The following is a 576,716-nucleotide window of genomic DNA, read 5'->3' as shown; positions in this document are numbered from 1 at the left end:
CGTTTGAAAATGTGACCTTGGAGAATGTCCACCAATGTTCACGAAATGTACTAATTGATGATTAATACGTATGAAATATTGAAAATTTATTAGATTGATGTAGTAATATGATATATTTAGAGTTATGAGGTATGTTCTAGCTATTAACTGTAGGCCTTAACTTAGCGAGTGTCTTGGCCTAGGTTTGCCAGGCCTCATGCAGAAGCTGTATTTCTTAGCGGTTAATAAAATTCTGATGGAGTGAATTAATCTGTGAAATGTTCATTGTCTTGTTAAAAGTGCTTAGCAGAAGCTTTACATGAGAACCAAATAACAGGAGACAATGTCCCAAAATTGTAACAAACTGTGTGTAATGTGTGTGAGATGTACTTTCCCAGGACGCAAACAATGAAGACACTGACTGGAGATGAAGATGCAACAAAGTTGTTACCTGACGAGCCGGATGATGAGAACATCGTAAAGCGGACCAATCAACTTCGTGTGAAGAACGCAATATTAGAATTCATAGATTTGCTTTAGAAATATTATTGGGTAGTGTATAAACATACGATTAATTGACCAATAGAAAATTAGAGGATAGTTTAGGTGACTTTGATATAACAACGTGACAGAGGAGAATTATTCAGATTTTAGGCAGACCTTACCCCGTTAATGTGATATTGAGAGGAAGAAGGGATTAGAGATTCTGTCACTGGGCTCATACTCTCCGACTGATAGCCTGATGTTTTGCTGATTGATTGATGACCTGAGGACGAAGACTGATTCTGTTTGCTGACGCATACCGTGGATAGGCAGATATGACAATGTGACTGTAATCCATTTGTATGCCTTTTCTTTCTAGGTACCAACTGCGCTGTCTTGATAGTTTCCTTAGCTAGATGCTTTTCTAAATTTGTGTTCTAAATTGTTTTGCATGAATACTAACATGCTGATGCTAATCTGGGTTAGTTGAGGCTATTCATATGACGACGGACGAATTACAGAGACAAATGTTTGATGAACTATCTTGCTGAATTCTGTGTATCATATATCTCTATTGCAGCTGACTTGGTATTGATTTGCACCGTTGCCTTAGAATGTGTTGTGATTCAAGCCTTAATTAGATTGCGTTTCTTTTGTCGCATTGGTCAACCAGTATTGTTTTTATATGTGTTCCATCTGATCTGAAATAAACGTACTAAACTTTACTAAAGGTGTGGTTATTCATGGCTGAAAAGTCATGGTTTGTGATAATTACTGACTATTGATTATTGATTTGACTAATGATTATTGATTATTGTATATTTATTATTGTTTCTGTTCTGGAGCTATGGTAAGAACATCTTAAACGAGTCAAAAGGTTCGTCGACCTATACCCGTCCCCTTGTAAGTTTACTTATTAAGGTCTGACGTGCTAGCATAACCAAGGCCCCCACAGTACGGAGGGGCCTGCGGTCCAGGGGGGCCCTCGGCACCGTACACAGTGCATGGGTAGCAGGCCCTTGCCTGGGTCCAGGGCATGGGGCCCCCCCTACAGGTACTTTGCAAGGGGTCTCCTTCTGTGTCGTTACGCCACTGCATCATATATTACACCACTAGCATATTCTAGCATTTCAGTCAGTCATATTCTGAGTCCATGGTGAGTATACATGCAAAACTACAAGTCACACAGGGCAACATGCTGCTGGCTGTAAAACAACAAGTGGCTCATGTTATTATAGGTTTTAGAGCTAGTTGGCAGACATAATTGTAAAGTAAAATTTAGCTCCTGACTTTACCTATCATCAGCAGTAAAGATGGATGTTGAAGCCCTTAGTGGAACAGGGTACTTACTGAGTTTTAGATATGCTATTAAGATGGGCCTTCTGCCGTACCTTTGACAACTAGATCGACTTCAGGTAAGGATGCCAACATGAGGAAACTGTTTCCAGTGCTCTTCAGGGTCATTAGTAATCTGAAAAACCATGAGATATGACTGCATACTGCTGAATTGGAGAAGCCACTAGCCCAATTTTTCAGAGGCTGCCCCTTCAATATTCAAAACCTAATGGAGGGAGAAATCAGCAATTTTCTAAAATAGAACAGTATGGAGCTAACTGAAGTGCCTACACCATGGGATTGTCCTATTGTTCCAGTGCCTAGACAACAATCCAGGAATAAAATGTGTGGACAGGTGCTCATTGAACATATCCATATGAGAGCAACATTTTGCTCCACTCTTCCAGGCCATTGTTCATCAAATGAATGCTGTCAGGTTCTTCTCAGAGCTCGACCTCACCAAGGAATTCTATCAGCTTGAGCTTGAAGAAGCGTAATTTTACATCAAGCTTTGTCACTATGGGGGTCATTCCAACCTTGGCGGTAAAAGCCGCTTACCGCTGTCAGAAGACCGCCAACATACCCCCGCGGCCGCGGTAAACCGCCACGGTCATTCTGACCCACAACAGGCAAACCGACAAAATACAGACATCCACAAAAGTCCGCCACACCAAAGGCCAGCGAGAAACTGGCGATGACCAAACCTCCACCGTCACGCCAACAGAAATACGCCCACACTATCACGACACACGAATCCACGTGGCGGTCTTTCAACCGCGGTATTCCATTGGCGGTACACACCGCCGCGCTCAAAATACACACACATTTACAAAACACATCCACATTGGACAATTACAAATACACAAACCTGATACACATACACACACCACTCCCACACACCCAACACAATATAAAACACACACCCACATCACCCACAAACACCCACTTCTACAGAATCGGGACCACGCACTGAGAAAAAGAGAACTGAGCACCCAGACGCGCATTTAACTTTCACCCAGCAATATTTCCACGCACTTCACACAACACACCAATACACATCACCACACAATCCACCCCACACATCACCCACACCACCCCATGGCACCGCAAAGACACCCCAGGTTCTCCGAGGATGAACTCAGGGTCATGGTGGAGGAAATTGTACAGGTAGGGCCACAGCTCTTCGGGACACAGGTGCGGCACACCACCATTGCCAGGAAGATGGAGCTATGGAGCAGAATAGTCAATAGGGTCAACGCTGTGGGACAGCACCCAAGAAATAGGGACGACATCAGGAAGCGGTGGAACGACCTACACAGGAAGGTGTGTTCAATGGTATCCAGGCACAACATCGCGGTGCAGCGGACTGGCGGCGGACCCCCACCTCCTCCCCCAGAATTTACAACATGGGAGGAGCAAGTCTTGGCGATCCTGCATCCTGAGGGCCTCGCAGGAGTAGGCGGAGGAATGGACTCTGGTAAGTCTCATCTTCACTACTTCATCCCCCCCACCCCACCAGCATGCCAACTCATACCCCCACCCTCACCCCCATCACATCCTGCTCCTTGCAAATGTCTCCACATCGCAGCCCACCCATCCCAACACCAAGCCCTGCATGCGACCACAAAGCATGGACACCCATCACCAAAGCATGCCCACTGCACATACCCATCCCCCACCAAATCACTGTCACAAAAGCCCCCACACGGGAATGCCAGCACTGGGGTACAAGGGCACCTACCCATTACACGCTATGGCACACACAAATGCAATAACCATACTTTTATACCCCTGCAGGACCCGAACGCCACGTCACCGCGCAGGAGGGTCCACAAATGTCCACTCCACCCCCAGAAGAGGCCCACAGTGATGATAGCACCTCTGTCGACCTAGATCTAGATGACCAGCCCGGCCCATCGGGGACCTCGGGACAGTCGGTTCCCCTCAGACAGCCACAGCCCATAGCAGACCTTCCCCCCTCTGGGAACACCAGCACAGCACCCACCCAGCGGGCCCATACCTCAGTCCCCAGGACACGTCAATCAGCGGTGTGTCCACCACTACAGGGCACCCAGGTTAACCCACCACCCCAACAACAACAGGGACCTGGGGGCAGTGGTAGTGGGCACACGGTCCAGGGGACAGAGGCCCAGGGAAACAGGGGAACTGGGAGGGCTGCTGTGCGACACGGGGGGGCAGGCCCAGGGAACCCACTCTCCACGAGGCCCTCTCCTCCATCATGGGAGCCTACCACCACTCCCAGGAGATGATGGCGACGGTCCTGGCCAGGTTTCAGGAGACCCAGCGTATGCAGGAGGAACAGTATTTGGGGTTCAGGGAGGAACTACGAAACATCAGTTCCGCCCTGGCCACCATTGTAGGGGCTCTGAATCAGGTAGTCACCACATTGCGGGACACTGTGGCAGGACAAAGGGCCCCTGACACTAGCATGGACCAAGAACTGCCTACCACCTCCGCCGGCGCTAGTGGACTGGAGGCCCCGCCACAGGACCAACAGGCCACCAGCACCCCACCCCCTGCAGAAGGAGAACCACCCCGCAAGCGGGCCCTGAGATCCAGGAAGAAGACAGAGTAAGATGCCAAGGTCCCCGCCAGGAAAGGATACCTCCCTGATTGTCATCCCACTGTCCCACATTGACACCCTGTCCATTCTTATACTGCCCAGGCTCCACTTTCCACAGGCATTTGGACATTGCACCTGTGAGACTAATAGTCTGGACTCTGCCATGGACAATCCTCCACCATCACCCCTCACCGATTTGCAATCACCCACCAATATAGAGCACTGAAATAAACACAGTTATTGCACAAAACAATCAGGAGTCTGGCTGTGATTTTGTACTAATGTATTAGACATTACTGTCCGAAAATGCATATTTACATTGTGATGCCAACATACCACTGTCACACAGCTGTAGTCCATGGGGAAACAAAGCAGATGTCACACACTGGGGGCCACATCTCTGAAATTGGAAGGGAAAGTCACAACTCAGTTACCATACACTGGGGGAAAAGGTCAGACAGCAGAGAGGTAGTAGGGGTTAAGTATCTGTAATATGACGGGTTGGACTCTTACCGGTGTGTCATTGAAAATACTGCTGTATTACTGTGTTCCTGTTGTCTAGGTCGTCCTCTTCGGCTTCCTCTTCTTCACTCTCCACAGGCTCCACAGCTGCTACAACACCACCATCTGGACCATCCTCCTGCAGAAAAGGCACCTGGCGTCGCAAAGCCAGGTTGTGAAGCATACAGCAGGCCACGATGATCTGGCACACCTTCTTTGGTGAGTACAATAGGGATCCACCTGTCATATGGAGGCACCTGAACCTGGCCTTCAGAAGGCCGAAGGTCCGCTCGATCACCCTCCCATGGGCCTCATTGTACCGTTCCTCTGCCCTTGTCCGGGGATTCCTCACTGGGGTCAGTAGCCAGGACAGGTTGGGGTAACCAGAGTCACCTATTAGCCACACACGGTGCCTCTGGAGTTGACCCATCACGTAAGGGATGCTGCTATTCCGCATGATGTAGGCGTCATGCACAGAGCCAGGGAACTTGGCATTAACATGGGAGATGTACTGGTCTGCCAAACACACCATCTGTACATTCATAGAATGATAACTCTTTCTGTTTCTGTACACTTGTTCACTCCTGCTGGGGGGTACTAAAGCCACATGGGTCCCATCAATGGCACCTATGATGTTGGGGATATGTCCAAGGGCATAGAAATCACCCTTCACTGTAGGCAAATCCTCCACCTCAGGGAAAACAATGTAGCTCCGCATGTATTTCAGAAGGGCAGACAAAACTCTGGACAACACCTTGGAAAACATAGGCTGGGACATCCCTGATGATATGGCCACTGTTGTTTGAAATGACCCACTTGCAAAGAAATGGAGTACTGACAGCACCTGCACTAGAGGTGGGATCCCTGTGGGTTGGCGGATGGGTGACATCAGGTCTGGCTCCAGCTGGGCACACAGTTCCTGAATAGTGGCTCGGTCAAGCCTGTATGTCAGTATGACATGCCTTTCCTCCATTGTCGACAGGTCTACCAGCGGTCTGTACACAGGAAGATTCCTCCATCTCCTCGCATGTCCCAGCAGACGGTGCCTATGTAGGACAACAGCGAGCACAGAGTCAATCAGCCCACAGGTACGTTACTACAGTTTGCATCAAACACAATTCCCAATGCATTGAATGGTTTGTATGAGTGTTGATGCAAGGCCTAGGTATGTGTGACGCAGTTAAAAGCTAGCCATGTGGGCCCTTGAAATGGCGGCTGCCTGACCTGTGAAGTGTGACAATGGGATGTGAGGTCAATGCGCTGACGTGGCACACCGTTGCGGTAGGCGGTCGAAGACCGCGGCGTAAAGCAGCATTGGTTAACAGTGAACCCTATGGGTCTCAGGAGCCAATGACGATGTGCGCCGGCGGTCGCGGTACGCACCACCGCGGTACACACCGCCGCGGGCGTGACCGCCATTTTCTATTGGCTTAATCACTCAATACCTGATCTTCGACAGGAGAGGACCTACACTGCAAGTGCTGCTGTGACCTCGGTCTGGAAGAGACAATGGCTCATGCGACTGGGGAAAGGGCCCCTGCCTTCACTGCTCAGGAATTGGAGAAACTCGTGGATGGGGTCCTCCCCCAGTATGCGCTACTCTACGGTCCTCCAGACCAACAGGTAAGTACACTGGGACCATGCTTTGTGGGGAATGCCTGTGTTGAGTCGGGTGGATGAAAGATGGTGGGGAGGGGAGCGAATGAGGCATGCATCAGACGACGGATGACAGGATGTGCCACATGGCAAGGGTAGGGATGGGGGGCCACTCACATTGAGGGTGCAGAAGGTGATGACTCTTTTTCTCCCCCTGTACATTTCACATAGGTCAGCGCCCACCAGAAGATAGCCATTTGGCGTGCCATCGCCAAGGACGTCCGGGCCCTGGGGGTCCACCACAGACGGGGCACCCACTGCTGGAAGAGATGGGAGGACATCCGACGCTGGAGCAGGAAGACGGCGGAGGCTCAGCTGGGGATGGCCTCCCAACGTGGGAGGGGTGCCAGTCGTACTTTGACCCCCCTGATGTCCCGGATCCTGGTGGTGGCCTACCCCGATTTGGATGGGCGCGTGAGGACATCACAGCAGACACAAGGGGGTGAGTACAACCTCATTCTGCTGACTATGCACGCAGTGGAGGTGTCTGGGTGGGGGAGGAGGGCTGTGGGTATCCCTAGGCCAGGGCGATTTCTGTAGGCTAGGCCCCTCCGTAAGGCATGGCCCTGTGTCCCCGCCCCCCCCCCTCTGTAGGGTGCCAAGTACAGTTATCCATGGCCCAGTGTCATCTATGTGTGCAGTTGTCGTCCATAGGCTTGTAGGCCATGTCACACGGATTGAGTAGTGGACCCCAAGTGCGCGGCGTAGTGCAGGGGGCTTCTGTGTCTGTCCTCTCCGCCAACTGTGTCGCCAATGCATGCACTCAACATGTCTTTATTTTTCCACCCCCCCCTTTTTTGTGGTCTTCCTGTTCATGTGTGCATTAGCATCATCAGGCGGTAGGTGAAGTGGCATCGGAGCACGAGGGAGCTGCATCCCACATGGCCCTGGAGGGCCATGCAACGGATTCCGAGTACACCAGTGGGACGGAGGGCGAGGGGAGCTCCACAGTGGGGACCCGTGCAGACATTAGTGACACGGGCTCATCCTCTGAAGGGAGCTCCCTTGTGGTGGCGGCAACATCCGTGCCCCCCGCAACAACAGGTACAGCCGCCACCCAGCGCACCAGCACCGCCCTCCCAGCAGCCCCTCAGCGTTTGCCCCGTGCCCGCTCACCCAGGAAGGTGGGCATCTCCTTTGCCCCAGGCACCTCATGCCCTGCCCCTGTCACCCCTGCTGCCCTCAGTGAGGAGGTCATTGACCTCCAGAGGACGCTCATTGTTGGGCAGTCTACCCTTTTGAATGCCATCCAGGGTGTAGAAAGGGAGGTGCACCAGAGTAATGCATACCTGGAGGGCATTCATTCGGGTCAGGCTGCCCATCAGCGATCGTTCAACACTCTGGCCTCAGCACTGATGGCAGCAATTGTCCCTGTCTCTAGCCTCCCCCCTCCAACTTCCTCCACCCATACCCTATCACCTGTACCTCTGCCTATCCCAGACACACCATCAGACCAGCCTGCACACACCTCAACACCCAAGGGAAGCTCATCCAGACATAAGCACCACACATCACACAAGCATTCACACAAGCAACATCCACATACAGACATACCAACACCCACTGCCTCCACTGTGTCCCCCTCCTCCTCGCCTCCCTCCTCCCTCCCTATCATGTCTCCACTCACACCTGCATGCACAACATCTTCAGCCACTACGTCCATCACCAGCACACCCACCAGAACCCCCCGCACACGTGCAGTCACCACCCCCACGACCATTTACACGTCCCCTGTGTCCTCTCCCACTGTGTCTGTGACCCCTCTTCCAAGCTACACAAACGCAGGCAGCCACCCACCCAACAGCCATCCACCTCACAACAGCCTCCAGCCTAAGCACCTGCACCCAAAGACACCAGACTGAAGACTCCTACAACCACAACCTCTTCCTCCACTCCCATACCCACTACACCTACCCGTCCCTCTGTTCCTAAATTGGTTTTCCTTTCCAAACTTGACCTCTTTCCTACAACTCCCCCACCCCGTCCATCTCATAGGACTCCAGTCAGCACCTCAGCCACCACAAAAGCGGGACCTGGAATGACAGTGTGCCATGGACTGTGGAGTCCCCCACCCTCAAGGGCAGCCAGTTCAGGAAGGAGCCAAGGCACGGCCAGCCCACCCCTGGTAAAACATCCAAAGATTGTCAGTGGCCTGCACGAGAGGCCAAAGACACCAGGGAACAAAATCCCGACCATGGCTCCGGCAGGAAGTGTGGTGCCACCTGGCACACCGCCAAAGGTGGGGAAGGGCCACAGGCGAACAGGGAAGGCTGGGAAGGGCAGCACGCCTGACAAGTCCGCCAGCAGCCCAGCTGAACAGGAGGGCCCCGCCTGCCCCATCCCAGGTGGGCAGGAGGACACCCACAGGCCCAGTACTGCAGCCCAGGAGGGCCCCGCCAGCCACACGACAGATGGGCAGGAAGGCACCGTCAGCCACAGGTCAGGTGGCGAATGACCTCCATGCCATGGCCGGATCCGCTGAGCTGGACACTCATCCGATGCATCGCTGAACAGGGCACCACCGTCTCAAGCACCGCTGAACAGGGCCCTTCATCTCAAGCACCGCTGAACTGGGCACCGCCGTCTCAAGCACCTCTGAACAGGGCCCTTCATCTCAAGCACCGCTGAACTGGGCACCGCCGTCTCAAGCACCGCTGAACAGGGCACCGCCGTCTCAAGCACCGCTGCACTGTGCACTGCCGTCTCAAGCACCGCTGAACAGGGCCCTTCATCTCAAGCACCGCTGAACTGGGCCCTTCATCTCAAGCACCGCTGAACTGGGCACCGCCGTCTCAAGCACCGCTGCACTGTGCACCGCCGTCTCAAGCACCGCTGAACAGGGCACCGCCGTCTCAAGCACCGCTGCACTTTGCACCGCCGTCTCAAGCACCACTGAACAGGGCCCTTCATCTCAAGCACCGCTGAAATGGGCACCGCCGTCTCAAGCACCGCTGAACAGGGCCCTTCATCTCAAGCACTGATGAACTAGCCACCGCCGTCTCAAGCACCGCTGAACAGGGCACCGCCGTCTCAAGCACTGCTGAACTGGGCACCGCCGTCTCAAGCACCGCTGAACAGGGCCCTTCATCTCAAGCACCGCTGAACTGGGCACCGCCGTCTCAAGCACCTCTGAACAGGGCCCTTCATCTCAAGCACCGCTGAACTGGGCACCGCCGTCTCAAGCACCGCTGAACAGGGCACCGCCGTCTCAAGCACCGCTGCACTGTGCACTGCCGTCTCAAGCACCGCTGAACAGGGCCCTTCATCTCAAGCACCGCTGAACTGGGCCCTTCATCTCAAGCACCGCTGAACTGGGCACCGCCGTCTCAAGCACCGCTGCACTGTGCACCGCCGTCTCAAGCACCGCTGAACAGGGCACCGCCGTCTCAAGCACCGCTGCACTTTGCACCGCCGTCTCAAGCACCACTGAACAGGGCCCTTCATCTCAAGCACCGCTGAAATGGGCACCGCCGTCTCAAGCACCGCTGAACAGGGCCCTTCATCTCAAGCACTGATGAACTAGCCACCGCCGTCTTAAGCACCGCTGAACAGGGCACCGCCGTCTCAAGCACTGCTGAACTGGGCACCGCCGTCTCAAGCACCGCTGAACAGGGCCCTTCATCTCAAGCACCGCTGAACTGGGCACCGCCGTCTCAAGCACCGCTGCACTGTGCACCGCCATCTCAAGCACCGCTGAACAGGGCACCGCCGTCTCAAGCACCGCTGAACAGGGCCCTTCATCTCAAGCATCGCTGAACTGGGCACCGCCGTCTCAAGCACCGCTGAACAGGGCACCGCCGTCTCAAGCACCGCTGCACTGTGCACCGCCGTCTCAAGCACCGCTGAACAGGGCCCTTCATCTCAAGCACCGCTGAAATGGGCACCGCCGTCTCAAGCACTGCTGAACAGGGCCCTTCATCTCAAGCACCGCTGAACTGGGCACCGCCGTCTCAAGCTCCGCTGAACAGGGCACCGCCGTCTCAAGCACCGATGAACTGGGCACCGCCATCTCAAGCACTGCTGCACTGTGCACCGCCGTCTCAAGCACCGCTGAACAGGGCACCGCCGTCTCAAGCACCTCTGAACAGGGCCCTTTATCTCAAGCACCGCTGAACTGGGCACCGCCGTCTCAAGCACCGCTGAACAGGGCACCGCCGTCTCAAGCACCGCTGCACTGTGCACCGCCGTCTCAAGCACCGCTGAACATGGCCCTTCATCTCAAGCACCGCTGAACAGGGCACCGCCATCTCAAGCACCGCTGAACTGGGCACCGCCGTCTCAAGCACCGCTGAACAGGGCCCTTCATCTCAAGCACCGCTGAACAGGGCACCGCGGTCTCAAGCACCGCTGAACTGGGCACCACCGTCTCAAGCACCGCTGAACAGGGCCCTTCATCTCAAGCACCCCTGAACTGTGCACCGCCGTCTCAAGCACCGCTGAACAGGGCACCGCCGTCTCAAGCACCGCTGAACAGGGCCCTTCATCTCAAGCACCGCTGAACTGGGCACCGCCGTCTCAAGCACCGCTGAACAGGGCACCGCCATCTCAAGCACCGCTGCACTGTGCACCGCTGTCTCAAGCCCCGCTGAACAGGGCCCTTCATCTCAAGCACCGCTGAAATGGGCACTGCCGTCTCAAGCACCGCTGAACAGGGCCCTTCATCTCAAGCACCGCTGAACTGGGCTCCGCCGTCTCAAGCACCGCTGAACAAGGCACCGCCGTCTCAAGCACCGCTGAACTGGGCACCGCCGTCTCAAGCACCGCTGAACAGGGCCCTTCATCTCAAGCACCGCTGAACAGGGCCCCGCCGTCTCAAGCACTGCTGAACTGGGCACCGCCGTCTCAAGCACCGCTGAACCATTGGCGGAAGGGGCAGGTCCGCCTCTGTGTCGGGCAGGGCTGCACGAAGCACTCTGGGCACCAGTCCCCCTCCAGAACCAGTGGAGACTGTTATCCACTTGTGAGACTGTGGCTTTGCACTCCCCAGGATCAAACAGTGGGCAAATCACCCACTGTAGAGACTTGAGAACTGTGGCTTTGCACTCCCCAGGATGTAACAGTGGGCAACCCACCCACTGTAGAGACTTGAGAGATTGTGGCTTTGCACTCCCCACGATGGAACAGTGGGCAAGCCACCCACTATAGAGACTTGAGAGACTGTGGCTTTGCACTCCCCAGGATGGAACAGTGGCCATGGAGGCGCATCGTGGATCTGGCGTCGTGGACTCATCTGGCTGAGGTGCCCCCCCTTCCCTTCCCCCTGAGGTGCCTGTAGTTTTGCTATCTGATGCCCCTGCAGTGTTCTCTCCGTTGGAGTCAAGTATCCTGTGTGGGCCTTGCCCATGTGATTTGGGCACAGTGGTCCATGGACAATGCCTGCTAAAATTATTGGACTTTAAAATGTATGTATATAAAGGTTTTAGATGTGTGATATATTTTTAAGCCAGTGATACAATATATTCCAATGTTTAGAATCATTTCCTTTTGTCTTTGCATTCTTCCGGGGTGTTTGGGGGGGTAACTGTGATGTGTTGCTATGCATTGATGTGGGTGTTGTAGTGGGTGAGGGTGGGGGTGGGTGTGTCGCGTATGTGTGTCCACGTAATTTTTTCCCTCCCCCTCCCCTGTGTCGTAGGTGCAGTACTCACCGTTGTCTTCTGCGCCGGCGTTCGTGCTTCTGGTAGAGGAGCAGGTAGACAATCGCTGGGAGGATGTGGAGTTCGGGTTCCATGCTGTCCAGATTCCTCGTGGGGTGTATGGAGGTGAGCGTTTTCCGTTCTAAATGGCTGTTTCCGCTGTGTTTTTATCGGCGGGGCTACCGCCCTGGAAAAGGTGGCAGATTGGTAGGTTGTGATGGGGTGGGCGGTACATTGACTCTCGCCTGTCTTTTGGCGGTGACCGCCGCGCTGTTTGTTTGTCCCGCCGTGGCGGGCGGTGTGTTGAAGTGGCAGTCTCTGTTGGCGGTTTCCGCCAGTGTCGGAATTCCATATTTTTTACCGCCAGCCTGTTGGCGGTTTAGCCGCAGGTTTAACACCGACCGCCAGGGTTGGAATGACCCCCTATGTCTTGAAGCAGGAAAGTGCTCTGGATGGAAATGGATGTGCACCCCTGCCCTGAGTGCCAAACTGTACTGATGTCTGGATCCTTAATGTTGATTTTATTGCCAAAGGCAAACACGAATTGTGTGTGTGTGTGTGTGTGCCTTTACATAAGACTGTCTCACCAATTGCAGTCTTGTTGGACCAGGAGGCCTGCCCAAAGCGCTACTCTCATAGTGGTGGGAGGCTACTGCCTCTACCAGGAGTTAAGCAGCACAAGCACAGGGGTGTCAGTGTACCATGTAGTGATCAGTAGTTTTGTAAAGGTCCTTTTTAAAGTCGAACCTGTGAGAGCATGTGTCAGTGCATGTGTCTTGCTTGCAAGACACTGTTATCATCAATAACAGCTTGGAGCCCACCTGTTGTTTACCATTTGTTGACTTACCTGGCACTCTTCTTTACAGCCTCACAATTCGACACTGCAGGCGAAGCATCTTTCCTGTTCCTCTCTGTGGAGCACGGACCAAGCACTGACTGATTCAACTTAATCAGTGCCCGTCCACTGCTCCCTAAGTGACTGAGGTACTATTTTGTTCTTTTTAACTTTTAGTGCCATGCAAACAGAAGGTTTGTTACTGGCAAACACATGCCCAGCAGGACAAACAAAATTGCAAATATTCATTTTTCTATAGTTAACTTTCTTTTAAATTGCTAACTTTTCTTTTATTACCCTGCACTCATATCTTCTCTGGTTTTTGCACGTGGGCGCTGTTATAAAAAGATGAAGATTATCTTTTTCTAAATATTGCAAAGCGACATTGTTAGTTTCTTATATGTAATTTCTGAAATAATGCATCAACAAATATTCGCACAGTACACTCCAGTCCATCCCACTCCAATCCGCCCCACTCAAATCCACACCAATCCATCCCACTTCACTCCACACTGATTCATCCCACTCAATTCAGTCCACCCAGACCAATCCAATCCAAACCACTCACCCCAATCCAATTAACCACACTCCAGTCCTCTCAACCCACCCCACTCCAATCCGTCCCACTCCAGTTCACCCCACTCAAATCCAAAATAATCTGCCCACTCCATTCCAAAACAATCTGCCCCACTCCAATCTTCTGCGCTCCGATCTGCCCCACTCAGTCCAAAATAATCTGTCACACTCCAAATCAATCTGCCCCATTCCAATCTGCCCCACTCCAATCCAAAACAATCTGCCTGACTTCAATCCAAAACAATCTGCCCCCCGTCAATCCAAAACAATCCACCCCACTCCAATCTAAAACAGTCTGCCCCACTCCAATCCAAAACAATCTGTCCCACTCAAACCAAAACAATTTTCCTAATTCCTATCTGCCCCGCTCTAATCCAAAACAGTCTGCCCCTCTCCAATCCAAAACAATCTGCCCGACCCCAATCCAAACACTCTGCCCTACTCCAAGCTGCCCAACTCCACTGCAGGCCAAAACAATCTGCCCACTCCAGTCCAAACCAATCTGCCCACCTTCAATCCCCCCTTTTCCAATCAGCCCCATTCCAATTTACTCTACTCCAATCTGCCCACTCTAATCCATAACAATCTGCCCCACTGTAATCTGTCCCACTCCAATCTACCCCACTCTAGTCTACCCTACTCCAATCCTCCCTACTTCAGTCCAAAACAATCTGCCCACTCCAATGCACCCCACTCCAATCCAATACAATCTGCCCACTCCAATCTGCCCCACTCCAATCTGCTGTACTTCAAAACAATCGGTCCCACTCCAATCCAAAAAATCTGCCCCACTACAGTCTCCCCACAGTCCACTCCAATCCAAAAAATCTGCCCCATCCACTCCACCCCAATTCACTCCACTCCAATCCACCACAATCCGATACAGTCCAATCTACATCAATCCAATCCTCCCCATCATAAATCCAATCCACCTCAGTCCTTCCCTCCCCAATCAATTCCACCACAATCCACCCCACTCCAATCCAAAACAATCTGCCCCACTGTAATCTAAAGTAATCTCCCACACTTCAATACAAAACAATCAGCCCCACTCCAATGTGCCCCACTTCACTCCAAAACAATCTGCCCTGCCCCAATCCAAAACAATCTGCCCCACTCCAATCAGCCCCACTCAAATCTGCCTTACTCAAATTCTTCCCACTCCAATTCACTGTACACCATCAAATCCACCACAATCCAATCTACCCCACTCCAGTCCACCTTACTCCCTCCCCAATCCACCTCACTCCAATCAAATCCACCTCCACCAAAATAAACTGCCACTCTCCAATCCAGAACAATCTGCATCACTACAATCTAAAACAATCTGCTCCACTCCAATCCAAAAAATTCTGCCTGTCACATGAGCAGGCAACCAGCTACGTAGACTGATAAACGAAGTACTCTACTGTCTACTCCTTGGTTGGTTATTTATGGGTCTCTTTATTTTCTCTATGTAAGGCTCATGCTTTGCTCCTCTGTTTTTTGGTTTGTAATGGTCATTTCCGTTCTTCCTCTCCCTTCTAGTCTCGACTGGACTGGACCACCGTGGTTGTCGCTCCCCTCGGACAGAAGAGAAAAGAACCACAGGTAAGTGTATACTCATTAATTCTGTCTTGATTTTGTGGGTGTGAGGGAGATAATCACTGTTTTCCCTATCCCGTCACCATGTTGTAATGCTTGTTTCTTTTACTTGAAAATGTAGTATGCAAGGCTAGTTTCTATCTTCTAAATAAGAGCCTGTCTCTCAGACGGGTGTCCCCTCCTCGCAACTACCCGCTTTCCACCCTCCCACTTGTCCTGGCAGACGCCCAGCTACCTGGGTTAGCCACGCTCCTCCGGGAGTGTGGCGGGGCAACATGAGGGGATGGTGGCCTCCAGGCTTACTCCACCAACTCTCATCCGGTTCCCTGAAAATCTCCAACAGGGCGCTGGAGCCTCCTGAGTTGTCCTGTGCCGGTTGGTCTGGACTTTTGTTGGTCTTCCATGGTATCTTTGTTAGGTGCTCCTCTCTCGTTGACACTCCTTCCTTCCGGCTCCGTCTGTAGGAAGGTAGCCTCTTTCTAGCCTTGTTACCCCCACTTTTGGCTTGTTTGTGAGTATATGTCAGGTTGTTTTTACTATCTCACTGGGATCCTGCTAGCCAGGGCCCGGTGCTCATAGTGAAAACCCTAGGTTGTCAGTATGTTTGCTATGTGTCACTGGGATCCTGCTAGCCAGGACCCCAGTGCTCATAAGTTTGTGGCCTATATGTGTTCCCTGTGTGGTACCTAACTGTATCACTGAGGCTCTGCTAACCAGAACTTTGGTGTTTATGCTCTCTCTGCCTTTAAAATTGTCACTGCAGTCTAGTGACTAATTTTACCAATTCTGATTGGCACACTGGAACACCCTTATAATTCCCTAGTATATGGTACCTAGGTACCCAGGATATTGGGGTTCCAGGAGATCCCTATGGGCTGCAGCATTTCTTTTGCCACCCATGGGGAGCTCAGACAATTCTTACACAGGACTGCCACTGCAGCCTGAATGAAATAACGTCCACGTTATTTCACAGCCATTTTCACTGCACATAAGTAACTTATAAGTCACCTATATGTCTAACCCTCACTTGGTGAAGTTTTTTTGCCAAGTTACTTAATGTGTGGGCACCCTGGCACTAGCCAAGGTGCTCCCACATTGTTCAGGGAAAATTCCCCGGACTTTGTGAGTGCGGGGACACCATTACACGTGTGCACTACATATAGGTCAATACCTATATGTAGCGTCACCATGGTAACTCCGAACATGGCCATGTAACATGTCTAGGATCATGGAATTGTCACCCCAATACCATTCTGGTATTGGGGGGACAATTCCATGCATCCCCAGGTCTCTAGCACAGAACCCAGGTACTGCAAAACTTGCTTTCTGGGGTCTCCACTGCAGCTGCTGCTGCTGCCAACCCCTCAGACAGGTTTATGCCCCCTGGGGCCTGGGCAGCCTGGTCCCAGGAAGGCAGAACAAAGAATTTCCTCTGAGAGAGGGTGTTGCACCCTCTCCCTTTGGAAATAGGTGTGAAGGGCTGGGGGAGGAGTAGCCTCCCCCAGTCTCTGGAAATGCTTTGATGGGAACAGATGGTGCCCATTTCTGCATAAGCCAGTCTACACCGGTTCAGGGATCCTCCAGCCCTGCTCTGGCGCGAAACTGGACAAAGGAAAGGGGAGTGACCACTCCCCTGACCAGCACCTCCCAGGGGAGGTGCCCAGAGCTCCTCCAGTGTGTCCCAGACCTCTGCCATCTTGAGAGGTGTTGGGGCACAATGGACAGCTCTGAGTGGCCAGTGCCAGCAGGTGACGTCAGAGACCTCCTCTGGTAGGTGCTTACATTTCTCAGTAGCCAATCCTCCTTTCTGGGCTATTTAGGGTCTCTCCTCTGGGCTATTCCTCAGATAACGAATACAAGAGCTCACCAGAGTTCCTCTGCACTTCCCTCTTTGACTTCTGCCAAGGATCGACTACTGACTGCTCCAGGACGCCTGCAAAACTGCAACAAAGTAGCAAGACGACTACCAGCAACATTGTAGCGCCTCATCCTGCCGGCTTTCTCGACTGTTTCCTGGTGGTGCATGCTCTGAGGGCTGTCTGCCTTCACCCTGCACTGGAAACTGATTTTGGTTTGTGTACATATAATTTGTGTATATTACTTACCTCCTAAGTGAGGGTATCCTCTGAGATACTTTTGGCATATTGTCACTAAAATAAAGTACCTTTATTTTTAGTAACTCTGAGTATTGTGTTTTCTTATGATATTGTGCTATATGATATAAGTGGGATAGTAGGAGCTTTGCATGTCTCCTAGTTCAGCCTAAGCTGCTCAGCTATAGCTACCTCTATCAGCCTAAGCTGCTAGAAACACCTCTATTCTACTAATAAGGGATAACTGGACCTGGCACAAGGTGTAAGTACCAGAAGGTACCCACTATAAGCCAGGCCAGCCTCCTACACCGTCGTCCTTCCGATTTCCGGGCATCATTCATTAGAGGGCTGATCAGCGTCACATGTAATCTGTAAGAAAAAGACAGGCGCATCTCGTGTTGCAAAAGGAGAAAGGAAGGGCCAGGATAAAACCGAATTTAAGCTGACATTATCTCCTTCACACTGCCCCACTCCATTGTGCTTAATTTTCAGTCGAAAATGATCTGTCCCACTCCAATCATATCCCCACTCCAGCTGAAAAAAATATGCCCTACTACAATCTGCCCCACTTCAATGCATAACAATTTGCCTCACTCCAATCCAAAACAATCTGCCCCACTCCAGTTTGCCCCACTCCAATCCGCCCCACACCAATCTTCCCCAGTCCAATCCAAAACAATCTGCCCCACTCCAGTCCAAAACAATCTGCCCCACTCCTATCCACCGACTCTATTCCAATCTAACTCACCCCAATCCACCCACTCCATCGCAATTCACCCCACTCTAATCAACCACAATCTACCCCACTCCAATCCAATCCACCCAACACAAACCCACTCCACCCTAGTTAATGTACCCCACTCCAATCCAATCCACTTTACCCCAATCCAATCCACTTCCTCCACAATCCATCACACTCCACTACAATCCAAAACAATCTGCCCCACCTCAGTCTTCCCCACTCCAATCAGCCCCACTCCAATCCATAACAATCGGCTCCACCTCAATCTGCTCCATTCTAATCCAAACAATCTGCCCCACCGCAATCTGCCCCACTCCAATCCAAAACAGTCTGCCCCACTCCAATCAAAGACAATTTACCCCACTCCAATTCAAAACAAGCCACCACACTCCTATCCTGTCCACTCCAATCCAATCCACCTAACCCCAATCCAATCCATCCCATTCAATTCCAATCCACCGTACTCCAATCCAGCCATATCCAATCTACCCCACTCTACTGTGCCTATGAGACTGGTTTCAGGCCTGTTGGCAACAGGGGAACTTGTTACTAAATAAGTGTGGCAGCACTGGAACACTATTAACTTCAAATTGAAGTCAATGTGGACTCTTGAGACACAGACTGCTAGTGGGCCAAATCCTGGATGTTACCAGTAGTGAATGGGGAATAACCACTATCACTAACATGAGGAAGGAGTGAGACAGGGAACCACCAAAGAAATACTAGAGCCCAGAACTCACGGAAGACTATAATTGTTTGTAAATGTTGTTTTTTTCCTTTGTGTGATATGTGGTAGAAATACAATTCTTCTCTTTTTTTTACAAAAGTATTTGGTTGAACAATGATTTATTGCTGCTGCTGCACCCATTTTGAGTTGTGCGCCTGTGTTCACCATCCTCTATCCGCGCTGAGGGAGCCTTAGACTACTCTAACTACGCTAAACCTGAGGGTCAAGTGCAAAGGGCGTACTAGGCCCTGTTAATCAGAATCCATAGTAATTCTGCCCTGGGATATCAGGAGTAAAGGTCCTCAACCCATAAGGTTGGGCCCAGTAACCCCTTCTTCCCCCTTCTTCCCCCTTGGCCCTCGGAAACAGTATCTGACACCACGTTTGCCACACAGCTTAATCTTTTCAGATACAATGCCTCAGCTTTGGTATTTCCTCTGCAGTGGTTTCCAAATAAAGCTAAGACTCATCATTCAATGCTGAAAAACAGTGATTATATAGTGGTGTTTGTTAAGTCACAAAAAGACCTGCACTGCGCAATACAAGCCTCACCCTGGACTATGATAAATGTGGCTTTTGGAGAATTTCTTTTACATTCTACGGACATATATTTTCTCAAGAGACATGTGTCTTGTTTCTAGGAAAAGTCCTCACATCAGTGCCACCCCGACAAAGACTCAGCGCTCCGGTTGTTCCTGTAGATGGAAATCTACTGTTAGAGACATGTTTCAGACTTCACTTTCATCGATGTTCTGCTGAGAGATCTCACCAAGATCAATAATCTCTGAGATTTTACATTCGATTTGAAAAAATGTAATCCAGTGTAGCAGACGTTAATGATCTACCCGACTTTGATCCTCACTGACACACCAAAATCATATTACACACCAGCGTTCTTGATCCAGAAACTATAATGTCTCAGACAGGCTGATTTAGAAGTACATTGATGCAATATTACTTATACCAGCCGGAGTCTGCCAAACACTGAGAAGTCCTACTTGCAGACCGAGAAAGAAAGCCTAGATGTAGTAAGAGCCTATGAACATTTTCATCTCTTTGTAGACAGGATACCTTTTAAAGTTGTTATATAACTGTTGTTGTGATTATTAGCACTCTCGAATACAAGATTTCCCAACATAGTGTGTAGTGGGGGCAAAGACTGCAAGATGACTTCTTTAAAATTATTCACCGGCCTAGGAAAGACCATGACACTAACAACTTTTTCCTCTGTTGCCACACCGACAATTCGTAGCAGCACACTCGCGATTGATACAGAGTACATCAGATGTGTTTTGAAACAAAATCACCCCATTGGTTCCGACCATAAATACATCATAAAATTATCACTGAAAGCACACTGCAAGCAGTATCTGAACTGGCCCACTTCCAAAGGTGCAGAAATCCTGAGAAGGTCAAAAAGGTGCAGAGACACTACAGTGTCAGAGAGTTACATGCCCTCCATCATGTCTACGTTGAGGTCGATTTCTATGGAAGGGGATGAGTTCAGAGTGGCTGGTATCTAGTTTCATTTGTGCGTGCCAGAAAAATATGCAGTTAAGCTATCTCACGAAAGCCAGAGAGGCAATGTCAACACCAAGAGACTTTAAAGGCAGAAAATGTATTTCCCCTTACTACAGGACCATAAGGAAAAGATTGGCACATATCATTATGTCTTGGAAAGGACGGCCCTTGTGACCTGATGAAAAATGTCAGATCTGCTGCAAGACATATAAGAGGAAATTGCCCGAAATGTCTTTATATCCATTGCTACAAGTCACCATTTCTTGGTCATAATTAACAAAAAAACAAAAAAATTCCTGAAGTCATGGAGATTCTCAACACATCAGCCAAATTTCTCATTGATGCGTTCAACAAGATTTTGTCAACTTTTGGCATACCTTGTGCTCATTTGGAATGACTTCAAGAGTTTGTAATGCCTCTGGGCTTCCATCTTTGAAAAACCACTCCATTATGGCCTTTAGCTAATGGCACTGTAGAATGATTCACTGCCATCCTGAAAAAAGCCAAACAAGCTTGAAAGCCACCAAGTCTCTCATTTCTGAAAATCTTATGTCAACCCTTGAGAAACTAGGACACCCCAAATTTGCATGGTGAACTTTTAAATGGGAGAAAGCACAGGACGATAATCCCATGTTACCTTTTATTCTACCCCAGAACTCTACGATGTACAGTTACACAACTGTTCCAGAAAGACAGAAATGAAAGCATATGCTTTTTGAAGGACATGAACCAGACCCTCTAGACTTTGTACAGGAGACAGGGTGCTCATCAGTTTGAAAGGCTCTGCAAGGATGCTTACTCTAAAAAAAGGAAGATGATTTATTTCAGTAAAAGAAGGAAGTGTATTCAGGCAATACCCCTGTGACACCTTTGGCACTAGAGTTCCAACTGTCGAGGCCAGTTCCAAGGTAAACCAGAATGGAATTCCATGACACAGACATGGAATTCTATTGCAAAATAAACATTCTCCTGCATGTATGCCCCCACCTTTGACCTCCAGACTTAATTAGTTAAAGACATGAGAGGATCAATGATTAGGAGTGTTATACCTGACAGCCTGAGGGTGGTCTTCCTCAACTTTTTGTCTGCCTCCCTCCATTTTTTTTAATCTTGTTTTTGCTGGATTTAGAACTCTGTGCACTTTACCGCTGCTAACCAGTGCTAAAGTGCTTGTGCTCTCTCCTTAAAACATGGCAACATTGGCCTATTTATTTACATATAAGTCTCTTGTAAAAAGCACTAGATGTGCCCAGGGCCTGTAAATTAAATGCTACTAGTAGGCCTGCAACACTGATTGTGCCACCCACATAAGAAGCCCCTTAACCTTGTCTCAGGCCTGCTATTGAAAGGCCTGTTTGTGTAGTTTCACTGCCACTTTGACTTGGCATTGAAAACTACTTGCCAAGCCATAGGCACCCCTTTTATTAGATATGTCACTTTTATGGTAGGCCCTGGGTAGTCCATAGGGCAGGGTGCTATGTAAGCAAAAGGCAGGACATGTACTTGTAAGTTTTACATGTCCTTATAGTGAAAAACACCCAAAGTTGTTTTTCACTATTGTGAACTCTGCTTCTCTCACAAGCCACCATTGGGAAATTCCTTATATACTTTTAGGTGGTAATTTCTGATCTGAAATGAGAGGCATTGTCATGTTTGGTATGGTTGGAATGGTAGTGAGAAATCCTGCTTACTGGTGTAGTTGGATTTAACATTACTATTTTAGGAATGTCACTTTTAGAAAGTAGATATTTCTCTGCACTTACTGCTTTCTGTGCCTTACAGCCTGTCTCTAATATATGTCTGGTCTGTGCTGGTTGACAGCTCCTCTTGTGCATTCCACTCAGACAGCCATAAACATAGGGCACTCAGCTGCATTTGCATTTATCTGCATACTTTAAGGTCTTCCTAGGCAAGAAGGGTGGAGGGGCTCTGACTTACACTTTAAAGATTAGTGGCCTGACCTCACACAAAGGACTAATTGCTCCGCCCCTGCCCCCCACACACATGCAAACAGATCTCCTGGCAGATAGGACTGGGTTGAAGGGGGAATTGATGCACTTCAAAACCACTCTTTGAAGTCTCCTCCACTTCAAAGGCACATTTGGGTATATATAATGGGTCTGTGGCCCCCTACAAATCAGACACTTCTGGACCTACAACTTGACTTTCAGAAGGACTGCAGTGTTACCCAAAGGACTCATCTGGACTGCTTTTCTGGAAGGACTGCTCTCCTGCATTTTGCCCTGCTGCCTCCTGCTCCCTGACTCTGCTGGGAGGACTTAGGGGGTCATTCCGACCCTGGCAGTCCATGACCGCCAGGGCCGGGGATCAAGGAAGCACCGCCAACAGGCTGGCGGTGCTTCCAGGGCCATTCTGACCGCCGCGGTCAGAAAAGGGGAACCGGCGGTTTCCATCCGGTTTTCCCCTGGCCCAGGGAATCCTCCATGGCGGCGCTGCTTGCAGCGCTGCCATGGGGATTCCGACCCCCTTCCCGCCAGCCTGTTTCTGGCGGTTTTCACCACCAGAAACAGGATGGCGGGAACGGGTGTCGTGGGGCCCCCTAACAGGGCCCCATAAAGATTTTCACTGTCTGCTTTGCAGACAGTGAAAATCGCAACGGGTGCCACTGCACCCGTCGCACCCCTGGAACTCCGCCGGCTCCATTCGGAGCCGGCTTCCTTGTTGCAGGGTCTTTCCCGCTGGGCCGGCGGGCGCCCTTTTGGCGGTCGCCCGCCGGCCCAGCGGGAAAGTCGAAATGACCCCCGCGGTCTTTTGACCGCGGAGCGGTCTTTCGACGGGGGAACTTTGGCGGGCGGCCTCTGCCGCCCGCCAAAGTTGGAATGACCCCCTTAGTCTCCCTCCCACAAGTGATCTCCAAGGGCTTGTCAGCTTGCCTCCCTTTAAGAAGTCTCAGGACCATCAAAGACTTCACCTAAGCGAAAAAGTGCACTGTGCTAGAAAAATGAATTGACACAGCGCCTGTCTCGCAGCTAAAAAATTGCAGCAGCGCCTACAGAATCGAAGCAGAGCCTGGTTCACCATCACAGCGCTTTTGGATTTTCCATGCATCGTCCCTGGGTGTCAGTTTGTCATCAAACACTGCACCGCAGTAAGGAACCGAGGTTATGTGCCAGGAAATCAACGCATCACCTTGCCTGCGAGGAAAGAATCAACGCATTGCTTTACTTTCTGACGCCTCACCTCCTCTGCGGCCTGAAGCTCCTTTATTTTTGACCCATCCCAAGTACTTTGTGCTACAGAGATGCATCCATTGAATCCTATGGATTAATACTTACTTAAACCTCTAAAAAGTGATATCTTGACTTGTGCATACTGGAGTTTTGTCATTATGGTCATGTTTTATTCAGATAAATATTATGTATTTTTCTAAACTGGTGTGGAGTACCTTTTGTGGTGTTTTCACTGTGTTACTGTATAAGTTATTGAACAAATACTTTACACAGTGTCTCTCTAAGTTAAAACTGCTTGCTCTGTGTCAAACTACCGGATGGTGAGCATAGGATAATTTAGGTTGTGTTGTGACTTCCATGACTAGGATTGTGGTCTTTACTTGGACAGGGTGCATACTTCTGCCAACTAGAGACCCAATTTCTAACAAGAGGGACTTGTGAGTAATGAATGTAGGTACCAACTTACTATTAGCTGCAATCCTTCTGTTCCTTCCTTTCTGTATTTCCAAGTTTCATTTCATATCCTGAAAGCCCTTCACCTTCTCTCTTTCTACCGCCAAGTTCTGAAACCCTACCCTGTAGGTCTATCACACTTTCTGATACACATATCAGAGCGATGAAACAATGTAGATAACCTGTTTTGTAGTTGAAGAAAGATTTGGTTTCAACAAGACAAACACTGATCTGACAGGCACATTGTCCTGTGCATGTATCATGGGGATATGTGAAGAGGAAGCTGGAGGGTGAAGGAAATTAATTATAAGCCTAGAAGCCCACTGGTGAGCACAGTGGGTCGAAGGCACTGTGGTCCTGTTTCTGCCTCAATGACCATCCTTCTAGCAAATACAGTTTTTAATACTTGCTTCTTGTCAAATTAATGCGCCATCCCGCCAGGTGCAGGAATCCACTTTTGCTGTACTTTTTCATGCTGCCACTGAATGAGCCCAGGAAATAGTGTGGGCAGAGGAAATGAACACTGCTTGTGGTGGTGCTGTGGTAGAAGTGTTGCGTCAGGTCATGACTGCAGGCATGGCCCTGTGCCAATGACTGACTGAATATAGCCCTACATAACAGGGACTGCTAGCATGGGTTCTGTGTGAAGTGTATATGTGAAATGCATGAGTAGTGAATTAGAAGTCGGAGCAGGAAGTGTTGGTAACCATAACTGGCTAAGTTCAGTGTTTTTTGAGTTTCCAAAATAACCGTAACCTTCCTGCCCTCTCACATGCCAGTTTTTTTTTAGAGAAACATGCAATTGGCAAACTAGCTCCCTGTTGTAATCAATGATGGATACTCGTAAGTTATTTAAAAAAGTATGTTTATTAGCTTATTTGTTGATGACAGATAATGCCCCACTAGGAGCATCATCCTGCCGCTCAGCCATTCTCACTCCAACTGTCCACTCATCCAAGCACAAACACTGTCAACATTCCAACCGTAGAGTGACCTCACTGATCAGCTGAGCAGCAGCGAACTTTAAGGTAGTGGGGAGAATGCATAAGATATCAAGAGGCGAAAACACTCCGTCGGCTCTCCTTCCTTTCAGTTTTGTCTCTAACTCAAGAGTCTCCCAATAAATGCATATTAGATGGATGATCAAACATACTGATTAAAGAAAGGAAGCAGCAATGCAGTGCTTGATTTTAGCCAGTGGGGCACCTGCACTTATTTTTGGGGGCCAGAACTTATTTTTCTGCTTCAGGCAGTTATTACAAGAGAAAGAAGCTCGTGGGAAAGAAGTAGAAAGAGAAAGACAGAAAAGCTTCAAAAACTGAGAAAGCAGAAAGCTGAAAGAGTGAGCTGAAGGGGCAGGGAGTGGCTGTAAATAAATTGAAGAGGCCCGAGATTATGCCTCTTCAGTAATTTGTGATCACACATTTATTTGCAGCAGCTGAGTTTTTCAGGGGAGAGCTGTGGGCACCGGCAGGTTTTTTATTTACAAATTAAGCACCACATCAATACCTGCTTGCCTACACAGTCCTGGGCACAGCTCCCAAACTATAACAAGAATAGGTTACCACTAGGCCAAAGACAGGAACAATAGGCCAAATGCTAATTTGTTACTGTTAGAGGAACTATCCTTCGCTCGCTGACGGATCCCTTGCTCAGTGTAGCCAATAGAACTATTAGCATCTCCCACAATGCACCCTACAGGTCTTAGTTGGCAATGTTCTCCGAACTCACCAGGACAAGGAATAAACTGTTACCATCCAGAGAAAGGAGCACTAAGCTAAATGTTCACCTGTATTGACAGGAGCCCATCCATTCACCAGTCCCTGTTACAGAGAGCAGAACAACCCCCCGGCTGTCTCAGTCAGCACTGCCGATCCCGACATGCCACAGATGGCAGAGCTATCCCTACTGTTTGGCAGAGCAACTCTTGCCCGGTTGACTCTGCCCACTCAGTCCACACAGTAGGTCGTTTCCTTGCTTGTCACAGAGAGCTAAACTCACGTTCACCTCATAATAGGGAGCAGAGATACTTTATATTGTTTTAGAGAGCAGAGCCCTGCTTTGATCTGTTGTTCTACTGCTGAACAGGTGCAGAGCTGCATGATTGTCTTTCTTATTAAGCTACATGTGCGCTCTCTTCTAGCTGTCTGTCTACATCTATCTATTCCATAACATCTGTAGTTTAGCACCTACATGTAAATAAGTGGAGGGTACTAAGAAGGAGAGGCTGCACAGGTATAATCAGCCGGTAAGGACAGGAAAACAAGAGGAAGAGGGCATTTTCACGGTGAGTGACATTGGGTTGTGAATCACTGGATACAGCATCCCTACCAAAGAACAACAAAACAGTGCAGAAAATGAACACACATTTTTCAACTTTATGGAGACACAGGAACGAGAATCCTAAGTAACATGTTTGTAATAGAACCTAAATAGGCAACATTATTCTTAGATAAGAAACAGAAGACCCCCAAACACTACACTATGAAGACACTGACAGGTACCTAGTCAGATCGTACAAAAAGGCACTCGACCCAACACCCCTCCACAAAGATACTGCCATGGCTGACATAGTTTAGTTGAGGTCCATTAGACTTACACTTCCCTCTCCTCCTCCAACAGAGCATCCCACAGATAACCCATTGCATAACTCCTATGTGTATTGGTTTAGAGGGTCATAGGGTCTGCACCCGCAAAACACCATTCATCTCACTTGAGCCAAAGGAAGTTTGAATGCTCCTGCACCTGCAGAGCCCTGTCAGGCAAACCATGTTTGCAGACTAGGGTGACCACCCGTCTGTAAATTCCAGGGACTGCCCGTAATTTCGCCCTGCCGTCCGTTGTACGTGATGAAAGGCTAACGGACGGCATTTGTCCATAATTTTAACCTTTTACCAAAAGGACAACAGACGGTAGGAAGAAATTATGGGCAGATTAGTTTCCCCAGCTGGATTGAAAGGCAGGGAGTCTTCTGTGCTCTGAGGGAGGGAGGGGCAGACAGATAGGAAATAGACCTTCTTACCAGGGTGTCTCCTTCCCTAAAGAAATGCAATTGTAGGCAACTGGTAAATCTGCAAATGCAAAGGGACTTGAAAACCTGCATTGACTTTAACCATGCTTTTGAACCTTTTTAACCTTTGATTTCTGATGGCAAAGATATTTTCTTTTAGACAGCTACTGTAATGGCGTTCCAAGGTGAGCTGTGGAGTGTGTGGTTTTAATGGAGTGTTATAAAAAAAAATTGTAATAGGTATAAACTGTATATTATTCAAATCTGTATTTGAGAAGCACTTTTTTATTTAACCGAAATGTATTTGCACATTTTGTGGCACCCTATATTATGATGTAATTGTATTTGTATAGCGCTTACTACACCACTGACGAGGCGTCGAATGCATGTTTAAAATAAGGACTTAGGCATTCTCAGTTCTTTCAGGGACCTTGGTACCTCATAGTTCTAACAAATATTGGCAAAGCCAATAGGTCTGGTCTGTGCAAGAGTTATTGGCTTTGCTAATGTGTTTTAGCCATGTTATACACCAGAGTGGCTGCTGTTCAACATGGCTAAAAGTTAGTGGCATGGTGGTGTGGAGTGGAGTGGCATAGGAGCAGTGGCATAGAACCTAGTGGTGCAGAGTACAGTGCAGTGGGGTACAGTCCAGTTGTTTAGAGTGCTTTGGTGTAGAATGCAGTGGTTTAGAGTGCAGTGGCATGGAGTGGCGTGGGACAGAGTAGAGTGGCATACAGTGTAGTGGAGTAGAGTGGCATACAATAGAGTGGCAGAGAGTGCAGTAGTGTAGAGTGGTGCAGTGGCATAGAGTGCAGAGTAGACTCACATGGCAGAGAGTGCAGTGGCGTAGTGTAGAGTGGTGCAGTGCAGAGTAGAGTATTGTGCTGTAGAGTGCAGTCATGTAGAGTGGAGTGAAGCAGAGTAGAGTGGCATAGAGTGCAGTGGCGTAGAATGCAGTAGTACAGAGCAGATTGGTGTACAGAACAGTGGCGGAGAGTGCAATGTTGCAGAGTAGAGTGTCAGTGCAGTGATGTAGAGTGGAGTAGAGTGGCACAGAGAGCAATGGTGTAGAGTACAGTGGTGCAGAGTAGGGGGTAGTGCCATACAGTGCAGTTGTTCAGAGTGCAGTGGCATAGAATGGCATTGGGTAGAGTAGCATAGAGTGCAGTGGAGTAGAGTGGCATACAATAGAATAGCAGAGAGTGCAGTAATGCAGAGTGGTGCAGTGTCATAGAGTGCAGAGTAGACTCGTGGCATAGAGTGCAGGGGTGTAGAGTGGTGCAGAGTGGAGTATTGTAGAGTAGTGCAGAGTAGAGTATAGTGCCTAGAGTGCAGTGGCGTAGAGTGCAGTGATGCACAGTGCAGTTACATAGAGTGCAGTGGCATAGAATGCAGTAGTACAGAGTAGAGTGGTGTAGAGTGCAGTGTTGCAGAGTAGAGTGTCAGTGCAATGATGTAGCGTGGTACAGAGAACAGTGGCGTAGAATACAGTGGTGCAGAGTAAAGGGCAGTGACATACAGTGCAGTTGTTTAGAGTGCACTGGTGTAGAGTGCAGTGCATAGAGTGGCATGGGGCAGAGTAGAGTGGCATAGAGTGTAGTGGCATATTGGTGCAGAATGTAGTAGTACAGAGTCGAGTGGTGTAGAGTATAGTGGCAGCCAGTGCAGTGTTGCACAGTAGAGTGTCTGCGTGCAGTGGTGTAGAGTGCATGGAACTAGAGTGCAGTGGTCAGAGTGGCACAGAGTGCAGTGGCATTGATTAGATTGTTTCAGAGTAGAGTGCAGTTGCATAGAATGGAGATGTGCATGGTGGAGTGCAGTGGCATAGAATGCAGTGGCACATAGTGCAGTGGCATTAAGTAGACTGTTTCACAGTAGAGTGAAGTGGCTTAGAATGGAGAGGGGCAGGGTAGAGTGGAGTTGCATAGAGTGGCATAGAGTGTGATGGCATAGAGTAAAGTGGTGTAGAGTGCCATGGCATAGAGTGCAGAGGTGCAGAGTAGATTAGAGTGACGTACAGTGTATTGATCTAGAGTGCAGGGGCATAGAGTTGAGTGTCACAGAGTAAAGTGCACTAGCATAGAGTGTATTAGCTTAGAGTGCAGTGGCGTACAGTGCAATGTGACATAGAGTGGAGTTGTGCAGACTAGATTGGTGTTGCCTAAACTGGATTGGTATAGCATGCAGAGGAGCAGAGCGCAGGGGTATAGAGAGGCGTAAAGTGCATTGGCACAGAGTAGAGTGGTACAGAGTAGCGTACAGAGGCATAGTGCGAAGTAGAATAGAGTGCAGTGGCATATTGTGGAGTGGTTCAGAAGGGAGAAGAGTGCAGTGCAGTGGCATGGAGTGGCGTAAAGTGGAGTGATACAGAGTAGGGTGCCGTGGAGTGGAGTGGTGCAGAGCAGAGTGGAATGGAGTATGCATGGTGTGGTAACACGCTGCCATTACAGACAACTCATTTTTGATTGAAATGACCATTACATTTGCACAGATATACAGTTTTTCAAATAAAACTATACTGTGCACAGACGATGATGTGTGGAAATTGCATCACCTAATGCAATGATTTGTTTTAATTATATAGAGGTATTTGTCTCCAGTACAGTTCAGAATTAACAAAAATGTGGTTATTCTGAAGTTTATTTAAATGTTGTTGTGTGATAGAAAAAACTATTTCCTAACTCCAGTATCCAGCAAGATTGTTGCATAAATCCTCTCACTTTGAAGTCAGAGAAAGAAAAGTAAACACTACCACCGAAGGCAGAGCCTGACATTTGACTTTGTTCTTTGAATGCACAGCAAATGTGAAGAGATAAGAACAAGATTTACAGGCCTGTTTACAGAAATGGAGCACTCGGAAGGATACTGTAAATAAGGTTTTGGTAAGGGACGAACTCAAGCTGCATAGCCTAAAACAAATAAAGCCAGCAAATTGAAAGCAACAAAATGTGAGTTGCAAACCACAAGGCCCATGGCAAGCAACGGCAGAATGCATTCACAAGGAAGCACTATGAATGTACTTAAAGTGACAGCTGTGGGAAAAGTCCAGTGTTTTAGTCCAGTCCATATCTTGCAGCGGTTTGGCCACATCAATCACCCAGGTACTATGACGAGAAGACCTGGAGTGGTTTCCATGTTGCAGGAAAGGTCTGTACACCCATTCTATCAGTTTGCCACCAGAATCTATGGTGTAGAGCTTTTGGCACACCCCTTGTAGGGTTAGTGCTAGGTGGCAGGCATGAAATAAGGCATTTAATTATTATTTAAGGTGGTTGTAAGTAAGGAATTGACTGGGGTGAAGGTGGTAGTCTGCCACAAGGGTTTGGAAATTTAGTAGCTCGCCGTCCAGAAACAAATCCCCCAATTTTAAGATACTTGCAGTATGCCAATGATGGAGTTGCTCTGAGCACAGCCGTCCTGTGCGAGTGGGAAGGCTTAGCAAAGGTAGTGCAGGAGCATGGGGTTTCTTCATGTCAGTGAGTTTACAGCTTCTAGCAAGGCAAGAGAAAGCTGTGCATGATAACCCCAGATGGTGATCCATAGAATGGTCAGAAGGAAACAATGAGCAGAGCATTAAGCCTCCTTAAAAGTCTTTACTGGTAAACCCCATCTCATGCAGGGAGGTGGGCAGAAAGCCAGCGAGCCACCCACTGGACCTGTGCAGCTGAATAATAGCATTCTATGTCCAGAAGACCTAATTCACCCGCAGTCACGGGTAGCTTTAGAGTGGAAACAGCTACCCAACAGCGCCACAGCGACCAAATCAGATGTGTGGGATGTCTGAAGAAGGAATGAAGGACGAGCAGGGGAAAGTTTACAAAATAATACTATCACTGGGGTAGCAAACCATCTTCTCTAGTGCCACGTGGCCCACTGCAGAAAGCAGAAGAGGAGACCAAATAGCAAACTGGGCTTGGAGGGACCGTAACGGTCTGCCAAGATTTCCATCCTGCAAATCAGTGGGAGAATGGTAGATATTAATCACTATGTATCAAAAGTTAACTGGTCCCCAGTTCAATCTGAGATCTAATTGTATATAAAGGGGAAAACAGTGCCATATGTTAAAGAAACACTAATTACATTTTAAAATGTTTACATTTTGTTTGTGCAATTTACATCCCAAATATTTTAAAGAGTCAATGTGTTCTTGACACTTAGGGATAACCCAGATCGTTAGTTTGGCTTTTGCTCAATTTCAAAACTATTTAAAGACATGGACAAAGCAGGCAATTGCCTTGCACACGAACAGCGGACCATTGCACCAGAAGAGTTTGCCAAGGTGGATGGGTGTTGCTTGTTCAGCCACTTCTGTTTCTGTCTTGTGTGCAGAGACAACTCCCTAGGTGACCAATACCTTCCGATAGTCTTGGTGGACCCATCCTGTCTGATTTTAGGAATTGTCCCACCTTCTTCTTCTCTTCCTTATTTTTCCAATTCTTAGCAGCGACCCTTTGAATCACTTGATGTGGATCTCTCATTTGATCACGATTTCATCCTCCTCTTTTATTATCTCTGATTGGTAGTCCGGGCTCCCATTTCTGAGATAAATGTAGGGTCCCAGACATAAACTCTAGTGCTGTGAGACTAGTTATAAGGACCTCACATCCTGATATCAGGTGTGAGACTGTCGCCCACACCACCTGCCTGCCTCTTTAAATTTCTTTTAGGTTGAAAGTCCATGGTCGGTTGGGATAAGTCAGATGTTTACGTTCAATTTGTTTAAAGAAGAATAAGGTTAATTACCTTACTATTTCCCCAAATGTTTGCCAGGGGTTTTAAAATGTTCAGAAACATAATCAAAATGTTGCTGTTACTTTCTCTTCAAGAAAGATTGGGTAGATCTGGGTAGGGGTGATGGCCTTGCCACAGTACTGAAGGGCATTCATTTACTACTGAACAGGGACGTAATGTGACACCTGAATGCAGCATACCAGGAGGCAATCACCAAAAGACCACAGTGGATAAATAGTGCTATGTTAAAAAAGAGTAAAGAAATGCACTGACAACATAGTGAGGCATGGCTTCTCTTGCATGTGTCTTTAAAACTAAATTTTGACCCTTTGTCCTGAATTTTTGTCTTGAATTTTGACCCTTTGTCCTGAATTTTTTTGGGTCCAGCCCAGACTTTGCCTCAATGCCAGGTGGTCCCCCTATTGCAGACCCTCATCTCTTCCCACCAGATTGTGATGCACCAAGAGGTAAAGGGATTTGTGATCACTGCATTATACAAGAACACCTCAAATTAATTCCAGTAAGTCTTAGCTTTCCTGAGAGGGATCTGGGAATAAAGTCAGAGGGCAAGCACTTTGTTTCCAGAGCAGGGTCATACCCCATTCTGGTTGCCTCATTCTATGGGAATATCTCCCAGCCTGCAGAAATACCCATGCCTCTACAGGACCAGTTTACTCCCCCATTACCTATCTCATCTCAGAACTGCTCCCCCTTCCTGTTCTACTATCTTTATACTGCTATCTGCGAACTCATTTTTCAGTCTGCAGTTACTGCTTCCTTCCGAGGTCTTTATTTATCCTTGTCTCACATCTGCATTCCCCCTTACTGCCCTGGGCTTGTGCCCCCTGTTTGTACCAAATTGCAGAGCAGCATAGGACCAGGAACCAGAGGAATCTGGCCAGATAATCCAACATAAATCCCAGAAAGGGAAAAAATGAAAGGGACAAAAATGTCAAGGAAAGGGACGAAGATCTTGTTGGAAAATAGACCCAAATTCATTGTGGCATAGCACGTTCACTGTCTGTGGCTTAAAATGGGGAAAACAGGAATGACGTGCAAAGGATTAGGAAACTGTACATTTGAAATGCTGGGACCATGTTGTTTTGGTGGCATGTCTTGTCTGTTTTGTGCTGCTAGGTCATCATGGCTTCTGATGATGTCTGTGCACCTTTAAGACAAGACTCCAGCTTGCCTATATGTTTCCGGATAGCTTCCTCACACTTGACCCAAGTGAGTCATTGCTGCAACCTGGCTTTAAGCACAAGAAACAGGAACATGACATGACCACGGGAGGGATAAGATGACCAGGCTGTTGAGTCCCTGGTGCGGGTCGCAATAGCATGACCCCTGAAGACATGAGCAGCAGAGAGCAACTGCAGCTTACCAAGCTAGCGCCCAGTAGGCCGTACACAGGGCTGTGAACTATAGCCAGGCATAACATACATCTCCTTTTTGCTTAAGGTACTATGAGACAAAGGAAGCAACCATAAGCAAATTAGTCATGGCACTGCCGTTCTAGAGACAGTCTACTATGAACTGCTAAGTTGTGATCGCTCTCAGGGAGAACATAAGCTATATAATAAAATATACCCTGGATAGTTTGGCTTTGTTGAGTCTCAGTGCTGCGGTGCAGCTTGAACTTCCTCCCCTTGTGCAGCAGATCAAAGAATCCTGGGACGAGTAGTCCCACCAAATCAGACTGAAGTTTATTACTTTGGTTTTCGCAGCTACAGTGTTGCAATTACCATATATCCACACAAAGGTTTAGCCATTCTGAGTTGGCCATTTCCGACAAGTATCAAGAAAACCCAATGCTTTCTTTGTTTTTCCAATTTCAACTGCCAGATTATCAATAATTGTGCCCAGTCACCCAGCAACATCACGTGTGTTCTAAAAAATAAGAAGAGACATGCAGTGGGACTATTTAGCTCATGAAGCCTCCCAGGCTCTAAAATAAGCCTTTACTCAAACTCACTCTGATTCAACTAAAAAGATTATAATTGAGACTGATGCCTCTGACCCTGCTATTGGGGCCGTTCTTTTTCAGCTCCAAGAAGATGAGGATTTAGAACATTCTATTTTTCTCTCTCATATTTTGTCAGATTCTGAGAAGAATTACCCAGTTCGAGAAAGAGAACTTTTAGCTAGAAAGAAGGCTTGCTCTGAATGGAGGCATTTTTTTAAGTCGAGATCCTTTGAAATTCGCAGTGACCACCACAATCTCCAATGTCTTAGTGTAAGGAAATGGGTCATTAGTGTAAGCAAACGGGCCATTTGTTGTGTACCCTGCACAAGTAATAGGTCTACATTTGCCCTCCACTAGGAACTAAACACCCCATTGTAACGCTTGACTCTTTCAGGGTCACTGGGATGAGTAGCGCTGTAAAATAAATAAATGTGAGAGGGGGCAAAAGAGAGATTAGGGGCACCATTTGAGGGAAGTACTAAGGGAATCTGTGAAGAAAGAAGGCATGGGAACCGAGAACACCAACAAAAATGGTTACACCGTGTGCCATCAACACTAAAGCCGGCCCTGTATGACAAAAATGGTTAGTGGATTAGAATTACTCAAATTACATTGTTTCAGCAGGGACCTCATTGAGGTTATCAGAAGATGTAATTCTAGCTAAAGTGAAGACGTGCAGCACAGCAGATTTATATGGTACACATGTTAAATAGTTTTTATGTTCATAATCCATCCTGGCCAGGACATCTTGAACTTACCCCATGTATAATGATCCTTACATAAAACATCGAGCACAGGGAAAACATTACAAGTGTAAATGTTTGTAGTCTATAAATATTTAATTTGCCCTAGGGTCCAATTTAAGTGCAATAAGGTCCTTGAGTTACGCTAAGGGTCTGATATGCCCATTTGATGTGATTTTATTAAGTTTACTTTGAAGCCCAAGACTTTTGTAACGTAAGCATATCTTATAAAAGAGATGGCATTGACTTTTGAGGCTCATCAAAAGACATATTACATTACCTGTAAATAAAGCAGTTCATATGTCTGGTGTCTCATTGGGAGGTCTACAATGTCGCTGTTAGATCTGACGGCCATAGGGTGGTTTTCCCCTCAACCTTTTGCCTACCTCCTTCATTTCTCTGACACCATTCTTGGCTATAGGACTCTGTGCACTTTCCCACTCTTAACCAGTACTAAAATGCTTTGCTCTCTCCCCTAAACATGATAATATTCGCTTACCCTCAATTGGCATATTTAATTCACTTATGGTTCAAATCTCTTTATTGTATTTCAAACAAACAAAGAAATTACAGCAGTACCCTGAGTGAACAGCTCATCCTCAGTAGTTCAAATATGAAGAGACAAAACTTCCCCTAACTCCCTCTCCCCACCCCCCATCCCTCCCACCTCCCCCCGCACGCCCCGAGTATAGCTCACCATCTCTGAGGTGGCTAACTAGTCAATGCCCTCATGGTTGGCATTAGCCGAAACCTCCGTCAGGCGAAGGAGCCGAAGGTATCTGGGGCAGGTGAGTTTGCTAAATTCTGAGGAGAGTATAGCTATAAAAGGACACCAAATCTTAGAGTTTGAGGAACTTTGTGCAGAGATAGTAAGGGTCAATCGTTCCATCCCCAGGATATACCAAAGGTGGTGTAACCATCCCTGGTAGGTAGGGAGCTGTCCTGTGCCCCAGTGCATCAGAATATTTTGCAAGGCCGCTCCCAAAGATCGACCAATCTGTTGTCACCAGCGGGATTTGAGCAGGAAAGTGAGTGCATTGTGTAACCCCAGGATGGTATAGGCAGGAAAGAGGGGGAGCTTGGTATTAAGGTGGGTTTCGCCAGTGTCCAGCAGTTGAGTACAAAAAGAAGTGAGTTTCGGACATTCCCACAACAAATGTAACAATGTGCCAGGAGAGTCACACCCACGCCAACATTCTGGTTTGCGTGCAGGTTTTCTCAGTGCAAGCGGACTGGAGTGAGGTATCAGTACATGACCATCTTGTTAGCCATTTCAGTCCTGGGCGTGTTACGGGCTGTATGTCGTGCACTGTAATACATTTTCCCCATTCTTTTTTGGTGAGTGAGCAGCCAAGTTTGGATTCCCAGCGTTGCTGGCCTGTTCATTTCTCCTGTGTTGGGGCATGGCAGAGAAGACAGTAAAGTTCAGTGATAAGGCGTCTGTCTGATGTTTTTGGAACCAGCCATTTTTCAAAAGTAGTAAGGAAGCATTGTGCCCCTGGATGAACAGATGGGTGCATCACCCAGTGTCTAATCTGCAGAAAATGCAAAAACGTTTCTTCAGGTTGTGCATGATCCGATCCTAGTTGCTTGAAGTGGGTGGGACCCTCCTGGTCAAACAAGTGCTTTATGGACCTGCATCCAGCTTTGTGGCAGTGTTGGAAGCTGGTTGCATTGTGACCTGGAGTAAAGTCTGGGTTACAGACAATGGGAATCAGTGGGGATGGCAAGGAGGTCAGGCCTTTTCAGACTCCTCCCAAGACCGCTCAAGGAGGAATCTAAGTTGGGTCACCTGATAGTAGCAAAGTAGGTTCGGGATGGTGAGACCACCCTCGAGCAGGGGTCTGTATCTCAACTCGTTCTGCTTGGGAAAACGACCATCAGCCCATACAAAATGATTCAGATCTTGCTGCAGGGCTCGGATGGTCCCGGTAGGAGGCGCCACAGGCAAAGCCTGAAAAAGGAATAATATTTAGGTAGGATCGACATCTTCAGGGCTGCCACCCGATAGAGACAGGAGACGCGATATGGCCTCCATGTGTTTAGGTCTCACTTAATCTGCTGACAAGCGATCTGATAGTTGAGAGACGCAGTTGCCCAGGCTGAAGAAGTCAGTTTTGTCCCAGGTAAGGGATGGAGTTTGTAGCCCATTTAACTGGGTGACTATGAGCAAGGGTCTTTTGGGTGTCAGGTATGAGAGACATTGTAAGGGCCTGGGATTTATGCTCATTACCTGAAAACCTGATGCCTGTCCAAAAGCCTCAAGTTAAGACAGGAAGGCTGGGAGGGAGGTGGAGAGTTCCACCAGGGTTGAGTGGGACGCAGAAGGGAGTACAGACAGCAAGCAGCCGGGAAACACTAGATCTTTTTCTGGGATGTTGTAAGGCAACCGTGGATCGGGGTAGTACCAATAGCATGCGTAGTGGCATTGTGCAGTTAAGTAGTATAATTGAAAATAAGGAACACCAAAGCCCCGCTCTCATACGGAAGGGTCACTATTTCCCAACTTATGTGTGGGCATTTGCCAGCACAGCTCAGTCGTGTCAGGGAGCGCCAAAGCGTTATAAAGAAAGAGTTTGTAAGGGGAAATGGAATGTTGACAAACAGATTTAAAAATCGTGGGAGTACTAACATTTTAATCAAGGCAATACGACCCGCCATGGACAGTGGGAGGCAGATCCAGCTGTCTGTCTCAGTGTTTAGGTTATCCAATGTGGGACCATAATTAAGGCAAATAATTTGTTCATGATCTCTGTGTATGTAGATGCCTAAATATTTGACTTGGTCTTCACACTGTGAGAGTGGAAAATCAGAGGTGAAAAGAGTGGCTGTTCTTGTAAGAGGGAACAATTCTGATTTCTCCCATTTTATCTTTAGCCGTGAAAAATTCTCAAATCGGGCTATCTCCTGGAGCGCTGGATCCAGGTTTACCTTAGGTCGTCAGAGAAACAGGAGGATGTCGTCCGCATAAAGGGAGAGTATCAAGTGACATGTCTTGAATTGCAGTCCTGGATGTCTGTCTTGTAAGTGACAGACAGCAGGGTTTATCACAATTATAAAGAGGAGGGGACAGCCCTGTCTCATTCCTCTAGTAATGGGGAAGCCTGGTGTCAGTGTACCGTTTAAGCAAAGCCGCATAGTCGAAGAGGAATATAGCAACATTATCAAGGAAGTGAAGTTGTGGGGCACACCCAGCTTGCAGAGGGTGGCTTCTAAGAAAGGCCATTCCAAAGAATCAAAGGCCTTCTCTGTGTCCATTACGGCAACTGATGTTGGGGTGCTCGGGGAGACTCAGTGGAGTCTCGCAAAGACCATGTATAGGATGATGAATGTGAATCTGTGGGGGCGCAAGTCCCGATTGGGTTGGTGAAATAATCTTATCCAGCAGCAGGGACAACCGGTTGGATAGTAGTTTTGCCAGAATTTTGTTGTCAAAGTTTAGTAATGATAGGGGCCTATAGGAACTACAAAGTGTGCAATCTTTACCAGGTTTTAACAACAGTGTAATCACTGCGTCCCGGAGGGTAGGTGAGAGCACCCCAAGCTTCAAGGCTTCCTAATACATGTCGAGTGGGTGAGGGACCAGGAGGCTTTTGTACTTTTTGTAAAAAATACTGGTAAATCCAACCGACCCAGGTGCCCTGGAATCGTCCAAGGCATCAATGGCGAACAGGACTTCATCCTCAGTAAAGAGTTCACCAATGTATTGTTGCTGCCCTGTGCTCAGCCACACCATGGCTACCTTTTCAAGATATTGTAACAACCCGGGGGAGCAGAATGGGACCTGGGCAGTGTAGAGTTGAGTGTAATAATCAAGGAGATGTGCCTGCATGTCGGGTCCCCTATGGCCATGGTGCCATCGGGCAGCCCCATTTCTCGAATGCAGGATAGTGATCTGAGGAGTCGGAGAAGGCAAGTCAGTTTGTGGCCTGTTCTATCACCCTCGGCATAATGACATGTCCTGGCGTATTTATCCAGAAATGTAGTTTTGCGTTCTGCAAGTTCCCGGAACTAATCCATGGGGCGGGACCGTGCCCTAAGGATGCCCCTCCCAGCCCGTGCGGCATCCCCCTGGTCCAGTTCGGCCAGTGGCGCATCCACCTGGCCGATGCCCCCCCCAAATGGAGCGCAAGACCCCAGAGTGTTTAGATATGATTATCCCTCTCATGTAAGCTTTAAAGGCCTCCCATTGCACTGCTTTGAAGGGTGCTGAGGCCGCGTTGGTAGCAAAGTATTCTGTGATGGCCAAGCAGAGGTCCGAGTGGAAGGCGTCTTTGTGTAGGGCCATTGCAGGGAAGCGCTGAGGTCGCTCCATGCAGTTTATGCAGGGGATGCATAGCTCAAGGCGGACAGGGGAATGGTCAGAGTGTGCGTGAGGTGGGAGGTGCAACCAATCCATGGCAGTGTCGAGGGTGACAGAAGCCAGAAATCGATCCATGGCAGTGTCGAAGGGTGACAGAAGCCAGAAATCAATCAGCGACCGGGTGTTATGTGGAACAGAATAAAATGTATATGGTAGTGTTGTGGCGGGGGATAGGTGCCAGGGGTCACACAGCGAGTGAGTTTCACAAATATCCTTTAGTATTAGTCTGGATTGCAACTTGGTGGATGGGTGGGTAGATGTGGTACCCAGGTCTGTGTCCTGAAGCAAGTTGAAATCCCTCCTAATATCAAATGGTCAGCGGGTTCTCTGTCAATGTGGGATTGAACTGAGAGAAAGAATTCAGGGGTGTCAACATTAGGGGCATAGATACTGAGTAGCGCAAACTGGCGTCCCGCCAGGATGACCTGCACCAGGAGAAATCTGCCATCTGCGTCCACTATTGTGTGCTGATGATGCAAAGGTAGGTTTTTATGGATCAGGGTGCAAACCCCGCAACAATGAGAGCTGTAATTCGAAAAGTAGTGTGGAGTCCCCATTGCTTAGCAAATGTACAGTTGGAGGTGGGTGGTATGTGGGTCTTGTAGGAAGATGATCTGTGTTATGCCGGGACAAGTACTATAAAACCTGCTTTCCTTTATGCTGATTGTTAAGGCCTCTGATATTGCAGGACAGTAGTGTAACATCCAGTGTCAGTCGTGGTGTCTGTCATGTGTCCGTCATCTAGTTGGTGAAAGGGGGTGTGAAGGTGTAGTGCGCGCGTGCATGTGTGAACAACAGAGAAATGAACATTACCAGAACTATTGGTATGTAATCAATCCTGTGCCCCCACCCACACCAGTCAAAAAGTGACAGGTGACACCCATAGTAGAACTAAACCAAGTAAACCCAAGACATCAAATAATGTGGTGGCAACGCTACAGTGGATGGATCCTGTGTCGTAAACATGTATGCCAAGTGTGGGGGTGATTGAGGAGCCTTGAATAGGCTGGACACTCTAACTCAGTTGAGCAAGTGCCTTCTGGGGGCGGTCAGAAAGTTTGTGTCCAGCGTCAGACCCTCTACTGAGGGAGGGGGTGCTGTTTGTGTGTCGTCGGCATTCCCTATCTGAGTTAAAGTCATAGAGAAAAGTTCTTAGCTAGAAGCGCTGGGGGTGTGTGTTGCGGAGTGATCGGGCGACAAATGGTCAGGATGCAGGGATGCTCTTGAGTATTTGTGGAAAAGTCCATCACGTCAGCAGGTTTGTAAAAAGAACACATTTTGCCGTGAACATCAACGCGCAGCCTGGCAGGGTACAGCAGGCCATAACGGAGTTCATGTTTCTTGAGAGCTTCTGCCTGGCCTCCTGCACCACCACTGTGTAATCAGGATAAATGAAGATTGTGACGCCTTGATGTTGCAGCGGGCCTTTTTGCGAGCTAGGAGGAGTGCTGTGTCACGGTCTTTGAAGTTCAGAAGGCGGGCAGCTATAGGACACCAGGTACAGGGTGCGCCAGAACTGACCTGTGGGCACGTTCTACAACAAATGTGAAGGCAAAGTTGGGTCGGTCGAACCCGTCAGTGAGCAGGCGTTCAACAAAAAGAGCCGTGCGTTCTGTGATTGTTGTTTCTGAAACCCCCAAGAAACATATGTTGTAGCGCCGACTTCGAGCTTTGAGTTCTTTGTTTTTAATTGCGACTGTGCGTAGATAGGATTCCAAGACCTCCATTCTGGATTCTGGTAATAGCGACAGCGGCATCCTCTGTTTTGGATATCTGGTCCTCTGCATGCACCAACCGCGCAGTTTGCTCATCAAGACGCTTGCCAATGCGGTCGAGGCAGCCAGCTATGGTGTTGAACCTAGCGTCTATCGACTTAAAGCCAGTCTGAGGTTTCATCATTATTGTAGTGGTGTTAATGGTCAAATCAGTGTCTTCTCCCCTGTGACCCTCCAGCTCCACCATCATGGATGCTCCTTGTTGCGGTGTTCGGTTATGCCTGTCAAATACGAGTTTGAGGTGCTTGAAATCCCCTTTGCCCAATATTGTTTTGGCATAGATCGTTCGCTGGGCCTGTGTGTGATGAAGGTGGAGAGCTTTTAGGTGTTCAGTCTGTCTTGTAGCTCTCCAACATGCCCTAAGCGCAGCAGTGGGGTTACAGTTCCCAGTCGTGCAGGGCACGATCAACAGGCAATCTGGTCCCCTCAGGCCGGCAGAAGTCTAGGCTGCAATCCCATGCTGTCCGTGTGATGGGTAGCAGTACAGCAGAGAGGCTATGTAAGCGTCCCAGTAGCAGGAGGTAAACAGAGGGAATTATGTAATGCGTTCGGCGGGACAATGGTTAACAAGGGGCCCTTGGTTGCGCAGCACTTTTAATGGCAGTAGGTTCATTGCAGGGGCCCAGGTGCAGATTCCATATCTGGTAGAGCAAGAGCACAGGCGCCAAAATCTGGTCGTCCTGCGAAGTCGGGCAGGTGTGCCCCTGAGAAGGAGGCTGGCCCAAATGCAGGCCGCTGTGTCAGCGTGCCCAGTGAGGAGTCGGTGCGGCCAAAGATCAGCTTTTCCCCTGCACTGTCGACAGTCAAGTTGAAGTGACGGCTGGCCTGGAGCACAGAGGGCTGATGTAACGGGGAGGCAGGGGCTGGCTGTGAATATAAACCACACTGTGCAGCTCTTATGGCCCAGGCCTCAAGCCCAGCCGCAGCCCCTGTCGCTGCAGGGCTTCTGAGGTACAGGACCAGGGTGTAACTGCTGATCATCCGTGGTGCTCCCAGTTGTTGATGGGTGTTCAGCCTTCACCACCGCCCCCACCATTCGAACAGGATTGAGCGAGTCAGCGGATGGGCATTTTTCTGGTCAGGATTTAAAGGCTCTGTCGTATGTGAACTCCGATCCAACGGGAGCTCTAACACTGAGCGGCAATGTTGTTTGCTGGCATAGCCACACCCCCCCCTCCCATGGCAGACCTCCTTGAGTTTGTTTGAGAGATCTTTTCTGAGGGTCTGGAGGTGATCTTAGAGGAAAGCAAAGAGGGCTTCCAGGAGAGGGCGAGTTAGCGGGACGTCCGTTCCCTCAAAGTCTGACGTGGCATCTGACCCCAGAGATGACGATGGTGCCCTAGAGTGCAAGCCGGCGGGCTTGACGAAGCATGTCCCTCAGTGTATGATACTTTTCCCTCTTTCAGTAACCATAGCCCCACAGCCAATACTACCTCCTCTGCCAGAAGTGAAGGGAAAGCTCACCGTTCCCCCAGGTGCTGAGGATCTCTCTCTCAGCAGTGGGGCCAGGGCCGCCAAGGAGGTATGTGACCTCAGAGCCACAGTTGCTGAGGAATTCTTGTTCACTGGGATTGGCAAAGTGCCAAACTCTCAAGGGCCGTTGTGACTCCGATGCAACTGGCCCATCTTCGGTATATTGGGTAGCGCTCCTCAGAGGTGATATTGTCGAGCTGGTGCAGCTTAAAATGCCACCCACCCCTCTCTGTGTGGGTGCTCTCATCTTCCATAGGGCCAGCAGTGCACAAGCCACTCAAGGGAGTCCAACCAATGTTCTTGTTGTCTAGAACCAGCTGGTCCTAGCGGCCCAGGACCCAATTGCACACCCTTGCCAGAAGAACACTCAAGGCAATGCTGCCGGGAGGAAGCACGCAGTATCCAGCCTTCAAGCCCGGAACTCCCAGTTGTTCAGTGGCGTTGGGTGATGTTAGCTCTGTAAGCTGCTTCCCAGTCTAGTCCCCGGGGGTCACAGGCAGAACCAAGGTCCGGTCCAGGGGGCACCCCGCGGGACACCTACCCCAAAAGGGGAGTCCAGTAGTGCGGCCAGTTCCGGGGGGCCCCAATCTCACCTCAGTGCAGTCACTCCCGGGGGAGCCTCAAGGCAGCCCCCAGCATGGCAGAGCAGCAGAGCAGCAGGGACAGCCAACCAGTCTAGGCCGAAGCTCCAGGCCCTCTGCCTCTGAAAAAGGGCTGACACTGGGCCCCTCCAGGTCACCACCGAAGTGCAGGGGCTGTAGTCCAGGGCCTCCAGTCGACTCAGCCACAGAGCTCACATCCAGTGCACCGGGAGCTGCGTGCACCGCAACAGCCTGCTCCCGACACCTCCAGGGCCTCAGAGGTAGGCATCCACAAAACTGCTCCGGCCTCCCATCTGAAAAGGGCCCGGGGGTGGCAGAGCATGCCCGGATTCCACCGAGCTCCTGCAGTGTTCACTGCGCCTCCGTGTGGCGGGGGCCTCGCCTCAATCAATTCGCTGATTCGACCATGCAGCGAAGCCGGGCCTCTCTCTCTCTCCCGCATCCAGCCAACGCCCAGCCGCTCCTGTGATATTTCTCTGCCAGCCGCGTTCTGCTCTCCAGGCAGCCGGCCCTTAGGCCTCCCAGCCGCGAGGCCCCGGGCCCCGCGCACACCCAGCCAGCTCTCTGGGCCTTGCTCGCTGGTGCCGGCCAATCAGGGAGATCAGACCCCCCTTTGTAGGCAGCTATGTCAGCTTAAACGGCTGCGTGACAGAGACACTCAGGAACACAACTCACCAGTCCGCCATGCCCACTTAATTCATTTATGAGTCCCTTGTAAAGTTAACTACATGTGGCGAGGGCCTCTAATTAAATGCTCCTAGTGGGCCAGTAGCACTTATTGTGCCACCCACATAAGTAGCCCTTTCTAGGCTCAGCCTGCCACTGCATAACCCGTCTGTGAAGTTTGCACAGCCATTTTGACCTGGTAACATAAACCTTTTGCCGGGCCCAAATCTGCCCATTTTATACACATGTCACCCCTAAGGTAGGCCCTGGACAACTCAGAGGGCAGGGTTCAATGTTTTTAAAAGGCACGAAATGTACTTTTGAGTTTTACATGTCCTCGTAGTGAAAACCTCTCAAAGTTGATTTTCACTACAGCAAGGCCTGTCTCTCCCATAGGACAACATTGGGATTACGGTATTACATTTTTAAGTGTAATTCACAATCTGGAGGAGATATGTTTTTTTTCGAGTTTTGTGTTTCTGGACTCATGTTATGTTTAGAGGGCTCTGCCATCTGGGAATAAAGGAAGGGGAATGGTGTTAATTCCCCCTACCGATGGTTGAGTCCGTGACGGAGGTAATTAGTGTCTTAATTGTTTAATTGGTTACCTAATAAATATCCTGGGGAGGTTTTCCCCGGTGTGTGGAGCAACTAACCTTTTGGAGTGCGTTTATTTTATTGCTGCCGTTCCATGCGGATACACCACAGTTTGGCGACGAGGCGGTCGGACCTGTTGGCTTTTTCCTTGTGGCTCTCCTGCATTGTGCTGGGGGAGCCGTACGGAGGAGTGCGTGCTGAAGCGCTCCCGTGTTTATTCTTCGACGCTGCCCGGCCCCCTGGGGGAAGCTGCTTCCTTTGTTGCTGGGGAACCTCCGGCGCTGCGTGTGGGTTTCCCTGTTGCCTGGAAACCGCTTGGAACACGTCTGGCAGTGCCTGGAGGCTGCTGCTTGGTTCGCGTTTGGCATTTTTTTGCTGATGCCTGTTTCCTCACAGATTCTGCCTGTTTTTTTTTGCATCGGTGTGCATCCTGTGTTCCAGGTTGTTGTTTTTGCCCGGTGAGGGTTTTTGGTGGGGTTTTTTTCCCCTCTTTCCGGGTGGTGCGTTCTGCCCTCCATTTCAGGTGTCCTGGGAGGTGTTTTTTTTTTCCTTCCCATGGATGTGTTTTAGGAGTTTGGTGGGGCAGATTGATTGGCACTTTATTTAGTGTTTTTTTAGGGTGGTGTCATTATGGCATCTATCACTGCATTGGAGCCTTTTGTCACTGATGGCCCTCCGTCTGCTCTCGCTGCCCGGTGGAAGGAATGGGTGGATCGTTTGGAGACTTATTTTGCTGCAGCGGCTGTGGAGAATGATCGGCGCCGTCCCATGTTGTTACATCTTGGGGGTGCGGCGGTTCATAAGTTGGGCTGCCCCGTAGTGGAGGAGGGTCCGCCATACACTTATCAATCATTGAAACAGGCACTGACTGTGCATTTTGAACCTTTTGCTAATCCTGATTATGAACGTTTCTTCTTTGACAAGCGAGGCAATTTCCGCATGAATCAGTGGATGCCTTTTACGCTAGACTTAAGGATTTGGCTCGCACTTGCACTTTGGTGGATGTTGAGGATGAAGTGCGTGCGCAGTTTATACAGGGGTGTACCTCTGTGAAGTTAAGGGAACATATACTTCAAGTGCCTGGTATGTCAATGGTTAATATCCTCACATTGGGACGATCTAAAGAACTTTCTAAAGAGTGTGCAGCTCACATGGAAACAGCATTGCAGACTCAGGTGAAAGTGGAGCCGGTGAATGTTGTCACTACTACACCTGGGGAGAGAAGGAAGTATAAACCTCGGACTTCTACGTTGCCCCGTTTTTGTTAATCTTGCGGGGGTCCTTTCCCTCATCAAGGGGTGTGTCCGGCGCAAGGCAAGACATGTTCTAATTGTCAGAAATTCAATCATTTTGCTAAAGTCTGCAAATCCATGTCCTGTTCTCGACCACAGAAATTCAAGGCTGTTCATTCGGTGCAGTCGTGCGTTGTCATGGATGATGACGATCTGGATGATGATGAGAATGGTGAGGGTGCCGTTCATATGATCCATGCATTGCAGCCTGGTGGTCATCCTAGGAAGCGAGTGCCACGATTTTCAGTTTTGTTGGCTGGTTATAAAGTTGATGCGCTAATTGATACTGGTGCTTCCATCAATGTTATAGCAACTTCAGTTTTGCAGTGCATTCCTTTTCAGCCCCCTTTACGGCCTACAACAACTCAGGTCTATACATTTGGATCTTCAAAGCCATTGCCGTTGGCGGGGGTGTTTACTACGGTACTGTCTCATGAAGACCAGTCAATACCAGCAAAAGTGTTTGTTACCACCATGGGGTCAGACATGTTATTAAGCTGCCAGACTGCAGAACAACTTAATCTTATATCCTTTGCCTTCAGTGTTCATTTGGGGACTGTGGAGAACTTATTGACTGAGTTTCAATCTTTGTTTGAAGGCATTGGTTGTCTGAAGGATCGTATGGTGCGTTTACATATTGATAAATCTATACAACCCGTGGCTTTGAAGCATCAGAGGGTTGCATTCCATCTGAGGCCTAAGGTGGAGGATGAATTAAAAAAACTGGAACTTGCTGATATTCTTGGTAGAGTTGATGGACCTATGCCCTGGGTGTCACCCATTGTGGTTGCGAGAAAGCCACGGGAGGTGAGGATTTGTGTTGACATGTGCCTGCCCAATGTCGCTATTAAGCGTGTACGGCATTTGACACCTACTGTGGATGATCTTGTTGCTGAGGTGTCAGGATCAAAATGTTTTTCAAAGATGGATCTAAGGGCAGGATACCATCAGTTGCTATTGCATCCAGATTCCAGGGACATTACAACATTTTCAACTCATATGGGTCTTAGGCGCTATAAACGGTTAAGTTTTGGGATTTCTAGTGCCGCCGAAGTTTTTCAGGATACTATCCGTGGAGTGCTTGCTGGTCTGACAGGGGTCATCAATGTCAGTGATGATATCTTGGTGCATGCGCCAAGTAAAGAAGAACATTTAGTACGATTGAGGGCCACATTTCAGAGACTACATGAAAATGGTTTGACACTTCACAAAGATAAGTGTTTGTTCTTGCAATCAGAAGTGGCTTTCTTTGGATATAGGTTTTCAGGAGATGGAGTGCTACCTGATCCTGATAAAGTTAAGGACATTCAAGCTGCCCTGGCTCCCATCAATGTGTCTGGTGTTCGCAGTTATTTGGGTATGCTGAATTACTGTGGGCGCTTTATTACAGCTTTAACAGCACCTTTGAGAGATCTGATCAAAACTGATGCTGTTTGGGAGTGGGGGCCTGATCAGGAAGCTGCTTTTCAGGCTACTAAATTAGCGCTCTCGGAACACACCACCTTGGTTTACTTTGATCCTATTAAAGAGTCTGAACTGTCGGTTGATGCTAGTCCTACTGGTTTAGGAGCTGTGTTGGCCCAAAAACAGGCGGATGGGGAATGGGCTCCTGTGGCATATGCCAGTAGAGCTTTGACAGATACTGAGCAACGTTATTCACAGATCGAAAAAGAGGCCATTGCTGTCCATTAGGGCTGTAGCTATTTTCATCTATATTTGTATGGTTAGCCATTTGTTGTGTATACTGATCATAATACTGATCATAAACCTTTGATTCCGTTGTTTAATGGATCTTCCTCTAAGCCACCACCACGTATTGAAAAGTGGATTTTGCAACTACGAGACTACAAGACTATCATTTCTTGGTGGTATTTCATCCTGGTAGTTTGAATCCTGCTGACTATCTGTCACGACATGCTAGACCTGCTGAGGTGGCAGATGCCGAGGATGTTGAGGAATATGTACGTTTGATTGTGGAACGGTCTCGTCCGTTGCCTATGTCTCTTGAAGATATTCGATTAGCCACGAAGGAGGATGAGTGCTTACAGTTGGTGATATCAGCTGTGGCATCTGGAAAGTGGCATTCCCTTTTGAGGAATTTGGCTCTTCGAACAGCTGCAGCACATACCATGTTGTCCTCCTTATATAAAGTTTCGAAATGAACTGGTTATGTCATCTGATGGATGTTTGTTGAGAGGGCACAGGCTTGTCATACCTATGGCATTACAACAGTCAGTTGTGGACCTCGCCCATGCCTCCCATCAAGGCATGGTAAAAACTAAGACCAGATTGAGAAGTAAAGTGTGGTTCCCGGGACTGGATGATCAAGTGGAGCGGGTGGTACGGCAGTGTATGATGTGTCAAGCTGGTGGTCCTGGTGAACGGCCTCCACCGATTATTACTGAGCCTATTCCTCCTGTTCCTTGGTTTAGAGCTAGTGCTGATTTTGGCAGTTTGCCAGATGGTCGTTACACCTTTGTGGTGATAGATGATGTCTCGAAATATCCAGAGGTGGAAATTATTGATTCTGTCACTGCAACTCAAGTGATTCCACGGTTGGAGAAAATCATGGCCACTCACGGTCTGTTGCAGGAGGTCCGTACTAATAATGGTCCTCCATTTTCCAGTCAGGACTTTGCTGATTATTTATCATCTAGGGGAATTGTGCATAGGAAAACTACTCCTCGGTGGCCTCAAGCAAATGGAGAGGTGGAGAGATTTATGAGGACTTTGAATAAAGTACTGCGTATAGCGGTTTCTGAAGGCCAGAATGTGGATTGTGCTGTGTATTCGTTTTTAAGAGAATATCGTCTGACCTCTCATATTGTTACTGGAGAAACGCCAATTACTATTTGTATCAATAGACCAGTGCGGGATACCATTCCTACTATTTTGGAACACAATGAGCTGCACCAACAGGTGGGGAAAGCATTATCCCGGAGGAAAGACAGTAATGATAAGATGTCCCGGAAGAGGGGGGCTAAGGAACGTGACATATGTGTTGGTGATATGGTGTTGGTGAAATGCAGAAAAGGGGGAAGTAAGTTTTTATTGCCCTTTGAGAAGGATCCTTGGGTGGTGAGTGATGTCAAGGGGACTATGATTACTGCTAAACGGGGTCCTGAGTCAATTACCCGGAACATTTCTTTTTACAAAAAGGTCTATGCTTCGGACTTTCCAGTGCCAATAGATGTTTCATCTGGAGATCAAGATTATGATGATGTTATGTTGCAAAGTTCAGGTTTTGAATCCAATGATGCTTTTTTTGCTGGTGATGTACAAAACCCTGGTGGTAGTATGAAGTTGGATCATGGCTCAGGTGATCAGTTGGTTGAGGAATCTATTGCATCTGGATCCGGACAGGTTGGTCCGATTACCTCAACCCGTGAGGATGGTCCATACAATCTACGTCCTCGTCCACAATGTTCTACCAGGTTTCGTGATTTTGTAGTGAATTGATCTTATGTTTTTTTTGTTTTGTGTCTTTTTGTCTGGTATATGATTTGGTGATGTTTACATTTTTGGTAAAGGAGGAATGTTATGTTTAGAGGGCTCTGCCATCGGGGAATAAAGGAAGGGGAATGGTGTTAATTCCCCCTCCCGATGGTTGAGTCCGTGACGGAGGTAATTAGTGTCTTAATTGTTTAATTGGTTACCTAATAAATATCCTGGGGAGGTTTTTCCCGGTGTGTGGAGCAACTAACCTTTTGGAGTACGTTTATTTTATTGCTGCCGTTCCATGCGGATACACCACAGACTCACAATTTAAAATCACAAATTATGGTAGAGTCAGATTTATATTGCAGTTCTGAAAATGCTATTTTTCTAACCAGGAGTGGTATCTTTTTGTGAGGTGTTTTCCATGTTTTACTTTTTGAAGTGTTGCACCAATACGTTACACATTGTCTCTTAAGTTAAGCCTGACTGCTCTGTGGCAAGATACCAGAAAGTGAGCACAGGGTTAGTTAGGGTGTGTTTGTGACTTGCCCTGACTAGGAGTGTGGCTCCTGCTTGGACAGGGTGCATACCTCTGCCAACCAGAAACCCAATTGTTAACACTAGTGATCAGGGGTGAGGATAGGACTGGTGTTTGTGCAGTACCATACAGTAACCTGGTGTACACTACTCTTCTGCATCCAAGACTATCTTGATTTCTAAATTCTCACTGATTGGTATTTTTTATTTTTTGGTTAAAATCATGTTTCTGGCTACAACTGGAACCCTGGAATTTGAGCTGGCCATCTTGGAAACCTACACAGTAGCTCAGCAGGAGTGCCACCAATAAGGTGGCATTTCAAAAGGCGCTAAGGGTCAGGGCAGACGTCCACTCTAACGAGAATGATGGATTGGGGGAGCATGAGAATAGCTCTTCTAAAGTACCGCCTGTAGTGGCTGAGGGTGAAATCCTTCAATTTGAGCTCCCTGTGAGAGCAGGAAGCCGAGTGTCCTCTGGTGGCCTATCATTAGAGGAGCTGAGAGAGAGGACAGAGGAGAGAGATTTCAAGTTTCAGGTGGCCAAATTAAAGGTGGAAGCCAAATAGAAAAAAGCTGAAGGGGAGGCCAAAAAGGCTGAGGAAGAGAGAGCCTGTGCAGAAATAAAACTTTTACTGGCTCACAAACTGAGTCTGAAAGAGGTGGATATCAAGGCCAGGCAGGCAGATTTCAGAAGTGATGGTCGCAGCATGCATGCAGTACCTGTTGGAGAAAAAAAGGTTTGTATACCTAAGCATTTAGTGCCCAGTTATGTGGTGGGAGATGGCACTGATAAATGGTTTTCTGCTTATGAAGTTGCACTGAAGGTTCACAGGGTTTGGGTTCTTAAGGAGCACTGGTTTGGAGGGTTGGCCTATGGAAACACATGGCAACATTTGGGAGGGACATACTTCTGACATTAGAAGTTGGGGACCAAACAAAGTATACCCCTATGAAGGCCATTTGAATTGCCAAATTTGGGCTGACTCCCAAAATGTGTTGCCAAAGATCTAGGGACGGTCAAAAGCTCAAATAATCCTGGGTAGATTATGGTAACTTCCTGTTTTCCTAAATTGCGCCAGCACCTAGTGCACAGTAAGCTGACTGACCCCAGGAAGCATGCAGTGGAGACAGACCTTTGGGCTTGCACCAGAGTGTCCAAGAAGGTATCTAGGGGGACCCCAACATGTATGGTCAGGGTTCCCACCAGAACAAAAAGGGGGAGAAAAACTTAAAAATAAGGAGTTCTCTAAAGGCCCCTCAAAATAATTCCTAAGGGAGTAGTGGTAACCAGTTCCACCCTGATCCTAAGAAGTAGGGGTTCTTTGATCATAAGACAGGGAGGTTTGTACCCCAGTGTAATGAGTGTCACAAGTATAGGCACTCCAAATGACTCCACATGTCCCAAGAGGGCTCTGCCCCCAACTGCCGAGCAGGCACCTGGGTTGGGGAGTGTAGCGCTCGGGGAGGAGTTGGTCCTCGTTAGCTTGAGGGGACAGACAGAGGTGACCCTAGTTTCCCTGTGTGGCAAAAAAAATGGTGCCAAAAGCCCACATGCCTACAAATGCTTCAAAGTGTATGCAGTGGATGACCAATAATGGGCAACAGGAGGGGAGGCTCTGTGAAACACAGAAGCCAGCATGACAACTGTCATCTGGTGTTAGACTTGGCCTCCTTGGCGTGGTCTCCCCTCCTTTTTGCCTCTGTTCCCCAGGTTGTTGATGTGTGCTGGACTCTGTTTTTGCTGTTTTTGTTACTCTGGGCACTTTACGACTGCTATCCAGTGCTAAAGTGCAAGTGCTCCTATGTAAAATGTATGTGTAATTGGATTTCCATGATTGACATATTTGATTTACTTATAAGTCCCTAGGACAGTGCACTAGTTCTGCCCAGGGCCTGTAAATCAAATGCTACTAGTGGGCCTGCAGCACTGGTTGAGCCACCCACTTTAGTAGTCCTGTAAGCATGGCTCAGACCTGCCACCGTAGTGTCTGTGCGTGCAGATTGTAACAGCCAATTCGATGTGGCAAGTGTACCCACTTGCCAGGCCTAAACCTTCCCTTTTCTTACATGTAAGACACCCGTAAGGTAGGCCCTAGGTAGCCCCATGGCAAGGTGCAGTGTATGTTTAAGGTAGGGCATATACTAATGTGTTTTATATGTCCTGACAGTGAAGTACTGCCAAATTCGGTTTTCACTGTTGCAAGGCCTATCTCTCTCATAGGTTAACATGCGGGCTGCCTTTAAAAAATGATTAAAGCATAGATTCCCTTTGGGAGCAGATAGACATGTGGAGTTTGGGGTCTCTGAGCTCACAATTTAAAAATATATCTTTTAGTAAAGTTGGTTTTGAGATTGTGTGTTTGAAAATGCCACTTTTAGAAAGTGGGCATTTTCTTGCTTAAACCATTCTGTGACTCTGCCTATTTGTGGATTCCCTGTCTGGGTTAGTTTGACAATTAGGCTGTTTGCACCTCTCTCTAGACAGTGACACAAAGGGAGCTGGGGTGTAGCCTGTCTATCCTGATGAGCCATCTGTGCTAGGAGGGAGGGGAGGAGTGGTCACTTACACCTGAAAGGGATGTGCCTGTCCTCACACAATGTCCCTCCCGGTGTATGTCTGGGGCCTGGCCTGCGCAAGGCATGATTTCACTAACAAGAGAGCCTTTCCTTTGAAGTAGGCCTACTTCAAAGGCCAAAATGGGTATAAGGAGGGCACCCAAAAGCACAGACATTAGATCACTTCTGGACATCAAGAGGAACCTCTGCCTGGAGAAGAGCTGAGGAGAAGTGCTGCTATGCCTGTGTCTGTGCTTTGTGGAGCTACCCCTGGCCAGAGATTTGGGGCAAGACAAGACCTTCACCAGTCTTGTCACCTATTTCTATTGGCCTTGAATGAGGATAGCCTCCGTTGCATTCTGCTGGTCCTGGCCAAGCTGCCAGACTAGTGGAAGACAGGAAAAAAGCAAAATGCTCCCCTTACCGGTCATTGGCACCCCTATTGAAAAGGTGGGCATCAACATCATTGGACCCTTGGACACTAAAACAGCCTTAGGAAACAGATTTGTCCTGATCTTGGTGGACTATGCCACTCACTACCCAGAGACAATCCCTCTGAGGTCCGTGACGTCACCTGTGGTGAGAAAATAACTAAAGGTTTACTGTTCTGTAAAAAATGCTTCTGGAATCTAATTAAGAGCCAGGACCTAGACATAATCACCTACAGTGATTGCTTAGTAGAAGCAGGTGCCCTCACCCACCCAAAGGTAGCATGCTTCATCATCGGGCCTGCTGCTCATCAGGCTGACACTGGAATGCTCGATGGGGCCCCCCAGGGGGGCTCTCAGCCAGAGATCTTTTTTGGAAGATGCCAAGTACTGGCAGAGTAAAATATTTACGTGTGTGTGTGTGAAGGATTGGAAAAGATGTGTATTAAAACTGACTATAGGTGTTGCTTCTGTGATTTTAATGTGGTTGTTAATACCTATATCAAAGTTATTAACAAGAGGAAAAGTTGTCAGAAATAAGATTCTTAACTTCCCTTCAGTGATAAAATGCGTGCTAACTTGAAAACACTACAAAATGGTGGTTGACGTGGTTCATGCTCTTTATGTATGAAGGATCATGCGTGTTTCATCAGGACCAAATAGAAAAATCATGCCTAATCTTCAAAAGAAGAGATTAAGGATGCTCTCTCAGGGAAAGTGTTCCTATAATGTAATGTGACTCGCACTATCATTCAAACTACTCGCATAGGTGACTCTCCTAAAGTGAGGAAAAGGCCCCCTGGATCATTCGGGTCGATACAACTCCTGCAAATTTGCGATGGTGGCAGCTGCTATCAAGTGACCTATTCTTCAACTGCGACCCAGGAATTGTTTTTTACTTTGAATGATTGCACAGCAGCTCAGCTGCAGGGCTTACGTTTTTTTACTTTGAATGATTGCACAGTGGCTCAGCTGCAGGACTTATCTTTTTCTTGAATGAGTGGTCCTGTGGCATCCAGAGCTCTAAAGGAGAGCTTTATCATTGTGGTGTTCCTAAAGAAGGTAGAGTCTGACAGAGGCACTAACTCCATGTCCATGTACATGAAGTCCATGTAGGATGAATGTGATGTAACCTGCAAGTTCACCATGCCGTATTACCCCCCAAACCAATAGTCTTGTTGAGAGATTTAACAGGCCCTTGAAGGGCATGATTATGGGTCTACCTGAAGCCATGAGGCATAAGTGGGACATCCTCTTTCCAGGTCTTCTCTTCACCTACCGGGAGATGCCACAGAAAGGAGAAGAGGACCTCCTCTATTGCCATCCTGTTATGGGGACCTCTGAGCCTTGTCAATGAGGGGTGGGAGCAGGCTCCCAGGAAATGCCCCCAGAATGTGGTCAGCTATATGCTGGCCCTCTACAACCAGATGCACCGCTTCTGGAAGAAGGCTAAAAGCAACCTTGAGGCTACCAAAGAGGTCATGAAACTGGTATGACCAGAAGGTCACTCTGGTGGAGTTTCAGACTGGCCAGAAAGTGTGGGGCATGGAACCAGTAGAGTCCAGGGATCTCCAGGACTGCTACACTGGTCCATACGCAATCAAAGAGTAAGGGGAAGGCCACCTCCCTGGAACGCCATAAGGGTGCTCCGACATAAGCCTCACTTTGAGAACTGCGAAGTGAGCATGCGACTTATGACAGATGAGGGGGTGAAATAGGAGAGTGAACCTCTTCCTAACCTCCTCTCTGCACATGATGGGTCAGTGGAGGGTGCCAACCCTCTACCACCCAGACTCCACAACAGCAAGGTGACTGTTACCAGTTGTTGGGACAGTTTGCCTCCCTGTTCTCACTCTACCCTGGACTCAAGCATCTGTACATCCATGGTATTGACAATGGAGACAGTCCTCCTGTAAAGGACAACATGTACAGGTTGTCAGACAGAGTGAGAGCCAGCATAAAGGAGGAAGACTCCAAGATGTTGGCATTATGGGTGACTGAGCCCTCTAATAGTCCCTGGTCCAACACTGTGGTGTTGGTACCAAAGGCTGCCCCACCGGGCACCACACCAAAATTCTAGTTCTGGGTGGACTCAGCTTAGTCACTAGGACTTATGCACACCTCATTCCTTGAGCTGATGAGCTCGTTGGGAGCCTGGGTGCTCCAAAATGCTTCAGTAATGTTGATTTTCCATCAGGGTACTGGCAGATTGCCCTTAGTGAGGGAGCTAAAGAAAAGTCAGGCTTTTCAACCCCAGCGGGCCACTTCCAGTTTAAGGCGATGCCTTTTGGATTCATAAATGCCCCTGCAACCTTCCAAAGGCTGGACAACAGGGTCCTGGCTGCTGAGGAGGCCTTGGTGCCGCCTACCTATATGACATTGCTGTCTGTAGTTCCAGCTGGGAGGAACAACCTCACCACCTCCGCAAGGTGCTTCAGGCCCTGCAACAGGCAGGCCTCACCATTAAGGCCAGTAAGTGCCAGATTTGGCAGGGTTCTGTGGTGTACCTGGGATACCTTGTAGGTGGGGGCAAAGTACACCCCTTCCAGGCCAAGATTGAGACTACCATGGCCTGGCAACCACCTAAAACCCAAACAGAAGTGAGTCTTCCTAGTCCTCACAGGCTACTACAGATGATTTGTTAAGGCACCATTACTAGCCCCTTGAACGAGCTTACTTTTCAGCAGCAGCCCAGTCTGGTGATCTAGACAGAGGCTTGTCAAAAAGCCTTCGATTCCCTCAAGAAATCCATGTGTGCAGCACCTGTACTCAACTCACCTGATGTCTCCAAACTGCTAAAATGGTCCATTTCCCTACAGGGAATGGACTTTATAGTGGAACACCATTAGGGCCAGACCATGCCAATGCTGATGGTCTCCCCAGGATCTTCTACCTTAGTGAAAAGAACACCCAAGGGGTTAGGTAGCTCTCCCCACTTTTAGCTGGCGGGGGGCAGGGCATGTGTTAGACCTGACAGCCTTAGGGGGTATTTCCCCCAAACGTTTTCCCTATCTTGCCTATTTTTCCAAATACTGGATTTAGGACTTTGTGTATCTACCACTGCTAATCAGTGCTAAAATGCTTGTGCTCTCTCCCTTACTCATGGTAATATTGGCTTAGCCCCATTTGCATATTTAATTTACTTATAAGTCCCTAGTAAAGTGCACTACATGTGCCCAGGGCCTGTTAATTAAATGCTACAACTGGGCATGCAGCACTTGTGGGCCACCCACTTAAGTAGCCCTCTAATCATGGACAGGCCTGCTACTGCAGAGCCTGTCTGTGCACACAACACTGCAATTTGGACCTGGCAATACGACCCTCTTACCAGGCCAAAAACTGCCCTTTTTTACATAACAGTCATCCCTAATGTAGGCCCTGCACTTCCCAGAGGGCAGGATGCAATGTATTTAAAAGGCAGGACATATAATTTTGAGTTTTACATGTCCTAGTAGTGAAAACTCCAAAGGTCATTTTTCACTACAGCAAGGCCTATCTCTCCTATAGGATAATATTAGGATTACTTTACTTAATTTTGTAAGTGTAATTCACAATCTGGAAGAGATCGTTTTTTTCGAGTTTGGTGTCTCTGGACTCACAATTTAATATCACAACTTATGGTAAAGTCGGATTTTAAATTGCGGTTCTGAATATGACACTTAGAATTTTTGCATTTTCTTACTTTAGCCATTCAGTGCCTGCTGTCTGTCTCTAAATACGTCTGGGGTGGGTGACAGCTGGGCTCTGTGCATTCTATCTAGACAGCCACACACAAAAATAGCACATCACATAAGGCCCACATCCTGATGGGCCATCCTGGGTAGGATGGGAGGAATGAGCCAACACACCTGACTGGACTGTGTCCTATCCCCACACGAAGGACAGCATACCTCCCTGTAGTGAGTCTGGAGCCACTGTACAAAGGGTGGTCCTCTGTGCACTTCAAAGACCTCTCTTTGACATCTCTTTCACTTTAAAGGCACAACTGGGTATAAGTACTGGACCTCTGACACCACCACTTCAGTGCATTTGAGGACCTGTAGATGCTCTGCTAGGAAGAAAGACTGCTATGTTGATGCAAGAAGTGACATTCTGCTGAACTGCTACTGAGCTGGACTTCTGCGTTGCTGTGCTCACCTGCTGCCTCTTGCCTAGGAGTGAGAGGGACTGGACTTACATCTCTCCACTCCAGAGCCCTGAGTGACCCCAAGGGCCAGCTCACTGGTCTCCTGTTTTCTGAAGTCTCAGGTACATAAAAAACTTCCAACTTACCTGCTTCTGCACCTCTACTCTGCCAGCTGTGAGTGTGCCCTGCCAAGTGGTGCCCCCAGTTTTGGACCATTGGAAGTGAGGCCTAAGATGCTTCTTCAGTTAACCTACCCATCCTCATCAAAACCAGGATATCTTTGCCGATACGTGGATTGAAACCGGCTCATCTTCATCACTGTGTGGAGCAGGCCCGGTGCATTGCCTTCGGAGTTAGCACATCCCCCTCTGAGTCGACACATCCTCTGCTACTGCAGCAGAACCGACAAATCACATTCGGGACACATGCATCACCCTCAGAGCCCATACATCTGCAACTTTGTGTGGAGAAAACCTACACATGTCCTGTTGCAGGATCCGAACAGACGCGCCACCTCGGCTGCATCTCACATCTTCCTCAATGTCGACGTAACCAGGATCATGGTACTTTTGATCAGTGGGCCTTGTACCCGGCCAGCTATTCATCGCGGTTAGTCTATACTCCTGACTTTGTCCCAGTCTGGTGCGACCAGATGTCTCTGATTGGCAATTCTTGCTTCTAAGCACTTTTCTACAGCTTATTCTTTAATAATGAATCACTCCGCTTCTACTTATTGGATTTTTATTGTTTTGGTCTCGTTTTGTTTACTAAATTAAGTTATTTTTTTCTAACGAGGTGCAGTATTTTTTGTCTGGTGTTCTCACTGCTTTACTGTTTTAAGTGTTGCACAAATACTTTACACATTCCCCCTAAAGTTAAGCCTGGCTGTTCTGTGCCAAGCTACAACAGGATGAGCGGAGGTTAGTTTGGGGTGTGTTTGTCACTTACCCTGACTTGGATTGTGGCTCCTGCTTTGGCAAGGTGTCTACCTCTTCCAACAAGGAACCCAATTTCTAACTGTCAGGATTTTGATTTATGCATTGTAAAATAACAATTAAATTTGAGGGCAAACAACAATGGTTGATGAGAACACAACTGTCTTGTGTGCTTGGACAAAAGCATCAGTTCTGTAAACTCCTCTGTTTATTTTAAGGTTAGCAGAAGATATATGAAATTTGCCATTAAATGAGCCAGAATCTCGAAGCTTAGATCAGTCTTCATTTTCGTAAAAACTGTCAGTACACTCTATCAAAACAATTTGTTTTCATATTTTTTTTCCACATCGATCAGATCCACGTCGAGTCTAGTATTGTTGTTAGTATGTCTACCTTTAATTAAGCTTTAATGACACGCTGACACCACAGTCAGCCTCACATTGCAGAGGTGTGTACCTAGTAATAAGCCTGAATGAGCTACATGTTGTGGGATGACTATCATGCTTCAACAGAAGGAAAACTGTGGATTCCTTTGTACAGCTTGTGACAAAAGCAAGAAATTTTAAATCTTCTAATAATAAACAGTTCTAAAAATAGCTCCTCATATGCCATATATAAACATGCAGAAAATCCATCAGGGCCTGGGGCTTTGTTTCTGGACAAATTCCTATAGCTACTCTACTCTAATCTTGTCCGCAGTTATCAATTCATCCCCAACAGTAAAATCATGCAACTCTTTATGCAGATAAGTGTTTCTGTCTAATGTTCAAGAATGTACAGGCAGGTATATAGACATCCAAAAGGTTTACGATATCTGTCATGGACATATGATGTCTGCACTTGGTATCTATAATTTTATATATGTGACTCCAAGTTGATTTTTACTGGGTTTGTGCGCTAGAAAACATTAGACTTTTAATATTTTTCATAATGTTTTCTGTTAAGGTATGGTATTTTTATGGCTGCATCATTTATGTATAATTGTTATACCCCCCCCCCCCCCCAACACAGTTTTTTGTAGTTCAGAGTAGATTGTTCTTGAACAGTCAGTTTTATGTCAGGCCTCTATGTTTCAAGTGGGTTCCTACATATTTTTGAATTTTTTTATTACATCTTTGAGAGCTTGGTGAATATGGTTGTGTCTGCAAGTAACTCTCCTGCTTTACCTGCATTCTACATCACATTCCCAGGAAATTCCTTGTTATAATTTCCAACAAAATAATGACCTAACAATTCCATAACTGTTTCTCCCAAGACTGGTTTGCAAATTGGTACTTCATTAATGTACCATGATGTGTACCTAAGTGGTGTTGCTAGCGATGTGTGCAGGTTAAGAGTGTCACAGTAGTATGATCAAACAAGAGTGGGTGCCTATTTTGGTGGTTAGCACTGAGTATACGAATATGATAATGGACTTTACCTTGCCAAAGAGCAAATTAGTTTCTTACAGCAAAACAATGGCGATATCCCAGAGGTACAAACATTTTAAATGTGCCTTTCTCTTACTGGGAGAATTAAGCTCTTACACGTTCACTGTGACCATGGTGAGAACATTCTTGCAGTTGTAAGGTGTATACTATTGCAGGGAACGCCCTTAGGAACTATATGGGTTAGACTCTCCCCCTTGTGCTGGAGCTTCTGTAATTTTTTGCAAGTGGCAAAAGAGAGCACAAATATGGAACTCAAGGTCAGCATTAGCCACATCATTACGTATGCCTTGAATTTGTATGCTATTGAGGCGGTTACAAGTATTGCAATCTTTAAGCTTAATAGAGTTCTTGTTGTTGAGCTTCAAGACTGCCCACTCTATTTGAAAGTTTGTCAGGTTCTTGTGCATGTTCAGCCAAATCATTCTTATATGATCTTGTCCTATGTTATTTCTGTAGTTGTAGCAGTGAAGAGGTACAAATATCCGTGCAGCGGACTTGTTGGAAGGAAGGCCCCGTACTTCTTTGGTGAGATCTTAACCCATGTGTGAAAGCTAAAGAAGGAATGGTCATGTCAAGAATAGACCAGTGTCACTAAAAGATACTCTACAACTAAGAGAATGGCTTTGACCTGTTCATGCTTTGGTAAACATTTTTTAAGTTTTCTTAGGGAAATCATTTACCATTCATGCTCATAACAAGCTCTCAATCTACATGAAGCCACGTAATAGTACTACAAGGCATCCTTAACACGCCTGGATTTTAGTAATTTGGCTTTACAACTGTAATTTCGAGATCAAGGGTATTTACGAACTAAGAACTGTAAGGTGGATTGTTTATTTGGATTTTAGCTTGCCATTTCTTGCAGGTGTATGAGGAGGGTATAGATGACAGAACTGTAGCCTTGGTTTAAAATTCCATATGGTTATTCAAGCAATTGGTGAATAATTCTGGAGATATGCTAGAAGATGAATTGTTTGGGGAAGTACAGACGAATATTGTGAGTGGGAGAGGTAGCCTAGAACAGCCTCGAACCCTAAATTGCAAGTGTATTGGAAGGGAAAGAAGAATCTGTCAGTGGAATCTGAGGTGGTAAGGAAAGTTAACAAGTTTATTTGTACAGTTGTTGTGAGGATTAAAATCATTACAGTAACTCATAAGGGGCATTTTGGAGAAACACCTAGCAGAATGTTGGCTATGTCAACTTATTAGTGGTCAGATATGGATGAAAAGGATTAAAACAGTTACAAAGTTTTTGCAAGGACTGTGCTAGCCAGATAGGAAGTGCTGGTCTGCTTAGTTGCATCTGGTTCTTCTGTTAAGACCATAGCAGCACTTAGCTCTGGATTCCCTTTGTCTCTTTCCTGAGGTAGGTAGAAATATGAGGTGCTATTTTAGTTAACACTGCCAGGTTTTGATGTTGAAGTATGAAGTGTCATAAAGATTAGTGGAAGGCGGGGAATAAGTGATTGTGTTGGTGATGTTCCTACCCCATGTGTAGTTGTTATTCTTTATCAATTTATGTGTGATGTGCCAGTTCTAAGTGTGGCGCTCAAGTTAGTTGTGGCTCAGAAAATGTATTTTTCTATCACATTTCAAGTCAAGACAATCTTTATTGTTTGGTTAATGTAAACCATTTTAATAAAATTACCTTTGTTAAAACTAACTCATCTCTGCTTTTGAATTTTTTCTTAAAGTGCTTTTCAGTATTCTGGCCCAGAAGCACATTTTGTTTCAAGTGTCTCATATTGTTTTTTATTACAAGTTAATGGTCTCTGTAATCCAATTGGAGTTTGGTTAAACAGAACTACAACATCTGCAAGTATGAAACATGGCATAGCTACTACTGCCTTCTTGATGAGAGTAGATAAAGCTAATATGGTTCTTAGGGTTCCCAAGTCTGCCTGGAAACCTGTGCAATTTATTGGAATTATGTTGTTTTTTGTATCCCCAGCTTCTAAGTCTTGTGGTAATAACACGCAAAGTACTTCGCTTCTATGTCCAAACAAGCGATCAATCTAGAAGTCTACAAGTTAGATGTATTACCAATTTTGGACATTGAAAGTATGATCAATCCCCTCCATGAGCCCAGGATTTCTACACTTGGTATCCTGTACTTGTATAAATTAACTTGAGAACACGTCCAGCCCTTCTCACTCTAGGCAAGATGCAGCAGGCCAACACAGCAGAGCAAGTAGCAAAGTGGCAGGCCCTCCTACAGCACAGCACACAGCAGGCAGTAGGCCAACACAGCAATGCAGTGCAGAATAGTAGTCCCTCCTGGCAGCAGAGCAGTCTTTCTTCCTGGCAGAATGCTCTTGGTTACAGTAGAGTTCTGACTTGGTGGGGTTTGGGGCCCAGCACATATACCCAAATATGCCTTTGAAGTGGGAGAGACTTCAAAGAGGCCTTTGAAGATCACAGGGTTCCTACACGTCCTTCCCTGGCCCCAGACCCTCTACACAGAGGTTTGCAGCGCTTTGTGTGAGGAGAGGCACAGCCCTTCACCGATGTAAGTGTAAGCTCGTCCCTCCCATTGAGCCCAGGAAGACCCATCAGCTTGGTAATGGACCATCAGGATGCAAATGTCACACCCAAGCTCTCTTTGTGTGTGACTGTCTTAGAAGGAATACACAAAGCCCAGCTGTCATCCACCACAGACTTATATTCGGAGGCAGGCAGAGGCACAGGTGGTTAAAGTAAGAAAAGAGGCATTTTACAATATGAAATTGTTGCGCAGCATGACGCTCCGCGAGCCTTGCATACATTTGTCGAGGCCCCAAATTGGGCATGGGGCCTCGTTTTCTCTTTAGTGCAGCGCTCCCCCAGTAGGTCCTGCTCCCCCCTCTCGCCTCTTTATTTCTTCTTTTCTTTCCTATTGCTCTTGTTTATGCTCATTATATACTTACTGTTTTTCCCATGTTTCTTTTTCTTTTCCCAGCATGCTTTCCTTTTTTCCCTGCATGCACTGCTTCCCTATTCACTATGGTATTTTTTCTATAGCATTCTAAAACTGGACCCCAATTCAAGATGGCACCTTTTTACTTCCTGTTGGTTACTTCCTGTTCCTGGGGTATATGAGGTGTGTGATTCTTGTTCTCTTGTACTGCAACACTTCCTGTCTGGTGGTGATCTTCACTCCTGTTTCTCTGCATCTGATTTTGAAACTCTGATTCTGTTCCAGTTTTTTCCTGGTCATTTTTCCTTTTGTTTTGATTTTCTTTTACTCTTGTTTTGTTTCAGGAGTTCCCTCTTGTTGAGGTTTTTTCCCCTTTTGGGGTTTTCTCCCTCGGGGACTCCTTCTGGAGGGCACGGACTGCCTTTGGCGTTCCCTCCGTCAGAAGCACCGTGGCTACCAGAAAGGGTCGCCCCTATTTGGGCCAAGGCAGAACTTACACGAACAAGAAGTCTGCCACACTTCCTGTGGGTCACAGACACAGATTGCGAGTAGGTCTTCACAGATTGCAGTGCCCAACAAACCAGACCTCGTCAAGCGGAATGGAAGATACAGTAACGGCGGCTGCGCATCCTAGCCAGTCCCTACTCGTAACTATTCAGCAACAGGCCCAAGAACTGCAACAATTGAGAAATGAAAATGTGGCTTTACGACAAGCCTTGGCCTCCCGAAGTACTGATGTTCCTACTGTCTCTACCACTGCTCCTCGTTTTCAGGAGACCCACATAAGCTGCGGGAATTTCTGGATGCTTTGACAGTCTACTTTGCTTTCAGACCCACACAGTTTTCACAAGATAAGACAAAGGTGGGTTATCTCATCAGTGCATTATCAGGCCCTGCCTTGGCCTGGATGACCCCGATAGTAGCCTCCAAGGACCCGGTGTTGTCTGATTATTCTGCCTTCATAAACAGATTCAAGCAAATGTTTGAATGCCCGGGATTAGAAGCATCAGCTGAGGAAGCTCTCTGTGATATTCCACAAGGCACTCAGGATGTTCTACAATACATCACGCGCTTCAGGCAATTAGCGGCTGAGACAACTTGGGTCGAGCGTACTCTGGTAACTCTGTTTTGTAGAGGGTTGTGAGAAGAAATCAAGGATGAATTAGTATACTCTTTCAGAGCAGAAGATCTTCGAGACCTGATGGATTTAGCCCTCTCTATTGAATATCGTCTTCAAGAATGTCGTTTGGAGAAAAGAAAGAGTTGAGGACCTTCCCAGTCAAGTACCTTACGTGTTGTTGTAGATCGTCCTGAAGAACCTCGACCCATATCCAGAGAGCCTGAAGCAGAACCTATGTAGGTAGACACTGCTCGAGGCCCACTTTCTAACAGCGAATGGGATGAAAGACAACTAAGAGGATTGTGTCTTTATTGTGGAGCTGCTGGTCATTTACTTCGTACCTGTCCAATTCGTCCTATGAAATCTTCGGGAAATGCTGCTTCCCGTCCTCTGTGAGAAGGGAGGGGATGGGATCATCTGGTATACCTTCCATCAGTTCTTCCAAAGAAAATGCCACTATCTTATTTATGTTACCTGTTATCCTGCAATTACCTGATGTTCGAGAAGAAAGAACCCTGGCATTATTAGATTATGGAGCTAGTGGCATATATATGGACATGACTTGGGCTAAAACACTACAAATTCCAATGCTGCCGAAAGAAGTTACTGAACAAGTGCATACTGTTGCTGGCTCTTTATTGTCCTCCGGTCCTGTAATATCAACCACAAGTTTAGGTTTACAGTTTGGGAAACATCAAGAACGTGTCTCCTTGGATTTAATCTCCTTTCCCAATCATTCCATAATCTTAGGAATTCCATTGTTCATAAGACACAATCCGTATGTTAACTGGGAAACCAGAACCATCTCTTTGTCTTCTCAGTTCTGTCACGATCATTGTTATGCTTCAGATACGTATTGGTCTCCCAAAAAGATCGTAACCTTGGAACCTAGTTTAGGGCTTTCCATAAATACAGTCCAAGAGATACCAAGCCAATATTTGGAATTCCAAGACGTATTTCAAAAACTATCTCTACCCATATTACCTCCACACAGAGACTATGATTGGGCCATCCCTCTGGAACCCGGAGCAATTGTTCCTTTTGGGAGAATGTTTTCCCTCACCGAACCAGAAAGAAAGGTTCTCAAGGATAATCTACAAGAAAATCTTCACAGTGGTCTTATCACTCCATCTTCTTCTCCTGCAGGAGCTCCCCTTTTCTTCGTACCTAAAAAGACTAAAGATCATCGCCCCTGCATAGACTTCCATGGATTGAATAAAATCACCATAAAGGATCGTTATCCCCTACCTCTAATCAAAGACATCCTGGAGGCTATCAGAGGGGCACAAAAGTTTACAAAGTTAGACCTTTGTGGAGCGTACCATCTCTTGTGTATTAAGGAGGGTGGTGAGTGGAAGACTGCCTTTCGGACTCCTTTTGGACATTATAGATATAAGGTCATGCCTTTCGGCTTAACAAACGCCCCCTCAGTGTTTCAAAGATTCATGGATTTCATCTTCTCCGATTTGTTGAACCACACGGTAGTGATCTATCTGGATGATAGTCTTATATATTCCAGACGCCCTGAACTGCATTCTACACACGTCAAACAAGTCCTAAAGAGACTCTGGCAGCATCAACTTTACTGTAAACTGGAGAAGTGTGAATTTGATAAAACTGAAGTAAAGTATTTGAGTTACCATATTAGTCCTAAAGGTATCTCTATGGATCTGGAAAAGGTGCAAGCCATTCTAGATTGGCCATCCCCTTTATCAATCAAGGAAACTCAATGTTTCTTAGGGCTGGCCAATTTCTACCATCAGTTTATCCTGGACTTTGCAAAGCAAATCAGTCAAATTTCACAAACTCTTAAAAAAGAGAATCTGCTAAATGGATTCATCTGGACAGACAAGGCGGAGGCGGGCTTTCAAAACTTAAAACTGGCCTTCACCCAAGCACCCATACTGAGACATCCAGACACCAGTAAACAATTTATTGTTGTAACGGACGCTTCAGAAAGAGCTATTGGGGCAGTGTTATTACAACAAGAAGACGATGATGGTTTAGAACATCCAATCTTTTACCTATCCCATGTACTCTCTGATTCCCAAAAACATTATTCAGTACTGGAACGGGAACTTCTGATGGATATACCTACCTGTGGATTCCTCACCTAAAGAATTCTCCCCTCGCGCCAGCCCTCAATGGAAATTTCTTCTAGCTCTGCACGTCGACGATGACATCACAATCGCCCGACTCAACGCGACGCCACATGACGTCATCCAGGCAATAAGAAGCCCTCGTCGACGTGCAGACGTCTGTTCCCTTTTTTCCGTCCCCGAGTAACGGTTAATTCTTCGAGGCTCACAGGGAGCTACTGTTTCCAACGACGGTTACGATGTCTCAGCCTAGAAAATACGGCTTTAAACCTTGTAGCCAGTGCGGGGGTCGAATGTCGGTTACTGACCCCCACGAAAACTTCCTCTGGTGCCTTAGTTCCGACCATGAGGTCGAGTTATGCGGCTCATGTCAACACATGAACCCTAAGGCACTTAAGGAGAGGGAGGCGAAATTGTTCTTGGCTTGGTCCAAGAAGAAGAAGGAGAGGCGTCATCGGAGGGAGTCTTCTTCGAGATCCTCGAGGTCTCGTCACCATCATAGTGACTCTCGGCGCCGTCACGGATCTCGGCGCTGATCGAGAAAGGGACGGTCCAGGTCAAGATCGGCTTCTCTGTCGGCTCGGCGTCATCCGACGTGGGAGATAAGCCTGACCGTCCTCCTACGACCCCGACGTCACCCGAGTCGGTTTTTGAGGTCGAGCCTCCCCAGAGGCCTGAAGGTTCTCCTGGCCAGGAGTTACCTGGACCCTCCTCGGCAGCTATGCCGGCGCCGGTGCAGCAGCAGCAGTACCCGGCTTTCCCGACTCCGGGATCGGATCCTGCAGCGTTTTTAAACGCAATGTTTAAAATTTTTGCTTCCATGACGCCGGGTGGAAGTCATGTAGGTCCGTCTAGCCCTCTGGCCTATGATTTGAGTGTTCCGGCGTCTTACAGATCGGCGCCGTTCACCCCATTTTTATCTGCTGCACCTGAAGCGTCACCGATGCCTATGGCGTCGCCCAGGATGACTACACCTGCTACGGCGCCGTCGGATTCGCCTCAGATCTGATCGACGTCTAAGAACCCTTTGGAGCCGGAGCCTCCGGCTTCGGACGGATCCGACGTTCGGCGCTGACGAAGATCTTCGGCGTCGCCCAACGCCTTGTCGACTCCAGGCTTGGAGTCAAGACTTAAGTCAAGACGTCTGGCTCTTCGGCTCTTGGAGGAAGAAGAGTACGCTAGGCAACACCTGGAGGAAGGTGAAGTTGTAGAGCCCTCTGGTGACTTCCAGGGACTGGATTCAGCTAGTGGCCTGGACACTACCCTGGAATGGGATCTAGCTTCCCCTGGAAATGTCACGGAGGAAGCTGCTTCATTCCACGCAGTAATTCGTAAGGCTGCAGACTTTTTGGATCTTCCCCTTCCCACCACGGAAGTCAAGAGAAATTTATTAACAGAGGTTCTTCACCCGGCGTCTGCTTGTGCTGAGCCTCTTTTGCCCTTCAATGAGGCTCTGCTGGACCCCATTAAGGATATCTGTCTGAAACCTGTGTCCACCGCTGCGGTCAACAGAGCGGTGGCTCGTCGGTACAGGATGGCGCCTGGGGATCCGGTGTTTCTCTCCAGACAGCCAACTCCGGAGAGTCTAGTGGTGCAAGCCTCTTATTCGTCCAGATCCTCTCCTGGCTCGTTTCCTGGGACCCCTGCAGACAGGGAGTCAAAAAAGATGGACCATACGGCAAAAAAGACCTTTTCATCTTGCAGGATGGCCCTAAAATCTTCCAATGCAACTTGCATACTGGGGCGTTACATCCATGCCCTTATGGAAGAGGCGAAGGGCCACCCTAATTTGACCCAGGAGATGTTGCAGCTGTTAGCGGATGCTCAGGCGGCTGCGACTCAGGTGATCCAGTCGGGATTGGATACTTCGGACTCGGTGGCTAGGTCTATGGGCACGACCATACTTTCTAGATGGCAGTCTTGGCTACGGTCATCTGGCTTCTCGTCGGACGTGCAGGCCACCCTTCTTGATCTTCCGTTTGATTTGGAGAAGCTCTTCAGCACAAAGGCTGACTCTGCCCTGGAATGTTTTAAAGAAAGCAGAGCGACTGCTAGATTTTTGGGACTCCAGTCGTCAGCCTCATCCTCCTTTAGAGGCTTTTGGAGGTTTAAAGGATTTGGACGTGGTTCCTTTTGGGGAAGATTGCAAGGACCACAGCAATCTACTTCTACCCTGCCATACAGATCCTTCAGGGGCAGGGGCAGAGTCCGTACGAGAGGAGCCACCTTGCAGCACTCTGCCTCTTCCTCTTCCTCGGGAGGGGTGCAGCAAGGAAAGCAGCCGTAGTCCTCCTCCACTCCCTGTCCATTTGTCTCCGGTAGGGGGGAGACTTGCCCGTTTTCTTCCAATGTGGGAGGTTATAACGTCGGACTCCTGGGACATCGCCATTGTGAAGAGGGGGTACGCTCTTCCCTTTCGGGAATTCCCTCCTACCTTCCCTCCCCGCCCATCCTTCTGTTCGGAAGACCATCTTCTCCTATTACAGCAGGAGGTATTATCCCTATTAGAAAAAGGTGCGATAGAGTTGGTTCCCGAGCAAGAGAGGGGTCAGGGTTGTTATTCAAGATACTTCCTGATTCCCAAAAAGGATGGTCGGCTGAGACCGATTTTGGACTTGAGGATTTTGAATTGGTTCCTCAAGCAGGAAAAATTCAAAATGCTGACCCTCTCACAGGTTCTTTTGGCGTTGAACGAAGGAGACTGGATGGTGTCGGTCGATTTGCAGGACGCGTATTTTCATATTCTGATCCTCAAATCGCACAGGAAGAATCTCCGGTTTGTAGTGGGATCGCAGCATTATCAGTTTGCGGTCCTCCCTTTTGGTCTTACTTCAGCACCTCGAGTCTTCACAAAGGTGATGGCGGTGGTAGCAGCAGAGCTCAGAAGAAGGGGGATAGCTGTGTTTCCCTATCTGGACGATTGGTTGATCAAGGCCAAAACTCCGTAGCTCGTGCAATGCCATTTCTAGTCGACGACTCAATTGTTGTACAACCTGGGTTTTTCAGTCAATGTACCCAAATCTCACCAGGAGCCCTCTCAACGCCTCCTTTTCATAGGGGCAGTATTGGACACGACATTGAATCGGGCCTTTCCTCCACCCCAGCGGGTCCAGGATATTCAGGCGTTGATTCCAATGTTTCAAAATGGAGCGGTAGTTCCAGTCCTCAAGGTCCTTCGACTGCTCGGTCTGCTCGCTTCTTGCATACTGTTGGTCACTCATGCACGCTGGCACATGAGGGCTCTTCAGTGGTGCGTCCGCAAGCAGTGGTTTCAGCACAAAGGGGATCTCGAAGATTCGATAAAGATCTCCAGAGACACTGCAGTGGATCTTCAATGGTGGGCAGTGGTCGACAACCTGTCTCAAGGAAGGCTGTTCTCGCTGCCTCCTCCAGTGGCCACGGTGGTAACGGATGCTTCCACTCTAGGGTGGGGAGCTCATCTGGGGGACCTGGAGATCAAGGGCCTTTGGTCTCCAGGGGAACAGAAGTTACATATCAATCTGTTAGAGTTGCGGGCAGTACGTTTGGCACTCAAGGCCCTCCTCCCTTCCATTCGCGGTCATTCAATCCAAGTTCTAACGGACAACACGACCGCGATGTGGTATATAAACAAACAGGGAGGAGTGGGGTCGTATCTTCTCTGCAGAGAAGCTCTTCGTCTCTGGTCCTGGCTTCGGGACCACAAGATCTGCTTGATTGCACATCACTTGGCCGGAGTCCTGAACGTGCGTGCAGACATTCTCAGTCGTCGCAGCTCGGTCGACCATGAGTGGCGTCTTCATCCAGATCTAGTTCTGTCTATGTTCAGGATGTGGGGATATCCGCAAATAGATCTGTTTGCCACTCAAGAGAATGCGAAGTGCCCGATATTTTGCAGCCTCCAGTATCCGGTGCAAGGAGCTTTGGGGGACGCGTTTCAGATGTCCTGGAAGGGTCAGTTACTTTACACGTTTCCCCCCATACCCTTGATTCCTCAAGTTCTCAAGAAGATCCGCCTAATCCGAGCTCAAGTCATCTTAATAGCTCCGGATTGGCCGAGAAGGGTGTGGTATTCGGACCTACTCCAACTCTCTCTGTGCCCTCCGCTCCGTCTCCCTTGCAGGGTGGACCTCCTCTCACAATCGCAGGGGCAGATTCTACACCCCCACCTCCAGAGCCTGCATCTTCATGCCTGGAGATTGAACAGGGCAATCTGAGTTCCTTTGCTCTCCCTCCAGATGTGGTGGAAGTTATTTTATCGGCCAGGCAACACTCCACCAAGTCAATCTATGCTAATCGTTGGGCTAAATTTACAAGCTGGTGTGGAGAGAATAGTTTAGATCCTTTAAAAGCTGGTTTATCTGATATTTTGTCATTTGCACTCCATCTGGCACAGAAAGGTTTTGCAACTGCCACTGTTAAAGGTTATCTGTCTGCACTACCTGCTTTTCTGTGCCTTCCTGATCAACCATCCTTCTTTAAATCACCAATTGTTTTAAAGTTTCTAAAGGGACTCACTAATAGGTATCCACCCACGCCATTCGTTATGCCTCTGTGGGACCTTAACTTAGTCTTAACTTTTCTTATGGGGGCTCCGTTCGAACCAATGCACTCTTGTTCTTTACGGTACCTAGTATTCAATACTGTTTTCCTGGTGGCCATAACATTTGCCAGAAGGGTTATCGAGCTTCAGGCTCTGTCTGTGGAAACCCCATACCTTTCTTTCTTTAAGGACAAAGTGGTGTTGAGGACCAAGGCGGCTTTCCTACCGAAGGTTGTTACACCCTTTCACCTGGGGCAGTCGATTACTCTCTCTTCCTTTTACCCTCCACCTCACCCATCCAAAGAGGAAGAGAGGCTCCATGGGCTGGATCCACGAAGAGCTCTGAGCTTCTACGTCGCCAGCACGAAAGAGTTCAGACAGGATGAACAGCTCTTCATTGGATACGTGGGGAAGAGGAAAGGTAGAGCGGTCCACAAGAGAACGCTATCCAGGTGGGTCATTCTATGTATTAAGATCTGCTATTCTTTGGCGAAGAGGGATCCACCTGTGGGGCTTCGTGCCCATTCCACCAGAGCCAAAGCAGCTTCATCAGCTTTGGCTAGAGGTGTTCCTGTGGCTGACATCTGCAGGGCAGCGACTTGGGCGTCCCTCCATACTTTTGCCAAACATTACTGTTTGGACTCTGAGGTTAGGAGGGATGGCCATTTTGCTCGCTCGGTGCTGCAAGATTTATTGGTTTGACCATTCGGGCACCCACCACTGGAGGTTATACTGCTTGGTGACTCTATTCTTTAGGTGAGGAATCCACAGGTAGGTGTATCCATCAGAAGAATAAGTTACTTACCTTTGGTAACGCTTTTTCTGGTGGATACAGTAACTACCTGTGGATTCCTCACGGTCCCACCCGCCTCCCCGTTGCCTGACTGGTCAAGCCAAGATCTCTTTGGGTGTGCATCCTTGATCTTGTATATATATGTATATAGCTGTTTCATGCATTTAGTTGTATTCATTGGATATATTTTTCCTTTGCAAATTAAGATAGTGAAAAGGACATTTTGGACTGGAATTATACATATATATGTTTATTTCTCTCTCGAATTGGGCATTCATAACTGTGATTTATATTGAGTTCTATATTAAATGTTTTATTTTCATCTATTCTGGATGAATGTGTACTCTTTAGGTTTAACCTGTTCTCTATGGCACGTAAAAAAATGGTGATAACTGACGTCTGCACGTCGACGAGGGCTTCTTATTGCCTGGATGACGTCATGTGGCATCACGTGGAGTCGGGCGATCGTGACGTCATCGTCGACGTGCAGAGCTAGAAGAAATTTCCGTCGAGGGCTGGCGCGAGGGGAGGATTCTTTAGGTGAGGAATCCACAGGTAGTTACTGTATCCACCAGAAAAAGCGTTACCGAAGGTAAGTAACTTATTCTTTTGGCTCTAAAAGCTGCATGCCAAGAGTGGAGACAATTTCTCATGGGTTCTAAGGAACCTCTTGAAGTAAGTACAGTTCATCGAAATCTGCAATGCCTACGTAATTTTCAGTGCCGAAACAGTCGTCAGGCTCGTTGGGACTTTTTCTTCAGTCAGTACGATTTTTACGTTACCTATATCCCAGGATCTCAAAACATTCTGGCCGATGCCCTATCTCGCTGTTATCCAGAAAGTGTTCATACCCAGTCACCATATCTACTTGAACCTGACAAGATCATAGGTGTAGTTCAGTCATTCCTAGAGGAAGTACAATCTGAATATTCAACCCTTCCAGAACAAGAGCTAAAGGATCTGCATTCTAAGATACATAAACATAGAGGATACTACTATCAGAATGACACCTTATTTCTTCCTTCTAAGAAAGTGCAGGAAAAGGCACTTCAGATGTGCCATGATTCCCCAGTAGCTGGCCATCGAGGTATTAAAGCCACACAAGAATTACTTCTTCGTTTCTTCTGGTGGCCTACATTGAAACAAGATTCTGAACGATATGTGAAATCTTGCCCTATTTGTGCTCAAAGTAAGGTACCCCGTACAAGGCCAGCAGGACTACTTCAACCGTTACCAGTTCCACCAACTCCTTGGCACACAATATCAACTGACTTTATGTGTTCATTACCTCCATCAGCTGGAAACCGGGTTATAATGGTAACAGTAGATTATTTTACTAAGATGGCCCATTTTACCCCCTTAAAGAAATTACCCACCTCACAAGAATTAAGTCAAATATTAATTCAACACATTTTTCGCCTCCATGGTCTTCCCCAAAGTATTGTCAGACAGGGGACCTCAGTACATTTCACGGTTCTGGAGCCACTTCTGTAAGATCCTGACTATCAATGTGGCGTTATCATCTGAATTTCATCCTCAAACCAATGGGCAAAGTGAACGTCTCAACCAGGGACTTGAGCAATATCTGCTTTGTTTCTGTAACTCCATTCAAAGTAACTGGAGCACTTATCTTCCACTTACAGAGTTTCCATACAATAATACCGTCCACAGTGCCTCAAAGGTAACTCCTTTTTCTGTTCATACGGATTCCATCCAACCTCTTTTCCTACTACTCCTAAGACGTCCTCTACTCTTCCCGCTATCACCTCTCTTTCCAAACGACTACAAGGGATTCAAAGACTGATTCAAGCTAATTTATTAGGCACTAAAAGACATATGAAAAGACTGGCTGATAAGAAACGCAGTGAGGCTCCAGTGTATCACATCCAAGATAAAGTCTGGGTATCTTCAAACTTTTTGCCCCTACGTCTCTCCCAAAACAAGTTCAAACCTCAGTACTATGGACCCTTTTATATTCTACAGAAAATTAATCCTGTCACTTTCCGTCTCCGCTTACCTCGAACTTGGAAAATCCATCCAGTCTTTCATGTGTCCCAGTTGAAATCCTATGTATCTGATCCTTTTTCTCGACATTATACTTGTCCTCCCCCTTTGTTGGTGAATGGTGAACCAGAATATGAAGTACAGGACATATGTGACTCTCTTATATTCTGGAACCGTCTTCAGTATCTGATTAATTGAAAGGGCTATCCTCTTAGTGAATGTTCTTGGGAGGATGCCTCTTCTGTTTACGCCCCTCTCCTGATTCGTCACTTTTTCCAGTTGTTTCCGCACAAACCCGGGGGCTCTGGGGGGGGGAGGACCTACTGTTGTGCAGCGTGCTGTCCAGGGAGCCAAATGTTTGGCTCGGGACGCGGCGCGCAGCAGCAGGACGCGACGCGCCCGAGCCTTGCATACATTTGTCGGGCCCCAAATTGGGCATGGGGCCTCGTTTTCTCTTTAGTGCGGCACTCCCCCAGTAGATCCTGCTCCCCCACTCACCTCTTTATTTCTTCTTTTCTTTCCTGTCGCTCTTGTTTATGCTCATTATATACTTACTGTTTTTCCCATGTTTCATTTTCTTTACCCAGTATGCTTTCCTTTTTTCCCTGCATGCACTTTTTCCCTATTCACTATGGTATTTTTTCTATAGCATTCTAACACTGGATCCTAATTCAAGATGGCACCTTTTTACTTCCTGCCGGTTACTTCCTGTTCCTGGGGTATATGAGGTGTGTGATTCTTGTTCTCTTTGCGCTGAATCACTTCCTGTCTGGTGGTGATCTTAGCTCCTGTTTCTCTGCATCCGATTTTGAAACTCTGATTTTATTCCAGTTTTTTCCTGGTCATTTTTCCTTTTGTTTTGATTTTCTTTCGCTCTTGTTTTGTTTCAGGAGTTCCCTTTTGTTGAGGTTTTTTCCCCTTTTGGGGTTTTCTCCCTCTGGGACTCCTTCTGGAGGGCACGGACTGCCTTTGGCGTTCCCTCCGTCAGTAGCACCGTGTCTACTAGAAAGGGCTGCCCCTATTTGGGCCAAGGCAGAACTTGCAAGAACAAGAAGTCTGCCACACTTCCTGTGGGTCACAGACACAGATTGCGAGTAGGTCGTGACATAAATATGACTTCACCATAAGTTGTGATTTTAAATTGTGAGTCCAAAGACACCATACTCCAAATTTCTATCTTTTCCCAACTGGAAGTTACACTTAAAGGTTGCTTCAAGTTAACTCCAATGTTAACCTATGGGAGAGGTAGGCCTTGCAGTAGTGACAAGGGAATATAATCGTTTGCACTACCTGGACATGTTAAAAGCACATGTCCAACTTTTTAAATACACTGCACCCTGCCCCTGGGGCTAACCAGCGCCTATCTGTAGCCGGGCGGCCATCGAAGCCGGGGCCCGTACGGCTACAGAGACGGAGTCACTATACCCCCGGGGCATGAGCGGAAGCCTCGGGCGTGACAACAGCCGGGGAATCAGTGAAAATAGCCGACGGACAAGAGAAAAGAACGTCGGAGAAACCGGAAGAGGAGAGACGAGGAGAGCGAGCGGACAGAGAACGGACAGAGACGGAATTCAAACCCGATCCAGAAGGAGACCCTCGAGGAATGGAGGATAAACCCAGGGCGCCTCCCTACCCTGTCGAACCAAAGTCAGGAGACCGCGAGAGAGCCGGCCGCGTCCCTGGAGGGGCGTGGCCCCTGCAGGTACGTTCGTACCCGACTTGTTTTTTTTTTCCACAGTGGTTATGGGGCATAGGGGCCGCAAGGAAGGATAAAGGCAGGTCCTGCAAGGAAGGGGAGATCTTTTGAGGGGGGGGATCATCTACGATAACCGCCCCCCTAACCTCACAAAGGGGACAGAGAGAGAGAGAGAGAGAAAGAGAGAGAAAGAACCACTTTCTCAAGGAAAGAGAGAACCCTAGACACAACACGGGCAGGTGATGCGCACCAAGTGATTGTTAAGTACCTCACCCCAACCACATATACCTACCCTCACCCCTACTAACCCGATATAAACTTACTTACCTCTACACTTACCTATTTTCATTTGTCTTTATTTTGGGAGACTCTCTGCTACTTCCAGTCAAGACCAGACAGGAACCCCTTCCAATCAGGACGGAACACAGCGGGATTCCGAACGGAGCCTGAGAAAGAGAGAGGGATACTGGGTGAATGACCAGGAGGAAAAAAGACATAATAAACAGGGACAAACAAACCCCGACCTTAATAAGGAATAAATAAACCATTTTTCCCAGCAAAACTGCGCCTATCGAATTATTCCAATATCTATCCTGCGTGGAGAAAAGAACCCGCTACACTATCTTTTGGGTAACATATATGTAATAAAAAGGAAGGGTGGGTGCATTTGCCAGGTCAAAGTGTCAGGCCTGAGACATGTTCGAAGGGCTACTGCAGTGAGTGTCACAATCAGTGATGCAGGCCCACTAGTAGCATTTAATTTACAGGGCCTGGGCACATATAGTGCACTTTACTTGGGACTTTCAAGTAAATTAAATATGCAAATTGTGGATAAGCCAGTGTTACCATGTTTAGAGTGCAGAGCACCTGCACTTTAACACTGGTCAGTAGTGGTAAAGTGCACAGAATCCTAAAGCCAGCAAAAATGAAGTCTGAAAAGCAGGAGATCAGAAGGCAAAAAGTCATGGGTAACCACGACAAGGAAGCCAGGTCTAACAGTGCTCCACAATGACTGCTACACTAGGGCCCTCCGCCCACTCCGGCCCTCTTATTAAGCAAAGGTTGTTGCGTCTAGACCTTTCCTCCATGTCTTCCAGCTTGCTTGCATCAGGGTGCTGTCTTTTTGCAGACGGTTCACCTCCTGCTTGAGAGTGTATGTGGAATCCCCCATCTCAATCAATTTAGTTTCAGTATCCCTCAGTCTTTCATTTATTTTGTTGACATTGACACTCAACAGGACATCTTCACCACAAAGGAGTCAATTTTGGGTTTCAGCGTTTCTTTTATCCAGTGGAATGGCTTCCATGATTTGAGAATCAGCTGTGAATCTGCAGTCTGAGGCCTCAGTACCAGGTCCAAGGAAGGATTCTCAGTCCCCCACAAAGACCACTCAGGAACCGCATATTTGTCCATTTTGTTGTGCTGAGTCAGTCTGCCCCCTCTGCCACCGACCATGATGAGATCCAGTGTAGAGTCAAGTCCTCACCTCTGCAGGACCAGTGGGAGGTTCACTTCGGAGCGTCAGTCACTGCTGCCTGCGGGGGAAGGTTCCCCTCCAGACTCCGTGGTCTTTCAGCACTCTCACCCTTGACGCCCAACCAACGCGGGCACCCAGCTCGGCCACTCCTGGAGGGCTTCAGCAGTCTGACAGCCAGGTCTTTGGGACATTCACTTGCCCTGTAGTGTGCCCCTCTGGCTCTCTTCTCTGATGAGACTCATGTGGGGCACGATAGACTCCCCATTGTCTGCTGCTCCCTTCCACAACAAATTGAAGGTCCTGAGTCTTTAAGGTTTGTCAGGGCCATGGATCAAACCCTACTTCACTCCTTTTTGGCTCATGTTGTTCCTTTGGGCCCTTTACCACCCTCCGCTGCTGTCTCTCAGGAGGCTAGGGTGTACCCCAGCCCACAGTCCAGTCCGTCCATGGCAGCTAGCTGGGAGACACAACCCAGGAATCCCCGCCATCCGGGGAGTTTCATATGCACAGGGCAGGTGTGCCCCTGACAGGCCAATGAAGAACTTCCACACCACCCTAGGCCTAGGGCCTTGGACACCGCCAGGCAAATTACAAGTCCGTCCAGGGGCTGGGGGGGAGATGGCCCCCTCCCCTTAACCAGGCCCCAGACAGAAGCCAGCACCTTTTTTTTTTATTTATAAACACATTTGTATTGTTTTTTAAGATGAAAATTACCAAATAATTGGCACAGATAGTACGGCAAGATCCAACTCCAAGCACCATTGACAATTGACAATAAAGCATTTCAGGGGACATACATCACTTCATTTCTTGACACAACATTGAGGGTCGTAACCCCAGCACTGGCCTATGGCAACAACCCCAGCCACCTACCCCATACCCTCTCATGTTTCCAGGGACAGCCCCTTGATTCGTACACCAGTTTTTCTTGGTTTGCGCACCAGTCTACTCCCCTTCTCCCTTCTTGGAGTGACGGACCAGACGGAGAGTTCCAGGCAGCGGCAATGTCTCTTTTGGCGACCAGCAGGGCCGTACCTGCGAGGGCACGGTTCTCTCGTGACCCCCCCATTTCCTCCATCACCCCCAACAAGACTAATTTGGCAGACATCTGCAGATCAAGTTCCAACACCATACTTAGTTCATGGACTACTTTACACCAGTATGTCTGCATTACTGGACAGGACCACACCATATGGAAAAAATCCGCTGGTTCCCGTGCACATTGTGGACATTGGCCCGTGGGGCAAAGACTGGCCCGGCAGAGCCTGGCAGGCGTTAGATGTGCTTTGTGTAAATAGTAAAATTGCACTGTGCGAAGTCTCACTGACACAGCCAGCACCCTAGGCGCCATCAGCGCCTCCGTCCATTATGTTTCTTCAAAGGGCCCCACCTATGATTCCCACTTTGCCCTAGTCGAGTCCAAGCCACCCGGTGCATTTTTAACTAACATTTTATAGGCCTGGGATACACCCTTTCCTCCTAGATTCAGGAGTAGCTTGGCCTCGAGTGGGTTGAACTCCGGCAGAGGGCTTGCTACCAACAGGTGCGTTCCCAGGGCATGCCGAAGTTGGAGGTATCTGAAGAATTGCGTTCGGGATAGTTGAAAGTCTGCCTACAGTTCCTGAAATGTTTTCAATGCATCACCCTTCCACACATTTCCTACTAGTGAAATACCCAACAAGTCCCACTCCGCAAACCCCTTCAACGCAGCTGTTGCACTCAGCCGTTTCCCCCGCCACAGCGGGGTCTGAAGGGTAGCAATAGCATTCCAAAGAGTATGCCGAAACGCAGCGACCCATGCCAAGAAAACCACCTTTGTTATTGCTTCCATGCCCCGGGGGAGGGGTGCACCATACAGCATATTGAGGATACGCGGGAAGCCCAAAATCTCCAACTCTACCTTATAGGCCGGGTCTGCCTAGCCCCCCAGTGAACCAATCATGGATCACCAATAGCTGGGTTGCTAGGTAATATAGATAAGGATCCGAGGCGCCCAGGCCCCTGTTGTATATTCCTCTCTGGCAGTGTTGCTCTGCCACTCGGTGCCTGGTCCCCTTCCAAAGGAACAACGCGGTGGCGCTCTCTAGGGCTCAAAACCATGAGCGTGGGATCGTGAGGGGAAAGTTCTAAAATACATCCAAAGTCTAGGTAAAACCATCATCTTGTATAGGGCTACGCGGCCCATTACATTTAATGGCAGTGCCTGCCACCTCTGCAAGTCCGTCTTGATGTGTGCCAGGAGCGGGGCCAGATTCTTGACCCATGTCAACTCAGGCAGAAGGGCTACCCAAATACCGAGATATTTAAAACTGAGTCTGCGTAAGGGCATCATGTCCTGCCAGTCAAAACAGTCACATATGTTCGCCAAGGGGACTAACACTGACTTTGTACGGTTCATTTTTAATCTTGACGCTTGTTCATAGCGTCGTAAAAGATGGAGACTTTGTGGGCCCGATTTACTAGGCTCTTCCATGTACAACAGGACCTCATTAGCGTATAGGGCTACCCTGTCTTCCAGGGAGCACCCCCATCTCCAGCCATGGTATAATGGGTCTGTCTTGACCATCTGGTCCAATAGCTCAATAGCCAGGGTAAACAGAAGTGGGGACAATGGGCAACCCTGTCTTGTGGCCCGACGGACTTCAAAAAACGACAACAAGGTCCTGTTGACCTGCACGTGGGCTGAGGGGTTGGCGTACAACACTCGGACCAGGCGACGGAACCTGGGTCCAAAACCTGCCCGTTGAAACACTAAAAAGAGAAACCCCCAATTCACTGAATCAAAAGCCTTTTCAAAACCTATAAATAGAAGAGCTAGGTCTGGGGGCATTTGGTGGCGTTCGGCAAGGGCCACATGCAAACGGCGGATGCAATGCCGAGTACTACGAGTTACCATAAACCGCACTGGTCGGTGTATTAGTTGCGGTAGAACCTTCTTGAGAAGTGTAGCGAGGATAGTGGCGTAAATTTTTACCTCACTGGGGCAACCATGGCAAGGGAACTTCCTCTAGCAGCCGGCAGGCATGGTCTCGATCTATCGAAACCGAGGCCCGATACAGTGTCTAGTAGTACCGGGCAAAGGCATCAGCTATTTCTTGGTGCCCTGCGACACAAGCCCCTTCCCCATCATACATTTCGGAATGATCCTAGAGGACCGATGGTGGGATACCAGCCAGTATAACAACTTTACAGTTTTATCCCCCCAACCATAGATCCTTGCAGTGCTCGCCCGCCACAAATACTTTGCGGCCTCTAGGGATTGATCTCTAATTTCCTCGCGTATTAATAGAAGCTGTCGCGTTACCCCTTTGCTGGGTTTTGCTTCTTGTTCATTCTCTAAACGCTTCGCCCGCATTTCCAACTGTTCAATACTTTGGGCTCTCGAGCGCTCTTGTTCCCGTATCAGGCTTCTGACCGCACCCCGCAGGACCACCTTGCTTGCGGCCCACAGGGTTCCGGGAGAGGCCACGGACCCATCATTAGGAGTAAAGTACTCACGCTATGCCTGCCGCAACCGCCCAACATAAGTCACATCCTGTAAATACCAAACATTCAGTCGCCACAGAGGCCGAGTCAGTGACTGAGTGGGGCCCACCGCAAATGGTGGAGATACCTTGAGCTAAAATTTCAATATGGGAGAGGCAATTACAATCAGTGCTGGGCAAAAGCACCAAGTCAATTCTAGTTTGCGAGCCGTAGGCCACCAAGGTATGAGTGAACTGTGACGTCTCGGATGCCACACCCGCCAGGCATCACGGAGTCCCGCAGCAGAGAGCCAACCCGTGAGTCCCGCCACCATGGTGCGCCTGTGAGCTGAGAGCGGACTGGCCACATCCAAAGTAGGGTCTGGAGCCGTGTTGAAATCCCCCTCCAGCATACTGAGCCCCAGTGGAAGGTCCAGGAGTAACTGGGTTAGGTCCTTAAGGGTCCCTAGTACCAATGCCGGTGGGGCGTAGACACTGACCACATTAACCGTGACACCCTCAACCTTCCCAGTAATGGCCATGTAGCGGCCATGCCGGTCTTTGCATACCTGGATTGTCGTCCTGGGAAATGAACGGTGCAGTAGTATCGCCACCCCTGTGACCCTTGTGCAAACCCTGCATGATACACTCTACCAAAACCCCTTCAAGCTAAGAAGGGGCAGCACTTGCCTGAGAGGTGCATCTCCTGCAGCAGGACCACATCAGGTAGGTATCGGTGTATGAAGGTAAATACTGCAGTGCTTTTAATTTTGTCTAAGAGACCATTAACGTTCCATGAGATAACCTTTGTCGGGCTCACCGGAGCGGTTATTATGGGATGTCGCAAAGCTGCTACTGGGTGGAGCCATTTCTTGGCCTGGGGTCCTTCCCTTGTTTTGCCCCCTTCGCAACTGAACAAATGCTCTCACTCTGTCAATTGGTTCTCTGTAACTCCTATCTTGTGCGCAGGCTAACGAAAACAAACGTACCAACATAATACTGAACGTTAACAAATACCTCAACACAAGGCTTAAACTCCCATGCTCCCCAACTCCCAGCCCACCCCATACTTCCCCCCAGAAACATCTGTTGCCCATACATATCATCTCACTCCCGAACCTAGTGAGATAGAACAATAACTGATTGAGCAGTGGTGGACCCATCCATGACATCGGATCAATTAAAGAAACACAGTTAATGGTGATTAGTCATATACAGCGTTTGTTCATCATCAAGTCAAGTAGCACCCCCCCCCCCCCCAGAGTCATCTCTGCTCTCAGAAGGTTACAGTACCGGGCTGCAGTATAGGTCTGAGCCACCCAATGACCCCGACCGGGCCTGCGATGAACTTTCCGGCTCTGGACTTCCCCATCACCTTCAGGACCCATCAGCGTCCGCTGACCCGTCGGATCCACATGTGGGGCTTCCAAGGGGGCGTTCAAGCGAGAGCTGCGACGCTCCCTGCGCCTCCTTGAGCGCGTGCAATGGCGATTGGCTGATGACCGTTTCTGCTGGTTGTTTGGCAGCTCTCCTACCCATGTCGATCTTAGGCTCCAGGGTGACCCAAGTGGCACCACCTCCGTCAGCCATGTCCACGTAGCGGTCATGGGGTGAGACGGTCCACCGGCATCCAAGGGCGGATCCACTCCTCCAGGAACGCGACCAAAGAAGACGATGCTGTGGTCTCCGGAAGGCCTACCATACGAAGGTTGTTTCGCCTGGACCTATTCTCAGCATCTTCGGCCCTTCTGGTAAAGCTCCGACATGTGGGATGTTAATGCGGAGACTTGTGCCTTGAGACCGGTCATGTCATCTTCCACTGTAGAGATCCTCAATTCCGCCTCCGTGATTTGAGCTGTGGCGTTGTGGAGGTCTTGCCGGACCAGGGCCACATCCACTCTAACTTTCCCAATCTTAGACTCCACAGCTGCTTGTGATGTGTGAATGGCTTGGAGGATCGTTGCCAGGTTGCCGGACACCGCAGGCAGATCACCCCCTCCACCTGGAGCAAGATCCTTTGCTCGGGACCCACTTGCGCCCATAATGAATTGATCCATGCCCATTTGCTCCTCCAATTGTCGCGTTGACTTGTCCTTGCCCATGGTTCCTTCTCTGGCTTTAATGTAGTATAAGGCCCCCTGGCAGACGTCCACTGGTGAAGTCCAGCCAGAGCGCCATGCGTGGCTCCAGGGTCGTCAGTGCCCTCCGCAACGGTTCAGGTCTGACAAAGGGTCCCTCATCCAACGAGCTGCAGGTTAGGCTTCAGGATCCGGGGGCCCACAATCGCACATTGATTGCTCTCCTCGCCGCCAGCAGCCAACCGCCTGTAGCGATCACCTATGGCCCCCCCAGAGTGTCCATGTCTTTTTTCCCATTGGTGTGGCGCCTCTGACCCCAAATCCTCATGCCTGTCTGGTCGCTGTCTCGTCGAGTGAGGGCGCCGGGATGGCAGAAGGAGCACCACTGTGAACTGTCCCTGCCTGTTGCTGCCCGCTGCAGCGCACTTCCCTCTGCGTCTGCCCAGAAAGACCGGGCGTTCCAGCCAAGCGGAGTGGGGGAGGAGGGGTGAGAGATGAGAGGGGGCCTCCTCCTCTGGCTACCAGCACAGCGCCCCTACTCAATACCGCGGATCACCTTTTTCGCTCACCCGAGTCCTGGGCCCCTGCCCGGTCTCAGCCTCCAATGTCAGGAAGCCTCATTCCGGTCCCCCGCTGGCCTTCGAAACAGGTGGGCTCACCAGTGGCTCTGTGCGCGGTCCTCCACAGCTGTGTTCTGGCTGCCACGCGGTCCCGAAAAAGAATCTGGCGCTGCGTCGTCTTAGGGCCTTCAGCACAGCCCGGCATGCTGATAGCACCCGCCGTCCTCCATCTTGGGTGTGGGCAGCCAAGCTCGACCGATGCCGTACAGCGGGCTGAGGAGCCGGTCGGTGTCTTCAATTTGTCAGGGGGGGGGGGGGCGGGGTGAAGCTCCCAGAATGGGAAGGTGCCACCAATGGAGGCAAATTACTAATGTGGTTTAAGGCGGATGACGGAGGGGTCTGGAGAACTACAAAAGTGCGACTGCCATCTTGACGCCTTAACCATGCCCCCTTGAAGCCAGCACTTTTTACAGCTCCCTCTTCCTGTCTACGGCAACACTCGCCTGCCTTATGGGCGGCCCTGGCTGCCTCCGATCCACCAAGCTGCTCTCCAGCTGTCGCGTCTGAGGCCGCACTCACTGCTCTTGCCCGCAGGGTTTCCTCACAGCCTCCTGTGGTCCGGCCCAACCTGATTCTCCTCTCCGCTGCCAAGGTACGGCATGCAAGGCTCCTACTCAGACGTCCAAATAGTCCACCAGCGGGGCCTCAGGCCTTCTCAGGCCCACTAGCTGCGATGGCTGCAGGAGCACCGTCCTGCACCACCGATATTCTTAGTGTGGAGCAGCCTGGGAGGTGTCTCTGAGTTCCTTGCTCACCTCGCTCACCATTTCTGGGGTGGATGAGCAGGGGCAACGCCTGATTCATGACAGATTGTAGGGTGATGATGTTTAGGAAGCCAGAGCTTCTCTAGAAAGCAGCCGCCATGCTTGGCTGTAAGCCACACCCCCATGATATTCTTATCTCAGATAATTATAAAATGTTGCCGTTTTTTCATGGCTTTTCTCTTTCTCTTAGATAATTGATGGTGACTCCCAAGTCTGAATTTTTATTATCAAGACCAATAGTTCTTTTACATCTGTTCTTTTACTTCTACACGAAATGTTTATAATTTTTATTCCAAGAAGATGTAGGTTGATATGCCCCCTTGAATCGGTTTTTGTTTGCTCCTTTGAATACATGATTGAGATATTCTATATATCCTGGTAAAGGAAAATCATATGGGCTCCATGTTTCTTGTGATAGAATGGTATGAATTGTGTTAAAAAATTGTATTACTTCTGGATCGGGCATAATTCTTTTTATGCCGCCTACATTCCATGAACAAAATAGTATATTGCCAATTTGTGTTTTTTCTGCTTTATGACTCTCACTTACCTTTTTTGTGGGGCTATTACTGCCGACGGTAGCTAGTGCCAATCTTTTTTTTTCAGTGCCTGTAATTTCATGGTGCACCATCTCCCAGTCTTTGGTTACATAGGATCATAGCCTCTGTAACTTCGTTGTTTTTTTCCATTCCAGTCATGCAGCATTCCTTAATATTGAGGTTACGTTTAGATGTTCATTTTAAACCAAGTTTCCATTTTTTTAATACTGATTTTTTGGTGGGGTTGTCTCTAGGCTCAGCCTCAGCATGTCTGGGTAAACGTTCTTTGTGACTTTGGTTGTTTAGATCCCCCATTTCTTAAATATGTTTTCTTGAATAAACATACTTGTCTATATCTTCTATAGCATATAGCAATGTAACCAGAGTTGATTGATCTGCAAACCCTGTGGTGGTTGAAAGTTTATTGCTGTTATTTGGGCTGTGTTTAAATGTGATAATTATTTGTGTGCTTTTAATAATCGGACAATGTTACCTCAATTATTCGTACTCTGGGCAGAAGATTAATTTTGTGCTAATTAAATCTTTGGTTCTCTCAACATTTAGGATTAAGCTGTTTGGTGACACTTGACTTCTTTCCGGCAAGATTTTGCAAGATTCTTTGCCACTCATTTAAGTCATCAGGATATTTTTTTTCTATTAAGCAGATATTGTGCGTGATACTCATATTGAGTTTGTTGCAATGGGTTTTAACACTGAATACAAGGCATGATTGTTTTGCAGTAGGTGTTGATTTATTTTGATGGGCACACGTTGTTTCCCTCTTGAAAGGAGTTATTGTTTCTGGTCTCCCCTTGATTGTTTGGTTCTGTTTCCAACTGTTCCTCCATCTCGGTTGCTCCAAGCTTTATGTTAACGTCTGTCTAAAATGCTTGTTTGCCTGTTTCTGAGAAAATTATGTCCACACTGGTGACTAGTTCTGCGTAGGTTAAGCCAGTACAATGTCAGTTTTCAATCACATTTCAGTCCCAGTTTTTAACTTCCAGGTGAGTAGTTTAATCTGTATTTTTTTATTTCTTCCCAGCTATACTAAACAGCTTTATAGGTTTAAGAATGGTAGCAATAATATCTGTGGTTTTCGTTTTATATATTTTGTGTGGGGTTTTCAGGATCCTTTTGCTCTCTTTTTGTTAATGCTGGTTGGTTTTTAAAATGTGCCAAATCTTCTTCTTGTATAGTGTTTTGTGTTGGCGAGGTCATTTGTTCTGGAGATTTGAAATGTGGGATTTTGTCTGTGCTCATTAGCATGTGAAGTTCGACCTTAGGGTCTTTTGATCTATCTCCCTGGGTGCTTGATTCTTTACTTGTTTTTTTTTAATTTCCGCTTTTGTTTCATCTTCGTTCGTTAAGTCGCTATTGTGCTTGCTCCTGTTCTTGATCTCTGTTATTGTGTCCAAAAACGTTGTCAGGTTAACTTTTCTACTATTAGTAAGCAAGGAAAAGTTGTTATTGATTTTAATTCAGACTCGTTCCTCACTTATTTAATTTGACAACTTTGTGTCAATAGATGAGGCAAAGAGGGTAAGGGTGCTTAATAAATCTCCATGTATCTCTAGTTTGCTTAGTTGATAGTTCAAGGAAGTTATGCAACATGTTTTGTTTTTGTCATGCTCCATGTTATAGGGCTTTAACTATTTTGTTTCTATTTTCTACAAGTTTTCTTTTGCTTTTCCTGGCTTGTGATTGTGTTGCTGTTTTCCAGAAAATTTGCACAATCTCTTTGTAATCCTTTTTCTATGTTGCAGCTTTTTGATGCTGTTTCTTGCAATAAATCCTGAGGACAGACTTAGATAATTCTAAATTGGACCAGTCTTCTACTTTTCCATTGAAAAGTTCTGATTGACCACCAGCTGAGGCCTTGTGTTTACAAGAAATTTGTTGAGGATGCAGATGGCCTTTGTCCTGGTCTTGTCTTTGGTACTTAATGGGACTCAACTATTTGGTCCATCAGATCATTTAAGCTTCTACCCAACAGAGTAATTTCCCTTTTTTGTTGGGTGAGATTGACAGCGGTATTGATGGTGTGATTTAACTGTTCGTGCTGTGCAAAATGTTTTTTTTCTCTTTGTTTTATATTGGCTACCTGTAATTTTAATATTTTGCCAATGCTTCCACATTGTCTGCATATCCTGTGTTTTACCAGTGTTTCCACAAAAGTTCTCATCCTGCCTGATCCCGTTCTACTTTCGAAGGTAACCTGCAGCTGCAAATTTTGGATATTGTGGTCTTAATATTTGTTAAAACATGTTTATTACACTTCCGTTCTTTGTGAAATGTATGTGCAGTGGCCTTTTCAGTCATGAAGTTCCATCAGTTTGAATCGATATCACAGGTGCATCACGTTTTATGCTCTCATACTGCAGTAATTTTGGGGGCTAGATCCCTCCAATTGATCTCATCACTCTAATTCATCAATCAAACAAACTGTTCCCAGCTATGTGAACCCAAACTCAGTTTGTCTCTTTTCCCTTCTCTTCGATGTCTCCCTTTCGCACTTCTGGTATTGTTCTTTATTTGTAAATCCAAACTTGTCTATGAAAACGAGCAGCAAACAATCACCACTGATCCTAGCAATACTGGGGGCCCCCACCTATGCTGCTTTCTTTATTTTCTCTGTAACAGATGCAGCCTTCCTGCCCAGTTCTCGGGATGTTTTTCTCTAGATTACCCCCAGTGTCCTCAAGCATGTCTGTCACCCTCTCTCCCCTTGCTGACTCCTTGGCACGAAAAGGAATTGCTGCTTGCTAGGGTCCAAGAGGCCCACGGAACCCCAGAGTGCTCACATTAAATGCTGCAAGAGCCCTAGATTTGAAATTTGATGGTGCTGGGGCATGAGTGCAGCAATTGAGTTTGATGATGACCGATCTTGTGGGAGGCTAAGTGGAAAAAAAGGTATGGGGAGTCAGATTTTGATTGTGTTGCGGTAAGCAGTGCTGTGATTGATGGGGGTATAGTATGACCACAACCCCGATTATCGCGATTGACGTAAGAGGCCCACCAGCCTTTGGACATCCTCTAAGTGCCTTAACTACTCCCCATTTCCGCCTCATTCCTGTCACAGCCGCTTGGGCCCACTCTGTTCCTTCCCAGATGCTTCTCATAGTGTCTTTCTCTTTCCTGCCCCCCTCCTCCTCCTGGATCACCTTGATCATCTCTATACCTCCTTGGCTTTGTCACTGCCCAAGTACCAAGGTACCATAACTCAATCATATTTATCATTCAAGTTCAAATCTGGAGATGATGATGACAACATTGGCGCTGAAAGTGATGTGAATGTTACAGTACACAACAGTCAAAATGTAACATATATACTACCAACTGAAGACTGATGTGTTGCCCACATCGCCTAAAGGATTTTGTTTATAATATTATTTTTGTGTGATTTTTCTTTTTTGTTAAAGAAATGATTTATGTTGTGAGGTATTCTCTTAATTGTGTTTATATGAAATATTTAGTCCCTCATGTCATGGTATACCTTCCTAACTCTAGGCCAAAGTTTTACCTTGTTGTTTTGTGTTCCTCTATTTGTAATATGTGTAAATTATCTACAGCAATTGCTATCTGGCTTTCCGGAGCTGTTGGCGGCCACAGGGCTTCATTCATTGAAGAAATATCTTCACTGGAATGTCTTAATTTTTTTACACCTTGTGAGGAGTTGTTGGCCTGGAAAGTACCCACTAGGACATTTTTATGTGTTTCCCCCTATTCCATCTATGAAAGTCCCATTATTTATTCCAGCATAGATCTTATCTATCTCTGTTCAACTCTTTCTTTATTATGGTGGTGGTTTGTAAATCTCCATCCCACTTGCAGCATCCTCTTTACGTTTTGGGAATGGCCTAGTAGGGGTTTTGTTTTAATGTCTTAGCTGATGAACAAATGACTCAACACAATGTACTTCTTTATTGTTTAAAGAACTACAAATGTGAAGCATTTTGTGCTTTGGCAATAAAGAACAAGCAGGAAACAAACATGCCTTAAAAGCAAGCATTTTTTTAAACAATATACACAGCACATTTTATTTGCTAACTAAAAAGCAGCTTAAAAATGTAATTTATATGTTACAAGTATGTTCAAAAACATATTGTCATTTCCAAGCTGATAGACTGTTGTACAGGTTATTTCCGTCTAGAACGTTTCTCTATCCTCTGCTGTGCCACGGGACACATAATGTGTCTACTTAATGTTAGGTCCACATCCTGTATGCTTCATCGTTGGTGTTCTTTGGAACAATTGCCGGTTACACAGAGACACCAGTGATGCAAGCTTTGAGGTTCCTCTATCTTTACATCTTTCGTCTTTGTGTGGTTACTTGCACGTAACACCTTGAGAATGAGAGTTCCTCTAAAAGCTTATTGACTTGTTTTTAAGCAACCCTAACACTGCCCACTTGAAATAAGGAAAGCGGCAGCTGACACCTCAAGACAGTGAAGTCACCCTGTAGCAGCACTGAAGAGGCACTTCATTTGTGAGTTATTGCCTCTGTTTTTGTTTGGCAAGGCTTCTACAATAGCTTCCCTGTGTATCGCTCCCCCATATGCACGCAAAGGCCTCCACAAAGCGTCAGACTTCTCACTGCTGAGAGCGGCTGGATGTGTGACATAATCGCAGTTTTTTGCACGGGTGGCACCATCTTAGTTTGGGCGGAAATCGGCTGACATCATCAGGGCCCTTACGAACTGGCACTACCTTCTTAGTTTGGGGAGATTTCTGTGCACAGCTCAAGTATCACATGCTCGTTACAGCACATTTGAATAAATGAATTTCACAGAGTTGATCATCCTAACTGTACACCTTAAATGAGACATGTTTAGTCTGCACTGGCAGTGCCAGGCAGATCCTGTGGAAAGCTATACTAGATTTTTAAGTACTTTTTCGATTAGGAGATTTACTCAGGAATTATCTATTCACTCTGAGGTATTAGTATAGTTGGATCTAGTAGAGCTGGATTACTTCAATTTATAATTTTAACACTTATAAGGTGGTGCTTGTTTTACATCATTTATATTGAAAGCAAAGACATCCATGCACTAGTCATAAGGTGAAAACTGTATAGTTTGGCAAGCAGGTGTTTTGTGCTGTTTTACTCACTTTTTCACAATCAGCACTAACCCTCAACTGGTACAAATTACACCTTTCTTGCAAAACTCAGGTAAACCTTCAATACCTTGGAAACAGGGATTTCACACTTTTGAAAACTACTTGGTTGTGATTGATGCCTCTCAGTTTCATTCATAAAAAAGTGGCACTTCTATTTGGTCATTTAGGTCGGGAAGGACAGCAGATTTTGTATACCCTTCCTGAGGGCAATGCTCCCAATGATCGATTTGGTACATGGAATGAGTATGTGTAAGCTGTCATCATGCTTGCCAACAGGTTTTCAAAAGAACCTAGGGACAGATGTAGGAAGGAAGCAATTTGCGAGTTGCAAATTGCGAGTCCTTCCGACTCGCAATTTGCAACTCGCAAATTGCTATGCAGTACGGTGTCTCAGACACCGACTGCAACTCGCTATGGGGTCGCAATGACCCACCTCATGAATATTCATGAGGTGGGTCGCAAATTGCGGCCCCATAGCGAGTATAGGCACTCGCTAACATGGAGGCCTGCTGTAGTCAGCAGGCCTCCATGTTAGCGACCTGCTTTTCAATAAAGCAGTTTTTTTTTTTTTTTTAATGTAGCCCGTTTTCCCTAAGGGAAAACGAGCTGCATTTCAAAAAATCCGAAACCTTTTGTTTCGGTTTTTTCAGGGCAGGGAGTGGTCCCTTGGACCACTCCCTGCCCTGAAAAAATATTTTGGGGTCCATTCACAAAGGGGAAGGGGTCCCATGGGGACCCCTTCCCGTTTGCGAATGGGTTACCATCCACTTCAAGTGGATGGTAACTGCGACTCCATTTGCGACCGCATAAGCGGTCACAAATGGAATTGCATACCATTGCGAATCGCAAATAGGAAGGGAACACCCCTTCCTATTTGCGATTCGGAAATGCATTTTGCGAGTCGGTAACGACTCGCAAAATGCATTTCTGCATAGGAAACACGCATTTGCGAGTCGCAAACGGCAAATTTTGCCGTTTGCGACTCGCAAAGTGCTTCCTACATCTGGCCCCAAGTGTCTTATTAGAGCACTATCATTATTTTTTTTTAGACACAAACAGACTTTTGAGGAATCAGTAGAATTTTGGAAACTACCTTGAGACATACATAATAGACCAATCTGTATACAGTTGTGCTTCTAAAAAAATACAAGACAGACTATTAAGCTGCAGAGTCCTTACTTTAACTAAAGTGCTTGATATTGCTAAAGTTATTGAAAGGTTGATTGTGTCAAGTAACCTTAAGGCTGCAGAATTTTTAACAGAGGGCATGTCGGCTGTGTGTCTGGAGTCAATCAATCAATAAATAACTTTATTTTGTCTGAAAGCCATAAAAGTATTCAATAAATAACAGACAGTATCATACAATAAGATTATAGATGGTAAAAAAACACAAATTCCACAAGGACCCCTCACAAACCGGATTCCGAACCAACCACAGCACTGAAACAGCCCTCATCTCAGTCACTGACGACATCAGAACCCTGATGGACAACGGTGAAACAGTCGCCCTCATTCTGCTCGACCTCTCGGCTGCCTTTGACACCGTCTGTCACCGCACCCTAATCACCCGCCTCCGCTCCACCAGAATCCAAGGCCAGGCCCTGGACTGGATCGCCTCCTTCTTCTCTAACCGTTCCCAAAGAGTTTACCTCCCTCCGTTTCGCTCTGAACCCACCGAGATCATCTGCGGCGTACCCCAAGGCTCATCACTCAGCCCGACACTCTTCAATGTCTACATGAGCCCCCTCGCCAACATCGTACGCAAGCACGACATCATCATCACCTCCTACGCCGACGACACCCAACTTATACTCTCCCTCACCAAGGACCCCGCCAGCGCCAAGACCAACCTACAAGAGGGTATGAAGGACGTCGCAGATTGGATGAGGCTCAGCCGCCTAAAGCTGAACTCGGAAAAAACGGAAGTCCTCATCCTCGGCAACACCCCGTCCGCCTGGGACGACTCCTGGTGGCCCACTGCCCTCGGCACCGCACCGACCCCCACAGACCACGCCCGCAACCTCGGCTTCATCTTGGACCCTCTTCTCACCATGACCAAGCAAGTCAACGCCGTGTCCTCCGCCTGCTTCCTCACCCTCCGCATGCTCCGCAAGATCTTCCGCTGGATCCCCGCCGACACCAGAAAAACCGTGACCCACGCCCTCGTCACGAGCCGCCTGGACTACGGCAACACCCTCTACGCCGGGACCACAGCCAAACTCCAAAACCGCCTGCAACGCATTCAAAACGCCTCGGCCCGCCTCATCCTCGACATTCCCCGCAGCAGCCACATCTCCGCACACCTGAGACACCTGCATTGGCTCCCAGTCAGCAAAAGGATCACCTTCCGACTTCTCACCCACGCACACAAAGCCCTCCACGACAAGGGACCGGAATACCTCAACAGACGCCTCAGCTTCTACGTCCCCACCCGCCTCCTCCGCTCCTCTGGCCTCGCACTCGCTGCTGTCCGTCGCATCCGCCGCTCCACGGCGAGTGGGAGATCTTTCTCCTTCCTGGCGGCCAAGACCTGGAACTCCCTTCCCACCAGCCTCAGGACCACCCAGGACCACTCCGCTTTCCGGAGACTCCTAAAGACCTGGCTGTTCGAGCAGCGATAATCCCCCCCTTTTTTTCCCCTAGCGCCTTGAGACCCGCACGGGTGAGTAGCGCGCTTTATAAATGTTAATGATTTGATTTGATTTGAAGGACATTAAAAGAGAAACAAATAGTTATGCTGAATTAAAATTTAAAAACTCATTTGTTAAAACAATACAGAACAACTATCTCGTTTTATAGACCTGGAAGCCTGCCTAAAATTAATTCCATAAAATAGTCTATTTCTTCCTACAATAGATTGTGCAAAAAAAATGAGCTGTTGCTACACATAGTTATAGCAACAATGCAAAACTAAGGCCAAATTTCCTTTTTCTTTAACAACCAATGCTTCATAGTTTCATGCCCATGATAGTCAACTGCGGCCTAGGGTAATTATAGCTAATCCAATCAGTCAGCGGTGTATTCTCTAATTCTTATAGCCCAAGCATTTTGTAGGTACTTAGCAACAGCAAAGACCACCTTGTCTCTTGTATCACTAGTAAGAATTTGCAAGGATATATTATATTTCCTTATCCCCATTGATCTACATAAGGGGATTATCCATTTCTTCCTGGGCGCCAAATATGTAGGACAAAAAAACATAAAATGGGCCAATGTCTCAGATTGCTCAAGACAGAAGTGGCAGAATCTCGATTTTTGAACCTCCTTGCACCATCTTACAGTAAATGTGTTAAGAGGCAATACCCCTAATCTGAATTTAATAAATAACGATTTGGCATGGGGGGATTAATATTGTCCGTAAAAGCCTCAAACCTGGGACTGCACTTGTGGTCCAAAAACTGCGCCGTCCTACTACCATGGTCTTTTTTGGACCAAAGTTGTGTCAGAATGAACTCCCAGTAACACCGCTTTATCCGTGCCTTTGCTTCCTTCGTCAAACTATGAGGGTCTTTCCACACCTCATCCATTTTAATAAGCTGACGCGTATCTCTGATGTATTTAAACCAAGGAAGTTTTACCACACCGCGGTCCGCTAAGAGTTCAGCAACTGCTGTTTGATAGGGGGACAAGTATTCGGATGTCCAAAGGCGGACCCAATACATGAGGGGTCTTAAGGCAGCCTCCCTATGGATTTCATTTAGGGCTAGGTCCAGTCTTAGGGGTATAAGTGGGGTACTTGTCGGTAAGCGCAGAAAAGTACGCATAAAGCGATTTTCCACCTTCGTCAAGCAGCTGGAATTGCAGTGCCCCCATAATTCAGCGCCATAGATTGAAGCAGCCACGGCCGCTGCCTTATATACTGTGATAGCAGGTGAGATTTCTCCTTCAGTGGTGCTGGCGATTTTTCTAGCTATCACAGTCGACCTTTGTCGTAGAATGGACACACTCTTCTCAATTTGTGCCGACCACCGTTGGTCATCAGATATCCTAATCCCCAAATAATCGAATTGCTTAACTCGCTCTATTGGTTGGCCTGCTAGAGTCATTTTCCCCTAAAAGACTTATGAGGATTAAAAGCCATAAATGTAGTCTTTCAAAAATGTATCTCTAGGCCCTTCTGTACACAAAATTTAAAAAAAAGGCGTTGAGTTTGTTTTGGAGGCCCATTGGAGTTCATGAAATCAGTAAGGTATTGTCTGCGAACTTGAAAATAGGGACAGAAGTTCCTGCTAACTTTGGGGCGTCATGATTGCAGTACATCAGCTGGTCAACCACATCATTGATATAGAGATTGAACAGCGTGGGGGCCAGAACGCACCCATGTCTGACCCCCCTGTCAATTGGTATAGTTTCTGTCAAATCTCCACCTTGGGACCAACGTACCTGGGCGTAAGTGCCCTCATGGAAATACCTAATCAATTTTAACATCTTGCTGTCTAACTTATAGGACTCAAGGGCATTCCACAGTAAATCCCTTGGGACCATATCAAACGCAGCTTTTAGGTCAATGGAGGCCACGTACAAGTGGCCCTTGTTTAATGTCAAGTGATTCCAACAAAGAAGGTTGAACCTAAATGCCTGGTCGATAGTACTCACGCCCTTCCTAAAACCTGCCTGGAGGCCAGAGAGGATATATGAGTCCTCAATCCAAACCTGTAGTCTAGCCAAAATTTGCTTGCAAAAAACTTTGTGGCTGATATCAATTAAACTTATTGGCCTATAGTTGGAAGGAAGTTCCCTTGTGCCCTTTTTAAAAACGGGAACTATAATAGCTCCTTGCCATGTGGAAGGAAGCCCACCGCCTCTCAGGATCTCATTGCTAAGTGTGTTTAAATATAGGGACCAGGTTCTAGGTCGGGACAGATACAAATCACCTGGGATACCGTCTAATCCTGGGGCCTTCCCTTTGCGTGGCGTTTGGAGTGCCAAAGTTGTTTCTTTTAAGGAAAATGGAGCCAGATTGAATTTAGGTGCAATAGCTGGCCCAAAAAAAGGTGGATGGAAGGACCCCTCGAGGGGTGACAGGACAGTAAGACTACTACTTTGAGCCACACTATATACAGCTCCAAAATATGATACCCAAAGTGCTGGTTGTATTACAGGGTATGTCTCCATGGTATTAGAGTGACCTTTGCCTGCCACCAACTTCCAGAACAATTTGAGTCTTTTGTTTGTAAAGCATCTACCAGAACCTTCCATTGATTGGATTCCCACTCTTTTTTTGCGTGTTTCAGTTCTGCTTTATATGCAGACCTGGAGGTTCTTATCGCACCGGAAATCCCTGCCTTCAGTGCTTCCAAAAGCCGTGATTTAGCCAATCGACAAGAGCTTGTATACCACTTCAGAGGTCCGGCCCTAGTTCCTACCCGCCTCCTGGTAACCTGAAAGAGGGGCCTTAGCTGGTTGACCATAATGTTATGTAAATTGATTAAGTCAACTGATACCAAGTCGATATGCTTCATAGGGGAAAGCGTTGTTTTCACCACTTTATATATTGAGGCCTGAAAGTGCACATCATCGGCCACAATTTCCCACCTTACATATTTATAATCATTTGTCGCAACTAGTGCGCTGCCCTTCACCCACTTGGAAAGTAAACTACATTTAAATGGGGAAATTGAAAAGGAAGTACAGAGACCTAAATGATCACTGTCATCCCGTGGAAGAACTGCCATGTCAGTGAGAGAATTCCAAAGGAAATCGTCAACTAAAACATAGTCTAGGCGGCTCTTATATGAGCCTTTCCTATACGTAAACGACGCAGGGGTATCTGATTTTGTGTTCCCATTGACTATTCTAAGCCCCATTGCTTTTGTCAAGTCCTCCACTAGATCTATTGCTCCCCTGATGGTTCTATTACAACTTGAACCAGACCTGATCTGTCCCATGGGTGGGTAAACTGAATTATTTTTTGCTGAAATTCAACCTCACAGTTCAACTGCATATTAAAATCTCCTGTGACAACTAAGCCCTGCCCCCCAGATGAGTAGTTCAAAAAGTCTATTAGCATTTTTACCTGAATGGTCTGAGACTTTTGCAGGCCAGGCCTAATATATATGTTTACGAGAACTATGCGAACTGGTCCCCTTGGGCCACTGAACACGACCTCCACTGCTAATATATCCCTCGAGGGGGAGGGCAACTCCTTTTCCTTGGTGAACAGATCATGTTTAAGCCAAATTAATAAGACCCCCGATGCTCTGCCAGATGGAGATGGAAGTGCAGCCTTCTGGAAGGACCAGTATCCTGCTTGGTGAATGAAGAAGGGGGTCCATGTCTCCTGTAAAAAGATAATGGGCCTGATTACAACTTTGGAGGAAGGCGTTAATCCTTCCCAAATGTGACGGATATACCACCAGCCGTATTACAAGTCCATTATATCCTATGGAACTCGTAATACGGCTGGTGGTATATCCGTCACATTTGGGACGGATTAACACCTCCTCCAAAGTTGTAATCAGGCCCAATGTGTTGTTGATCCATAAAACTACACCACTCTGGGTTAGTTATCTTAGATGACACACCCACCACGTTCCATGATAAAAGATTAATTGAAGATTCATTGCTGACCCCAGTATTGGACAAACTCACTATTCGCTTTTTGGGGGGAGTAGTTCTGTTATACCTCCCTTCCGCATGGACACTGTAACATGCTCCTGACTCTAGTCCCACAGTGCCTAGCGGTAGGGTATCTGGATCGTATAGTTCTAAGGGCTTTGTAGCAAAAATGTCGTCCTTCCTTGCCTCTACTGATGGGGCTTTACGTCAATCTAAGGTTGAAGTTGGGCTACTCGGAAGTCCCCGTCTTGTGATACATGATTTGGGAGAAGATCTTAAATTAGGTCTATAACTGAAGAACCGGTTAGCCATTGGAAGGAGGATCGACTGGACAAGAGATACTTGAGAAAAAGTATCAGGTCTTGATCTTAGTTCAAGAGCTAATAGGCCCTATACTAAACTCTGGCTGCTCAGCTGTAACCCTATGAGGTCCGTTTCTGAGGTATCACTTGTGAATCTCTGGGCAGTTATTAAATCATCCCGTATAACGGACCTACATTTTTTCACGCCCCTTATCCAGTGAATTACTTTATTCTTCAGTGAAGCCTCTAGTTCCCTTGAACCATGTCTCAACTTAGGTATATTCGTCATATAGATGTCACACTCACTGTGCAACTTGCTAGGCAGGGAACTTGGCTGTATGGCTTTATTGACATTGGCTAAGGACTTAACACTGTGCTTCTCTTGATTGGTCCCTCTAGGCAATATAATATATTGGTTATGTGAATTAGCCACTACAGGAGCTACACCCACTTCCCGTAGACAGGGTAGTGAGGTCACTCCTGCATCCTTTCCCCCATGCGTTCCCTTCGTAGATATGTCAATTTGCTGTGCTTGTGTGAGGGAAGAGTTAAATTTGCAGTTAAGCGAAGATTTCCTAATATCCCCGATCGCAGCTGTTAAGCCATCAAGCTTCATGTGGACCATGTGACTAAAGGAAATGAGGTACTCTTTTAAGCTTGTTATTTCGGATCTTATTTGTACTAACTGTGCCTCTATAGGCTGATCCATCTGGGTAGCTAGATGTATTATTGACTCCTCGGCATTCCTTGAAACATCTTTCTCAGGGCTGGGGGTTGCCAGTGAAGCCAAGGGTAAAAAACGATTAGAACAGCTTGTATAAGAAGGTACACTGTCCTGCTGGTTAGCCACATTCAGATTCAAGATCTCTATGTAATTAGTTAAAGTGGCTGGAATGATGTGATCTGGTTGGGACCCCCGGGATGGTACAAACAAAGGCTTATTGTTCACAGGAGTCACAGGAGTAAAGAAGGATTTTATATCTTTGGTCACAGCATCAGGCCTTCCTTTGGGGTGTTTAGACGGTTTAGTCGCAAGCATACTCTCAACTTCTTCAATTAAGTCATCAATTTGGGATAGAGTACAATTTTCAGCAGCGTGGCGAGGTACTTTCTTCGCCCCCCCCCGCCCTGCAAGGTTGCTGCTAGCTTTCCTTTCCCCCATCCTGGCTGAAATGGAGAGACGGCAAAGTCAACACTTTTCAATGAGCAGGCAAAATGTCTAATTTCTAGGGGCTTGGGCCACACCCAGCTACCACAATCAAAGTCCCACGCTTTTCCTGCGCGATCAGAGCACAGAACCAGTTCTTGGGGGGGCTTATACCCATCCCCAACTGCCCCAGACGAGAAACAGATTTCCACGAACCTTTATCAACCAAAATTGAACATATAGTAGCTATAAAAATGGAGCGCACTTAGAGAGTTAAATTATTAAAAAGGGTACCTTCAAACAACAGATAGATTAATGTCGCAACAGCACAATCGTAGAGTAAATGTTAAGGGGGTGGCCCAGCCCAGCTTCTTCCTGCTGAAGACGGGCGCAGGACGGGCCCGCGCTTCGCCCAGGCGCGTCCCGCAAAGCGGGCGAGCGTTTCAAATTTAAAGGGGCCTTTGGGTCCCGCTCCTCTGCAGCAGGTCTCTGTTGGCGTGTCCCGTGAAGCGGGCGCGCGTTTCAAATTTAAAGGGGCCTTTGGGTCCTGCCCCTATGCAGCAGGTCTCTGTTGGCGCGTCCCGCGGAAGCGGGCGCACGTTTCAAATTTAAAGGGGCCTTTGGGTCCCGCCCAGCTGCAGCAGGTCTCTGTTGGTGCGTGTCTGGAGTCAGTATCTGAGGCAACAGGATCACTATCAAGAATAAAGGAGCTAAATTTGCACACAAAAAAGTATCTAATATGCGTTATAGATGTGGATCCAGGTCACATTAAAGAAATGATCCATGTTGCGTTGTGATCAACAAGCGTTGAAAGAAATGTGAAGAAATGGGTCATTTCCAAGTGGTGCGCAATAACTTGAAGAGACAAGTCAGAGTTAGCAGCACTGAGTTAGATACAGATCACCTATCCAAGGATTTGCCTAGACTAGTTTTGACCATTACTTTAGAAGATAACAGTATGAGAAAAGCTAAAGATCCATGGTATGAAGAGCTAATTAGTGAAGTGGCAATAACTATGATGGAAGACTCAGGGTCACCCATTACCATCATCTCAGACATACATACAAAGGGAAATGTAGCAACAATTCCCTGAACAGTACTGATATTCATCCCAAGGCATTTGAGGAACAGGATATAAAAATGCTAGGTTACTTTATTGATTCACTTACCTGCTTAGGCATGGAAATTGTAACAAACAAATATGTAGCCATTAAGGGCAGGAACATCATTGGCTGGCATGATCAAGCCAGGCTTGGCATTATGTTAGTCCCGGGCTCTGCCAACCATGTAATGTTGGTTGGCAATTCCATTTTATTTGTTGAATCTGACGATGATGTGAAACTATAAAATGTAATTAACAAGTTTACAGAAATGTTGAACGACAAGATACGAAATATATTGAAGTTCAAGCATTCATTCAAACTTAAGGAATGTGCAGTACGGTACCTGTTGTACATAAGGTCAGATCAGCACCCCAGAGTGTCAGGCCTGAGCTTAAAAAATTGTACAATAAACTATGTGAAGAAACGCTCGTCTAAATGGGTTAGTCAATTGGTGATTGAAGAAAACAGGTGAAATATGCTTGTGTGTTGATTTACACACTTTAAAAAAGAACATTATCACTGATTGCCATCCATTACCTAAGGTGCAAGAGTTATTGGCAAAACCTAGTGGATTTACAGTGTTGTCATTACTGGATCTCAGGTTTGCATACCATAAGATACCACTTGCTGTAGGGAGTCAAGATCTCACTACCTTATTACTTTCTTTTGGGGTGTGTAGGGTTGGCCTCTGCAGCAAGTATGTTACAAAATTTCATGGGCACCATACTAATGGGAATTCCAGGGGTGCAAGCTTTACAGGATGACATACTTACATTTGCTAAGAGTGCAAGAGAACATAATTTGACTATAGAAAGAGTGCCTGGAATATTCAAAAATGTTTGTATCACTTTAAGAAAAGAGAAGTGTAAATTCATAGTTAAACAATTAGACTATTTAGGGCATTGAGTGTGAGAACACAGCATAAAACCGACATTGTCTTTAGTTCAGGCCATTCAAGACACTGTCCCACCTCAGAGTAAGGACATATGGCATTCCTTTTTGGGTCTTTGTGAATATTATTTGTGTTTTATACATGATTATGCCCTTGTTGTGCAACCTTAAAGCGATCTGTTAAAAAGCACAAACATTTGAGTGGTCCAGCTGCATCAAATCTCTGATTACCAGTGCACCTGTGTTCTCTGCATTCACTGATGACAAACCCTGTTTTCTGATGGTCGATATTAGTCAGCTTGGGTGAGGCACTGTCCTTTTGCAATGGGTTGGCAAGAAAGACCACACGCTTGCCTTTGCATCCCGTTCACTCGCTTCTACTGAACTCAACTACAGCACCATTGAGAGGGAGGCCTTGGCATGCTCATAGGCTGTTGAAAGTTTAAAAAACGTTCCTATTGGGGTAGGCAATTTGAGATTTTTACAGATCACAAGCCTCTCATGTACTTGCTTAATGGTAATTGCCCAGGCAAGGCCTCTGCTAAGTTACTACGAATTCTTTCAGGGTTGCAAGAATTCAATGATTCTAGCAAGTGCTCATCTGGAGGCAATAATGCAAGAGCATGCTATCTTTCTAGAATGCCCATAAATGTTGATACCCCAGAAGAACGACTGGATGATGTGGAATGTGTGGTAGCTTTCATTTGTGCATTGATCCTCACTCCAATCACCATCTCTAACAAAGAATGATCAGAAGCATTGAATACAGATCTACAATTACAGCAAGTAGTCAAGTTTGTTAAGTACGGTTGGCCAAAGGAGAGAAACCTAGAACAACGTTACTGATGAATTGTCCTTGGAGGAGTTTTTTTTCCGTAGTATACATGATCTTCTGGTTAACTTAAAGGGAATTTTTGTTTAGAAATGTCCATGAGAGACACTTAGGAATCATACCCACTATCCGCAAACTCAAACTGTTTTATTGGTAGCCTGGCATGGACGCTCAAGTCAATAGGTGGGTTTCTGGTTACAGCACGTCTTGCATCTGATAAACACTGGAGGACAAGTGAGTCTAGTCTGTATATAGTTCTTCTGCCTAATGAACCATAAAAAATAACACTTGATTTTGTACGACCATTTGAGCTTTTACCAAGTAGCAAAAGATACATGATAGTGTTAGTTGATTAATTTTCAAAGTGGGTCTTTTTTTAAATTCACTACACCAGATACTACTTTGGTTCATTTCTATAAAACGTTTTTGAGATGTAAGGACCACCAAGAAAAATTGTCACTGGCAATGGGACCCATTTTAAGTATTTTCAAAAGAGAACGTTTTTTTTTTTTTTTTTTTTTAGAAAAACTATACACCAAACATTTAGAGGTAGCATTATACCCACCAACTTCTAATGACATGGTGTAACTAATGAATAGGTTTTTGAAAGAAGGGGTTGAAACCACATTCTGTTCAGGTGGTCAAGTTTATTTTATTTTTTACACCAAAAAGTATGAAGTTAACTTAAGACACCCTGTAGTGGTGGGGTCAATAACTACAGGACCCTTGAATTTAGAAGTAAACTTGTCGCGTAGGTTCTCATTATGCTAATGAGGTTACTGGATTTGGGAGACAGGATCACATGGATTGTGGGTACTAAGTATGATTCCACCCCACATGACACCCGTCGGCCTAATCCAGGTTTTCCGGCTAACTAGCAGTGCCTCATCTGTGGCCTAGATGATAGTGGCAACCGGGCGCATGACAAGAAAGCCTCCTCAGGGGAATCGTGGTCAATCAGATCCCTTCCCCTTCTCTCAGTTACCAATGGGACTCATACAGACAAAGACAACAGAGGCAGAATATGGTTCAATAAGGATTTTTTTAAATAACTGCATCTTAGATAAAATGGCATGTATTGCAATAACTAGGATGATAAAACACAATAAAAACAAACAGGTGACTAACAGAGTGAAACACAAGAATAGTCCAACCATACTGCCAATAGGAGTGATGTATATATTTCTCCAACCTATACTATGTCTGAGCACAGTGTAATAAGCCTAATCTGCCCTTCACATTTACCCCCTGGGGGTACGTCACCCCTCATACCTGGAGGAAGAAGCCTGTAGTCTAGAGAGACACCGTCCCCATGTGGACCAGGGGTCCGGCCTTCTATGCAAGCAGTTACAGCGAAGCAGTCTGCAATCAGCATGCAGTCGTTGTCATTTGGCTGGACTCTCCCTCTAACGTGTCTGGGGCAGAGATGTGTTTTTACAATAAAACAGCTGACATTCTAAGAAATAGTCCCCACGTATGAGTCTGTGAATGTTGGAGACACAGCATACCACGTTTGTCGGCAACCCTATCTGACTGTAGCCTTGGAGAAAGCACAAACTGAAATAAATGTCCTACTAAGAAATGTAATGCTTTCCTAGGCGAAAGTACGATGAGATAAAGAAAATAAAACAGCACTGCAAATGTTGCTATTGCTAGAAAAATAAGGTTAAAGTGCACAGCAGCAGGCCTAGTTTAGCTTAAAACAACGTGTCTAAAACTGGCTAAAATAGCTATACAACAGTATTGGGAAATTTAGTTCAAGCAAACAACCTGTCATTCGTCCCACTGGCTCGCCAGCGACTCCCTTCGCTCAACCGCCTCGCATAGAATCCCCGACACCTCACACTAGAAACAATGAAATCTTATAGCAGTAATAGAAACAGTGTTATAGAACAATAATTACCTTATCAAACTAATTTACAGAATGAGGCTGTCAATAGCTGTATATTACCATTTTGGACTTGGTCGATGTAACACATATCTACAAAGAATACTTGACTAACTTATGACGTTACATAGGGCCTCATTATGAGTCAGGCGGTCCAAGCGCCACACTACAACCCTGGCAGTTGGGTCACCAGGGAACTGCCAGGATCAGAGATCCTGGCGGGCTGGAGGTGGGACGGTCATGAAAAGGCTGTCTGAGAACAGGTGCAGGGGCCTCCCTGGCCAGCACCATCGTAATGTTCACTTTCTGCTTTGCAGAAAGTAAACATTGCAAGGATGCTGCAGGGATGTGGAATTCCTATTGCTCGACACATATTGTTTGGGGTAGAGGGAAACAAGTTTTCATGTTTATTTTGTCCTTAGGACAAGTAGGCCCAACCCCTGCAGCACAAAGCCTTTGGCTGCCAGTTTACAGAGAAGGGAACTGTCTGCAGTTGAGGTAATATGTGTGTCCATATGTTAGTGCTGTTCAAACTTGTATTTATGGTCCGTTAATGAAAAACCTTCATTAGGGTGAACGCTATAATTAAACGTTTTATGGGCACACTGCACTACTGACAGTGGTTCCAGTTAAAAATAAAAACAAAAAAGTGTACATACATGTTTGAAAAGTTTAACAATATGAGGCCAAGTATGATGCTCACAGAATGCTCTCTGTTTAGTTGCAAATGTTTCCAGAAGCTTGTAAGCAAGAGTGATGATCATTTGCTTTCAAAATAAAGTGTTCAGAAAAAAATGAAAGTAGGAAAAAAATGTTTTGCTACTTTTAAATTTTAGGTGCTATTTGTTTGAAGCGTCCTTTAGTAAAATGTGATGATGCATGCTAGTATTTCCAAAAACTATTTCTAATGGAATATCAGTATAACCATTTTCAACAAGAATATGGGAAGCATGAACATAAACTAGCACTGGCAAAGCCAACCGATTCAGAATTTCTTGTGAGTCTTTTGGTTTCGTCATTGCATATCTTGTTTTGACATGGCTTTTGTAACCCTTTATTGTGGGAGCTGCCAGGCCCTCACTATTGTAACAAAAAAGCAAACAAAAATGTTGGTCTCAAAAAGCACACATTGCCACCCGTGGCACAACTAAGTCCCCCGAGCCCCTGTCCAGGGGGCCCACTCAGCACAGCATCTGCACTGAGGGAGTCTGGAAGGGGTGGGGCCTCCATGTTCTTTGCAGGGGGCCACCACCAATTTTGTTACAACACTGATTGTCACAGTAGTTCCGGGCACTGAACCAAACTACTTTGTGTGCCAATATGCTCCTTGCGGAAGAGCAGTATGCGATCACTCACAGTAAAGCCAGCCGACAGAGAGAGAGAGAGAGAGAAATAAAAGTTTAATACAAACAAAATGTCTTTGTTAATGTCAGACCTAATTAGGGACGCAATTCTTAAAGTCACAAACGTGCAGCCTTGGTATAGGTCTTTGAATTTGTGACTTTAAAGAATTCACAAGAACATCAGGAAATCTTACTCCTACTAAATATTTGTAAACTGTATTTTAGCACGAGCAAATATGCATGTGTAGATTTGTTCATGTGAAAATCTATTGAGCGTTTACAAGTTCACTTTCCCTCCAACCATTTTTTCCCCCCTCAACCCTGGAAGAACTTCTACCACTGCCAGTAGTAAATTTCCAACCTTTCTCATTATGGGAAAAGATTAGAGAAGAGCTGGTGAAAATCCTTAAAACATGCATGTTAGTAGGTTTGCAGACTCAATGGCATTCCAGCCCTGGAACTATTGCTTACTGCTTCCTCCAGCCACAGTATGTAGATCCGTGGAAAGGTGGCAAAATACGTAAATTGCTATAGTAGGGATTGAAATTGCAAGTATTCAAGCCCTACTATAGTAGTAGCCCTGGCATAATGAGAGAGGCTATTATCAGAGCCCTTACGTAATAAGATTGCTGCCATATTTTGTCGCCAAAGGGACAAGTAGACTTTTTTACAGGACAAGTAGATTTAAGAAACAACCTGTCCCATGGCCAAGTAGATATTTTAATAAATTCCACAACCCTGGTGCTCGTGCTCCCGGCAGGCTACAGCATTGCTGCCAGCTCGATTACGGGCTGGAGACAATACTGTAGACTGTTTCCTGCTAGGCCAGGGGGGCAGACACTCAGGGTTCTGCCTGCTGGCCTAGCGGGAAACTCTCAATAACTCCGGCAGGTAGGTCGCATGTAGGTGGCACCCAACCTGTGGCGAGTTTGGTAGACAGAGTTTTCTATCCGCCAAACTCAAAATCGGCCCATAATCTTGAAGGTAGTAAGGTAGTTTGTGAATTCTACTTTCTTTAAGGTTAGATTCACCAGTTACAGGTCTAGTCTTACAAGTATTGGGCCCTCCACTGCTATCTCTTGTACTCAGCTCCTCATCATGCATGAACCTAACTCCTGAGCAACCTTTCCTGTTCTCTTTCATATGACATTCACCTCTTTTCTGATATAGAGCCACTTTCCTCAAGTTCCACCTTTCACCATCTTCCAGCATAACAGAATGTTTCCTTATTCTCTCAACTTTCAACGGCCCTTGAATTTAGAAAGACCACCCTTTACACGACCTGACTTGATTTTTACCCAATCTCCCTTCTCAATGTTGCCAGCTGATTTACTAACACTCTTCCACATAGTGTTGTCACCTGTACTCCCCCATTCCTTCAACCATGCTGGTATCAATTTTGTACCTGGAGCTTGTCCCCTCATTTTACGAAAAGGATACCTATGTGTAACACTGTGTGTGGTGGTATGATAAGCCCACATCATGTCATTTGCCATCTTCTTCACATTAATGTGACTAACCAACGGCATCTGAATGGTTTGTCTAACCTATTAGCTCTTTTGACTAACCTATTACCCTGAGGATTATAGAGTGATGTATGTGAACGTCTCACACCACACTGTTTAAGAAAGTGAACCACTTCAGTGGATGTTAATTGTGTGTCTTTACAGGTGATTAGTACCACTGGAACACCTTCTTCAGCAAAAACACCTTCCAATTCCTTGATGGTTGCTTTGGTGGTAACTTCTCTCATGAATTTTACAATTAACCATTATGAGTTCACATCCATCATTACTAACGCATACTGCATATCGCCGGATAACTCAAACATTGGTTCCATAAAGTCTAAGCAGACCATGTGCCATGGCTTACTTGGGTCGTCAATATGATCTTTTGAAGATTCATTTCCTACCTTTACTCTTTTCTCACTCTCTCTGAAAATTATGCAATTTTTCACCCATTCGACAAGCTGGCACTCTAAACCTGGTGACCGCAATTCATGGTTCAATCTTTTTTTAGTTAAAGTGTGGCCCCAAATGACCTTCAAGAGAGAATTTCACCAATTTTGACCTCATAGTCTGGGGAGGCACAAATCGATCTCCTCTGATTATCACACGGTTTCCATGAACACTAAGTTCATCTAGACTCTTAAAATATGGTCTTGCAGCTAATGGGACACTGCTCTCTCTTGTGGCTCCATTGCATATCATCTTTGTCACAAACAATAACACTACATCTCTTTCCATTTCTTCTTCCCATTCATGCATGGTAAATGTACTTGAACCATAGTACACTGCATCTCGCACTAACGCCACAGCCCGATCCATTTCATCCTCAGTCATGACTTTGGAACCTTTAATCGCTCAACCGCCTTGCATGGAACCTCCAACACCTCACACTCTAGAATCTCAAACTGATTACGTCAAGATCAAATCACAACACACCCCATGGCACTATAGGTGAGTCACCATTCAGATTGCTGCTCAGTGGGCTGCCCGTATGTGCTTGTATCCAGACTGGGATAAAGATCTTAAGGCAAACTCTGGTGTTGTGAACAAAATATTGGATGTGAAGAGGTATGTTAACAATAAGCAAGATGCTGTTGTAGAGTATTTTGGTAAGCATCCTACAAAATAACTAGAACTAAACATTGGGTTATCATCAAAAAGCCCAACAAAGTCAAGTAAGGTGAATCCAAATATTTCCGACCTGTTCGAATTTCGAAAATTCCTAAAGGTGCCATATGGTTGGAATGAAACGGGTGGTGGAGTAGAAAGCCATGGAGTTAAATTATCTCCAGAACAGCCCAATAAAATTATGGATGTCAAGTGTACAGATTTGAACTTTTCTAGTGATCATTGGGAAGATTCTTGGTAGGGGAACCTGATGTAAAAGATCTTTCTGCTCCTTCTGACTTATTGGGTAGAGATGATGTATCAACTCATGCCATTTGCTGAGCCACTGTATGTTAACAATGAAGATCATTAATTTTCAGGTACCAGTTCAGATGTGCCTTCTTCATCCACCTCAATGGATGGCTCCACCACTACTGCTTCAAGCTGTGTTATTCATCCAGAGGAGCACTCTGGACATAGAATTTTCGGTAGGTCAAGACGTAGTGTATCATTACCTGTCAAGTTCAAGGACTACTATATACATTGGCGTATTTTCTATCATAATATTACATTAATTTCTACGTTGGAGATTATATTATTTTATGCAATTGAAATTTACATGTACAGTAAAATAGCCTTCTTTTTAAGTTTTTTCATTGTTTTGTTGTAAGGGAGATGATGCTGTTGCATGGGTTATTTCATTGTAGAATGTTTCTGAGTCCTGTGCTGTGCCACAGGGCACAAAATGTATTTATTTAATGATAGCTCCACGTCCTGTACGCTTCATCGTTAGTGTTCTGTGGCACAGTTCCTGATTACACAGAGATACCGGTGATGTGAGGTGTGCAGTCGTAGGCTGCTCTATCTTTAATTGGGCCACAATAAAGTCTCCCTATTCTTCATCTATCGTTTTGGGTGGATACCTACGCATAACATAGACCTTTGATGTGTTGAAAATATATGTGGTTTATAAAGTGTAAAAGAGAAAATGCCCATTTCCTATTACTTTGTGATTATGTTAATCTCCTGGTACTTTAAAATAGTACCGTAACATTTTAAGGATTATTATAAGCGTATAACGTCACTAAATGCAACGTCACTTCCTCTGTCACTTGTGAATCGCATGATAATTAATCCCCCGCCATTTTCCTTAGGAGTTGTGCCCTAGGGAAGATAATATACAAGGTCATGAGAAACTACCAACTCCGGGTAGCCAGTGCCATATCATAAGCCAGGACACTGTCAAACTGGTTTAGAAATGCACACTAAAGGTAAAAAGGTTATTTAAATAGATAACTCCCCAATGACATTGGGACTGCTCAAATCCTTCAATTATAAAGAAGATGGAGACTCTCCTCTAACAAGCAACTCAGTGACGTCCCCACATAATAACAACATACTTGCTATCAATGCTCAGCGACTCTAGAAGCGTTCGGACGGATTTGTCCTTCCGTGTCTCTTTGTGGCTTTCCCACTCTGCCAAGGGGAGTGCGCTTTTTTACTGCAGTATGATATAATAGTTTTCACTCAGCCGGAGTAGCCATTTTTTTCGCTTCTCACTTTCGGGACTATTATATTTTTGTGCCAAAATGCCCGAAGTAGCGCTTCTATATTCTTTCCTATTCGGTACAATGAGCGGTCCAGTCCGCATTCCCTGAACGAGCTGCCCTGTAAAGGTTTGAATGTCAGACACTGACTGCCCCTGACTGCAAGGCCCTCGGGGTGAATGAAGTGCAAGCCGGCGAGGGCTCGCCTCTCCTGACACAGGGTGAATGATCTGAGCCGCCTCCCCTCATTCTACGCACATCCGGGCACTGTGCACGTCTCGCGCTAGGCGCACGGTTCGTTGCCGGGTTGGAGCGGATTGGAGGAGGAGGGGAGGAGGAGGATTAGACGAGGAAGAGGAGGAGGAAGAAGCCGAGCAGCGCGAGCCCAACGGGTCCGGCTCTGCCCGCCGGTATTTTCCCTTGTCCCACCCCCACCGGCTCTGCACGTCGCCGCTTTTCTCTTCGGGCTGCAGGCGTGGGTGACCGTGATGAACCCTCGCCGCTTCTGGAGTCCCGCCGCCTCCGCCTGATGAAGTGAGGCCGCCCCCGGGCCCGTACCCCACCCGAGCCCGCCCGCACCGCTAGGATCCTCGGGTAAGCTATGGTGCCGTTGAAAGCTACGCACTGCGGCCTGGGATGGAGGCTGCAGCGGTGGTCGAGTCTGTTGGGCACGGGGGCCACTGCGCGCGATCACTGTTCACAGGATGCGTTGTAGCCCCCTCCGTACAGGAGAGGGGAGCTTCAGCGGCCCTGAGACCCTCCAGGGCTGGTGATGTAACCCACTTGCATCGTACTCCGCCCCCTCCATGGAGTTTCTGTCTGTGTGCACCATGTAAATAAAGGGCCATTACGTAATGAGGCCGAGCCAGGGGTGCCTGACAAGTCCAGGGCAGGTTAAAGGGGGGTGGGCGAGGTACCTCAGTTGTTTTCTAGTGATACCTGGGGCGTGCACGGTGTGCATCATTGTTAGGTCCACTCATTAAAAATAGATGCGGTCCCCAGTTGGAGGCAGATGGGGAGCATGTAGGCACTGTAACCCTTATTTGTTTACAGAGCCCCGCCATTCTACGAAGTGGGCGGGTGTATGCCAGTGTCTGTTTACAAAAACCGTGTGGGTGGGTATTAAAGTATGCAGTGAGTGCTGGATCTGAACCTGTATGTTGTGCACTGGGCCTACCGTTGCCCCTGTAAAAAGGCCAGATTTGACAGCTCACCCGTGTTCTTTACGTACGCCTGAACCATGCATGTCACTGACATGAACATCAGCCGTGCTTAGACTGCATGACGTAACCCGGTGTCCCTGGCAGGCGGGGGAGGGGCGGCACTGACAGCGCGCAGCACGCCACCTTCTAGTTCGGCCCTCCAAGGGCCATCCATCTGTTCGTTCTTCGCTGCACTTCGACGAATTTCTACATTTTCAAAACAGTTTCTTAAAAACCAAATTCTTTGAGACTGCTAAACCGAGTTTTTGATTAACAGTGGTGTTTCTTTGACTGTTCGGGTAACCTAAGGCTGGTTGTTATTGACGCCTTGCATTTTTGTTTTTGAGCCTGAACATAGCTTTATCCCATAAGTTTATTACTTTGAGTTTGAAGGAAAACATACAGTGTCTCTTTTCGAGTTAATTCTCCCTGAATAGTTAATGTGTGTTTGGAACAAAAGTAATTTGTAGGTGAAGCCTTTTTAAAGTATCGTTTGTCGTTAGTCATAATCCAGTTTTCAAGATAAATAGAACCATTTTGCTCATCCTTGAATATCAGTTTTTTTTAGGCAACCTGCTGACCACAATGGCAGGTGGGTATTATGGTTTCGACTAGCACTTGAACTGATGAGATCTCTATCCCTATGCTAGTGTGTTATGACATTTTCTTTTGTTTGAAACACGTTTGAGCCTACATATATTCCTCTTTGTTGTCATCCTACATTGGCACCAAAATGTCCCATGTTCGTTATTTCTCTCAACATAGGGAATCTGAAGCATGTGCTGTGTATAGGCATTGTCGCCAATGACCGATTAGGTTCTTGTCCTCACAGGTCATGAATAACCAAGCGCTCCATATCTTTTCAAACTTTCTCGGACTAGCCCAAGCGATCGTAGACGAATATTTGACAAGACACTACATACACAGCCACAAGGTCTCTAAACTTGATTGCACCTGGTTTAATAAAGACTGCAGTTGGTAAAAATCTGAGTTGCGACAGGCCCTTGAGAGAGGTGATGTCACTAACATTAGATTCCGTAGGAAGCATTATAAACTGGTTCAACAAAAAACAAACCATGCATGGGATACCCAGCTCTGGGAAGACATATGAGGCTGCAGCTAACAAGAATACTAAGAAATTCTGGCAGCTAGTAGCAAATAAGGGGTAGAGTCCTGCAACCCATGTTGCAGACTCCATCCACCTAGAGCTCTGGCACAAACACTTTTAAGATCTTTATGGCCTCCCTTTTAACGAAGAGTGTGGATGCTAAGGTTCTGCCAAGTTCAGTGCCACAATGCCCTTCTATTGCACTAACCATTGAGATAAATGAAACTGAAGGCAATCAAGGTTATAGCAGATGGCTAAGCAGCTGGCCGGATCGGGTTCCTGGTGTTTCTTCAAATCAGACACAGAGAATTGGGCTCTGTATGTGGGAAGCTACCCAACCATCTACTCGGGTAGAGTTGGAAATTAGCCAAGATCATCTTTGTCTATTAGAAGGGCCTACAGGATTCCCCCGTGAATGAGAGACCAGTTACTCATCGATATAATCCAGAAGGTCTTTTGCAGACAGATTTGTGTACCAGCTTGACTACTGGACAGAGGAGCAAGGATCCCTGTCATATTTGCAACTGGAGTTCAGGAGTCACATAAGTATCGTTGACCAGGTCTTTAGGTCCATGGTTATTTACTTGAAGACAGTTATCATTAAAATATCCCATATGTACTTCGAATTCGTGTACCTCACATCGGCATTTGACCTGATCTCTGCCGCAAATTATGGGCGGTCCCTGTATGACAGTAAGGTGCCTTCTGGCCTTTATGACCCCTCATGCGCCAACATCAAGACACCTATGCACAAGTCCGATGGGGCACCATGGGTGAAATAACAGGATGGATAGGAGTGCACAAAGGTGTTCGCCAGGGGTGCATTCTTGCCCCAATATTGTTCTCTTTGTGTTTAAGCAAAGCGGTTGCCTCTCTGGAGGACAGCAAGAACGACTCACCCAGGGTGACGGGCAGGAAGATCCTTTACTCCTGTTCGCAGACAATAACTTATTGGTCTCCAAATCCCCGGCTGGCCTTCAAACATTGTGGCATTCTGTGCTGAGCGAGGGCTGGTCATCAGTCATTCAAAAACATTTATGACCATTAACCCCCGTAGGTCTTTTAGAGGCTCTGTCATGCTCAAACGGCAACCCCTAGTCTTGGTCAACAAGTTTAACTACCTGGAAATTACTTTAACTTAGAATATGACCGGGTTTTCTGAGGTAAAAAAAAAAGTGACTTGAAACGAACACCAGGCCGTTGCAATCCTAAGACTCTACACATCCTCTAATGTTAGGCATATATCACCAGCCCTAAAAGTATACAGGGTCAAGACTGAGGGCAGAACAATATATGGGGCTGCACAAGCTTGGCCGAACTGAGGGTAGCAGAGAACAATTTTCTTGGAGCGCTAGTTAGTCTCCATAAATGCACCCCCTTATTACGACTGCGATGGGACATGGGTTTTGTGCCATTGGCCCACAAGGTCCAGTTATGACCATTGCTTTACTGGCGTACATTAAAGTACACTTTAGCCCTTGACAATTATTACCACGCTTTTAAATAAATAGCGGCACTGGACAAATACTGTAAAATTATATAGATACACTATGTAAAATATATGCTGACTGACCTTGTAGTGGCTTCCTTGACATTAAACTCCATATTGAACTTTGAGCTTTTTCTTGACTATCTGGTCACACCTGCAGTCACACAATTGCGCCTCAGGTTCTGATATGGCACGCTACCTCTTTTATCCTTTTGTTCTGAATAGAAATTTAATGATGATAAAAATGTCTGCCCTGTATGTCCGCAGGCGGAACAATCCTTTCCCTATTTTATCTTCTTCTTCCCTGGCTGTGCCCGGCTTAGGAAAAGCTGGATCATTCCGATCTGCAGGCAACTCTCGTGCGGACAGCATCTTCCTATTCTCAGGCTCCTGCGCACAGAAACTAGGGAGTTGGTGGTTTGTGCTGGTGCCAAATACCTCTATTGGGGTTGGTGCAATAGAGCAAGAACTTTGGGATAGTTCTTAGTGGTGACAGGTAATAGTAAGGCAGTCTTCTGAGCTATTTTTTTTCCCTAGTGTTGTTGCACATGCTATGACATTAAAGGATACCTTGGGCATGTCTCAGTTCCCATCTTAAAATGTATGTGCTGTAGGTCCTTTAGTTCTGTTGTGGCACTTTACCATAACACTTCATGTATTACGTGTTACATATTAGTTGTTTTTTTGGCTTTTCATGCAACTGTTTTAACTTGACTTTGACTTTTATATATTACTATTTTGTGTACTTATTTGAACTGTTGTCCTGTTTTATGTGCTTTTATGGTTGTCTAAGCTAAAAAAAGTATATCTGATGATGAACAATGGCAGAAGTTTATAATGGCCTTTATCATAAGTATGTTTGTAAAATCTGACATTTATTTAATTTTGCTGCACTATGGCACACATTCCACAAGACTGAAGTTAATTGTGCTTGTAGGTTTTGTATGGGATATGGCGTATACGGTCCTTCGCCGTGCTGCTATCTGTAAATCGGTTAGTGATTCCAGCTGCCCGAATGCTAGGGACTAAGACTTGATTAAAAGTATTTAACTTGTTTTTCACTGGGTTAGTTTCTCTTACTTGGATTCATTTGTGCAAACCTGTGATGAAGGAATAATCCCCATTTCCTGGCCATACTTAAGCACAAATGCCTAGTTGTGAATTTTTTCATGTGAGGAATTAGTATAACTCAACTTCAGGTATTTTAAATCTTTTTATTCACAGTAACGTTTGAGCCTCTTGAGCAAATATCACCTCTTAAATCATATTCATATTCTGTATGTGGTTACAATCAGATCGTTTTGTAAAATGTATGCTAGACCTTAAGAGGGATAATATGCTTGCTACATCATCTAAAAAGCCATTAAACTTTAGCAGTCGTCTTGCGTGCATAACTTCTGATCATCTCAGGGGACTTTCTTCTTACATACCACAAAACATGCTCCCTATTGAAAATACAGAAAGTGGGAAATGGCAAAACAACAAATATATTTTTTGCCTTGTTCAGAAGGTGGTATACTCTCTTCCAAAGAATATAAGACTGACCCACATCTTAACCCTTTTTAAATAGAGCTTCAAAAATAATATTGTTTAACAACTTATTCAACTCTATTTAGCCATGTTCTACTCATGTTTCTGTGCTTGATGTTAAATTGTAGCGTAATTTTTTTTTCTCCAATAGAAAGCAAGCACTATTGGTAACTCTTGGGACAGTTTGTGCTACACAAATACACACTATGGCACAAATGATTAGGCAAAAGTGTTATTTTGGTTTACAAATAAAATAGTTGATTGTCAGGGAAGAGTTACCAAAAAATGCAAAGTGATTGAAATTATTTGTGTTGGCACCCAGAGTAACTTGAACTAATGGTAAATAGGGATTACAAAGCGCACTGCTACTCTACAGAGTATCCCTGCCCTAATGGAACCTTGACAACTAATGTTGGATGAAAATAGTATTAAAAAGTTTCCTTAAAAAGCCATGTCGTCACTACATTTAGAGAATCTGGTGTGCTTAATGGCATACAGATACAGGGAGAGAGAATTCCAGCCCATAGCCACAAGCACAGAAAAAGAGGTACCTCCCCATATCTTCCTCTTTGTCTTCGGGACCACTGCCAGCAATGCATTAGCAGAGCTTAAAATTCTAGAGGGACAACAGTGTGAACGTCTCTTACTTTAGTAGTTGAGGTCTAGTCCATAGAAAGCTCCTTGGGTAAGTACCAATCCCTTAAATGTCACTCTTGCCCTAATGGGCAGCAAGTGCAATTCTTTAAGATGAACCTAAGCAGAGTTGTTTCTCAGACTATTAAGCAGAAGCCGAGCTGCCACATTCTGCACTCTTTGGAGTTTCTTTAGTAGATACCTAGGGAGACCCCGGTATAGTGCATTAGCATAATCCAGGCGGGAGGTTATAAGTGCATGGAATATCATCTTCTGGCAAGAGGCTGGAAGCAAAAACAGGCACTTCCTCAGCAGTTGGAGACCTGAAACAGGTCCTGACCATTTTCTCCACTTGTGGCTTGAAAGACAGATTATTATCGAATTATACTCCTAAATTCCTCACCACTTTGGAGGGTGCGGTGGCAAAGGGGCAAAACTAGGCCAAACCTCACCACCCCACAAAGTAGGGGGGAGGGGTCCAGAAAACGAAAAACTCTGTCTTACTTGTATTGCAGTGGAGATGACTGCCACTCATCCACTGAAACACCGCCAAAAAACAAGTCTTAAATGTATCTTGGGCAGTACAGATGCTCCCATCACATGTTGGAACAATCTGTGTGTGGTCCGCGTAAGCAATGATCTGTATTCCAAAGGATTCCACTAAGGATGCCAAAGGGAGATTGTAAACAGTGTCAGACTTAAAGCAGAGCCCTGGGGAATCCCAAACTCCATGAATTTGGGATCAGGAACTAAAGGCAGCATCCACACCGACTGAGTTCTGTTTCCTAAGAAAGAGCTTAACCAAGCCAGTGCTGTCAAACCTATTCTGATATCACGCAAGCTTTGCATCACAATAAGATGGGACCGTGTTACAACACCCTCAAAAGATCCAGGATCAGCAAGGCCTCTTCCTTTCCATTATCCACGGCCAATTAGATAACATCTGCAACATCCACCAGAGCAGATTCCATGCTAAACCCAGGCGAAAACCAGATTGGGAGGGATGAAGCAACTGATTAGTGACAAGATATGTAGAGAACTGAATGTTAACAATTTTTTCAAGAATCTTGGAAAATACTGGCAACAGAGAGCGTGCAGTAATCGGCCAAAATAGACATATCTGCTGAAGATTTTTTTGTCAGCAGTGGAATCAAGGGTTTTTAACAGCTGGCAACAATAGACTTGTCCAAAGAGTTGTTTAGCAGCCAATTCAGGGAAGGATTAATGTTCACAGCATTAGCATCCAAAATCACAGGCAAGCAGGGATCATCAGGAGAGCCAGACTTGCAGGCTCTAAGGACTTGCTCAGTCTTTCAATGAAATCGTAGTAGACTCCATCAAAGAGCATGAATGTAAAAAAGAACTATCCGAAGTTGATCTCCGAACCAATTGGTCTCTCTATTATTAGTAACAGTGGATTAATTTGGCTACCTTAACCATAAGAATGTGATATTGTTCGATCCTGCTGCCATTAAAGTCTCAACAGTGCCCAAAATCTTGTTCTCAAGAAGTCAGAGAGTTGAGAACAACGTTTCTGGGAAGCTTCCATCGGCTGAGAAAGAGAAAGGATTAATAAACTTCTTAGCGTTTTAAAAACCTCTAGATTTATTATTGGATCTGGAGATTTAATTTGCAGAGTTTTTCGATTAAGCTTTTTTTTATTTTCAATATTAAATGGATGGTTCCTTTTTATAATTCTCCTTGTCCTCTGGTAAGTATAACTTAGACCAGGATCTTTCTAGCTTCATACTGTGTTGTCGCATAAATCTAAGTTCCTGATTGAACCGAGGGACTGAAGGGGGTCTTAGACCACCTGTGCTTGATGTAATCGGTGATGCAATGTCAGCCATGTTATCTAACCAGGCATTAACCACCAATGCATCTGATTCAGTATCACCAGAAGGCCTAGGGACACTGTTATTAAGAATGGCTGTTGCTTCCTCAGTCTTATGTGAAAAGAACAGTTGATGGACGGAATGCAGAACAAATCAGACATTCACCCCAGTCACAGATCTGGGTTTAATCCATCAGTTTTTTTGCTCACCATGCCCTTCCAGTTTGGACCCAGCCATATGCAAATCAGCCCTGACCCTTTTCCCCATGGGAACAGTCCATCCCGAAGTGCCAGACCAGGTCCTCCCTGGACCAGAAACAAGCATCCTGGGACCGGTTTCAGGGTATCACCCCTCTTCAGCCAGGCTAGCTTGAATCTGGTGGCATAGTGAGCACGGGACCCATGTCTGCGCATACCCTTCCCACTTGGGGCGACAGATGCAAAAATAGCAGTCTTACACTTGGCCCAATTACAGTGTGGATGTGATGAATTGAGCTCTGTACATCTAGGGCCTACTCCAGTGTCCACAAAAAGTATACTGTAGAATGATCTGACCGGGTGTTACTCAAGACCCCTACAACTGTTAGAGAAAACTGGGTCTAGGATATGAACTTGCTGTGTGAGTGGGTTTTTCTACAAATTGCTTTAAATTCCATACAGACATCATGTCCAGGAGAAGAGTGGCATTAAAATCCTCTATTTTGTCCAAATGAAAATTCAGGTCTCCCATTACTGAAAAATTGGAGTGCTTTAACATAAAACAGGACAGTCAGTCATTTAATGAGGACAAGAAATTAGTAGCCACACCAGGTGGAGGGTAGATTAACATTCCAGAAATGGACTTTATTGCAGAGGGAGAAAAGCAAAAGCCCAAGGTTTACACCAAACGATCAGGAATCTCAAAAGAGCTTAATTTCAGGGATCGTTTTGAGATCATAGCGACACCGCCACCTTTCTTACCCACTCCATTGAGGTGAAGAACCATATAGCTCTTGGTAACTGCAAATGCAATATCCGACGCTGTGCTGTCGTTCATCCACAGTTCAGTGAAGAAGAGAATATCCAGGCGTTCATCCCTAAGAAAGAGACGTGCAGCACATTTTTGTGGAAGGAACAAACATTTATCAATGCTGGCTGGATCTTTAGCATACTCGCTTGAAGGCTACTATTCTTAACCTATTCGGCCTGAGAGGCATTAGTAGACGACAAGCATCTATTCAGTTTTAAAGAACATGGGCAAACAGATGTTAGTATTGGGAGGACAAGTCAAATGGTGAAGTGTATAGGGCACCAGGATTCAAAGCATGGGTCGAAGTAGGGGAATACCTTTTGCAGGGTGCCTGCTGGGATATAATTTGGGCAGCCTGGCCGGTGCTGAGCTCAGACGGGCACAGACAGGCTTGCCTTTGGTGCCCTAGTGCCGTGCTTGCTGTGCTTGTCTGCCCACCTACCCCTCTTATATCCCTGCAGGTCTTCACGGCCGTGGCCACTAGACAGCTAACCAACAAGCTGGCCACCCAAAAATGGCCCAAAATGATAGTGTGATGGCATGAACACTCTAAACACAGTATTCTCAGCGTGCCGAATGACCCCAATAGAAATGCGGCTCAAGTATCCAGGTAAGTATAAAAGCCCATAAAAGTATTAAAATGAGGCAGAGAATAAGCAAACCCACATTAAAATAAGTTCCCAGCAGATCATGGTCAAAAGACCTGAAGGGGTGTCCGTGCACAGGCCCCTCTTATGTCCCTGCAGGTCATCAGTAGACCGCTAACTAACAAGATGGCCATCCGGAAATGGCCCACAATGGAAGTGTTATGGTGCGAACGCTCTAAACACGGCATTCTCAGTGTGCCGAATGTGCCCAATAGAAATGCGGGGCTCAAGTATCTAGGTAAGTATAAAAATGAGGCAGAGAATAAGCTAACACACATTAAAATACATTCCCAGGCAGACCAGCATGAACTGGACAAAGAAAAAAATGCTATCTATGTATTTGAGGCCTGTGTTTTAGTGGAAATGGTGGGAAAACAAATCACAACTGTTCTATAGTTTCTTGGTTCCACTGTTACTTACTTTTAGTAGAATGCAACAAGCTTGAGAAAACGTTGGCGATGCCATATGTTGTTTAAAGTATTTTTGGAAGTGTTCTAAGCCAGTGGTTCCCAACCTTTTGACTCCCGAGGACCCTCACTGAATCACTGTTGAAAGCCGGGGACCCCCAAGCAATTTGTACAATTTAAATTTCAAGAATTAAAACAGTAATTTGCAAAAAATACACAAACAAGAACCCACCAAACAAATACTTAAATTACTAAAGATATAATTATTTTATTTTGAAAATATGCACAAAATTTTAATGGGAAGGTCGATACTGCATCTCGATGACTAACTTTTCAATGTTTGGTTTTATGTAGGGAAGCAGAATCCTCTGGTCAGATTCTACATTTCCCAAGCCATTTGTTTCTATTTTAAGGTACATAAGATCTGAGAAGCTTTTTCACATATAAATGTGGTGGGGAAAGGAAGTAAAACCATGAGGGCCTCTCTTCTCTCCATAACCTCTCTGTCACATGTAATTCATTTGTTTAATAGCACCTCTCATACCACTGTAGGGTTTCGGAGCGCTTTACAGTGGACTACAAAGTGTAGTATTCACATGTCATCTATACTGGTAGGCATTTTGTAAGCGTGCTTAGTTTGGAGATGTGCAAACTCGGGATACAGAACATAACACTGTGGTTAGCGTTGACTTTAATAATAAGAATGTATGCCTATGCAAGCAAACATTTTTTTAACACAAATTTCTAATTTCTGCCAGGCGGGTTGCATGCAGCTCTTTGACCGCAGGTCATAGCTCTCTGTGCTACATTACGATTGTAATTTATGAAATGCACAGTGACAAAATAATCTGTCACAAAAGCAGTAACCCACTGTGCTGTGCACATAAAATATTGTTCTTTGCATAATGTACGTTCTTTGCAGCAGGCATGTTAACCCTCTGCGCTAATTTAGATGAGTCAGAGCTATCGCTAGTCAAACCTCCCATCTCTCTCCTGCAGGAACATTAATCATATGAGTTCTCTTGACCTTTTTATTTTTTGCGTGAAAGTTGGTGGATGAATTTGAAGTGCTTTTTAAACTGCTGCATAAATAAAGTAATGAATAGAAAAACACGCTCGTGTTTCTGGGAGGACCCAGCTGGAAAGGTGTCTTCCTGCCAGCTCAGGCCTGCGGACCTCCTGGGAATGTGTCACGGACCACAGGTTGGGAACCACTGTTCTAAGCCAAAAACGTTTACGGCCATAAAACCACCATCAATTAACATTATTGGAAAACTTTCCAAACGATCTGGCATGTCTTACACTCAATCCAGGAGAGGCAATTTCTAAAAATTCATGGCTTACCACCCGTGGTATAAATGCTATCCATATTTTACAACAGAATATTGATAACGTAGCCCAATTTGTTTTCTTCAAGTGGGGAACACGTAGACAGCACACCTATCTAGTGGGTTATAAGCATATGTTTTCATGCGACTCTGCCATTACATGAACTTATGAGCTTGTGCTTGTGAGTGATTTCATGTTGTATTTATAGTCACTGATGGGTATTTAGGAGCAGTTATGGAATATGCAATGGTTCTTTAATTCCCAGACCACAGGTCATAAATTTTGAATAGATCAAACCTCATATAGTAGTTATATTCATGCCAAATTACCAACAGGTTTCACTTGTCTGTATGTTCTTCTACCCGTCAAACTGCTCGCAGACAAAGAGGTCTTCTGTGTGTTGCTTCAGATTTGGCAAGCTCTGAGCTGCAGAAGCATGGTGCTTGTGAAACTGAAGCCATGCCTGTAAGGTTAAGTTTTGTTTGGTTTTGTTCTGCATGTGTATGGAGATTCCTTCATGGAAGGGCATATATCCTCTCCTGTCCCAATCCACCCAGTGCAATCCGTGTAGAGGTTACTGTGAAACGATTGAGGTAATCTATGAAAATATACTAGCCAAGCAAAATTTACATCTTCAACTTGGACGATGTTACAGTCAAATTGATTATAACATTATAAACAATCCGACGTTTCATCAGATCAGCTTTCTTATGCCCATATATTCTATTGAATATTCAGATTTTTGTGACTCAGATATTTGCTCCAAGTGGGTATGTCCGGTATATCTCCACATCCAGGGCTTTTACGTGTTTTTGCTCATTGAAAATGTTATTTGATAAACCTATCATCACAAAATAACTTACTACTGACTCAATTTTTGATAAGCCCATTTTATTGTTTTCGGTACTACATTCAGTAGTGTCTAATCCAAGTTCATTACACAGCAATTAGCGATACAACAAAACGTTCACCTCTGTGCCTGCAGCTCAATCAACAATCGTCTGCCAACCCCACTCACTGTACGACCACCACTTGCCGCAAATCTTAGATTGTGTCTGAGGGGATCCCCGAGCCTGGTAGATCGTTGTGTCCCGTCCCCCCCCCCCCCCCCCCCACACATGGCACACCAGTCCCCACCCTCCCTACCATTCCACTAATCACTATCTCACTTTTATAGTCCTCTCTCACTTCAGAAAACATGTTAATTTAGCTTATTACTGTGTTAGTGCTCCTTACACAGTCCTGCTTACATAGCAGTTAAGTGTTTTGGTACTTAAAAACGATTTTGCACATTTTGTTCTCATCACATTTTGCCTACATTCATGCACTAGTGGAGACTTTGTACCTCACTGTGCTGTCAACAAAATTCATACTATTTCTGATGCACATCTTTGACAATCAGTGTGACTTATTACTACTGTATTATATCATGTACTAAGTGAAATCCAACTGCTGCACATTGTGACTTTCTCCTATTGAATCTGTTTTACCTTTCTCCTACTCATTCTGTTTCACCGGACCAATAGCCTACATTTTTGGGTGCTGTTATTATGTCCACAAACCTTAAACAAAGACAGCTTCATATCAGATCTTGATCCATCTGTCATCTCCTTGGAGATACCCCACCTACAGAAACTGCCCTTAAATATCACAAACACTGAGACCTGGGGATCACCCTGGTAACCTTAGCCAGTGACAAATACCATAGTCTCGGAATGGGTACACAACATACAACTGCACAGACGCTCCTTGCAGAACTCAGCCATTCCTGTGTATTATTCACAGGAGGTGTGATTGCACATCCTATTGTTCATTACAGCCATGTACTACTGACCAAGGCACACATCTCTAATCCACTTCCTAACATTAAATGCTTGAAATTAAACTGAAGCTGGATCAGTGCATGAAATGATACAGTCTGCAAACCAGACACTTTACAACAGCCACTCTCCTCTTAGGGATATCTCTCAACATTCCACTGTTACACCTCAATTCACACATCTATTCCAGAAGAGCCCACCACACACTTGAACCCCAGTGCTTCACATCATTTGTTAACACAAGTCAACTCGAATGCACTTAAACACACTCTACCACCATAATATCCTTAGGTAGTTATCATAAATACAATAAACAATCAAGTTACCCATACAACCACCGAAAAAATACCCCCTCTTCACCCAGTGGCATATCTCCTACATATCTCATGAAAGCTGCTCTTGTGAACTGTAGTTATAGTATAAAAAAAAGGCACCCAGTCATTTATCAAAACAAGCTGACACTCCATAAATTACCTTTCCATGTGCGAAGGTGCGATTCCCTCCATAGTATATCCCTTTATGTAGTGTCACAGAAGAAATCTGTTGGAGCTGAGACTCCTACTGCAGAGTGTGGAGACATTTTTTTTTTCGATTTATAAAACTGACCCTCATGCACCCAGAATTGAATATTTTGTAGTATCCCCACTAGCCTGTGGAGGGTTATCATATTGAGTGCTCTGTGTCTCATGAGGGATCCCAAAATGCTCTCTCTCCTTAATTGTGCAAGGACTCTCAATTTTTTTATCACAGCATTACTAACCTCCGCACCATGTATTCCTAGGTACTTGAAGTGTAGGTAAAACTGGACAGGACAGTCTTCATTTGTTGGTGTTCTGTCAGTTAGGGAACTAACAGATTTCGTTAACTCAACAATAAAACCAGAACACTTAACAAATACTCAAAAAATGTAATTAGCCTATACCGGAGTTTAAATCTGCAATGTAAAGGATGTCATCTCTGAATAAGCATATAAGTTCACACGACGCAGCTGTAGATCAGAGGCTCTGACAAGTGGGTTCTGTCAGATGCAACCTGATTAAGGTTTCATTATCCTGGCAAAGAGCTGCTGCATCTGCAGGCATACCACTGGTTTTGTGCCCCTATTCATTGGGAAGGCTTGATATGGCACCCCATTCACTCTATTTTTTTACCCATTGGGTCTATGCATAACAGTTCACCTACAAAAGATAGTTTGGATCCAAACCAATCCTTTTTAGTTACTCAATAGTCGCTTAAATAAGTCTGCTGGTAGACTATTAGGCCCCGAGGGCCGTTGCATTTTTAGTTCTGGATCCAAATTAGCAGTACCTCTGGGATCTGAGACAAACACTACCAATTCTGTTACAACATCAGTCAGGTCATCAGACGTCCTGTCTATATGAAATTTATAGATACAGCAATAATAGCGAACGTCTCTGCTGTCTCAGTATTAACCAACCTACAACTTGATTCAAATGCCACCCCCACACAACTGTTTTCTTCATCTCTCTGGACTCACCTGTGCAGTTGGTTTACCTGCTTTTTTTTCAGTTGAGCATAGGCTTCTTTGGGAGCTGAAGCGATGTTCGGACCACGGTTTTCTACTGTAGTAATACATTTATTTCTTTTACAACTGCAGTATGTCCGGTACCCCCACATCTGTTAGTTGGCCTTCTCTAGTCATATTGGAGATCCTTCCAATTTCCTGTTTTTTCTACCTAGTGACCTTCTTTTCCCCCTGACACATTCAAGGTGCTCGGCCCCTCAATACTACTTTATAGGTCTCTCGGATTTTTATCTCATAGTCTAGAGTGCCAGCGTTGCCCATTGCTTCCAAAAAAAAAAAAGTCTTTACTTTCTCATCTTGGAGCTCCCATGCATCAATATGCGAAACCCTCCATCCCCATCTGATGTTAGGTTTCCATCACTGTTGGCAGTTGGGAGGAATCCAATATGTGATGCTCCAGAAAGTTTCTTATCTATATGTTCCTTTCTCCAAATGTCTAACAGGCTCATTGCATCATCATTATTCTGTCATACCCCATTCTCACACGCGGCTACAGTAGAGGATAATTTCTCCAGGCTCTGCTACATGACCAAATTGAAGTTTCCCCTTTAAATGAGTTTCTGCAGGAAGCTGGAGTAGCAATTTTGTCTTAGTTTTTTTTTTAGAATGTGTTGCTGCAGCTTAATGGGCAGGTGCACAGTGTACCATTCACTCTCTCAACAAGACAAAAGATCACACAGCCCTTTTGTGTCGATGGTTGGTGATCAAGTTCTCAACAAGCAGTTCAATTTTAGATTAGTTTACAAAAGGGATACCAGTTCTTTTGCCCTCTTAACATCATCTAAACTTTATGTATCCACCTTTTCTAGTGTCTGCACAGAGAAGGGTAAAGTCAGTTGCTAAGATGTCAATCTTGTGTTCCATTGTGATTCTCATAGCCCGGTTTGTCACTGGGTTATTTGGTGGTCAGGCCAGGAAGGCATATTTATCATGGGTGTTTTGTTGTCTATTATGGTTGTTTTGTGCCTCCAATGTCATATGAGCGGTCCAAGAGAATGTCAGAAATAAGGAGTTATTCACCCCAGTTCTGAGTGGCATGGGTGTAGAATTTCATAAAATATCTACTTGTCGATGGGACAGGTTGCTTCATAAATCAAATGGTCATGTAAAAAAAAATCTACTTGTTTCTTTGGTTCCAAGTACTCTGGCTACAATGTATGGCAGCGATCTTGTCCTTTAAGAACTCTCGTAATAGTCTCTCAGATTATGCCAGGGCTAATACTATAGTCGGGTCACTGGAATTATGCAGCAATTCTGCATAATTTAAGCTTTGCCGCATTCGCCATGTTATGCATAATCTGCAGTTTTTAACAAAAAAAAGTTAGAGCTCAAACGGTTCAAAAGTTGGCAATCTTTCAGTGGCATGTGATGCATTGCAGTGGAAGGCCCATTACAAAGGTTGACTGGCCACCTTTCTGTAGCTTATTGCTATATTTGGGTGTTAAACTGCTAACAAAGAGGTATAAGTAATGCCCAGACAATGTTAACAAGCTTAAACATGGCTAAATAATGAAGTAATACTATCACAAAATATCCCGCATAATTTGGTCTTTCTTGCTGCATAATTTACTCATCCTAGCCGTATAATTTGACCCTCCCCTGCTGCATAATTCGGTGGCCTGACTAAAGTAGGGCTTGAATACTAGCATTTTCTGTATTTTGCCAGCTTTCTGCAGATCTACATACTGGGGCTAGTGGTAAGCAGTAGTTCCAGGGTTGGGATGGCTTTTTGAGTATGTGCAGACCTACTACTATAACCTGCATGTTTTAAGGGTTGTGACTAGCTCTTCTCCAGTCTTTTCCCATACCGAGAAAGGTTGGACATGTACTCCTGACAAGGGTCAGAAGTAAAACTTCTCCTGTGGTTGGAGGCAGTGCTTTAAATGGGCTGGTATTGTCCGGTACAGAGTACCTTCACTTCTTCAATTTGGAAGGGATAGTACCTGCACTTATAAGCACTGCTGCAACACATTTAATAGGAGAGTAACCGCACTTCTCTGCAGCAAACAGGTACTCCAGCTAGTGAATACCTGCCCTTTTTCATTTTCTTGATTGGAGGGAAATTTAACTTGTATCAACAGACGTTCGGATGAGCGAATCTACACATGCAAATTTGCTTGTGCTACAATGCAGTTCACAGATATTTTCTAGCAGTACGATTTCCGGGTCTACTTCAAATTTTTGTGAATTCATGAAATATGTAAATCTGCACTAATGCAAAACCCATATTTTATGGGTCCACTTTTGGGTCTTTCTTTACGAATTGGGCCCTTCATCGGATCTGGCGTTAACTAAGACCTTTTGTTTTTATTCAAATTCTGTCTATCTCGATCCATCGATCAGCTTGCTTGTCTCTGTATGATCGCAATCTGCTCTTTCACAAGGAGCATATTGGCACACAAAGTAGTTTTGTTCAGTGCCAGAAACGAACTACTATGTAAATGTGTGATTTTTAAGACCAAAGATAGTTTTGTTTTTTGTGAATGTTTTTTACAGTAGCGAGGACCCAGCAGCTCCCACAACAAAAAAGTTTTACGAAAGCCATGTCAAAACAAGACACGCATTGACAAAAACCAAAAGACTGACCACCGAACCTGGACTTATTGGCTTTGCCAATGTTTGTTTGTTTTCATGTTTTTTTCATAATCTTGTTCAGATTGGTTACACTGACATTCTATTATGAAAATTGTTTGGAAATACTAGCTTACATCAACATTTTTTCAAAATATTGCTTCAAAGAAATGGTACCTAAAATGTCCCAGTAGTTTGACAAAACAGTTTTTCCTAGTTGCATCTTTTTGTGAACATTTTATTTTGAAAGCAAAGAATCTTAAATCTTGCTTTCTAACTTATGCGAATATTTGCATCTAATCAGAGAGCATTCTAGAAGGATTGTACATAGCCTCAAATTGTTAAACTTTCAAACGTGTGTACACATTTTAATTACTGGAACCAGTGTCAGTAGTGCAGTCTCAGCTTGCAACGTTTACTTAGAATGCCCATCCTAATAATAATGTCTTTGCATTAATGAATCACAATTACAAGTTCGAGCAGCATTAACATAAGGACACTAATATTACCTCAATTGCAGACAATTCCTTTCCCTGTTCCATAATGTGGTTCTGTAAATTGGCAGCCAAAGAGTTTTTGCTGCAGAAGGTTGGGCCTACTTGTCCCAAGGACAGAGTAAACCTGGAAACTTGTTTTCTATGATCTCAAACAATATGTCCCGGGCATTGGCCTATAGGAATTCCACACTGCTACTCTCTCCCTTGAGCCAGAGGTATACTTACACAAAAAGGCAAGTGTGGTGCACTTATCACTATCCAGTAGGTAGCATAGCAGTGTAAGGAGTTCATGTGAGTTTGTGTTGCTGTTTTTGTAAAGATGTATCCACGGACAGAAATCTTTATTCGCTTCACACAATGTTATCGGAGCTAGTCATGGTTGAGGCCTTATGCTGGTGCCACTAAGGACCATAGCAACTTTACCCACTAGTTGGGGCTCAAAGGGCCTGCCTCCCTTCCAGACTTCTGCCTTCGTAAGGGGCCTGTTTGAGCCAATCCAGTGTCCTACTTTCTGACTTGTCAGCATTTCTAAAAGGACTGAGTCTCCACTGACGGTTCTACAATCGGCACGAGGGTTCCATATTCCAAAGCCTTTTTAATACCTCCATCTGCATTATCAGTATGTGAAGTAACCTTAGTGCATTGTCACATAGCTGTGCTTCTTAGCTGGCAAATAGCACAGGAGTTCACCACCCCATTGTGAGTCTTGACCAAAATGTTATATGTAAGCTTCCACTCTGTTTAGCAACCACGACCATTTTGTTTTCGTGTACCTCACCAGCAGTGCCAATGCAGTCTCCAGAAAGGAGTACCTGTGCCACTTCCAGTGGTTGGAGTACCAACAAAGGTGGGATTGTGAGAGTCGCTGGCCTGCCACAAGTCATCTGGACCTTCCCTGGGCTGCCAGACCACCTCCCACAGAGGTTCTTAGGGCAGTGGAGGCCCCATCAGTCTGACTGGCTCCCAAGGAAAGCGCTGGTATATCAAATGCTTGCTGGACTGTAAATCGCACCCACAAAAGGCGATGGGAGGAATGCTTACAAATAGTTTAAGAACTGCCAATCACTTAGTGTAGCATTCTAGCCCATCTTAGTTTTTTTTAGTTTTTTGTTTTTTGCCCTCCATGCAATTTCAGATTAGACTGTGAAGATGGGTCCTCTCTAAACCAGATCATAAGCAATCCAGTACTGATTATGGCCTAGTTGAGCCTCTTCAGTTTTGCTGATTGGTTGCAGTGGCACAGTGAGTATGTAGCCCACTTCCGGGCCCACCCGTGGCCACCTAAGAACAAATGTCTAAAACACAGAGAATGCTTCCAAGTACCCTAACCACTCATAGTTGCCTTGGGTATCATTCCAACCCATTATTTCTTTAATTGTTTTAACCTTCTTGCCACATCCAGTCAAACTCGGCAATTGGCAAATCTTTCATGGGCTTGCTTAGATACGTGCACCATACCCAATCCTGCCAATGAGCCTCAGAGGCTTGAAGGAGCTCCCAAGGGAGAGGGTGGAGGGGTTGGTGCCCACTAGTCAACTAGTTGGGTCTCCATCGTATAAGATGCCAGGTGCTGCCAGTACGCTCTCCACTTATTAATTTGATACACCTATCAATGTCTTCAAAATGTTATTACCAGCACAGTTAAGGAAACTTGCTCTATATTGCTCTTGATATCCAAAAATGAAGAAGCCTTCAAGTTATTAATAAGAAAAGTCCACAAAGAAGTTGAGACGATGATAGTTGTTTCAGGCTGTTAACGTATTCTTTGTTGTGGATCGCATCAAAAGACGCCCAAAGATAACTGTGCAGTAGCATTATCGATGTGTTGACACCGCTCACTCCCAAGAGGTCCCCCCTGGGGGGAAGCAGTGGTCTATTTTTGAGTGACAGTCAAATCACAAAAGCCAATTTGCTTAAAATGAACAATCTTCTTCTCTGCTGACTGTGCATTCAGACGTTAAAATCTTCTTGAAGTCGATGTTTGTGATCACATCATGTTAGGTGATTAAATATTTTGCAAGGTCACTTCTCTTTGCACTTTTAAAATAAATAAGTCAGGAAAAAAGCCTGATGTTACCCACAAACAAAGTGGAGTCCATTGAAACGCACACCAGTCAGCCTTGTGATCTATGACCACTGGAGACAAATTACTGGGTTCTAGATCCCTACTTTATTTCCTAGACTGAATGATTTCTTCGACATTAAATGGTCAGCTTTGTTAAAAATTCAGCTTTTGGGGAGTACCTAACTTGTAGAAAGACATTTATACAGTTTACACAAAAATACTATTTGAGGCTCTTAAGGGACCAAGCACACCAAAAACTCCATGAGATCCTTTGAACATTGACTATCTTTGCCAGACTTTTGTGCATTACCTGACACAATTACATTAGACCTATAGACCAGCTTTTTAAAAACCTTTTACTAACCTTTGGTGTTTTACCCTTAGTTGCTTCCGTTCGTTCAAATGCACTTTTATCCTGATTTTCTTGAGGCCACACAAATTAGTTTAAACTTGTCTTGATAGATTCATTATTGAGTCACTTTTTAGGGAATGTTATGCTGCCATTGGGATAACCTCTTCATAAGTTTATGGTACCCTTACACAAGCTACAATCTACTTAATATGTGTTTAAGCACAATCATAATACATTATTTGCATTTACAAAGCCTGAAACTAAAAGAGGCATAAATTAGAACTGGCTTAATTTGGATAATCAATCTGGGTTCTAATGTGTATGAGTATGTCTCTGGGGATCTGACATGGGTAATTTGAAAACACTAGTTTGCGTAGGGGGCTGAAAACAAACTCCAGGTATGAAGCAAAATGTTGAGCACCACCTTTGTCAATAGCTTTGAAATCTCTTAAACATAATTTGATGAGGAGTAAAGTCCATTTGACCTGTCTGATGGGCTTGAAAGTCGGAAGAGGAACGACCTTTCATACACACCAAATTTTAAGTGTATCAACATTGACACCATTAATTTAAGTATTTTCCATTACATTTAATTTAGTTTAGCGAACTTCACTTTAAACCTGTTGTATATGAGCATGTGATTATCCATGCATACATTTGTTGGGAATAAATGGGTTCCCTCATAAATATGAGGCAGATTTAGCAGCAACCATAAATCCTTGCAGTGAAGGGCAAGCCTGCAGCAGCTTCTGGAACAGCTAGAAAGGCATTATGTAAACCTTTTGCATCATCGAGCGCACACAACTTGGCCATGACTAGTCCCATTATATTAATTAATGTATTAGCTAGGGTAGAACAGGACAGAATAACATGCAAGTGGGAAATAGATCCAACTGTTTACCTTGAAAAACATCTATCATCCTCTAATAATTACTTGTACCTCGAGGGTCACTGCAAAAAGTGGGTTTGTATGACAAATTGCCTGCAGAATATTTACCCTGAAATGGACTTTACCAGATTCCACATGATATGGGACAAGATATGAATGACACTTAAGCAGCAAGATCTGCCTCGTTTCAGCCAGAATGATGTTAACTTCAAGGATAACCTCGATAATGTTAATTCAGCCTCTCTTTAGCAGCGTCTAATATGAGATTGTTCACTAGACCAACATGTTGTGTACACTGTCATTTCCCTGATTTCTTGCACTGTGATCCTTCTGCCTTTCATTGCATGCTGATTGTAGAATTAACTGCCTTAACCAATCTTTACCTATTTTAAAAGATAACGCCATCATAAATATAAATTGAAAGTCATTTTTTATACCTTCCAGGAATTCTGAAAGGGATGCCTAGCGTGGCCAAGTGCACATACTGTTATGGATTTTTTTTGCCACAAATGCAAATAAATCTGCAGTTATTAAATCCTACCCAAAGAATAACAAGTGAGCCAACTTGTGTTGTGCAATGAAAGTTTGACAACACACGCAGAGACATGTATATATGTGGATTTTTTATATTTTTTATCAGACGGTTTTTTATTAGTTTTCAAATCAGTATAAAGACAGTCATGAAAACGTCCAGCATGTGGCCTACCGCTTAAGTAAAGTTAATGACATGAACAGTGTTATATTTGTAAAGAGGCCATACAGGTGTCTTATTGCTAACACAGTAATAAAGCGCTACATGACTTTGCATCACCGTATATTCCTATCGAGGCCATAAACACACTTATATAACACATTTCAACCAAAAGAGGTTAAAAATAACAGCTTACCTGATCAGGATACAACTGCAGAATGTTCTGTGAAGGGTGGATCAAGCGAGTCACAAGGGGTACCCCCTGATAAGGCACCATGAGGCACGTCTCCCAGGGGGTCCATAGAGGGTGATCAGATCTGAAAAAGGTGACGGGTCCTTTTGCGGGTGGGGCATGTAAACAAAGGAAGGCCCCTCGAAAGTACTGCACCCATATGTACTCAAATGTTTTCCTGGAGTCAGTCATAATATCAGTTAGCCGTTCCATGGTAAGGGCATGCCATTGTGACAATGATGGGGCTTCAGGTTTCTTCCGGTCAGATGCCAAAGTCATTTTGGCAGCACTAAGGCATCGCCAAAGAATGGACTTGTTGCTGTACTTCTTCTGATGTTGAAGGGATGGCTCTGTAAGGCCCAGTAGTACATTTCCTGGGGTATGGGGTAACCTAATATCTCTTTAATTTGGGCCAAAATTTCCTCCCAATATGGCCGTATGGTTGGGCAGTCCCTGCAGGTCTAGTAAAAGTCTCCCAGTATGTCGCATCCCCTCCAGCATCTGTCTGAGGTATTGGAGAAACATTTTCTGCAATTTCGCTGGGTATATGTATCGGTCATAGATAACTTTATAATGGGCTTCGTGTAGCCTAGCGGCTGGTTAAATCTAGAAATATCACACCATAAACTGCACCATTGTCGATCTTCTATCTATGTCCCCACTATTTGTTCCCTAAAAGTTACATGGCGTGGAGAGGGGGTAAATGTGTGAGATCTCAAGAGAGCATATAGGGGAGATGCATCCCTTGGAGGATCCAGCCTTCTAGACATATTGCTCAATGGGGAGGAGATCCCTGGTGGCAGACTGCCGCACCTCTGCCATAAAGACCCAGTTTTTCAATTGGGCGTAATGGTAGGCCCCAGATCTAGGGAGGTTAAACTCTACAGCAATTATCAAATGTTAGTATGTCCCAACTATGAAATAGATCTGCTATAGTGAGACAGCCCCCATCCCAAAATCTATCAAAGGGTCCTGGTGTCAGAGCTGTGGATGGGAGAGCTGGGTTGAAGTTTATCGGTGTATGGGGCGAGGGGAAGGATGTTAGCCCATGGATCTTGAAAACTATGTCCCATGTTTTCAAAGTAGTCGCTGTTGAGGTGCTTATATAGGTGTTACACTGTCTGTCTGCTCTAGGATCACCAAAGGATATCCCAGATAGTTCTACCCACTATCGCTCGACCCATTTGCAGCCATTGTTTGTCTGACTCAGACAGGGAGTTCCAATCCCTCCCCCCCTCCCCTCCCTGAAAAGCATCAGGGTGCCGTAAGTCAGGTGGGCTCGGCAGGTTTGCCACATAAATTTTGTAGTCAGTGAGCAAATACTAGTAAAGAATTCCTGGTCAAGAGCAATCTGAAGCCCCTGAAACAAATACAATACCAGGAGAGCACTGTCATTTTAATAACATTTATCCAACCCAACCAGGTTAAGTATAACAGGCCCCACAACTTCAAGTCATGCTTGAGTTGCCGCAGTGAAGGAGGGAAGTTTGCCTTATAAAGATCAGAAATTGCAGGAGTCAGTTTTAGCCCCAGGTCTGTGATTTCCTTCCTCACCACTTGCAAGGGGGAGATTGAACTCAGTTGCATAATTTCAGCAGGGGGAACAGTAAGATTTAGCATGAATGATTTATTGCGATTGACTCAAACACCGCTTCGTAATGGCCAAGTTTAATTTGAAGGGCTGGTAGGGAAAGCAACGGGGAAGTGAGGGAAAGCAGGATGTCGTCTGCAAATAAGGAGAGTTTATGGGCCATATGTACAAACACATTTTCCCATAGACACAGAATGGGTAAAACCATTTGCTACATCTGGCCCTATGTTCCACCGAGCCAAAAGGGATACCTTAGATTGAAGCAGTAGTCCTTATCTGTGCTGACAGGCTTTCCAAGCTGAAAGCAAAAAGTAAATGCTAAAGCGGACACCTTTGGCGTGTGTCTTAGTGAGGGGAAAAAATCTGCGCCAGCGCCATTCACTAATACTCTAGATAGAGGGTTTCTATAATTAGCTAGTATCATGGCTATGAAGCGCTCATTAAACCCAAACCGTGACAGGGTGTAGGATAAGAACGCCCAGTGTACCCTATCAAAGGCCTTCTCGACGTCTAGCATAAGCAGAATTTCCGGAAGGGATTTCTACATAGCCTTTTCAATTAGATGTATAGCTTGCTGGAAGTTGTCATGAGTTCGGCGCCCTGTGATAAAGCCCTATTGATCTAGATGGATCAATTCCGACATCACTCTCTAGTCTATGAGGGGCACACATGGCTTTATTATGAGTGGGGGAGACATGAGGCAGGGTAACACCTGCAAGGTAAGCTAGTTGTTCCTTATCATTCATGGGATCTGCGGTTTAGTGATGTTCATAAAAATCTCCGAGCGTCCGTGCCCTCCTCCTGTTCTGTGTGTTGGAGCTCTCCTGCGTCATCTCGAAGTTGCTTGATCTAGGTCTGCTCCTGTTGCTTGATCTAGGTCTGCTCCCGTTTGGCTCGTAGTTGCTTTGGCAAGTGAGAACCTATTTTATTACCTTTCTCATGTGCATGATGTTTAAACCTTAAGAGGGAGAGCTCTGCCCTATTGGTGTATATGGTTTTGACTTTCCCTCTAATGTCAGTGAGTTTCCTTTGTAGGCTAAATGAAGGGGCCACCTTATGAACTTTTTTTTTTTACTTTGGTCAACTCTGACTCAAGCGATTCCCTCTCTGTCTTTTGTCGAGTTGGTGTGGTTATCAGGGATAAGCATTTCCCACAAAAAGACAGCCTTAAAGGCATCCCAAAACATAGAGGAGTCTACCTGTCAAGTTTTGTTAAGCTGAAAATATTCCCTGATCGATTTCCTTAGTTCAGTGCGAAATGTAGTATCCCTCAATAGAACGTTAGGAAAGAACCATATGCGAAAGGAGGGGTTCTGGGGTGCCAGTCGAGAACTGTTTCGGGAGGGGGGGGGGATATGATCTGAAATAGTTATGAGAAGTATAGTAGTAGTTAAAATGGAGTGTTCCGGGATGGTGGAAGGTAGTTGGACATCCAGTTATGCTGGATCTTTTTGGGTGAGATAGGGGTTGACCAGTTGCACAGCAAGTCACAACTTACGTAAGAAATAAGTTCCCAATTGAGCCAGCTTCAAGGGATGTTCCCCTATAGAACTTCCAGTCTGGGATGATTGATATCATGCTGAGTCTTTAAAAGTGTGTGTGTACCCAGAGCCCATGTCTTGGTGTGGCAAATGAGTGCAGTCAGGCCACGCTCCCGGTTCGTGGAAATAGTTTGGCAAACCTCCCTCAGTATAAACAAATGTGGAGTGATTGCCAAGGCATGTGTGGGTCACATCCACTCGGACATGATTGTTGCCCACTCCCCCTTTTGTGGAGATTTTCAAGCTTATCACTGACTCCTTTGTACCCTGAAATGATAGACTTACTCCAACTACAAGCCAGAGTAATTTCCGATCCAGTATGGGAAAGGTAATGGGACGGATCACATAGTAGGAATAAACATGGCTTCAGAAAGGAAAATAATGTTTTCTCTGTGGCGAGAAACATGCATTTTCCTCTTTGTGAAGTTCTATGCGATGTAGAAATCTTCACAACGGACATGGGGAATAGTCTCATGACATCCCAAGAAGTAGGAAAGGGAATGGTTCAGATGGTGATGTAAATCTCAGCCTGAAAGCCTGAACCTTTTGTGATTTTTGATTTATGTCACAAACATACACAAGACACTGAGGCTGCCTTCCTGTAGCCCCATGTGACCCTATCACTTGTCTTCTTCAGATTTTTGATAGTTTAGCTACTCATCTTCATAAATAATGAAACACATTTATTGTTGGTTCTCCTTGAACCTGGAAGCAATTTAACCCCTTCACTGCCTGAACTTTTACCCCCAGGAGCCAGGCCTTTTTTTTGCTATTTGGGGCAGTTTGCGCTTAGGCCCTCATAACTTTTTGTCCACATAAGCTACCCACGTCAAATTTGCGTCCTTTTTTCCAACATCCTCTGGATTCTAGAGGTACCCAGACTTTGTGGGTTCCCCTGAAGGAGACCAAGAAATTAGCCAAAATACAGTGAAAATGTTGTTTTGTTTTTTTTAAATGGGAAAAAAAGGGCTGCAGAAGGAGGCTTGTGGTTTTTCCCTGAAAATGGCATCAACAAGGGGTTTGCGATGCTAAAATCACCAGCTTTCAGGAACAGGCAGACTTGAATCAACCACATTTTTAAACACAACTTTGGCATTTTACTGGGTCATAACCCATTTTTACTATTTTTTATTTTTTGTGCTTTCACCCTCCTTCTAGTTAGTGACAGAAATGGGTGTTAAACCAATGCTGGATCCCAGAAAGCTAAACATTTTTGAAAAGTAGGCAAAACTATGATTCAGCAAGGGGCAATTTGTGTAGACCCTGCAATGTTTTCCTACAGAAAATAATAGCTGAAATAAAAAAAATATTGAAATTGAGGTGAAAAAAACAGCCATTTTTCTCAACGCTTTACTGTGTTACTTTTTCCTGCAATGTCAGATTTTTTAAAAGCAATATACCGTTACGTCTGCTGGAGTCTTCTGGTTGCGGGGATATATAGGGCTTGTAGGTTCATCAAGAACCCTAGGTACCTAGAGCCAATAAATGAGCTGCACCTTGAAGTGGGTTTTTATTCTATACCGGGTATACAGCAATTCATTTGCTGAAATATAAAGAGTGAAAAATAGGTATTAAGAAAACCTTTGTATTTCCAAAATGGGCACAACATAAGGTGTTGAGAAGCAGTGGTTATTTGCACATCTCTGAATTCAGGGGTGCCCATACTAACGTGAATTACAGGGCATTTCTCAAATAGACGTCTTATTTACACACTGTCTTAGATTTGGAAGGACAAAATGTAGAGAAAGACAAGGGACAATAACACTTGTTCTGCTATTCTGTGATCCCTCAAGTCTCCCGATAAAATGTGTACCTCACTTGCGTGGGTAGGCCTAATGCCTGCAACATGAAACGCAACATGGACACATCACATGTTTACATTGAAATCTGACGTGTTTTTTGCAAAGTGCCTACTTGTGGATTGTGGCCTCTAGCTAAGCCGGGACCTCTGGAAACCTACTAAACCTGCGCATATTTGAAAACTAGACACCTAGGGGAATCCAAGATGGGGTGACTTGTGCGGCTCTCACCAGGTTCTGTTACCCAGAATCCTTTGCAAACCTCAATCTGGAATCTGAGAGGAGCCACAAATTTCCTTCCGCCCAGGGTTTTCCCCAAGTCTCCTGATAAAAATGGTAACCCACTTGTGTGGGTAGGCCTAGTGCCCGTGAAAGGAAATGCCTCAAAACACTATCTGAACACATCAAAATTATCAAATACAAAACTACCTGTTTTTGTGGAGGGAAGGGGAGGGGGGGGGAACTGCGTTTTTGGTCCTTGGCTCATCAGCCATCTAGGGAAACCTACCAAACCCAGACATTTCGGAAAACTAAACACCCAAGGGAGTCTAGGGAGGTGTGACTTGGGTGGAACCCCAATGTTTTTGTACCCAGAATCCTCAGCAGACCTCCAATTTAGCTAAAAAAAAAATCACATTTTTCACACATTTCTGTGTGGGATCACTGCACTGGAACAAATTTCCTACCACCCAACCCCTCAGTCTTCCTGTAAAAATGATACTTCACTTGTGTAGGTGGGCCAAGTGCCTGTGACACGGAAGAGGCAAAAACATGTTGAAATTGAGGGGGAACCAAAGCGGGTCCTCAAGGGCAGTCTGGGAAAAAAAAAAAAAAAAAAACATTTTTAGGCTTTCAAGTGCAGCAGAATATTTATTGATATAGATGAGACAATGCTGGGTGGTAGGAATTTTGTGGATTCCTGCAGATTCTGGAAGGTTCCATCACAAAAATGTGGGAAAATGTGTGATTTCCAGCAAAGTTGGAGGTTTGCAGGGCATTGTGGGTAAGAAAATGGTGCGGGTGCAAGTGAAGCACACCACCCTGGAATCACCCGAATGATCAGTTTTCAGATGTGTCTAGGTCTTGTGGACTTTTCTACATGGCAGTGTCCCAAAGTCCAAAAAGTACAGCCTTCACCAATCCAAGTGGGACGATTTTGAGATTTAGCCAAGCTCTCATGACCCAAATGTAAAACCAAAACCCAAAATAATCAAATGTCCTCTTGCTTGCCGTGGGATAAGATGTTTTAGTGTGCGGAGGGAGAGCTGAAAGACTGTTACCCTCTTCAGTTGGGGTGGGGTCATATATTTATTTTTAGTTCACTGGCATCTAGAATGCTTTCTGCATCCACCCCCCCACCCCAAGAGTGGATCTGGGGTAATTGCCCACTCTGCCCACTGGTGGGCAGGACAACTTTGGCCCCATTTATTTGGGATAGGGGTATGGCCATATCCCACCTTCTTATTTTGAAAAAATAAAAAAGCTTCCCTGGTCTGGTGGGCTTTCTGTCCCCACCCCCACCCACCCACCCCTTGGGGGCAGATGAGCCTCCCACAAATAGGCCCAGGGGAGCGACCCTTGCCTAAGGGGTCGCTCCGCACATATAGAAAAAAAACAAAAATCCCTGGTGTCTAAGGGGGGCAGATTGGCCTAATAAAAATAGGCCGGTCTGCACCATGAGGGGGAGAGGCAGAAATGGCCTAAAAGCAATTTGCCTCCCAGGGGAGCGACTCTTGCCTAAGAGGTTGCTCCCGTATATTTATATATGTTTTGAACGAGGTAAACTCCACTGAACCCACCAGGCACATGAATAGTAATCATTAAATAGTGCTTTGGAGTGTCAAATCTGTGAAACAAATACATGTAGAGCGGCACTTGGTTTGAATAATAACACAAAGGCGAATTTCTCAGCCGTGCTATGATACTTAAGATTTGGTTATACTTTCTGACGAGTGACTGAAACAAGAGGTCGAAGGAGGTTTTGAGTACAAGTCTTGAAAAAGTATAGAATCTCTCGAGTGGCCAAAGGGAATAGAAGTATTCCTCAGAATAAAAACAAGGAATAAAGGGAGTGATTTATCCCCGCTGCATTGTTTGTATATGGATTTATAACTGGGACCAAGAAGGTATCTGTCCTATCAATATATGTCACTTTCTAGTGGTAGTTACAAGACATGAGGAATGTGAGGCCTTGTAAACTACACAGGATTGAATATCTTAATAAGAAAAAAATGCAGTGAATGATACCTTACAAAGAGGTTGAAATTGGGATTACTCTACGATCGTTGCACAATAAATCCTTTTTAGTTATAATTTGAACTCATCTGGCGATAATATGGAAGAAAGACTGGCCAAATGTATTCAGAGAGCAGAAACAGCCTTTGGTTGAACAAGCAGTGCTCAAACTTATGGGCAATTGTCAGCAAATGTAGAAACAGTTCCAAAGAACAATGTTAAACATTTATATTTGCAACAAGAACTTCTTATGAAAAAAGAGATCTCAAAAAGTTGGGAAATAATGACACTACAGAAATATATACAAGTGGGTAGATTACCAAGAGGATTGAGAATTTTTACTTTGCCAAACCATTTGGATACAAGTCCAGAGATGCTTGAGGAATGGGGAATGAACACTATGGAATGTTCTAAACGTATGATGGAGATTATAATTAAATATTCTAAGAAAGATATTATGAAATTAAGGCAGAGTATTAAAGAACTGGAGAAACAGATTTGCATGTTAGATCAGGAAGAATAGAAAGAGAAATGTAAAAGGACTATGAATATCATTTTGGATAAATATGAAAATCAAATAGAGGAACGTAAAAAGACTAAGTTCCTGAGGGATGCTCAAGATTATGAGACAGGACGTATCCTAACCTTTGCAAAAAGATGTGCTATATTGAAACAACAGTTTTATTCAGGGCATATTGATTTGGAACAGGCAAAGAACACAGAAACGAGTGGATCTGAAACAGATCTGAGTGAAGGGGAAGGTACGAGTAATAGTACAAGGAAAACAACTTTTTTAGACGAAATGAAACTAGTTTACCTGGATCAAACAACACTGAGAAACAGAGGAAAAAGAGGCAGGGGTCGAGGTTGGCGAGACCCCAAAGGAAGAGGAAGACGAGGAGGAGAAAGGATTACATGCTACGCAGTCGGAAGGAAGAATACATTTCAAGATACCATTGAGACAATCAGAAAATATGATTGTTAATTTATCACATTATGAACTCAACAAGGTGGAAGAAGCAGTTTTACAGAAAGGTTTAAGTTTTTGTCCGGAGAAACATCAAGATTTTGTACAAACAAGAATTGATTTATACAAATTTGTAAGGAAATTGAAATTGGCTAAGTATTTTTCGAAAATGGGACCTACAACGATATCTGAAGAAGTCTCTAGTATGTGCTATTTAGATTTAACTATAAAACAGAGCACTGATTTGAAAACAATACATGACTTGACTTATAACTTGAGAGATGAGGATATGACTGAAACACAAATATTAACTACTTTGGATATTGATATAGGTAAAAAAGAAATAACAAAGTTTAGACCTAAGTCTAAATTTTGCCCAGCTCTCTCTTAAGGCAACAATATTGACATATTTCATGATCTTGTTATTAATGATCTAGAGAAATTACAGCCTTTCTATAAGCAAAAGAAAGAGACTTGACGAAAAACCAACAAGAAGCATTGAAGGGCTTGGTGGAAAATCAATCAATAGTAATTAAACCTGCGGACAAAGGAGGCAACGTTGTTATCTGGGATAAGAATGATTATATAGAGGAGGCATATAGCCAGTTGAATATGGATTTGAATTACTGTAAACTGACTAAGAACCCCATTATTGAATTAGTATTGGATTTAAATGAGAGATTAGATAAGTGGTATTCAGAAGGATTGATCAGCTTTGATGAGAAGTCATTTATAATAAATGAAAATCCAATCATGCCAACTATATATTTTCTGCCCAAGTTCCATAAAACTTCAGATATACCGCCAGGTAGACCTATAATATCAAGCTGTGGCTCATTATATGAGGGTGTGTGGAATGATGTAGATTACTACCTGGCCCCAATGGTTAAAGACCGGAATTCATATATACAAGATTCTGGTCATTGGATGGAGTAGTATGGCAATCAGATTATTTGCTAGTGACCATAGATGTGGTATCACTATATACCTCAATTTCACATCAAGTGGGTATAAATGCAGTGAATTTATTTCTGAGACAAAAAAAGTGTCAATTTTTTAAAACACTCTGAGATGTTATTGGAGATGATAGAATTATGGCTCAACAATAATATTTTTTATGTTCAGTCATCAGGTGTACAAACAAATCTGTGGGATAGCGATGGGAGTTTCCTTTTCTCCAAGCTATGCAAATCTCATGATGGGATGGTGGGAGAAATGCATCGCTTGGGGTCAAGGGAACGACCACTATATGGACAAAGTGGTGATATAGTTGCGATATGTAGACCTATTTTTGATCTGGCATGGAACTGAGGAATTATTTAAGGAATTGTTCAGTAGGTTGAATAGAAATGATGTTGGATTGCAATTCACTTATAAGACAAGTAAGAGTTCTATTGAATTTTTAGATGTATTAGTGTATATTAAAGCAGGAGAATTACAAACTACACTACATAGAAAATCTACAGCAACCAACAGCATCCTACATGGTACAAGTTTCTAGGTCATTGATTAAAACTATTCCGTACGGGGAGTTTATTTGCATCAAAAGAAATTGTTAACATTGCAAAAACCTCTTCCCAGTATCTCTGTATACATTTGCATGTCGCTATCGTATGTATCCAACCAGCTGCCCCTATTTCCTTGCACCGAAAACACATATTTGGGTGGCCGAACCCCATACGGGATAGGGCTTGCGGGGTTCGATACAGCAACCATTTGCAAAAAAATATCATTCAATGCCAATTAGCTCCTCGTAGCGCCGAGAAATTTAGGCGAGTATTCGCCTGTTGATCCTGGGCTATGATCCCGAGTCAAGACTCTCCCCTCGACTGGAGCAGCTCGTATTTATAGCCACTGCAGTGGCTAGGTCACTGTTGCTGAGAAACTGGCGGTCTGAATTATCTCCTACTATTCAAGGATGGTACAATAGGATGATTAAAGTTAGACTTCAGGAGATGAGATATGCTAGGAGAATAGGCAATGTTAAAAAGTTCTCTCTAATCTGGGGAAATTATTTCTTGGACAAGCCTGGTTGATCCTTTTTTTTTTTTTTTTTTTTTTCTTCTTTCGTTTTATTTTCTGAAAGTGACAATGTATCTTGTTGTGTACTGATGTTTAAAATAAAAAATAAAAAATTGTTCAAATGAACAAGACATGAATGAAAAACTTGGTGAGATCAGACAGAGATTTATAAATAGAGGAGACAAATTGAAGGCAATAAAACAAGGTGAGAACAAAGCAAGGGAAAAGACACGAGCACAGGTATTGGTTAAGAACAAAAAAGTACCAGAGGAGTCAATGAGGGGAAAGAATGAGATAAGACTTATTTTGGACTATAGCAAAGAGAATCAACAGATATTGAATATACTAAACAGATATTGGAATCTGATTCAAAGAGATAATGATATTGGAGAAAGAGTGGGTTCTCGCCCCTCAATTACATATAGGAAAGTGCCATCATTAAAAGATATGTTAGTGAAAAGCCATTTTGAGACTCCTAAAATTTCTATGGCTAGTAGATGGAAATAAGGGTTTTTTTGTTGCAAAAAGTGCAAAGCATGCAAAATTGGTTGCAATAAAAAGGCTATAATAGATTTTAGGGGAAAAGAGATCATGATCCGAGAAAGAATTACATGTGACACAACTTTTGTGGTATATGTTTTAGAACGCCGATGTGGCCTTAAATACGTTGGTAGTACTATATGCCCTTTAAAAAAGTGTATTTTGGAACACATCAGAGCAGTGCAAAATGAGGATAATACTTATGCTATGACTAAGCATTTGAAAACTCATCCAGAATCAGATTGGTTGTCTATGAAATATTATGGCATTGCTATGATACAAAAACATGAACGGGGAGGTGATAGAGTTCAGAAATTGATACGTTTGGAGTCCAGACATATCATCAGATTAAAAACTAAGATTCCGTTTGGGATTAACTGTGATGAAGAATTATACTTTCATCTATAATGATGGTTGTGCAATATGTATTGTGTTACATTATCTATGAAAAAAGCAACTGATCATATTACCTGTAGATAATTGGACAGTTAAAAGTCCTAGTAGTTGGGGCACTAGACCCTATAATCAGGTATGTGGATTTGATCTGAAATCATATATGTGGAATTTGAGATTGATACAACACATGAGTATGTATATTGGTGATATTTGGATTTAGATAATGATGACAGTGTAAATCATGATTAAGTGCAGTAATGCGTAGAGTATTTTTTGTTATTATAATTCTTGGTTATTTTAAAACTTGTTTTTTAAGTTCTCTTTGTCACGGGAACTTGGTGGGTGTAAGCAAGTGTATTGGTTCGGTGTTTATAATAGATTGTTTTGAGTTTTTAATTCTGTATATGTATACACTTTGCGGACTACATATCCCAGAATGCCACATAAAGGCATGGCTTAGAGGATTAGCATAAATAGGGCACTTAATGGATTGTGTAATCACTGTAACCAAGACCGTGAATGTCGAAACGTGTTGGTTTGTTTGGGATCATTTCATACATTAAATGAAGATATGTGCAATCCTTTGAGTGCCGCGTTTTTGACATAAGTGTCAAGTTGGTGTGCAGATATATAACAATAAGTAAACAAAAAAAATATATCCCTGGTGTCTAGCGTGTCTGCCCCCACTGGGTATCGGCCAAATCCTCCCCGGGGAGCGACCCTTGCCCCAAGGGGCTGCTCCCCTTATGCAATAATAACAAAAATAATAAATTCCCTGGTGTCTAGTGGCATTTCTGCTGCCCGATCGCATTGCATCGCTGAGAGAGAGATGAAAGGAGAGGAAAGGCCCTTCCTCTCCTTTCATGCCTGTCTCGCCCGCTCCACGTGATCGGAGGAGAAATGCTTTTTCATGTCCTCTGTTCAGCTTCCAGCGCGGTTGGGGCAGCCTCTGAGGTCAGCGCGCAATCACGCACTGACGTCATCAGACGTCACAGAGGGGTCAAAGGGGGCATGGGTGGAAGAGGAAGCAATTCTCCTTCCATTCCTGCCCAGGGGAGGGGGGGTGGCAGGCGCCCGGGGGGAGCTCTAGCGCTTCCCCCTTGGGTCCCTGTCTGGATGTAACGGTTAGGTCGTGGGCACCCGAGCCGTGCTGCCCAGGACGTAACCGCTGCGTCCAGGGCACCCAAGGGGTTAATAAACCTTTCGAAAGCACCACATCCCAAAATCCAGTTTCTTGAGTTTGTTGTCATCCTTTCGACTTTGCTAGTCTCCTATCTCCTCTGATCTTTACAGTTATCCAAATTGTGTCCTTAAACTAGTGTAGGGGACGTATTGGGCATAATAGTCTGTTATGTGAGGGGTTGTGACCATATCAGTGAAGTCATCTTTATCTTTGGCAAGGGAATGTAATAGCTTTTCCACTGCCATGGTCTCCTATGCTTTTCTAAACCACATTTCCAAGGCTTGTGATGTATCTTAGTTCCAGAACCTTGCCATTTTCATTTTTGCTGACAACAAGATATAGAATATTAGTGTCCAGTGTGAGTTAGGTTGCATCCCTGTAATGTGAGCATTGTCCCAGCTTCTACCTCTTCTGGTAGACTTGGGATAAGAGTACCCAACTATTTTATTTTTGTCTTTCAGAACATCATCCAAATAGCACATGATTACTGGGCAATATCACCAAATGTGTAACAGATCACCTCTGGGCCCGCAGCCCCTTTAACACCTGTTTGACACAGCCAAACAAGAGATCAATTTTAACTGGGGTTATTTACCAAACTGTCATTATTTTAACTTATGAATGTTGTTAGGACTTGATGCATCTTGCCACATCTTTCCATTAACCACTCCATGCTTACTGTCAAAGCTGTGTACCTGTTACTGAATCCCACCTCTCTATATATGTCCCCTTATGCAGATTCCTGGGAGTCCTTAGTATTGTGTATAAAGTCATTGATATATCCTTCTTGTTAGTGAATTGCCCCCACTACTATTTCAGAAGATATTTGTCTTACAGCTGTATTTTTGTCCCGAGGTCTTGGTAAGAGTCAAATTCCTCAGTTAGTAATCTCACAGATTTTCTGGTTCAAGCAGAATGTGTATTCCCCAGCAATTAAAAAAAAAAACCTGACTTCCCCATTATCCAGTAGATCTACCGTCGCCCCTCCAATTCTTGTAAGCTCTGCCCTTTCAAATTTGTGTGAAATAGAGATTATAGTGAAAGTGCGTGCATGATGATGGATATGTAGCTTGCTGACTGTTTGGAACATAACAATATACCCCAGTCCCTCTCCCCAGTAAAACACAAAGTGCTAGTAATCTGGGTGTAATAGTCTTGTTGGTTTCCAGCTTTGTATAGTTAGATAATATCCCAGAGGACCCTCTTATGGGCCATTGTTTGCTCAAATGTCTGCAAACTACTCTGAAAATGACCAGTTGGGCTGCTCTGAAATATTTCTGCAGGTCTGGAAAACGAAGTCCTCCTTTTGCAATCAGAGCTTTCGGAGGAATAGCTGACAATGACAGCTTTTTATTCTGCCAATTAAATTCTAGCATCTACCTTTGAAGAGTACTGAAAACTGATATTTCAGTTCGTATTGTCGAAACTTGGATATATACAGACATTTTGGAAGGACGCTCATTTTCAAGACTGCTATTCTACCAATCTAGGTAATGTATTTGTCTCCAGCATCTGAGGTCTTTTTTTATTTTTACCAATATTTTCAGTATGTTGGTGGTGTAAACCTTACCTAATTTGGATGTGATATACCCTTATTAAATCCTTTTTCAGCTTAAATTGGAATCTAACCTAGTTCTTTTTCCTTTCTACTTGTGTTTATATGTAAAATATCAGAGATTTCCACATTAATTTTATATTCAGATATCCTTCTGAAGTTCTTAGGTGTGTCTAGAAGAGCTGGTTAGCTCTGGAGCTGATAGCATAAAATTATTAGTGAGCAGTGACACTTGGCGTTCTTCTTTTTCTTCTTCCTCCCCCTCAAAGAGCAGCCTAATAACTGCAGCGAAGCCCTTCTCTTTATTTTCAGCAGTTCTGTAAGTCGGAAGAACAGTTAACAAGACATTGGGCACCCTGGTCTTATTCCCCTCCTCAGCTCATACTATTTTGAATATCCACCATTAGCCAAGATCTTAATTTGGGATGTGTGTTGTAAAGTTATAACCATTTTTATAAACGTGTTCCTTATCCAAACTGTAACATTAGTAGCCAAACAAGCATTAGCAATGCAGTAGGTCTTGCATTTGTGAGAGTTAGAGCTGTTGGTGTTGTAAGTGACAATGTCCTTTACCTATTTGTTTTGGTTTGCAGTGTAGTGGATGTATGCCAGGTACCACAGCAACCCTTCCCAGTCTGTCGCGGCAGGAGAGAGGACACAACAGGGCCACCATCTTGGAAATGTTTTTGCATCATTTTACATACTGGCTGTGATACTCTGGAGATGCAGCCCGTCCTACTGTGTTTACCCAAACTTTTATAGCACCAGTTTAGTTTATTTTCTAGATTTAACTGTGAAGGTGGTAGTTAGACTATGCAATCCAAATGATTTTTTCCCAGTTTTGGGTAACTGATTTCTTTCTTTATCACTATTGGTGTAACCCCCACTGGAGTCTGCTATAAAGTGGAATTCCTTTGTTAATATTGTCTCAGTTTGTGGGGAAAGGCCTCATACAGTTTATCATGTCCAAGGGGTAAAAATTAGTTAACTGTTTGAATTGTCATCCATATTTCAGTTTCGAAGAATGGTGCGGACAGTGGTTCAGCATGTTGATCGAAGTGTGAAGGACTTTTAGGAACAATTTTTGTCCTGCAAATAGATTCCAGTGCCATCAGATGTAGTGCTTTGTGATACACCTTAAATATGTAGGCCTATTCTGTTCACCCCATTTTATTTTGCTGCAATGATCCATTCCCCACACTCAAAGCTGGGCCATCCAAATTGTGGGGCTCTGAGGCTTTGGTGGAATAAACAACATTGTATATGTGGCTGCAGATCATTCTTAATACCTTCAAATGTTGCTTTAAGAATTGATTTGAATATTGTTACCTACAAGTTGAGCCTCAAATATGCCTTGAGTGGTCCTTTAGATCAATATCCACATATCTAACATGGATGACAAAGAAGGAATGCCAAAAAGGAAGTACCAGGGCAATAGTAAGTGGTTCTTGTAGTGTCTTCAGCCACATGCATAGTTGTGTCAAACTAGTTGAAAAGCTGCCCATTGAATAGTCTTTCACGTCTGATTCGGGCCAAGAGCTCAAATCTTTGCTTGAACATGCCATGTATGTGTGTAAATATTTTTGGAAATGGCGAGTCTAGGACTGGTTTTGCCATCAGGTTACTGAGCGCCATTCTGTTCTGCAGCTATAAAACAAAGCATTTTAAAAGAAAGGGTGTTATGTCAGCAGAGAGATTCATGCTTCTTGCACGTTACTGGCAGATACCAAGGGGCGTTTAGCACCTTCAAGATATTTTTTTCCTTTTTATTTTTAAAAACCAACTCCATAATGGAATTTGTCAATAAGAAAGCCCTTGAGGGACAATCAGCATTCAGAATGAATATTGCCCCATCACTAACCTAAGGGATTCAAATGATGTGTAGGTCATTGAGGTGTTCATAGTTGTAGACTTAAAGACCCACCCACTAATCCAAACAAAAAGACCTCTCTTGTCCCTGACTGCCTGGTCCAATGATGTCATGCTCTTGAGGCGCTTATGTTCTGCATGACCATGAAAATATTGATGACTGATTAGTGGACCTGGGTTAGTATTTGTGAGTGATCACCCTGTGGAATTGGGGGAGTGGAGGCCATGCTGGTGAGCCCACTGCCTGACTAAGAGAACCAACCCTTCCTTTTTACCTAACCCTAAGATAGCCTAATGCAAAGTGTGTTGGGCCAGCATCTTTAGCCTCCCATGCATTAAGTAAAAATGAAAATGTCCATCAGCTGCTTTAGACAGATTTGGTACATGATTTATCAAATGGCAGCATATTGGTCCTGGTCTTCCTGTATGGACCTCCATCTGTGTCGGAGAAACTGCAGTCATTCTTCACACTTACAAACACTAGTATAAAGCGTGTTGATGCAGCTGTAAGGTCTTTATTCTCCCAGGTGTAAAGTTAAAATATTCTTTGATTAGAATGTGAAGTACAAGTAACAGCGGCGGCTTGAGAATTTCAACCAATGTATCACAATTGCATGTTCATAAATGTTCTTTGCCTTGGCATTTCCATTTTGTTTAGGGTTACAGCATTTTCGTAGATCTGAAGTTTGCCATACGCCGTGTGTTCCTCCCTCCTTTTGCCTTTTTTTGCTTTGAGTAACCTATGTAAATCTCCATACTTGAATAAATATAATTTCTAAATTACATGAAAGGACTGAGCAGTGAGATAATTGTTCATGTTGGATTTACCATAGTCCTATGGGTTAGGTTTTCACTTTTTTAACATGGAACTTTGTCAGTGATGTTTGACGTCTGTTTTCCCAGGCATAGATAATCTTGCCTTGGTACATTAGCGAAGAAAAGCAAATCTTGAAAATTATCAAAAAATAATTTCCCAAGAGTCTTATTTACGGATCTGCCTGAATAAAGTTGTTTAATACGTTTGCTTGCTGCTTGTGGATTAGCCAGTTCATGATGCATAAGGGCTGCTGTGTGATGTGAAAGCAGCTCTAAAATCTACTTTCAGAAATGTATTTTTTTATAATGAGGTGTACTGTAAAAAAAAGTACGAGGAGGAATTAACTAAATCAAACACATTTGGAGCAGTAAGCTGATAGGATTTCATTAAGTTAGCAGCATAAGAATAGCACCGTTCCACCATACAGAACTGCTATCTTTGCCTCACCGATGAATAGTGGAGCAGAAAAAGCTAACACCATAGAAGAGGCACAGTGGGGGCCCCAAATAACTAAGAATTATGCGTCTCTGTCTTAATACTATGACCTATTGCAGCAGGTGAAATTGATGAGAGAAGGATGATTAGTATGGGAGATACCTGCAAAGGACTTTGGTATTACTGTGTTAAAAAAGCAGAAAACATTGAAAAGAAAATAGTTGTTTTTGTTAAACTTGTTTTTGAGGCACATGTCTCTGTAGGAAAAACTCAAACTAGGCATTGGTAGGAGTGGGAGTTGAATTGAGCTGAAAGAGAAAACAAAACCAAGAAAACTGGACATAGGAAATGTTGCCAGTCACTGACCTACATAGGACAGTCCCTCTAGCAGAAAAAAACCAAAATAACAAATCAGACATTTTTGCCTGTACACTGGGGTCTTGGAATATCGCTGCAAAACCGATAAGAGTTACATCTTTTTAGAAATGTTCCTTTGATGCCATTTGTTCAAAACTTTTCTCACCACAAAGTCTAGACCTCAGTTTCTTGCTTAGGCTAATCTTTCATGTGCACTGCTTTCCTTAGTACTCTATTCTTCCTTTTTCATTTGAAGGTCAAGGGTTGTGATTCTTAGGGGTCAGTTTGCGCTAAGTGTATCCACCCTTCAACCCGAGTGTGTGTTTTTTTCTACCTGGTCTTATCAAAGGAAAGGATATGACATTGGAAATGTCTTTTTTTTTCAATGTCTTCAAAGGTACCTGAGGCAGATGTTCAGTGAAAGTTTCTTGTCTCTTATTGTTACGTGATGCTAGGGTATAGCTGCATGGTTTGTTTTCTCTTTTAGGTAATCTGATGGCAAGACGCAGCGAGGAAAAACAAAGGCTAGGTTTTGACTATTACTTTGGTCCAGGAATTAGGGACTTCAGAACATTACATACAGCAGTATTGACTCCTCTTGTTGATCAAGCATAAACAGGTAAGAGGACATGTGGAAATAGGTTTGGATAACCAGGTTTTTTTCAACACATCATAGTGTCTGGACCAGCAGACTCACTTGGCTCCAAAGAGACTGCAACAAGAGGTATTATCAGAGACAGCTTATATAGGTATCACTATTAAGTGAATCACTGACTTAATCATGAAGATGTGTTGATGGTTTAACCTATTTTGTCCAAAAGACCCCTGGCTTCCATAACAATTTAGCTCTATGGCAAGTAGCAGTAGCAGCCAGTGTGTTATCGGTGAGGACATTTCATTCACAACCACTGACAGTCATTTTTCACTGGGGAGCTGGACATACAGGAAACATTGGTACAAATTATTGGCAGGGCTGCAGACCCCAGATTTAGATATTTTGGTCCATGGAGAAATGAAGAAACAAAGTAACTGTAGACAAAGTCTGTGGAAAATTGAAGGAAATGGTTTGAAAATCCAGGACTGTTCTGAATCTAAAGCAAAAGCGCCCCTCTACAGTTAGTGAGCATATTTCTGTAGAGCAGTCAACTTCTGCCAAATTACTGTTCTAAATGAGGATTTGCCTCCTTTGGATAATTGTGAAAACAGTCAGTGTGTCTCCCCTTGTAAGTTGAGAGAGAAGAAAGATGGGAACTAACCTACAAGAAGGACCAGGGCTTTTGTAACAGACGCAGCAGCTGTAATGGGGGCTCAGATTTCACCAGTTGGTGCTACTTCAACCCTTTCTAAACGAGCAAAGCTATTGACCAACTGGAAATTAGTAATTGCATTTGCATTGAGAGAACTGCAGACTCAGCTGGTTGATAATGCTAACTTCTGATGGATGCAGCGTCCTATGGATACCTCACCTTATGAATTCTCCCATGCGCCAGCATCCGACTGAAAATCTTCTTCCCAGCTCGCCACGTCTACGAGGACGTCACAATTGCACGCTTCTCTGTCTGACGTCACTGTGCCAATAGTAGGTCCTTGCCGGCGTGCTGACGTCAGTTCCCTTTTTTCCATACCTAACAGTTTTCTACTAGCTCTTGCTACTGTTGGAGGTGTTCCATCTTGTCACTAGTTTCAATCTAGTTTCTAGTTACAATGTCTCCTCCTAGGAAGTCGGGATTTAAGCCATGTCGAGTGTGTGGGGGTCGCATGTTGGTTAGTGACCCTCATGACGATTGCCTTTGGTGTCTGACCTCTGAGCATGATGTCGAGGAATGTGTTTCCTGCCAGAGCATGAACCCTACGGCTCTGAAAGAGAGGCCAAACTCTTTTTGGCCATGGCAAAGAAGGGGCATAAGAGTCATCACAGATTGTCTTCCCCTACTGCATCGAAGAGACACAAGAGATGACGTTGTCATAACTCTCGGCATCGTTCGGCCCGGAGCCGGTCAAGATCAAGGTCTCCATCTCTACGGCGACGTGGGAGGTGAGTCCGATGGTGACTCCGCAACCTCAGAGCCCTCAGGCTTCTCCAGCGCTGTCTGTCTTTGAGGTAGTGGCACCTTTGGAGACTCCTCGATTTTCACCTGCTGCTCATGATTCTGATGTTCCGCAAGCACAGGTGCAACATGGAGACCAGCGGTATCCTGCCTTCCTGGCTCCGGGAGCGAATCCGGCGGCATTTTTAAATGCCATGTTCTCGATGTTTGGTCCGTTGCCATTTTCTTCGGGCTCCCCGGCTCCTCACAAGGCGGTGCAGTTTATGCCCTTCTTTCCGGCTGAGGGTGCCGGTTCGCCGCCGATGACGTTGCCTCGAGGTCCTGTGGTTCCCATGATGTCTCCCTCCAGACCTACGGCACCGATCTCATCGCCCTGTCAGTCGACGCCGATGGTGGAGCCCCAAGTGTCCTCGGTGCCCTTGGGTTCCACTCCGGTGCCAGATCCGAATGATGGATTCAACCGAAGCCAGCCTTCCTCTCCTGTTCTGCGTCTTCAAGTTTTGAAGCCAGTGTCATCGATGTCGGACAATTCTGTGTCAACGCCGAGGTTAGAGGACAGCCTGAGGTTGCGTAGAAAGGCCTTGAGACTTTTAGAAGAGGAAGAGTACCGGCGACAGTTGTTGGAAGAAGGGGAGACTGTGGCGCCCTTGGGAGAATATCAAGGGCTGGATTCGGCCAGTGGGCTTGACACTTCCCTGGAATCAGACCTATCTTCACCCGGGGAGTTCACGGAGGAGGCGGCCTCCTTCTACACGGTGATTAGGAAGGCGGCGAACTTTTTAGATCTACTGTTGCCTGCTGCAGAGGTTAAGACAAACATTTTGACGGAGGTCCTACACCCTTCTTCAACTTCTGCAGATCCTTTGCTTCCGTTCAACAATGCTCTTAGTGAGCCCATATTAGAGCTTTGGAGGAAGCCTGTGTCGTCACCTGCTGGTAATAGGTCTGTGGCAAGAAGGTACAGAGTGGCGCCAGGAGATCTGGGATTCTTATTGAAACATCCTACCCCGGAGAGTCTGGTTGTTCAGGCCTCTTGCTCCACACGGTCTGCTCCAGGGTTCTTCCCTGTGGTTCCATCGGACAGGGAATCCAAAAGGATGGCGCAATCTGCAAGAAAACTTTCTCTTCTTGCAGCATGGCTCTCAAGGCTGCAAATGGTACCTGTTTTTCTTGGTCCTGATGGACTCGGCTAGGGCTATGGTACCTGACCTGCCACAGGATGTACTGGGTCAATTTGGTGAACTTCTATCTGATGCTCAGGCTGCAGCAAAACAGATAATCCAGTCTGCTCTGGATTCCACAGACTCGGTGTCCAGGGCAATGGGTACCTCTATTGATACCAGGAGGCATGCTTGGATGAGATCCTCTGGGTTTTCTTCTGATGTGCGGACAACTTTATTGGATTTGCCCTTTGATGGAGAGAAACTATTTGGTGATAAAGCGGACTCTGCTCTAGAGTGCTTTAAAGATAGTCTGGCCACGGCAAAGTCTTTAGATCTGCAAGCCTCCTCTGCTACCCCTTTCAGGTCCTTTCGGAGGTTCAGAGGGTTTGGGAGTGGGGCTGCCTACAGTCGGAGACCCCTGTCCACAGTCCAATAGCCTGCCAGCCTCCCATATAGATCCTTTGGAGGGGGGGGGGGAGGGTTCGGACAAGAGGGGCCACCCAGTAGCAACCTGCATCATCCTCTTCCTCTGGAGGACAACAACCAGGGAAGCAGCCCTAGTTTTCCCCCCCATTTTCGACCACACTTCTCCTGTAGGGGGAAGATTAAGTCTTTTTCTCCACGATTGGGCGTTAATTACATCAGACTCATTGGCTCTGAACATTGTGAGAAAATGATATGCTCTCCCTTTTCAGGAGTTCCCTCCTCCCATCCTTACCCATCCCTCGTTTTGTTCAGAAGACCATCTCCTGTTGTTGCAGTTGGAGGTTCAGATCCTGTTGTCAAAAGGTGCGGTGGAGTTGGTTCCAGAGCAGGAAAGGAGTCAGGTTGTCATTCAAGATACTTCCTGATCCCCAAGAAGGACGTCGTTTGAGACCAATCCTAGACCTGAGGATTTTGAATTGGCTCCTCAAGCAGGAACAATTCAATAAGCTGACTCTGCCACGTACTTCTGGCGTTGAACATAGGAGATTGGATGGTGTCTGTTGACTTGCAAGATGCTTACTTTCATATCCATATACTCAAGTCGCACAGGAAGTATCTCCGGTTTGTGGTGGGGTCGCAACATTGCCAGTTTGCGGTCCTTCCGTTTGGTCTTACTTCAGCACCTCGAGTCTTCACGAAGATGATGGCAGTGGTGGCAGCAAGTCTCGGAAGGAAGGGGATATCAGTATTTCCTTACATGGTCGATTGGTTGATCAAAGTCAAGTCTCCAGAGCTTGTGTTGCGTCACTTGCAGATGACAACTCAGTTGTTGTTCAGTCTAGGTTTTACGATACATGTACCCAAGTCTCACCTGGAGCCCTCTCAATGCCTTCTGTTCATAGGGGGCAGTACTGGATACTACATTGAATCGGGCCTATCCTCTGCCTCAGCGGATTCAGGACATTCAAGCGTTGATGCCAATGTTTCAAAATGGAGCGGTTGTTCCAGTCTTCAAGGTCTTACGCCTGCTCGGTCTGTTCACTTCTTGCATTCTGTTGGTCACTCATGCATGTTGGTACATGAGGGCTCTCCAATGGTGCCTTCTCAGGCAGTGGTTTCAACACAAAGGGGATCTCGAGGAGTCAATAACAATCTCCAGAGACGCTGCAGCGGATCTAAGATGGTAGGCTGTGGACGGCAACCTTTCTCAAGGAAGGCCGTTTTCACCGCTGCCTTCGGTGGCCACGGTCATGACGGATGCTTCCACTCTAGGGTGGGGAGCTCATCTGGGGGACCTAGAGATTAAGGGTCATTGGTCTCCGGTGGAACAGACTTTTCAAATAAATCTGTTAGAATTGCAGGCGATACGTCTGGCTCTCAAGGTCTTCCTCCCGTCCCTTCGCGGTCAGTCAGTTCAGGTCCTGACGGACAACACTACCGTGATGTGGTGTATAAACAAGCAGGGAGGAGTAGGGTTGTATCTTCTCTGCAGGGAAGCTCTGCGTCTCTGGTCCTGGCTTCAGGGCCATCGGATTTGCTTGATAGCTAATCATCTGGCCGGAGTGCTCAACGTACGTGTGGACACTCAGTCAACATTTTTCGGCCGATCATGAGTGGGTTCTCCATCTGGATCTGGTCCTGCACATCTTTCAGATGTGGGGTTCTCCAGGGATAGATCTGTTTGCCACTCGGGAGAACACACACTGCAGATCATTCTGCAGCCTCCAGTATCAGGCGCAAGGAGCTTTGGGGATGCGTTTCAGATCTCTTGGTGCAACCAGTTGCTTTACGCATTTCCCCCCATACCCTTGATCCCTCAGGTTCTGAGGAAGATTCACCAAGATCGGGCTCAGATCATTTTAATAGCCCCGGATTGGCCAAGAAAGGTGTGGTACACGGACCTTCTCCAACTCTTGCTGTGCCCTCCGCTCCGTCTCCTTCTCAGGGCAGATCTCTTCTGGCAATCGTAGGGGCAGGTTCTACACCCCTACATCCAGAGCCTGCACCTTCATGCCCGGAGATTGAACGAGGCAACCTGAGTTTTTTTTCTCTCCCACCAGATGTAGTGGATGTTATTTTATCGGCCAGTTGTATCCATCAGAAAAACAAGTTACTTACCTTCGGTAACGCTTTTTCTGGGGGATACAATAGCTACCTGTGGATTCCTCACAGTCCCACCCGCCTCCCCGTTGCCTGTCTGGTTACATTAAGAAATGTTGTTTTATAGGTGTATATATTGATGTATTTTCCTGTATATATATAAATGATGGTTTTGATTATATTGCATCATGGTGGTTTTATGTATATTTGTATTTATTGGAGCTATTGTGAGGTCAGTTTTCACCTGTTCGCCTCAAAGACACGTAAAAAATGGGTGAAACTGACGTCAGCACGCCCGCGAGGACCTTTTATTGGCACAGTGACGTCAGACGGAGTTGCGTGGAGCCGTACAATTTTGATGTCCTCGTCGACGTGGAGTTGGATGCTGGCGCATGGGAGAATTCATAAGGTGAGGAATCCACAGGTAGCTATTGTATCCACCAGAAAAAGCATTACCCAAGGTAAGTAACTTGTTCTTTGCAGTGACATTGCAAATCAGGGGCTAGTAAACTTGCTAGACCATATTCCATCGTTTAGTCTTTTTTGTGGAGGCAATACATTTGTTGGATCAATTTAAAAAAGTGATTTCAAAACCTTAGTCCAAAATGTAGAGAAGTGTTTCCAGCGTGGTAGATGGGTATTGGTAGAAGAGAGCCTCACATAAAATAAAGCAACCATTTGTTCATCTAATACATCTGTGGAGCGTCTGGAATAGCCTGCACCACTAACCAAAATTTAGAAGCCAAAGATCCAAGTAGAGTCTCTGAAATGTTCTGTGTAAAGTTGGACTCCGAAGAATTCAGTGGTAACAAACAGCAGGACACTACCATACAGTGTAGGAAAACAGGAGGCATACAGAGATAGTCGAGCTGCCTATTTTGTACCTTCCCACCCCTATCACCAACAGCCTTGGCTGAAATATTCATTCTGATTGAAAGAGAGAAATATTGGACAAATAAAGTTTGTCAAGATGCCGATAAACTGATGTTGATGAACATTTAATTGAGATGAACACTTGAATTAAAATTAAGGATGAATCTCTAAAATGTATGGGTACGATCAGGCATTATAAATCCTTGATTGCAACTTTGTTGGTGGAGCCATCTTCAGTGACTAATCTGAAAGCTAATGGTTGTAAGATTCCTTTCAGACTGATGAATAACAACCACAAAAAAGACCCAAACCAATAAGTATCTGACATTGTCTTGTCCTGGTAAAGCCAAGAATGTGATGCAACAGGCTTGATGACATGAGCAGTTCTGATTGTTGGTAGATTTCCAAATTGGCTGTTGTCCTTCATCTGTATGATCCAACTAGCCTAATGGTTTGTAGGGTTTCTGCATTTCTTAATATAATACAATGGAGAAACCAGATTTTGTCTCTAAGGCAGGATGGCCTTCGCTTGGCTCTTCTCAACCTCCCCTCTCATCTGTAATCGAGAATGCAGCAGTAGAGTGATTTCATAGAGCTGGAAGATTTATTGGATTCTGGTGTCCTTAGGATTTTTTATGCATCAAAAAATATATTGCTTTGCTTAATTACAGTTCTATAAATTCCTGACTGCAGCATTAATGACATCATGCCAGTAAAGAGAGCGATGGGCTGCATTATTGCCCTTTTGTTCTGCGAGAGAGAATGGAGACGCAAGCCAGCTTATGGTTCCAAGTCCAAATGAACACAGTGGAATGGCAGCGATCGAAGGAATATTCTTTCTTTTAATGTAGTACCATTTTGTCTGCTTGGCCTTTTTTTTTCTCTTTCTGTATATTGGTGTTTGTTCTTGTTGTTCTCTGAGCAAGCTTCATGTTGGTTCACTGCAGAATTACAGAATTCAGTGTTCTAAGACAGTCAAAGTGCTTTTAATCTGTTGGTCATCTTGAAGCTGTAAACCATTTATAAAGTATTTAAGAAGAATTTCTAGATGGCCACCAGAGTATACACATGCAGGGAGGTGGGGGACTTTCTGAATGCTTTTCAAACCATTGACCCACGTTGTCATCACAAGAACTGGAGAAGCAGAGTTCTGACCAACTGGCTTTACCAGTGATTGTTTTGTGTAGTGTCCCTTTTTAGATACTTTTGTCTTCATTCACTCAGAAGTACTGCTGGCCAAACAAACAGTGACAAAACCAATAAGGTTGTATTTTTTTACCCCATGCTCATTTCACAATCCAGACTTCACTATCCTACTTCCCAGAGGCATTGAGTTGTTCAGCATTTTCTTAGTTTTCCTTCGACCCTGATCTTTAGCAAATAATTTGTTTTAGTAAAGTATAGATGAAAGCTCAGATCTGATGATAAACTCAAGATTTGGTCCCTTTTTTTGGGGACGTTTAGGTCCTTCACTTTAAGCGTGGCTGTTTGCACCATAGTTAAAATTTAACCACAGGCTATCCCCGTCTGTCTGTCTGTTCCATCCCAGAGACTCTCTTTGCAGTCTTAAAGTTGTGCACCCACCATCTTCCACACCATTTTCTCTCCCCTCCCTCCAGTACCCTGCCTCTCCCTTCACCCATTCTCACTTTACTAATCCTACTCTAATTCATGTAAATTCGGGTAGCCGCGTCAGCCCTCCCTCAGGCATCTGCAAGACTCCTGCCGCAGTTCACCCACTCTTCATCACACTCCTTTTAACCGCCATCCACCAGCTTTAATATTTTATGTTGTGTTACTTTGGTAAGAACATACTTATCTCATCTCAGCTACTGTCAGCAGTAAATGTCTAGGAGTTGGGGGTGGGTTGGTGCGAGGGTGTAGGTGGCGGGGCGCGGGGAGGTGTTGTGGGGGATGTGTGAATAGCAACCTCTGCCATGAGGGTAGAGGTACCATACCCTGCTCATAACTCCATGCGTGGTGGAGGGATACTGTTGGTTAGTAACCCACGAAGTGGGTTCATATGGTCATAGGGGGAAATGTGCCTGTGAATAACTCCAGAGGGCCAAAGACAATCCAGCATAATGGAAGTAATAGGATAGAGGTACTAGGCGATGGACGCTTGGGGACAGAATCACTGACTCTAAGCGTCCCTAGTCGCAATCACTTGAAGAGAGGCCTGTCTCCTGGAGGGAATGACCTGCTAACCAAAGAGTAGGCCATCGGAGTTGCGCTGCAAGACGATTAAAATCAAAGTCCAGGAGTCCCAATTCTCTGTCTTTGGTTGAGAGTTTAAGAGTAGAAAGCACTACTGTTGGGCATTCTTTATTTCAAATAAGATCACCTAGCATCCCGTCTAAGTCCCTAAATATGAACAGGGGAAGAGCCAGAGGGAGATTAGTGAAGAACTAGAGTAAATGCTGGAAGACTATCATAACCAGTGTTATGTGGCCCATTACTAACCAGAGTAGAGATGGCCGAAATGTAAATCGCCCCTTCAGTGATCAGAGCATCCTTCCCAGCTCAGCACCTCAGAGATCTACAACCGAATGGTACATGTTGACACAAAGTGTTTGAATGTTACCAGTTCTCGTAACAACTGAGGGCCCAACTGATCCAGTGTTTGAGGTATCCCACCCAGAGGAGGAAAATACTGGTTCTGGACAAGTTAACCTGTAATCCAAAAATTTCTGTAAATTCAGTGAGGCGATGAGCTATGGGTGCAAGGTCTAACTCGGTATTCCTGATATATAAATGAACATAATCGGCATATGATGACACTGCATGAAGCATGGTACAGGTAATATTACACTGCTCACCCATTTGCTGCAATTTAATTGCCAGAGGTACCATTGCGGTTGCGAATAGCAGTGGAGAGAGAGGGCATCCTTGACTAGTGTTTCTGCCCTCCTTGTATGAGTGTGAAATACATTGACTCTAGCTGTCGAGGTTGCATTTAACAGTAGTGTCCAATATTGCTAGGCAGGACCAGGACCCGCCCTTTGCAGTACTCCCAGCATGTAGTCCCCTTGTAGAAAATCGGAGGCTTTCTCCAGATCGAGAGCTAAACATGTTACTCTAAGAAACCCCTCTGACGAGCTAGCCATGACATCCCAGAGCCTCCAAAGGTTTTTGCAAGGTGTTGTGGCCAGAGATGAAATCTGATTGGTCATGTGGATCAAGTGTAAATGGTTAGCCACTAGTGTAGAGAAAATCTTGAAGTCTGTGTTTAGTATCAATAAGGGTTGGTAAGTGGACATGTCATTGGAGTCTTTCTGAGGTTTGAGTATAGTGGAAATGATGGCCTCATTCAGTGATTGTGGGACACTGCTCATTTCAAGGGAGGAGGATTAAACATTGTGCAACCAAGGCGTCAGCTGAGGAGCAAAGATAGTGTAAAATTATAATGGGATCCCATTGGATGGCAGCATTTTCTCCCAGTGTAGATCATACAGGATGGCTGTGAGGTCCTGTAACAGTAGAGAAAGATAAAGGTTCTGCCTAGCTGCTTCAGATAAACGGGGGTAGAGGGAGTGAATAGAGTTAAGTGTCCATTGCTGTAGCCATTGGAGAGGCTTGGGGCCTATATAAGTCCCTGTAATAAGAGAAAAGTGTGTTGTTAATAACAGACTGGGTGGCCAGCACCTTCCCATCAGGGGTAAGCGTACAAAGTAGGACATCGCTTGAAGTCAATGACTTGGTTAGACATGCAAGGAGACGGCCAGCTCTGCCTCCCTCATTTAGGGGTTTTGGCTATATAGGTAGAGCAATCGAAACACCTCAGCTTCTCCATTCTCCTGAAGAAGGAATGCCTAACAGAGTTAAGTTCAGCAGTTTTATCAGGGTGCCTGTGGGACAGCTGCTCAAGAGACCGCATTAAAGATTAAAGTCGGGGCGGGGGCACCCCAGACACAACCTCCCACACTCCCATGACTGACTTAATACAAAGCTCTCCACTGACCACCTTGAACGTTTCTCATTCTTATAGGTGGGCTGAGGAAGAGTCCTCGTTGACCTCTAAGAAGGAATCTACACGGTCCTGCAAGTAAAGGAAAAATACTGCGTCTTCTCGTATTGACGACTGCAGATGGCAGGTTGAGATTGGTGCAAGAAGCCTCCCGCAAGCCAGTTAAATATATAAAGGGTAGTGGACTGACACTGTCCTGGTGTAATATGACGTGCACAAAATACATGTATGAATGTTAGGGGTACCTGCAAATCTGTCTGTTCTAGCATGATTTCGGTGCACTGGAGAGTAAAAGGAGTAATTTTTTAAATGCGGAAATTTATATGACAAATGTCACCTTAGCACCATACCTCCAGTCAACTTTGGAATGCTTTTGTGGCTGGTATGGGGACTGAGGGAAAAGGGGAGAGGGCGATGAGTGATCAAGAAATGCATCCAACACTCAGTCTCCCCCAGCACCCAGCGAATTGCTATTCAGTCCATCAAACACTCAGACGGGTTGGACGAGAAGCCAGATTGACCCACGTTGGGAACATTGAATACCCCCCTAGCACCAGAGGGTTCCCGTCTAGACGCCCTCAAACCAAGGCATAATGCCAGTATATATCAATCTTCGTATCTTCCACCTTGAAAGGGACTCCAGCCTTTATTCAAAGCACCACTCCTGTGGCATATGCCAAAAAAACTTCGGCTGAACAGTTGACCCTTCCATTTACTTCTGAGCTTAGAGACCAACAGATAGGTTACTTGTAAAGTAGCAGTATGAGCCTTCCATCAGACCTGAGTTTAGGGAATTTTGTAACATTTGTTTGGAGAATTCATTACTCTGACATTCCATGCCACAAATTTATACTAAGTTGAAAATAGCGCGGACTAGTGAGCAACACTATAGGACAGTGCGTGTTAATAAGCCTCATGAAGATCAGGCTATTCGGCTTGTGTGGCCATTATAAGAGAGTCTGTCTTCCAAGAAACATGATCTGCAGGTGACTAAGGAACCTCCAACAAAAAGAATGGTAAAAGCAAAACAACGGACTAGGGTCCAACATACAAGCCCACAAAGGTTAGTCTCTTGGCTTGGTGCTAAGCAGAGGAGCATAGTTAATAGGACGAGGCCAGACAGAAACCTAGCCACTGATCTTGCTTACCAACCTAGGTATTGGAAAGGAGCAATCAACAGTTAAGCAGAAACCGCTAATAAAGTGAGTTGTGGCTGTTCACATTGGAGGGCCCCAGGTTGCGCTAGCGCACAACTGGCAGTGAGCCACCCAACAGCAGTGAGTGCATCCAGCATCCTCTCTGCACAAGGGAGGAGGCTTCTACCGGCTAGAGAAAGACCGTCTGATACTGTAGTCCATCCTGAAATAATTCTGTTTGGGACCATGCATCTATGGGTAGCAACAGGTTGGTTAAAGCAACTCATCAATGGATTGTGCCGTGATTACCAGTGCATCTACAGCATCTGGGTCAGCTGCCTCTGAGGACAGTTCGTCACAAGAACAATGGATCCTAGTGAGAGCAGTTGTAGAAAGGCCTATAAATCCAGCAGAGACTCCACAACTGCTACTGCACACTGGCGCTCCTATCAAGCCTGCGAAGGCTGAGGGCTCCCCCACACTCCTGATCCCCAGCTGGTCTCATAGAAACCTGGAAGATAGGTTCCACCTTTTTATTTCCCAGGGGTGGGGGCGAAGGGTGGGGAGAGGCAGCAGAGCCAGCCGCAGTCCGCACAAAGCAGTCTAGCTGCAGAGTCAGCAGACCACAGGCCTGATAAGCTCTAAGCCCCTTTCTACAATGCCTCTAGCATTTGCTACATCTGGTGCAACCCTGGCCTCTAACGGGTGCACCAGCAGCCCACAAGCCCACTGAGCAAACAGGCCAGCCTCCAAACCCCCAGCCCCCTGCATTCATAGCAGGGGCCATGGGCATACCAGGGCGTCATCAGGAATGTTTGCTGGCCGATACAGGTCCAGAATGGCTTAGATTGGTCATACTCCTCCTGTAATAGTCAGGCTGTAGTGGGCGAATTCAAGTTTCTCTGAGGTGAAGCCTCCATGTTCAGCCATTCGGCCACACCCCTCTGCTCCTAACTAATGGGTGCTGTGTTGGGTACAACGAATAACAATTTAACAGACTAGTGAATGAAGAGCGCTCTCAAAAAGCCCCTTACATATGTGTGTATTATACATATATTTTTAGGGTCGAGTCTGCGTTGCATGCGCTCGCGCATGCGTTTCGCAGCGAGACTCTCTTGTATTTAGAAAAGGGCTCGGAGCCCTGTCAACTTCACGTCAGTGCTTTTTATTGGCTTGTGTGCTTCCCTAATAAAATCTGCTTGCTTTCATTAGTCGAAGGCACGCATATGTCATGCCTTTTCCGGTGGCTAGCCCTCCTCCAGCGCAGCGAGCAAGTACAGAAAACATGCGAGGCTCGCTGTTTTCCATCGGGCTCGTGGACTTTTTTTTCTCTAATTTACAAGCCCGATCTCACTTGGGAGAAGTCGAGCGCTTTACATACTTGATTCCACTTTTTCGGGTTATGTACATAAATGCACTTTTGCCCGATAGGTGAAAAGTCGGGTTAGGAGTTTACAACGCGATCAGCTCTAACATGAGCAAACGCGAGACCCGATGCATTGTAAATGCTTGTTAAATAGGAGTCATCTGGTGAGATGACCGAAGTGGTCTGACAGGCGAGACCTTTTTAAGAAAAAAAAGAAAGTTGCGTTATTTTCTGTAGCATCTATTTCTCTGAGGCCTTGGTTAGTGCTTTCTCATCTGTGTCGCAGGCCACTTGCTTATTGATTATAGACTTGGCCGTAATCTTTGATCTGATAAACAATAATAGAGTTCTTAGAATACTGTTGCATGGTGGCACCCTTGTTAAGCTAATGCTGATGAAAGATCTAAACAATGAATGCAAACGAAAATAATGCAAACCTTTTACTGTAGCATCCAGTTTTAAATGCTTTTGTCAGCACTCACTTATCAGTGCTACCTGGCTTCTGTCCACCTCATTTCAGAATTACTTATGCATTACATTGGAGGTGGAAGGATACAGCCAATAGAAGAACTGTGGTATGGGGCTGAAACATGATGTAATTGACATTGTTTCATGCCAATGTGTGAAAGTTTTAGAGCAAAAAAAAAGTCAATGGAGCCAGTGGCTGACACAAAACCACTTAAGGTATGCAATACTATATATTTGCCATGAATGGCACAAGCATCATAATTGTCAAACCTAAAAATAACACATCCGTTTGTATTTCAAGGGATTATTGGAAGTGTATAATATGGATTACTGCCACAGTTCAGAGTGCAGCTCCAAGCCCTCAATTGATGTTGCAACTGATGGTTCCCAACACACACAAACTGTCTCTCCCACACGTACTATCACCCACTCCTGTATGCACTCACATTCTCTAACACTCTCATGTCTTCTTTCTCAGTGAACACAAACTTGTGTTAAATCTGGTCACTTACTTATTTTCTAGACAATATGAATGTCCTTTTAAGAACTCTCTGAGATAAGTAAAATGCAACATAGAGTTAATATTTTCACTTTGATATGTTAATAGATTGGAATGAACAAACGTAGAAGGAACTAGAAACTCAACCTGAAAGGAAAATGTGTTCATATACCAGTCAATTCTTATTGGAAATTTCATTAACAAAAACTATGTATCAGTATTGATTTTAGTGTTGTAAACCTGTGTTTGATTCTTTTTTTTAAATTCATATGTTCCTACAGGTCTCAAGAAGCAAGACCACAATGGGGGCATTTTTAGACAAGCCAAAGATGGAGAAGCATAATGCTCATGGGCATGGTAATGAACTGCGTTATGGACTAAGTAGTATGCAAGGGTGGCGAGTTGAAATGGAGGATGCACACACAGCAGTGATTGGTCTGCCAAATGGACTTGAGGGATGGTCTTTTTTTGCTGTTTATGATGGCCATGCTGGATCCCAAGTTGCTAAATACTGCTGTGAGCATTTGCTAGATCACATTACATCCAACCAGGACTTCAAAGCTTCTGATGGTGAACTCTGTGTTGAAAATGTAAAGAGTGGAATCCGAACAGGTTTTCTGCAAATTGATGAACACATGAGAGTAATCTCTGAGAAGAAACATGGGGCAGACAGAAGTGGGTCAACAGCTGTAGGGGTAATGATTTCTCCCCAGCACATATATTTCATCAACTGTGGCGACTCAAGAGGTTTACTGTGTAGGAGCAAGAAGGTGCATTTCTTCACACAAGATCACAAACCAAGCAATCCACTGGAAAAAGAACGTATCCAGAACGCAGGTGGTTCTGTAATGATTCAACGTGTGAATGGTTCACTTGCTGTGTCCAGAGCACTCGGGGACTTTGATTACAAATGTGTTCATGGGAAAGGCCCCACCGAGCAGCTTGTTTCCCCGGAGCCAGAAGTATATGAAATAGAAAGATCGGAAGAAGATGATCAGTTCATCATCCTGGCTTGTGATGGTATCTGGGATGTGATGGGCAACGAAGAGCTTTGTGATTTTGTAAGATCCAGGCTTGAAGTTACAGATGACCTTGCGAAAGTTTGCAATGAAATAGTCGACACCTGTTTGTATAAGGTAGATTTTATTTTCAAAACTGTTTATAAAATGGTTATTAATTTAGTGTGTGTTAATCCAGACCTGAGACCAAACAAAAAGTGATGAATGGGAATGCTTTTCCCAAAGTTTCTTAACAACTGAGAATTTCTTTCTGTTGTATTCCTTAATTGTTCTAACACTTTTGTGCTGTGGCATGACGGTTGGGGACGAAGGCGGGGGGAGTCGAGCATTGACCCTACAATTAAGAAGTGCAAATCATAACCAGATGCTAGCTTTAAAGCTTTTATTTTGCAGAATTGTAAAATGAAAGGTCCAAGATTCCAGTTAAGTGTTGTTTTCTTATGAAATTTTTTCCGAAAATATGGTTGATTCCTTGTGGCATACTCAGAGGAAGGATTTTCACGCGACCCATGAATGGGTTAAATATGTTTTCATTTATATCATTTAAAAATCCATACACCATTTTGTAATTAACGTGTGTTGCTCTGCAAGTCTGACCCTGCCCCATCCTCTCCTACCAGCTGTCTCCTTGTTGCAGCTGTGCCCCTTTACTTAAGGTGACAGTAGAGCAAGAGTAAGGATTCCAGGCTAAGAAAATCATGTACAGTATGTGGGGCGCTTTTGGGCAATACTTCGAGCAAGAGGGGAAGCCCACAAAGCACAGTATAAACCAGCATGTGACCACAGTACAACCCATCTATCTTGGAGTATATCATGGAGTGAACTTGTGAAATAAGAGGCTGGTATTGGACAGGACAGCTTTAAATTATTTTCCAATTTGAGGTTGGCTCATGGTGTAATTGAGGTTTGATGTAGTGTGCTGGACTTAAAATGGCTACAGTTCAAGATGTAAGGAGTATTAGAAAGGGAAACAGTTAAGTAAAATATGAAAGGAATGGGGAAGCCATTAATTCTGAATTCTTGAGGTGCTTGTGTGACATAGATTTGCTGACGAAAATTGGGAGCACACTAGGCATAGCATGTTAAAGTGAAAAAATCCAAAAGGGAGAATTGCCAAAGCCTACAAAGGGGTAATGCTCGGAACATTAATGGTGGGGAATAAATGAAGCTTTGGAGAAGTAAAACACTACAGAATGAAATTAACCTAATTCACCAAAGAGGCATAGAGGACAAGACTGAACCATACTCTTGACTTGGGACTCTCCACTTCCTATTCTTTGACCATTAAAAGTTCCATTAACAGTTTCATGAAAACTTTCCTGAAGGGATCTCGGAAATGTTAGATAGATGGCTGTTCTCAGTGCAGTGAAATACATAGATGCTGAAAATTCCTCCTGCCCAACTCTGCCTTGTGCACACAGTCTTCTTGCGAGTAATGTATTTGTGCATGTTAAGGCTCAATATTCTTCGTAGTTGTAGGTGCTAGTCCCAGGACAGTGGGTAGAGGCCTTCAGCTGTGTGTGCTGCAGAGGATAGGGGGAGGGTGCAGTAGTGAATACCCCATTCCAAAGCACTTATCCCTTCACCTCTACATGGCTTCTAATGCTCTTTCTTGACACAGTTTGTAGTGCCGTTTCAGCCCATTGCTCCCACCTTTGGATTTCTATATCCTGTTTTACTGGGCATAAACCTAATTGCAGTAGAGAAAACACACTTAAATACTGTTATGATCCTGTGAACAACCTGGGTGTGGGTTTTAAGGTGCACTAGGGAGAACTTTAGGTTGGACCCATGAGTATTGATGGGTAGCAAGAAGTTAAAAGGCCAAAGACTTAAGGATCTTAATGAAGCATGATTTCTGGGCGTTTAGTGCTTGACCTGTTAGTGGTGAGGGATGGAGGGCATGAGCAAATGGTGCAATGTCACTGGAACCTAGCCTTGAGCGGCCTGATTGTTATTCCCATGCAGCACTGGTGGATTGGGATACGTGGGTGCATGCTAGCTGAAGCCAACAAAATCAACAGGAGAAGAGTCTCTGAGGGAAATGGATCGAAACAACCTCACACAGTGTTTCCCGTGACCTCCAGAGATGTTAGCAATCTAGGCTCCTTGTTCACACCAGTTCTCCTTTCAAGGTCCTCTCAGATACAGACACAATCACTGCCATCACACTTTGAACTGTGTTCGCTGCTCTGCTTTCCTGGTGCAGGAATTGGAAGAAGCATGTGCAACACAACACTGCTCTTCTGGCCTCCTCTGCAATGACCTGTCAGGCTAAGGGAGAATGGGAAGGTCCAGGTTTCTCAAGCATGCTTGCATTACCTTTAGTATTTCATCCTTAATTGAGTGGTTGTTTTCTGTTGAATATGAAACTTTTTTCAAATATTTACAGGCTTTGAGTTTTTCCCTCGATATTAGCTGGGAACCCGATGTTCGCATTTAGTATTGATTTTTATGCCTCCTCTTAGTAAAGAAGGAAATACTTATTTTCTTAATTGTAGGCTTTTTACTTCAGTTGCTTCTGCCGTACTCTTGCTTCACTTTAGGAAGTGCTTGCAACTCCTGCATCGTGGTCTCAGAGAGGCATGGAACAAATACTTTTACTAGTACTGTTGACAGTTGGTTTAATGGCAAGAGAGTCTCAACCCCTGCACCTGACCATCCGCTGCCTGTTTAGTAGTGTAATCCTCTCGACTCACCCATTCTTAAATACTTTAAATGGAAATGTGTCATAAATAATATCCCCATCATTGAAAATGATATCCTAATGGCTTGTTTATAACTGAAACTTGGCTGTATGAAAGTTCAATGCCGGTGTATCTTTACCACAAATCTACTACTTCATTAGGAGGGACTGATCCAATACAGAGAGTGGACGATTTGCAATTGTATACAAATCTCTACTAAGCTGTGAAGCGTCTGTTTTTATTCCACCTGCAGATGGCACCAAAGAAGAGTTTGCAGTGCTAAACTCACCATCTTTCCAGCTTTCGTGAACAGGCAGACTTGAAACAGGAAAACACATTTTTCAACACAGTTTCGGCATTTTACTGGACGAAAGCCCATTTTTCCTATTTTTTGTGCTTTCAACCTCCTTCCAGTTACTGGTATAAATGGGCATGAAACGATTCTGAAAAGTAGACATAATTCTGAATTCCGCAAAGGATCATTTGTGTATATCTTTCAAGGTTTTCCCAAAGAAAATAACAGCTAAAATTAAAACAAAATATATATCGAAATTGAGTTGAAAAATCAGCCATTTGTGTGTAAATTTTAATCTGTTAACTTCTAACTATGGCAGATTTTCTAATTCAATACACCGTTAAGTCCTCTGGTCGCTTCTGTTCGGGGGGGAGATATAGGACTTGTAGGTTCCCCAAGAACCCTAGATACCCAGAGACAATAACTAAGCTGCGCCTTGCAATGGCTTTTCATTGGGTACCGGGTATACAGTAATTCATTTGGTAAAGTATATAGAGTGAAAAATAGGTATCAAGGAAACCTATTTCTCTTCCAGGGGATCCTCATCAAAGTCATAAACATTGAATATTCCCGCCCTTGTGCGGGGACCCCGGAGCATATATAAAATACACGCATATTAACATGTGTAAAAAACTGCAATGCAGGCTATAATGTTAAAAACAGGCTAAAATGCTTTATTTCTATGAAGTTTTTATTTTTTTTTATTTTTTATTTTATAAAGCTACAATAGAGAATAAATATCTACCCAAGCCCCTCAAACTAGGCTTAGGGAAGCAAGCAGCAGCAAACTCTAGAGAAAAAGAGAAAAAACTGCATTGAAAAACAATGAAGCATTCTTAGCCAATAGGCTGCATGCAGGTTAACACAGGAGAACCATAAAAACTTTGGCACCGTGCCTTTAAGACCCTGAGCACCTCCAGTATCCCACCATGCCTCAGGGGTGAAGGAAAGGTGACAGTTGGTTCACAGTTAGGTCAGTTCTTTTTTCCGGCTTCTTCTGAGAGGATCCTGGAGCATTGAGCTCTCAGTTTTTCTGAGTTTTTCTCAGAAAAATTCTTTAAAAAAAGCGTTTTTTCATTTTTCACTCGACAAATAATATCTTTGTCTGAGCTAGGAAGGTTTTTTCTGACAGAAAAATGCCTTCTCTTTTTGTCAAATGCCCTGCTTGTGGAAAGAAGAAGGCCCAGTCAGATCCCCACTCTCTGTGGATAGTGTTCCTGCCTCAGAGTCACTGCCATGACACTTGTAAGTACTGCAAGAACATGTCTAGGAGGACTCTGAAAGACAGAGAGAAGATCCGACTTCATGGGCTTCAGGAGAGGAAAAGAACATAGTCTTCCTCACTTCCCAGACAGCCAGAAGGCCATTCTCAGGAGAGAATGGCCCGGTCGACGTCGACAGGTAGGAAAGTGCCTGTTTGTTCACCGTCGACGTCGTCGCTACCACCGTCTCACCGGCATAGATCGCCGTCGACGGCGACACACCCGACGTCGAAGGGAACGGCGTCGAGGGAACATCAGAGCAGGGGCAGGTCTCCGTCGACGGCAACCCGCCGATCGACGTCGAGCCATCGCCGGCGTGCCCGGTCGCCGCCAAAGGCTGTGCGCCCCCCCGACGTCAGGACACACGACGTCGAGATCACCACGGCGGCACGAGAAACATCCGCCGTCGACCTCCCATCGCTCCACGTCGAGGCACACGACGGCGAGCAGGTCGAGGTCCAAGGAGCGTCGTTCGACGTCAAGACACTCAACGTCGAGGCAGGACCAACCGGCTGGGCGCCCTTCGACGTCGAAACAGCCATCGACGTCGACGCAGGTTTTACCTGTCCCACAGGGAGCAGAACATCGCCCCACGCCAGACAAGGCGCCATCTCCAGTGGTCTCCATACCGAGCGACTCTTCTCGGTCAAGAGCGGCATCATCTGGGCATGTCTCGCCCATCAATTTATCTCTGAGATGGCTGGAGAGCCTCAACAGACCAGCGGCGTCCCCAGATTCGCAGTATTCGCGAATGTACTCACCTACTGCCTCCCTACCAAGAACGCCATCACCGACAGCCAGGGCAGAACGGGCTCGTTCAGCTCCTCGCCAACCAACCGCGAGGCCTAGACGCTCTGCTACAGCGTCTCGCAGCCGATCTCGCTCTCAACGGAGATCCAGGTCGCGGTCAAGGAGAAGATCACCCTCTTGGTCTTCATCAGGTTCTTCTGTCGGGCGTTACTCACCCACCCTTACAGATTCACCACCTGCTAGAGTCTCACCGGTGGATGATATTACCACATTCAACGAGGTGTTGCTAAGAGGGGCGCAGAAACTCAACATAGAGGTTTCAGAACCATCTACCTCCTCATCGATCATCTTTGAGACTCTACAACAGAGATCAGCGTCGAAAAAGTTGCTGCCTCTAGTGCCTGGCTTGCTGCAGCCAACCATGGACACTTTTCTGGCCCCAGCATCGCTTAAGTCTGCCCCGGCTAGGATTCTTAAGAAATACAAGGCTCCAGAACAAGACCCTTTATTCCTTAGAAAGGATCTGCCACCGGACTCGGTGATCATAGCTGCCGCCCGTAAGACCCACTCGGTGGCATCTTCATCCACGGTACCCCCGGATAAAGAGAGCAGGCATCTAGACTCTCTAGGGAGGAAGATATGCGGGACGGCGGCTTCAGCAATGGAGGTCTCCAGTGCGTCTGCGCTCCTGGGCAGGTACGATCGTTCTCTGTGGGATTCCCTCAGTAGATTTACAGAAAAATTGCCCAGAGAAGACAGACAAGATTTCCAGGAGATACTACAAGAAGGATGCCTGGTATCCAACCAGGTTATCAGCGCGGCAGCGGATGGGGCGGATTTGGCTGCTCATGGGTACGCACATGGTATCTGTGCGAGGAGATCTTCCTGGCTGAGGCTCACTGGCTTGAAACGGGAAGCACAACAGCGCATCCTGAATCTCCCATTTGCCGGGAACTCTCTATTCGGTGCCCATGCAGACGAAGAGATGGCCCGCATGAAGACAGAGGTGGATACCTTGAAGGCGGTGGGCCTCGAAAGAAAGAAAGATTTCAGGAGGAGGTACAGGCCGTATGATAGACGCCCTTTCCAGCAGAGGGTTCAAACCCCTCATTGGGCGCAAAGGTCACAGCAGCGACAGGGACGACCTCTTTTTCAACGAAGAAACACAAGGGAGCGAGGGTCAAGCAGACCTCAACAATCCACTCCAAAAGCACCCACCAAGCAATGAAATCTCGCTTCCCTCGACACTGTACACCACTCCGGTGGGGGGAAGTATTACGGCTTATCTTCACGAGTGGCACTCTATCACAAGAGACAAATGGGTGCTCAATATTGTCGAACATGGCTATTCTCTTCTTTTCAAACAGCCTCCACCACACTTGCCACCGACCAAAGACAATCCATCTCATCTCAGCTTGCTACGCAAGGAGGCTCTCGCCCTCCTAAGAAAGAATGCCATAGAAAAGGTTCCACCGGCACGAAGAGGACAGGGGGTCTACTCCCGTTACTTTCTAGTGGCAAAGAAGGGTCGAGAGGGCGTTTTCAGGCCAATCCTGGATCTACGGCTGCTGAACAAATACATAAGGAAGCAGAAGTTCAGAATGCTAGCGCTTCACCAGATTTTCCCTCAACTGCATCAGGGAGACTGGATGTGCTCCATCGACCTGCAGGATGCATATTTTCACATCCCAATAGCTCCAAAACATCGAAAATTCCTGCGCTTCCGAATAGCGTTACAGCATTACCAGTTCAGGGTTCTACCCTTTGGCCTGAAATCTGCCCTAAGAGTTTTCTCGAAATGTATGGCAGTGGTGGCGGCACATCTCCAAAGACAAAGGATATACATATATCCATACCTAGACGACTGGCTACTAAAGGCTTCTTCTCCGGAGCAGGCGAGAAGCCATCGGGACATTGTACTAGGAGTTTGCGAAGCTCTAGGTCTTCAGGTCAATTACCAGAAGTCAACCTTGACTCCAACGCAGAATCTTCACTACCTAGGAGCTATCATAAACACAGAACTACAAAAAGTGTATCCTTCGGAGGAACGACTATCCTCAATAAACAAGAAGTGCCAGGACCTGTTGAGAGCCAGCGCACCTACGGCACGTCAGGTGACATCACTACTGGGCTCTATGGCATCGTGCATTTTTATTGTCCCAAATGCCAGACTCCACATGAGACCCCTCCAAGAGGCATTGGAGACCAACTGGAGCCAGAGAACAGGTCGCTGGGAGGACACGGTGCGGCTACCGGAGGTAGCACTTCAGTCATTGAGATGGTGGATGCACAGACCTCACCTGTCAGTGGGTGCTCCGTTTCACCAGGTGCTTCCATCCGACACCCTAGTAACGGATGCATCTCTTCAGGGATGGGGGGCTCATCTGGGTCCTTTTCAAGCACAGGGTCTGTGGTCAGACAAGGAAAAGCAGTACCACATCAATCTGCTAGAACTCAGAGCGGTCCATCTCGCTCCCAAGTCCTTCATACCGCTAATTCAGGGGAAAACTCTCTTGATACAGACGGACAATACAACCACGATGTATTACTTGAACAAACAGGGGAGAACGAGGTCCCTACCCCTATCGCGAGAGTCCCAAGCGATATGGCATTGGCTCCTGGCCAGAGGAATGTCAATTACAGCAGTTCACCTGCCAGGTCAGCAGAACGTGGAAGCAGACTTTCTAAGCAGACACCTGGAGGACGTTCACGATTGGGTCCTGCACGGCGAAGTCGCAGAATACATCTTCGCGCAATGGGGTCGGCCTCAACTGGACCTCTTCGCAGACGAAGTAAACAAGAAATGCCCAGACTTCGCATCCAGGTTCTACCGTCCGGGATCTCGAGGGAATGCCCTGTTGATCGACTGGTCAGGGACATTTCTTTACGCTTTTCCGCCGATTCCCCTCATTCCGGCAGTGATCAGCAAACTTTACAGATCCAGGACCAGAATGATTCTTATAGCGCCACAATGGCCCCGACAGTTCTGGTACACGGATCTCCTCAACCTGTCGGAAGAACCTCACAGGAGGCTGCCGTGCAGACCGGATCTTCTGAGCAGAATGGAGGGCAGGATTCTACATCCCAACCTACCCTCTCTGAGCTTAACAGCATGGCTCCTGAATTCCTGCAGTATGGGCACCTAGGACTCTCGCAGGAGTGCATGAGCATCTTGAAATAGTCCAAACGACCTTCCACGCGGCGTTCCTACGCCTTTAAGTGGAAGAGATTCTACATATGGTGCTGTCAGAAAGGTCATAATCCCATACGGGCGCAGGAGGATGTCATACTGTCCTATTTGCTTCATCTAGCGAAGTCCGGTCTGCAGGTATCATCTATTAAGGTACTTTTGTCTGCTATTACTGCCTATCGCAAATCACCTTCTCAGGAATCCTTCTTTACAAAACCTGTAGTCAGGGATTTCTTAGAAGGTTTGAAGAAAGTTTTTCCGCCAATTCGGAGGCCTTCTCCTCCATGGGAACTGAACATAGTCCTGGCAAAACTTATGGGCCCTGCTTTCGAGCCTATCCATAAGGCCTCTTTACAACACCTTACGTGGAAGACGGCTTTTCTAGTGGCCATTACTTCGGCGAGGAGGGTCAGTGAAATCCAGGCCTTGTCTGCAAAAGAACCGTACACGGTTTTTCATGACAATAGAGTGGTTCTGCGAACTCGCCCATCTTTCCTTCCGAAGGTGGTGTCAGAATTCCATATTAATCAGACCATAACTTTACCAACGTTCTTTCCCAATCCGGAGACTCCGGCAGAGAAAGCATTGCACTCATTAGACTTGAAAAGAGTGCTGAAATTTTATCTGGACAAGACAAAATCGATTAGACACTCTAACCGCTTGTTCGTAAACTATGGTCATTTAAGGACAGGAGAGGCAGCTTCTAAACGAACAATATCAAGATGGATAGTTTCTTGCATTGTTAATACTTACCAGCTAGCTAATAGACAATTGCTAGCGCGGCCTAGAGCGCATTCAACAAGGGGTAAAGCGGCTACTGCTGCTCTCCTTAACAATGTTCCGATATCTGAGATTTGTAAAGCTGCTACATGGAAGTCTGTCCATACGTTTACAAGGCATTATTGTTTAGACTCAGATGCAAGAGCGGATGCCCAAGTGGGGCAGGCCTCTCTAAGAAATCTATTTGCGTAAGACATATCTATTCCTGCACTTCTATCGGACAGTCCGCTGGGTTTAGGGATGGGCTTGCTAATCTATTCAATGTTTATGACTATTGATGAGGATCCCCTGGAAGAGAAGGATAAATTACTTACCTGTAAATCCTAGTTCTCTTCCAGGGGTATCCTCATCAAAGTCATAAACAACCCACCCTCCTCCCCGGACGCACGTCTCCTAGAAGTGCAGGACAGACTGTGTTTTGAATCAGTTATACAAATTGTCACCGTAAAAAGAACTGACCTAACTGTGAACCAACTGTCACCTTTCCTTCACCCCTGAGGCATGGTGGGATACTGGAGGTGCTCAGGGTCTTAAAGGCACGGTGCCAAAGTTTTTATGGTTCTCCTGTGTTAACCTGCATGCAGCCTATTGGCTAAGAATGCTTCATTGTTTTTCAATGCAGTTTTTTCTCTTTTTCTCTAGAGTTTGCTGCTGCTTGCTTCCCTAAGCCTAGTTTGAGGGGCTTGGGTAGATATTTATTCTCTATTGTAGCTAAAAAAAAAAAAAATATATAAAAAAAAAAAAAACTTCATAGAAATAAAGCATTTTAGCCTGTTTTTAACATTATAGCCTGCATTGCTGTTTTTTACACATGTTAATATGTGTGTATTTTATATATGCTCCGGGGTCCCCGCACAAGGGCGGGAATATTCAATGTTTATGACTTTGATGAGGATACCCCTGGAAGAGAACTAGGATTTACAGGTAAGTAACTTATCCGTATTTCCAAAATGGGCACAAGATATGGAGTTTAGAAGCAGTGGTTATTTGAGTCTAATATCCTCTTGCTTGCCATTGGGATGAGATGCTTTAGACTGCAGAGGGGGCAAGAAGACAGTTACCTCCTTGCGGGGGGGTGTGGGGGGGTGGGCATAACCATGCCCATGGTGGTGGCCAGCTCCCACCCCTCTATTTGAAGTAAGAAATGCTATCATGGTGACAAGTGGGGTGCTATGACCTCCCTGGGGTGCTGATCGGTGTTAACAATCCCCATTGCTCCCTGGGAGGAAGGGGGAGGGCAGAATGTGGCATTTTTTTATTTGGGCAGCTCCCACCCCTAGATGAACTTAAAAAATAATAATAATAAAAATTAAAAATAACATCCCTGGTACCTAGTGGGTTTTCTGCCCCCACCCGGGGAACAGATTGGGGACTATTGCCCCATCTGCCCACTGGGGAAGTTGGGCAGGCAGAAAGACCGTGCAGATTTTTTTGGGAGAAGGGGGTAGGGGCATTGCAGTGCTCCTTCTGGGTAGCCCCCAGCCCTAGATGAATAAAAAGAAATCCCTGGGCTTTGTAGGCCCTCCCCCCCCTTAACTTCCCCAGGAGCTGTCCGACGCACATGAGCACTGTAGCATCTGAAAGCCCCCAGCCCTCCAACACATGGAAGAGGTTAAAAGATCCAGAACATCTATGCCAACTTTTAAACACATCCACCTCCTCTTAGCACTTAGGCCAATGTGATATTTCCTAAGCCCAATAGTGCCACTCGATCTTCTTTTCAGCCTGTAGAAGATGTGGATTTGATAGAACTGGCAATCGCTGTTAAGTCTTGTTCCCCTTTGGATCCCTGTATGTCATAAAGCAGCTGGATAGTACTTTTCTTAGAATAGGATAGAAAATCATAACTCTCTCTCTACCCACTGCGCTTACTCCAAATTCTTGGCAACTTCTGATAGTGAAACCCTTACTTAAAAAACCTTCTCTGGATCCAGCTATGGCTGAGAATTATAGACCTGTATTACTTCTCTCTTTCCCGTCTGATGTCTTAAAGAAGCATGCCAACTGGCAATAGTCTGATTATTTAGAGCAGCACAATCTTCTCCATACCTCTCAATCAGGCTTTCAGATACACTGTGGCGCTGAGTCTTCCCTACTCACAGTCTCCGAAGAAATACAGAGGATTTTGGACCAGGGTAGCATGGCTGCTATAATCTTGCTTGACCTCGGTGTTGAGTGTGCCACTGTCTCTCGTAGTATTTTGCTAGTAGACTGGGAGATCGCAGAGTCACGGTCAGGCCTTGCAGTGGCTTGGCTTTGTTTTTTCAGGACTGGAGTTTTCAAGTATTTGAGAGGCCTTTTTTACCTTGATGTTCACCCTTTGGTGTTTGGGGTTCCTCAGGGGTCGTTCCTGAGTCCCACACTGTACGATATATATGTCCACCGTCTAGCTGACATGGTGCAATCATTTGGGCTTTTTATGATCTCTTACACAGATGATACACAGTTGGTAATCTCCCTCTCAACTGATGGAGGCATAAACAATTGCAAGCTAAAGAATTGTCTTACTGTGATAGCAGAGTGGATGGGAAACAGCTGCCTGAAGCTAAACAGGAGCAAACAAAAGTCATGCTTATGGGTAACAACCTTCACTGCTGGACTTCTGATTGCTGGCCTTTACCTTTACCTAACACTAATTAAAAAATGTAGGGTTGTGATTCAATAAGATTTGAATCACAGGTCTAGAAGCTAGCAACCTGTTGTTTTAACCTGTTAAGATTTCAGAGAAAGATTTTATGGAACCTCCCAAGTGCCATCCAAAACATTTTAATTCAAGCTCTGATCACATCCATGTCTACTGCAAGAACATGCTATATTTAGGTGCTGCTAAGGCTCTGCTAAACAGATTGTGATGGAGACTTCTAGCTGCAGATTCCTTATCTAGAGTTATCCCCAGGAATCGGACCGGGTCTGGACATTTTTCTTGAGCAATATCCTTGATGACCTTTAAATGGCGTCGTTCGACTCTGCGTGGTGCTGTCCGCGTCGTAAGTTATGTCCACGGGTCCTATATAAATGCCACCACAGAGCATTGAGTTCTTTGCTTTCTGCGCCAGTCATCGCAGATCCAGAGAGAGCTTACCCCCAGTCATATTTTGACTGACCTTTTCCCTGCTTTTTATGGAAGTTTTTTTAGATCCTCTCCTGTTGCGGCACATATGTCCACTAGAAAAGCTGGCTTTGAGCACTGTGCTGCCTGTCACTGACAGATGTCAGTTTTTGCCTGCATCTTGTTTGCCTCTGGTGCGTGCAGGGCGACCACAATGCAAAGACGTATGTCGACTACTGCGCCATGCACCCCAAGGCCTTGAGGTAGTGGTTTTTGAAGCTCCTTGCTGCTCAACATGTGACACTGAGAAAATCTCGATCCCAGTTGAGAGGAATCTCCCGGGATCAGTCGCAGAGCCATTGTCCTTTGTGGCAGTCTAAGTTGTCCCGGCTGTTGTGTAAGTCCCACAAGAAAATGAAACATAGAAGGCGAAGAGGTCTTTGACTTCATCCGTCCAAAGTCATCCGATGAGACAAGGGAGCGTTGTCATTCAGGGCCTAGCTCTGCTGTTGAGTCTGCACCTGGTCCGGTTCGGTGCCTCCCAGAGTTTCCAGGAGCCAGAGCAATCCCTCCTCAACTACGCAAATTTTGCGACATCCCCATTCTCATTCTCATCCCCATCCCAGAGACTGATCTAGAGTCGGAGGAGTGTTACCCGACTCAAGCGCCGACAAGTGCCTTGATGTTCAGGCCAGAGCCTGAGTCCTATGCTTGCAGGCTAGGACATGGGGAAGTTTGGAAGGGGCCACTGGACCCTGAGGAATACCAGCCTCTAGGCCCCAACAAGGACTGGTGTGAGGGTGTGGCAGATGCAAGTGGACTGGACACCTCCCCACATACTGGCATGGTCTCTCCCCGTATCATGGGTAAGGAAGGAGGGAGTTTCTTTTGCTATGGAGGTGAGAAGAGAGCCAAAGTCCTGAACTCAGCCCGCCCTCCACAGTGGTCAAGACTAACATCTTGAACGGAAGTGCTTCAGCTGGGAGCGACGCCCCCCGGAACCACTTCTCCTTTTTAATGAAGCCCTTATGGATGTCCTTCTTGGGACCTGGTCCAAGCCCAGCAGAGGCGCTCCTGTGTATAGGACAATTGCACACCACCATGTACCACCCCCAACCCCCCCTCGGATGACCCCAATTTCCTCAAACAACACCCTACCCCAGAGAGCTTGGTGATCCAAGCCTCCACTTCGTTAACCCTGGCGCATTCCCTACCACTCCACCAGACAGGTAATCGAAGAGGCTGGACACCTAAGGCAAAAAAAATGTTTTCTCCCTCCAGTCTGGCACTACAGTCTGTGAACATTGCATGCCGTTTGGGCCATTACTCCCTTGAAATGTGGGCTTCAGATGGGCAGGTGCTGCCCATGGTCCTGGAGGAGTCCCGGACCATACTCCCACGCTATAGTCAGTGGGAGAGATGAAGCCAAGTTCAAGATCAGATGTCGGCTGGATACGTCTAACTTGGTAGGCAATGTGGTTTCTTTGTTGGTTGCCTTATGCCCCATGCCTGTTTGAGAATGACAGGCTTTTCAGGGGATGTCCAAGCCTTGCTTGTGGATGTGCCCTTTGATAGCTCTTGTCTTCTCAGAGACGAGGCAGACTCTGCGCACTTCAAGGATAGCAGAACTACAGCCAGATCCTTGAGCTCTCCCTGGCCCTCTGCCAACCCCAGTCCGCCTTTCACCGCTTTTGTGGTCACAGAAGGGGCTTCCCGCCATGTCCTTATCCACCCAGCCAGCACAGCACGCAAACTCCCCTGCCTCTGTGGCTAAGCATGTGGTACCCCTAGACCCCATGGGTCGGGCAGTCAAATTCTGGGGCGGGTCAGCCCATAACCCCCCTCCCTGCCCCAAATCCCCCTCACCTCATGTCAGACGCAGCCTCCAAGCTCTTAAGTTCCCCCTCAAACCATCATTGACAACCATTGGGAGGCGTGATCTGCCATCACCTGCACCACTAGAGTTTGAGAACATCAAACTGCTGGGCTCTCTAAAAGTAGGTTGTGGTTGTTATCCTGCTACTTTCCCTTGCCGAAAAAGGAGAAAGTCCTTTGTCCTGTCCTAGACCTGCACCCTCTCAATTTCTTCCTCAAAAATGAGAAATTCAAAATGTTCAAGGTCGCTCTGGACTCGAGTAGTGTTTAACTTGCAGGATGCGTATATCCACATTCCTGTCCTGCCTACCCACAGACGTTCCCTGTGGTTCACTGTGGGTTACGAGCACATTCAGTTCACTGGCTCCTTTTTGGCTTTACCAGTGTGCTTCCTGGTATTCACTGAGGCAATGGCGGAGGTTGCAGGTCATCTGCGTAGATCTGGGATTACCAGTGTTTCCTTATCTTGACAACTGACCATTGAAGGGGGAGCTTTCCCCAGGCAGTTGTCTCCCACCTTCAGACTATGGCAGAACTCTTACACCATCTAAGGGTTCACTCTTAACATACTGAAGTCACACCTGACTCCCTCTCAGACGCTCCCTTTCATTGGTCATGGTGCAGTTTCTGGCTTATCTTCCCGACCGGCGAGTCCATGATACTCAGTCTATGATACCAGTGTTTCAGCCTCTCTCTGCGTTTTGGTGGGACTGACTCTGAGGTTTTTGGGTCTTAGGGCCTCCTGCATCCTGCTTGTGACATATGTCTGCCGGCATATTGGGGCCATGCAGTGGGACCTGAAATTCCAGTGGGCGCAGCATTAGGGGAGATCTCTCAAACATGGTTCAGATATCGACGGGAACTGCAGAAGATCAGGAGTGGTGGTTAACGAGCTGCAGTTGAGTTATCGTCAGTCAAGTAGGGGTGGTTTGAGTCATGGAGCAAACCCTTTATATTGGCTGCTTATGAGCAGGAGGCAACAGCAGGGGCCATCAGGCCTCTCCTCACAGCCCCAGATGGAGGACTAAAGTACCTCAGATGTCCCTGGGTCAAGAACGCACTGGCATGAGTTGCCAGTAGTTGGCAAGCTGCTCCTTGTAACATGCAGCACCCTGCAGCCAATCCAGTTTTGAGCACCAGCTGCCATCCCCAGTGAATGGCCACCATCTGTTGGCTAGGAGCAGCTGCATGGTATTGAGTTGTCGAGCGTCAGGAGGAACCTTCTTTACATAGCCCAGCACGGTCACTTGTGCAGTTTGCTGTGGAAGATGACCAGTGATAGTGCCAATAATTTGCTACTTGGGGTCAGTCCCAAGCCAGATGGAGAAATCTAGCATGCAGAGGAGAATATCTCAGCCGGCACATATCCTCCACCCGCCCCATCCTGTGCAGTTGAACAGGCCTTTAATATAGTCTATGCAAGAATTTAAAATTAATGAGTCTGAGCCTGTAGTTCGGAGAGACGGCTGCAGATTGGGTGCAGCAGTAGCTCCACCGCGCCTCAGAATTAGGAGTGGTGTGAGCTAACATGTCAGTATTCCAGGCAGTTGAGCCCTGGGGGGACACACAGGTGCCCTCCCTTGCATTACAGTGTACATGCGTGTTATGAGTCTTTAGGGTGAGGAATTGGTGAGTAGATGGTCCAAGGCGTGGGGGTGGGGGTGGGGTTGGGGGCCAGGGGCCAGGAATGTAGAGTGCAGTGCTCTGCATGAAGGTGGTGTTTTATAGGAGAGTGTCAGGCACAGTAGACAGGTTGTGATTCCCCCGCACCAAATGGTGGAATGAAATGTCCATCTGGGGAGAGGTCTCCAAACATGAACTCGGTAGGCTCGCTGATAGGGTCCCTCATTAGCCAACGTGGGGAGCAAGGAATTCCGAGATAAAGGCATATTGGGTGCGTAAAGGCAGTGAAGCTGGGCCCACAGTCCCAGGCCCATTTAGTGCAGACCACTCTATCTATCTCTGCATGCAGGGACTATTGTGTTTGGTACATCGAGTTGGCCAGAGGGCATGGGGCTACCTGATTTGTCTCCACTACAGTGTGTGTTTGGACTAAAGTAGGGGTGTAGCCCGAAGTGTATGAAATGAGCCTGTGTGCAGTAAACCTAAATGTGCATATTGTGAGCATTGAGACCACCCTGCTGAAATGGTAACAGTTTCCCACGCCACCCTCAGCTGTTTGCCCGCTCAGGCCAGAGACACTAGGTTAGAGCAAATGTGTTTCAAGACTTGTTCAGTGAGCAGGATATTGCAGAAAAAGTAGAGGAACTCAGGAATTACAATAATTTTTGCAATGACGATCCTACCCACCAGGGGCAAGAGCAGCTTTACCGAGGCCTGTATATGCTCCTTGAGCCAGGTCATAGTCCAGCCATAATTCACCCTCCACAATTCGACAGCCCTACTAATCCATATTCCCAGATACTTAATCAGCTCCGTTACACATGTGGCCCATTATCGCCAGGATTGCCCTTGATCAACTGTACTATCTCCTCCGTTGTGAAGGGGCGGCATTGAGGTACATACATTGTGTATAGTCCAACCAAATGCATTAGACCATGCCAAGAAGGCATCAAGGGTCACTGTATCTAGGATTGTGATTGTGCAATAAGTTAGAGTAAAAAAACAAAATGACATCATGACCTGAACTAGCTCTTTAAGTTTCGTGTGGGACACTTGCTGATCATCGATAAGTTCCATAATGTATGGGCATGCCCAGGTCTTACAGAGAAGGCTCGCCAGTGTCTTCACATATGTCTCCTTCTCCGTAGCTCCTTGCCACAGTCTCCCTCTTGAGGTACTGAGTCTCCCTAGTTGCCTCCTGTTCATAGTTGGAGAACTTCTTTCTAAGGACGGTGACTGTTTGCTCGTTTCCAGTGTCAAAGAATTTGAGCTAGAGGGTGCTTTTTTCCTGTTTCCAGTGTTGCAAGTTGGGTGTGATTTGCCTTAAGCATTTCTGACTGCTCTGCTGTGCAGGTGCCACAGATGATTACCTTAAACGCCTCCCACAATGTGGACGGAGAGGTAACTGAGCCCTTGTTGTGGGCATAGACATCTAGGCTGGCCGTCCGGATTTCTTCCACGAAGACTTCATCATGAAGGGCGTGCCGAGCTAATCTCTAGGTGAAGGTCCGTGAAGGATGTGAGAGAGGGAGTGATTTCTAACAAGACGGGTGTGTGATCTGAGAGAGTTCTAGGTAGGTGAGGGATATGCGTGGCCCAGGTGTGGCTTTTCCTGTGAGCAACCATTAGTCGATTGTATGGCAATGATTCAGGCACCTTCCCTGCTATTGGCGTGATACAAGCACTGAACAGCCTGAAGGTTGTTATCATGCATGAGTGTGTGAAGTTGTGCAGCCAAGGTAGGGTGGGGCCTCCTGATGGTGCTGGATCTGTCCGCAGCGTGGTCCAGGAGTAGTTCGAAGTCACCACCCCATAGTACAGTGGTGGGATCCCTTGTGGTGATTAAGCGCTAAACCTCCGCAAAGAGTACCAGGAAGTCCATATTAGGGCTGTAGACCGAGGCTAGAATTACAGGGAAATTGTGCTCTGTGCCAAGTATAATGCCGTATTTGTCATCCATGTCGCAGAGTGTGTGTCGTGTGTGCCAATGTAACCCTCAAAGGAGAAGTATGGCAGTGCCCTGGGTGCAGTTGGAGTACAGGAAGGTGTGCGTCTGCGCACTCCACCCTGTCTGAAAAGTTAGAGGCAGTCGCCGGGTTCAAATGTAGCTTTTCAAGAAAGCAAATATAGATGTGCTGTCTGAGGTATGCATACACTAATCTTTCCTTACACCTGCCATTGAGTCTATGGATGTTCCAGGTCAAGCATTTAATTGATGTCATCCTTTATCAGTGGGATGTGTATTTGTTGCGCTGCTAGGGAAGGGGGCATTCAATGCTTCTGCTTCTCTGTAGGGAAGGAAGGGGTTCCCTCGTAGAGTGGGAGGCATGTAAGGCAGAAAAAAAAACCAACAACAACAAAGGTCCCACTCACTTCCACCCACCCAACTGGATTAAAGTCCTTATCCCACCTTCCACCTAAACCAACATCCCAGCGACTGTATGGCACAACAGGAAACATCCCTCGGAGCAAAAGAGAACCAGGTGAATGTCAGTCATTAACTGATCAAGTGGGAGAAGAAACTGGAGAAGAACCCCTAACCAGGTTCCATGCAGTAAACCAAGCAGTTGTAATAGGTGGAATCGTCAACCTAAGTCCTAGCCAAGTATCCACAGCCAGGGCTGACTGAGCCAACAGTGCGTCATATATGGAGTTCAAGATGGAGAGTTGTGCCTTTGCAGCTGAGGGAACTTATGTTCCAGAGTGGCATTATCCAAGCCACTAATCTATATCACTGAGGCGGCCGTCGTCTGCAGATGTAGGGTCTGGCTGAGTGTTCCCTTTGATGTTTACCAAGTTACTGGAAAATTGTTGGCCCAGCACGTGGTGTGCATGCTCAACAATTAAGACCACTGAAGGAGTGTTGCTGAAGAGGGAACGGAGCATGTGTACAACATAGGTCTCCATTTTGCTGATGCCGGTTTATTCCGGGACTCTTAGATTGCGAAGATTGTTGCACCTAGATCATGCCTCGGTCTTCTTTCTTAAGCTTGATAACCTCAAGTACTTTCTCCATTCGGTGTAGTAAAGCATGCTAAGACTTGCTTACTGTCTCCATTTTTAAATGCACATTTTTAACTTAGCATTTCTCTTATGTTTATCACATAAACGAAAAGCCATGTAAAAGGTTACAGTGTACTGAAAAATCATTGTACATGTTTCTTGTTCCTAGTAAGCATTGATTCCATCTAGTCTGTGCACGCTGTCCAAGGCTGAACACATAGAACACAATGCCTAAACATTCTGACTGTCCGTGGAGACTTCTCTGTGTTAGTAGACATACCACAGCATCAAGCTTGCGCCTCTGACACAGGGCTAAAAAATCATAAAAATGTTATTAGACCTGCAGGTTGAATAACTTAAATAATCTACTTGACCTAACTGTAATGTACTTGACCCGCAAACAGGTCTCAAATTGTGTGATCCTGGGCAAATAGTTTACAGAGTTACCTTGTTCTTCATTCTCACATGATTGCACCTTCAAATATGTTAGCTCAGCATTTCTGAAGTTCAAAAAAAATCTTTTGTTTGATTAAGTAGACAAAAGTTTGCTGCATGCATCTCAAGAAACACATACCCATGAGGTCTAGCCCACATAACCTAGGACTTCTTTCAGTTTACTAACAACATTGCCATCAGGGCAGTAGTGTGTCTCGGTTTGTTTAAACACTCAATTTTAATAAATATATTACTAAACCATGATGTGGTAACATTGTCATTTGCACACAGTAACTTTCCAAGAAATGTCTAAAAACCTCTCCACTAAATTGTAGCTTTACAGATAAAACTATATAGTGTATTAACAATCTTTGAAAATTGGGTTTCAGGAAACCTATCCTTTGCACATCAACATGTAAAGTATTCAGATTTTCTGATGGATACAACTACTTGTGGATTCCTCACCTTATGAATTTGCCCAATGTGCCAGCATTCAAAGGACATTTTTTCTTCCCAGCTCTCTACGCCGACGAGGACATCACAATTGCCCGACTCCCACGCGACTCCGTCAGACGTCATTGTGGCAGTAAGAGGTCCTCTTCTGCGTGCTGACGTCAGTTCCCTTTTTTCCGTGCCTTCGAAGCATAACTGTTTGTTCCTAGCTCTTGGGAGTTACTGTTACCAAAGGTGTTTAATTGTAGGCACAAAAAATATGTACACACAGTTCCAAAACAACAAACATGGGGGGTTCTCTAGACCAAAGGTTTCCAAAAAAAAAAAAAAAAAAAAGGCAAGCAATATGCTTGAAGCAAGAGCCCTCACTCACCTTCCGGTGACATGCTTCATCATAGAGCCATGCTCCTCCTCAGACCGGCACTGCAATGCCTGACGGGCCCCACAAGGGGGCTCTTTGCCGGAGATCTTTTGAAAAATGATGTGAGACCGGTCAAGACGTGAAAAAAGGATTGGTGTAGAAAAAAGTTAAAAATGACTAGAGGTAAAAATTAGCTATTTATTCTGATATTAATACCCCTGACATGATTAAAAACAAAGCATAGGGATGTGGTAAAATAATGTCTACAGTCCCTGAACAAAAAATACACACAGTAAATCTCGTAGTGAGAAAGGTACAAAAGGAGAGAACACAGAATCCTTGTGTCACTCAATCAAAGGGTCAACATGTTTCTCGCTATTTTAAGTCAATAATGATCTCATGCGATTCTTCAGGACCTTAGTACGTACCTAATCCTTATGAAAAAATGTTTGCGAAAAGATTAATTCGAGTTCCCTACTAGGGAAGTCAGAAACCCTCCAAATATTACTGGTGGGCCCTATCAGGGAAGCACGACAGGGCTCTTAGGTAAACCAACACTCGTGGTTTCACAACAAATCATAGTGGATTTCTGAGCCTGATGCTTCCCTGATGAGGCCCACCAGTAATATTTGGTGGGCCCCAAGATTCACCAATTCCGGGCCCAAGTCATCTTAATAGCTCCGGATTGGTGGAGAAGGGTGTGGTACACAGATCTTCTCCAGCTTTCACTTTGTCCTCCACTCCGTCTCCCTCACAGGGCAGACCTCCTCTCACAGTTGCAGGGGCAGGTTCTTTATCCCCGCCTCCAGAGCCTGCACCTTCATGCCTGGAGATTGAACGGGGCAATCTGAGTTCCTCTTCTCTCCCACCAGAAGTGGTGGACGTTATTTTATCAGCCAGGCGACACTCCACCAAGTCTATCTATGCTGGCAGATGGGCAAAATTTGTTGATTGGTGTGGAGAGAAGCAAATTGATCCCTTATGAGCCTATGTGTCAGATGTTTTATTGTTTGCATTGTCCTTGGTGTAGAAGGGTTGTGTAGTTGCGACTGACAAGGGCTATTTATCGGTACTGTCGGCCTTTCTGTGCCTTCCTGACCAACCTTCCTTGTTTAAGTCCCCTATAGTTGTAGGGTTCTTAAAAGGACTAACCAATAGGTTTTGTCCCACTCCTTTTGTTATGCCTCAGTGAGATTTGAAGTTGTTTCTCACTTTTCTGATGGGTTCACCGTTTGAACCTTTGCATTCTTGCCCGTTAAGTCTTTTGGTCTGATAGGCGTGTGAGTGAGCTTCAGTGTTAAACCCTCTTCACATCTTTCATGCAGACAAGGTGGTGCTGAGAACCAGGGCGGCATTCCTACCAAAGGTAGTTACTCCCTTTCATATGGGGCAATCCATCACACTCTCGTCCTTTTTACCAGAGAATTTCGAGTGGACGATCAACTCTTCATTGGCTATGTGGGGAAGAGGAAAGGCAAGGCCGTCCATAAGAGAACACTGTCCAGGTGGGTCATTCTTTGTATTAAAATATGTTATTCTTTGGCAAAGAAGGATCCTCCTGTTACAATCAGGGCCCATTCCACCAGGGCTGAGTCTGCCACTTCAGCCTTGGTTAGGGGTGTTCCAGTGGTTGACATTTGTAAGACCGCACCTTGGGCTTCCCTCCACACTTTCACTAAGCATTATTGCTTGGATGCGGAGTTTAGGAGGGATGGCCACAGTCTGTGCTGCAAGATTTCTTGGTGTGACCACTCAGGCACCCACCTCCGAGGGCGGTACTTCTTTGGGACTCTATTCATAAGGTGAGGAATCCACAGGTAGTCGTATCCATCAGAAGAACAAGTTACTTACCTTCGGTAACGCTTTTTCTGGTGGATACAACTGTGGATTCCTCACGGTCCCTCCGTTGCCTGTCTGGTCATACCAAGTTTTCTTTGGGTATATATATATAAAAATCAAAGAGGAAACTTGCCCCCGCCTAATTCTCACTTTCAGCAAAGAAAGCAAAGCAATAGAATCCATATTCAGAAAACACTGGAAGATACTGAGAAGGGATAGAGATCTGGCAAAAAGAATAGGAGGAATTCCACAAATATCCTATAGGAAATCACGCTCATTACAAGATATATTGGTAAGAAGTCTCTATGAAGCACCAACTACAAGAAACTGGCTGAAGAATGAGACAATAGGCTTTCATAAATGTAATAAATGCAAAGTGTGTCAAATTGCAAGAAACACCAAAATTACACTGATTACAATGGCAAGACCACAAACATATTACAAAGAATCACCTGTGATAGCCAATATGTAGTCTACATGCTCGAATGTGAGTGTGGCCTGAGATATATTGGCAGTACGATCTGTCCATTAAAGAAAAGGATCTTAGAACACACTAGAGCCATTACCAATAACGATATGAGCTACACAATGGCCAAACACTTTGCAAATTCACACACTAATGATTGGAGATCATTACAATTCATAGGAATAGCACAAATTAAAAGGAATGAGAGAGGAGGAGATAGAATTTGAAAACTTAGACAAATGGAGAGTAAATTCATCATTCAGCTACGCACAAAGATGCCTTATGGATTGAACATGGACGAAGAATTACATGTACATTTGTGATTCTGCCAAATGGCCCAAACAGGTGACAACAATGGCATCTATATGCACTAGCCACTGACAAAACACCACAAGACATGACATCCTAGTCAAATAACGACACGTATCACATTAGAAAAAATAGATATCTGTCCACTTAGGACTGTGAGAGAGATTTTTTTTAAATAAATAGATACATTATGATATCTCGCCAGGTCACTAATAATATAGTGATATGTCTCAGTTAGAAGAGCTTGCACTCCAGAGCGATACTATACTTGAACATTTATATGAGAAATTGTAGAATTGTTATAACGAAATTCGTGTCACCTATATACAGCTCGCTTGTGCAACATAATATACCAAAAGATCCGTGGCATACACAAAAAAGTATTAGATCATGCTATGATTTAGAAACTGAATGAAATGACATATTAGAGGAGAGAACTTGCAAATAAGCATTATGTTATTATGAGGAAGGCTTTATATATATTCTTTATTGGCATCAATTTATTATGGTTACATGCACCTTTATATCATATTATTTTAGTTTATGTATTTTAGTAAATGTATTTAAGATTAGGAAAAAAAACCTATAAATGTTTTTGAATTTGAAAACTACACTTTCCAGAATGCATTGTAAATAAAGAAGCACTATGGGGTATAAATAGCAAAAGGGAAAAGGGACTCCCTCACTGTGAACAAGACTCCTTGTGGAGTTGAAACGCGTTGGTGGTTGTTATACTGGCATCAATAAATAGGCACTATTGAAACTTCATGGAGTGCAGTGAATACTTTTGCTGAATTGTATTCTTCGAGACTGGTCCTCTCCGTCACTGGCAGTGGAGTGCACCACCCAGCAACCTTTAGACCATTTTTGTCTTGAAGATTTTATATATATATATATATATATATATATATATATATATATATATATATATATATATATATATATATATATATTCGGTGGCATGTGTAGCTGCAGATACACATGCTGTGCATTATCCTGCGATCTAGTGTTGGGCTCGGAGTGTTACAAGTTGTTACTCCTCCCTTTCGGCTCCATTGCGCATGGGCGTCAACTCCATCGCGCATGGGCGTCAACTCCATCTTAGATTGTTTTCTTTCCGCCATCGGGTTCGGACGTGTTCCTCTTCGCTCCGTATTTCGAATCGGGAAAGTTAGCTAAATATCGAAAATTCGACTGTATTGTTCTCGCTTGGTACCGGGTTAGTGTTATCGTATCGGCACTGATTGCAGAAGCGCTCCGGCGGCCCTTCGGGGCTTCCGCTCTTCAGCAGGGCCTGGTTGGCCCGAACGCATCCATCGACGAAGACTAATGGATCGGACTCCCTTCCGCTCCTGTCCGAAGTGCCACTCGAAGTATCCTTATACAGACCAACACCTGGTCTGTAATCTGTGTTTATCACCAGAACACAGGGAGGATACTTGTGAGGCCTGTCAAGCATTTCGATCAAAAAAGAGCCTTCGTGATAGATGAGCGAGAAGACTACAAATGGCGTCGACACCGGGAGAACAACTTGACGCCGAGGAGGAGGAAATAATTTCTATCCAGGGGGCGGACTCTGATGATTCCGAAAGTGAGCGAACCACGACGATGCAGAAAACAGTGAGTAAAACTGCCCCGTCCAAAACTCACACAAAGATCGTTAAGGCCAAGGGGACGCCACCGCCAGCAGGCCATGCCTTAACCCATTGAAAAGAAGGTGACCAAACATCGGCACCGAAAAAGGCCAGAGACTTGCCGAAGACTTCCGACTCCGGTTGGGATTCTGGCACCGAACGATCTCGACACCGAGAGTTCGGCTCACCCAAGGTGAGAAAAATAATGTTGGAACCGAAAAATACTTTATCGAAAAACATCGGTACAGAAAAAAGTGGCTTCGGAGCCGATAAGGAGCTCTTACACAAAAGAGCGAGGACTTTCCAGCCAAATGCATGAAAAATACAGATTTGAGCAGGAAATAAGTATGGTTGAGCCAGACCATACGCAAAGGAGGTTGCATATCCAGAAAGAGACTGGAAAAATACAAACTCTTCCTCCAATTAAACAAAAAGAAAACTGGCATTTCAAGAGTCAGAAATGCAGCCAAAGGCGAAGGTGGCCAGAGAAAAAACACCACCACCAAGTTTTTCTCCACAACCTTCCCCACTACACTCACCACAGTTGTCTCCGGTGGGAACACCTCCTATGCAATCACCTACGCATACAGGGATGACGCAGGATGATCCTGATGCATGGGACTTGTATGATGCACCAGTATCCGACAACAGTCCGGACTGTTACCCACCAAAGCTGTCACCTCCAGAGGACATTACTGCATATACGCAGGTACTATTAAGGGCAGTTACGTTCCACAATGTAGCAATGCACTCTGAGCCAATAGAGGATGATTTCCTGTTCAACACCTTGGCATCCACCCACACTTCCTACCAGAGTCTGCCAATGCTCCCGGGCATGCTCAAACATGCAAAACAGGTATTCCAGGAGCCAGTTAAAGGAAGGGCTATCACGCCTAGGGTGGATAAAAAATACAAGCCTCCCCAACGGATCCTGTGTTTATAACACAGCAACTTACACCAGACTCGGTGGTTGTAGGAGCAGCAAGAAAGAGGGCAAACTCTCAATCGTCAGGAGACGCTCCACCGCTTGACAAAGAGAGTAGGAAGTTTGACGCAGCGGGCAAACGAGTGGCAGCATAGGCAGCCAATCAATGGCGGATCGCAAACTCACAAGCTCTACTTGCGCGCTACGACAAGGCACACTGGGACGAGATGCAACACATTATACAACACTTGCCCAAAGAACACCAGAAACGTGCCCAGCAGGTTGTGGAAGAAGGACAAGCAATATCCAACAACCAAATAAGGTCCGCATTAGACTCAGCAGACACAGCAGCACGAACGGTCAACACTGCGGTAACCATTTGCAGGCATGCATGGTTATGAAGCTCTGGATTCAAGCCAGAAATCCAAAAAGCAGTGTTGAACATGCTTTTTAACCAGGAACAACTGTTTGGGCGGGAAGTGGACACAGCAATTGAAAAATTAAAGAAGGACACGGCCAAGGCCATGGGCGCGCTCTACTCCCCACAGGGCATAGGCACATTTAGAAAGCCACAATTTAGAGGGGGGTTTCGAATGCAAACACCAGAGCCTTCAACCTTGCAAACCAGACCCAGCTATCAGGCACAATACCAGAGGGGAGGGTTTTGTGGCTCATATAGAGGTGGACAATTCCCAAGAGGAAGGGGAAAGTTCCAGACACCTAAAACAAGCCAAACCAAACAGTTACTTCAATGTCACAAAACCCCAACACTTAACACCAGTGGGGGGGGAGACTTACCGCATACTATCAAAACTGGACACACATTACTATGGACGCATGGGTCCTAACCATTATCCAACATGGTTATTGCATAGAATTCACAAATTTCCCTCCAGATGTGCCCCCAAGGGCACACAATATGTCCAAACAACACTTAGACCTATTACAAATAGAGGTCCAAGCATTATTACAAAAACAAGCAATAGAGTTAGTACCCAACCATCAGAAAGGAACAGGCGTCTACCCACTATATTGCCTAATTCCAAAGAAGGACAATACGTTAAGACCTATATTAGACCTCAGAACACTGAATCTCTTCATCAAGTCCTTACTAAAAAAGGAGGACTACATGTCAACATTAGATCTCAAGGATGCCTACTTTCACATACCTATCCATCCTTCTCACAGAAAATACTTAAGGTTTGTAATACACGGCGTACACTATCAATTCAAAGTGTTAACGTTCGGGATAACAACAGACCCAAGGGTATTAACAAAATGCCTTGCAGTAGTAGCTGCTCACATAAGGAGACAGCACATGCACGTATTCCCATACTTAGACGACTGGCTAATAAAAACCAACACTCAACAGCAGTGTCTTCTTCACATGCAATACGTTATAGAAACTCTACACAAACTAGGGTTTTCTATAAATTACCAGAAATCACATCTGCAGCCATCCCAAATACAACAATACTTGGGAGCAACACTCAACACACAAAAAGTGATTGCCACTCCAAGTCCACAAAGGGTCCAAGCGTTCCAAAATATAACATCAAGCATACAGCCAGACCAACACTACCCAGTAAGGTTTGTAATGAAACTTCTAGGCATGATGTCTTCATGCATAGCCATTGTCCCAAACGCGAGATTACACATGCGGCCCTTACAACAGTGCCTAGCAAAACAATGGACACAAGCACAGGGTCAACTCCAAGATCTAGTGTTGATAGACCGCCAGACACACTTCTCGCTTCAATGGTGGAACCCTATAAATTTAAACCAAGGGCGGCCATTCCAGGATCCAGTGCCTCAAGATGTGATCACAACAGATGCTTCCATGATGGGGTGGGGAGCACACCTCAACAAGCACAGCATGCAGGGACAATGGAACAATCAACAAAAGCAACTCCACATAAATCATTTAGAACTGTTGGCAGTGTTTCTAGCAGTTCTGTGCAGCGTCTCATGCCACGAACAGATGTACACTGGGTAAGTGACATTTTCCATACAGGGAGTGCAGAATTATTAGGCAAATGAGTATTTTGACCACATCATCCTCTTTATGCATGTTGTCTTACTCCAAGCTGTATAGGCTCGAAAGCCTACTACCAATTAAGCATATTAGGTGATGTGCATCTCTGTAATGAGAAGGGGTGTGGTCTAATGACATCAACACCCTATATCAGGTGTGCATAATTATTAGGCAACTTCCTTTCCTTTGGCAAAATGGGTCAAAAGAAGGACTTGACAGGCTCAGAAAAGTCAAAAATAGTGAGATATCTTGCAGAGGGATGCAGCACTCTTAAAATTGCAAAGCTTCAGAAGCGTGATCATCGAACAATCAAGCGTTTCATTCAAAATAGTCAACAGGGTCGCAAGAAGCGTGTGGAAAAACCAAGGCGCAAAATAACTGCCCATGAACTGAGAAAAGTCAAGCGTGCAGCTGCCACAATGCCACTTGCCACCAGTTTGGCCATATTTCAGAGCTGCAACATCACTGGAGTGCCCAAAAGCACAAGGTGTGCAATACTCAGAGACATGGCCAAGGTAAGAAAGGCTGAAAGACGACCACCACTGAACAAGACACACAAGCTGAAACGTCAAGACTGGGCCAAGAAATATCTCAAGACTGATTTTTCTAAGGTTTTATGGACTGATGAAATGAGAGTGAGTCTTGATGGGCCAGATGGATGGGCCCGTGGCTGGATTGGTAAAGGGCAGAGAGCTCCAGTCCGACTCAGACGCCAGCAAGGTGGAGGTGGAGTACTGGTTTGGGCTGGTATCATCAAAGATGAGCTTGTGGGGCCTTTTCGGATTGAGGATGGAGTCAAGCTCAACTCCCAGTCCTACTGCCAGTTCCTGGAAGACACCTTCTTCAAGCAGTGGTACAGGAAGAAGTCTGCATCCTTCAAGAAAAACATGATTTTCATGCAGGACAATGCTCCATCACACGCGTCCAAGTACTCCGCAGCGTGGCTGGCAAAAAAGGGTATAAAAGAAGGAAATCTAATGACATGGCCTCCTTGTTCACCTGATCTGAACCCCATTGAGAACCTGTGGTCCATCATCAAATGTGAGATTTACAAGGAGGGAAAACAGTACACCTCTCTGAACAGTGTCTGGGAGGCTGTGGTTGCTGCTGCACGCAATGTTGATGGTGAACAGATCAAAACACTGACAGAATCCATGGATGGCAGGCTTTTGAGTGTCCTTGCAAAGAAAGGTGGTTATATTGGTCACTGATTTGTTTTTGTTTTGTTTTTGAATGTCAGAAATGTATATTTGTGAATGTTGAGATGTTATATTGGTTTCACTGGTAATAATAAATAATTGAAATGGGTATATATTTTTTGTTTGTTAAGTTGCCTAATAATTATGCACAGTAATAGTCACCTGCACACACAGATATCCCCCTAACATAGCTAAAACTAAAAACAAACTAAAAACTACTTCCAAAAATATTCAGCTTTGATATTAATGAGTTTTTTGGGTTCATTGAGAACATGGTTGTTGTTCAATAATAAAATTAATCCTCAAAAATACAACTTGCCTAATAATTCTGCACTCCCTGTATATGTATGTATATATTTGTTTTTACTGTTTATATTTGAATAAATATTATGTATTATATTTGATTGCTGTATTTATATTGAGTATGTGATGTCGGTGATCACCTGTTCGCCTCAAAGGCACGTAACATGGTGAAAACTGCCATCAGCCTGCCGTCAAGGACCTCTTATTGCCACGATGACGTCAGATGGATTCGCGTGGGAGTCTGGCAATTGTGACGTCCTCGTCGACGTAGACAGCTGGGAAGAAAGAATTTCCATTGAATGCTGGCGCATTGGGAGAATTCATAAGGTGAGGAATCCACCAGTCGCTATGTATCCACCAGAAAAAGCGTTACCAAAGGTAAGTAACTTGTTCTGTTTTCATCCTATTAAAATGTTTTTCATCACACAGAAATATATTTAAAAAAAAAATTGTAGGAAAAACTGACTTTTGACCCCTGTCTGTGAACACAGAGAAAATGTGACATAAAAACAAGATTTAAAGGCATCTTTTGTTGCCCCTCCACTTTTCAACTGAACAGAACACCTGTTCAGTGTCAACTCGCCAGAAGGGAGGAATTTTTTTTTAAAAATAGCACGACCTGATCAAATAAGACTCGGCAATTTTCGAGCCCTGTGACACGAATGATGCTTGTATTATAAAAATTGCCTCTCCGCTGTAGCTGTATGCGATAGAGGAGCCCTTCCCCTGGTGTTATCCTGGAACTTGGAATACAGTGCCAGAAATGCAGCTTGGCTGAATCTGAATGCTGATCCTGAATCTGATCATTACCCTTCACAGGACCATTAGCCCCCACACTACACCAGACCAGTTTCTTGGCATTAGCGGTAGCATGAGAATCTATGTCATCAGAGGTGTGGTTTTCCAGGTGATCAGGCTGATCGTCGTGTTTGTCGACTCATTCATTTATACAGTCAGTTCTACTGGTCAGTAGGTCTGTTTTGGTGTCAGTGGAGCGAAGGCTGTTTTTCACTTTGACAAGCATCTCCTTGGTGTCTTGATTTTGTATGTTCATCCCAGGGCCAGACTCAGCACGAGTATGAGAGCTTTTGTCCAGATCGTTCATGCGCATTTGCCCTTTGCCTTCAAAGGCCAGTTTTGTCTGTGGTATCCAGTTTACCCATGTTGGAATGCTGTACCACTCAGGGGTGCGCTAAGTTCTTCCTCACCCCACATCCGCAAACTTGGGACTGTGGACAGGAGCAGACTCTGTTGCAGCCTTTAGTCATTGGTGCAGGGCGAAAGGCATTCCAGTGTTCAATCACTTGCTGACTTGCAGAGGCCTAGTGTGCCCAAGAAGGTGGCCAAAATCGTGAAATGCCGGCTTGGGGGATGTAAGATCATTTGCCGCTCTGAACCCTGCCCCAATATGCCTGCAACCTCGGGTGGGGGGAATGGTAGTAATGGTGGGCAGACACCCCAGTTGGTCCCCTAACTCCATACCCAGGGCAGGGGAAGCTCAGTGCTACAGCGCATTCCGCACCAATGATGCTAGGAGCCACCCAGGGGACAGAAAAGCCTCTCAGACCACAGGCAGTCACAGGCTCCCTGCCTCTACTCTGGGGCAAGGGTGCCACACCACCTCCAGGTATCGGTCCAGTTGCGCACCTACCTCTGCTGTGGTCCTATCGTTTGTGCATGCTGAATGTGCCTCAGAGTTGGGCCTGGCTCCTTCCGGTGACAACCTCCCCCTGGGGGGCTGACCCAAACTGCCACCTGGGGAGAGGGAGGCACTTTGTTTAAGCAGGGCGTCTTGGGATGCCAGGGCAGCAGTGATAGGAGGCGCCAGCTCACAAGGCTACACTGAGTGCTCTGTGCAGGCCCTGCACAGCCACAGAGGCTGGAGCCTCCAGGTGAAGAAATAAAAAGCGTGACTGCCTCCCTGTGCAGTCCTTCGCAGATGCAGGCCGACGCAGTGGTCTTTTGTGTCCTAGCAGCACGGGTTAATGGCAGATAAAAGCAGCAGCCAGTAGAGCCTCGCTATGTGGCACCCATCTTGCTGCTGGGGTCTCTAGCACCCCCATCGAGCGGCAACAGTTGACAGCTTTCCGCCTGAAGTCTGCATTGTTGTTTTGGCAACTAGGCATCCCTTCACAAAGACTGTACACGCCTGCCTTTGGAGCACGTTTATGGCAAGGTGTGCAGAGAAGCAAGTTGATCCTCCTTCCTCTACCCTTTCTCAGGTCCTCCGGTTTATTTTCTCTTGCCCAGCAGGGCACTGCCTTGGGTACCTTAAAGGGCTATATTTTTGCCACCTCAGCCTTTCTACGGTTTGCTTATCAGCCATGCCTCTTCAGATCCCCTGTAAATAGGTTTTTAAAAGGTCCCCCAACATGTTTCCGCTGTCACCCTTTATCATGCCTCAGTGGGATCTCAATCTCGTTCCTGCACTTCTAAAATTTGCTCCCTTTGAGACGCTACATAATTGCCCTCTCAGGGTTGTTACCTTCAGGACGGCCCTCCTCATGGCAGTAACATCTGCCTGGAGGGTCCTGCAGGACTTTTTAGTATGAATTTGGTCTGAAGACCCACCTCAGAGGAGGGATTGCTTGGATGTCTATTCGAAGGTAAGGACTCTGCAGCTAGAAGTCTCTATCAGATGGACAGGTTTCCTACCTATGGTAACACTTCATCTGGTAGAAACTTTCTAGGTGCCGATTTCTTACCGACGTACTCATCCTCCCCACTCTGCAGACAGATTTCTTAGGGTCAGGGCTATTCTCTTTCAGGACACTAGTTTTCTACACCAAAAGGCAGTGTACGTCGTGGCTCCGTGCTCCTAGAGTGGAAAGTTGCTAAATGAAACTGACATCAGTGTGCTAGGTTTGTGCCTTTATAGGCACTGCGCCCATTTCTTCTGGCGCAGGCGGCCCCACATGGAGCAAAACGGCACCACCTACCTGTGCACACAGGGGTGATGCTCAGGAAACATTTCTGGATCCAGTGTGATGCGTGAGGATAATTTTGAGGTAAGGATCTACTGCTAGATACTCTTTACCAGATAAGCGTTACCGAAAGTAAGTAACTTGTTCTTCAGACTGTGATGGCCTGACTACTCCTTCCCATTCCTAGGCAGGTGTCAGTGATGTCTTCCCTTGTAATGCTGCACTGGCTACTCATTGGAAGCGAGTACACTTTAAAGCACTTTATCGCTTTTCATGCATTTACCAACTGGGGGCCAGTCTTTTTAAGAAATTTTGTTCAACATTACATTCCTTCCAGAGCTTTTAGCGCTTCCAATTCTTACCTAGCTGCAACCTCCAAGATCTGTAAATCTAGAAAACAAGGGGATTCATTCACTTATTTGCCTCCCAAGTTAAGGAATTCCTTCCCCATACAGTTTGTCATTCATCCATTGAAAGATTGTTCAGAAAAGGTTTGAAAACCTGGCTCTTCCAGCGTCTTTAAACCACTGAAATCCTGCTGATCTCTTCTGTCTGTTAGCGCTGGGAAGCCGATCTCTGGCACCCAGTTGCTTTATACATTTTTGCAGTGTCAGTGTTGCAAGTCTAACACTCCTGTACCCATTACCTTCTCGGTTTTGATAAGGTTGTTTGGGAAGTTTGTAGCATTGCAATGTCTTTGGCACTGACCTCTACAAGAATTGAGAAAACTGTTTGATTAGGTTTCAACTGAATCTTAAGTAGAGGATCTCCAAACCAAATTTTATGCTTAGTTCTTGAGTGCCCCTTCGACTTCATCCCTCCTTAGCTTCCACCATGATCATTCTGGGCCAGGTATCCAAGTAATATTTGTAATATTTTTGTTCCAGTGTAGTAAAAGTCTCTGCAAATGCACAATTGAATATGATTTACTGTGGTTGCGGTAACTTTATGTACTGAACATGGTTAAACAAACTCATAAAAATGTGCCTATTGGAAAAATTAAGTTAAGCAGTGTAGTTCTTGAAGTGCTTAATGTAATGAATGCATATTAATAATCATTGTTATGGTAAGTATTGGGCTCATGTAGACTGGTAAAGACCTAAGGCGAACAAGGGGTGGGTGTGTCTTCTCTGGTTACCCCCATTACAACCCTTGGCTGCCCTTTGGGCTAGGTTTGTTTTTATATATATATATATATATATAATATAATATATAATATATATATATTTTTTTTTTATAGTCCCTCTGCACCATCAGGACTACATATAACACAGACCATCTAGGTAAATTCCTGCCTCTAGCATTACAGAAATTATGAAACGTAGCACAGGACATTATAAGCACCATCCTTTTAAAATTCTGTTTTGCATGCCTAGTTCCATTTGGTGGCCAGGTTGAAAACTTGGCATCTTGCTTCTTCCCTGATCCTTAATTTTGCAAGCACCACTCTTCGATATCAAAGAGGAGATGGTGATTGCTCTTGCAAACCATGCTCTTACAAACCAGGATTCTGTGTACTTGCTCTGCCACAGAAACACGGTCTTTCAAGCCTCCTGACTCCCCTAAGATGCGTGATCAATAGGAGTCGTAACTCAAAGGAGATGGTGTGAAAGTTGAGATTAAGCTCAGTATAGCACAAATGTAATGGTTTCAATAAAGTTGTGAGAATCAGCCAGTTTTTTTTTTTAAAGAAAAAAGGTAACACCTCAATTACATATATTGTAACGTACAGTAAAATGCAGCACTAAAAAGAAATTATACAACAACAAAAGCTACAAATTTGCACCAAATAAGTACAGTTGCACGTCCACCAATGTACACGGCACATAATAGATCTGTTATTTATGGTTCCTAAATGGTCACGAGTTCTGTGTAGACTTGTTTGGGAATATGGATAAAGATTTTCACACCTAACTAATTTTTGGTACTGCTAAGTTTGCATCACTAACCGATCATGATGCCTAGGAAATTCACTTTCTAATCGGCATATGAATTGTATAACCAGTTGAGAAAGGTATCAGGATTCTGGCATGAAAAAAGAACCAAGTCTTTTATTGTCTATGATTAAACTTGATTGGGCTTGACAATCTTCCTTTCTCCTGCTTTATGTTTTTTTGTACACTAAAAGTTGGATATATTGCTGTTCAGAGGTTGGCCACACAGTGACAACAACTATGAACAGACAAGGTTAGTACCATGGCAGCCCAGCAGATCTTCTGCAGGGCATCAGACTTTGTTGTAACCTTGGGAAAGCAGAGATTTCCATAGCTCCATGTTTAAGACACTGCATCAGGGTCCGCACTCTCTGTTGATAAAAGTTTGTGTTTGCTAGAGGAGATGGGAAATGTGTATTTTCTGCAGACTGGCCATATTAGTTGTTTACTACTGTCACCTAACAATGTGCTCCACTGGTCATTGTGATGAGTCTTCCATCTAAATTTCTTCTGTAATTCACAGTCAGTATGGCAGACAGTCCAGATAAAGTTAATGAAAAATTCTATTTATTAGAAAATATACATTTTTTTTTTTTTTTTTTTAAATATATTTATTGGTTTTATTTTACAAAATATGATACAAATTGTTCAATTTGCAACTGCAGGATAAACCAATACAATGGCTAATTAACTAAGTCATGTAACAATTACACCCCCCCCCCCAATATGCACTTCACGGAACACTTCTAATCTAGCGGTATCATTTCTGGCTGCACCCTCTATGGGTTTATCCTTCCTTGTTGATTTTATATAGGCATTCGCTCGAGACCAGTGTGGACCTTGCTTTGTGTGCATGAGTTCCCTAATTGTCTGAAGGGGGCCTCAACTTAATTAATGTATGCAGGTGGCTCCCCTGGTTTTCTGCTCCCCATGTATCGCTAAAACTGTGGTGGCATGAATTTAGTGGGTGACTATTACTGGACAATTGAGGGGGGATGGTGTGCATGCTCTGTGGTGCCTGGGTGTCCTATGAATTTTGTTTCAGAGATGGGGGGTGCAGAGGAATTTGTGCTGTGGTCGTTGCAAATACGCATGCCCCGGTTCATGGCGGCTTCTCATCGTTTTTGGCCTCCAGCTTTGTCACCATATTCTCCCATGTAGAGCATCCTGTATGCTGTCGCCCTTCGCGCACCATTCTTTTTAGTACCTGATATTCAGTGCGAGTCCAGCGTGTTATTAGAGAGTACCAGGATTTCAGGTCAGGAGCCTTGGCGGCTTTCCAATGCATTGCTATTAACCTTTTGTACATTAAAAAGGCCAGGTCTATGAATTTGTGTAAATGTCTTTGTTTTTTTGGTCTTTTCCTAAGTCCCAACAGACAGGACCCGGGATCCGCTACTAGTGCAAGTCCCGTTAGCCCAGATACCTCCTCTGCCACATCTGCCCAGGCCTTTTGTATGTTCGGGCAGTCCCATACCATATGATAGAAGGATGCCGACGTTGCTCTACATCTAGGGCATATTGATACTGCATCTGGGAACATGCGCTTTATTCTGGCTGGGGAAAGATATGTTTGATGCGTGTAGTTAAATTGGGTGTATCTGAATCTGGGATTCCTTGACACACCTCTGATGTGGGACAGGGCCTTGGGCCAGTCATCCAGTGGTATCGGAGTGGGAAGTACTGCATTCCATCTACCCCATGCTTTCCCTGTTTGTGCATCCGGTGTCCTGTTGAGGGTTCTGTATAGATTGGATATTATTTTTGTTTGATCACTATATTGTAGCAGCTGGTGAAGCACAGGGGAGATCTCTGGTTCCGAGGTGCCCATTCCCCATATTTTCCTAATTTCGTGACATATGGCGTGATATGTCAGAAACTGCCCCGGATTTATCTCCGTGAGGGCCTGGAGAGCCTCGAATGTCATTAATTTACCGTCTTCATAACAATCCCCTACGGTCAGTATTCCTGCTTCGTTCCACAACTTTACAGCTTGCATCCTCGCTGTATTTCCCACCAATAGGTAGTTCAGCGGTACGTGTGGAGAGTACGGGAACTTGTCCGTTCTTTTTTGCACATACCTGGCCCAACACGTATGCGCGACTGCCAGCAAAGGGTTAACCAGTGCCGCTCTGGGGGGCTTTGACGATAGCCAATTTAAAAGGGGGATCCCGTTCCGCCGGGGCTCAAGGCTCATAGGTTCCGCTTGCTCTGGTCTGTGGATCCAATGTTGGATCCATTGAAGTTGTGCAGCTGCGTAGTATTTTTCAAAATTCGGAGTTCCTAAGCCACCGTTATCCAGCGGATGCTGCAGTGTGGTTAGCGCCACTCGTGCTCTGCCACCTCCCCAAATGAGCTGCAGTAACGCTGTGTTTAGGTTGCTAAAGAAGCGTTTGGGAATGATTATCGGCAGGGCCGCAAAGTAATATAAGAGCCGAGGTAGAATCAACATATTAGCAATCGCCACCTTGCCGGGAGGCGAGAGAGGGAGCTTGTTCCAGAATTGTAGGGAGCCTTTTATAGAGGTTAGCGCCTTCCCCAAATTCCCATCTCTTAAGTCTTCCGTGGCGTGATATATGTTTATCCCTAGGTATTTAAATGTTGTAGGGCACCACTTAAGGTGTCCTACCTCTGGAGGATCATGGTTACTAGGAGCCCTTTTTACCAGGGGAAAGACACACGACTTCTCCCAAATTACCACAAGGCCAGACAGGCCACCAAATTCAGCTAATAAGGATATTACGGATGGAATAGCTGCACAACCGTTCCTGATATATATCAAAGCATCGTCAGCATATAGTGAGATCGTGTGATGTAGCCCATTTCTAATGATTCCCCATTTGTGCTCCATGTGACGAACTTTTGCCGCTAACGGTTCCATTGCTATGGCAAACAGTAGCGGGGATAATGGACAACCCTGCCGTGTCCCCCTGGAAATCGGGAAACTATCAGAGATCACCCCGCCTGACTTCACCCTCGCGCTCGGATTAGAGTACAATGTCCGAACCCAGCGGATGTAGTTAGGGCCTATTCCCATGCGGGCCATCGTGGCCAGCAGGAAGTCCCATTCGAGCGTATCAAAGGCCTTTTCTATGTCCAATGAGAGCACCATTTCCTCCTGTGCATTCTTGGGGGTATCTCCTATTATACTCAGCAACCTACGAATATTTAGGAAAGTGTTACGCTTGGGAATGAAGCCGCACTGGTCTACATGTATCAGTGAGTGCATGAGGGGGGCCAACCTGTTGGCCAGTATTTTGCCTAATATTTTACAGTCTGTGTTTAACAGTGATAGTGGTCTATAAGATTTCACATCCGTGTGGTCACGACCTTGTTTAGGGAGTACCACTATCATGGCTTCCCTTTGGGATGTGGGTAAGCTTTCTTTAATCCACGCCTCCTGGAACACTCCCAGCAGATGGGATTTTAGACTGGGTAAATAAGCTTTGTAGTACTCCGAGGGGAGGCCATCCGCGCCGGGCGCTTTGTTCCTGGGCAGCTGAGCAAGGGCTAATTCTATTTCTGCTGTTGTTATAGGGATTTCAATTCCATCTCTATCTGTTTGTGGTAGCTGAGGTAGGAGGGAGTCCGCCAGAAAGGCCTCTAGCTGTGTAGCTGTGCACGAAGTACGTTTAGTGTATAAGTTAGAGTAGTAATTCCTAAACGTCTCGTTTATTTCTGCTTGTGTAGTAGCCATCTCTTGCGCGCTCACCCGGATGGCCCCTATTGGAGCCTGCTGTCTATCCTCGCGGAGTAGCCACGCTAACATTCTACTTGATCTATCTCCTTCCGTTTGCAACCTGGTTAGGTAATATTTATAGTCGTGGCAGCGGAGCCTGCTATCTGCCTCGTTGTATTTTAAGCGCTTTTCTTTGAGAATAGTGCTGGCAATTTCCCCCCGTGCCACCGCTTTCTCTGCAACTCTCAGCTCCTTCTCAAGTTTGCTAATTTCGGTCTGTACGGAGCGTCTCACTCCCCACGTAGTGGACATACATACTCCGCGGGCCACTACCTTGTGGGCATCCCACTCTATCGCCCGGGTTGTTGCAGACATAGTGTTTACTTCCCAATAATGGCTTATAGATTTCCCCAGTGTAGCAGCAAATGCTTGATCTTGTAGCGCCTCCGCCTGGAATCTCCAAGTGGGAATTACCTGACGTGCCCTGCCCCAGTTCAGAGTTACCCGCAGTGGTGCATGGTCTGAGATTGTCTTTGCCAAATATTCGGACTCAGTGGTCAGCGCCCCTATTTCGCGGGTGCCCCATACTATGTCAATTCTAGTGTGGGTGTTGTGTGGGACCGAATAAAATGAATATTCTTTTTGCTCTGGATGGCCTAACCGCCATACATCGTATAGGCCCATAACGTTTGCCCATTCTTGTAGGGGGCTTGTAAACTTCCTGTTGATTGATGCGCTCTGGTGGGCGCTGTTTCTGTCTAATGCTGCCACTGGGGTACTGTTAAAATCACCTCCCCAAACGGCTAGGGGCATGGGGTGGGACAGCAACGTTGGGGTGAGAGTGGTAAGAAAGCCTGTGATGTTACTGTTGGGGGCGTATACCCCAACCACAGCCAATTGTCTGCCATCTAATCTGCCCTCCATTACTACGTACCTCCCTCCCTGGTCTATCTTGTGTGTTGACATGAGGAACGGAACTCCCGCTGCTATCCAAATCAGCACCCCTCTTGCAAAGGTCGAATATGTTGTACCTATCAGCTGGCCCCCCCATTTCACGCGCATGTCTCGCAGATCCCCCTCTAGCATATGTGTCTCTTGCAGGATAGCGATATGCACTCCTAGTCTCTTAAGTCTAGCATACACTCTAGCCCGTTTGCTCGGCATCCCAAGGCCCCTGACATTCCATGTTAATATGATATACTGGTTCCCCATGTTGCTTCTAGAAGACATCTTGTAGGGTGCTGGGGGTATGTTGCTGTATTGTGGGCCTGGTTTTAATATTGACCCACCTGGTCTCTGCCTTTCTACTGCTAATATTTAGATATAGCGAGTGCGAGTCCATCTTTTGTGCATTAAGTGATTCCGATCGCCGCATTTCTGCTAAACTACTGATCCCCTCCCCCCTAATTAAACCCCCTATACTACACACAACTACAGTGAAACTACAAAACTTAAAAATGTGTAACATAACTTTTATCCAGTTGGATTCGCACAGTGGGATTCTTATAACTTACAGATGTGGCTCTTGTAAGGGGCTCACATCATGCCGCAGACTGAGTCTGCCAATATCTTCGGGCGCCCCCCCTTGGTATATTTCCGATCCCTCTGGCCCCACCCACCCACCACATGCCGCCTGTTTGTGCCCCAAATCACTTAGCTTAGTATTTATATCAAAGATGTATATTGTCGGAAGCACTTTATCCCCTCATCTCGGCAGTGTCATGAAGTCTCTATAAGTTTTCCCAGTTGCTGTCGCCATCTCTAGTGTTCACTCTGTACCTGAGCGGGTGGTTTATAGTTCATCGGCAGATCTTGGGGTGACCTTCGGCCCACCTAGCTCTCTTGTTGCCGTGGATACGGAGCTGGCTGTATCTGAGTCCGTTCCCAGCTCAACAAGCCCGCCGGGAGTTATACTGCTGCTTTGCATATGCAGCGGCGTCTCTTTGAGCACTTTCGCTCTTTCCTCTGCTGCTTGCCAGTCATTAGGCTGGCCTCTGGTGCGCCGTTTGAATCGCTTCCCTGCAGTGGGTCTCCGCCGTTTCTCATCCTCCTCTGCATCTTCCCGGGGGAGTGCAAGGCCCTTGGCATGGAGCCATGTCCAGGCATCCTCGGTGCTGGTGAATATATGAGTGCGGTCCTCCATCACCACTCTTAACTTGGCTGGGAAGAGCAAGGCATATTTTATGTTCTGTTCTCGTAGGCGTTGCTTGATTTTAACAAAAGAATTGCGCTGATTCTGCACCTCTTGCGTGAAGTCTGGGTAAGCATTGATGTTCGAGTCTTCATACTTGAATGGGCCCTTATTGCGGAATTGTTGCAATATTACATCTCGGTCTCTGTAATTCAAGAACCTGGCAATCAATGGTCTGGGGGACTGGCCGGGGGCTGGAGGCCTGCCCGGGACTCTATAAGCCCTTTCAACCGAGAAAGACTTGGATGGAGCCCCATTTAACACCTCCTTAATTAGCCACTGCTCTAGGGAAATTTCTGTTTCCGGTTGACGCATACTTTCCGGAAAACCCAGAAATCTCACGTTATTTCGGCGCGCTCTGCTCTCCATTTCCTCGGATCTTCTCCAGAGTATCTTCAGCTCTTCGTCCATGCGCTGAATTTGTCTTTGGTTCCCTTGCGCTATTGGAGTTAAGTCGGATATTTCAGCTTCGGTTGTTTTCACTCTTTCAGCTAGGCTTCGGTGGTCCACTCGTAGGAGGTTCAAGTCTTGTGCAACTGCGTCAATTCTGTTTTCTAAAGATGACTTAGTGTCCAAGATCGCCTGCAATACTTTCTCGAACTGAGCAGAATGCGCCAGGAGTGTGTTTTCTAGTGACTGCAGGGATGGATTAGATTGTTGGTCAGCAGATATTGATCCTTGGGTGGTTCGGTCTGAATTCTTGGCTGATTTGGCTCTGTTGGCCATTTTGGCTGCCTCGAATTCTCCTCTTAGTCTGCAGTAGCTTCGCACTTTTTGGCCCTTTTAATTCGTTGAGTTAGACTATTGCTGAGTGTCCTGGATGTGGTGTGTACATACGGCGTTGAGAGCGTGGGGTCCAGCAATGTCAATGGAGGGCGTAGCCTTGTTTTTACGCGTGCTTATGTCCTGTGGCCGTGCGTCCGTTGACAAATGCTGCGGCCGCCGATTTTCACGACGATTCGACGATGAGTTCTCGTGAGACTGCCTGCGGGGCCCACCGGTGTTCGTGGGGGGCGTAGCAGCCGGTGGAGAGCTCTCTCACCCTCGTAGGTGGCAGCTGGGCCTGGTGCCAGAGGTTTCCCCAACAGGAGGGGGAGCGTGGTTGAGGGCCGAGGCAGGCGGCGTGGCCCTGGAGAGATCAAGGAGCGGGACGAGCGTCTGGAGCCGCAGATGGGCTCCGTGCATCACAGGGCAGTCCAGGCAAGCGCCGACCGTGGAGGACCGGAGCGGCCCCAGCACCCGCGGCACGCACCAGCCGTCTATGCTATGTGCGTTAACAGGTCCAAGCCTATGGAGGCGCGTGGCGCTGCTTAATCTTGGCGGCGGGGGGAGGTGGCCGGAAGTCCAGGAGTGTCCCCTCGGTGTGGGACTGAATTTTTTCACCCCCCCCGGGTTCCCCCCCTCACCTCAATATGCTGGCTCCCATTAGTGGTCCTCTGCTCCTTCCTGGGCTGTTTATTCTTGGCTCTGGGCTGAGGCGCCTTTCCTTTGCTTTTTGGAGTGTGTCCGCACGTCCCTGTCGCCGCGATGCCCAAAATGGCGCCCGACCCCCTCGGGCCGGCTGCAGCTCCGCGCGCCCCGGGGGTAGCGCGAAGAAGTCCTTGTTCAGCCCGTGTGGCCGATGCTCCCCCGTCCCTCCGGACGCATGCGGAGTGGGCGGGGGCCGGCCGCGCGAGGCGAGAGCGCGGCTGGAGCCGCGAAGGCAGCTCCCCCCGCCCGTCGCCGCACCCGGCACGAGCCCTCGGGGCCCGGCCTCGGCCCAGCAGTACACCGAGGGGCACGCTCGGTCCGCGACAGACGCTCCGGACCCCCCCGATCGGGCCACCGCCACGGCCGTGTCACCAAATTTGCGGGGGGCGCCCTACAGGATGTCTTGGTCGAGCCGTGGACGGAGCGCTCGTATCAAGCGACCGTCCCGGCCGCCATTTTGGCTCCTCCCCTAGAAAATATACATAAACACAAAAAAGCTTGATTTACCAGAGGTTACTAGACTTTATTTGTATGAGGCAGCTAGTAAGCATCAACCATAGGCGCGTAACTACTGCAATAAAAATCTGCACAATTACTAAAACTGGCCAGTACTTTGGTAACGAGGTTGTGGCTGTTGGTGTTGGTCACCCTGTCAATTGGGCATTGGGAGAGTCTTTTAAGGATTCCGCTGACCATCACAAATAATCCATGGAAGCAGTAGAACTGCAGTTTCAGGGGATACTGTATGTTTAGGGACTTCTCAAACAGGCTTAAAAAGAAGTGTGTGTGTGTCGGGGGGCAGCTGTAAAGACACTAAAACAAATAGCACGGATGGGAGTAGCTTAATAAAACATTTTCATCCTAACAGCTGGCTTTTCCTTGCAGTCGGAGGACAGCCCGGAAGGAACTGTCCACTTGAGCTTTCTATTTAGTGGTGAACTTCCTTATTGTTTGCACTCTGGTTCTGATTTTCAGCCTCCACGCTTCACTTGTCTTTTTGTAGAGGTGTCTCTCTTAAGCCATCCACATGTATGCATTGAATGTTATTAGTTATTCTAGTAGTAGTAGTGTTTTTTTTACAGTTTAAGGTCAAAATTAAGTGTGCAATAGACTTGGATATCATTGTCTCCCAGAACATAGATAATGCTGAAGAATGATTGAAGAATGAATTGATGTATTTTGCCTCCTGGTCATTATCTCTGCTGTCACGCCCTTCTACAAGTAGTACATCTTCCCTTTCCCCAGTGCTCATATGGGATACTATGAAACCTACAATCAGAGGAGTCGTGATTTAAACTTCCTAATAGAATAAGGTTATGAATGCCAAACTCACTTTCCTGGAAACAGAAATAAAGAAACTCACACAATGCAGAGGTACTTCGACCTTACTTGAACTTAAACTATTACTTAATGAGAGTGCATAACTGGGTCAATGAAGCTAAAGCTGAAAACAACATAGATTGAAGTGAAACTGGAAAGCTTTTAGCTCATTATATCAAAGCTAAACATAACAAAATATACTTTGCAGCCATCAGAGCACAAGCCAGTATCACATACACTGACACTAAAAATACTGTAGATTTTTTTCACATTCTTACTCAAACCTCCACAACATTGATAGTGTAGCCAATGTGGAATACTGTCACAACTGCCTTAGTAACTTAAAACTTCCATCACTGAACTAAAAATCATAGCTACATCTTAAAGAGATTCAAAAGTCTTAAACAGTCAAAGCCATTCATTCACTAATGTGCGGCAAAGCCCTAAGGCCAGATGGCTTCCCTTCATTCTTTTATAAAAATCCTCCAAAATACCCTACTACTTTACCTATAAAATCTGAATACCCATTTTAACTCAAGAGGAGAAATAAAAGGTACTGCTTCTGATGCCATGTTTGTGGTTATGCCCAGAGAAAGGAAATACCTTATCAAGCTCAAGAATTACAGGCGACTCTTGCTTCTGAATTTTGGCAGTTAGATTTGTGCAAAGGTACTAGCTCTAAGATTATAAAAAGGTAATTTCAGATTTAAAATATCCCAAGCAAACAAGGTTTGTGAAGGGCAGATACGCTTCTGAGAACACTATTGCTGTGTGGTCATATTACAGGAAAAGCTAAATTGCTAACCTACCCCTCAATAGCCATGGCACTGGATGCAGAGAGTGATCTTTAATAAAGTCTCTTGGACCATCCTGCGCTCTGTGTTTAAAAATAAATAAATAAATGAATAAAATCCATCTGGGGACCTCATTTTGAGTATTTGGTTATGGCTCTGTATACTCATCCATCTGTCTGTATAAAAGTCAAAGGTGGTAGATCTAAGAGCTTTAATCTAACGCAAGAAACCAGACAAAGTTGCCTACCACCATCATTCGTTTTTCTGCTTCTCATTGAACCGTTACTGGTAGCCATCTGCTTGACCTCTAACATCAAAGAGATACCCTTTTCCCTCTTCTACATACAAGGTTGCAACTTATGTGGTCGATGTAATCTAATGCTTACTGAGGAAGCGCAGCTCGCTATCCCAGAGATCCTTACAACAATACGTAACTATGCAGTTGTTTCCGGTCACATGCTTAACTACGAGAAAGCAGAAGTTTTCCTGCTTAACAGAAAACTTAGGAATCAAATGGACTCAAATGTCAAAGCAAAATAATTAAAATACCTTGAAATAAAGTTTAGAGTGAAAAGACTGCAGAGAAACTGTACTCTATCTAAAAATTAGGAAACTAACAGATGCTTAGTCACCCCAGTGTATAACATGGTGTTGCTGAATAGAATTCGTAAAGATGTTTTTTCCACGTCATTTTTATCACCAACTTGTTCCCTCTATACTTTTCAAGTAATTTTTACAGGACTAAATGTAAAACAAATAAATTGAAAGTGGGCTTGGATTATTTAATTTTTATAACTACCAAATCGCCTCCCTTAAAAAAAAAAAAAAAAAAAAAAAAAAGGGTGAACAGAACAAATGCATCTACTGCAGCCCCATTTGGGAATAGAGGCTGACTTAATAAAACCTGTCTCCCTTATTAACACACTTACAAAACTGAACCTTAAGGTTCACCACTCATACAGCTTAAAAGATATAACTCCCCTAAAATCTTAGATGGGAAATTCCGAAAAATAAATTGAGACTCTGAGCTGACCGTCTTGTAGCTTAACACAAATATAATGTTAGAAGGGAAAAAGATCCTTTAGGAAGAGTGGGCAAAGAAAAGAATGTTTATCAAAGACCTTGGCTTATCACAAAACCCACTTTTTCTTTGCTGTGCTGCAAGAAAAATGTAATCTTATATCTTGACTTTTATAAATTTCTGTAGCTCAAAACTTCTTTAAGAAGTTCAGACAATCCACGTAAACCGGACGATATCAGCTTCATCAATTAAATTATCCTTACAGGACCATAGAGCAGCAAAAATGTATAAAACTTGAAATACCTACACAAATGTAATACTAAAAACCTTACATCAACTGCACTCAACGAAGAGGACCCACTGCACCTGTTGTGAGTGTTGAGCATTAAGAATGCTTGCTTTAGTGGCTGTTGATAGTTTAGGAATTGGAGAAACCACAATTATTAGTTTTCCCTGCACCAAAGGGCACTCTCACAAAGTGTGTGTTCCCTGTGGAAGCGAAATTGGATAACTAATGCCCCAAAAAAGTCAGGCAGGTGAGCAATTTTAAATTGGCATCCTGGTTTGGCTAACAAAACTTTACTGCTCCTGTTGTCTGTTTCATTTGGCTCTGGCCTCTGCCTGCCTCATGCTGATTCCTCTCACAGGCACTCACAAAAGTTCCCCACGCGACCGCCGTCTGGTTTCTGCTGCCCAGTTTAAGGCAATTCTAACAAATTATTTCTATGTGGATGTCTGCTGAGTTATGCTTCTCGGTGCCTGCTAATATAGTCTTGGGCTCATGATGGACGTGAGAGTCCTAAAGATGATCCTGGTATTTGTTGAGGATCGAAACGCCATTAACTGGTTATCCCAGAGACCCACTTTTGAATATATGATTTGTTATGGCGGGCTGTTTTCTTGTTATTTTGACACACAAAATGGTTGTCTATTGCATTCTTATGTAACTTATAAAGGAGCACTGGCATTCATTGCACAATTTGTGTGCCTTTAATTGATTGCACCTAATTTTTGCATATTCCTTCAACTAGTGACTTATGTTCCTTGTTCTACCAATTGGCAATTACTGAGGTTCCCTTGTGTTAAAAAAATTACTGAAATTGTCCGGAGGAAGCACCAATAAGTTCAAACTTCACCCAAGATAAAATGTTTCAAAGGCATATGCTTCATGTGCAGTTCTTACAGATGTAACTACCTCTAATTTACTTCTCATCACAACAGGAGCTACCATTTCAATTGAACATATTCAGTACAGCAGGAGATTCAGAGCTAGAAAACCCCAGATATGCAATAACCTTGTAAGCGTCTAACGTAACGAACCTACAATAAATATTTGCTTCCTAATTTTTTTAGGTAGGGGAACCCCGAATTACAACAGCCGTCTCTGTGTGTTCGTAATGGTGGTTCTTTTGTGCACTTTTGTACACTCTGCATTTTTGGAACGGCTATCCTATTTCAGCCTTATTGCCTTTTAGAGATTTAACAGTTTAAAATAAGTTATAAAGCCTCTTTCTGCTATTTAGTATTTTTACTCTTTTTACTGTGGGTCGATCTGCTGTTGGGAACTTTTAACCAAAGGACTCAGTTTTTTCAGTCCTCAGGGGTCCACTTTTATAAATATTGGTTTTGTGGTTTTTACTCTTTTTCTGCACCGGTGCCCTGTTTTGGGGGCATCTGGTGCATCTCCTTTTACTTTTTATTTGGCAGCCATTAAGGTGCCATTTTCTGGCAGCCATCTTGGTTGCCGGTCTAGTTGTTGGTGCTGGAGCCAGGTCAGGCCTCCCCCATGCTCTTTTTAAACGTGGGCAGCCACCGGCACCAGTAAGTACACTCTGCATTTTTGGAACGGCTATCCTATTTCAGCCTGATTGCCTTTTAGAGATTTAACAGTTTAAAATAAGTTGTAAAGCCTCTTTCTGCTATTTAGTATTTTACTCTTTTTACTGTGGGTCGATCTGCTGTAGGGAACTTTTAACCAAAGGACTCCGTTTTTTCAGTCCTCAGGGGGGCTACTTTTATAAATATTGGTTTTGTGGTTTTTACTCTCTTTTTCCTGCACCGGTGCCCGGTTTTGGGGCACCTGGTGCATCTCCTTTTACTTTTTATTCGGCAGCCATTAAGGTGCCATTTTCTGACAGCCATCTTGGTTGCCGGTCTAGTTGTTGGTGCTGGAGCCAGGTCAGGCCTCCCCATGCTCTTTTTAAACGTGGGTGGCCACCGGCCGTGCAGCAGGCGAGCCGCTGGCGCGCCTAAGGCAAGCCCGTCCGCGCCCTGACGAGCACAGGGCCCAGAGATGCTGCTCGTTTTAGGTATTCAGCTTCACATCTTTATGCTTTTAGAAACACCCAGATATGTTCCACTCCTGTAGGGCCTACCAGTCGTCTGTGTGTCCCCCCTGTTCTAGTTGTTCTTGGGCTCCCAATTTCATCTCGCCTTCTAATACCTCCTCCCATCAATTAGGTAAGCTATTACTGCTTAACTGCCGCTCCCTAGCGGCACACTCCTTACATATTCACATGCTCCTTGAAGAGCTATCACCAGATGCCTTTTTTCTCACTGAAACCTGGCTAAATGGAGATTCTTCAGCAGATTTATGCAGTACCTTACCCCCTAACTATTCTATAGTTCATTTAGACAGACTTCACATGAGAGGTGGCGGTATAGCTATTATTCACAAAATCTCCATTAAATGCTCAACATTCCCACTGGAAATTCCAGGATGTGAAAGTATGTTATTCTCTCTGCACTTGTCGTCTACTTATACTTTGTCAGGAATCCTTCTCTATCCCCCCCCCACGGCCCGTGTGGAGTCTTTTTAGAAGTTATCCCGGAGGCATTGGCCAGGTCTATTGGGAAGGCCTCTAACTTAACCGTCCTCGGCGATTTTAATATCCACCTAGACTATCCTAACTGTCCATCGGCTAAATCATTATTAGCCCCTTTTACCGCTATGGGTATGGACCAGAATGTTACTGGTCCAACTCACACAAAAGGCCATACTTTAGACCTTTTTTTTTGTAATATCCCTAATCTTACCTTCTCCTCCTCTCTACCTCTACCCTGGACCGATTACTATTTAGTGTCACTTACGTTTCCCTATGATGCTCCTAGAGAGACACAGCCCAGGTGCACCACAATGGGTCGTGCTTGGTCGAAGTTGGTACCTAGCACTTGGCATATGGCACTCTGTGCTTCTCCCTTAGCCAGTGACCCTGCCTCCATTAATTCGGTGGACCTGTTTAACAAATGGATTTCTACCTCTTTAAACTCAGTTTTGCCTTGCAAACTGAGGGTGAAAAAACCTGCTCATAAGTCTAGTCCCTGGTTTTCATCTTCTCTGTTGGACCTTAGAAAGAACTGTAAAGAATTGGAGAGAATTTGGAGAAAAGATTATAATCCTTCTGCTAAAGAAGCCTATAGATCAGCTATTAGATCTTACCATCATAATATTAAGACAACACAAGCTCTATATTACAGCAGTAGAATAGAGAACTCGTCCACTTTCCAGAAAGAAATCTTTCAGATCTTTAAGGAGCTCACTATACTCCCTATGCCGCCCTCCCCGGTGGAAGCTTCTATTATGCATAGTAATGTATTAGCGGCTCACTTTCAAGACAAGATTAACAAGATATACTCCGGTTTTCTTCCATCTCCCTCTCAGAATAATCTCATGGGGCAGGAGATGAATTCTCCTACGGGTATGACCCAGTTAACCAATTTTTCCCCTCTCACAGGTACTCTGATTGGGAGTTTTCTTGCTAATATCAAATTGGGTTCTCCCTTGGACCCGGCCCCTCCTATTCTTTTGAAGGCAGCAGATATTGTTGTTGGTCCTTTGTCAGAAATACTTAATAATTCCTTGTCCGCTGGTATTCTTCCCAGTTCCCTCAAACAAGCAATCATAAAGCCTCTCTTAAAAAAACCTAAGCTGGATCCCTCTGTCTTGGATAATTATCGACCCATTGCCCTTCTTCCTATATTGGCAAAAATTCTGGAGAAGCACGTGAACCTGCAATTGACCAGGCATCTTGAGAGCCACGATCATTTACATCCTTCTCAAATGGGTTTCAGAACCCATCACAGTACAGAATCGGCAATCCTTACTGTAACTGAATCTGCTCGGCAACTTCTAGATCAAGGTGGTCATGCTGCTATTATCCTCCTTGATCTTAGTGCAGCATTTGACACTGTCGATCATACTCTTCTCCTTGATAGGCTTTCCAAGATAGGGTTAGGAGGTCCAGCCCTTGCCTGGCTCTCCTCCTTCCTCACGGGAAGATCCTTTCAAGTTTTGGATCGCTCTTTTTTGTCTGACGTCAGGTCTCTATCTTGTGGAGTCCCGCAGGCTTCATCTTTAAGCCCCACCTTGTTTAACATCTATCTGTCATCCTTGGCCACAGTAGTCGCTTCTTATAACCTCTCTATGGTAACTTATGCTGATGACACGCAATTGGTGGTTTCCCTCTCTAGTAGTAGGGACTCCCCGTCTGCCAACCTGGCCGACTGCATGAAAGATATTGGGGACTGGATGACCCTGTCGAAACTGAAATTTAATGACAGCAAATCAGAGGTAATGATTATAGGTAATGGCGCCCACGCTTAACTATGGAGCCACAAGCTAAAAGAATCGCCTCGATCTGCTTCGGCTTAATTAGAAGTGTCAGGAAGATTCTTGGACTTCTGCCATTCGCTGCCAGAAGAATTCTTGTACAAGCCCTAGTTCTCTCCCGCCTGGACTACGGGAACTCTCTATATCTTAGTTCTCCAGATTATGTAATAAAGAGGCTGCAGGTTACGCAGAACGCGGCAGCTAGACTTCTCATGAATACCCCAAGGCATCTTTCCACTAAACCAGCACTTGCAGCTCTTCATTGGCTCCTGATTAAGCAGCGCATTCAGTTTAAAGCTCTGTGTCTTGTTCACAGAGCCTTACACAATAAGGGTCCCCTTTCCCTTAGAAAACGGATCTTTCTTTACTCGCCCCTTAGACCTCTTAGATCTCGTTCTTATCGACAGATTTACATCCCTTCGGTCAAGAGATCATGGGGAGGTAATTCGTTCTCCATCAGGGCTGCTCGGCTCTGGAATGCCCTGCCCTTTGAATGCCGTCAGGAATCCTCTGAACTTCTCTTTAGGAGGAAGTTGAAAACCATTCTCTTTCCCAGTTAATCTGCTTCCCCTGGCTCTTCCGACATTCATGGTGTACTTTAGCGCTGGGATGCCCCCGGGTAGCCATGCGCTCTAAAAATCTATAAACTAAACTAAACTGAACTTTTGAGTTTGTTTATTCAAATACTACTGAAAGGTCCCCAAAAATAATCTCAATGCCCCATGTTTGGTGCATGCTGCATATCCTGGGGTCTAGGGCCCATGTCTACAGGGTTTGGATTTCCAATCCACAGGTGCAAGGGCTTAGTTAAGTCTCTATCATTAAGTAGAGAAGTCCAGATTACTGCAGACATCCACGATTCATTGAGCATTCTTGTAGACGTGGTATTTGTGTTTTCTGGGCTACTAGAAGTGCCCTAAATCAGTGGTGCTCAACATTTTGACTCTTGTGGACCCCCACCTAATCATTACTGGAACCAGAGGTCCCACATTGATTCACTATTGGAAACTGGAGGACCCTACTGAGTCATTACTTGAGGCAGGAAACTACAACCTAAGCATTTTCAATGATTTGAGCTTCAAAACAATACACAAAAAAATAAATGTATTTAATTCACAAACAAATATAAAAAATATACATTTTAATGGGAAGGTTGGACCTTTTCTAAATCCACGGGGGGGCACTAGCCGTCCATACTACATTCTATTTGATACACTTACAGTGCTTCCTCGAATCAAAATGAAGTCACCAACTTAGTTTTTAGCCTTCAATTATAAATTCCTTCACATTTATAAAACATTGTGAAATGATCAGATTTACGTTTTGATTTTTTTTAAATTCATACATCCTTTAGTAATCTGTTGATGTTTAATTTTCTAACTTGAGTAGCCTTTGCAGATCCACAGAGGCCCCCAGACCACAGTATGGGAACCACTGCATTAAATGATTCAGGGACGCTGTGGTAAATCATACCAAATTTTGGTCTTAGAATAGTACCCTCAAACATAGCACTAAGAAAGACACTCTAGGTTTAAAAATGTTTATTTCAACAGTTTCAGTCTGTTGCATAGTACATAAATAATACCTACACAGAAAGTAATTAAAACAACACTTGTGTATGTCGCTAGCAGAAACAATGAAATGAACAAATCTACATTGTTTAGAATGTTCCTGGCAGCCTACCACCTTAACACTATTTCTGTGCCCTACATCATGAGAACATGGAATAGCTAACTTAGCTCTAGAACTTCGTGGTGCCCTGCAGCCATGGCTCGTGGTGCGATGAAGGGTTGGGGTGCTGCACAGGAGGAGGAGGAGGAAACACAGGGAAAAGAAATTACATTAATAAAAAAATAAACAAATAAACACGTTTCTCGCCGCACCACTCAATCCACTTCTCTGCTGCAGGCACAGGCACCCAGCCTGCCCTTTGGACAATCCTGCGCTGCTCAGAGCAGAATTAGGATTGGCTCGGAGCCAGGCAGCTTGTGCATTCTTTCACCAGCCTGGCAGCTGTGTTTCCAGGCTCGAGAGAGCCTACTGCGCAGTGTTTCGATGAAAATGACACTTTCATGAATTCTGTGAAAGATAATGAGATGTTAAATGTTGACCGGGCTCAGTGTGCCACTGGAGCAAACCTATACCTGGCTGATGAGCCCATAACAAGTGTGAACCCGGCTCTGCATTGCTTTTGTTCCGGTACAGGGAGGACCTGGGCTGGCAGTAAGGGCTGGACTGTTCCCATGAGGAACAGGGTCAACACTGGTTTGCAAATGGCTGGATCCAAACTGAGGTGACATGGTGGGCGAAATAAAATGAGTTTGGTTGCGGCCTGAGCGATTGCCAGTGGCTGAGATTAATTCAAGCATTCCATCCATCACCTTACTGTTTTTGAATGTGGACTGCAGGCAGGCTAACTTAAAATTCTCAAAATGGAGTCTGATTTGTGAGTTCACAGTAGTACCAGAACGTGCCCAACTCCCGTTTGGAACTCAAATGTAGTTCTCACATAGCTCTTGGGCCCACCTTTTGAGCCACTTCACTCCACTGGTCTAAAGTTTTAGTTGTGGAAGGCTGCTTTTATAGAAATTCCCTCCCCCAGTCACAACAGTGAGTAAAGACGTTAACCATAGAGGAATCTATCATTCAAGTGCACAGTGCCAGGGTGGTCCCTAGAACCACTCTCAAATTCCTGTTAAATGTAGTCTCTCCATTCAAATTATTCAGACTAACTAGCTGCCCATCTTCTTCCTGCATCCCAACTCTGTAGCGGAAAGAGCTTTACACACACTAGATGTTAATAGGGCACCAATATTACATTAACAAGGCCAAGTACTTCCATAAAACAAAATAACTTTGTAGCATTTGTCAAGCCTTACAGCGGTCACCACATTTCCAAGTTAGGCATTGTGAAATGCATTGTTAAATGCATACAAGTTTGTTACACTAAAGCCAGGTGCACTTTAGCTGTGGCTCCTAGAGCACAATCCGCATGCAAAAAGGTAGTTCCTGTGGTATTTCTAGGTAACATCAATTTAGAAGACTTCTGTATAGCTGCCGCTTGGCATCACCACACACTTTGACAAAACACAACTTTGTGGACATCCAAAGTCATCCGTTGCTAGCCACTACTTTGGGGAGAAACCGCTTCATAGTCATTGCAGAGCCACATACACTATAATCTTAAAGTTTACTTACCCTGTAACCAACTGTAGATTTACATGTGCCCTCCCTCCACTTAGCATTGATAACAAATGTTTGTACTCTCATCTTACTTTTCACAATGCACAGGACACTTACTTTCCACGCTATGCTCCACTTACATTTCTCACCTGCTTAGGAGGAAAACAAAGGAGCTGTTGTCTTGGTGCATTGTGGACCAAGAGAAGAGCCAGAAGAGGACCTGTGACTCAAAACGTCGTAGAGGAGAAACAAGTTGTAAACCCCCATGCCCAACACTAAATGATAGGCGTAAGCAGAGTAAATGAACGATACATGGTAAGAACAGATGGTTACACGTTAAGTAACTCATTCCTGCTGCTATAACATGTAGAGCAGCATGGTTTATGGCAGTGAATACTGCTTTGTGGATCAAAGGCCCTGGAACATATTCTGACTGGTTCCATACCTTTTGGACTCTAGGATAATCAAAAATATTCTTCCTTTAATTCCCCATGAACTCCAGAAAACAATGATTGTTACATTAGTCTTATCAAAAATTGATTACTGCAACACCCTATATCTTGGCATGCAACAATGTTTGCTGAACAGGCTTCAAACCCTGCAGAATGCAGCAGCCTTATGCTATTAGGCATCCCAGAATTCCAGTCAGCCTCCCAGGACCTACATAAACTTCACTGTATGCCCACCCGAAAACAAATAACTTTCAAAGCCTTCACTTTCGCTTACAAGGTCCTACATGACTGAGGTCCTGAATATTTCAGAAGGAGTCTTCAGTGGTATACCCCTGCCAGAACTCTCCTGTATTCTTTAGCTATGCATGTTATGATTCCACTGATTAAATTAGCCATATTGGGGGGGGGGGGGTTAATTGGCTCTAATGCTAAGCTATGTAACAGCCTTCTACCATATCTAAAATCAGACCACCCTGCTTCGGATTAAGAAGAACCTAAAAACTTGGGGCTATTTACAAATTAATTTCAGACTGGTTCTGTTACTTCATATATTACAGCACTGTAAGTTCTATGCCTCTGCAGTGGGAATACGCCTTATGGCATATGTGTGCTTTTCAAAAACTAACATTAACATTAGTTTTGTGAATATCATTTATTGTGCATGCAAGATGACTCATTAGATCTCTTCAAAAAGAGAAGAGGATTCTTCATCCCAGAAGTCAGGAAATTAGAACAGTGTGCCATTTTTCACAGTGGCTCTGCAATCCTAGATCCTCAGTCTTTAGGTCTGCATCTGTAGATTCCAGCTCTAGAGTCAGAGCTTTGTTGGTAGGCTTGTCAGAGAAATTTCTTTGCACATCTCCTTCACTTCCTCCTTGTTGTGAAGGTTTTCATCAAGCAGCATTACAGAAAGAGGGTTCTCTTTGCGGTACATTCACCAAATCAGTGTCCAGATCCAGAATATGGACCTGTGGCGATAAAGCCACCTAGATGGCTTCTCTGCAGATTGAATCTTTCTCTCCATAATGTCAGGCAAAGGAGCTGAGACAAGAGCCTACACCAGAGCTGTGCATTAAGTGTTTCAACAATAATTCATGGATCTTTAAAGAGACTTTAATTCTAGCAAACACAGAAACACATATGTTTACCTGTATCTGAAGAAGCAGGCTTATGCCCGGAACAGCCAGTACTACCACACCTTATTCTTTTAGCTAAATCTGGCATGCACTCCTTTTCAGGCCAATATCAGTTACTAAAAACTTTAAAGAAGGCACCTAAAAGCCCTTTCTCCTGTTGGGCCACCTTCTCTTCTTTGTAAATTGAGCACAGGCCCACATTTTTAACTGGTCTACATTTTGAACTTATGTACACGTTTGACTTCAACATCCCTTATGTAAAATGACTTTTCTGCTGTGCCATTACATCGATAAGGAATGTGTGTGATGTCTCATCTTTGTGTTCTTCTAAATCTTAGACTTTATTTCTAGATAATAAGGATTTGTTGAGAATTCAACCTTTTGTTTCTAAGGTCATTTCCAAATAAACACAACTATTGCTTTGCTTTTTTCCACCTGAAAAGAAATTATTACACCTTTAATAGCAGAAACATAAGTAAATAAGTTTTTCTTCAAAGCAAACACTAGCTAGTTGACTAGAGGACACTAGTCCTCTAGCTACAGTTTGCTTTGACGTCATGTGCACATAACAGGACCCATAAGTGTTTCCATGATAAGAGTGTAGATTTGCCTAGCATTCCTGCTTTGTCTGGTCCCAGTACTAAAAACTATTGTATCCTTCTGAAAACTGTTTACGTAAGTCGTCCTTTCCTCCCTATACTCTTAGTTTGCCCTTTGACAGTGATAAAAAGCTGCCGCTCAATTGAAATATTTATCAGTATGGAAGAATATCATTGGATGGAAAGGAAAAGTTATGAATAATCTCATTCCCAGTCATGGATATCTACGTAGAATTCATAAATCATTCTCCCATACTAGAGTCAAATCAGAGGCACAACTTGAGCTGCTAATGTAGGGTCTCATTTTGACCTTTCTGTTAACATTAACAACTTGTAATTAAGCTGTACTCCATTCTGAGACAGTAGAACCTTTAGGGAGAGTTAGTTTTAAATTTCTCTTTTCTAATTGTTGTGGTTATATGCAATATTGTTGGTCTTTTTTCGACCAATTAAAGGCATATAAAAAAACTTATTTTTTTTGTTACATAAAATGGGTTGTTTAAATATTATTATATATTGATTTTCATAATGACTAATGCTTTTAATTAGGCATGTCTTTCTCCTCAATAAACTATGATTAAGAACTAGAATTAGTAATAAGAAGCCTTTCATTCCTAGTGGCCTTTTGATTTTGTTGGTCCAGACCTTACTAGTCTGAGTCATCTTTTAAACATTGATTTCATTTAAGAATGGGCCTTCACCTGCTGCAAGCAAACACTAAATGGAGAAGTCAGATTAACATCTTTACATGGATGTCTCCTTAATCCTGTTAGTTGCAAGAACACAACTTACTTGAGGGTGGGAGAGTTGGTCCTATTTCCACTACTTATTGATATCGAATGAGGGGTGATTCCTTACTTTCCCATCCCATATTTGTTATTTCCGTCTTGCCTTAAAGAATAACTTTAATCTTGAAGGAACTACTGATTTCTGAGAACCAGCTGTTGGAAGTTTGTTATGGATAAGGTTTCAGCTCATTTTGTAGTAGGGAAAAAAACAGCTCATGTCCATAAAGTTCCTATTGAAACTATTGTATATGTATTTTTTGTCAAGCAATGGCTTATGGTAGATATCAGCTTTTAGTTCGTGTTGCAGTAGTGAGATGCCTCCTGTGATCACTAAATGCCTTTTTTGAAGTAAGCTTTGCTCCAAGCTTAAAAAAAAAACTACGCTCCTTTGGCCTTGTTGATTTTTGAGCGAGGCTAATCATGGTGGATTGAAGCTAGTATGTGAAGATACTTTTTATCATTTTTTTCTTTGGGGAAAAAAATAGATTTTAGAGATTTATGGGATCCAGGTACACAGTTCCAGAGTTGTGCACCCAGCCTCTAGGTTGATCTTCTATTGAAAGGCTAGAAGTCAAATCTGGAATTAATGATCAGGCTTGACTTGCTGGCCATCAATTATGGTTGAGTGCATAGTTTGAAACTAAAACCTATTAATATAGGATTGTAGCTCTCATGAGCACTGCAGATGATGGTGCCTATTTTAAATGCTCTGTGACACCAGGCGGCAGAGATGATCTGTGAAGGCCACAGTGATTCAGGTTTGGCAGCTTGGTTGTGCATTCTCTTTAGTTTCAAAATCTTTCTTTAGGGATCTGGAGTAAACCATGTTCCAGAAGCTGAGTCCCCAAAGAAACAGGGCCCTGGTCAGCTAAATACAATGTAGTAGTTGTCACATCGTGAAATATTTGCAGCAACAACAAGTAGACATTACTAACCACTATGTTGATTTAATGGCCCAGAAGATTTTTTTTATTTTTTATAATTGTATTCTCATATTGACTGCATTAGTTTGTCATACTAGTTCTTATTTGGTTTAACCATTTGAATGGTAATTGATCAATTGAAGAGTCTTGCATGATCACAATTTTAGTGCTGTTCAGTCAAAGGTAGCCTTATATCATCCAGAGGTATATTTGGTTAAGACATTTGGTGGTCTTTTTTTTTCTGATCAGTCATTCCCCAGTTAGGTGTGGAATTGAATATTGTCTATATACATTTGGACCTATTGATAGTATTGGAATATACATTGTGCCAGTTGTCTTGTGTAGGTATTGAAAAGCATGGGGCAGTTGGGATCCTTTCAGAATCCAACATGAAATTAAATGACGTGGTGGAGGACAAGGGGGGTGATCCTGATTTGATGGCTGTGGTATTATAAAAAGAGCTTTTTAGGACTATTGAAATACGGAACTGGTTATACCAGATGCTACATTAGTGGTATGTGGTCCAGTAGACCTTGTACTACCAATAGACCAAGAAAAATTTAAGATTCATGAAGGCCTCGCAACAGTGTAGAAGAACATGTTGTCTGTGATGATAATTGTGGTTTTGGATCATCTCTTTCATCTGCAACATGGCTCTCTGTTGTTTACTCCAGTGGATTATGGAACTGCATTATTTTTTGTTGTGCTGTATAGCCATCTATAAGAAGGGAGGTTCCGTGCAGACCTGTAGTTTTGTAGGTTCTGCTGGGTTGCTAGAGGTTTTGGTAATTGAGAAAATAAGAAATTGATCTTGTATAATAGAAGCTGGAAAATGTCTGATTTAGACATGCAGTTGCTCACACCCCTATATAGTGAGGGAGGTGCACGTGGTGCACCTAGCTGCTGACTTACCAAACATATCAGCTTATAGCTAAAAATATTTCTGCATTTTTTTGGACATTACCAACATCAGCTCTGATACTTCTCTGAATATTTTTAAAGAGTTGCCTATCTTGGTTTGTTCCATCACTTTTTGAGTGCATTTTTGTTTCTTGACTGCACTGTGATATTCTCTCACGAGCTTCAAATGATTCCCTGCTGTTTGATCTTCACCTTCTTTCCAGTTTCAGAATATTTTCAATTGACCAAATCGGAGCTGAATTACCTAGTGTTCATCTTCTTGACTGATTTTTTTGTTTTGTTGTTGTAGTGGAATCACTCTCAAGACCTTTTGTGATGAAAGACATCAAGAACATCTGGATTAGTGTCACTCAAGTGTAGTAAAATCAGTATTTTGTCCCTGATCGTAAGTAGTTAATGGAATCTCTTCATTTAGCACCATTTACAGTTACATTTTAAATTGGAGGTATTGATGCTAGACGTGAAGACCAGATCCACTGTTTGTTTTGATGCTTGGTGAGGGCCTAATGCCACAAAACGTAGAGACTGCATTTTCCACTGACACCATTGCCTGATTCATGCTTGTGTTGCCTACCCATAATGGGGACTGGGGTGTTTCCTAGTTTTCACTAGGTTAATGAAATGACAAATGAGGAGTTAAGCATGGTGTGATCTGTACTGTCACTTGCTAAAATGATGCATAGCAAGAGACTGAGGCTTCTGAACCGATTAGTGACTCATTTAGAATGAGCATTAATCCACTACCTTTACTACAGCCTCTGTTCTTCATTAAGATTTTATGTTTTGAAAGCAGCATGGAATCAATTTAGGTGACTGTTTGAGCTGAAAACCAGAACTCAGCTGTAACCCTGAGAATGACCAGTTCCTCTGCCTTAATCATACTATGTATTTTCACTGATTGTTTTGCGGCTGACTGTGATTTCAAGTCCAGTCTGTCGCTGAATAAGAGCTCCTTGCTGTGAATATAATGGCACAGTAGTCCTGTGGTTGTTTGGGGTTTGATGGTTACCTTGAGATGGGTGTGATCTGCTTGTTAGTAGAGTATGGGCTAGCAACAGTGTTGCTTTACTGCTGAAGATTAAATTTGTTGTTGAGGTACCCGAGTGGTAAATATTGCCTCCATGCCCTAGGATGTTTTGGTTAATGGCTCGGCTCTGGAATGTGTCTCAGCGGAGGAGCTGGTTTAATGGCTTTTGGTTGCTTGCTCAGGCCAGATAACTATAGATTATACCCTCACTAATTTTTATATATAGCATAACAGATCAGGTGTATGTGACTAGCTAAATCATTACTTGTGCCATTATTATATAGGCTCAGTTTGAAAACTCCTGATCTCACTCTAGGAGTAAGCTTCACTCTGATAAGCCCTTTCAAAGGCTCTGTCCTTCCTGGTCATCTGTTTCACCTTACTATTCCTTCAGCAAGAATTATTTTCCAAAGCTCCCCTCGTGTCTACAGTAGAAAGCATAACAACCTTCAATGATTTAATTGTCAGAGGAGACAGTGATGCGTTTATTCCTATCTCCATCTTTACTGGATTCTGCCATTGTTTTGGCAGCCAAAAATATCCCATGCTGTAGCTCTGCCCTCCACTGTTTCTCCAGGCAAGAAGAGTAGGAGGATTGATTCAGTTAGTGAACAGATTTGTGGGGCATCATCTTATAGCAGTGAAAGCCACCAGTGCCACTGTACTGCTGGGTTGGTATGACACATCCTTTACGGATTTTTACCAGCGATTAATTGAGAAACGTCGAAGGGAAAACGTGCAGGAATGAATGTTTGTCAATTGATCTGCACAGAGGTAAAATCAAACGTGGCAGCCTATGGATACTGTTGCAGGTTGTTTGAGATGGTCCAGGCTATGACTGACTCATCTTAACCTGGAAGCAAAACATTTTTAACCTTTAGACTTAAGGAATTTTTTGTTAGGTTTCCATGCTTATCAAACAATTCTCAGGATGAAAACAGAAATGGAGACCCTCAAGGCTGCTGGGTTAGAGAAGTAGAAGGAGTACAGAATGTGCTACAAACCATAAAACAGGCACTCCTTCCATCAGATTGTTTAAGCCCCCTCATCGGTTGCACCAACAGAGGTAATCATTTCACCAGAGAAGGCCTTCAAATGTATGAGGCGTCCAGGAGGCGTTAGCAGCCAGAACAGTGACTTCGCCTTTTCTCCTCGCCATGGGTCATTCTGGTGTTTTGGGGGGTGTTTTGTAAGATGTACTGTCTGACCTGCACAAAGAGTGTGAAATGAAAGGCTGGGGGGTGTCCGGTTTTTCTTAACACACAACATTTAAATAACTAAGTCAAGTGTACAAACATTTCAAAGTATATTCAGTAGTTGTGAAAGACCATTTGTGTACTTCCTTGGTATGAACAAAATATTTTAATAGGATAAAACAAATCGGAACACTTGGTGATGTGCAAATGATACATGTTTTCTGCAACTCAATTTTCATAGATTATTGGTAATACGTTATATAGTTTTATCAGTAAAGCTGCAAGTTAGTGGGAAGGTTATTGGACATTTCTTGGATATGTACTGTCTATAAATGACTGTGCGCTGCCACATCATGCCTTAGCCATATATTTATTAAAAGTTGAGTGTTTAAACATAAACTGAGAAACACTCCTACCCTTATGACAAAGGCATGAGTAAACTAAGAGCAAGTCATGGATCATGAGAACCCTACATGTGGTATAGATTCACCAGGGAAGAAGTGAATACCATTGCTGTAATGAGAAATGCCCCTATTTTAGAAATATGAAAGCCCACTACATGGTGTTACATACAGATGTTTACAAGACAATATTAGCTTCATTCAGGCTACAAGGCGGATGCCCAGGTTGGTCGCGGTTCTTTGAGGAATCAGTTTGCCCCTCATACGTTTAATAGGTAATTGAGACTATCACATAATTATTGGATCTACCTTTTGATCAGCAGGATAGAGAAGATTCTGAATGATGATGAGATAACAGTGGGAGTGGTAAGTCACTCTGTAAAGCATACAAATAAGTTGTTGGTGAGGCAATGGGATGTTTGGGGATAACGAGCGGTGACCATGAGGGATAACCACAGAGTAGTAGTAAGGGGTAAGGACTCTCTGTCTAATATTACCACAAAATTGACTACCTCCCGCCATGCTTTCACATTTTAAAAAAGTGATCAATGTGGCTAGACTTAATGTCTGGCCTGACTGTATGGCTTGGAAGAATATCTTTCTTGAATTGTCCATTTTAATGCACATAGACCCATTAAAATATTAATTGTGTTATTTACTTGCTCATATACTGAAACTACCAAATATAAGCCAGCACTGCTTTAGGGTTCAGTTTGCCAACAGAAGTCACCCATAACCAAAATTACAGTGTTACATTTTCACTTTAAATACACCCTTCATGAGAACATTTCACCTAAAAGGCATGTATGTTTTGCATAGTTACGGAGTCTTGACTGCCTTTTACTGGCATACTTTTGAGATGGGGCACACCTTTAAATTATAGCAGTACCGGGTACATGACTGCAAAAACAGAAAACGTACCACATTAGCTGTCTGAGGCCAGAAGCAATTAAATTGGCTCTCAGAGCATTTTACAAACTGATTCGAAAGAAAGCAGTTTGAGTGGACGGACACTATGATTGCCATGTATTATATTCAGAAATTAGGCAGCTATTCTAAACTACCAGGCACTGGTCTGTGATCTGCTGGGGGATGAGAGGGGGTTGATCAGCATTGTTGTGGACCTGCTAAGTAATGGGAGATGGTTCCCAAAGTACTTCAGCCTTACTTCCAAAAATGGTGGTTGTCCAGTGTTGCTCTGTTCGCAACCGCAGAAAACACAAGATGCCTAAGCTTCACCTCCAGATACCCACAGTACAAGGGCAACACATTATGGATAATTGGTCAGAGATATTTGGTTTCATTTTTCCTCCACTATCTCTGTTTCCATATGCAGTGAGCAAACTCAAGCAAATGTCTGACTCCCATTCTAGTAACACAAACATGGGCAGAACGCCTCTGGTTTTCAGTACTTTAGTAAATGTTCACCTGCACAAAAAGATGCTCATCAGACAGGTCGTCTAGCTTAGCATCAAGCTCATCTGAGGCACCCAAATCTCAGAGATTAATCTAGTAATTCAGCAAACATGTTCTTAGAGTTTAGATACTAAACTGCGAGAAGAATGTATGCTAATCCTGCGGTAGGCTCTTAAACCTACCTCATGTTGTGTTACGCCACAAAGTAGAAACACTTTGTTCTGATGGATACAACTACCTGTGGATTCCTCACCTGATGAATACTCCCATGGCGCCAGCATTTGACGGAAATCTTCTTACTAGTCTCTGCACGTCGACGAGGACGTCACTCTAGCCCACGCGACGCCGTCTGACGTCATACAGGCAATAAGAAGTCCTCGCCGACGTGCCGATGACAGTTCCCTTTTTTCCGTGCATTCGAAACGGTTATCTTCGAGGGAGTTACTGTTACCTTCGTGGTTACAGTGTATTGTCTGCTGCGTAGTCTTCTCTGCGGTAACAATGTCTCAGAGGAAGTCGGGTTTCAAGCCCTGTCGAGAGTGTGGGGGCAAGATGTCAGTTACAGATCCTCACTCCGACTGTCTATGGTGTTTGAGCTCCGACCACGACGTCTCGACTTGCGATTCATGTCAACACATGAATCCGAAGGCCCTCAAAGAGCGCGAGGCCAAGTTATTCATGGCAAAGTCAAAGAAGAAGGAGAAACATCATAAGAAGTCTTCTTCGCCAAGGTCTCACCGGCGTCATCGAGACTCCCGGCGCCGTAGAGACTCACGACGTCACTCCAGCAAGGAGTCTCATTCGAGGTCACCTTCGGCTCGGCGTCGGAGGACTTGGGAAGTCAGCCCCACGGTCACGCCGCATCCATCGACGCCGTTGCCCTCTCCGGCGTCACCGACTTCACCTGGTCAGGCGTCAGTGATTGAGGTGGTGCAGCCTCTTGTGTTTTCTCCGGCGTCGCAGACGTCGAGGCCGGCGTCGGGGTCGCCTTCGATCCAGGCACCCCAGTATCCGGCTTTTCCCACTCCTGGAGCCGATAGTACCGCGTTTCTTAATGCGATGTATACCATCTTTCAGCAGATGGCTCCAGGAGCTGCTCCGGCTGGTCCTTCGGGGCCCTTGGCCTTTTCGTTGGGTGATCCTGCGCCTCTTCGGCCGGCACCCTTTATGCCCTTTCTCCCTTTTGGGAATGTGGGCTCGGCGCCGGTGCCGGCGTCGGTGGCCGCTCCGGTGGCTTCGGATGTTTCGGCCCCGGAGGTTGCCCCTCCGTCGAAGTCAGGATTTTGCCCTGTGACTCCGGTTGGTCCATCGGCTCCAAGACCTCGTCCTCCGGCTCCTGCCTCGGCGCCGAAGCTGCCTGTGGCGCCGGACGCGGCGTCAGATGCTTCTGGAGATCGGCGCCGTTCTTCGACGTCGGCGGAGGCCATGTCGACTCCGCGTATCGAGGAGAGACTTCATTCGAGGAGGCGTGCTCTCCGTCTTTTAGAAGAGCAAGAGTACCAGCGAGTCCTAGAGGAGGGAGAGATTGAGGACTCTGGAGACGGACTGCATGGTCTGGATACAGCCAGTGGGCTGGACACTTCCCCTGAGTGGGACCTTTCATCTCCAGGGGAATATACGGAGGAGGCTGCTTCCTTTCATGCTGTGGTGAGGAAGGCAGCGAGCTTTTTGGACCTGCCTTTGCCGGTGGCAGAGGCAAAGCAGAATTTGCTGACAGAGGTATTGCATCCGGCCTCTGCTGCAGCTGAGCCTCTCTTGCCATTTAATGAGGCTTTGCTGGATCCGGTGTTGGAGGTGTGGAAGAAGCCAGTGTCTTCCTCGGCCGTTCATAGGGCTGTGGCCAGGAGGTATCGAGCTGCACCATCTGACCCTGGCTTTCTCTCTAGACACCCTACGCCGGAGAGCTTGGTGGTGCAAGCCTCCTGTTCCTCAAAGTCAGCGCCTGGTTCCTTCCCGACGGTGCCTGGAGACAGAGACTCCAAGAAACTGGATGCGCAGTCCAAGAAAATATTTTCGTCATGCAGTTTGGCGTTGAAGGCCACCAACGCCACGTGCATTCTGGGGAGGTACATCCATGCGCTGATGGATGATATTTCGTCTTCATTCACGGAGCTTCCCCAGGGTCTTTTGGATGTGGTCTCGGACGCCCAGGCTGCCGCGACCCAGATTATCCAGTCTGGGCTGGACACGACCGACTCGGTGGCCAGGGCGATGGGCACGGCTGTGGTGGCAAGAAGACAGGCCTGGCTCCGAAACTCAGGGTTCTCTGCGGATGTGCAGTCGACCCTGCTGGACCTCCCGTTTGATGGGGACAGACTGTTTGGAGCCAAGGCAGATTCGGCCTTGGAACGATTTAAGGAGAGCAGAGCCACAGCCAAATCGTTAGGACTGCAAGCTCCTTCTTCCTCTGCCTCTTCTAGAATTTTCAGGAGGTTTCGGGGATTTGGGCGTGGCTCTTATTCCTCTTCCTTTCGGGGGAGGTTCCAGCAACCCGCCTCTTCCCTCCCCTATAGGTCATTTAGAGGGAGGGGGAGGGGTGGGGTCCGTACCAGAGGAGCCTCTCAACAGCACTCTGCCTCTTCCTCGTCCTCTGGAGGGGTGCAGCAGGGGAAGCAGCCTTAGGCTTCCACCGTTTCTCACTCACTCCTCTCCTGTAGGGGGAAGATTACAGCGTTTTCTCCACAAGTGGAGGTCTATCACAACGGACACTTGGGTTCTCGGCATTGTGGGAAAAGGCTACGCCCTTCCCTTTCGGGAGTTCCCGCCCCTCATCCCGCCCCGCCCATCTTATTGTTCAGAAGAACACCTCCTGTTGCTAGAACAGGAGGTTCAAGTCCTCCTTTCAAAGGGCGCGGTAGAGTTGGTCCCAGAGCAGGAAAAGGGTCGAGGTTGTTACTCAAGATACTTCCTGATTCCCAAAAAGGATGGTCAGTTGAGACCAATCCTGGATCTGAGGGTCTTGAATTGGTTCCTCAAACAGGAAAAGTTCAAGATGCTGACCCTAGCACAGGTGCTTTTGGCGTTGAACAAGGAAGATTGGATGGTGTCTGTCGACTTGCAGGATGCTTACTTTCATATCCCGATACTCAAGTCGCACAGGAAGTATCTCCGGTTTGTGGTAGGGTCGCAGCACTATCAGTTTGCGGTCCTCCCGTTTGGTCTTACTTCAGCACCTCGAGTCTTCACAAAGGTGATGTCAGTGGTTGCGGCGGAGCTCAGAAGGAAGGGGATAGCAGTATTCCCTTACTTGGACGACTGGTTGATCAAAGCCAAGTCCCCGGAGCTTGTGTCGCATCATCTGCAGTCAACAACCCAGTTGTTGTTCGACCTGGGCTTTTCGGTGAACGTGCCCAAATCTCACCTGGAGCCCTCTCAGCGCCTCCTGTTCATAGGGGCAGTACTGGATACAACATTGAGTCGAGCCTTTCCTCCGCCTCAGCGGATTCAAGATATTCAGGAATTGGTTCCAATGTTTCGAAATGGAGCGGTAGTTCCAGTCCTCAAGGTCCTTCGTCTGCTCGGTCTGTTCGCCTCCTGCATTCTGTTGGTCACGCATGCTCGCTGGCACATGAGGGCTCTTCAGTGGTGCCTCCGAAGGCAGTGGTCTCAACACAAGGGAGATTTAGAAGGTACTGTCAAGATCTCCAGAGATGCTGCTGTGGAATTGAAGTGGTGGATTGCGGGCAACAATCTTTCACAGGGGAAGCCGTTCGCGCAGTCGCCACCAGTGGCCACGGTAATAACGGATGCCTCCACCCTAGGATGGGGAGCTCATCTGGGGGATCTGGAGATCAAAGGGCTTTGGTCTCCAGAGGAACAGGTGTTTCATATCAATCTGTTGGAGTTACGGGCTGTACGTTTGGCTCTCAAGGCCTTCCTCCCATCCCTTCGTGGTCAGTCGGTACAGGTCCTGACGGACAATACTACCACGATGTGGTACATAAACAAACAGGGAGGAGTAGGGTCGTACCTTCTCTGCAGAGAAGCTCTTCGGCTATGGTCCTGGGCAAAGGACCATCAGATTTGCTTGGTGGCAAATCATCTGGCCGGGGTCTTGAATGTACGTGCGGACAGTCTCAGTCGCCAATTCTCGGCAGACCACGAGTGGCGTCTCCATCCAGATCAAGTCTGTTTAATCTTCCAGATGTGGGGGTTTCCTCGGATAGATCTGTTTGCCACTCGGGAGAACGCGCATTGCCCGTTATTCTGCAGCCTCCAGTATCCGAGGCAGGGAGCGTTGGGGGACGCGTTTCAGATAACCTGGTGCGACCAGTTGCTTTACGCGTTTCCCCCCATACCCTTGATTCCTCGAGTGTTGAGGAAAATTCGCCAAGACCGGGCCCAAGTCATCTTAATAGCTCCGGATTGGCCAAGGAGGGTATGGTACTCCGACCTTCTCCAACTCTCACTGTGCCCTCCGCTCCGTCTCCCTCTCAGGGCAGACCTCCTCTCGCAGTCGCAGGGGCAGGTTTTACACCCCAACCTCCAGAGTCTGCACCTACATGCTTGGAGATTGAACGGGGCAACCTGAGTTCCTTCTCTCTCCCGCCTGATGTAGTGGATGTTATCTTAGCGGCCAGGCGACACTCCACTAAATCTATCTACGCTAATAGGTGGTCTAAATTTGTTATGTGGTGTGGAGAGAGACAGATTGATCCCTTACATGCTCATCTGTCACATGTTTTGTCTTTTGCACTGTCTCTAGCGCAGAAAGGTTGTGCAGTAGCTACCATTAAGGGTTATTTGTCGGCCTTGTCAGCCTTCATTTGTCTTCCAGACCAACCATCGTTATTTAAATCCCCTATTGTTCTCAGATTCTTGAAAGGTCTTCTGAATCAATATCCTCCAAAACCATTCGTTATGCCTCAATGGGATTTGTCCTTGGTCCTGACTTTCCTTATGGGGTCCCCTTTTGAGCCTATGCATTCTTGCCCCTTAAGGTATTTGGTTATTAAAACAGTATTCCTGGTAGCTATAACATCTGCAAGGAGAGTGAGTGAGTTGCAGGCCTTATCGGTTAAACCCCCTTATATAACGTTTTATGGGGATAAGGTGGTGTTGAGGACCAAGGCTGCTTTCCTTCCGAAGGTTGTTTCACCCTTCCATTTGGCTCAGACAATCACTTTGTCCACGTTTTATCCTCCGCCTCATCCTTCAAAGGAGGAAGAAAGACTACATCGCCTGGACCCAAAAAGGGCGTTGAGCTTCTATATCGACAGAATGAAGGATATCAGGCTGGAGGATCAGCTGTTTGTCGGATACGTGGGCAAGAGGAGAGGAAAGGCAGTCCACAAGAGAACACTCTCCAGGTGGGTTGTTCTTTGCATTAAAATCTGTTACTCTTTGGCAAAGAAGGATCCGCCTGAGGGCATTAGAGCTCACTCCACCAGAGCTAAGTCGGCCTCTTCGGCCTTGGCCAGGGGTGTTCCTGTGGTTGACATCTGCAAGGCCGCAACTTGGTCGTCCCTTCACACTTTTGTGAAACATTACTGTTTGGACTCTGAGGTCAGAAGGGACGGTCATTTTGCACGGTCAGTGCTGCAGGATTTCTTGGTTTGACCATTTAGGCACCCACCGCCGGGCGTGGTACTGCTTTGGGACTCTATTCATCAGGTGAGGAATCCACAGGTAGTTGTATCCATCAGAAGAACGAGTTACTTACCTTCGGTAACGACTTTTCTGGTGGATACATTAGCTACCTGTGGATTCCTCACGGTCCCACCCGCCTCCCCGTTGCCTTTTTGGTCTCTCCAAGCAATCCTTGAGTGTGCTCCTTTTGGTCTTCAAAGTTGCAATACATTTTGCATGTATGATATTTGTATATATGTGTATATTTATATATAAATCTATATATATATTGGGTATATACATGATTCGTATGTATAAATATATTTATTTGTTTAAAAAAAAAAAAAAAAAAAAAAAAAAGGTTATATTAAATCTACAGCTATTTTATTGCAATGTTGTGTGATTTACAATATTAAGAGATGTTGCTTTGCTCTTTCATTGCATTGGGTTATTATTATTATTCTCATGCACGTAAAAAATGTTGGTACTGTCATCGGCACGTCGGCGAGGACTTCTTATTGCCTGTATGACGTCAGACGGCGTCGCGTGGGCTAGAGTGACGTCCTCGTCGACGTGCAGAGACTAGTAAGAAGATTTCCGTCAAATGCTGGCGCCATGGGAGTATTCATCAGGTGAGGAATCCACAGGTAGCTAATGTATCCACCAGAAAAGTCGTTACCGAAGGTAAGTAACTCGTTCTTCATTACTACAAGGAAAACGGAACCGTCAAAGGCATTGGTGCAAGACCTCATTTGCTATTTCTTCCACCTTCAAAGACATACACATCTACTTGTCTACATTTAACAGCAGAAAGTGCTCACATGCAGAATAGCGAACACACTCCTTTGCTTAAGGTTCCAGTTATCAAAGCATTCTTGATTGGACGTAAGACTAATTCCAACAACACATTTGGCTTTTACATGGAACTTGAATGCTGTGCTCACTAGACTCATCGGGCTTCCTTCTGAACCACTACACTCCTAGTGTATGCAATACCATTCATAAAATGTAGAATTCCCTTTGTAAGGTTAGAGACTTGTACGCATTGCCAATAGAGGAACCTTTCATCCAGTTTCCTACAGGTAGTTGTACTGAGGATAGACTCGTGTTTGATGCCAAATGTGAGTTCCCTTTTTCTCTTACTAATACAATCCACTGAGTTGAAATCCTCTTTCCACACCCAGCAACAGTGACAGAACGATTATTCCGTACATTAGGCTTTAAAAGAGTCCTCATGTTTTACATGAAATAACAAAATCCATTACAAGACAAAGCAATTTTATGTTGCCATTGCAAAATTCTACTTGGGAAATTCCCTTACCAAGCCTGCCTTGCCGGATGGATAGTTAAATGAATTCGGGTATGTTATGAAGAGAAAAAAGAACTCTGCATTCTGTACAGAGAGCACATGCTTCAGACAGAAAGGTGCCACAATGGCCTTTTTAGGTAACATACTATTAGCATATAGGTGTAAAACTGCTACTAGGTCAACATCACTCACCTTTGTAAGACATTGTGTGGACAGTCATGCCCGGCAGGAGGCTCAAGCTGGGCATGGTACACTTAGAACTTTATTTTAAACATCTGCCTCATTTGCTAGCTAGCCACTGCCTTAGGGGGAATTCGCTGGGTAAAGCGTGTCCAGAGCATGTGCTGTACAACTGGGCATGCTACAAATGGAAAATATACCCTATCTTCTAAATGTCGTGTTGTAACTTGCAGTGCTTGTAGATTCACGTGCCCTTTTGGCTTCCCAGACCTGAGCTCATGCTTCAGATATAATTCTCTTAAATTGCGTATATATTCACAATGCCCTAATACACAGTTACTATCCTGCTTCCTTACTTCATTTGCTACACTCCTCGTGGAGTATTTGCCCTGGTATTGTGTGGACTTCAGGGAGGAGTCACCAGATAGCTCGAGACCGAAAAAGTATTCGAAGAAAAACAACGTGCGGACACCTGTGCCCAACTCTACAAGCTACAAACTGACAGCTACAGGAAAAATAACTCCTTCCTTCCTCTTCAGTCATTTCTGAGTCAGAGTAAGTCATCGATTACTCTGTTCTTTTACAAATATATGTGCTGCATTTTAATCTCCATGCGAAGAGAATGACATTTAGGTAGGAGGATACGTCACTTCCTGTTTACCGAAGAGGTGTATAATGACAAGCGACTGTGTTTACCTCAGTACTGTTCTGTAAAAATAAAGTAGATCACTTGGGGTATAAAGTCTTCATTTATCAGTATACACACCATACGTTTTTGGGATTGTGTTGCTAATATCACTGAGACTTAACGGAGCTGTTGATGGTTATTCCCTAGCAAGATACACATAGGTTTACCGGTCACCTGCAGAATTATTTTTGGTAAAATGAAAAGAATGATGGATGAGAGAAAAGTTAAAGTGCAGCAGGGCCTACTGGTTTAGAATTCCGTGGACCAAGAAAAGGAGTCATGCCCACGCCTGTCAAAGGAAAATGTGGTGCACCTGCATAGATAGAAGTAAGAATCTGCAGCCATACCTTGTGATGCAACCATGTCGTGAGGCAGCCCCACAGAACTTGTCAGTGGAGCATACCTATGGATTCTTTAGGTCAGGGTACTGTTTGGCAGGGCCCAGTAGCAGGAGAACATAGCCCAGGCTTTACGGGTCCATGGGAAAAGAACACATGGCGCAGCAGAAATTCATACCCTGAGTGCAGTACAAACAGGGCATGGATGCTGGCCATGCCTCGCAGGAAGCTGTAGACATTTATTAAAGTCTACAATCACACAATAAGTTCACTGAACGCCTATTTAAGGGGGAAATGTGTCTCCACTGTTTTTCACTCAGTTCCGCGGCGCTGCATGGATATGGCAGAGCTCCCACTCCTCCAAGGTTCCAACACTTTATCTTGTCTGAATAGCACGCTGCGCCCTCTGTGGTTCAGAGGGCGGGCCCAGAAGGGAAGCCCGCACTGTAGCTAAGAAGGGGAGACACTTTCCGTGGAGTCCGACTGGCATGGGCTGCTGTCCATCTCTTATCTTATTCTCTGCCTTTATACCAATATATATATACCCTTCAACAGTGCAGTGTTTTCTGAAAGAAACAGAAAAATTGTTATTGGATGTAAAAATCGTAGCTTTGTAGCACGTTCTATATTCACGTGCTTTACCTGGAGGGGGGTAGCTCTGTGGTACGTGCATTGTTTAATTCTGTTTAATAGCAGCTAGTTTAATTTTCTAAAAACACATTTTTATGGTCTTTAAAACTATTTGTTCTTTCACAGGGTAGCAGAGACAACATGAGCGTCATTTTGATATGTTTTCCGAGTGCACCGAAAGTATTGCCTGATGCCGTGAAGCGTGAGACTGAATTGGACAAGTACCTGGAAAGCAGAGTAGAAGGTGGATCATTTATACCAAAATAAGCTACTTTATAAAAAAAAAAAAAAAAAATTTGCATGCTGTTTGTACTTTAAGTAGCTTAATCGTGTGAAAATGTCATGCCCTGCATACTTTAACAAACTACTACTAGTAACTTTGGTTAAGTTGCTGCAATTGTAATTAATACCAAATGTGTTTAAAATAGAAATTATCAAATAAATACAAAACAAAAAGCAAAAGAGAAGCTTATTCGTTTTGTTAGACTTTTAATTTGAGACAAGAGATTACCCTGTCCAAACATTGATCTTAATAAAAAAAACAACATTGCGTAGGTGACTGAATTACAGAAATATTTTGAAGCAAGCAATCTAACAGTGTTTGAATTGAAGCCTAGTCAGATATTCTCTCAACTTGTGTTTGGAAATGTCCCACTCTGAACATACGAGGTAAGTACCCTTATTTTCCTTTTCTTATTCAAAACACGACCACATTGCTTATTATTGACATCACTTTGGCACTGTAGAGCCACAAGGTTTTGGCTAACTGTTCGTGGTTGGTATCAGTTTGCACCACCCAAATTCACTATAGAAGTGTTAGAAAATAATATTGTCCTGCATTAAGTATACACGTAAGTAAAATTGTACTCTTTTTGGATTGAGCTGTATTAGCAAGTTGTTTCTTTTCATCTTCTTGAAATAAAATGAGTGTTTTTGGAAGATTGTTCTGATCTAGGATATTTGTTTAGAGCGGTGCATTTAAAGGTAGAAGTAACAATATATTAAGTCATTTCAGTCACGCAATATATTCGTTGTTGTAGCTGAAGCAATAACCAATTTGTTTCTTCGTTTGTGTGTGGGTGTGTGTGGATAGATGGTAGCTAGACTTATTATCATTTTAGAGATGTAGCTGATAAATTCATAATATTTATCAAAAATATACAATTTTATAACCAACATTTTAACAAGTGTTTGAAAGTGTAAAGTTGTGGGGCAGTTTACAAATGAACGTTAGACGCATGTTCTAGCCATGATGTATTGTAAAATGCTCCACTTTGCAGGGTCAGTAGATGTTCTAACAAGTCTTAAAGATTCAGCTGGTGTTTCTTTTTTTTTATACCTTGTTCTGGAAAGCAGTAGCAGCCGCATTTCAAACTAGAAAAATATGTGCTGCTCCATGGATGAGTTTAGTTGCAAAATTGGTTTGGCCCACCTTTAGGGAGTTTGACCGTGCTTTTCCTTTCATCTAAATAACACGGTCAAACAATTTGTTGGTCTTGATCTAGCTAGTAAATTATTATGGATAAATCTATATGACATAATTTTATACAAATGTATTTCAGAACCAATTCAGTGTTCTGTACAAAGTTTCTCTCTACAGTTCAACATGTATTTAATTTTATGAAATATTTTTTAATATCAATTTTGTGTTCTCTCCGAAGAGGTTCTCTAAGTGGATTGCCATTCTACTATTAATGTGGTTGCCTTTCTCGTGATTTGCTCGTGGTTACACTAACGAACCAGGCCTCTCTTTCATCTGTTCTAGTGGCTTCTAACTCCCACCCAACTCCTTTTTGTTTTTCACAGAAAAGAAGTGTTGCCACTAAATGTCAAATGTTTGCGATGGAAAGCTATTGTCGAATGTGGTTATCTAAACTGTTGGATAACCTATGGTTAGCTCTTTCCTATCCTGCATTTTTAAAATGTCTTGATATTTATCCTCAGCTCAAGAGTTTATTTTACTATTCTTGAGCCCTTTTCTTTGCCTCTGGCTTTGGCAGTAGCAACAGAAGTACGTCAATGATTGATTTTGCTTGAATATCCCACTCTTGTGGCTGTAATCTACATTGTATTAGCCACCTTAAAGAGATTTGTCAGTCTCCAAAGATTTCTCAGTTAATCCAAGACATTGTGGATGAATTGCAACTAAAAGAAAAACTCAAAATGTTGATCCTGTTCTTCCGAGTATATTACTCTGCTCATATTATTCCAAAAAAGAATAACTGTTTATTTTTTGTAACCAAGCAACTTCAGTTCCATTGTGTCCAGAAGAAGAGAAAGATAGCTCTCTGTGCCTTGGTCTCTTAAACATCCAGCCTAAATATTTTAGTTTCCTCCAACCTGTATGATACCATTTTTAAATGAAAGAATACATCATTTGGGCCTTCAGACTCTGGTATTCTGTACTCATTTAGTACTAAAGTAACTCCAGTAATTTTTATTTTTAGAAACAAAACGTAAACAGGCCAACTTTAACACTATGTTCTCTGCATTTATTTTTATATCAGCATAGTTTTAGTGTAACAAAATTTGGTCCTTTGGTTGGTACGCATTTCATGATGGGCTTGACTGGTTAATTGACATCTTATGTAACCTATGCAGCCACATCCGCAGACTGCCAGAATGTGTTGTATGTCTCTAGTTTCTCTTGTTAAAAAAGATGTAAGCAGAGGACTTGCCTAAAAAGGGCGAGAGCATGGCAAAACACATAAGGGAGAGGTGAATGGGAGATGTAAGGAGGAGGAGGAGAGATGAAAGTGGAAAGGGAAAGGGAGAGGGCTGATTGGGGATTTGGAAGAGAAAATAAAGTAGGGGTTGAGCATAGAAGAATGTGGGAAATATTGATAAGTGATGTAATGAGTTAGGGCAGAAAATAGATACTTTAGCATTGGGTCTTTTACGATTCACATGCTATTCCTCTGTGTCTTGGAGGGAATCCTCCGATAAGAAAGCATTGAGCTTAAAAAAAATATATATAAACTCTTTTCCAGTTAGTTGAGCTCACTTCTACCCACTCTCCACTGCTGTTTTCCATCCTGTTATTATCTCCTTTCTTAGAATCTGCATTAACCAAGACCTTTTAACTGTATAACATATTTACCTATAGGGCCTTTCACTCAGCCACCTTCATCCATTTGTCTGTTGTCCTCCACAGTCTTCATCCTCTTTTACAGCATGGGGCAATGGGACAGCCCACTTGCGTGATTGGCTAACTGCAGTGTGAGTGACAGTGTTCTGTTCTTGCACAAAGAGCACACCCACACACAAATTAGTTCCTTTAGTGCGAGGTCTACTGTGGTAATATGTGCTTTTTTTGAGACCCCCAAAATACTTTTGCGTTAAGCCAGTGTGGTATTAGGGCCACCAGGTCCAAACAAAGACGTTTTTTGCCAAAAAAACAAACAAACAAAAAAAAAACGAAGCAAGCGTTAGCAGAGTCGAAGGAGCCAGACCTATTGGCTTTGCAAGTACTTGTTCAGATTCTTATTGTACATGGTAATACTTGGAAGCCCACAATGAGCTTTGCACTTTTTGATCACTTCATGTAATCTAAATGGCTCTCTTGTCTGCAAATTTGAGTCTGTGGTTTACATCAAATGCTGTCTGTTTCTGTTAGCATGGTTTGACTTTGTGGAAACTAAATAGAAGATGAAGACTTTTCTTTTTAAGAATCGTTGACAGTGAAGAATGACCCACTTCAGGAGTGTATACTGCCTCTGTCCAGACCATCATGTGTAACATGTAAGTGCTTTTGCTCAAAAGCATTTTAAGAAAGGACTATGAGGGTGATGTGTTTTAAATCTGAACAGGGATCTGAGAAATTAACGCAATAGCCCAAAGAGGCATTGGGGACTATGCTTTCATTGGAAATTCTTCATCCCAAAACCCACCGGGGAATTGCTACTGAGAAACCGAGACAGAAATGCCACTCCAGCTCAGGGCTTTCCCAGTTACCACCAGTCTACTCCCAGAGGACTCCTGATTTTGTGCTGCCCCTGATGCACCATTCAGTGTCAGCTTCAGGGGCACAATAGTCGTACTGCTGAGCTTCTGGGCCCATCGGGGATGAGGAGATTCTCAATGCAAATCCTGACGGCAGGGCTTCCACTGCTGCTAACGCCTTCCTCAACAGACTCCAATGCAGCAGGCAATGCTAACCTCATAACAATCACTATCCGTGACGTTGGCCACAATTGCTTTTCACCTGATATAGATGCAGAAGGACAGTAACATTAGCTCAACGTGCAGGACAGTAGCAACAGGCTAAGGTTTAAAAAAAAAAACAAAAAACAAAAAAAGACTAAAAAACATGCCGACAGGACAGTAGCTGGAATACCAGACAAGGAGACAAAGCATGTGACAGAGAAAGACAAATATATTATTTCTAGAAGGGTTTTCGAGGAATTATGTTTCTGAATCGTGTCTGGAGAACACAAAGCTGGGAGATCCTGACCCAACATGTATAGATCCAGCAACACTGGCCATTTATCTTTTGAGGAAAGCCCAGAATAGACTTCCCATGGTGACTGTGAGGAGTAGAAGTATGAGGAATACACTGACCCTTCTCCTGATATGATTAAATTGAGGAAGACTCCTAGGAGGATATGGCCTCTCAAAAGTTCCTGTGTCAGAGGGAACAGTATGCCCCCACCTCAGAGTACCCCTCTTTGCTCTCACTCTGCCTCCTTGCCACCGGATGAAACAATATTTCTATTGCAGTGATGAACTGAGTATTAATGTAAGTTCTGTTTTATGATATTCAGCTCTTCATTATGTTTTTTAGATATTTAATGCCTTCCTGGAATGTAGTAGGTCAAAACACTGATTCTTAGGCCAGACTGCAAAGAAATAGGCAGCGCCATGTTCTGGTAGAATCTGCGAAACACTTCCTACATAATTTTGTTTTGTTCATGTTAACACCAAAAAAAAAACTCTTGAAAGGAAATTAATGTATTTGGATGAATGATAATTTCTTCCTCGTCTCATTGTAATATTTTTCTTTTTGCCTTCTAGTGAAAATCTATATTTTATTATGTCAAAGAGACTATCATAAGGCAAATTAAGACCTGCACTCTTGTTTGTGCATAACGCAAAGGCTTGGAAGCTCCTTGTTGTTACAGTGCAAGCTTGATGACCTTAAATCTCTAAGCAAGCACTACGCGCTGGAAATTCCACTTTACTCTCTTTTCCTAGATTTAAAAGTATTATGAAGTGATCTACCTTTATGAATGAAATTAATAGCTGAGAATCAGAGGTGCTACTGAATCTGTAGCCTTTCTTTCGGCCTCCAGCGTACCACACTCACAATTATTGATGAAACCCGGGTGAAAAAATGGAGTTGTGCTCCTTTATAGGCACACAATACTACTTACTGGAAAATCATGCAACTCACATACGTATCAGGCACCAGAATGCAGCACATTATCAATTTAATTGATCCTCTCAGGTCAAGGCCGTAATTTTGAAACGTGTTTTAAACAGACCCATTTCTAGGTTGAATAGCAGCGCGCAAGAAGTGCTTTTCTGACGTATTGGGATGTATCTTGGCTTTTAAGCACGGCCATTATTACCACTCGGTAGTGGGCTTGCCCTTTAAAAATCCTTTGACATTGGTAAATGCTTTCGGTTGGTCGCTCCTTGGAGAGGGTTTACCACCACCTTGGCCATCGCCCCTGTTACATGGCTAATTGCACTGTTGCCAATAAGTTTTACTGCAAGCGAACTTCCTTTTCCATTTGTCTCTCACTTCAGGCTGATGCTCATGGGGGCCTTGTCCCCTTGAATCGGCTCCATTATGTGAAACTGTTTATCTTTTCATTTTCAATTTATGTGGCAAGAAAAAAGTCAGGTTAGGAGTTTACAATGCTATTAGCTCTAACCTTAGCAAATGTGAGACACATTCCATTGCAAATTATTGTTTTTTTACTGTTGCAATGACGAATACTGGCAGATTTTAGTAATCTGATTATAACCCCATGTCTACTGTTGGCAATTTTCCTACCATTTTCCGAAACGTAACAGTTTGCCTCCCATCTATGGCTCTTCAAAGGCTGGTACTTTCACAAAGTTAGTGAATTCTGATCATGAAAGTGTTGAGGGGGGCTAGTTTTTTTTTCTTCTTTTTTTCTTGAAGTGTGTCTGGTGTCATATAGTTTAAACAACTGAATGGATAGGCCAGGGCAATGATTTTTGTTACTCTCCAATACCAATCAAGCCATGACAGTTGTGGCATCTGCAGGTGGCAATTTGTCACTGAAAATGCATACTTATTGATATTGTCATGCCTCTCGAGGATAAAATATATGATGAAAGAGAGTGATGTGGATGCCAAGAGGAAGCAAAAGTCTTCTCAGTATGAATTGTAAGATGTCTTTCATGTAGGAAAACCCCTACCATTCACAGTCTGTTAAGGTACGCCATAACCACCCCAGTCGTTTTGGGGTTGTTCAAGTCTCTCACATTTTGCATCAGAAACTTAACCTCTGGTTGCTCAGTCTGGACCATTCATTGAATACTCACATGAATACATGGGCCAACTTCTAATTCTCCTGTTGAGTAACTGCTTCGTTCCCTCTTAAGAGGCATACTATCATGAGGTGTTGCTGCATATTAATATGGTGTACCACCATTCAAACAATTCCATAAATTGTTCCCAACTATACTTTTCTTCACTCACACTGATTATCCCAATCATAGGTGACAGAACAAACCCACCCTTCCCACAAACATTCCCTTCAACAGAAAGGGAAGAATACTTCATAAATCAAAGTTGGACATTGTGCTCTGGGACTGCAGAGGCTACTCCCTTGCCACTTCCCAGGACCCCATGAGATGCATCCACCCCCCTTTACCTGCCATAATCACGCTGCTTTATATAAGAGGACCATAAGTCCGTGCCTCACTGCATATCTGGGGCATCGTCATTAAAGAAATGCCTAGTCAGCTAAAAGCAGAATTTCTACAAGGTAAGGAGAATGAACCCTTAGATATCACTGGAGGGTCAACAATCTGATTCTTGCAGATCAATAGACAGGTACGTGAAAAGAAAAAAAAAATGGCCCAGCATAGACCATGACAACATTTCTTGATAAGTGTAGTTAAGCTCAGTCATTGCTTTCTAAGGAGCCAGCCGGTGGGCTGCAATCAGAGTGACCAGCTCTGGGTGAACGTGAACCAGTCTCCAATTGAGCAAATGTCATAGCTGCCTGACGATTGTTGAAGAACTAAGGGCTACTTTTGTTTTGTTTTTATTCAGGATAGTGTTGTGGACCCGATAGTTAAGTAGTTTGGCTACATAGGCCTTGGAAGGGTGCAGGTTGAGGCACTGATTAACACGGAGCACTTTCAACAGTCAGTAAAGGCAAAAAGTTGTAGCCAAGCACTTCCTTCCTCATATTTTACCCAAACGGTGCCATGGGTCCGGCATTTGTGCATTTGGGGACACCTAGGATGCACACATTTCTTTACCTTGATCTAGATTCCAGGTCTTCATTCTTCTGTTTTATGGCACTATCTTCATCCTCAAGTGTTAGAATTGTGCCTCTTACAGCGGTGTCGTTCTCAATATCAGATACGCGTCTCTCAGTCATATGCAACTTCTCCACCTGCCCATCCATTCTTGCCTTCATTCTATCCATCCGCTCAATTAGAGTATCAATCTTGCCATCCGTCGACTTAGGATTTCGGGCCACTTCCTAAGCAACATTTTTTTTTTATATCCTTCAATGTTCATCGTCTTCTATGTTCATCTGGTCCTCAGTTGTACAGTGGTCATCTGTTTTTTTTTTTTCCCAATCTAGAGGTACGATCGGCGTCAAAAGAAAGTGTTTTTTGTTTCTTCCCGTCCTGATCAGAGTACAAGCTGAGCGGCCAGCGCAGTCAAACATTAAGACTAAGAGCCATGCATGAACTGAGGTCACATGTATAGCCTCAGTGCCCAGCGGGGGAGGAGCATAACCCATTCAGTGTCTGTTTCTCCCACAACACCCGGTCCCCTGCAGCACTTGTTCATCCAGTAGAATCAAACTTGTTTACAGCGCTGAGGCAATCATTGATGCCTCTAGTCCAAGGTTAGATGCTAGTATCCATCACTCATGAGCAGTTGAGCTGGAAGAAGTATTTCAGAACCCTAGTCTATCAGCACTTATTTTAAGGGGAAAACGATAGACAGGCTTTTAGCAAAAGAAACCGTGCAGACCAACGTCAAATTGCTACAAGTAGCAAGGTTCAGGGAGGAAAATATACTATAGAGGGTATCTATCTAGTGCTTCACACCTGTTACGATACAGCCCTCTCCTCAGAGGATGGGCATTTCTAAGCCCTCGTGCTAAGGGGGGGGGGGGGGGTCGGGGGAGAAATCAGTGTCTTAATGACGGCCCGACCTCCAGGCGCGTAGGCCTGCACCATACCCAGGCCCAAAACTGCAGCGTGGGAGTCCCACACAGAGCTATCACCACTTTCAGGCAGGATGCTGTCCTGGTGTCAGCAGCTCCATATCATGATGTTGGACTAAAATCTTCAGGTTGCAGGGGCCACCTCACCACTGCCTGACCCTCTGTCCTCTGGCCAACTGCTTTTTTTAGTCCTCACCAGTTTTTGCCTGTCGGGTCATCACAGGATCGCAGGCGTGGCCCAGGCAGCAGCCTTGGCCAGCATCAGCCCATAATCTTAAACAGTACATGTCTCCCCGCTCACCACAATCGTCTCATGTAGCATCTCCAGCTACTGCAGTGCGTTCATCAGCAACAGTTCGGGCTCTGGGAGTTCTTTCATAGAAACAGCGAGTGGGTGATAGAAAAGGATGGTATTTTATTTTTTATTTTTTGGGCCCCAGGAGCAGAGCTGCTCTCAAAAGCAAATATCTTGGAAATGGTTCCTTGGTGCCACACAGACCTTGTGATCTATCTTTGATGAAATGGAGTTTTGGATAACCAATTTCTAGTCTTCTGAATTAGAAAAGGAAGAATTTATCTTCGTATCCTAAGAAGAGCAAAGCGCGTTGTTGCAACTTTATTCATTTGTGTAGAAAATCACACTTTGGAGTCAAATATGTCCCATTATAGTAAAACCTGGTTAATGATGTCAGTGGGAGGGACTAATTCAGTAAGCCACAATGCTGAAGTCTCTCCTGAAGGAGGGCAACTGATGTCCAACACTTTGCTTTATTGAAATCAATTTGTGTATTTTGTGTGACATTCTATTAGCTGTTGAGGAGAGCACTGCTGAAAATGAGGCAAGAAATAAGCCAAGGGGCTATACATATTCTTATGATTTGTACATCAATGGTTACTGGAGATTAGACTACCTTATGATGGCAGCAAGAGGTTTGCCGCATAAGAACCAAAAAGTTTGCAACTCAAACCAGAGACATGTGGCACTCCACACAGTTGATGGTCTGACGTCTGAATGGTCATGTAAAAGGGAAATTGCCTATACTCTTACCAGTAAGAAAGGATTCTGCCCACTTGACTGGACAGCAGTTTTCATAGGTTGACGCTGTCACCGAAATAATCAATTTGAAGTAAATCTGAGCCCACATAGGCTAGGTTTGGGATTTGTTCATGAAATAAGTTTTATTTTGAAGTGCATGAGGCAAGCACATGTAAGAGTAAACCACAGAAATATGAAGGAATTTACATTGAATACTAAACAAGACCAAGTCATCTCTCCACTGGCCCATTCAGTAACTGGCCATTCTATAAATGGCATAAGCCATTGTTCATTGTCTTTTTCTATTTATTTATTTTTTAACACTTTATTTTATTTTAACCAATTCAGAGGGCCCACCTGGACTCATTCAATTATCATCTTCACATTACATCAATAAGAGCAACTTTACAAGAAACATGTAATTCAGTTTTGTTACATCCACTTACTTTGTTGCATTTGTTACTCCTAGCGTCCATTGGCGACCTTCAATTTCAATTAACAATAGACAACCCACCCCACCCCATCCAACCCCACCCTCCTTTGATTGCATCTACAATGGACCTTAATACCAATGGTCTCCCAGGAATGTCTCCAACTGACACATTATTTTCGGATCTCCACTGCCCGATCAGTATCAAAATGCGTCCCAGAGGCAAGGGAAGTCAGCCCACCGTGGGCCCAATCAGTACAGTGCCAGTGTGTCTTTTCACTTATCCAAGCTGATTCTTCATGTCAATGCGTCCTCCTCTGTAGTGGTCACCCCACGGTCAGCCACTAGAGCTTCCCAGGTATGTGCCACCTCCAATGTACTAATCCCTCTCTTTGCCTCTCTAAGCAGTGCTTCCCCCTCTATAGCTGCCCACTTTGTCAACTCCTGTCGCCACTGCAGCAGTCGTGGCCCCCGCCGCTTTCCAGTTCCTAGTTATTTCACACTTTGCCAATAAGAATGTCAAATCTTGGAATCTACTAGTGAGCTTATTTTTTGAGGTGTGTGGGAAACAGCTCAGTAGAGTGTGCCCAGGTTCACAGGGTATTACCTCATCTAGTATAGTGGGCAGAAGCTCTGTAATCCCCTCTGCTGGAGCTGGAGACAGCTCCGTAGCATATGCAATAGCCCTGCCCCATTTTCCCCACATCTGGGACAACCTTTGTCTGCGACCTGGAAATACCTCTGAATACGCTCAGGGATTAAATAAGCTCTCTGTAATAAATAAAAATGAATCAACTTGAAGCGGGCATTTCAAGACACTTGTGGCATCCTATCTAATATGGTTTCCCAGTCCTCCTCTGTTATTGGAGTCCCCAAATCTTCATCCCATCTATTTTCAGCTTTTTAAGCGGGCAGCGACGGTCCTCTATGAGGGCCATGTACAGACAACAGACCACTTTGACGCAGCCTGAGGATGGGGCTACATACCGACAGCTACTCAGGGACGGAGGCTCAACTGTGCCATTTCCCCAGTGTTGTCTTATCCTCGCTGTAACTGCCCTGTATAAAAGGAAATGCCATTGTGGCACGGTTAGAAATGGTGTCTATAGCTGGCAGTCGTTTTGCACCATGTCCAAGTAGGGACCCTCACCCTAGTCAGGATAAGGGAGATACCTGCTCAGATAACCCCTGCTCACCCCCTTGGTAGCTTGGCATGAGTAACACAGTGAAAACACTACAAAAGGACACCACACCAGTTTTAGAAAAATAGCCAATATTTTTCTATTTAAAACAAGACCAAATACAATAAAAATCAAACATACAGTAATAAAAATATGAATTCTGCAAGATTTACTCAAAAATACAGTTCCTTGAAGTCAATAGCTCCACCTGGGGCTATCATGGTGTCGTGATCAACAAAACTAACAGTTCAAGCTGGCTGCGGTGTCGCAGGCCAGCTACGGTGTCGGGAAGACCCGCAAACGGTACCTTGGATTTCTAGGGCGTCGTGATCCTCGCGATGAGCTCCGGAGAGCGGCGTCGCCGTGTCTGTTCCAGAGTCGTTGCAGGAGTCGTCGGGCCCTTGAAGTCACACGAGTTGCAGATCAAACTCCGGTCTGATGAAGTCCTTTCTTTTTGGGATTCCTCTCCAGAGGGTGTCATAGTACTCTGCAGTTTAAACCCTCACTTTCTCTGAGGTCCCAAAGGGCACTGCGTTGTCTGAGTTCCACTTGGTCCTGGCTGCAGATTGGTGTCAATCCAATTCTAGACTTTTTGTGGGGAGTTGAAGAATAGGACCTTGCCATCCATTGACACTCAGAGACGAGCCGGGAATAGCATACTGTATTGCACTCACATTTGTCGCAGTCATACTTTAGTGCCGTTAAAAGTAGATTGCCGCTTTTGAACTTCTCGAGCGAAATCAGGGAAGATGCTCACTTTGCTGTTGTCTATGATTGAGTCTCCCCGCCTCCGGGCCTGAGCCAGAATATAATTGTGATCTTTGTAGAAAAGGAGTTTGGCCACAACTGGCCGGAGAGGGCCTCAGCTGGGGCGGGTTTCCTAGCACCCAGTTCATCCCCTCCAAAGCAAAGGAGGGGGGCAAACCTTCCTGGGGGATCTTCGCTCGTATAAAGATTTCTAAGTAATCTATCATATTATCCCCTTCCGCTCGCTCCAGCAGTCCCACCAGTTGGATATTATTATGTTGGGATCTATTTTCTACATCCACAGCCCGCAATTCTAAGGTCTTCACTTTTGCTTCCATGGTATTCAATCAAGTGATTAGGTCTACCACCACCGGGGGTATTCCTGTTACCTTTCGTTCTGTGGTGGTAACTCGCAATGCCAATCGATGATGGTCATCTCTAAGCAGGCTCAGGTCTACTCCCAGAGTGTCTATTGTGGTCTCTAACACCTTCCTTGTGGTTGTTCTTGCTTGAATTACATCTCGCAGTGTTGGACCCTGCTGTGCAGTCTCTTCCATACTTGGTTCTTCATCCGCTGGCGGGGTAGTGTCTTTCTTTCTTGCAGCCTTCCCCATTGTGCCCACTCTTGAGCCTGAATGATTTGCCCTTCGATTTTACTTCTAACGTTTCAGCGGTTTCTCTTCGTTTCTGAGGTCCCTAGGCTACACGCTGGCCGTGCCTTCTGCTTACATCTCCCTCTCTCTCGTTATCACGCCAAGGCAATTCACACAAGTCTTCTGTGCAGGGTCGAGACTGGTGTGTCCCAAGCCCAGGGTCAGCCCATTAGTCCTCTCCAGTGGCGCCTCCACTAAGCTTCCTTCGCTACCACCAGCCTCTAGTTATTGCCCCTCCCTGCCAGTGCACTTCATTCAAGGGGCAGCCATAGCCAGCAGCAGGGGGGAGATCCCTCACTTTGTTTTACTTCATTCTTTCTCCAACTGCTCCTCCACCTGCGCTGCCCCAGGACTGGGGGCCACAAAAAAATGTCAGTAGCATCCCATCCTCTGTTGCTGATCCACGGAGGGCATGGGCTCTACCGTACAGTTCAGATGGGGGGGTGGCCAATAACTCCCTCTCCTCCTCTTGCCACCCCCTAACGCCCAGGCCTCCATCTGGTGAGTATATAGCAGAAATGTTTTGGGGGGGGGTGAAGCACAACCCCTGTCACTGTCTCCGTGGCCTCTCTTGTGGCCCCCTCTGCAGATCCCAACAGCATCACCGCTGCCGTCTCCCCGGGCTGTCTCCATCTTCCGGATCAGCTCTGCATCAGTTTCTGGCTCCGATCAGAACCCTTCTCATTCGACCCTGGCCTCAGCCGCAACGGCCTACCATCTTGTGCTGCTTCGTCCGCTCCGGCATCTCTGCTTGGTCAGCTCCGCTTCCTGTCTCGGTTCAGTCTGGGGGCCTCATTATTCATGGGAGTCTCCTATCGGCCCTGGTGCGTTTAGGGGCAGGTTGCACTTCAGGATGTTGTCGGGTTGGGGCCTGTGGGTCAGGAGCTCCTCAATCAGCTGCTGTTGCCATCGCCATCAGGCCACCTGCATTCACCCCCTCCCCCTCAATGTTACTTGTCTTGATAGCATTTGGCTTTCTAGAAGCAAGAACATATCGTAATTTACAGTTAGTAAAACTCTCAATCTGGTTGAAGAGGTTAGATCCTTATTGTAGTTAGTCTTCAAAGTAGATCAGTTCTGTTTTCCATAGCCCTAGGAAGGGACCCCTATGCTTTATCACATGACTGCAAAGTCGTTCTATAGTTTTTCTGTACAACATATTTACCGTAGGGCAAAGACTTAAAATTCCAGGTTATAATCGTTCTGCTCTCTGCAGAAGTTGATAAATTAGTTTCCCGTACCTAAAGTATGTCTGCTTCAAGTCAGTGTCTGAAGCCTGAGGTCATTGTATGGGTCTGATCTGCAGGTATCGTTTTACCTGTTGATTTTTGCATTTTTTTTCCTTTCAACTGCTGAAGGTATTTCCTTCCATTATACCTGAATTTGGAGCTACCCCATTAAATAGGTGGCGGCGTGCTAGCAGTTTGACACTGGGTCTGGCTGCGCTGAGGACAAGACCCTCTCATCCTTAGCATTTGTGGTTGCAGCAAAATAAAAATCATTCAAAGAGATCTGTGTGTGTGTGCATAGCATATGCTGCAGCAGTCTTTCAGTGCTTTTTTTTTTTTTCTTTTTTGCTTTAAGAGAATTCATTTTAAAAATGGCCAAGCATGTGTGTTCACTTGTGGTAACTATGTATTGTATTGTATTGTAATAGTATTTATATAGCGCTTACTACCCCTGACGAGGCGTTGAATCGCTTTTCGTGAGTAGCACGCTACTCTGGAACCGAACAAGAATTAGTGATGGATTAGTATGGGGAAATATGAGTACAGTTTTAGTATTATCATGAGTTAATTTGAGCCGCGGATTTGAGAGTTTGTTAGTTAGATTGACTGGAGTAATGGAGGGGAGGAGGAGGAAAGAAATCCAGAAGTGTTAATTGGGAGTATATCCCTCATGGAGAAATACGTAAAACCTGTAGGCTTCATAGGCAAGACCTATTGACGCTTGGAATGTTTGTGTTAGAGTGAGGGTTCATTGGGGTCCAGCCTGTAAACTTTAATTCTAGTAGTGAGAAATTGATTATATTAACTTGATTATCCACTTCACTTGCTTCAGTGTTTTTTATTATGAAAAACTGTGTTCACAAAATAAAGAAAAATATGTGGTACTTGAATGTTTGAAGGCAGTTATCTTTTTAACATGTTTCTCGTGAATGACTCGTGTTGTAGTTAATTAAACTGTCGCATTTAAATATGTTTTTGATACAAATGTTGTTAATTAAATCATGAACATTATCTCACTGTTTTAGAAATAAATATTCATTCTCCTTTTTCAGGTCAATGATTTTAAGTGTACAGTCACTACCAGAATCAGGAACGTTGTGAAGTTGATACCTCTCGTAGGCAGACGGGTGTTTCCTCCTCTTTTGACTTTAGTTGAATCTTTTCAAAGGGACCCTGTACTATGTTTTATTGGTGTTTAATCATTGCCTTTGCAAGCAGTTTCCACCCCTCCCAAAAAATATAATAAAAAAGAAAATCGATCAATACGTTAATTTGGGTTAAAGCCTTAACTGGCGGCAGTACGAAAGTTTTGTTTACAGAACATCAGTTCTAGATGTTCTAGATATGTATGTCTTGGTGATGTGTAATAAAGCTACGTGCGTTTTTTGTAGTTGTTAGCTATGCCCCACGTAAGTGTCTTTTAAAATCCTACTAAATAAATCTCATGTAAAAGCATTTAACTTAATCTAAAAACAGTTTGCGTTGCTTTCTATTGTGGCAAAATGTAGTGATGCATTTCAGAGTTCATATATGCTCATCCCCAAAATCCTAAATGCCAAAAAATGTTTAAAATATTTTGTCACATGAAAATGTGAGCGAGGGACAGCGTCATGCAAATGGGATGGTGTTATCCACGTTGTGAACAAAAACAGTGGTGAATGAATATACAAAATAACCTTGATTCGTAAAATATAATTATACACACCAATGCCACTTGAAAGTTTAGCAAATTTTGAAGTTGCACAGAGCGCTGCTTAACTTCTAGATGTTTTGTTAAAACTACAGTCAATGTAAAACAAAATCTTTTGAAATCTCAATTTTTTTTTTCCAATTCATTTGTTTTGTCTTCATGTCGATACCTTTTAAAACAAGTAACAAATACCAGAACACGTTTAAACAGCATAAAGAGTTTACTACATATTTTTAGAAAACAAATGCTAGCAAAATGGAAGGTAACTACAAAATGTTTTCATCAGTGTATTTGGGAAAAAAAGCTGTATTTTGTGGTGAAGAGTTTTTTTTTCTCAACTTATGTCAGTGCTTATTTTCCCTTCTTACACACACAAAATAACTGTTTAGAGGAGAAGTATCAGATATTTTTCTAATGAATGTTGGCAATCAGGATTCCTTACATGAACCTTTCACAGGTAGCAGACTGGATCCAGAACTTTTTCTGATCTTGAAGAGTAACCGGTGGAATGTTTCACTATTTCACAGAAATGTACCGCAGAAATGTGACTTACTGGTAGATAAAAGGCACCTACATGCAGGTCCCATCAGTTATTCCTTTCAACATCCCTGTCAAAGGAACAAAATCAATCCTTGGCAAGGCCAACAGCTTTTCAACATATTGGCTTTGTTTGTGCATTTTGCTGATACTGTGTATCATCGGCAAATAATAATAATAATAAAAAAGAGCAACAACGTGTCTTCACGATACAGTGGGCCAGCTGGTTTGATATATGCTCGCACATGACAGCTTAGTGTTCCAAGAAGACGGTGAATATAAAAAAGTAATAATTCAAACATGCAAGCACATTTTAAAAATAGTGTGCCCAGACCGCCAGTAGCAGCTGCTTGACCCTTCAAAATAGGAAAATGTAAAGACCGTGATGGAATTGACAGGGAGCAACGGAGGCGCAATTAAGGGTAAAGAAATTCAAATGACACACTTCCACACCTTGAGCAAAGAAATTGACGGCAATGCTTAAAAGGCCCCTGTCAAGAAGGATAGGTCTTTGCATCACAATCTGCTGAGCATTGGCCTAGAAGCAATCCATTAAGGTCTGTGTGCTCATTCCATCAGTGCCAAGGCCACTATGACTGATTTGTTGGATAAGAGGCATGCCTGTTCTAGATATGGCTGCAGCATGGGTTTTGGTGCACACCTTCAAGAAACACTAATGCCTTCACAGTCTGGGTCAGCGGGAATCCTATTTTGCCTGGTCGGTTGTGTAGGATTTCCATGATCGGAGTCCACATTCCAGACCCTCCACCTTTGGGAAGTACTGCTATGTATGGTAACTTGTCTAAAAATGAAGAATCTGCAGTTAGAAGTATCCATTAAAAAAACAGGCTACTTACTTTTGGAAATGCTGTTTGTGGTGGGGACTAACTCTAACTACACACTCTTCACTGCTCTCCCACCTCCTCGTTCTGAATTGTCCGGCTCCCGAACCTCATCAGGTTCCAACTTAGATTTTGTCACGCCTGCAATTTGTTTGAAATACTGTGCATGGGGCGACAGGGAAGGGAAAAAGAATAGGAAACTGACAGTGCACAGAAATGGCACTTATTTGTCACTTTCAGAGCAGTACGAAGTTAAGCAATCAAATAAACTTTATTCGGCTAATTGAGCCATAAAAGCAAACATCAGCGTAAGTTAATACGACATTAAAACAACATAACAGCATAAGTTATGGTAAAACACATTTGCAGACTATGAAAATTAGATGCATCACCTTAACATCCAGTTAGATAAATCACCAAAATATCAAAGTACATAGCCCATTTAATTCTCGCCTACTAATAAATCCCCCTCTTTCTGATTTTCATAACTTTCATTAAAAAAATCACGATTAAAAAGCAAATAAGAGTAGAACTGAGTTGTTGGAGCTACATCAATGCCAGTCTACATTGCTCAAAATGTAAAAGTCTTATCAAATATAAAGTATACATTTTCCTAGGGGCCACGTAAAAATTACAGAAAAAAGTTATTTGATGGGCATTTTGCTCTGACAAATTGTCACATGAGCATGGAGGAAGATGCCTATAATTACAGTAGGCTTCCTAGAAAGCATGTAGTTAATGAACAGTACACAATCTGAATCTCGTCAATAAAAACTTATGGCCTCATTCGTGGTTATATTAAGATATCGCTGTATTACTGGCTCAGTTAAGAGAAGGGTATGGGTGTCCAAGGACACCATACTAAGTTCCTTAGCTTCCCTCTCATCAGATCTTAACCTAAGAATCCTCGAGAGAAGATCCCTCTTATTTGTGCCCCTCGATGATTCTGGGTTCACATAGAGGGTAGGTAAGCATATGCTGTCACACAGAGACTAACAACCAAGGAACGTCCTCACATCAGCCAAACTCACACAATCTGTGATTATTCTCCTGCTTAGTGAAGCTGCCTCATTTAGTCCAAACAGTTCTCACTGAACTGGATTTTGTCTTCTATGAATGGAACACCAAGTTCGACATAACACACACAATATTTGAACAAGTGCGGAGCTGAAAATGTAATTTTCAGGCATTTATTCTCTTTATTTTTTTTATCATATTTACATTGTAGAATCCCCCAAATGCCTGCCCCATGGATTGCTCCTGCCACACATTTACTTTCATAGATAGTGATCTTCTCCTTTGAAGGTTTAGAACCCCATCTAGAAGTAAATCTAAGCACTGCTGATATGCATTTATCAAAATACTTGCTTCTGTTCTCGAACAGAGATTTCCAGGTATTTTGTTTGCTGAATAACATGTCTAAGTAAGAAATCGTGTTTGTTGACAGCATCTTATTGCCTTTCAGAAAGTGATAACCTGCCCTCTTGTTTTCCCCACCAATGCTCATTTTGAACGATTTCCCGCCGTTCACTGCCATACCCAGATTATCCATAAACAAGAAAAAGAATCAATTAAACACTGGAGGGCATTTCCTGTCTGCACCAAAAACGGCATTGTCTGCATCCAGCAGAACCAGTGGAGCATGAGACCCCGTACGTGCCATGTCCTGAGAATTTTCCAGTAAAACACATTACAAATTATTGATATACAGGGCAAACAGAAATTGGACAACAATAAATCCTTGCCTAACCCCGCAACTAACCTCAAACAAATCTGTGCATTATCCCGTTCTACTTTAATATACCCTAGCTGTGATATCGCTATACAGTTGTAGAAAATCAATACACTGCCTGTCGACTCTCATGTTTATTATAAGCTCCCACAATTTTGAACGAATTACGCAACCAAATGCAGGGAACAGGTCCATAAAGGCCAAATACAAGGACCCCTCTTTTATTACTATATATTGATTCACCCAGAAGTACAAATGCATACATTTCTCCACCGTTCCCAATTCATTGCGAAAACTGTACTGTAAATCACTTAAAGTCTGATGTTTATCTGCCCAGTTTTCCAGCCTGACCAAAACAATCCTTTCAACATTTTTAAGAGTTGAATCCAAAAATGAGAAAGGCCTAAAACGTGTCCGCTACGTTCAACTTTTTAAAAACGAGCACTATAATAGTTTGGGACCAGAACGGTAAGGGGCCAGTTGCAAATTTGACTGTAAAAATATTCCTAAGAAGAGATGCTCAGAAATCATTCTTATCAATACAGGTGTCTAGTGGGACACCATCCAGACCAGGGTCTTTCCCTTTTCTACTGGCCCTAATAATCCCTGTCACTTCACCCATGCTGAATTCTAATGGGATCTCCGTGGAGTCCTCAGACTTGTACCCCCAGCCTTTCTCCTCTGACTAGTAGATTGCGCCAAAATACCTGTCCTACTCCTCTGCCATGACGATTGTGTCGATGAATGGAAAATCTGCATTGTTAAAGAAGGGCACATTGACTAGCCTACAAAAAGCTGAACTGTCCGAGGCTTCCCAGGCATTCTCTTTAAAGCTTAAGTTCCTCTTGTCCAGAGCGTTCTTATTGTGCCTTCTACATGACCTGACTAATATCATGTCTCTGGGTCTACGTTGTAGAACCCTTTTTGTGTAGCTTTCTGATCTTTCCAACAGTTAGAATCAAACCATCCCTTGGTTTTTGGCTGCTGTTTACTGGAGCATCTTGTCAATTCTTGTTGAATATAATCAGTTAGTGTTTTAAATGGCATTTCTTCAACGCTCCTGTCCGCTGTTTCATCCTGGCAGATTGCTACAGAATGAGCATGTGACCTTAATACATCAGAGAACATCCTTTCTTTATTCACTAACTCACATTTCAGGGCTGACTTATTGTGCCTAGCCACCTGCTGGCTCATTGGATACATATAAGAACTAAGACCCACTTGATACCTTTTTAGGCTTAGTGATAGAGGGTTATAGTCTCTCAGATCTGACATAGAAATTGGAAATTGTCTATATAATGAACAAGATTGTCAGAGATTAAAATATAATTGATAGTACTTCCATGTCCATTCCTAATGTAAGTTGGTACTGCTGTAGCCAATAACTGATTAAATCGCCGATAAAAATCAAATTTTGCTTTCCAAAAAACCCACTGTGTTCCTTCCCATAAGCAGTGTGTAGAAAGTGATTCAAGCCCTCTATCATTAATCATCCCACAAACATTTTTTGCATCTAAACTGCATGTGGTTATGTTGAAGTCTCCCAACCACATTATAAAAACCTCTTATTTCTTATCTCAAGGAAACCTCTCAAAATTTGCCACCGCACTAGCAGTGGAGGAGGGAAACAAATTATAATACTAATTGACCAGCACTAAGACTCTGTCTGCCCTGAGATCATATCGAATCACTTGATCGTAAGGGACGCCCAGTACATGTTTATAGACAAATCCAGCAGGAGTAACTGTAGTTAAAATTGCCAAATCTCCCTTGGCGCTCTCATGTGCTGACTTTCTGGCAGGAGAATGAAAAGAGTAGTAACTATCCAAATAAAAAAGGGTTGATTGCTTTAAACAAACTATTGAACAACTTCCAATTAGATTCACCCAATCTGTATTATCCAATGTTTTCTTTATCCCAGCTATATTCCAGAAAAAGCAACTTCATCCTATTGTCCACTGTTAGTGTCTCAAGAATAAGATGCATCACAGACCCCTAAAAATGATTCCTTACAAATATCTCCATGTTTGCTAGTTATAGCACTATGTACGCCTCCATCTCGTTGACTGTTAATTCTGATCATGCAGGCTACTTAGTGGGTAAAAGTGATTGTATAAGCTTACAGGTGGAAACGGGATTGTAGGGTCTCTAAGATTGTAATAAGCAACACATACGCCTTCTCAATCACTGTCTTCTCGTCCTCTGGTTACTGAGTTCTGGTGATTACCAACGCTGTCCCTGCTCAAGGGATTCGCAGATTTATTAATCTGGTCGCAGTTGGTGTTAATATAAGGCTCCAATGTTTCAATTCTTTCAAAAACATCCTCAAAATAAGTTTTGATAAAAGTTCCAAAGTACTAAAGAAGACCCACATAAATTCATTTAAACGATTATTTACGGCAGTGACATCCTCACTGTTGGAGTTGAGTCAAGAAGGTAAATTTTCAGCCTTCTCCGACACCCCCTGATGTTGCCTTCTAACCAATTAATCTTTGCTCCTAGTAGAGCATGCTGCTCCCTTAAGTTTCTTCGCTGGGGTAAACATGCGGTGTCTAGCGGGGAGGCAAGTCCAACAACCGGTGAATAAAAAGATACAAGGATTAACCCTCCTTAAAGACACTGTAGGAGGCACTGTTCCTGTGGTGGGGTTGGCGTGGTGGGTCTGGGGCCACTCTTAAGGCGGATTCTCCATATGGGAGCCCGCCTTAAGAGTGGCCACAGACCTCGCATCTCGTTAGCTCATTAACCTTTCCTCCACATTGGAGTTTTTACCATTGAATATCCCCAAAATTTACGATACTGTTTGTTGAGGGTTTCTCCTTACCCAGCCCTTGTGGTGATGATTTACGTTTCCTCATAGCTGCTGCTAATTGTCACACCACGGACTTGTCCCACCCCAGCCTCTGGCGAGTGCAGACGGGCCTGCTCTTGACCGGTTTTGGCCCGTGTGCACCCCATGGGGCAAGTATGAGACTTAAGTACGCCCAAATGGCGTGCTGTAGGACAGCCCCACCTCCAAGCAGCAGTAAGGGTTCCTAGGCCTTTAAGTCCTGGGCCTCTGTGAAGCCGTGTCCCTCGCTTCAGGGCAAAAATTTGACATAAATATGTCCAACTGGCACGTTTAGGGTAACTCCACATTCAAGCAGCAGCAAAGGTTCCTTGGCCTTGTAAGCCACGTTTGCTGTGAAGCCGAGTCCTCTGTAGGGAGTTACCATGGAGGCACATGATGCTGCCTGTGTGCAGTAGCATCTCTGAAAAACTCTACAGATTTATTCTGGCACCTGGGGATTGTATAACGTTGAGGACTCTGTGGATATATGGAGGATTTATCCGAAAGAGTGCTATCAAGGACAGTTAAATTGTTCTTCTGAATCTTTTCATGAAAATGGAAAACTTCAAGAAGTGGGTGATTCAGCAGGTATTGGGAGCTCTATAAGAGCAGGATCAATTGGTGTCTCAGACTTAAAGGATGCATGCTACCTCTAAGTCCTTCCTGAGGGTTTATCATATGGGACCAACATGATCAGTTTGCATTTTTGCTGGTTGCCCTGAGATCAGCTCCCTGCTGTGTTCGTTCAGCTGATGACGGTGGCAGTAGCTCATCTACACCATAAGTATATGCACTTGATTGACTGATTTCAGAAGGCTCTCCCAGTTCTCTTATTCGAGAAAACTGAGTTACAGTTATGTTTTAGAACAATGTAAAATTCTTAGTGAATGTGAAGTTTAGTTCTGAAGCAGTACATTCACTTCCTAGGCGTAGTTCTGGGTACTCTTTGTTTAAAAGTCCGCAAGGGAGGGTCTGAGGTTCTAGGGTTTGATGATTTTCTGCATTTATTCTGTTCTGCATATGGCAGTAAAATATAGGCTGCTGCAATGGTGCCTATGGCAGCTGTGGAATGACTTTTATGGTTCTCAAAGATTTGATTTAGCAACTTCCTCCACTGACTTGTCAGTGGTGGAAATTTCTTTTGTATATAGCGAAAGGCCATCCATTCCGGATTCCATCTCCTCAGCAGAATATTTTAACGGATGTTTCGCTTCGTTTACAGTACACATTTTGTAGCACCGGAGTTCAGGATTTAGTAAAACCCTCTTGAGACAAATCTGCATAAAATTTGTCTGGGTTTAAGGGTCATCGGGTTAACTCTCAAACATTCTTCTCCAGTTGAGGTGCATGTCATTGAGTTTCTTGCAGTTGTGCAAAAACACTATGTAGGTAATAGGAGTGCGTCATAGACAGGCAAAGTGGCTGTACAGTAGCTCCTCCAGCAGGGGAGGAAAATTCAGGGGCTGACCTTCTCAGCTGGATCCAGTCACAAGTGTGAGCTTCTGCTGGCTGTAAAAGACCTCTTGTTTTTCACTTGGGAAATACGTTGTGCATTTGTTTGTAACCAGGGATAAGTGTTTGTTTCTGTTCACTGGAGTAACTCAAGAAGTGGCTATCTTGGGATGTAGAATTCTTGCCATTGTCACATAGGTTCTCATTATTGTAATGAGACTACTGGATTTGGGCGGCAGAATCACTTGTGTTGTGGGGTACCGAGTCTTATCCTGCACCATGTGACACCTTTCGGCCTAATCCGGGTTTTGTTCCGGCTAACTAGCAGTGTCTCATCTCCACCCAAGAGCAGGGATGATTGGGCAACCAGGCGCATGACATAAATGACTCCCAAGGGAACTTGTGGTCACTCAGATCTCATCCGTTTCTTTCAGTTACATTAGTCTCACATATGCAAGGACAATCAGAGGCATAGTATAGTTCAGTAAGTTTTTTATTGAAGTAACTGCATCTTAAATAATAAGGCATGTATTGCAATACCTAGGACGATGAACCACAATAGGATTAAAATTGAGTAAACCACAAGAATAATGCTACCATGTTAAGCTTTAATTCTGCCCTTCAGGTTTCCCGTGGGAAGACACCATCCCTCATACCTGAGCAAGAGGCCGGTAGTCTACAAGGCAGCTGGAGCGAAGCAACCAGCTTATAGTCGGGGTCATGTGGCTGGAATCTCCCTCTAACATGCATGGGTCAACGTAGTGTTTTTTTCATAATAAAACAGCTGATGTTCCAAGAAAGGATCTCCACGTAAGAGTGTGCATGTTTCTGTGAACATTGGAGACAAAACGTATCACTTTTGCCGGCAACCTATTTTACTGCAGCCTTGAGAAAAGCACAAAGTGAAAGAAATGTCTTGTTTAAGAACGCAGTGCTGACCTAAGCGAAGAACAGCTAGATAGAGAAAATAAAACAAGACCGCTAATGTTGATACTGTAATAATAATAGAACAAAGCTAAAATAAAACGTATCTAGAATAAAGTGCACAGTGGCAGGCCTAGTGTGCTAAAAAAATAACGTTTATAAAACTATAGCTAAAATGGCTACACAACACCATGAACCTATCACCCTTATGGCCTTCCTTTCTGTTTCATTGATCCAAAACATTGTTCAAAAATTCAAGAAGCTCATGTCTCTTGTGGCTCAAGACTGGACTAAGAGGCCATGGTACTTGGTTGTGTTGCAGCTGCGATTGACTCCTCCCCTCCTCCTTCCCATCACAAAGAATCTGTTATCAGAAAGGGAGGAATATATTACATCTACATTTTCAGCTTCTGTGATTGTGTGGAAAACATAAAATAATTTTCTCTTTGTCCGTCTGCTAGGGTGATTTTTATAGCAGATGACCTTTGTTTGCTGTCTGCTGTCATAACAACTCGTTAGGTCCTCTCCAGTGCACTGTGGTGCCTCCCATTTTTGTTGCTCACTAGACATAATGTACTTTTTTCTACCAAATTGATGTCCGTCAGTCAACACATTAGATATGTTCACAATTTTGAAAATACTATAAAATACTTTTCCGTCTAAACATATTCAATTTTCTTCAGGGTACATGAAATTGGTCTTCACATTTATGTTGTGCCCATCTCTTGAACGTTTATGTTCATGACATTTGAAATTTTACTATAAAGATTTGAAGGTGTTTGGCGAGTTAACCACTTTCAGTATATCGTGCCTTCAGTATATTTACTGAGGATAGGCTGACTGTCAGAGCAAAGCCATCTTTTCTGTTGTAACTGGCTTCTTACTATATTACTGAAAGTTCTTCCTCCTCCTCAACATTCAATGAATGATGAGCACCTTAATTGATGGAACCTTAGAGGATCTTGGGATACTTTTTATGTGCAGGACCCAACTTTAGTAGACAACATCTTGTTTGTGGGATTGTGTTAAGTTGGCTAAGAATGTGAGGAAGCAGACCATCTCTAGATGGGTTTTTTCTGATGGATACAACTACCTGTGGATTCCTCACCTGATGAATACTCCCATGGCGCCAGCATTTGACGGAAATCTTCTTACTAGTCTCTGCACGTCGACGAGGACGTCACTCTAGCCCACGCGACGCCGTCTGACGTCATACAGGCAATAAGAAGTCCTCGCCGACGTGCCGATGACAGTTCCCTTTTTTCCGTGCATTCGAAACGGTTATCTTCGAGGGAGTTACTGTTACCTTCGTGGTTACAGTGTATTGTCTGCTGCGTAGTCTTCTCTGCGGTAACAATGTCTCAGAGGAAGTCGGGTTTCAAGCCCTGTCGAGAGTGTGGGGGCAAGATGTCAGTTACAGATCCTCACTCCGACTGTCTATGGTGTTTGAGCTCCGACCACGACGTCTCGACTTGCGATTCATGTCAACACATGAATCCGAAGGCCCTCAAAGAGCGCGAGGCCAAGTTATTCATGGCAAAGTCAAAGAAGAAGGAGAAACATCATAAGAAGTCTTCTTCGCCAAGGTCTCACCGGCGTCATCGAGACTCCCGGCGCCGTAGAGACTCACGACGTCACTCCAGCAAGGAGTCTCATTCGAGGTCACCTTCGGCTCGGCGTCGGAGGACTTGGGAGGTCAGCCCCACGGTCACGCCGCATCCATCGACGCCGTTGCCCTCTCCGGCGTCACCGACTTCACCTGGTCAGGCGTCAGTGATTGAGGTGGTGCAGCCTCTTGTGTTTTCTCCGGCGTCGCAGACGTCGAGGCCGGCGTCGGGGTCGCCTTCGATCCAGGCACCCCAGTATCCGGCTTTTCCCACTCCTGGAGCCGATAGTACCGCGTTTCTTAATGCGATGTATACCATCTTTCAGCAGATGGCTCCAGGAGCTGCTCCGGCTGGTCCTTCGGGGCCCTTGGCCTTTTCGTTGGGTGATCCTGCGCCTCTTCGGCCGGCACCCTTTATGCCCTTTCTCCCTTTTGGGAATGTGGGCTCGGCGCCGGTGCCGGCGTCGGTGGCCGCTCCGGTGGCTTCGGATGTTTCGGCCCCGGAGGTTGCCCCTCCGTCGAAGTCAGGATTTTGCCCTGTGACTCCGGTTGGTCCATCGGCTCCAAGACCTCGTCCTCCGGCTCCTGCCTCGGCGCCGAAGCTGCCTGTGGCGCCGGACGCGGCGTCAGATGCTTCTGGAGATCGGCGCCGTTCTTCGACGTCGGCGGAGGCCATGTCGACTCCGCGTATCGAGGAGAGACTTCATTCGAGGAGGCGTGCTCTCCGTCTTTTAGAAGAGCAAGAGTACCAGCGAGTCCTAGAGGAGGGAGAGATTGAGGACTCTGGAGACGGACTGCATGGTCTGGATACAGCCAGTGGGCTGGACACTTCCCCTGAGTGGGACCTTTCATCTCCAGGGGAATATACGGAGGAGGCTGCTTCCTTTCATGCTGTGGTGAGGAAGGCAGCGAGCTTTTTGGACCTGCCTTTGCCGGTGGCAGAGGCAAAGCAGAATTTGCTGACAGAGGTATTGCATCCGGCCTCTGCTGCAGCTGAGCCTCTCTTGCCATTTAATGAGGCTTTGCTGGATCCGGTGTTGGAGGTGTGGAAGAAGCCAGTGTCTTCCTCGGCCGTTCATAGGGCTGTGGCCAGGAGGTATCGAGCTGCACCATCTGACCCTGGCTTTCTCTCTAGACACCCTACGCCGGAGAGCTTGGTGGTGCAAGCCTCCTGTTCCTCAAAGTCAGCGCCTGGTTCCTTCCCGACGGTGCCTGGAGACAGAGACTCCAAGAAACTGGATGCGCAGTCCAAGAAAATATTTTCGTCATGCAGTTTGGCGTTGAAGGCCACCAACGCCACGTGCATTCTGGGGAGGTACATCCATGCGCTGATGGATGATATTTCGTCTTCATTCACGGAGCTTCCCCAGGGTCTTTTGGATGTGGTCTCGGACGCCCAGGCTGCCGCGACCCAGATTATCCAGTCTGGGCTGGACACGACCGACTCGGTGGCCAGGGCGATGGGCACGGCTGTGGTGGCAAGAAGACAGGCCTGGCTCCGAAACTCAGGGTTCTCTGCGGATGTGCAGTCGACCCTGCTGGACCTCCCGTTTGATGGGGACAGACTGTTTGGAGCCAAGGCAGATTCGGCCTTGGAACGATTTAAGGAGAGCAGAGCCACAGCCAAATCGTTAGGACTGCAAGCTCCTTCTTCCTCTGCCTCTTCTAGAATTTTCAGGAGGTTTCGGGGATTTGGGCGTGGCTCTTATTCCTCTTCCTTTCGGGGGAGGTTCCAGCAACCCGCCTCTTCCCTCCCCTATAGGTCATTTAGAGGGAGGGGGAGGGGTGGGGTCCGTACCAGAGGAGCCTCTCAACAGCACTCTGCCTCTTCCTCGTCCTCTGGAGGGGTGCAGCAGGGGAAGCAGCCTTAGGCTTCCACCGTTTCCCACTCACTCCTCTCCTGTAGGGGGAAGATTACAGCGTTTTCTCCACAAGTGGAGGTCTATCACAACGGACACTTGGGTTCTCGGCATTGTGGGAAAAGGCTACGCCCTTCCCTTTCGGGAGTTCCCGCCCCTCATCCCGCCCCGCCCATCTTATTGTTCAGAAGAACACCTCCTGTTGCTAGAACAGGAGGTTCAAGTCCTCCTTTCAAAGGGCGCGGTAGAGTTGGTCCCAGAGCAGGAAAAGGGTCGAGGTTGTTACTCAAGATACTTCCTGATTCCCAAAAAGGATGGTCAGTTGAGACCAATCCTGGATCTGAGGGTCTTGAATTGGTTCCTCAAACAGGAAAAGTTCAAGATGCTGACCCTAGCACAGGTGCTTTTGGCGTTGAACAAGGAAGATTGGATGGTGTCTGTCGACTTGCAGGATGCTTACTTTCATATCCCGATACTCAAGTCGCACAGGAAGTATCTCCGGTTTGTGGTAGGGTCGCAGCACTATCAGTTTGCGGTCCTCCCGTTTGGTCTTACTTCAGCACCTCGAGTCTTCACAAAGGTGATGTCAGTGGTTGCGGCGGAGCTCAGAAGGAAGGGGATAGCAGTATTCCCTTACTTGGACGACTGGTTGATCAAAGCCAAGTCCCCGGAGCTTGTGTCGCATCATCTGCAGTCAACAACCCAGTTGTTGTTCGACCTGGGCTTTTCGGTGAACGTGCCCAAATCTCACCTGGAGCCCTCTCAGCGCCTCCTGTTCATAGGGGCAGTACTGGATACAACATTGAGTCGAGCCTTTCCTCCGCCTCAGCGGATTCAAGATATTCAGGAATTGGTTCCAATGTTTCGAAATGGAGCGGTAGTTCCAGTCCTCAAGGTCCTTCGTCTGCTCGGTCTGTTCGCCTCCTGCATTCTGTTGGTCACGCATGCTCGCTGGCACATGAGGGCTCTTCAGTGGTGCCTCCGAAGGCAGTGGTCTCAACACAAGGGAGATTTAGAAGGTACTGTCAAGATCTCCAGAGATGCTGCTGTGGAATTGAAGTGGTGGATTGCGGGCAACAATCTTTCACAGGGGAAGCCGTTCGCGCAGTCGCCACCAGTGGCCACGGTAATAACGGATGCCTCCACCCTAGGATGGGGAGCTCATCTGGGGGATCTGGAGATCAAAGGGCTTTGGTCTCCAGAGGAACAGGTGTTTCATATCAATCTGTTGGAGTTACGGGCTGTACGTTTGGCTCTCAAGGCCTTCCTCCCATCCCTTCGTGGTCAGTCGGTACAGGTCCTGACGGACAATACTACCACGATGTGGTACATAAACAAACAGGGAGGAGTAGGGTCGTACCTTCTCTGCAGAGAAGCTCTTCGGCTATGGTCCTGGGCAAAGGACCATCAGATTTGCTTGGTGGCAAATCATCTGGCCGGGGTCTTGAATGTACGTGCGGACAGTCTCAGTCGCCAATTCTCGGCAGACCACGAGTGGCGTCTCCATCCAGATCAAGTCTGTTTAATCTTCCAGATGTGGGGGTTTCCTCGGATAGATCTGTTTGCCACTCGGGAGAACGCGCATTGCCCGTTATTCTGCAGCCTCCAGTATCCGAGGCAGGGAGCGTTGGGGGACGCGTTTCAGATAACCTGGTGCGACCAGTTGCTTTACGCGTTTCCCCCCATACCCTTGATTCCTCGAGTGTTGAGGAAAATTCGCCAAGACCGGGCCCAAGTCATCTTAATAGCTCCGGATTGGCCAAGGAGGGTATGGTACTCCGACCTTCTCCAACTCTCACTGTGCCCTCCGCTCCGTCTCCCTCTCAGGGCAGACCTCCTCTCGCAGTCGCAGGGGCAGGTTTTACACCCCAACCTCCAGAGTCTGCACCTACATGCTTGGAGATTGAACGGGGCAACCTGAGTTCCTTCTCTCTCCCGCCTGATGTAGTGGATGTTATCTTAGCGGCCAGGCGACACTCCACTAAATCTATCTACGCTAATAGGTGGTCTAAATTTGTTATGTGGTGTGGAGAGAGACAGATTGATCCCTTACATGCTCATCTGTCACATGTTTTGTCTTTTGCACTGTCTCTAGCGCAGAAAGGTTGTGCAGTAGCTACCATTAAGGGTTATTTGTCGGCCTTGTCAGCCTTCATTTGTCTTCCAGACCAACCATCGTTATTTAAATCCCCTATTGTTCTCAGATTCTTGAAAGGTCTTCTGAATCAATATCCTCCAAAACCATTCGTTATGCCTCAATGGGATTTGTCCTTGGTCCTGACTTTCCTTATGGGGTCCCCTTTTGAGCCTATGCATTCTTGCCCCTTAAGGTATTTGGTTATTAAAACAGTATTCCTGGTAGCTATAACATCTGCAAGGAGAGTGAGTGAGTTGCAGGCTTTATCGGTTAAACCCCCTTATATAACGTTTTATGGGGATAAGGTGGTGTTGAGGACCAAGGCTGCTTTCCTTCCGAAGGTTGTTTCACCCTTCCATTTGGCTCAGACAATCACTTTGTCCACGTTTTATCCTCCGCCTCATCCTTCAAAGGAGGAAGAAAGACTACATCGCCTGGACCCAAAAAGGGCGTTGAGCTTCTATATCGACAGAATGAAGGATATCAGGCTGGAGGATCAGCTGTTTGTCGGATACGTGGGCAAGAGGAGAGGAAAGGCAGTCCACAAGAGAACACTCTCCAGGTGGGTTGTTCTTTGCATTAAAATCTGTTACTCTTTGGCAAAGAAGGATCCGCCTGAGGGCATTAGAGCTCACTCCACCAGAGCTAAGTCGGCCTCTTCGGCCTTGGCCAGGGGTGTTCCTGTGGTTGACATCTGCAAGGCCGCAACTTGGTCGTCCCTTCACACTTTTGTGAAACATTACTGTTTGGACTCTGAGGTCAGAAGGGACGGTCATTTTGAACGGTCAGTGCTGCAGGATTTCTTGGTTTGACCATTTAGGCACCCACCGCCGGGCGTGGTACTGCTTTGGGACTCTATTCATCAGGTGAGGAATCCACAGGTAGTTGTATCCATCAGAAGAACGAGTTACTTACCTTCGGTAACGACTTTTCTGGTGGATACATTAGCTACCTGTGGATTCCTCACGGTCCCACCCGCCTCCCCGTTGCCTTTTTGGTCTCTCCAAGCAATCCTTGAGTGTGCTCCTTTTGGTCTTCAAAGTTGCAATACATTTTGCATGTATGATATTTGTATATATGTGTATATTTATATATAAATCTATATATATATTGGGTATATACATGATTCGTATGTATAAATATATTTATTTGTTTAAAAAAAAAAAAAAAAAAAAAAAAAAAAGGTTATATTAAATCTACAGCTATTTTATTGCAATGTTGTGTGATTTACAATATTAAGAGATGTTGCTTTGCTCTTTCATTGCATTGGGTTATTATTATTATTCTCATGCACGTAAAAAATGTTGGTACTGTCATCGGCACGTCGGCGAGGACTTCTTATTGCCTGTATGACGTCAGACGGCGTCGCGTGGGCTAGAGTGACGTCCTCGTCGACGTGCAGAGACTAGTAAGAAGATTTCCGTCAAATGCTGGCGCCATGGGAGTATTCATCAGGTGAGGAATCCACAGGTAGCTAATGTATCCACCAGAAAAGTCGTTACCGAAGGTAAGTAACTCGTTCGTCTGGCTGTTAGATGTTGTTAAATATTGACTGAAAGTGTCTACCTGAAGGGTTTAGTGCTGCACTGGAGGATTTTCTAGTACCTTTGCTGTGCAAATAGTTGTTGCTATTTGGAAGATTTGTGAGACTGTTACTTGGTGCTCTGTGCATTCTTTCTGTAAAGGATTGCTACTTAGCTTTGTGAGGTAGGGAACATGATCATTTCGGAAGGCGCTTCATTGCAGTCCCTAAGATGAAATTTTAACCACCCACCTGAAAGAGGCTTTGGGAGTGATTCAGTTGTGCAGTTGATATCAGTGTGCACCCATTGGAAATAATGAGTTTGTTAACTCAGATAATGTTCTTTCAGCTCCTGTCAATTCTTCATAACCCTGTCTCCTTCTTTTGCCATTGGTGTTTCCTGTACTTCTGTCTCCTTCTTAACCTTGATACGAGCAAAGAATAAATGGAGGGACCTGATGTCAACTGTTCTGTGGCGTCTTTCATACCTAATATAATGTCACATCTACTGTTCTTGTTGCTCTTCTCGCAACCATCATTCTGATAGTGCCACCTGGTGCTGGTCATCCACTGTGACACAGTAGAATTACTGGATCCTGTCTGCCATCAGGGAAGGGCTCAAGTAAGGAGTTTTATGTAGCACAGTCATCTGTCAGAGAATACTTTATAGAATCCAAGTAACTTGTTCTTGTTCTTTAAACTGTTTTCCCTCTGCTGTTTAAGGAGCCATGGGTTTGATTATCTAGCCCAATCCAGGTTCTTGTTTGGTTGGAAGAGACATTTTACAACATGGAATAAACAGTATGTGTACCTGCATTGAGTTGTCTGCAGTAGTAGAGGATCAGGAATGGCTTCTAACAAAAATTAAATAGCCACTACAAAGATTCTTCTGGGGGCTCTGTACAAATAGCCCTTTTCACATGATCATGCCCTGCTCCTCTCCTGTCTTCTTCAATTCCCAATGATGTGCAAGTATCTATTTGCATTCTCAGGCACTGCTTCCTGCCAGTTTATCACCATTTGTTGCCACAGTTAGTCTGTTTTCCCAACTAGCTGTAGGATGGTGGGGTGGCTGCTTCACTATTTTTGTACTGTTTCACCTCTTGCAGCCTGCATTAAAAAAAAAAAATGGAAGCCTTTTTGGTCTGCCTTATAAAAATAGGGTTGGCCGTTTCATTGTCGTGCTGTTAACGTCTTTGAACTAATCCATCTTTTGTGAAGCACTGGTCTTGGCAGCAGAACCATGCAAAGCTTGTTGTCCCTATGTTTGATGATATTTCAAGGATGATCACTATGAAACGGTCTTCTTTCTCTGAAAAAGAAGTTACTTGTACCACAAGTTGCCTTTGTTGCGGTTTGAAAGCTTTAACACCTCTGTTGGTGGAACTCCATATTGAGCTTGGTATCTGGAATGGCAGTCTGTACTGTTGTGAGGGCAGCCTCCCCATATTCCCAGGCTGTTAATATCTGGTTTACGAGGAGCATCCTCTGGGTGCACGCACTTCAAGTACCATTTATAGAGTAAGCTTTGAGTCACAGTACATGTAAGCCTTTATTACCAGTTGACTTGTTCACTCTTGATAAGGATTTGAATGTACTGCATAGAGGTGCTTCTGCATTGATACCAGACCTAACATGTTTGGGATGTTCTAACAGACTGCAGCCAAGTATTCAAGAAAGCTGATGGGCCTTTTTCTCAAATCCCTCTGACCATACCTTGAGCCATAAATAGATTGGTACCCGTATGTCCTAGTTCTTGAGCGTCTACATCTGTTCATTCGTAAAAGACCAAACCCACATTTGATATTAGCAAAGAAAAAGAGAGTGGAGGTTGTCTGTATAAAATTGTTACACCTGTTCATCTATTCATTGCTTTCCTGTAAATAAGCAGAAAAAATACATGTAGGATAAACAGGAGAAAACGACAACGTTTGTGATGTTGAGATATGTGTGAACTGTTCCACTAGCAGTTAGATGGAAAATGAATTGTTATTATGTTCATGATCCTTGAGGGAGCAGCAGGATATAGGAAGGAACGTGTCGGCTCCACTGTAGAAACTGTGGCTCTTAATAGAATCAGTTAAAGAAATCCTCTTTTTTGCACTAGTATCAACTTGAAGCATTTGGAAATTCTCACAAACAGGATTTGATGCAGTCGTTGTAATCCTAGGAGGACTTGGATGTGTTGGACTTTTTGGATTTATGAACCAACAATAGATTGTTTTGAGTAATTGGTCATAAATTATGAAAATCCCAGTTTACGACTAGAAATGCATTTCTGTTTTAAAGCAATTATATATATACATAAATAGACCTTTCTCTTTCATATATTTTTGTATGATGAAAAACAAACTGTTAGTACATGTTTTTCTCTTCTTATTACTTATATTATCTGAAAGAAACTTCTAGCTGCAGATTCCTTACCTTAGAATTATTCCCAGACATCAGACTTTATTGGAATTTTTTTAGCAGTCCCCAAGAGTGCCCGTTGGTGGTGTCTTTGGGCTGTGTGTGCCAACGTCAGATCTGGAATTGACATGCCCAGTACCTATATAGGTATCACCTTGGCCACTGAAGTCAGTTCTTTCCTTTCTGCTCCAGATAGTGCTTGTCAGAGCTGCCCGCATTCACTTTTGAATGGCTTTTTGAGACTGTCGACCTTTTTTCAACATCAGTCAATCAATCAGGATTTATAAAGCGCGGCAAATCTCCACTGAGGGTGTCAAAGTGCTTTGCCAGCTGCTTTGCGGTGCTCTGTTCATTCGAAAAGCAATGTCTTGATTTCTTTCCTGAATTCCCGGAGCAATGCAAAGTTCCTGAGGTGCAGGGGAAGGTGGTTCCAAGTTTTGGCTGGCAGGTGAGAGAAGCGTCCTCTGCTATTGGATTGGTGGATACAGGGGTGTTTGCAAGGAAGGAGGAGGCAGATCGCAGGTGTCTGGCCGGATGGTTTCTACGGGTGTGTAGGTATGTCACCTAAGAAACTACCTGCTTTCAAGCCATGTGGGGCCTGTCGCAGGCTCCACATGGTGTGTTTTTGGTGCTTTAAGAGAGACCACAATTCCAAGGCCTGCGTGGGCTGCCATGCCATGCACTCCAAGGTGTGGTGAGGGAGCACTCCCTATAGCTCCTCAACACCCAATGTCTGACTCTGACGTTTGAATTCACGATCATGGAGCCCACCCCAATGGTCATTGCAGTTAGTAGTCCGGGAAGTGTGGGTAACTCCCACAAACATAAAAGGACAAGTTGTATACTAGATCTTAAACTTCATCACATCCGTCAAAGTCCTCTGATGAAACGCAGAAGCGTTGGCACTCCAGGTCCCATGAGTCGCCAGTACCTGAATCCAGGTCCACTCCGCGCTGCCACGATTTTTGCCAGAGCGACCCCGTCCAGCTGAAAGAGTTTTATGAGGCCATGGTCCTCATATCTGTGAGGCCAGCCCCTCTGACCACCTTTGGGCCTCATGTTGCAGAAAGGACCCCTACTGGATCCATGTTGTCAGGTTTGCTTTCAGCATTAGTTGGCCTCCTGGTCCCTTGCTGGATCCAGAATGGAGCTGTCGGCGGGAACAAAACCTTCCTCAACACTCTCCAGTACCGGCACCTCTTGGAAGTGCCCCTTCCATCATTATTCCGAACTCCGACACAGAAAAGGTGTGATGCCAACCAACGCAGACTGGGCCCGTGCTTCCCAGAGTGAAACCAGTGCTTTGTTTACTTAATATGCCTGGAGAGGGAGACAAACGGAAGAGTCTGTCGACCCCTATGATTACCAGGACCCTGAAGAAGAGCAGGAACAAGTCAGCTAGTATGAGGTACTGGCAGAGGCCGGTGGATTAGACACCTCACCCTACACTTGCCTGGTCTCTTCTCATATTGTGGCCTCTCCTTTGCGATAGCAGCTGAAATATTGGACCTCCAGTTGCCCACAGTGGCTGTCAAGACGAATGTCTTGGCATAGGCACTTCAACTGGATGTCTCCCCTTCCGATCTAGTTCTCCCATTCAATAAAGCCCTTACAGATGTCCTATTTTGGGCCTATTTTGGGCCTGGTCCAAGCACCGCAGAGGGTCGCCTCTGCATAGGACGATTGGTGACCACCATTGCCCCATTCTTGGGTATCCCAGTTTCCTCCCTCAGCACCCTACCAGAGAGAGCTAGGTGGTCCAAGCCTCCACATATAGGATTGACCCCTGCACATTCCCTATAATGCTACCGGATATGGAATCCAAAAATCTGTGCACCTTTGGCAAACAATTATTCTCTTAAGGCAGTCTAGCACTGTGGTCTGTGAACACCACATGTCCTTTGGATCATTATTCCCATACGATATGATACTCATTGGTGCAAGTAGTGCTGCCTATGGTCTTGTTGGAGGCCTGAGCCATGCTCACCTAGGCTATTGCAGATGGGCAAGATGCAGCAAGGTTCACCATACGGTGTGGGTTTGACACAACCAACTTGCTGCGTAGAGTGATTTCCTTGTCAAATGGCATTGTGGTGCCACGACTGGCAGAGAACTGTTTTTTCAGAAGATGTCCAGTCTTCCCTCATGGACATGCCTTTCGATGGCTCTCTCCTTTTTTTTTTTTTTTTTTTTTTTATAGAGAAGGCAAATTTGGTGCTGGAGTGCTTTAAGGACAGCAGAGCTACAGCTACATCCTTGGGCTTGTTCTTGCCCCCTCGACAACCCCAATCCACCTTCTGCCCCTTTAGTGGCCATGTAAAGTGATGGCTGTGGTTGCAGCTCATCTGTGTAGGACAGGGATTCCAATCTTACTCTACCTTGATGTTTGGCTGTTAAAGACGGGCTCGCCCCTGCGTGTCGTGTCCCACCTTCAGACTACAGCAAACCTCCTGCATTTGCTGGGGTTCACTGTCAATGTGCCAAAGTCACACCTGACTCCCTCTCAGGTGCTCCTTTTCATCTGAGCTGTTCTAGATACAGTGCAGTTGTGAGTACTTCCTCCCAAGTGATGATTCCGGGATATTCAGCCTATGATTCAAATGTTTCAAACTTTGTCCTGGATTCGGTGCGAATGACCCAGAGGTTGTTGGGCCTCATGGGCTCCTATATCCGGCTTGTAACACATGCTGACAGGCATATAAAGGCTCTGCAGTGGGACCTGAAGTCCAAGTGGGCCCAGCATCAGCGTAATCTCTTCAACATGGTTCAGATCTCAGAGGGAACTGCAAAATATTTGCAGCAGTGGCTAGCAAATGGGTCAGTGGCAGACCCCGCTCCCTTTCCCAACTTGAAATGACTGTAGCGAAAGGTGCATCACTCCTGGGCTGAGGCCGCCACCAGGGAGAGGTGGAGATGATCAGAGGCCTTTGGTCTCCAGTAGAGTCTGAGCTCCACATCAACCTGTTGGTGCTCCGGGCGATTCACTTGGCACTGAAAGCCTTTCTTCCCTTTGGTCAGAGGAAGAGTGGTGCAGGTGTTCATTAATACTACTGCCACATGGTATTGCAACAAACAGGGCATGGTGGGGTTGTGGATCCTTTGGCAGGAGGCCCTGCATCTCTGGACATGGCTGGAACATCAGGGCATCTCCCTGATGGTTCATCACCTGTCAAGCTCTCTGAAAGCTAGAGCAGATGAACTCAGCACAGATTCCTAGTGGTTCATGAAGGGTGTCTCCATCCGGTGTAGGTGCAAGGTTTTTTCAGCAGTTGAGAGAGCCGTGGGTATTTCTGTTTGCCACTGCCGTGAATGCACAATGTAAGCAGTTTTGTGTGCTGAAGTTTACAAGATGACTCTCGCTCTGAGATGCTTTTCGTCTTAAATGGATCTCCTGCCTCCTATCTACCTTCCCGCCATAACCACTAATGCCCAGAGTTCTCAAGAAGATTAGGAATGACTGTGCCTAAGTCATTCTTGTAGCTCTGGATAGGGCACTGTTGTCCTGAGCTGCTGATCATCAGTCCTCCAGTTAGGCTGCCTATTCGAGGGAATCTCCTCTTGCAGTAACAGGGGAGGTTCTCTAACCGAACCAGTGCACTCTTCCCCCTTCATGTGTGGAGGTTGAACGGCAACAGTTGATAACTTGTGACCTTCCTCCCTATGTCTTTAACGTTATTCTGGCAGCCAGGTGGTCCTCCTCCAAACCATTATATGCCTGCCTTAGGAACAAGTTAGACATGGTGTATCTTCTACAGCATTGACTCCCCTTTCTGCATTCCTAGGTGGAGTCCTGTTGGTTGCATTATCTTTGGCACAGCAGGGCTCTACTCTTGGCACACAGTTAAGGGTTACCTTTCTGTCATCTCTGCATTTTTGCTTTTGTAAGGCCAATCATCTCTCATTAATTCAGCCATGTTGGCTAGGTTCCGTAAAGGCCTACAGCATGTTTCCCCCTTCACCATTCATAATGCCTCAGTGGGACCTCAATTTGGTTCTCACTTTTCTCATGTGTACATCCTTTGAGCCTCTCCAGAGGTGCTCTCTCAGGCTCTTGACCTTACAAACTGCCTTGATAGTAGCCATAAGTGAGTCACAGGCACTCTCAGCGCACCCTCCCTACATTACTTTCTATCTGGACAAACTGATCATCTAGAAACGTCCTTTCTTCCGAAGACCATGTAGACCAGAATATCTCCTTCCCTACTTTCTTTGTTCCTCCTCAACTCCCAACATAGGAGGAGAGACTCCACCATCGGGATCTAAAAAGTGCGTTGGCATTCTTCCTTGACCTCACAAGGGAAATCAGCTCTTTATGGGCTATGTGGGAGCAAAAAAGGGGAAGGCAGTACAGAAGAGAACCATCTTGTGATGAATTGTCCTGTGAATTAAGATCTATGGCGCACTGGCCAAAAAGCAGCCTCCTGATGACTTGTGGACTCACTTCACTAGAGACAAGGCGGTGACCACTGCTTTAGTGTGCAGCGTCCCAGTCCTAGATATCTCCCAGGCATCAACATAGGCATCACTGCACACGTTCACCAAGCACTACTGCCAAGTCCGTCATGATAGGCACTTGGCTCTTTTGGTCCTCCAGGACTTTCTAATCTGATCTGTTTCTCAGCCTCCCTCCGGGGAGGTATTGCTTTGATATCTATTCCAAGGTAAGGAATCTGCAGCTAAAAGTCTCCATCAGATTAACAAATTATAACACCTTATCAGGTTAAAAACTCCTATCTAGCTGCATACTCCATACTGGCCCTCCCATCCTACCTGCTTTGCGAAATAGTTACGGTGTAGGCAACAGCCTTTCAAGGGTCTTAGTCTGTCACAGAAGTGGTCAGTGCTCATCGTGGGTCTGTGCTTCTGGCCTGGAAGGTTGCTGTAGTAACTGGCATCAGCGTGCCGAGGTGGCACTTACATAGGGTGCTGTGGACATCACTTATGGTGCAGATGCTGCAGCCATGCAGAGCCAAACCGCGCCACCTACCAGACCACATTGATACCGCTTGCGAAATATTTCCGATCCAGTCAGACGCCTGAGGATAATTCATAGGTAAAGGATTTGCGGCTAGATAGCGTCTCTACCAGATAAGGAGTTACTGAAGATAAATAACTTGTTTATTTTCTCTTTTTCTGGATGTTTTACAGTATATGATTTCTTGATATAGGTCACTACTTTTTTTTTTTTCTTTTCTTTTTAATTGCTAGTTATGATGTAGGTTGTAGAGGTTACTGACCCAAAAGGGTTTGGAGCTGAGAACAGTGCTTAGTTACCAAACTAACCTTTATTTCCTCTTATTGGTAATTAATGGTTAGATGTAATACTTATTAAAAAAAAAAAAAAAAAAAAAAATCTTACATTTGTTAGTTATGGTAACCAACCCCACTCTGGCACACCCAAAATAAATGCTTATTTATGTTCTAGTGGACTTCTGATTTGTTACAGTAGCTACTAGTCCGTAAATGTCTAAGATCAGTGGTTTATAATTCTTAGATATGATCATCCTGATTTTAAGATAGGTTTGGTTTCCTAACTTTTAGGAGTTGGTTTCCATTGACCTACTTATGTCTGATAAAAAGTTATTTTAAGAATTCTGTGACAGTAGTAATAATGTTGCAGTAATCTAGGATGACCTAAAACTTTTTGGTACTTGAGAACTTTGAAAGTCTGACATTTTTCACCAAAAGCAGATAGTTACATCACGACTTAAGGCAGATTTCAGTACTCTGGAATGTACCTTCTTGTCCTTTCTGTATTTTGTGCGTTTAGCATATCTCAGCCTAGACATTCTGCACTTTTCAAGGTTTGATCTGCTGTCTTTTTTTTTTTTTTTTTCAGTTGCCTGCTAACTAGCAATATAGATGGAAAAAATGTTAATTGCACAGCCTAATATTTTCCTAAAGTTATTGGTTATTTCCAAGTGCACCGAAAACACCTACAAAGCATAATTATTGACTTGAATTGCAACTAAGTTGGAAAACCACACAGAAGACAGTGACGTTTCAGGGGTGTGGAGTTTTATGAAATGTTTGCTGGTCCAGTATGATGCAATGCATCAGAAATCTGGCCTATAAAAAATCCACTAATGGCTTTTGGGGACGTGAAGTAAAGTGACTTATTATGGCATAATTCTCATTATATCAGAGCTCTGATAATATACTCTGACTATGCCAGCGCTCGGATTATATCAGGGTTTGGATTTTAGCAAGTCTCTGATTTTGCCGTCTTATACTTTATCTTTCTATGCAGATCTGCAGACATGGGCTGGAAGCAGTAGTTTAGGGGTCAAATGCCTGCTAAGACAGTGCATACACATTGTCTTAAATGTTTTAGGATATTCACCAACTCCTCAATCTTTTCACTCACTGAAAAAGGTGGAAAATGTACTCCTGACAAGGGCAGGGTGGGAAAAATGTTGGTGTAGGGAAAGTGAATTTGCATTCTCTCCGCAAATTTTTGTATGATTAGGTAATACACATGTAGATAAGCTCAAGTGAAAATGAAATTCGCAAATGTTTGCTAGAAGTATTGTTCCCAGACCTACTTGTGTAAACTCTTGTGAATTCCAGAAAGTCTTAAACCTGTACTATCTCAGAGAAATATACAAGCAGATGCTGTTTTTCGACGGTCGTTAGACATATTCCTGTTGCCCAAAATGGCTTCATCCATAATCTCTAATACTAATCTTTTTTTTTAGTTTTTTTTTAGTATTGGCATGCTTCAAACACTTTTTTAAAATTAAATAATGTTTCAGACAAATAGGCAGTCATTGTAAGTTAAGGGCCAAATTCCACGCCCTCTTGGAATTAAGAGTTGTGGAATACTTCCTTGCAGTTTTCCCCTTACAAATTCGGGCAGGTCAAACTCCTTAAATTTATCCAGAGAAAAGGCCTGGGGGTATAAAAAGCAAAGCATGTGCAATTAAATGTGCAAAAACAGATTCCAAACATTATGCCCAGGATCCTTTTTTTTTTTTAACCTCTGAAAAGGACGTATTTACCACAGGTGGTAAAAATACCTCATGCTGGGGCAATGATATTTACCACAGGTGGTGAATACCCCAGCTTATTCCAACAAGCTTGTAATGAGAGCCATAGTATTTAAAGTTGCACAATAGTTCAGAAATGTTTGTGTTAACCTGCCCATTTTTTCTGGATATTTTATTTTAAAAGAAAACAACCACTATTCTTGATTTCGTGCTGATAAATGTATTTGCATGTAATCAGGGAACATTATTGTTAAATTTTGCCAAAATGCATACATTGAGACTGGAAGCACTACCAGTAATACAAACTGAGCTTACACATGAAAACTTGTTCTTGATTCAAACAATATGTTCCGGGCCTGTGGTGATAAGAATTCCTGACACTTTGTGTGCAGATGAAATTTGATCCCATTATGTTGAGCTGTTTTTTTTCTTCACTATTCTGGTACTAAAAATTAGCTTGAGGACTTTTACTTTCAAAACGTATATCCTATCCTCCCCTCTTTCAAATTTTAAACTTGACCATTCATTTTGCGATCAAGCAGAAGTGGCTACATTTTTGGGAAACGTTTATGCTGATTAGTCAAAGGGTGCAAAGGTTATCAGAAAATCAAAATTTGCTTTTTATATCTCCAACCACTGTATCATACATATAGTAAGAACTGCAGTTGTTTTGATGTGAACGGTTTTAAAGCTTCAAGAAGGAATGGTTTTGATGAACATAACCTGAGGTCACCTTTTGTAACCCAACTTTACCAACCAGGCAGTCATCAGAGAAAAAGTGTGCAAGATGAAAGTTTAACCACAATGAAACCGAAATACTGCAAGAAATGAAAAAATTAAAGTATCAGCAATGAAAAAAAGGTAGCATGATTATAATAAATTTAAAAAAAAAAAACTAATCAGAAATGTAGTTCAGGAGACCTCAAATTATGATAGAAAACTAAAATCAAAATCTGCCCCAAATAGTCTCTCGCCCAGGCAACCATACAAAAGAAAAGACTCATAACAGTGTTACCTGGCATGCAGCATTGTAACAAGAGTATCTACAAGGGGTCTACAGCTGTGTTCATGGAGGACAGTTGGGACAGGGGTTGTCAGGCTACCTCGCAATGAAAGGGTTGTACATGTTAAGAAGGCTGACACTCCAGCTTTGTCTGTAGTTGTCAAACCATTACAATTGCTTGTTCCTTCACCAGAAACAACCATTTATATTTGGTAGCTCGTCCACCTCATAAGAACGAACCCAATAGCCAGCAAGGGAGGTGGAAGAGGCATATTCAGTTTTATTTTCACACTTGAGCTTTGAAGTCTGAGCTATGTGGTCTCTAGAGAATATAAGAGAGCCTGAACCTTCCCCGATTGCTGAATCTTTGGTTCTTTCTAACAAGGTGGATGTGCTACTAACTATAAAAGTTGTTTTAGGCCTATTGTTATTTCACACTGTATTATATATGTTACGTATATTTCTTAGTGCATACTGCAGTTTTAATATACCAGAGATTCCCAGCCTGACGACGGGAAATGATTCAAGCATATGAATAAATAAACCAATGTTGGAGGCCTGGAGTTACAGGCAGGTAACTAATTTATTTTTGGGGATAAGGGTGAATTGAGGTAATGAGTTCTTGATGGTATGCTGGTTTTGATCGTTAGAGTTTTCTTGTAGTCATTAGGATGGTTAGGAGAGTCCGTTTTTTTTTCTCCTTTTGTGCAGGTAGGTGCATATATTAGTCATGAGGAAGTAGATGGACTGGGGATCCATGGTTAAAGATGGTGGGAACTGTTGGGTTCTTGGTGCAAAGGCTGTTATTCTAGTTAAAACTGCAGAGTTCCCTGAGGGAGCCGAAACACTTGGCATTAGGGAGGAGAGGTCATTTTCTTTACAGCCAAGACCAGCAATGGTGGTATCAAGTGGATGTTTCTCATGGATATAGATGTCCTGGTGCTTGGAACTGGAGGTGTGGATGAGGATATGAGCGGTGGTAGAAGGGCTGACTAGGTTCGGTCAGCCCCTCTTCCACCCTGAAGGAATGGGAAAGGTTCAAGAAGCTTGCAGTTCGTGGGTTTTGGGTTTTAATAGAAGATGAAATTGTATGTTATTGCTCAAGTGTTTGATATTTTGAGATGTCCCTTGGTGGGCTTAGATGTTTGGAGGGTATGACTAACACATTTGAGGGGTTTATCAGTTTGGAGGCAAATTCTCCCATCCTTACAGGTGTAGAGAGGGGAGTGGGTATATTTTGTATAGCTGTTGTGAAGAGCAGTCATTGTCACAGTTGTTGGATTTGAGCCGTCTAGTGATTGCCACAAAAAGCAGTGACCCCTCAGGGAGAGCAAAGTAGGAAGATGATGGTCGTCAGCAAGGTTTGCGGTGATGAAGTTGCAAATCAGTCAGTGGCACACCTTACTTAGGTATATATGGGACTGAACATTCAGTAACTAGTGTGTACTGATTATTCATCGGTACAGTGAGCACATAAGACTACTAGTCATTCTGCAACAGTGCTCACCTTGACTTCTTGTGGTTCTAGAATGGTTAGTAGCACATCAGGGACATGAAGGGTGCTGCTCATTTGTGCTATTGGAGCAGGACTGGGTAAAATGAAAGTTGATCATTTTCAACATTTAGAATGTGCACAGGCGTGAGGGGGGGAAGAGGAGAAGCAGAAGGAAAAGCAGAGATATGAGAGAGCATTCATTCTAAATTTGCCTTGCTGCAATGGAAGACCACCACTGAACATTCCCCCATTATGCGTTAAAAACATCAGTTGGTAAGAATGATAGATATGATTGCGATCTACATAAGGAATGAGAATGTGAGACCTAAGAATATAGGTATTTGTAATATAGTTTCTGATGGATACAAACTACCTGTGGATTCCTCACCTTATGAATTCATCCTTGTGCCAGCATCCAACGGAAAGTTCTCTTCCTAGCGATCCACGTCGACAAGGACGTCACAATTGCACGGCTCCGCGCGACTCCGTCTGACGTCACTGTGCCAATAAGAGGTCCTCGTCGGCGTGCTGACGTCAGTTTTCCTTTTTTCTGTGCCTTCGACGCCAATTTTTTTTTTTTCCTGGCTCGTTCGATAGTGTGTATCTTTGGTTGTCACAGTGTCTTCCCCGAGAAAATCTGGTTTCAAGCATTGTAGTGAATGTGGCGGTAGGATGTCGGTCACGGATCCGCATGAGAACTGCCTTTGGTGTCTTAGCTCTGAGCACGATGTCGAGGGATGTGGTTCGTGCCAGAGTATGAATCCTAAGGCACTTAAGGAAGGAGAGGCCAAGCTTTTCTTAGCGAAGGCTAACAAGGAGGACCACAAGAGGTCTTCATCTCACGCCTCTTCCAGGAGGCATAAGAAGAGGCATCGTAATGACACTCGGCGCCGATCAACACGGAGCCGGTCGAGGTCCCCATCAACTCGACGTCGAAGTAATTGGGAGGTGAGCCCTACTGTGACTCCACAGCCCCAGAGCCCAGAAGTATCTCCGACTAAGTCAGTATATGAGGTGGCTCCTCATAGCTCTCCGTTTTCTCTGGTGCCGCAAAAGCCTAATGTGCAGCAGCAGGATCAAGAACAGCGATATCCTGCCTTCCCGACTCTGGGATCGGATCTGGCGGCATTTCTAAATGTCATGTATGCTGTTTTCCAGGCTATGGCCCCTGCTGGTGCACCGGTGGGTCCCACGGGGCCATTAGCTTTTTCATTGGGCTCCCCGGCTCCATATTAGATGAAGCCGTTTATGCCGTTCTGCCCGGTTGAGGGTGCCGGGTCGACGTCGATGATGTCCCCTCGAGGTATGGCGTCCCCATCTAGATCCGTGGCGCCGTTGCCATCTCTGCGTCAGCAGACGCCGATGCTCTCCCCTGGCCAGCAGGCTCCATTACCTGTGTGTCAGCCTACTCCGAAGGAGGTGCCGTTGGACTCCGTGTCGGCGCCGGGTCCGAGTGATACTCGGATCCATGCATCTTCTTCTGTGCCTGGTCGGGATTCGGCATCGATGGATTCGATGTCGATGCTGAGGTTAGAATCTCGCTTGAGATCTCGGAGAAAGGCCTTGTGTCTTCTTGAAGAAGAAGAGTACCGTCAATTGGAAGAGGGTGAGCTTATGGAGCCTTCGGAAGAATTCCAAGGATTGGGGTCAGCCAGTGGATTAGATACTTCCCTGGAATGGGACATTTAATCTCCGGGGAGTTTACGGAGGAGGCAGCCTCATTCCACTCAGTCATTAGAAAGGCAGCGGACTATTTAGACCTGCCTTTATCTGCAGCAGAGGTAAAGACAAATCTGCTAACTGAGGTGCTGCATCCCTCTACATCCTCAGCTGACCCTTTGTTGCCCTTCAACGAGGCATTGTTGGAGCCTATTATGGACTTGTGGAGGAAACCAGTTTAGTCTCCAGCTGTTAATGGAGCGGTGGCAAGGAGACATAGGGGGGCACCCGAGGATCCTGGGTTCCTCTCACATCATGCAAACCCCCAGAGAGTTTAGTGGTTCAAGCGTCTTGCTCCACAAAGTCTGCTCCTGGTTCATTCCCTGTGGCCCCGTCTGATAGGGAGCCCAAACAAATGGAGCAGTCTTCAAAAAAGATCTTTTCATTTTGCATCATGACGCTTAAGGCTGTGAACCCTACCTGTGTGCTGGGCAGGTATGTCCATGCTCTTATGGATTCAGACAAGGCTATGGTCGGGGATCTGCCACAGGAGGCACAGAAGCCTTTTGGAACACTCTTTTCGGATGCACAGGCTGTGGCGCAGCAGATTATACAATCTGGCCTTGATACCACAGACTGGGTTGCTAGAGTGATGGGGACATCTGTTGCTACAAGGAGGCATGCATGGCTGAGTTCCTCCGGATTCTCCTTGGATGTACAGACCACCTTACTTGACTTGCTGTTCGATGGTGAACGGCTGTTTGGAGACAAAGCTGACTCTGCTCTTGAGCGTTTTAAGGAGAGCCGAGCGACAGCAAAGTCCTTAGGTTTACAGGCTACCCCTGCTGCCCCTTTATAGATCTTTTCACAGATTCAGAGGTTTTGGTCATGGGGCGGTTTTTCGGAGGCCCCAGTACTCGGCCCAGCAGCCTGCCAATCCATCTTATCGACCCTTTAGAGGGTGTGGCAGGGCTAGAGCTAGAGGGGCAGTCCAGCAACACCCTTCTTCGTCATCCTCTTCCTCTGATGGCAACAGCAGGGAAGGCAGCCATAGTTTTCCCCACTTTATCGAACATGCCTCTCCGTAGGGGGAAGGCTTTGTCTTTTTCTCCGCAAATGGGATTTGACAGCAGACTCCTGGGTGTTGAATATTGTGGAAAAAGGATATGCTCTCCCCTTTCAGGTGTTCCCTCCTCCATTCCCCTCCCACCCCTCGTTTTGTTCAGAGGACCATCTTCTGTTGTTGCAGCAGGAGGTTCTGACCATGTTATCAAAGGGTGTAATAGAGTTGCTTCCAGAGCAGGAAAGGGGTCAGAGTTGTTCTAAGATATTTCCTGATCCCCAAGAATGACGGTCATCTGAGGCCGATCCTAGACCTGAGGATTTTGAATTGGCTCCTCAAGCAGGAGAAATTCAAAATGCTGACTCTGGCCCAGGTACTTCTGGCGTTGAACGAAGAGGATTGGATGGTGTCTTTCGACTTGCAGGATACGTAATTTCACATCCCTATACTCAAGTCGCACAGGAAGTATCTCAGGTTTGTGGTGGGGTCCTAACACTACCAGTTTGCAGTCCTTCCGTTTGGGCTTACTTCAGCACCTCGAGTCTTCACAAAGGTGATCCCGGTGGTTGCAGCACATCTCAGGCGGAAGGGAATAGCCGTATTCCCTTACCTGGAAGATTGGTTGATCAAAGCCAAGTCTCCAGAGCTGGTGCTGCATCACCTGCAGGTGACAACCCAGTTGTTGTTTGATCTGAGGTTTTCAGTAAACGTGCCCAAGTCTCACCTGGAGCCCTCTCAACGCCTCCTGCTCATAGGGGCAGTACTGGATACAACATTGTATTGGGCCTACCCTCCGCCTCAGTGGATTCGGGACATTCAGGCGCTGATTCCAATGTTTCAAAATGGAGCGGTTGTTCCGGTCCTCAAGGTCTTACGCCTGCTTGGTCTGTTTGCTTCTTGCATTCTGTTGGTCACTCATGCTGCTGGCATATGAGGGCTCTTCAGTGGTGCCTCTGCAGGCAGTGGTTTCAGCACAAGGGGGATCTTGAGGAATCGATAAGGATCTCTGGGACACTGCAGCGGATCTCCAGTGGTGGGCAGTGGGCGGCAACCTTTCCCAAGGAAGGCCGTTATCACTGCCACCTCCTGTGGCCACAGTTGTTACGGATGCCTCCACTCAAGGGTGGGGGGCTCATCAGGGGGATCTGGAGATCAAGGGTCATTGGTCTCCGGTGGAACAGATGTTTCATATCAATCTGTTGGAGCTGTGGGCGATACGTCTGGCTCTCAAGGCCTTCCTCCCTTCCCTTCGCGGTCAGTCAGTTCAAGTCCTCACGGCCAACACTACCGCGATGTGGTACATAAACAAGCAGGGAGGAGTAGGGTCGTACCTTCTCTGCAGAGAGGCTCTGCGGCTCTGGTCCTGGGGTCAGGACCATCAGATTTGCTTGATAGCAAATCATTTGGCCGGGGTTCTGAACGTACGTGCGGACAGTCTCAGTCAGTGCTTTTTGGCCGATCACGAGTCGCATCTCCATTCAGATCTAGTCCGGTACATCTTTGAGATGTGGGGGTCTCCGCAGGTAGATCTTTTCGACACTTGGGAGAGTGCACACTGCCTGTTGTTCTGCAGTCTCCAGTATATGTTGCAAGGAGCGTTGGGGGACGCGTTTGGGGCGGCCAGTTGCTTCATGCTTTTCCCCCCATACCCTTGATTCCTCGGCTCCTGAGGAAGATTCGCCAAGACGGGGCCAAAGTCATCTTGGTGGCACCGGATTGGCCTCAAAGGGTGTGGTACACAGACCTTCTACAACTCTCAAAGTGCCCTCCGCTCCGTCTCCCGCTCAGGGCAGACCTCCTCTTGCAGTCGCAGGGGCAGGTTCTACACCCCCACCTCCAGAACCTGCACCTTTATGCCTGGAGATTGTACAGGGCAACCTGAGTTATTTTTCTCTCCCACGGATATAGTGGATGTTATTCTATCGTCCAGGCGACACTCCACTAAATCCATTTATGCCAATAGGTGGGCTAAATTTGCTAGTTGGTGTGGAGGGAAGCAGAAAGATCCCTTGAAAGCCCACCTTTCCGATGTTTTGTTATTTGCTCTTGATTTAGCAAAGAAAGGCTGTTCAGTAGCTACAGTGAAAGGTTATTTGGCTGCTCTATCAGCTTTTCTTTGTCTCCCGGATCAGCCCTCTTTATTCAAATCTCCGATTGTATATAGGTTTATTAAGGGCTTGCTTAATAAGTTTCCCCCCACGCCTTTTCATATGCCTCAGTGGGATTTAAATCTTGTGTTAACATTTCTGATGGGTTCACCGTACGAGCCCCTGCATTCATGCCCTTTGCAGTATTTGGTTCTTAAGACGGTATTCCTTATTGCTATAACCTCTGCTAGGAGGATAGGGGAGCTTCAAGCCCTTTCCGTAAAACCCTCCTTTACCTTATTTTTTCCTGATAAAGTGGTACTGAAAACCAGGGCGGCTTTCCTGCCAAAAGTTGTCACTCCTTTTCATATGGGACAGACTATTACCCTTCCCTCTTTCTACCCTCCTACCCACCCCTCTAAAGAGGAAGAGAGACTCCATCGATTGGACCCTAGAAGGGCTCTTAGTTTTTATATTGAGAGGACGAAAGACTTTCGCCTAGAGGATCAGCTGTTCGTGGGGTATGTTGGTCAGCGAAAGGGCATAGCAGTCCATAAAAGAACAATCTCCGGTGGGTCATTCTTTGTATAAAAGTTTGCTACTCACTGGCAAAGAAAGTTCCTACTGAGGGAATCAGGGCTCACTCCACCAGGGCTAAGTCGGCCACTTCGGCCCTGGCAAGGGAAGTCCCAGTGGTGGACATTTGTAAGGCGGCAACTTGGGCGTCCATCCACACGTTTGCTAAGCATTACTGCTTGGATGGTGAGGTTCGGAGGGACTTCCATTTTGCGCGTTCTGTTTTACAGGATTTCTTGGTGTAATCAGACGGGCACCCACCTCCGAGTGCGGTACTGCTTTGGGACTCTATTCATAAGGTGAGGAATCCACAGGTAGTTTGTATCCATCAGAAGAACAAGTTACTTACCTTCGGTAACGCTTTTTCTGGTGGATACAATAGCTACCTGTGGATTCCTCACAGTCCCACCCGCCTCCCCGTTGCCTGTCTGATTGAACTAGGATATGTGGTTGTATAGATGTATGTGTATATAGATATTTTTTCATGTATATATATAAATGATGGTTTTTGATTATGTTGAATCATGAAGGTTTTATGTGAATATGTATTTATTGGATTTATTGTGGAAGTCGGTTTGCACCTGTTCGCCTCAAAGGCACGTAAAAAATGGGTGGAACTGACGTCAGCACGCCGACGAGCACGGTGACGTCAGACGGAGTCGCGTGTTGCTGTGCAATTGTGACGTCCTCGCCGACATGGAGAGCTAGGAAGAGAACTTTCCGTCTGATGCTGGCGCAAGGATGAATTCATAAGGTGAGGAATCCACAGGTAGCTATTGTATCCACCAGAAAAAGTGTTACCGAAGGTAAGTAACTTGTTCTTTAGGTGTGCCCTAAGGAATACTTTCGCTGTTTTGCCAACCTTATATTTTCCAAAAATATCATACAAAAATGCATAGTATAGGGCCTCCCAACCAACACTTTTTCTGCATAGGTATGTCTGACATGTCAATCAAATTATACTCCTTGAGTAGACTGTTTAGATCAACAGATCAACCCACTCTAGCCATTGGATCCTTTCACTTTGAGTGACTGCATTTTCCCCTTTTTTTATGCACAAATACACCTAAAAAGCAGTTTCCCAAGAACAGAACTTGTTAGGACACTCACACGTTTCAGTGTTTTTGCATCTGACTCTATAAGGATATCTAGAAACAACGGAACAGTGGCACTGCGGCTTCATGTAAGAATTTCATTGCTCTTGCATTTGACTCCAGGGACCCTGGCAACTTGTGGGATTGCAGCTTCGTGAAACAGTTTGAATGCTTTTACATCTGACTCGAGTAATAACTTGTTGAATTACACCTTTATGTAAGAATATCAATGATCTTGCATTTGACTTTAGGAGGACACCTAAAAACTAGTGGGACTATGGTTTGATGTAAGAATTTCAGTGCTTTTGCATGTGGCTCACTATTAGCAACTTGAGGAATTGCAGATTTGTGTGTGTATATTTCTTATTTGAAAAAAGTTTTATTGATCAATAAGAGCCCAGCACTTGAACAATACAGTACTGTAACAGGACATAAACAACAGTCTAACAATATTTGAAAAACAATTGAAACATTTCCCCAAGAGCCCCCTTCCCGCTCCTGCTGCTCTGTCTGCATTCCATTCATCTTAACTGCCTGTTTTCAGTGGGACTATGAGGTCATTCTGTATGGGAGTTGCTTCTGGTTCCCGGTATTACAATCAACTTTAAGAGCTTAGGCGCCTTGTAGCATTCATTCCACAGTCACGTCCACCCAGTGGCTTAAATTTGTTCATAGTGTTCGTGCCAGCTTACCGTTCTCAGTCACTTTGCCCAATCTAAGTAATTCGTCTCAAATTTTAGGTCTGACAATATCTGTGCCCATGCCACCAGATTGTCTGCAAGTTTTTTTGTCTCTTCTCATGTGTTTCATCCTCACTCCCTCTGCCACAGCCCATTCCAACATATGTCTGAGCCATTTCCCATACATTGAGGGTCTAGGATTCAGCCAATTAATAGCTGTTCAGCATTCAGCTAAAAGAAGCCCCAAGATTATGAATTTTCGGCTTAGTTACTTGCCCTTCTTCTTAGGGAGCAACCTGAGCAGGAGGACTTGAGGTATAAAGGGAGTTTTCCACCCCGTAGCTCTGTCTAGATTCATGATCGCCTTTTATCAGTAGGTTGTGAGTGTGGAGCATTGCATATAATATAGGTATAGCCTGCTGCTATACCAGCACAATGAGGACAACCTTCTTATAGTATAGGATTTATGCGGCTCAGCGTTATGGGGGTCAGAAATGTTCTGTGTGTGATAGTATATTGCAATTAAATTAAAACGTGTGTTGTCTCTCGCCGTTTTTGCCCCTTCATATACATGGCCCCACTCACTGGCTGACAGGGTTTCATCCAAGTCCACCTCCCTGCTTGCCTCTGCCTTTGGTGTCCGCCTAGGAAGGTCATCTTGTAGTGCTATGTATGTATACGTATACGTTATCAGCCTACGGGCCCCCACAATATCCAGAAGTGTCGTGAGGGGGCGCGATACCAGTGGCTTTTCTGGGAAGCTCGGCCAGAGTGCCCTCGCTGTCACTGACAATTAAGAATACTGTAAATATTGTTCTGGGCCTAACCGAAGGGGTCAGTGGCATCGTTCAGCGTTATAAACTGACCCCCTAGATATAGGTCCCCTAGAATATCGTCTCTCCATTTTCTGATAGACATGGTCTCTGCTATTTTGGAGAATCGTTGTAAATCCCACACAGGTAATCCCTCACATATAGTGGTCACCGCAGCACCCATGTAACTGTACATGTCCACGTCCCACACCTGTCGTATCCCGTATGGAGCACTTGTCTGCACTCTCGCATCTCCCAGAAGCAGGGTAGGCAAAGCCAAGCTGCCATGAGAACCAGTGTCTTCTCCCAGTTGTCTTCTGCATCTAGCTAATGAACCACGTGCTGCGGATGTGACACTAAATAGTATAGTTCTATGTTAGGGAGTTCGATCCTGACACGCTCCCATGTCTGCTAAAGCATAGATAGGCTGACCCATTTCCTCTTATTGGCCCAGAGGAGGTCTAGGATTAGCCTGTCTAGTTATACAAAGTATGGTCACCTGATCTCATATAAGATATTCGGAAGGTGATAGAGGTACAGAGGGAGTGCCACAATCTTAACTGTTGCTGTGCTGCCATTAAGGAGAGGGGAGCTCTTCCAGAATCGTATAGATGACTGCAGTCCCTCCAATACTTTGCCCATGTTAAGGACATGGAACCTCCTTTTAGTATGAGCCAATTTGATTCCCAGTTATCGGAGGCCCTCGGCTCCCCATGGATGCCCCATGTTAGGGAGGTAGGCGGTCCGAGCCTTAATCAGTGCTCCCACTTGAAACAGGTGAGACTTGTCAGTGTTGACCTGAAGTCCAGACCATTCTGCTAAATATCGCAGGGCATTCAAAAGGACAGAAATTGAGTATTCCAGACTGCACACATACATAGTCATCGTCTGCATTGAAGGGCACCACGTGTGGCCTCTCCAAACTGTATCCCCCACAGCTTCAGCACCCTTTGCAGGAGCACTGCTATTGGCTCCGTGGCTATGGCAAATAGCCGGGGTGATAGTGGACACCCCTGTCGAGCTCCCCTGGATAACTGAATCTGGTCGGATGCTAAGATGCCGGCGTGTACTCGAGCAGCAGTATCAGTGAACAGCAGCCAGTCCAATGCCATATGTTGTGGAGGTAAGCCCACCTTCTCCAGCAACAGCCATAGGTACTCCCATTGTACCGAGTCAAAGCCTTGCTTGATGTCAAGGAGCACAAAGGTGTAGGAGTCCTTGCTCAGGTGTGAGGCGTGATAGATGTGGACCGGCGGCGGAGGTTATACATTGTGCTGCGTCGTGGAATACAACCACATTGATCGATATGTATGATTGCTGGTAGTTGGGGAAGTAGACTGGCAGCAAGAATCCCACTAAGTATCTTTAGATCCACATTTAATAGAGACAGTGGTCTGTAAGCAGACGGATCCATCGGGTCTTTGCCTGGCTTTGGGAACATGATGATTAGGACTTCCTTCATTGAGGTGGATAAATGACCAGATTGTCTTGCTTCCTGATATACTTCTAGTAGACTATCAGCTAGGGTTTTAGTGTATTTGGTAGAATTCGACAGGGAGGCTGTTGCTACCTGGTGTTTTAGCTTTTTTTAATTGTTGAATCCTATCCCAACTAGGTCCACTCCACCTCCCCCAGTTTGGGCATTTCTACCTCAGCCAAGAAGATCGCCCCATGATCGGTCACCCCCTCGCTATATGTAGAGTAGGGGTGACTTAGATGTGCCCAGAACGCCCCTTTTATAGATGTCTTTGTGTGGACTTGTACCCCCTTTTCATCTTTCAGAGCTGTGACTGATTCGTGAGACGTCTGCTGTCTGAGTAATAGTGCTAACATTGCTCCAGTGGTATATCCCTCAGCATGAAGTTTTTGGCGGTATGCTGTACAGACATGTTTTTCTAATCTGCGCCAGTCGTCGAGGAGATCTCTACAGGCCTGTCTCCGTGTTTTTGTGGGCGTGTGGGGAGCATTTTTTTCCAAGAAGCTCAGATTTGCTCTCTGGTGATTGATGTCACTACCCTGCTTCCTAGTCGCTGGCCCTAGTACTCAATGTCCCCCAGTTTTTGTCAAAGTAATGTATTAGTTGGTCCTGTATAGTTGCCTCAAACGGGTGGTGTTGTCAGTGCTTTCTCCTGGAGTCGCCACATTGGGCATTTATGTCCCCTGCCTAGGGTCATCAACAATGGGGAATGGTCAGAGTTGTAGTGAACAAAGCAAGAAACGTCCCGCATTCTGTGGACCACCGAGGTGGAGACAAAATAGTAATCTAGCCGGCTATACATATTTGTATTGGGTGTGTAGCAGATGTATACTTGTGCAGCTGGGTAGAGGTGCCGCCAGGGGTCTATTGATGACAGTTACCTAAGGATGTCTGTCAGTTGCCCCATCATGCATGTTTTCATGTGTGCCCTTGAAGACTTCCTGTCTAGTGTCCCTTAGATAGCACAATTACAGTCTTCCGCAGTTAAGTAAGGGGCTGCGCCTTTAACTACTTCCCCATAGAAGGTCCTACTGTCCACATTTGAGGCGTACACATTAATGAGGCAACCATCTTTTCCATCTAAACTCTCAAATAATATCCCATACATCTCCGTTAAGTGTATGACATGGCCTCTGTCTCGGAATGGAACTCCAGGGGCCACCCACATCAGCACCCCTCTAGAAAAACCTGAATAGGATGTTGCATATATCTGGCCTCTCCATTGTCTTTGTATTCTAGAGATGCATTTCCCCATGTGTGTTTTCTCCAGTAGGGAAATTTGTAAATGGTAGTGTTTTGTGTAGGCAAAGACTCAGAGGCGTTTTTCCAATTGGGCAAGGTCTCTGATATTCTATGTCAGTAGTTCAAACGTGTTAACCATTTTGGGTCATCTGCATTGTGTGCCTCTGCAGTCCAACCCCTTCCTTTGCCCGTTATTTTCAGCTCGCTCACAGGGTCTATCAAGGACAAACTTACGTCCCACATTTTCATTGAGCATCAGCATACATCCCAGTCAACCACAAAATTAACAAAACAAATCAAATTCCTAACACCTCCCTCCTCGTGGGCAGTGAAGCCACTTCGCCCCACCCCACATATAGCTGGGTGAAAGCCAGCTGAACCTGCCCGTTACTGTTTCTGGAAACTATCCCTAATTACGAGCAATCAATAATCTTTCAAACTAAGAAACTTACTGTGCTACGTGTCAGTGCAGTGTGGGTCCACAACGCGAAAGCCCTCAAGCCGTCCACCCACCCCCTAGTCTGTGCTCCCGTAATCCTATTGTCCTCACCAGCACTTTGACGATTCATCATGTATGACCAGATCAGACAGTGTATCTCAACAGACGTGCACAATTATATAACCAAGGAGTTCAGATAATATAAATGGAGGTTCATTATGTTAATAGGAATGCTTTAACCATGGGAGTAAGTGGAAATGTCAGTGCCTACGTGGCGGGAGCATCAGGCCTGCTAATGTATCAGTGTCCCTCCATCACATCAGTGAGGGTCTGTCAGCGTGTCCCTGCATCAGTGATATCTGTGCCAGAACCAGGGTTACTCCTCCGTTCGGTAAACATCTCTCTGGTGTCTGCTCCCGTGCTCATGGCCAGTCGTGTCAGAAGATTGTGAGTCTCTGTGGGTATTGTCATGTATTTGGCGCCTATTGGAAGATCTCAGTTTATGCGTGGACTTTGTCATGGTAGTCAACATTCCCTGGCACAGAGCGCCAACCACAGAGTCCACCCAGTCACTTGCCTCATCCGGATAAAGGCAGAAGAATGTCCCATTCTCATACACCACTCTGAGCCTCTCCAGGAAGACAAGACTGTATCGCAAATTGAGTTTTTAGACATCGCTTTTGTTCTATAAAAGTTTTGCACTGATTATGAACCTTTTGAGTGTAGTCGGGGAAGATTACAATAGAATTCCCTTCAAATTGCAAGTGTCCATGGAGTCTCACATAGCGCAGGATGGCATTGCTGTCTTTGTAGCTGAATAACCGGGCAATTATCATGAGAGGGGGCATCACAGGGCAAGTCAGGGGGAGCCAGGGCTCTGTGAGCCCTCTCCACGCTGAAAAATGCTGACTGTTCTCTGAGAGGCACAGCTGCCACTAACCAGGTTTCCAGAAATTGTTAAATTGATGTGCCTTCCACATGTTCTGGAAATCCCACTAATTGCAAGTTGTTTCTGTGGGATCTCCTCTCTGCGTCCTCAAAGCGGTCCTCCATTTTTTTCAATTACTTTTGGAGCACTACTATAGTGGTTTTTAAGGTGGCTACCTCCTTTTGGAGTACTCAAACATTGTCCTCTGTCTCCATTAACCACTTTAAGCAAATATGTTTGCAATAGGTTAACATCTGTGGCATTCATGTCTATTTTAGAAGCCAGTTCTGTATGGGCTAAAGTAATTTCTGCCATAAGATCCATCAGCAATGGACCCTCTGCCTCCTGCCCCGCGCCGTCTTCCTGGGACTTTCCAATGGGTTAGTCTGCCAACTTTCCAGGGACAGTCACCGTCTGGGCATAGTTGATGATTTTTGTAGCCTGTGATTGATATGCTGGTTTATCCTTCACCATTGTTGTGGAGCCGTCTAATCAGTATTCCAGACACCTTGTCAGTAAGGTTGCAGTACTGGTAAATGTTGCCGCCACTGCCTAGGGTTAGTACAGGCCTATGCATTCCGCAGTGGGTGTGATTGATACTTGGCCGCTGTCTACTCAGTGCTTCCGTTGGTTAGCAATGCATTCAGCAGATGGCAATCTGCACGTTTCATCATAAAGGCGCAGAATTGTAATCACACATAGTCAGCAAAATGTTCCTTTTCTTTGCAGGGTCTCCACTGCATTTCGATAATCTTCCCAGGGAAGGACCACATTAAGAGAATGCAGCAACACTGTGTATGGCCACAGGTCTCAGTCTCCTTGTCGGTGGATCCCTGCCTCCTTGTCGCAGTCATATGGGACCATTGTCCTTGACTTATTTCCCCTTATCATATACTCTGGATTTGGCATGTTGTGCCTTAGTGGTTCAAAGTCAGCTATTTGTAGGCACACACCGTATTACAGAGCCCTGGCTCCAGCGCGTCTATGCCACCCCAATCTGTTCTGTTCAGTGAGCCTCAGTAACCAAGTCTCTTCAGGGTCACTCCTGGAACCCCACTGTTCTCACCTCAGCTCCATGGGTGGAAGCGTGTGCCACAGGTCCGGTCGTCTCTTCAGTGCACTGTGCCAGTGTCGATTATACTGACTCTGCAGACACTAAGACCCCCAGCCGCAGGCTTCCAGGAAGCCATGGGAGTAGGAACATGGCCGGGGGAATCGCAGCATTCAGACCGGCCCTCACAGAGCCTCCCCCACCACGTCAGTTCTCTGCCACTAGTACGGCAAAGTGTAGTGTCGGATCAGGCAGGACTTTCAATGATGTCCCAGGTTGTTCCGGGATTTTTGCACGGGCTGGCGGGAGCTCAGAAAGAAGAGTCTTGGCTGACATTTTATTGGTCACGCTTATATAAAAATATATGTTCAGTGGACTGTGTAGCTGCAGATACACTTGCTGTGCATATATCGCCATCTAGTGTTGGGATTGAAGTGTTACAAGTTGCCTTTCTTAGAATAAGTCTTTTCTCGAGTCATAGGATCGAGTGAGTCCTCCTCTGGGCGATAATGCGCATGGGCATCGACCCCTCTGTTAGATTGTTTTCTTTCCACTGTCGGGTTTGGACGAGTTCCCTCTTGCTCTGGGATTTTTCGGTTCGGAAATTCTATACTCTTTCAGACTTTTCTGATACCGTCGGTATTGTTCTGAATGCGGTTTCCTTCTACACTCGATCTGATAGTACCGTCTGGATCAAGTAAATGCCCTTTCGGGCACCCGCGTCCTCTTAGGGTCAGTTCAGGCCTACTGCGTCATAGGCTAATGGATCGAACTCCATTACAATTCTGTCCTCGGTGCCACGCCAAGTTTCCATACACCGACCAGCACTTGGTGTGTAATCTCTGCCTTTCTATGAGTATAACGTAGTTTACTCTCCATTAACATAGCAAACATAGGAATGGAAATCTTAAATTCAAATATACAACATACAATATATTTCAATTTAGATATTTATTATAGCTAATTAAACATTCAGTTCGCACATAATATAATCAACATAGAATCAACCAAAAAAATATAATACAACCCCCTACCCTAAATGAAACATACATATATGAAAACATAAATAACATACCAGTAAATACGCAAAAATAAACAAATAACACAGAACCAACAAAATCACAAAATAGTATACATACAAATTTACAACTGCCTCATACATGAGAGGATATTTAAACCGCACAATAAAGTTACTGCTTTGATGCTACAATTATGCGTTGTAGTTTGGATTGTATAAAATTCAACATAATAACAGCCAATTCTAGGTTATAATTTCCTGATTCAAATTCTCGTGTTACAGGCCTGATGGTAGCCAATCCTGGTCAGGGCTTCAAATTTGCCAATTTCAAACACTTCATGCCAATGTTCAAGACATGCCAATTTACAAGCTGGCATTCTATAACCTAGAATTGGCTGTTATTATGTTGAATTTTATACAATCCAAACTACAACGCATAATTGTAGCATCAAAGCAGTAACTTTATTGTGCGGTTTAAATATCCTCTCATGTATGAGGCGGTTGTAAATTTGTATGTATACTATTTTGTGATTTTGTTGGTTCTGTGTAATTTGTTTATTTTTGCGTATTTACTGGTATGTTATTTATGTTTTCATATATGTATGTTTCATTTAGGGTAGGGGGTTGTATTATATTTTTTTGGTTGATTCTATGTTGATTGTATTATGTGCGAACTGAATGTTTAATTAGCTATAATAAATATCTAAATTGAAATATATTGTATGTTGTATATTTGAATTTAAGATTTCCATTCCTATGTTTGCTATGTTAATGGAGAGTAAACTACGTTATACTCATAGTATTGCTTCCCTGTGTGTTACTCTCTGTATCTAGCTCAGGGACCCTGTTTAGATACAAGGATAATCTCTGCCTTTCTCCAGAACATCAAGAAGAAAGCTGTGAGGTGTGTCGATCTTTTTGATCCAAAAAAACATTACTTGATCGAAGGTCAAGAAGATCGGAGAAGGCATCGAAACTCACAGAGCCCACCACCGACGTCCTTGGCGAAGAGCAGGCACTAACGGCAGTTTCGATCCCAGACTCCAAGCAGGATTCAGAGGACGACAGCCAGGCACTTTCGGTGGCGCAGTACGCAAGTACACCTGCACCAACAATTAAAAAATCAGGCAAGGTCTTGGGTGCATCACTGCTTTTAAGCCATGGTTCCACTCGGGAAAAAATTATCGTTGACAAACTCTTGGGTTCGGTGCCGAAAAAGGCCAGGACACGCCCTCAACAGGCTACCACGCCTGTTTTGGTGTCCGGGTCAAGCCGAAAAATGCAAGCCTCCACCTCTGAACCGAGTTGACATCCAACACCATCGGATCCGAAAAAAGTGCGCTCTGCTTAGGAGCCAAAACCTCGGCTACCAGCTTTGGATCCAAAACATCTTGGTCCAACTTCGGAGCCGAAAAAAACATCTTACACAGAAGAAACAGAACTTTCGACTCAAATGAAGCATGTGCCCAAGACATTTACTGAACATTCCTCTAAAAGCACAAAACATACCTCAGAACATCACATGGAGGAATCAGACATTCAACCTATTTTGGAGGGTATGGACAGCAAACAAAGGAGAATTAAAATCCAGAAAGAGACTGGAAAAATGACTACTTCTACGCCTCCACAGTCTAAAAGGAAGTTATCATTCCAGGAAACTCTGGATAGTGCCCCACCACTGGCAAAAATCTGCAAGCAAAAAGAAAAGCCAAAACCTGTTGAGCTTTCTCCATCACATTCACCGCAAATTTTCTTTTCACCACAACCTCTGACTCCACTTCCACCACCTTCACCATCACACTCTCACACTTTCTTCTTCTTGTGAGGAAAGGGTGATTCTAGTTGCACCATAGATCCATGGGATATGTATGATTCAGATCCTATCCCATCTACCGATCCGGATTTGTATCTCAACAGACTATCTCCACCTGAGGATAGTACAGCATAAAACCAAGTTATCTCCAGAGCAGCTTCATACCATGGAGTACAAATGCATACAGAACCATTAGAGGAGGACTTTCTTTTCAATACCCTGTCCTCAACTCATAAGCAATACCAGTGTCTACCAATGCTTCCTGGCATGCTCAAACATGCAGACGAAATTTTTAAAGAACTAGTTAAAGCTAGGGTTCTAACACCAAGAATTGACAAAAACATAATCTTACACCAACAGGCCCAGTTTACATCTCACAGCCATACATTTGATGCAGTGGGGAAAAGGGAGGCAACACAAGCAGCCAACCAGTGGCGTATTGCCAATTCCCAGGCCCTGTTAGCAAGATACGACAGGGCACATTGGGATGAGATGCAAGGATTCTTGCAATAACACTAAAAAAGGGTGCAGCAAATTGTAGAGGAAGGTCAGGCCATCACAAATAATCAAATTCGGTCTGCTCTAGATGCAGCTGACACTGCAACTAGAGGAATTAATACCAGCATTACTATTAGGCAACATGCATGGTTGAGGTCCCCCGGTTTCAAACCAGAGATACAACAGGCGGTCCTTAATATTCCATTTAATAAACAACAGTTTTTTGGACCATAGGTGCACACAACATAGAAAAACTCAAAAAAGATGCTGACACAGCAAAAGCCAGAGGCAAATTCCCACCTTCAAAGGGTGCTTCATTAGCCACAAAACATTGACTTCCCAAACATTCCACAGCACCATACATCTCCTGTGGGAGGAAGACTGCAACAAATCCATTCTCACTGGCAAAAAAATACTAAAGATCAATGGGTACTATCAATTATTTGCACTGGTTATTTCCTAGAGCTCATCTTCACCAAACATTCCATCTCGTTCTCACACTCTCTCTCCAGAACACACTATTCTACTAAAACAAGAGGTACAATCTCTACTACTCAAGGAGGCAATAGAAATAGTTCCTATCTCAAAGCAAGGAACAGGAGTATATTTCCTATACTTCCTTATACCAAAAAAGGTTGGTACTCAGACCCATTCTCGATCTTAGGCCTTCAAATCTATATATCCTGTCTGAGCGTTTTCACTTGGTCACTCTACAGGATGTCATTTCCTTGCTACATAAACAAGACTACATGACCGCATTAAACCTAAAGGACGCTTACTTCCACATTCCTATCCACCCAGCTCACCGCAAGTAACAAGGGCTTGTAGTAGCATGCAAGCACTATGAATTCAAGGTACTACCCTTTGGGGTAACAACAGCACCAAGAGTGTTCACAAAATGTCTAGCTGTAGTTGCAGCGTACCTCAGAAGGCAAAACATACATGTCTTCTCTTATCTAGACGACTGGTTAATAAAATCCAGCACTATTCCAAACTGCCAACAACACACGCAATACACAATAGATATGCTACACAAATTAGGGTTCACAATCAATTACCAGAAATCTCACCTTCAGTCAGCACAAATTCAACCTTATCTAGGAGCAATTCTGAATACTCAGTCAGCATTAGCCTACCCAAATCCACAACGGATACCGGCGTTTCACTTCTGCATTTCCCAATTACAGGCCAATCAAACTTACACAGTAAGATTAATCATGAAACTATTAGGAATGATGGCGGCATGCATAGCAATAGTGCCAAATGCACGTCTAAACACGAGACCACTGCAACAGTGTCTCTGACGGCAATGGTCTCAGGCACAGGGTCAACTACAGGATCTAGTGTGTTAGACCCCCAAACTTACAAATCTCTGCAATGGTGGAATCACAACAACTTAGTAAAAGGGCAGCCATTTCAGGACCCTGTGCCACAGACCATAATCACAACAGATGCGTCAGTGACAGGTTAGGGAGCCCATCTCAACAATCTTACAGTATAAGGGGAATGGGACTCAATCCATCAAATTTACCATTTAAACCACTTAGAATTACTAGCAGTGTTCTTAGCTATCAAAGCATTCCAACCACAGATCATACACAAATTAGTCTTAATAAGGACAGACAACATGACAACAATGTATTATCTGAAAAAACAGGGGGGGCACACTCAACTCTATTGTCCCTTCTAGCACAAACAATATGGAAATGGGCAATTCACAATCACATTCACCTGCTAGCAGAATACTTCCCAGGGATACACAACCAGCTAGCGGAGCAGGACCCAGCAGCAAATACACAAGTTGGAGATTCACCCACAAGTAATTCAATATTACTTTCAGATGTGGGGAACACCTAACAGACCTTTTCGCAACAAGCGAAAACGCACAATGCCAAAACTTCGCATCCAGATACCCACACCCTCAATCCAAAGGCAATGCTCTATGGATCAACTGGTCAGGGATATTTGCTTACGCTTTTCCCCCTCTCCCGTTAACTCCATTTCTAGTCAACAAGATGCGTCACAATTCCCTCACTGTGATACTCATAGCTCCTACGTGGGCACGTCAACACTGGTACACAACACTGTTAGATCTGTCAGTAGTAACACATCACAAGCTTCCAAACAGACCAGACCTGTTAACTCAGAACAGGGGTCAAATCAGGCACACCCAATCTCAGTGTGCTCAACTTGGTGATTTGGCTCCTGTGATCATCGAATTTGGATACCAACAGCTTCCATTATAATGTATGGACATTCTAAAACAAGCACGTAAACCAACAACCAGGCAGTGCTATGCAAATAAATGGAAACATTTTGTATATTACTGCAAACCTAAAAATATTGATCCACTTAGAGCATCAGTCAGGATATTGTGTGTTATTTGCTTTATTTACAAAAAGCAAAAATTTCCTATTCGTCTGTTAAAATGAACAGAAATATCAGCATACTTCCAAAACAGACAACATACCTCTCTGTTTAAAATTCCTGTCATAAAAGCATTTATGAAAGGGCTTAAACGAGTTATTCCACCTAAACTAGCACCAGCTACTGTATGGAATCTTAATATTGTGCTCACAAGACTTCTGGGTCCACCATTTGAACCTATGCAGTCCTGCGCTATTAAGTTTCTCTCATGGAAGGTTGCTTTCTTAGTAGCAATTACTTCCTTAAGAAGAGTAAGTGAAATTCATGCATTTACTTTAGAAGAACCCTTCTTCCAAGTAAACAAACACAACGTAGTACGTAGGACAAATCCAAACGTTTTACCTAAAGTGGTTTCACCCTTTTATATCAATCAGTCAGTCGAGTTGCCTGTCTTCTTTTCACAGCCAGATTCTGCTGCTGAAAGAGCTCTCCATACTCTTGATCTCAAAAGAGCTCTAATGTATTACGTAGACAGAACAAAAGACTTTAGAAAAACTAAACAACTTTTTGTTGCTTTCCAACAACCTCATAAAGGTAATCCTATTTCAAAACAAGGATTAGCTAGATGGATTGTAAAATGTATTCAAACCTGCTATCTCAAGGTGAAAAGGCATCTATTAGTAACTCCAAAAGCACATTCCATCAGAAAAAAGGGTGTCTCAATGGCATTCATAGGAAATATATCAATGGTGGACATATGTAAAGCAGCCACGTGGTCTACACCACACACATTCACTAAACACTACTTTGTGGATGTGGTATCTAGATAACAAGCATATGTTGGTCAAGCAGTGCTAAAAACACTATTTCAAACTACTTCAACTCCTACGGGCTAACCACCGCTTATTTGGGAGGAGAACGCTATTTCAGTCTATGCACAGCATGTGTATCTGCAGCTACACATGCCATTGAATGGAAAATGTCACTTACCTAGTGTACATCTGTTCGTGGCATGTAGTGCTGCAGATTCATGTCCACACCCTACGGCGGAAAGAAAACAATCTAACAATGGAGTCGATGCCCATGTGCAGTGGAACCGAAGAGGAGGAGTCACTCGATCCCGTGACTCAAAAAGACTTCTTCGAAGAAAAACAACTTGTAACACTCTGAGCCCAACACTAGATGTCGGATTCCATATGCACAGCATGTGAATCTGCAGCAGAACATGCCAAGAACAGATGTACGCTGGATAAGTGACATTTTGCATACATTGCATGGACATCTTCCTTACTTTCTATATATATATTTGCACATACACAATTCGTCACTCCTTACATCACCCTCCTGCGGGAAAACAGCCTAACAAAGGAGTCGATGCCCATGCGCACTATCACCAAGAGGAGGAGTCACTCGATCCTGTGACTTGAAAAAAGACTTCTTCAAAGAAAAACAACTTGTAACACTCCGAGCCCAAGACTAGATGGCGATATATGCACAGCATGTGAATCTGCAGCACTACATGCCACGAACAGATGTACACTGGGTAAGTGACATTTTCCGTATATATATATATATATTTATTATTTGGCCAATAAAATAAACCTATATAAAACGTCTGGAGCCACGCCAACGTTGTTAACGCAAGTGTAACTACGCTTGCATTAACAATGACTTCCATTTTCGCTGCCATAACCATTCATGTGCTGAACGCCGCACATGCGTGGTCAAAGCAGAGAAAAAGGGAGTCTGTATCGGAAGAGCACGTGGTCAGGTAAGTGGTAGTTTTTAGAGTTGGAGGTTCGGGTAGTTTGTTTTTAGGGGGGTTGGGGGTAATTTTGTAGAGGTGGGTGGAAGGGTGTTTTTTAGGGGCTGGGTTGGGGGGTTGAGGTAACTTTGTATTAAGGGGCCTGGGTGGGGGGGTCAGTCAGGTATTAAGGGGGGAGAGGGGTATCAGGGTCATTTTGTTATTAATGTTAGGGGGGTCATGTTTTTAGGGGTGAGGGGAAGGACGTTGTCAGGTAAGTGGGGCTAAGTGGGGCTGGGGGAGGGTTGGGGGTAGTTTTTAGGGGTGGGGTAGTTTTTAGGGGTCAATGGTGTTTTTTTTTTTTTTTTTTTTTTTTAAAGAGGTGGGAGGGTTGGGGTACTATGGTTTTAGGGCAGAGGTCAGGGTAATTTAGTTTTTAGGGGAGAGGTGGGGATTTGGGGTAACTTTGGTATTTTGTGGGGGTGGGGTCATTTTTGTATTTAGGGCAGGTGTAGGGGGTCAGGTTTTCAGGGGCGGGGGTCGGGGTAATTTTGTTTTTAGGGGCAGGGTAGTTTTATTTTTGGGGGTGGGGTTCGGGGTAGTTTTATTTTTTAGAGTGGGTGGAGGTTTTGGGTAGTTTTATTTTTGGGGTGTGGTGGGGGGCCGGGTAGTTTTATTTTTACAGTTGGGGGGGGGGTCGGTAGTTTTATTTTTAGGGTGGGTGGTTGGGGTAATTTTGTTTTTTGGGTGTGGGGTCATTTTATTTTTGGTGTGGGGTTCAGTTTTTAGGGCGGTTGGGGGGTGTCGGGTTGGTTTTAGAGCTCAGGGTGCGTGGGGGGTATTGCGGTAGTTGTGTTTATAGGGTGGGTGGGGAGGGTGGCACTCGAAATATGATTTTAAAGACACCACATTCTTATTGTCTGTTTCTCTTTCAGTTTGTGTTAAACTTTACAGCCAAATCTATAAACCAGTCCTAGAAAGTAATAGCGTCAAGAGGAAGGGATGTAGGTTGGGGCACCAGAGAGGATGCTCGTAGGTAGCTTATAGGAAGCCAATGTGTACTTTTAATCCTGCATTAACAGTAGTTGTCACTCTGCCTGCTGTTCTAGTAATGGAATGGTACTCCCAGCAGCTGACTGCATGGCTATAACCTTGTAATAGACAGTTCATCACTTCTTGGAGTGACATATATGTGTAGATAACAATACCAGTATTACTCATAACATTCTATATAGGACTGCCACTTCTTTAACAGGACATCACCAATACTTTCCTTTAGGAATTGGTCATTGAATGACTTGATAATAGCTTCTGCCTCAGATTTATTTTAGCATGTTAAATGGTAAACATAAGGGCAAATTACTCCTCTCTGAGTAGGTCAATGCTATTTTTACATAAACAAAGAACCTGCCCTTCTTGATGTGGTTGCAAGCCCCCATGTGCACTGGAACAGAGCCCTACCAAACTTCAGATGAGGTGCTTCATCCTTCTGTAGGTAACGCTAACTGGTTGCATTTGCTTCTTCTTTGCATGTAAGTGATTTGTTGCACTGGTTCCCTATGACTGTGTGTAGACCACACCATAAAACTCATATTGATTCTGGGTTCTTCAAAATATCGGCTAGGAATGCTGTTTTGTCATGCCTTGATTGCAATCTCTGAAATCCTGAATGCGAATAAATATTTAATTGAGAATGAAAAATCAAAACAAACTTTGTCTAAACCAGGGAAACAAATGTATGACCAGGTACCATTTGCCGTTTTTAATTTCTAGAGACACTAACATTCTTTATTATAGAAACATTTCTACCAAGGATCCTCTAATCCCTATCTAAGTCTGTATGAAAATGGCTAAACGAAGCATAATCGTCTAATATCAACTTGCACATGATTGGTGTAGTTACCCCTTATGCCCTTTTTGAGAAATAACACATGCATAAAAAAACTCACTTAAATCTTTCTTGGACACAATCTGTGAAAACCATTGTTCCTTCATGACCAGTAATGAGATTGTCAGATTAATGCATTTCTGTCCCAAATTCTCAGCAAAATTGCTCACTCAGTCTGATGTTCACTAGGGGTGGACGATGTTATTAATTCTGCCAGTGGAATTGGAGTCATTTAGTAATTCAGTGTTACTCATGTAGCGCGGAATTACAAATGTAATTCTGTATGCGGAAATGTGGAATTAATCAGCACTGTTATGGTTTTAAACAGGGCTGGAAGAAGGAGCAGTCCCTCTCTTGAAAAAACACTGCATATTAAACTTTAATCTGCAGTGATTTTAAAATATAGAAGGACTGCTCCCTCTTCCAGCCCTGTTTAAACCATTGCGGTGCAGTGTATACCCTTTGGGGCCCTAACATAAGTATATAAAGGTGCTGAGTGGTAGGCACTGGAGTAGATCCCCTTGGTGCCCTTACATACTTGTGTAAAGGCACCGAGGGGTATGCGCTGCTCTATATGCACTAAGGTTGGCGCATACCCCTCGATATTTTTACATAGGTATGTAAGGGCACCGTGTGGTATGCACTGCATACCCCTGGATTCCCTTACATACTTATACACTGGAGCAGATACCCCTTGGTGCCCTTCCATGCATATGTAAGTGCACAGAGGGGTATGCACTGCACATTGTGGTGCCCACTTTGTCCCTTCATAAAGTTCAGAGTTATTACATTAAAATGAAACGCCACCAATTCTGCTCACCCCTAATGTTTATGTAGATACTGACACAACTGAAGAATTGCACTAAAGATTTGAAACCCAGCGGCAAGTCATCAATGCTCATGATATAGGATCAGAACACCAAAAATATCAACATAAGCAATCTTTGAGTGAAAAATAAGCTAAACATCAAGCACAAAATACTAAGATCTGCACGACGCATTTAGACTTCTCCCAGTACACTGAATACAATCAGGGCTAGAAGGAGAAAATCATCACAGAGCCCTTAACCAAAATTTGTGCCCCTACAATCTAAATTGTTCAAGGCAATAAATTACCCAAGAAAACTATTTAATATACAGGCAAAATTCTTCACAACTGGTAATACATTGCTCCCATGAATCCCCAATCTTGAAGGGTGAAGATGGGAAAAGCCAGTGTGACCCGATTGAAACATTGGGGGCAGAAGAGAGGGGGAAAAACAGTGTGACTTGATTGAAACATATTTTCTCGTATCACACATAGGTCTCAAGATAAAGGAAACTAAAAGTTCGACCACCCTTTTTTACCTCATCTGGAGCAGGTTATTTAAATGTTTGCTACCATAACTTTCGATGCCCCCAGATTATTAGCTCCTCCTAATTGATCAGTTCAGTACCTGATGATCTTAAGACAGAACATGTTTTAAGATTCCACCTTAAAAAAAGAATTATAATCTGAGTCCAGCCTTGAATTAACCGAAATTTACCACCTACTCAGATATCTTTTTTTCTGGATGACATTTAATCAGGATGCTGACAGGGCTGTAACACTGGCTTTACTATTCTCAGAAACACTGACAACACATTAAAAATGTTTGACAGAACAAACTGTCCTTTAACATTAATAGTTCTCGCTGCATTGTTTAAAGTAGTTGACAATGATTTCCTAAAACGTTTCTTCTGTTAAATATTCCTAAAAAGGAAGAATGTGTTTTAATGACCCTGTGCTTAAGTGGTTGAGCTTATATCGTGAAGAGATCCCAATGTTTCAAGATCAAAAACTCCTTGTCAATTCCAACTCCTGTCCCATTTGTAGTTCTACAAGAATCCACTTTTGCCTCTCTACTTTTCAACCTCAGTGTTGAACAGCACAATGATATGCTTCAGACCATCTTAGAAAAGCCCTTTCCTGTCCTCTGTAGCCCAAGACGCCATCCTCTGGAACCAACCTTGGATACGTTGTGCTGCCACTCTACAACCCTCTGTTGCCTAGCTCTTTGTTGTCCCTTGCAGATTCAGTAATTGGCGTCACAGATAAAACTTAAACTCAACACTCAAGACAGAATTCCTGCTCCTGGACCTGAAACAAAGCTCAGACCTTCCAAACGAATGGGGTGACAAAATATGATCTAGCACAAATTACATTAGCTAGAACCTTAGGATTCATTCTATACTCTAGGTGCCACATAAATGCACATATAAGCAAGCTGGACAACGGTTCTAGATGCCATAGGAGATTACTAAACATCAGACTATTAATTTGCTTGCCAAAATCTCGCTGTTCATTCCTTAGTTCAATTCGCAGCTTGCCTTGCATCTACTGCAAAAAATATTGAAGACATATTCCAAAAGTACCATCTGTGAAATGGCTTCTTCAGTAATCATGAAGCCATCTTTTTTTTAAATTGTTTATTTATGCATAAAAATAAACACATACAATTATGTACTACATTATAGCATATTACTTTAGGGGGGGAATATCAGTCCAATCGCACAGTCTATGCCAATAACAGTTTAAAGATTCCATATCCGAGTCCACACATTTTGCTCTATCTGAGCGTGCATAAAGAGATAAGACATCAGTGATATTAGATTAGGGCAACCCAACCAATACGAGTTCCACAAGCAGACCGATAGAGCAGTACCCACCCCTGCAGAGTCAGTGCGGTACATTGCAACACATTAACCAACAACAGTACACTGTAAGTATAGTAAACATCGACAGACCAGAAGACAGCTCTACTAATGACAGTCATTCATCCAGTGCAACAAGCAGATACAGCCGAGGGGACGGGCGCCTAGGGAGGCATCACAGCAGCATCACAGGAACCAGGGGGAGGGTTTGGGGGGGCTCACCCACGGCGACTACCCTCCTGCAGCAACACTGGAAGTACTCCCTCCCATAATCACCAAAACACACATCCATGCCTCCAGAACCCCCGAACCCAGTACTCCAAGGGCTCGACCACAACCAGGGCTCAAAGAGCAGACGCATCTGTCAAAGGACCCTCCCTCTCGCTCTCCTGCACTCCAGCTAACTCATTAATCATGATACGCCAGAGCTCCAAATCCCAGCATGCTCATCCAATCGAACCCTTCGCAAGCGGCATTCCTCCGCGTTAGCCCATTCAGCTAAATCACTCAGCCAGGTAACATGCAGCGGGGGTGCGGGCTAGCCCATCGGATCGTAATGCGTCTTTTCACGAATATAAGCCCCAACTCTGCGAATCTATATGCCATTTTACAACCCTTTTTAGGGACTGGGATCAGGCCCAGCAGGCAGTGCTTCATCGTCTCCGCACTCTCACAGCCGTCACCTCTCTCAGCGTCTTCACCACTCGATGCCAATAAGGTTAGACAGAGCCACAAACCCACGCCATGTGATCCAATGAAGCCGACGGCACTCCACAACGGCCACAACTATCAGGCCTTGAGGGAAATATTCTATTTAAGTGTTGAGGCGTCGGGTATGCTCTATGTAAGTAATAGAAGTGTGTCAACTTAAACCTAGCATTGCTAGTCGCATCTCGCACCAGAGAACAGGCCCTACGCCATTCCCCATCTGTTAGCGCCGTTCCGAGACTAGTTTCCCATCGGTCTCTAATCCCCTGAGTGCCAGTTAGTCTGTCACCCTTGAGAGCTTTATAAGTTCGGGATAGTAGACCGCGGTCACCTCCAGGATGAAGTATTGTCGCCAGGAGATGAGATTTAACTGACTCCTCCGGAAAGGACATCCAAATACCCCTGACAGTCTGCAAGATATTCTGATATTGTATGAACTGCCTTGGGACCTATTCCAAACAAGGTTTCTGCCTCATCCCTCGTAATGAACATGCCATTATGAAATAAGTCACCAGCATTATTGCAACCCCCTGCACGCCACTGCGCAAAATTCATTACCTCAGCAGCCTTGGCAAAAGGCCGGACCCACCATAGGGGAAGCAGGCGCGCGTATGGGGCCTTGCACAGAACCCGCACTACCGCCCTCTCCCAAACTTTCAACACCTGCTCCACCAGATAGGGGGTACGTTACTGAACCCCAGAGCCACCCATTAGTATATGCGGGAGGCGCTCCCCACAGGCAGAACCAGCTAACAAATCCTTTTCCCAATTGGGCGCATCCTCACACCACCGGACTGCATACTGTAGTAACCCGTCTAAGTAGTATAAGTATAAGTCTGGCAGCCCCAAGCCTCCATCAGCCAAGTCCAATTTCAGAACTTCCATGCGGATTCGACATCTTTTGCCTACCCAGACTAAGGATAAGAGCAGCTTATCAAGCTTTCGGAATATCGAAAGAGGGAGCTCCCAAAGTGAATTCTGCATAACATACAGGCAGCAAGATCATTTTACTGAGTGCGATTCTACACATAACCGATAATGGGAGAAAGGTCCAAAACTGAACAGAGGTACGGAGGCCCTCCAGTACTCTTCCCATGTTTAAATTGAATTGCAGTTGCGGCAAGTGCGCAACCTGGATGCCTAAATATGAAAAGGACTCCGTCTCCCAGGATAGGCCCAATTGGGGCAACTCTGACGCCACTATCTCCGACAGACCTGCCATCTGGAATAACACAGTTTTGTATTGGTTAACGTGGCGGCCCGACACCTGCCCAAAATTATCCATCATTCCCAACAAGAAGGGGAACGACTGTTCAGGTTCTGAGACGTACACTAGAGCATCATCTGCATACAATGAGATTGTGTGTTTTCGTCCCCACACGGATACCCCATCTATCCAAGCCAGTCCGAAATTGTATGGCTAGAGGCTCCGTGGCCAACGTGAACAGCAGTGGCGACAATGGGCAACCCTGCCGTGTGCTGCATTTGAAAATAAAGGAATCTGACACCATCGCCCCCATACGCACTCTCCCCTGGGGCGCATAGTACAAAAGACGCACCCAGGATAAGAAGACCGGGCCAATGCCCATCCTGCGCATCACCTCCCATAGGTAGTCCCAGGACAAGGTGTCAAACGCTTTCTCCATATCTAGAGCCAGTAGCGCTGCGGGAAACGCAGAGCCATGAGTGTTGTGCAGTATATGCGATAATCGCTGTATATTCATGAGTCCCCCTCCCCGGTATATAACCGCGTTGATTTCCCTACTCTAAATGCGTCACCACTAGACTCAAACTAGAGGCCAAAACTTTAGCTAATAATTTAACATCAACATTCAGCATGGACAACGGCCTATATGAGCCCGGGTCATCAACCTCCTTTCCTGGCTTTGGTAGCATTCTTGCATATGCTTCGGTAGCAGACCCTCACTGCGTGCCTCATGGAGTATTTCCAACAACCGTGGAAGAAGCACAGCAGAATAAGTACGATAAAATTTGACTGGTAGCCTGCCCGGACCAGGTACTTTCCTGGTCTCCATACCACCTAACTCCTCTCCTAGGTCTTCCAATGAAACCTCGCCGTCTAATTCCTCCACCTGGGCCGCCGTAAGGTGAGGCATCCGGAGACCATCCAAGTACTCCTGAATCTGGGTCTCCATGGTGAGGCATAGATATTTCGCAAGTGCTCACGCAGGTGTGCATTCACACGCAATTGCCCTAAAATCCTTTCCCCAGAAGAGCCGCTGAGCATCTGGATAATGGGGTTGGGCCTCTCCCGCTGGAGGAGCCAAGCCAACATACGCCCTGAGCGGTCTCCTTCTCGGAATAGTTGCAGCCTATTGTTCTGGCAGACATTATTATCTAGTCTGTCCCAGAGGTCCACAATTCTACCTTGCACCTCAAGGCAATCCGCTTCCGAAGCATCGCCCCTATCGACTTGGCGCTGTATGGCTGCCAACACTTCCTCCTGCTGTGTGAGCTCCTGGTCCAGGTGCTGCCTGATACCATATGTTTTACTAAGGCTTTCCCCTCTGATAACTACTTTCAGTGCCTCCCATTCTAAGCCTCGAGTCCCTGCTGTGCCCCAATTCGTATGAAATTATCCATCTAGCACATCCTGGCGATCTTTTTTGTATTCAGGATCGCTTAGTAAGTCCGGACGCAAGCGCCACAGGGGGATCGCAGGCCTGGGCATGTGCATTTCACACTCTAGAAGGAGGGGGGCATGGTACGACAACTCGGTGAACGTCCAGTGAGCCATCATTGGCTAGGAGAAATCAATCCAGACGGCTGTAACATGAAAATACTTTAGATGTGTGGTACATTTCTCTTCACACATCTACAAAGTGGAGGTTCCTCATAACGCTCCACAGTTTGGCATTCATATGCGTTTTCGTATTCATCTTCAGGGGGTCCCTATCTAGCGCTCCATCTAGGACGCAATTAAAGTCGCCAGCCCACAGGATGGGTGTCCCAGTGTAAGATATTAATTCATGTTGGAGCTGATGATAGAACCCTGCATCATCAGTATTAGGGGCGTAAATATTCAAAAGACAGATCTCACGGCTATCTAGTATGCTGTGCAGAAGTATGTATTGACAGTGCACATCTGCTTTTAGGCTTTGTAATAAAAAGGGAGTCCCAGGGGTCACCCAAATAGAAACTCCTCTAGCGTAGGAGGAATAGGTCGCCGAATAAAGCTGCCCCCTCTACTTTTTCTGCACCTTTTGCGCTTCATTCTCAACCAAATGATTCTCCTGTAGGGGAGCAATATTTACGCCAAGCCGTCTAAGATACTTATGTACTCTATAGCACTTCACAAAAGAGTTTAACCCACTAAAGTTCCATGTAACTATGCGTGTCTGGGTACTCACGATAGTCCGATCCAACCCACACACCCCACCACATCTCTGGTTCCCCCCCACCCCCTCACCCACATGCAGCCCCCACAACACAATTCCCCCAGTCCGGCGCAACCAGAGGAGTTGATGCCCCCTAAACAGAAGAATGCCCACAGTACTTAGTGTTGAATACAGAACTCCAACTTAAACAAGAACCTGCATAAAATTTCCCCATGCCACCTTGGGTAAACACCTCCCACAACTAGTGTCTGCCCAATCGTGTCTGTACCCCGCTATCACTTCTATAGCCCAGAAGTGGGAGGCAATCGCCATTCCTGCTTGATAGCTAGTTTCAGGTCCAGAATGCACTCCGCCACACACCAATCGTCTGACCTGCGCACACACACTGTACACACAAAGATAACAACAACAGGGGGGGTTAGCTCAGTTCCACAACTCCGCCGCAACCCCTGGAACAATCATCGACCCAGACCCCGCATCAAAAGGCAGCAGCGAACAGGGGAGGATCAGAGAGAGAAGGAGGATTCAACAGTGAGAAGACCTCAAAGAACCATCCAAAACCAAAGTGCTTGGCTCCAACAACAACAGAAGGGACAATGAAGTATTCAGGTGTCCCCAGGTCCCACTACCGGACACAGTCTGCCCGCAACACAGGGGGACCCGGAGCGAGAGGATGCCTCCGACATGACAGTTTGAACCAACAGTTTAGCCTCTTCTCGCTCCTGTCTCCCACATTCAAGACTCAGTGTGCCTTCCGAACGAACAATCAATCGGCTTCATCTGCCGATGCGGTGGCGTCGGGTGCTCCTGCGGGCTGCAGTATGCACCTCCGCTGTCCCTCGGGGTCTCCTGCCTCTCTCCCCAACCAAGGAGTCCGGCGTTCCCGTCACATCGTTCCGCTCCAACCAGTCCCAAGCCGCTTCAGGAGACTGAAAGAAATGCGAGCGTCCAGCATGGAGAACTTTCAACTTGGCTGGATACAGCAGCATATAAGTATAGCCCAGTTTTTAGCTTAAATTTAACACCAGTAAATGATTGTGTCACTGGAGCTGCACCACCCTGGTGTAATCAGGAAAGAAGCAGATGGTGTGATTTTCAAACTTAGGATCTCCATGTTTGCACACCTCCTGCAAAATTACGTCTCGGTCTCTATAGTTAAGGACCTTGGCTTTAATCGTTCGTGGAGGGGCTCGCGGCGGCGCTGCTAAGGCCCTGTGCACACGTTCCACCACAAATATAGCTGACAAGGAGGCATCAGGCAACGTTTTATGGATCCAGTCTTCCAGGAAAGCCTCAACATTCGCCCCTCCACACCTTTGGGAAAGCCCACTATACGGAGGTGACACCGCCTCGCCCTACCCTCCGAATCTTCGACCCCCGCTTCCAGTTTGTGTGTTTTAGCTTCTAGGATGGCCACTGAGGCCTTCAGCGTGTCCATCGCAGACTGCAGGCACGTCACTTGTTTCTCAGTGGCCACTGAGCGTTCCGCCACCGCTCTTAGATCAGCTCGTAGCAGGTTGACATCAACCGCTATGGCCGCAATCTGAGTTTGGATTTCATGCCGTGAAGACTCAATGGCAGCCAGGATTTGCGCCCCGGTGGGTTCCGCTTCCTTCTTTAAAGGGCTTGGGGGATCTTTTTGTAGACTTGCACCCGAACTTTGCGCCGTGTATTGGTCCATCCAAGTTTGCTGCGTACCCTTATGCGTTCTATCTTTGCCCATGGTATGCACCTGATGAAGCGGCAGTTACGAAGGAACACACCTAATGCCGGGATCAATCCTTCCAGGCGCAGCGCAGGCAGTCGCGCTCAGTGTCCTCGCCATCCAACATCTCTCAATCAGTCTCTAACCCCCCGCCCCCCACAGGAGTGGGGTGCCGGCACAGGCAGGAGCAGCACAAGCGTCACACTTGATCGGACGTATCCGATTCACATCTTGCTAGTCTCGCACTCCAGAACTGGACAACCCAGGATCACTAATCAGATCACCATCGCAGGGGAATGCACCCTCAAAAACCAGTCCAGCGACAGCTCCAGCTGCCACTGTAGGCCCAGTGCAGCGCTGTGAGCCCTAAACGTCCGAGGCCTGAGCGCCCTCCCACAGGAGGCAAGCAAACCACACCCCACCGCTGCCCCAACCACCTCAATGGGCCTCCAATCCAGCATGGAGGCCCAACTCCAGCTGGGGCGAGCGGGATGGGGGGGGGGGGGTGGCGGTGTGAGGGCGCAGTGCCAAAATCCAATCGACACCTCACCGTGAGGGGCCTCCCGTCAGAATCATCCTCCTCTAAATTGCCCCACTCCACTTCCTCATACATCAGATTTTTTCCGAATTTCAGATTGCGCCCGCCATCTTGGGGTCATGCGCTCTTCCTCGCGTTCCCCTGCGGCCCAATTTCGGCATCTGGCTTTGTTTTGTTTTTTCCCCTGCTGCTCTCCTCATCCTCTCCTCCACCCCAGAGGACTCCAGGACTCAACCGCCAGGTTCGCGGGGGTCCAGGGTAACAGGATCATGCAGGGTTAATGAGCCGGGAGCACTCTTCTAGTGCTTCCGATCGGCCATCTTGCCGGCCACGCCCCCTTGAAGAGACCTTTAAGACCAAATGTATCGCCTTCAAAGCACCACATATATTCACTCCCAAAGTTTGATGCATATATACTCAGACATTGGTGGAATTAGACCTCCTTAGTAAAAGTGTGTTGCTGATGGCTTTTCCCGTTTTGAATGTCATTATTATGTTAAGTAATCTTGTGTAATTCTGCAGCAGTTGGCTTTTTATGTACAGCTCTGTAACCGTTTATCCACACTATCCCCAAAAAAGTGAAATATATTCTTCAAGTGGGTTTTGAAAATTGTGTAGTAGAAGTATTTTAACTGAAGTTGCTACACAGAAAAGTTAACTTGCACTCTGCCTCCTGATTGACAACTTTTTGGAAACACTACCATCTTGTGACAACACAATTAAAGTGAGTTAAAAATGCATGAATGTGTGAAACGTTCCTGCAACCACTTCTGCTATCCGGGCCTACCACGGTAAATGCATCTCTACAGAGGACATATCTTTTTGATGACAAACGCCAACCCTCTCCACCTTTGTAGGGCCATAAACACTGCATCCGACCAAACATTTTTTGTAACGATTCCTGGAGTTCTTTCTTACCGTTTTTTCATTGTGCGTAATACATGGTTGCTTTAATGTATTGTAATAGTATTTATATAGCGCTTTCTACCCCTGACGAGGCGTCGAAGCACTTTTCGGTGAGTAGCACGCTACTCCGGAACCCAAAAGGAATTAGTGGTGGATTGGTATAGGGAAATACGAGTGCAGTTTTATTATTATTATGAGTTAATTTGAGCCTCAGGTATGTGATTTTGTTAGTTGAATTGACTGGAGTAATGGAGGTGCACCGTGCCTTTTTTCCCCCCCCACAGCTTTTCTCAAGGAAGACAAAGGATTTTAGACCCCCCTTTTCTCATGTGGGACTAATGCTTTAGCAGTGGGAGTGCCACAAGGCTGTGCTTTGAGTCCTATACTTCTCAATATTTTTTTAAGTCCTTTGACACACCTTGTAGAATCCTTTGGAGCAAGGATAATTTCTTACATTTATGACACGCAACTGCTCTTTTTCTTTAATAAAGGCGAAGAAAATAAAAACCGTGTCACCGTGCCTGGCCGCAGTTTTCTCCTGGATGCGTCTGAAGTGTAATGCAGACAAGATGGAGATCTTTTTATTTGGCCGTACTCTTCGGCCTGACAGTATTCCCTGTCTCTCCCCTCAATGGGAAATAGTTAGGAACGTAGGGGTTAAGTTTGATAATCAGCTTTCTTTTCAACCTCAAGTCTCGGCACTGATGTGTACTTGTTTTCGGCTTCTTCATGTATTAAAAAAGTTTTGACTTTCCTTATCAGCCAGACAAATAGTGATTCAGGCTTTGATGACTTCCAGGCAGGACTATGCCAATGTTCTACAATGTTATCTCATAAACATGGCTTAACGTTGTACAAAATGTGGCATTACGTCGTCTTCTGAAACTTCCTGTAGTGTTTCCCTGCATCCCCACTCTTTTCACTTCAGAAACTGATTCGGTTCAAGATGCCTGTACTGACTTTTAGAGCCTTACGTCGTGTAGGCCCTTAGTATCATATGTCAAGAATTAATTTTGCTGCTCTTTTTCCTTTCGGGGACCTTCTGCTTGGAATAAACATCCTCCTGACCTTCACCCAGTAGAGTCTGAACACATATTTAAGAAAAAGTATATTTTGTGTACTTGGCTGAACGTGAGTCACACAACAAACAAGGCCCTTTAGCATTTTTCTAGGGTCCCCCACACCACCCCACCTCGTGGATATTGTCTGTTACGCTAAGCTCAGAGCTTATGTAAAAATACAACTTTTTCAACCCATGCAGCAGTAGTGGGCGCAAGGAGGACAACTGGATTGTGCAGTAAAAGTTAACACCTTTCAAAAACAACCTTGTGCCACCTTTTTAGAGCTGCTTCTTTCCGTGTAGCTCATGTTCTAGATTTATTTTTTAGGAAAGGAACTAGATTTAGATTTCGTTTTTAGAACTAACCATATGCAACATTTAGTTTGGATGGTTCAACTTTGAACAGGCATCGCAAAAAATTCTAAATGTATTTTACTTTATACAAGGGGACACATCATTTGCTTACATTTCCTCCTTAAGTTTTCATTACATTAAATATTTAAATAACATGGGGCTGTCCTGACTACACTCACCTTGCTTCTGGCTGCTGCAACAGAACTAAGGAGCACAGGCAGGCCCAATTGAATCCAAACCAGGCTGAGCGATGGTGTTCCAGGGGCCTTTGGACTGTGCTAAAAAATATTGCAGTGTATGGAGCTGCGCCAGGAGCTGGACTGCATGCAGGAGGAGTGCTTATTACTATGAAGCTGGGCCTGTGCTGCTTAAAGTTGGTCACAAAGAGAGATTGTCTACTGTCTCTGTGTGTTTTCTATGCCAAAGCCTACCAGACAGCTGCGATGTCTAAAGACATCATGGCAAGATTTAGAAAGCTTCTCTGGGAATGCGTTTAGCCTGTTGCTTACCATTTGCTTTGTGGTTTGTAACTCTTATTTTCTGGCTTTGTATGTGCTGACTTTGCTTTATGATGTTCAGTGTAAGTTAGTTACTCCCAAGATGCAAACACTACCTCTCCGTGTATTCTTCCACAAGTGCTCCTTTCTGTAAACAGGCCTGTAAATCTTGTTCTTATCGTGTCACATTTGCTGTGATTTCAAATACAGAGGTCAAAAGTCAGCCTCTGTCTTCTCAGGGAGCTTGGTGTTTAAGTTTCTTTCTCTGACTTCAAAGTGAGAAGATTTATACGACAATCTTCTTGGATACTAGGGGTAGGAAATTGTTTTTTTTATTTTTTATTTTTTATTTTTTTTTATGTCCTCATTCAACCCCGCTTACTGAGTCACCTCTTAGTTCCTATAGCCTTCTCGCCCTCTAACCAAGAGAGAGACTCTAGCCAGGGGATGCACCCTTGTATCTCCCGGTCTGCCTGAGCAAACCTGCCGAAGCCTCAAACGGTGGCTAATCATTGGACAAGAGAAAGAAGATAACTAAGCCCATTTCATATAGTTTCTCAATAGCAAATATTAACAAAAACAAAAAACAGAATCAAACTACTCCCTCCCATTTTAGCAATGGCGACCACAGTTCCGCGTTTCTCTTAGAGCCCTGTACATTTAAGTCCATATTCGCCACCCGTAGAGCTGCCTTAAGCCAGTCTGTATAACTCGGAGGGTGCTCCTTCATCCAATTTTTACAAATTTCGTTCCTGCCCAACACAATTACATAAAACAAAAATTTACGATTAATTTTATTCACCCTGGTCCATAAACCCTCTTCCTGTGATTGTCCAAATATAATCAGTGGGAGTGATATATCGATTTTCCAGCCCAGCATAGATGATATTACCCCAAAAACCTCCTCCCAAAATACCCGAATAGCAGGGCAGTCCCAAAACATATGAATATCTGTTGCTCCTTGCCCACCACATTTCGGACATTTGACCCCTTCCCCCTTCTTAAACTTGGCAAGTTTTGGCAGTGATATATATGCTCTATGTAAAGTATAAAGATGGTTTTTCCTTAGTGGGACAGGCTTCACTACTTCGTAAAGCGTCACAAACGACTTCTTCCACCATATCCCAATCTTGTCACCTGCCACCACCTTGCCCCATAGATTGTTTGGTAGAACAAAATTCTCATCAAGAGTTTCTAATATTTCCCAATACCACACCGCCAGCCTCTTCACCGGTGTCGAGCTTGCCAGATCTAAAAAAGAATCTTCCAAAGCGTTTACCTCTCCCAATCCCCCTTTAATTTCTTTTTCCCACTCTTTTATCTGTAAGTATTTTAACCTGGACAGCGATCCATTCGTCATCCTTACCAGTTCATCCCATGAGAGTAAAGTACCCTCTCGCGAAAGCTCACCCCACCTTTCCACACCTGCCCTTTTGAGTGGTAATGCTAAGATATCTTTACAGCATTCTGGGATGCCCGGAGAATCCCAGATAGGGGCCTGATAGCTGTAATAATGTGCACCCAAACGACGTCTCAACTGATGCCAACTCCTTGCCACTCCTAACAACACTTTCAGTTTAATTGTTTTGAAAAATTTAGGATCTCCGAATTTGAATAGAAAGAACCTTGAGGCCCCTTTCACAGATGAAGCCATTGCCTTATACATTCTGCCCACTGCTGAGCCATCTGGGCTCAAAAACAACATCCTTGAATTCTTGAACAAAAAAGCCCACGCATAATATGACAAATCAGGTAAGGCAAGACCTCCCTTATGCCTTCTTCTGCATAGTTTTTTCCACGATATCCTCGGCCCCTTCGAATTCCAAATAAAACTACTTATTGCCTGTTGCATTTTCTCCAGGTATCCCTTCTGTATTGCCAGTGGTATGGTTGCAAACACAAAATTCCATTTAGGCAGAATAAACATCTTGATTAAATTTATCCTCCCGAGAATCGTTAAAGGGAGATGTGCCCATTTTTGTAACATGGCTTTACATTCAACTAATAACTTCCGTGCATTCCTTTCCACTAAATCCTTCAAATTTTGGGTGACTAAAATGCCCAGGTACCGTATTTCCTGCTTATTTGATATTGACCCTACGTCCATATTCCACTGCATAGTTTCTGTTTTCCCCACATTGATCCGATACCCTGATACCCTTCCAAATTGTTCGGCCAGATCTTTAACTGTATTAAAAGCTACAGGCAGGTTATTAGTATAAATCAGTAAATCATCCGCATATAAGGAGATTTTCTTTTCCCAACCATTACAGCAAAAGGACGATATTAGAGAGTTTTGTCTAATTTTTCTAGCAAACGGTTCAATATATAAGTTAAACAATACAGGCGACAGGGGGCAGCCCTGCCTAGTACCTCTTGAAATTGTTATGGGGTCCGTAAGATTCCCATTCACCAAAATCCTAGCACATGGCGATGTATAGAACTGGTCAATAACCCCACAGAACTTGGATCCTAAGTTGGCCCGCCTCAAGATCGATTTCAAAAAGTTCCAATTTACTTGGTTGAAGGCTTTCATTGCATCTAACATAATAATTGCCAATGGCGCCCCAAACGTTGTAGCCATATCTATTGCCCCAATCAATTCAAAAGTTAATTCATGCAGATATCTGCCTTTAGAAAAGCCTTTTTGATCTATATGCACTAAGTTATTAGCTAACTTACTCAACCTATCTGCCAGAATTTTAGCTAGTAATTTATAATCACTGTTCAGCAATGATATAGGCCTGTAGGAAGCACATTTCGCTGGATTTTTATCCGGTTTCAAAATTAAAGAGATCACTGCCTCATTCCATGAAAGAGGAATGTCATTACCTGATTCCAGAATCCCCTCAAACAACTCAGTCAATACGGGGATAACTGAATCCCCTAATGCCTTATAAACTTCCACTGGGATACCATCTGGCCCCGGTGCCGTGCTCTACTTACTACTAATCAAGGTTCTCCTAATTTCCTCAGCCGTTATTGGAGCATTCAAAGCTTCCCTCTCCTGTAATGATATCCCTAAAGATATATCGGCCCCCATCCAATCAGTTACCATGTCTTCATCTACCTCTAACTCCTCTGAATACAGTTGTACATTTTTTTTTTGAAAAGCCTATTCTATTGCTGCCTCATCCGTTCTTTTTTCTCCTGAGTGCTCCACTTCAACCTCCTTGATATAATTCCTAACACGATCTGTTTTGCCTTTCCAGGCTAATAATTTCCCCGCATTTTCCCCATATTCAAAATGAGCCAGTTTGCTTGCTTCCCATTTCTTTTGAATTCTTCCCTGTAGTATCTTCTCCAGCTGACTTCTCAGCCCATCCAAGCTGGCCCTCAAGGCCTCAGTCTCCCCTGCTTCTATTATTTCAACCTTATGTTTTCGCATTTCCTGCTCAATCAAATTAATCTCGTCTCTCCGCAGTTTGTGTTTCTGAATAGAGCAATTCCTAATCTCCCCACGAATAACCGCTTTAAACGTGTCCCATACTACTGCTATTGGGGCAGAACCCAGATTTACACTAAAGGAGTTTTTTTGTAGCACACAATATTTAAATGAACTGTGCACTTACTTCAGAATATATCAAAATGAGGAACGCACAAATGAAGCATGTTTTGTTCATTCTGAAGTGTGTTGGAAACAAATACCTTATTTTGAACAATAAACCAGGTTATTCCATTTCCACATATTATCGTTTGTGTGCTATATATTTGTACTAGTGAAACTGTGTTTGGGCAAATGTAATGGTCATTTTAATTGAAAATTAGTTGTTTGTAATGAGTGTGCTACCATACCATGCATACTCCACTCAGCGCCACTCTACAACATTTCACTGCACCACTCCACTTTACACCACTGCACTCTGCTCTGCCCCACCTCACACTACACAACTGCATTCTACTCTGTTCCACTCTACTCTGTGCCAGTGCACTCTAAGACCCATTACACCACTGTACCTTACATCACTTAAGTCTAGACCACTCCATTCTATTCTGCACAGTCCACTCTTTGCTACTCTGCTACACTGCACTTTGTGCTAATACACTTGATGCCAATGCTCTCTACGACTCTGCTATGCTACTCTACATCATGCCCCTGCACCCTGCTTGACTGCACTCTGCATCACTCAAGGCCACTGCACTCTGGCATCCTACTCTGCACCACTGTACTCTGTGCCATTCCACTCTGCTCCACTGCACTTTGCACCATTCCACTCTGCGCAACTGCACTCTATGATGCACCACTCTAATCTACCCCACTGCATTCTACAATGCTACATTGTACGCTGCTGAATTCTATGCGGCTGCACTCTATGCATCTGCACTCTATGCCACTATCCTCTGTAAAACTCTAAGCCAATGCACTCTACACCAGTCCACTCTATGCCACTCCCCACCACTTCACAATACAACACTCTGGATCATTTGTAACTGTGCCAATGCAGCCAACATCACTCCACTCTGCAGCACTCCTCTCTAGGCAACTGCACTCTGCAGTGCTCCACTCTAGGCCACTGCACTCCGCAGCACTCCAATTTAGGCCACTGCACTCTGCAGCACTCCAATTTAGGCCACTGCACTCTGCAGCGCTCCACTCTAGGCCACTGCACTCTGCAGTGCTCCACTCTAGGCCACTGCACTCTGCAGTGCTCCACTCTAGGCCACTGCACTCTGCAGTGCTCCACTCTAGGCCACTGCTCTCTGCAGCACTCCACTCTAGGCCACTGCACTCTGCAGCACTCCACTCTAGGCCAATGCACTCTACACCAGTCCACTCTATGCCACTCCCCACCACTTCACAATACAACACTCTGGATCACTTGTATCTGTGCCAATGCAGCCAACATCACTCCACTCTGCAACACTCCTCTCTAGGCCACTGCACTCTGCAGTGCTCCTCTCTAGGCCACTGCACTCTGCAGCACTCCAATTTAGGCCACTGCACTCTGCAGCACTCCAAGTTAGGCCACTGCACTCTGCAGCACTCCAAGTTAGGCCACTGCACTCTGCAGCACTCCAATTTAGGCCACTGCACTCTGCAGCGCTCCACTCTAGGCCACTGCACTCTGCAGCACTCCACTCTAGGCCGCTGCACTCTGCAGCACTCCACTCTAGGCCAATGCACTCTGCAGCACTCCACTCGGCCACTGCACTCTGCAGCTCTCCACTCGAGTCTACTGCAGTCTACCCGGCACCACTAAATGCCGCTGCACTATTTGCCACTCTACTCAGCGCCATTGCACTTTACACTATTGTAGTCTACACCACTGCACTCTACACCACTGTACACTACCATACTGCACTCTACTAAGCAGCACTCTAATCTATACCACTACGTTCTGTGACGCTGCATTGTACACCGCTAAATTCTATGACGCTGCACTCTACCCCAATATACTCTGCAGCATTCTATGCCAATGCACTGTACTCCAGTCCACTCTGTGCCACTCCATTGTATGCCACTCTAAGCGACTCCACTCTATACCACTCCAGTACACTCCACACTGCCAGTCTACTCCACTCTTGGCCATTTCATTGTATGACAGTGCTCGCCACTCTCCTCCATTAACTTTTAGCGAAGCTGAACAGCAGCCACACTGGTGTACAACACAGCTAAAACACATTAGCAAAGCCAATACCTCTTGCATAGGCAAGACATATCGGCTTTGCTAACACTTGTTTGCTGCCAGGTGCTGGTCAGAGTCTGTTCTAGTGAGTATTCCCTGTTTGAGCTAGCAATAGCACAGACATCCGTTTGTGCACCTGAGTTTCATGTTTGGAGGTTGCGTTGATAACTCATCAACAGCATCCTTCCCCCAAAAAATAAAATCATGGAGGTCTTGGGCAGCTAACTGAGGATATAATGATTTTGATCTCCACGACACCTGAGGTCGGAAAGAGTTCCGTTTGGAGCCTGAAAAAAACTTTTATGTGTGATGCTAAAACCATGCCCGGAGGCATTTTTAAAGCTACTAACTTAAGTGAAGAGCTGGGCCCAAGATATCAACCAGAAGCTAGACCACACTCATTGATCTGGGCCTAGCTCATAATTGCCTAGGGCAGCAGCACACAGCAAGAGTGCTCCTTGCTGCTATACCTCCACGAGTCAGACTCCTGCAGTGCCTAGTCCCGCTACTGGGAGCTACTTTAATTTACATGTCTAAGTATTTTAGTGCAGTGATGTGGACACCAGCACTAAATGTGTTAGCCTAACCTCTGTTTCGTGGTACTTGTCAGGGCTGCTTAGTATATTTTAATAAAGATTGCTTATGGAAAAAAAAAGCAACAATGGTTTTCGGGAACTAGGGGAGCCTCGTCAAAACAAGGCTTTCAAACTCGCAACACGTTTTTTTTTAAAAACTGTTTTTATTCATTTCCCACATACTAGGATAATCAGATAGTCAATGAAATGTAAATATTGATTACACATATAGATATGAACAGCAATCTAAGCAAAGTTGATGACAGCAGTGTATTCGTGCAGTCCACGTGTATCAATCAATCAATCAATCAGGGATTTGTAAAGCGCACTACTCACCCGTGAGGGTCTCACAGTGCTGAGGAGGGGAGGGAGAGAAGGCAGGGGGATAAGTGCTGCTACTGCCCGAACAGCCAGGTCTTGAGAAGTTTCCTGAAGGTTAGGAGGTCTTTGTTCTGTCGCAGGTGGGTGGGAAGAGTGTTCCACGTTTTGGCGGCAAGGTGCGAGAATGATCTACAACCGGTAGTAGTTCTGTGGACGCGTGGGACGGTTGCGAGGTCGGCGGAGCGGAGATGCCGGGTCAGGGTGTAGAAGGAGAGTCGTCTGTTGAGGTATTCTGGTCCAGTGTTGTGCAGTGCTTTGTGAGCATGGGTGAGGAGAGTTTGAAGGTGATTGCCTTGTTGACTGGGAGCCAGTGCAGGTTTTTCAGGTGGTCTGTGATGTGGCAGTGGCAGGGGATGTCTAGGATGAGGCGGGTGGAGGCGTTCTGGATGCGTTGCAGCCTCTTCTGGAGTTTGGTCATGGTTCCTGCGTAGAGGGCATTGCCGTAGTCCAGTTTGCTGCTTCCGAGGGCTTGGGTGACTTCGTCTGGTTTCGGTGGTTATCCATTTGTAGATCTTTCGGAGCATGCGGAGGGTGTTGAAGCAGGAGGAGGAGGAGATGGCATTGACTTACTGGGTCATGGATAGTGAGGGATCCAGGATGAATCCTAGGTTCCGTGCGTGATCAGTGGGAGTCGGAGCGGTTCCAAGAGTGGCCGGCCACCAGGAGTCATCCCATGTGGAGGGGGTGGAGCCGAAGATGAGGTTTTCCGTCTTGACGGAATTGAGTTTGAGGCAGCTGCTCCATTTGGCGATGGCCTTCATTCCTTCGTGGAGGTAGGTCTTTGTGGAGTCCTTGGTGAGGAAGAGGATCAGCTGGGTGTCGTCGGTGTATGAGATGATGTAGACGTTGAAGAGGGTCAGGCTAAGGGACGAACCCTGGGGTACGCCGCAAATGATTTTGGTGGCCTCCGAGCGGAATGGGGGGGGAGACGGACTCTCTGGTTTCTGCTAGTGAGAAATGAGGTGACGCAGTCCAGGGCTTTGTCGTGTGTATCATCTATCCTGTGGAATAAAACCAAACTAACAACAAACTGCTCAAGAGGATTCAAAAGTGTATAAAGTCACACTCAAGTGATAACTGAGATGGTCACATTACTATAAGGTCTGTAATATTTACAAAATAAATCTGAGAGGTATGAGTCAAGAGTCTCAGCCTTGGCAAGATGCAGTCTAGGAAATTGATAATGCAGCATCTTATGGATGCAGAGGGGACCCCATTATGTCATGGCAGGTCTGTTGAGAGTGAATGGTGACTGTTAGCAAATAGGAATGCAATGGGTGTCCGATATCTTTTGGCCTAGATGTCTGTGGTTGTAGGGATGCATACAATTTGCGAGTGCTGTCACAGTATGGCATGCTGGAGAGCCATTTAGCCACGGGGGGCACCAACCCTAGTGGATCGCAACTTCTCATTTAGCCACAAGGAGTGCTATGGCAGCGATCATCTGGTGCTTTGGGGAGGGTCTAATGGATAACCCAAAAGGGCAGTTGGGAAGTCTGAGGCGATGTCTATTTTAAGCATGTGAGATAGCTTTTGGAAAATGTCTGTCCCGTACGTGTATAACCTGGCAGCACCAGCCACATTGAGAAAATCTGCCCCATCAGTGTGACATTTTGATCTGCAGGAGTTATATAAGCCTGCCGTAGGAATGTGAAATGGAGAAGTTTGACAATGGTTTGGTGAAACCAGTCTGGTTTGGCACAACATGTAGCCCAAATTTTATCGGGCATGGGGCAGCCTAGGTCGCGTTCCCAGTATGATATGAATTTGTGATCCTGTCCTGTAAGCATCGCAACACTGGCACCATATAGGCGAGAGATCAGATGTGTAGTGTCCAAGTCGGTGATAAGTGTCAAAGGTGGAAAGTCATCAGGAGCAATCAGGTAAGTTGGCATGGCGGCTCTCAATGTATTATGAAGACGAAGCGGTCTAGTTATATAGCATCGCTGAAACGAGCATCAGTGGAATGTGAGTGGGCATGGCCATTAGGGAGTGAGTCAGCAAACAAAATGAGACTGTATTGCATGAGGGAGAGTTTCACCAAAGTCTTGCATGTAATGGGGAGCCAAGTGTTATCTGCAAGTGTCAATGCATGTAAATAAAGGAGTGATCCACACAGGAACCGTTGGAGTCTTCTCCAAGCCCAACAGGGTGAATGTCCTTAGGATCCAGAGGGTTCCCCCGGGCAGTATTGAGGTAGTTGGTGTTGGTGCAGCGAATTCTATCTGTGGTTTGAAGGATATTATCAGAGCATCAGCGGGATACCAATAATGTGCAAATTGACATTGGGCATTTGAATAGTATACTTGAAAGTGTGGCACCCCAAATCCCACCCCTCTCATAAGAGAGCACTAATGTGCTTCACTTAAAGCACGGTCTCCGTGCCGGCCCAGATGAGTTTGGTAAGAAGACCACGAAATGTGAGAAAAAATGTGTTAGTAAGTGGGATTGGAACCACACATTGTGTGATACAGAATAGTGGGTATAGCATAAATTAAAGGATTGCTTCAGATGCCAGGCACCATGTAGGAGATCAGTACTGCAGATATCCTTAAGGATAGTGAGCGATTTGGGCTTGGTGGATGGGCTCAAAGCGGTGGTGTCAGTTGCGGGGTCCATGAGTAAATTGAAATCCCCAGCTATTATGATTTGGTCAAAATCAAGGTGTCCATTGTGGGTGGAGAGGGCTAGAAAGAAGTCTGGGAAGTCTATGCTGGGGGCATTAATGTTGGCCAGAAGTACTGAATGTCCTGCCGGGGTATCCGTCACTAGCACGTATTGGCTCTCTGCGTCTGTGGATATTTTTGTGGATAAGGGTACAAACCCCCTGGGATAAGAACTATAGCTTGCAAAGAACTGATGTGTTCCCCAAACAGAGGCTAAAGTATGTGTCCCTGCTGGAGGTAAATAAGTCTCCTGGAGGAATGCACAATGGTCATTAAGACCTCCAGTATTCCATGACCTAATTTTAAGGGAGCGATCCTGTCTTTCAGTAGTCTGGGTACAGACCATCGATGGTAGTGTTAAACATGCAGTGATGTAAGTAGTGAGCATATATAGGACAATGAGAAAAATAGCACTCACTAATGCAAATGTTGGATGTAACCCCCTCCACCCACCACCCAAACTGGGCTAAAAGGAACCCAGTACTTCCCCGCATTATAAACCCTATCAAAGAAAGACAACAAGATTGTTAATATGTATGTGTATATCACTTGGGAGTGGTAACGCCACGGCGGGCACCCTGTGATGCAAGTATCAAATTACAATTATACTGTCGGGATATAGAGTCACCTAAGAGGAGGAAGCACCAACAGCAGGCAGAGGATAGCTGTATGGCATTCAGATGTCAGTGTCTGCAAGCATCAGAGGTATTTCGAGCGCCAGAGGCACCAACTTCATCCTGTGGAGACGAGATTGTTACTGGCACTGGAATGGATATCTGGCAGGGTTTTGTCTGGTGTGGCATGGCGAGGGGCAATGCGTTTCCCCTAGTGTTGTTTACAGAATGCCTATCCCTTTGATGGAGTGTCAAAAATATGGGGTTTGCCATAATATCAATCCGAAGGTGTGCGGGGTATAGCAGTCTGTTGCAAAATCCCAGTTTCCTGAGTGTAATTTTGACATCCGTGAATTTTCGACGTGCTTCCTGAACCATGGTGGTGAAGTCTAGGAACAGGGAGATGGAAGATCCCTGCCAATTCAGTGGGCCGTTTTCTCTTGGCCTGTTGCAGGGCTGTATCTTGGTCCCTGAAGTTTAGGAGACGAGCAATGATGGGTTGAGGAGGGCAGCCCGGGTTTGGTTGTGGGCGAAGCGGATGGTATGCACGCTCAGTCACAAATATAGGGGTGAAGACTGCCTTTTTCGGTGGATTCTAAGAGTTTCACAATGCAGAGAATAGTTTGCTGGCCTTTGGCCTCCAAATCCTTGTTTTTCATAGCCATTGTTTTTAACAGTTTCTCCATACAATCCAGTTTTGTCACGGATTGAGCTGCACTATTCTCCAAATCAGATAGTCTCCCCTCTGGGGTGGTTATTCGAGTGTCATGGCGGTTTAATCGTTCAGTCCTAGTGTTCAGACGTTGAGCCAGGGCATCAAAGTGACCATCCTGCCCCAAATCCTGCCCTGAGCTCCGCCATGAGTGCCTCTGTGCCACCAGACGGTGGCTGGTCAGTGTTGCACAAGTTCTGGCCTTCCACCATCAGTAGGGACTATGCGGGGCCCTGGGTTTCTGCTTATTAAAATTAAGGCACCCTTGTTTGGGGTCTCTGCGGACTATAGCCTTCAGGGACCCAGGAGGCACCGGTCAAGATTCTATGATGGCAGTAAAGAAAAGGAGGAGCGACCAGACCACCTGGGGGTGTTCTTATAGTTCAATATCTTGGCACATAGATTGGGAAGCTGAAGTATCTCCAGTAGGGGGGTTGTATGGAGGTGGCCAAACTGCTGCACAGTACAAGAATCAGGGCACCAAATCTTTGTATGGCTCAGTAGTTCAGTGCGGCGTCAATGTGGAGTTATATGTGCACACATGGATTCCATGCAGTGCTGACAGTGCAGTGTGAGCACTACAATTCTAGTGGTGGCTGGGTGAGCCTCACAGTGCCCCTGTGCCTCTGGGTGTGAGGGAGATAATTCCAAAGTCTTTTAGACCACGTCACTCAGGTAAAGGAGTAAATTCAAAGACGACTCCACGTGAAGCATGGGGAGCAGAGGCTGTCAATGCCGGAGCACGCAGAAGCCAGTGGTGGGTTAATAGGCTCAGCAGCCTCTATATCGTAGTTCATAGAAGCTGGAATGAGGCGCCTAACCATTGCAAATGCCCCAGAGGCAGGGTGGGCAGAATGTGTTTTTCTGATGGATACAACTACCTGTGGATTCCTCACCTACTGAATTCTCCCAATGGGCCAGCATTCAACAGAAATTTTCTTCCTAGCTCTGCACGTCGACGAGGACGTCGCAATTGTCCGACTCCCACGCAACACCGTCTGACGTGTTCGAGGCAATAAGAGGTCCTCGCCGGCGTGCCAACATCAGTTCCCTTTTTTCCGTGCCTTCAAGTAACGTTTTTTTTGCTTCGAGGCTCTAGGGAGCAGCTGTATCGCTGATACTGATACTTTGTTGTTATGTCTCCGCCATGTAAATCTGGGTTTAAACCCTGCTGGGAGTGTGGGGGGCCTTATGTCTGTTACGTACCCGCATAATGACTGCTTGTGGTGTCTAAGCTCTGAGCGTGACGTGGAGGAGTGTGGTTCATGCCAACAGATGAACCCGAAGGCGCTGAGCGAGCGTGAGGTTAAGTTGTTCTTTGCCAAATCGAAGGGGAAGTGCCATCATCGGAGGTCTTCTTCTACGTCTTCGAGGTCACACAAGAGGCGTCATCATGACTCCTGACGTCGGCATGATGCCCGGCGTCGGTCGGGGAAAGACCCGTCCTGCTCGAGGTCTCCATCGGCTCGGCGCTGTAAGTCGTGGAAGGTCAACCCAACAGTGACGCCTCAACCGCAGACTCCTCAGACTTCTCCAGCGCCATCGGTCTATGAGGTCGAACCTCACCAGAGTCCTGACTTCTCACCGGCGCAATCGGAGGTGCCCGATCCGACGCCGGCTCCGCAGGAGTTCACAGCACCTCAAGTGCCGACGCCACATGGGTATTCGGTGTTCCCGGCGCCAGGTGCGGATCCGGCCACATTTTGAATGCAATGTTTAACATCTTCGCCTCCATGGCTCCTGGCGGTGCACCGGCTGGTCCCTCAGGTTCCTTGGCCTTTGATTTGGGTATTCCGGCTTCACGCAGACCAACGCCCTTTATGCCCTTCTGTGCTGTGGAAGGTGCTTGTTCGGCGCTGATGCCGTTGGTGTTGCCAACAAGGCCTGTGACGCTGCTAGCTTCGGCTGCCCCAGGGCCGTTGACTTCGCCAGGACTCCAGTTGATGCCGGAGAAGAGGGTCCGCCAGTCCATGGCGCCAAGGGATCCGGTGTCGGGCGAATCTGAAGATCTGTGTCAACCGAGGTCTTCGGTGTCAGCTAACTCCTTGTCGACTCCAAGGATAGAGGCCAGACTACGTTCCAGGAGAAAGGCTCTGAGGTTGCTCGAGGAGCAAGAATATAGAAGGCAGCTCCTGGAGGAGGGTGAGATCTTCAGGGCTTGGACTCTGCCAGTGGTCTGGACACTTACCCAGAGTGGGATTTGGCATCTCCTGGGGAGTACACTGAGGAGGCTGCTTCGTTCCACTCGGTGGTGAGGGAAGCAGCAGAGTTTCTAGACCTACTGCTTCCCGCTGCGGAAGTCAAGACCAACATCCTCAATGAGGTGTTGCACCCTACTTTGTCTGTGGTGGAGCCGCTCCTCCCCTTTAATGAGGCGCTCATGGATCCGATCCTGGAAGTGTGGATAAAACCAGTCTCCTCTTCGGCCGTCAAAAGATCTGTAGCAAGGAGATACCGAGTGGCTCCTGGGGATCCAGGATTCCTTTCAAGACACCCGACTCCGGAGAGTCTGGTAGTGCAGGCCTCGTGTTCCTCTTGTGCAGCTCCTGGGTCCTTTCATGGGGTCCCGTCAGACAGAAAATCCAAGAAAATTGAACAATCTGCAAAGAAAACTTTTTCATCTTGCAGTATGACCCTGAAGTCGACCAACGCAACCTGTGTCTTGGGCAGGTACATCTATGCCTTGATGGACGCGGCCAAGGCTGCGCAGCCTGATTTGTTTCAGGATGTTCTGGGCCTTTTGTCTGATGCACAGGCAGCGGCAACCCAGGTCATTCAGTCCGGGCTAGTTACTTCTGATTTGATGGCCAGGGCGATGGGCACGTCCATAGCAACCAGAAGGCATGCGTGGTTGAGGTCGCCTGGATTCTCATCTGATGTGCAATTGACCCTTCTAGACTTACCTTTTGATGGGGAGAAACTATTTTGTACTAAGGCTGACTCTGCCTTGAAGCGGTTCAATGAGAGCAGGGCTACAGCTAAGTCTCTGGGCTTGCAGGCTACTACCACCACCCCTTTTCGTTCATTCAGGAGGTTCAGGGGATTTGGGCGTGGCTCTTCCTTTAGAGGAAGATTCCAAAAGCAGACCAACAGCCTACTACTACTCTCCCCTATAGGTCATATAGGGGGCGGGGTAGGGTTAGGAAGAGGGGAGCCACCTAGCAGCAACCTGCCTCTTCCTCCCCCTCTGGAGGGGTGCAGCAGGGAAAGCAGCCCTAGTCCTCCATCTATTCCTTCCCATACTTCTCCTGTAGTGGGAAGGCTATCACATTTTCTCCGAATGTGGGAGTCAATCACATCGTACTCCTGGGTCACCAATATTGTGGGGAAAGGCTATGCCCTTCCTTTTCAGGATTTTCCCCCTCCCATCCCTCCCCGTCCATCCTTCTGCACGGAAGATCATCTCCTGTTGTTGCAGCAGGAGGTTCTAGTCCCTTTGTCAAAAGGTTCAGTGGAGTTGGTTCCAGAGCAGGAAAGGGGTCAGGGTTGTGATTCGAGATACTTCCTGATCTCCAAGACGGCTGGTCGGTTGCGGGCTATCCTGGACCTGAGGGTTTTGAATGGGTTCCTAAAACAGGAGAAATTCAAAATGCTGACCCTAGCGCAGGTGCTTTTGGTGTTGAACAAAGGGGATTGGATGGTGTCTGTCGACTTGCAGGATGCTTACTTTCATATTCCCATTCTCAAGTTGCACAGGAAGTATCTCCGGTTTGTGGTGGGGTCGCAACACTACCAGTTTGCGGTCCTTCCTTTTCATCTTCCTTCCGCACCTCAAGTCTTCACGAAGCTGATGGCGGTGGTTGCGCTATTCCCTTACCTGGACGATTGATTGATCAAAGCTAAGTCTCCAGAGCTCGTGCTGCATCACCTGCGGATGACAATCCAGTTGTTGTTCGACCTGGGCTTTTCGGTAGATGTGCCCAAATCTCACCTGGAGCCCTCTAAATGCCTCCTGTTCATAGGGGAAGTACTGGACACAACATTGAGTCGGGCCGTTTCTCCGCCTCAGCGGATTCAGGACATTCAGGCGTTGATTCCAATGTTTCAAAGTGGAGCGGTCGTTCCAGTCCTCAAGGTTCTTCGTCTGCTTGGTCTGTTTGCTTCTTGCATTCTGTTGGTCACTCCTGCACGCTGGCATATGAGGGCTCTTCAGCAGTGCCTACGCAGGCAGTGGTTTCAGCGCAGAGGGGATCTCGAGGAATCGATAAAGATCTCCAGAGACGCTGCAGTGGATCTACGATGGTGGTCTGTGGACGGCAACCTTTCCCAAGGAAGGCCTTTTTTGATGCCACCTCCAGTGATCACGGTGATAACGGATGCTTCCACTCTAGGGTGGGGAGCTCATCTGGGGGACCTGGAGATCAAAGGTCATTGGTCTCCAGTGGAGCAGGTGTTTCATATCTGTTGGAATTGCGGGCGATACGTTTAGCACTCAAGGCCTTCCTCCCTTCCCTTCGCGGTCAGTCGGTTCAGGTCCTAACAGACAACACTCCGGCTATGTGGTACATCAACAAGCAAGGAGGGGTAGGGCCGTACCTTCTCTGCAGAGAAGCTCTGCGGCTCTGGTCCTGGGCACAAGACCATCGGATTTGCTTAGTAGCAAACCATCTGGCCGGGGTTCTAAACGTACGTGCGGACAGTCTGTCGGCACTTCTTGGCCGATCATGACTGGCGTCTTCATCCAGACCTGATCCTTTACATCTTCCGGATGTGGGGGTTTCCTCAGGTAGACCTCTTTTCCACTCGGGAGAACGCGCACTGTCCATCGTTCTGCAGCCTCCAGTATCTGGTGCAATGAGCATTGGGGGACGCGTTTCAGATGTCCTGGTACGGCCAGTTGCTTTACGCGTTTCCTCCCATACCCTTGATCCCTCGGGTTCTGAGGAAGATTCGCCAAGACCAGGGCCCAAGTCATCTTGATAGCTCCGGATTGGTCAAGAAGGGTGTGGTTCACAGATCTTCTCCAACTCTCTCTGTGCCCTCTGCTCAGTCTCCCTCACAGGGCAGACCTCCTCTCGCAGTCGCAGGGGCAGGTTCTACACCCCCACCTCCAGAGCCTGCACCTTCATGCCTGGAGATTGAACGGGGGCAATATGAGTTCCTTTTCACTCCCACCAGAGGTGGTGGATGTTATTTTATCGGCCAGGCGACACTCCACCAAATCTATCTATGCTGGAAGATGGGCAAAATTTGTGGTTTGGTGTGGAGAGAGACAAATTGATCCCTTACGTGCCCATTTGTCGGACATTTCATCATTTGCATTATCCTTGGCGCAGGGGGGTTGTGCAGTTGCGACAGTTAAAGGCTATTTGTCAGCACTGTCGGCCTTTCTGTGTCTTCCAGATCAACCCTCTTTATTTAAGTCCCCTGTAGTTTTAAGGTTCTTAAAGGGCCTTACTAATAGGTTTCCTCCCACTCCTTTTGTTATGCCTCAGTGGGATTTAAATTTAGTATTAACATTCCTGATGCGTTCACCGTTTGAACCCTTGCATTTATGTCCTTTAAGGTTTTTAGTATTAAAAACAGTTTTTCTTATAGCCATCACATCGGCTAGGCATGCGACTGAGCTTCAGGCGCTTAGCGTTAAACCCCCCTTTTATATCCTTTCATGTGGACAAGGTGGTGTTGAGGACCACGTCGGCTTTCCTACCGAAGGTTGTTACACCCTTTCATTTAGGGCAGTCAATAACACTCTGGTCCTTCTATCCTCCTCCCCATCCATCAAAGGAGGAGGAGAGACTGCATCGTCTGGATCCAAAAAGGGCGTTGAGTTTCTACATCGATAGGACGAAAGAATTCCGACTGGAGGATCAGCTGTTCATTGGTTAAGTGGGGAAGAGGAAAGGAAAGGCTGTCCACTCTCCAGGTGGGTTATTCTTTGCATCAAAGTGTGTTTCTCCTTGGCAAAGAAGGTTCCTGCTGTGGGAATTAGAGCCCATTCCACCAGGGCTAAGTCAGCCTCTTCGGCTTTGGCTAGAGGTGTTCCTGTGGCTGACATTTGTAAGGCTGCAACTTGGGCATCCCTCCATACTTTTGCAAAGCATTATTGTTTGGATTCAGAGGTTAGGAGCGATGGCCATTTTGCACGGTCCGTGCTGCAGGATTTCTTAGTTTGACCATTCAGGCACCCACCACCGAGTGCGGTACTGTTTTGGAACTCTATTCATTACGTGAGGAATCCACAGGTAGTTGTATCCATCAGAAGAACAAGTTGCTTACCTTCGGTAATGCCTTTTCTGGTGGATACACTAGCTACCTGTAGATTCCTCACGGTCCCACCCGCCTCCCCGTTGCCTGAGTGGTCTTACCAGGATATCCTAGGGTGTGTTTGTATATAATGATGTGTATATTTGCTTGAGGGTATGTGTACATATTTGAACATATATTAGTTTATATATATATTTTGATATGTATATATATATTTATATTTTTGATATTTTGCAATTTGTTTGATTAAATATTGTGTTCTATAATTGATTGATGTATTCATGTCAAGTATGTATTGTCGGTAGTCACCTGTTCGCCTCAAAGGCACGTAAAAAATGGTGAGAACTGACATTGGCACGCCGGCGAGGACCTCTTATTGCCTCGATGTCGTCACACAGCGTTGCGTGTGAGTCGGGCAATTGTGACGTCCTTGTCGACGTGCAGAGCTAGGAAGAAAATTTCCATCGAATGCTGGCGCATTGGGAGAATTCATTAGGTGAGGAATCCACAGGTAGCTAGTGTATCCACCAGAAAAGGCGTTACCGAAGGTAAGTAACTTGTTCATATGCATCAGCCAACGAGCCGGCCAGCTGATGCAGCCCGTCAGGCCGCTGCACAAATGTCTCAGGGTCTCCAGCGGAGAGGCACCCCTCCATACCTCAATCTTGCTGGTACAAGCGTGACAGCGCCACCAGCCTCCGGGATTTGTGGCCTCCTCCGGATCACCTGGCCCAGGGCCAGATCAGGTACTCCACAGCAGAGCCCCTCTGCCAGCGGGCACGCATCCTTGGATACATCCACGCTCTCGATTGACCAGGCCGCTGGAGGGTGGGGGCGGGGGCTGGTGTTCACGATAGGCGGGAGGGCTCATTTTGCCAGCTGCACAGTCCCCTAATCCCCCCCACCCTCCCAGGCCGCAAATGAAGCAGGGCACAATCGGCCGAGTCGTGCCTCAGATCCTCCTGGGCAGCATTCACTCTGGTAGGCCTGGTGTGCCTTTGCAGCCAGAAGCACCACATCGGGGCGGTCGCGTCACCCCCCAAGGGTTCGAATGTCACTCCGTGGGCCGCAGGGATAGGATAGCGCTCATGGCTCATAAATATCCCGCTTTAGAGTGAAGCCGCTGGGGCTTAAGTTCCGCCTGAACATGTCGGTCGGCAGCTTGGCCATGCCCCTGAAAATTCACAACATGCTTGCTCTTAAAACCTTTTGTTGACAAACAGCTTGACTAGCTTGTCATACTGGTCTCATTCAGCCAGTGTCAAATATGTCTTTAATGATCAAATCAACAAATAGGTTTATTAGCAGTTTTATACCTATTAAAGTTGTACATCAGTACAAAATTCCTTTAAAATAATACATATGTACATAATAATTTTGTTTACCTAATTATTTAAAACACTCAAAAACTGGCCGTTGGCCAGCAACACATCTAATTGAAGGTAAATTAAAAAGAAATTTAAAACCCTATGTTACATAATCTCCACCTACACATTGACCTAATGTATAGTTCTCAAGTTTTCTCTCTGCATCCTATTTAGTACTTTCAATTAGTAGATGAAATAAATCATCTAATCTTTCAAACATTGGACAGCAGCACCTTCATGCAGTTTTCATGTTTGCATGCCCAATTGTATTTCTGGATCGTTTACAAAAAGCAGAAAGGGTGATGAGTTAAACATCGTGATAAATCAAACGGTGTTCTCCGTTTAAGAGCATGTTGAACGTTACTATTAAATGAAAAGACAGAGGTAAACACTTTGCCCAAGGTTTTATCTACTATGCCAAATATTCCTGGAACATTTATTTCAATACAGTTTTTCATTTAATTTGCCATATTTTTCATCCGTAGATCTCACAGCTTTATCACAGTTCGATTATTTTAGCTGTGGGCTGTTTACCAAAGGTCATTTCTGCTAAGAATTTAGTATTGATCTTTTATTAATCTACATAAGAGTCTTACCCCAAAATAGTGAAGCATTGCTTTAAAACTTGTCTGCCCTACTTTCAGCTGGACAGCTACTATCACAGCACACTTTGGCAGCTGAGGTGTCTTCTTTAGGCATCTGCCTTCAAAAATGTTAATATTAAAATATAAATCAAAAAATAAAGGAGAACATTTATACAGGGCTACTGATAAAATCTTGTGATTATAGATTTTATTCATGGTTCACCTCCAAGTGAATTGTCAAAATGGTATAACCTGTTAAGAACAATCAATGCACAACTATTTCAAGGCGAAAATTAATTTTAGGTTATGTGGAAATCTGATTCCCTCTTATTTATTTCGGCTACTAACTTACAACTTCGTATTTCCCCATACATGCACTTCTTTCATCCTTGTAAAAATCATGATTAGTCTTGTTTCCTTTAATCTTCAGATGTTTATTGTTGTAGTACTACTATGATTTTGCCATTGATTCTTACTGTCCTTTAGTTGTATGGTCTTAAGTGACTAAAACTTCTGCACATACTGAAACATTTTAATGTCTATTCATGGTTTTGAGGGGAAATGCAGGCACTTGTAACAGAAACAATGGGATAAGCAAAAAAAATGAAATGGAGCCAAAAGTTGAGTAATTGAGGAGGTGTTTCTACAAAGATGGTCCATGTGAGACCAAGTACACCACAATACCTCACTTACGTGTTTCCGCGTGTCTTTACCTGGGTTCGTTTACATTCACATTCACCACAGGAGAGGTTTCAGGGCCCTCTGTTTTTCAATGCCGCTCATGTTCAGCTCTGTCTGTAAAGGTATGCCTATCTTGGTACAGTTTACTCTCAGGGTTGTCCTGAAATTCCTGTTATCCATCCGAAATCAAGCTTACAGAAGTGACATTGGCCCGTATTTCCACTCATCAGGCATATAAACCTGCTTTTGTGTGGTAGAAGGTATTTGGAATGCTAAAAGCGTTACTCTTCTTGCCCACCATTCTATAATAGAATCTTGGCACATACCCAGCGACCTATCAACTTATTTTGATATACAATATTTGCTTCAAATAGCAGTTTGAAGTGTTTTTCTGCTAATTATTTAAGACTCTTTACATGCCTAAATTGACTCTGACCTTCATCCCAGGGCATAATGTCTGAAATAGTAGTGTCTTTGATATGTCATTCTGTTTGTGGGCTGTGAGCACTGCGCCATCTGCAAATAGCTGTGATAAATATACTTCCCCCAGGGTGCCTAAACTGAAATGTGACCGAGTGATTATCAGTGGGATGTGATTATTTCAGGGATTCCATCCATCACTTGTGTTGCCTTTTTAGGTCAAGCGCTTCGGCCTGTTGAAATCTATATGCGGGATTTTAACCACATCCACCGCACGCCCATCACGGTCACTCATTCATGAACCTGCCTTTCAAAAATCCTTTATCATAGGTAACTGCTTTACGTTTGTCCCTCTTTAGGGCGGTTTGGTTACCGTCTTGGCCACCACCCCTGTTACATGGATAATTGAATGTTTGCTGATACGTTTGACTGCAAGCAAACTTATTTTTCTTGTGACTCTCCTTCTCGCTCATGCTTATGGCGGCCTTGACGCTTTGAATCAGCTCGTTTATGTCAACTTTTACTTTTCATTTTCAATTTATGTGGCAAGAAATGTCCAGTTAAGAATTTACCACGCTAATAGCTCTAACTCCAGCAGACGCAAGGACCATTGCTTTGCAAATGTTTGTTTACCTTAGTGTAGCAGCCTAAGTGTGATGGGTGTGCTCGAAAGTGGGTCTTGTGCGCCCTGTGCCTGTAAACTGGAAAATGACCCAGAATAAATACCAGTTGCCGAGATTAATTCAAAATACCACCTATCACTTTATTTTACGATACAACATTGAAGTACACCACAGTTTCAGAGGATCATTTAGGCATCAATGATGTATCTTTCATGAAATACCTTTTGCAATGTTAAATAAAAGATTCAACCTGCAACCTTTGAATTTCTATCATTTTTCTAAACTAAAAGTCGCATTATGGGACATCAAACGCCTGCTTCCAGCGGACTGATAACCCTTTCTTCACTTTCTTAAGGAATTATTTTTCATGACTCGCACTGCTTCAGTAATCTACAGAATCATACAAAGAAAAAAACTGGAGACGGCCTAGATTCAGTGGCATGGGATGATTCTTGTTTCAAACATAATATTGAACTCATTGCCTCCACTTTGTCGCATAACATTTGGGATTCTCTTTTGCATCACAAAATTTCCCCGATACTACAATGTACGTTTTGGACTGCCTATAGATCCTATCGGACCCCTGAGTGATTACACAAACAAGGGCTCTCGTTACTGTGACCACCCCGCAGGTGACTTGGATCACTTACTGTTCTACTGTAAACCTATATCCAACCTCTTTGGAGGGAAAGTGAGACCAAACTAACATTTTTAATACCAAATTGTCCCTAATTCACTTATTAGTCACACTGGGTATACAGGCCTCCTCTGACAGACCTTTGATAAGCTTTAAATAGCGGGGATTGCTTACTGACTGATATTTTGCTCTCTACAGGCATTTATACCATATTCTCTATTTGGAAAAACAACATCCACACGTCTATTGTGGTGAAAATTAGACCTATAGTTACAAAAGGTTAACACCCCCTGCACCCGAGCTCTGTAGACTCTATGTAAAATTGTTTACATGATCCTACATCTTTCTCTCTTCTTTCTTTTCTCTAGCTTCCTTGCTCATCTCTCTTGTGTTTTTTCCTAGGTTATAAGGAACTCAACAGGTAATGCTGCTACCACATATGTATCTTTCTAAATGGTATATCTATTGTTTGATGTAGCTAACTCACCATATGTGCCATTATCATTGACTGTATGCTGAATTTTTTCTACAATAAAAATATTTGAAGAAAACAAAAAAAAAAACATTTAGGCGAAAAATGAAAAAGGTTTAAAGCCAATCATTGAATAGCACCTTTGATGAATTGGGTTTTTAATGTTTTGCACAATGAGATCAGAGGTGGCACAAATATCTCTTCTGAAAGGGCCTGATACAATGTCAGAGCATACCCTGAGAATAACCGTTTTAGCCATACTTTGTGATAGGCTAAAGAAGGAATGCTTAGCTCCTTGCACGCACCTTCTGCTATTTATAAGTTTATTGTATAGGTAAGCCATATAGTTGAGAAATCTGTCTTTGTAAGAGGTCTGTGCATGATATTCTCGATTTCAAATTTAACAACGTGAGGTGTGAAGAGGGGATAGACATGGCAAATTCTTTGCTTCGGTTATGGTTTACTGACGAGTGGAGTATCCTTTGAAGAGGAACTGGCAAGATTTAGGAAGGCCTAAAGAACTGTACTGTATCTGTCCATGTGCGATAAGACAAAGACTTGAATAATCCTTGTAGAATGTGATGGGATTATCCTATGAAAAATGTAGCTGGAATGTTTTGAGTTTAATTATTTTGGCTTTGTAGCCTTGCAAATTAGTTGTTGTCACTGATTAAACTAAGCGAATTGGCAGATGTGACTGGATGTCTTTTATTTGTACGTGGAAAAAGAAAGTGCATCTTCTTGAGGCTTCGTGCCTACTCATGTCATCCCTAGGAGACACTTTAGGTTATAGGTGGCCCTCTGCATATTGATGAAAGATCTTCACTCGCCTCCTGAGATTAGCTTGCTTAAGAGTTTCCCATAAAATGTGATGCTATTGGGTGATGTTGATCCATGAGGTACTCAGTGCTACAGCAAAATGTGCCTTGAAGGATCTTGATTGGGCTCTGCCTTTCTGGTAAGGGAAGTGGGGCAGTTCAATACAGAGCTATAGATTTCGAGCACAGAGAGCCTTTTGAGCGGCCTTGCATGGTCAACAGTATCCAATGTGTGAGGATTTGGGTGTATTATATGGTATGGCTGTGGGGTCTTACCATGGAATACACATGCAATAACTGTCCTTGGTCCAGTCATGCTCGTTTGTACAACCTTTAGCTCAACCCTTGGTAGCTGTAGCTTCGAACAGTAAGGCTTAACAAAGAAACTTAGTGTAAAGCATTTAACAGTACCAAAACAAGGGAATAGGAAAGCAACATAACCAGACAGAGACACAACAACAATTTATGTAAAATAGTGTACTTTTATGAATTTATAGAGCCCCTGATCATCAAAATTCACCGTAGAGTTCTGGAGATATGAATTTGTACTCATTTAATGACTTTTCAATTTAACCACAAGCAAGCATTGGGCATCAAAAAGTTCGGAAACCTTTGAAAAGTTTGAAAGAAATTGGCAACTCTGACTCAACTTGGGTGACCAATTCCAAAAGAGCAGAGGCCTGGGGGGCCAGTAAAGGTACTGTGGACAACGACCTGGCCACCAGATCCTTTTCCATCCAGTTCTAGCCTTAGAGAATGACCATCGTAGACTACAATCAATTGGTCCTGATATTTGTGATGCAGGATGAAAGGATGCTCCCATTGAGGAGTTGTCGGGGAGGGGCAGCTACCTTTGTGGTGATTCCTCAGTCCACGGGTGATATGGGGCGTCTTTGCCACAGCGGATAGGGTACCATGAAGTCCTCTTTGATGCAATAGTGGGCCAGCCGATGCTGGTTTACTAGTTTCCATCACTGTGTTTGGTCGAAATCTTTTAGTGGCCCAAATGGCACTCCTGGGTCCAGTAGTCTGGGCAATATTTGGCCCTCAAGGAATGGGCACTTTGGGCGGCAGGTGGCAGCAATACATCTGTGGTGACTACCAACTTGCCATTTTTGTTTTTTTCCGGGTTTGATGTCCCTGGTGCTCTTCTGGGGGTCAGCCAACTACCTGCTTCAATCTGGGGATCAACTGTTCCTGGAGCCACAGGCGCAGTCCAATCTTCACTAGCCCAAAATGCAGCAGGTGCAGTCCTTCCAACAGTGCAGCCTCTATTTGTACAGTTTCAAGGGCAGCAGGACAGTCCTTATTTGGTCCTTTCTCCAAATCCAATTGTACTGAGGTCCAGGGTGCCAGGGGTACTATATTTATTCCAGGAAAGTGCCCTGTGGGGACAATGCGGTCACTAGCCAATGGGCTAATAGTTACCCTCCTCTTTGGTGACAAAGGTCTGTTGCTGTGTAGCATTTGGCAATCCCAGAGTGCAACATTCTTGGCAAGCCCAAAATGTCGGGACTTTTTCCTCAACTGTGAGAAGCTCAGTAGCCTACCCCAGAGATGTAGCTACTTAAGGCTACAAGCCCATGGGAAAACTGGTTTGGGTACCAGTTTTCCCTCTCTGGCCTGTCTCCAACTCGTCTACCAGGACAAAAGGCAGTCCCTGATGAGTGCTAATGCTATTTGATCATCAAAGGTGGCTTCTCCTTTGAAGCTTGCCTTTTGGGCTTAAATCCTGTTTGCCTTCGTGCAAGGGGTAGTTGACACCGCTCCTTCTGCGGACTGCTATTGTTTCTAAGCCTGAGAGTCGTTCACACATATCGCCAGGTGGATAGAATGCTCTCTGTTGGTCAGAGGCCTTTTGAGGCTACTGGACCTACTGGGGCACAAACTGGCAACTTTCTAAATGTTGCTTAACTCTAATAGTGACATTAAATTCGACCTGGGCATCAGGTCGGGTTCAATGGCACAATTAATTTGATACCTTCCAGTACCCAGTTAGGTAGTCCATTTAGAAGTTAGCCAGGCTGGGGTCTCAGCCTATACTAGCCAATCCAATAGGGCTACTAACTTTTCCACATCAAAACAACAGTTTGGGAAGTGTTGCTGCTGAGATGTATGAAAATTATATGTCCAAGAATATACGTCAATGAGGATATCTTTATCACACACAGACTGAAGTCTGAACAACCAAATATCGCTTGCATAAATTAAAGTTGACCTGCTGTTAACTCTTGCAACTGCATTTTGAGGGTGAGACATACCTTTAGCCGTATGAGGCTAAACACAACTCCTCTTGAAATTGTAGATAATCCTAGCATCCTGTAAATTCCTCTTTCCAACTCTAATTGTTAATTGTGTATGACTGATTGTGTTCGTTAATTTGCGTACCTTGAGTTTTAGTTCCATCTTGAAGTTTTTTGCATTGCTAGGTAAAGACACGGATGATTTCATCAGATACTCCAAATAACTGGCAACTTTTTTTTTCCTCTGCTGCACGTGTTGAGAAAGGTCAGATAACAAGAGAACCATTTACTTTAACGGGAGTACCTATATATACCTAAAACAACCAAATGCTGCATAAGTAGAGAAAAAAGCAGTCACACTTGAGGACACAAATTAGGATGTCATCAAGTAAATATTCACATAGTAAATTAGAAACAGATTCTAGCACAGTTTGACATAAAAAAAAATCAGCGATGTTTAGGACTGCAGGTGTGGCTGTGTGTCAACAGCGTGCTGTGCCCTTGAACTCTGGTGATCTAGGAGCCTTGCACTGTACTGTGGGACGTATATATGACGTTGTAGAACTCGAGGAGCGGATTTGGTAGTTTTCATAGTTCCTCAGATATCTTCGGCTTTTGACACAGCTGGTGTTATTTTTCAAAATAAATTCTCTTTTATTTTGTTTGCAATATACAGTCAGTGCCCTTTAGCTATGCGGATATGGCAGTCAATGGGGATAATGGGGGGGGGAGGTCCACCCTAAAATGGAAACCTATCTTTTTTCCAGCAATAAAGAATGACACACAAGCTTCTCGGCCCTCTTGGGAAAATCCTTGGTGTACTCAAGTGAAGAAATGCTCCTGCATTTGCTTTAGAATGAACATCTTACATCACCATCGGTCTTTGGAACCTAAAATCAGTATTGCTGTATCTGAGTCGGTGCCATGTGGAAGGCAAGAAATTTGGTGGAGTGCTACACTGAGTACAGTAATCCTGGAGATTGGGACTACACCTACGTTCTCTTTCGATAAATGTGTGATTGGTGTATATAACAATGATTTAATGATACAGTACCTTATTATGAACAACCCCTCCTAGATTTAAAGTACTTGTTAGTGATTATTGTATGTTATGGATATCTCACGTGATTTCAGTAGTGGATTGTGTATTTTGGTGAACCTATTTACCTATTTTAGTGTAAACTGAAGCTATTTCAAAAATGTGTTTTTAGGCTGTACAGAAGAAGCTAAAATGAAAAGTAAGGGGTTGTTTTTTCTTGACGAAATTATAATTTCTTGAAAGTCAAAGCAGGATTATATTTAAAATGACCGACTACAGAAATATGGGCCCGCACATATTTAGAATTCAAAATGATGACTACAGGGGTCACGGCCTACAAGGAAATAGAATAGAAGCGCGGTATCGACACTTACTATTTGCCCCAGTATTTGCTATTTTTAAAGCACTTCAAAGGGTGTTTACCGATCGGTTCCGGAGGCCTTTTTATTGCAGCGTTTGCGTTTCGAGAACTTTGAGACAAGCCCTTGACCCCACACTGAGACGAGTACTACTTGCAGGGAGAGACAGGTGGGACAACCAGAGGTTCTGCACACAAGGTTGGGGCAGAGAAGTCGGCTCCTAATCTGCGCCATCGACTGGTGCAAGCAGATACACTTGGGCCCCCAGTGGAGGCAAAGGCAGTATTAAGCGTGCTGCGTTCCGAATTGCACTAATAATGCAGTTATTATTTGTATCTTGCTTGGACGGGATTTTGTACGCCTACAAAAGTAATTGGGATCCTAGATTTGTGTTCCGCCCATTACATTTCAGCAAAAAAAAAAAAAAAAGTTTCTTTCCAATGAGCGGCCTATAGCTTTTCTTTCCTTTAATATCCTGTATAATGTATATCTTCTCTTTCTAACCCCAAACTTTTAGCACGAACGTTTTAGTTACCTCACACAATCCAACCTCATTTTACAAGTTATTTGTCGCAACCTCCCAGGTATGAAGCTCACCAAAATTGCACTCTGGTTTTGTTCAGTGAAGCACATTTAGTTTTTTTGTCATATTTATTCATTCGTTAGTACATGAGCTTCTCTCGTTCAGTGTAATGGTTATTCAGGATTAATTAATAAATTCATGATACATGTTTCATGAATGAAGTAATTACATGCATTACATTCCCATGCGTTATTTTACATGATATAAGGTAATGTGTAATGGTTCCACTACATACCTAATATACCTTTTACTAAACCTTCATCTCACTCTTAACATAAGATAGAATATTTTAATAGATGTCAGAATACCAGCTACGCAGGGGAAAGTTTTTGATTTACGTTTCATTAGGTCATTTGAGACGCTAAAGTGGATTTCCTCCCAGAGATTAAAAGATACCGGTACTCCTAAATTAGGCATGGTTGCACCAGTTTACGTTAAAACTACATGTATAGAGGAAGTTTGATAATTGATTCTTCACGAAGGACAATGATAAACGTACAATTTCTAATATTTGTAAATTGCTCATGTATACTGGCAAAACTTTGATAACCTCTTGACAAAATGCTGGGAATAGGAACTTTGTTGACCCTTCTCAAATCAGGAATTAAAGATGCATTAGGACGTGCAGCACAGCTGGAAGCACCGCAGCGAGGGAAACCGTGACTACATTTTGCTTTACACTGGTATACTTCAAATAGAGTCCACTAACGAAATCGCTGTAAATTGAAGGTGTGTTGGCTAGGATGTGGGGCCACAGAAATTCAGATAAATCTTCTTTGGCACTGCCCTAAATTACAAACGAGAAGGGCGGATTGTATTGGACTCCTTGTTTGCCACCCCAATGCCTAGATTTCCCCTGTACATTATTCTCAGTGTCTAAAACACTGCCATGTCTGTTCACTGAATTCGGGGAGGCCGTCCCCGAAATATCAGAATCTTTAAGGTATTTTCTACGGGATGTTTACAACTACCTCAGAGACTTCCACACATTTCTAAGGAGGCTTTTGTAGTTGCTGGCTTAAGGGCAGGTTACAGTAGGTCATAACACTCACGCTTTCCCATGGGCCACAAAGTTTGGTCTGTGATGTTACCGGGGGCTGCATTGATGCCATTAGGGCGGCAATCAAGGGTTGGGGGGTAGAGACTGGCGCTAAGGTGGGTGTAGGGGAAGCAAACCATACACAGCTAGTGTTTGAATTGCACAATGTGAAGCCAGTAATTTGGGATTAATCCTTGCTTCTCCACTTAACTAAATTGTGTGATCTGAGGCATTTGTTTTATTCCACGTTCTCTCTTTTTTCTTTATTATCTCATATGAGGATCTCGCAATACATGAGTTCAGGATGTGTGCAGTGCAAAACATTCCCCTGTGTTTGATTTAATAAACTGTAATGTTGTTAAACCCAGGCCACCCAAAGAGTGCACATAACAACTGACTTGACTCTTAGTTCACTATTAGCATTTTGCTCAGGATTAGAGGGGGATGAAACTTTGCAAATACATGTTTGAGACCTAGCACTTAAAAAAACTTCTCAATGCACTGATATAATCTGATGTATTAAGGTGAAACGATTGTGCATGTTAATGAAATACACCTTTTGAATTTTGAACAATGTTTACCATACTTTTTCACTTTTGCTGCAAAGATGCCTTACAAAATGAAGATGTTTCTAAATGTAATGGGTGGAGGACACTCTAGTTTCTTTCTGGGTGGAGGACACTCTCGTTACTTTCCTTCTGCAACTTAAATTAACCTTTCAATAAATGCTCACATGTTTATTTTACATCCTTTTAAATTAGTTCAGCAGCCTAGTGCTGCTGTTGACCAGGGGGCCCCATGTAAAAGTCAGATGGGCCGCACTTCGAGTATCACTGCGCCAGATAAGCAGTCATGTACTGTGGCATTAGCAGATGACTGGGTTGGGTAGAAAATAGGTGAGGGGAGGAGTTATAATTTAGTTTTGTTATATATTATTCTAGCTTGACATGCTGTGCAATAATATGCAGTTTCTGAACCTATATATTGTGAAAACTCCACCCATGCTAACTTCCTACCTGCTTTGGAATCCAAAAAGTAAATAAAAAGATTTAATTGCAAAATATCGACAACTACTATATGGTTAAGTTAAACCTAAATAGGAAATTATGTAATTACTTGTCTAGATCCACATTAACTTGGCGCCATAATGCAAGTTGATATAGTACTGCTGAAATATGTGCAGTCTATATTTGAAATTTTATATTTTGGTACCTTACCAAATAAATTGACAGGGTTTAGCAGCAGGGCTCAAACTCCTACTTCGTCACTGGCTAAATATGCAAGTTCCCTGTAGATTTGGTGCCACTTCACCGTATATATTAACATTCCTTCTTGCTATAACATCTCTAAATGAGTACATGGATTTCTGAGGCTTTGCTCTACTACTCTTCCCTCAGAAATTGCTTAGACAAACAAGTGACAACTGACAGGGCCTGCCTGCACAATTTATGTTCACAGTTTTCAAGGCTGAGTTCGAGGCATCCTGCTGGGCCTCTCAGGGCTTCACCTCCAGCCTGGTGATAGCCATGTTCTAGCTTCCTCTTCTTCGACTCCCCTGTCAGCTACCCCTCCAAACCTATTCAGTTGATGGAGCAAGGACTGTAACACTGGTCAATTATCTTTGAGGAGTGAAGTGGAGCAGAGGATTGTTTTGGACGTGCTTGGAAAGAGGAGAAAGGCGTACATACAAGGAGGAGGTGGTGTCATTCCACTGAAGAAGATGATGTTGAAGACAAACAAGCTACAGAGAGGCTTAACAGAAAGGGATCAGAAGGACAAGGCAAATGTGGGTTATCCTAGGAGATGAACATGCAAGAGAGGATGAAAGAAGACCCTAAAAATCTGAAAACGTAGGATAGGAGCAAGAGAGAAAATAAAAACTTTAAAAAAGCGAAGGAAAAGTTGATATAGTTGAAATATATGGAAATGTGTAATTAGTATGAAAGAAAAGATTAAAGGAGAGAAAATAAATGAATCCCTAAATATGTTCTAATTATTGACCAATAATACTCATAATTTTCTCGCTTTCTCGTCCTGTAACTTCTAGAAATATGATGGATCCACCTTTTCTACGGGCTCCCTGTTATCCCAGCTGAAATATAACTTTAATTTATTTTTAGTCCAACTTCTGTAAAAGAGAGATCAATCATCCAGCAAACCATTGCCTTTCACGAAGCACCACATGGATGAAAGGTGAAGGAACATATGAAAGGGTTGAATGTTAATAATGGAATGAGGATGATTTGGAGGGAAGGTGATTACTGGCAAATGGTTAAAAAATTACCACCTACTTTCTCTCAATCCTTATTAAACAAAGGCTATGCCTACTCATGCTGAAAACTCTTACTTCAGGCGCAGTGCAACATATGTTCTCATTAACGTGGAAAAACAAACCACATCTATGAGTATATCATGTTAGGATCTAGGCTGAAGTAATTCCCTGGCTTCTGCTTCCAGTCTGTAGTGAGATGTAAATCGATTTTGAATGTGTATCACACTCATTTTGAAATTAAGTAGTTGGCAATCAAGAATGTCTCTCACTTCATCCCTTGGGTGGTAATCCTAGTTGATTTCCTTTTGATTTGGTCCTTATCACAAAGTTTAAACTTTAATGGGACTAGGCAATAATCAGCTTGATCCAGGAACAATGTGTTGAGATGGATCCCTTCTTTTCATCAACACTGTTTTGAGCAAGTGTAACAAAGATTCTCCAGTATTGGATCTTTTGTAGATTCACATGTTTGAATCATTCCCAGTTGTCGAAGTGGAACCCCCACGGTACCGTAATAAAGCAGTGTATATCACTATACTAGGCTATAACGGCAATGAAAAAGTCAGTTTAATAGCCTATCTATGTCCTTTTAAAAAAAGGACCATACTTTTAACCATAGCCTATCAGGCAACTGCACCCTCTAGAACACTCCCAGCAGAGGACGAGTCCCTCAAATTTTCTACCACACGTCGTGTGAATGGAGTCTCCCTGATCTCTGCTCCATTTCTTCCTTCAGCTATTACTTTACTTCTTTTTAGATCATCCAAGGTTATATTTTTCATTTCTCAGACCCGGGCACTAATATGTCAGAGTAGCAGAAAACAAGGTAAAGGACTACAAAATGTGTCTAACCTTTTCCTCAAAAACTCTCATTTTATGAGATGAGGCTATTATTGGAACTGCAGAAACTTAAATCTGTCACTTATGATGAGCACAGTGAGGTTCCTTCACCTCACAGGAGAGGTCAGGAGAGGTTGCGCCATAGCTCCCCCGAAGGCGCACAGAAAAGCTGTAAAAAATTACCATGAGTCTTCATAGGCTCTTTTCATAGAGAGAGAAAATTGGGGGGAAAAAACATCCTCAGAGGCAGACCCTCAACTCCCTCTTCAGCCCTGACACTACATGAGGAAGATCCTCATAACCTGACAATGGGGTGTCTACAGCAAAACCGCTGTAAAAAATCATCGCTAACAACAATTACAATAACAAGGTCGACAACCACAGACATGTAGACTATTATTACCTCACCTATGATGGGCTCATTTATGAAGGGCCTCATCTGTGACAGCCTCATCTACGATGGCCTCGTCTACAATAGCATCGTCTATGATGGTAGTCTGACGGCCTCATCTACGATGTTCGTCTACGACGGTCACCTACGACACCCTCATCTGTGACGGTTGCCTACAACAGTCTTGTCTATGACGGTAGTGTGCAACGACAGCCTTGTCTACAATAACCTAGTCTAATATAACCTCGTATACGATAACCACAACTACGACGGCCTTGTCTACAACTGCATCATCTACAACGGCATTGTTTTTGGCCGCCTTGTCTATGACTGCATATTCTACGATGACCTTGTCTGTTACTGCATCCTCTGTCTCGTCTACAGCTGCATCCTGTATGTTAGCCTTGTCTATGTATGACAAAGGATTCGTCCATGACAAAGGCCTCGTTGAAAATAAAAATTGTCAACGTCAGCCTAGTGGTCTACGTCTGCCTTGTCGATGACCATGCAAACGATGACAGAAGCACGTAATCATCAACAAGAACAAAACACACATAATCCCAAAAAACATTGTCAAGAATTGAAGGGACTAATACGAGCGTGTCCACAACAGTCAGCAATATATGGAAAGGCAATATGTGGAACAATTTCACCACTTAGCTTCTCCTCTAATTTCAAAGCTTTGGTCAGGTCCATGTAGCTCTAATACTAGACCCACAGGGCATGTTGCACCCACAACTGGTAAATCCCCACCAGATTATTTTTGGTGGTTTCTGTCCCCTTTAAGAATAAGAGGCCAAACGTCCTCATCAAACAGCATAGATAGCGCTATAGATATAGCTTCAATAGGATTCCCACAACTGGCAGGGTCAGTGGTGCTTAGACACAAGGATTGGTTCAAGGCCACAACAATTAGAATCTGAGGTGCAAATGTATCTAATATTTTTACCTTACCATGCTGACGTGCTGTTTGGCAAGCATGTCAACGATGCCTTGCAAGCAGTCAAGGCTGACTGACACCACAAGATCTTTTGGTACATTACAATTTTGAAAGAAACACCCTTTAGAGGGACCCACAAAAGAGACACTTATCTGTATCAAGGAGGATACCAGAGGTATCAGACTTATCAACCCTCTCAGTAGCCCTTAGGCTAGCTTACGTACAGTGACAATGTTCTAGTGCTATTTACATCATCCTGTGGGAGAAACAAGTCCAAAGTTTTGTCATCTATGGTGGAAAATAGTATTGGACAAATAAGTCCTGGATCTCATCACATATAGTCAGATGTTAGTCCACCCAGATTTCGCCTACTACTCCACCTAAACCAGGTCTCCCACCTCATCTATATCTGCTTCGGAAGGGAGTGCTAGCTACGCTAACCAAAGGTTCACTAGAGAAAGATCCACGTTCTCATCAAGCAACAGGCTACTGTTCTCGGTTTTCCTCATAGACACGATAACTGAGAAATGACAATCCATCATAGACCTATTGAAATGAAACAAGTATTTCTGTAAACAATATTTTTACAGTCACCCTTTCCGACACCGCATGACAGCTTTGAATTTACAGGATTCATATTTCCGCATTCCCACCCACACATCAGACATTACCAATTTGGCTTCAAATTATCTTTTTTCAGGAAGGCCAGTCATCAGGTATTCCCCTACCTCGACTGGTTGATAAAAGCAAGACAGCATTTCAAGCCCCCAAGGCCACAGAGGCTTGCCTAAAGTTGGTTCACAAACTAGGTCTCCTTGTTAACTATCAAATATCCTCAACTCCTCTATTCAACAAGATACTGTTCCTTTACTGCAATACTAGATGATGTCCAAGACAAAGACTTTCTATCCCAAGACTAGCAATGAGGGCTCTAGGAACTGACTCTGAAAGAGCGGGGAAAAAAAATTCAGTGCGTCTTTTCAATTAACTTTTAGGCATCCTGTCCTCAGCGATGAATATGATCTCTTATGCATGCCTGAAAATGAGAGCGTTAGAGGAACAATTACAAAACAATAGATTCGAACAAAAGAAGCATTCAATGGCCTAGTGAATTTCACACAGGTATGATGGAAGCTCTCACCTGGTCGTCCCAGATCTCCCACCTGTCAGAAGACCTAACGTTCTTACCTCAGATACTTCACTTTGTAATGACTACGGATGCCTTCCTGGAGAGCTGGGGCAGTCATGTACAGAACCTGCAAATTCAAGGAAAGTGGTCTTTGCTCCAGAAGGGCATACATATCAATTGTCTGCAGCTCAAACCAATCTCCTCAGTCTCCAAGCTTTCCTGCCAATGATAGCAGAGTCTTCGGTATTAGTTTGCACAGATAATACCACCAGCATGCAATATGTGATTAAACAGAGCGGCACAAGATGACTATCGCTGTCCAAGGAAGATCAGGAAATCTGAAGCTGTCTGACAACATACAGAAAAACCCATTTGGCCGAACATGCTCCCGGGGGGAATAGAAATCTCTTAGCAGATTTGCTAAGCAGAACTGGAAACAGCCTCCACAAATGGTAGTTTGATCAGTCGGCGCGAAGCAGGATCTTCTTGTTCTGTGTAAACTGGCCATAGATCTCTTTGCAACAAACCAAAAACACAAATGCCAGTTCTGTGCATGTTGGCATCCACATCTAGGATCGTGGGGATATGCCTTTCGAAAGATGGTCCAGGATCTATGCCTATTTTTTTCCCCTGTGTCTTTAATACCAAAGGTTCTCTCGCAATAGGAACATGGAGCAGTATAGTGTCATTCTGATAGCCCCCAGCAAGCCCACGCAGCATTGGTTCACAGAGCTTCTCCTGCTATAGGAACGAAACCACATTCACCTACCAACATCCTGCAAACGTTTGATGATGAACTAAGGCAGGTTATTCATCCTTATCCGACCTCTCTCCCTTTAAGTGCACTGCTCCTAAATTCCGTGAATTCAAAGATCTCGGTATTCCTTAGGACTGCATGTGTATTCTCTCCCAGTGAAGGCGGAAGCCATGAAATCGATATGTAAACGATATAATGGACACGTTTCTGCCTATCGTGATAGAAATCAAACCTAAATCCTCTACTAGCATAATGTGACAATTAACTACCCTATCTCCTCTCGCTAGTTCAGTCACGGTTGGTACAGCTGCAGCAATATCAAGATGTAGATGCTTACCAAATTTTGTGTCTCTGCTCTTGCAGAATCATCAAAACCTTCATAAGAATTATTCACAGTTTTCTCAAGTAAAGGCTTTTCCCCTGGATTATCACCTGAACATAGTTCTATGTAAACTCATGAAGAGTTTATTTGAACCCATTCACAGAGCTCACTGCATATTTCTCACACGGAAAGTCATCTTGTTACTAGCGCTCACTCACACCAGAAGGGTAGAGGAGATGCAGGCTTTCTCAACTCAAGAAGCTTCTTGCGCCGCACAGGCAAATTAGGACTTCTCAGAACCATCCAAAAATGTATTCCCAAGGTTCCTTCGTCAGATTTTACCTTGGTGATCCTATAATATTTTGGACTTTCTTCCCGAATTCGGCACCACCAGCTGGGAGGTCTATTCATACGCTGGGTAGCAAATGAGATCTAAAATTCTACTTGCATATCACTAAACAACTCATGAGAAATGACCAGCTGTTGGACTCAGATGGACACACTCGTAAGGGTGCTCCAGTCATGATAGCAACCATTGCTCAATGAATTTCAGCTGCAGTCCAGTTCTGCAACTCAGACTAGCAAGCCCCTCACACAGAAAACTAGGTCACACTCAACCAGGGCAGTTTCCACCTCAACTGCTTTGTTTGCGGAAGTGCCTCTTGAGAGGATATGTTGTGCTGCAACTCGGGAAAGTGTACATATAATTTATGCAGCATTATTATCTGGAATCAGCACAGCACAGTATTTGGACAGGTTTTACCACACCACTTACTTCAATACGAGGAACATCTTTTGATTCCAAGGCTTTGTTTAAGTATTTATGAAAATTTTTATGTATGATTGATATATAATTGCATATGAATGGTATGTATTATACATTTTCTACCCCACATTTGTGTTAATACTATAAGATATACAAATACAGTAACTGCTTGCTAATCTGTTTCAAGCATGTGTGAATCTATGGAAGATCCAGTACTGGAGAAGAAAATGAGTTACTTACCTGTAACCGCAGTTCTCCAACTTTCATAGATTTACATACCACCCACCCGCCTCCCCAAAGAGGCTCCCCTTATGGCTCAGGATTATTTATTTCCACTTGTGCTTGAAAATCTGAGGGACTTGGCCTCTGTTGTGAGCGTTCCAGAGGGTATTGTCACCTGATTGGTTATAGTTCAAGTTTGGTTCTATTTTAAAAAGGACATAGATAGACTATTTAACTGTCTTTTTAAATGCCGTTATAGCCTATGATTCTGATATATACTGCTTTATTTGGGTACTGTGAGATGCCCACTTCGATGGGAAATGATTAAAGCATGTGAATGCATGAAATATACCAATACTGGAGAACTTAGGGCCACATATACAATGATCCGGTTTTGCGACTCACAAGTTGCAAAACCGGATATACAACAGTGTACTTTACACTGTTTGCGATTCTCAATGAGGTGGCAAATGACCTACTTCATGAATATTCATGAGGTAGGTCGCAATTTGTGACCCCATTGGGAATGGCCGCCCTCACAGGGATAGTGGCCTGCTGGAGACAGCAGAGCACCATGTCTGTGACTGCTTTTAAATAAAGCAGTTTATTTTTTATTTTTTTTATTGCAGCCTGTTTTCCTTAAAGGAAAACGCGATGCATTTCAAAAACAAAAATGAAAAGTTTTCTTCTCATTTTTTCAGAGCAGGCAGTGGTCCGTGGGACCACTGCCTGCTCTGGAAAAAATATTTTCGCTGCCTTTCACAAAGGGGAAGGGGTCCCATAGGGACCCCTTCCAGTTTGCGAATGGGTTAGCACCAGTTTGAAACTAGTGCTAACTGCGATTGTTTTGTGACCACATTCACAGTCACAAAACGATCCTACATACCATTTGGATTCAGTATTAGGAAGGGACGCCCTTGACACGCCCCTTCCTAATACTGAATCTCAAAACCCCAAAAGCATTTTTCAAGTCGCAAATGCACCGAATCTGCCTCTTTGCGACTTGAAAAATGCTTTGTACATCTGACCCCTATTTTCTAATTGGACATTGCCCCAGTAACACCTAGGACCCAGAAGCCTCTTTCTCTGAAGAAAACAAAAGCAGAATTTTCTGTTGTTCCTAATGGAAAGCAGAAACCGTCTTGGGAATAAAGCCAGAGCAAGGGAAAGAGCCTGCTGGGCAGGAAGCTCATACCAATGTGGTGCAATGGGAGTACTAATCCTCAAATGTCAGCTCCCCAAACTGCCCTGTTTAAGTAGGTACCACCAGAAGAACTTCCAAATTGAGGAACGTCATAAAGATATCATCAGCGGCTCAAATATGACGATTTGTCAGGATTGGCAAGAATAATGATACATTGTAAGAACTCTCAGATGGCTTAAATGTCCACTTTCTTAAGACCCTGAATGTCTTGATGGTGGCATTTTCAAGTCTTGTATTAAACTAATGTTTATTTTATTTATTTTTTATGTACAGCACATGAAAGAGAAAAAGGAGCAGCAAAGCCAAGAGGACACTGATGTCAAAGACAGCAGTTAAAACTAAAATCTGGGCACGTGATTCACCAGAGCAAAATTCACAGTAGTAACAGAAAATGCCAAGTAGCCAGACATGGATTTATTGCTTACATTCTAGTTTGGCTACCGTCCTCCAGATAATTATGGAGCAATAACCATTTGCACTCATCCTCTTTCAGTTTTCTTTTCTAAAATACTAAATTCTACAACGATGCAATCCGTATTAATTTATCATAAGTGATTGGCATTTTCTGATTTTAACTAAACCCTCATCGTTATGAACTTAATTACTGCCATAACATTAAATATAAACACAACTGCCACGTCTGGTACGTGATCGTTCCCCATCCAGTAACATTAGATTCAATTTTTTTTTTTCACACCAAACTGGCAGCTTTGAATACATTGCCCTCCGACAGTTCTGTGTTTCCTGGAAGATGAAGAGTATGCTGGACAGGTTAGCATCCTCTCGTTTGCACTTATTGCATGATGCTGTTGGACTCATCTTCAAGTTGAACAGACCAGAAGCTGTTCCATAAAGGTGACACACTATAAAATAGTGCTTTCGTAGTTGGGCAAATACTTCCATTAAGTTTGCACTGGTTAGAGAACTTGAACAGAGTCTCTATGTTGTATCACAACGAAAATAGCTACTCAATTTTGTAGTAATATCTATCAGATTATTGTTGTAACTAGTAAAAAAGTAAAAGTTGTATCCTTCAGTTCGTGTGTCTAAGTATGATAATAAAGTATATTTGTTGCAGTAAGTCCATTTTAAGTAATGAGTTCGAATGAGCATAACCCACTATGAATTATGGTATTATTGAAATGAGTTACCCCTGGCTTCCTACTCCCAACATCAACATATATGCCAGTTAATAGATTATGACACTTCCCTGGAGAATATTGCCATAGAAAATAACAAGAGCCTTTGAAATCTTGGTCCAAGTAGGGAGCAATGTATGAACCATCTTCTTTTTTTTTTTTTTTTTTTATTTGGTTGCGTTTGAGTTTGGTAAATACCTGTCTGATCTTCACATCTTTGTACTAAGGATTTATAGCAGGTAACTGTGTTAATTGTGAATATATTGCTTGCATAATAAATTCCTCTATTGCAGCCCAGCACAATAATATGAATTATAACACTCTGAGCCTTCTCTTAGAAATGAGAATACAGAGCCAATTAATTATTATATGCACCACTATGTAAAGCAAGCATTGTTCCCTTGCTTTTGATTTGGTGGAAGGTAACCAGGATTCTGACGAGATACAGGAAGTGGTGAAAGTTGACATTTTATAGCATTAAATCTCTCCATATGTGTGTGTGCGTATATCTGCCATTTCCAAAGCAAAAACATTTTTAGTTTGCTTATAACTTTAGCGCTGCTAGACAAATCTTCGCAAAACTTTTCAGGAAAAAAAAGTTCATCCACCTCCGCTCTGTCCTGGAAAGTTTAAGAATGATCCGTTAGGCAGGGGCTGAGAGAACTGGGGATGGGGGTACCACAACACGCTTTTCCCATGCAGTTGTCCATATGAAAATTGAACAGCAATATAGCAAACACAGCTGAATGGGATTACAACAAATTTGGTAGAAAGTTGGACCTTGGGCATTCCCAGGCTGGAGCTTTTGATCTTGAGCTTAGGAATGCAGGTACTCCTGGTGGCTGAGCTTATTGCTGCATTATGTGGCTTGAGTACCTGCTTTGGCCTATTTTTTCGGTTCAATGTTATATTAATCTGCAGGGTGCCTCCCTGGTGTCATCACTAGCTTTCTCATGAAGCCTGTAGAGCTTTCCATTTTTAAACAAGTAACCAAGTTATTAGCTTTTCAGACAGGTTGGCAAAGGATGTGCATAGTAGAAAAAATGATACACCTCCTATTGTGTGTTAAAGATGGCTCACTATTCAGAAGGGTTTCCTACACCTAAAACTGCGTTTTGTGAGTTACACCATGAAATCAGTATGATAGAATATCATTAGTAGAGAAAAATAATGTAACATTTTCAAGTTTCTTGTTGTTTATGACTTTAAACCTTAATGCATATTGCTCACTTGTAATCCTTTCTCTCCTTTCATTATAAATATCTGCTCTTATCTCAATAGACCTCTTACCTACCAGTTACCCAAGCTTCACCAGTTTCAGATTCTATTCTTGCTTTGTCTGTGCAGCACTCCTCTTCACAATATGCAGTATCATCATCAGCTGATGATGATGCCACTAATTTGCCTTCCCTGTTTCAATTTGCTCCATGCCCCAGGCTTGTGATACCACTGACTGTGTAGACCTAGCTATTCTGACTAGTACTGTGCTCAGAAAATTTGGAAGAAAGTTTCCCTAAAAAGTACAGCACAGAAGTGAGAAGGGCAGGCTGATTTTGAAACCTTAAACTGTGACATCAAGGGCAGGTGTTTCTCGTTTCGTTGGTAAGGTCTGTATATTGCAGTCAGTCCCTTTCACAACACTCCTTAGTTGAAAGGTGATGTTGTGGAGCCCGCAGCTATCAGGTTTCAGTGAGGGTCCGGGTTGATTCTTCGCTTGACCTAATGCTGGGATTTAACTTGAATGAGTGCCCTATGTGAATGTAAGGTCGAATTTGCTATGGCATTGTCCTATTTTTCAGTGGAAGAGGGAAAAAGGGCAGCATCATCTGTTCATGTTCAGGATATGCAAGGTGCATAGGAGCGTTCTGGGCCCTATAAAAGAGCCAACTCAGAACTCGATTGGCAGCTGAATTAATCCCCTTTCTTCTGTAAAACAGCATTTTTGCAGATTCATAATATGTGTCCTATTTGCTTCTATATAAACACTTCATTAAAACTTTAATGGAAAACAAACATCCTGAATGAACTGCCGAACTCTCATCCACCTAACTCAAAGAAGTTGGATTTGCAAAATTGAAGAGTCCAGATGGCGACAGTAACACTTTCTTGTTGAACTATGACCGGAAGATTGTGTAGAGAGAGGTAACTCACTACAAAGGCTCAGTCTTAAGTTCAGACCACATCATCTCCACACCAAAACCATCATTGGTGGAATGGAAGGTTTGAGAGGGATAGAAGCGAGGGCAGGATCCAGTTTGGGGCTACTCGAAGACCCTGAGTGGATTGTTGGCATTAAACCTGTGGATAGACCAAAAATATATTGAAGTGCTATCCCAAGCTCATAATGCACCTTTTCCTGAGAAGCAGAAAAGGAAGCTTGTGAAGGAAAGTCTTTGAATGATATCAGAAAAAGGTCCATCAATGCGGGTGCGAACCATTTGCATATATAGATGTTTCTCTATAAAGGGCAACGTCCGAAAAGCAAGGGACTATCTTTCTAAAGTATCCCTCAGATATTCCTCCCATTTGAGCTTTGTCTTATCCATTTAAAAACTTGGGTTCAGGATGAAGTGCTGCTTACCGTAAGTGGGAGTGCTTTACAAAATATAGGCTGTTGTGCTCTGATCATGTTGTCCCAGGGGAAGGCAGTGATGCGGAATGAAGAGGTGGGGGAGATGACAAAGGAGGCCACTGAGAATGGACGGAAAAGAGAATTCATCTTAAAATATGCTTTCTTCCTGCCCCTCTCTAGTGCCTCTTTATAGAGCAAATGAGGACCCAGAGGGGTACATTTGACCCTGCCGAAAAATCGTTTGCCTCAACACTACTTCTTTTCGACTTTATTTCTCCATGTTCTGCTCTGTGAATTGTTTACATTGTGTATTGTGATGCATTTCGTCAGATGCGCCATTCTCGTTCTTAAACCGCTGTGTTTACATCCTCGTATTAAGAACCGACTTCCTGTTAAGGTGAGAGGGAATGCCTGAGCACATTTAAGATAAATAATCCTGAAGAATCGAGCATCATAAATATATGCAGCAAAAAGGCAGAAGCCACCTACCTGGTCTTCAGTGTCTATAACTCACCATCCCCTCTGAAGGGGGGCGCTGATTCTGCTCCAGTAACCTATGCCTCGAATAGTGGAAAAAGCCTACTGCAGAGCAGTGTTCATCTTTGGATGTGTCAGTGTCGACATGCCCACTCTACTACTGAGTTTGGAAAGCCAACATTGGCCTGCACACAAAGATAGGGTAGTCCCACTTGTAACACCAGCTCAGCCCTCGATGTGAAATTTGCTGTCAAAATACGTGGAATAAAAAATGTGAAGCAAAGTCTTTTTTAATGGAACATTTAGATCAATATTAAGCATATGGGTTTTTGGAATAAGATGTCATGTATTGCGAATGTGCATGTAAAATGTTTTTTTCGATTTGAAGCCTGTTGAACGTAATTGCGCTAATCAGTTTGATCAATAAACGATTCATTAAGGGCTTTTGATTTAAATATATTGTTTGATTTATTGTAGCAATATAATCTGCTTTTTATTTCTCGATTTTTGCACTTTAATTTGACTAGGATACTAATTATATTTTGAATTAAATAACATCTTGTGAGCACCCTGAACGTTTACATGAAATGGCTGACCAAGCAGCAACTGAATTGTTGACAATTCAGCTTTTTCTTTTTTTATATCATTCTGCATTATTTTAAAACATGTTGCTCTAGATATTGTTGAGACTAACTTAACAAAATTACAACACAAGGTATTTTATAGATCAATTCCAGTTCATTGTTAACATTCCAGCTGATTTTGTACTGCAGCACTTTGAGACTATAGGCCCGCACCAGGGCAGGTTTGGTATTAAAAATTTTGTTTAACTGCCTTACATAAAACTGTTTCAATCTTATTAAAGTTACGTTTTGGACAATACTTACAAAAAAAGTACTTCTGATTCCCAGAGATCATAAAGAAGCAGGGCGAAGAAGGCGTGCCAGACTTAGTCCATGTGATGCGTACGTTAGCAACTGAGAGCATCCCAAATCTCCCACCAGGGGGTGAATTGGCAAGCAAGTGAGTTAAAAATAAGTGTGCATCTGCTTTTGACCAACCTGTACTTTTGTTTTAAGAAGGCAGTTAGAAATGCCATTCCTCCCAAAAATAAGGTTTGTTTGTTCGTTCTTTATCTATTTTTGCGTTACATTTCCCTATTCTCAAGCTCCTCCGTGCATGTGTCACCCGAAAATCTTCTGCATAAAAGTAAAATTGGCTGCTAAGAAAGACCAAACAAACTTTAAAGATTGTATAATTTGAGTTTTATTATATGTCACAAAGGGTGGGAGAAATTACTTTGTGCCGTGAGTAGCCATTATGCAACTAGCCTTCTTAAATTGTCAAATCATTTCCACTTACTCTGTCAAATGGGACCTACTGGCAAAATTGAATGTGCAATTTAAAAACTATGTATATGGGCTTTTACCTCTACTGGCCTAATTTGTCCCACCCCAATGTCACATTTTTGTAGTTTACATTTGATCAAAATGAATGTACAAATACATTTTTTTGTAATGCAGTTGTATGTTTTACAATGTGTAAGATGGAGCCCCAGCATTTCATCTGTGTGTTGATGCGGTAAGTGTAATTTTATAATAAATTATGAATTATTGTGACCATCTCTTTTATTACCTAGATTACATTTTAATAGTTATGGATGAAGCATCTTCAATATTTATTTAGGTTTTTAAATGCCGTACATCTGCTGTGATATTAACCTGTTAGTGAAAGTGGTTTCAAAGTATTCCAATTCTCAGAGAAGAACTTTATTAGACTACCCGCCTATCCATTTCAGGACTAGCTTCTCCAAAGAGGTCTTGTTTGCAGTGATACGTTGTTAATAGTATTTGAAAGTACAAAGAAAATACTCTGTCAGTTTTAAACACAAATTTCTCTACATACTTTTAAGATTTCTGAGTTTTTGCTCCGTTTTAATTTGTTAAATTCCATGTAGCAATATGTAGTTTTGAGGAAAATGTATATCACAAATGGTCTGGAAACAGTTAATTATTATAATTCATATTCTGAATTAATTTAACTGCTGCTTGTATTAAGCCTTTTTCAGGCGATGAGATAAGTACCTCTGGGAGAAGAGACCATTTTTGGCAGAGCAGGCTTTTTTGTTCAACCCAAATTTGTGTCCTCTGTATAACATTGGAACACGTTTCAGTGGCGTATGATTAGCAGCTACACCTGACTTTACAAATGGAAAGGCTGTCTATCTAGTTGGATTTCTTTTATTGGCATTGATATAAAAGCAAGCTGTAGAGAGAATTCAAAACTTTTATAATTGGAAAACCCACAGATTTAGTTGTTGGTTCCAGCCCCTAGTTTAATAGATGTCAAATCCTGCATTGAAATCACAATGCAGTGATTTAAAAGATGACAGATATTCAGAAGTGTAGGAAGCAATCTTTGTTAGATCCTCAGATTCACAAGGTATATGGTCATCGGAAATCAGGCATTTTCAATACCTCTGCCTGTTCAGCCTATCTGCTATAAGACAGATAAGGATGCAATATCCCAGATAGTTACTAAGGACTGACTTTTCTTGTCTTGGCACTTTGACTTCATCTGTCGCAGCTCCCTAAAAAATAAATAAATGAACTTACTGCACTACCTTAAGCATTGTAGAACAGCCAGCTTGGTGATCGTGGATGCAAAAATATAAGAACCGATAATCCCAGACATGCCAACTCGTTAGTGCCACTATTAACTCGGAGAGGAGCTGAAATCACACGGTGGCAGGTAAAACAAGCTCAAAACCACTATACAGTGAGTTTCCAGCTCGTTTTTGGAGGATGTGAGCAGCTGATGTCCATTCAAGGTGTGAAAACCCCCCAGAACATAAGCCACAACCTCGATGACCCCTTGTTTTTATTGGGGAGAGGTGGGGGGAGGGGCTTAGTGAGGGAAAGAGTGTCTCTTAATTAGCTCCAGCCACCAGGCCCTGTCCGCTTCAAGGCCCCGCCCCTGCTCACACTGTGAAAATTAATTGTAAGTTGGCAGGTATGTAATTCTGAAATAACCTAATTGTTGAGGCAGAGTAAAATCGGCAATAATTTGTTTTGTATGTTGCTTTTCATCCTGTATGTCTACAGTTTCAAAGCCATATTAACAACAGATCTTAAGTTTACAGAATTTAATATAATGTATTTAGTGACCTTGGAAGGGTGGAAAGCTGTGTTGTTTTTTGCCATGATTCACACTGGTGCGCATATCTGCAACTTCTTTACGCTACATATTCTGCACAAGTCCCTTAAGTTACCAACTTTTTAAAGTACACAATACTTCTTATCTGATTGGTTTGTATACTTTGTATGGCTATTAAAAAATTGTGCGAATGAAGGGTTTATGCTTGGTAGTACGAGGGTGTATTGTTTTGAGTTATTTTCATCTCCATCTTAATTTATTATATCATAACCTCAAAGAAGCTGTTGAGAACGCTACTACATCATGTTTAGTGGAGTCAAAGTATGGTGCCGTACCCTTTGCACTTTCCCACACTCCATAGCTTCCTGCATTAATGTCTTTCCACTTTCTCCTCTGCAATTGAGAGCCCTACAGCACTATCTTGCTCTTCGTTGATACTAACTGCCGGAGCTGCAGTGGGAGAAGACGATAATCTCTTAGAAGTTTTGAATATTGATGGCTTTTGGAACCTATTTGTTTCAAAGCCATGTCCTTCCATCCACCAGTATTTTTGATTTGGCTGATAACCTTTTTCTCTCTACATGGCTAGGCGCTCACTTTACGAATGTAAAGGTAAATGTGAGGCCACAAAAATTGTACTCTATAAAAATGACCTGCATTTACGACATTTTCTGGGACTGAAGATTTTTGTTCTGCTTCTCCAGAAAAACATTAGCTTTAATCAGATGGACAATGTCGAAGTCAGGTTCTATTTGAACAAGTAAGAAAATACATGGTCTCTTTCCAATGTGAGAGTAAGTGTTTCGAAGTTACGTCGTCCTGATAGCCAGGCGAAAGCATGCCCATTCAGACAGCATTTAACATGTTTTACCTTGCACCTTTTAAATATCAGGTGAACTGTTTAATTTTGTAGTCTATCATCAAAACCTGGAGATTTCCTAAAGTAAATATTTTGAGTGAGTGAGATCAATCACCAGTTCTTCCAATTGGCTTTTTCCTTGGGAGCAGGAAGGGATTACACCTATAGGCACCTTTACTACTTGTCTTCCAATGATGCCTTAATTTAGTTCTTGTCTGTGTAAAGCAGAAACTATTTGAACATACGTTGATTTGTGACACTAACATCATGGTATGGAAAATGGTCTTCTAGATGGCTACTCCGTCAAGGATTGTAGCTCTTCAAATGCTATTTTTAAATGATCTGCATTTGATTTCCACAACGGCAAATTTGCTCTGGGATCAATCATGTTTTATTCTGTGGGTTTTCTCAGTATTTCATCTAAACGAAGGAGCAAGTTTTCTGATCTTCAACTCAGACTACATTGGTTTTCTGCTGAAGAAACACTGCATAACCTGGAAGACTCCAAGACTCCTGAATATTATTTGGAGCGACACACTGAATTTCTAAAAAGCCTATCTTTTTCACTGCTAATGTTTTTACTACAAGCAGCAAAGTGGCAAGTAGTTCTTTTTCTATGTAGCTAGTGATGTGTATCACCAAAACCTATGACAGAGGAGATTAACTTCCCCAAGGCTTTATGTTCATTCCACCAGAGTTGAGGTACTATTAATGGCTTTGCAAAAGCATTTCTTCATTGTTAATATTTTCATGCAGGCATGCCGGCTGCCTCACAATCCTTTTTGTAAGCATAGCTTGTAGGATGCTCATTTGTGCAAGGATCAGCTGTTGATGAGGTTCTGCATAACCTATTAAGTATATTTTCTGTATTTCTCTTCTGGTATTTTCTATATTCCTCTCTCAGCCTTTTGAGAATAAGACATACGACTCATATTTGAAGAATTAGTTGCACTTTATTCAATTGCTGTGACAAAAAACCTTTTGGGCAGCCAGTCAGGTGGTCTCTAACTGATGTCCACAAATATCTGCTGTTGGATTGTGGCAGTTGTTACTTATGAACAGTGTATGCAGATGATAAGCATTATTGTGAAGCAAAAAGTTGATTCTAAAAATATATTTGCCTCGACATTGATTAAATCTATTTCGTGAAGCACTTGGAGAATATTGGTCTTCTTTTAGACAGAATCTCTTACGCAGCATCATTCTCACCCAAGAAAGAAGGGGAAGAGTACAATGCAACCTCAATTTCTGCCATAAAATTAGCTTTCTCTCTTCCTGCATGAGACATAACTCAACATGTAACAAATTGAATTGTATCTCAGCTACTGTGTTCATCAGTGTGGCACAGGCATCCTTCCAATGTTTAATGACTGCATGACACTTTGAGAGTAAGAGGATCCATTTGTTATGAGTGTTTAGCCTAGATCTACCATATTCAACCGTGTTGTAATGTGATGGATATGGAGCTCAATTTCTGAAAATCTAAGATCAAACTATTACACCCAAGGTGTAATCATTCAGAAGCAGCCAGAAACCATATAGACTTGACTAACGTTTGCCAAACCATCAAAGAATTACATTTACCTTACCACCATCATCAGTGCTGTGATGGACTGGGGAGAAAGTTATGCCTAACCCTTAGGGAGAACCATTTTGATGTGATTATCAATAAAACATATGAGGCCAGTTAAATACATAAGGTAAAAATAAGCACTGAGCCTTCAACAGCAAAGACAAAAGAAACCCCAAAATTGTTGAAACCAAGCCGGTACCTTGCAGCTCATCAGTGCTACAGTAATGTGGACCCCATACAAAGTGATTCTTTAGTTGAAATGTGTCAAGGGGTTGGGTCCAAATCTTTGTCCCTGCAACTTCTAAACCACCTCTGCTTGGCAGATCACACACTCTCAAAAATTGCTTCATAGCCTTTCCATCCCCAAGCAATATCCTATAATGCTAGACGAAGAATGTGTTTGCCATTCTTCATTAATTGTTGAACTGTTCACAAAGATAAAAACAATGCAATTTAGTGTCCTCCCTGTTAATCATGTATGCGAAAGGCTGCAGCTCATAATGGAAGCTACACATGATAATCCTCCACTCTGACAAATTGAAACATACATTATCAAGTAAACCCAGGGCAATAGAAATTGAATGCATGAAGAACAAGTTGAAATCCAGCTTTGTAAAAAGCCTCATCCCTAGCCAAGAAAGAAAACCAACGCCAAGAATAAACTCTTCAGTTCAAAAGTGTTAAGCAGTTTGCATACTTGGGGGTTACAATACCATCAAATTTGGGCGGACATAAACTTACACTGATTGACAACTTAATAAAGTGATCATAGCATTGAAAGCCACCCAGAGATTTCCGCCAAATATGGCAGTTACATGTTGGAATGCTCTTGGAATCGTTTGCATATTATCTGCGAAACTATTGTTGTTAAAGAAAATATGACTTAGGTTAAATGCAGTGCAATTCCTACAAGGCTTTGCACTTCCTTTAATAGATTTAGATTGCTCATGCATGAAACTGGCAAATAGGGAAAGAATGGTGCCAAAGTAGACTGAGCCAAGGCTGATAAAATGGGTCCACAATCCTTTTCTAAATCTTTCAAGGTGATTGACTGTACCACAGCTCCTACTACTTCTGTCATGGCTCACAGTGGCAGGTTTAATTTGGTGCTTTTTCTCTAACCCCCTGCAAGGAAAAGCAAGGAGACCTGTAAAACATTTGTCTCCAAAACTAAAAGGTGCATCTAGGGTGTACTGAGCTTGGCCAGTAGGAACACCATAGCAATCAGCCAGCGAACATTGATTGCCATGTCCTTGACATAGCCCAGTAATCCCTCCAGTGGGGTATGCACGATTGTGTGTATTGTCAAGAATACTTTATCTTAGAAAGCTGCCAATCCCAGGTAATACTAAGCGAGGTGTGTAAAGAATGTCCTGGAGCAGGGCACATTGGAGGGAGTCATGGGCAAGTCCCATTTGGGAAACATTGCATAGAGTTGTGCGATACAGGCACAGTGACAGGCGCCAGGGACTGCATATTGTTGTAGAGGCGAATGAGCAGCTTGCATGGTCATGGTGTAGTAAGTATATGCTCCAGGGCGTGAAGTGTTGGGGAGGGCTGGGAACGTGTCATGTATGGCACAGCATATTGCTCCAGGTTGATAGTAGAGTAATATGACTAGTATTGTGGGGGTTCTTAAGGATGTGGGGTCAGGTGGCGGGGCAAATTGATTCTCCGGGTATAGATCGGAACTTGTTATGATATTATTACTGCGGGCTGTCTGCCTAGCACTGTTATCTTGCATTGGCAGTAATTGCAGGTTATTGTCAAGTGTAATGGAGGGAGCATAGAGACAGGGTAAGCGAGCCTTTTTTCTCAGTCCCTCCCATGCCCAGAATGCCATCTGGATCGTGTCTATTTCATCCTCTGGGACTTATATGGCACATGGACGCTGTAGACAAGGGCCATGGGGGAGCGTGATCCAGTTCTATAGCGGCATGGGGTTGAAATGGTGCCGGATGTATCCAGTAATGTAGATATTGGGCTTGTGCACATAGGGCACATAACTGCATGTTGGGTGTCCCCATCCCCCCTTGAATGAGCGGGAGCGTGAGAAGTTCCCACTTCACTCTTGGTTGTTTACCAGCCCAGATAAGTGTGACCATAGCAGCCCTCAAGCATTTAAAGAATTGGGCTATGAGTGGGATAGGAATGTTGAGAAAGAGGTAAAGAAATTGGGGCAGGACCACCATTTTTGCTTTTGTTATTCTTCCCATCAGTGACAGTGATAGTTTGGACCACACCGGAAGGTTGTCTTCTAGTCAAGCAATGGCGCAATCATAATCTGCTGTTGCGGCGAAGCAGTATGCCTAAGTAGGGCACTGGGTCCGCCGCCCAAGTTAGCAATTATTTGGTCTCAAAAGGGTGTGGGCGGCACTATATAGCACAGAGTAGAAAGAAGACATTACAGTGAGCAGCCCTGAAGGAGAGGGCACATGATTAGAGTTGGCATCTATCAATTCCGTCACATAAGTAGATGTCTACGGCACGTGGAGCAGACCTACAAGTGTTCTGACCAGGCAGACGCCCTCTCCGTAGTGCAGAGCCTGCGCATCACGGTGAAGATAAGAGTTCTCTCTAGTAGCCTCCTCTGTGAATTCTGACAGCTTGACACAAATGACGGCCAATAACGTTCGGTGCACGAGCATCCTCCAGATTGCTCTGAGCACTGCTGCCTGTTTCGTAATGCATGCAACCCGGATTACAAACTTGAAGTCCTCCCAGAGCATAGAGGTTGATTTCACAGAGCTTACATTGTGGGCGAAAAAGTCTTATCTCCTTACAGACATCCTCGTTAAACAGAGCGTCCTGAAGTGCACCCTATGGCAGCTGCCAGTTGAAAGCGCAAGGAGCTGCTTTGGAAGTCTGTAATTGAAGCTTGACTGGAGCATGGTCTGAGAGAGTGCGGCAAGTGTGATACATTCACAGTCCATGTCTGTAAATCTCAGGAGACTACCCAGTAATCAATTTACGGACCATGCAGTGAATTGTGTTGTGAAACATGTGCCCTCTCTGTTGTCCATGGGTGTATGTATCCTGCAAATATTTATCCCGGTTGAGCGTGGAGAGTGTAAGTGCTGCCTGATGATGAAGGCATCTCAAGGCTCCGGAACGTTCCAGCTGGTCTTCCAGGGGCACATTGAAGTTGCCACCCCAGATTCTAGCCTTAGGGTCCAAGTTAGCGATCTGATGCCAGATCTCAATGAAGAAAATAGGGTCATCCGTATTCAGGCCTTATACCGCTAATTGGAAAATAGGCTGGCTGTGCAGTGCACCCGCAGAAATCGCATATTGGCTCATCCTGTAATTGCTCACTCCACCTGCCAAGGAAGCCCCGTGCCCAAGAGTATAGCTATGCTTCTAGCATAATTGGAGTATAGTGAGGCTTATGTTTTGCTGCGCCACCAAGCGTGCAGCCCCGGAGCAGGCTAGTGCGTGAGATGTAATTCCAGTAGAAATCAAATATCTGTCTTATGTTTACTGAGATATACATGAATCAGGTGGGCATTTCTGTAATGGTTCCCGGATAGTCCAGGTAAGACATGCCGTAGAGGTCATTTTGCCGTAGCGTCAGAGGGTGTTGATAAAGTGCAAGTGAATAATGTGATGGTGGCTCACCAGCGTGTAAAGGTAAGTAATGTATGTGTTGTGAAACAGGGGAGAGAAGAAAACATCTGGAAATACATTTAGTAAACGACCCCATCCCACCCCTACCCTCTCCAACCCATGTAAATTGTTAAGCAAATCTGGACCCTCACCCCTATCACTCATCCCACATTCAGCTCAAAAACACATCTGGGAATCATCCTATGAGGTGGAAGGATATTCAGACAAACATCTCAGCCAGTCATGGCTGAATTGTGGAATGCTCAGTAGGTAACTGTAGGAGGTTAGCCTTGTTTGTAGTGGGTACCTAAGGTACTGACACCTTATACCAGGTCCAGTTATCCCTTATTAGTGAAATGTAGGCAGTGTGTAGCAGCTTAGACTGTCTTGGGGTAGCTGTAGCAGAGCAGCCAAGGCTGACCTAGGCAACAAGCAAAGCTCTTGCAACACCACTATAGTCACACAGTACTTATACACAAAAACGTCGATACTCAGTGCTACCAAAAATGAAGGTACTTTATTTTAGTGACACAAGGACAAAAATATCTTAGAGGCAATACTCCTTCTTGGAGGTAAGTATTATACACAATATATAAACACTAGTAACCAAAATCAGGTAAGTATGCAGTCATAGAATGGTGAAATAGTGAAAAACAATAGATTGCAATGGGCCTAGGGGCAACACAAACCATATACTAAAATAGTGGAATGCGAAAGTCGGATTTCTGCCTAGGCAAAAGTGTAGTGTGTAAAGGGGCGCTGGGAGTGTAAGAAAACACCAAAGTACCCCACCCCAAAGCCCATAAAAACATGAGCAAAGTACAGCAAGTTTCCTCAGAACAACACTACAAGTCGTGATGAAGGATTAGACAAGAACCAAGCAAGACTGCAGGCAACCAACAATGGATTCCTGGACCTGAAGACCTGTGCAAAGAGGAAACCAAGTCCAGAAGTCGATGAAGAGTCCAGGAAGAACAGGAGCCCCTGCCCACCTGGAAGAAGGTGCAAAGGGGGATTCTCCGGTTGGAAGAAAAGTACTGAAATGTACCAAAGAAGATAACTGCGGGTTCCTGCTTGGTGCAAGAGATGTCCCACGTCAAGTCGTTAGATGCAGGCTGTTTGCGTCACTGGATTCCGCCAACAAGCCTTGATTCACGCAAGAACGCATTTTGCTTCAAAGAGGTGCTGCCCGGACCCAAAAGGGACCTGGGGGTCTCAACTCGGACTGAGGAGACAGTGAGGGCTCTCAGCATTTCAGAGAGCCCTCAGAAGACCAGGCAGCACCGACGGGAGTTCCAGGACACACGGACAAAGGAGTTGCAAAGTGCGGTCTTCTCAGCACTACACAGAAGCATCCCACGCCATCGGAGAACAACTCTGAGAGCTGTGCATCGTAGGATAGAGTGCTGGGGATCTGGGCTACACTGTGCACGACAAACTTTTGGAAGAAATGCCCAGAAGCCAAGGAGCTGCAGAGGACCCGATGCACAGGGGTAGTGTCTGGCACAGGGGGGAGAGCGCTTATCTCCAACAAATTTGGATAGCTGGACCCTTGGACAGTTAGGGTCACTTCAGTCCACCACCTGTGTTCCAGGAATCACGCTCATCTACAGGAGAGGAGTTCCAGAGTACCGGTCGTCGTTGCAGAGAGGTGCCTGCTGAAGCAGGGAAGTGACTCCGTCACTCCACAGGAGATTCCTTCGGTTCTTCTGGTGCAAGGTGAAGACAGGCAGTCCTCAGAGCATGCAGAACCTGAAAACTGTTGCAGTTGCTGGCTGGAGCTGAAGTTGCAGATTACAGTAGCCTTCCTGGATACTTTGTTGTCGTTACAGCGGAGCAGTCTGCGGTTGATCTGACAGTCAAAAGCTGAAGCAGAGGATGCAGATTAGTCCTAGTGGAGTCTTGCAAACCGATTTTGAGGAAACACCCAGAGGAGAGACCCTAAAAAGCTCTGAGAGGGGGATTGGCTACCCACCCAGGTATGCACCTATCAGGAGGGGTCTCTGACATCACCTGCTGCACTGGCCACTCAGATGCTCCCAGAGGTTCCCCACACCTTGGAATCCAATATGGCTAACGCCAGGGACATTCTAGAGGAGCTCTGGACATCACCCCTGGGGTAGTGATGGACAGGGAAATGGTCACTCCCCTTTCCTTTGTCCAGTTTCGCGCCAGAGCAGGGACTGGGGGTCCCTGAACCGATGTAGACTGGATTATGCAAGGAGGGCACCGTTTGTGCCCTTCAAAGCATTTCCAGAGGCTCTGTGAGGATACCCCTCCTGTGCCTGTAATACCTATTTCCAATGGGAGAGGGTGTAATAACCCTCTCCTAAAGGAAATGCATTGTTCTGCCTTCCTGGGATTAAGCTGCTCAATCCCCAGGAGGGCAGAAACCTGTCTGTGAGGTGGCAGCAGCTGGGGCTCCAGAGGAAACCTCCGAAAGCTGGTTTGGCAGTACTGGGGGCCTATGGAGGAGCCCCTAGGGTGCATGGAATTGCCCCCCAATACCAGATTTGGATTGGGGGTTCAATTCCACAATCTTAGACACCTCACATGGCCATATTCAGAGTTACCATTGTGAAGCTACATATTTGTATTGACATATATGTAGTGCACGCTTATAATGGTGTCCCCGCAATCACGAAGTCTGGGAAATTGGCCCTGGACAATGTGGGGGCACCTTTGCTAGTGCAAGGGTGCCCACGCACACATTAACTTTGCACCTAGCCTTCAGTAACTGAAGGTTAGACATATAGGTGACTTACAAGTTACCTTGTGCAGTGAAAATGGCTGTGAAATAGTGTGTGCGCTCTTTCACTCAGGCTGCAGTGGCAGCCCTGAAGGAGTGTTTGTATGAGCCCCTTATGGGTGGCAAAAGAAATGCTGCAGCCATAAGGATCTCCTGGAACCCCATTGCCCTGGGTACCTAGGTACCATATACGAGGGACTTATATGGGGGGGGGGGGGTTCCAGTGTGCCAATTAGAATTGGTATATGGAGTCACTAAACTATTGCGACAAATTTGGTAAACAGAGAGTGCATAAGCACTGGAGTTCTGGTTAGCAGAACTCCAGTGACACAGTCAAGCATACTGACAACACATATAGGCCACAAACTATGAGCACTCGGGTCCTGACCACCAGGATCCCAGTGAGACAGTATTGCGTTGCATTCCCTATAATCTGATAGAGACAACCAGCCACAGATTCCTTACCTTAGCATTCTCCCCAGGTGCCAGACTGGATCCGGAAATAATTGTTTTGCAGTATGTTTGTGCAACGGTAGAGGGCGCCATGCAATTCCATATCGACGCCGTCCACCAGATATGTTGACAGTCCATATAGTCCCTCCTCCGATGCGCTGACAGCTGTTTTTGTCTTTTCTGCGCTACAATGCAGATCCCGAGAAGTGGTTCTGTCGGATGGAACAGTGTATATACCTTTAAACCCTGTGGGTCCAGTGCTCGACAGTTGTCGATCACAGACCCCCATTCTGTCTGTATGTGGTGCTTTGACGCCTATCACAACACGGACGATTGTGACGTCTGTCAACATTTGAGGCTGAAAAGCGTTGAGGGAGCTGCGGATGAAGCTCCTGTTGACACGGTTGTCGCAGTCTTCCTAAAGACTTCTGTAGGTGTCGGTATCCTTCTCCTTCCAAGTCTTGTTGGTGCGAACACTCTAAGAGGAGTTCGCGTGAGGCTTCATCGACGTCTCAAAATAAGCACTCTCCATGGTCGAAGTTGCATCCTTCGGCTTCACAGCCCCCCACTAGGCTCTTTCTGTTCTTCTGATGATAAGTCCACCCAGGAGTCCACCCTGCTTCTCCTGGATTTGTCTGGAGTCGGGGCGACTGGCCCGGATGCGGGACTATTACTCAACAGTGTGTGTCATTTGTGGTACTACCCCTTCCTCTGGAGCACCTTGGGGCCCTAAGGAGGTGGAGGGTGACTTGACAAGATCTTTACTGGTGGCTTCGTCCTCTGTGCCAGCCGGGCCCTCCGACTCAGTCTCCGATGTCGTTTTGGCATTAGTGCCTCGGCCTCCTACGGCTTCGACCTTGTGCGCTTGATTCCTATTTACCAGTACCATTGTCGCCGTTGAGTTCTGCCTTGCAAACTCTGGTGATGGTACCCTCGACTACGCTTGACGCCCCCATTGTAGTCTCACTGGATTAGATTGATGAACCTTCTGATGCAGAGGTCTGTCTCGCTCGACATCCACCCCTAGGCCAGGTGTGTTGCCGATGGAGTCAGCTGTTTCAAATTCTTGCCCTATGTCTTCCAGGGCCCATCCTCCAGTTCTTCAATAGGAGGGGCATGGTTTGGTTTGTTTGCCTCTCATTTCCGACACCATTCTGCTTCCACATTCAGATTGGTTATCTGACTTGGGCCACGCTAGTCGCCTGGACTCCTGCCCAGCTTCTAGCCTCCTGTCATCTACTGATTTGGCTTCAGAAGCAAGTTCTGCCCTTGCGGACCTTTTAAAGTATGTTTCGAAAGTGTTGACTTGATGTCTTACATCCTGACCAGTCTTCTGTAGAGCCGGTCCTTCCTTATTATGAGGCTCTTTATGGTTTGGGTTTTGACCCAGCCGGTATCTGCCACCCCTGTGGAACGCTCTATTTCACATAGACACATACCAGCCCAAGAGGATCCATCTTGCCTTCGTCGACATCCAGCTGCTCAAAACTTTGTGATGCACACAGCTTCAGCTGCACAGAGTCTAACTCATGACCCTCCAGAGTGAGAGGCCAGATAGCTGAATGCTTCTGGAAGGTAGATTTTTACTTCATCGAGCTCTGCCCTGCTTTCAATCAACACTTCTTGTGTCCTTACTCGCATCTCCCATGTCTTGTGGGGCTCTGAGCACATTTTGCCTTCTATACCTGATGAGGCGAGGAATGTTCTACTTCCCTTAGTACGGGATGGTCAGCAAGCTGCCAAGCTCAGTATCATATGTGGTATGGATACCACAGATTCTGTTGTAAGGGTTATGGCCTCTTCAGTGGCTCTGCGTCAGTGGGCATGGTTGCATCCTTCCAATTTTTTGGAGGCTGTGCAGACATCTTTACTTGATATGCCCTTTGATGCACCTCACTTTCTGGTGCACATGGCATCTCAGCTTTACTCCACTTTAGAGACACTTTTACCAGTATTGCTCCTACATTATGTATACATATATGTTTATTTTTCTCTTGAATGTTGACTATGATAGATTCCTTTTTTGTTGCCATGTGCTCCGCTCCCTTTGGAATTCCATGTCTTTTTACATTTTTTTTCTAGTGGGGCGAATGCTCTTTCTCACCTTTGTCTCTAATAGTGCCTGTCTACTCCACTTTCAGTTAGATTGGTTACTTATTTGTAAGGATTGGGTGGGATGTGTTCGCAGACCCACCTCCTGGGTTTATACTGCTTTAATATCTGTTCTGAAGTAAGGAAACTGTGGCTAGTTGTGTCTGTCAGATGAAGAAGCTACTTACATTCGGTAACGCCTTATCTGGTAGAGACAGAGGGTAGCTGCAGATTTCTTACTGACCCTCTCATCCTCCACGTTCTGTGAACTACTTTATTTTACCTCACTATTCCTTGCTTGATTTCATCCTACCAAACATTTCCATTTAGTGGTGGTTATTTATAATTACATTTTTTTTTCTCCTTTTGGCACATTGTTCCATTGCTAGTTTCTATTGTGGCTCTATAGTGCACGGATTCTCGTCACAGAAGAAACTGACATCAGCGCACCGTTGGAGGGAGTATATAGACTCAGTTGACATCATATCCGGTGGACAATGTCGATACAGAATCGAACAGCACCCTCTACCAACATACAGAGATACTGATGACAATTTATTCCAGATCCAGTCTGGCTCCTGGGGAGAATTCTAAGGTAAGGAATCTGCGGCTAGTCTGTGTCTCTAGCAGATAAGGCATTACAGAAGGGTAAGTAATATGTTAGTTTAGCAGTTGTGCTATTTTGGGGTGAGCTGGCACCCCCAATGGGGGGTCTCGGTCCCAGCAAACAATGGGTTCGCTCAACTATGAACACTGGGGACAGGGCTTCCAGAGGAGGTCACTTAGCAGGGTCTTCATGTAATCGTCCATCTTGGTTATGTCTGTGGACTCCGGGACCCCCATGATTCTGAGGTTGTTGCGTCTAGATCTCACCTCTAGGTCTTAATTTTTTGCTTTTAACTACGTCAAGGACTTTGTCCATCCTCAGAAGGTGTTCTTCAGATTCCACAAGGGTATCATTCGCATCTGATACACAATTTTCCAATGAGTCCAGTCTTTTTTCATGTTTATCAACCCGTTACTTGACTTGGTCCAGGCAGTTATTGAGGAAGTCAAATTTAGCATCTATGGATTTTAGGGTGTTTTTTGCATCAAAAAGTAGTTCCTTGAGGTCAATGTCCTGGTGATCTCATCCCCAGTCTCAACCCCTTAGCTCTCCCCTACATGACTCCAGAGTTCCCGCGTAGTGCTGTCCTGTCCGGTGCTTGCCATCGATGCTCAGTTCAGATTGGCGGATGTCATATTTACCTTTATCCTTGGGAGGGCACAGAGATTGATAATGTGAGGTCCAGCAAGTGACGAAAGTTGTCAGGGTAAAGGCTAGAAGTGTGACTATCAGTTAATTAGGACGATGGAGGTGAATGTATGAGTCCAACTTGGCATGAAAGTAGCTTAGCCCTGCCACGCCCCAGAGTGCTCCATACCCTGGGTGGCACAAGCAGGTCCAGTATTGCCAAGAGCCGAGATGGGCAGAGGTTGGTCTCCCGAAGGGCCGCGTAGCGGTGCCCCCACTCCAGTCCAAGAGTTCACTCTGCTAAACAATTGCCAGAAGGTGCCCATGGATAAGTCATCTGTGGCAGGCCAAATAATCGCAGGCATCCTGAAGGGCCCACCAGGCCAGAGAAAGTCCAGGGTCGCAATGCTTGCCCACCTGGTGGGTGCTTCTCCGAGCCCATGGTCGTATCCCAGCAAGCACGGTCTCTAACGCACACCTGCTATAGTAATGGCCCTCAGGGTAGCCCATGGATCCTCAGCCGGCCCAGCTGTATCAGATCCCAGGTGTAGGCGGGCCCGCACTCCCAACAGCTTGGGCATTCAACGCACAACAGTCCGGGGTCCCCGCGAGTACACCATCAGTCCAGGAGGTGGTGGAGGCAGCAGTGGCGAAGCTAGCAGCCACACAGCCAGCAGTGCCCACAGCAATCCAGTGTGCGGCTTCTGGCCTGCACGGTGTCCGCAAGGAAACCAGGCACAATCTGCTTTAGGCCTGCGGGCGGGCTGGGCCACAACCAGGGGGCCCTGGTCGGTTTGTGTCCCCAAATGACGTCAGTGGTGCCAAGTTCAGGCACTACGCCTCTCCAGTACTCTCGCAGCGTAGGCCTCATGCCCAGCAGCAAACTGCGATTTGCTGCTGCACAGTTAAAGGCCCAAATTAGGGCACATCCCTGTCAGAGCTGTGCCACCAGGGTCTCATGGTAAGAGTGCCACTGCGGTGGTAGGATGCCTGTTGTACAGCGCTGTGTGCAGGATTTATGCTGGATTTTGCTTGCTCCCGGCAGAGCCCTCCTAAAGAGCAGCCAGTTTGCAGTCTAGCCAGGCTCCGCCCCATGTTCAATCCAACTTGTTGGTTGTACGTACCTCCAGAAAACCTGTTTGGGCCCAGGCAACCGGGGACACCCCTCCTTCAAATAAGAGCAAAATACATAGATGCAGCTGTGTCTTTACGGGTAGCCACTCTGTGGGGATAACCAGTTTGGTTTGATTGCTCTCCAAATATGACAAAGACTGATTAGGAAACAAAATGTTGGTTAAACACCTGCGCAAGCCGTAATGCAAGGGGTTGCAAGAACTAGTAGCAGAAAGAAAAATTATTTTCAGTGCCAACATCCATTCCACTCCAAACTCTGCTGACAGTGCTTCCTGGGAGACGAACAACAGTATCATGCTCCGCTTTCAATCATGGCTTTGGGGGTTCAGTCTTCAAACCAGAGGTACAGCACTTCCTCATCCAACGTCCCATTTGAAGAGGAACATCGGTTTGACCATCAGGTCAGCAATAGGCTCAGAAAGATGTAAGATACTTAAACCTCCATTGCCAAAAGTGGCATCCTAGAGGGGGTGCCAAGTCATCAAACCTATTTGAGAAAGAGTTTTTGCCTGTCCTTTCAAGAGGGCCTGGTTCCAAAGTCTGTGGAAGAGGTGGTTACAGTGGTTCAGGTGTAGCTAAGAGCAGAAGTTGCTCCATCAGGGGTGTCTCTACTTCCAAGCAGTGACTCACCCCACAATCCTGCGAATAACATAACACTTCTTGGGGAAGATTGCAATTATTCTTTTCCCTGTGGATGAGATATAACCAAGACAAATGGTTTCTCAAGTATTACCACCTCATCTCCATGCAATGTGTCAAGAACATCTGTGGTTGTTGCTAGTGGAAGTACAGGCTTCTCTCAGCAAGGGTGAAATCGAACTAGTTTCCCCACACAAGCGTGACCAGGGGGTCTATTCCCTGTTCTGCCTCATCCCCAAAAAGGACATAACTCTGCAGCCTATCCTGGACCCTCATGCCTCCCAACAACCACATCATGTCATAGCACTTCAATATGACTACCTTGCTTGACATCACATTGCTGCTCTGCCATACGGCGACCTTGGGCCTCAAGGATGCCTAATTTAAGATACCATCAGACCTGCCAACTCGCACGGTGCCATGGGGTGACACACGGTACTGGCTCCCCTCGCACAACCTCCTGTTGAGGAGCCAATATCACTTGGTGGCAGGGAAAACAAGCTGAAAAACACTGTAAACAGTGGTTTTCAGTTTGTTTTCTGAGGCTTTTAACTACCGATGTCAATTAATGGGTGTGAAAACACCCCAGGACATTCCAATGAGCTTTTTTTTTTTTTTTTTTGTTAGAGGATGGTTTTTTTGGGTCGGGGTAGGGGCAAAAGTTCCTCTTAGGTGCTTCTGAGCAAGTGGCCAGGCCACCTCCAATGCCCCGCTCCCTCCTCACACTGTAGGATTTTTTGGGAAGTTGGCAGGTCTAAACCATCCATCCACTATAACACTTCTACTTGCGATAGTTGGTACGGGGACAACACTACCAGTCCCCGGTGCTCCTTTTTGGGGTAATAACAGGCACAGGAATGTTACAAAGTGTTTGTTGGCGGTGATGGTGGTGGCACACTAGAGCTTGCCGCAGCATTCTTTTTCTTTTTTCATATTGAGACGATAGACTGATAAAGGGCAGCAGCTAACACCAGTATCTTTCACAATCGTAGCACAGTGCCTCCCTTGTGCAAGGAAGGGTTCATAGACAGTGTGAAAATGTCACATCCCCAAACGCTCAAAAGTCAACCCTTCCTGGGAGCTGTGATGAACACAGTACCAGGAAAAGCATACAACAAGCAGCAGAGGGTGATGGCGTTTCAAAAACTACTGTATCTTATTCAGTCACCATGTCCCATAACTATAAGAATGGTAATTAAAGTACCATAGACTGGTGGGACTCAACCAAAGCACAGTAGACCCTGCCTGGGCTTCACTTTTTGGTTTGAAAAACGTGACATAGCTCGCCACTGGAGCCTGGCAGCATCCCCTCCAGCCAAAGAGTGGATAAATGGTATGAATTACTGTACTGCTTCAGAGCGTCTGATAAGTGGAGGGGCTGTGAGAGTAAAAACATGAAAATATGGAACCCATGAACTTCACGTGAAGAACTTTAATAATGTGATTGTAGATGGAACATGGTTGAGGGAAATGTTAATATTTATTCTAACAACGTGCCTCCCTTTTTATGAACTGCTGAATGTAGTCTGCTCGCTCTTGGTTTTAACGTTTGTCATAAAAACAACAGACATTGCTATACAAAAAAAAAAACACTGGGACAGCCATTTCTCAACTCTACACCACAAGTGACGATTCCCATAGATGCCACCCTCATTGGTTCGAAGCACACCTCAATCACCTGCCAGTGCAATGTACACTGATTCCACAACAACAGAGTTACCAAATCAGTTAGCTGGAGCTGACATCAATCCAACTATTACACCAAGAGCTTTACAGCCTATATAGGGCTGTACGGTCCACTGAAAGATAACATGGATGCCATTAATTACATCCCAAAACAAGGACAACAGCTGTCAGTGCTAGTACAAAAGATTTGGCACTGGGTCATTCACAGCCATTTTCAGCTGCTAGTGCAACCACAGTCAGGAAATTGTGGACCTGCTGGGCAGAAAGCATCAAATGTCAATGGGAGCTGAAACCCCCAAGTACTTCAGATAAATGCAAAGACTGTGTATGCCCACAATTAATCTGTTTTCCTCTGTTGAAAAAGCAAAATTCCCAAGCTTTGCCTCCTGGTACCCAAACCTGCAGTCCATAGGCAACGCACTGTTTTTTAATTGGTCAGGGATCATTTATTCTGATCGCTCCATTATGAGTGACAGGCCAAGGCTTTTGATGCTCTTGGAAATGTCAATCCATGTGCATAAGAAAGTTCATCTGAGATCAGACTTCCTGATACAAAATGAGTCAGCTGAGGCATCCAAAACCTCAGACTTAAACCTAGTTATCTGCCACCTGAGGTCTTAGTTTGATTACCTAAAACTTCCAAAGGAGTATATGCAGATCTTAACCGAGGCGCAGAATCCCACCATGCATGCCCCCTACGCAGGCATGTGGAAAAGGTTTTGCCATTGCTGCACAGGAGAGCACACAACCCCACTTACAGAATCAGTTCAAGATCTCTACAAAAAGAAGTTTATTGCTCCCAAAAACCTCCCCAGCTCCACCCTGCAGACACAGGGATTTCCCACTGTGTTCAGGATGGCGGTCTTTTCATCGACCGCCAGCCCCCTGGAAAACCCGCTGGCCGTATTATGTTTTCCCCGCCAGACCGGCGGGCGGAGACAGTGTCTCCACCCGCCGGCCTGGCAGGGAACACGGCCGTAACATTGAGGGCGGCTCCTTTTATGAGCTGCCGCCAATGTTCGTGTGCGGCGCGTGCAGCAGCGCCTGTTGCGCATGTCATTGCCCGTAAATTGGGCAGTGACATGCGCGACAGGGGGCCCTGCACTGCCCATGCAAATTGCATGGGCAGTGCAGGGGTGCCCCGGGGCATATCCCGCCAGGTAAAGGCTGGCGGCATATGAAACATTATCCGCAGGATAGCACAGCTACCCTGGCGGATGGTGTTTCATCCTGCGGCCAGTCTGCCTGGCGGCAGGAGCATTGTGGTGGGTCCCATCAAACAGTTCATTATGTGGCAGGTCGGCCCGCCATGCCGGCTGGCGGCTTCAGCCACCACTGCCAGCATGGTGGGCCGAACTGCCATGTTAATAATGGCTGCCTTAATGTGGTATTGACAAGTCTAATGGGGTCCCCCAGTGGAGCCTTTCCGTTCCTGCAAAATGCCATTCTTGTCTTGGAAGGTTGCCTTCTTGGTAGCCATAACATTTCTAAGACCTAGTGAGTTACAGGCCGTAACTATCCAGAAGCCTTCCAGATGCACAGAGAAAGAATGCTCCTGCGAAACAACCCAAAGTCTCTCCTAAAGGTGGCTTACCTATTCAGTGTTAAACACACAGGTTGCTCATTCTCAAACTGACTTGCAACATACATTCTGTGGCTGAAAAACCATTATACATCCGCTAGATGTTAAGAAGGCACTAGAGTATTATATGGATAGGATAGAATCCTTCTGACCAACTAGGTACCTGTTTGTTGACTTTGGTAAACCTCCTCTGGGCAGAGCTGATTGGAAAGGTGGGCTTGCCAGATGTATTCAGTGCATGCAGATGTGCTGTGCTAGAGCTAAGCATATACTGCATGTAGTGCCAAGGGAACATTCTATTTGCAAGAAAAGGGGCGATTATGGCCTTTTTGGGAAATATTTCCGTAACAGACATAAACAAAACTGCTACATGGTAACACCACACACTTTACATTTTGCTTTGTGGCTGTCCAAGCTGAACAAAAGGCTTTTGTTGGCTAAACAGTCTTAAAAACATTGTTTCAAGCATCTGTGTTATCTGCCCTCTAGTCATGGCTCCAAGGAGGCAATGCTTTATACTCTATGAACTGCATGTGTATCTACCGTAGTAAATGCTACAAACTGAAAACGTTACTGACAGCTCGCAGTGCTGTAGAGTCCCCGCCCCTCTAGCCCTCATCCCGTCCAAGAGGCAAGCAATAATTTAGTTTGTTGTTAACACTTTACAACATACACTGCACAGGATACCTTTTCTGTCTGCTGTCACTCGACTCCATTAACATTACTGAAACAACGGGGACCAATAATCTGAGGTAGTCATTGTTCCAGTGTCTTGTGGTCCAACAAAAGAGCCGCTTGAAATCTCAAAACCCAATATGACTTTGAAGAAAAACTACATGTAGCACCCCCAATCCAACACTAGATGTCAGGCGTATGCAGCGCATGTGATTTTGCTGTATCGCAGGCTACAAACACATGGTATCGTTTTCCTTCCAATTACTAAGCTGGTTTGATAAAACAGAAATATGAGTAACTCGATAAGATAGCAACCACTGTGCTATGTTCTCCAAGTGTTTAATTCTGTGACAACTTACCCGATTCAGTTTCTTTCTCAATTTGCATAAAGTTGGGCGACTTTCAGTGAAGAACATGAACCTTTACGAATTAAAAATTTATTCTGATTTAACTGATATCGCTATCATCATGAACTTCTCACATTGTTGTGCATTCTGGGTTCTGCTAACTCATTAAATGTAGTTAAACACATTTCATCTTCCTTCTGTAGTGAGGTATGGTTGTGGATAAGTGCCAATCAAACCGTTTCCCTGCTCTATATCCATTTGCATCTCTTAATGTTTCAACTTTTTCTCGTTCTTTTTTTTTTACATTCCACCACACTAGAGATACCAGGCATGTTTTTTTTTCAACTTTTGCAGTTAGTCATGAAAAATGTTGAATCATCTTGCCTTTTGGTAAGTTGCGTCGTTATCGACTGAAAAGATGATGTAATGTTTTAAATGGAGAGTAAATACTGTTGAATGTGGGCAACCCAGCTATAGAGCTGATACACTGCTCGGGTGTCAGTCCGCTAATAGTTAAACGTTTCAGCAGTAGAACTCTTAACAGTTTAAACCGGTAATTGCTAAGAAAGCTCATTCCTAGCTACAACCTCGATGTTTTCCCTGGCACAAGGTTCTGTGAATTTGGAATTTTACTAGGTTATTTCGGCAATGGTCGCATATATTAGGCAGACCTTTCTGACTTAACAAATATTGAACGACGTAAAACAGGCATGAAAAAGGCCGGTCTGATATCAAGCAAACAAGCTTAAAAACTGACATTGTTCCGACAACCCAGTGCTTTCAAAATTCGTATGCCAAGCCCTAAACGACATTATAAACTAAAAAGACCGATACAGTCTGTGCTTTTGCCAAATCTCTTTTAATGTTCTCAATTACCCAAACAGAGATGTACCATTAAGATAATTTGTAGACGCCATGTCTTATGCCTTTGATTTATTAGTTCCAAATGTCGACCCTTCCCAGCTGGTTGAAGACAGAAGTTATTGCACTCTTGATTTTTGGAGCCATACATTTTAGAACCACATAAATCTCTCACCTCTGTTGAAGTGGCAATATGTTTGCTGACTGAAAAAATTAATATTAAAGGCCACCAAAACGTCCCACCTAAACCAGATTGTATAGGCATTGCTGGCCAAAAATGTTCCTTCCTTTATCAACCTACATTGCTCGACAAAACGATGGACAACAAAGCTGGACAGCAGAAGCTCCATGGTTCAAAAAATCAAAACGGCCAGATAGTAGTGCTGCTTAGGCACCCCATATGCTTGTGCAACCTCTTTGCTCCCAGACACAACAAAAAATGTACTTTGTGAACTTTCATGGAAAATTTATCAATCTACACCTGTTGGAAGAATTATTTAATGTATTAGGAAGCAATGCATAATATTTTTCCAGACATTCGTACTTGCAGCTAATGCAAATGTTTTATACTATTTTTGCATCATCCTTTATGCTGTGCCGTTTTAGGTGAATTGCAGATAAATCTAGTATTTGAGATTACTCTTTCTAAACCCTGAGGTTACAAAGAAGAGGCTTTTAGTGCAGTTGTTTCATGGTAAGAGAGAGAAGCCTCAAGCTATGGTAATTGTAAACCTTCACGTTAAAATCACCTGAAGTCAAAACAATACTACGTTTTTTGAATAACTCAAAGGATGGATGACTGTGTCGCGTAGGCTCCCATTATTCTAATGAGACTACTGGATTTTGAGTGGCAGAATCGTCCACGGTGTGGAAGACTAAGTCCAACCCAATGCGGGTGACACCTGTTGCTCCAATCCGGGTTTTGCTCCGGCTAACTAGCAGTGCCTCATCCCTACCAAAGGATAATGACGATTAGTCAGCCGAGCGCATGACGTACTAGGCTTCTGAGGGAAGTCGTGGTCACTGAGGTCGCATCCAGTTCTCTCATTTACAACTTAGTCTCATACATAAATGACAAACAGAAGCAGTATATGTTTCAATAATGAGTTTAATAAAACGACTGCATCTTAGATAGCAAAGCGTGAGCTGCAATAACCAGGACGACACAACATGACAGTATTAAAATTGTGACGGGAAGAGTGAAGCACAAAAACAACGCTATCATATTGTCACTGTGATCAATGGACTATTTCCTATCTAGGTTGTAATTTGAGCACAGCATGTTAAGCTCTAATTCTGCCTTTCAGGTTCCCCCGGGAAGACATCAACCCCCATACCTGAGCAAAGGCCTGTGGTCTGCGTTAGCATCTGTAGCAAAGCAATCAGCATACAGTCGTGGTTCCCTGGCTGGAATCTCCCTCTAACGTGTAAAGGACAAGGAAGTGTTTATATAATAACACAGCTGATGTTCGGAGAAAATGTCCCTACTTAAGGATGTGTATTTTCTACGAATGTCGGAGACTAAACTTCTACCACGTTCATCGGCAGTGTACCGAGCTTCAGCCTTGAATGATGCACAGATTGATCAAGGATGTCTTGTTTGAGAACAGAGTGCTGGCTTAGGCAAAAACAGTTTTATGGATAAAAATAAAACAAGACCATATAAATGGTTATTGTAATAATAAAGCAAAGCTGAATAAAATATATCTAGGTTAAAGTGCACAGCTGCCTAGTGTGTTAAAACAACGTGCATGGAGCTATAACTAAAATGGCTAGACAACAACAGGTTACTATTTCTGAAAAATACTTACTGGTAAGTCCACTGCCTTAATTCTGCTACGGATGCAAGATATGCAGTCTTCCATCCTCTACACTTAAATATTTTTCAGCCCAAAATTATAAAACCTCCTTATTGAGATTTGTTTTTCTTATCTGCGTTTTCATGTGTTCTAGCTCCCAAACTTCATTTTGAGCTCCCCCCCCCCACCCCCCCCCCCCCCTTGTGTGTCCTTTCATTTCTGTTCAAGAGGTGGTATACCCTGGGTTCCCCTTAGAAGTTTCAGTTTTGGATGGTTTCTGTAGATTCTTCATTTTTCCTATTTTCTTCTTCAGTAGGTGCTTCATGATTTTTTCCATCAGGTTTTAGTGAGGCTTTTGGGTCTCCACTCTGATTTGTGACCAGCCCTGCACCTCTGATGACTTTGGTCTGAGCTTTTCACATGGTTGAGACTTTTCCGCCTTTAGCTGAATATCTTTAATACATCCTTGTGGATTTGACTGTGCCTATCCCCAGGACCTTTAGGCCTTCTCAAAATGGTTCTCTACCTAGAGATGTTGACTTTACTTCAGGTGCCCTCTACTTTCTGGTGCCCCTCTTAAATATTTTATTGCACAACACTTCCAGTGCACCTACCTGAGCACTCCCTTTGGTGTTGTCACTCTTTTGTTCTTCTTTAAGAGGTCTTCACTATAAAGACCGTAGCTCCTTCATGACCACAGATGCTACATGGCCGGGTCTTCAACTGTGCATATCTAGCCACTATTGAAGGTGCCATAACCTAGAAAGCTAGAAAGATCAGAGACTGTGAAAGAAGAGGTCACCATAGTCTTTTAGCATTTCCTGAGCTCCTGGTGCAAGTAGTCCCCTTGCCGCTGGAACAGCTAAATGTTATTTGAAGAGGGTGCATCTGGAATGTAGCAGATCCACGCATAAGGGCTATTATCAAGCCTTGGTGGTGTCTGTGACAGCGTTCCTATCTGGGGAGCAGAGGCTAGCCTTCCTGCAAGCTACCGCCTGGATCCACAAGTCCATGACACTGAAGCTGTTCCACATCTTGAGCAGAAGGGGACCAGAGGTATGTGGCAGATTTCTGTTTAGCAGCTTGTTTATGGGCAAGCTGATATTTAGGGATTCAATTCCTCAGAGGGCAGTCGGATTTGCTCTCTCATGGGCTCACACATTCAGACCTCTGTGAGGTTCCAGCAAAGCCCTCGCTACAGGCACTTTTAAAGTTTGCCAGAACCTTAGATTTCCTCCCTGGCACACCTAAAGGCTGTTTAAGTCCGACACTTAGGTGCATTGCTTTTCCAGTTGATTCACAGCTTCCACATAAGCATTGACTAGGTGTCCTTCAGTGACTTGTTTCCAACTTGGTCATACAACCCAGAGACTAAGAATTTCATAAATGGACTACCACCCTCGGCAGAGTAGAATTTGGCCATTGGGGGTGTACAAAGGCATCTTCAGATTACATTTTATTCTAGATGTACCCCGCAAAGTCAAGGGCATACAACATTAAGTGGGGAAACATCTCCTTATGAATAAGACATTGGTTTATTAATATGCTAGGAATGCTTGGTATATTTAGACCATGTGGCACCCTCTGTTTTTGGATTATGCCAGTGGGTTAGCCAAGGCAATACTCATTTAGTTTGACGTTATTTTGATAGATGCATTTATCTCCATTACAGACGGGTGTTAACACAATTTTTGAAGCAGAGAAGGAACATTTTCCTAGCTATTGTAATGGAAAGTTTCAATTCTGTTAAGGACACAGAGGCGAGGATTATGCTTTTCTTTACAGTTTGACATAAGAAATATATATACATGTACCCACCTTTATGAGAAAACTTCCTCTCCCTGGGGTGGGCTTATACTTGTGTACTGTTGGGTGGGCCAATCCTCGCCCCCTGCCCTTAATAGAATTGAAACTTCCTGTTAGAATAGCGAGGAAATGTTTCATTTTATGTCAGGACTGGAGGCAAGGATTATGCTAGTTTAAAGTTTACCCACGACCAGTGATGCAATGCTGGGGACTGGTTTAAAATAGAACCACTTAAACATAGAGTTTGAGGACCAGTCAGCCACAGTGAGGATATCTTCCAGTCCAACCCCCAGAAAAAATGCCTTTGAGGCCCTGGCTCCTCTGACAGAGTGAGCATCAAATGCCTTGATATCAATGCCAGCTTCCTGAATAGCCCATCTAACCCATTGAGCAATGGTAGAAGGATACCACGTTATGCGGCTTCTTGAGGGCAATCAGAAGTTACTGTTCACCATGGGGTCTGATATCTGCCTTCATAATTTCCTAGCTTTTAATACAATATACTACACAAAACTTTTGGGGATCTGGAAAAGAAGGCTAAGGAACCACAGGTGGATTACATTTTCTTTTTCGTGAAATATGGGAAGTAACTCTGTCTGGGTTGAATACTGTAGCCATAATGTCCATTGCTCTGACTTTTGAAACTTGTCGAAAACATAAGAGGGTAGCCAATTTGGCTGAGATCTTCCTTCCTTCAAAGATACTTATTGGATTGCTATGACAAGAAAAGATTAAGGACCTTATTGATGTCCCACATTGCAGAATATCTGGGTTCTGAAGGGAGGGCTAGTTGAATGCCCTGTAGAAGATTCCTTAGCAGGGGGAGTTTCCCTACTGGAAGACAACCCATTGGTGCATGGCCTGCCGATATCGCCAACCTAGATCTATAGGCCAATCTTTCAGCCGCTAGGAAGGCAAGAAAATTCAGGAAATGGACAATCTCTGTCCCCACGGGGTCCAGGTTGTCGTTGGTGACACCAGCCCAGCCATCTAGCCCAGGCCTGGGACTTTCCAACGTGTCCTGTAACCCTTCATGTCATAAGAGACAAGAGGCATCAAGAGGGGCCAGGGGCACTGGTCCATTAAAAGGATGTTTTCCAGATAGACAGTGAGGTGGAAAACCAGGCTCTTGTTGAACTCCTTCAGATTGATGACCGGCCGTTGGCCACCATTCCTTTTCTCTACCAAGACGAGATTGCTGAGGAATCCTGCCAATGGCAACCTTTGCAAATAATTCCACAACCTCCATATCTACGTATGTGGAGGTCATGTCAGAGGATACGAGTGGAGTAAGAGGTTCCCTTTGGGCAGGTGATCTGTAGAACGCTATACGCAAAGCCTGCATGGTTTGAAGTATCCAGGAGTCTGAGGTTAGGGCCAACTAGTTGTGAACAAACCTGTTGATGAATAAAGGAGTGAACACTTACCTTGAGTGGAACTTTGATTGCCAGTGCCCATGTGGCCACCTCTGAAACCCTAGGGTTTGGGGTAGCCTCCAGTGGGGTAGAGGTTTTTGAACTTTGATTTGTCCTGATAATGCCCTCTTCTACTTCCATGTCCTTTTCTGGGGCTGGAGGTTGAGAGCGGCTGCCCGAGCGCCCCTGGAATGGCTAGCCCAGTGAAAACCCGACGTGTGACAATACATTTGATTGATGCCTGGGCTTTATCTAGTGATTTGAAGGTTGCCACGAACTTCCCAAGTTCAGGGTTGAACCGGTCACCAAATAGTCCCCCTTGGGCGATGGGAACAGCTTCTGAGTTGACGAGGTCTCCCGGTTTATTGTCTGTCTTGATGAGGAGCGTGCGACGCCTCTCAGTTGATATGGTGCAGTTTGCATTCCCGAAAAAGGTAATGGTCCTCTAGGCCCACCCAGACAGTACTTCAGAGGAGATGAGCGCTCCAGATGCCTTAACATTTTCCTCCATATCTCGAATACTGGTTAGTGGCCAAAAAAGGCCCAGGAGCTTGTCCTGGCATGCCCGCCAGTATCTATCAAGTACCCTTCTTTGGGCCAGGTATGTATTTGGCCAAGAAGGTGGCCATGTGGACATCTGTCTCAGGTGTTTTCGCCACCTTATCGCCCAGATCCGGGCAGTGGCACTCCTCCTGAAGGCCGTTGTGAATCTCTTTATCCAGAGGCTTACGTATCCTCCCAGCAACATAGGCAAAACTTTGTCAGCTTGGGACCATATTGCTGACCTAGGGTGTAGTAGTTCCTCAGGGTCCAGAATGCCTGAGGAGGTTCGCTGAGGCTCAGTTCATGCTGAGATGTAATCACTTGGCAGATTGAGTGGGTGAGGGGTGCTATGGGGTGCGGGAGGCTGCATCATGCTCTGCATCAGAGCCGGGGGGCTTAGGAGGGGTGGCGCTAATCGTGGAAGGGAGCGCATGGTTATCCAAGGGCTAGATCCCGATGGCCCAGGCATGGGAATAGTTAAGTGGTTTGGTGCCAGGGCTGGGATTGGTCCATAAGGCCTTCTTTATTATGTCAAAGTGTCCATATCGACACCTGGGGGATGTTCCCTTTTGTGCTTAGGAGGTGCGGGCTGCAGTGTATGCGTCCTTAGAGATAGAAGGAGTGTGCGCCCTAGAATATCTTCCCTCAAGGGGGGGTTTAAATCATTGCTCTGCATATTGCAAAAGTGTCTGCTCCGGGACGGCCACCACCTGAGTGATGGCCTTCCAGATGGAGGCATCCATTACCTGGCAAAATTGGTTGTCGATTGGAAGGTAGGTAATGCTGTTCTCCTCTCTATAGGTCTCATCAGTATTACTCATGGTATAGATACTTGTGTGGTGGGGGCCACCAACTAGCAAATGGTATTCTGACGTTACCAGGAGCTAAGAGGGCAATATCAGGAAGGTGGGGGTTACCCAGCCACTTAATGTGTAGCCAAAGGGCCTTTTGACAGGGTAGGGGACCCTGCAGGACTCTAACTCACCCACTAGTTTTAAGAGGCTAATGCTCACCTGGGCCCTGTGTTCCAGTGCGTTTACTTGCCAGCAAAACACTTGTCTGAGCCCTGCCACTAAACTACACAGACCCGTTCAGGGGCATAACCGCTCCAGGCGAGTGGGGCGCAGTGCAAGGAGAAAACCAATAAAGGGTCCAGCTGGGGCCGTTGACTCCAAAGAGTGTCCCGAGTTAGTCGTGTGCAGGTTGAGAGTCAAGATGCGCTGCACGCATATTTCTAACCTTGCGGTGCCTTCTAAAGGCCAGAGGCCCACGCCACAGTAGCCCTGAGCACTGAAGCACGATGGACCAATGAGAAGCGGCTGCCGAGGGTTGACAAGCATACCTGCAGCTGCACTGTGAAAGCAATTAACACAGGCATGGTAAAGAATACACTAGCAATATTAGGCATACAGGAATACATAATAATGAAAAACAAGAGGATAGAGGCACTTTTCTGGGCTGCTGGAGCAGAGAAGAAAGAGGAGGTAACAGGGACAGAGGAATATAAAGAGGTACCGGAGTGCTGATTTGACAGTTGTTTCTTGACTTATTTCCTGGGTTAATGAGAAATTAAGTCTTTGTTGATTAAAATGGCTTGGGTTAATAAAAAGTGAAGAAAAGACTTAATCTTCGCCTCCAATCCTGACATAGATTCAATTCCTTTCTGGTAGTTGTCTCAAGCCACAGGTCTGATGGCCTACTCTGCCCAAGTAGGGCTTCTTGCTCAGCTACAAGGGAAAGAGATAAATTACACATGGCACTGCATGCAATTTAGTTGCTGTTTATATTCAGGTCATGAAACAACACTTCTAATTGTCAAACCTCTTCTAATTGTCTTATCAGATATCTCTTAATATGGGTGGTGGTACTGTTCTTTAGTTTACCACCAAAGTTCTCTGGAGACAAAGAAAATCCGTATCAGCATTTTTAATCTCCAAGCCTTTCTCCTGATATTTCAAAGGAAGAGGATTCTAATCTTTGTACACACTCAACAGCCTTTTTTCTGTTGGCAAACACACAGGTAATGTTTGTTACTCCATGCAGCCTAACCAGGGTGATGTAAACCTGGATGTTGAACCAGAATGTATTTGGGTTTGCTGTTACTAGCATTGGTGTATAACAGGCTGAGAGATTGAGTATGTCTATCTCCTCAGTGCATACTAGGGAACAAAATCAAACAAATCTATTGACTCTGTGGTGGCCTTGGTCAACATATGGACAATGGTGATGCCTTCTATCTCTGTTGGTGGCAGATTTTTCCGCATTGTTTTCTCCCTGATTGCCTTGACTCCAGGCATGGTCTCCAGATATGAGAGTTGGACCTTGTGCAGAAATCCTATTGCCTTACATGAGCTTGAATGAATTTAGGTATTCAGATCTCAGATCTTATTTGGCTTACCAATATGTGTTCGTTATGTGGTTGAATTCTTCACTCTCAATTGAAGGACTTAACTGCTTAGCGTTAGGGGTTCTGATTTAGTGTCTTTCGAATAGTCATGAAAGAACATTAGCAGGGATGCAGGCACTAAAAGGCCGTCTACAAAGAGTTCTTACAAGAGTAAGTGAACGTTTTTGCCACTGGCACCTTGGGACTGCCTCACGGCTAATACTTTGTTATTCATTTCTCACCAGGGTGATTCATGGCCAGCATTTACGATCACTGCCTACCCTAAGTTGAAAGATATTTTTTCTCTTTTGAGCACTAAGTTTCCTAGACATGCTCTTGCTATATTAAACTCTCCTCGTCTCCCTTCAAGGTAGGGACTCAACTAGTTTGCATGTTCTTAAGCATTGCCTCATAAGCCCTTTGAATGAATGGATTAATATTAGTAGGGCGTTGAAAACATAAAATGCAACATATAGGATTAGGTTGCTGTTGGAATTTATTAGTTGGTGAGTTGCAGGCATTTTCTAACAGTGTTCTGTGTGCCTCATGTCTGCCCTAGACTTAAGGATTGTTATCAATTTCTTTTCTCACCTTTCGTCAGATCAAATACTTTTTTCATACTTTTGTTGTAAATCCTTCGTCAAACAGAAAAAAACATTCCTAAATTGTGTTCCACATGCCTTATCATTCTACTTGTAGTGTAGAAAGTCCTAACTAAATGTGATACTCTTGCTCTCGAGTGGTAACTCTGGAAGTTGTTTTTTTCCATTGCTTGTAGTCTACATTAGATATCGACCTACATCACAGATTGTTACTTCTTGCAAATATTTTCTCCCCCAGGGATGCAAGTTCATACAATTGAAACCATGGCACTGTCTGTGACTGACCAAATACATGTCCCATTTTTTTTAGAGCATTTGCAGCCATTTGGGCTAGACTACATACCTTCTTTAAGCACTGTGAAGGCTAGCTTTTATTTATAAGTTATGAAACTGATTCATCATGGCATAAAGCAGAAAAACATTTTCTAAACATGATGCCAATGAATAATATTACCCTATAAACCTTTCATGTTCATACCTTGGAGCTAAGCCTGCCTATTGTTTGCAAAATTTAACATGGTAGTAGTCATGGCACCAAGCAAACCACAGTGAATCTAAAGCTTTAACCCTGTGGACTTGTACTGTTAGGCAGTGTTTATTTTTGATTTAGTTAAGAGTGTAAAGCTCTTATCTTAAACCTTACTCAACTAGACGGTTGCTGATTTGAATTTGCGTTCCATTTCCTACTTTTGCCATATGCATACATTTGCCATTCTTCAAGCCTGTGCATTTAGCGTGCCTTGTCCTCGGAGAGTGAAATGGCATTTTTATTTTCTCGTATTTGTTTCAACATCCATTACATCTCTCTTTCATAGAAGTGGCTTCCTTACACTCAGTATGCTGGTTTTGAAGGTTCAAATGTGACGTTTGGACACTTTTGATGATTACTCTTCTCTCCGTCGAGATCTTCTTTGGAACAATAAAATCACTAAAATGTAAAACATATAAAATAGTAAATTCTATATAAATACACATATAAACATGTTATGGGTTGACATAGGGTCATGTCATTGCGAACAGTGATAAAATGCACAAGTCTAGTAATTATTCTATATAAATTTAAGTACAAGTGTTCTATAGGCTTGCTTCTGTAAGGGAAAGGTGAGTGTATAAGTGCTGCAAAATCACTGGGTCAGTGTTGGTGTACTCTTGGTTTAGCATAAAGGCCTGGAGGGACTCGATTGACAATGTAGATATCTAGAAAAAGTGAGAAACTTGAAAAAAAATGTTTGGGGAAGTGTGTAATATAATAGGAGTGCAACTTAAGATCTGGCAAATAGAAGGATGAATCATTTGTTTATAAGGTAGTTCCTTCGGTACCCAGGAGAGCAAAATCACAGGTTGTCGAATGATGTATCGGCTTTTTAGCTAGTCAGGTGAAATTGTCTTGGTTGCTGTAGCGTGACACAAATTAACTATCTGCCCCTGCTGGTATGTCTTCCTTGCAATGTATACAGTAAAGAAGCACATGATTCCCTACTAGACAAGTGCAGTATTAGGCTTTTTATCGCAATCCCATGCGCAAATTCCAGTTTGACACTTAGATATGTCTTTTTACCATGCTGTCTCACAATATGCTTAATCCTTCCCAAAACTTTGAATATGAGCGGAACACACTATGACACAACAATTAGGACACTGTTGAGCTCTTTGTTTCACCACATTGCACCTGCTATTTTTGTTCTACATTCTCACAATAATTGATTGCACAACACTTTGTCGCTAACCATAGTTCATGTTTAGAAATAATTGTAGAGATTGTTTGACATTTTGATATACCGCTTACACCATAAGTTTACTATATATCTGAATATTGTAGGAACAAGGTGACCGGGATGCCAAAGCTCACCACTTCGAGTTTTCATCACCTTTATTACTATTTGTTTACAATATTTGGAAAAAAATGTAATGTCTGTCTTAGTAATAGATGAAGTTACAACATTTTGGCTTGCATTATCACCCAGTCTCCCCGTAAACATTTTCTACCCTAATGAAACCTTCAACTTGCAGCTTGTTTTTAATGTACCAAAATTAAAGTGCTATGAATTGAAACTGTATGTAAAGCACACTGACACCCACCTGGTCTAGCTCGTGTTATAAAAATGACTACATAAACTGTGGCGCATGCTTATGAATCCTGCCCCAACTCAGTTGTCACCATTCAAAGATAAATGGAAAATTTAATTATATTCTCTTAGAAGTTTAAGACAAATGGAGTTTTTTACTTATAATTGTGAGATAACTGGCCCACTGCAGGCAAGCAAGAAGCCTCTTATAGGTGGTCAACTCAATACTTTTTTAAATACAACATAGCACATAATTTGTCAGAGTGAGTGTCCATGTACGCAATATGTTTTTCTTTATAAGAACATAGCACTGGAAGTTGCTGGGTTATGACCCTAGCTAGCTGTAGCTCAACACAACAAAGGCAGCTACTGCATATACTTTGTATACGGCCTATGTTGCCATATATGTGTATTGTGTTTTTAGAGAGCATTCCTATATTAACTGCTAGACAGATGCTTAGTGAAACATTTGAAGTAGTTGCTCATTCCAGGCGGATTTGTCCCAAAAATCCCTGCAAGTATGGTACAGACTCTATATAACGCAGCTTGATATGCTACTGTTTAGGGGTTTGGTGTGAACTGTCCACTAACTGAAAGAAGTGCCTATGCCACAGAACCTTCCCCTGCTACAAGATTGTCTAGTAGGCAAAAGGGATATAACTCAAAACTGTCCAATCTGACTGTTTAGATGCCTCTTGGGTCCTGGGACCTTGAAGTCACATTTTCAGGTAATGTGAAAGGAACTAGATGTAACAGTTGATCTTTCAGGAGTGATCATATGGTTTAGAGGTAGTAGCAGTCTGGTTCAGAAGCCACTTTACTGTCCAGCAAACGCAAAACACGGTACTGTAGAGTAGTCCCCGAAAGAACTGAAAATATTGGTGAAAAGCCAATGGCATAAAAAAATCTTCAGTTGAAAGATAAGGTGTAGCAAGGTGAATATCGGAAGATCTACCAATCTCACAATCGGCGCTACCCAATAAGATGGCGCCAAAAAGGAAACTGGGCCAGAAACATTGCTGGGACAAAAATAAATACAAGGGCAAAAGATGGGAAATTCTTAAGCACCAGAGGGAAAGACCAGCTATAAAAAAATAAACCATTAGCTTTGCTCCACACCAGTGCAGTTTATGGCAAAGCCTTGTGTACTAGGCAGACAGAAAACTAAAAACTTACCAGGAGTTCATGGTGGCAATCAGGGATTTGGGGGGGGGGGCAGGGGGGGAGTTGCCATAGATTGTAATGGACACACTACTAGGTTAGCTTGGCAAGCTTCAGTGTAACCCCTTCCCTCAACATAGACCTCAGAATCCATCTGTTTGCTGCCCTTTTCCTTTATGCTTTGCTCAGTGGACTCCAAGCCATACCTGGGCATGCCCACTGCATGAGTAGATCCCTAAGGGCAGACATGAATAATGCAGGAAAGTGGGTTGGGGGGGGGGTCTGCTTTTTTCACCTCTAAAAGTAGTTGAAGTATGAACAATAAGTGTACTACGTTAAGTTAATTATTTCAGTTTTCCTTTTTTTTTTAAACTAGGAATGCCTGTTAGATTTATCACAGAAGACAGCTGCATAAAATCTTTAAAAAGATGCACATATTGAAAGGCAGCAGATGATACATAACGGGTGATAAAACTGCTTGTCATTGTACACTTTAGCTTATAGTGATTATCTTATTGTCCTATTATTCTAACATATAAATAGCCAGTACATTGGAATTTCATGCCAGCTACATTGAATAGGTTTTATCCCAAAATTGGCCTTCCATGATCCTGTAATAATGTCATGATCCAGATCTCATGCCTTAATATTTTGTTCAAAATGTTTCTCCCTGCCTCAGAACTGATAATACATTTTTGAAAATAAATGCCTTTCATTGCAGTAATTTTTTCATGAAAATGTTTTATGATGTATATTCTTTTCTTATCATTTCATGAAAGATTGATGTAAACAGATTAATATCTTGTAGTGTAGAAAAATACTGAAATGGCATTGTTTTCCGCAAGATATCGTATTTGAAGTGCACTCAGGGCTGAAGGGGGGAAACCTTTTGGCTGTAAATGAAGCACCCCTTTTCTAATTTTATCAGCTCATTCATCATGTATTGAGAATTATGAGAGTAGGAACGATAAGTTTCCAAAGGTAAAGAGTTACAGAGCTGATTATTCTAATATTTGGTGTTAAACCTAGCCTTTTAAATATTTAGTAGCTATGTCTATTTATTGTCTCGCATATATGTATAGGTTTCTGCTAAAGTTGTCAAAATCACACACAATTTTATGAAAGGGATTGTTTCAGGTTTGACTGTTATGTGACATTTTTTCCATACCCCACCCCTTTTGTAGTGGCTAACACACAAGTTAAGCTGGTATGACTTTGAGACGACTTTATGCGGGTGATAACTGTAATGGTTGTTAGCATCCTTCTTATGATCCAATTACACTTGTTATTTTTAAAAGAAATATTAAAGATTAAAACAATAGAATAAGTATTGTGTTGGTATAAGAACGTTATATGAATCTATGCATGTCTTACAAAATAATGCTACTTTCTTAAAAACATAAATGTAAAAAAATATTAATATTGTGTTGATTCTTAAAACATTTTGCATGCCTGGGTGAATGTAGGTGTGCAAAATAAATCATTCACTTCCTCAAATACGTTTTCCTGGTTCACAATTTCAGAATCTGTTGACTTCTGTGGGCCTTATTTGCCTTTACTACTGCACAAAAGCCACCTGTTTCGAAAAAAAAATTGTTGCCTTAAAAGACCCATTGCAAGAGCATGAGCATTCACACTGGAAGGTCACGTCCATTGTTGCAAATATTGATAGCACTATCTTTGTATCTTTGTGGTACCTTTGTATCTTAGTGGTTGTTTTCAAACCTTTTCCAACCACATCAGTATTTTTAAATGTAATTGCAATACAACGAGTTTTACGCCTTGCAGTTAGTGTGGGAACGTGTTCAAATCCTCCATATTTTTAGGAGTGTTTCTTTCCCACATCGAAAACTGTTTTGTTTATGTGGAGAAAAAAGGATGGGGTGCCATTTGAAACCGTCCCCTAGCCCTCTGCCTGAGAATGGTTTACCCTGCGGTTACTTTCAGTTAGGTGAACCCCCAGTCCATAAAAAATATCAATTCCATTGCATGATGCTTATGTGGGGGAGTTTTGGGGTAGGGGGTCCCTTTTCCCACTTTCAACATGTCTTCTTTAAAGGAAAATTCTCTGAACAAAGTATTCTGGTAGGTTTATCCACTCTGCGTGTATTAATAGAAGGGCACAACCTTCTTCTGATAAGTACAGCAGACATTTTTGTGCCACTCAACCACTTTCCAATACACTCTCAGGGTGAAAGGAATTGAATCCTGTGATGGTGATCCCACTACACTAAAATACTGGTCTTTTCATACTGAAAACTCGAATCCGTTTCGTCTAGCTTGGTGGCACAGTATTAGTAAAACTAATATGTGAATTATTAATGTTTGACCTTGTGATTCGTAATTCACTTTGTGGCTTATAGTTTTGTAGTTTCTTCACGGAATTATACAAAGAAATTACATTTTTTACATGTAACAAACTCTATGGGAAGGGACGTCATTTATTAAAATTTCTGAACCATTGCGAGACAGTGAAACAAAGTTTAATTTTTCAAAGGAGGATGTGAAAGTTTGAAGTCTGATTGAACAAAAACGTTTTTTAAATATGTATTTTTTGTATAGATTTCCCTTAGTTTTTATAATCTTTCTTTATATCTCTATAAAACGATGAAATTACCTCTAAAATAATTATAGAAGACCGCCCACAGCATTGCAAACAGTCCACATCATCGCAAAAAGTTCTTGACGTCCAATACATTGAAGCCCTCTAGTCTATCCTTCAATCCTTCCGCAGCAACATGCACCAGAGTTCTTAACTACTGCATTCTGAGACATCACAGACTTATTGAATATCTCAATCACTAACTGCTAAGTACTTCGACAAAATAAACATGACAGATTTTCTCTTTTTCAAAAACCTAATCCGCATCTACGAAACATTGGTGTGAAAATAATGTCAAACATCTCGTAGCTGCACAAAATAAAAATAAAAAGAAGCTCAGTAACTATGTAAAGGAGCTGCTACTTTGAAGATCTCTGACTGACAAAAGAAATCTAAACAGCACTGGCATACTTTTGAGAGGATCTTCAATGTGTTTGAAGACAGTCAATCAGCTTTTATACTGCCTCTCTGCTTCTCTATGGAGCCGACTGTCTAACATGATATTCTGACTGAAAGATTGAATAAGTGTTTGGAATCTTGGGCTCTGATTTGGAGGAGATCTAGTCTTTCTGCCAATAATTAAGCACCCTGTTAGCTGAGGCAACCAGCTGTAAGATCCCATGTGGCACATCACACTGGTCTAACTTCTCTACCCTACTGTTGAGCCTTTATTTGTCTCATCTACCTTGAGAAATATTTTCATAAGCTTAAGTCCTAGCCATACGGAGAGGCCATTTTACGTCCTTGTGTAAAATGTATGCATCAGTTTTGCACCGCAGTTTCTAGAACATATATACTTCTGAACAAATTACAGCTACCTCTTTTTAAAAGTCATAAAATTGGAGATCTTGTTAGTAGTGGGCCCTAAGAAAGACCTCTCAACGTTGTCTGCTACTTTACATTACAGCCTGCAACTGCACAAGAAAGTTGAAAAACCTTCAAATAATGTTTTACCCTGAGCTTGCTTTCATTGTTCGAGTAAATGGAGCAAAAGTAATAATTTGAACTCTTTCATGGTCGTAACCAACCTTGCACTTGTCCAAAACACCCACCGAGTGCAACCAGTGATGTGGCTTGGTTTGAATATTGCAAAATACTATACCCTGACGTTTGGGGAAAAATAAACTGAGTCAGATTGTAACAACCCTGAGGCTGTGTAGCACAACCACATGACATCTGCCTTCAGATCAGCAGATTAGCTCCATGTGGAGGCCAGGATAAAAATTCTAGACGTTAGTGATTGAAAGCCCTAACAATTGTTGATGAATAAAATTAGGGCTTGGGAAGGGATTCAGGATGGAATTGGGTAAGAAAGAGCAGAGTGTGCAAAAGTGATATCCTTGCCAAAGTTAGACTACCTATGGGGATGCGCCATGGAGTAATGTTGACTATCTTCCTTGGTGATGATGAAGTTGTGAATAACATGTTTTAATTGCAAACAGAATATGTTTTTATGATTGTGTGCCTTACAGAATAAAACAATAACATTATGTTACTAGGACAAGGGTCCCTGGTGGTTACAGAAATGTTCATCTCATTACTTGGCTGCCAGAGTTCGAAGATCAGCAATTTTTAACACAGTCCTTAAGCCAAAATTAAGATGGCAGAAGCACGGAAACGGTATTTCACAGTTTTCAACGTGTCAGCGACTTAAATATTCTAAAACCAACACCTTTTTAGTTAGAAAACTAAAGACCAATTTTTAGCAAGCTTTTGGCAAAGAGCCGTCGTTTTAAAAACTGTAACCACCCGTTGCCCCTGAAAGAATGGCCCACCCTGACTTTTTCTGAACAGTACAGGACTACCTTACAAAGTACTGACTCACCAACGACCAGTCACCAGGGAGACACAATTCAAATTCACTATATGGATCCAGCCATATCTCTGTGCAATATTTAGCACAATAAAGCACGGCCATACCATTCTAGAGGTAATCAGACCAATCAAAGAGTGCCAAAAGGAAGCCCCACCACCTATTTGGACATGACTCTGTCTGACAAATACATCATGATTTCCACCTCCTCTATCATCTTACCAAGTCTGTGGACCAAATAGTTGACAATGCTGGAAGTGATGCATGCATGCTTAGAATTCTAAAATGAATTCAAAAACCCAGTAAACCTATTGTTTTTCCAGACTACCTATGCCAAAATTGTGCACTTCGGCAAATAACCTTTGGTCTCTTCGTTCTGGGAGTTACCGCTATCTACGACCACCATTGTTAGTATATACCATGACATTTTTCCTTTCCCCAAGAAAGTGGTATAACATGTTATTGTAATTTAACAAAGAGTATGTACAAGCCCTGTTAATTGAAGTAGTAGTGAAGCACTGTTTGCTGACAGAGCTACTGTCTCAAAAAACCAAAGAAGGTTGAAGGGGTAGCAGTCCTCAAAAAACCACCAAACCTGTCACTGATATGTATACAGGTGGCTGTGACAATAACACCAGCGACTTGTGAATGGAAGATTGAAAAATGTAAAATAAAAAAAAGAGAAGAAAATTCAAATGCAAGACAACAATCTGGCACTACAAGGAGAAAGCACACAATAGGCAGGTTTTAAACTCAAGTTGTACCGTAAATGTTTCTTACTGAGTCATTAGGTCTAGTGCCCTCACCTTTTTGCAAAACTGGGAATGTACTTTGGTATCCAGCAGGTAGACATAAATAACAGTGTCTCGTGCTTTTTATTACATATGGTCTCGGCCAACTGACAGAATTCTGTGGTGATAATTTACATGTAATCTCAGCGGCTCAGTCCTGGATTGAACCTTACCCATAAAAATGTCTGATGCTCATTAGTGACTCCTGTCTCGTACTCTTATCATACTTAAACTAAACTGTCACAAAAAAAGGCTGGTGTTCCTCTGCTGGATGGCCACATTAGTTGTTCACAAAAGATGGCTTTGTTTCAGAATCAGGCCAACTGTCTCTAGGCCTTCTACTCTGTGCATTTTTTTCAGAATAAAGTGAGATTACTAGAATGTGGCTTTTAATGCTCCAGATGCAGGGTTCCACTTTGAGAACAGAAGAAGTCTTCCTCAGGTTCTTAGGAGGACAAAAAGCATCATTTGTGATCCTTCAATGGCTTAATTTCCACACACTTCTGCCGATTTTCTGCTTGTCTCTTCATGCTCAAACTAAACCTTCTTGCCACTGAAGCTAGCCTTTGTATTTACCAGGAACCTTTCTCCAAAGCTCCGCCTTTATTTACATTTATAATGTCCACCTCCTGGATGCACCTCTCTTCTTTAAAGTGTGCTCCTCTTGACATTACCTATGAAGTGTTGTTCTACAGCTTTCCTTCTCTCTTGCAATTGATCTCAGACTGCATCTTGCGTTGTGAGAGCTCTACAAAAAGGTGAAATTTAATTTTATGTTTTAATTACACATTTAACTATTGGGTTTCTTGGAGCTTCGTGTGAAGTGAAGTTCGTTTGATGGATCTCAAGAGACAATGCTATTATTTTCCGGGGCGCGGAAGGTGATAGAAGCCCCAATAATATTGGAACTAACAAATATACATGTCTTGTTCTCTATAGTCCTGGAAAAGTCTGCCACTGTAATGCTAGCCTGAGTCTTCGAGAATGTCATTGAGCTCTTAAACAGTACTTAAGACAGTAAAGGATGCCTCTTATTGAGAAATTGATGGAAAGTGTGCACTTGTTTCGACTTATGCCAAGGTTTTGGAGACAGATAATTGGGTTTTCCACAAGCCTCATCTTGGATCTGTTGTACAGATTGTGTTATGTCATTGCACTGAAGTCTATCCCCAAATCTGTCACCACAATGTGACAATGACTTCATATACAATAATTTTATCTGTATTGAATCTGACGGTAGGAATATTTCTAATGCTCTTATTGTGTGGTCCACTTAAACGGAAATGCTCATACATACTCCCACAGGTGCTCAGCTGCTTTTAACATTGTGAAACTACTCTGGGAACAATGGTTGCAAATAGTCACCTTTTCAGACGCATTTTTACCATATTTAGTCATTTTGAAACTTATCTTCGCAATTAACCAGCAGAGCCAGCAGAAGGCCCTCAATCCAGATTTTCTGCTTGTCACGCCAGAATCACCTTACCCTGGAAGAAGTAGTAACAGGCCCTCATTCCTAAAACAGAGAGTTTGCACAGGTTTTACTAGACTGTTCAATTAATGCAAAGCAAACGTGTGCTTGAAGAAAAGTCATTGAGTTTTTATGTTTAGTGCCTTATTTTGTGGGGCCCCTCAGCTGTCACTCACTGTGTTTTGAAGTAACCATTGAGGGATATGAAGAGTAAGTGCCAACCTGCAGTACATGAAACAGCTACTGGTGAATGCATGCTATCTTAAGAGATTGTTGTTAAGAAATAAACAGATCAAAACATGTGTAGGTGTGATACCGCCATGATATTTCTTTCCTTGGCTTCAAGTTCCCTAAAAGATTGTTGGGAAACTTTCTGGATATTTTCTCTGCAAATATCTAGCAATCAGAAAAAATCTTGTTTAGGTCGTCATCTGGAACCTGGCATAGTTTTAAGTGCAATATAACACCATCTTTAATCTTGTTGAAATACGTGTACCAATGACGCAGCAAGATGCTCCAGAGTGTAGTGGAGTCAGACTCAAGCTATTGTTGCTGAGAAAGCATCCATTAGAATAGAAATATCAATTACTGACAAAGAGGTACCTGCATTGTTGATTTGGTAAGTGCCTCAATCTTGCATCAACTAGTCCTGAGTGTTTTACTTATTAGCCTTATTATGGGCTTTGGGATACATAACAGATGTCTTTGAAAATGTATACGAGGCATTATATCGGAAAGCAGAACCTTCTGTTGAGTATATTTGCATTTCTGCAATAGTCCGTGAGCTACATGTAAGGCTTTGAGGTATCCTGGATAGTTACTTTTTATCTTGTTTCTGCTTAGAGCAAAACAGATGTCCAGCCTCATGCCTACATATGTCATTGAACAGATCACCAAAAGATGTTTTTTATGTAATCATATTCTATGGAATTCACAGCATCAGGGTGGCGGGACATGCCATGCCCTGATTCAACAGTGATACATTTTGTCTTTGTGCATTTCCCCTCAATTAAAAGGAAGTACTAGGGAGTGTGAACTTTTTAGGATAAATAAACCTAGTGAAGACTGAAGAGCTTCCTATATTCCTGCAGGCCATGAGAGAAGGTGGAAGATCTGGTTGACAATTTCATATAGGTTTCTTACCCAGATTAGATTAAATATATGCACCCAGACAGCTATGATGAACTACCTATACTACCACTGCCTTTTGCTTTCTAGGAAGGTCTGTAAATTTGTAGATCAAGTAGGTCAGAGGTCAACTTGTGCATCGAATTCCATATACACCATGTTAGAATTAAGATTTGTCAAAAGCTTGTCTACTAAGCCACACTCTTTAGAAGAACGGCCTCCTCCACTGTGTGTGTGCTGGATTTTATCACTTCACATAGCACTAGGCCTGCTCGCACATCATGGATTGACCATGCCACACATATGCTTACCCTTGCCAGCCAGCAGCCCATCAGAGGATTTATAAGCATGTGGAAACTTGAGAAGGTTGTACTAATTAGCATCACTTTACCTTTGATATCTGGACAGCAGTCACAGACCTCACAACTTTATGAGATTGGGTCTTGCAGCATAGTGAGAAATGCAGACTGTTTGGCATCTATTAGTGGAAGACCCGTGTTGGCACTTTAAAGATGGAAGGTAAGCCATCATCTACGTAGATCCGGCATTCACCCTAAGCAGATCTTCCCATCTTTACATCAGCCCTCCTCCAGACTCCTTTTGCTGCTCACCCACCTTTGCATTCTCCCTATTTCTTTTCTCCAGCCCCATGTTTCTTTATGACCACACTAAACCCTTCAACCTCTTACTAGCAACTCAACTTACTCTGACGTCCATGCCGCATCTAGGTTCACTGCTCTTATTTATGTAGCATTAAGACGGAAACTAATGAATCTGTTTATTTCAACAAGAAACACCCCTATGAGCTTATATTCCACCCTTGTTCTGTCCATTGTACATCCTGATACTACCCAGTTGCAAAAACAGAACATATTCCGGCGTTTCTGTATAGAAAACAATGAGTAGCTACATTTTAGAAGAATATGGGTTTGTATCCAATTTCAATTAGGTTTGGCCTAGTGACAGCTTTAGCTGTCATGCCAACCTCTTTTTTTTTTTTTTTTTTTTTTTAAAGTTGATAATACAAATACATACATAAATGTGTACGTAGAGGATCTTTCGGTCAGCCCACGTCCTCCATTGGTCTATTTGTCATTAACGATTCATTTCAGCTCACCATACTATAAATAACGAGGCAGTGGGTCAGCCCACTTAAGCTTTGAGTTCTCTTCACGGTGATTGGTGGCATATAGCATTTTCTTTTCCGTATGTGCATATTCACCTAAAACGTAGTCCAATTTAGTGTCGGTGCTTGTGGGACAACCACTTTTATTACTGAATGTAATACTTTTTAATATTACTTTCAGAGGCATCTTTTTTTACTTTATTTTTTTCCAAGCATATGCATGCCACTTTAATTTTTTCAATTACTTTTACACTTCTAATATTTACTGCATAAGTGCTCCAAAATGAATACTACAGGCTTTGCCACGTCCGGACTATTTGGTTTGTAAATGCTTGCTTTCCAGGCTGTGAGGTGGACAATGCATCTAAAATAAAGCAAACTACCTTGTTGTGTGGGAAGTTTTACGGGATAGGTCAAAGAAAATCTGATCTTGCAGCTTGCATTGTTGGAGCACTTCGGTTAATGGATACTTGCCTTGACATTTTTATAAGTTGTCATTTAAAATCTTCGTTTTGTGATGAGCGTAAAACACTGGGATACATTGTTTAACTTTGTTTCTTGTTTAATTTAGACGAAGTGTGATCGAAGCAGTTTACAACAGACTTAATCCTTATAGAAATGACGACACAGTAAGTATTGAGTTATGTATTCTTTTTGTTTTCTGTTACGAATTGCTTTTCTTTTGGCCTACTGCTCTTATTTCATTTGTTTGCAAATGAAAACGTTCATTTTCCAATTTTTTCCACATTAAATTAAAATATGGATGCGATTAAATGGAAAAAAGTCCTAAAAAGGGCACAGTTGATTGTGAGGGTGTCATGAGTGCCTTGTTCAAGTACCTATTGGCTTAGTTTTGCTAGTAAATGTTAAACATTTTGAGAGAACATTTAAACCAATGGGATGATGCCCCGCAGTGTGGTTATTATTTTGTTTAGTATAATTTGTTGTCCGTGAGCATCTGAAATGTTCTTGATTTCTCTGAGCTTTTACATCATGAAGGTTGAGAACTTGAAGAAGCCTGCAGATGTGTAACCAACAACAATGGTAGTCAGAATTCCCATTTTCAAAAAATTAATTGAACTCTCGACCAGTCCTTTGGAAGAGGAACTATTTAACAATATTCTGTTGTTTAACACCATGGTAGCCCAAATACTTTTGCATTTTCTCAGCTTTGAAATGAGTCTCGCTGCCTGGAACCAAACCTCTATGGACACCTTCCAATGCAATTACCTTAGACAGGAACTTCAAAACTGTTGGTTGTAGCTGCAACAGACTTGTAATGGATCATTTTTGAAAACTACAAAAAGACTCTAATGTCGAGGAATTCTAATGTGTGGAGCAGAAATCTCTATAGAAACGCTATCCCATAGATTTTCATTGTGTGCAGAGGATTTCTGACTTCAAAAATACTTTGTGATCATTACCTCATCTATCTTCATGTCCACCAATACAATGTGCATAATAATCTTTGAAATACTGGAAAATCCAGAATGTGCAATGGCTATTGAACTGTATTCGGTTCACATCATAATGACCACAAAGGTCAATATTTCCAACATTTCATCATAAAAACTGAATTTAAAAAAACATCATAATTCAATTAATTAATTCATTCATCTGTGTTCAGATCATTCAGGTTTAAGAGAATACAATTCAATGAATAAAAGCAATCATAGAAGGTTCCTCTTTCTTCACAAAGCACTCAATTTAAAGTGCAAGCAACATTAAGCATTCACTAATAAACTTCACAGTTGATTATCTTTAAAGAGAAAAGTAAATTGCAATTTGATAGTGATTAAAACTAATGTTCTGATCTAAGATTCCAATTAATCAAGGTAAGATAGAATATGGACTGCGCGAGGATATTAACTGCAATCAGCTGTCCTGTAATCATTTAGTCCCTTCCTTGTTCTTATTACACAAATGAGAAATAGTGCCAAGACATGGCTAACCTTTATATCATTCATTTCCATCAAACAGATTTTTGGTAGTTTTACACGCCTTCCTTTAGAAACAGAGACTTTAAATACTTCTTCCTGCCTTCGTAATACAATTTACAAGAATGGGTTATATGCATAGTAGATTGAGTTGATACATTATCACAAGGGCATTTGGTATCCCTATGGTGCCCACTTAATACCCATTGGAAAGACTACCATGTGATGTATATTAGAAAAGCAAAATCTTGTCAGGAGAAATCTGTGGTACGGATAATGGATTTTAATACATTTTTAGAGTAAAAAAAATATATTTTCCGGGTTCTCCCACAAATACGTGTCATTATTTGCAATAATTTGTACGCTCCTGTCAATCTGCAAAAGCTACGGTATCCTGTGTACCTGCTCCAATGTCATGCAGTCCCTAATAATATCCTGAGTTAGTTTGGCCTCAGGTTTTGACCAGACTAAACACCAAAGTTCACAGTAGTTTGGCCTCTATAACCATCGAAATGGGCTGCAAGCTAAGTTCGTATAAACAATCGTACTTAGGGTTAATTGTGGTACTGCTAAAAACCTCCTCAAAAATGTATCATCTTGTGTTCGCAGGATGTTGTTATCCCCCAAAGCCCAAATGCCAGCCCCATATGTTGTGGCAGAAACTGTCTTTGCAGTATGAAGTTTTATCATGTCTCATATAGACTTAGACCCTAATAAAAAAAAAACTAGGTAACTAAAGGTTCGATGGCATCTGTCGCTGTAGATACACATGTTGTGCATAGCCCGCCATCTGGTGTTGGGTCGGAGTGTTACAAGTTGTTTTTCTTCGAAGAAGTCTTTCGAGTCACGGGACCGAGGGACTCCTCCTCTTTGTCTCCATTGCGCATGGGCGTCGACTCCATCTTCGATTGTTTTCTTTCCGCCATCGGGTTCGGACGTGTTCCTTTCGCTCCGGTTTTCGGAACGGAAAGTTAGCTGAATATCGGAAAAATTACGTCGGTATTGTTGCGTTCGGGATCGGCTTAGATAGAATCGACACCGAATCGAAGAGTGAAGAGCTCTGGTACCCTTCGGGGTAGTTTTCGATCCCCCGTCGGGGCCTGGTCGGCCCGACCGCGTGTAAAACAACGCTGATGGAACGGACCCCGTTCCGTTTCTGTCCTAAATGCCACAACAAATACCCGTATACAGACCAACATTTGGTCTGTAACCTGTGCCTGTTGCCTGAGCACAGTGAAGAGACTTGCAAGGCCTGTCGTGCGTTCCTGTCCCGAAAAACACTCCGTGGCCGTCGAGCCAGAAGACTGCAGATGGCATCCACGCCGACAGCTCACCGAGAGTTCGAGGAACAAGAGGAAGATGAAACATTCTCGATCCATGAATCGGACTCCGAGGAATTCGACAAACAAAGAACTGTGAGTAAGACGTCGAAGCCAGCACACAAGAAAAGTGACAAGGCCCAGGGGACGCCACTGCCACCAGGCCATGGCTCCACCCATAAATTCGGTGACCAACCATCGGCACCGAAAAAGGCCGAAATAGTGCCGAGATCGTCCGACTCCGTTCGAGACACCGGCACGCAGCCTTCTCGGGACCGAGAAATGCTGCTGAAAGAGATCGACGCCGAGATAGCGGAGCCGAAACTGCTCGACGCAGAGACAGTGGCACCGAGGAAGATCGGCGCCGAGAGGGTTCGACTCCGAAAAAGAAGAAGGTCACCTCGGAGCCGAAAAAGAGTACAGACAGGGTTTCGGTGCCAAAACGACCCGCAACCGACCCAACTACTAGTTCCTATACAGAGGAGTAATCACTGTCCTCTCAGATGCGAAAGCATAGATTTGAGGAAGAGTTGCAATCCACCGAAGTGGACCACACTCAGAAACGTATTTTTATACAGGAAGGAACAGGGAAAATAAGCACCCTTCCCCCTATTAGGAGAAAAAGGAGACTGGAGTTTCAGTCAGACCAAGCACCACAAACAAAAATGGTGAAAAGGGTAACTCCGCCACCCTCTCCTCCACCTGTAGCTAACGTTTCACCAGCACAAACTCCATCACATTCCCCGGCTCACACCACCATGAGCCAAGGTGACCAGGACCAAGACGCTTGGGACTTGTACGACGCCCCAGTCTCGGACAACAGTCCAGAGGCGTATCCTACAAAGCCATCACCACCAGAAGATAGCACAGCATACTCACAAGTGGTGGCTAGAGTAGCGGAGTTCCACAACGTGTCCCTACACTCGGAACCAGTCGAGGATGACTTCTTATTCAACACCCTCTCCTCCACCCATAGCTCCTACCAAAGCCTGCCTATGCTCCCAGGAATGCTTTGGCACGCAAAGGAAATCTTCAAGGAGCCGGTCAAGAGTAGAGCAATAACACCAAGGGTGGAAAAGAAATATAAAGCACCTCCCACAGACCCTGTTTTCATCACCTCGCAGCTGCCAGCAGATTCCGTCGTAGTAGGAGCAGCTCGCAAGAGAGCCAACTCCCACACATCTGGGGATGCACCACCCCCAGATAAAGAGAGCCGCAAGTTCGATGCAGCCGGAAAGAGTCGCAGTACAAGCTGCAAACCAGTGGCGCATCGCTAACTCACAAGCACTACTTGCGCGCTATGACAGAGCCCATTGGGACGAGATGCAACACCTCATTGAGCATCTACCCAAAGAGCTACAAAAAAGGGCGAAACAGGTGGTTGAGGAAGGACAGAACATATCTAATAATCAGATACGCTCCTCTATGGATGCAGCGGACACAGCTGCAAGAACAATTAACACATCTGTGACTATAAGAAGGCACGCATGGCTACGAACATCTGGTTTTAAACCAGAGATACAGCAGGCAGTGCTCAATATGCCATTCAATGAGAAACAACTGTTCGGACCAGAAGTGGACACGGCAATTGAGAAACTCAAAAAGGATACTGACACTGCTAAAGCCATGGGCGCACTCCACTCCCCGCAGAGCAGAGGCACTTACAGCACCTTCCGCAAAACAACCTTTAGAGTGGGGTTTCGGGGTCAGGCCACACAAGCCAGCACCTCACAGACAACACCGTCCAGCTACCAGGGACAGTACCAGAGGGGAGGCTTACCGGGCCAATACAGAGGACAATTCCCTAGGAATAGGGGAAAATTTCAAAGCCCCAAAACCCCTACAACCAAGCAGTGACTCACATGTCACTCATCCCCTCCACACAACACCAGTGGGGGGAAGAATAGGTCAGTATTACCAAGCATGGGAGGAAATAACTACAGACACTTGGGTCTTAGCAATTATCCAACATGGTTATTGCATAGAATTTCTACAAATCCCTCCAAACATACCACAAAAAGCACAGAATTTATCAAAACAACATTCAGACCTTCTGGAAACAGAAGTTCAAGCATTATTGCAAAACAACGCAATAGAACTAGTACCAGAAACACAAATAAACACAGGAGTTTATTCACTGTACTTCCTAATACCAAAAAAGGACAAAACACTGAGACCAATCCTAGACCTCAGAACACTAAACACCTACATCAAATCAGAACACTTTCACATGGTCACGCTACAAGAGGTGTTACCATTGCTAAAGCAACAGGACTACATGACAACCTTAGATCTCAAAGACGCGTATTTCCACATACCAATACATCAGTCGCACAGGAAATACCTCAGGTTTGTATTCAAAGGAATACATTACCAATTCAAAGTATTGCCGTTTGGTTTAACAACCGCACCAAGAGTCTTTACAAAATGTCTAGCAGTAGTGGCTGCACACATCAGAAGGCAGCAAATACACGTATTCCCGTATCTAGACGACTGGCTAATCAAGACCAACTCACTGACAAGGTGCTCACACCACACATCAGGTCATACAAAACCTCTACAAACTCGGTTTCACCATCAACTATGCAAAATCACACATTCTGCCGTGCAAAGTACAACAATACCTAGGAGCCATAATAGACACAACAAAAGGATTAGCCACTCCAAGTCCACAGAGAATTCAAAATTTCAACAAGATCATACAACGCATGTATCCAACACAGAGAATACAAGCAAAAATGATATTACAACTCCTAGGCATGCTGTCCTCATGCATAGCCATTGTCCCGAACGCAAGACTGCACATGAGGCCCTTACAACAGTGCCTAGCATCACAATGGTCACAAGCACAGGGTCACCTTCTAGATCTGGTGTTGATAGACCGCCAAACATACCTCTCGCTTCTATGGTGGAACAGTATAAATTTAAACAAAGGGTGGCCTTTCCAAGACCCAGTGCCACAATACGTAATAACGACAGATGCTTCCATGACGGGGTGGGGAGCACACCTCGATCAACACAGCCTACAAGGACAATGGGACGTACATCAAACAAAACTGCACATAAATCACCTGGAACTGCTAGCAGTTTTTCAAGCACTAAAAGTATTCCAACCAATCATAACTCACAAATACATTCTTGTCAAAACAGACAACATGACAACTATGTATCATCTAAACAAACAGGGGGGGACACACTCAACGCAGCTGAGCCTTCTAGCACAAAAGATATGGCGATGGGCAATTCACAACCACGTTCGCCTAATAGCACAGTTTATTCCAGGGATCCAGAATCAACTTGCAGACAATCTCTCTCGAGATCACCAACAGGTCCACGAATGGGAAATTCACCCCCAAATTCTAAACACTTACTTCAAACTCAGGGAACACCTCAAATAGACTTATTTGCAACAAAGGAGAACGCAAAATGCCAAAACTTCGCATCCAGATACCCACACAGGCAGTCTCAAGGCAATGCCCTATGGATGAACTGGTCAGGGATATTTGCGTACGCTTTTCCCCCTCTCCTTCCATATCTAGTAAACAAATTGAGTCAAAACAAACTCAAACTCATACTGATAGCACCAACATGGGCAAGGCAACCTTGGTACACAACACTGCTAGACCTATCAGTAGTACCCCACGTCAAGTTGCCCAACAGGCCAGTGTTAACACAACACAAACAACAGATCAGGCATCCAAACCCAGCATCGCTGAATCTAGCAATCTGGCTCCTGAAATCCTAGAATTCGGACACTTAAACCTCACACAAGAATGTATGGAAGTCATAAAGCAAGCTAGAAGACCATCCACTAGACACTGCTATGCAAGCAAATGGAAAAGGTTTGTTTGCTACTGCCATCATAATCAAATTCAACCATTACACGCATCTCCAAAGGATGTAGTGGGTTACTTACTACACTTACAAAAATCGAACCTGGCCTTCTCTTCCATTAAAATACACCTCGCAGCAATATCTGCATACCTGCAGATTACCCATTCAACTTCACTATTTAGGATACCTGTCATTAAAGCATTTATGGAAGGCCTCAAAAGAATTATACCACCAAGGACACCACCCGTTCCTTCATGGAACCTCAACATCGTCTTAACAAGACTCATGGGTCCACCCTTTGAACCTATGCATTCTTGCGAAATACAATTCCTAACCTGGAAAGTTGCATTTCTCATCACCATCACATCTCTAAGAAGAGTAAGTGAAATTCAGGCGTTTACAATACAAGAACCTTTTATCCAACTACACAAAAATAAAGTAGTCCTAAGGACCAATCCTAAATTTTTGCCAAAGGCTATTTCACTGTTCCACCTAAATCAAACGGTAGAGCTACCAGTGTTCTTCCCACAGCCAGATTCCATAGCTGAAAGGGCACTACATACATTAGACGTCAAAAGAGCACTAATGTACTACATCGACAGAACTAAAAACATCAGAAAAACTAAACAACTGTTTATTGCATTTCAAAAACCTCACGCAGGAAACCCAATATCGAAACAGGGTATAGCCAGATGGATAGTTAAGTGCATCCAAATCTGCTACCTTAAAGCAAAAAGACAACTGCCCATTACACCAAGGGCACACTCAACCAGAAAGAAAGGCGCTACCATGGCCTTCCTAGGGAATGTTCCAATGCACGAAATATGTAAGGCAGCCACATGGTCTACGCCTCACACATTTACCAAGCACTACTGTGTAGACGTGCTATCCGCACAACAAGCCACAGTAGGTCAAGCCGTACTAAGAACCTTATTTCAGACTACTTCCACTCCTACAGGCTGAGCCACCGCTTTTGGGGAGATAACTGCTTACTAGTCTATGCACAACATGTGTATCTACAGCGACAGATGCCATCGAACTGAAAATGTCACTTACCCAGTGTACATCTGTTCGTGGCATCAGTCGCTGAAGATTCACATGTGCCCACCCACCTCCCCGGGAGCCTGTAGCCGTTTGGAAGTTAGCTTCAACTTTGTACATTTGTAAATATATTAAATCTTAAATAGGTACATACTTATTCACTCCATTGCATGGGCACTATTACTAACAAACAACTCCTACCTCACCCTCTGCGGGGAAAACAATCGAAGATGGAGTCGACGCCCATGCGCAATGGAGACAAAGAGGAGGAGTCCCTCGGTCCCGTGACTCGAAAGACTTCTTCGAAGAAAAACAACTTGTAACACTCCGACCCAACACCAGATGGCGGGCTATGCACAACATGTGAATCTTCAGCGACTGATGCCACGAACAGATGTACACTGGGTAAGTGACATTTTCATTCTTTGTGCTTGCAATATTGTTGCCTTTTAAATTAAAGGGGTAAGATTTACTTTTCTTGCTAAAATATGACATAGTAAATGTCTTCCCCAGATTATACCTAAGGTCCATGCCTTCCATAAAATCACTGAGTTAATAAGAACTAGTAGGCTTGCTGGAGTTAATGCCTAGAGAACAGCATCATCAGCATACAGCAGGAAGGATATGGGCATCGTGCTGCGTTTGGAGAATCTACACCAAGTGACTCCCGCCTCTCATCAATATTGTTGTTACAGATTGAGAAAAGGAGAGGGGCTAAGACAAACACCTGCCTTACCCCTCTAAGTATCCTAAATGGTCTTATTTAACTCCTCCGGCAGGCCATACCGCACTCTTGCCATCAAATTACTATACATATAAGCAAGCAATGAGATCATTTATTTGGGAGCACCCAATGCAAACACACAACTCCATATCTTATTGTGGTCCACTAGATCAAACGCACTGCTTAGGTCCATGAAACACATATAGGTTACTGGTTATAGCCCTCAGATATTTCCCTATTAAGAGGTTTGAATTAAGGCATTGTTCACGTTCGCTAAGCCCCTTCTGGAACCATACTGTGCTCGGGAGAGTATGTTGTTAGCCTCGGTCCATGCCTCTAATCTCTCTAGTAGGACCCCTCCTAAGAATTTTGCCGAAGAATCCAGCAAGGAAATGGGTCTTATAGCATTTTGGTTCCTCTTTGGAACCCTTTTTAAATGTCAGTATGATTAGGGGTTCGGACCAGGAAGAAGGCACACTGCCAGCCTAGCCATATTGCACACCAGTATAAGCAGGGGCACCCAGAGGTCCGGAAGATGTTTATACAATTTTGTAGGGACTCCATTCAGGCGGAGTGCTTTCCCCAGTGCCGATTTAGCTAGCGCTCTCTGCACTTCCTCTGTGTTAAAAGTGATGCCAATTTGAATAGTATACAATGTAGGTCCGTCTTCATAATCTTGCTCAGTGAGGGATGTAAAGATCGATGAGAAGGAATCCATTGAGACTTCTACAAAAATTGAATTCTTAAGGTTTGGGCCAGAGTTGCCTTTAAGAAAGGGCGTATGATTGGTCTTCCAAAATAGTATATTATCTTTTGTATCAGCAGCCTGTACTAGACCGGCCCATACTTTGTCTTGTGAGTTCTTCTTTCTTGTAGCAATGGCTTGTTTGTAACGTATTCTACTATTTTGGAAGGCTACCTGATCCCTTGGATTGGCATGTAGGAGCTTAATTAATTCCCTTTGCACATTTGTACAATGACGATCAAACCACCCCTTTGGCCTATGTTTTTTGCCTCTGATTACCTTGATCAGGTGTTGATTGACAGATGTAGAGATAATAGTGTGTACCTTGATTATTGTGATTGTATCTGTTACCTTTCAAGTGGGGTAAAAATAAGTTTTTTATTTTTTCTTATTAGCTCACTCATACAATTTTCAGGATCAACACCCACCAATATAATCCTCGCAGTTTTTTGCCCTGGTGGATTGATGTTTCCTATAGCAATCATGTTGCTATTCAAAGAGGAAGTCAGCAGTAATGTTAAAACAAGAGGATTATGATCCCAGACACAATTTTTCCCTGTTATCAGATTGATTGATTGATATAACACTGGGATTTCTGGAAACCAGTACACAGCCTATATTGCTCTGTTCTCTTAGGCCAATGTAGGTTCATAAATTATCACCTTCCCCTGTGACATTTGGAACCATAAGGTTTAGATCACATTTAAATGCTAGCTTGTTAGGAGTAGTGCCATATAGAGAATGGGTAAAGTGTTCAGCATCTTCCTCAGAAGTTTACTTTTGGGTAGGTTTAATTCCCCTGCCTACAGAATAAATAGAGCCTTCCCTTTATCTGGGAGAAAGCACTCTAGTGCAGAGGTCTCCAAACTTATTAATGCCACGCCCCCCCCCCCCCCAGTTGAAAAATAAAAATCATTGGGCCCCCCTCTGAATTTTTCACAATTATTTTATAAACATGGCAATGTTTAAATATCTCTAAACCGATTTAAGTATTGCAGTTAAGTACTGTTACATTTTTAAAACTGCAATAACATGCTTCTGCTTAAAACAAAGGCCTGTTATCTGTATAATATTTATTTTGGACAGAGTCTGGGCCCCCCCCTGAGATCACTTCAGGCCCCCCAGTTTGAAGACCTCTGCTCTAGTGTATTGCCCAAATATATAACTACCTTGGCCCTATTGCTATCAAAGATATTAGTATAGTAGCTTATTGTCAAATATCCAAGCTTCATAAAACAGTGATGAAAAATCAAATCATTAACATTTATAAAGCGCGCTACTCACCCGTGCGGGTCTCAAGGCGCTAGGGGAAAGAGGGGTTTACTGCTGCTCGAAAAGCCAGGTTTTTAGGAGTCTCCGGAAAGCGGAGTGGTCATGGGTGGTCCTGAGGCTGGTGGTGAGGGAGTTCCAGGTCTTGGCCGCCAGGAAGGAGAAAGATCTCCCACCCGCCGTGGAGCGGCGGATGCGAGGGACGGCAGCGAGCGCGAGGCCAGAGGAACGGAGGCGGCGGGTAGGGACGTAGAAGCGGAGGCGTCGGTTGAGGTATTCCGGTCCCTTGTTGTGGAGGGCTTTGTGTGCGTGGGTGAGAAGTCGAAAGGTGATCCTTTTGCTGACTGGGAGCCAATGCAGGTGTCTCAGGTGTGCGGAGATGTGGCTGTTGCGGGGTACGTCGAGGATGAGGCGGGCCGAGGCGTTTTGAATGCGTTGCAGGCGATTTTGGAGTTTGGCTGTGGTCCCAGCGTAGAGGGTGTTGCCGTAGTCCAGGCGGCTCGTGACGAGGGCGTGGGTCACGGTTTTTCTAGTGTCGGCGGCGATCCAGCGGAAGATCTTGCAGAGCATGCGGAGGGTGAGGAAGCAGGCGGAGGACACGGCGTTGACTTGCTTGATCATGGTGAGAAGAGGGTCCAAGATGAAGTCGAGGTTGCGGGCGTGGTCTGTGGGGGTCGGTGCGGTGCCGAGGGCCGTGGGCCACCAGGAGTCGTCCCAGGCGGACGGGGTGTTGCCGAGGATGAGGACTTCAGTTTTTTCAGAGTTCAGCTTTAGGCGGCTGAGCCTCATCCAATCTGCGACGTCCTTCATACCCTCTTGTAGGTTGGTCTTGGCGCTGGCGGGGTCCTTGGTGAGGGAGAGTATAAGTTGGGTGTCGTCAGCGTAGGAGGTGATGATGATGTCGTGCTTGCGTACGATGTTGGCGAGGGGGCTCATGTAGACATTGAAGAGTGTCGGGCTGAGCGATGAGCCTTGAGGTACGCCGCAGATGATCTCGGTGGGTTCTGAGCGAAACAGAGGGAGGTAAACTCTTTGGGAACGGTTTGAGAGGAAGGAGGCGATCCAGTCCGGGGCCTAGCCTTGGATCCCGGTGGAGCGGAGGCGGGTGATTAGGGTGCGGTGACAGACGGTGTCGAAGGCAGCAGAGAGGTCGAGGAGAATGAGGGCGACTGTTTCACCGTTGTCCATCAGGGTTCTGATGTCGTCTGTGACTGAGATGAGGGCGGTTTCCGTGCTGTGGTTGGTTCGGAATCCGGTTTGTGAAGGGTCGAGCAGGTTGTTGTCTTCCAGGAAGGTGGTCAGCTGTTTGTTGACGGTCTTCTCTATTACCTTGGCTGGGAAAGGCAGGAGAGAGATGGGGCGGAAGTTTTTCAGGTCGCTCGGGTCAGCCGTAGGTTTCTTTAGTAGGGCGTTGACTTCTGCGTGTTTCCAGCATTCGGGGAAGATAGCAGAAGAAAAAGAAGAGTTGATGACGGCCTGGAGGTTCGGGGCGATGATGTCGTCGGCTTTGTTAAAGATGAAGTGAGGGCAGGGGTCCGAAGGGGCGCCGGAGTGGATAGAGTTCATGGTGGATTTGGATTCTTCAGTGTTGATGTGGGTCCAGTTGTTGAGGGTGATGGCCGGGGGTGCGGGTTCGGTGGTGTTTGGTTGGGTCTGGTGTCCGAAGCTGTCGTGGAGGTCGCTGATCTTGCTATGGAAGAAGGTGGCGAGGGATTCGCACAAATCCTGTGAGGGCGTGACGGCGTTGGGGTTGGAGAACTCCTTGACGATGCTGAAGAGTTCTCTGCTGTTGTGGCTGTTTTTGTCCAGTCTGTCGGTGAAAAAGTTCCTTTTAGCAGCTCGGATCAGGTGGTGGTGTTCGCGGGTAGCGTTCTTGAGGGCGGTCATGTTGTCAGCGGTGTGGTCCTTGCGCCAGGCCTTCTCGAGGGGTGAAACAATCCTGGAAGGGGCTGCAGTAGAAATTAAAAACCATCAAACCACCCTCTGTTCTCTGCATCGAAGATACTGTTGAAGCTGTGCATAATGAGAGAAAGCCATCTATATCACAAGAGTCAGTTTACCAGGTCTCCTGGATGCAGATAATGTAGGTTTCCTTTACAAATTTTGCCCAGGCATCTGTTTTTAATTTGTTGGCTTAGCCGGCGTCTTCCAGGAGACTAGTCCCATGCTCCTAGTGGAGTCTGATCCAGAATCTGCATTGCTGTGATTATGAGTTACCTCTGTGACCATTTCGGTCGTACTAGGGTACGTTGGTTCATACCTTTCTATGGGTAAAAAAATGGAAGTAATGGGATTTATAAGTCATTCGGTCTCTTCCAAGCGTGATAAAGGGGAAAAACGGTTACTTTGAGGGATTGCTGGCCGTGTTGTACTGCTTTCAGTGCATGGGTTGCATTTCTTTGGTGAAGGGGGAAAACAAGCTCGTCTATAGAAAAAACCCAGAGTCACTGCTCCAATATTACTCCCGTACTGCACAAATTGCCGACTGGATAGAATACCTTCCACCAAGTTAGGATGTATGAAGTTTACTGTAATGCAGTCCTCATCCTGTGACCTCCACAAATGGCCCATCCAACTGACATTTCTAACTATTATGTGCTTTGGTAGCAAATTTACTGTAGAAGTCCTTTGTGTGATCCAATTTACCACTTTATTTTTAAGCTTGTCGCCAAATTACCTTTGTAGCAGGCACAGAGTAGGTACCCCTAATAAAATCAAGACATAAGGTGTTGATTCAGGTAGAAGATGGATAATGTCGCCCTTTAAAGGTTGTATTGCTCTGCCATTTTGCTATGCTGTCTGTGTTGCTCCATCAATAGTGTGTGTGCTAGAGCGGGGTATAGTGGGCCTGTCAGTTCCCGGGCTATGAAAGGATTTAGGTACTTGAGCCATATATACCACACGAGGCTGGATCGAAGTTCAGCATTATGCAGTTCAGAGGCAGCTTTATCGACGGGGTTGCCTTTGCGTGCTGCAGATGGTTCTCATTTTGGTGGTACGAGAATAGTGAGAGTTTGACTGTTTTTGTAAAAGTTCCAGTACTTTTAACATCCCATTTTCTAGACTGTCTAATCTTCTTGTTATACCCTCTACTGCAGTTTGTACTAGATTTTCCAAGATTGATATGTCGTGCAAGGGGTTCTGACAAGAGGGTAATGCTGCTAAACCTCTGGCATGTTATTCTGAGTGCATTTCCCTCTTTGGAGGCCCTACCTTCTTTTTGGCTGGGGGGTGGGTGTGATGGTGAGGTTGTAAAACTGTGTGGGGGTGGGAGGTGAGTTTACTACACGAGGATTTGTTTGTGGCTTTTTTGCAGGTTAGGGGACAGGAATGTTTCCACGCCAATTGACTGGCCGTCCGACGTACCAGAGTCACCTGCACAATAACAGACAAAGGGGGAAGCTTACGAGATCCTTGTTAACAATTAAACAAGGATGGCCCAGCCTCGTCCAGGCGCGTGCCTGGGTGCAGATTGGCCCCGTCAGGTGCCTAGGCACATTCTGTGCGCATCCCGCGACGCAGGACTTTGTTGGTGCTTTATTTGCGCTCACTGCCGGCTCCTCTTCCAAGCAGAACAAGGTGTGAAAAAGAGCTGGAGAAGCTGAGATGTGTGTTGGGGGGACCAAGTCTCTCCCCAGCACTAGCCCCAAACATTGTCTGTGCTTACTGCACCGTGGGGCTTTGTTGGCGCTTTATTAGAGTTGGCAGATTGCCCCTTTTCCAAGCATGAGCTGGAGAAGCCAAGATGTGTGCTGGGGGACCAAGTCCTAGTGCCAGAGTTTGTGTGTCCCATGCTGTGGGGCTTTTGTGCTTAATTAGCACTGGCAGCCTGGCCCTTCTCCAGCAATGGCAATTAATCTTTCACAGGGGCACTTATGGGGCACAAAATAAACAATGATGTAAAACTAACTAACCTTCATCAGTGTGCTCCGAAGCACCCTCTGCATAAGACTGTTGTCCTTTATTCAAATTCTTTGTGGGGACCAGCCCTTTACAATGTACTTTTTTACCTCACTTAAAACAGGGTCTTTAAGATAACAATCGATCTATTCTCACATAAAATGGCACCCTCACACTACATCAAAACCACTATGTCAGCCCCCACTCTTCAGTAACTCATCTGGTTTTCCATCCGTGCTCATTGGCATTTGGTAGCCTTGAGGGGCAATCAGCCCTCACATTGTAGCCTCCTGACACATAACGTTTTCATATATAGTTCTTAATTAATATTTTGTACTTACAAACACTTTGGCAGGTCATTCCTCTAAGTTAAAGAATTCCAAAGAGCCTTTTACATACCACTGTGTTATATGCACTGCCCAGCTACCAGTAACTTAACCATTCTTCAGTACATCTGTATTTTAAGCAAGCACAGCAGTCATAACAACTCTCTCACCCCCAGGTGTTCCGCAGCCCTCCCAACACACACCTAATGGTAAAATTGTACCTTTGATGTTTAGAAATGAGTTGTACTAATTTTGGCAAGGCCCTGCTAACAACATTACTCCCCATGCATACCAGGGTTTTGTACAGCGTCATGTACAAATCAAGCATGTTCCCCTTGAAAATGTTTTAGATTTCTCCCTCATTTGTGTTGCAGTGTCTCTCTGAACCGCGTAATAGTCTAGAAATGAGCACAACAGCATGTTCATTTTTTTCCCAGTCCTTATATCATCCTTTAATACGAGCAACCAACATCATGAAGTCTAAGACAATCCCAGTTTTGTGCTCTGGAGCTCTAACTCCTGGTCTGGTACAGAGATGAATGTTTGGTACCACAACATCCATTCCTGGTGTGGGCAGATGTAATCATAGGACTGTTTTAGCCTTTTTAACATTTCAAGAAGGGCCCACAACCTATCTGAGCCTCTTACTCATCTAGTTTTTTCTATAAATTACAGCTGCTTTACGACTCCAAAACATTCTGCTGCTGTTTTATTTTTTTGAGGGGGGGGGGGGGCCTTTGCAGCGACTTCCTGCATAATTCTCCCCTTGCTAGTAAAATAATCAGAAATAGTACCTTTCTGCAACTTCTGAGAATCTCAGTGTAGTCTGTCCTGCTAATGCCACAAAATATCAAATATAGGGCTTACCTTGATGTCGGTGTTAAAAACTGATTTCAGAACATCACCCATACCTTGCCAGTAATATACCCCTTACGCTAATGGAACTGGCATCAACTGTCACAGCACATTTTACGACTCTGACAAATAACTTTATGGTTGGTGCATTGGTTTTCAGATCATTAACTGGTAAAGAGGCAACACTCCATGGGTGTGGAATTTAATAAAAATATCTGCTTGTCCATGGGACAGGTTGCTTTATAAATCTACTTGTCCTGTAAAAAAACAATCTAGTTCCTTTGGTACCATGTAGTGTGGTGACAAATAAAGCCAGCAGTCTAATTATATAAGAGCTCTGATAATAGCCTCTCTCTGCTAATAATATGCTAGGACTTGCATACTAGGAATTTCCTTAATTTGCTACCATTCTGCAGATCTACATAATTTGGCTGGAGAAAGTAGTAAGCAATAGTTCCAGGGTTGAAATGCCTTTGTGTCTCTGCAGACCTACTAACGAGCATGTTTTAATGTTTTAAGGATTTTCACCAGCTCTTCTCCAATCTTTTCTCATACTGAGACAGGTTGGAAATGTACACCTGACAAGGGCAGAAGTGGAAGTTCTTGCAGGGTTGAGGAAAAAAGTGGTTGAAATGTGAACTTGTAAACGCTCAGTAGATTTTCTCATAGAGCAAATCTAAACATGCATATTTGCTCATGCTAAAATACAATTCCCAAATATTTTCTAGGAGTACGATTACCTGGTCTACTTTTGTAAGCGCTTGTGAATTAATGAAAGCCATAATTTTGCACTTATGCAGAGGCAAGTACCATGGGCGCACTGTTCTGACTTTCTTTAAAAAGTGGGCCCCTAATTAGGTCTGGCGTTAACCAAGACCACCTGTTTTTATAAAACATCTGTTTCTCTCTCAATCCATCGGGTGACTGTTCTGTAAGTGATAGCATTCTGCTCTTCCAGAAGGAGCATATGGGCACGCAAAGTAGTTTTGTTCAGTTCCAAGGACTACTGCAATGTGTGCTTTTTGACACCAAAATTTGTTTTGCTTATTGCCAGTGTTTGTTGCAGTGGTGAGGGCTTCGTGGTTCCCACAACAATAAAGTTTTACAAAAGCCAAGTCAAAACTGTATTGACAGATCCAAAAGAGTGACCACCAGTGTCAGATCAGTTGACTTTGCCAATGATGGTTTCTTTTCATGTTTTCCATAATCGTGTTGAAACTGGGTACATTGATTTTCAATTAGGAATATTTTTTGGAACTACTAGCATGCATCAACACATTTTACTAAATGATGCTTCAAAGAAATAGTACCTAAAATTTCTCAGTAATTTAGCAAAATGTTTTTTTTCCTGATTTATTTTGAAAGCAAAGAATCATCAATCTTGCTTACAATCTTCTAAAAACATTTACATCTATTCAGAGAGCTTTGTGGAAGCATTATATGTAGCCTCATATTGTTAAACCTTTTTTGTTTTTTACTGGAACCATTGTCAGTAGTGCAGTCTGAGCTTACAACATTTATTTAGAACGCTCCCCCTACTAATAAAGGCTTTCAGTTAATGAACCATAAATACAAGTTATAACTGCATTAACATACGGACACCGCTCACAGTTCTCTTCCTTGTAAACTGGTAATCAAAGGGTTTGTACTGCAGGGGGTTGGGCCTACTTGTCTCATGGACTAGATAAGCATGATGACCCCAACCAACATGTCCTGTTTGCCAGGCTATAGGAATTCCACATCCCTACACTCATCACCCAGTTCAAATGTTGCTCCTTTTTTTTTTTAATTGTTCATTATGGTTCCACTGTGGTACCATACCCACACAGAAATCTTGCTTAGCATTCACTATTACACAACAATAAACTGAGGAAATCTTTGTTCACAAGGTGGAAAATGTATGGCCTATATAATGAACAAACTGAGCCCAAAGCCCTGCATTTTCCAGTCATGCCTTTTTATTCCAAAATTGTCAAAATCTATGCAAAACAACATTGTGTTACTGGTGAATGGCAGCGAAGATAAGGATGTCATCTTGAAATGGACATCACCAAAAAGATTGTCCATTATTTTTTTTAAAGCATTTGAGAGCCAAGCTAGATACCCAAATCTCAAATAGATGATGGGAATTGGGTGACAGTCAACCAGAGTGCCCTTATTCAAAGAGTGAAGGTCTGCGCTCTACAGGAGTTCTCTCATTTTTTTGCAATAATAGCAGCAAACAACAAGCATTTGCAATACAATAAGTCTCACATTTGCTTGAGTTAGAGCTGTTGGTGTTGCAAATTCTCAATTGGACATCTATTGCCACATAAATTGGTCAGCCCTGCCTCCTAATTTTGTGTTTTCCTGCCACGCAATTCCAGTGGCCTTGCATAAAACGAAATCACTTCAATTTACCTTCTTTCTCTATCTGCACCCAAAAATAAAAAGGTTGCCATTTAGCATCCTAATTTAAATCTGCCATGCTAATTCCAAAAGATGACTACTTTCACCACCCCACCATCAGAGTTGCTGGCTGGCTAACACAATTCCCAAAAATAAACACAAGACTGCCACAGTGGAGTAACAAGAGCAAAGAAATTAGAACGGTCACCCAGACATATCAAGAGTCTTCAAACAGTCAGAGTGTAATAAGGATGTTAAGTAGGCCTGAATAATTGCAATAAGGAGAGTATTAAAGAATATACAATTATCATGTTAACCGAATAAAAACCTTTATCAGAAATAAACTTTTGGCATTAGATTATAATGCTCGGAATAGCCACTAGAGGACACCACAATGAAAATAGCATTTGTAAGAAACATGGTCATGTAACCATATAGTTAGCCCCTAGAGGGCATACCCACATGAAAAGAAAATGTCAGAAAGAAATGTACTGTAACCATATATTTAGCCCCTAGAGGGCATAGTGTTTTACACATTTTTAGGGCTAGCAGGCCTATTACAATGAAATTATAAACAAGGCCTTTAAAGCACAAACTGCTCCCAGCTGTAAAACAAAAGTTACACCCATGAGAGCGTTCAAAAAGGCAGAATGGTGGGAGGGGTTATTATTTTGGGATGCCCACTAACCTAGTGTTGGGACCCAGAGATGATGTAGACAGAAATAACCCACATTGTGGTGAATGTTTTGAAGGTGTTCCCATTGCCATAGCACCATCAAATGCTGAGTTATGAGTAAAAATGTTTTGTTAAAGTAATGCCCTGCAAAGCATTATGGGTCGAGTTTTCGTGCCTGTAAATATTGTAGAATGTTGAGTGTAATGCTCTGAACAGCCCCTAGAGGACACTACAATAAAATTATCACTTGTAAGAAGCATGGTCATATAACCATATGGTTAGCCCCTAGTGGGCATAAGCACATGAAAAGAGAATGGCAGAAAGTAATGCAGTGTAACCATATGTTTAGCCCCTAGAAGCCTAGTGCATTACACATTTTTAAGGCTAGCAGTCCTACTGTAATGATATAACAAACAAGGCCCTTAAAGCAAAATTACTGCTAGCTGCAAAACAAACGTTCCAGCAATGAAAGAACTTAAAAAGACACTGAATGGTGGGAGGGGTTATTATTTTGTGGTACCCAATAACCTAGTGTTGGGACCCAGAGATGATGTAGACAGAGCACGTTGTGGTGAATGTTTTGAAGATGGTCCTAGGACCGCCACATGCTGAGTTATGATCAAAAATGTTTTGTAAAAGTAATGCCCTGCAAAGCATTGTGGGTCAAGTTTCCGTGCTGCGGATATTGTACTATGTTGATATGTTGACTAATGCTTAGAACTGCTGCTAGAGAACACCACAATGAAAAAGACATTTGTATGAAACATGGTCATGTAACCACATAGTTAACCCCTAGGGGGCATAACCACATGAAAAGAAAATGGCAGACAGTAATGCAGTGTAACCATATCTTTAGCCCCTTGAGGGCATAATGCCTTACCCGTTTTCTGAGCTAACAGGCCTACTCCAATGATATTACAAACAAAGCCCATAAAACACAAACTATTCCCAGCTGTAAAACAAAAGTTCCAATCATGATAGAGCTTAAACAGACACTGAATGGTAGAAGGGGTAATTTTGGGATCCCCAGTACCATAGTGTGGGGACCCAGATATGATGTACACAGAAATAGCACTTTGTCGTGGACGTTTTGGTGGTGGTCCCATTGTCCAGGACCACCACAGGCTGAGTTATGAGCAAAAATGTTTTCTAAAACTAATGGCCTGCAAAGCATTATGGGGCGAGTTTCCCAAGTGCAGTAAATATTGTAGTATCAGCTCTCCTGATGTATCGGGATTGCCGCTTTGAGGATTTCTGTGTTTTTTACGCAAAGCATTTATCAATTACAAGTGTTTTTTTGGAGATATGGAGCGTGAAGGGGATAGCGAAAAGAATGACTGATTACTTAACAGTGTGAACAATGTGACCAGCACTTCAGTACTGCCAATGGAGTCTACGGTGGTCTGCGCTGAGCGTCATGGAGCACTAAGGGGAGAGGCAAACTTAAAAAATTGTCCACCCACACTGAAGTATATTGGCAATCGTGCAGTAATCCATATAACAGCGTCAGGAACATAACCCCCCCCAAGGCGGGACAAATGCAAAGCAGTTACCAATTACATTAAGGGATTTTTGAAAGATAAGTCCATGAACGAGTGAAAGTGATGGACGTGAGATGGGAATGGTTAAAAGCCCTCAGAATACTTAGAACAGGTTGAAAAGCGCTTGTGTGCTCAACCTAATGAATTCTGCTAAATGTAATACTGTGCTCAACTCTACAAATACATACCACTCAATTGACACACACAGACTCATTCAAATCACTGTTCATCTTTGTATTTGTACTTAATACTTTGATCACAGGGACCTCTCCCATATTATCACGGCCTGAAAGCCTCAACATTAACACTATTTCCATCTCTGCCTGGAATTTCTAGCTCATATTATGCCTGCTGTGTAAGACAACATATGTTTGTCTTTATTCCTGTACCCATTTTTGAAGAACGTTTATCATTTTTATACTGTAACATAAACTAAATATGTGAAATGACATCACATAATGCTCAACTCTACTCACACTGTTTGTTCCCCTAACAGCACTCCTCTTTTCCCACAGTCATTTCACTATCATGTCGACAGTGCTTGCAATTAGTGACAACCTCCAAAGGGTCCATGACAGTGAGACAGACCTACATTATATATGGGCATCTGTGTTCTTTTTCTTTTCTTCTCTTTTGCTCACTAACAGTTCTAGCCTCCAGCGCTGCAAAGGTGTGCCAACATCTCACATCAGATAGTTTGTAAGGCTTATATCTTCTGTCCATAAACTCTAAACTGTCAAAGTAAAATATAAACATCTTCATATGAAATTACCCGAAGGCTTTACTAAGGTTTTTTCTCCTCACTTTTCATGAAAAGTAACATATTGGAATCAGGGACCATAAGTGCATCATAATTCCAGTGGAATCATTCACAGTGCTGACCATGCACAGTGGTCCCTTGAATTTTTTTCTGGATTTTTCCTCAGTTTCAGTACCAACGCACTCTTCCAGCAATTTCATTGACCTCACTTACATTACTCGCACTCACATGGTTATTACTAGTGTTATTCCTATACTCCGTATAAAAATCACCAGGTTTCTTGCAATTGCTGTTTCTTACAACCTTTGTTTGGCAATTGATATTAATGCATGTCATTCATCGAAGCACATTCATAATTTTTGTGGTTTCCTCTGCCTGTTAAAATTGTTGTTGTTTAGTTCTTATTTGCAATGCAATCATTCATTGTGGCACCCATTATACTACTACTGTCTGTTTCAACAACTGCTGAAATCCTAACCGATGCAGTGGACCTCTTTTTCCTTGGCTATAGCTATAATTGAATATATTTTCTTTTAATGCTTTGAGATTTTATCCAGTACCAGCAGGGAAAAACAGCATTAGCGTTGTCCTGCTACTCTGTAGAAAAGATACACAGTGCCTGCATGTAAAAGAAAGAAGACAATAGGAGCATATTTCGTACTAGCGAAATATGTAGTAAGGGTATGTATTTAGTAATTGGTTCTAGGAAATCATGTGTGTGTGTGGCAAGTGAGATAGTATGAAACAAACAGGTCTGTCAGAACTGCGGGCCCTAAGAGTGTAGGGTTGTCGGAGGATTATTGCAGGGGGGAGGGCTCAGGGAATTGACCAGGGCGCCCTGTAAATAACATATAATTACGGAATGGATGCCAAATCTTTTTAGGGCGAGAAGTGTGGGATTGTAGCATGGCATATTATTCACTTGTGGTATAACAGGCCACGCTGTCAAACCATGGTTTGGTGGTAGGAGGGTGCCATGAGCCCCAATGAAGAGCCATCTTGCATTTGGCCAGCAATAGGGCGATGGCAGTGAAACAATGCACTGTTTGGAGATGTCACCAAGGGCCACCAGAGGGTCGGTGGTAAGAGTTAAGTCTCTCATTTGGGCCCTCATATCATAAACAGACTGCCAGTAAGATTCAGTCGGTTGACATGTCTAGGATAGGTGAGCCAAATCTGCTATGGGATTGTTGCAACAAGGGCAATCGGGGGATCTTGTGGGATTGAAGTGCATAAGAAAACTGGATGCAATGTACATTCTGCATAAAAATGTGAAGTGCAGAAGTTTGTGGTGATTCTTGGGTGAAACACGGTGCGTCAGACTCCCAGACTCAACTAAGTTTATCATCATGAAAGGGGAGTAGAACTATGCCCATGTGATAAAGTTTTGAAACCGGATGTTGTCTGCTCTCCAGCTATCAACTGTGGGGAGGTATGGGGGGCTCGGTGGGTTAGATGGTATGTTGGTATTGCAACATGGAGCTTGCTCTGAAAGCGTTCTAGAATAAATCAATCCATCTGATTGATTGCAGGTAAAAGGGTCTCGTTAGTATTATCCACCATACGACCCATGGGGAACATGTCAGTGATGGTATGGAATGTGGGTTTTTCAAGTGTGCGTCAAACTATCAGTTTGTTGGTTGTGGGCAACCAAAGATTGGAGGCCGGTGGTAGCAGTGGAGAGTAGAGGAGGGTACCCCCACCCCAGCAGCCACAAGAGCTTTTTCCAAGCTCAACTAGTGGTAGAGAGTGTTTTGGATGTCCAGGGGATCCAATGTATGCCCGGTGTGGAGTAGAGAGGGAAGTGAAGTGGGGGCAGCCATATCAGATGAGGGATTCGGGCATCCGGGTGAAACCAATGGTGAGCATATTGGCTTTGGGCACAAGATAATAAAGTTGCATGTGAGACACTCCGAACCCTCCGTGCTCTTGTGGTTGCACCAATGTATCCCAGCCAACTTTGGGGCATCGACCAGCTCATATAAGTTTAAGGAAAGGGCTGTGCAATGTAGCGAAAAAAGGAGTTGGTGAGCAGGATCGGTATGTTAAAAAAACAAATACAAGAAGTGGGGGAGTATAACCATCTTTATTATAGTGATACAGCCCGCCATTGAAAGAAGGAGTCATAGCCTGTATTGGATTTGGGATGCCAGTTTGTCAGTGGCAGGACCTTAGTCGAGTCTAATCACCTGTTCCTGATGCTGGTTGAGCATAATTCCAAGGTATTTCACCAGTTCCGGGCACCTGGATAAAGGAAATTCATTGTGAAAAGGAATGGTGGAGTTGTTAAGTTGAAACAAGTCTGACTTTGGCCAATTAATACAGTGGCCTGATAGAGCCCCAAAGCAAAATATTGCACGCAGGGTGGGCCGGAAGGTTGACAGCAGGGTGACATTCAAAAAGCAAGATGTCATTGGTTTATAAAGAAAGTAGTAGTGGGCGGGTGTGGAGTTGCAGTCCGCAGTGCATTCGTTTTTCCTGGAGGTGGCGGACCAGGGGCTCCAGTGCAATTATGAAAAGAAAGGGAGAAAGTTGGCAGCACTGTCTTTGTGCCCCTTGTAACTGTGAAGGCTGCAGTCACGGAGCCATTGGTTGGATTCAAGCTGTTGGTTGGGAATATAGTAACTTAATCATGAAGATGAAGTACAATGGTATGCCCAGCTAAGCAAGCATGACATGTAGAAAAGGTAATTCAAAACAGTTGAAAACGTTCTTGGTATCGAGTAACACCACTGCTGCAGGGGTGTCAGGTGAAATACGATTGAGGACTGAAAATATGGTGCGCAGGATCAGGTAGGTGGAATGGTGGGAGATAAAACCAGACTGTACTTTCAAAATAATCTGCTCTATGAGGAGTAAAAGTCGGTTTGAGAGGACTTTGGCGAGGATCTTGATCCCAAAATTTAGAAGTGTTAGGGGTCGATAGAAACCACAGTTGCAGAGTACTTACTGGGTTTGAGTAGTAGCATGATAATTGCTACACAGAGTGTTGTAGGTATCGATCCCGTTGCAAGCGATTCATTGTACATTGCCAGAAGATGAAGGGGAGGTTTACAATTAAATTGGTTGTAAAAGGTGTCAGTGAAACATCCAAGCCCGGTGACTTGGTTCCATCCAGACAGTCAAGGGCCTGGATGATTTGGTTGCAGGAGATGGGTTCAGCCAGGGACTGTTGGTGAGCCCTAGTGGTCCATATCATGGCCAGCTCATCTAGATAGGAGGCTAAGGAAGCAGTATTGTCAGGGAACCTAGTGGCGTATAAGTGCGTGTAATATTGTAATAGGCTGGCCAGGATACCTTTACAATCCGTGACATGGGTGCCTTTGGGCAAAAGTAGTTCTGGAATGTAAGAGGAGCCCTTGGGGGGGCCGCAACAGTGTAGCCAACGTGTGTCCAGGACATTAGCCTCCCCGTATAGGTAGTCTGTTGCGTATTTCCCCAGGAAAAGGGTCTTGCATTCCGCCAGGTCCCGATAGTCGGCCAAAAAAGAGGCACGCTGTGTGGGCGGGGGGTTACCTCGGTATTGTGCTGCGTGTTTGTCGGCCTCCATCAGTTGTGCCTCCACTCGCATCAAACTAGAACAGATATCATGCAAAACACCTGCTTGCTTGGATAAACATACACTGCAAGTGTAAGGTCTCCCATAGTGTAGCTTGGGATGTGACGGAGCCAGTGCTATGCTCGAAATATTCAACAGTCACTGATCGGAGCGAAATAGTTCGTCATGTAATGTCATGGCGGGGAACTGCCATTGCTGTTCCAAACCACTACCATACGGCAGTCAGAGGCTCACTGGCACATGGTCAGAGTGTGCAAGCCTGGTGGGAGACATCCCTCAGCCATGGGGATAGTGATCGTCCACAAGCGTCAATGAGGGGTGTACTGGGAGACTCTTTTGTATGAGTGTGCTGACCCCCGGGAGTAGGTGCCGTAAGAGGAGAAATAGTGATATGGCCCCCATGCTGAGGCAAAGGAGTGGGGCTTACCTGGGGACAGGTGGGTCTCTTGGAGGGAGGCTTTCTTCACATTGTGTCTATTAAGGTAGTGAAGCACTTGCTTACCCTTGCGGTGGTAATTAAGGCTGTGTATGTTCGGCTGCTTCTGTAACTTTGCTTAACATTGGATTGTGACAGCCCAACAATCTCTGATGAATATTTTTTTGAATAGCAGTTAAACCCAAAATAGTCATAAATATATCCACTTGATCCACCAAGCCCTCAACTGGCAGTTAAAATGCGAAGTTCCACAATGTATTCTTCCTCTGTTTAGTACCTTTTTTCCCTTTAAAGGGGTCAGTATTCCAAGATACACTTAGCCCTTCTGTGTACTCTGTCTAAGGTGTAGCCGCTGCCACCATGTACACATCCAATGTTCCAAAGATTCTTCTTGGTGCCTTCAGTTCTGGAAGATTATCAAAGACGTGTTTTACTGCAACCTCCAGAGAGCTTAACAAAAGCGCCTTTTTTGTTTGTAGTGCGCGGAACTCGCAGGGTTTCGCTCTGCGTGATTCTGCTGAGTTACATAAAAACTCTGTGAGATTCTGCAGAGTTCCACAACTTATTTAGTACATTGCGCAGCTCACGCTGCCAGGAGCCTGTCCCGTACTGTATAATCAGCTTGAACGGCACTATGGGACACACCAGAGTGCATTAGTTTCTGCTGCTAAAGTAGATTTTCTACTCGAGGAGCAGCTTTCTCAATGCGAGCTGCAGTATTCTCATTGTTAGCAGTAGTGACCTGCTGCTGCATAGTATTGCTGCTGCTTTCACAATATCAGCGTGTGCAAACTGTCACATGTGTACCGCACAAAACCATCTGCTGGATGCTAATACTACTCTTAAAGAAATGTGTTTGCGTGCTCTGTGCAGTTCACATTAGTTGCACTTATTTTGCTGGTCGTTTAAAATGCATGCTGGAAACTACACAGTAGTGATGCGTCGTAGGTCAGAGACATTCGAATAGTTCAAGGTGAATGTCTCCTGAAAAAGATGCTGCCTCTTGGAACGCAAACCACATGGTAGTGCAGCATAAACCCCCTCAATCACCGCGGTGTGGAGTGCCCCCGAGCTCCTGGGTCTGCTTAGCAAAAGCAGTAGGTGGTGGACAGGGGTGGGGAGCCTCCCTCCCTGTTCTTTGCAGGGGGGTCCCCTCAAGTTTTGTTACATCACTGAACCCCCACCTCGTTTCTTAGAGGAACTATCATCCAGTTAATGCCAATCCCAGTAGGCCAACACTCCTCTAGAGAAAAGCACATCTGTGAAGCAGCACAGACCAGTACTTGTGAGGCAGTCAGTAAGCTTTTACAGCAGTAAGTCATACTCATTGCCAATCTGTTTTAGAAGGAAATTGCATTAAAGCGACTTGTAAACTCCAAAAAGATTTAATTGTATAATTGAAAAGAGCAGTAAGACCGCAGAACACTGCAGAAACTGTCACTTTTGTGCTTGAAAAAAACCACAAGCGCATATGTGCTTAGGGGTTGCGTAAGTAAACACGCTGTGCTTCTTAACACAAACAGAAACAAGCCTATAGCACAGAAAGATGGCTATAAGACAAACATATAAGTACATGCAGGTAAGCTTTAGAATTGGTCTTTCTAACTTATAACCTTTGGCTTGTTCAAGTACTGCTATGTATGCAATGGGAAGAAGTCTGGTGAGGACAGTGGTTGTCAGCGATAGAGGATGCTATGGTGCCTGCAGCCCCAGCAACATAACACCTGCTTCCATTTCAGTCTGACTGACATGATGTTACAGCTTTCACATGAAAACAAATTATTGTTGGGTTATATGAATTAGCAGTAGCTTTGTTAGCAGAAGAGGGGCCTCTGCCTTTTACAGTGGTATTGCACGTGTGTCAGGCAGTGGTTGTACAGCCCATCATACTCTTTCAAAGTATATTTGATGACAGGACAGTGCAGCATGTCAGCTAATGGTGCTTCAGAGTAGTGCTTATCAGTCATAAGCACTTATTCACTACCAAAGGCCTGAATGAATAAGACGCGTCAGTCTCAAGTCTGACTTCTGACTGGACAAAAACTCATGTACTTGTGCGGGACACAAAAAAAAAAATGCCAAGTTCAGTTTTCACTGTTCCCTTGTGGTGTGCTGATTTTGGCCTGGTAGCAGGAATCCTAGGTCTGCCATCTTGTAGAGCTGGAGATTTGTCTCAAGGTAAGTTTCATTAATAACTTGTGCCCACATGCCTGCTGTGTATGTGTGCTGCATGCATGCACGTGTTTCTGATGTTATGTATTTGTAAATGTGCTTATTCTAGTGTACAGAACTTTAATCCAGAGATTGATTGTTAGAAGTATCAACAATTGCTAATAAACCTACTGCTATTTCGGCTGTCAAAATAGTACCCTTTTTTTAATCAAAATTTGTAATGCCTTTTCGGGAATAACACACACAACATGTCTTGCATCAGTATCTCAAGCACTTGCTCATTTGTTCTACATGCTTTTCGCATCAATCAACTTGTTACGCTGACAACCCCATATATAGCCATCTGTGTTTGTGCCTTGGTAATTCAGCTGCCCACGAAGATTACATCAGCCTTCACTTTTAACATGCCCTGGTAGTCCATCCCGAATTTGCTTTCCCTATGGTGCATCCAGTCATTCTGTGGGGTGTGTCTGCTCTGTTGGTCCTGTCCCATGTATATAGTGCTGCACCATGATATGACGCTCTCCCCCAGGACCTCCGTTCACCCAAAGTCCATTTGTATGAGTGTTGTATATCTGCACCTTGGAGAGTGATCTCATGCCTCTTCCTGCGGTTGTTACTCTGGGTTTCTTAAGCGTGTCTACTAATGTTCCCCAGGCCCATGCAGCATCTATCGATCTCTTCCCTCCCGGAATCTCCCCTCTGTCTTCAGATCTGTCCACTTCCTGAACTCTCGTTCCCATGGTTGTAAGCATGGCCCTCGTGGGTTTTTCCAGCATTTTAGGAATCCCACTCTTAGAGAGGGCCAGAACCAAGTCCTAGAAGCAGCTAGTGACTTTTGTCTTTGCTGTGTGGGGGAACAATCCCAGTAGCCAGTGTTGGGCCTCTCGGGGGACCTCCCGCTCTATGCTATCAGTTAGTGTTTCTGTGACACCCCCCAGTATGTAGCAAGGGCAGTGTAGCTCCAAAACATACTGTGAAATTCAGCCCCTAGCTCACCACAGCGTGGGCATTTATGTTCTTTCTGTGGGAAATACCTATTGAGTCTCTCCGGGGTAAGATTAACCATGTGTAATACATAAGAATTTATTAGTTTAAAGCTGGCATTTCTGGTCGCCTTGGCTGTGTTACAGAGGATGACTTCCCAGTCCCTGTCTTTTGTCTCCAGCCCTAGGTCCACCTCCCATTTACCCTTCAAATCCAGCATTGGGGACTGGAGATCCCCCAGTATCTTTTGTAGCAGCAGGTACCTGCCCTATCTATGCCCGCTGCGGTTAGTATGTATTGAAAGTGGGAAGTCTTTGGTGGTTCCACTACCCCAGATCCACAGTGTTTGCGTATGGCTGCAGTTATTGCACTACATAACCGGAAGTGCTCTTTCTGGAGTTCATATCTGATCTGTAGCTAATCAAAGGTAATGAATGTTCCTTCCTTGATAAAGGCATCTATTGTTGATTTTCCGGCATCCTGCCAGGCTATAAGTCCCTGACATCTCCCTCCATTAAGGTAGTGGAGGGGTATGTCCGGTATGTAGGGGACACGGATCCCTGCTTTTTTAAGGCTGCTGGTCCAGCACCGCCGTATGTCTCGAAACTCAGGAGTGCCTGCAGTGCTCGGCAGGGGGAGGCCAAGCAGAACATGGGTCAGCATGTCTGTGTCCGGGGTCAGAAGCGGTACCTCTCCATCAGGTCTTTGTCTGCTGGATACCCATTGTGTGAGCCACTACAATTGTGCTACTAGGTAATAGGCCTTGTATTCCGTGACCGCCAGCACCCCCCCCCTGTCATTGGACGCTGCATAGTGGCCAACGCTATCCTGCGCCTGCCTTGTCCCCATATAAAGCTGGTGAGTAATATCTCGAATAGTAGGCTTGTATCCAGACCGGGAGGAAATAGAGTAGTCTGGGCAGTGATGTCATCTTTACCATGGCCACTCGGCCCGCTATTGACAGCGGCAACATCGCCCCAAAGGCAGTGCTGGTCCTAAGGGACCTGATCATCCTGTCTATATTGCTTTCTAGTAAGTCTTCCAGAATGTGGAACACTCAGACTCCGAGATACTGGAAGGCATTAGGTTCCAACAGCCAGACAATCCTAATTCTTCCGGGGACTGTCCCGAGTTATGAATAGGAAACAAGCAGGATTTGTTCCAATTGACCCGGTGTCCCGTTAACAGTCCATATTGAGCTAGCATCGACCGGGCTCTATCCAACATCTCGTGGTCATCAAGGAGAAACAGAAGCAGGCCGTCTGCACATTGCACTATGTGGTGTACTCTGTCCCCCACTAGTAGGCCTTGATAGTTACTGCTGGTGCGGGCCGAATTGATGACGGGTTGCACTGCTAACACAAAAAGTAGAAGGGCGAGAAAGCAGCCATTTCTAGTCCCTCTTTCCACTTCCCATCCCCCTGAGATCATTCGACCTGTGCGGACTCTAGCCATCAGGCCGGTGTACAACAGGCACGTCCATGCGAAGAAGCCCTCTTGAGGCCCAGTTTTGTCATGACACCATATAAGAAGTGCCATTCCAGGTTGTTGAATGCCTTCTCTATCAATTGCTAGTACTTAAGGCCTCTCCCTTCATCTACGGTACAGGGCATCTGGCACAGCCTCATGATGTTGTGGGCAGTTCTGTGCCCAGGTATGAATCCTGCCTGGTCTCGATGGACTAAGTGGGACATGTGGGGTTCGCAGTTGCATGGCTAAAATTCTGCTTAGGATTTTTTAGTAACTATTTAAGAAGGAAAGCAGCCTATAAGCTCTTTTGTCATGCAGCTCCTTCCCTGGCTTCAACAGAGGGATTATGAGGACCTTGTAGGTGGTCTGCAGGAGGAGTCCTTTCTCCCTGGCTGCGTAATTCAGGTCCACCAGTTTAGGTTCCAGGAGCCCCGAGTATGTGGTGTAAAACTCGTTGGGCACCCTGTCGGTCCCTGGGACCTTATTCCTAGCTAGTGTTTTTATGGCCGCCTTGATCTCTTGAGGGGTGACTCCTTCACCCAGCGCCTCTTCTCGGGTGAGGGTTGGCAGGTTTAGTGGCCCTAGGAATTCAGTCAGCTGCATCTGAGGAGTCCACCACCCTCCTGTATAATTTGCCATATAAAGGCCTTACTTATATTGTCCTGCTTGTGCAGCGTTTGCCATCATCTCTGGTCAGCTCCACGATGATTGATCTGATTTAACAGGGTTTGCTAAGCAGGCTAGGAGCGAAACTGTGCAGTCTCGCTTGGCATGGGCTTGCACCATTTAGTTGCATTAATCGAAGCTTCTTAGCCGCTCAATAATCGTCACCACCCTTTTGCGTGCCTTCAGAACCTCTGCCTAGATCTCTAGTTGCCCCAGATGATGCTTTTCCAGCAGTCTGAAGGACTCCTCTGCTTCCAGGGTCATCCTCAGCAGTGTGCGCCGGATTCAAACAGTTTTGGAAACGCAACTTCCCCTCAGTATCACCTTGAAGGGCATCTAGATCTGATAGTGGTGACCCAGTTGTTCCTGCATTCTCCTTAAAATATTGCTGTATGCTTGTCCTGATTCAGTCTCTAAAGGTCAGATCTTCAAGGGAGTCTGGACGCAACCTCCACATGGATATGGCCAGCCAGTTTCTTTCCTACTGTAGCCCCATCAGCAGGGATTATGATCAGAGTTTGTGCCGGACAGGTTCTTGGTATTCGTGGCCAGCATGTGCACATCTAGAGTGCAAAGGAGAGCATCCAGGCAGACATGAAGGTAAAGGAGTAGTTGGCTCCTGCGGGTGCTGTTGTCTCCAGGAGTCGAGCAATATCCACTCTTGCTGCCATTATGCAAACCCCTGAAATCCTAGGATGATTGAGCCGGTTAAATATGGGGCTAACTTAGGTGACAGTTCTTCAAGAAACTCCTGCTGTCCCACATTGGGGCCATAAATGCTACCCAGCGCTATGTCGCGCCCGTGCAGTCGTCCCAGCGCAATGATATACTGTCCGTTTGGATCCACAGTCTGCGGAGTGAGCTGATGGGGGACGCCTGCCCTGGTCCATATGAGTACTCTCAGACCAAGTGGAGAATAGCTCATGTAAATAAGCCGCCCCCTCCTTCTACGCTGTAATACTAAACCTTCTGCGGAAGTCAGATGTGTTTACTGGAGGAGGGCAATGTGCATTCCTCTACGTTGCAAGTATGAGTGTCCCTTGTACCGTTTGGTCACTGAACACATCCACCCGGTTATTCCAGGTAATGATTTTATATATTCCAGGTGCTGCAACAGTATTGCGATATGATGGGGAGGCCTACCGGGGCGCGTCCTACGCCTTTCGTGTTCGGCAATCTATCCCACGGGTTCCCTTACAGTGCAACTACATTTCATCCCTGTCAACTGTTTAAAGCCCAAGACAAGCAGGGTTCCCCTCCTCATCCAAACAAGCAAATAGCAAACAGACTATAAAACTGCAGTTCGTGCACGACCCAAGCAAGCCACTAACCCAATGCCCAGAGCCCCCCGCCCCCCCCCAACCCCGTGTCTATTACGAATAATCTTGTTCGTCCAGAGATTCTTAAATAGAGGTTGGCCCATATTCCAAACCACCCAGGTTATTCTGCTAGTGACCTCTCTGGGTGCCTAAGGGTTCATTGTCAATTTGCACTGGTCCCCCTCCCTGTCATTAAGCTTCCGTCTTCCCAGAGTGGTGGCGTGTTTTAGTCATCCTCCCTCAAGGCAGTTCATTTCATTGAGCGCCCTGCTTTGGCACACTGCTGCTTTCCTGGTACCCTCATTAGAAAAGGTCACCTGTCGTGTGTGGTGTAATCTTGGGGAGATCACCTGTGAGCCTAGGGGTGCTGTTCCTGTGTGAAGTGCTGAAGCGTCGGGAGTCCTTTCCCATGAAGAGGGAGGACGAGATCCTCCCGCTCCCACTTCACTTCATGAACCGCCCTCTGCCGGGCCCTCTGTGCTTCTTCGCCTGATGGAGCGAGTTCGCCAGAAGGAGGTCTGCACCTTTTTTTTCCTCTTCAACAGTGGTCTTGATCGTCCTATCGGTTCTCCACTGGGTCCGGCATAGGCGTTTGCCTCCAGCCAGCTCCAGACCTCTTGGGGTGTGTGGAAGAATTTTCCACCCTCGTGCGAGACCACAAGGCGCACAGGGAATAACATGGCATATTTGATTTTAATCTGCCGCAGTCGACTTGACTTTCGTGAATGATGTGTGCTGCTTTTGGATGGCTTTAGTAAAGTCCGGAAATATCATGACCTTCTCGTTGTCTATTCGGATAGCCCTCTTCCTTCGCGCACAGGTCAAGGTATGGCCTCAGTCCTTGTAATGGAGTAGTTTCGCCACGTTGGTCTCTGTTCTGTGCCAGGCGGCAGTCAGTCGGGAACTCTGTGTGCCAGTTCCAGGGCATAGAAGGGGGAAAGTCCCTCCGGCACCACCTCCTCATGCAGCTAGTTTTCTAGGATGGTTAAGGGGACTGCCCACCACTCTGTTATTCCTACACGATCTGTTCTTCCCGTCTTCTGCACGGGTCACCATTTTCACCTGTGCTGCCAGCACTGCCATTTGAGCACACATCTCCGCTACGTCAGGTTGTAGGTCTAAAGTGCCCTGTCGGTTTTGGTCACTCACTCATCCAAACGCCGATGGTCATCTCTCAGGAGGCCTATGTCTGCCCGTAACGATTTTAGTTTCCAAGACTTCTCTAGTGGTCGTCAAAGCCTGGAATGTGTCTTGCAGAGTAGGACCTGTGAACACTTCCCTGTCCAGTGCCGCGTCTCGGGGTCTGGGAGCTGTGGTTGGTGTCTCTCTTCCAGATTGCCTTCCCCATTGAGGCGCGAGGGCCGGTGCCTGCATTCGTTTGTGAGGAATAGTCCTTTGTTACTGCACTATGCTGCCTCCCCAGCGCGAAACACTCTGTCATGCCCTTCTGTGTGGCCTTTTCAGGTGTCCCCGCTTTTCCCCCCAGTGTGTGTCACTGGGCCAGTGCTCAGCTCCATCCTCAGGGTACTGCCCTCTTCCGTACACGAAGATCCCCAGCAACCCTGTCCACCTCGCTGCGTCCATCAGTCACTGGAATGCTGTGTTAGTGAGTTCCTGCGTGCAGTGGTCTTCTGAGGGGCTAGCCATCCTGTGTGACAATCACTGGGTTTGGCAGGTGGCTGGTGTTGTGGTCGTTCCATCAGGCTTTGTCAGTGACCATGGCAGTAGGAGGGGAGAGGGGACCACACCCGTTGCCTGCTCCTTTCAGGTAGGGCCCTCTCCTTTCCTGCGCTACTGGGAAGGTCCACCGAGCACCCTCAGAGCCCTCACAGGCCCCATAGCCGGGCCACCCAATGGCATCTCTCCCCTCTTGCGCAGCTGGCAGCGCAGAGGGCGCTCCTTGACAGCCAGGCTCCTCGGTATGCAGAGGATTTCATTTGGGCCAGCTTCACCAGGGGTGATCTCCAGGCCCGATAGGCAGCGAGTGCTGTGATTGGTGCAACAGTCTTTAGTGTTGTTCATTGCAGGGGAATGGGGGCGATCTTCCTCCTGACCGCTCTCAGGGTGGGCCCCGTTCTGCATCTCCAGTAAGGCCATCTATGCACCCTTGGGGCTCAGTGAAGCCACCCAGCGCTCAACCGTGGCCCTCCTTATACGCACCACTGGTAGCCCCCAGGGCACTCCTGGTGCGCTTCCCCATCTTGCCAGCTGGCCTCACCTCCGATACTGCTTGCAGGGAAGGTATTGCAGTGCTTTACTGCCTGGTCTCTGGGTCCCTGTCATTCAAGTCTGGGCCTCTCCGACAGGGCGGCGCTGCTCCCCGAATCACCGCGCTCCAGCGGCCGCCATCTTACTGCTCCACATCGCGGGCTGGAGGGCCACCTCCAGTCCCAGCCCTCATTTCTCAGGCTATCACCAGGCGCCCTTCAGGCCGCTGCAGTCAGCCGCTGGCCACCTCGTTCCTAGGGTGCACCTCCAATCAGCCGTCGGTCGGTTGCTGTTGCAAGGGAGGCCGGTCCCTCGGTGTGCCACCATTTTAACACTTGTGCATACCCGTCTTGACCGTTCTCTGTCCTCCAGCTGCTCTTCAGTGACATTTCCAAGACATATAGGTATTTAGAATTTCCTTGGGTTAAGTTAGTTTCTCTACAGATCCACATGTCTGTGAAATACCTTTGGCTGGCATAGAATTCTAGCTCATTAGTGATTCTGACTTTAATCCTAGGATGATAAGTGGTGTATGCATCATTGAACTGAATGTGCACCCTGATGCCACAAGCTATACAACGATATTTCTGCACGACCTGAAGACCACTATGTATAAGCTCTGGAAAACAAGTTTAAATTCGTCCAGTGCACACATCATCTTTGATCTTTCACAAGTTAACAGAAATTAACACCTTTCCCTTTGGTATTGGTGAGTCCTGTTATTTATAGCACTTCGAAAGTGCAAGCCTGTGCTACCTGCACTAATGAAATAGTCAACGTGAGATGGCAGTTATTGTAACTTGTTCTGACATAACCCTTTATGGAGAGTTTTATTTTAAGTACAGTGCTCACAGACACTTCTATAATCCAAATCAGGGTACTGTATTAAAGCACGGCGTTGCAGACATAATACCGAAAAATACACTGTTATAAGTTAGAACTGCCTGAAGAGTTATTTTTAGCTAAGAATCTGAAGGCATGCAGTGCTAACGTTAATACGTCATAGCTTTAGAGGTCATTTTGGAGATCCTGAGTAGGTCACAGCTCAGGGGTGCACCTGCTTTCAGATCAGCAGATCATAGGTTAAAATTCCCTATAATTCTGACATCCTTTGAAGTTGTGTAATACAATGCCATTCCTAGGTTTCTTTGCATTAGATAATTTCACTGCAGAACAGAATATAAAAGACAGCATGTCACCAAAGTGTCAGTTAATCTATTCCGAGGTAGTTCTTCCTGTTGGGAGAAGAGTGAATTAATGAGTCTGGGAAGAAGCTGCAGGGCCAAAAACCTCCTTAAACGTGTCACATTAATTTTACCTTATTGTTTCTCATGCATGTTCTATTTCTCACATTTTCTTCCTTTCCAGTTCTGTTTCTCCCTCTTCCTCCTTTTATCTCACACACATCTTTCTGTCACTCATGTCTGTCTCCCACTTTCCCCTTCTTTCTCACATACTCTCCAGCCCTCTTATCCACTTTTTCTGCCTAGTGTACGCCCAACCCGCCTTCTTTCAGAGTGGACATGCTTGTGCAAGGCTGCCACTGGAAAACGGTGGGAATGTCAATTGCCTGTATGGCCAGCCATAGAACCACAACATATCTGCCCCCAGGCATTGCTTAAGAATAAGACTAGGAGCCATGAGGGGAAGACTGAAAGGGTGAGGTCTCATGTACTAACTTAGGGACCCAGGCACGCAGATGGAGGGGGTACCACGTCTTTCCTTATCTGAAAAGTTGATCACTAAAGGCCCAGCCAGATATGGACCAATAGACTGCTCTCCAGCTGACCACAGACCAGCCCTACTATCACGTTTTCGTGAACAAATGGAGGAAATAGTTGTGACAAAACAGTAATTTCAGTTGGTACTATCCTAGATTCCCAGGTAAAAAAACTGTTATCATATTTGCAGAGGAACTTTGTGTTCTAGTGGAAGAGTCTCAAACACCTATTATAGGTGATGACCCTAGTGAGGCAAGTAGCTCCTTTTTGAATGAATGTAATATTTCGCCTTAGTTATTCCTTAAGCTTATCTCTGAATATAGCATTGCACCAGTGCTTCACGTTACAACTTGCCCACATCTGTGTGAATTCATGCAAGTCCTCAATTTCCACCCATGCCGCTCTGATTTTTGTGATATTATTTCCTCCAAGCCGGGTGATTCTCCTGGAAGTTATGGTTAAGAATTCTTCCCTCAAAGATGGGTAGCATATTTTTATGACCTGTCAATGTACGCGTGTTGGCCTTTTCATAGGAGTCTACCATTTTTTGCTGTGGTGTGGGAATGCCCATTCTGATACAGGTGGACAAGCTAACCATCAGGTTCTGTTTCAGGAGAAGAGAGGAATGTAGTTTGTGGTATTGTCTCTAAAAGCACATCATCTTTGGCATTGGGGCTCAGCGATAGGATGAAATCAACAGTCCAGTATTTCGATTTCCCCAAGGAGCAAGCAGATGCAATTAGCAAGCTATTCAGGGGATAATACATATTATAAATTTGCACACGTCAATACAGCAAATTTTTCACACGTGGAGCAGCCATTAGTAGATATTTTTCACATAGAGGAAAACAAATACAGTATTGTGTTTTCAGTTGCTGAAGCCTAATCTCCCCAAGGAATAGCATAAAACATCCTTGTTTGTTTTTTTCAATGGAAAAACTTGTCCAGAAGAGTAGCTTTCTTGATTGCAGGCACACGTCTGGACAGAAAAGTGAGATACGTCCTGATGGGTGTTATGCAGTTGTTCCTAAGAGTCATGGTCTCAGAATTTCAGCGTGATTTAATTTTCCAGTTTTTCTTCAAAATGTATTGACACAGGCATGATAGCTTTATGTGGTTTAGATGTGAAAAGGACTTTGACATTTCTTTTGGAGAGAACATAAGACTATACAATAGTTTCATTAGTTAATAACATTCTATGCCTGAGGTTATGTAAATAAGACAGTGAGCAGACATATGTTGTATCCAGCTAGATTGTGGAATGTATAAAGTTATGCTACTATTTAATCTTCCAAAACCAAGAGTGCCCATTCATAGTAGTCATTTGCCAGGTATTAGTGTTGAGGTAGTGACCTTTTTGTCTCTCGGCTGTAGTCTGATATCTTTTTTTCCTCCAATTTCACACTGGGAAAAAAATAGAAACATTAAAAAAAATAAAGATAAAACTTAGGAATTGGAGAAGGCTACTCTCATTAGAGAGCTAATAATAAGGGTAAACTTACCTTTCAGATTTCTCAAGCGTTCAGCGCCCTTGAAGGCAAAGCATATGCGGGAACCCCACTTCCAGATTTTCTAATACCCTTTCTTGCAGTTACTCCAATGACTTCCTTACTTTTTTGGCTATGGAGTTGTGGGTTCCACGGGTTATTCAAAAGTATGATTCTGACCCATTAGACAGAGCCGATTATGCAGTTTTCTTTCATTTCTAGAGGTTTATATCCAACACATTGGAAGCAATGCGGGTTAGATCCTGCATTAGCAGGGTATTAGTCTTGCAAATGCCCCCTTCTGCAAGGGATTCTTCATCAAGGAGTAGTAATCCATGTAAATGGGTTGAAGGTAAAAGAAGTAATTTGTTCGCAGTGACTTCCTGAGTGAGACTTATCTTTTGCTTCCCTTCTTGGAGGTCAATTATCTAGCAAGGTCCTGATGGATATTTCATAATTAAATGTATTTTTTCCAATCTACCAGTTGCCTTCTACTCTCTACTTACATGCTGTATGCAGATCCATGTTCCGCAAATTTCAGATGCAGTTCATCAAAAGTGGGTCACGAGTGGCAATACGTTTCTCCAGTATTGGAAATTTCATTGATTCACATGCTTGAATCATCCCTATCGTCGAGGTGGGAACCCCACGGTAACCTTAAATATGCATAGCAGTAAGTTTTTTACACTAGGCATCAGTAGCCTACACAGGCACTGTTATAGCCTATCCATGTTCTTTTATAAAAAATAAAAAAACAAACAAATCTGAACTAAAACCAATCAGGCGACAGCACCCTCTAGAACACTCACAATAGAGGCTGTTTCCCTCACAATTTCTTCTGCACGTCGTGTGAAGGGAGTCTCCCTGAGCTCTAATCAGCTTCTTTTTTTCTGACAGGAAAATTTCTTTCAGAGATTTTTGATTTCCAGTGTACAGGATGTCCCAACATGCTAAAAAAAGGTCTTTTCAGAAATTGTGACAGTTGTGGGAGAAAAAGACTTCATATTGATGACCCCCACAAGAAGTGCATGTACTGCCTACATCCAGACCATAAGGTGAGAGATTGCAAGATTTGCCACACCTTCAGTCATAAAACCCTGAAAGGCATTTGTTATGGCTACAAAAGCAGAAGGCTATGGAATACCCTTCTTCTGAAGAGAGTGAAGCCTCTTTACAGACTTCAGTCCCTAAAAAGGCCTAGAAGTGAAGAAAAACTTTCTGCATAACCTCCAAAGAAAGTTTAAAAAAAAAATCTAAACAACTTTCTTTAGAAAAACAAAAAGGCCAAGAAAGCTCTGCCTCATCATTATCAGAAACCCGGTTAAAACCCTTAAAAAAGGTTCACTCAGAGCCTACAACACCTTTGGGGGGAAAAAGGCACCTTCAAAAAGTGCTTCTCTGTCTCTGAAGAAAAAAACAGACAAATACTCTTCAGACTCTGACAAAAAAGGCTTGTTGACGACAACGTCTACAGTAACGGCAACGTTCACCACGGCAGTGTCCCTGAAGATAGTCACCTCGTCACCACTTTCGCCGACGACAATCACAGCTAAAATATACAAAAGAGCACTGTCGACGACTATTCAGCCATCAGCCACGCACGCGCAGACGAGGAAATCATCGTCGAGAGACAAACCACCTAAGACTCCGTCGACATCAGACCCGTCAAGGAGGCACAAAGCGAAGACCCCGTCGACGAGAGAAACCTCGACGCAACCACCGATAACATGTTCATAGATGACAGCCTCATCTACGACACAACCGTCAAATACGGACACAGCAAGGAGGTGCACAGTGATCTCACGGTGCACACTTCAGGAATGTCAAGGTTTCTACTGCTCTCTTTAAGAACTGTAGGAAAGAAGGTATCTCCAATCCTACCAATGCATAACTCCCCAAGCAAGGTCTTACCGTATCCTGATGACGACGATGACCGATCCTCTCAAGATGATGGAATGTTTGGAGTGTCCAACAGTCTGTCGCAACTTAACGTCAAATGTCATGACCTGGATGATGGTGATGATCAGTATCAGGACAACTATTCTTCAACAAAAGTCCAACCAGATCTGTTGTATTCCGCACATGGGGGCGCAGACTCCTCTGTTCCTGTGCCAAGGTCTTTAGCGACAGATCTCCAACGCATGTTGCAGGACTACTACAGAAGGTTGCCCTCAGTATGCAGCAGTATGACTTACAAGCGGGACTGCGAACCCCTCTCCCTAGCCATCCAGGGACACCACTCAGATCGGACACAAACATCCTTTTCATACAGCCGCCTCAGGATGTCCCTCAATCCACAGATGAAGAAAAGGAAGAGGAAGAAATGCCTGAAACCACTCCTAGTGAGTGGGATGAATACCGGATTCTTTTCCCATCACCACAGTTGGCTGGACTGGTGGATTCACCACCAGAGGACATAGGGGGATTCCATAATTTAATGTAAAGTGCGGCTAAATGTTTAGAACTGCCCATTCTTTCTCGGGAAACTGATTGTTTCCTGTATGACTTTAAGGAACTGTCAAAAAAGTCAGTTAGAGCCATACCTATAGTGGACTTTAAATGGCAGGAAGGATTGAAAGCAATGAAAAACCCAGCTACAATACCTTTACAAATCCAGCGTTTAGAGAAAAAGTATAAAGCCCCGGAAGATACTCCAGCTTGTTTAATTACGCATCCGAAGCCGGATTCCGTAGTATCTCAAGCAACGCAACGCCACTTGAAAAATCCTTCAACACCAATAACATCCCACCAGATAGAGAAGGACGCCGTCTGGACAACATAGGGAAAATGTTCTACTCAGTAGCAGCAATAACAGTCAAAGCTGTGAACTCTTTAGCCATTCTAGGCAGATATGATTGCCAAATGTGGGCAAACATGTCCTCTTACATTAACCTTTTGCCAGAGGATGCTAAACTAAAGGTAAAGAAAGTATTGCAGGAATGAGAGCGGATTGCAGCCGAAGTGATCAATTGTACGATTGATATCTCACTAATGGGATTTAGACAATTGGCAGGGGCATCAGTATTGCGCAGACAGGGCTGGCTGAAATCTACTTCTTTTAGGACTGAGGTTCAAAGTAGGATACTTGACATGGCATATGATGGGGAAAGCCTCTTCGGCAAGCATGTGTATAACATGTTACAATCCATAAAGGTAGATAGGGAACACAGCCAAATCCCTAGGTGGTTGCAGTACAAAAAGCAGCCATTTTGAGGGGCGAGAGGCAGAGGAAGTCACTCCTTTCTTGGTGGTTTCCAAGCATATAGACCACAATACCAAACAACTCAAGCAGGTTTTCGACAGCAGTACGGACAACACCAGCAGCAATACTGATTACCACCTACAGCTGCCTATAGACACCCCACGAGGGGAAGAACCGCTGCCCATGGAAAGGACACTGGTAGAAAACAATGACCAGGCATTCACACCAGCCACCAACCCCATGTGTGTTTCAAAGATTGGAGGCCGCATCACTTACCAGTGGTCAGGAATAACATCAGACATGTGAGTACTAGATATAGTATCCAGGGGACATACTCTAGAATTCATTCAGAAGCCTCCAAATACCCTTCTGTCAGGACCACTACCTCCGCGGTTAAAACAGTTCCTCAAGGAAGTATATGCAATGTTACTCAAAGGGGCAATAGAACTTGTTCCAACTCTGCACAGGAACCAGGGATTCGATTACCGCTTTTTTCTAGTAAAAAAGCCTTCAGGCGATTGGCGTCCCATACTAGATTTGAGGTCCTTAAACAAGTTCCTGAAAAAACAAACGTTTCGTATGGTAACGCTTCAGGACATTCTATGCCTCTGGGTTGCGTACTTCCATATCCCAATTCATCAAAACCATTGGAAATTTCTCAGGTTCGAGGTATCTGTTATGCATCTACAGTTGTGTGTCCCCACATTCAGATTAAAACCAGCCCCCAGCATTTTTACCAAAGTGCTAGCATCAGTAGTGGCTCACCTATGCCAGCTGGGCATGCAAGTCTTTCCATATCTGGATGACTGGCTTATAAAGGCATCAACAAAAAAACTCCACACATCCGCTTGCCTCCAGTTGTTCAATACTCTAGGTCTTACCATCAACTACTGCAAGTCGCACTTCCATCCCACACAGAAGCTGAATTTTCCTAGGAGCAATACTGGATACTATCCAAAGCAAAGCATTTCCATCTCAAAAGAGGCAGCGAAAGGTCTCCAGCATGGCTCAAAACCTATCTACAAAAAAGTTTGTTTCAGTTCGGAATTACAATTCATTCATGGGAATGATTTCGTCATGTATTCCACTAATCCCAAATTGCCAACTGCACATGCGATCTCTACAGGAGCAACTGGACACTCAGCTGGCTCCAAGGGAATGGCTCCTTCGACGATTTAATTCTCATCACACCGGAAATGAGAACTGCCATGTCTTGGTGGGGAAAACAGACCAACTTATCCAGGGGTCTTTCTTTTCTTCAACAAGTGCTGCAATATATAATAACAACAGATGCATCCCTCAAGGGTTGGGGTGCCCACCTTTAAGATCTGCGGATAAGTGGCAACTGGACAAAAAAGAACAAACAGCTTCACATAAACCAACTAGAGCTCAAAGCAATAGATCTGGTGCTGAGGGCTTTCTTACCAAGAATGCAAAACTAAAAAATTCTCCTCAGATCGGACAATACCACAAGTATGTTTTACCTGAACAAACAGGGAGGCACAAAGTCCTTGCAGCTTTCACGTCAAGCTCAGAGCATTTGGGAATGGGCCATAGAAAATAAAATTTCTCTGAAAGCCGAATTCCTGCCAGGGCAAACCAGTCTTCTAGCGGACACTTTGAGCAGGACATTCATCCTGTATCACAAGTGGGAAATCGACCAACAAGTTCTCAACTAACTTTTCCAAAAGTGGGTCTACCGAATCTAGATCTTTTTGCCACATATGTGAACAAGAAATGCCCATATTACGCAAGCTGGGATACCCGAAAAGGGTAGTGGGGAAATGCTTTTTTAAAGAGATGGTCAGGAATCTATACCTACACTTTTCCCCTGATTCCGCTCATCCCCAGAGTGATCAACAAAATGGAAGCAGAGGGATGTCGTCTCCTCCTAGTAGCACCCATGTGGCCCAGGCAGGTCTCGTTCATAGAACTCCTTCTGTATTCGGAACAACCACATGTTCTACTCACAGACACCAGTCCTACTGACCATGCACCAGGGCCAAATCAGGTATCCGGATCCTTCATCTCTACACTTATCGGCCTGGCTTCTGAATTCCATGAATACTCCACCTTGAACATTTCATCGGAATGTAGAGAAATATTGGCCCAAGCCAAAGCGCGCACCACCAGTAAGACATATAAACTAAAATGGAAGCGTTTCAGTTTGTGGTGTGCTGCGGAAGGATTCCATCCTGTGTCATCGCCCCTGGAGCAAATACTTCCTTATTTGTTACATTTAGCAAAATCTGGGCTTTCTTACTCCTCAATACGAGTACATGTGGCGGCAATTTCAAGATACCCCTGCTCTCAGCACACCTCCTCACTATATTTTACCAGGATGGTGAAAAAAATCCTCAAGGGCCTTTTTAGAGTATTTCCACCAGTGCGTAAACCTCCACTGTTATGGTCCCTAAATATAGTGTTGGGGCAACTCACAAAGCCTCTTTTTGAACCAATCCACAGGTCAGAGTTAAAATTCATCTCTTGGAAGACGTCCCTTTTACTGGCTTTCACATCAGCAAAAAGGGTGAGTGACATAAAAGCCTTCACCATCAAATAACCTTTTCTTCAGTTCACTCCAAAAGTGGTTATACTTAGAACAAATCTTAATATATATATACCAAAGGTACCACCAAACTTCCATTTAAATGAGCAACTGGTCTTAAAAACGTTATTTCCTAACCCACAGACTGTTGCGGAGAAAGTGCTACATTCGCTAGATATAAGGAGATGTTTAAAGTTCTATCTTCAAAGAACACAGAGCATTCGGAAATCGGACCAGCTATTCGTAGCATATGGGGAAACAACAAAGGGCTCTGCGATATCTAAGCAGACCATTGCCAGGTGGATCGGACTAGCTATACAATTTTGTCATGCCCAGGTAGGAAAATTGCTCCACAGTAAGGTTAAAGCACACCCTATCAGAGCGGTAGCCACATCACCGGCGCTCTTTGCGGGAGTACCCCTGCAACACATTTGTAGGGCAGCAACATGGTCCAGCCAACATACATTTACAAAGCACTACTGCCTAGTTGAACTTTTATTCTCATAGGAAATACCTTTCTAGATTTAACACATCCATATGACACCACAAAGGAAGACTAAGACTACCTGGCCTACTAAGTACGCGTTGACCTACCTGTTAGGAAAATATGAACATTTTTGCAGATTGCCAATGAACTTGTGTTAGCTTTTACTTGTTCGTACAAAGGCAAACCAATCGAGGATACATAGGTTGCTAAATTGATGTTAGCTAGTATGCAGATGTGCTACATACAGGGCAGCAGACAGTTGGAAATTAGATATAGGACTCTTAAAGTAGAAAACTGCCCCATTATCGTTTTTTTCATTATTAGATTAGTTAATTACATGACTGAATTAAACAGGTACAACATTTACGTTTATGTAATGAAAGCATGCAAATGTGTAGTTTGGTGTGATTACAGGGATATTATGCACGTTGTCTTCCCTCATCCCTCACATGCACAACACACTTTCGTGAGCCTTCAGTGGGTAGAAAAAAATTACAACAAATTAAAACACTACAACAAAGTGTAAAAGTATAGGAGAGAGAGCAAGTCAGTAAAGAATGTGTTACTCAAGTTGACTACATCTCTATAATAAAGCCTGATGTGAATCAAACAGAAGCATTACCCACAAAGTAGTGCCAGATCGTAACGTTTGACCTGACAGGAAAAAAAACAGTCAACCAAAATAGAAGTTGAAAACATGTGGCCGTTTATCTTGGAGGTCTTTCATCAGATTTGGCTTCAGGTTTGACCAGAATCGTGTACCAGTCTCCATGCCCCCTTTCCTTCTTATGAAATGTTACATAATGTTGCATAGAATTGCACATGTAGGTTCAGCATTGCTAGGACAAGCACCACAATCTATCTTTGGCACTATTCATTAAGGCCACCGTCTGTAGCGTGCATTTCATTTTTTTTTTAAAAGCTATATAAAGACAAGTAATTAACTGGAACAGTGATTCGTCCTGTATCTTGGCTCGTCTCGGTACATGCAATTTAACTTTCGTGTGAGGTTGAGGGAGTAAAAATAGATTACTATCACAAATGCGTTGTAATGTAAAACAGCGGTGAAGAATCTACAGGTATAAATACTTCTGGTCTATATATAGGTAGACGTTTAACTTGATGAATACCTACACTTCTAAGCCTGTAACTAGGTACTGAAATCTACATAGGATGGGTACGTATAATCAATACAACCTAAAAAGAATAATCTTAAAGGGAAAATACATTCTTATTTTTTTGTACCAGAAATAATTTTGGTAAGGAACAATGTGGAATAGAATCATGTCATTTACACCTGAAAGTGTTTTTCCAGTGTATGAAGGGTCTCACTGTGTCGAAGACTTGTGTGGCATTTTACATCTACTGCAAACATAATCTTGCTTTAATTAAACATAAAATACTTAACAACTCTTTGAAAACGGTAGCACCCTTGAATTCAATTTCTGAAAAAGTGAAAAAACATAGAGAAGGTAACATAGAAAAAAAGGATAAAGCAAAAACTAACTGGCATCTCTGCAGTTTCAGAAAAGAGTATATATTTCCAGATCAATTGGATGTTATTCTGTCTTTATTGTTCGTGTTGTTCCAACCTTTCAGCTCGGCTTCAACCACAGCTTCTAATTGGTTGTGGGATTCATAAATGTACAATGTAGATCCATAGATCCTTCAGCACTTTTAATATATGTTTGTTCCATTCGAATGACTAGTTGTTTAGTCATTTTTCTTAGTCTGTTTTGCCGTTTCCCATTGCCCAGGCATAGCGACCTCCTGCATTATGAAGAACACTTTTAGTATTAACTTTTTCATTATAGTGTCCATTTTTACTTTAAACAGTTTGTTTTGGCTGCACAAATGTAAAACAACAGTTTAGCACAGCTTAATGTGAACCAATTTACATGTTAGGATTTTCTGATGTACCCAGATTGTCGACCTCTTCACATTTCTTTGACAATATGGGGCATATGGTGGATTGATTCCCTTAGCCATAGTAGCCCTGTATGATATTAAAGAGGAGTGCAGGGGTTGTATGGCACATCATTTGAGCCAAAAAGCATGGTGCGTGTTCAGCGTCAGGAGAAGACACTTAGTTAACTAGTGAGATGTCTGGTAGCTGGCCTAACGAGGGAAGAAAGTTATTGATATCTGGTATTACCCAACAAAGGATGTGTGATTTGCTGTCATAGAATGGTGATTGCGATGGGTTGAAGGCATATGGCGATATTGGTTGGTGGGATCAGTATTAACCTGGCCTGCTGGTGAAGCAATGAATAGTTCTGTTCTTCGGGATTACAGGTTGAAGGATGCAAATGTGGTAATTTCTTTATTTCATATAACTTAAACGTTTACGGTTTATACTGATAAACAATCCACTGCTCTATTTTAGAATATCTTAAGGCATAGGCGTTATTATGCATATTTTCTGTTCTCAGTTACACTACATACATATAGCATTTATTAAAGGTGTCAATAGGCACTACTCTAAGGCATGGGAAAGGCAAAGGCATGTTAACTACTGGTCTCAAGGTAAAATGTCTGCTGTCGTAACAGATTACAAACGTACTCTCTGTCAGATTTGTGGGTCTTTCTATGTCACTGTCAAATCATAGGCTGCTAATTCCAGCAAGTGTCTTTAATAACCTTACAGGGTAATTTTCTCCTTCCTGACTCACGTTTAGAGTCCCAGGACCTTGCTCCCCAATTCGAAAGTCAGCAGCTCTGGCCAAGGGCATTTCTCTTCGCTTGAGGTCTTCATCTGATCCTTGTCCATATGACATTCTATGCCTTGCCGCTGACCAGATTAGTGTACCTTTTTCTGACCCTGGTAATGCCTTAACTGCTGGTGTTTCTCCCCTTTGGAAGAAGGCTTTGATTACTGATAAAGCCGTCAGCAGATGCTGTTGAGCTATCTAATTTTCATCTGATCACTCTGTTGCTTCTCCCTCCTAAACTCATGAGAAAACATGTGAATCTTCCATTATCTCACCATCTTGACTCTTAACTCCTTGATCTTATACAATCTGGTTTTGGGCAACTGCATAGTTTGAAGTCTACACTAGTAGTGGCCTTTATCGAGTGTTAGGTGGTACTCCTACTAGGTTCTCCTTGATTAGTTGGATGGTTTGACACGGTGAATCACTCCATCGTGATATAGCATGTAATGGATTGTGAAATACAATGTGGGGATTTAGAAAAGATCCTTTCTTGCAGAACAGGTGCCACCTTATTAACCAAGTTAATTAGGTTTACTTTGACATCCCATCCTTTTTTTATGTCTTATTTCGTCCCGCTTGTCTTATGAGTTCATTTGACCTGTCTTTTCGATCTACACCCACATTGAGGTAAACTTGACCACAGTCCTCTTGTTCTGCAATATAATTTCTGCCTTCGTCTTTGCTGGGTGAATGAAAGTCACCTTAAGTTAAATCACTTTTGAAGGGTTTTCACCCTTTTTCCAGTTATAATCTTTTCAAAACATTCAAGTAATCAAATCTTTTGCATCTTAACCTTCCAATTAATTGTAATGATCAATATCTTTTTTTATTTTTTATTCCAGTGCATTTTACACTAGTGCGCTTCCTCAGGAGATTGCTTCAACAGAGTTGGAAACGTCATACTATTAATCAATCAGGAGTTTATTAACTTCAACTACTTACCCACAAAGAGTCTCAAGCCGTTGCTGGGGGGATTTGGAGCGTCCATCAGTGAGGTGGTTCTTCAGAAAGCCATGTCTTCAGCTCCTTCGTGAAGTTGAGGAGGGGGGTAGTTCGTCTGAGGTGGAGCGGAAGAGCGTTCCAGGCTTTGCTGCAAGGTGGGGAAAAAAGCATCCCCTGTTCTACTTTTCTTGATGCAGGGTTCTTCTGTGAGAGAGAACTGTGCTGAGCGTAGGGTCCTGTGGGATATGTGGAAGTTGAGTCGCCTGTTCAGGTAGGCTGGCCGGTGTTGTGGAGGGCTTTGTGTGCATAGGTGAGGATCTTGAAGGTGATTATTTCTCTATGGGAAGCCAGTGTAGTGTGCGCATGTGTTGAGGGATGTGGCAGTGTCGAGGCAGGTCGAGGACCAGTCTGGCGGTGGTGTTCTGGATTTTCTGGAGTTTGCAGGTGAGTTTATTGTTGATCCAGGTGTAGAGCGCGTTGCCGTAGTCCAGTCTGCTGGTAATGAGGGCATGTGTGATGGTTTTTCTGTGTTCGAGGGGGATCCAGTTGAAGGTCTTGTGTAGGAGGCAGAGGGTGCGGAAGCAGGTGGATGTGACTGATTTGATTTGGCGGTCCATGATGAGTTTGGAGTCCCAGATGAACCTGAGGTTACTGGCATGGTTTGTGGGAGTGGACGGGCTTCTGAGGGTGGGTGGCCACCAGGAGTCTTTACACGCGTTGGGTCAAAGGCCTATGATGAGTATTTCTGTCTTGTTCGCGTTGAGTTGAAGACAGCTGTTTTTCATCCAGTCGGCGACTGCTCCCATGCCTTTGGGGAAATTGTGACTGGCTTTGTTGGGTTCGTTGGATAGGGAGAGAATGAGTTGGGTGTTGTTGGCGAAGGAGATGATGTTGATTCCATGGCTTCTGATGATGTTAGCCAGTGGGGCCATGTAGACGTTAAACAGCATGGGGCTGTGGGAGAACCCTTGTAGAACTCCCCAGGTGGCAGGTGTTGGGCCGAGAGGAAGGGGGCCAGTCTCATTGAGTTTTGCCTGAGAGGAAGGATTGGGTCCAGTCTAGGGCCTTGTCTCTGATGCCGGCTTTGTGAAGTCTGTGTATCAGGGTGTGGTGGGAGACTGTCAAAGGCCGCCGAGAGGTCTAGCAGGATGAGTGCTGCCGTTTCTCTCTTGTCCATCAGGGAGCGGATGTAGTCTGTTGCGGCCAGGAGGGCCGTTTCGATGCTATGGTTTTTTTCTGAATCCGGGAGGTGTTGAGAATATTGTGGTGTGTTGGCTGTTCATTGCTTTCTCAATGACTTTCGCTGGAAATGGGAGCAGGGAGATGGGCCTGAAATTCTTGAGGTCGGTGGGGTCTGACAAGGGTTTTTTTGAGGAGGGGGTTGATCTCTGCGTGCTTCCTGTCGGGGAAGGAGGCGTCAGCTACGGAGTGGTTGATGGTAAGGCAGAGCTTGGGGCCAATGATGTCAGCGGCTCTGTTGAAGATGTGGCGGGGGCATGGGTCCATGGGGGCCCCAGAGTGTGTGAACTTCATTGTCATCAGTGTATCTTCAGTGGTGAGGTCCAGTTGGTGATTGTTGGTTTGTTGGTGTCAGGTTCCGGTGGAGGGGGTTCTGCGCATAGGTTGTCCTTGTTGAAGCTTTCATATATGGTCTTGATTTTGTGGTGGGAGTAAGTGTTGACTCTGTCACAGAGGTCCTGTGAGGGTAGAATGTCCGATGATTCACTGTTGGGTTGGGCGAACTCCTTAATGATACTGAAGAGTTCCTTGCTGATGTGTGCACGTGAGGAGTTTCTGACTTGTATTGCTTTCTTTTTGGTGCTTCTGATGAGTTGGTGCTGTGCAGTGTTGGCGGCTCCGAAGTTGCTTTGGGCTTCTCTGGATTTGGTGTTTCTCCAGATTTTCTCGAGGCATCAGCAGGTGCGTCTGGATTCTCTGAGTTCTATGGTGAACCAGTTGGCTTTCTTAGTGCAGGTGCTGTTGTTCTTTTTGAGGGGGGCTATGGTGTTGGTGCAGTCGGCGATCCATTTGTGAAAGGTACATGCTGCGTTGTTTGGGTCATCGTTGTGTGTGATGGAGGGAGCAGAGTTGGCGAGGGTGGCAGTGAACTGGTCGTCGGTGATTCTTGCCCAGCTATAATTCAGTATTATAAAACCCTAAAAGTTGTTCACATCTGATTCACTCAGAATGTGCAGTGAGTGATTCTGAAATGTCATTGCACCATTACAAGCCATATCTCTGAGACCATACCATTCCAAGATGGTTGCCCTGGTCTGAATAAATAACTTTAACGCACCCTCTCTCCCTGCAACAGCCACCTTAAATTAGAGTGATTCCCTTTTATATTCTTTTTTTGTGTACCTCAATCATGCATGACACCCAGCTGGAATACAGTAACAGGACATGGAGAGTCACTGCAGCTGTGGGAGGTCAGGTCTATTGGCGACTTCTGGATATTGTATTGTGTGTTGGCAGGCTGGAAGAGGTTAAATTGCAATAGCATCACAATGAAGGATTAAGTGCAACATTCTGAGTGGTCTGGTGGAAGCATGTGCAGGACTTGCTTCCCCTTTGCCTCCTTTCTTGGTGCCACTCAAGTATGTTGCTGCAACTTAGTACCTTCTGTCATGGTGTCTTCTTTAACTCTTGCCTTGTACACTGCTCCTTACTTCGGGAAAAGTGTGTGCATCTGGGAGGGATGAGGAATGATACTTCCAACAGGAAAAGAATTATACTTTCATGAGGGGCTTTTCTTCTGGAATTCCTCTCAATGTACAGGGAGGTTTGGGATTTTCACAGCTGGAAACCAATAAGAACACTATTGGAATGCTGGAAAAAATAATTGGATGCATCAGTGTTTCGTTGTCCTACTGGGTCAACCTCTATTCTACATGATGGGGCTTTGGCATGGAGTATAAGTGAAAGGATGCCTGCAGCTGAGCTGGGTCCTTTGCTCTGCTGCATAGTTGGCACTAAGAGGCCCATACTATGATGGTCAGCAGCCTAGGTGGCGATTTCATGTAGAGACGAGCTGACAGAAGGGAATTAGTGTTTAACCTTGTTTATCTAGTTCCATCTTTAGCAACGTCAAATAATATTTTGTTTACTTTGAAGTTGGCAGGAATTCCTGCACCTGCTAAAGGAGAGCTACACTGGAGTGTTGCACTTTTTTGAGGGGCAACAAACAAGACAAGGATAAGCGCAGAATCACCATCTTTTGTAGCGGACAGGAGACCATTATGGGATTCTGGACATTATATTTTGGTTAAAGTATGAAATTACTAGTGGCTAGGAGGAGAATGGTCATTGCATGGTAACGGGTGCAGAGCTTGGTCCTCAAGAGATCAGTGAACTGGCTCCTCAATTGCATGCAAGTGTTTTATTCAAGGGGCATGGGTCCGCAGAGCTGAGGTCTGTAACAATCTGTTGTTAGTTAGAGAGAAAGTATAGTGTCACAACCTGTCTGTGGAGATGGAAGGCCGTTACAGATTTTGGAAAACGGTCTGATAATGAGGTGTTGAATGGATGCTAAATCAGGAGGAAGACAAGCTGATTTGGGGCTCAGATGCAGGAAATTGTATAATATAATAGAGATACAGAGGTTTCAAAGTGGGATGAAGAAGAGCTCAAATAGATTGCACTCTTTTGGAGAGTCTTTCTTGCATCATCCTCCATTCCTCACAATTGTCTTGAATTCCCAAGTGAACCATTCACATGTCGACGTTGCATTTGACAACCAGGGTACTGAGTGTAAGTGATAATCTTTGGTAGAATGACAGTTTTCTCTAAGGAACAAATTGGTCTGGAAAACATTCAAAAGTTCAACAGTATGGAAGGGAGGAAATACATTTTGAAATATTTTTGTTTTATTAATCATACAGTGTCACAATTAATTCAGCAGGGTTTCACATTGAACTTCTTGTAACACCATACATTAAAGCATAAAGGAAATTAAAGTGTGGGTCTAAACAAACTTACAGACTAACGCCAGGCTGAATGCCAGTAGTAGAGAAAGTTCTTAAGCAGCTTAGAACAAAGCATTTAATGAAGTCAATGGAACGTAGTCAAATAACTGTCCCACCAGTGATGGTGAGCTTGTCTGCTGGATAATCGGGGTTGCTGCTTGAGATGGGTTTGTAAATGATGCAGCTGGTTTTGAAGATGATATGGGTGGGGAAGTGGAGCTAATGGAGTTCCATCATAATGCAGTGATGTTGTCATATTTCTTCGGGTTACGGGATGAGAGGTGCAGGTGCTGTGGCATGTAGGATTCCCTTAAGGTGTACCAGTGTGGATTGTGGGAGGCCCTGGAGCAGTAAATTACCACCACCCAATTGTGGGAATACAAATGTTTCTACAACAAACAGTTTTACTTTGTTTATAAGGCAGCACTGCTTCCAGACTGTCTGTTTTTTGATAATGTGTTCTTTGAAGTTGAGGTTGGTGCCCAGGATTAATCAAAGTGACTTGGCATTTGTTGAAAGTTGGGGTTTGAAGCAGACAAGGTTCATGTTGTTGAGCCAGGTATGTACTGTTGATTGTGTTTTCTTGTTGGTAAATAACAGGAATTCTATGCAGGTTGGGTTAAGCTTCAGATAGGCACTGGGCATACAGATCTAGATAATGTGCAGGCAGTGGCTGAGGCTTTGGGAATCTGAAACAGAGGACACTTTCAAGTAGATTTGTGCATCACTGGCATATTGTTGAATCCTGATGCTGTTACCTTTGAGTAGAGCACCAAGCTGTAGAGATTGAAGGTGACAGAAGACAGTATGGAACTCTGGGGGACTCTGCAGGTGATATGGATCTTTTGAGAGCTGGCGGTGCTCATGTAAACAAACTGGTCTGGAGTGGAGAAGTAGGAGGAGAACCAGTAAAGGACAATGCCTGTGAATACTTTCCAGACTTCTTTGTGCATATGAGGGTGAGATGGTCAACAGTTTTTATCAACAGGAAAGAAGTTAGGTGGATTGCTTCCTCTCTTGTGGTAAGAGTAGCTCTAAACATTAGAAAGTTGTATAGATTTGATATAAACCAGTCACCCTCTATATTTTTTATAGCTTCCTTTTTTGGATATGCAGGTTGGTAACTGATCGATAAGATACTTCCTGAAAGGCTCCACGATTGTGGGCAAAATAGGCTTGTTTTCTACTATAGACAATGTTGTGCACTTCTATTTAAACATAGGCTACACAAGGAACTTCAGGACAATGAATTTACTTATTTTTAATTGGTCACGATTTTGATGTTTTTTTTTTTTATTGATTTTTTTTGTTTTTGTTTCTCAGTTTTTACTGTAACAGTAAATACTTCAGCCCGACAAGCAGGTCATATGGAGCCCGACAAGCAGGTCATATGGTACTTGAGTCATTCCTGTTCTGTGGCATGCCAGAATGAGAAATAGTAATGTCTTTCATACCCAAGTCAATCCCTTTATTGTTATCCTGTGGTGTCAAATTATAGGCTGGCAGATCACAACTCTCTCCTTTTGGTGTTTTGGCTTGCACAGGTGTTTGAACTATCTTATCATTTGCCCCCTAAAATGCAGCAGCTGCCAACGTTAAAGCATTGTTGGAAGCAGTCCTGTGGTCTGAACAATCTAAAATGTATTTACAGGCTCAACTTTTAATTATTAAACCTTTTGATCCATGTTGATCTTCCAACCGGTTAGCTGTAGATTGCTGTTTAATAAACACCGATTAACTCGCAGGTTTTGGATGATTTCTCTACTCCAGGTGAATATGTGGTTAAAGTAAGTGTAACCTTTTCATTCCTTCCCTATTTGGCGTCTAGTTATGTGGTAATTGTAGTTAGTCAGACTTGTACTTAGAATATCTGGAGTAACCCCTATTGCTATTGATACTGCTAATTTGGAAACAACTAATTGCGGCCTACGTTAGTGTTTCCAAGATTAATATATTTGTCATACTGCACCACTTCTTTTGCCCCAGTCTCTCTGGGTGATCTGTCCCCTTTGATAACGCTTCGGCCTCCTCCAACTTTTAAGGAGTATATAGGGGAAAAAAGTGTTAAAGTCGGTGTGAGATTTTGGAGACCGCCTCAATTTGGATTTCAATAGTAGTAGTTGTTGGGATGCTACTTTGACTATTACAGTACCAACATCTCTTTTAATCTAGGACATTGCATGCTGGAAGAAAATTCACACGCTTCTTTTTCTAGATGGTAAAAACCGTAGTTGATGATTGCAAGCGATTTAACATACAGAGGGAACCTAAACAATAATCCGGGTAAATGTAAATTAAGACCGCTTGAAAGGCAACCTTACCTAGTGAACTATTCAAGGTAAACACTATGCTAGGAAAGGTGGACAGTGTTTACTACTTCTCCGTCTGACGCATTGCTTTCAGAGGTGCCAGGAATTTTACTTAACAAGTACCCAAACCAGTTAAGACCACATCACAATGAGCCCACTCAACCCCACAGACTGTCCAGCATATGCAATCATCTTTCAAGTGCAGTGCAGGGAGTCCCTTCCAGGGGCCACTCGACATTGGAAGCACTGCTTATTATTATTAACATTACTTATAAAGTGTGAAACAGTTACCTAAAAGGCATCCTGGCAGTAAATATCATATTCTTAATTCAGATAAGGCCAGCATAGATCTTATACAGCCAGGTCTTTAAGGCTTTATTTTAAAAGCATAGAGGTACTGTGTAGAGCAGAGGAAGGCAGGCAGACGTTCCACATGCTAGCCACCTAATTAGGAAAAGCTGTGCCTCCCATCCATGTTTTTCTGAATCTCAGAACCTTCAGCAGATTTGCAGTTGCTGAGCGCAGTAGTCTGGATGGCACATACCATTGCAGTTTGTCCAAGTGGAAGAGTACCTGTTTGATGAAAGGCGAAGCCAATGACAGGAGTGATGGGTTGCTGAGGTGAAAGTGTGTCAAAGCAGTGAAAGCACAAGATTTGCTGCTGTTATCTGAATGTGCCGTTGGATAAGCTAATTAGGTTCACCCAGGAACAAAGTGTTTCCATAGTCAAGTCTGCTTAAAATTGTGATTTGGACTATCAAGGGGACGGCATTGAGTGGGAAGCAGAGATAGTATTTTGCGCAATGCCTCCATTATTCCAAAGCAGATAGATTATAATTTATTTACACATGGTGTAAGGGATAAGGCATTTTACATGAATATGGGAATGTATATTGCAAGCTGACCCAGCTGTGATGGGGTCGAATAATCCTCAGGATGCCAGAAGTCTACTGGGAGAGATCGCTCCGGAGATCATATGAAGCAACTTATTAATTCTGTCTCATCCTCATTAAACTTGGGGGAATTGGCTTTGAGCCATTGAGAAATGTCTTATATATTTGTGAAAGGAAATCAATGGGTCAGCGAAAGTACAGATTAGTGTCAAAATTGGCTGGGTGTCAGCATAATTAGAAATGTAAGGCTGTGAGATCTAATCAATGTAACTAAGAGTCTTAAGTGCACATTAAGTAGTATTGGACTTGGGGAGGAGTCCTGAGGAACACACTGTTTAACATCTCTAAATGATAAGTAAAATGTGGCAAGGCAGACTGCTTGCATTCTTCCATCCAGAAAAGAAGCCAGCAATTTCATTGTGCTCCCCTTTATCCCTGCTTCTGATAACATCCAGAGTAACAATGTGATCAACTGTATCAAATGTGGCAGGCAAAGCGAGCATTATTAACACAGCATGATGATCTTCGTCTGCTGCCCTGGGTAGGTTATCCATAGCCCTAACCAATGCACTTCCCGTACCATGGAGCGGTTGAAAGCCAAACTTAGCCTCATTTAATAAATTATGCCCCTGTAGAAATTTGAAAGTATATTATTTATAAACGTTTCTATGATTTTACTAGAAAAAGGTAGAAGAGATGTAGCCTTGAAGTTACTAAGAACTGTAGTATCGGCAGAGGGTTTCTTCAGACGAGCGTGCACAAGTGCCTTTTTCCAATGGGGAGGCAACATCACCATTTGCAACATTTTTTTTTACATGTAGGTGTTAGTGTGTCTGCCGCATAGTCATTGAGCTTCTTCCAGGCTCTAGAAGGTAATGGATCTAACAGTGACCCAAACATAAATGAGCCAGTGATAGTAAGAAGCAAACTCTGTGTTAGTTGACCAAAATTGTCTAGTACAGCGACCGTAAAATCTGTATTTGGACTTACCTGCAAAATTTCCTCTGTCAAAGAGATAGTAATCAGAGGCTTAGAGAAGAATATCATCTTTTTTCTTCTCAAATAGGCAGCTAGATGGTCACACAAAGGTTGGAGAGGCATTGGTTGATGAGACGCACAGTTTGTGTTTTAACAAGTCCTGTGTGATTGAAAACATTGTCCTGGTAGGAGGTGAGACTCATTTGCAAAGTATTCAGCTTTGGCATTCTTAATATAATTTTCATATATTAGCACCAGCTTATATACTCTGATTTTTAAATCTGTTGCAAAGTTCACCCGCCATGCTTGTTCCAATTTCTTACAGTGACTTCTGGCCTCACGTTCTTAATTATTAAACCATGTAGCAGAGAGATCCTTTTAGAGTGCCCTTTTATTCTGAGGGCAGGGTATTATCAAGAGCTTTTAAGATCCACCCCTTCTAATGATCATAAGCTTAAAAACTGCTTACAAACACAGATTCTGAAAGCAGGTCTGTACATAGAGGCAAGTAAGAACTTATTCCTGAGTGGAAAAAGCATGTTAAAATAAAAAACACAAACAGTGTTAGAAAAGGTAGTTTGAAAGTGTGTGTTGGTTTTAAGTACCTGTGAATCTCGGTGCATGATTGCACCCTGAAGGGCATTACTCCTTCTTATCCTCCCTACACCAAGTACTTTGTCATCCGAATCATGTCTCTTGTGCTTTTATGCTTCTTTTTAATTTCAAGTACAAAGTTCAGTCAAGTTGACAAGTGGTAAAAGGCAATATTCAGAGTTTGTTTGATCCTTTCCTGATTTCTGAAAAACAAATACCCAAGTATTTGGCATATTAAAATACCCGGCAGACCAAAGTGGCACTTATTTGATATTAGTAAAGAAGGTTAATATTAGCTTGACAATTATTTCTCAATTTTGTTTTTTTTATTTTTATTTTTGGGTCGAAGCCTAACAGACAGGTCATCTGTCTGGTTAAAAAGACATATTGGTGACCTTAAAGAAAGAGGAATACATTATGCACGTTGCTTACCGTTTGCCTTGTGTTTTGTAACTCACATTTGCTTGCTTTCTTTTCGTTGGCTTTTTGTTTTAGGCTATACTGCATGTCTTTGTTCCTCCCATGGAGCATAGCCTGCTTATCACCTCTCTGATTGGCTCCATGTATTCTTCCATGAGTGCTTGCTTTCCAGGAACTTGAAATGAGGCACACCATAACAGTGCATGGGTATTTGGCTTTCTCCCTTGTATGCTAGTTCACAAACCACTTGCTGCAGAAAACTTGTGTGAAAAGATTTCCTTCCTCCTAGCTTTCTGCATGACTAATTATACTTATCTCTGGCACTACGAGTTAATCATGCCTGTCTGTGAGGAACAACGTTCTATCAGCTTGTTTATTTTGGTCAGTGCTCTTTACCATTTGCATAACCTAAATGATCCTCTTCTTCAATTTTACGCCCATTATATAGACACTGGAAGTAGGAATGTGGGTATGCTGCAGCATCCCGAAAATAACCATACTGGAGTTCAGGAGTCGAATGCACAATTATAAGGCTTTCACATTTCGGTTCTAATCTGGTCACATTTGGTGCACTTTCAAAGTCAGAAGTCAAATGTATGGCTTTGTCTTCTGACAAATTGCTGTTTGTATTGTCTGTAAATGGCTGTGCGCTACCACACCATGCTTTAGTAATACATTTGCTACAGTGTGCTCCAAATGTACCGCCAGCTACATACTACTTTTTTACCACTCTGCTGATGAATACATGGCTATACTTGTTCTTTGGGTGACATGGATTTTTCACAATCCCTATGACTTCAGTGATGTAAAGTTGATGGCAGCACCCCCACTCTGAAAATTGTTCCAGCACCACTGGTGCACGTGGAATGTCATTTACACATTAGCCCTTGTTGGTGCGCATCTTTTCAGAGATGCTATTTCTATGCAGGTCTTGATGGAAGCAGCATACTGTAATATAATTAACATTCACTCAAATACCTTGTGCGCACTTCTCAGCTATTAATTCAGTATTAACACACAAGTGCTGAAAAAGACTAGTCTTCATCAGTTAAGCATATACACAGATTAGTGATCATCTGTAATTCACATCTCAACAAAATATAACAGATATTAATAAGATCCCCTGAAAACAGTGCTGGCATACAATCAGAGGAATTTTTACAAAAATCTAAAACTGCATACTGATATAATCAAATTAAATAAAGGAAGTGTGTGCACGGTCATTAGAGGTTAATTAGAAGAACAACCTAATATCTTTCTTTTATAACAGTAACATTAATAAGGCATGTCTCAACAAAATGGGTTGGGGTGTTGAGGCGGGAGTTATTGTCAAAGAGTTTTTATTGCACTTATTACCTCAACTAATCCTGTTTCTAAGCATTCCTAATGATAACAGGTTAGTGACTAAAGGAATGAGGAGATCGTGAGGCCTAAGATTTTTTAGTCCAGTTAATTCCTTGAACATTTAAGTCACTAGTGATAGCAAGCAGAGAAGATTTACTCCAACGGTATGGTACAAGAAGAGTGACTGTCTTACAGCATACCATAATATTGTCAAATCAAAGTCCCTTTTAGAGACTAGTGACATAATTTAGAGGGAAGTATGAAACAGAACCCTCAAAATAACCCCACTACTAACAGTCCACACCATGCACATGCTTGGCTCCACCTACCTGTCTACCACCTGGCTAGCATTAATGCAGCCCTCGTCACACCTCAAACCATGCTTTTGGACCCTAGGAAAAGATTTGTGAGTACTTAGGAGTGTAAAGCATCGCCTCGCTTAAAACAGTTGGCAAAGGCAAGACTGATTGGCTTTGTCTTTTTACCCAACAGTTACATGAAAACAGAAGCTAAAACATGAGAACTTAAGGATGTTCCTTCTGGTAAATTCAGTTAGTTCACAGGTAAACAGTAGTAACACAAAATACTGGCCAATAAAATACAACTAACACTTTTCTGAACCGGATTCAATTATATCAGTGAAAGTTACATACAGTTTTGATTGGTTTTGATACATTTTATTACATAAATCATCTTTCGCTTAGTTGAATTTCTACAGTGGGAAGTCAGTGACATGCTTTATAGATTGTGTGCAAAAGCAGGATACTGGACTTGAATGTGATACACTGTTAGTTGAAAGTATGTTGCTGGCAATGTTAGCCTTGGGGAACTGAAGAGAGTGGACCTCAGCAGGAGTAGCAGCATAATGTGGAATATGCATATTGGCACATAGTGTCTGGCAAGGCCACTTCATCCTATGTGGATTTATTACTCCTGACCTGTCTCCCCCAATGTACAATTTGTGTGTTACTAGGTTGCACTTAATCCTCAAAGGAGGGACAGTGCTAGGAGGATAAACTAGTTGGAATAAATTGAAAGTGTTCAGGCTACCAGGGTTTTGATTTATTTGTAACTTGCTACTTTATCTATCTCACTTTACATTGTTTCAGTTTGGGGAGCTTGGAGATGGACATCCTCTGTGCTTTAGGTTGTACTGTCAAACCAGTAGTGGGGCACATTGATAGTACACAGCACCATTGTTCTCACAAATAGTTGCTCTCAACAGGTGTGAAGAGTTTATGTTAGGAAGAGATTTCCAATGTATTTTTAACTTTTCCAATCAGATGCACTACATGACTTGTCCATAATGCTTGTTTAATCCAAGCCATGATTGTCTTTATAGAATGTTCATTTATTTGAAGTCTGAAGTTGTGCTCAGGTTCTACTCATGTAATGTATATTAATTTTGGTGCCAGCCAGACAAGGGGTGCAACTGAAGCTTTGCCCGCTTCTATTACAACCTGATAAATTGCTGCAAAACAAACCATACTCTAGTGCTACACATGAAATACAAAAAGATCTTTGCAAATATCTGCAGAAGCCTGATTTTTTTTATTTTGATTCATTTTAAAGAGACGTTTCCAATCTTAATTTATTCTTAAATCTCTTCCTTTGTCTTTAAAGGATTCTGCATCGACGGATGATATGTGGTAAAAACCCATCCTTCCATGGAGTTAGCGTTTATTCGATAAATGAACGCAAGACCCTTCCTCAGTGACCCTTCTTAGCGTCCATCCTCAACTATTCAGTCAATAAGGGAATATGATGTGGGAGAGAATGACAACACCAGAATTTCAAGCAGTGCTACACCTGGCCCCAGAACATTTATTTTGTTTGGGTAAAATTGAGACTCCTGTAAACGTGATTTTAAACAATAATTCATGTTGTAAATCAGACTCCAGCATTTTTGTTGTATGATTTTGTTTTTGTAAAGTGCAATTGTCTTTGTACAAAATGCTCATATTTAATTATGAACTGCTTTAAATCACTATCAAAGTTAAGAGAACTGTCTGGCTTGTTGTGTGATGAAACACATTTATATAACCCTTTAAATTCCTGTGGTGGTTATGGATTTGGGGGAAAGGCAGCAACCCAACCATTGGATACTGGCAAGAGTTGTGTTCAGAAATTGTTTAAAAAGCTGAGCTAATCAGTTTATCCCAGTAGCGAATTTGCGTTGATGTAAAAATAAGTTACTGTGTAGGATACAGATTATTTTATTTCAAATCTGTAAAGATGGTTTCCAGCTTGGCTGCAGACGCAATGATGTTTATTGCTGAAGAGTCCAGCCTAGGTGTTTGAATGGCTTCATTCTTATGCCTCCTTTGCAACCACTAAAACCCGGAAATGATCAGCTGTGTAAAAGAAAGAAAGCAGCTTTCTACGTGATGTAGGAACTGCCAGCATATTTTTTTACTATTCTGATTGCCTGGGACTGTTGCTGCTACTCATAAAATATTCTGAATTCCATTTTATCAATAAAGCTTGATTTAACAAATAAAACATATAATCATATGTGTGTAATTCATCTTTTTTCTGCCTTTTTAAATTGTGCCCTTTTAGATGAGATGTGATATTTTTTATTACAGATTGGAAGACCATTTTTAAAATGGAATGAAGGCCGATTGCTTGCCTAAGGCATATACCCATTTTCAATTTTGTAGCATTTTACTTTAAATTAATGAGTTATTTTAACTGGTGGTTACATTGGTATTCTTCGGGATGCTTGTTGTTCATTCAGAACTGCATCAGTTTGAATATACCTATTTTATTAAGGAAATTGTTGAAGCCTGACCATCTAACAATATGTTTTGTTTGATCCACTGAGTCCAAATGAGAAACCATTGATTCATATTCGGTAATGTATGCATAGCATGCTGATAACATTTCACTGCAAGTGGTGAAATTGAAGTACTGTTGCAATTTAAAAAAAATGTATGGGTTATACGTATCACCACTACTTCTTTCTGTCTAAAATTGCTCAGTTCCACATACAACTGATAAACCTGTTTTTCTCATTGGGTAATTGTTTACAAAGCTACATGTTTGGATACCTTGTGTGTTTGGATACATGAAACTTTTATTAGTGATAAATACAGTTGTCATTAACCTGAAGACAAACACATTTTTGTATTTAAATGGCATGGTATGTCTTGCAAAATATATAGTTTGGAAGATATACATGAAACACACCTTTATACCACCCAGTAAGCATTACATAGATTTAATCATACTGCATTACAGACTCTCTTTAACTGAAAAAATAGAGGAACATGTTGTGCAATACTTACAATTTGGTATTTTCCAAGTTTGTATTTTACTGATTTGTACGTTGTCTTAAATCTAGTGGAGTCTCCCAGACCTCTGAGAAGGTAACTTGTGGCTCCAATAATTTCTTTCCTCGTGAATGTAGCATTGGTACATAATTTCATTGAACACGATTCGTACCATGTACAAGCCTAATGAATTAAAAAAGCAAAATCCTTTTTGTAACCTTGAGCAAGTTTGCGTTTAAAAACTGTTACCCGTATTATGGATATATAACTGAAATTTGTTTTATATTGTAAAGTGCTAAATATGACTGCATTTATTAATAGGCATCTTGAATTATTAACTATACAAAGCTTTGTACTGTGTAACACAGTACATGCAGTGCCACTTCAAAATTCTGACATTTCTGGACTGATTGAATACAGAATGTGTTATATCTTTGTATGTAAAGACTGAATTTGACATCTGGCTGATTTAAAACATTAACTATTAATGGTCATGTGTTGATAGCTAAATCTCACAAATGATGTAGAAAATATGAATGAAAGCCAAAATAGGGATTGCTATTGTTAGATGCTATCATCCACAGGGATTGGGAGAAGCGGGATTTTTTTTTATATGACCATTTTTGTGTTTTCTATATGTATAATGGGAGCAAGGGATTGCAGTTAGCATTTTTTTCTTTTCATGCCATATGTTCAGCCTTATATCATCTACTGGATGTAAGGCATGTGCATAAAACTATCATTCCTTGTGAGATCTGCGTCCACAGGCATGAATTTCTCTAAACATTAACAGTGAGTTAGGTGTACTCTTCACGATTGTGCTAATTAATTCAAGAAACACAATTTCGTACCGTTGATGTGCGTTTGTTTTCCTGCATCGTCAACCTTTTTTTTTTTTTTTTTTTTTTTTTTTTTTTTTTTTACACAGCGCGCATTAACACCTCAGGGCTAATGCACCAAAATGTGCTAGTTTGCATTGGTTTGACATGCTTCAAAAGGAAGCTTACATTGTGTTGTTTTTTCCTTCCTGAAATTAAATTTTATGTGAAAAAATAAAAATGGAAATAATGTGAATTTCATACTTCTTTGTGACATTTTACTTGATAGAGGTCTGTGTTTGTGTGTATTTCTGTGTGTATATATATAAATAAAACTCATTTCACCAGAGGTCAAGGCTACTACAGCTGCATTGGCAGGTGGAGTTTCTGTTCTGGACATATGCCAGGCAGCTATGTGGGTGTCACTCTGAACGTTCACGAGCACTAATGTCTATACAGCTAGGTTTAATGTGAGCAGCATTTCACCTGCTCAATACTACAAGACTTCTTGTTTAGAGCTAGTTCACAGTCTCACCTCCTAATACATACTGCTCTGCTATCTAGTCAAAAGGGGAGGAACCTGCCGTTAGAAGTCTTTACCGGAAGAACAAGTTACTTATCTTTGGTAACACTCTTTCTGGTACCGACTAACTCCATTTCCCCAGCATCTTCCTAATTCTGTAAATTGGGCTCTATCCATTAATAAGATCCCAAGTCTAGGAGTATTCCGCCTGTGACAGCCAATTTGTTGTTGGGCTCTGCATCTGGGGTGCGGACAGCTTTGAAAGCCACTGTCAGTGCACAGGAGTACTGCTTATATAGGCCCTGCACTTCATTTTTGGAGTGAAAATGCATCAGTGCGGAGTTGCACTGTGCCACCTACCGGCAGGCAGAGGTACTGTTTAAAAGCTTCTGGATCCAGTCTGATGCCTGGGAAGTATTCAAAAGGCGAGATATCTTTCTCTACCAGAAAGCGCGTTACAAAAGGTAAGAACCTTCTTCCACCTACAGTGCAGGACTGGATAGAAGACCTTAGTGAATGATCTTTAACAGAGAAGATTAGAATGAAATTGAGAGAACAGATAAGTTACCTGGAGCAAAGTCTCCAAGAACATGGTTTATCTAGGAGATACTAGACCTCTTTGGTAAACTTCTGAGCATATGATAGGATGTTGTATGTACTTTGTTTTTAATTCAACTAGTAATTCATAGTATGCTACAATTATGTATGTCCTCTTTCCTCAAATAAGACAGCATCAATGTTATGACACAAAATATGTATTATTGAGTTTAAAGCAAGAGACTGGGCATTTGTTATATCATTAGGAAAGCAAGAAAACAATGCTTTTTAAATTGTGCAGGGAAAGACCTTGCTAATTACATAAATTTTAAGAATAATTAGCTCAAAATAGACCACAGTGGTACAGTCCAAACAAAAAAAAGGCAATAGCTGACGCCTTTCTGGGCTACTATTCAAAACTGTGTCCTTAAAGTATCTGTGCTACTGCATGTAAGAAATTTTTGGACAGTATTATCTTGTTTGAATTATCTGTGGACAATGGAACCAACCAAACAAAACTTGTGGACGATGGAACCAACTAAACAAAACTTGTGGACGATGTAACCAACTAAACAAAACTCTTGAGAAACAGGAGATCATAAATGCCATTCACAATCACCTGGCCGAGATTATTCCGCCCAACTCCCACCATTTATGAACTGTGCTTCATTGAAATAATTACCCACTTAAATCTACTGTGACTTAAATAGTCAACCAATGTTTTAGGTACCCCTGTGGAGGCAACCATAGTTGTGATCCATAAAGGAAAAAAAGACTCCATGTAATTCCAGAATAACAGACCCATCACTTCTATTAATTTAGGTTGCAATTTCTATGCTAAAGTACTAGTAGACAATTTGAGTGTGGGCTTTCCTAACTAATCAATCCATCAGACACTGGCTTCATGAGTGACTTTCTCAATGAAGCGTCTGACGTTTTGCCAGGTTGTTGAGAAAATTAAATTCTTTGCTTGGTTACTGCTGTGGTACTGGGCGTGACATGGGGAAGGCCTTTCATAAGGTCTCTTGAACTTTCCTTTGCTTAATGCAACAAGGATTTGGCTTTGGGCATTTAATGATATTTGTGTTTTGACCACTGACTCCATGTTGCACTTAGCCCAACAGCACACCGTCACATTGGTGACCACCAGCTTCATTTTGCCTATTGACTTTATTTTATGTCTAACTTAGCGTTATCCACTGCCACATTAGAGGTGCAGATGTTAGAAGTGCAGAAGCTGCAAGTATTTTTCTGCGCACGTGGTTATGCTCATGTTTTCACTCTTTATGTTCTTTCTCACCAAGGGCTAAGGCATAACATGGGGAAGTTAGAGAGATAAGAATGTGCTAATATCATGTTCATGGTACGGCAGGGAATGGTTTAGTTTTGGAAGAGCACATTGGGGATCCTGGCCAGTTCCAACTTGTTCCTTTCAAAACTGACCTGAAGTAACCAGTTTTTTTTAACAACAACTTACGGAGCGGGAGGGGTTCACTAGAAATCTCCTGTCTGGCTTGTTTAAGGTATATAAGCGACCGAAACCGGATTGACGGTAAAGTGATTCAGACCTCTGGCAAGATCGGGACTCTGATGCCTATCATATTTCCCGTGAGAGTAGATCTTTCTCTTCACGGTCAATCTTGGGGACAACAACCTGTTGCTGGCAGGAGAAAGATGAGGCGGATTCAACTGTGCCCCATGGTGATGAATTTTTAATTCAAATTATCTGCTTTGCATTATACATGAATATATACGTGTATATATAGATTTGCTGTTTATGGGTTGAAGTAGAGAATTATTTGTACATGTTTTCATTTCTTTACTGTGCACATTTTTAAATGTGCACTTTAAGTTGTACTGACCTTTCTTTACGAGCCTTGCAGAGTGATTTAATAAATGTATTTCCTAGACTAACAGTTGCATACCAGAGATTCTTTTCAGTCTGTGTGTATTTTATCTCGGTCTGTAGTGAATGAATCAAAACACTTAGGCGTAGTTTGCCGTCTAAAAGGAGGTTAGAGGTTGAAAGTGTACGATTTAAAAGTGAAAATATGTTTGGCAAAAAGTCAAAGGCAGCACGCAAACCATTTCTGAAAATGCATGTGAAAAGCCTTATAATGTCTTGGCAAATGCATTTTTTTGTTTATCAGGACTTTCTAAATTTTGAAACGGGTGCCTAGGTAAAACAGAGCTATTGAATGTTGAACGGAATGATGACCGTTTCATTCTTGGCAGGAGGGGTTGGATACTCCTCTCTGCTTACAGGAAAATGCATGAGAGGTGCAAACAGTTAGAATATGAAATTCAGCAATTAGAGAAACAACTTGTTGATACAAAAAATACTGTAAATATGCTGTCTTGTCAGAATAAGTTATTACAAGATAAGGCTGATATCTACCAAGCCGTCGCAGGGAAATCTGATATTTCACATTTCAGTGATGAAGAGGTTAAAAAGGTGGGGGCCAGTGTGAGTCAAATGAGCAGAACATAGTGCTCAGCCAGTATTTAGAAAAATAATACAGAGTAACCTACAGAATTTGGCAGTTGAAATGCATTCTTTAGAAGATTACATCCAACGAGAAGTTGAGGATATTTAATATATATACACACAGCGGGTTATGGAACTTTTGCAGAATAAAATGTGGATGATTAATTCATATAAGATACAGGGACCCTCTCAAAATGTGAAGTTTCTAGGGATTCAGTGGAATCAAGGATATAGAGAGGTGGTGTTACAGGAGAAACAAAAGATTTTGGAGTTGATGCCACCCCAGCACTAAGCAAGAGAGACAGCGAATCTTGCTACTGTTGGGTTTTTGGAGACAGCATGTCCCTTAATTGAGTCAAATCTTAACCCTTTGGTGCAAAGTGACAAGAAAAAAAAATGAGTTTGAATGGGGTGAAGAGCAGCAGTGTCCCTTTGATTTGGCAAAATAAGCAATTCAACAGGCTTTAGACTTGTGGCCAGTGCAGGAAGGAGACATTGAGTTTCATGTAACTGTCCAGGGACAATATGTAAATTGGAGCAGATGCCAAAAGCAGTGAAGAACAAGGGTACCCCTGGGGTCCTGGACTATCAAATTATCTGATGGGACTCTGAAAAACTGGAGAGAGCAATTAAATGAAGCCCCCCATATTTTGAATAACAGACTACTAACAAATGCTGAAACACCCCTGATACGAATGCTAACCCCAGCTTTGCAGATACAACCACATGTTGCCACCCATACTATCAGGTACTGGGAAATAAAACCTGGAGTTTTGGCTCCTTACAGAGCCACATCTGAATCTGCAGGTCTTGATGTATATGCTTTACAGGTTTACAGACTGTGCCCACGAGACATGGCACTGTATGAGATAGTGTTGTAATACAAATTCCCCCGGAGCATTTTGGATTTATTGCTTCTAGATCTGGGTTGGCCCTCAAAGGTATTCAGGTTTTTGGGGGAGTCATTGATGCGGATTACCAAGGAGAGATTAAAGCTATTCTTTTGAATAGAGGAGAACTGATTTATTTATACAAATCGGAGACAGAATTGCCCAACTTGTCATAATTCCATTGTATGGACGATTGGTGAGGAATGGGACTGCCCCATCCCTTCTTACAGTACGTGGGGATAGAGGTTTTGGTTCAGCTGACAAAAACCCTTGTGCTAAAGTGTGGGTGGAATCCCCAAATGGCCCCCCAGAACCTGCAGAAATTATAGCCAAGGGCCCCAATAATGTCCTGCTGATTATGAAACCAGGAAAGGAAAAATGGGAGCACGTCCCAGCTGACAAATGTTATTTGCGAGAATGATCTTACTTGTTTCTATTACAGATCATATTACAGCTTGTCTCTGCCGTGGGTGTGCTCTGTGGTCTCCTTTTGGGTATGTGCCTGTGGGGTTGGGAGGGGCCCAACACCCCCAGCTTCTACCTGATTGATCGATCACGTCACGCAACACCCCTGCTGCATCGGAAGGCCCAACATATCGATCCATTTGGCGCAAGTTATGCTCAACAGATCAAACTCTTGCATGGGAACAATGAAGAGTACCATTGAGTTCTATCAACCAGTTTGATTGCAAAAATATGTCCAACCACATGACTTGTCATCATCTAGTGACTGATGCCAGTCAAATTAAACATGTCAAATTGCCAGTAGGTTGGTTGGTTTCCTGTAGGAACCTCACTTTTACCTACATTCCAGCAGACATTACAGGTGGACGTGTACCTTTATACGGTCAGGACTCATGATGTTTCCATAGAACTCTATACACACTTATTATCCTAGAGACACTATTCAATTAAGTGAAGACTGCGATTTAGACACTCAATTATTATCCCAATCAGAATATATAAGCTTAAGTCTTTCTCTTGTAGGTGTGCCTGGTTTAGCTATGTATAATACCAGATTGATCAATAAGTTACTGTGTGTAATGGTTACAAATATTAATCACACTTCTATTGCTTTATAGTGATTGCTCTTTTCATTTCGTTATGTTCCTCTGTACAATGCATACCTAATTTACTTGTAATGTCTTAAAAAAAAAAAAAAAAAAAAAGTTAATTTTAGGCCTATAGGGTATGTGAGTCATTGGTCAAAGGGTGTAGTCTAACGATATTTGTGTCTTGACCACTGACTCCACATTGCACTTAGCCTAGCAGCACCCCATCACATTGGTGGCCACCAGCTTCATTTTGCCTATTGACTTTATTTTATGTCTAACTTAGCATTAGCCTCTGCCATGTTAGAGGTGCACATGTTAGAAGTGCAGAAGCTGCAAGTATTTTTCCACGCACATGGTTATGCTCATGTTTTCACTCTGCGTGTTCTTTCCTACCAAGGGCTAAGGCATAACATGGGCGAGCCAGACATATAAGGATGTGCTAGGATGATGTTTATGGTACGGCAGGTAACAGTTTGCTTTTGGAAGAGCACCTTGGGATCCTGCCCAGTTCCAACGTGTTCCTTTCAAAACTGACCTGAAATAGCCAGCATTTTTTAACAACTACTTACGGAGCGGAAGGGGTTTTCTAGAAATCTCCTCTCTGGCTTGTTTAAGGTACATAAGAGACCGAAACCGGTTTGATGGTGAAGTGATTCAGACCTCTGACAGGATCGGGACGCTGATGCCTGTCATCTTTCCCATGAGGGTAGATTTCTTTCTCTTCACAGTCGTTCTTGGGGTCAATGACCTGTTTCTGGCAGGAGAAAGTTGCGGCGGATTCATCTGTGCCCCATGGTGATTAATTTTTCATTCTAATTATCTGCTTTGTATTGTGCATGAATATGTATGTGTGCATATATATATATATATATATCTTTTCTCCCGCACTTAGGAAGAAAGACAGCACTCCACGAACTCAGCTCATAATTTTAATCGTCTACAGGATGTATTGTTCCATAGACCATATAACAATATTTTCTCCTTTGTCTGAACCCCTAACTACAATTTGTGAATTATTCACTAATTTATTCAAGGTCTTAAAATAATCACTTCTGTTCTTAGAGGTCAGAGTTGTAAATTTGTGTCTCAAAATTTTCAATCCTTTAGTCATTATATCCGCAAATTGATCAATCAGATCTCCACTAGGTGCTGGAACCGTTCTGGATTTGTGTTTGAGACCCGATGCTCCTCCTTCATGCTGTCTTTCTTCCTAAGTGCGGGAGAAAAGTGTTGACAAAATACGCGTTGGCGCGCGTATCGAGACATGCACCTTTGATGGTTTGGTGCTGGAAAAGAAACGCCGATCCAAAGTGTGTTATATATATATATATATATATATATATATATATATATATATATATATATATATATATATATATATATATATATATATATATATATGCTTTTTATAGATTGAAGTAGAGAATTCTTTGTACATGTTTTCATTTCATAACTGTGCACATTTTGAAATGTGCTTTTTCAGTTGTACTGACCTTTCTTTACCAGCCTTGCAGAGTGATTTAATAAATGTATTATTAAAAGTTGCATACCAGAGATTCCTTTCAGTGTGTGTGAATTTCATCTCGGTCCGTAGTGAAGCAAAACAGGGCACTAGTTTATTAGAATGACTGTGGCGCTTTATCACAGATTTTCTGCAAGAATTAGACCGAATGGTGTACTGTCTGAGCCATTTCAGGTGGGTCAGAGCACCAGAGGTGCATCCTTCCTCCCAATGTTTTTCTGTGTGTGAATTACCTGTTACTGGTAAAATTGAAAGATTGCCCGGGCATGCCAGGTGTCATTTGACTGTACACCGCACAAAGTGGATGCCTATGCTGATGACACAGTGGAATCAAATATGATCGATCCTCTGGTATGTGAAGACATTATTGTTAGTCAAAGATTTTGATCTACACTCTAAAGATAAAACAGAAATGTGTCTTTTAAATGTAGCCTGTCTTACTTCAACTGAGAGCCCAACTGCTGATTTCCAGATGGCAGAGAAGGATTACCAACTCCACCCTAGACCGGCACTCTGGCTGAACTTTCCAGGTGTGTGTGGGGGCCTCAGGCCATCCTATTACATTGGGCGTAGACATCGGGTACACAGCTATGCTCTCGGATTGTAGATAACGCTAGGTAAGAAGATTCAGATTTAGGATCACCATGGTGGGATTGTTTCTTCTTTTCACAATGTTAGTAATGCTAATTACAATGCTTCGTTTCATTTGCCTAGTTATTGCAGATCTTTCTCTAATCAAGAATACGATTGTTTCAATAAATGTTTGAAAACCTTTATTTGTGTCTTTCTTGTGTTTACCCTCGCCATGCATGTGTAAAACAACAAAAGGGGTAAGATCTGTTTCCACAACTTCCTTGGGAGTCAGTGTCATGTTTGAGGTTGCTGTAATTCTGTTACCCTGGTAAGGTCGGTTGTTCAGGAGAGGCACTGTGAGCCACCTAGGAATTGGGTCAGCAGTTAGTGATGGTGTAGATGGACTCAGTCCTCTTGTCCTGAATTTCCACCACCCTGATACAGTCTTACCTTTTGGTAGGAGCCGTATAATGTAGTGCCACCAATTTGTATAGGTCACATGCTTATTTAACGGATCCCTTAAGTACTTAGCATTTGTCCAAGGTCCTCTATTCACCTTAAAACTGAGATGTCTGTGGTGTTAGGATTAGACCCTCATAAGCAGTATAGGAAACACCTATATTTGTCTGTAGGTTGTTCAAGCTTGAACATTTAAAATGATACTCCTTTACAGTGTATTCCCCCTCTGCTCTGAATTCCATTTGTTGAAATGACAAATGTAATAAATATTCCTGCTAATTGCAGACCTGCTCTTGTAGCACATTTAACTTTACATGGTCTATATAATGGGGGTGGAGGGTTACCGTTGTGGTAGAAGGCTCACCATCCTTCTAAAACTGAAGAATTTCACTCATGGGCCACTTTTCCTGCATTCAATGCTAATACACATTCCATACATGCACTTAAGCTGGCTTCCCAGGCCAGTACACAACTTACAATGATTTAGAAATACCATTAACATTCCAGGAATACCAAAATGTGTTCCAAGGCACCCTATTGCATGTTTTCAGTATAGTAGACTGGGTCCCCTCTTCAATGACTGTGTCACACGGCCAGTTCTAGCTGGCTACTCAACATATTCTAATATCAACAACTAAATGCGGCTGATTCACGCCAACTATACATTGTTCTAGTGAGATTATACAGACCTCTAACGCAGATTGTGTTCAACAACTGCCCCAGCGAGAGCTGTTCAAACTGTGCAGCTACATTTATCTGTGCCTGCAATTAGTCCTGTAACTGTGTTATTATGGTTAAAATACCCTCGAGACTGGGGAAAATTCCGTTCTGAATCGCACAACAAACAAACCATGTTGGAGCAGTGTTTTCCCATATGGGACCCCAGGATAAACATAGAATTCTCACTATGTGCTTGCCATATAGTGAGATGGTTGGGATGGTTCCCCCATAGAAGCTAGTGCAACTTGGGATACAGTCATTGCTGCAATATATGGCATATATTCACTAGCTGTTTTACCTGTAGTGCTAAAATAGATTCAAAACGATCACAGGGCTGCCCCTGCCCTGGATTTGGGGATGAAGTTAAAAGGCAACTTTGACCCAGTATCCTCAATTATTCTAAACAATATAAAAAATTAAATAGGACTGGAAATCTGCCAGCGTCTGCGTAGGTCGCGGTTGCAGACCAGGAGTGCAAATCACCAAAAATTGTTGCTGACACCTATACATCTATCAGTCACAATAATTTGGGGACCATATGAAATAAGCTATAGCTTCAAGGTGGTTCTGAGAAGGACAATATCAAACAAGCACCCAAGTCTTTAAAAAAACACTGGGGCAAACAAAAACAAAGATCAAATAAAATCACATGGGAATCTCTGCAACCAGAGACCTTTAAAAAGTTATACTTTATGTAACAGTGATACAAAACAAAAAGAAGTCTGATAGGTATCAGTATACTGATACATGCCCTTCTCATTCCTTTCAAGACTCATCTGACAAACAGTCTGATCGAGCGAGTTTGCCAGAGCGCAGACAAGAAGAGTATGCCACACCGAAGAACTCAAGTCTCCTCTGACATAAAAAAGGAGGGTTGCGGGAATTTCATCTAAATATGCCACCCATTAAGAATGATCTTTAGGACAGGATGTGGGCAGTGACTCTGCTAGACAGCGTAGCAGAGGTCACTATAGTTCACCAGAATCTTCAAGAGTTTCTAGATGTGATCGCAGCTAACAGCTTCATAGAAGTCGAAACCCTAGATTAGTGGGTTACCCCTCCAGACAGATTATACAAACCAAATCTTCAAATTGAAGGAGGCATACCATGTACAATTAATGTAATATTCTGGGAAAATGAAGCACTTATCTATGACTTACTCTTGGCTGAAGGAGATTGGCCACCAAATATTGTTAGAACACTTCCACAAGGAGAAGATGTAATAATAACTTCTTTTCTGTCCTTGTTCCTGAAAAAAGTTAAGTAAGCGTATGCCACAGAATGGGCTATTGCACAAGTCCTGGCACTATACTGCAGCCATGTAGGCTGGGATAAAGATTTGCCTTTTGTTATACCTATAAAGTCTGGCCCACAAGTGCAACCACAATACTCAAATATGAAGCAAAAGCTCCAGTGAGGTTTTTTCTCTCAGAGTACCAGGGAGTAATTGAATCCTATGTATCTCCTATGAATAACCTTTCTTTCCTGGTAGCTAAGCCAGAATACTCCTACTGCATAATCTTAGACTATAGACACTTAAACAGTCACACATGCACATTTGCAATTCAGAACACACAGTACAGCTTTAATGAACAATATTGTCCATAAAAAATATAATACAACCCTGGATATTTCGAGTTGTTTTTTTCTGGCAAAATATAGCACCTGTGAGCAGAGATTTGACTGCCTTATCTGTGCTTGGTTTACGGTGCCATTTTTGTCCTCTCCCTCAGGGGTATAAGAACAGTCCTAGACTGTTTGCTGCCCGAGTACGTTTATGATATATATCTCATGGATGATTACTCAAACGCACATCTAGACAGAGTAGATCACTTTGTTTTGAGATTTGCTAAGCGAGACTACAAATTGAATTCCAAGAAAACGAAAATTGCTTTTCTCAGTGGCCTATATTTAGGATATGAGTTATTAAATGAAGGAAAGACCCTGGCTCCACATTTCCTAGAGAAATTTGCTTTTCTACAAACAGCATAAAAAATAGCAATCCTTGTTAGGATTCTTTCATTTTGGCAGAACATAGATACCAGATTATGCACAACGCATAAAACCCCTGTGTGGTTTAATTTATCCAGACTTTTCCAGTACAAATTAGATATAAGAATATACACAGATTCTCAGAAGAGCTCTACTGAATGACATGATTGCATCTAAACACCTACACAGATGTAAACAAAAACAATTTTTCCATTCATATATTAGCAAGTGCCAGTGACTTTGCGTTTGTCAAATTTAATAAGGGTAACCGTATACATTGCAAATAAATCATGTTTATGTTCTAATACTGAGGTACATTTTGCACCTAATGAAAAAATACTGACTGCAGTACAGATGGCTTTCATAATGGAAAGACCTTTGGCTCAAGAGAAACAAATGATTGTTGTTTTTCCGGTCTCAGCCTTAGAGGCCGTTATGAAGGCCAGCGTTCCTAACGCGAAAGCCTTACATCCTAGAGAGATACAATAGGCCACTTACCTGACGGCTACTGATGTAGACTATGTCTTTGACCCAACACTACAAACTCAAGAATTTCTCCTGTATGAACAAGAATACATCATGCCCACTGACCTATTGCATCTTGATCAGTATAAACATATCATATATACTGATGGTTCAGCACAGCCTGCTATAGGCACTAAACTTCAATATTCTGCAGCTTGCGCCACATTACATGGTGTAATTAAATATGTAAAATTCCATCCTCAAAAGAATCTTACGCAGTCCCTAGGGGACTAATGCACAACTGGCAGAATTGAAAGTCTTGATCCTGGCGCTAGAAAATATGAATCCAGAATTCTCCACCCTTATAGTGTGTGATTTGTATTATTGTGTCCAGTCTTAAGATGAAAACTAATATTACTGATGCCTGAATGGATTCAGAGATTCAAAAGGGAACAGTTTCAAGCATAAATGTCTTTGAAGATAAGTGGCAAAACTAAAAGTTTGCCACAGATTCAGGTAATTCATACAGGGAGTGCAGAATTATTAGGCAAGTTGTATTTTTGAGGATAAATTTTATTATTGAACAACAACCATGTTCTCAATGAACCCAAAAAACTCATTAATATCAAAGCTGAATATTTTTGGAAGTAGTTTTTAGTTTGTTTTTAGTTTTAGCTATGTTAGGGGGATATCTGTGTGTGCAGGTGACTATTACTGTGCATAATTATTAGGCAACTTAACAAAAAACAAATATATACCCATTTCAATTACTTATTATTACCAGTGAAACCAATATAACATCTCAACATTCACAAATATACATTTCTGACATTCAAAAACAAAACAAAAACAAATCAGTGACCAATATAGCCACCTTTCTTTGCAAGGACACTCAAAAGCCTGCCATCCATGGATTCTGTCAGTGTTTTGATCTGTTCACCATCAACATTGCGTGCAGCAGCAACCACAGCCTCCCAGACACTGTTCAGAGAGGTGTACTGTTTTCCCTCCTTGTAAATCTCACATTTGATGATGGACCACAGGTTCTCAATGGGGTTCAGATCAGGTGAACAAGGAGGCCATGTCATTAGATTTCCTTCTTTTATACCCTTTCTTGCCAGCCACGCTGTGGAGTACTTGGATGCGTGTGATGGAGCATTGTCCTGCATGAAAATCATGTTTTTCTTGAAGGATGCAGACTTCTTCCTGTACCACTGCTTGAAGAAGGTGTCTTCCAGGAACTGGCAGTAGGACTGGGAGTTGAGCTTGACTCCATCCACAACCCGAAAAGGCCCCACAAGCTCATCTTTGATGATACCAGCCCAAACCAGTACTCCACCTCCACCTTGCTGGCGTCTGAGTCGGACTGGAGCTCTCTGCCCTTTACCAATCCAGCCACGGGCCCATCCATCTGGCCCATCAAGACTCACTCTCATTTCATCAGTCCATAAAACCTTGGAAAATCAGTCTTGAGATATTTCTTGGCCCAGTCTTGACGTTTCAGCTTGTGTGTCTTGTTCAGTGGTGGTCGTCTTTCAGCCTTTCTTACCTTGGCCATGTCTCTGAGTATTGCACACCTTGTGCTTTTGGGCACTCCAGTGATGTTGCAGCTCTGAAATATGGCCAAACTGGTGGCAAGTGGCATCGTGGCAGCTGCACGCTTGACTTTTCTCAGTTCATGGGCAGTTATTTTGCGCCTTGGTTTTTCCACACGCTTCTTGCGACCCTGTTGACTATTTTGAATGAAACGCTTGATTGTTCGATGATCACGCTTCAGAAGCTTTGCAATTTTAAGAGTGCTGCATCCCTCTGCAAGATCTCACTATTTTTGACTTTTCTGAGCCTGTCAAGTCCTTCTTTTGACCCATTTTGCCAAAGGAAAGGAAGTTGCCTAATAATTATGCACACCTGATATAGGGTGTTGATGTCATTAGACCACACCCCTTCTCATTACAGAGATGCACATCACCTAATATGCTTAATTGGTAGTAGGCTTTCGAGCCTATACAGCTTGGAGTAAGACAACATGCATAAAGAGGATGATGTGGTCAAAATACTCATTTGCCTAATAATTCTGCACTCCCTGTACTTTGAGTCACCAACCTGTTGGAATACATGTTGGGAATTAACTGGCTAATGAAGCAGCCAAATTTGCAGTCAAGACTACAACAGTAGCTGCGATTACTCGGTCTCCTACCAGGGTAGATGAAGATATGGCTGCCGTCAATGCTTCGCACATTGTCACCCTATTGCCTAAAAAGTACTTAGCAAAATATTCCTACCAGACCCTAACGGGTGGGTATTGTGGCCGGTGGACACAAATGGTTGTCTTGCAAGTTTTCTGAACTCTTCACAGGGTTTTAAAGCAAGCAGACCAGACCCTCGTTAACGCCCAGTTCCAAAATTCAGGGGTTGTTACTAATTATAGCGTGAGGAAGATAATCCAGCAAGGGTTGCAACATTCTACTTTGTCTGCAGTAAACGTTCCTTTTGGTACAATTCCGGGGGTGGGTGATCATGTGATACCTAATGAAGACTACAGGCTAGAACTAACCATAGCAGCTCATGGGGGTGTAGCATCTGCCCACGCTGGTGTGGTGGCCAGAATTTCCCTATTACAGAAACACCACTGGTGGCAGGCTCTGTACAAACAGACCAAACAATATTTCCTGAGTTGCAACATTTGCCAACAATTTAAAGGGCCCACTATTGCACGACTGCGGCAGGCACCCTTTTTTTGTAATTATTTTTATTTAAACAATGCCTGATACACAGTGAATATGTCAGAAGTGCACCAATAGAGTTGTAGACATGTTGAGCGGAATAGGAGACAATAACTGAAAGACATATGTATATCTGGTGTAGGAATATAATAAACATTTACCATTTTGTTCAGCCACATGTTACTGTTCGAGGAAATATTGTTACCCACCTACCCTGGTTCTACCTACCCAATGCAATAGCCTTGATAAGAACGCCAGTTGCCCCACACCTTTACCCATTTTATTGGCACATCTCTGGCTTGTGTAAACAACCTGTTCTGCCAGGTGGCACCAATCTAGATAAGTCATCCAATCCTGTACCAGTGGTGGACCTCTTGCACCCTAGGCACAAGCTATGTTGTGTTTAGCTACTCCAGCTACAATCATTAAGCACACACCCTTCTTAGTTTCAAACAAACCGATTCAATGTGTATATGTAGACCATTGCGGTCCCGTACATTCGGATGGTGCACTTAAATCCATTGTACTTGCTGCAGATTCTTGCTCCAGATTCCTTTTGGTGTGGCCACAACGATCGGCTGACGCTTATACTGTTATTAAAGTTGTGCAAGTCTTTGTGGGAAATATGCAGTAGCTGTATTTCATTCAGACTACTGCCCTCCTTTTGCCTCTGAGGTTTACAGGGATACTATGCAGATGTTGGGTTTAGTTGCGCATTATTCCTCATCATGTCATCCTGAGGGAAATTTTATTGTGGAGAGTAAGAACCGAGGCTTAAAGCAGTCCTTAACAGCTAGAATATTGGGTTCAGGGCATAGTTAGTTCAATCATTTGTATGAAGTCCAGAGAGCAATACACAGTGTGCCTAGATATCCTTTGGGTACCCGGACCCCCTACGAGGTCTTTTTTTTGCATTGTGATGTACATCCCAGATCTTGACAGTCCTGACACAGTAGCAGCAGGTACACTTTTTGACATAAATGAAAGTTTCACAGAAACTACAAGACTTTGGGATGAACATGTTAATCAGCAAGTTAAACGTTCTCTATCTGAAGGAGTGAAAGAGCAACCAGCACCTTCCATCTGGATTCTGAAATTTGTGTATCTAGTTAGGCCTGGGTGGTACTTGCAGAGTTCTGCTCTGCGAATTGCGAGTGCCTGAAAAGCTCTGCGAGAATTCTGCCTCACCTGAACAGGCAGAATTTGCTTGGCCACCCGTTTGTGCTGCTTGGTGTCAATAGCGTGTTTTGCACTGCAAAGCAAACAGCACCATGCAGTCGTGCGCACAGCCATTTTGTTTGACTTCTTCTACACCTGGTGCAGGGCCTATTTTATTAATCCACCCTAAATCTTTTCAAGCTTCCCCTTCCCAACTCATCCACCCCTCTTTTACCTTTATTATATTAATATGTGTTTTTGCATATTTTACAATTTTGTCTTTTTTCCTGTGACTCATACTTTTTGTTAGGTTTTCCCTTTACTTCCTTATTTCTTCCTTTCTTATTCCTTCCCTTTTCCTATTTCTATTTTTTTTCAGCACCTAGCAGAGCATGGGAGAGATGGGGACAGTGGGGCTGCTAACCACACACCTTGCGGCCGACGTGCCATTTTTTCTCAGGCAGAGGTGGCTGCACTTGTTTTTCTGTGCACCACCACCTCCCCTCCATGCTGACAGCAGGCTGCAGGCCTGGTAGTGGGTACGGTCTGTGGGAGCATCGGCTACTGTGGGGGAGGGTGTGCTGGGGCATGAGAAAGAGAACTGGAGAGAGACGCACCCAACAGCAATTGTTGCACCGCTGGGCCAGCATCCTCCGCTGGGAGCTAGACCATCTGGGTGTCCAGAATGCAGGGCTAATTATTTTTTTGTAGTGTCACACTATGCTAATATCTTTTTTCCAAGTAGCACGTTGCTCACACTCAGCAGTAAGTTAAGTTTTCTTAACGTTACAAATATTAAGCAGTTCTCTTTGAGTGAGGCAGGTGCTCGCCACCACCTAATTGTACTCGTCTGTGCTCGCTTGGGCTGATTATTTGAGAAATCATGCAGACTCCTCTGTCTTGACACTAAGATAGTGGTAGTAGTAATATCGGTGAGTTTGCATTGACTGTATTTTTCTTCTTATTTAGCTTGTACAGTCCCAAACAGTCTCCCATTGATGTGTAGTTTGCAGCTATGCATTGAAAAAGGAAACTGAGTTTGCCCATTAGAGGGGGCTAAGCAGCAAAAATCATTCATTGCAATGCATTAGTTGTTCCAGTTGTAGTTTAGGAAATTTGGAATAGGGCTTAGGTTTAGGGAATTAGTAATAGGACAACTAGATACCAGTAATACAGGTAATCTGATATGGAAAAGTAGAATGTTATTTCCTTTACGTTGTCAAAATATGTTCTTGGAGATTATCTGTACCGTAGATCTATTTTTATCTTATTTCTTACGTCAACACCCAAGGGCAAGAAGGTGGCATCGGAGGGTCTGCCCGAGGCTACCACCACCAGTTCTGTGGCAGGTGGAAGTACCACCGACACCTCCAGTGATGTGGCTGATGGTTCTGCTGGCCCCTCTAAGTCCTCCTGTTGATAATATTTCCCTAACTTTTACCTCTTCCCTCTTAGAATAATTTTTCCTTATTTTTCTGTTCTGTGTGTCAGTTTTCTATTTTTCAAATCCTCTTCATTCTATTTAATATTTAATTCTTGTTATCCCTGCACTATCCTTTTTTCTATATTTCATGTTTCTGTTGCTGACGTCCTCCAGTCTCTACTAATCTATAGCTTTCTTCTGCTTTGTTATTAAGCTTTCCCCCTCCCCTACCTTATATATCCCACGGACTGTTACTTTAAGACTAAGAGAATAGATTCTAGGTAGTCTACTGTGAAGATTGTAGACCCAAGCAGGTTATTCTATGTTTTTTTGTTGAGAAGACTTTTTTTCTTGCTCATGCACAAACAATAAACCAAGAGACTGGCTGTTGTCAAAGCCCCCCATATGTTTTGTTGCATGTATTATTCAGTCTACCAGCAGTTTCAATGACAGTTCAGCATAGCAGAAAAGTAGCATGAAGATGGTCACATTGCATTTACCAACCAAAACAATATGTCCTTCATTGACCAATGTATTCTACCCCTTCATTGTGTTTCAAATGACTCACAGTCATCATAGCTCTGCCACTCCTTTCTGAAAATTTTTGGTTAGCTTAACTCTCCATCTTTTCTATCATTGTCGGCCAACAAAATGCCCAAAGTTATTTTTTCGATAGAAGAGAAGATACTGCTAACTGAACTGTAACAATGTATTATGTTTGTATTTTGTTAAAAGAAAAATGGGGAGGTGTATCTGTCATCTAAAAGTTGAATGGGGAGTCCCAGCAGGAACGGGCAGTGGGAAGTCACATTGCTTGGTTATTGACAATTACTAGCATGCTCACTATATTTTTAAGCAACACACATCCGACCAATCATCATTCATGACCTCCCTGCCCCTTGGCATTTTGCAACCAATGACCTAACTGCAGCATGGTTCAGTTCAGCACTGCAATGTTGGCTGTGCATCTGCTTCAGTTAATGCAGCATTTACAAAGTTTTCAATGCATTGCAAACAAACGGTGAGTTTCCCTTCCGTCCCAGTGCCTACTCAGTCACCTCTCAGTACTTTACCTTTTTATTGTTTCCTATGTTCTGTCCCAGCCTACCAAAATTCTTTTTAATATCCAAGATTTTTCCGGTCAAGTGGTTCATATATTTAATGGCTTCCATAATGGATTTACGCCTGTTCAAAATTTTCCCTTTTGACATTCGTCAACTCTCATCTACAGTGACTAAGCAAAAGCTTAGGCACTTGATGATCAGTGACGCCCCACTATTCTGTTACAAAACCTCTACCCACCCTTTTCCTTCTAACATACCCTGCAGTAGAAAAAGTCAAGTTTCCTTTCCTTACTGCCAAGCAAATTGTGTGTTTGAAATTAATTTGTGTTTGAGGGCAAGGCCAGGGAGGAAAGTGGGGTTATAAGTGCTTGTGGTTTCATGTTTTTGTTGATGAGATACTCTGTGACAAACATATCCAGTAAAATCTATATACCCTGTTTCTTTCCCTTTACTGCAGTGCATTGTTTTTCCCACTGTCAACGTATGGTAGACAGGATATCTATTATCCACATCATACATGACATGTGTGACATATATTATTCATGTGCCTACTTGTAGTCAGGGTGGAATTGAAATTAATTTGGAGAAGAGCAGGGCCATAGTTATCCATTGCAGGTGCCCCAGCTACAGACTATAGAGAGTAGCAAAGTAGTACCCAATGTGCTAGCTAGCATGCTTCAATTAATTTAGCACAACAAGAATACTTGTACTCCATAGTGGGTGATGTCTTACTCCTGAATGAGAGGTATTTTTTTTTATTTTTCCACACAAAGGGGGTCATTCCGAGCTTGGCGGGCGGCAGGAGCCGCCCGCCAAGCGGGAACCGCCAGAAGACCGTACCGCGGTCAAAAGACCGCAGCGGTCATTCTGGGTTTCCCACTGGGCTGGCGGGCGACCGCCAAAAGGCCGCCCGCCAGCCCAGTGGGAAACACCCTTCTACGATGAAGCCGGCTCCGAATGGAGCCGGCGGAGTGGAAGGTGTGCGACGGGTGCAGTTGCACCCGTCGCGAATTTCAGTGTCTGCTAAGCAGACACTGAAATTCAAAGTGGGGCCCTTTTACGGGGGCCCCTGCAGTGCCCATGCCATTGGCATGGGCACTGCAGGGGCCCCACGACACCCCTCACCGCCATCCTGTTCCTGGCTGTCGAAACCGCCAGGAACAGGATGGCGGTGATGGGGTCGGAATCCCCCATGGCGGCGCAGCAAGCTGCGCCGCCATGGAGGATTCCCCAGGGCAGCGGAAAGTCGGCGGTACACCGCCGACTTTCCGTTTCTGACCGCGGCTGTTCCGCCGCGGTCAGAATGCCCAAAGGAGCACCGCCAGCCTGTTGGCGGTGCTCCTGCGGACCCCGGCTGACCCCCAAAGTGTCTGTTTTTTTGGGAAATCCTTTAGAAGAAAATAAAATCACTGTTTTGGAATCTGGTATGATGCTGCCTTAATTCCTTTCAGTCAGTGCTTTAATGTGAGGCATTGGTGGGTACAAATATGTTCCTGTGACTCTTCTAATCAAATGAAACAAGTGTATTGTTTACAGTTGTATTCCTTTTTTCCTGCTTAATATAGCTACTCCTGCTGGTCCGCCACCACACATGCAGCAGGAGATAGCAGTCCAGCTGCAGCGGCAGAGGTTGGAGGCCAGCCGGGCAGAGTACCAACGGCTGGAGGGTGAGGCAAATGCCCCTGTCCCCAGTTCTTCCAGTTTGCAGCCTGCAACCAAATTCGCTGGGCCACATCAAAGTCATCGCAGCTGGGAGCCATCCGCTCCCCTACCACCATTACTGCCCCCCTCAAAATGCATGTTCCAGTAATTTGTGAGCTGCCACACTTGGGCTATTAGATTGTACAACTTGAGGCCTAGCAACAAGAATTGCAGACCCTCATAGACAAATTTCTCTTCTAAGCCCTTTTTGTATTTCTTTTGTTTTGGTGGGAAGGACTTTTGTTGTGGGTGGAGAGGATGGAAACTGGGAAGGGACTTTGGTATTTTTGTTTGTGGAGAGGGTTGGGCCAGTTGTGGGTGGAGAGGGTGGGTTTTTATAATGAATAATCAAGAAAGTAGATTAGTAGGCTGAATTTATTATGAACTCAGATATACAGTGAACCATTCCCTCAACTTCTATCCGCCAACATTCCATGCATGCCGTTCAAGACTTCACAGATACCGTAACCAAGATGGGTGACAGCAAGAAGACATTGTTCTAGTTTGTGCTCCAATCATAACTTGTTCCCTCTGCCCCAACAGAATAAGGTTCAGACCCATAAAACACACCATTTTCTCAAACAAATACAAATGCAACCATTGTACTTTAACCCTCATGACATGATACAATAGGCCAAAATGAGCAGAGTATTGCCACCAAATAAATACTTTACACATTGAATTTATGCTTATGTCACCTGCTGCCATGAATGCAAGTACCTAACATTAATTCATTACATAATCATAAAATCTGACTGGAATTTGGCACGTCCAATGTTCTCTATCTCTCTCACTAATCACATCTCTACATTCCTTCTTATCTCTTTCCTTTACACCCTCAATCCATTTTCCTCTTCCCTACTTTTTCTTCTTACTTTCGGTATTGTCGTCCATCATCATGAAACTTGAACATTGTTGCTTTCTTTCTTCCCATGCTTTTATTTTCCTTGTGTGACATCTTTTTGTTTACAATACAATGTTACGCTCCTTTTGTTCCACTTTTTCCCATTTATTAACACCACATGCCATTCATGAACTTCACATAGCTTCATGGGAATTAAAAACTTATTAGCACCCCACCCTTTCTTGCCCAATTTTATTTTTACTAAATTACTTTTTCTCATCCTCCTGCCTTCCTTTCTGTAGGAAAGTACCATCTTGCCTGGCATGTTACCCCCATATTTCACTGTATATATGTTGTTTTAGTTGTATGTGTCACTGGGACCCTGCCAGCCAGGGCCCCAGTGCTCATAAGTGTGCCCTGTATGTGTTACCTGTGTTATGACTAACTGTCTCACTGAGGCTCTGCTATCCAGAACCTCAGTGGTTATGCTCTCTCATTCTCTTTCCAAATTGTCACTAATAGGCTAGTGACCAATTTCACCAATTTACATTGGCATACTGGAACACCCTTATAATTCCCTAGTATATGGTACTGAGGTACCCAAGGTATTGGGGTTCCAGGAGATCACTATGGGCTGCAGCATTTCTTGTGCCACCCATAGGGAGATCTGACAATTTTTACACAGGCCTGCCAGTGCAGCCTGAGTGAAATAACGTCCACGTTATTTCACAGCCATTTACCACTGCACATAAGTAACTTATAAGTCACCTATATGTCTAACCTTTACCTGGTAAAGGTTGGGTGCTAAGTTACTTAGTGTGAGGGCACCCTGGCACTAGCCAAGGTGCTCCCACATTGTTCAGGGCAAATTCCCCGGACTTTGTGAGTGCGGGGACACCATTACACGCGTGCACTATACATATGTCACGACATATGTATAGCGTCACAATGGTAACTCCGAACATGGCCATGTAACATGTCTAGGATCATGGAATTGACATCACAGTTGTTAATGGTATTGTGTGTGTATGTACATATTGAACTTATATAACATAAATCTAGATGCACAGCAATAGAACACCATACACTGGGGACATATCCTAAGGGCATGCATGGGGGCAGGGTGCCTAGGGGATGCAGAAAGGTAGGAGCAGAGATATAGGATGGGTCATAGCCATCACAGGGTCAGGGGAAGTTGTGAGATCCTCTGTGGCGAGAAGCTTATTTTGCAATCAGACATTGCTGCAAGAGGTAGGTTTTGCAGTTTTGTGTCACCCATCTCTGCATAAGCCAGTCTGCACCGGTTCAGGGATCCCTCAGCCCTGCTCTGGCGCAAAACTGGACAAAGGAAAGGGGAGTGACCACTCCCCTGACCTGCACCTCCCCTAGGAGGTGCCCAGAGCTCCTCCAGTGTGCTCCAGACCTCTGCCATCTTGGAAACAGAGGTGCTGCTGGCACACTGGACTGCTCTGAGTGGCCAGTGCCAGCAGGTGACGTCAGAGACTCCTTCTGATAGGCTCCTTCAGGTGTTGCTAGCCTATCCACTCTCCTAAGTAGCAAAACCCTCTTTTCTGGCTATTTAGGGTCTCTGCTTTGGGGAATTCCTTAGATAACGAATGCAAGAGCTCATCAGAGTTCCTCTGCATCTCTCTCCACCTTCTGCCAAGGAATCGACTGCTGACCGCGCTGGAAGCCTGCAAAACTGCAACAAAGTAGCAACGACGACTACTGCGACCTTGTAACGCTGATCCTGCCGCCTTCTCGACTGTTTTCCTGGTGGTGCATGCTGTGGGGGTAGTCTACCTCCTCTCTGCACTAGAAGCTCCGAAGAAATCTCCCGTGGGTCGACTGAATCTTCCCCCTGCAACCACAGGCACCAAAGAACTGCATCACCGGTCCTCTGGGTCTCCTCTCAGCACGACGAGCGAGGTCCCCTGAACTCAGCAACTCTGTCCAAGTGACTCCCACAGTCCAGTGACTCTTCAGTCCAAGTTTGGTGGAGGTAAGTCCTTGCCTCCCCATGCTAGACTGCATTGCTGGGAACCGCATGTTTTGCAGCTACTCTGGCTCCTGTGCACTCTTCGAGGATTTCCTTTGTGCACAGCCAAGCTTGGGTCCCCGGCACTCTAACCTGCATTGCCCAACCTCCTGAGTTGTCCTCCGGCGTCGTGGGACTCTCTTGTGCAACTTCGGGTGAGCACCAATTCACTCCACTTCGTAGTGCCTGTTCCGGCACTTCTGCGGGTGCTGCTTGCTTCTGAGTGGGCTCTTTGTCTTGCTGGACGCCCCCTCTGTCTCCTCACGCAATTGGCGACATCCTGGTCCCTCCTTGGCCACAGCAGCATCCAAAAACCCTAACCACGAGCTTTGCAGCTAGCAAGGCTTGTTTGCGGTCTTTCTGCGGGAAAACACTTCTGCACGACTCTTCGCGATGTGGGACATCCATCCTCCAAAGGGGAAGTTTCTAGCCCTTGTCGTTCTTGCAGAATCCTCAGCTTCAACCATCCGGTGGCAGCTTCTTTGCACCCACAGCTGGCATTTCCTGGGCATCTTCCCACTCTCGACTTGATCATGACTTTTGGACTGGGTCCCCTTGTTTCACAGGTACTCTCGTCTGGAAATCCATCATTGTTGCATTGCTGGTGTTGGTCTTTCCTGCAGAATTCCCCTATCACGACTTCTGTGCTCTTTGGGGAACTTAGGTGCACTTTGCACCCACTTTTCAGGGTCTTGGGGTGGGCTATTTTTCCAACCCTCACTGTTTTCTTACAGTCCCAGCGACCCTCTACCAGGTCACATAGGTTTGGGGTCCATTCGTGGTTCGCATTCCACTTCTAGAGTATATGGTTTGTGTTGCCCCTATCCGTATGTGCCCCCATTGCATTCTATTGTGACTATACATTGTTTGCACTGTTTTCTATTGCTATTACTGCATATTTTGGTATTGTGTACATATATCTTGTGTATATTTGCTATCCTCATACTGAGGGTACTCACTGAGATACTTTTGGCATATTGTCATAAAAATAAAGTACCTTTATTTTTAGTATAACTGTGTATTGTGTTTTCTTATGATATTGTGCATATGACACTAGTGGTACTGTAGGAGCTTCACTCGTCTCCTAGTTCAGCCTAAGCTGCTCTGCTAAGCTACCTTTTCTATCGGCCTAAGCTGCTAGACACCCCTCTACACTAATAAGGGATACCTGGGCCTGGTGTAAGTACCCATTGGTACTTACTACAAGCCAGTCCAGCCTCCTACACTTTCTCATTCCTTTCTTTACTCCTCTCTCATCCATCCACTCCAGTGACAACTTTGTTCTTGGTTCCGAACCTCTCATCCTCCAGAATGGTGTTTCACCTGTTGCCCCATTTTCTGTTGTATTGTATGCCCACACCATTTCCTCGACTGTTTCACTCACCCTTTAACTGTTCTTTGCTGTAATTTGTATTGAACACTTTACCATTCGATTTACACATTCCACCATTCCATTTCCTTGTGGGTTATACAAAGATGTACGAATGTGTTTGAGTCGATTTCCACTTGAGAAATCCCTCATCACCATAGATGTAAGTTGCTTTCTATTGTCTGTCACTAAAACACTTGGGTTTCCTTCTCTCCTGAACACACTTCTTAACGCCGTAATCACACTCTCCGTTGTTATATACCTTACAAATTCCACCATCACCCTCCTGGAATAGACATCCACCATTACTATGGCAAAATGCTCTCCTTAATTAAAATAATCCATAAGCGCAATTATATCCAAACACACCTTCCTCCAATAACCTTCCCCCCGCTAAGAGAAGCTATGCCCACATTTCTTACTGTCAATCTCTTCACTTTCCCTACACAATTTACATTGTTCTACGCATTCGTTTACCCCGCTGACCATCCCTGGCTACCAGAATTTCTCTTTCGAACGTTTCTTGGTAAGTGTCTTAAACAAATGGCCTTCACTCTCTAACTTCACCATTTATTTTAACCCATTAGGTAGTACAAATCTGTCCCCTCACATTATACTATCATCATCACCGTTTGTCAGCTCCTCTTGCAATTTCACCTGCTCTGCTCCAACTGTCCTGTAAGCTCTATGCGAGCATTCCATGCATGGCATTCCTGACATCACAGATACCATAACCAAGCTGGGTGGACAGCGTCAAGACAGCATTCCAGTTTTCTTTAAACTGATGTGGATAAAGGGTTATTATCATACCTTATGCCTAGAATAGTTTTTGTGTTGCACTTTTATTTTGCACTGCTACTGCACGGTTTTAGTCTGATTATTAAAGTGTAAATCAGATATTTATACCCTTGGCCTACTACCCTCTGTAACTATATTGACCATTGGGGGGGGTATGCTGCCATTGTCTATATTGCCTACAACAGGCTAGATAAGCAAGAACTTACTTATCTATAGTAGAAGTTATAAGATTAACAAGTACACCTCACTCCACCATCCTCTTACCTGAATAGATGAAACAATGGCTACCACCACTCCTCTTTGCTGCAGGGCTACCCAAGGTGCCTTCTTAATGGTGGTGGAGGAGGGCTAACTGGCAAGGCATTACACAAGCAAGCTCCCACTCCCACCAAGATGAGCTCCAACTGCAGGATTAATCAAAAGGATTATCCATCACAGAACTAAATTGAAAGAAAAAGTAGACTTTACATCTATATTATAGATTTAGAAAGACTGAGACCAGACTATTACCACCATGACACAACAGCAAATATCAGATATAGCAAACACTAGCAGTATTGAATTATTCTGGGCAATGGGGTGAGGGGAGCATGGAATTTAAACCAAAACGAAAGTTACAAAATCTTTAAGCCGGGAAAATGAAATCAAAGTTTGGAGTGGACAAAGTTAAGAGTTTCTGAAACACAAGGCCTGAATAATGATGTTGACGAATGATGATGTTCTGCATCTAAAGTATATGCATCACTTTTATGCATGGTTTGTGTGAGCTTTTGCTCAGATAATAGAAGATTCCACTATGAACTGGTGTTGCATTAAACCACATTCACCCCATCGAGTGTGGGATTCATCTGATGTAAATTGTCACACCTCAATAAATCACATAGCCTGAGGCAAAATGGGTTAGAGGTTTGATCAATGGATGGGAAATGGGTTTTGGGGAAAGGTGTAACAAAGATAAACACTACACAACACCCATATTGATCCACATGATGAGCAGCACATATTCATTATTCTGTTGTGGAAGGAAATGAAGGAATAAGTATGCCACAGTACAGTTAAATGCATTGCAAACAGTCCTTCGGCCCCAGATATCCAAGTTATTATTAGATATCTAAATGTTCTGTCATCTAGGTTTGAAAAAAGACAAATTATGAAGCAGTGAAGGTTTTGCCTCTTATAACCATTCAAGGTCTTTCGGGCCGTTAATGCTAAGTTTTAATATGGTTCACCATCACAGTATGCATGGGTGACTTTACAGTTGGATAACACTATTCGTCAAGAGACCAATACAACTAATCCACTCTCTCTGGTTTCATCATACACTTGGATACAGTGGAAGAGTTTTTTTTGTTTTACTGATATATTTTCTCACTCCCTTTTTTTCCTGAAGAATATTTAAAGGACAACTTTTTCCATTAGACTTTGACGTTATCCTTTATGCTATATGTCCTCGAGCCCCTGACTCCGCCCCTGCTGCCGGTATGAGTATCTAGCTTGCTCTGTATTTTGTTTTTTGTCTTTTGTACTTTGTATTTCTTTTCTAGCACTGTTGTGGACTGTATTTGTGCAGTTTTTCTGCCCCGCTTTGTTTATGCTGCTGTGTTTTTTGCTGTTCTTTCATCTGGCTCTTGCCGGTTTCCTTGTCCCTGCGGCCCTACCCCCCTCATGCACACCCTTGGCCACCCTCTCCCACCTCCCTGCTGCTCCTCCCTCCCACCTCCCCTTCTTACTGGCGGCCGCTGCGTGGCCTGAAGAGTGACCCCTGACCTACCTTAAGGCCAGGCACAACTCTGCATGCTGAGAAGCTCCACCGGACTGCCCTTGTGTCCCTGACCCCGCCCCTGCTGTTTGTAGGTGTATCTAGCTTGCTCTGTATTTTGTTTTTCGTCTTTAGTACTTTGTATTTCGTTTCTAGCACTGTTCTGGACTGTACTTGTGCCATTTTCCTGCCCGCTTCGTTTTTGCCGCTGTGTTTTTTGCTACACTTTCATCCAGCTCTTGCCGGTTTCCTCATCCCTGCCGCTGCATCCCCCTGCGGCCTCACGCCCCCATTGGCCACCGCCTCCCAGCTTCTCCTCCCTCCCACCTCCCCTCCTCAATGGGGCCCACTACAAGCCCGTCTGCACCCGTCCGTGCCTGGACCACGCCAGCACCTGTCACCATGGTCCACGCTCCTCAGGCACCCCCAAGTGCCACTACCCCTCCACAGAGCTCCTTGCTCTCGACCACGGCCAGCACACCACCTACGCCCAGGCCAACCCCAGACACACCCATGGACCTTTCACATGCCGCTCATGCCACTTCTCCTGCACTCACACCAACAAGCATCACAAAAAAACCAAACGCTCCAATCACCTCATCTGCATCCTCCTCAACACCCGCTCCCTCCACAAGCACGCCATCGAGCTTTGGGACCTACTTACCACAAACTCTCCTGACATCGCCTCCCTCACTGAAACATGGAGGAACTCCTCATCGGAACTCGACATCACCATAGCCTTCCCAGAAGGATATAAAATCACCAGTAGAGACCGTATCAACAAACCTAGAGGTGAAGTCACCATAATACACAAAAACTCCATCAAAATCTCCACCAACACCAATAACACCCTAGACACTGCAGAGTACCTGCACTTTCAGGTACACATCAACGCCAACACCACCCTAAGAGGCATCCTCATTTACAGACCACCAGGACCCCGCCCTCCATTCTGTGACGCCATTACCGACGTTATCAGCTCCCAAGCCCTCGCCTCCACAAACTACCTACTCCTCAGTGACCTAAACTTTTACCTTGAGAGCACCAACGACTGCAACTCCACTACCCTGCTGGACAACCTCGCTAACCTCGGCCTCAAGCAACTAGTCACCTCACCCACCCACTCAGCCAGTCACACGCTAGATGCCATTTTTTCTCCAGCAACCACATCACCTTCACTCACACCACCAAACTCCACTGGACTGACCACCACTGCGTCCACTTTTCTGTCCTGAAGCCCACCACCAACAACATCCGATCCCCTATCGCAAGTGGAACAAGATCTCCAGCCTCGCACAAGCTCCACCTCCCAGTACCAACGACCGCAACACCGCCTCTCCCAACCTCATTCGATGGCTAGAAACATGCGCAGACTCCCTCGCCCCGCTCAAAAAACCCATCAACACCTGCACCAATAAAACAGCCTCCTGGTTCACCGCAGAACATCAATCTTCCAGACAAGAATGCCAGAAAATTGAGAAAGCCTGGCTCAAAGAACCTTCAGTGAGCAACTTCTCCGCCCTCAAATCAGCCATGCACAAACATCACCACCTCATCCGGACCACCAAACTATCCTTCTACAAAAAACGCATAGAAGACAACACGCCCAACAACAAGGAACATTTTGCCATCATTAAAGAACTCACCAAACCCAAATAATGCGCCACCGACCCTCCACACTCCCAATACCACTGCAACTCTCTCTCCAACTACTTCCACGCAAGATCGTAGACATACACAAAAGTTTCACAACAATGTCTCCCACCACCACCGACACAGCCAACACCACAGCACCCTGCTGCACTAACGGACTGAACTCCTGGACCCCCACCAACGATGAAGACACCAGCAAAACCATGAACTCCATCCACTCATGCTCCCCTACAGACCCCTGCCCCCACCACATCGTCAACAAGGCCAGCAAAATCATTGCTCTCCAGCTCCGGGCTGTCATCAACAGCTTCTTTGAGACCTCAACCTACCCGGATATGTGGAAACACGCCGACGTCATGCCCTGCTAAAGAAGCCCAAAGCAGACCTCGGAGACCTCAAGAACTACCGACCCATCTCCATCCTCCCCTTCCCTGCAAAGGTCATCGAGAAGATCGTCAATGGACAACTGACCCACTTCTTGGAGGACAGCAACACGCCAGACATCTCCAATCTGGATTCTGCTGGAACCACAGCACTGAGACCCCGCTAATCGCCGTAACCGACGACATCAGGACCATGCTCGACAAAGGCAAAACAGCTGCCCTCATTCTCCTAGATCTCTCGGCAGCCTTCAACACTGTCTGTCACCACACCCTGCGCACACGCCTCTACGATGCTGGGATCTGCCAAAAAGCCCTTGACTGGATTACTTTCTTCCTCTCCGGCAGAACCCAGAGGGTCCGCCTCCCTCCATTCCTGCCTGAAGCCACCACGACCATCTGTGGCGTTCCCCAAGGATCCTCTCTCAGCCCTCCTCTCTTCAACACCTACATGGCTCCGCTTGCCAACATAGTCTCCTACGCAGACGATTCCCAGCTGATCCTCTCCCTCACCAAGGCCCCCGCCACCGCTAAGACCAACCTCCACAACAGACCGCATGACATTGCCAACTGGATGAAGATGAGCTGCCTCAAACTGAACGTAGACAAGACTGAGATCCTCCTCCTCGGCTCCAACCGCTCCGCATGGGACACTTCTGGTGGCCAGCCACCCTAGGAACCGCACCAAAACCCACCACTCACGCACACAACCTAGGTTTCATCCTTGTCTCATCTCTTAACATGACCCAGCAAGTCAACGCCGTCTCATCTGCCAGTTTCAACACCCTCCGCATGCTCCGCAAGATCTTCAGATGGATCCCCACCGAAACTAGAAAGACAGTCACCCATGCCCATGTCAGCAGCAGACTGGACTACGGCAACATGCTCTACTCAGGATCAACGGCCAAGCTCCAGAAGAAACTGCAATGAATTCAGAACGCCTCCGCAGGCCTCATCCTCAACATCCCTTGCTGCAACAACATCACAGCTCACCTCGGAGACCTACACTGGCTTCCCGTCAACAAGAGGATCACATTCAAGCTCCTGGTCCACGCTCACAAAGCTCTCCACAACGCAGGCCCTGCCTACCTCAACAAGCGACTTACCTTCCACACTCCCACCCGTCAGCTACGATCTGCCAACTTCGCCCTCGCCACTGTCCCTCGCTCCATCAGACCACAGTTGGTGGCAGATTCTTTTCCCACCTCGCCGCCAAGACGTGGAACTCCCTAGGACCTCCTGACCTTCAGGAAACTCCTTAAGACCTGGCTATTCGTGCAGTAGCAGCCCCTCCCCCCCCCCCCCCCTTTCAGCGCCTTGAGACCCTAACGGGTGAGTAGTGTGTTTTACAAATTGATTGAATGCTTGAAACCACACTTAAAAAAAAAAAATGATTGTTAGATGAAAAAGGATAGTCTATTGCAAAATTGCGCAGTGAATCTGCATTCTTCACAGAATGTTCATCACTCTTGGGTGCCTGCTAAACAGGGCCACTAGTAAAGAGTGTTGAGCTTTCGCTTTTCATGCATGAGAGAAGGCCTGTGGATTGGAAAGCAGAAACTGTATTGTAGAGTCAAGAAGAAGGACAGAAGGAAGGTGATCTTCATGAGGAATGTACCATGAAGACTCTGAGGCAAAGCAAGAGTATAAGTGGAGTTTCACATTTGAGCCGGCAGTGCAGATCGGAAAAAAAAAAAAACACACACACACAGTCCCCACAGAGATGGTGTGTAAAGAGCATTGTATTAAAATCCCCTCTGCAATAATGTGTAAACACAATTCTCTAGTTCTCACATAGAGTGTGTGAAGGTAATGTTGCTCAAGTCCAAACAGATATTGTACGTAAGCGGAGGAATGTTCAAGTCCCCACAGATATGGTGTGTGAAGGTAATCATGTTCACTCCAACAAAGATAGTCTACATCAGTGTTCTACCCCCCCCCCCACACACACAAAGATAGTGTGTGATTGTAGTGATGCTTATATCCTTACAGTGCTAGTGTGTGCTTATTGAGATGCTCAAGTCCACAGAGAGATGTTGTGTGAGGATAATCTTCTTCAAGTCCCCACTGAAATAGTTTGAAAAGACAATGTTTGAGTTCTGCACTGTTTATGAAGATAATGATGTTCAAATCTCCACAAAGATAGTGTTATTATAGGTGTGTTCAAGTCTTTACAAAGATAGTGTGTACTTATGGTAATATTCAAGTCCCCACAGAGATAGTGTGTTATTATAGTGATGTTCAAGTCCCCACAAAGATAGTGTGTTATTAGAGTGCTGTTCAAGTACCCACAGAGATAGTGTGTTAATATAGTGATGCTCAAGTCCCCACAGAGATAGTATGTTATTATAGTGATGCTCAAGTCCCCACAGAGATAGTATGTTATTATAGGTATGTTCAAGTCTCCACAGAAATAGTGTGTTATTATACCGAACTGCGGCAGTCAAAATTCAAAATCATACTGAAATACTGAAAACCTTTCAAAATTATTTCCCCCAGTGTCCTATATTCATATTTATGAATAGCCCCAGTTACAGGTACTAAAAGCATCCATGTGCATAGCGAACTAAAATCTAATGGAATTCAGTAGCCCACATAAGTTGGCTATAGAAAGCAGTACGCAGATGCTTTTAAGCAGGTTATAGGCAGGGCACTGAAATTATGTTGGCGGGGAGGACTAAATAATTCAGCAGAGTTGAATAAATTATCTAGCAAGAAAAGGCAAATTTGGAGGGATAATACAGCACATTTTGACATAGTATTACTGTAGGAAAGTACCATCTTGCCTGGCATGTTACCCCCATTTTTCACTGTATATATGTTGTTTTAGTTGTATGTGTCACTGGGACCCTGGTAACCCAGGGCCCCAGTGCTCATAAGTGTGCCTGAATGTGTTACCTGTGTAGTGACTAACTGTCTCACTGAGGCTCTGCTAATCAGAACCTCAGTGGTTATGCTCTCTCATTTCTTTCCAAATTGTCACTGACAGGCTAGTGACCATTTTTACCAATTTACATTGGCTTACTGGAACACCCTTATAATTCCCTAGTATATGGTACTGAGGTACCCAGGGTATTGGGGTTCCAGGAGATCCCTATGGGCTGCAGCATTTCTTTTGCCACCCATAGGGAGCTCTGACAAATCTTACACAGGCCTGCCACTGCAGCCTGAGTGAAATAACGTCCACGTTATTTCACAGCCATTTTACACTGCACTTAAGTAACTTATAAGTCACCTATATGTCTAACCTTTACCTGGTAAAGGTTAGGTGCAAAGTTACTTAGTGTGAGGGCACCCTGGCACTAGCCAAGGTGCCCCCACATTGTTCAGAGCCAATTCACTGAACTTTGTGAGTGCGGGGACACCATTACACGCGTGCACTACATATAGGTCACTACCTATATGTAGCTTCACCATGGTAACTCCGAATATGGCCATGTAACATGTCTATGATCATGGAATTGCCCCCTCTATGCCATCCTGGCATTGTTGGTACAATTCCATGATCCCAGTGGTCTGTAGCACAGACCCTGGTACTGCCAGACTGCCCTTCCTGGGGTTTCTCTGCAGCTGCTGCTGCTGCCAACCCCTCAGACAGGCAGCTGCCCTCCTGGGGTCCAGCCAGGCCTGGCCCAGGATGGCAGAACAAAGAACTTCCTCTGAGAGAGGGTGTGACACCCTCTCCCTTTGGAAAATGGTGTGAAGGCAGGGGAGGAGTAGCCTCCCCCAGCCTCTGGAAATGCTTTGTTGGGCACAGATGTGCCCAATTCTGCATAAGCCAGTCTACACCGGTTCAGGGACCCCTTAGCCCCTGCTCTGGCGCGAAACTGGACAAAGGAAAGGGGAGTGACCACTCCCCTGACCTGCACCTCCCCTGGGAGGTGTCCAGAGCTCCTCCAGTGTGCTCCAGACCTCTGCCATCTTGGAAACAGAGGTGCTGCTGGCACACTGGACTGCTCTGAGTGGCCAGTGCCACCAGGTGACGTCAGAGACTCCTTGTGATAGGCTCCTTCAGGTGTTAGTAGCCTTTCCTCTCTCCTAGGTAGCCAAACCCTCTTTTCTGGCTATTTAGGGTCTCTGTCTCTGGGGAAACTTTAGATAACGAATGCATGAGCTCAGCCGAGTTCCTCTGCATCTCCCTCTTCACCTTCTGATAAGGAATCGACCGCTGACCGCGCTGGAAGCCTGCAAACCTGCAACATAGTAGCAAAGACGACTACTGCAACTCTGTAACGCTGATCCTGCCGCCTTCTCGACTGTTTTCCTGCTTGTGCATGCTGTGGGGGTAGCCTGCCTCCTCTCTGCACCAGAAGCTCCGAAGAAATCTCCCGTGGGTCGACGGAATCTTCCCCCTGCAACCGCAGGCACCAAAAAGCTGCATCTCCGGTCCCTTGGGTCTCCTCTCAGCACGACGAGCGAGGTCCCTCGAATCCAGCGACACCGTCCAAGTGACCCCCACAGTCCAGTGACTCTTCAGCCCAAGTTTGGTGGAGGTAAGTCCTTGCCTCACCTCGCTGGGCTGCATTGCTGGGAACCGCGACTTTGCAAGCTTCTCCGGCCCCTGTGCACTTCCGGCGGAAATCCTGTGTGCACAGCCAAGCCTGGGTCCACGGCACTCTAACCTGCATTGCACGACTTTCTAAGTTGGTCTCCGGCGACGTGGGACTCCTTTGTGCAACTTCGGCGAGCACCGTTTCACGCATCCCCGTAGTGCCTGCTTCTGGCACTTCTCCGGGTGCTACCTGCTTCAGTGAGGGCTCTTTGTCTTGCTCGACGTCCCCTCTCTCTGCGGGTCCAATTTGCGACCTCCTGGTCCCTCCTGGGCCCCAGCAGCGTCCAAAAACGCCAAACGCACGATTTGCGTGTAGCAAGGCTTGTTGGCGTCCATCCGGCGGGAAAACACTTCTGCACGACTCTCCAAGGCGTGGGGGATCCATCCTCCAAAGGGGAAGTGTCTAGCCCTTGTCGTTCCTGCAGTATTCACAGTTCTTCAGCCTAGTAAGAGCTTCTTTGCACCAACCGCTGGCATTTCTTGGGCATCTGCCCATCTCCGAGCTGCTTGTGACTTTTGGACTTGGTCCCCTTGTTCCACAGGTACCTTCAGACAGGAATCCATCGTTGTTGCATTGCTGATTTGTGTTTTCCTTGCATTCTCCCTCTAACACGACTATTTTGTCCTTAGGGGAACTTTAGTGCACTTTGCACTCACTTTTCAGGGTCTTGGGGAGGGTTATTTTTCTAACTCTCACTATTTTCTAATAGTCCCAGCGACCCTCTACAAGGTCACATAGGTTTGGGGTCCATTCGTGGTTCGCATTCCACTTCTGGAGTATATGGTTTGTGTTGCCCCTATCCCTATGTTTCCCCATTGCATCCTATTGTAACTATACATTGTTTGCACTGTTTTCTAAGACTATACTGCATATTTTTGCTATTGTGTATATATATCTTGTGTATATTTCCTATCCTCTCACTGAGGGTACACTCTAAGATACTTTGGCATATTGTCATAAAAATAAAGTACCTTTATTTTTAGTATAACTGTGTATTGTGTTTTCTTATGATATTGTGCATATGACACTGAGTGGTACTGTAGTAGCTTCACACGTCTCCTAGTTCAGCCTAAGCTGCTCTGCTAAGCTACCATTATCTATCAGCCTAAGCTGCTAGACACCCTATACACTAATAAGGGATAACTGGGCCTGGTGCAAGGTGCAAGTACCCCTTGGTACTCACTACAAGCCAGTCCAGCCTCCTACATTGGTTGTGCAGTGGTGGGATAAGTGCTTTGAGACTACTTACCACTCTTGTCATTGTACTTTTCATAAGAGAAAAATATACAAAACAAGGTCAGTGTATATACACATAGCCAAAAAGTTTTGCATTTCCTCTTTTCACTCTTTTCTAAGTGCTGAAAAGTACTTCTAAACTTTCAAAAAGTTCTTAAAAGTTTAAAAAGTTTTTTTCTGTCTTTCCAAAAAGTTCTGAAAACTTTTTTTTTTTTCTTTGTCTATCACTTTAACTCTCTCTAAAAATGTCTGGCACAGGCCAAAAAGTTGAACTGTCCAAACTTGCATATGATCACCTTAGCTGGAAAGGAGCAAGGAGTCTCTGCATAGAGAGAGGTTTGAGTGTAGGGAAGAATCCTTCCTTAGAACTGTTAATTAATATGCTTAGAGTACAGGATAAGGCCATAAGTGCCCAATCTGTAGAAAAAGTAGCTAATGGTTCTCAATCTGATCCAGGGACTCCCCCAGGAAAAGGTTCAGGAAAGAAAATTCTCAGCCTGCCCATTACTAGACAGTCTAGCATAGTTGGTACAGAGGTTGAATCACATCATACTGATGATGTGCTCTCACATTATACTGGTAGCCAAGCTGTTAGGGTGCCCTCTGTAAGGGACAGGTCTCCTTCTGTTCATTCCCATCATACCTCTGTATCTAGAAATGTCCCTCCCACCCACCCTGATGACAGATTGTTGGAAAGGGAGCTCAATAGATTGAGAGTGGAGCAAACCAGACTGAAGCTCAAGAAGCAACAGCTGGATTTGGATAGACAGTCTTTAGAAATAGAGAGGGAAAGACAGAAAATGGGTTTAGATACCCATGGTGGCAGCAGCAGTATTCCCCATAGTCATCCTGCAAAAGAGCATGATTCCAGGAATCTGCATAAGATAGTTCCCCCTTACAAGGAGGGGGATGACATTAACAAGTGGTTTGCTGCACTTGAGAGGGCCTGTGCTGTACAGGATGTCCCTCAAAGGCAGTGGGCTGCTATCCTATGGCTATCATTTACTGGAAAAGGTAGGGATAGGCTCCTTACTGTAAAAGAAAATGATGCTAACAATTTCCAAGTTCTTAAGAATGCACTCCTGGATGGTTATGGCTTAACCACTGAACAGTACAGGATCAAGTTCAGAGATACCAAAAAGGAGTCTTCACAAGACTGGGTTGATTTCATTGACCAGGCAGTGAAGGCCTTGGAGGGGTGGTTACATGGCAGTAAAGTTACTGATTATGACAGCCTGTATAACTTAATCCTGAGAGAGCATATTCTTAATAATTGTGTGTCTGATTTGTTGCACCAGTACTTGGTGGACTCTGATCTGACCTCTCCCCAAGAATTGGGAAAGAAGGCAGACAAATGGGTCAGAACAAGAGTGAACAGAAAAGTTCATACAGGGGGTGACAAAGATGGCAACAAAAAGAAGGATGGTAAGTCTTCTGACAAGGGTGGGGACAAATCTAAAAATGAGTCTTCATCAGGCCCACAAAAACACTCTGGTGGGGGTGGTGGGCCCAAATCCTCCTTTAATCAGAACAAGGAAAAGAAACCATGGTGCTATTTATGTAAGATAAAAGGCCATTGGACAACAGATCCCAGTTGTCCAAAGAAAGGCACCACAGCTCCTACCACTACAACCCCTACTGCTACACCTAGTGTCCCTACTAATAGCAGTGGTGGTGGGAGCAAACCTACTAATAGCCAATCCAAGGGAGTAGCTGGGCTCACTTTTGGTAATTTAGTTGGGGTTGGTCTGATTAGGGAGACCACAGAGGCTACTTTAGTCTCTGAAGGGGCTATTGACTTAGCCACTTTGGTTGCTTGCCCCCATAACTTGGAGAAGTACAAGCAACTAACCCTAATAAATGGTGTTGAGGTCCAGGCCTACAGGGACACAGGTGCCAGTGTCACAATGGTGATTGAGAAACTGGTGCACCCTGAACAACACATACTTGGACACCAGTACCAAGTAACCGATGCTCACAACATAACACAAAGCCACCCCATGGCTGTTGTAAATCTCAACTGGGGGGGGGTATCTGGTCCAAAGAAAGTTGTGGTAGCTTCAGATTTACCTGTAGACTGTCTATTAGGGAATGATTTGGAGACATCAGCTTGGTCAGATGTGGATTTGGAGGCCCATGCAGCAATGCTGGGCATCCCAGGGCATATTTTTGCTTTGACAAGGGCTCAGGCCAAAAAGCAAAAAGGACAGGGAAGCTTGGATCCTGGAACAATGGACCAAGTGCTCCCTAAAGCTAGGGCTAGTAGAAGCAAACCACTTCCTACTATCCCTCCCTCTACAGTGGATTCTACTTCTGAGGAAGAAGAATTCCCTCCCTGTGCAGAACCTACACCAGAGGAGCTGGAAGCAGACACTGCTGAGCTTTTGGGTGAAGGGGGGCCTGCCAGAGAGGAGCTGAGTGTGGCACAGCAAACCTGTCCCACATTAGAGGGTCTCAGACAGCAAGCTGTCAAACAGGCTAATGGGGATGTCAGTGACTCACACAGAGTTTACTGGGAGGACAACCTCTTGTACACTGAGCAAAGGGATCCTAAACCTGGAGCTGCCAGGAGATTAGTGATTCCTCAGGAGTACAGAAAGTTCCTCCTAACACTGGCACATGACATTCCCTTAGCTGGGCACCTGGGTCAAATGAAAACTTGGGACAGATTGGTACCACTGTTTCATTGGCCTAGGATGTCTGAGGACACAAAAGAATTTTGTAAGTCCTGTGAAACCTGTCAAGCCAGTGGCAAGACAGGTGGCACTCCAAAGGCACCCCTTATCCCACTGCCTGTGGTTGGGGTTCCCTTTGAAAGGGTAGGGGTTGACATAGTTGGCCCCCTTGACCCTCCTACTGCTTCAGGCAATAGGTTTATCTTGGTGGTGGTGGACCATGCCACAAGATATCCTGAAGCTATTCCTTTAAGGACCACTACAGCTCCTGCAGTGGCAAAGGCCCTCCTGGGAATATTTTCCAGGGTGGGCTTCCCAAAGGAAGTAGTATCAGACAGAGGAAGCAATTTCATGTCTGCATACTTAAAGGCCATGTGGAAGGAGTGTGGTGTAACTTACAAGTTCACAACACCCTATCATCCACAAACAAATGGACTGGTGGAGAGATTTAATAAAACTCTCAAAGGCATGATTATGGGACTCCCTGAAAAACTCCGCAGGAGATGGGATATCCTTCTACCATGCCTCCTTTTTGCCTACAGGGAGGTACCCCAGAAAGGAGTGGGCTTCAACCCTTTGAACTTCTTTTTGGACACCCTGTTAGGGGTCCACTCACACTTGTAAAGGAGGGTTGGGAACAACCTTTAAAAACTCCTAAGCAGGATATTGTGGATTATGTACTTGGCCTCAGATCAAGGATGGCTGAGTACATGAAAAAGGCCAGTAAAAACCTTCAGGCCAGCCAAGAGCTCCAGAAGCAATGGCATGACCAGAAGGCTGTTTTGGTTCAGTACCAACCAGGGCAGAAAGTGTGGGTCTTGGAGCCTGTGGCCCCAAGAGCACTCCAAGATAAATGGAGTGGTCCACACACAATTGTTGAAAAGAAGGGTGAAGTCACCTACTTGGTTGACTTAGGCACTGCCAGGAGTCCCCTTAGGGTGCTCCATGTCAACCGCCTGAAACCCTACTATGACAGGGCTGATCTCACCCTGCTCATGGCAACAGATGAGGGACAGGAAGAAGACAGTGATCCTCTACCTGATCTCTTCTCTTCCACAGAACAAGATGCTCTTGTGGAAGGGGTAGTTTTGGCTGATTGTCTTACTGCTGAGCAGAAAGATAATTGCATAAATCTCCTAGGACAATTTTCAGAACTCTTCTCCATTGTGCCAGGCACCACTTCTTGGTGTGAGCACACTATAGATACTGGAGACAGTTTACCTGTCAAAAGTAAGATCTATAGGCAGCCTGACCATGTCAGGGACTGCATAAAGCAAGAAGTTCAGAAAATGTTGGAACTAGGAGTGGTTGAGCACTCTGACAGTCCATGGGCTTCACCTGTGGTACTGGTACCAAAACCCAATTCTAAAGATGGAAAGAAGGAAATGAGGTTTTGTGTAGACTATAGAGGTCTCAACTTGGTAACCAAAACAGATGCTCACCCTATACCCAGGGCAGATGAGCTAATAGATACACTGGCATCTGCCAAGTATCTAAGCACTTTTGATTTGACTGCAGGGTATTGGCAGATCAAAATGTCAGAAGATGCTAAACCTAAGACTGCATTTTCTACCATTGGAGGACATTACCAGTTTACTGTAATGCCTTTTGGTTTGAAAAATGCACCTGCCACTTTTCAGAGGTTGGTGAACACAGTCCTGCAAGGGCTGGAAGCTTTCAGCGCAGCATATTTGGATGATATAGCTGTCTTTAGCTCCAGCTGGGATGATCACCTGGTCCACCTTTGGAAAGTTTTGGAGGCCCTGCAAAAGGCAGGCCTCACTATCAAGGCTTCAAAGTGCCAGATAGGGCAGGGTAAGGTGGTTTATCTGGGACACCTTGTTGGTGGGGAACAGATTGCACCACTTCAGGGGAAAATCCAAACTATTATTGATTGGATTCCCCCTACCACTCAGACTCAGGTGAGAGCCTTCCTAGGCCTCACTGGGTATTACAGGAGGTTCATTAAGAACTATGGCTCCATTGCAGCCCCTCTTAATGACCTCACATCCAAGAAAATGCCTAAAAAGGTATTATGGACAGCAAACTGTCAGAAAGCTTTTGAGGAGCTGAAGCAGGCCATGTGCTCTGCACCTGTCCTGAAAAGCCCTTGTTACTCTAAAAAATTCTATGTCCAAACTGATGCATCTGAATTAGGAGTAGGGGCAGTCCTATCACAACTTAATTCTGAGGGCCAGGATCAACCTGTTGCTTTTATTAGTAGAAGGTTGACCCCTAGAGAAAAGCGTTGGTCTGCCATTGAGAGGGAGGCCTTTGCTGTGGTCTGGGCTCTGAAGAAGTTGAGGCCATACCTGTTTGGCACTCACTTCATTGTTCAGACAGACCACAAACCTCTACTTTGGCTAAAACAAATGAAAGGTGAAAATCCTAAATTGTTGAGGTGGTCCATATCCCTACAGGGAATGGACTATACAGTGGAACATAGACCTGGGAGTAGCCACTCCAATGCAGATGGACTCTCCAGATATTTCCACTTAGACAATGAAGACTCATCAGGTAATGGCTAGTCTTATTGTCCTTCGTTTGGGGGGGGGGTTGTGTAGGAAAGTACCATCTTGCCTGGCATGTTACCCCCATTTTTCACTGTATATATGTTGTTTTAGTTGTATGTGTCACTGGGACCCTGGTAACCCAGGGCCCCAGTGCTCATAAGTGTGCCTGAATGTGTTACCTGTGTAGTGACTAACTGTCTCACTGAGGCTCTGCTAATCAGAACCTCAGTGGTTATGCTCTCTCATTTCTTTCCAAATTGTCACTGACAGGCTAGTGACCATTTTTACCAATTTACATTGGCTTACTGGAACACCCTTATAATTCCCTAGTATATGGTACTGAGGTACCCAGGGTATTGGGGTTCCAGGAGATCCCTATGGGCTGCAGCATTTCTTTTGCCACCCATAGGGAGCTCTGACAAATCTTACACAGGCCTGCCACTGCAGCCTGAGTGAAATAACGTCCACGTTATTTCACAGCCATTTTACACTGCACTTAAGTAACTTATAAGTCACCTATATGTCTAACCTTTACCTGGTAAAGGTTAGGTGCAAAGTTACTTAGTGTGAGGGCACCCTGGCACTAGCCAAGGTGCCCCCACATTGTTCAGAGCCAATTCACTGAACTTTGTGAGTGCGGGGACACCATTACACGCGTGCACTACATATAGGTCACTACCTATATGTAGCTTCACCATGGTAACTCCGAATATGGCCATGTAACATGTCTATGATCATGGAATTGCCCCCTCTATGCCATCCTGGCATTGTTGGTACAATTCCATGATCCCAGTGGTCTGTAGCACAGACCCTGGTACTGCCAGACTGCCCTTCCTGGGGTTTCTCTGCAGCTGCTGCTGCTGCCAACCCCTCAGACAGGCAGCTGCCCTCCTGGGGTCCAGCCAGGCCTGGCCCAGGATGGCAGAACAAAGAACTTCCTCTGAGAGAGGGTGTGACACCCTCTCCCTTTGGAAAATGGTGTGAAGGCAGGGGAGGAGTAGCCTCCCCCAGCCTCTGGAAATGCTTTGTTGGGCACAGATGTGCCCAATTCTGCATAAGCCAGTCTACACCGGTTCAGGGACCCCTTAGCCCCTGCTCTGGCGCGAAACTGGACAAAGGAAAGGGGAGTGACCACTCCCCTGACCTGCACCTCCCCTGGGAGGTGTCCAGAGCTCCTCCAGTGTGCTCCAGACCTCTGCCATCTTGGAAACAGAGGTGCTGCTGGCACACTGGACTGCTCTGAGTGGCCAGTGCCACCAGGTGACGTCAGAGACTCCTTGTGATAGGCTCCTTCAGGTGTTAGTAGCCTTTCCTCTCTCCTAGGTAGCCAAACCCTCTTTTCTGGCTATTTAGGGTCTCTGTCTCTGGGGAAACTTTAGATAACGAATGCATGAGCTCAGCCGAGTTCCTCTGCATCTCCCTCTTCACCTTCTGATAAGGAATCGACCGCTGACCGCGCTGGAAGCCTGCAAACCTGCAACATAGTAGCAAAGACGACTACTGCAACTCTGTAACGCTGATCCTGCCGCCTTCTCGACTGTTTTCCTGCTTGTGCATGCTGTGGGGGTAGCCTGCCTCCTCTCTGCACCAGAAGCTCCGAAGAAATCTCCCGTGGGTCGACGGAATCTTCCCCCTGCAACCGCAGGCACCAAAAAGCTGCATCTCCGGTCCCTTGGGTCTCCTCTCAGCACGACGAGCGAGGTCCCTCGAATCCAGCGACACCGTCCAAGTGACCCCCACAGTCCAGTGACTCTTCAGCCCAAGTTTGGTGGAGGTAAGTCCTTGCCTCACCTCGCTGGGCTGCATTGCTGGGAACCGCGACTTTGCAAGCTTCTCCGGCCCCTGTGCACTTCCGGCGGAAATCCTGTGTGCACAGCCAAGCCTGGGTCCACGGCACTCTAACCTGCATTGCACGACTTTCTAAGTTGGTCTCCGGCGACGTGGGACTCCTTTGTGCAACTTCGGCGAGCACCGTTTCACGCATCCCTGTAGTGCCTGCTTCTGGCACTTCTCCGGGTGCTACCTGCTTCAGTGAGGGCTCTTTGTCTTGCTCGACGTCCCCTCTCTCTGCGGGTCCAATTTGCGACCTCCTGGTCCCTCCTGGGCCCCAGCAGCGTCCAAAAACGCCAAACGCACGATTTGCGTGTAGCAAGGCTTGTTGGCGTCCATCCGGCGGGAAAACACTTCTGCACGACTCTCCAAGGCGTGGGGGATCCATCCTCCAAAGGGGAAGTCTCTAGCCCTTGTCGTTCCTGCAGTATTCACAGTTCTTCAGCCTAGTAAGAGCTTCTTTGCACCAACCGCTGGCATTTCTTGGGCATCTGCCCATCTCCGAGCTGCTTGTGACTTTTGGACTTGGTCCCCTTGTTCCACAGGTACCTTCAGACAGGAATCCATCGTTGTTGCATTGCTGATTTGTGTTTTCCTTGCATTCTCCCTCTAACACGACTATTTTGTCCTTAGGGGAACTTTAGTGCACTTTGCACTCACTTTTCAGGGTCTTGGGGAGGGTTATTTTTCTAACTCTCACTATTTTCTAATAGTCCCAGCGACCCTCTACAAGGTCACATAGGTTTGGGGTCCATTCGTGGTTCGCATTCCACTTCTGGAGTATATGGTTTGTGTTGCCCCTATCCCTATGTTTCCCCATTGCATCCTATTGTAACTATACATTGTTTGCACTGTTTTCTAAGACTATACTGCATATTTTTGCTATTGTGTATATATATCTTGTGTATATTTCCTATCCTCTCACTGAGGGTACACTCTAAGATACTTTGGCATATTGTCATAAAAATAAAGTACCTTTATTTTTAGTATAACTGTGTATTGTGTTTTCTTATGATATTGTGCATATGACACTGAGTGGTACTGTAGTAGCTTCACACGTCTCCTAGTTCAGCCTAAGCTGCTCTGCTAAGCTACCATTATCTATCAGCCTAAGCTGCTAGACACCCTATACACTAATAAGGGATAACTGGGCCTGGTGCAAGGTGCAAGTACCCCTTGGTACTCACTACAAGCCAGTCCAGCCTCCTACAATTACTCCATTATTTTCCTATATATGAATGATTATTACTGACAAAGGTTTCATCTCATTAGAATCAGTTTAACACAAATATATCAATAAGCAACATGAAGGTGTGCAATTTCCCTTGTGAAGAGCATTCCACTCCATGGCAACATGTGTCCCTGAGCTAGATCTTTTTATCCATTTGAGCTAGACACAAATGTTTTTGCGAAAACCTGCAGATTATACTGCAGATGATGGGTTATGCGGCAAATGCTGTAAATCCACAAATATATGTGGCCTTAAAATCACATAATTCCGAGGACCCTGATGAGAAAATGAGTTACTTATCTTTAACTGTAGTTCTGCAGTATTGGAATCTTTCATAGATTCACATGCTTGAATCATTCCCCGTCGTTGCGATGGGAGTCCCCGGTGTATTATAATAGCAATGTAATGATAACTAAAGTGTGTACAGACCTATGGCCTGCCACATTAGTAGTCTTTCCTTGTCTGTATGGGAAAAAAGAGCCCAAGCAGATTTTAGCCAATCAGGCTGCCCTTCCCTCTAGAACACTCCTGAGAGAAGCTCCAGTGCCTCAGATTTTCCCCCAGCATGTGTGCTGAAGTATGTGAGGTATATAACCTGTAACAGTGAGCTTCTCAGGGGAGGAGCGAGGGTCGCATGTGAATCTATGAAAGATTCCAATACTGGAGAACTACAGTTACGGGTAAGTAACTTATTTTCTTACTCCAATATTGAACTTTCATAGATTCACATGTTTGAATCAGAGTAACAAGCAGTAGTGAAGAATATTGTATGATGAACACATTAATATCCCTTGATAGATGCAACTCTATGAACTGAAAAGAAAGCCTTAAATGGTTAATTGCTATGGTAGCAAAACAATTAATACACAGTACTAAACAACAACCACTGTATTGTGAAGCAAGGAAACCTTATTATCATACAATGTGATAAGCATTGTACTGGGTAAGAGGGAAAAAATGAGAATAACACAGCTCACTGTTACTGGAACAGATGCCGCAGCACTGCTTGTTCCACTGCTACATCACCTTGTGACAATTCTTACAGGCAATAGTGCTTTGTGAAAGTGTGCATGCACTTCCAGGAGGCGGCCCTGCAAATGTCCTGTATGGGCACAGCAGCGAAGAGCGCAGTAGATACTATGACAGCTCTAGTGGAATGTGCATGTGATGCTGTGCGCAGGGGCTTCACTGCAGCTTTGTGGCAATAGTCAATAGCACTAGATAGCGATCTAGCAATTCCTTATTTAGAAATCGGTTGTTCTTTCCTAGGGGCACTGAATGACACAAATAATTGATTTGTTTTCCTAAAATCTTTTGATACCCAGGGAATGAAGGGACTTTTCCGCTGGTATTGAAGGGTATGGAAAACACAACTTTAGTACAACAGGCTGATTAATGTGAAAGTCTGAAGGAACCTTAGGTATACTTTTTGGATTGATTCGAAGAATTACTACATTGTCCTTAAACTGCGAAAAAGGGCTTTGGGTAGGGAAGGCTTGTATTTCAATAACTCTTCTAGCTGAGGTCAGGGAAAGAAGAAGTGCAACCTTTCATGGCAAGAATTTTAAGTCCGCCCTGTGAATGGGCTCAAATGGATGTATCATTAATTGCTACAAAACAATGTTAAGCTGCCAGGATGGTGGTGGTGGTCTGACTGGCGTGAAAGAAATAAAAAGTCCTTTAACTCCTTGGGTGCCCATAACGAGCTGCCATCGGCACCGAGGACGAGACCAGCTCGTCCTGCTATGGGCCCCCGGGGGGAGCGCTATTACTCCCCCAGATGGCCGAGCACCCCCTCTCCTGGGCAGAGATGGAAGGGGAATCGCTTCCCCTTCCACCCCCGACCCCCCTGTGGCGTCTGATGACGTCAGCCTGCCCTTGGCACGCTGACCTCATCGGAGGCCTTCCCTCCAGCGCTGGAAGCTCAGCTTCCAGCGCCCGATCGAAGGAGATATGCTTTGCATTTCTCCTCCGATCACGTGGAGGGGTCAGAGAGGCATGAAAGGAGAGGAAAGGCCTTTCGATGTGATTGGGCAGCAGAAATGCCCACTAGACATCAGGGATTTTTTATTTTTTATTTATTAAATAAGTGGAGGGGCAAGGGCTGCTCCCCAGGCGGGCAATTTATTTCTAGGCCATTTCTGCCCCCCCCCCCCCAAATATAATTAGGCCGATCTGCCACCAGGGGGTGGCAGAAATCCACTAGACACCAGGGATATTTTTATTTTTTGTTTTTTTCATTTTTTTATGTTTGGGGAGCAACCGCTTGGGCAAGGGTCACCCTGGGGGGGGGGGTAAATTAATATTAGGCCATCTCTGCCCCCCGGGGGGGCAGAAACCACTAGACCCCAGGGCTTTTTTTTTTTTTTTTAATACTTGCGCATAAGGAGAGTGGCCCCTTGGGCAAGGGCCGCTCCCCAGGAGGGCAAATGCCCCTGGGGGCAGATCGGCCTTCCATTATTAGGCCGATCTAAAACCACTAGACACCAGGGATAATTCTTTATTTTTTTACTTTTATTTTTTAATGTTTGGGGAGCAAATTATTATTAGGCCATTTCTGCCCCCCTTCTGGTCAGATCGGCGTATTTGTGTTAGGCCAATCTGCCCCCAAAGGGGGCAGAAACCTCTAGCCACCATGGATTGGTGTGTGTGTGTTTTGTTTGGGGCGAGGGCAGCCCCTTGGGCAAGGGTCGCTCTCCATGGGGGAACATTACTGTTGGCCATAACTGCCCCCCCCTTGGAGGCAGATTGGCCTATTTTTGGAAGGCCCATCTGCCCCCAAGGGGGGCAGAAAGCCCACCAGAGACCAGGGAAGATTTTTTTTTCCCCAAAATAAGAGGTTGAGGGTATGCCCATACCCCCAATCCAAATAAATGGGCCTAGATTGGGCAATTACCCCAATCCACACCCCGGGGGTGGGGGGGACAGAAAGTCTACTAGATGCCAGGGAATAAAAAAATACAAGAAAATAGTGGGGTGGTGGCTACCAACCAGTATGGGCCTGGTTATGCCCCCACCCGAACTGAAGGGGCTAACAGTCTTTCAGCTCTCCCCCGCACACCAAAACATCTTATCCCATGGCAAGCAAGAGGACATTTGATTATTTTTGTTTTTTGTTTTACATTTGGGCCATGAGAGCTTGGTAACTCTCAAAATCGTCCCACTTGGAATAGTGAGGGCTGCACTTTTTTTTTATTTTGGGACGCTGCCATGTAGAAAAATCCACAAGACCTAGACACATCTGAAAACTAAACATCTACTTGATTCCAGGGTGGTGTGCTTCACATGCACCCCACACCATTTCCTTACCCACAATGCCCTCCAAACCTGCAACTTTGTTGGAAAGCACACATTTTTCCAACATTTTTGTGATGGAACCTTCTGGAATCTGCAGGAATCCACAACATTCCTACCACCCAGCATTGTCTGATCTATACCGATAACATTTCTGCTGCACTTGTCAGCCTAACAATGTTTTTTTTCAAACTGCCCTTTTGGACCCACTTTGGTTCTCCCTCAATTTCGATGTGTTTTTGGCTTTTCCCTGTCACAAACACTTGTCCCACCTACACAAGTGAGGTATAATTTTTACCGGGAGACTGAGGGGAACGTGGGTGGTAGGAAATGTGTCCCGTGCAGTGATCACACACAGAAATGTGGGAAAAATTTGATTTTGTTTGTAGAAAAATTTGAGGTTTGCTGAAGATTCTGGGTAAGAAAACATTGGGGGATCCACGCAAGTCACACCTCCCTTGACTCCCTCGGGTGTCTAGTTTTCAGAAATGTCTGGGTTTGGTAGATTTCCCTAGATGGCTGCTGAGCCTAGGACCAAAAATGCAGGTGCCCTCCCCCGCAAAAACAGGTAGTTTTCTATTTGATAATTTTGATGTGTCCAGATGGTGTTTTGGGGCATTTCCTGCTACGAGCACAATGCCTACCCACACAAGTGAGGTACCATTTGCTGGGTCTAAGGAAATGTGTGGCTCCTCTCAGATTCCATACTTTCTGTCACCGAAATGTGAGGAAAAAAGTGTTTTTTTAGCCAAATTTTGAGGTTTGCAAAGGATTCTGGGTAACAGAACCTGGTGAGAGCCCCTCAAGTCACCCTGTCTTGGACTCCCCTAGGTCTCTAGTTTTAAAAAATGCACAGGTTTGGTAGGTTTCCCTAGGTGGCGGCTGAGCTAGAGGCCAAAATCCACAGGTAGGCACTTTGCAAAAAACACCTATGTTTTCTTTGAGAAAATGTGATGTGTCCACTTTGTATTTTGGGGCATTTCCTGTCGTGGGCGATAGGCCTACCCACACAAGTGAGGTACCATTTTTATCGGGAGACTTGGGGGAACATAGAATATCAAAACAAGTGTTATTGCCCCTTGTCTTTCTCTACATTTTTTCCTTCCAAATATACAACAGTGTGTAAAAAAGACGTCTATTTGAGAAATGCCCTGTAATTCACATGCTAGTATGGGCACCCCAGAATTCAGAGATGTGCAAATAACCACTGCTCCTCAACACCTTATGTTGTGGCCATTTTGGAAATACAAAGGTTTTCTTGATACCTATTTTTCACTCTTTATATTTCAGCAACTGAATTGCTGTATACCTGGCATAGAATGAGAACACACTGCAAGGTGCAGCTCATTTATTGGGTCTGGGTACCTTGGGTTCTTGATAAACAAACAAGCCCTATATATCCCCACAACCAGAGGAGTCCAGCAGATGTAACGGTATATTGCTTTAAAAAATATGACATTGCAAGAAAAAGTTACAGAGTAAAACGTAGAGAAAAATTGCTGTTTTTTTACCTCAATTTCAATATTTTTTTTATTTCAGTTGTTATTTTCTGTAGGAAACCCTTGTAGGATCTACACAAATTACCCATTGCTAAATTCAGAATTTTGTCTACTTTTCAGAAATGTTTAGGTTTCTGGGATCCAGCATTGGTTTCACACCCATTTCTGTCACAGGTGGAAGGAGGCTGAAAGCGCAACAAAATCTAAAAAATGGGGTATGCCCCAGGAAAATGCCAAAATTGTGTTGAAAAATTGGGTTTTCTGATTCAAGTCTGCCTGTTCCTGAAAGCTGGGAAGCTGGTCATTTTAGCACTGCAAACCCATTGTTGATGCCAATTTCAGGGGGAAATAACACAAGCCTTCTTCTGCAGCCCTTTTTTTCCCCCATTTTGTTTTTTAAAACGAAATGTTCACTGTATTTTGCCTAATTTCTTGGTCTCCTTCAGGGGAGCCCACAAAGTCTGGGTACCTCTAGAATCCCTAGGATGTTAAGGACGCAAATTTGGCATGGGTAACTTATGTAGACAAAAAGTTATGAGGTCCTAAGCGTGCCCTGCCCCAAATAGCCAAAAAAAGGCCTGGCACCTGAGGGGAAAAGGCCTGGCAGCGAAGGGGTTAAGAAACTGTTTGATAATTCTTGTCGACCACAAAGATGGTTTGTTTCCTGATCGCTTAAACGTGATATTGCAGCCAAGTTGACCCTAATTGAAGCGTTCGCCAAACCTTGCCTGGCTAAATGAAGGAGATGAAGTAGCACCTGCTCTGGCGATGACTAGAAAGGGTGTACCTGAGCTTTTTTGCACCATATGCAAAATCTTTTAAGGTGGTAAGATCTGATGGTACTATCAGCTGCCACACTGGCGAGAATGACTCTACAATCGGAAGAAATGTTCAAATTCATCTGGTCTCGGTGGAGAACTTGACCGTCGCTCATTGTTAGCAGGTGGGGTATTACTTGCAGAGGGTGGGTCTCCGACAGGAGAAGTAGCTCCGTATACCAATGCTGTTGCGGCCATGCTGGGGGCTACTAGAAGAATTTTGCAGTGCTCGTTCTTGATCTTGGCTAGGACTCTTGGAATGAGGGCAATGGGAGAAACAGTGTAAGCATAAATTCCTGACCATGCCATTGAAAACGCATTCCCTCAAGAGCCCTGATGGTGATCCGGACTTGCATGAAATAGGCATTTTGCATTCCGAGGAGTGGCAAAAAGATAAAGGTTTGGTTTGCCCCATTGAGAGAAAATGCGATCTAGCACACTTTGATATAACTCCCTTTCATGATTGGATGTTGTCTGTCTGCTGAGACAGTCTACAGTGATGTTCAGAGAGCCCGGTACATACTGTGCTCGAAGATGCACCCCCTGTAGGATGGACCAGTTCCAGATACAGTGAGATTCTCGAGATAAAAGCAGAGATCTGGTTTCCCTCCTGCTTGTTGAGATAGTGCATTGTTGTGGTGTCTGTACATATGAGCACCAATGAATTTCTTATCCTTGGTAGAAAGGCTCGAGGCACTAAGTGAACTGCTTTCAGTTCGAGATAATTGATATGGTAAACTTTTTGATGTAATTTGCATTTGCCTCTGACTCTTAAATCCTGAAGGAAAGCTCCCCAATCTTCTACGAAAGCATCTTTTGTGATCACCCACAGGGCTGATGGAGGAAGGAAGGAGCGATCTACTTATAGGTGGGATCCCTGGGTCAACCAAAATAGATGCGCTCTTATGGATGTTGTAACTTTGATTACGTCGTCGAAGGTACCCTTGGACTGTGACCACTGACCGTCCACCTGTTCTTGAAGTGGACGCATTCTGGGATGACAGAATGGAGCAAGTGGGATGCAGGAAAACATCATTCCTAGTAGGGACTTGAAGAGGCGAACTAAAACAGACTTTCTATTTTGAACGAGACTGGCTAAGGCAATCAGTTATTTCTGCCTCTCTTTTGTAGGCGCCGCCTTGTTGTTGGAAGTGTCTAGAACTGCACCCAGAAAGGTTTTTATTGTCAGGGGTTGAAAAGCTGATTTGCTGTGATTGATATGTAGCCCTAGTTTTCCAAACAGGTCTATGCAGGCCTTTGTCGCTCTCTGAGCCTGCGACCTGGACTTGGCCTTATGAGCCAGTTGTCCAGATATGGAAAGACATGATATTTGTGTCTCCTGAGGAAAGCCGATACTAGGGCTACGCATTTGGTGGAAATTCTGGGGGCCGATTTCTGGCAGAAGGGAAGGAATTTGAACTGAAAATGTTCTACAGCTACTACGAATCTGAGGAATCTTCTGTGGGATTGATGTATAGGAACATGGAAATATGTGTCCTGAAGATCAACGGTGGACATCTAATTTCCTAGATTGAGAAGGGAAAGGATATTTTGTAAAGGAATCATACAGAAAGACTACCTTTTGAGGAAAGTATTCAGGTCCCTGAGATCCAAGATTGGATGCCAATCTTTCCATTTCTTCTGGACAAGAAAGCAATGAGAATAAAACCCCTTGTTCCTGTCCCAAACAGGAACCCTTTCTATAGCTTCCTTTTTGAGCATTGTCCAGACCTCCTTTCGGAGAAGATTTAAGTGTTTCAGGGAGCGCAGAGGAGGAGGTCTTGCTGGCAGAATTTGCATGAACGCCAGTGTTTGGCTAAATTGAATAAGGTTTAGCACCAAACGGTCAGAGGTGATTATTTGCCAACTGTGTAAATATTGAGAGATCCTCTCTCCTATTATAGGGCTTGAAGAAGGATGAGTAGCCGGAGTAAAAGAGAAGTCATTGCCTGCATCCTGCTTCTCTTGTTTGTCGCCCCGCTCTTGCTCTGTGTTGTTCTAACATATGCTGTCTGTGCAGGCTGCCTCTGTTGATAATGGGTTCGAAAGTATTGGTAATTGGAGAACAATGAGGGATATTTAGATTGTTGATACCCCCTCTGTAGGATGAATATCCTCTTTCTCTTGCACTCCGAAAGGACTGTCTATTGAATTGAAGGGTTCCAAGGGACTTTGCTGTGTCTGTATCGGTTTTAATAGCCTGCAGGGCATCATCAATATCTTTGCCAAAAAGGGCTTCTCCATCAAAAGGTAAATCAAGAATTTTGTTCTGCACTTCTGGTCTAAAAGAAGTTGCACAAAGCCAGCCCTGTCTTCTTAAAACAGCTGCACCTGCCAGTTGACGAAAGGCCGCGGTAGCAATATCCATTACACAGTCAATGTTTTCCGATGAAGCCCTTTCCCCTTCCTGTAGTATCTTGGTTGCTTCTGCTTTTGAATCCTCTGGATGGAAGTTGGTCAATATAAGGAGCAATGTCTGCCCATAGCTGCCCGTCATATCTGCCCATTACAGCTAATGAGCTCAGAAGGACTATGGGCAGCTCCAAATGGCCCTTCCCCATGCAGAGTGTTTTACTTTGTATTTTCACCCTTTTCCCTACTCAGGTTGCCAGAGACACACTGTTAGAAATGGGGTTTCTAATTGGCAGAGGTATACACCCTTGTTCAAAGTAGGAACCACAATCCTAGTCAGGGTAAATCACACACAATCCAAATTATCCTGTGCCCACCCTCTGGTAGCTTGGCACTGAGCAGTCAGGCTTAACTTAAAAGGCAATGCGTAAAGCATCTGTGCAATAAATCATACAGTAACATAGTGAACACACCACAAAAATACACCACGCAGGTTTAGAAAAATAGGTATTATTTATCTGAATAAATTAAGGACAGAATGATGAAAATCCAATGTATATGAGCAGAATTATGATTTTTTAAAGATTAAATCCAACTGAAGTGCCTAGAAAACACAATAGCTCCCACTGGGGCTATTACAGTGTCATTGACGCTCCCAACAGTCCAACACCACTGGCGCCAATCACGGAGTCACACGGACTCCCAGGTACAGTACCTTTAGAAAATTAAGAACAAATGGCGTTGCTAGGAGTCGGAGAGAGGCGTCGCTGGAGTCAGTGAGGCATCAGTCCCTTACGACGTCTGAGGATGTGAGGCTTAGGTTCCATTCTGCGAAGCAGAGGGAGGTGAGGCATCGGTTCCATCCAGAGGTCGGGGGAGTTGAAGCAGCATCATTCGCAATGCATCTGTCCTTTGTGCCCCTGCGGGGGTCGCTGGTTTGAGTCCGTCAGTGGAGTTGTGGCAACGTTGGACTTACTTTACAGGCCGGAGTCGTTGCGGGCAATGAGGTCCACGGAGTGGGAGCAGGCTGCGGCTTCGCTGAAGTCGTTCGGGAGTCACTGGAGTTGGAAACTAGCAAAAAGCTAGTTGGTGAAGTTTTTTTGGCCCTGAGTCTTAAAGAAACAGTGGGCAAGCTCAATCCAAGCCCATGGAGAACACTTCTCAGCAAAGTCAGAGGGCAGTAGCGCAACAGCAGGGTTGCAGTCCTCCACAGCAAAGCAGTCCAGATGAGTTCTTTGGGCAGCCAGGCAGTTCCTCTTGACCGGTTGCAGGCTCAGGTCCAGAAATGAGTTGGTGGAGTCAGAGGCCCAGTTAATATACCCAAAGATGCCATTGAATTGGGGGAGACTTCTGCCAGGATCACAGTCGGGTGTTTGGCAGTCCATTGTGTGAGGGCAGGCCACTGTTTTTTGAAATGTGTCAGCCCCTCCACCCTCCCAGCCCAGAAAGACCCATTCGGTATGCAGATGAGTGCAGGTGTGACTGAGTATCCTGTGTTTGTGGTTGTCTGGGTGAAATGCACAAGGGAGCTATCAACCAGCCCAGCCAGACGTGGATTGGAGACAGGCTGTAAGGCACAGATGGATTTTAAGTGCATAGAAATGCTCACTCTCTAAAATTGGCATTTCTAGAATAGTAATATTAAATCCAACCTCACCAATAAGCAGTATTTTCTATTACCATTCTGGCCATACTAAATATGACCTGGTTACCCCTTTCAGATCAGAATCTACCACTCAAACAGTATATGAGGGTAGCCCTAATGCTAGGCTATGAAAGGAGCAGGCCTCACAATAATTGAAAACGAATTTAGGAGTTTTACACTGCCAGGTAATATAAAACACACATGTACATGTCCTGCCTTTTACCTACATAGCACCCTGCCCTATGGTTTACCTCGGGCCTACCTTAGGGGTGACTTGTATGTAGAAAAAGGGGAATTTAAATGCCAAGTTGAAGTGGCAGTGAAACTGCACACACAGGCCTCTCAGTGGCAGGCTTGAGACATGGTTAAGCGGCTACTTATGTAGGTGGCACAATCAGTGCTGCAGGCCCATTAGTAGCATTTCATTTACAGGCCCTGGGCACAAGTAGTACACTTTACTAGGGACTTACAAGTAAATCAAATATGCCAATTGGGAATGAACCAATGTTACCATGTTTAAGGGAGAGAGCATATGTACTTTAGCAGTGGTAAAGTGTACAGAGTCCTAAAATCAGCAAAAACAGGGCCAGAAAAGAGGAGTGCGGCAGGCAAAAAGCTGGGGGATGACCACCCTAAGCCTGTCAGGTCTTCACACACATTACTGTTTGTTTTATTTTTCTTCTTTTAAGCGGTTTTATCAGTAATTGTCTTCTGTTTCAAGTTTTAAAACATAGTAGTATGTATTATTATTTTTCAACTACTTTGTTCCTTTTTTTATTTTTTCACTTTTTGATAAATGTTGGCAGATGGTGTTAATACCATCGGCAGAGTACTTTACTCCTGCCATGGTGAGGCTACTCCCCCTCCCACATTTAGAGATGTATGATGGCCCAATGGACATCTCTTGCATTTACAGGAACCGCCATCATGGCCATGAAACAACTTTCTCATCTTTTGTAGAAGTCTGGGTAGTTCACGTGCTGCTTAAACCTAAAGTACATGATTGTATCCCAACAGCAAACATAAATTAGTGAATTTGACAGCATTAGTACCCGAGTCAAAACGCTTGCCACTCCCAGAATCCAACATTTTAGATTTTCTGTAATGTGAATCATTCCACACTTAAATTTAGAGGCAAATGCCTGAAACAAGCGCCCTGGGATTGGATATGAAGACAAATAAGCTAGATCAGGCAGTGCAGACAAATACTTCTTATACAGCATTCTTGAAACCACTGATTTTGGTTAAGACTTATATCAAGTCTGTGCGATCTAGTGCACCAAGGCTTCAATAAATACACTTTTATTGGTTAGCTTTCAATAGTTCCATAAAAAGAGATGATTTTGATTCCACAGTAGAAAATCTAATGCAGATATTTAGCTACCTTTTTCACAACAAAAGCAAATTGTACTTTTTCTACAGAAACCAGACACTTTGGAACAGGAATATCTATTTCCAGCATCATAGCCAAACAGCACATTTTTCAGATGTGCAAGCGAAGCAGTGCCTGAGTCAAGAGGAAGAACCAGGTTACCTACCTTACATCATCTTGATCCCCTTTCCAACAAGAGAAGAGGACTTGAATTGAGTTTGAATTGGATCCAAAAAAGTCATGCTTTTTCTGCATAAATCACTTAGTTGTAATCTTTGGTATTACCCGGTAACACATTTATTTTACAAAAGACTGAGAGCCAGATTTGTGAAAGTGTCACCCAATACAGCACAGCAGCCAAAAATGTTGCACTGCGTTGCTTTTAACAGGGAGAAAGCAGGAGAGCACCATATTTACAGAGATAAGGCACTCTCCTCCCGTCTTCCTAGTACCAGCGTAGAATATGCTACCGAGCACCACAGTGCAAAGGTGTGCGCAAGAGTCTAGCATAGGTTTTGTACTGAAAGGGTTCCCTTCCAGTAGACAATACTATGCTTAGACTAACTGTAAAAGTTGTTCTACTTTGTTTATTACTGTATAGTGCAACACACATGCAAAATACGAAAAAAAGGAGAAATGAAAACATTTCTCCTTTTATCACCTGCTTTGAAGTGGCGTTAATGTTGGTTGCAAACCATGTCTTTACTAGATTGGGTTTTGCATCAAAAAGAATGAGTGGTTGCATGGGAATTCCCATATACCACCCTCTTGAAGCTCTGATGTGAGTAACGCAAAGCAGTGCGTCACGCTGTTTTGCATTACTTTTATGCAACTTTACGAGCAAAACAAGTTTTACGCTACAAAATAAATAACAAACAAAAAAAACTTTTGCACTGGTTTGCATCACTTTTATGACACAAACACAGATCAAAATGTTTGTTAATCTGGCCCTGAGTCTTATCCTTTGTTAGGAAAGCCTCAGTTTTATTTTGCTGCTGAGACTACCTTTATAGCCATCAAAACTGATGCTAAATTTGGTGCTAACAGACAGTACTGGTACCAACTTCGGACTCAAATGAACCACTGACACCAAAGAAACGAAGGTTGAAGTAGACTTCACTGTTCCACTGGTCATAGACTCCACCACTACATATGTAGCTCCCAAAACTTCAACAAAGATCTCCAAGAAGGCCTGTTTAAAAAACAAATCCTGCTAAGCAGACACGCTAGCATTTGGCAAAGCTAAATTTCACACGGGCTCTAATACTTCCTCCAGCTCAGAAGAGGAAGATGTATCCTCGTTAAGCCTCTTCCAGTTTGAACCATAATGTTGAAAAGATCTACAATGCTCCATAATGGTATTTTTTTTATGTTGTGTCTCCGACAAGTTGTTTGGGATGTGGTTTGAGATTATGTTCTCGGTCTTCCTCTAGAGTGTGATCTATACTTGCTCTTCATAGAGTCCACTATAATTTTTGTTTTCCTCTCCCAAACACCTTTAAAGCATATACAGAGCAACAAACAGCATTGTGCAAACTCCATGGACACTGAAAGCACCCCGGTGGGGATCTATGGCTAGCATTGGTCAACAGCATTTCAAATATTTCAGAGATGAGAAGTCCAAAAATACTTTAAAAGTCTTGTAGAATCATCTTGGGAAAATCCAAGTTTTCATGATCCTCCTGAATCCCAGATAGTTTTATCCTTGCCAGCAGAGAGTTTCAGAATTTGCAGCTTGCACAGAAAAAGAGGTACAGTCCATAGTTGTTTTTAAGTGATACAAATAGTTCTAGTGCCAGTCTGGATTACAGTGTCCTGTACTTTCAGAATATCCATTGAGATTTACTTGTAGAAGAGCCAGACCATTCAAATCTGTGGGTTATGCGATGCAGTGTCTTAAAAATAAAGCCTCTTGTGATGAGAAGCAGATGAAGGGCTTTTAAAGAAGGGGGTGGTCACATAGGTTTATATGTAGGAGTTGCATTGCTGTTTAACTTTGAATTCTTGTTAGGAGTCCTGTAACAAAGTCTGTTTGCGTACTCCATTAGTAATATAATGATGAAGGAGGTGTAATGAATAACTGTCATTCAGAAAAGTGGACACAGTAGAAGTACTAATATGCATGCCTACATTTTCAAGCAAAACATTGCCTTTGTGAATTGAATCAAGTCAGGGTACTGCAGGTTACAAAGGCTTTTAAGAACAGTACATTAAGCATTTACTTCTACCCATTATTAAGGTGTCTAAGTTGGACAGAGGTCTGCATCCTCATACCAAGGTAAAGAGCAGACTCCACATTTAAGAGCGACTTAGCAAGACCAGGAATTAAAGAATAGCTACTGGGATGATAGACCTCTATGCCAAGGAACAGGGTTGCACTAAAAGTTAACAGGCATTGGCATAGCCAATAGGTAAGTGTTTAACCACGCAGCACATTATCCTGGTAACTGTGCTGCCAGGGATTGAAGAGCTATACAATTTCTACAAACAACCCTAAAAAAATGCCAAATAGTCTTGGAGAGAGGAAGTGGCATAACATTTAGAGCTACCAACTTTGGAACTGGCAAGCAAGGGTTTAAGTCTCAGCATCTGCTCTCCCAGTGCGTTAAAAAAAAAACAACAACTAGAAAACGTAAGTTTAAATTCAAGGAGCAGTTAATTTAAAGAAGTAGAATAATATGAAACATGAAGCATGGTGCTGAGCCGTGTGGGCTCCAAAACCATAACAGGAATTAAAGTTTGTTACAGCTACATTCTGATTTGGCAAATGGCATTACCTGAGTGCATTTTCCTGGCACGAGCCAAGTGCCCCAAAACAAACCACTGTGGATACTGTGCAGAACTGGAGCAGGAAACTAACTAAAAAAGTCAAGGCAAAAGAAAAAAGTAGTGCGCAAACACTAAAGTGTATGGGCAATTGTGCAATAATCCATGTAACAGGGGCAGTCTCCAGGGCAGGAACAAAACAGCCAAGAGGCAGGAAAAAAAGTAAATCATTTACCACAGAAACCAAAGGAATTTTGAAAGGCAGGCCAAGGAACAAATGAAAGCGAGGGTGTGGTGAAAGCCCACAGAAGTATATTACAGCTTGTCGAGAGACAGTGCATGCCCGCTGCCTAGGCTCTACCTAAAAACCAGTATCCTAGCTACTTAAATTTAAAAAGGAATTAAAAGCAATTGCAGAAATTTAACAAAACTGAAATATAGAAATACGTTAGTTAAATGAATGTGTACATTTAAAAAAAATCAATAAAATTATCTTCCATTATAGACATAGTTCCATGATGGAAGTTGCAGAACTGCTCTGCGCTTCAAGTTGGATGTACTACATTTGAATGATTTCTTCATAAATTATGTAAAAAGGAGAAGTCCTGGATCCTCAGTATTCAGAAAACTTTGGAGTACAGCCTATGGGGAACATGGCCCAAGGAACACCATAAGAAAAGGCTTCAGGGAAAATAAGGAGTTTATCCGCCTTGAATTATTACAGATTTTTTTAAATATTTTTAGATCACAGTACATTTTTAAACATGTGTATTACTTTACTGCAAGAAATACATTGACCATGGGTGGGACTTGAAACTGGACTTTAAAGATTTATGCAATTGCTATAATTAGCCACAGAAGCAGGCACATACAAAGGTAATGCACTTGTTTATTTTCCTTCAAGGGTTTGTGGGGTAGTGTTGGTGCCAAAAATGGATCCAGGCTCAGATTCTCTTTTGCATTCTGTTCATCAATGCCAGGGCCTTTATTTGCATTTGGCTGGGCATGTGCTGCAGCATGCAACCAAAATGGTGAAATCTTTCCAAGCCCCTGTGAAATGTGTTAAGTGCATCCTTAAGAGGGTCCTAAAAGGAGGAAAAATCCACAATGGCAGAAAGTATCTCCTTGGCAGGTGTGGATAAGCAGACAGCAAGGCCTCCCTTAAACAGACTCGAGAAAAGAGCCCAGTAAAGATCTTTCAGAAGCATGGATTCCAATGGTATCTAACTGCGGAAAAAGTGGAGCAAAAAACAAGGCCAAAAATAGAAGCAAAGTGGAAATAAACATGGTCAAAAAGAGGGACACTATTCTGACACATCCAGACAATAATCTGTGGAAAAGCCACTTGCAAAGAGCCATACATAAGGCTAGCCTCTCTCATCAGGAGTTTGGCATTGTTTCAGCATGAAAATAGAAAATCAACGTCTGACAACTTCTTTTCCTTGAGATCTTCCATTTTCCAACCACTGCCCTTAATTTTTGGTATTCTTAAAGGTAGGTCACGGAACACCACTCCAGGTGACCACGCAGTCTGGGTGGTGATGATGCCCACCTGTGACCTGAGCACTGAGGCCAGATAAATGCAGCCTCGCCAAACAGCTAGCATACAAACCAGAGATGTGTTATCTTCCTCCAAAGATACACCACCTTGAGTAAATTTGTGGCACAGATGTAACACCCCCAAAGAAAAAGAAGAACTCCTTCTTTCCAACATATATAATAGTCTTAGTAAATCAAAGGCTAGTAGTAACAGTGTTTAGACAGCTGCCTAACTAGATTGGACAGACATTCACATGCTGAATCTAATTGTGCACTGTTGCTATACAAGGCTTTGAAGTCTGCCTGTGCAGGAAACTGAAACATGGTATCTTGGAGCCTACAGGTCCGGGGAGGGCTCGTGGATAACATTGGATCAAGCTGCTGATAGGCAGCTTATGAGAAATATATTTCAGGTACCCATAATGTCTTGACCATAACTGCACTCCTCATCTGAGATGCAGCACTTTTCAAGAACAAGACCATCACTTCTCATGAGTGGTGCTATACTTTTGCCAGTACTGACAGTTGTTAGAAGCATTTTATGGTAGTTTATGGTAGTGCATTATTGTAAAGATAAATAGACTAATTTAATGGTTAAAAAAACATTTGTGGAAATATATGAATTGTTAAACTATAGTAAAACAACGTGCTTGATCCAGCCTTGGCAGATATGGTCATGCAAGGGGGCGCAAGGGTGAAGCATCACTAAAGTCAGATTTATCAAGCCACTCAAGGCCATCTTGCATAGCCCTGCATGGGTTGAAAAATCTGGAGTAACACAAGAGAGTGTAAATCGCTGTGGTGCATAACTTTGCTGCAGTGAGTCATTCCATGGGTCATGAGTGGGGGTTCCCATGCATACACCGATGGATTATGCCACATTCACGGTTTTACCATCAGTGGAACACCAGTAAATGCGTCAGAGTGCCACACTTCCCCAAGAGAGGCATAACAAGGAGAATTATCTTTATTTCTCCTTGCTTTTCCCTCATTCTATGTGTGTTGCATTCTGCAGCACACATAGAAAGTGGAAAATGCCTCTGAGGATTGTTTTTGTGCAGGAAGGTGTCCATTCTTTCATGAAAACAATACCGCCTGCAATGCAGACACTCTGGCAACATGACACAAGAGTGCCTGTTTTGACGCTAGGCACTCAGAAGTGCGCCAGCGCAAGTAAAGGACAGAAATGCACTGTATAATGTTAACTATGGCACATGCCTGTCCTCTCTCTTTCACACAGCGGGGCAAGGTGGCCTACTGCCTTGCACTGCATTAAAGTATGATAAATCAGAGAAATATTATTATTAAAACTGATTTCATTTAAGATTTAGAAATTACAAAGGAAACATTACAACAAATATCATGGACACATTCTTGGAATTTTAGAACACTTGGTTAAAAAGGATGAAAAGGGCAAATCTAAGCCGTTATTCAATAATAAGTTATACTTTTCTATTCAGTACAAACACTTTTCATTCAGGAAGGCTGAACCTCCTATAAGTTTATTGTACTGAAATAGCTCAAAAGTGCTGCTATTCTTTGCGTGGACAATACCAGTACTTCTAGCCAGAGCTGCAATACCTGCAATGGCACAGCGTAAACATTTTTCAGAGGGTCCGCTGAATTTGCATTGCACGTTATCAAGACTTCAGTGCTGGAATGAAATATATTTAATGGGAGTACCTTCAAAACCTCTTTCCTGCAGGGTTTTCGTACTTTTCATGGACCCTACAAACACTTCTTTAATATTAATTAACCAAATACTAATGAACAAAGGTTATGCTTAATTGTATGTTATGTCGCGTTAGACGGTATGCATTAAGCAAATGCCTTCTATATTCATACCTTTTTGATTTCATGGTTCCCACTGTTCCTTTTTTCACCAAGTCCATCTTCATATGTCACTGCTCATTGTCTTGGTCTTCCCTGGTCTTCATGTGTCTGTGACTTGCTGTGCATGTCTCTCTAAATTGGTGTATGCCTTTATCTAAGACGTTCTGTACCTATTTGATCTATCATTTCTCTTGTATTTTCCCCCCATCTTCCTGTCTCCTTTCATATCTCCCTGGGCTGGTGTATGTCTGTGTCGCCCACATTTACCCGTGTTCATGTCTTCCTGTGTCATTCTTATCCTATCTCCGGTCTGTGATTTCCTCTGTCCACGACGCTTCTGTCCCTATCTCCTGTGGCTGAACGCTAACCATCTGCAATATCAAGTTCTGTTGCCAGAATGTTTTGTTAGTTTTCAATTTAGTGTAGCCATATAACGTCCAGAAACCGAGGTATGCTGTGCAGAGAACACTTATTGTTGCAGAAACTAGCTAAGACCAGTAATGACTGGATTAGAAAAAGTAGAATGTAACAGGAAATTGAAGGGTAGCAGCACATTTAGAAGGGGAAATAAAGCGGCTTGTTCAGACTGCAAAAGGTTTTATCTAGTGCCGAAGCGACATTTAAAACAGGGGTATAGGTGCAAAAGTCAGCAGTGTTGACATAAGACTGCATATCTATAACTCATTTTTGTGTAACAGACTTCTTGAAACAGCCTGTTTAAGTTCATCATATTATTAAATGACACATTAGAAACACAAACAATTCACATGTTCAAGTCCATTCAGTAATCATAACCAGTAGTTGGCAACATCCAGATTGTGGAGAAAGATGGTCTAGATTGAGAAATGTATTTTGTCATCAAGCAGATAATATTCTTCACACGATGCTATAAATTGCACGCTTGCCGTCCACTTGTTAAACACATGTCCTTGAATTAGGCTTGATTTAAGCTTTTGTATGGTAGAAGAAAGTTAATGAAATACTTTTCCGAACAAGTTTGATTCTCCCTTAACGCTTGAATATTGCACTTATTTTTATGGTACTGCAGTTAATTGAAAGAGATGTTGTACACTAACTGCACCTACAGAGAGCATAGCACATCACCAAGTCGATCAGCCCAGGTTGATCGGCTCAGCACACAGCTGCAGCCCCTTATTGCAGGGGTTAGCTCTGAGTAGCTTCCTGCTTTACAGACACTGGTGCCAGGGTGTGAAACAGGCCTAGGTGGAGTTCGGAGGGTCAAGCTCTCGGCCCTTTGTTATGCTGAACCAGGGAGAGCGCCCATTCACACCTGATTCTCCGCCGCGATCATGACAACGGAGGCTCACACCCCAACTATATCAACCTGAGCTTGGGGAGGGCTGCCACAGAGGATGGGGCAATGAAGGTGTTTTTATCTTTAAAAAAAAACAAACAAAAAAAAAACGACCCTCTGTAATGGCACATGAAATTAATGTTTTCTCATTTGCCATGCATTCCCTGCATGTTATCCGGTTAACAGAGACAGGAGAAATAAACTTCTATTACCAGACTTATAAAACGGGCATTTGAGCACTTTTATGTAAACATTGACTAGAAACGGTAAGACACTTTTAGGAATATAAATACGTTTACATCTCTAATTTAAATAGACAATTCTGGTGAAAGGCAACTTGCTTGATATGAAATCTCTTCTAAAAAATGAGAGGCTAGATTGTTCATTATATGTCTTAGCCATGTTCTGTTGGCATTGAGTTTTAGAAGGCCTCTCCTTGCTTCTTTAGGAAGATTAGCACTAAAACGCAAAACTGCAACCTGCTTCTCAAATTATGGTTTTAGTTTGAAACTTGTGCATTTGCTTTTCGCATTACAAATATGGAGCTGCAAGTAGCAGAATACAGAAAAAATGATACTGCAAATACTGGACATTTTCATCTCTGTATGTATGTGTGCCCCAACCCTGCAGGGCATCAGCTGCAAACAGGAGCCGAAGTAAGTTGTAATGTATGTAAGTGTTTAAGTATGAATATATGTACCTATGTATGTATGCAAGTATTTACATAGTACAAGCATACTCAGAGGTAACACATTTCTCTACAATGCAATGTTTTTCACATTTTTTTTATACCATGTGACATGGGCATACCCACCTTAAATTCACCTGAGAGAAACGTCCCACCATAAACCTCTCAAAACTATGGCTTTAGCATCTGTATGTTTCTCGAACCAAAGTGCTTCCCTGCCCCCAGATTTAGTTGCCTTTAGATCGTTGCATCTTTAAACACCCCGCAGACTACTGCTGTCTAGGGCATCTATGATGTATTTATCTCTGTAGTAGAAGCCCACCATTCCATATTTTTGACACTTGAGATCTCTATAGCTTGAAGTTCCTTAATACTGGGTTTCATCATTTATTAAAAATGTGTTCCATATGCAAGATGCTATCTACTAGCGCCTCATGACTCAACAACTGCTATGTTTTCTGCAACAATAGATTTACTGTCAGGGTTTTTAGCCCCTACACATCAAGGACTGGATGATGTGTTTAGCTGCCAACAAGAAGTTCAAAATTGCCCCTCCTGACTAAACGAAACAGGAATGTTGCTGGTAGGCCTAAGGTTATTGTTTTGGGGCACCACTCCACAACGCGCCCCACTGCCTGTATGATGTTCCCTAGAGCTTCTGCTCAATTAGACTCCAACCTTGGATACCCAAACGTCCTATGCAGGATTGTGTTCACCCCTTCACAATCTCACCAACATTCCTCCTACTATGTGTGGTCCATTTTTTGTAACACCGTGCCTCTAGAGTGATGGTGGTGATGACCATCCTAGGGGAGGACCTCCCAATATATTTGGAGATGTTCGTCTAGATCTGTTTGCCTTCAGAGAGATCACCACTACGTTGGTACCTCTGAGGGCACTGTAACTTTGGTGAGTGGCTGCAGTGTTTAATGTTTCCTCTCAATAAACTGCTCTGATTTTAAAAAGACAGCTCCCAAAGCTTGAGATTGTTTTTGGATAACAAAGAAATATTGGCTCTTATTCGCTGGGACACTGGGGAGGTAGTCATTATTATGTGCTTCCATTTGAGTAAAGTATATTCCCCAACTTATTATGTAGCGGCTGATCAATAATTTGGTGACCTACCAATCTTCCCTCCCACGTTGGGAATGTTATGTTGTTCGAAAAACAATAAAATATGCTTTAAAAAACTAAAATTCAAGCTATGAATGTGATGTTTCAGCTTTGTCCCTAGGTATCAGTGAGAGAGGCGCTAAGGCTCTTTGGCCTCCTCTGTCCTGCTCATTGAATCTGCCAGGTGGCATATGCCGCCTCCGGAGTGGAATCTGAATCTCAGTGGGCCTAGCACCACATGAACATGCTAGAGTCTATCAAGTTTTTGGAGGAAACTGCAAAAGACCTGTGATGGTGCCTGCGAATGCAATTCAACTAGTGTCAGGCCCCTCTCCTTACCCTATCTAGAGCTGACAGTGGTGACCGATGCATCTTTGCTGGGTTGAGGAGGTCACCTGGGAGAGGAGTAGATCAGAGGACACTGGTCTTTGGCAGAAACCTGACCCCACATCATTTTGCTTAATACTTTCCAACTGTAGATTCCTCACCTTTTTAAAAATACTCAGGTGTATCACTGGATCCAAAAAATTGTTAGCAGCATGCCAGTAGGTGGCAGTGTCTAGCTCTGCCCCAACAGTGTTCCGGTCCAGAAGTTATTTGCAGAACTCTACATAAGCTCCTTTTTTTCTCGCTGACTTCAGTTCCTTTCTTTCTGCGCCACCAGATGTGGATCCGGAGCAACCCCTTGTTTTTTCACAAGACTGTTTCCTACAAAATCTACTTTCATTAACAATGTGCAAGGGAAAGGTCAACCCCTCAACCCTTGTAAGGATTGTTGCAAGGAAATACCTGAGACAGATCCCCATCAGGTTTGTCTTTACTGCATGGGGTTGGAACACAACTCCAAGACCTTTAGTGCATGTGCCTTGATTAATCCGAAGGCCATACGGGACCATGCGGCAAAGCTGTATATCTCCAAGAACTGGAACATTCCACATCATGACTTTCCAAGTTGATGGGAAGGTCTCCATCCTGCTCTTGAAGTCGTTCCAGTGGTAGATCTGAGCTGCGGCTGAAGTCCTCTGGTAAGTCAAAAAAAGAAGGCCCAGTGTGACTCATTCCTTCCCGTCACTCTTGAACCCCTGAGAAGACATGAGGCCGTAAACATGCCTCTGTCTCGCTCCCAAACGTGATCTCTGAGCCAATTTTGACTTGTTTTGGAGCTGCTTGAGTTTCTGAGCCCCACTGCGACTCCACAGCAAATCTACATGTTCAGCAGCGTTATGCTGTGTCTCTTTGGCACACTGCCGACGCCAACTGGCATGCCTCCGGGCCATAAGGAACCACAAGGATCTCCACCTTTAACCCTGCCAGCAGTTCCACCCTTGGTGTTAGGTGGAACCTCTTGACCGATTTTGGACTAATATCAGTCTTAACACCACGAACAATGCTGGAGAGCGAAGTGCAACCGATTGCGCTCTCTGTTTGAGACAGCTTCAACCGAGGCCGCTCCTGGATCCCACTGGGTTGCAGCCTTCTGGCAATCCATCAGACAGACACATTTCCCTTGTCTCAAGTAAGGGCCCAGATCATCCACAATGTTTTTGGCAGAGATTTTGATTTACTCCCAGCTCACACCTCCATGGATCGCACACTATGCTGGGTATGTACTAGAATTCATTGACTTTATATAGAGCTCATAGATGGCACTTATCTCTTCAACCTTTGATTAATTTTTATCCCATTTGTGTTTTATGTACTAGTGTCTGTGCTGAATAGGGTAACTCCATGAGATGACCTCTTCAAAAATTGATAACTGTAGGTGGTTAAAACACACCTATAATGTTAAGAGGAGTGTACAATGTATACATAGTTTATCCCCAATCTGTACAGCAAAGGCACATTACTCATAAAAGCTCTTGTGGGTTCCACTGGCATGTAAACTATCCCCTCCATGGCTTCATTTCTTGCAAAATAGGAAAACCCTAATAAATAATCATTTGTTAACTAATGGACACGTTGAACATGTTTGTAATGATCTAAAACTGTTTTTGTTCTTTTCAGTTTGAGTCCCATTTTTGTATGTCGTATTTTCATGTATATTTATGTTAACAGCCTGTGGAGTGTTATAAATAATTAATGCTTGAAACAATACAAAGAAATCTATGATTGCACTTTGTTTTGAATCTCAGAATATTACATTCAATGCTTAGCTAATGACAACTGGGGATCTTTCCCTCTTCTCAGTTTAGTAGATTAACCCCTCCCTCTTCAGCCTTAACCAGATCAAACCCTATGTTGTTTAACAATATTCCTTTAAGCATGCCTCAGTGGGACCTGAAAATACCCTCAAGACATTTAACCACATCACCATAACATCAGCACATCTGCCATATCTTTCAACCCCTATGCATTACTTTATTTCCAGACAAGTGGATCTTGAGAACTAAGCCTCCTTTCTTCCAAACGTTGACTCCTTTTCAAGTTTGGCAAAATGTCACCCTTCCTGTGTTCCTCAGTCCGCCTCATTCTTCTAACGAGGAAGAAAGGCTAGATCGTAAAAAGTATCTGCTTTTACATCAGTCGTACCAAACCCCATCAGGGAGGCGATCAGCTCTTTATTGGATTCACTGTAGTGAAAAAAGGGTAATGCAGTGCAGAAGAGAACCATATCTCATTGGGATGTATTCCTGACTTTGAGTGACTGATGATGAGGCAGGTCCAGCAGAAAGAAGGTGAATCCTTTGACGTCTTCTACGGAAGACTGTGTGAGTTGGTGAATACTTGCACAGAGAATGATCTGGAACAAGCAGGTAAGGGCTCAACCCAACCTGGGCTTCAGATTACAATTCCTAAGTTGACTCATCCTTAGGAAACCTGGCATCTCGCGGGATAAAAAAACAAACACTTATTTTGGCAAGATGCCACAAACTGTTGAACACATGAGCTGAGCGGATGGAGTCTGCACTAGCCAAAAGTAACATGTAGAGAAAAGCAAGGGAAACTTTGCAAACTTACGAAAAAGACAGCACATGTCATCAGGGGATAGCATACCTGCTCCCCTCAAAATAGTAATATACCCCAAAAAGTAATATCTGTAAATCACTGCAGTAGGGGACATCTTACTTACCTGTACAAATGGCTGAAGAAATGAGCTCAGAGTCTGTGCACAGCATCCAATCACAAGAAATCAGCTGAATACTGAATAACTCCAGCCATCTACTTCATGGCCTAGGCTACTGAAAGCTTCCCCCATCAAGATGCACATAAACTCCATGAAGGCAACCACCTTCTAACACAGGAGGATATCTTTTTATTTGCAACGCCTGGTCAAAGCAGAACTTTTGAAGTTGAAAAAAGAGGGAGTCATTGAGAAAGTACCTGGTGTGCACTATGGGTTTCTCTGATAGTTGAGGACAACAAGCCAGAACAACCAGGGACCCCAAGACTGTGTATCAATAAGGGGCTCTCAAATAAGGTGATAAAGCATGAAAGACACATTACACCAACCTTAGATGACCTCAGCAGTGACTTGGATGTGGTCTACTGGTGTTCAAAGCTTGATCTCAAGGCCTGCTGCCACCACCAGGCATTGGGTGAAGAGTGCAGATACAGAACAACATTCTTGAATCATGTTGGCCTGTGGATTTACAGAAAGCTGAAATTCTGCACCTTGTCCTTGGCTCACGTTTTTCAAAACACAATGAAAGAGACTAACTGGTCTTGAGGGGTCCTAAATGTTGGTGATGACATTTTATTTAACATTGAAATATCCATGAGCATCAAAAGCAGTTAAAAGTAAACATAGAATACATTCAGCAGTGCAGCCACAGGTATGCGCATTGTGGAAGACAGAATTGCAGTTTGATGCCTACGTCTTCTCCAGGACTGGTTTAGAATGGACCCATAGAAGGCATCGGACATTAAAGATGCCACTCCACCCCAGTATGTAGTAGAAGTATGGAGATTCCTTAGGATTGGGACCTACAGTGGGGATCTCCATTCATTCCCAACTTTGCTTTCGGAGCCACTGAGTCTAAAGACGAAGTGGAGCAGGGTATGGAGATGGGGAATTAAAAAAGGCATTCCAAGGCATTAAATCAAGACCATGTGGAGAGCAAGGGGAGATCCATCATGTTTGCCAGCCGTGCCTTACTAGAGATTAAACAGAGATACTTTCAAGCTGAAAAAGAGGCACTGTCCATCAAATGGTGTTACACTCATTTTTAATAATATGGTCCCCACTTCTCTCTTTTTGCAGGAACTGCACCCCCTCATTCTCCATGATGAAAAGAAAAATGGGCATCAAGTACAATCACACTATTTCTAATTGTCAGACTGGCCAAGATGCAACAGCCTTTTACAGCACCTGCGCTGCAGCACCCGGCATGAAATGGATAAGCCAGGGTGTCAGATAATTACATCAATATTGCATCTGGTGCCCCTGAAGGTGATGTACCAAAAGGACGTTGAGCAGAATATGACACTAGTTGACTGCATACATTTTTGGCCCGCATCTGTGTGTATAAATAGAGTCCACTTTTAAAGACTTTAAATATAGCAGGACAGACTTAACAATCCTATTCAATATGACAGGCTGGAGAGTACAAAGCATATCATACTCTATTACAGCATTAATGAATAAAGCCATACATTAACACATAGATTAACACATAGAAGTGGTGTCACAAGAGTTTACTCCATAAATGCAACTCCATCTTTATCCCCTCCCTTGCCCACCTCCCAGTGATCTATATTTCCCAGTGCTCAGGAACCTTCCCCAGCTCATTATAGATCCACTTTAAAAATTATTTTCTCTCTCTCTCTCTCTCTCTCTCTCTCTCTCTCTCTCTCTCTCTCTCTATATATATATATATATATATATATATATATATATATATATATATATATATAGTTTAGCCAGAGCCACCAGTACCGTCCTATTTGGTTAATAGGGTCCAACTATGCCTGCCCATTCACTCCCTCTCAATGGGTAGTCCTCGCGGGTCTTAGCATAGCTCACAACTGTATGTCTAAAGAGAGTCCCTTCTGTGTGTGAGGGGTCCAGATCCTCGAAGTCGTATTGTATAGCTACCTAGCGATATCAATAATGAGGCTTTCAGGAGTCAACCATTTGTAGGAATGGGCCAGCGCTTCTTCATACTGAGTCAGTTTATCCGGGACTTTATAAATTCTGCTCTCGTCAGAAGCCTAAGCAGAGTATAAACACTTGTGCTTATGGTAATGGTCAAGCGAATACGTGCTCTTGCATGCTCATTTCAGATCCCTCTCTAGTCACAGTGCCTGTGGAGGATAATTTAGTACCTGACGACCCAGTTCGATTCTTGTCCTGGAATATGGCTGGAATGCAAGTCAAACGTAATGATCTTGAGTGAGGATGATTTAATGATTCTCACCAGTTTATCTTATTGCAAGAAACGTGGGCAATAAAGCGAGTCTATAGGCCAAGTTATTTAACTTATTACATCAATGTTTTTCCATCAAACTCTGGTCGCATCTCTGGAGGTTTAATAATCTGGGTAAAGAATTCTTATGATGCTTAGGGTGAAAGTGTTGGACACCGGCTCTAAGGATATTTTAGCTATTCGCCTTGCCCTTAATAGTCTGTGTAGGATTAAGAATATAGTGGTGATTAACCTCTATTTACGCTCGGTACAAGATAACATAGAATCATCATCTTTACACGTATTGCATTTTTTTGTGGTGAACACTGTAGGGTGCACTTGGCCCATGATCATAGCTGGGGACTGTAATACTAAATTCGACCCTCTCAAATGTCTCTGAGCTCTAATGGCTGAGGAAAATGGTGAATGGGGTATCCCAGAGCTCGCAACAGACCCACCCACAAAATAGTTTAAGGTGGCTTCCCAACTTTTGAAGTTCTGTGCAGACCATGGCCTATAAGCCACTAATGGCCACTTTAACTCTGACTTTGTGCCCCAACCCACTTCTAGAAGGGGACTGTATTGAAACCCCATAGACTATATATTGTTAGACTAGAGGCTCTGGACTTATATGGCTGAAATGGAAGTTGTTAACCGGATAGTGACCACAACACTCTTGTCACTGTGTTTGGTGAAGACCTATCCAGCAAGATCTCTGAGTGAATTAATGGCTCCTTCACTATCCCACTAACTCTTACAAATAACCAAAGAAACATAAAACAGACAACCACCAGTAGAGATGATTGCATCAAAGCCAATATCTATAATCTCTTTGTGGCTAAATTTAATCCTTTGAGTCTATTACACAATACAAGGCAAACGTATCTAGGTTCACCCATAAACACTCAGAGCTTTTTGTGAGCCTCAAGTATTTGTTCACGAAACAAGCTAGAATGGCACAGGCCAGATCTATATCTCACCTGTGGTTTTCAGCAACTTGCAGGGCTGCAAAGGGAAATCTGATAAGCACCATCAATGGAGGGTCTAAAAGAGATATATATAATACTAGCTTGTAGGATGTATAAGAATTGTCTTTTAAAAGCCAAAAGAGACTAGGAGGATGAAGAATGGGCATCGATGTTAGTAGCGGTGGAGAGTCATGTTCAGAAAACTTACTGGGAAATAGTTGCTCTAGGTAAGGATTCTAGTCCCTGTGCTCCAGAAGTGTTTTTTTCCTGTAGATAGTTGGGTAGACCATTTTAGAACCTAATATGTCAAAAGCGACACTGCGCAAGTAAGTTCTACCTCATTTAAGGGCTCTAGGCCACCACCTTCCCAGACTGTCAAATGCTCTCTTTTTGCTGGAGACCACACGCTAGCATTTACATTGGACAACATTAGAGCTGCCCTTTTCCACTTGAAAAATGTGAAGCTCGTGTCCCTGATAGTGTTCTTGTGGATTTATTTTATGCAGAGCCATACATCTGGGTCCCCTATCTGAATATGTTAACGAATGCGGAAGCAAATGGTGAGGAGACCCCAGAGTCAGGGAGTGGTGCTGTAATAGTTCCAATCCACAAGAAAGGGGCCATGGACATTCCTTCAAATTATAGACCGGTCAGCCTAATTGATAACACTCAGAAGATCTTTTGCCTGCAGGGTTTAGTACGTTTGCAGGAGTGGATGGGCGAACATAACATTGTTCCATTTCCCATTTCCAGGCAGGGTTTTGCGAAAATATAGGGACAATAGATCTGATATTCCACTTTATGACTATTTGCTGGATATACATTACCATCAAGAAGGACCACCTGTATGTAACCTTTTTGGATATGAACGCCACTTTTGATTTAGTACTGAGACATATCCTCTGGGAGGGGCTGGATCAGATGGGTTTGTCCTAGGACCTTCTACATTTATTAATTAGACTGCACACGGACACGTATGCCCAGGTGAGGTGGAATGATCTAGGTGGCTTGTCTCCCCGGATTCTGACTGAGCAGGGCGTGCGTCAGGGTTGTGTTCTTGCTTCAAAGCTTTTTTTCGTATTTTTATGAATGGAGTGGTGGATGCGATAAAGAATTGCCAGCATGACGCTCCTAAAATTGCCAGTGCTTATGCCCCTGTTTTGCTTTTTGCAGATGACACCTTGCTACATTCCCATACTCCAGAGGGCTTGCAACAACTCTTCAACCATTTTGTGGAGTTTAGTGAATGCAGAGGCCTTGAGATAAAGGGAGATCCAATGCTGCTCTTTTAAAAACAAGCTGCTCGGGGTGGATCTGTCATAGACTGAGTGAAGTGTTTTGACTATTTGGGAGTCAGGCTCACAGAGAGGCTAACTTGGGACTTTCAGATACAAAAAAGGAACTCTCTTTTCTCCAGTATTGGATCTTTCATAGATTCACAGACTTGAATCATTCCCCGTTGTCGAGGTGGGAGTCCCATGGTATCATTAAATAGCAGTATAGAGAAATCTTTACATATAAGACAATGTTAAAGTGCATTAACTTTTACAGCTTATTTACATCATTTGAAAAGACCCGAAGTCCAGCCAATCAGTCAACAGCACCCTTTAGAACCCTCACCACAGAAGCTCCAGTCTCTCAGATTTTCTACTGCACATCTTGTGAAGGGAGTCTCCCTGAGCTCAGTTTTCTTCAGTCTGGAAATCTTTATAATGTCTGCTACCTCAAAGAAAGGTCTCTTTAGATCCTGCTAACCTTGTTGAAAGAAGAGACTGCATGTGGATGACCCACATAAGGACAGCCTCTACTCTCAGCACAAGGGGAAGGATTGCAGGGTATACTGCACCTTTTCATCAAAAACCTTGAAGGACAGGGACAGGAGACTTCTTTTATGGTTACAAAAGGCGAAGACATTGAAACCTACATCTTCTGTGGAAGATAGTGACACTTCTGGTAGGTCCCGCAAAAGGGAAAGGTCCTTGACTAGGAGACCTCTGGGGAAAGCAGGAAGCCCCTAAAAAACTTCCCATCATGGGTCACTAAATGATCTGCAGAAAAAGGAGAAAACGCTAAAATTCTCCTCACAAACTTCCTCCTCTGAGCCTAACACGCCATGTACCAAGACTTTAGAACACCCAGATACCTCTTCTTCAGATCCGTCGATGACGAGGCATAAAACCCATTCAAAAACACTGTCAACGAAGTCTTCACTGTCGACAGTGCTGTCATTGATGACCACTACAGTGACATTCACCACTGTCTTGTTGACCAGACCACTGACGGCAACATCACTATCTGTTGATGCTTCAATCGTGTCAATGAAGATTTCCTTGCTGAATAAGACTCCATTGATGACGCCACCATCGGCGACGATCATGCCAACGACCTTTACCACCATTGCCTTGTCGGCAACAACACTGTTGACAATCATGCCGACGACCTTTACCACCATTGCCTTGTCGACAACGACAGTGTTGACAATTGGAAAAATTTCAAAGACCTTGTTAAGGCCTCAAGATACCTCCCCAAGTAAGGTTTCACTGTACTATCCAAGCCATCTACTAGACCTAGAGGAAACAGAGTATGAAAGTTCATTTGGCCCAGCACTTTGTCCATCTGAACTCCAGGTGAAATACCAGGATGATGACGTAGAAGAAGAGGAGTCGGAGTCATATTATGGCCACTACTACAGGCCAAACAGAGGCATTTACCATACTATCATTACAATCCTAATCCACCACGTAGCCAGATTGACGTTCAGATGCCTCTCTCCCTTGTATAGGATTTACAGGCTATGCTGCAGAACTACGTAGAAGGTTCCCAGAACCTCTGCAGGGCCAACCAGCAGCTCCACAACCTCCATCTACACTGGTATCACTATGACCTATTCCCACAACAATAACACCAAGGATGACACTGGCTTCCAATATCACAGCGCCCCCAAGGGAGAATCAATCTTCATCAGAATATGACAGAAAAGTTGGTGAGAACCCAGATACCCATCCACACCGTGATGAGTGAGATGATTATCTGCTCTCTACTCCATCACCACCAACACCTCATCCTGCAGACTCGCTCCCAGAGGACATCAGGGGTTTTACTAATTTAATAGAATGGGCTGCAGCAAGATTTGATTTGCCAATTTAAAAAAAGCAGTCAGACTGCTTCCTATATGACTTTGAGGAGCAGACCCAAAAGTCTATTTGTGCCGTCTCAATAATAGACTACATATGCGTAGAGGGTATCAAACGTATGCAGAATCCAGCAACAGTAGCAGTGGTTGTACCATGCATGGATAAAAAGTCAAAGCCCCTGAAGATTCCTCCGCTTGCCTAACAAGACATCCTAAAGCAGATCAGTGGTCTTGCAAGTGGTAGAACGGTTCTAAAAAAATCCTTTCACTTCTATTTCTACTCCGCCTGACAGGGAAGGCATACACTTAGATAAAATTGGGAAGCAATTCTTAATTATGTCTGTCATTACAGTTTGTGTGGCCAATTCCTTAGCCATCTTAGGCCTTTACAAAAGGCAGATGTGGTCAGATAGCAGCCCCCGACAGATCTTGTGCCAGAATATAAGAAATAAGACACAAGACAGATCTTGCAAGAAGGAGAACCCACGCCCTCTGAAATTATTGACTGTGTGATTGACATCGCTTCCAGCAGTTAGCAGGAGCAGCAGTTTTACAGATGGAAGACTGGTTGAAACCCACATAATTCAGGCCAGAAGTACAGTCCAAAATACTTGATATGGGATACGATGGAGAGATAATATTTGGAAAGCATATTGATGATGCTTTGCTAGCCATTAACACTGATACCGACACTGCAAAATCGGTGGGCAGATTGCAATTCCACAAAGTTCTGTTTCGAGGAGCACCGTGTAGAGGTTTCTCTACCTACAGGGGAGATTACCAACACTACCAGCAATACCAGTCCTATCAACCTCAATATTGGTCTACCTACCAGCACCAGCCATACCGTCCGCAACCATCAGTGGCATATACAAAACAGAGTGCTCGACGTAAGTAGCCCACCCAGTGTAAACAGTGACCTCGATCAGGTGCAACTACCCCATTTCTTCCCATCCCATGGGTGCAAACATTTCCGACCACCTTCACCAATGGCAGGAAGTAACTACAGAGAGATGGGCATTGAATCTGATATTCTGTGGTCATACCCTGGAGTTTATACAAAGACCGTCAAACATGCCATCCAGATGAGTGCACCTCTCTCTTACCTTATTGCGGAAAGAAGTCCTCATTATGCTCACCAAGGGAGTAATCAAACAAGTTCCTATTTCCCAGAAGGGCCCAGGTTTCTACTCCCATTTTTTCCTCATCAAGAAGAAATCACGAGAGTGGAGACCAATCCTAGACCTCAGGAAGCTCAACAAATCTCTGTGGAAAAAGTTGTTCCGCATGGTCACTTTATCTGGCATCCTGCATCTCCTTAACCACAGAGATTATATGACAACTCTCAACTTGCAGGATGCATATTTCTACATCCCCATACATCCCAAGCATCTCAAATACCTTTGCTTTACCGTAGCTGGCACCCATTTCCGGTTCAAAGTCCTTCCATTCGGCCTCAACTCAGCTCCCTGCTTTTTCACCAAATGCCTGGCCCCAGCTACAGCCGCCCGCAGGAAAGAAGGTCACCGGGTATTCCCCGTACCTAGACAACTGGCTGATAAAAACGCAAACACCTTCGGAAGCATCCAAATCGACACAGGCTTGTATCACATTTTTTCACAAACTAGGTCTCATAATAAACCATCTATTGTTCTAAAGCAGAAGATAAAATGTCTGGGCTCCACCCTAGATATCATACTAGACAAAGCATTTCTTTCCTAAAAAAGACAACAAAAACTGACTCTCAAAGTCTTCAAAAGCAAGTCCATTTCAGTGCGTCTATACAAACCATTGCTATGAATGATGTCATCTGTAATAAATATGGTACCTCTAGCGCACCTGAAAATGAGACCTTTACAGGAAGAGCTACAATAACAGTGGATTCAGGTAGAAGGGTCATTTGATGACCTCATCAATATCACACCAAGGATGTTCCAAGCACTAATGTAGTAGTCCCAGATCTCTCATATAACTTTTTTGTCCTAATACCCAAATTTATCATAACAAGTGACGCCTCCCTGGGAGGCTCGGACAGACATCTACAGGACCTCCAGATTCAAGATGAATGGTCTATCGTCCAAATGTCCATGCATATAGGCTGCCTTAAATTCAAAGCTATTTGTCTCACTCTCCAAGCTTTCTTACCTCGTATGTCAGGTTCTTCAGTGCTGGTGCATACAGACAATAAGATCAGCATCAATTACATTAATTAGCAAGTAGGAACAAGGTCGCTGGCCCTCTCTCAGGAAGCCCAGGAGCTATGGCACTGGCTAGCAACACACAATGTCACTCTGAAGGCCAAACATGTAGTAGGAACGAACAACATCTTGGCAGATATGCTCAGCAGATACCTAAAGAGCTGCCACGAATGGGAACTGAACCAGACTGACTTCAACAGGATTGTTCAGCTTTGGGACAAACCAGCATTGGACCTCTTTGCCATGAATGAGAACAACAAATGCTGTATCTACACCAGTCGGCATCTGCTCCAAGGGCCATGGGGGACTACCCTTGTGATAAGATGGTTTGGGATATATGCGTACACGTTCCCTGCTATTCCTAAGAAACCAAGAGTTGTCAGCAAGATGAAAGCAGAGAAGTGCTGCCTGATCCTGATCACTCTCAAGTGGCCCAGGCAATACTGCTTCACAGAGCTTCCCCTCCTCTGGGAGTCCAAACCTGTTCATCTTCAGACCAAGCGAACACTGTTAACGATGAACCAGGGTCAAGCTCTGCACCCAGGCCCATGCTCTCTCCAATTATATGCATGGCTCCTGAATTCTATAAATTCCAGAATATGGCTCATTTTCAGACTTTTTGTGACTTTGACTCATAGCGGCTGATTGGAAGACTAGATAGTGGGATTTCGTTGGGCCCGCTCCTTTAAAAAAAATATAAATAACTGTTAAGAGAGAGACACAGTGTGATGGGGAAGCAGAAGGTTGGTGGGCGCCAAGGGCTTGGCTCCCAGAGCCTCGAATGCCACTACTTTAGACTCTTTCCTGGCTCGAGCAGTTGGAGTGATTTCTAAAGAGATTGACTTGGCAGAGCATAGACTTTCCCTGGAAATAGAGGAAGGCCCTGTATCCTTGCTGGTCCCCAAATTGGCTGTACCATGGGAGCCCACTACACTGTCTCATGATAACTTCAATGAGACAGCACTTCCTATTGATTTGATTCCTCTGGCTCAGAGCCAGTTGCCTGGTGGTAACTCACCTGAGGATCATAATGCCAGTGTTTGTCCACCACAAGCCAAGAGAAAACGCCAATAAAAGCAATCGGGAAGCACAAAAAACTATTCACATTCTATGATTGATCTGGCTTCTTCAGGGGTGGCATCTGGCCTAGGGAACTTGGTTTTCCCGGAATGGGATTGAGAGACATTATGGAAGAAAGTTTGTCACCATTGGTAGAGAGGTTATCTAAAATAAAGGCTACCATCTCTGCATTATCAAATTCTGTTTCCACTATTTTCCCTGGTAATGTGAGAAAAGGCATTGTTTTTATCGTTCCAGCAATCAATGTATCAGATAATGGCCCAAGTTCAAGCCACATGGCTCTTTGTAGAGACCGTTCCAAGCATCCTAACGAGCAAGTCGAAGCCTTTCCTCGGCCTTGGCCTGGGACTGGTTCCAGAAACTGTAATCGCCACCCTGCATGCAAAGGGTGTGCTCCACTAAATCAAGGATGCATTCACCTCCATTAAGGATTTCAGATAGTTTTTCAACATGCAATTTAGAGAAAACACACTGTTTTTAGACCTCATGCCCCAGGGCTGTAGTTTCTTCTCAATAGGCCTGCTCCTCAATCCAGCTTTGGCCCCAGGAACCCCATCTCCAAGGGCCTGCGTTTAATATAGATCAGTGGTTCCCAACCTTTTGATTTCTGTGGACCCCCACTTTAAGATTAATGGAACCCAGGGACCCCACTGAATCATCATGGGAATCCGGGGACCCCCGCCTGAGTCATTACTGGAAGCTGGGGACCTAATTTGTCAATATCTGTTAATATTTTTTAATTTTCCAGGCTCTCGCGGACCCCATGAGAAGGCTTTGCAGACCCCCTGGGGTCCCATGACCACAAGTTGGGAACCACTGATATAGATGGGTGCTCGATGCCCCCCTTGGGCACCTACCATGCACAACGATGGAAGCCACTGGAGAAGCCCTGGCCCCCAGCCGACTCCCTGCATGCTGAGGTAAAAGGCATTGCTCCCAACCAAGGAAGCCGCTATTTGTGCTGCTTCCTCTGGCTGGGAGCAATATATTGATGTGTGTCGTGTGTAAGCCGATCTCAAGTGTCCTTTGAGCTGGCAGAGGTATTTTTAAAGAGCTTGTCTGCTGGGAGCAGATTTTGTGTTTGCTTTTGTTTGGCGGGAGATTAAAAAATGCTCCCACCAGGCAGGAGCAAACACAAGTTTCCCTGCCTGCATCAGTGCAAGCAGGGAAACTGTTGTGTCCCTGGAGTGGGCTCCCCGGAACAAAGCAAGTGAGCCCGACCTGGGGGATGAGGTCCAAGGGGTCATAGAAGGGGCAGGGAGGGGACTGACACCTTCACTTCCTCCGTAATGAGTGTGTCAGCTATTGGATGACACCTGGGAGGTATTTAAAGGCCCATCTGATTCTCTACACCAGAGGGAGTCCTTTTTAAAAACATTCCATTCATCAGCTGACACCTGCACGACCTCCCTAATGAGTGTTTCAGCTATTGGCTCACACCTGGGAGGTATTTAAAGGCCCATCTGATGCTCTACACCACAGGGGGTCCTTCTTTTTTTTCCATTCATCAGTCTGCTTGGGAAAAGCTTCCTGAGCAACCTCATTGGTTTTGTTTACTTTGCTGTAATAACGATCCTTGGGCAGGGCACGCTGACGTAATTAAAGGGAAATGAAAGTAACCAAGCTAAGGAGCTTGTTTTACTTTCTCTGAATTAGTACTCTGGGGTATCTCTCAGCCCCCAAGCTCTGATTCTTTTGGGAGAGGTTTTGTTGGAAAGGGGAGAGTCTCCCCTTTCCAATGCTACCTCTGCCCAGTGGATCCCTGCTTGGTGATCTCCACAGGAGACTGATCCCCAAACAGGGATCCATTCACCCATTAGACACCAGGGATGAGGGGAGCGGCCCCGTAACACAAGGACTTGTGCTCCACCCAGCACATTTGATTCTGCCTTCTCTGCGGGGTAGATGGGGGTAATTACCCCCATCTGTCCCTAGAGGGGCAGAAAGCCCACTAGATGCCAGGGAAAGATGTTTTTTTAATATAGGAGTACAGGATGCCCACCTTGGGCCCAACCCCAAATAAATGGGGCGTCAGTCTCTATGTCCCACTGGGGGGAGCACATAGGGTTATTAGCTCCAATATACCACCGGGGAGGCAGAAAGCCCACTAGACGTCAGTAAAAGCTATTTTTCTAATATAGGGGTTGGGGTTGCTCACCTGGGCATAGCCATGCCCGACCCCAAGAAAATGAGTCATCAACCTTTCTGCCCCTCCTGGGGGCAAATGGGGGTAATTACCCATGACTTCCCTCCACGAGGTCAGAAATCTCACTAGATGCCAGGGAATTTTTTTTTTTCTTCAAATGGGGTATGGCCACGCCACCACCCCAACTAAATGAGGCACCAGTCTTTTTTTCCCTTCTAGAGGGTGGACAGGGTAATTACCCTAGAAGTCAGAAAGCCCACTAGGCGTCATAGATTTTATTTTTTAAAGAAATATAGGGGTGGGAGCTGCCCACATTGGAAATCGCCATGCCACCAAACCAGAGCAGACAGAATTTCTGCCCACCGCCTCCAACTGTATATTTATTTGTTTTCAAATAAAAAGGTGCTCTTACAAACCTCCAGAAGAGTCGTACTCCATTACCTGAATAGAAAGAGCTAACAGTTGGTAAAGAGAAAATTTCTCTACACTGCTATCCTTCAAAATGATACGAAGAATTTAACTGAAATGGAGGATCAATGGGAAGGAGATAGACATTTTAGGGCCACTATGTATGGTAGTCTTTTTCTGAATGTAGCCCTGAAACAGCTTAGAACAGTCACAGTTACTTTCAAGGAAAACAGGTAGGCCCTTTGTTTGGAGGGAAATGTCCCTCACATTGTGTATGGGTGTGTTCCACTGCCCTGAGTTCCCAACTGAATGTGTATCTGCTATACTCACTTTTTGTGGCAATAGCTTCACACTAAACTTGCATATGTGCAGAGGCCTAGGCATGCAACTGATTATGCAAGGTCCTGGCCTTACCCTGTCATCCGGAGGGGGCACCAACCATGCCCTCACAGCTGATAGAGGGCTTCTGTCCCTGTCCTGGGTATTGAACATAAAGAAGTGGTGACAGCTCAATGTGTTTTTAAGAACGATAGTGTGACTACGACTTTTTATCTGTGTTAGTGAGTGTGTTGTCTACAGGTCTCACTCGTGTAAAGTTCCACTGCTATGTATAAACCCAGAACCATGTGCTGGTGTTCAGTATGTATGTTGAATGTATGCGTGTGTGTGTGTGTGTGTGTGGTGTCCATGTAGCAGGTATGCAGTAGTACTGGTGTGTCTCTGAGTAAGCCTGAGTACTGAGACAAATGGGATAGATTTTAGATTCCCTGGTATGGCACAGCACTAGATGGAGGATGAGGACAGCTTCCCCAGAAAGTGGTAGTGTATTCCCTGGAATCCTTAAGTTGCACAGTGGAGATCCAGGCACTGAAGTGAGGAGGATGGACACAGGGTAATCTTTAGAAATTCCATAACAACCTTTTCTTATCAGAGGGCCGCTGAGTAGTTCCTTATGAGCACTGTGGTTCATTGCAAGGGTGAAAGGTGGATTGCAGCTTCTGTTGTGTTAGGATGTTTCTAGGTCAAATCTGCCTTTTTGTCAATCCCTGATTACTGCTTCAAAGAGGCTGATGACACCCAGGTGCAGAAACCATACATTCTATTGTGCCCATGTTGTGGATATCCCAGTTTGGAGGCACCCCCAGTGCTCCCAAATGTGGGAAGTATCACTATACACAGAGGTTGTGTCTGGAGACAGTCTATCTAGCAAATGTCTACAAAAGTGGGGCCTAAACTATCTCACTTTGTTCCAGTTGAGAGTCCTTGAGGACCAAGGAAGGGAGCACTCAAAGCACTGCTGTGTGAACAGCACTGATCTCTGCTTGACATCAAGTCTCCCAGAGGAGAGGAGACATCACCTGAAGCATGCACGTTTTGCTTTAGGAGATGAGGGTCAGCCTAGTTCCTAGAAGCCTGCCTGTTAAGAAAGGGAAGGAATCTGGTTGGCCTTGAAGGAGCAGCAATTATCCAAGAAGGGAACCTCAGCAGGTTCCCAGGATGAAGGGTCACCCACAAGAAGTGGACTACCTTTTAATGAAGTAAGGAGCAATCCTTGCTGCAGAGATCCTCCTATTACTCAGACAAGGTTTCTGGAAGGAGCTACTTCAAGACTTTGTGAGTGCATTTGTCTAATCAGGGCTGCATGTGTGCCTTCATCAGCCCATTTGGGGCCACAACTATTATGATGACTTCACCTACCTGATCTGGCTACAAACCGCTGTTTTGACTGCAACAGTTGGACTGGAGTGTCAACTGTCATGGTGACTGCATCAGCATGACTGGGGCTATAATTGCTCTGGTGACTGTGCTGGCAAATTGGGGCTACAACTGCTGTGGTGACTGCAGCGGCCCGGTCAAGGCCTATACTTGAGTTGGCTGAATAGCCCTGTCATGGTTAACTCCCATTCTGTGGGCAAACAAAGCTTCACCTGCACAGCAGATGTCTGCATTTAAGTGCCAGGGCCACTGTTCACCAGTTAACTGTGTGTGGAGAGACACAGGGCGCTTGACCTTCCTCCGCAGCCCCTGATCTTGTTTGCATTCACAGCAAGCCTGTGCCAGGACAGGGCGCAGAGTCTGGTGGTAGGAGCATGAAGTACTAAACGTATTACCCAATGCACCACCAGGGGCAACCAATACTGCACCTGAGCCTGATTCATGCTGCTTCCCTAACTGCTGGGGGTTAAGCCATCCAGGGGTCATCCTTGCAAGGGAATTCCTATTGACCCCGGTTTGATCCATTCCTCTCGCAGGCATTAGGTCCAACCAGAAAAGTGGAGCAGATGTTTTATTGGCAGAAGTAGGGCAAAGCTGGGTAGTAAGGGTTTTGAGTATTCCAGAAGTTTCAGTCACACAAATGTAAGGAAAATGTGTGATTTCAGGTACAATTTGAGGTTTGCAGGGCATTGTGGGACCCATGGAAGGCACACCACCCTAAAGATCCCCTGGTTGTCTAGTTTTCAAAAATGTCTGTGGTTATGGATTTCCATGGGTGGCAGCGAAGCACGGCCCCAAATACCACACTTGCCCTAATGCTGACCTACAACGGTAGCACTATAGGGCCTTTTGTGTCAAGATCTCTTGGCCCACCCACACAAGTTAGGTACCATTTTCATCGGGAGACTTGGGGAATGTGGTATGGTAGGAAATGTGTGGCTTCCCTTAGATTCCTGGTATTTCATCACAGAAATGAGAGAAAACATGTGTTTTAGTTAAGGTTTGCAGGGGATTGTGGGTAAGAATATGATGTGGGATTCATGTGCAGCACACCACCCTGGATCCCCCCTGGTGTCTGGCTTTTCAGAACTGTCTGGCTCTGGTAGATTTTTTCCAGGTGGCAGCCTACCCAAGCCCAAAAAGTGCAGCCATTCACTATTTTGGGAGTTAGCCACACTCTCCTGGCTGAAAAGAATCAACTGTCCTTTCGCTGGCCACTGGGACGGTATGCTTTAGTCCACAGGGGAGTTGAAAGACTGTTGAGGCTTTAGGAGTGAGGTTGGGGCCCAATGTTAGGACAGGCCAAACCCCTCCCACTATTTTATTAAAAATATATCTTTATTCCTGCCATACAATCCACCTTCTACCCCCTATGAGAAAATTGGGTGCACAACTCCTGTCTTCCCTGGGGGAGATGTGGGGGGGGGGGGTCTGGTTTGCTCATTTCTCCCTTTTGGGGTGGGGATGTGGCTAATGCCAGAGGGCAACAGCCACAGCAGTTTGTTTTGCCCTAAAGGCAAAATCCCTGTGGTCGGGTAGATTTTCTACCTCCTCCTCCAGGGTAAGTTTGTGGCAACCTTCCCAGTTGTGACAAGCTTCCTATATGGCCCAAGTAATACTTTTCTTGTTAAAAGTTCATAAGATTAGGAAGTCATCTTTTGCTTGAAGTAACAGTCTCCTTTTCTTCTTACTCTTCTCATAGAAACCAATCCGTCTGGAGCCCTCAGCAAAAGATGGAAACCCACAGCTAAGTCTTCTTTTCTTCAATGTTATTTTAGAGTTTCTTAATTCTTTTTCTTTTCCTTCTTTTTCTGTCTGTAAGAGTCTCCCTTTCTCTATTTATCAGGATAACCTTCACTCTTTGCTGTCCTTTGTTGAGCTTAAGATTAACTTCTTTTAGTTTTTACCAGACCAAAACTTATCTTTTTAGCAATTCCCATTATAACTGCTTTGCAGTTTAATACAACCAAAATCGAAACTCTCAGTAAATCCTAAAGACTTATCACTCCTTTTTGAGGATAGGCTTCTGCCTCATTTACATATCCTGATTGCACGTCTTTTATTTCACTTTTTCTTTGCTGAAAGAAAACAGGGTTGTGAGCTCAATAAAGGGTAAAAACAAACAGAACACCAACTAAATAAATATGCTTTGGTCCTGCTAAAAGAAACTGCCTCCATTACTTGGACTTCAGTGGTATCCCCTTTACCGGCCTAAATCCGGTGACTTTTTTTTTACACACCTGGGTTAGCCATGCTCCTCTCGAGCGTGACCACCTGCAGGCTGGTCTAGCTGGGGTCTGCCTGTTGCGCACCTTAGTCCTCCTTGGTTACTGCCTGATCAGGTACTTCGTGATCAGCTGCTCGGTCGGCATCTTTTCCTACTCTCTGCACAATGCTGTTGGTGTTCCTATCAGTTCCCCGCAGGCCTCCAGCATCTTTTGCTGCTGCTGTCCATCCTCGCTTTCAGTGTCTCTCTCTTCCTCTTGAAAAAGTAATAGTCCTTTCTCGTTTTTTCTATTCCATTTGTCTATTCTCTCTTTTTTCCTTCTTTTGCTTTACAGCATCCAAGGCTGGTGCAGAAAAACACAAGAGTTCTGATAAATCTTGCATTTTTTCCCCTGGGTCTACCACCTGACACTATCTTTTTCTTTTTAAATTTTGATTTTAATATATTGAAATTTTGATATTCTTTTTGTTTGGTCTCATCAGATATGTATTTGATTCTTTTTACCTGTATATAGAACAGGATCAGCTACATATATTATCTCTATTGGTTCTTTTCATTATTTGCTCAGGACAGTTCAGTGCAATGGCATCATGAACCAAACCACGGTGGACCTTATGGGAGTAATTGAGGGAGCAGCTTCCCATCTGTATTAGTCCATGATTTAACAAGGTTGAAGTCTCTTAAAACTTTTCCCATTTCAAATCTCTTTGTACTAAGATGGGCGGCTCCTTGCTCCAGCTCATCTGTTGTTTCCTCTGAGGCCATATGGTAAGTGAACGCAATTTCAATGACTGTTGTAACTCCATTCTACTCTGTGATGCTGCTTTACCCATTTTTGGATTGAAAGAGGATAAATTGTTCTAAGTAAACTTTATTGAAAGGATGTAGGCCCTCATTACAACCCTGGCGGTCGGTGGAGAAGTGGTGGTAATACCGCCAACAGGCTTGCAGTAAAAAAAATGACATTACAAGCATGGCGGTGACCGCCATGCCAAACCGCCACTTCTCCACTCCGACTGCGAGGGTGATAAGGACCGCTGGGCTGGAGACTTCGGTCTCCAGCTCGGTGGCCGTCACTACACCACCAGCGGTATCACGACCCCGCATACCACCATGGATTTCGTGGGGCACTATCAGTGCCAGGGAATTCCTTTCCTGGCACTGATAGGGGTCTCCCCCCCCCCTCCCCAGAGTCCTCCACCTACACCCCCAACATTGACACACCCCCACACGAACATACACTAAAACTACACATACCCCCACACATACACACAGACATACACATACACACAGACATACCCGTACACATACACACAGACATACACACAGACAGACATGCGCACATTTTCCAAACACACAACACACCCCCGCATGCATACACACACTCACACACCCCCTCTACACACTCACACGCACACGCCCATGGACGCACACAACACCCCCCCCCCCTAACAGACGATCACCTTACCTGGTCCGGTGATCCTCTGGGAGGGAACGGGATCCATGAGGGCTGCTCCGCCGCCAGCTCCCTGTCACCAGAACACCGCCACACCGAATCATGGGACGTGATTCGGTGGGCGGTGTTCTGATGACATGGCAGTGGAGCAGCCTCCACTTCCCCGCCGACTGCCAATATGGCTGCTGGCGGCTCTCCATATAAAAAAGGGCAGATGGCTGCCAGCAGTCATGATACGCTGTGCGGAAAACCGCCTGCACTGGCGGTCTTCAGCACGGCGGTACCTCGGCGGTCTTGCTTAAAGACCGCTGAGGTTGAAATGAGGCCGTAATCTCTTATGCCAGAAATTAGAGGTCTTCAAACTGTGGAGTGCACTAACCTGGGGGGTGTGACTGCATTTCTAGACCGGCGTAAATGCGTTTGCAAGGAATTGAAGGACTTGTAAATGAAGTTGGCCTGGAAGTGCAACCTTGTTTATATGGCGTGCTTCAAGGCTGTCTTTACATACAGGTAGAGGCTGAAGTGCATAAAAAAGTGTGGAACTGTAATCCTGAGTGCTGGACGGAAGGGTCAGTGACTAGGTTCGCCGGGTCAAAGATCTGGCTAAAAAGAACAAAATATTCAGTGACAATTTTATTATATTTCACATCCGTGTAAAACGCAAATGCAAGTTAATCGGTAGGAAACGTATGCTTTTACATTATGAAACCTCAGTTAGCTAGTGTGATCAGTTCAAATGTCTGTGTGACCAGAAAGTCACAGAACTGAATCCTGGTTGGTGCAGTGGACAATAGTTACTTGTGTATCTATATTGCTATGAGGTCCTGCATGTGGAAGAAAGTTCTGTTCATATGTAAATTATTATGTATACCTATATACTTTTGTAATAAAACTATAACTACAAAATTTTTTATAAGTGTCCATTGGAAGGACATACTCCAGAAATCAGCTGGTCAACGACTATCATTACCTCTCAAGAAGAATACAACTGTGGCACTGGGGTCAGGGGTATGGGTGGCCACTGCATTCAGTTAGGGCCTTCTTACTCCAAAAAAGAGGGTAAGGACATTTGCTAATATTATGGCCCAGGTCACACTTGCTATGCACAGTGGGGCCAGGCAGGGCGTGGGGGGAGAGGTACGTTGGATGGGATGGGATGTGATGTGGGATTTTTATTTATTTATTTAACCTGCTTTATGCATCAGACCTAGGAAAGATTGCCCAGTGGAGTGGGCAGAGCAGACAGCCTGCTTCACAGAGTATCACCGGTACTGCAGGGGCAGTGGCCCCAGGGTCGAGCCATATGAGAGGCCAACTAAACCTCAGTTATTGTTTTATTATCGTTCCTTACTTGCATTAGTGCCTAGTGCACACTTACAATGCCAGTGTTGCTTCGGATCTTGGAGCAGTTGCACAGGGATGGGGAAAATTGAAGTAGAGAAAACACATTTGTACCTTACATAAATATGGTTGATTGAAGAAATTAAAACAATTTTCAAAAAATGCATGCACAAACAAGGAGAATGTAAAATGTATCACAGTCAATGGTACAAATAGACGTGATTCACATACCAATTTAGAGTCATGCAAGTTAGGCTTCATACCACTAAATGAGAAGGGTATATTGAAATATTAAACCTTCAAAAATAATTAAGCTATTAAAATCTTTTTAGGAACTAAAAGATGGTAACCCCTCAAGCTTGTTAAATGTGCTTTCTTCAAAATCAAAAAATCAACGGCATGGTGAAATCACTAGGATGACCTGGGTAACGCATGCTACGGTCCACAAAATATGGGCACAGTGAGAGGAACTTGCAGGTTGAGGGATTACTGTTTCACAAGTTGAGAAGGTCAAATACCTACGGTGACAGTACCGATTTTTCATCAGCTGTCCCGACAGATTTGGGAAATTAAGCTTGTGTTCCGGTTTTTGGAGGGTTCGACTGAAAACAGTGGGAGGTGCATTTTTATGTTTTCCAAAGCCAGGCTAGTTAGCAGCTATTATCAGAAAGCAATTTAGGTAACAGGCATGATACTGGTTTACATTTTTAATGTTATGTATGTTCTTAGTGCCTTTTCTGTAACTGTATGCTGATGGGCACTTTCATTCTTTGCGCTCAATTGAAGTAAAATTGTAATCTTTCTTCTATTTTTGGGAAATGTCACGTTTTTTTACTTTTAAAATCCGGTCACCCTACCAGATACCCACACTCACTGTGGTACAGAGCTCAATGTCTATTAAATTCAATTATTCTACCACAAATTGTTCCAAATTACAAAGGCCCAGACTTCTTTATACCATTTGCAAGTTTAAGGATTGCAACCAATGCACAGTCATTAAGAGAACCATCAATATTCTTACCAGCCGAATCCTGTATAAACAAAAAAACACTGCTATTCTCAGTTACCAACCAGTATACCTAGTTATATCAGGAATACCTATAAATCTGATGGTGAATGAATTATAATCTCTCTGAAAAAATTGCAGGCCTAGATAGACACCTAAACCTAATAGATGAAAAACTGATTGCCTTTTTCAACAAACACTATGTAGTGTGTATGCAAGAAACATGGACATTCTCTAATCTCTCAGTATAAAGTTTTTCCATCTCTGAAGTTTTGGCAGTGGAGGGCTGCTGACAATGACTACCAACAAATTCATTGTGAAGTATCAGACTCAAGCTCACTTCTAACTACATACTAACAGTCTTGCTAAGCTTTTACAATAATTTGAAACTCTGCATAATAATTGTTTACTTTCCCTCCGATTTGTTAATGAACAAGCATGAATATGCTGCGATTATCGCAGAATTTGATTCTCTTTTAGGGAAATATGGACACTTACTGATTATTATAACCAGAGACTTCAACCAAAATCTCTTACCATCAGCTTTGCAGATTTCAAGTCCAGAGGAACCTGACATAATCTGTAACATCCCATGCCCACATCTAAATACACCGGGGAAGAACAAGCGATTGATTCCATTAAACAAGCATATCTATACTCTTTTATCTGACTCAGGATATAGATCGCTTAGTGGCAGGATACAAAATGATCACTCAGAAATTATTTTACCTTCTTTCACTATACTCACTTTCATATATGTTAAGGTTTTGAAATAATCAGGAGGACTGAAAGTGATCATGACCCTCAGAAGATGATATTTGATCTCAAATTTGACCAGTTGATGTCCATCTCCTTGAGTTTGAGTTCATGTGCCATTCTTTTTCCTCCATCCATCGCTTGGCTAACTGCAGCTCCCGCTTGAGCATCCTCTCCTCCATCCTGTCCTCTAACTTCACTTGTGACAGGTCTCTGGAAGACATACTGCTCCCTGCCTCATCCTGGGCATTAAGACGTTCCTCTTGGTGGCAGAGGGGCTCTTCCTGCAGCTCAGGGTTCTCCTCTAAGCCCTACTCCTCATTCTCATTCAGACCCAGCCCCTCCCTTGGGATCATCATCCTCTGTTACTGCTTGCAACGTCTTGACCTCCTCACATGCTTGGAGAGCTATCTGTTGATTCACCTTGGAAGCTTTTCTGCCCACATTCAGTCCCCTCTCCTTGCACACACAGCATTTGCAGCTCAGCCCTAGTGAGGTTGTCAGCATTCATTAGATCCATCTACTTTGTAGTAAAAGAAGGTAGGGTTACATGAATTTAGAAAAAATAAAAATAAAAGCAGCCAGTGGAGACTAACAAGAATCTCAAATGAGGTTACTGATGACAAATTATTCATCTGGGATGTTTGTGTAACACAAGTCTTGAACTACACCAATGAACACCAATATGGGAAATTGGGTTGTTATTTGACTAGGGTGTGATCTCTGGTCATGCAACAGCCACAATCCCTTGCAGAGTAAACCACAAAAAGTCACTAAATTAACCCTGGGTAGGTTGGCGCAAAAAGCAGTCAGGCTTAACTTGGAGGGAATGTGTAAAGTATGTATGCAGCGCATACACAGTAATAAAGATTAGTCAGAAAAAAAAAAAACCAATTTAGAATAACAGAGTAAATGTTAATAATTTATTTGACACCAAAATCACAAACATCCAAATACTAGAACTGGAGCTATGAATTTTTTAAGTTTATAGTTCAAAACCGTGCCCAAAAGATAAATGCAGCAACCTCAGACATTTGGTTGCAAGAGACCGGGTCAAAATCAAAAGGTACGACCGACCACGATGGAGCACAATTTGGATACAGGAATTTGATTGAGCCTGGTCAGCGCTTATCTTTGAACTCAGAAAAGATTTGATAGAAAAATGTCTTGTGAGATTTGGCAGACCTTTTGGGCTGAACAAGTAAAAACAAACCCTAGCTCATTTTTTACTCTTATTAGAGCTAAGAGAGGTATAGCTTTGACCACACAAAAGGGAACCTCCATTATAAGTCAAACAATACCTTTTCAAGATTAGAGTGTTGCATAAAATAAGCAAACAAGGAAGCAGGGAGCTCTGGATAGTTCCCAGGTTTAAGATGGAGAGCAGCTCCTTTATAAATAGAATGCCCATCTTTGATTGCCTTCGCTTGGCCCATGTCTAGTGTTTCGGGCAAGCTCTCAACCTGAAGGCGAGGACATGGACTTGCTGTGACTCCCATACCTCCCTTGATCCCACTAGAGGTGGCAATGTACTTGCATGCCACACAAGAGGAAGCAGGTGGGAAATAGGGGAAGGGACAAGAGAGAGAAACACAAGAGCTCTCCAGGTAAAAGGATGGTCGTTGAAAAACCTGAACCCGTATGAAGTTGGTTCTGGCAAGAGAGCTAGCAGCACCAATGGATGGATAATATCACAGGGGTGCTCTGGAATGGAATGGAAACGTGATAATCAGAACAAGGAAGATGATCTTGTAAATAGTAGACATCTTACCCTGCTACACAACAGAGGTGGACTTGAACCCAGACACTGCCAAAGATACCAGCTATGACTCCCAGGGCACTGAAGAGCAGGAATAATGAACCAAGTAGGATATAAAAAAAAAAAACAACACATAAAAAACAAAGGAGAGATACATCAATGGACCTGAGAAGGAGTCCAAGTAGGGGAAACAAAACAAGCGTGAATGGACGCCATATGGAAGATCACCCTAACACAAGCAAAAGAAAAAATTGCCACACACAGATTCTTGTTGTGAGTGAGGTTAAATATACTCAGTTGGTGTCAACTCGAAAGGGAAACCCACTCTTCAACACCTTCCCTTCTACAGATCTAGTTTTTCTCCAATTCCATTGGTCTGTCTTTCAGGGTTTTCAGTCTTGGCCTTTGTTATTACAAATAACTTTGGCTTTTCTCTTAAGCACCTTACAACACTTATCCTTCAATCTTGGTTTGCATGTGCCTGGCCCTTAATCCTTAACATAGTAGGCATACATTGAGCACAGACCTATCTGTTAGTCCTACTATTGCCTCCTCTCATTTATTTTTCTTGTTTTGTTGTCACTTCGAAGGCCGTCATTCTATACAATAGTTCTTTTTGGAATCTGGAGCCTCAGGCATTTTTATGGTTAAGAGGTTTGCTGCCTCGCATGAAGTTCCATTGGTATCTAAGGTTCAAGCTGAGTCAATCATCGAGGTAGATGGTCCATCCCCTGACATCAGGGGATGTTACACACACTACTTTGCAAGCTGGTTACGATCCCCTTGTTTGGTCATTTAGAACTATCCTGCGATACTATTGATGCACCAGTGTTTCCCATTATATTGGGTATTGCATGGATGTACAAAAACAATTATGCTATCAATATGGCCAAGAATATTCTCTTGAGTAAAGACCATTGTTTCTCTACAAGCTGTATGGAAGTAACACAAACGTTGGTGTCTTTGGAATACTTACCTACAGATCAAGAGCTTATTACATTATCTGTATCACAACTTTTTAGATGTCCTTAATATAAAATTTGCTGAGAAGTTACCTCTCACAGAGTGTGATAGGCCATAAACCTTATCATGTGATGTTACCAAGTGAGTGTGTTTATTTTCTCAATATCACCAAGAAAAGAAGCTGAAGGAATACTTACAAGAAAATCTTGCCAAGAAAATTATCCATTGCTGTACCCCTCTAGCTGGAGCTCAATATTTCATGCTTGTCAAAACCTCTTTCGGAGCCTTTACTGTGCCCAACCTTTGAGGTTGAGGCCTTCTACTTATGAAGTCCTGGGGGCCTGACCTACTATTGAGCCTGAGCAACTGGACCAACTTGACTCTCAGTGGTAGCTACGGTCGAGCACTCCATGGTTCCCTCAGGAGGAAGTGTGGGTACAGGTCAGTGAATGCAACTCATAAATCAAGGACAGTACAGCAGTATCAATAAATCACTGTCCAGTCAAAGACTTATTTTCATGATAAAAAGAAGTATCTTATTTTTAACTTTACCCATTCAAAACAATGTTACAACATATATAATCAATAAATATTTCCCCTTGAGGTTGGAGCTCTAGTGTTTTGCAAGCAAATCCCTATCCCACCTGCTCTTTGTAATGTGGCAGGGGTTATTCCTCACTCCTTGGTGACCGCATCCAGAGAATGCTCACTAGTAGAGGTTAACTCAAGAGTTCACTCCGACTCTTTGTAAAATAGTGTCTTTGAGACGCTGCGCTCTCAACAGTGAGGGTTGCGGCACAAAGGCACTGCTCCAGTCTTGTTTAGAGAGTTGGCTGCACACAGCTCTCTCCTGATTAGATTACACGCAGCCAGCTCCAGCAGCGATCAGCTATGCTCCGGTGCTCCTCTTGTACGGTAAGTCTTGTGCTACCACACAAGGTGTGGGGGGAAGAATCGTTTTCCTATGCTCCTGGTTGGGGGTTCCGGTGATGAGGCAATGCACACATGACATCTTCCTCAGTTTCATGGAGGCAGCTCTGGTCAGTCCTCAATGCTTCGTGGTGACATATGGGTCATAGCATCACATCCCCTGCGCGACAGCCTGAAACAGCCACCCATGTATCAGTAGCCCCTCCTGGCATTTTTGGTTGCTGTAACACTATTGGCCAAGATGCCAGCCCTCATCACATGGTAAGTCTGTACCAAAGTGGCTTCTGCTGGCATATGGGCACACCACAACAGGTGCCGCACAGACTTCACTAATCCCACACAGCACTCTGCACACAGTTCTCTTCACATTGACCCCTTCCTGGCATACATGGGTTACCGACTTGAATCTGCACATAGGTAATGACCCAATCAGTGCAGCAGCCATCTTCTCAGATCTCGCACCTGGAGTCCACTTGGTTGGGCTCCCCAGTGGAACTCACTCATTCCAACACTCTCCTCTTCCTCGCAAGGTACACTGGTCTTGGAAAACAGGCAGGCGGTGGTGCTCCAGCCTCCAGAGCAGGTGGTCTTCATTTGTCTATGTGTTGTCTCTAAAGGTCACTCCACCATTATGGTTGATGGTTTTGTGGTCCCAATATGGTTGATAGTTTTGTGGAACATGAATTTGAGGATGTCCTCACTTCCAGATTTCATCATGGTCCGTTACAATATCAGACTGCTTGGACAGTTTATAGAGTGGAATCTAGTTTTGTTTTGTTAACACTCCTAGTTTCTTTGTCTGCTCTCCTAATAAGTCTTTGGGTGGTTGGGGCTGTGAGAGAAGTGTACTGTCAGGATGCAGACTAAGAGTGTTAGGAAGATTAGGTTCAATTTCCATGGGTCAGGCTGTAGATATTGTCTTAATTTACATAGCTATTTACTTAGTCGCTGACATTTGCAACGAGGATACCGCGAGTGGATGGTCACGTCTAATCTTTAGGACTTATCATGGTCCTGCAACTCCCTCCATCTCTGCTGTACATCTTGTTACAAACCTTTGATGTCTTACTTTCTCTGGAGATCCACTAGAGGAGACAAACTTTATGGAGCATTTACATCATTTAGTCTGTTCCATATACTAGACACAGCTTTCTTATAATACTGACCTTCTCTGATATGGATACATTTTGCTGGCGTCTCTGCATTGAAAAAGTCACTGTATGACGAAAGACGTGTTGGCTGTTAATGAAAGTATTTATGATCAGAGGCTACCACTGTTGGCTGTATATGAACGAACCGGTTACACAGAGCCACAGTTGACAGGAATAAAAACCACACTTGACAATGGAGAAGATCACTGTATTATATATTTTATATATATATATATATATATATATATATATATATATACATATATATATATATGTGATAGAAAAAGTTTACCTAGAAATTTTAGAAACACACATATATATATATATATATATATATATATATATTACCTAGTGGCAGTCACCACTAGGGAGTCATAGTTAGGACCATCTTATCATAGAAAAAGCATTTTTGACTTGCCTATATCTTTGGCACTGTTTGACGAATCTTCGTAAAAGTTGCCAACAAAAAGTGCCCGGTGATTCTTGTTGTGCATGGAAAGTTTTGGGCTGATCCGTAAAGCGGGGCCGAGAAGGGGGGAGTCAAAAAAGCTGCATTTCCCATGTTAATTCCCATTGGACCTTTAGACACAACCACAGACCAAACCACAGGACGAAATTACACCAAATTTGGCAGAAAGCTACCTTTCAGTTCTCAGATGGTGCTTTCGCTTATTTGGTGTAACCTCGTTCAGTAGTTTTAGAGATATTAAAGGGAAAACAATTTTGTATATCTCTGGCCGCGATGACTTCGCAAAAAAAGACGAGCTTGTGCAGGGAAATACACAGCTCTTATTGGCTGCCAACACTTCAAACCAGGAAGTGTTGGTAGCCATCTTGGGGCTCAGCTTCAACTGAGTCCCACTAAAAAAACAAAAAAAAACAAGTGGCCAGGGTAGAGTCACCCTGACCCCTTAGCTCAGGTGCTGAGGTCCCAGAGCAAACCCCCGCCAGAGCTAAAAGGCATTTTTTTCTGCATTTTCACTGCGATTTGCAGTGGATCTGGCAAAAAGAACAAAAAAGAAAATAAGTGCAGGGTCTTGCGCTTGTTTTACATACAGCCCTGGATGGGCCGGGTCCCAGGGGCATTGATTCATAAATGCGGGGGGAGGTCACCCAGCCTCTCCGCAGTCTCTGGGAACATTACCTCCCTGGGGCTTTAGTCAAAATTATTGCAGTAGGTCACTCAACCTCCCCTCCCCCTGCACCACCTCCCCAAGGCATGTTTAACATTGAGTGCAGAGGGCTGCCTGGCCCGCCCCCGCAGCCCTGGGGACCACCACCTCCTCAGGGCTCTTTCAAAATTGAGTGCGGAGGTTGCCATGCAGCCCCCCCCCTGCAGTCCCGGGGCCTTGCCACCTCCCCAGGTCAGCTTTGCAATTTAGTGCAGGGGCTGCCACTTCCCCACAGCTATTCCCGGGGGGGGGGGGGCTCATGGCCCCCTCAAGGAGCCAGTGATGGTCCTGGGGACAGCCACTCTCCAGGGCCAGCATCTGCTATGTCCAGGGATGCCCACCCCCCGGGACATTGCTGTTTGCTGTGGCTTGGCTGCAGCTTTGACAACTGCCGCCATGTCACAGCAAACACTCTGTCAAACAGCTCTCCCTTGCTGCAAGCAGAAGTTTCCTCTGTCTCCATGCCTGCAAAGATGCAGGCCAATTTTAAGTGAATTTTTAAATTCTATTTCCTAACTATAACGCCCCTGTAACCTTTGTTTTTTTCAGTAAATATAGATAGATAGATATATAAACATATATATATATATATATATATATGTGTGTGTGTGTGTGTGTGTTTATATACATCTCCACAGTCTATATGAAAGGACACAAATGCCTAATTTACATTGAGTTTTTCTTTAATAAACATCTCACCAGACTCCAGTATTTCTGTAAATCAGAAAAGAAATAGCAAAGAGTGCACATAGATTGGAATATTCAGTGCTTATGACTATTGATGAAGAGCCCATTGAAGAGAACCAAAGGTATTACTTCACTTGTACATTTCTTTATCTCATCACAGTTCTGACTCAGTTTGCTGCTAACATGTATGTTTAATGGGGGGTTTTGTTGTTTGTACAGGGTAAGGCATAGCAAAGACAGAGGGCATACATGGTTTTCTTCTGTGGAGTTGTTGCTCACTTTTCTCCCTTTGCCTCTTGAGGTCTCAGCAAGGCGGATTAATTTTAAATCCTTTGATCTCATCACTGGGAGTGCGCTGTAAGAAACAAAACTCCAATATTCAGTCAACATTTAGTATGCTACATTTAGATACAGTATACATGAACACAGGGATGTTTTACACAATTAAACTGTTATTGTTTTTGTTATTTTTAAACATTGTTCAGATACTTTGCATAAAACCACACACTGAAGGTTAGGCCAAAGGCAGTTCAGGAAAAAATGACCCAAGTTGTGGCTGGTACTATTGGTCGTGGCTTCCATTCATTAAATACCAACAGGGTATTGCTTCAACAGTAAGATTCCTTTTACAAAAGTACACAATCACGTTACATTTTTCATCAGGGCAGGGCTTGCAATCGCTAGTGCTCCTCTCCTTAAACTTATGTCACTACAAGTAACTTCTGGGGAGTGCAGGGTGCTGGGCATCTTAATGGTGGCTTTAGTGCAATCTGGCTGTAATTACAAATTAAAGGCTAATCTCTGATACCTGTGCAAACATGAATTTGCATAAGGATCCGAATGATGAGTTGTGTGATAATTCTCACACCCTCCTGGTAGATTCTGGTACATTAAATCTGCTGGAATGTATCTGGAAGGGGAATTGCCTTGGAAAAAGGCAAAGCTTGTGAAATTCTGTGTTTTTAAACCAATTCTTTATTTTCTGCCTCATTTGCCTCTTTAAACTCAGCATAGCAGGTATTTACCACACATGCTAAATACTTCTCACTGGGGTAGTAGTATTTACCATGGTTAGCAAACACTCCACTGTATTCCACCCAACTTGCAATGAGGGCCTTTAATTGAGCTGTAATAGAATCCAATTTAAGATGCTAGATCAGGGGCCTGCCTACAAATTTGTCAGAGTATCCCTCAGCTCAAAGTAGACCAGACCAAGTCCTGTAGGTTTACACTTTAGGAAGCGGTGAGGATGTAGAAATCAAGCACAACTGCAGAGCAGTTAAAAGATAAAGAATGAAAAGTTAATCCTAGATCTCCATTGTGGGAATCATCTTTAAGGTAAAAAAAAGATTGAAAAGGTCCCATCAGTTTGCAGGAGCTCTTTACAACATATAATATGTTATGGCATGATTTAGAGTTTGGCCGACAGGTTTCTCCATTATAACCGCCTGCCCTCTTTAGAGTAAGGACGACCATCGTCTTTCTATCTCCTGTGCCCTGATGAAAAGCTTAGAATAATCTGTCAGCCTCACAGCTAGCCGGCCATCACAGTAAGATCATCACATTGCCAGTAATGTTTAGTGCTGATGGTCTGATGTGCTTTTTTCTGTCCTTCGCAGGCAGGGAAAACCTGGAAGTGATGAACAGAAAACAAATACTGACCCCCACACCAGGGAAAAAATCTCCCTGGCTGTGGAGGTCCTTGGTTTTATTTTTCAAATGCAGTTTTTAAAAAACAAAAATATTATATGGTAGCCATAAAAACTATTGGTGGCCTTCCACCAAACATTTGGTACCTTCACAGGCCAGCAGTGATCTCTAAACATGGTGATCCTTTGTCCGTCAAAGTGATGGACATAAAGGCCTTCATTATGACATTGGCGGTAAATCCCGCTTACCGCCATGCCGACTGCTGCCAACATAACACAGCTGCAGCGGATAACCGCCAAGCATATTATGACACATACATATCAATCCGTCACTATATAGCCACACACACAAGTCGGCCAGCCCAAAGGTCAGTGATAAACTGGCAGTGGCAAAACCCACACCGTTAAGCCAACAGAACTACGCCCACAGCATTATGACCCACGAATCACCGCGGTGGTCATTCAATGGCGGTAAACCATTGGCAGCACATACAGCCACGCTCAAAATATGCACACACTAACAAAACAGCACCACATTGGACAATTCAAACTACACACACCTGACACACATGCACACACCACTATAAAACACCCACCCACAATACCCACAACCCTTTACGACTAGAAAGAATTGATACAAGAGAGAGACAGCAAGAGCACCCACACAACCGGAGCCACATAACATCATCACCTATACATCATCCACGCACTTTACATCATACACCCCAACACATCACCCGCACATCCTCACCCTCACCACTCACACTATACCCTTGGCCCCACAACGACACCCCAGATTCTCTGTGGAGGAGCTGAGGGTCATGGTGGAGGAAATCATCTGGGTAGATCAACAGCTATTTGGAGCACAGGTGGGGCAGACATCCATTGTTAGGAAGATGGAGCTATGGCGGAGAATCGTGGACAGGTCAACGCCGTGGGACAGCACCTCAGAACAAGGGACGACATCAGGAAGAGGTGGAACGACCTAAGGTGGAAGGTACGTTCCACAGCAGCAAGGCACCAACTAATCTATACAGAGGACTGGCGGTGGACCACCACCTCCTCCCCCAAAACTAACAACATGGGAGGAGCAAGTCTTGGCAATCATGCATCCTGAGGGCCTGGCAGGAGTAGGAGGAGGACTTGACTCTGGTAAGTCAAATCTCTATTACGATCACCCCCCCTTACCGCATGCCATCACAAACCCCCTCCCTCACTCCCATCACTCCATCACCTCCCACATACCCCACCATCACAAGCCACACATCCCAATACCAAGCCCTGCCTGTAACATTAGTGCATGGACACCCCTCACAGACCTACATGGACAACTATCACTGATTCATGCACACTCTAGAGAATCACCTAGCCAAGCAAATAGCAACTCACACAAAGGCAAATCTGCCATGGCAACAACAACCATAGAGGGCAACACACCCATGCACATGATGTCACACGCAGAAACAATAACACTGCATTTACATCCCCACAGATCCCCCAGCCAATGTCACCGGAGAAGAGGTGCCAGCAACATCCAGTTCTCCCCCCAAGAAGAGGCCCACAGTGGTGACAGCAGCTCTGCTCCCCTGGATCTGGATGACCAACCTGGCCCATCGGGGATCTCCGGACAGTTGGCTACCCAGGCACACTCTCACACCACCACAGAGCCTCCCCCCTCAGGAAACACCACCACAGCACCCACCCAACTGGCCCATACCTCTGTCCCCAGGACACGTCAATCAGCAGTGTGTCCACCACTACAGGGACCCCAGGCCACCCCACAAACAGAGGACGATCAGGGACCTGGGGTCAGTGGCGGTGGGCACACAGTTTGGGGGACAGAGGCACAGAACAACAGGGAAGCTGGGAGGACAGGCCCAGGGAACTGACTCTCCAGGAGGCGCTCACTGCGATCCTGGGAGCATACAACAATTCTCAGGAGACGATGGGCCAGATACTGGACAAGTTGCAGGAGAACATGCGGCTGCAGGAGTGACAGTACCTGGGGATCAGGGAGGACTTGAAGAACATTAACACTACCCTGTTCTCCATTGCAGGGGTGCTGGCAGACATGGCAAACACGATGAGGGAGGCAGTGGCACGCCACCGGGCCTCTGCCACTAGCCAAACCGATGAACAGCCCTCCACCTTGGCTGCCACTAGTGGACAGGACGCCCCGCCACAGGAACAACAGGCCACCAGCACCCCTGCCCCTGCAGAAGGAGAACCACCCCTCAAATGTTCCCTGCGATCCAGGCACAAGCCAGAGTCTATTGCCAAGACCCCGCCAGGAAATAAGACTCTCCTGATTGTCACCCTTGTGTCCCACTCTGTCACCCTGTCCACCTTGAACTGCCATTGCTCCCCTTCTTATGCCCCCTTGGACAATGCACCTGTGATACAAACAGACTGGAACTATACCCTGGACATTCCTCCATCATCACCCCAGCCCATTGCCCATCCCCTCCTTTCTTATGGTACTTACACCTTCTGCCAGGTCCAGTTATCCCTTATTAGTAGATGAGTGGTGCTCTAGCAGCTTAGGCTGATAGAGGTAGCTATAGCAGGGCAGCTTAGGCTGAACTAGGAGACATGCAAAGCTCCTACTATACCACTTATATCATATAGCAGTATATCATAAGAAACACAATGCTCAGAGTTACTGAAAATAAAGGTACTTTATTTTAGTGACAATATGCCAAAAGTATTTCAGAGGATATACTCTCTTAGGAGGTAAGTAAAATATGAAAAATATACACACAAACCAAAATCAGGTAAGTAAAACACTTAGAAAAGTAGTGCAAACACTGTAGAACACAATATAATGCAATAGGAGACAATAGGCTTGAGGGCAACACACACTATGTACTCCAAAAGTGGAATGCGAACCACGAATGGACCCCAAGCCTAGTGTAGTGTGTAGAGGTTCACTGGGAGTGTAAGAAAACACTAAGGGTGTCCAAGATACCCCACCGCAAGACCCTGAAAAGTAGGAGTAAAGTTACCCTACTACCCTAGAAAGACAGTAAAGTCGAGATAGGGGATTCTGCAAAGACAACAACTGACTGCAAAGCACTGAAGACGGATTCCTCGACCTGAGGACCTGCAAAGGAAGGGGACCCAGTCTAAGAGTCACGCAAGTGTCCGGGGGGCAGGAGCCCACTAAACCCCGGATGAATGTGCTGCCTCTGGGGTGGAAGAAGCCGAAGATTCTGCAACAACGGAAGGTGCCAGAAACTTCTCCTTTGGCCAGAAGATGTCCCACGACATGCTGGAGGATGCAGAGTTATTTCCATGCAGACAGACCGCAAACAAGCCTTGCTAGCTGCAAGAGCCACAGTTGAAGATAATGGATGCTGCCGGGGCCCAGGAAGGCCCAGGAGGTCGCCCCTTGGAGGAGGAGACAGAGGGGGCGCTCAGCAACAGAGAGAGCCCACGCAGAAGCAGGCAGCACCTGCAGAAGCACTTGAACAGGCATTCAAGAAATCTGAGCACGGCGGTCGTCTCAACACAACAAAAGAGGGTCCCACGAAGCTGGAGGTCAACTCAGTGAGTTGGGCAATGCAGGACGGCGTGCTTGGGACCTGGGCTTTGCTGTGCACGAAGGAAGTCTTGCAAAAGTGCACAGAAGCCCTAGCAGCTGCAGATCACGCAGTACACAGGATTACTATCTGGCGTGGGGAGGCAAGGACTTACCTCCACCAAATTTGGACAGAAGTACCACTGGACTGCCGGGGTCACTTGGATCCAGCTCCTGTGTTTCAGGGACCACGCTCGTCAAGATGAGAGGGGACCCAGAGGACCGGTGATGCAGAAGTTTGGTGCCTGCGTTAGCAGGAGGAAGAATCCGTCGACCCAAAGGAGAGTTCTTCTTGGCTTCCAGTGCAGGGTGAAGGCAGACAGCCCTCAGAGCATGCACCATCAGGAAACAGTTGAGAAAGCCTGCAGGATTAGGTGCTACGATGTTGCTGGTAGTCTTCTTGCTACTTTGTTGCAGCTTTTCAGGCATCCTGGAGCAGTCAGCGGTCGATTCCTGGCAGAAGTCAAAGAGAGAAGTGCAGAGGAACTCTGGTGAGCTCTTGCATTCATTATCTGAAGAGAAACCCACAGGAGAGACCCTAAATAGCCCTCAGAGGAGGATTGGCTACCTAACCAGGTAAGACTCTGACGTCACCTGTTGGTACTGGCCACTCAGGGGTCTCCATTGTGCCCTCACACCTCTGCGTTCAAGATGGCAGGGTTCTGGGACACACTGTAGGAGCTCTGGGTACCACTCCAGGGGTGGTGATGGACATGGGAGTGGTCACTCCCCTTTCCTTTGTCACCAGAGCAGGGGCTGGGGGATCCCTGAACCGGTGAAGACTTGCTCATGCAAGGAGGGCACCATCTGTGCCATTCAAAGCATTTCCAGAGGCTGGGGGAGGCTACTCCTCCCCAGCCCTTAACACCTATTTCTGATGGAAGAGGGTGTAACACCCTCTCTCAGAGGAAATCCTTTGTTCTGCCTTCCTGGGACTGGGCTGCCCAGACCCCAGGAGGGCAGAAACCTGTCTGAGGGTTGGCAGCAGCGGTAGCTGCAGAGAAAACCCCAGAGAGCTAGTTTGGCAGTACCCGGGGCCCATGCTGGAGCCCCGTGGATGCATGGGATTAGCACCCCAATACCAGATTTGGCTTGGGGGGTCAATTCCACGATCTTAGACATGTTAGATTTCCATGTTCGGAGTTACCATTGTGAAGCTACATTTGGGTATTCACAAAGTCTGGGGAAATTGCCCTGAACAATGTGGGGGCACCTTGGCTAGTACCAGGGTGCCCTCACACTTAGTAACTTTGCACCTAACCTTCACTAAGTGAGGGTTAGACATATAGATGACTTTTAAGTTACTTAAGTGCAGTGTAAAATGGCTGTGAAATAATCTGGACGTTATTTCACTCAGGCTGCAGTGGCAGTCCTGTGTAAGAATTGTCTGAGCTCCCTATGGGTGGCAAAATAAATGCTGCAGCCCATAGGGATCTCCTGGAACCCCAATACCCTGGGTACCTAGGTACCATATACTAGCGAATTATAAAGGTGTTCCAGTGTGCCAATCAGAATTGGTGAAAATAGTCACTAGCCTGCAGTGACAATTTTAAAAGCAGAGAATGCATAAACACTGAGGTTCTGATTAGCAGAGCCTCAGTGATACAGTTAGGAACCACACAGGGAACACATATAGGCCACAACTATGAGCACTGGGGTCCTGGCTAGCAGGATCCCAGTGACACAGACAAAAATAAACTGACACACAAGTAAAAATGGGGGCAACATGTCAGGCAAGATGGTACTTTCCCACAAGGGGTGTGTGGGTCTCAGGTATGCTGCAAGTGGCGTTAGGTGTCCCTATCCCTGGGCTGGTGACTAGCATTGTGACTGGTAGTGCATTGCATAGTGCATAGGGGTGTTCCCTGTGTGTGTGTCATGTACGCCAACTTTGGTGTTGTTTGCGCCATTGACCAAGTGTATCCATTGTCTCGCCCCCCGTTTCTTTTTTGTTACCATGTTCTTATGTGCATTAGCATCAGCTGGCAGAGGAGCTGAGGCACTGGCGATGGAGGGAGCTGCCTCCCACAGGGCCCAGGAGGCAGAGGGGAGCACCACGGCCGAGACAGGAGGGGACAGTACTGACAGCGATTCCTCGTCTGATGGAAACTCACTGGTAGTGGCGGACACCTCTGTGGACACCCCAGCTACAGGTACAGCCGCCACCTCTCGTACCAGCACCGCCCTCCCAGCAGCCCCTCCTCGTGTTTCCTGTACCCAGTCACCTAGGAGAGTGGGCATCTCCTTCGCCCCAAGCACCTCAGGCCCTTCCCCAGTTAGTCCTGCTGCCCTGAGTGAGGAGGCTCCTGACCTACTGCGATCCATCTCTGTTGGGCAGTCAACCATTGTGAATGCCATCCAGGGGCTGGCAGCCCAATTGCAACAGACAAATGCATTCCTGGAGGGCATTCACACTGGCATGGCGGCCCAACAAAGATCAATCCAGGCTCTGGCCTCCTCTCTGATGGCAGCCATTGTCCCTGTTTCTAGCCTCCCCCTCCAACTTCCTCTACCCAATCCCATTCTCCTCAACCCCAACCTATCCCAAGCACACAGTTAGACAAGTATGCACCCAGGACAACACACAAGAGTGGACATGGCAAACACAAGCACCAAACTTCATCCCATTGGCACTCACACAAACACCATCCAGATGCAGACATACCAACATCCACTGCCTCCACTGTGGCCCCTTCCTCCTCCTCGTTCACCTCCCTCCCAGTTGCGTCTACACTCACACCTGCATGCACTACATCCTCATCCACTACCCCATCACCAGCACACCTATCAGCACACAGCCCTCACTGGCAGTCACCACCCCCACATCCATGCACACATCCCCTGTGTCCTCTCCCCCTGTGTCTGTGCCCCCTCCTCCCAAAGTACACAAACGCAAGCACTCAGACACCCAACAGCCATCTACCTCACAACAGCATCCAGCCCATGCACATGCACCCAAACACAGCAGTCACCCCCTGCCCCAATGTTCCTAAGAAACTTTTCCTCACCAAAGATTGATCTATTTCCTAGTCCTCCCCCACCCCGTCCCTTACGTCAGGCCAGGGTGGTCAGAACCCAGGCAAGCACCTCAGCCACCCAGCCCAGGGGCACAGTAGTGTTCACAGCTACACCAGGTGGGGGAGGATCCTGGGCACCAGGCAGCCACACTGGTAGGGTGCCTGCACCAAGTGCTGCAAGGAAGGGCAAGGAGGCACCCCCAGCTGCCGCAAAGAAGGGCAAGGAGGCCCACCCAGCTGGTAAAGGAAGGGCAAGGAGCAGTCCCCAGCTGCTGCCAAGAGGAGCAAGGAGCCATCCCAAGCTGCTGGCAAGAAGGGCAAGGGGCTTGCACCAGCAAACAAAAAGGACAGGAGGCCTGGTGCTGGGACTCATACGGAGCCCCCACCACCAACCATGATGGGTCAGCCGTCTGAGACTGCAGGGGATGGGCTGGAGCCTCCCCCACCACTGCCAGCACTGCCACCACCACCACTGCCAGCAGCAGCAGCCTGAGTGGGCAGCCTTCCGAGGCTGCAAGTGAGTGGCTGGAACCTCCCCCCACCACTGCCAGCACCGCCAGCAGCAGCAGCCCGAGTGGGCAGGCAGCCGTCCAAGGCTGCAAGGGATGGGCTGGAGCCTCCCCCCACCACTGCCAGCACCACCACCAGCAGCAGCAGCTCGAGTGGGCAGCCGCTCGAGGGCTGGAGCCAGCACCGTCAGAAGCACAGCCACCAGCACCACTGCCAGCAGCAGCAGCCCAAGTGAGCAGCCGTCCGAGGCTGCAGGGGAAGGGCTGGAGCCTCCCCCGACCACTGCCAGCACAGACACAAGCACCGCCACTGCCACCACTGCCACCACTGAGCAGCCTTCACCATCGGCGGACAGTGTATAGTCCTGCATCCATGGGCTGTTGTGCGGCCTGGACCCTGCAAATCCTGTGGGTCTGACGCCCAGGTGAGAGAGACTGTGACCTTGCACTCCCCAAGATCAATCAATCAAAGAAATTTGTAGAGCGCGCTACTCACCCGTGAGGGTCTCAAGGCGCGGGGGGAAACTGGGGGGGGGGGGCAGGGAGGGTCACTGGTCGAACAGCCAAGTCTTGAGGTTCTTTATGAAGACCAGTAGGTCTTTGGTTTTGCGAAGGTCGATGGTGAGGGCATTCCAGGTTTTGGGGGCGAGGTAGGAGAAGGACCTGCCTCCTGTGGTGGTGTGCTGGATGCGGGGGACTGCGGCTAGGGCGAGCTCGGCTGATCGGAGGTTGCGTGTGGGAGTGTGGAAGTTTACTCTTTCATTGAGGTAGGTTGGGCTGGTGTTGTGGAGGGATTTGTGTGGGTGGATGAGGATCTTGAATGTGATTCTCTTGTCTATGAGGAGCCAGTGTAGGGATTTGAGGTGTGGTGAGATTTGTTTGTGTCGGGGAAGGACAAGGACGAGGCGCGCGGCTGTGTTCTGGATTCTTTGGAGTTTGCGTTTGAGTTTGAATGTGGTGCCAACGTAGAGGGCGTTGCCGTAGTCCAGTCTTCTGCTGATGAGTGCGTGGGTGACTGTCTTTCTGGTTTCAGGGGGATCCATTTGAAGGATTTTTTTAGGATGCAGAGTGTGTGGAAGCAGGAGGAGGTTAGAGCATTGATTTGCTGTGTCATGGAGATGGAGGGGTCGAGGATAATGCTGAGGTTGCGTGCGTGGGTTGCGGGGGTGCGTGCGGGGCCTAGGGCGGTGGGCCACCAGGAATCGTCTCATGTGGTTTTGTTGGGGCCGAAGACGATGACTTCGGTTTTGTTTCAGTTGAGCTTGAAATGGTTAGTGGTCATCCAGTTGGCGATGTCTAGGAGAGAGGCGTGTAGGTTGGTTTTGGTGGTGGTGGGGTTGCGGGTGAGGGAGAGGATGAGTTGGGTGTCATCTGCCTATGAGAGGATGGTGATTCCGTGTGCTCGGAGAATGTTGGCTAGGGGGATCATGTAGATGTTGAAGAGTGTGGGGCTGAGGGAGGACCCTTGGGGGACTCCGCAGGTGATCTTGTTGGAATTGGAGTGGAAGGGCGGGAGGCGGACTCTATGGGTTCGGTCAGTGAGGAAGGAAGAGAGCCAGTCTAGGGCTTTGTGGCGGATTCCTATGTTGTGGAGGCGTGTGCGGAGTGTGTGGTGGCAGACGGTGTCAAAAGATCTCCATCACAAGGCACAATGCCCCCTCCAGAACCAGTGGAGAAGCCATCCACCCACTGCATCCTTCCCAGGATGAAGCACACTGGGCACAATGCCCCCTCCAGAACCAGTGGAGAAGCCATCCACTCACCGCATCCTCCCCAGGATGAAAATAACTGGGCACAGTGCCCCCTCCAGAACCAGGGGAGAAGCCATCCACTCACCGCATCCTTCCCATGATGAAGCACATTGCGCACAATGTCCCCACCAGAACCAGTGGAGAAGCCATCCACTCACCGCATCCTCCCCGGGATAAAGATAACTGGGCACAATGCCCCCTCCAGAACCAGTGGAGAAGCCATCCACTCACCGCATCCTTCCCAGGATGAAGCACACTTGCCACAATGCCCCCTCCAGAACCAGTGGAAAAGCCATCCACTCACTGCATCCTTCCCAGAATGAAGCACACTGGGCACAATGCCCTCTCTAGAACCAGTGGAAGAAGCCATCCACTCACCGCATCCTCTCCAGGAGGAAGATAACTGGGCACAATGCCCCCTCCAGAACCAGTGGAGAAGCCATCCTCTAGAGAGACCGTGGCCTTGCACTTCCCGGACCAAGCAGTGGTCAAATCACACACTAGAGAGACTGTGGCCTTGCACTCCCCAGGACCAAGCACAGGGCATGTTGCCCCCTCCAGAGCATGTGGGCAAGTCACCCACTTGAGAGACTGTGGCCTTGCACTCCCCAGGACAGAGTGATGGGCATGTTGCCCCCTCCAGGACCAGTGGCGTTGTACCATCTTCCGGCTGAGGTGCCCCCCCATTCCCTGTCCCCTGAGGTGCCTGTTTATTTTCGACCTGATGCCCCTGCAGTGTTCTCTCTGTGTTGTTGCAGGAGTGAGGTGGGACCTTGGACTTTGTGATGTGCCGTGTAGCCCACGGACATTGAGGACTGGGGAGTGTCCCTTGCATTGTAAATATGTATGTACTTTTTTATTTGGATGCGCATATTAATAATATATTTATCTTATTACACTCTTTTTACTCTATTTTGGTTGTCCTTGCATTATTCCTCAGGGGTACTCAACATGGTCGTCTTCTCAGGCGTTGGTGTTCATAGTGGAGCAGAAGGGACAAGAGCATGGGGAAGACAAGCAACTCAGGCTCCATGGTGGCGTGGTTCTTCCTTGATGGTTCAGAGGTGAGTCGTTTCCCTTCTGTGCAGTGTTTCTGCCAGGCTTTTGATGTCGTTGGTACCTCCCCGGAAAAGGTGGCGGATAGGTGGGTCATATTACTATGGCTAGTACTTTGTCTTCCACCTGGCTGTTGGCGGTTACCGCCGGTGTGCCTGTTGATTTCGCCCTGGCGGTCAGTGTGTTAAAGTGGCTGTCTGTCTGAGTGGTTTCTGTCGTGGTCATAATTTCATATTTCTTACCGCCGGCCTGTTGTCAGTATTACCACTGACTTATCACCGACCGCCAGGGCTGTAATGAGGGCCAAAGTCTTTTCCTTGGTAGAGTAAATATTGCCATACTGTAAATCAGGCCCTCTGTCAAATCTCACCATTGTCTATGCAACCTGATCATTTATACTGTTGAACTGATTATTATTGTGCTAGTGCTGGGGGGTAGCAACAGAGCAACTGAGAACTGCACAAAGTGTGTAGGGGCTCTACAAGCACTGGCAGCTAAGGGGTTTAATTGAGTCCGTAGCCTTCAGTTTTGCACTATGTTCTGCATTTGCACCAGGGAGACTAATGTCAACGCTTGTTCTGCCACAAAGTGGATCATCAGGAGAGGTACAGGGCAACGTCTTGGATTGGGGTGTCTCCATTCCTGGGGCTATCTCCCCCAAAATTGCTGTTGTTAGGTGTTTTGAGACATTAGCACAGCTGAGCCTTTACCTTTTGGTGCCTCTTCTTTTGCTTGTGCTTTGTGTGTTTAGGCCAGAGTGAAGATGAACTACTGTAGGGGCCAGGATGTTTACTTAAGAGAGTGACTCCACTTGAGACCAAATTCCTTGAATCTTAAAATCAACAAAGTGGGTTCTTCATGCTGGTAGGGAGCCTTCTGTTACCAGGGACCGAATTGGCCGAGCTTTCTGGAAAGGACCGCTTCTTCATGTTCTCTTCATTCATTCTCCACAAAAGAGATAACAACGTTGCCACTTGTATTGGTTCAAGTCCTACTGATGAATTATTTGTACCAGGGAAGGTTCTGATAGCCTGAAAATGATTTCTGAACTCAAACATTTCCATGTTTGTCACCACTGTCTGGAGGTTTTGCAGTGCCTTGTTGTATTGATGGCCTTTTCAATTTTACAATTACAAAATAAAATTCGATAGTTATCTTAAAACAGAGTGTTTTATTATAAAACCATTTTCTTCACATTTTCAACAATACAATCACTGTAAAAGACAAAGTGCATGCATGTGGTCCCAAATACAAAATAACTTATGGCATGGACTTCATACACACTAACAGCCGTTTTTCAAAGTCACAAACCCTACAAACCCACGGACCAGCTCACATACTATATTATGTTAAAGAATATTAAGCGCTTCATATACCAAAATGTTTTTTTTGAGCCAAAGGTAGAAAAGGGTAGCAGATCAGGCTAAGGGTGGGATTTAGAGCTTGGCAGGCAGGGTACTCTGTTGCAAATGCAATGGAGTACCCTGTCCACCAAACCGTCAGCCACCAGCCTTATTTAGAGTTGGATGCACTGTAAGTATTCTGTCAACAGACACCCTCCAGCCCAGTTGATGGACTGCTTCGTCAGACAGCCTGATTGAGGTAAGATCGTCGGAAGGACTTTACACAATCTGCCCTACTTAAAGTGAATGGTGTTAAGAGCCCTGCAGCTCTCCCATTCTCCTTGTTGATGTAAGTACCATGTGAGACTCTGTATACCAAGAGTATAGAAAGTTAGATGCACTTTGTGAATCGGCTCAAAATAAGACTACATAAGCTGGCTCAAGACAGTGTTGAGCTCAGAGGGCACTGTGGAGTCCCTGCCTAAACTATTTTATGATTCTTTGTGAGAACAGAGTGGACAAACGCAAAACACAAAGGGCCTGATTCATAATTACAATTACGATTTTGTGTAAGTTTGTACTTTGTATTCACAAACTACAAGTTAATAGTATGTTTACAACTTTGGAGACTCTGCAGTTGGGGCAGAGAACTATTCACATTAAAAGATAGGCCTGTCCTAACTTATTATGTACAGTCCCCCTTTACCTTTCTCAGTAGTCTGTGGATCGGGGAAACGAAGGGAAGGCAAGACGCTGGACCATTTGATTAAAAGGCATTGTTTTGATTTCTGACTGCCAAAACCACTAGACCTTTATGTGTCTCCAGGTGGCAAACTATTCCAGTGTGGGGTGAACTGGTGTAGACCACTTGATCCTGGTAGAGCTCCCATGGGTGGAAGTCCCATAGCGTTCAACTGAGTGTGCCCACCTGATCGTTTTAGCATCCTAATAGAGGCACCACAACAATGGCAGCCCAATGGAAGATGGCCTATACCATGACTGACTGCTTGGCATAGAGGGTCTTCACTATGGATTGGAGATTCATTGCTTTGTCCACCAAGGGAAATGCCTTTGCCAACTACATGCCCAGTGTTTGAAGGTTCCATAGAGGGCTTGTCAAGTTCAGTGTCAGTCCTAACCTGTGAAACATATTGATACCTTTTCCTCTTTCTTTGCTCGAGCCATAACGAGCTAGTCCTCCAAGTATGGGTGCACTTGGTGACCCTGTCATCTGAGGAGGAATTAAACTGGTGTAAGGCACTGGGAGAAAGTCCAGGTTGCAGATCTGACGCAGACTGGAAGTGCCTTGAATTAATAGTGTTGCCTGCCCCAGAAAAGCAGAGGTTTTTTCTGGGCTTCGGGGTATCAGGATGTGGTAATATGTAGCCTGAAGATCCAGTGAGTTCACATAATCTCCCACCTGGAACATCAGGAGGACTTCTTGAAGAATAATCATGCCAACAGACTTTTTCAGTAACTTATGGAGCACCCACAGATCTAGAATAGACCTGTAATCTGCAATTTTCTTTCTTATCATAAAGAATCTGTGCTAAAGTTCTGGTGTCTTTCCTCTCTGTCACTCTCTTTAGAAGGAGAGGAGAACTTCGAGATATAGTGCCCTCAAGTAAAGATGATGTTCCTTCTGGGTTGGGCAGACAGGTGGTTTCTGTATAAACTCTTGTTTGTCCTGAGTGTACAATCTAACACATCTATTGGTTGTATGTTATTGACTCCTATGTAGAGGCAAAAAGGGAAATTCTCTCACTGACCTCTTGAAATGGAGTTGACAGGAGAAGCTGCTGTGAGCAGCCAAGCTTTTATTTGGTTGTCCTACAGGCATTCTTGAGTTGAAAGGTGCTCCTCCTCTGCCATACCCTTATATTTGGTTCCTGTTGGATGTGTATCCCTAGTCATATATGATTCATTGTAGGAGTTATTATGGTCGGATGTAAAACCTCCCCTGTAAGGCTGGGATCTTTATGAGCCACTGACCGAGTCGAGACAACCGTATTGCAGAACACCATGGAATTTTGCTGTATTCATGTCTTTCTTATTGTTTTGCAAGGCATCATCCACATGTTTTCCAAATGGGGGTCAGTTTGTCAAATAGCCTTTCCAAGATCCTAGCATGGACCTTTTGAAGGAAAGTTGTAGACCTGAGTCATCCCTACCTTCTCAAAGTCAGTAACAGATACATTCATTGCATCATCAATAATGGGTGCAGATGTTACTGCTTCCACCTTAACGATTGCCTTAGCAGTCTCCCTTTTGTCTTCATGGATGAGGTAAATCTGTGGTAAGATCCCATGCCACATCTAGGAATCATAATGGCTCGTTATTCCAAAGGCATTTGCGGCTTTAACTGATAATGCCACCATCTAAATAACTTCATGGCCCAAATTATCTATCCGCCAGCTGTCTGTCGAAAAGAGCTGACAGTGGCATGATTGGGTTGTTTGATCTGCGTTGGACCGCTGACATATTATTAAAATTGGGCTTCAGATGACCCATAAGGCAGGCATGGGCTGAAACTCTGGCCCTGTACTCCTTTTCCAAATGGGTTACTCCAGCTGGAACCATAGTCGGCATCTTGATCAATTTTAGGGCTCCTGACCTAACAAAGTCCAGTATGGGTATGGACCTCATGGCTTTGAATAACTGTTCCTTAAAATCATAAAAGAAGCATTGTTGCTTCACCAAAACCTTTGAGAAATTGAACTTTTTAGTCATCCTTTAAGAGCATGAAAATGGGCTGTCTCATCCAGAGGCAATTCTGATTGGATGTACGATTTGTCATCATTCTTGATTATGATTATAATTGTCCCATTCTTTATTGCCTCTGGAGTTCACTTTCTTATTCCAAATCTGAATGCTTGGAATTGCCCCTCAGGTTCATAGGTGTTGGCGGGACCACTGATTGTGTGACAGATCTGGCAACTCTGTCGACAGGAAGTGAAGGAGGGGAGATTGGGAAGGAGATGTATTAGTCAGAGTTGGAGGTAGAATAGGTATGGCTGGGGCCAAGGGAAAGGTGGGCTGATGTTGCCCAGCAGACTTTTTGAGGGCGCAATCTTTCAAAGGTATCCATTTGCTGCAAAATTTACAAAACACACCAAGCACTTCCATGACTTCTGGTTCTGTACAGTAACAACAAGGTCCATTAGATTGAGGAAGGTTGACAGCTATGAAGGTCCGTGACTGCTATTCCTAATCCTGGTAGGTTTCCTACTCATCTGAGGCCTGTTCCTCAAACCCAGTGACGTAATTCATATTCAGCTGTGTAGGACAGTAGGTCACCTCCGAGGCATCCTAGTTGCTGTGATCTGCCACCAGCTCAGATTCCAGAATTTGGATTGTAGGCTCACAGTCCTGTTTATAAGTGAAAAGGTAACTAATGTTGAAAAATCAGACGTTGACAGTATTTTGGATGAGGTATTCATCACCGGACTCCCCGGTGGGGCTGTCACCAACAAGATAGTACGTTTCATTCCAATTGTTGACAGGGTCGCTTTTGATGGTGAAAAGAGCAACAGCCTTTTGGTGATCTTTGATGGCGCTGTCCACGACAATGGTCTTACCGTTGAAGTCGTTACAAAGCTCTCAGGCTTAACGTAGGGCAATGGGTAAAATATTTCTGCAGCACTCAAACAGCAATAAAGTGAAAATTCAACACAAGAAAAATGTTAAACCAATTTAGAAAGGTAGAGTAGAGTTTAACAAATGAAATGACACCAAAACAACAAAACAACAATAAGACACATACCACCATCTTGGGTATTTGGTCACACTAGACCTGGTCAAAGTCAAAAGTTAAGGCAAGTTTACCATCTGACTTAAAACTTTCAGGAAGCAAGTGGACAGCCGCACAAGCTGAATCTGAATCGGGGCTCGATTACAGCAGGTTTCTTTTCAGCATGGTTCCAGTGTGGTAGTTGACGAAGACGGAAAAGTTCAGAGCAGATGAAATCCAAAGTCCATGCCCAGGAAGTCCTCAATGGCGACTGGCTGCAGCTCTGGGTTGGTCCAGATGATGCTCTGTACGTCCAAACATAGAAACTTTTCTGGGCCACTCGTCGATTCAATGGCGAATCGTCAGTTCTCAAGGCCGAAAGTTGGCAAAAAATTCTACTTCCGTTTGAGGACAGGAGACGTAGAGTCTAATAGCAGCGCATGGTCCGGGATCTGGGGGCCGCCTAGTGGGGCACCGCTTTGGGGGTTAACACTCCCTCGAACAGAGGCCAGTGGTAGGTCCAGGGCAACTGCAGCTGGAACTAGTTAGCTGGGCAGCTGCAGGCATAACAGCCTCTGGTAGCTTGTGTCCATGTAGTTCAAACCGGAGGTTAGCAAACCGACCCCTGGAGTCACTTCTGGGGTCCAGCCTGGGAGTGGAGGGCAATCCTTTGTCCACCTCAACACCAGTTCTGATCACTTCCATCCCTCCCACTGAGTTTGGAGCCATTTTTACTAAAGAGACAAAAAGGAGGCAGGCCTAGGTGTATGTTACATCTGGCAGAGAGTTTTCACAGCCAGTACATAAAAAAGGCTTGACTGCTAGACAAGCTCACTATGGCTCTTTACTGTACTTGCATCTTTCTGCGGGCTCCATTTTGGAAGTCAATGGTTATGTTATTTAAAGGTCAGTCCATTTACGTGTTAATGCTTTTTCTCCGACATGGCCCACTTGGGCGGAATTGCAAAAAGACCAGATATAGATTATTGCAGGAACATTCCTGATACATTTGTTAATATTGCTGACAATAAGCTGACAATAAGCCTCCTAAAAAGCCATTTTTATAACGCATATGTGTATTGTGGATGTGGCCATATGTGGGAACTTTGGACTGAATTATACAAATTAAAAGAGATTATTAATGAGTAACATTGTTTGGACAGAAATTCAATGGCTGATCCATTCACCTATTGCACTGGTGTTATCCTACTGAATTTGCTATGCCAAGATGGTGTATATTTCTTGGTTTTTCGTTCCATGCCACTGTATATTGTTAATTTTCCCTTTTTTCTATTTTAATTAACTTAAGCACATTATATTGTCCGTTTTCACTGCTGTCACCCATCCTGTGATTAAGGTGAGGTGTTGCTGGAATGCGTAGGGTTACTTGCTAATTCTCATTTGCACTATTGACATTTTATATATGCATGCCTTTTTTCGTGAATGCCAAAAGAAGTTATTTAATACCGTATAAATAATGCCACCCACTGGTGGGTACTACCATGTTGTTCTCTTGATCTCTCTTTTGTTTCTGTACATTTGCCTAATTTGTGTATTTAGCATGCCACTCAGGTGACCCGAGTTATGGCATGTGTTGTGTGCATTGCTAACAAAGACAGTCACATTTCAACAGTTTGAGCAAGAACCATAATTCACTTTTTAACTGTTATCTTTCAGTAATTTCAGTAATTATTTACTTCATTTTCAACCAGTCGTGCACTGTGGGGACTGCGGCACAAGGCCCTTGGCTGCGTACTGAGAGGATTGGCTGCAGGGCTATCCCCAACCCACTGTGACTATTCAACTCCAGCTGTGTACAGCCTGCCATGTACCCATTTAGCTTCAGTGCTAAAATTATAAGTGAATAAATCTCTCATTGCCCTCCCATTTATCTTGCCCCTCCCCAACATCTCCATAGATATGCTCCAAACTTGGCATAACCAAAAAGAAGCTAAACCCACAAAACGTGTGCCAAATTTTATGTACGTTCATCAGACACTGCCAAATGTATTCTCAGATTAATACTTCTTTCATCCTCCCCGCCCCCCCTTGAGATCTCCCCTATTTTTGAAGGGCTTGCATAAAATTGAGAAAGCATTCTGCTAAGCATGCAACATATCTGCCACATTTTATGCAGATTCACAGATGGTGCCAAAGTTATAATCAAATATAAAACGATTTGAGCCTCACGTTTACTTCTTCTCCTCATTGGATAGGTGCAAAACATGAAATACCTGCAGTAGGTGTAATTTGCTAATTTTCTTGCAGATGCTAAAGTTATAAGCAATTGAAAATAATAGCCCACCCCTTTTAACTTTGCCTTTGATAGATTGGCAAAACACTTGACATACCCCCCACCTTTCAAAGTTGGGGTGCACAAACTTACAAATACTAAAAGAAGGTAAAACATGCTACGCCTATTGCAAATGTATTGCAGCTCCAATAAATGATGCCAAATAGTGTATCAAAAATATTTTGACCCCACCGTTAGCGTTGTCTACACCATTGTATCTTTATGAAACCTAATATACCTGCCCTGGTATCGATTGCTAACTCCTTGCCACACTTTACACAGATCAATCAAACAGCACCAAAGTTATAAGGAAATATACATTTTATTGACCGCTCCCTTTCTGGACTGGCACAAAACTTCCCACGCCAACAGAAAATAATGCTTCCCAGCTTTTGCTTTGTGCCAATTAATCACACAGTGCTGAACATTTTTGCTCCACACCTGCTTTTAATCTGGCTCTGTCTTAATAGATATTATGAACAATTCCAGAAATAGAAGTAGTGATTTCAACATACTGTTTGCCAAATTTTATGCAATTCTCATGCCAAATATTTAAGAAAATTAACAAATGGCTTTTAAACTGATAAGATACACAAAGTGTTAACCCTTTAAAATTAGCACAGCACCTTTTTGCACATGTATATCTCAAAAACTACTAAACAGATGTAAAGCTAATGAAAAAGCACCCTTTCTAAGTAAAGTGCATTTTTATGCCAAGATTGGTGTAAATCCATTCAGCGGTTGTTGCTATATCTTTAAGCAACATTTTATACGGGAGATAAAATGGGAAATAGTAGACTTTTCGCCAGTCCCCTTAACTTTTTTTCCAGTGAATGGGTCTTCACGAAACTTGGCATGCTGAAATCAGCTGACTAAGTGGTTCTGTGCAAATTGTCCATGGGATCACAAGTTACAAGCAAATCAAAAAACACCTTTTTCAATTGAAGTGTGACTGTATACTGTCTACGCAAAGGTGACTGCCAATGATTTATAGGTATGCTGCAGCATGATGTCATATATGGGTGTCTGATGGTCTGTTTGATGTGGGTGCCTGCTGGAGGGGTCTGTGTGATAGTCTGTGTGGCTGTTTAATTTTGTTTGAAGGGGTTTGTGTTGGGAAAGAAAGTCCCCTGCATGCCTTGGTAGTGTGTGCTCTTCTGCCTTATGTCTTTTCACCTTTTTGTATAGTTACTGTGTCTATAGTTCTCCTCCAAGGAATCCGACAATTATGTAAATTCACAGAAAGGCCCACCCAGTTTCCAAAATTGAGGCCACCAAGTGGTGCTTCGTGGTCGAGGTGGGCACCCAAAGTTCACCTCTCTCCTACCAAAACTTTGAGGGACTGGTGGTGGTGCGAGCATAATTTCTAGTGAAGGGACAGACCTTTTTATCTGTCTCCTGACCTTCCCTGACTAAAAGCTTACAGTCTCCTCTGACCCTTGCTTCCAACTCTTTGAGTTATGTGTGAAAGGCTATATATTACCAGACTCGGGCGGTGATTCTAACCGCGGCGGGCGGCGGGCGGCGGGCGGCGCCCGCCATGCGGTTACCGCCAAATGACCGCGGCGGCCATTCTGGCTTTCCCGCTGTGCTGGCGGGCGACCGCCAAAAGGCCGCCCGCCAGCACAGCGGGAAAGACCCAGCAACGATGAAGCCGGCTCCGAATGGAGCCGGCGGAGTTGCTGGAGTGCGACGGGTGCAGTAGCACCCGTCGCGAATTTCAGTGTCTGCTAGGCAGACACTGAAATTCTTTTTGGGGCCCTCTTACGGGGGCCCCTGCAGTGCCCATGCCATTGGCATGGGCACTGCAGGGGCCCCCAGGGGCCCCGCGGCACCCCCTACCGCCATCCTGTTCCTGGCGGGAGACCCGCCAGGAACAGGATGGCGGTAGGGGGTGTCAGAATCCCGCTCCGCCGCCATGGAGGATTCTCAAGGGCAGCGGAAAGTCGGCGGTACACCGCCGACTTTCCGTTTCTGGCCGCGGCTGAACTGCCGCGGTCAGAATGCCCAGCGGTGCACCGCCAGCCTGTTGGCGGTGCTACCGCGGTCATTCGCCCTGGCGGTTTTTACCGCCAGGGTTAGAATGACCACCTCAGTGTTGCTCAGTTTATTGAACTTTGATAGGCTGAGTAAACCATGCCAGAAGGCCAAGTTGTAATCAGCATGTCATGATTTTTAGCAGTGACTGTTGAACTCAACAAGTTATTTTATCAACAACTACATTCAGGTCTCACCTCAAATAAGATTTGTCTTCCAGGTGACTATGCGAAAAAGCCATCTTCCTCTCCTCGAAGGGAAATATTCCCTATTCTCATGGATAGTGCAACAAAGGAAGATTTTCTGGAATTTTGGTGGTAAAGCAAGAAGCAAAACACTATCTTAGTGTCCAAAAATTACAATAAAAGTCAAACATTAAACAACTTATCTGTTATTCGAAAGGGTTTTAATAGTTGCCTGCACTTATATCACCTTGGCAATTATAAATACCAACATATCAGAACAAGTAGCTGTGCAGTGATTATATGTTGTTAGTCGAAGATTGTGGAATTAATATATGTACAGGTCATTAGTATACAACCTTCTCTACAAATGAAGAGAACCTTATGAAAATTAGTCTATCGATTCTAAACTCCACCCTTCATAAAGATCTTATTATTCCTTCAGCGGACAAAAAATCCTCAGAAAACTTTGCATGTCCACATTTTATATTTTTGTAATTTCAAATATTGTAATTGTTCTATTTGCAGCTACTAATTATACAGATAATCCACACACTTCCGAATGAATGTCATCTTAGATTTCTTTTAACATAAGGGCCAAATAACAGGACTACAGAACAAACTATTTAAAGGCAAAATGGAATGGAAAAAAAAACATACTAAAGAAATAAACATTACTCACCTGTAATCTATGTGAATACATAAACAGTAGAATATCTCTGTGCACATGCGTGATCAGGACACTTATTAAAAGATATTTTTTTCATATAAAAAAGCATGTAAATGAAAACAAAACTGTGCCTATAGGGGCAACTTTTTGGTTTTGAAAAAAGTCAACTAGGTTGGCGTGGGCTGCGGGGAATGGAGTGATAGCACCAAACCAACTTTTCCCTTTAACCTCACTCATCCTTACCTGCATACATTGCCAGTGCCCCAGATCCATCCTGACAAAGTTTGTATTGCCATTGATATAATAATTCTCTGCAGTATCTGCCACCGTCCATTTCAATCAGCAAATGCCAGAGGAACCAGGCATTGACGCCGGGCATGAAGTTTTGAACGATGACACCTAGATCCGGACAGAAACATTCTGTGTGAGCCCCTGATGGTAATTGAACACAGCCCTGAGGGGCTTCTCTGTTGGACGACACTGCACCTACCTGCTATTCATACGGTGACTGCTCGTTGGATGCTTGGTACAAGGAGGTATGAAACCGGGGAACTAGCAGCCACCCATTTAGGTACAATACTGGGAATACACATGCCAGAGAAACAGTAGTAGTCAGTCTTCTGACTGCAGCACCAGAGGCTTTGCTCAGACTTGGGTGACCCAATTACTGCTGAACCCTTAGGATTGCCTTAGAGCTATCACGGCTACAAAGCTGAACATTAATCAATGCCACTGACTTTCAACAAAGGTATCCTAAGTATGTATGTATGTGGTATTTATATAGCATGACCAAGCCAAAGGTAGAAGAGCGCTGTGTACAGCCAAGGGTAAGGGTGGGATTTGAACGGTAGGTAGCTTGTTTGTGGTGTGTTACTGCATCATGATGAAGTGAACCCTGAAATAGTAAGAAGTTATCTCCTCCTGAGCTACAGCCTGACAACTACTACCATTTAGCAAGTTTGACATCTGAGTGTCTCTGGGAGTGAACTAAGGTGAAATATCCATTGACAGTCACTTGCCAGCTAATCAGTTATTTTGCTGACATAGTTGAAGAAGGAGTTGCCAAACGTTAGTTTCAATGGATGGTTGAGTCAGACTCTTAACTCAGAACAACCTCTCCATTTACAAAGACCCAGCACCCTCGACTCTCGAGGGGATATAGTATTTGTATCCACAAGAGAAGCACAGATGCACCTGATCTGTGGATTCTCTGCTTCACTCACTAGTTGGCACTAAAGAAAGTATTGATTTAATGATTAGCCTTCTTTTTGTCAATGGTGTGTTCAATAACCATATCAGCTGATCTGAGATTGTCTGAATGCAAACCACTGCTGCCTGGAACCTCACCTTGTTGCTAAAGTGAAGATGTGATGGCAGGAATGGGAGGGAACACTCAATTACAGAAATATTAATCTCGAAATCTGCAAAGATGGATAAACAATGACACGCTAAGAATGTAATCCAATTATCCGCAGGTATCACCATGGAGTTGGAACAAGTTCAGATAGCTCAAGATCATTTGCAGCAGTTTCTTAAGGAAATCAAGTCAGGCGTGGGACTGATCAAATCTGATTCCAGGTGTTATTCCAAAGTACTTAGGGCAATTTAACTTGTTTGGGAGCTACCGTGAATCAGCTTGAGAAGACAGTTGAAGCGAGATCCGAGGTACAGGATTACATGTGTGACATTGTCGTGTCAGTAAGGGAACAAAATAAAGAACTACAGCTTAAACAGGATTTAGAAAACAACTTTTGCTTAAGAGGTCTTCCATGCAGTGTGGAGACAAGACATAAGGAGCTACCTAAGAGAATTACTACACTTTATGAGGGGCAAAACAACATTAAAGATCCAGATTGTTACATTGACATCCAAAACAATGAGACATGGGTGAACTTTTTTGCAGAGGGTGTAGTCTTGGAGAAGATAAAAAAGTTTATTACTAGGGTATATAGAGGCAGCCAATAACAGAGCGATCTAGTGTGTGAAAGAAGTAGGTGGTGTGCATAGATCCTCATGGGACACGAGCGAGTTCAGGTCTGACTCGTGGGCCTTCATGTATTGCAAGATGCCATTGATGATGACAAAAGACATCTGAGGATTTCTTTTGACTCCCCTGTTGGATCATTACATATTGGACACTGGTCATGAAAAGTAATTTTTAACTTGTGACATGGAATGTCAGGGGTTGTAATAACCACATAAAAAGATACAGCATGCATTCATACCTTAGGTGCCAATCCATAAACGTAGCATTCTTACAGGAAACACATTTGATAGCTATGGAGTTGGACAAAGTGTGAAAAATATGGAGGGGTCACATGTACACATCTATCTAGTTATGCTTTGCCAGGGGTGTGGCGATTTGGTTGGCCATAGGAATCCCTTTACCCACTGCCGTACTAGAGATGACGTTACAGGGCGCTACATAATGCTATATGAACTATTAGATAGGTCTGAGATATGCCTCTATAATGTATATGCCCCAAATACTGATGATGCATGTTTTTTCCAACAATTATGGAATTAATTACACCATATCTAGACATACCACTTATATGGGACGGTGATTACAACCGCACTCTTAACAGGACTTGCTTTCATGCAAAACTAAACATGAGAGGAACCTTGTGTGAGATGATGAGTAAACTATATATGTATTTGAAGTGACCTCCACCCCACTGTACATGAATACTCGTGCCATTCGTGCCATTCGTCAGCACATTGGATCTCTAGCAGAATAGATCCTATACTGTAACAAGGTGCATAACAGAGAAAACAGAGATGGCCAGGTATCAGTACAGATTTCTTTTAGATCATGCAACACCGGTGATTATCATGGTGCTCCACCTAGACCCCTGTTTCTTCTGTGGAGACTTTATGCACAGGATCTGCATAATCTGATCTTTCATATTGGAAATTGTGGTGGCGATGAAGCCAATGTATTGGCAAATAGACTCAAACATGTTATTGGCTCATTAGTGCTTGAAGACCAGTACAGCTTTATTCTGTGGCATAGCACATTAAATAAACCTCAGACGGCTCACACATGTCTTGTATACCACCCATAAAATGAAGATAGAGGGTGACTTAATAGCACTGGATATTGAAAAAGCTTTTGATTCTATTAGAAGGTCACACATGTCCACGGTGATGCATAAGAATGGGTTTCTCCAATAATTTAGTGGGTTGGGTGGAATTGCTATTTACCGAGCCTATGGGTATAGTGAGATGGGGCAGCATCATATCCAACAGATGGGTAATTAAACATGGCATTCATCAGGGATGTTACATATGAGCCTTATTGTTCAACCTAGCTCTGGAACCTTTGGTGATTAGGCTTAGGGATGTGCTGCGGGTTAGGGGGATCAAAATTGAGAATGAAACACATATAATATCTATGTACTCCAATGATACGCTTGTTTAACTTCGATAGTCCCATGCTTTTCTACGGATATTGTTGACAGAACTGGAGTGATTTGGGATGGCATCTGTTCTCAGGGGCTACCAGGATAAGATGGGGGCTTTCCTCCTGCTGGGCAGGGTGGTAGGAGTCACACCCGAAAACCTACCAGATGTGGGTCTACAATGGTAAGTGAACAGATTTGGATACTTTGATGAGCAGCTTACCCATACTCTGGATAAACAATATGCTTATAATATGCTTATAATTCTGGAGTCATGCAAGGACCCCGGAATTACAATACCTTCTGAAACAATTTCCCCCTCTCCAGAATAGGGCATATTGTGCTTGTGAAGATGGTGCTCTGTCACCGCTGCTTATATCATTTACAGAATACACCTTGCAAAATTCCTGATCCATAGTTCGGGAAATAAATTAGCTTCTCATTTCTTTGGTTTGGGCGTGCAAAAGAAGCACAGTATGATTATCTGTTCTTAAATTAAACAGAGCAGAAGGTGGAGCAAGATTTCCTACATTACTGTCACAACCTGCACAATGTGTGCCCTCTGCACCACTGGTACATTTCCCCCTTGAGTCATTACAGACCCTTTGCACGTTCACTGGCCTTCCTCGTCCTTCCCACAGCCTTTGCCACAGTCATGCTGATCCCTTGGTCCATTCCCCACTCCTCATGCAGATTGCCACAACCATGTTGAGGCCCCAGCCCTTCACCCCACTACCCAGAAGTCTTTCCTGAGGCAATCCATGAATTGAAGTTTCCTCCCTGGTCTTTCCCTGCTTCCAGATTGCACACACAATAAGGCTCAAATTTCTGCCAGATTTGCAAATCTTGCGAGATCTGGCAGCCACGGTAGTGTAAATACCACACCGATCCCTGATTGCCTTTGCTTGACTTCTCACCTACCAGGATGGAAGCTCTTCAGTCATGGTCATCCGAAGATTTGCAGCCCTGCATGCTTCAAATAGAGATATCAACAGTACTGTCACTTATTATTTATTGGTAAGGTAACTAATGTTACATATGTAGGTATGTAAGTATGATTAATGTTTAATGTTTGTGCTCCAACAGTGTGTTATGAAGGAGGTCAACAGACAAGAGTTTATACTCTCTAAAGTCATTCAAACCACAGAAGACTTTGAGGATTACGCAGATTCTAGCCTCCACACCATTTCTCTTCCAACACAAACCCCACACCCCCTGAAGATCACCACCTAGCACCTGCTAAACACCATGCGTCAGGGGAACTGGTGGACTCTCTTTGCTCCCACAGGTTCTGGTTTTTAGGTGAGTGGAAACTTGACAATTACTTTGTGACTCAGCTCCAACACACAGCCTTTTGTTGCTTGGATAAGGACAATTGGGAAAAACAGCTACTGAATGGTTGCTGGGAGAAGGAACCCATTCCCATTATAATAAGGAGGGCCAGAGAGGTGCCCACTGACTGCCCGTTCATCAATAAACATACTGCAGATATGTGGTGGACAGAGACAGGCAGGGTTCTGAAGCGCTCCCCATTTTCTAGATCCTTGCAGATCTAGTAGTTATAATCCTACTGTAAAATTAGCAGAGATATGTTTATTGCTCACTGGGAGCAGGGATGATTTCTGATGCTGGTAGACCTGCACCTGACAGATTTATTTCATTTGAGGAGGCACAACTCCGGTTTGGGTGAGGCCCTGGACAGTTTCTCAATACACAAAAATATCCAAAACTGCAAGGGAGATTTAGCCTAGGTTCCTGGCTGCCCCCCAGCTTCCAGGTTACTGGGACTGGGTTGTGCTACACACACTGTATCCTAATTATACAGGGCACTGAAGACTGATAGACAAAGGCCTGATCTTCCAGTTCAGTAGATATAAGATGCAGATCTGGAGTCACCGCTAACAGCCAAAAAATGGGACTAAATGCTGGAGCACGAGAAACTAATTTTGAGTAGCACCTGGTTCCAGCTCACAGATTTTAATTACCTCCGCCGCACCTATACAAACGTCTGCATGCGAAGGAAGATAGGGCGGAAGACTTGCATACCATGGGCCACGCTGCGGGTCACTTCTAAAAGCTGCTTCCTTGCTCATCCCGTTTTATCCTTACAGGCATTTCATAATGGAGATAACTCGGAAGGAGAATAAGGTCAGGCCGCAGCACCAGGAATAAAAGCAAGTGAAGGTGGTCTAGTGGCCGAGAAGAGACAACAAGAGGCGGAGTCAAGAAAGTATGCATAACGCCGGAGAGAGCCATAGGAGAGGAAGTGAGGTGTCCTCAGTGGAAGCCATCATGGAAGTTGAGAAGGCCCTCACCAGCAGCCAGAATCCTGAGCTTCTCCTATCAAGAGGAGACCCCGAGCCGGCAAGTAGTACCCAATTACTGGTGGGCCACCAGCAAGATGCTTCGCCCAGCCATGCTCTTGTGTAGCTTACACAGATGCGTAAACGCTTGTCGTTCCGATTCAGGAAACAGGAGGGTATTACTGGTACAGCAGGTTGGGGGGTTATGATAAGGATCTAAGGGAGTTTCTGTCACAGTGTCCTTTCCTTGGGATCTGCACGCCGCCAAACAACAGGCCCACCTTCCGGCGTCACCAAATCAGAAAGCTATTATAGCACAGAGTTATGGTGAAGCCAGTCGGGGGGAAGGGAATTAGGGTAGGGAACAGAAGGGAGAGATATCTGAAAAGCAATAATGGTTAAGCAAGTACGTATATACTTGTTCATAACAGCATTAACATTCAATTATACATTTAAACAAAGGCGTCTCCGTGAGTGCAAGAGTTGAGACCCTTATGGAATAGACAAAGGCGTCTCCGTGGATGCAAATGTTGAGACCCTTATGGAATAGACAAAAGTGTCTCCATGTGTGCAAGAGTTGAGACCCTTATGGAATAAACAAAGGCGTCTCCGTGAATGCAAGAGTTGAGACCCTTATGGAATAGACAAAGGCGCCTCCGTGTGTACAAGAGTTGAGACCCTTATGGAATAATAAAAGGCATCTCCGTGAATGCAAGAGTTGAGACCCTTATGGAATAGACAAAGGCGTCTCCGTGAATGCAGGAGTTGAGACCCCTATGGAATAGACAAAGGCGACTCTGTGAATGCAAGTGTTGAGACCCTTATGGAATAGACAAAGGCGTCTCCGGGAATGCAAGTGTTGAGACCCCTATAGAATAGACAAAGGCGTCTCTGTGGGTGCAAGAGTTGGTAGAATCATGATACTTCAGGATGTCATGAGCATTAGACAAAACTGGGCGTGGCCCTTCTCTGAATCATGGAACAAGAACAATTAGTAGAATCATGATACTTCAGGATGTCGTGAGCATTAGACAAAAATGGGCGTGGCCCTTCTCTGAATCATGGAACAAGAACAATTAGTAAAATCATGATACTTTAGGATGTCGTGAGCATGAAACAAAACTGGGCTGGGCCCTTCTCTGAATCATGGAACAAGAACAATTAGTAAAATCATGATACTTCAGGATGTCATGAGCATTAAACAAAACTGGGCGTGGCCCTTCTCTGAATCATGGAACAAGAACGAACTGAGACCTCTGAACCTTGAAAAGGCAAGAGCTTTGACCTTTGACATACTCTGAACATCAATCATGCAACTACTTTGCATACATAAACATAAAACGTTTGGTCTCAGTCTAGAAATTCGCAAAGACTTAAATATGTATCTCACATTTCATCAAAGACATAAATATGTCTCTCACATATTATGCTTCCAAAAACAATGAAACTATGATTTGCTTATCTTTCAGATGTTTTCACATTTGCCACTTAGGCCTGAAAGTTTTACTCATGTAAACTGAAGCGCCTTGATTATTGGACCAAGGGCGCTTAACTCATATGAACTGAAGCACTTTGATTGCTGCGTGAAGGGCGCATTACTTTCAATTAACTGAAGCGCTTTGAATGTCGTGCCAAGTGCGCTTTAATCCTGTGAACTTAAGCGCTTTGAATACCATGCCAAGTGTGCTTTTCTCCTGTGAACTGAAGCGCTTTGAGTACCATGTCAAGTGCGCTTTACTCCTGTGAACTGAAGCGCTTTAAATGTCATGCCAAGGGCGCTTTACTCCTGTGAACTGAAGCACTTTGAATGCTGTGCCAAGGGCGCTTTACTCCTGTGAACTGAAACGCTCTAAATGTCATCCCCGGGGCGCTTTACCAGTGTGGCCTGAAACGCTTTGCTCGTTATACTAAGGGGCGCTTTACCTTTTGGAATTAACGACTTTCTTTAAACTTGGATTCAGCAAGGCCTTACCGCTACGAGTACGATCTACTAATTTTTTAATGCACCATGGAAACAAGGATACTTCGGTTGGATGACACTCTGCCATTCAGGAACTCTGCTCTTCTCCAGAGAAATCCCCACGAGGTCTGGCTGCATCGAAGTCTTCAAAATAGTGAGCAACGTGCTTGGGTGTGGCTGGGCTTTATGGGCCTGCAACACCCCAAGATGGCTGCTGCCTCTACAAACATGGGAATTGTAGTCACTTCATGGAATAGCACTGATAAGTGCATCTTACCCACCAATGACCTGAACCTGCAGCTCTATGAGCTTTGTCACAGGGCAGACGACATTGATGACCACCTTTGGAGCAGGAGAGGATGACAAGTGGTGCGCAGAAAGCCCTGCAGAGCCACGCAGCGGAGTTTCGGGCGGGACCTGAACCGCGCATGGTTCTATTCCTGACCGTTTTCCACATTTTGATACTGAAGCATTGTCACTCATGAACCTACAAGTGACTTCCTGGGCTTTATTTCTTTAGTTCTTTTGGTTAGGGTCTTAATGGAGTTGACATTTCACTTCAGGTTGAGGATTGTTTCAAGTTCAACATTTTTCCCTCGGAGAGGCAGCCGAAAGAGAGGAAATAAGATCATGGAAGCGGAGGAGGCCCTCGCCAGCAGCTAGAACCCCGAGCTTCTATCAAGAGAAGATTCTGAGCTGGACAGCAGTAACCAATGCCTCTGGGCTGCCGGCAAGATGCTTCATCCAGCCACGCTCTCGGAGAAGAGTGGCTCACACAGGTGCATAAATGTTTGTCATTCCGATTTGGGAAACGGGAAGGTATTACTGAGACGGCAGGTTGGGGATTACAATAAGTGTCTAAGAGAATTCCCCACATATTGATACTAATGCAAAATAACTAACATACAAGTGACTTCCTGAAATTGATTTCTTTAATTCTTTTGGTTACAGCCTTAATGGAGTTCAAATTTCACTTCAGGTTGAGGATCTATTTGAGTTCAACATTTTGTTTTTCTTCATTGGCACAACATCCCTCCCTGGTGCGGGTGTATGGGACAAGCTCATTTGCACAAACTGGGTGATCCTAGGCATGTTTTGCTGGAGGGCCTTTACTAACCTGACCCTAGCCCTTACATCTGAGACAGGAGAAAATCTAAGCTCTTACCTGTGTCCTTCCTTCCGCGCATGCTGGTTGACCCACAGCTAGGAAGGACTTATCAGAAGGAAGAAAGAAAAGAAGCTTAAAGGCCTTTGGAACATTAAATACATATATATTTATCCATCAAAAGAATAAACCCTGTAAAGACTATGCATGGTGTTCTAGTTGTCATTCATACGCCAAGCAACAAGTGGTGGAGAATGCGGGCATAACTGTTCGTTGATGCAAAATGAACGCATTAATCTAGCAGTTGGCTCAGGGACAAAGTAAACTAGAATGGGCCTTAGAATGGCAGATGTCATCAGCCAAAGCTGCTCATGAATTATTTTGTGACTCCATGAAGAGATAGGCAGATCAGAACACGAAAATGGCTGAGAACCATGCACAAGGCACTACAGGGAAAGCCTTTGGCAGACTTGCCACTCGTTTTGGTCCCACTGTGTCACTACAAAAACTCCTTCCTGGGGAGTATGTTGTTTCCTTTCTTTTGAATTTTGACGGATGGCCATTTCATTTAGCTCCTCTCTTGACTGGAGAGGCGCAGACAGCCTGTCAAACCAGTAATGTCAGAGGTGACAACCCATATGAAGGCATAAAAAAAATCATCCTTGACAGACTTAGACAAAGAGACATATTGGATTTGTTTAAGCAGGGAAAGAGGACTATCGTGTGATACCTCGAAGACCCTGTATTTTAAGAGTAGGAGCACTGTTGAGAAGTGGTTAAAACCCCAAGTGCCAGTCGAGAGTAAATCATGGACAACAGCTATTTGGAATAGTACTTAAAGGCCCTATCCTAACAGACACAAAAGTGGCTTTGCCTAATGCACAGTCACTCATGATCCTACAAATGACCTCCTTGAGTTTATTTCTTTAACTCTTTTGGTTACGATCTTACAGGAATTCACATTTCACCTCAGGATGTCTGAGTTCAACATTTTGTTGCTTTTTCATTGCTTCCCACCCACCAAAGGGCAGACACACGGGGCAATCTCTGTTGCTCAAACCCGGTGATCTTAGACAAGTTTTGGTGGTGGGTCTTCACTAACCCCACCCTAGC

The 576,716-nt window shown here is 44.7% G+C and overlaps 1 protein-coding gene across 2 annotated transcripts; it reads left to right on the top strand.

Moving 5' to 3' along the window:
- Positions 1–106,265: 106,265 nt before the first annotated feature.
- PPM1A (protein phosphatase, Mg2+/Mn2+ dependent 1A) lies at positions 106,266–450,587 on the top strand. Of its 2 annotated transcripts, XM_069207419.1 has the most exons (6): positions 106,266–106,574; positions 159,466–160,320; positions 229,500–229,617; positions 347,895–348,006; positions 390,909–390,966; positions 449,697–450,587. In XM_069207419.1, the coding sequence occupies exons 2-6, from the start codon at positions 159,487–159,489 to the stop codon at positions 449,724–449,726; spliced, it is 1,152 nt and encodes a 383-aa protein (XP_069063520.1). In that variant the 5' UTR covers positions 106,266–106,574; positions 159,466–159,486; the 3' UTR covers positions 449,727–450,587. The 2 variants fall into 2 exon arrangements, with proteins under 2 accessions (XP_069063520.1, XP_069063521.1); XM_069207420.1 differs by lacking the exon at positions 347,895–348,006 and having other exon boundaries at positions 106,317–106,574.
- Positions 450,588–576,716: the final 126,129 nt, after the last annotated feature.

The sequence above is a fragment of the Pleurodeles waltl genome, chromosome 9 (assembly GCF_031143425.1).
Source record: "Pleurodeles waltl isolate 20211129_DDA chromosome 9, aPleWal1.hap1.20221129, whole genome shotgun sequence".
Classification (NCBI taxonomy): Eukaryota; Metazoa; Chordata; class Amphibia; order Caudata; family Salamandridae; genus Pleurodeles; species Pleurodeles waltl.
Note: the sequence above shows the minus strand (reverse complement) of the source record. Positions and strands in the feature narration are given on the sequence as shown.

Bases quoted from the DNA above. Each gene is read 5' to 3' on its own strand.
- PPM1A (XM_069207419.1), top strand. From the start codon at position 159,487: ATGGGGGCATTTTTAGACAAGCCAAAGATGGAGAAGCATAATGCTCAT. The intron at 160,321-229,499 runs GTAGATTTTATT...GTTCTTTCACAG, and splicing joins TCGACACCTGTTTGTATAAG to GGTAGCAGAGACAACATGAG. The intron at 348,007-390,908 runs GTGAGTTAAAAA...TGTTTAATTTAG, and splicing joins GGGGGTGAATTGGCAAGCAA to ACGAAGTGTGATCGAAGCAG.